This window comes from Micropterus salmoides, unplaced genomic scaffold, assembly GCF_014851395.1.
Source record: "Micropterus salmoides isolate LMB-PRFRI ecotype aquatic unplaced genomic scaffold, ASM1485139v1 Ms_hic_scaffold_13, whole genome shotgun sequence".
In the NCBI taxonomy this organism is placed as follows: Eukaryota; Metazoa; Chordata; class Actinopteri; order Centrarchiformes; family Centrarchidae; genus Micropterus; species Micropterus salmoides.
The window spans coordinates 8,345,165-8,858,454 of NW_024040374.1; the positions used below are offsets into that span (position 1 = coordinate 8,345,165).

Genomic DNA, 513,290 nt, shown 5'->3' on the forward strand with positions numbered 1-513,290 from the left:
CAATTTGGGGTTCATTATTTTGCCCAAGGACACTTCGACACTGCTGAGTTGTTGGGCTTTGATTCCGAATAAAGCTTGTGGTCCTCCTCTTTCAAACATATAGTATCGCTAAAATATTGTTGTGTACAGTATATGCATATGTACTCTCCACTCACTTGCCTTTCCTCCATTCAATTGCTTACCCTCCTTCGCTCTCTTCCCACTTCACACAGACTCTCTATCTAATAATCCATCCATCTTTTTGCTGGAATGGAGGTCTAATGCTTTCCATCTGTGTGCGTCAGTGGTGGGGCTCCAAGGGCAAGGCCTGCCAGTCTTTATTTACTCCCCCCTCTCCACTTCAACTCCTTTCCAACAAAACCCCGAGTCTGGTTCCACTCATCCTTAAAGTCTAAGATCTCCCTCCACGCTGGGGCCCCTCCTGACCTTAGGCAGCAGGGGGAGGTCGGCCAGGCCCCCAGATCTGTGGATCCTGGAGAGTCTGGGTCACTCCGAAATGAATGAGAAAATCAATTAATCACATACACGAAGTTTCCTAGCACACATCACTTTTCAAACACATCATATTTTGTATAGAAGAAAAACAAAATGAAAAAGTTTTAATGACCAGATTAGAAGTTAGATATTTAAGACATGTTGGTGGAGAAGTTTCCCATTTATACGGTATGTGGACAGATCTCAGGTTTCTTTAGAAAGTATGTTGAGATTACTGTGGAGGATTGGCAAGAGAGTTGTTTAATTACTCAAACACATATATGCAACACAACAAAATCCATTTGATGCTAGTAGACTTTTGTATTAAAGAGGTGGTATTATGCTCATTTTCAGGTTCAAAATCTTATTGCTGCAGCTCCTCTTTTCAACCTGTGTGTTGTACGCTCCGCTACAGAGTGATGCATCTTACTTGTACAAAATCTTTGTTGGGAGTTGCACATGCGCAGTTCCCAGGTAAGGACTACTAGCCAATCAGAAGCAGAGAAGGGCGGGTCGTAAGAAACAAGGTAGTATGATCCAAATCAAATCTCGGCCCTGCTCTGTTTTCCATTGCAGATAGTACCCAGAGATAGTACGTAGCTTGTTGTCATAGCGACGCCACACACAACTGCCTCAACATAATGTTCAATGCAACACACACACCAGCGATCCACACAGCTTTCTTTTTTTAAGTTAAAACATTTCAATATTACTCAGAATGTAAAGACAGATAAGCGGTATGAAAACCAGGTGTGTTTTCCTCTGCCGTTGTTGCTGCAGTGGTCTGTGTGACGGCAGGAGCAGAGGGCTCTGTGAGCGGGCGGCTGGCCGGCCTCACATGCTCCTCCCGCGGGTTGGCACAGGCTTCCCCCGCAGCCACTTGCGGAGCTCCTCAACTCCGAAAATATTCAAGCACATTTTTGTTCCACCATCACTTCTCGTAAAACTGTCAATATTCGAAATCTACACAGCTGATTTCTCACCTCAAAACTTCTCAGAAGTTTATCAGAAATTTAGTGATGAAATTACATACGGAAACTGTAAAATATAAAACTTTCTGTTGCTGGCCTCTGTCTGGTGCAGCAATGATGATGCAGTGAAAAGTGAATATTCTCTCTGACCAATCAGCAGTCTGTCGTGTTTTCACGTTACATTTTAGTATCCCTCAGCTCGCTTGGAACCTCGATGGAGGTAAGGTGATATGAAAAAAAGTACCTGGAAGCAGGTACAGGGCCTCCGCTCAGACTAGCTTGGTTTGAGGGCGTGCCTGACCCCGCTAGCTGCTTGGCAAGCTTTATGACGCGTTTTCAATGTGACGTCACAAGTAAAGGAAGTGAAGGGCTGGACTACAAACGAGCTGTTTTCAAGCAGTTCAGAGCAGAGTTTTCTGTGGGAGATAGGAACTCCCTTTGGGCTGGACTTTGGGCTTTTTCACTTTGCAAATCTGTTACATGCACAAAAAAGATATATGACTCAATAAAGGAGAGGGAAAAAGCCAAAAAGCATAATACCACCTCTTTAAATATGGAAAACGGAAAGTAGTCCGAAAATTATATTAGTATAAATATTTTATTTTTGTTTTATTTTCCAAGTTTTAAAAAAAGCTTCATAAATCTGCTGGTACTGTACAATAAATGATGCAAGTATAACACAGACCACCCAATGAGACTACATGTGGCCTATGACAGTGATGTCAATGTTTAAAAAAAGACTAATTGCACAGAGGGCAGCTCAAACTCTGGAGGAGATTTAAAACTAGAATACATCTTGTCGTGGTCGAGGAATGCACTTGTGTCAGTCCAACCTAAAATTGATTGCAACCCTTATGTTGTTGCTCTGATCTTGATACAATTAATAACATTGATAACAGAGTTTATGAACATGAATTAAACTTACCTGAGAGCTGGAGGCAAGTGAAGCAAGACTTGGGGCTGTGATCATGGTGAAACTGAAGTTGGACTCCAGCGTCAACTTTTAAAAAAAAGAAAAATATCACATGGGAATTCTTATTTAGGGTGGAATTCTGCAGTAATACTCTGAAACAAAAGTCATCCATTTTAGCAAATTAATGAAAGAAATGGTTTGAGGGAGATTTTGCGCTGTGTTACTGACAGTGATACATCAATACAGCTTTGTTCTCAGAGAAATGCTCCTTCTTTTATCTTCCATCTTACACAGTGACCGATGCAATACTGCACTCTCAACAAAACTGCCTTTGTGGAAAAGTCCTGATTTGGATTAAAGGCGGTGAGTGTGTTGTGCACATTAGGCTCAAGGTCTCTTTCACCTCCACTGTACAAAATCGCTGTTGAGATCAGATGTGTGATTATGATCGCTCTTCCGTTTCCTGGTGATAAAGGTGTGAATGGATGTCTTTGCAGTATTCAAAGACACTGCAGCAGCACTATCCTGTGTATTCTATTGGAATGGTTTGACATTTTGGGAAATACACTTCCTCGCTTTCAGAGAGTCAGATGAGAAGATCAGTACAACATATGTCTGTGCAGTAAATACAAGAAGCTGCAGATAGATAGCCTTGCGCAAGGACTGGAAGCAGGAAAACAGCTAGCCTGCATGTTTGTGCCTATCAGCACCTCTAAAGCTCACTAATTTACACATTATATCCTATTTGCTTAATCTGTACAAATACGGATTGTATATACAATATACAAGGCAGATTATAAAAACAACAAGTTGTGTTTTTCTGGGGGTTAAGCTTACAGATGTTTTCAACTCTGGGCAGAGCCAGGCTAGCTGCCTCCCGTCTTTATGCTAAGCTAAGCTAGCCAGCTTCAGATTTAAAAGCCTGCAGCTTTTGAAATTAGAAAAAAAATGGCTTCAGTAGCCTGCAAAAATATCCATATAATGAATTTGATGGTTTAAAGGAACAGTTTTGGGACATGCACTTATTCACTTAGTTGTAGAGAGTTAGTAGATTGATACCACTTTCACATCTTATCTAAGCACAAAGACAGGAAACTGGGAAATAACTCGCCTTGCTCTGTTAAAAATTATAAACATTGCCTACCTGCCCCTCTAATACTCAGTTATTAACACATTTTTTTGTTTAATCCATATAAAATATATGTTTAAAAACAACAAAGCCAAGCTAGCGGTTACCACCTGCATCCAGTCTTCATGCTAAGCTAAGCTAAGCTAATCAGCAGCTGACTAGATTAATATTGAATGGACAGATGACAGAGTTGTATTTATTGTCTGGTCAAAATGACATGGTAGGGTTTTGTGCCAAATTTAAGCCATGCCCCACATCCTAATTACATACAGAATGTAGATACTGTTCATCAAAGTATACTGTTTTAGCAGTTGGTATAAAAATCAACACATTTAACTTACCATTTTATTGTGACAGGGATGATACAATATGTGCAATCCAACTGCGACTTCAGAGATGTCTTTCTTAATATTTAATACTTTTGTTTGTACAGATTAAACAAATGGGACATAACATGTTAATTGGTGAGCCTAAGAGGGACACGTAGGTGGATTTCTTTTCCTTTTGACAGAGCATGGCCAGCTGTTTTCCCGTTTCCATTATGTTAAGCTAAGCTAACCGACATCAATCTTCTCAACTAACTCTCAGCAAGAAAACCAAAATGTCAAAATTCTTTTAAACCCTCAAACTCATTATACTGTATATTTATGGGATTTTTTGTAGGCTATTTATTAGACCATAATTCTTCTTTAACTGTAAACTGCAGATACACAGTAAATCAGTAGTACTGTTTTAATGTGGACACCAAACTGCTTTCAGAATATAACTGGGCCCCATTTGAATGTCTCTAAGATTGACACCATGCACAAATCTGTGGGTGTAGAGTTTGGTGAGAGCTGCATGTGGATGTTCTAATTAATATTTTATCTTTATCTGTGTGAGACGTGTGAGACAGAGAATCGGAAACATGATGTCACAACATGGCATGTTTCAGTGCTCCTCTCTTCTTTTCTTCCTCTCCTCCCATCTTCCTCTTCCTGTCTCTCTCCTCTTCCTCTCCGCCTCCCGTCTGCTCCTTTCATCTCCTCATCCCCCCGCCTTCCTTCTCTTTTTGTCCCCTCCTCTCTCCCCTCCCTCTCCTTTGATATCTTTTTTTAAGGTCTCTGTCTGTACTTGCAAGCAACAAACGCACACATGGACTCACAATCAAACACATGAAACAACATTTTTCATTATGGGTCCTGACCAGCAGGCGGCTTTGTAATCAGACTGTTTGTTGTGCTGCAAACACACACACACTGTACACATATACCTACACACATCTTTCATATACAAGCCCACTGAGTCATATTTCTTTCTGTCTCTCACACACACACACACACACACACACACACACACACACACACACATTTTTTGTCAAACACAGCACTGCACAAAGCCACAGCCCCAGTCTTGAATAGAGCCAGAAATAGCATTGGGTTTGACTTGGAATCGGCTTAAGTCTTCAAAGAGAAAATTTTGATGCTGCAAAGGGAGTGAGTGAGAGGGAGAGGGGTGACAGAGGGAGGGGGAGAGCATGGAGCAGATCTGGTTGGTATATCCAGCTGTAAAAAAGGGGGCAAAAAACTTAAAAGACTTGCGTTGCCATGGTAACTGTATAGTGCCTGCTTTAAAGCCCCACCCTACACCTCTTCTCAGACACATACATGTTGCAAATGTATTCACAAAAAATTATGGCAGCAGAGTAGAGTGTGTACTGGGTGCAGACTTACTGCCTAATACTTTATTTTTCCATCTCCATCCCTTTCTTCTTCTTCCTTTATATGTTGCCCTCCATATCCAGCAGAGATCATATTGATGGTGGAGTGATGGGCACTGCTAATTAAAACCCAATAGGCTTAGCAGCACAGTTTCCCTGTGTGAAATCACTGGTTCAGTCTTATCTGGCAGTGAAGAAGTTGCTTCTTCGTGTTTTTCTGCATTGATGTTTGGAGCTTTTTCCCTGTATTTATGACAATGCTATCGCTTCATAGCCGGTGGATCCAAATTCCAGTTGTAATCAGATCCATCTCCCAGTCTGTCTTCTCCTTTTGCCTGTGTTGCTGCTCTTTTATTGACCGTTAAATGGATTTTTAAGCACAAGCTAAAGCTTCATCCTTTCATAGATAAAGTACCAAGAGACAGACCTTGTGTTGTATGGACAGGTCAAATTACTTGATCTGCTTTGCTATAATCATTCTCACATTTATAGACACGTAGCAGCATGACTTGGATGACAATGTTGGTCTGTCTGTCTGTTGGTCAGTGAGTTGGTCGGTCAACCACTTTAGTCCACACTGAAATATCTTAACAACTATTGGATGAATTGCTATGACATTACATTTGCAAATAAGCAAATGCATATGTAAAGCCTTCAGCTAGAAATGTAGGTGGCATCTTTTTTGTCATGCCATGTTGATAGAAGGCCATACTTGCTTTTAATCATGTTTAGATTGTCACAAATATGCTCAGTATTGTGATGAACGGTAAGATGGTGAGCCATGATTATCTTGCCACAACCATCTTGCTAGCTTGGTACTACTTTTCCTTGGTACTACTTTTGACTAAATGACACACAAATTAGCATAATACAGAATTAAATAAGCATGAAGGAAAAAATCTTCTGTAATAATCTTTCTTCAACCAAACCTCATAGAAAGTATTACATGGTAACTGAAACAAGGGCTAAATTGTGCTGAGATTTCAGATTGTGCAGACTAAAGAGTATTTAGTATCACAGGTTTACATAAATTTAATATGAACAATTCACTGCTTATTATGTTGATAACTACTACAGATGCATGTGTGTAGTTGTTGATTTTTGTTTGCACATTCATGAGAATAAACTTATTAAGCTGATTAAGGGGCCCACTCATCTAATTGCACATGTACAAGGCCCACATTTTCATGCTAGACCAAAATATAAAGCAAATATAACGGCCATTGGTAATAATGCTGTAAAAGTTCCAGGGTCACATAGGTCAACAAACGTTATGTGCAGCTGTGTCCCCATGCCTTTCTGTGACCCTGAACAATGTGAGCCTCTCTGTCTTTCTGAGTAATTTCTTTCTGTTTTTTGTTGTTTCCCTCCCTCTCTGTCCTTCTTGGTCCATGGTCGTGTGAAGCATAGGGGTCTGTCATGCATTAAGAAAAACTGGGTCTAGCTAGTTTGTCCCCGGAGCGTTTCCTGTCTGCAGATGGATGGATGCCCAGAGACTCTGAAGCTGAAGCTCTGATGCTGCCACTGAGTTCAAGTCAGCTGGGAACAGGGAAGTTGTTTACTTCTGAAATGATTTCTGTTTTTACCACGGGGGATCACCAAGGCGCCGTGGTCATCAAGAGAGAAAATCAGGTTAGTTAGGCAGGCTCTCTCCTCTATACTTTTATGCTGTCAGAGATAATTGGTGTTTATAGCACACGAGAGGGTCATTTTCTAAATATCGTGTCTGATATTTTTACAATGGATCTATTGTACTGATTATTGACTGTTATCAACCACAGACATGCGGACGATTTAGAGTTTGCCTGTTTGTCACAGAGAAGTCACAGTAGTCCATTAATGACCTCATTCTAACTCACTGTTTTGTTGTGCTGTTTTTATACTCCTTCCTTCATCTCCCTGATGAGACATTGAAAGAGGATGAACAATATTTCATGATGATACTGTTGTCTAAACCAAAGATGAGTACTGGCAGCAACTGAGCAGCTACCCGAATCATTTCCATTGAATGGTTTGAGGCAGACCCAGGACCAGCTGGTAAGAAAGAGGTGGCAAAAAGCTGGACATTCACACAATGGATCATAACCAATGTCATTCAACCTCATATCTACACTCAGTCAACTTACAAATAATTTATAAAAGCGTGGTTGATTTGATTTTTATTAATGAATATATTTTTTGCTATGAGCAGACATCCCCACCATAAGTTGTGACTGGTATTGTTAATCTATTTTAACATGAAAAGAAACCTGTCTTAATCAAAGGGATATTTGTGGGGCTGTTTTCCACATGCTGTACATGTAAAAAAACAGGACTACAGCATGAAGATCTATAGAGCAAAAAACAACAGTCAATCCAGAGTCAAACTAAAATGAACTAAAATGCATCACCTGCATTTTGACCAAAATATGTAATTTTTTGTCAGTTGGTTAGTTTAAAGGGACAGCACCTACTGATCAGAAGATAAAAATGTTACGATAACTAGAAGAATAAAGGAATTAAAGGAATATTCCTAGATTTTATGAAATACACTTATTTGATTTTTCTGCTGGGAGTTAAAGGAAAGATTGACTCATGTCTGTACGGTAATATGAAGCTACTGCCAGAAGATCCTTAGCTTAGCTTAGCATAAGAGACTGGAAGCAATGGGGAAACAGCTAGCCTGGCTCTGTTCAGAGTTAAAATGTTTGCCTACCAGCACCTCTAAAGCTCACTAATATATATAGTTAAAGGTTCAGTCTGTAAGTTTTAGTGGCATCTGGTGGTGAAGGTTGTGAATTGCAACCAGCGGCTCGAGGTGCATTCATGTGCTCCTCAGATGGTCCCATTTTCTGAATTGTGAAGTTGTTCTTCTGACTTCAGTGTGTATTCATGTGCTCTTAAGTTGGAATGTGGAGTCAACATGGACGCTACTACAAAGATGTGTTGGATGAGCATTATCAGAGTGTATAAACAACATGCAGACATCTAGTTCACGCTACATGGACAGCAAACTAAACGTTAACAAATTACTTGTTGTATATGCAATATGTGATTTTGCACAAATCAGATTCTGTGTACTTCTTTATGTCTCATTTCCATGTCCATGTCTCTTTGCAATAAAGATTTAAGGAGGAAAAATAGACTGATTATTCCGACACCACATGAATGCACCATCATTCACTGCTTACCCCTCCCCCTCCCTTTGCAAGCATGTGGGAGAAGCTGCAGTGGCTGATGGTCTGTCGGCCCTTGTACTTAATAATACATTCTATTCTTACTTCGAATAAACCAGTCGACTACTACTAACGTTACTTGTCTGTAGAGTTGTTTGTCCATTTAGGCTACTGTAGAAACATGGCGGCGCAACATGGCGATGACTATGTATGTAGATAGAAATGGCTCATTCCAAAGTAATAAAAACACAAAGGTTCATTATGTAAGTTCTTTATACACCACTGAAAACATAGTTATGGATAAAACACTGCATTTCTGTCAATAGATCCTCCTAAATATTACATACTGAGCTATGATAATAAATGTAAAAATCACAATTTGTGGTTATACTTGCCTGATTTGCTAGGCAACAAATAAACTTTAGTTTTTGTATTGATTAAATGAACAAGATATAAAGTGTTAATTTGTGAGCTTTTGAGGTGCTGGTAGACATATTTTTGAACATTAGAGAGAACCTGATTCTAGTCTTTATGCTAAGCTCAGATAAATGACAGACATGAGATTGGTATCATTCTTTGAATAAGAATATTCCCCAAAATGTTGAAGGATTCTTGTAATCTAATTTTGACCAAGCCAGATGTTAAATGGAATCCAAATATCTAATTGTAATCAGATTTACTGTGCCTTGTTAAATGAAACAGCATTGTCAGGCTGTGCATGTGTCAAAAGATGGGATTTAACAAGCCATTTTGATTTCCCTGCGTGTTCTTTACGTAAATTAGGGAATGATTTACATTATACTGCTATCTATGTTCTTCTTCCTCCTACAGCATTATATAACTGGCAATAAAAAGAACAAATGCACATAAGAGCATCATGCAAAATCATTCAGCCTTAAAGAGAGTAGATTTTGTGTTCATTTTCTCTGTGCATCTATTCTTTTTTTTGGGGGGGGGGGGGTTATAGTGACTTCTCCAGTAGATTTTCTTGTGTGTCGGTGTTCATTTCTACCTGTCATATCTTACTTGTGTACCATGCCTCCTAATGTTACGTAAGGGCCTTGTTTTGGCAGGAGGAGTGTTGCTGTAAAAGTCTAACAAGCCTCCATGTGTCACTATCAGCCCCTGTGTTTACTGATTATTGCAGTGGGGAATTGTCATGCTCAGTCAGTTGCATTTGGCTTTATTTACACACCTCGCTTGTAGCATTGTCTACTTCCCACATGCAGAGACACCCTCCCTAACACAACAGTACTCTTATATTAGAATCTGTGTGACCTCAATGGATCTGGCTTCGAATCTAGTCTTGACTTCTACAGGTAACAGGTAATATTACCTCATGAGCCAAAAATGTCCTGTTTCCCTCTCTCAGTCACAGCTGCCTTTGAAGCCAGATGTGAAACCACATAGTCTTCCTGTCTTGCTTTGAATAGAACCTCCCTGCATCTCACTCCAAATCTCATTTAATATATTCACAAACCCTGAATCCTGGACTAATCTGCCTCACTTTCTCCTCTTCTCCCCTTTATCTTCCCTAACCAGGTGGCTTTGTGGGTCTATGCTGTAATTAAAATAATGCAAATGAAATAATCCTGTAAAACACATCCTTCTGTCTCTGTTATTGAAGACCCCTTCCCGCTTTTTGTGTAATGACATATTTTGCTCTAAATAAACCAGCAGTTGCTGCTCGCTCCACAGAGAAATGCCAGTCAGGCAGCCAGTCAGGATTAGTCATTTCACAGACAGAGGTGTTCCTTTGGCTGAGCTGCTGTCTGAAAATGATCCAAGAGATAAAGTGCAAAAACAATGAGAAGTCCAACTGTTGTTGTGGTTGCTTTTTATGGCTTTGAAACTGTGCCTGAGAGTGTTTGATTGAATGTTATCGTAATTTTGGAGGCTGTAGTTTGTGATGTTGTTGAATTAAACAGATTATTTATTTGGATAACCTGCCAGGACAATTTTATGCCTTTTAATGGAAATATAATATTGGTAAGCAATTAAATAATATTGGCATGGCACATGTGGTGCAGGGGTAACCACGTGCCTACAATTCCTGGCATGCTTCTCAAGGAATACATCTGTCTGCTGGTTGAGGGATGATGTAAGGTCACATTGCTTTGTTTCCCACTCACATGGACGCATTCAAGCGTGTGTTTCCTGTTTGGCTGCAATCTCCAGACAGCTATTTGCAGGTCAGAGTTCACCTTTGATCAACTATGACTTTGCGTATATGTTTGGTTGGCCAATAGAAACACTGATGCACTATTTGGAAAAATTATCTAATACTTTTATCACACTATCACACTGTAGTGTCACTCACACACACAGTCTGTGATTGCTCAGATAATTAATTTATTACCCACATCACAAATGTGACATCTCGTCTTTTTTCAGGGCAGAGTGCGGGTACATTTTGTTGAATGGAAACATAATTTGAATGTACCTTCAGAAATCTTTGTTGTTATTGTTTAGAGGAAAGATATTCATTTTCATTACATCACTGAGTCCTTAAACAAACAGTCCCTCGTCTTAATGAGTTAAGAGAAATTAATCTAAGATGCAAAAGGGCCACATGCCGAGTCTTTTTTTAACCTAGCCCTTTGTCTGAACATCTCTGCATCAGTGCTATGAACAGAATACACCTGTAGTAGCACTACACGCTAACATGCAGACACACATACACACACAAATAACAGGTGTGTAGCAGAGAGCATTTTAGGTTTTAAAAATCCTCCAAACTTACAAGCACTTCTCTCACTGACTCCAGAGCTTTGATGAGGTCAGCTCTGCCACTGTAGCTTAGAGGATAGAACAGGAGAGGAGAAAGGAGTTATTTTAGTCTGCTTCAAATGTAAATGTATCAATTTTGTCTAATGTTTGCACAAGGATCTTTATATATTTTCTCCTGTGCAAATATTGCAACCAATTCAAGAAATTAATTCCCTTCAAAAAGCATTTGTAACAAACTAATAAATGGCACTTTTGCTTGTTGAACTGAGAGTTGAAGGTGAAACATCAAAACCCCTAAAAAACAGAGATGTTCTGGGTAGCTGATGATGTATGTGGTGCACACCCTACATCTAACCACTCAACAAACACCCTTGTGTTTGTAAGTGTCTAAAAGAATCTGACAGCCATGCAAACATCGGACGGTGTCTGCAGCCAAAAACACAGACAGACGACCCATTCAGGAGCGAAGCAAAGTCTGGAGTCAGGAACTCTTTTCCTGCTGCAGATCCCTGGTTTGCAAAGTGTTGTCCCACTGCTTCAATTACACTTGTTTTTCACAAGCACAGCCATCCATATGAATGAAATCTTGAGAGGACAATGAGAAACTAATTATATATATTACATTACATGCTGCTGGTAGCCATTATATCAATTTTTTTCTTTAAAAATGTCCACATCATCATCTCTACTTTTGCTTAGAATATTAAGTAAATTGACTTGTTCCACCAAAACACTGAGCTTCATTGCAACCCGTGTAAAAAATGTGATGTTGTTAGACTTGACTTTTACGTCTCAATACCACACACCAAAAATATTTCTACATTTGACAGACGTTCAGTTGAAAGGCATTGAAATGATTTTGGCTCCAGTGTGAAACGATCATGGTGGGCAGGCTGCTATATCCTCACTATGATCAAGACCATAACTAAACACGGTTGACTGACTGACTAAAACATAAAAAGATTATATACTTATATATGTCGACTCTTAAGTAATGCATTATGAAGAAACTAAAAATTAAAAATACAATATTGTTGTTACTCATCTGGGTCTCAAACCAAACTTAATATGCCAGAAACAGCTTCCACAGATGGATAAAGACATTTACTTTGCAAACCCTTGTGTAACAGAGTTGAGGTTGGTTATTCTAACTCAAGCACTTACACTATATCAGTGGTAAACATTTTAAACATTTCCTTCAATACCCTGCCATGACTGTCTCTGATAGGATTTGATTTGAGTTTGTAGAAAGACTGGGAAGACTCAATTCTAGCGTGAATGAAAGCAAGCAATACAATGCTACCTGAGCCCTCATTACACAACCAACAGAGCTGGACAGAATGTATGTTTTCATCCGATTCCATCTGTCCATCTCCTCAGGCTATCTCTAAAAGTTACGGATAGATTTGGTAAAGAATTAATCAAAGCACTGAGCTGAACTGTGCAGAATAAACATGAAGTGGTTACAGCAGGCCTACATTTATTTTGTAGTGTTTGTGTGTATGTATGTGTGTGTGTGGTGCAAGGCATGTTTGCTGAGAAGTTACCAACCCAAAGATGTCCTTATGGGATGTTACACCACAGATAGTGAACACTCTCCTCTGGGAATTTTAATACTATATATGGGCACGGAATTTGCAGGTCTTCAAAAAGTCTTCAAAGTCAAAAAGCCTTCAGCATTTAAAAAGTGACCTTGGAAATAAGCCGATTAAGTGAAACTGTGTATTTCACTATTTGGCAGCTTGTGGTGTGATATTTTTCTTTTTGTAATGCAGAAAAAAAACAAGGCGAGCTGAATTTTCATGATGAAACTTCAACAAACAGATATGTTGTGCCTGAATGCAAAGTTGGTTAACCAGAAAATCTTAGATTGGTTACAATAGATTGGTATTATGGTTACAAGAGGCAGTGAGATGGCTGGGAAGAGGCCAGTTGTGCAGCTGCAAATCAAATACACTCTGCTATCCAATGAAGTCAAGAGAGAAAAGGGGCACTGATTAGAGGTCAGCTGTTAGATGGGTTGGAGTGCTGTTATACTTAAGCCTCACATCATTGGCCTTGACTACCAGATTTTTAAACAAATTAGCTGTCTGTCATTGATTATATTTACATTTTACAATCAGCAATCAAAGTGTGAATGGCCCAAATAAACAACAACCACTGATCTTCCTCAAAGGAGCACAACCAAAGTGAGATTGAAGCTGCAACAAAAGCAAGGACTGGATTATGACAGGAGTAGAGTCTCTGCTGGTTGCTACACCCAGTACTACTTTCATTCATGTTCATACAAATGCTGTAGTTTATTTTCCCAACATTACACCTGCAGGAGAAATCAATGCTCTTTGCAGAGACGTAATGTCACAATTCCACACACTGTAAAACACTTGTTAAGATAAGTGCTATAAAAATATTTTTTTCACCAGTTAAGTAGTTTAATTGAATTTGTTTAATTCAATTGATTTGAGTTGTAGATGAAAAAAGTATCTTTTTCACTCAATTACTTTGTTGTCATCTACAACTGCGTATAAAGACACAATCCTAAATGATGAAAGGGTTCCTTGCAAAAAGATCCTATTGCCTCATAAAAATGTGTCATTTAAAAGGGTCCCATGTTGCATATTAGGCTGAACGGTAAGTATTTTATTGGTTTATTCCCGCAATGTTTAGACTCAATAGATTTAAATGTGAAACGCTTATTTGTCTGTCCTGCAAGAGAGATCCCTCTTCTTGTTGAGATTTGTGCCTTATTTATAACCTATTAAAGGCTTTTTGTGGAGGTTTTCCTCATTGGAACTGAGGGTCCAAGGAAAGAGGGTGTTTTTTGATTTTTGGCAGTGTGAATAAAACTGACTTTACATTTAAGCCAGCAATTAAAAAGTAAATAAATAATTCAGCATTTCCCCACCAGACGTTATATAATGTTATGTATAAAGGCTTTGAAGCTGCATTTACACCTTCATGTTTGGAAATGCAATTTCCAGTCAACATAATAAACAGGATTTGAAAATATCCAAACTTTTGCAAACGTTTTAGACACTTTTTTTTCCACAATTTTGAAGGGGTTGTGATAGGGGGTGGCTGCATTAAGGGGACCTGCACTTCTCTGTATTTTTAAAACCCTACCTACGATATAATATTCTTTGTGGGATTTGAACGTTTACAGTCATTTTATTACAGTTAGCAGAAGTAGCATTCCTTGAGATTCAACAAAAATATGTGTGTGTGTGAAGAGGACCTTAAGAGATATTCTGCCGAATAATGCAGGCTATCTGCCGAGATTTCCATCCACCTCTTTTCTCAGCAAATAGGCCTATGGAGGTGCATGCAATTCTAAGCGGGTTTCCCGGGGGCCATTTTCCCAGCTGCAGTTGAAGGCATCATGAAACCCTGATCCATTGATCCGGAGATCCAGGCGCCGGTGTAGGACTCTTGCGTTTCCACGCCTCCCACTTTCACCCCCATTGTGGTGAATCTCCGGCTCGCACACACTTTGCCAGACTTCCAGGAGTTGGAGCGAGTGACCGAAGTCGTTTAAACTGGAAAAACCCTGTCCTCTCTCACGCATGGATATACTTTCTTCTTTTGAGGGATTTGGAGGAGTTGCAATGGTTTGCGCTTCTGAAAACTGTGAAGACTTATACCGGAGAGAAAGGGCTCACGTACTCTACGCTACGAAGTTGTAAAAGTAGTTTCCCTTGAAGTTTTTTTTTCTTTCCGCCACCAGTTCAGACTCGGCGTTTCTCCAGCCTGTAGACGCACTGCCATCATGGCGAGGCGGGCAGGAGAGAAACCTCTGGTTTTGACGCCGGATACGCGCGCAGCTTTCCGGGAGAAACACCGCCTGTTTCACGGGAGCTTCTTGGCTTTTTCTTGGAGCTTCGTTTTAATCTTGTCGGCTCTTTCTTGTGGATATTGCGGAGCTGAGACGGAGTTTTCCATCCTGGAAGAAGCGCAAGTTTTGGCCGAGCAGATGAAAAAGCTGTCCTCGCAGGAGCTAGGAGTCTTTACTATGCAGGTAAACGTGGAGGAGAAATCTTTTTTGTTGTTGTTGTTGTGCTTTTGTTTGTAAAACCCAGATATGCATATGCCACTTCGAGTTGTGGCGGATTTAAAGAGCAAAACTGGCACAAACAGGATTGTCAGTAGGCCAAAACATCAAATTCATGAAATAATCACAGAGGGAAACTTTGTTGATAGAAATGTTACAGTGGAACGAAACAGTTGGCTATTTGGTTGTCAGTGTTGTCTCGCTCAGTGTTGCAGTGCAACAACAGGCGCTTTGAAGTTGAGAGGCTTTTATTTGGGGCATCAGCACGCTGCAGGTTTGGTGTTGTGGGCGGCTCGTTTCACCCTTTATTATTCCCGAATCTGACGAATATACACATTTACTGTGTGTGTCTGTTGCAAATGTGAATAGACATGTCACCTTTTTTGCCACACTTTTTTCTTATAACACATTGATCCTTATTTATCTTCATAAATAACCAGCTTGGTACAGTTAACTGTGATGTGTTCTAAGGTCATCAGACTGGTTACAAAGATGGGCGCATGCTATTGTGCAGATAAAAAGCTAGTTATAATTCAGCTAGCTGCCTAAGAATCTGTGCTAAGTGGTCCACCCGAACATCAAATAACAGGAATAAATCCATTTTTATCGAAGTTGGCTGCAGCCCACAAACCCAGTCAGAAAATCAGCTTCAGGACACAAGGGGAACTGATACTGCTCATGATGCAATAAATAAAACCAGAGTATGTCATGTGGAATGAAACACATTGTCTCCATCAGATATTTTCAGATAAGTTATTTTCGTGGGGAGGAAGGGTTATTGATTTGCTTGGTTGATAAAATGTCAGAAAATAGTGAAATATGCCCATCACATGTTCCCAGAGCTCAAGCTGGCGAGATGTCTTCAAACTGATTGATGTGCTTGACCAAAAAGGTTTACAATGAAGAAAAAGGAGAAAAACAGCAAATTTGAAACGTTTATTCTTTTTTTGCATTTTTGCTTTATATATGACTTAAGTGACAACTCTGTTATCAAATGTCAATGTTGTAAACTATTTAGTTTGTCATTGACTAATTGATTCATTGTTTCAACTCTTGACTTCAACTGACATGATTTTGTGTTTTATTATTTTTCTGCCCATACTCTTATTTTCTAGCCAGTAACCATCCCATTTTGATGTGTATCCTCTTATTACATTATATAAACCTTGATTCACTTGAAACATTGATTTTAGAGCTGAAACTATTAGTCGATTATTTGGTTGACAGAAAATGTATAACTACTTTGCAAATGAAAGTCATTCGGTTCAGAAAATTTTCAAGAAAAAAGTTAATTCCGAGGATTTGCTGTCTTATGTGACAATAAATTGAACTCTTTTGGTTTTGGGCTAGGTTGGACAAAACACCTTGAGCTTTAGGAAACGTTAACAGACATTTTTCACTACTTTATGGCATTTTATAGACCAAACAATTATTAGATTAATCAAGAAAAGGATCCGCAGTTTTTAAACCTACTATGTGAACACAGCACAAACACCAAATGGCAGGAGGTGCTTGGTGCAGGGCCGGGTGCTGCAGGGTGTGAGGGGTGTGTTTGCACTACAGAGGCAGAGGCGCTCACAGGCCTTGAACACAGAGGCGAGGCAACGGGGGGGCCCTGACCCCAAATGGTGTTTCATCTTCTCAGCTTCCACACTGAGCTGCCTTCATCCCGGCTCTGGGAGTCGGCTTTGAGGGCTGCCTCTGATCCCCCCCAGATTCGCCTTTGTCACTGCTCATCCCTCCCTGAGCTCCAGTTTGTACTTGGTTTCTGTCTCATTGCTGCAGCTGCAAAGATGCAATTAATGCAAAATAATTTTGTTTTTTGTCTCACTTTATTTTTCATGACTCGTTGAGATTTCATATTCATGAAAATATGCATTCAGCATCACTCCCCTGTATCTTGGGAAAACAGTTTTGAGGCTATCATTTTGTTGTACAAGGTGTGAAAATCTGACTTGGCATGAAGCTAATGTGAGTTTGATTGAAGCGGTACATTTCACGAATATGACAGAGCGGTTTTCCGCAAATGTAAGAGATGTGCATTCAGTAAAAACAGTCCATGTCTGCCCACGAAAACAACTGCAGGAATCTGTCTACCATGCTGTTTGTGTGGACACCTGCTTTGATGCTCAGATGATGCCTGATTCACAGCCTGAAGGTGGGCCAGTTGAACAAGATTTCATTTTATCTTTCTCTTTTTGGCATGGAGGCATCAACATGCAAAGATCACGCTGTACTGTTTCGGAGAGGATCTGAAGGTTTTGTTATCAAGCAAGTGTCCCAGCATCTCCATTTAAAACGTAATTGTACCCCTCTCCACTCCACCCCTCATTCTCTGCAGATGTGTAATTTGAGGCTTGCCTTGTCAGTGCTTCGGAGTCACTGGGTCAGACTTGTTCAATCTGTCATTGAGTTTCTCAGTCATCAGGGGACATCAGGGTGTACAGTTGACACTCACCGGTGTTTTTTGCAGATTAATGTTGTAAAAGCAATTCCCTGGGAAGTTTCAATGGGTTTTATTTTTCACACTTAAGGTATTCTGCTACACTTAGTTCAGTTTATTTTAATGAAATCAGTTTATTTCGATAGGATTATTTTAACTACAAACTGTAAAGTTTGTTTTAGGGCTGCAACGAACTCCTGTTATTAATTAGTCTATGTATAATCTTTCCTCTATCGTTTGCTTATTGTTTTAATCTGTGAAATGTCAATCATGCCCATCAGAAAATGCTCACAGCCAAAGATGACTTCAAATGTTTAATGCTGTCCAACCAACAGTCCAAAACCCACAGAAGATATTTTTTTCTGTTCTATGTCACAAAGAAAACGATCAAATGCTCAAAAGTGAGAAGACGGTATCAGTGAATGTCATCGACTAATTGACTAATATTTTTAGTCATACTTTGTTGACAGGTTCATAACAGTGCAATTACAATGCTCAGCTTTTAGCAGTGCAGGGGACATATTTCAGCTTTCCCTACATTTTGTTCATTGTGTGGTATCTTAGTATACTATAGCCTTTTCCCATTATTTATATTCATATTAAATTTTCCATGAGCTTAATGTGTTAATTATGTCAAACGGCCTTTGTGTGGCTCCTGTTGAGTTGTTGCTATTGCATACTATTTGTTGCATCTTTGAATTGTTGCAGCATGGCTTTGTCTCTCAGACCTCGCAGGTTCTCAGAGTATAAATCACAACGAAGGTTAAGAATAGTACTTCCATTTTAAGACATTATTTCATATCGTTCCGAAAGATTTGTGACACGGATTTCTGCCATGCAGCTCTCAGTGGGTTTTCAGAAAGGAGACAGTCCTCTCTGATATATGTAACTAATGAGCATTTCATGTCAGATTGTCTGCGGCTTAAGCGGGAGGTTTTACACAGCAAATTGGACTTAGCCTGGGATGTAAATATGATATTTAATGTCCTTTCCCATTCCCATGTTATTAAAACAGGGGCCTTGTGCTACTCTATGTCATGTGGCCGCCTGCTAGAGCCAGGACCATGGTACACGTTTCCAGCCACAGTTTTAGTAACACATGTTTTGCTGTTGGAAACATGGAAAACCATAACGGTGTAATGAACTGGCATGAATAGATTGTCACTAATGGTAAGCCAATCACTCATCATGGTGTGAAAAGTCCTGTTCCCTTGCTTTTACTGAGAAGGTATTTTAGCCCTGTTGGCTGATTATTTACAAAGGAAATTTCCCTCTGTTAGTTTGAAGGGCCTTAATCCACAGAGAAGTGTGGTTTGTTATTGAGGCTGGCTCGTCCAGTATACCCGGGCCCCTAATTGAATACTGATAGTAATTTGAGGGCAGTGGAGGTTTGTGCAGGAAAAGAGAAAATTGTGGTAGCTCTGGCACCGTCATTAAGCTGTGATTTTCTGGGTTGGGTTTGGTCCAAGGGCAACACCAGTTGAGGGGCTATCACAGAGCCCCAACTCCTGCTTTGTTGTTGTTGTTGTTTTTTTTTCACTCGGACTAGACATTTTTTGTAGGCCTATTTTAATAAATGGCTTCTCTCTCCTTTGTTTCAACCTGCCATTCATTTAATCTCTTTTTCCTACGTTCTCTTTTTGTCTGTCTCTAGGCTGCTTATGCTGCGTTCCTTCTCTTTTCCTTGCTTTGTATTGAATCAGTTGCAGAGACTAGCAGAGAGGGGGAGGAGGAGGGTTATGGAATATACAGCAGGACATCAGAATTCCTGCTAGGTTCTCTGCAGTACAACTTCAAAGCCTTCTTGCCTCTTACTGCAAAGCCTGCATGGCTGTGTTCTCTAACAGTCAAGGTTACTATGAGCCTCACCGGCCCTCTGCTACATGTGGGACTATTACTATCGCTCATTCATTCTCTCTTTTGACTTTGAGTACGTTTTTCTCTGTTTTGCTGCCCAACATTGCACATTTCCAAGCATATTCTTCTCAATGAATAAAATGAAGCTAAATGTATGTATGAACCACTGTATATCCAGTCTGACATGCTGCAGCACTCCACGCAGGCCTTGTAGAAATTCACTGCATGTTTAATTGAATAGAAGGTTATAGTGTGTGTGTGTGTGTGTGTGTGTATGTATGTATGTATGTATGTTTTCCAGGTGCTATGAACGAGAAGTACATGCACAACATAACATTTTTCTTCACAATAACACTCCTCCAAAGGGCAAATGGGCAGTTGAGTGTCAAATATATCTGTAAGCACATTCCTGCACTTGTCTTGTTGGGGATATAATTGGGCTCTTTTTGTTGTCCACCCCTCAGGGCACAGAGGCGTGGGAAACAACAATGGCTGTACATAACGATTATTTTTCAAATCGATTAATCAAACTATTTTTTTTCGATTAATCTAATGACTAATTTGTGTATTCTAAAGAAAAAAATGTTGCCTTTTACTCGATTAACATACCAGTTTATCCAAAATAAGTATCAAAAACATGTCTAATCATTAAATCAGTATTTTAATCAATCATCTCGATGAAGCACCCAAGAATAATGACAATAGTAGCATATCTAAAAATTACACTTCAATGATGTGTTGTGATAATAACAATAATAGACATTAATTAGGCTACTTATTTAAATTTTGAGTAGTGCAGTATGATAATCAAATGTATTTCTGCATCAGTGTGGGGCAAAGAAAACAACTGAAACAATTCACAGACTGCACAGTCATAGATTGTCGTTAGCATTTTGGTCGATCTGGTCTAACCAAAATAGAGAGATGATTCGAATTTTAGCTTTGTTCTCATTTTTATTGCAAAGGAGACATTAACTCATCTCAATTCCCAGGTGGTTAGCCTGGATATGCCGCTTCAAGTTCATAGTGTTTTTTCCAAAAATCTTGCTTGCCTATAATTGGGCGCACTGTCTTTTTGTCCGCCTCACTGTATTTGAAATGGGACCAAATATCTAAGCACCTCTTTCTCCCTAGCATGTGTTCATCACCAGAGTTCGCATCCTCCACAGTACAGTAACGTTTTCCTCCTGCACCAGGTATCGCCCCGGTTGGCCAGCATTCAAAGCGCAGGAAAAAAAAAACACCTCTGAATGAACATAATGTTCAAGTGAAAATTTAAAGGGAGAAAGTATGGCCTGTAACATTTTGTCTCCTCATTATACTTAAAAAAAAGAGAGACATTTTATTAACATTTTTATTTTATATATTACATTATAGTGTCGTCATTTTTCGTCAACAACATAGCATGTTACTATAGTCAGCGTTTAAGGACATTGTTGCTGTCTCGTCTTTGTGTTTTAGTCAGGGGAAAAAAAGGTTGTTGACGAATAGGCTATATTTCGGTTAGTTTCGTCTGACAAAAGTCTAGTCTGTAATGTTAGTTTCAGCTGTTTTCTCGTTCGTACGTGGCCGTTAAATAAACAGAAAATATAAAACGGCCGAATTACATGACACACGGTGTTACGTTACCATGACAACAGCGGGGCAGAATTTTAGGATTTTGTTTCTCAATTTGCTCATATTTCTAATGTAAAACCTCCAGAAAAAGGCATTAATTGATTTTTTTTTTTTTTTTTTGAGCCATTTTTCCCAGTGCAAAAAGTTTATTGTCCTATTATTATATTATGCTCCACTAGCAGTTTGCTCATATACACACACAGTTAATTCATACACTGTCTCAACATCAATCAATTTAGTGTTCAATTGAAGTCAAGGAAAGGGAAGTATTTGGTGAAAAGGGTTTCTATAGATCTAATATCCTGTGTTCTCATTTTCATACCAATGACGAGCAGGGTCAGAGTGGTGGCTGCCATCGGGGTTTGGAGCCACGCTGGAAAATATGCTATAACCCATTCACAACACTGTATTCCCATTCCACCTCTACCTCTTGTTGTCTCACCACATTAAATGTCTGGTTTTGAAAGTTGTTTTACTTATTCCTTCTGTCTTTCTGTCCCCATTCCTCTCACCTCCTTTCTCTTGCATGGGGTGTTCAGGTTATCCGAGCAACAGGTGCTTTGCATTAGTCAGCCTAGCATTGCATTGCGATGGCACAACTCTGCGTTTTTAGTCCGACCATAAATTGCAATGTGCCTCAGCGGTTTATGAGCCATTTGTGGCTGTGCTGAACTATCAGCATGTCTGTTCTTTTTCCATTTTAACTGTCCCTGTTATTGCGGGGATTCCTTCTTTTTTACACTTCCTTGCTTTCACACAGCTATTGGATTCTTGGTCCAAAGTTGCTACTGATACATGAATACTTTATAACTCCAAATTATACTCTTCTGTTTGTGTGTCCTTTTTTTAATGTTCTGTCTTTTTACTTTTTAGTTTTTCTCCAAACTGAATTGAAAATGTTCATGCTACCCAATGTGATAAGCTGTTGAGTATACATTACCTTATTTCCAAGCTAAACTTTTCTATAACTTTAAAGTTAGATTGTTTATTTGAAATTTTGAATTGTATTTCTTGAGTCCATTTTTCATGGAAAAACAGGGCTCTCTGCCAACAGCTGCAAAGTCCCACAGCGACATCTGCAATGTTTTAAAACTTGGAATGACTTCGATATCAGTCTTCACAATTCTTGGCCTGTCCAAAACCCAGTGAAACAGCCCAGTTCTGTCGACTATTACCTTTATCATCCTGTTATAATGCAGGAGAGAACAGAGCAAAGGGCCACGTTTTCATTAAATGCGGACCTGCTTGTGTATTTTGGCCTGAGTCCAGACACCGAGAGGCTCAAGCGCCCCTTGCATCCAACAGCTCTGCTCCGCAGTGTCTCAAACCTCCAAACTGAACACTCATTGGACATGGTGAAGTCCTCTGACTTGTTGGATGAAACTGAGATTTAAATGCTTCTGTCAGATGGATACCTTGTCACTTCAGGGTTTAAGAAAAAAGAAGTATTTCCAATATGTTGAATTCATACCAGTGCTCATTGGTTGGTTTTATGTGTTTATTCTTTGGCCATATCAGCCCTACTTTTCTAATTCCTAAGTGACAACAACAAAAGTTAGTTGTACAGAATCCAAACTTAGTTTTGTTAACAACCGCAAGACATGTGACTTTTCTTTTAGTTTTTAGTAATATGGTCTTTTGTTTTATCTGCACATTGTCCATATTTGTTCAGGCACAAGTCACAGTTATGTCTAACTGTTGCCAAATTACCTCCACAGAGACCTGAACAGACAACATCTATCATTTTGGTCCAGCTTCATCTTTATGTGAATCTACCTGCAGCCCTCTTTCATGTTTAACTTTGTGCTAAAAGCCTGCTGGAAGGAAGATATGGGGAGGAAAACATTTTCAGGGATTTTTTTTTCTCCTCCAGAGCTTTTGGACAACATGACTCCCATTCATTTCAGTCAAATCCCTTTAATTTTTTTGCCTGTGTAAGTACAGCCTTGTGCACTGTCTCCTGGCTCCTGCTGGACTGCGGTCAGGACAGAGCATAAAACTGATGTTCTTCCCCCTCTGTACCAGCTGTTGTGGTTTAAATCTGTCTGTACTGTCGTGGCCAGATCATTTATCTGACCGCTTTTTGATCTGTTTCCCATATCTCCTAGTTGAAGGCCTCTCTCTCTTTGGCCTTGACTGAAATTGGTTTTGCAGTGATTTGCACCCTCCTCAGCCTTGGCTTTTTTGTCTGCTTTTGCTTCTTCTGAGTGTCTCCCGCTTGTATCTTGTTTTGACCTACCTTATAATGCTAAGCTCCTGTTAAGAATCTAGACTGAACATTTCTGTGTCTGCTATCTTAAGTGTAATATAGTTAAACATGGTCAGATTAGGGAAAATATTAATAATATTTATAATATTTTCTCCCATTGCAAACATCCTGTTGTGTAACATTAGGATGCCACTTGCAGGAGAGTGTGTGTGCACACTTAACTAAGATTACTATGATTATCGGTAACAATTATTTGTTCAGTCTTTTTAAATGTCAAAAAATTGTGAAACATGTCCTAACACATTGCAATAAAACCCATAGATAGAGAAAAGCAAGAAATCCTCACTTCAAATATTTGGCATAAATTAATCTATGATAAATCGAATTATATTCTGTCTGCTGATTAATCAACTAATATTTTCAGCACTAATTTTCTGTGTATTGAACAGGGCCCTGTGCATCAGTGCACACCACAGCCTTACAGGTTTTCTGTGAAAGTAGGCAACTCTTTCCTCTGCTTATTAAACAGAACTAATTAACTGGCTGTGTTTAATCAGCTCATTCGCTCTTTATTTTAATGATTCTCCCTCTCTCTATTACCTCTCTCACTCTTTAGCTCCCATTTGCTATCACCCCCTCTGCCTTTCTTTACACAGTCTCTCTCTCACACACACACACACACACACACACACACACACACACACACACACACACACACACACACACACACACACACACACACAGCGATAACAAATGCACTCAATGAGTGAGCGAAGAGGATCTTTATTGGTGATCCAGGCTTTGTGTGTTTTTTCCTCCAGATTCCTGCCAGTGTTACTTAGTTAGCTCCAACAGGGCTGACCTGGCAGTGTGAGCCAAAGGACCCCAGGCCACCCCTTAGCAAGTCAGTCTCTTCACTCGCCACAATGGGCAAGACTCAAAATGAACTCTCGCTGAAAGAGAGAAAGAGGGAAAGGGAAGGGGCAGGGGCTTGTGGTGAAGGGAAGGGGGCAGTGAGCAAAATACCCAATTGGGAGGGCAAGGAGAGTAAAGGGGCCAATTCCCTCCCCCAGACACCATGCATTTGTAAGACACCCATCCCCCTCACAATGCACACACACGCACACAAACTCCTGCAGAAGAGGCTTTGCATTTGCGATGAGGAGAGAGTTGAAGCTCCTACTGTGGAGAAGCACATCAGACTGTAGGCGCTTTTCAACCAGAAGTATCAGGGACTTTTAAGTCCCCAGGTCTATTTTCAAGGAACCAAAAACGTCCCTTTCTTAAAATAACTCCAGCACAGAGAAAGCAACACTAACATAAAATCGCGACAGTTTGGAAGATTATTACAACATTTCCAGCCAACAAATGCTGGAGATCAGCTGCAGCACTCGTCTGTGTCGCCTTAGTGTCGGAGGAACGGGATGTTTAACGAGCTTTACCTGCTGTAATCAGCTGTTCCACTTGTTTTGGAGAGGAGGAGACCGACTTAGTCTCCTTGTAGAAACTTCCTGACTGATGAAAACTCAAACCAACAACTTCTGACCCAGTATTTAGCGTAACTCCATCAGCTGTTTGCTGTAAACACACTGCTGAATGCTGGCTGCTGTTTCCCAGCTATAAATTTAATGCCGAAATACGATCTCAGGCGGACATCCGTGTGGATAACAAACTGGATAAAACCACCAAGTTCTTAAAACAACACAAAAATAAAATTGCGACAGTTTGGAATTATTAAAACATTTCCAGTGACAAGAGCTGCAGATCAGCTGTAGGACTCACGTCAGTGTCGCCTGAGCTTCGGAGGAACGTGATTTTAACAAGCTTTATTACCTGCTGTAATCCGCTGTTCCGCTAGTTTTTGAGAGGAGGAGACCGACTTCAGCTCTTCAAGTTAAAGCCAGTAGCCTCTACTCACCCATTAAAAAATTGCAAGGCAAGCCCCACCCCCCCAAAGCTAGCTCTCTCTCTCTCTCTCTCTGAGTGCAAGGGAAAATGCTAATATAGTTGCAGAGGGTAGGAATGAAATACCGGAAGAGATTGTGTGCCGCAGTGGCAGCCAAGAAATGGAATGCTCTCATATTGTAAGAACAGACACTGTCACAGTAGTTTGCGTCATTCTCTCTGATGGTGAGGAGTTATGTGACGTCTCTCAAACTCCAGGGTCACAAGGTTGTGGAGGGCAGCTCGGTTTGTCTAACTTTCCCCTCGCAACCATTCATAAATGACCAGTTAAATCTGCAGTCAGTAATTATTAACACAAAACACCCAGTTACTGTTCTGTCAGTTCATTGGCTGCTTAGATTGTGAGTTTTCTCAACAGGTTATTTGCTGGGAAATGCCACCCAAGGTCTAAAGGTGGTACTTTTTTTTTCTCTATAATTAAAGGCAGAGGGAGTTTTCAACTCTGGAAGCTTGAATACTTATGTAGACAGAAAAGCAGCTAGTGATGTAGCTAACATCAGACTAGAATGCGGAGTTTTGCAATTGTCTGCCGTTTTTTATGGACTCTTGGGTAAAACAGTTAACATTGCAGACTGGCTTTGCAGGCTGCTTCCAGCCTTAACTGTACTGTACCGTAGGTTTTGAAACGGTATGAAAATTTCATATCACGATTATAGTGACCACAATTATCACGGTTATCAGTATTATCACGGTATTGTAAAAATGTGCCAAAAAATATTAAAATGTACATGTACAATTACATGAAAACAAATAAGTCTTTAGAAGACAGTGATAGTAACTGCAATGAGCCCAAAAACTGACATAAATACAGAGGAGTCTGTAGTGTTTCTAGATATGCTGGTTGGTTGACAAAACTGCGTAACATGTTATCACGTGCAGTGGACGAATAGACTCTGCCGACACACGATGCACACAGCAACAGAACAACGTGTAGCGTTTTTACAAGAGCAGCAACACTGAGAGCTTCAGTTTACACGCTGTTAGCAAGTCAGAGAAACAAACCAAAGCTAAAAGTTAAGTCACCATGCGTTCACTATAAGGTAATTTTCTTCAATCAAGTTTCCCTCACTGCTCTAAAAACTAAAATACGACCGGACTTCAGAGTGACTGAAAAATCTCCTCAGGGTTGTCTTCCACCATGTTGTCATTGACCCAAAGAAACCCACGTTGCATTCTGCGCATGCGCGCCTGCTTCTGGGAGACGCTGGACAGTGTTTGCCGTGAGATTTTAATAGTGCGGTTAACCGTACCCGGCTATCATGGTAATTAAAATGTGTACGGTAATAATAACCGTCAGGAATTTTACCATGGTTTACCGTTAAAACGGTAATCGTTTCATTGATACTGTACCGTACTGCAAACTTGTTACGGAAGTTAAAAATAAAGCTAAGCGTGAAATGACAAGATGTATATCACTTTCATGTCTGTTCCATTAAGCAGGACCTGGGAGGTGATTAGCATAGCTTAGCTTAGCATAGAGACTGAAAGCAGGTAATCAGCTTGCCTGGCGTTGCAAGTTCTGTGGTTGATATCCTTTTTATACTAAAATAATCTTATGATATAATAAAACATTTATAAATAAACTAAGAAGGGGAGAGAAGCCATCATCATCGCCCTTTTCTGTGTTTCTTTAGGTTTTACTTTGTGCCTTGAGGTCTTCTCAACAGTCTGACACGATACAACAGTTCTTAGTTTATCCTTTGTCACCACCATCTTCATCTTCTCTGCTCTCTATTCCTATCCCTCTCTGTAATTGTGTCCGTAGGTGGTAGTATGTGAAGCTGTCCTGTGCCTTTTGTCTTCTGCTGGTTTGCACCCTTTGAAGAAAAGTCAGGAAGTGACCTGGGCTAATGAGTTGAACTTTGGACTTTCTGCGCCTGTCCCTGTAAGACGAGGCTGATCAGAAGATGAAACGAGATGCAGTGTTTTTATTTTCGCAGAGAAAATGGCTAGGGGGAAAATGTGATACAGCCTGCTAATTAGGAGGCAGGGAGGAGTGTCAGGGCTTTGAGTGTGAGATGAAAAATGGGTAGACTGCTCCAGACACTTTCAATGCTCCAAACACATGTAAACACCCAAAGTCACACTCTTACACTATCTCTACCTACACACACATACCTCACAAAAGGCCCGACTCATGTAAAGCTACATGTACAGCTGTGTTTAGCTATCAGTGTCTCTGAGCTCAGTCATGTGTTTGCCAAACGACTGGCTTATTTGATCTGGACTGACTCACAAGTAATGGAAGACGAACATTTTCTCCCGCTGGCATGCTAACATTACTCCAGATCACAAAAGACTACAGCTCATTTTTCCTGGCTGTAATAAAGAAAGTGTCCTCTTTCAGAAACTCTGCTTTCAATCTTGGTTTATTCAGAGCGCCAATAAGATTTTGACACGCAGAGCAATGACACACTTGCCACTATTGCACTACCTCACATTCAAGTGAGTGAGCACTGTTTGTTTTTCACTCAGGGCTGAAGCAACCCAGCATTATAGTGGATATTTCCTCCCCATTGGCATGTCAGCCCAGCACAGAAGAAAGCTCATTTTGGTTAGACATGATAACGCAGTCCTTAAGTTTTTAATGTATTCAGCTCGGTGCCCAAATGATAACCATATTGTCTCACGCTGCGTCCCAGACGCAAAACAAAAATTGCTTTTGCTGCAAAGGGACTTGAAATTATCTTGCAGAACATTTTACATCTTGGCCGGCATGATTTTTTCTCTCTAGCTCTCTCAGTCTGTGTGTGCAGGTTCTCTTTGTGGTGCTCTTGGTTTGATTTCACTGCTAAGTTTAAAAAAAACAATTGGTTGTTTGGTTAAACAGAGAGATAGGATTGTCTGGTCTCTGTGTTTATTATCTTGTTGTTTCACACACTGGGCTCTCTGTACAGACATTTAATTATTTCTTTCTTTTTCTTAAACCAGTTGTTGTTAATAATTATTGGTGCAGTCTGATAATGTGATGCTGCTTACATTCCACAATTATTAGATATCAGATTTTCAGGGAAAAGTCTCTAGCACTAAGGAGCATTTGTGTTTTTATGTGTCTGGCAGCAGCGTCAGTTTCATCCTCCTGTCTTCAGTCCAAAAGACATTGTCAGTCTGTGTTTGTGTATGCCTGTATGGCCATCCAGACTGAAATAAGTACTGGTGATCTAGCTGAGAGGTCTTATGTTGAGCCAATAGTATAGCAAGCTACTCTCTGGGTCACTTATTTATGATTTTCTCCAGCAGAAGCCCAGTTAACTCTTTCTACAAGAAATCTAAATTCAAATTTTATCCAGGCTTCCCCTTCCAAACTTTTTTTTTTTCTTTCCAGAAGGCCTGCTTGTTGCCAGGTTTGGCTGGCTGGTGCCTTGCCAGCTTTTCTCAAGTCTGTCTAGCGCTGGTGTTGACACAGTCGGCCAGCTGGGGTTTCTGCTGGCATCTCTTGGCAACTGAACAGAAGACAAACCCTGTCTACACATTCTACATTTTATGAAACTTACTTTATTGTGAATAAATTCCAGAAAATGTGCTCTGGCAGTGTACTGCATTAAAACATTGTTCAGTGAAGTTCCACATTTACATATATACCTTTTTCAAAAATCTTCTGTTTAAGATTTCTGTGTTAAGTGTCAACGCTGGTTTTCGCTGTTTACATTATTAGCTACTTATAAAAATGTAACTCATGCTTGGTGTATCACTGAAGATGCCACTTCTTATTTTAGATAACAACAGCAACATCTATGCAATTTACAAGCAGTTTTGAACACTTTCCCACACAGTGCACCAAACACTTACAAAGTAAAATTTGTGTGGATTTATAGTGGTCTTGAGGGAGGAAGTTCCTGTATCAGGTTTCTGCAGTATTGCTCTCTGGCTCGTTTTCACACGATTACATGAAAATATCGTGGGTGAATCTGCACGTGTGAAAGAGTCGTTAAATCAGTAACAATCACAAAAACACACCAAACAATAACCACTTAGTGAACTGCTACTGTAACTGATACAATGGCAAAATAAGACTTCAACAGCATCCAGGTTTTAGGAACTTTCAGCGCTAAGGTACCACTGTATCTGGTGTTACCTTAGTGAAGTTGCATTCTGAACAATCCTTCAAGTGAAGCATGGAGCAGCCTCAAACCTGCTCAAGACTGCCATGTGAACCAGCCAGATCTCTTGCCTTTTCTGGAAACATTAATCCGTCAGTGCTTCTTCTTGTTTGTGTGAATGGGTTTTAGACCGATACTGAGATCTGTGGGAACAGGAACCTATGGATGTTTTTTAATTTAATTGTGAGTAATTAACGATTGTGTGTTAATTTTTGGTGTGTGTACAGGTAGTAGTGAGTTGGTTTTCATTTCTTTCTGCATGTCTGATGGTTGAGTGATATGATGGCATACTGGACAACATTAGACAATAGGATTTTTTTATAATAGGATTTTGCTGTAGCATTAATATGAAGGGAGCTATCCCTCTTTTGTTGACTCAGGCCACTGCAAGATCAGGACTGCGTTGTGGTAGTAGTACAAAAGTTTTGCATCAATGTGATGAAGTGCTTTCATTTATCTGGTGTTAATTTACTGGATTAGCTGCCAGAAGTGTCAGTTGTATCAGTAAATGACTTCTTAGTTGAATTTCCATCAAAATTGACTATATCACAATATATGAATGAATGAATTACATTTTTTATGGTTATGCATGCTAGAAGGCCCATCATAAATTCATATAAGATGTAAACCAGTGTGATGTTTATATATATATTCAAACCGTAAAATAAAAAGTCAAGAATTTTAACAACTTTCACACTCAAATCTTTAGACCTTTTTATTGATGTAGACAATAAAAACATTTACTATGTAATACTGGCCAGACCGAGTAAATATTGGTTAGTCTATCGTGCCTTCTTTTCAAGGTTTTTAGATAATATTAGAAAATACATAAATATTAAACAACCATTCGACTTTTTGAGTGAGTGTAAACCAGAATATTTCAGGGGTTTGGGTGAGCCATTTAATGAAAAATAAACTCTCTTATATAATCATAGTTTGAACACTACAAAAGATAAAATAGGAACTTATAATGCTATTAATTGATATGAGTATATTAAATGACATGCTGTCAGTTCACCCACCCTTATAATGTGAATATATGAATATTGTTAAGTGTTTAATAAGGTCCCAAATCTGGCATTTTGATTGACCGTAGCAGGAAAGCCAATTGGAAGATTCTTTTTTGAGAGGAGCTGTCATTTGTCTTCTGCATACTTCAAAACAGAAACGCTGCTATCCCCCTCCTCATATTCATAACAGCAAAACCACTCATCATTTACATACCACAAACTTGTGGATGTCCTTGGGGATCTCTCTCTCTCTCTCTCTCTCTCTCTCTCTCTCTCTCTCTCTCTCTCTCTCTCTCTCTCTCTCTCTCTCTCTCTCTCTCTCTCTCTCTCTCTCTCTCTCTCTGGAAGCACTCAGACTTGAGCTTCTGCACACAGCAATGATCGACTCATGAATGTGAATAGGAGAGGTTTCCAATGTTTAGACAGCATAGGAAAGAAACCTGATGCATATTCAGTTGACAACCGCCTTCCCCCCCCCCAAATAGGCCTGCCTGCTGTCTAAGAGCTCAGCTTGACACTTGTGAAACATAGACTGTGTGTGTGTGTGTGTGTGTGTGTGTGTGTGTGTGTGTGTGTGTGTGTGCGCCTATGATTTGCTAGAGTATTAATGAATGTAAACAATATATTTTTTCAATGTATTTCAGATTTGTGCATATGAATTTAATGTGTCAGATGTGAGTCCTTGTAGAAACACTTTAATTAATTGTAATTTGTCAAATTTTTTTCATTCAAAAGCCGTTTCAGTGCTCATATGGTTCTGAGCTTTACTATGTGAAACACAGTGTGTGTTTGTTGAGGGGGGGAATGACACTTATTACTCAGGGAGTTCCAAATCAGCCTTTCTGCTATTGGGTTTTACTCATAGACTGCATATAAGTGGATGTAGTCATCATGACATCAGCGGTAGGTTTGTGGACTGCCGTTTTGAAGCCTCGAGTTTGGCCGATAGGGCACCGCCATGTTGTGTTTTTGCAACCAGTGGCACCAGACATGACCATATTTGGACGAGATGGTGGAGCTAACGGCCGTGTGTGGAGCTTGCTAGCTTGCTTATCTTATTGCATCTGTAAGTAACATTAACTGTCATTTTAACAGGGCTGACAATTTTGTCTAGCGAACAACAGTCTTAAAACTAAATGTACCAGAGAAAGGGAACAGCCAACTCCTAAAATGCTTTTTCAACGGCGCTGGTTAAATTTACACAGTGCCGTGGGTACTAATCGCTCTAACCTGATTGACAGGTCGCCATGGTAACAACTTGTCAATCATAGATAATTCTGCCATGAAGCATACTCCGTTTTATGGACTGTTTTCCTCTAAATGTGACCATAATTTACTAAATGAACATCATGTTGTATTGAAGAAGACTTGAAACTAGTGATTGAGACCATAAACTCATTATGAAAGTGTTTACTGAGGTAATAAATCAGTTGAGAAGTATGGTCATTAACCATAATTTCTAATGGAACCGGACTTCTTTTTGCAACCAGAAGAGTTGCCCCCTGCTAGAATGCAGGTTTAAGGGACTTCCGCATTGGTTTCACGTCTCAGACCGGAAGCTTCCGGCTTGGTTTTACGGCAAGCCTGTTGGTCCAGTGATTTGGTTCGCTCTTTTCTTTTAAATTTTATGTTTCAAAGCTGCATAATACACCAGGGAAAATTACCTTGCTTCATGCTTTAAATAATCATTCATACAGTATGCTTGGAAACTCATTTTTGGGGTGTGGTGGGAAAATTTAGTGCTCCAAAGCCATGACATGAAACATTGGAAACTACCATTGGTTCCAGTTTGTCTTTACTCAGTTGGTCCAGGGCACAGAATTTTTTTCCTAGGATAGCAGGGGAGGAGGGCTTGTTTCCCTCCTGTCTGTAGTAGTCCTTGCTGGCAGTTGTGTTCACTCTTACTTTGTTCACACTTACTTTATTTTAATTTTATGCCACTAGTCTAACTTTCATGTACATATAGATGATATATGCCTATTTGTTTAAACTACTCTTCCAGCAAGCCTGTTCATACTACTTTGGCAGCCCACAAAAGTGCACTAATGGAAAAGCTATTGCTGAAAGTGTGTTTATGTTCAAAAATATGAGGAACCTCAGATAGCTAACTGTTGTTATATTAGCCAGCAATTCATAAATTTAGCACAGATGTTAGCCAGCTTACCAGCCTTGTCAGTTGCAAGCTACCTAGGCTAGATTTAAACTGTAGCTGAATAAATGTATCATAACTAATCTAATAGTGACCAGGGCCTGAATTTACTTATTTTTCGTCATATTGCAAGAACCTATATTTACCTCCCATTTAAGTATATTTCTATATATCTTAAAATGTGAATAGTCATGCCTCTGCAGTTTACAGATATCAACAAGTTTATAATGCACATTTCAGTGGAGAATTAAATGATTTTTCTGATGTCATGGTTGTTTTGATGTGTATCTTAGCTACACCTGGGTTGTATTGCTCACTAGATAAAAGTACATTTCAGGTTGTGTGTGACTCTGGTTTGCAGCCAACAATGGCTGTGCTTCACCTGAGCCAAAACCAACAGGTGCACACATTTCTGATCTGTCTTTGTTTGCATTTCTTTTTCCACCTCTGTCTTTCTTCCTCTGTGCCTTTGATCTCTGTGGAGACCCCCCCCACACACACACATCATCTCCCTCTGCTTTTCTCAGACTTACCTCCAAACATATTTTTTCAGATGATTTTACTTACAATAATTTATGAAAAGGTTCTGTCATCAACACCACTTGCTATATAGATAAATATGTCTGTCTTTTTTTGGGATCTTTCATCCATCATTCCTTTTCCTGCTTGCCTATAAATCCTTGTTTCCTTTAGTCTTAATTTACTTTCTCACTTTTTTTGTTCCTTTGCATCTCTTTCTTCCCTACATGTCTCTTACGCAGTTCTGCTGACTTTCTGATACAAGTTGTGTTTGTGAGTTACTGTGCATTTGCACGATAGAGATTTGTGTGTGTGCGTGTATTTTATGTGTGTACTTTGGCATTGTGGTTTCTTGATGCTAGTGAGGGTCAACTCGTAAACTGGCCTCCTTTTAATTCACTTGTGTGTGGGCATTTGTGTGTGTGTGCGCACGCAGTTGCAGAGGATTGGCTATGTAGACATGTCAGATGTGTTATTCGGGTGAAAAAGATTTTCAGTGTGTCATGTTGTATAAGCTGTTATTTGCCCTTAGATGCATGATGCGTTTGTTTAAATGCGTCATTTTTACGTTAGTCTATATGACTGTGCATAAAAGTGCTTGTATATGTATTTCTGTAATTTAGCCAAGCATGGGCTGATGTTTTCCTTCCTCACCACAGCTCCCAGGTTGCCTTCCTCAGCACGCTGAGTAGCCAACACAAACCCTGCATCCAGTTAATCATTCCATGTCATGAAGATTAATGTTGTGCTCTACTGTGCTGTGTTACGCTAGGGCATGCGTTACTCTACTCAGTAATGAATTTTTATATTATTAATAGGCATGTGTATTTTGAGAATTTCTTTTGCCATGTTGTCATTTATGTGTTATAGTAGACACACCTGTTGGCTCTGAATCTTTTGTGAAATTTCAATTCAATCCAATTTATGGTAGTCTCTTAAATCTTAAAAACCTTTGCCAATAAGCTGAAAATTATCTGCATGGCTAGATGCTACTACTAGAAAACATGTTTTTGTGATATAGTGAATGGACCAGAACTAACTGAAGGACCGTACTATCCAGGGTGCATTTTTGCTGTCATTAGCAACTGCAAAATCAACATTTTCATCACTAAACTAGGTTAGCTGATGCCTTTAGTTAATGTTTTAAGCTATTTAAACAGAAAACTTATGCTAAACCAGTTTGGTAGGTGTTTTAATCTTAAAATGTTTATGGTCTGGATGCTACATTAAACCTCCTCGTTACTAGACTCAGTTGCCAGTTTATTAGGTACACATATCCAAAACAAATGCATTCTAATACAACAGCCCTGTGATAATACCTACCTTCATGAATGTTAAAATGATTAGTCTGGGCTGGAACTTTTTATGAGAGGTGATGTGTTATATTTTATAGTCATATTTGCAGCTAAAGTAATAACGCAGTTAAATTATACATATATCATAAAAACGTTTTAAAAAGTTTTTTAAATATTTTGTCCATCCCATTTATATCAATAAGGGTAGAATATTAGAAACACTTAAACAGTTTCAACAAACTCTAAACATTACATCCTTCATGAGGGTGAGGTTTATTGCAGGATTGTTTTTATTAGACTGCATTAGGTTTGGCCGGGTGTATCTAATAAACTGGTAAATGGGTGTACATACCACTTTCTCTCACACACACACACACGCACACGCACGCACCATGTTTAACACATTAAAATAGACACACATTACATTTGACCCATTTCTTTAAGACTACTGTTACCGGTTAATTCCAGGTTATTGGAATTAACCAGTGAACACGAGGGTCAGCAGGACCAGCCTGCACTAGTTTTGCTTGGCAAAAGCAAAACCAGTATCGTATGTACCTTAAGCCTCTCTGAAGAGCGACCCATGCCTCTATTAATCAGTGCGTGTAACTGCCCTAAAAATACATGAAGTAGAACAAAGCGCCCCGTCTTTAGAGAGACCTTATAACGGTGGCCAGACATGATCTCACATCATGCTCAGAAACCTGAGGAGGAGACCACCCGTGGAACTTTTTTTTTTTCACTCTGTGTCCTATGTCCTTTCTCTTTTTTTATCTCTTTTCCATCTCTCCAGTCTGTTTCTCTTGTTTTTTCTGCTGCTCCTTCATATTCACCTGCCTGGCACACACACATTATATTTCTTCTGGTCATTTCTAGTCCTTATTCTCCTTTCTTTTCTTCCTCAGTACCTGTATTCCTTACTCAGTTGTTCAGTTTAATTCTCATCACCTCCAAGTTTTAAGGCATTTTTCAAGTTCCTAAAAAAACAGCTTCTTTTTATTGTGAATAAAACGTTTTTGTTCAGAGACGTAATTGAGTTATAGTAAAGCCCCATTCTTATGGCACATATTAAAGAAAATATATTGTCTTAATTTCTTATTATGCTGGTGACAACATTTGTATGGATTTATCTATAGTGTGGCTCTTGTGTACATCTACTGATGCTTGTAAACTGCAAGTAAAGTCCTTACAGATGAGTCCACAGCATAGGAATGTGAAGATAATCCAGTGTAGTTTGTGCAGACAGTGCAGGCACCCCATCTGAACATCCTTTCACTTGGCTGTTGGCAGGAAGAGTATTACATTTTGAATTTAATGATGAGTTCTTTTACACAATCTTTCAGATCTTTTTGACATTTCTAAAGGGTCAGTAAGAAGTTTTGGCCTTGGTAGGGTGCACCACTAGGGTATGACTGGAACCTGTGGTGTACGAGGCTGATGGCAGGCTGGCAGTGAGTCCTGCGGTGGCTGAAGCCCAGTCCAGAGGTTAAGTGTTTGTGAGAGTATTACTTAGTTTATACTGCTGTGTTGTCTGTTTGCTTAATGTCATCTCACAGAGAAGACATGATCCTAACGTGTTTTAAAATTAAGGACTTTTCCCTCTCCCAATTCTGTCATTAAAATGTTTGTTTGTCTCTACCCGTGCTTTCTTTGAGTATGAAGCAGCAAACAAGAAGTATTGTAGTTCAAAATCCAAATGTCATTGTCTCTATCCAAAGTAAACATGCCTGTGACCCCACTATAGACCTCAAGTAATAGTTAAGGGAATATATATAATATATAGCCAACCATGATTTACAGCAAAGGCTCTTTTTTTAGTTTGAACTCCCTCACCCTGAGTTGTTCACACACAGTATTTCATTAGGGTCTTAACTAATTGCCTTAGTCTCCAGTTATTTACAGGATTTACACAACATCGATTACTTTTAGTGCATTCCTATTTTATCTTCTTTTTTTTAAACTGCATTCCCTTGTGGTGCAGTACCTAATTGAATTTCCCCTTCAGGGGATCAATAAAGGTACATCTTACCTTATCTTATCATCACTGTACACTGCATGAGGTTTAACTACTATCATCCTTTGGCTTTCAGTCTCCGTCATGTCACAAGAACACAAACACCATCATTTATAGACCTTTTGATATGGAGGAACATTCAAAGCCCGTATAAAAACACAGAATTTTCTCATTATCTTGCATTCCTGTGTTCAAGTTATTTGACTGCTGTGTGTGTGTGTGTATGTGTGTGTGTGTGTGTGGTGTGGTTTTGTTTTCGTCCTCTTTCACTCCTAGATTTTATCAGCTTAATGGAGGTGCTCAGGTATGCAGCTTTGATCTGTCTTTGGAAAGTTTTCACATTGGCTCCACTTTAACAGCAAGTTGCTATTCCCATAATGCAATCCTGGCCTGGCGCTGCTGCCGCTACAGACTGTATGTGTGCTGCTTTCAGGCTAAAAATCAAAAAGACAAAACAAAACCCCATTAATCCTTGTACAGTATTTAAAATATATAGAATGGGTTAGTGCTAAAAAAAGACTAGTTCATGGTTACTGTGGCCTGTGGCCTTGTTTTAATGACTCAACTACTTTGACATCAAAGAGGCGTGTGTGAGGGAAACTGTAAGGTAATTTACCTGCACCCTATCCCTCTAACCACGTGCACGATGTTGTGTGTGTGCCAGTGAGAGCATATGTAGTTTGTGCTAAGAGGAGAAACCATGAATATCAGACAGAGCTGTGATTTTTGAGGATACCACTACTGTGTTATCACTACTTCTTAACTGTGTACATTGTGTGTCACAGAAGAACTTAATACAATTTTGGCCACAATGTATTTCTGAAATGTCCTTCACTCTCCTTGCTACCCTCAGTGTACACTGTTTATTGATTACAGCCCACAACATTCATTGTTTAACACCCAAAGAGAGAGAGAAATGCGTACACCTCATTTACACTAAGATGCTAGATGCTAGTCACAATGCCTTACTTTCAGGCTGTAGGTAAGCCACAATTCAGGTGGTACATCACCATCCTTCGTCGTGCTGGAGGACTAAATGGGCCAATGATAGACATGCTAGAAGTATGTTTGATTTCACAAGACAGGAAGGTAACATTTACCAATGTGTCTAGAGTTGGCTTCAGAACAGCAATTTGAACTTAAAGTTGCGAATGGATGGAAAAATCGAAATATAATCAAAACAAACTGGAGCAAAGCTGTTTGGTTGCATCAACAAAACAAATTGAAATTTATATGGGATAATTGCGTGATGGATCATTTGTACATCTGATGTCTTTGGTTCAGGCACCTCCCTAAAGTCTTAGAGCTTATTGTCTGTGTATTGCCAACTATCATGTCATAGCTTCAAATTAACAAGAAGCCTGGCTTTGCTGTGGAGAAGCTGTTATCAAACCAACTAACCATCAAACGGTTCTGCTATCTTGTCTTTACTGATCTCGTCTGACACTGTCCCACTTTTCCACAGTTCTCTCCTCCCTTCTTCTCTCCTCCACCCTTCCTTTTTTCTCTCACATGTGGAAAGCATTATATCCTGTCTGGTGGAGAGGGAGAGCAAACATCCCAGGCAGAGACTGAGAGCCTCTCGGGTAGGTGTAGGGGGTGGTGGAGAGGCCTCTCTTGCGCTCTCTCGCTCTCGCTCTCTCTCTCTCGCGCTCTCGCTCTCGCTCTCTCTCGCTTTCTCGCGCCATGATGCTGTTTGGACAAAAGGGGTCTTATTATTTCAGAACCAGAGCACCCCATAGCTGGACTTGGACTTTTTTTGCACAGTTTTCTGATGTTGTATAGACCAAATGATTAATCCATAGTAAAAATAATTGTTAGTTACAGGCAGCCCTAATACAGAACAACATGGAATTTTGTACCAAAAACCATACAGCTGCTGAACAAATGTTTCCACTGAACATTTGTGTAGTGTGTTTTTGTATTTGTGTTTATCTGATAAATATCTGTATCAAAGGTCCTGAAACTATGGTTTATACCATCAAGGAATATATCTGAAAATGTTTAAATGAATTCCAGGTCTTTACTTGTTGCCTTTTCTGGTATCTTTATCCATGTATATATTCTGTAGATACTTGTCAGTCATCAAGAAGACGTCAAAACATTTGAGGTGTTTATGAAAAGTAGAATTATGGACCCTGGTGGAAGCAAATGTTTTGTATTGCTTTTTTCATAAGTTGCTCCACATTGAAAAGCCATCGTATGTGGTCAGTGTGACACATTTGTCCAACGTCTTGGACTTGTCAGAAGCTGAAAAGGTTCCCAGGCTCCCACTTTATGCCCAAAGCTGGATGCCATGGCAGCAGTCTGAAACCACCACCACACCCTTAGTGCTTGGATTAGGGCCCACAAAATTCCAATGTGCTTTGAAATAAATCAGGCAATTCACAAATTGGGCATTACTTTCCTCCAAAGTGCCAATTGATTAAAGTGGGGAAAAAACAGTGTGGGCACATAAGGAATTGTATATTGCTACATCAGATTCTGTGATTGCTTAATCATTTTACTTTCTTTCTTATGGTACTAGGACTGAAATCAGCATAGTAGTTCAGCAGTAGCATTTTGAGAGTGAGGTGTCAGTGATTCACAATGAACATCAAATCTAAACGTGTGCTCATTTAGTGATTCTGTGAAGCAGCACACAGTGTAGGCTAGGATTTAGACTTTGCCTGAAGATCATTGAACTGTTTTATCCATTACAGTTTTAGGTCCTATTACTATGACAACCAAGTTATGTTTTTTATGAAGATGTAAAGGATAGAAATCATTTCTGCATGTGGCAGCAGTCCTCCCTATTTATTGCCACTTTTTCAAGTGCACATGAACATCCATGAGCACAATTGCATGTATAGAAAAAGATTGAAAACGGAGCACAGTAAATCAGGGCCTACCCTTCCACGCCTTTGACTAGCAGGCTGCACACATGCATGCACTCCGCACACTAACACAGTGTGTGGGCCGTTGCTTTGGAGCCATTGCCTCAGGTTGTCCGCAAGTTAGATTTAAGTAAATTAAATTGACATCACCCTCTAAATACAACAGTTGGCAGACACTGTTGGCTAGTCATTTAATTAGCAAACCTGCTCCACTGAATGAAAATAGAGACCCACTTAATTAGCAAGGTTTTAGTTTCCATATGGCCTTTATAGTGACATTTAGCGATCCATGTTTGACACGGGCAACCCTTTTTTTCCCTTCTTTTTTTATGGTGCCATGGCCACTACCAATCTGTGCAGGATTTGCCTGACATGGATTGTGCATTAAGCAAGCAAACTTGTGGGTGAGATTTTTTTAATTCATCAAGAAAAGTGTATTGACTGATCTCTTGGGGCCAGATGACGCCACCATGTTTTAGTTACACACAAGAATGTGTAGATTGCTTTTTAACCCAGACCTTATTAAAATGTTGGTTTCCCATCAATTATAGATATGTATAAAACAACTTCACTGAGAGCTTTAGTTTGAGAAACTTGCACTAACTGTGTAACTCTGCCCTTTGTTGCTGGGCAGGGAGCATACAGTATTTTCTACTCATCAGCATTTTGAAATGCTGATGAGTGGTGAGACTGCACCAAGACATTAATGTTGCAGGCCTAAAACCGAAACATTGAGCTGAAAGCCCCACTCAAGTGATGCTCCCATTTTCAGTGTGTTCACAGATAAGATAAATCAAGTTAGTAGAACTGTTGTTTTTAAAGGTGGGGTATGCAATTCTGGGAAATTCTAACAGAGCAAGTAATGTAACTAATGTTATAGCTAAGTTGTGGGTTTGCAAACTATCACTACAGTTGCTGCTGCAAAGCTCACATGTAGAGAGGACACAGCTGTCCTGCTACTATAGCTAACATCACAACAACAGCATATCCTGACAAACTAGAAAGCAAGCTTAATGTCCGGGGGCAAGTCATTTAACATTACCTTACACACAAATCGTGGCTGGAATAGTTTTTGTTTGTTTCCCACTTACAGAAAAAGTATTAGTAGTGAAAAAGTGTTTGTTTATTTACGATTTATAGTATCAGGGCTGTTCACAAACACTGTTTTATTTATTTTTTTCAGCACACACACTGAATAGACAGCTAGGAGACCATGAGGAGATGTGTATTGTATTAGAATAGCATAACCGACATTTAAACCCTGTGAAAAGATGCACTAGAACCACAATTTCATTTGTTATCTGGGTTTTGTGGATCTGTAAAGTGCAGGCACAATTTTTTCAGGCTTTTTTTGTTATATTGTGAAAATACTGAAACCTTGCTCTCAACCCCCCCCTGCTTTTCCACTTTCAGGTGCCTGTTTCCTGACTCTGCTTTGTAGTGTTCAGAATAAATTGTGATGGGAGGGTGAGGTTGGGGATTGAGACATGGCAAAAAGTATTGGAAAAAAAGTTAATAAAATAAAAACTAACACACACATCAGAGTCGAAGCTCTGTTGCTGCACCCCCAGCTCCGGCCCTTTGTAGTGCAATGAGCGGAGAGTTGGCTGGGGGCAGGGAGACAGGGAGAGAGGAAAATCCAAGGGGGGTTGAAGCACTGAAGGAAGGAGGGAGGCTGAGCTGTATACCAGCAGCAGGCGGAAGCAGCAGTTACTCTCCCTTGGGCTTTAGCCTTTTATCTATCAGTTGTATGGAAACCAATCTCCCCAACCCTACAGCTCCGAAACATCTACACTGCAGTCTAATGTGTTGATGTGAAATGTGTGTGTGTGTGTGTGTGTGTGTGTGTGTCTGTTTGTCTGTGTGTTTGAGACGTTTACATTCACAGAAATTTCCTGCAATAAGAAGCCTGTTGTGACAGATGAGTAGTTGATGAGCTACAAATATGTACGCTAGACCTGTGCATATTTTGGCACATAGTCACTTTGGTTCATACACCCATTCAAGGTGTGCCCCACTCTAGTGATGCTCCCATTTTTCCCTCCAGTGTGTTCACAGATAAAACTTGGACCACTAATCAACAACCCCTAAAGACAGGATTTGTGTGTGTGTGTGTGTGTGTGTGTGTGTGTGTGTGTGTGTGTGTGTGTGCATGCTCCGCAGTCCGATTCCAAATTAGTGTGGCTTACGGCTCCACTCTGGCCTTTGAAGATGGGGGGAATTGTTAATAGGTGTATTCCCAATTCAGCCCCTACCAATGCAGTGTGCCCCCACTTCCTCTTTTCCTCTTTCCTGCCTTTTTTTTCTTTCCTTTTTTGCTCTTGCATTCAACCTCCACAATCTGTTCCATCTTTCTGTCGCTGCTTTTACTTTGTACCTCTGTGTGTCTGTATCTATGTATATTTCTCCTTACTCTCAAAGTCTCTGTCTATGGGCTGGTATCTTCATTCCATCTGTCTGGACTTTATTCTCTGCCCCGCAAAGAACAAAAGAGTCTCTTTAAAGGAGGAGAGCCTCTTAGGTTAGTTTATGGCATCCCCAAGAGAGCTTGACAGAAGAGCTGAAGAGGCAGGCCTAATTAAATGGATGCCATATACACAGAGGGTTCCCATGCTTTAACCATTGAAATAACCTCCTATAACAGGGTGCAAAGAAGGTTGGGGGGCCAAGAAAGAGAAACAAATTGTTAAAAGCAGAGTGTGGTTTTGCCTGTGACTCAACACATCAACAGCAACTGACAGAATTGCAAATGTTTTCTTGTTATGAGTAAATCAGCTCAAGCTTAATCCTTCTCTTTTCCTATGATTGAGAGCAGGTTAAGTAATAAATCTAGACTGATCTGGGGGAGAGTTTAAATGAGAAGTCAGGTACATATGTTTAACAGAATTCCACTGTTAGAACTAACAACTCTCTATCATTATAATACACTACAGTGTTTGAAACAACACAGCTTATGGTATTTATCTCTGTAACCTGCAGTCTGAGCTTTCAATAAGGCTTAGTCATTCATGTGAACCATTCGACTGTGGTCAGGATAAACCCCAAGGTAGATGGATTTAAAAATGGCCTAATGAAAGGGAGGCTGTTGGTCTGTGATCAATGAACAGGAGTTTGAATGCATTTCTTGTGAGCTTAGTGTTGAGAAAGCTGCCTATTTGGATTCATGGTCTGTTAATGTCTCTGTAGAGTTTTCTTGTAACAAACAAAAGTTTACTTTCGGTGTTACTCACCAAAACGCATTGTGTGTATTAGGGCTGACCCCAAATAGTCGAAGATTCGCTGCTTCGATGGACGGAGCCTGATTCGACTGTCAGTATCACAGTCGAAGCTTCACAATGGCCTTATGAAACAAGGATCGTGCCATTTTGGCAATATGGGGTTGCTCAACGTCTGATTTTAAATAGAACTACCATTTTTCTCCCATTAAGTTAATAAGCTGCCTATTATGTTATATACACTTCAGCATATAATGCTGTAAGTAAATATGTGAAAAGAAAGAAGCTTTTAATAAATGTTTTTAAAGTGCGTAAATAAATCCAAAATTGTAACCCTAACTCTTAAGGAAGGGGGCGTCAGTGCGCATGTGTGGGTGTAATGTATATGTGTGTGTATGTAGTGGCAGAGGAACACCTGATATTCTGGCTATTCTGACTTGTTTGGAACTTAAGTTCATTAGACATCCAAATGGATCACTACTGTATGTACGGTGGCCCGTAGGTTTCAGGCCTAATACAAAAGCCACAACACGAAGACAAATCCCACAACACGAATACAAAAGCCACAACACGATTACAAAAGCCACAACACGAAGACAAATCCCACAACACGAATACAAACGCCACAACATGAACACAAAAGCCACAACACGATTACAAAAGCCACAACACAAATACAAACGCCACAACACAAATACAAAAAGCCACAACACAAAACAAATTTGAATTTGTTTTGTGGCTTTTGTGTTCGTGTTATCCACTGCTCCATCGCCACCCCATTTTTATGATACTTTTCTACATTTCTAGTTAAAGTCAGATTTCTACCAGAAGGGTATTCTCTCTTAATTCCTTCATATAAATTCCCATTTGACTTCCCATCAGTGAGCTGGGATAATTTAAGTGTTGATTTTTCTCATCTTCTGGTATCTCTCATATTTATGTTTTCTGTACTGTCCAGCCTAGTAACATCTATAGGGATGTCTTGAGTGCACCGCTGATGCTGTGTAGTTGCCTATGTGTGCCTCATTGCTGGTGTGTATGTGTCTGTGTATATTTTAGTGTTTGATTATGGGTCAGGGGAGGCCACAAGCCCACGGTGGCCTAGGCAGCCTCAGGCCTCTAAGGTTTCAGAGCCAAGCATTCCTCCCTGGCTGCTACATAGCTGTGAAAACCGCAAAGCAGCTCTAACAACAAACACTTGAGGCACTGGGGGAAAGACAGCTAACCTGTGGCTAATCAACAACTGGAGTTTTCTCTCTTTTCAGGATTTGGTCCCAATTTTTCAGAATTGCTGGCTTAATGGAAACGACGCATTTCTCTATTCCAGTGCATACCCCCCCACCCCCCCCTTTTGTTAGTGTGGTGTTGTGAAAGCACATGATTTCTGCTAAGTAGTAGCAGCTCTGTTTGTGTGTGCATGTTCATGTTTATTTGACAGTTCTACATCTTGGACCTTTTTTCCACTAAGAAGGGTGTGGAACAGTAGACTGTCTGGGCTTGGTTTTGCACGTTGTAAATAACTCAGTAGTGAAATACATAGCTGTGTGTGTGTGTGTGTGTGTGTGTGTGTGTGTGTGTGTAATAATAACATAATGAAACTGTTTGTGTAGCACTTTTGTGTTCATCTCATGTGTCTGTAAAATGAAAGGAATATGTCAAAAATGACTGCTGACTCCATTTAGACAATCAGTATTATAACTAAGAACTGAAAAGTTGACAATTAGCACTCTATTTGTGTTCATGCCAGCCTGCGTTTATTGGCCACGTTAGAAATAATTGAGTTTTCAGAAATTACATTTGATACTTAATCTACAAGAGCGTCAACTGAATGGCCTATTTATGGCCCAGGAGACGGGTTGTTAGGAGATTTTTGTTTATAGCTGCATCTGTTTATTTGCATCTGTCCTTGTCTGACTTTGTATCTCTGTGTGTTTGGGTTTCCTTTTGTTCTATGAAGGTATCTTCGAACTACAACGACTATTTAAATAGTGCAACACTTCTGATGATCATTTAAGTCCATTTTCAAGCAATAACGGCAAAACATTTTCTGGTTTCAGCTTCCCAAATGTCAGAAGCTTCTGTTTGTCTTACATAACAGTAACCTAAATATCTGTTGTGTGTATATATAAGTTTTCTGCGGTTGGTCAGGCACAATGAAAAACAGAAATGATGTACATTTTTGCACAGTTTTCAAAGGATTAGTCAATTAATGGAAGAAATAATCTGCACATTATTGGATAATGAAAATAGTGTGTAGTTGTGGCCCTTTTTTCAGTATGTTGCCATTAAGTAACTTTTCTTTGAGCCAGTGGGAAAAAATATTTTTTAGGCATCCAAGTAAAAGTCAGGCTATTCTGATGTTCAGAAGGCTACAATATCTTGAATAAAATGCTCACCTTTCCTTTTAACTGTGTGAAACCAATGGATTTGTGCTTTATTTTTTTATGTTCTGTAGAGTTGAAAGGTGTAGCAATGGCGTGGCAATAACAGTGCAGTGAATCAGCTCCAATGTTAGTTGGATGTGGAGCATTCTGGGTAATTGGTGTCCTCTGGAATGTGTCAGCAGGAAATGGTTGCAGTGTTTGAACCAGGTAATTTAAGGCTTTGTGTGCAGTGAGGTGGCTTACAGTGAACCACCTGCCTACCTGCTGCCTCAACACAAACATTAGTTTTACTCTGTAGCTGCCACATAGTACTGTTGCCTCTGTTTGGAAAGTGTGTGTGCATATGTGTGTGTCAGGAAGTAAGAGAACGAGAGAGAATGTTTAGCTGATGGGACCCAGGAGACCATCTGAATAAAGGTGTGTGCTTTCGTGTATGTGTGTCATTCAGGCAGCTCTTAAAATGTTTTTCTGGAGCTCTCTTAGTATGTGTTAAGGCTGAGGTCACACCAGGACTCATTTTCTCCATTCCTTAATGTACCGCTTCATTTCCTACTCACTTAACAATATAAATCGGGGACTATTAAAATGTTTCAATCTGGAAGGTGAACGGGGAATTTTAGCATCACCTTGTGATTTGTGCTCTTCAAAACCTTCATTTTATGTTATGGCTGCTATCCAGATTTAAACAGGTGACGCATTTTCCTCCCCAACCTAGAAACTGATGTAAACAACAGGACCATACAGTCTGGGTCTATGGGTTGGTTGTTTTGGCAGATAAACAGGTTTATCATGCTCTCTGGACCAGTAATAAAAATGGTTCCAGATGCACCTGTCTGACGGCCTCTGAGCAGGTAAATCAATCACCGCTAATGCTAATGTCTGCCTCACTCTGGATGTATAATCAAGACGGTAACTTGGAGCCTTTTTCGTCTTATTCAGTGAATTCAGTTTGGGTGTTGATAATTACCTGAAGTCACAATATTTTCTTCAGCCTCTAGTCCAGTTGCTTTTCACTAACTGCAGCTCTTCCTGATACTATGTGACCTGGATGACTGAGCCTGATCACCGATATATCTAAATCACTGAATATAGATTATCTTGTATGACTCCACTTTAGGCTATTATCACTATATCATAATAAAGTAACTATTTGTAAGCCAACAAAATTCACTGACAAAACAGTTATGTTATTTACTGAATCTTTGTTCACTGCTACCAGGGATCATTTGTGTCTCAGTTTAAAACCTGAAATGTCCTTGATTTACACACGTTTAACAAGGCAGTGATAAATGAATGAATGTGTGTGATTGGGTGATTGTAACACGTGTATATATGTGCTTTGAGTGGTTGGAAGACTAGAAAGGTGCTATACAACTACAGTCCATTTACCATTTAAAACCATTAGCTAACAATGGCATACATAAAGGGTGACACCATAACTCCTTAAATAACTCGTGTGTTTGCCAAGTCACAAAACCCTGACAGAAATTAAGTATAAATTGTGATTTAGTTGCCGTTACAGTTGAAAGTGTTGGTTTCCAATTTTGTTTGTTTAGCTTTGTAAAGGACAGTACAGGGGATAATTCATCATTCTCAATATTCAATTGTTGTGGTGGCAATACAATTCAAGATAAATAAAATATGTTATATATCTGATAATTATCAGGAACAATTTGTGCATTGAATAAGTAAACAAGACTGAAAATTTCCAACGTTTGGTACTTTGTGATGCCCTTGAATAATTTTGGCCTGCACTCAAAGTTCAAAACCAAGCCCCTGTGGCAGCTTCAGTATAGCTTAATTGACATGAATGGCATGCAGACACAAGACGGTTCTGGTTTGACTGGACTGTGCTATCATGGGATCGAACATAAAAAGGTGTGAATGCTTGAACTATTTGGTAACCTTGTGATAATAATGCAATTGTTTATAGATCCCCTCAGGGAAAGTACTTTTGCAGTTGTACTCTTTTCACCGATCCACACTTTTGACTGTTTTTGAAGAAGTAATCCCAGAGTGTTGATGATAAAGGTCTCTGCTCAACAACACCTGAAACCAAACTTATCTCTATATAGGCTCTGCCAATATTCTTCCTCAGGTGATGGGTTTTCAGTATTCGGGGTCTGGGACTTCGGCGTTCCTCTGAATCTAACCTCACTGTCTCTACTTCCTTTTCTCTCTGTCTGTCTACAGAGGATTTTCAGCTCGTTTGTGTACACCGAGAAGACATCAAACGGAGAGACAGAAGTGCAGCAGGTGAGTAACAAAGGCTTCTACCTTCCCGTGTGTGTGTGTGTGTGTGTGTGTGTGTGTGTGTGTGTGTGTGTGCACGCGCCTGCCTGCCTGCTTGTGGTTGGTGTCTGTTTTGTGGTCTAGTGTACTATTCAATTCAGCAGCAATAAACAGACACACTTAAATTCACACATACACTGGCCATCAGAGGAAAAAGGGGGTTTATTAAAATTCTACAGCAGCTGTCTCATTGGCTTTGAAGTTCTCTGTCTGTTGTTCCACTCGTCTGTGCGCTGCCTCTCTCTCTCCCTCTGCTCACAAGTGCAGAGCTGCAGTCAGACAGAAGAAGGATTGAAGGAGAGAATGGCATCTTTTCTGGAAACAAACAGAGCAGCGCCAGAAATTGGAAGATTTATTTTAAATAACTTTAAATGCAAAAGTCACCACTTCTGTGTGCCATTTTGATCGTAGCTTGGAAAAACTATGCTCAGAATATGTTTTGTACGACGTAAAGTCAAACATGATTGTGTGCAGGCATTATACACAGGCCTATATGTTTGTGTTTGCAATTTTGCATCATGGATCTTGGAAGAATGACACTAAACACCTGGCTGGTAAACAGCCACCAGCAAGAACAGACAGGTTTGTTTGCATTTCTCTTGTGACTGTGGGGTTCTGTGTGCACAGTGTGTATTCATCTGTGTCACTACATGTGTGTGAAATATACGGCTACAGTTATTTCCTATTCCAGAGGCAGCTCAAATTGGCCATCGAAGCATCACTGTTTCTTCTTTTAAAAAGAAATGTAGCATTTTCCTCCAACAGTATGCATATAACCCCTATTTCCAGGCTATAGACAGTTATCATGATAATCATAACCTTGGTTTTGGATATGTATTACATAGATTTAGAGTATGTTAATAGGCACTGGTCCCAGAACAGCACCAACTACATTCATTTTCGTTCCTTGCACTTGCCAGCTCAAAAAGTGCCCATACATTTTAGCTGCAACCATTGAAGCAGTACTTGTTGACATGTGCTTTCAAAGTGGATATCATGAATTGAAATTGCTGGCTCTAATGTTTTCATACTGGTCCACCATTCACATGAATTCAGTGCGATGTCTTAGCAATGGGTTGTTTGACAGTTTCCCCTCCTAGAGTGCTTACACAATAAACAGTTGAAAATAGATCAGTCTTTATATAGCTGGATCCCAATACTGAGCTAGTAGATCAATGCCTACTAACCTACTAAGTCATTATTATGTAAAATTAAACTTTTTCTTGGCCAGGGCACTGTCTAAAAGGAATTCAATATGAATGAGGCCTTTTCCTGGTTAGATAAAGTTTCTAAGACTAAGGCTTATAGACCAGTGAAAAAGTGGATACTTTGCAAATGTTATAGGTTTCTGTAAGAAGTACTACACTTATCCATATTTACATTGTCACGAAGGATTGGTAGTACCTGGTGCTTTGGCTCAAGTTGTTTTAAATGACAGAAAAGGATGATTTAGTAAAGTAAAGATTTGTGTGAGGGAGAGTTACTACTGCCATCCACAGTCCAGCTAGATTCAGCCTGACATTTAAGAAGTGGAAGGAAAAGGACAACCAAAAATGGTTCCATTCATGTTAAACATTTGATTTAGATTGTTGCAACATGTTGTGTTCACCATTTTATTGGTTTACTGGCCTACATTTAGTCCTGCATTGAGGATATCTGTTATAGGCATAAGCTCATTAATACTGAGCAGTATAATTTATAATATATATAAAAAATACTGCTCAAAAAAATTAAGGGAACACTAAAATACCACATCCTAGATCTGAATGAATGAAATAATCTCATTAAATACTTTCTTTACATAGTTGAATGTGCTGAAAACAAAATCACACAAAAATTATCAATGGAAATCAAATTTATCAACCCATGGAGGTCTGTGGAAGTAGAAAACCACACTACAGGCCAATCCTTTGATGTAATGTCCTCAAAACAAGTCAAAATGAGGCTCAGTAGTGTGTGTGGCCTCCACGCGCCTGTATGACCTCCCTACAACGCCTGGGCATGCTCCTGATGAGGTGGCGGATGGTCTCCTGAGGGATCTCCTCCCAGACCTGGACTAAAGCATCCGCCAACTCCTGGACAGTCTGTGGTGCAACGTGGCGTTGGTGGATGGAGCGAGACATGATGTCCCAGATGTGCTCAATTGGATTCAGGTCTGGGGAACGGGCGGGCCAGTCCATAGCATCAATGTCTTCCTCTTGCAGGAACTGCTGACACACTCCAGCCACATGAGGTCTAGTATTGTGTTGCATTAGGAGGAACCCAGGGCCAACCGCACCAGCATATGGTCTCACAAGGGGTCTGAGGATCTCATCTCGGTACCTAATGGCAGTCAGGCTACCTCTGGCGAGTACATAGAGGTCTGTGCGGCCCCCCAAAGAAATGCCACCCCACACCATTACTGACCCACCGCCAAACCGGTCATGCTGGAGGATGTTGCAGCCAGCAGAACATTTTCCACGGTGTCTCCAGACGTCTGTCACATGTGCTCAGTGTGAACCTGCTTTCATCTGTGAAGAGCACAGGGCACCAGTGGCGAATTTGCCAATCTTGGTGTTCTCTGGCAAATGCCAAACGTCCTGCACGGTGTTGGGCTGTAAGCACAACCCCCACCTGTGGACGTCAGTCCCTCATACCACCCTCATGGAGTCTGTTTCTGACTGTTTGAGCAGACACATGCACATTTGTGGCCTGCTGGAGGTCATTTTGCAGGGCTCTGGCAGTGCTCCTCCTGCTCCTCCTTGCACAAAGGCGGAGATAGCGTCCTGCTGCTGGGTTGTTGCCCTCCTACGGCCTCCTCCACGTCTGGACACTACGCTGACAGACACAGCAAACCTTCTTGCCACAGCTCCCATTGATGTGCCATCCTGGATGAGCTGCACTACCTGAGCCACTTGTGTGGGCTGTAGACTCCATCTCATGCTACCACTAGAGTGAAAGCACCGCCAGCATTCAAAAGTGACCAAAACATCAGCCAGGAAGCATAGGAACTGAGAAGTGCTCTGTGGTCACCACCTGCAGAACCACTCCTTTATTGCGGGTGTCTTGCTAATTGCCTATAATTTTAATTATTTATATATATGTGTGTGTGTGTGTGTGTGTGTGTATGTATGTATGTATATGTGTGTGTATATATATATATATATATAGTAAATGTTTTTTGTTCATTCCATAAAATGGCAGTGTCTGGAAATACAACTTTTCCAAACTGTTAAATTTCTCTAAAATCTCATATTGGTTTCATTATGCTGTAGCATTTTAAATACACCTTTTTAATACATTAAAGATCTGTAAGCAGGAGGTTTTTTCATTTTCATATTAGAAGACATGTCATGACATTACATTTCACAGATCATGCTGAATAGTTTTATCACCATCAGTAAAGTAAGTAAACCTTTTTAATGATCATTGGAAGCAACATGTCGGCTTCCCATAGCAGTGAAAATGCACTAATTCGATTACAAAATCAGTACATTCAAGGAGAAACAAGACATTTCTACTTGTGTGTGCTCACAGTTTTTTCGTACTGCAAAACTCGCCTAGTGTACCTGTTCTCATACACATCCCTATACTAACCTCTTCCCTGCACTCCAAGTAAGTCTTCGTCTTGCCATACACACTATTGTCAGTGACTGTGGTCAAAGGTTGGCTGGCAAACCTCAAAACTCCAACACAAGATTTCAGGTGCACCAGTTCCACTCACTCCAGTACTGCGTCGTAACCTGCCCCACTGGGTGCTGCAAACCCTAAAAGCTTGTCGGAGAGTGGAGAGAGGAGCCCAGTGATTTTGAGAGTGTGGTTAATCTGCAAAGTGCAGGTTTGCTTTGGCTGCACTGTGGCAGACTGTAACCGAAGCTTTAACTTGCACCGCTCAAAGTTTCTGGTTTCTCTTTAGTCACTTTTTAAAAGTCGAGTCTTACTTTCTCCTTCTGCCTCTCTCTCCCTCAGCTATGGAAATACTCCTCAGCTGAACACTGGCCCATTTTCCCCTTTTAATACAAAGTCCACTGCAGATAATTGCCATGCTGCCATGCATGGACCGTACTGTGTGTGGGGGAGTGTGGCATTTGTGTTTAACTTTATGTCCGTGTGTGAGAGTGGACATGTGTTTTGCTGTGTGTGTGTGTGTGTGTGTGTGTGTGTGTGTGTGTGTGTGTGTGTTTCTTGTGGTGGAGTAGGTGTAATTGTGGGCTGTGCCTCAGGCCCCTGTTAAACCTCTAATAGGAATAGGGGTGGCTGATTAGGTGTACAAGCGGTCAGTGGGTCGCAGTACATTTCCCTGTTCCTGGCTTGAATCGCAGCCCTTTGCAGGCACCAGTAATTATGGGATGTGAACAAAGGGGGTCCAGTTACTGTGGAAATGAGCCTTTTTTTCAGTATTCAACAAGGCTGAGAAGGTACAATGGCTTTGGAAACTATTCAGACCACTGCCATTTTACAATTTTTTGAATGCACACATAATACCTTGAGATGAAAAGTTTTACTTGATTTACACATGTATTCAGACACATTGATGCAACTCTCTGAATACATCAGCTTTCAATCAAATTCAGTTGAGTGGTTATGATTCTGCTAGTTCACATAATAGAGTATGTTACACTTTTGGATTAGCCTACACAACTTAGTATATTTTTCAAAGTTCAAACAAAAAATTGTTAGTATACACCCCAAAAAATATTGCTAACTAAAGGCCACTGTGACCTGAACAAATAAAATAATTTCATGAAAAACAACGTTTGCTAGCATTATTAAAAGAAGAGAGCCTACTTGGCCAGTCTCTGTGTGAAGACTGCGTTGGATTGTTGAAAAATTTTAAATTGTCGGATGCAGCCCCCCATTTCTGGTTGAAGCGGTCTGAGGCTTTTAGGTTAGGTTGAAAAAAGAGTTAGACCCAAGGGTGTTTGATTTAGTACAGTAACAAATGAGCAGTAAAAAAAAAAAAAAGTATAGGCTGTCAAATGAGATGCATTGTCCTCCATGCCAGGAAGAAACAAAGTATTATCAATAAAGATCAACATAAGTCCCCATAGGAAGTTTCCTAAAAATAGTTAATCTTGTAAAAATAAAAAGCGTAATAGTGTAACAGTGTGCCCATCAGCTAGCTACTATAATGGCTAGCTAGGTAAGCAGTAAACTGATTGCAGAAAAAATAGATTAGCAAATCAATAACTACAAAACAGCTGTAATGAAAAGAGTACCTACAGATAATGTTCCAACAAGGGTATTTAGGGAGAAGATAAAAGATGCTTGTCAGTATTTGCTTGGACACAAATCTAACAAAATGGTGGATGTAACAATGTCAGTTAAAGTGGTATGGACCTGTGGCTGGAGTGGTTGCTACTAGCAACAGACGGTTCAACTGAAACCAACTGCTGTTTGCAGAATATATACTTCGATGAGGTGCTCTGGTGGTCCTGCTGTATATCCCTCTGCCGAAAAACACTAGTTGGATGTCTTGTACATAGTCAAGATGTGTTATGCATTCATTGTGTTCTATAAAAAAATCAGTTTACCTTAGTCAGTTTTTTTTATGGTTATCATCAAATAATGCACAAATGTGCTTCAAAACATCCAAACTCTATGCTCACCACATAATTCACAGTTCCTAAATATTTCACAGATTTCAGATGACAAGGTAATCCAAAAGTAATCAATTCTAACTAGTAATTAGCTCTCTAACAGATCTTGAGTAAACCAGTGGATCATGTGACCGCTTTCACATTAAGGGGATAATCTGTAACAAATGACATGCATGTGATGTTTCAGATTTAGTGGATGTGAATTCCTCACAATTATTCCTCCTAACATCCAAGGCATTTTGGCAAAAGAAAGAAAGAACAGGAACCTGTTGTGAAGAGCTCCCCAGGAGGCTACTGCAGAGCTGGTTATTAGTTTCCTCTAAGGAGCTGAACCCCCATTTTGAGATGTGTGCTCATCCAAAACCATGTCCTTCAAAAGAAGAAAGGCAAAGTATAATTCATGCATGTCCAGGGGCCTGCATTAAAGGGCCCCAGTAAACACTGATTGAATTAGCTATTTTACCTTTGTTTAGAAACACCATTTTCTGCTTCCTGGTTTTCATGTATTTAAAGGTAAAGTACATCACAAAACAATATTCACAAACTCAGTGACAGTTGGATGGATCTTGCATCTGATTTTTCTCTTTTATTTAGGACCATAGTGTATTTATAAAGTGAATTGTGCAAGGCATTCACAAAATGAAATATACATGAATACACTACACAAGAAAGCAAGTGGTAGAACCAGGTGCATTCATGTAAAAGCTAGAATGTTATAACCTAGAAACTGTTTGACGCACTTCTTCTTTTCTACAAATAACAATGCCTCTGGTCTCAGCTTTGAGCTTTCACTTAATTTTGGCCGTGTGTTGTTGTATTTTTAGTGTGGATCTTATTATTAAATGATGAAGGCTTACTGTGTTGAAATGAAAAATGTTTTTTGTTCTCATCCATCATTTGGCTTTGCTTTTAACAGTGATGGATTGCATACTTAGTTCAGCCTGAGTTCTGGGCATCTTTGATATTGCTCAGTGTAGTTTGTGATTATTAAATTGTGTATCTTTGTGTACTTGTGTATGCATTGATTGGACATTCAGAAATGACTTACTGTGTGTGAAAATTTGTCAGTCCCACAGTTTACCTGAAAGCCTGTCTATATTAAAGTCTATAGTCACACTTGTAGATTTATCCCTGGATAAAATGAAGGTGTTTGGTTTGAGGTTTGCAGTGTTACATTTCTGGGAAATTCCTGAGGATAGAGACAGCAATGCGTGCTGTCTCTAAACCACTGTGCAATACTGGTGTTTATTTAATATCCATCACCTCTTTGTTTCCGGAAAAGGCTAAATTTAGAAGTAAGCTATATCTATTAAAGCTTAAAGACAGAAAAGAAGGCAGATGTAACGGTGAAAGGGAGCTTGTTTGAGAACAAAGCAGCAAAAAGATAGAGGGAAGGAGATGCACTAGAGAAGGAAGCAGCAAATAGAAAAAAGATTTATGAAAAAAATAATGGGAGCAGCAAATGAGATACAGTGAAGATGAAATACAGAAAAAGGTGTTTGTGTCATAATAGAGGAGCTGGTCTAGGTCAGTTTCTTTATTCAGCTATATTAATGTGCTTGTAGCGCTCTCTAATTAATAAACAGAAGGGGGAGGGAAGAAATCAGTGGACATGCTTGAAAGTAAACTCCTCTGAGCTGCTAAAGTACAGTTAAATACACAGTTAAATAATTTTATCATTGTGATAAACAGTTTGTTTGTATGTCTGTGTCTTTAAATAAGCGACTGAGGCTAATGCAGTTTTTCACTTTGATACGATATATTTAACAATTTAAGTTTTTAGAGTTTTGTTGACATACTGGTCGTATGAAAAGAAAGTTTTATTTCAAAATTACCAATAAAGCAAAATCATAAAGGTCAAACTTAAAGAAAGACTTCTGCATAATGTTTATAATAATAGCCCATCATTTTAAAGAACTACTTTAATTGGTCCTCTCTTTTCAACAATATTTAGCCCCAAAAACAGGTCATAACATGTGGTCATAACATGTGCTATTAATGTGCAACGACTTGCAACCACAGTTAACAAAACACACCATGTAAGTACTAATTTTATTAGGTGTCAATACCAAATGAGTAGTGTTTGAACAGGCTTAGTGGTATTGATATACCTGTGTGTGTGTGTGTGTGTGTGTGTGTGTGTGTGTGTGTCTTGCGTGCCTCCGTGCATATGTAGATTCTTGATGAGATACCTGTAATGATTTGGAAGTTTTTGTGTTTTACTTTAAGTCTTATACATTTTTTTTGTGTTTTTCTTGAGCAGTTGGCCAAAAAGATTCGTGAAAAGTTTAACCGCTACCTGGATGTGGTGAACAGGAACAAACAGGTGGTGGAGGCCTCATACACCGCTCACCTCACCTCCCCACTCACTGCGATACAGGATTGCTGTTCCATACCTGCATCAATGATGGAGTAAGTAACTTCTCTTTATCACGCATACGTGCACATAGACATTGTTCTCTCTTTCTTTGTCTCATAATACTCTTTCATAACACTCTCACAAAAATCTCTGCAGGAGGTTCATTCTCAGTCTGTAAACCCGCCTCCCACTGTTAGCACCTGCACACAGCTCTCTATACATTGCTTTATGCTTCAACCGCACGCACGCACGCACACACACACGCATACCCATCTCTCCCTTGTTTCAACATGTTTTGATCATCTTTGGATTACATCACATAATTTCCAGCCTTCAGCAGTACTGGCACACTCTGATATTTGGCAGTGTTAAACTCTACCCTTCTTGCAGAATCTATTCAAGCAGTCAGAAGTTGTGCCAGTTGTTGCTTTGCTGCAGTGTACCTTAACATTAAAAGTTTTATGGTACTTGGTGCCCAGGAAGGCAGCGAAATATTGGTTTTTCATGGATAATGATATTATTCGAAAGCTTGGAGATTTAACCGCTGTGCCAACATCATTGCAGTCACCACTGTTTAATTTCATTGTGACATTTATGTCAACACACACATATGCTAGTGATATTAGTAACAAAATTATACAACAATCAATTTCAGTATATCTTCATTGTATACATATAGTTTGAGGACCTAAATAAACCACAGGAGTTTATGAAAAGGCTGCCCACATGCCAAAATTAATATTTTTATGAAACTGGGTGTGAGACTAAATATGTCAAATTTCAGTCCGCTACTGACAGTTTAAAATTGCACCCGCCTAAAGGATAGAGAGGATTCCGCCAATCACCAACTCCAGCAGGAATAAACACAGTTCAGAGAGAGAGAGAGAGAGAGAGAGAGCTGCTTTCAGTTCTAATCTACAGAGCAGCAGCTGTCCCCACCCCTCATCCCATCTCTTTCTCTTGCTCTGCATTTCTATCTTCCTTCCCTTTATCGGCTGATGTAGTTTTTGCTCTCTGAAGTTTTCGCACTGCAGACTTCACAGGCTGCAAGGTCACCTGTCTTTTCTTTAGCCATGCAGAGACGAGACTGCCTGGCTTAGGGCAACCGGCCACCTGTAGCCGAATCATGCTTGACATACTGTACATACATTCAACAGTTGTTCATACGCAGACATGTTGTATTTATGTCCCAACATGTGTACCCTAAACCTGGGTGTAAAACTATGGATTTGCAGTTTTGAGAGACAGTTTGAAGCAGAAATCGCTGAGAAAATGATTATATAAGACCTGGGTAGGAAGGATGGAATTATGCAGGGGGTGTCACAGAGGTGGTGGGGGTGTTGGTGGGTGGACATACCAAACTGAAGCAGAGTCTGACAGATCCCTGTACTTCAAAGGATCTTCCTCAGGGGAAGAAAAAGGCACGGAGCTCTCTTGCTTTAATATTTTTGGGTTTATATTGGATCATGAGATACTTTTAAGGAGCAGTATGTGGAATAATTTAGCTCTCTCTCTTCTGAGCACTCTGCATCAGGAAAGCTAGCTGAACAACACCTCGTATGTTAGGTTAGGCTTCCATATATTCCTGCTGTCCTACTATAAACTGATAGGAACTAGGGCTGCAACTAATCGTTATTTTCATTGTCGATGAATCTGTTGAGTATTTTCTCAATTTAATCAATTAGTTGTTTGGGCTATAAATGGCGAAAAATATCGATCAGTGTTTCCCATATACCAGGATGATGTCCTCAAATGTTATGTTTTGTCCAGAGTAAAGAAACGAGAACATATTCACATTTAAGAAGCTGGAATCAAATTATTTAAAAAATAAATAAATAAAAAAAAAGATTAATCCATTATCCAAATATTTGGCAATTACGTTAATAGTCGACAATAATGGATTATTTGATTAATCGTTGCAGCTCTAGTAATAACTGTAATTTTTTAATGTATAAACAAAATCGCTGTTCTTAAAATGATTAATAAACCAGGGGGCTGATAAATCGGCGATATCAGCTATACACTGCACTCCTACTAATGAGACATATTCAAACATTATTAGCAAATAGTTCAAGTACAGTATAGCTACAGTACAACTTTAAAAGAAAATTGACCAAATGGGCACCCTACTGGTCTTGTAGATAAGATGCCAACCATAGGGTTTATGCCAGAATTGGAACAGGACTTCAATTCTCTGTAGTCCACTTCAGAGTCTCCGTCATTAGTCTCAGGCATCAGCTGCTTCACGGGGTCTCCGTCAGGTCAGCCAGTTTAGAGGGGGATCAGGTGGTTCACAGGGTGTCCATGTCTGTTAGCCATTTCACAGGGAGGCCACCGAGGGCAGTGCTTAGCGCCCAGTGGTATGCTTTAATCACTGCTCGGTCTCAACAACAGGCCGTACCTGAAAATAGCAAATGTATGTGACTCATCGAGTTGGTGTGCACTTGTATGTTTATATTTTAAACGTGCAATCTCCAAGTGTTCATTTGAACAGTTCCATTGCTATGCAGCTGTAAAAGTGAGAAGTGTGCATGGGAGCAGCCCAGATGGTACTTAACAGTCTCATTTCACCAGTACTTCAAGAACAGATGTTATAAAGTTGTAAATGGACTGTGTAAGGAAAATGATATTTATACGATTCTGAAGAGTTCTTTTACAATGTAAACAAACACTGTCTCACCAAAGAAGAAAAGAAAAGTAGAGATGGAGGAAAACAAAACATGGCAAGGTGTCTCTAGATGTTTGTTTCAAATTTCATGGCAATCGATCCAGTTGTTGTGGAGATATTTTACTCAAAACTACCCTCATCGTGCTGTTTGACCTAATGTCTGTGCCATTTCTACCTCGGCTGCTGCATCAAGAAATACCTTTTGCATCCTCTGTGACAGATATTAATCCGTCTTCATGAATCAGGATTTGACTTTCTAATACCATATTCAGAAGATATGCAACTTCTGTGTTTGGGAAGGATTTTCTTTAAATAGGAAAAGTAGTTGGAATCCCTAGGGCTGTTGCGGTGAAGTAATTTCCCCCGTGGTAATATGTTGGGGCTCAACAGCGCGGTATGCAGTATTATCGCATTTTCCATCAATGAAATACTTTGATGCCATATAGCATGGTAAGAGTGTGGATCTCACCTCACTGTACAACCTTACAATGGTAGTCCAACATCGCCGAACTTGCTTGCCACATTAGCCGCGCAATATGCTAACGCAAGGTTAGCTAACCTTTAAAATAAAGAATCAAACAATACAAAACATGGCAACATTTACAGCTTCCAAGTTTGAACTCAGGTCACGTACAGCCCATGGCGAATTGTCCATGAACCATTACAGAGCTCGTTACGGTTGCGAAACTTTTGAAGCACATATTTATTAATTTAACATGCACTAAAGTGTAAAGTATCAACATTGTGGTTGCTGCGGTGCTTGCCTCCGCGGTAGGCTTGACCAATAGCACGGTATTTCAATTTTGGGATTATCGTGACAGCCCTAGGAATCCCATACTTGTCCAATCTATGACAAGTGTTTTGTTTGCCTTATATCTTGCAGATTGATATCTAGATTCTATGCAGATTCTTTTTGAACTAAAAAGTTTCAGAAAGCTGTCAGAAAGTACAGTATATCTTTGAGACAACTAGGGTGTGCATGGTGTAATAAGGGCTCTAACTCTAATCACAAAACAGATATAATAGGTCATATTTAATGTATAAATTGCAGGTTTCTCAATCAAATGTATTATACGTATTTGAGTTGCTGTATCACAACAAGACAATGTCACCAGAATTTTTTTCACGGATCTGCATTGCTGAACAGTACACCAAATGCGTAACTCCACACCAGTGATCACAGGATTGCTATACAATATGTATCAATATCATATGAGGGATAATATTGCAGAATGTCCAATACCTTAACTCATAAATTAAACATAAATATTAAAGACACCATAGTGTTAATACCAAGCTCCTGTTTCCTAAGAAGAACTATCACTATCTGAGGCAATGGAAGATTTATAGTCCAGATCAAGAGTATATGTGGCACCAGTGAGCAGCTATGCAGAATTAGAGCTTCAGATCAAGCTGATCTTCTGGTTACTCAGTCAGCACAATGATGATACCTCTGTTTGCACATTGGAGAGGGAGATGGCAAAATGTCAGGCAGGTTGGAAGGGGGTTTGTTTAAGTGACCTTAACAGGTGTAAATGTTGGGCCACTGTCAGAACTTTTTTTCCCCTCTCTCTCCACATGCCTCTGTTAATGTTAACCTCTTCCTCTTACCTTCCTCACTCTTCCCTCCTGTGGTCCTTGCCTTAAACTTTTCCCTTCCTTCCCTGCTTCAATTTATTTATTCCTCCTTATCCAACGAAGGTTGAGGTCAAGGGCGAATGGACTTTAAAAGATAAGATAAGATAGGTTAAAGAAACTAGAAGACGTTTCGTCCCTCATCCAAGAGACCTCAACCTTCGTTGGATAACTATGATGGATGACTGAGAACCTTCACAGACATCTTTTATTCCTCCTTCCAGCCTTCCAATCCTTCTCTTTTTGGTTTCCTACATTAATATTCAAAGACAGATTAAGCATTGAGGAGGTCTTTGGGTCTGGCCTACTGGTCTGTTTCCAGTACTTGATACCCATTCAGACTTATATCAAAAAATTGAAGTCATTATCCAATATCTCAATAAAATGCATGCAGTAGCAATGGTATTAGTTCTTGTGAGCTCATGTCTTAGGGCCCAATCTGAAAGAGCATGCTTTGCAGGTTGAAAAACGTCTACAATAAAGAATTTTTTTTTAAAAAGCTTGGTGCGATTTTTTTTTAATTTTTTTATTGAGTCATATAGTTAGTGGCTGCAGTGTTTCAGATTGTGTGGGTTTTGACGATTCAGTGTTGCTGGATTTTTGACCTCTTCAGACTTTTCCCTTCTCCGTGCACCGTGGATGTAGGTGAAGTCTCTCATTTTAATGCAGTCAGTGCAATGGAACAGCACAAGATCAAAATCCACCAGTGTTTCCCCTCGTCTCCCTTCTTGTGAAAGAGCTGCTGGACACCAAACACAACTCCAAAATCCACTCTGCATATTGATATCACAGTCAGATCTGTTTGGATAGAGCTTTTTTAAAGCGCACTCCATTTTCCAGCTAGCATGTTACATACTCTACCGCTGCAATTCACTGAGGGACAGCAAACACATTAGAAAGGGTATTACTCTTGACGTTGGAGCTCGCACAACAGTGAGCCTCTTCAAGGTAAATGTATTCACCGGGCTTTTGGAATGGCGTATGATTGCCTCCTCTGTGGATATATATGGTTTCTGCAGCAGGGTACAGCTTAATATAATGGATTTTATAAACAGTGGATGGCTAGTAACTGCTGAACACGGCAGGTGTTGCCTTATTTAGAGCTGGCTGCTTGTTTCACTCTGTGGTATAAGGCTCCATGCCTTTTCTCCAGTGTCTTACTGAAGATTTGTATTTCCAAAATTGAAAAAACTGTTTTTGTTCCATCTTACAATACGCCCCATGGTTTTTCAGAACTGACGCATTGTATATATTTCAGTTTCATTGTGGATGAAAAGCAAAAAAAGAAACCCCAATAAATTGTATTTTGAATCATTCTACAAGGACACACCAGTCCCATTAATGGAGCTGTCTACTGAATTGTCCTCAGGATAATTTCTAATTACAGCATAGAGAACAATCCCTTTTGGGACGTATGGTAATCAAGCAATACATTATTAATATGCATATTCAATGGAAGGATTATTTAAAGCACCATGTATTCAGTTTAGAACATTCATGTATAAGAGGTTGGATTTGTACAATTACTCTTCATATTCCGTGAATCAACTCAAGATTGTATTGTTGTTTGTGCTTGTATCTGGTGAGTCCAGCCTTTTTGCAAAACAGATTTTTTTCCCCCTCATTAAGATATCTGATCAGAATCGAAGCCCTCCTCCCTGCTCTCCCTCTCCCTCTCTCTCGTTCTCATATGTTTTTTGATGTGGAATTCAAAGCTGCTGCAAATGTATTTTTTATCTGACACACATTTTGCTGAGCGTCCTGCCCACCCCTTCTATGCAAACAGAGTTGAAGGAGAATGGTAATGACTTTGGCCTTATGGGACTCTAAATGAGTCAAGTTCAAACGCAGTCTGTACATCACAGCACCTGTCAATCAAACCTGGCCAGTGCCAGAGTGTGTAGCATGTGTGTTTACGTGTCTTGTTGTCTGTATGTTACTAAGCCAGGGGGTGATGGTGGGGGGCAGTCTAGTTGGAGGGATAGAAGGATCAAAGAACCCAGGCTTGGTGCAGTACAGAACAGGCTGCTCCTCTGCATACCTTTCATTTTGTCAGCTCTTAACTCCAGAGATATGGGCTTCGGAAACCAGGCTTTACCATCAACACACACATAAGACATATAAGAAATATATACAAATAACGCAATGCAGTTGCTTAACACTAACACAAATTACTGAAAAATGATATGTGTGACGATGTTCATAGAAAAGCCACGTGTAAACATGTGCCGATTGCAACACGTGTCTCTCTTTTTTTTTTGACTTCCCTTTGACACATTTGGGTGTGTGTATGCTCACGGACAACGCTCCATTACTGGGCCAGAGCTTCTTGTAAGGGTTAGTTACAGTGCAAGTAAGCAAGGCTTCAATGACTAGCACAGCATTTTAAAAATAATACCATTGTTCAATATGAGTTAGTTTGGATTGCAGATGAAGGCAGTATAGCTTATCCGCTTTTTGTTAAAACTTTGCCAACAGAGACGTATCCTCAGTGCTAACAGTCACAGTGTTAAACACACGAGATAAACTGCATGTTACAAAATATTGCTCTTTAGGGCCAAATTAAATTGAAAATCACACCAAGGAGACAGATATGTGTTAAGCAGCTGTTCACAACCTGGTTGATAAGGAGGTATGGAGGAAAACTTCAATTCTGTGGCTCATTAAAATTTTGAATAAATGAACATGCCACACAAGAACAGCCCTATATTGTATTAGTTTCGAGTCTGGCTGATGTAAATATAAAATTTTTATTATTTTAGAAATTTCTCTAATCTCAGTCTGTAGTTACCACTTTCGTCTCCTCAAATACCATAATCCTGCATTGGACCGTAGAAGTGCCTCTCAGTGTCAGCCCAATACAGTGTATTTTACGTAATTGTTAAGAATATGGGAATGTAAATGTCTTCAAAACCTCAGGAACTGGATCGTAGTGCTATTTAGTGCTCTTATCTCCTGAATGAGTCCCTCCTGTACTATCCAATCAGGGCTCCAGTATAAGTGTAGACTAGAAAGAGAATGCATAATGTTATCAAAATACTTACCTTACACAATAACCCGATATGTTTTTATTACCTTAGAATGAGCACTTTATATCTACATAACCGGTAATCAGTGTTTGATCCATATCCATCAACCTACGGATGCCTTTTCAATTCCCTAGTATCTCCGTGCAGAGAACATTTAGGGGAATCACGTTCTCTGACGGCTCTTTCAGAGGTGTGTCAAGCAGGCTACAGACTCTTTTAATGTCGTTCAGAATTTTTCAAAGTAAAAGCTCAGTTCAACTCCAAATACAGCATTACAATAAACAAGCTTCTCACACTTTTATTTTGGAGGCAAAACCACTAAAGAGGAAGTGATTATCCTGTTGAAAACAGACGCCCCCGGTACCGGGGGCGATGGTGCCCTGGGCGCTGATAGAGATTGAAATTTTTTTTCTTCTTCGCCGTTTTAACTCCGAAACCCGCCGATGTTGCTCCGAGTCTAAGCGAGCGCCATCTTGATTATTGCGCAATACCTGCAAGCTGCCTGCCTGCTGTCGTCTTTTTCTGCAGAGAGGAAACATGCCGCTTGAGAACATACGGTGTTTTTTGCCATTTTGTTGCCGATCCGTTGGATATATATAGACATTGGGTTTCAACTTCCGTCACTGTGGGATGTTCCGTTCTCAATCTACAGGTCTGTGAAGCATGGGAGTGCTTTTGGTGACAGGAATGTTGATGAATACTCCTGTTTTTATCCATATTTCAAAATTTTATAAATAGGTTGTATGGACTTAAAAAGTGTTTTAAAGATATCTATCAATAAAAGTCAGCATTTTAACAATAAATATTGCCAAAATATGGAAATTCGCTGGGTACATTTGAAAATGTTGTATGATAATTGTTTTAGTTTATTTTCATCAGATTTACAGTTACAATTGCATTCTAGGTGTATTAGAAGATATTCAGTTGCATTAAAAGCTTCCTCAGGATTGTTTTGATGGTTTATTGCATTAAAATATAGCTTTTTTACCAGGCGAGGATAAAAATATCAGATTTTTTCTTTGCATCTCCATGTAGTCTGTAAAAATAAAATAAATATATTAATACACAATGGATTCATATTCCTTAGCTTCTGACTTTTCAAAGGAGACCAGAATTATGCATCTAGGCCAAATGGTTGAGGAGTTATTCCTGATTCATTTTGGGTATGTAATTTTAGGCGTTTTTTCTGGAAAAAGGGGTCTGTTTTCAAGTAAAGATAATTTCTTCATAAATGTACCTAAAGAAACCTAATTTGTTGATTGGCAATTCTCTGCTGTCTCAGAAGAGACACCTTTTGTGCTGTGTCAGCCACCGTAGCTGTCATATGCTCTTTGAAACGGTAGGGGGCAGTGGTAGACTGGACAGTTGGTTACAATTTGCAACCCTCACCACTAGATGCCACTAAATCTTACACACTGAACCTTTAAAGGAGACCTATTATTATTCTTTTCCAGTCCTATATTGTAGTTCTGTGACTCCTGTATGGCAGCTTTGCATGATGGATAACATGTTAGACAGACTGAGGCACTGGGTGGGGATCTCTGGTACTGCCTTACGATGGTTTTCATCCTACCTGTCAAATAGGAATTTGTGTGTCTGTAAACAACTGTGTCTTCTTTCTGTCCAGTTAAATATGGTGTGCCTCAGGGGTCGGTCTTAGGACCCATTTTGTTTTCCTTGTATCTGCTTCCCCTTGGACATATTATCCATAAACATGGTATTTCTTTTCATATTTTTGCTGATGACACACAAATGTACTTGACCCTGGAATGCAGAGTTCACTTAACAACTGCCTTTGTGAAGTTAAAAAATGGATGTCAAATAATTTCCTCCAGCTGAACTCAGACAAAACAGAGATCCTGGTCATTGGGTCCCAGCAGATGGCAAAACAGTGTCATTTGCTGGTTCCCTAGTAAATCACATTAAGCCTGTTGCAAAGAACCTTGGTGTTTGGTTTGATTTAAATTTTGAGCAGCACACCACAAAGCTTGTTCAATCATGTTTTATCAACTTAGATCGACTTTTTGCTATATTTCTATGTTAACTTTTAAGGACACCGAGACCATTTTACACGCCTTCATCTCATCACGCCTGGATTATTGCAACAGCCTTTTCACTTGTTTAACCCAAAAATCTACTGATCGACTCCAGACTGTCCAGAACTCAGCTGCCAGGCTTTTAACCAGAACGAAGAAATATGACCACATTACTCCTATTTTAGCTTCATTACACTGGCTCCCAGTATGTTTTAGAAATGACTTTAAAATTTTATTCATCACTTTTAAAGCTCTTCGTGGCCTCTAGGCTTGTTATATTACTGACCTTTTAGTCCCATACACACCAGCACGTACCTTGAGATCCTCGGGCAGAGGTCTGTTCCAGAGTCTCGACTGAAAACTAAAGGGGACAAAGCGTTTGCTGTCAGGGCCCCGAGGCTTTGGAACAGCCTGCCACAGGAAATCAGGGCCGGTATTTATCAAGCTTATCAAAGTGCCATTTTAGTCTTAAGTGCTGAGAATTCATGAAATTTACTCCTACTTTTAAACTTAAGAATAAAAGTAAGGTATCAAATTTCTCAAAGCTAAGAATCACTCTTATTCTCCCAGTTATTTAAGACAGCTCAAGAGGTCTCTCAAGTGGTTAGGAGTTGCCAGTAGGGCTTGTGATGGCACTGTGGAGAGGAGAGGAAGAATTCGGACAACGCGCAGTTACTAAGACAGGGTCGGAACGCGCAAGCATAAACTTTATCAGTGAGTTGGTGAGGGACGTCATCTCACCACTGACTTTATGCAGTAATGCGTTTTCTGTTAAATTGAAGGTGGTGATGACGCTTCGTTTATTTGCCACACGACAAACGCAGCAATGCTGATGATTTTTGCCCGTCACAACCATCAATAAGCCGAATATGTATATATGTAATATATCACATGTTTCATCGACTTCCCAACAATACCCCCCGTAATCCGACAGAAGCAAACACAGTTCATATTGCCAGCAATACAGGAGGACATTTGGTGGCGCTCATATAAAGCTAAACTTTTTTTTATCTTTCATTTATTAATGTATAGGCCTATGTCATAATGTATTATCTTAAAAATTCTTTATTGTTAAATGTGTGTTGAATATAAAAACTCCCCTTAGGAATTTCACCATTCAATGTGAATTTATCTGAGAATATTCTTAAAGAAGGAAATCTATTTAGTGATTGGTCCTTGGCGACATCTTCATTAAAAATCTTGTTTGCGGCACAGCAAAGTGTCGTAAATCAGCACTAACACTGATACTTAAGATTTTGTCCTACACTTCACTCAAATTGGGGCTGTGATGCTTGATAACTAACTTTTAAGCACAGCTTTAAGCCAAGAATTTTTTTTACTCAGTCAGTTCTTAGCAGTGTTCTTATGAGTAATTCTGAGAAGCTTGATAACTGGCCCAGGTTGGCTGAGTCAGCGAACTCTTAAGTTCCTTCTTAAAACATACTTTTATAGGAGAGCCTTTTCCGATTTTATTTGACTTTATTTTATCCCTTTTATTTTATTCTATTTTACTTATTTTATATTTCATCTTAAATGTGCATTTTAGTCTTTTCAATGTGTTTTTGCTTTTATCATGTATTGTTTTTGTGTATTATTGTCTTTACACTTGTTAAAGTACTTTGTAACTTGGTTTTGAAAAGTGCTCTACAAATAAAGATTATTATTATTATTATTATTATTATTGAAAGTTCAAAAAATATTTTTTTCTTATACTGATTCTTCATGTAGGCCTTCATTTCAGCCTCTATCTGAACAAGCTGTAGATGCTCCTGTCTCGTTAAACCCCCCTCTAAACGCCCCCTCTCAAAGTCCTCTGATTGGCCAAGACCAGAAGCATGTTACCAGGCTGTTGATGTTGCTGGGCGGAACAGGCAGACTGAGCTGCAGTGCGTTAGTATGGGAGCACATGACCATATATGGAACACTGGCTCTGTCTGGCTCAGTATTATGTAGAAGGGAGCCATTGGTAGAAAAAGCAGTTCAAAACGGAGGTTCAGAACGGGAGGAAACCTGAGGATTTTGCTCACAGTGACTGCGTTTACATGCAGCCAATAACCCGTTCAAAACAAGGATATTAGCAATAACCCGGTCGCGAACGGGCATGTAAACACCGGCATAAACCCGAATATGCTCATATCCTGGATTTTAAAAACCGGGATATTATAGCTGGGGTACCCCTTTTCTAACCCGAATTTTTGGTCATGTAAACGCGTATGGGCATATCCCCATAGTGATTTGTGTTCTGCGCATGTTCTATTCGCAAGGAATCTTGGTCTTTTGAGTAGAGGAACTTCTTGTATGCGTAGTAAACGAGGTAAACATGGCGAGACGCAGCACAGCACCGTACTTCTGGAGCGAGGAGGAAACCAATTTTTTAATTCATGTTGTCAAAAACATGAATATAATGTCTTTTGTTGACGGTAGAAAGTACAGAGATACTGACATTTACAAGAAGGTGACCGAAAAAATCGGAAATGACGCATATTGCGTCTTAAGGTTGTCCGTACGTCCAGACGTTAACCGTGCGTCGCCGTTTACATCGGGGTAGTGCCAATTGATTACAAATTCCATGTATACAGGAGTAACTCTCTCTGCTCACGCATGTAAACGGGTTATCCCGAATGTTTCAGAAACCCGAATAGTGACCTTAACCCGAACATAACCCGAATATTGACAGCATGTAAACGTAGTCAGTGATGCTGTAACCCTATTTTTTTTTTTTAACTTTGGCCATGTTTAACATGAACATCCAACATTATAACATTGTAGATGAGTCATAAAAAGTGGGAAAATATAATAGGTCTCCTTTAACTGAGATTTTCTCAATGAGACCCTGTGAAGATTTTTTTAAATATACTGCAGTCTCATCTTCATTAACACAAAAAATAAACAAAGACTAAATCTAGCCAAAGATTCCCTGCTTCAGCAATAACTTTCCCTGGGGTATACTCTCTTTGTCTTTACTATGACATTGTATTATCATTAGCATTGTATTTAGCCAGGGAACAGCCATATATAATATTATTATAATCAATACATATAAAAATATAATCAGTACATAGAAACATTGAGAAATAATGTCTCAATGTCAAACAGTGTTTTACTGCAAATCTTCTGTTGAAAATAAAACATTTGACAAAGAGACTGATAATACAAGTTGGGGCTCTGTGACACATGATTTGAATCACAGTAATCGGGCAGCCCTTCCTACAATCACATTCAGATGTATTCAGGGAACTGGATATTAGCTTTGTTGGGAGAAAGACAGAATTCAAGCGGTTTTCTGTGGAAAATATTACCCGCTTGCAATAACCCCAACTATAATATGAGGTCTGGGTAACAGATGACATAGCCTGAGATACAATTCAGCTCAAATGAAACGAGCAGGGTCTATTAGCTTCAACAGATGTTTTACGTAATTTGATTAATTTCCTGGTTTCACATAGATTTCTTGACTATTTTCGTAAATTGTGTGATCTCAGACAATTTCTTTTAGTTTTTAGTTAAAACATGAACATTAACCATAAAGTCAGAGGTGTTTGCAAACCTGTGAGTTTGGTTTTATTGGAAATAAAGCAGTGTATTAAATCTGTTGCTGAGAGAAAAGTCAGAGCTGCTCCACTAACAATGAGCAGGACACGGTCTATAAATTTCTAAAATGTTGCCTGTTTGTGTGTATTTAGGTTTGATGGAAACTTCAATACCAACGTCTCCAAGACCATCTGCTGTGACAGACTTTCCCCCACCGTCAACAGCCGAGCTTTCAACCCTGGACGGGACCTCAACTCAGGTTTGTTAGACACACACACACACACACACACACACATATAAACACACACACATAAAACAGACACACACACATAAAACAGACAGACACAAACAGACACACACACATAAAACAGACACACACACACACACACACATAAAACAAACAGACACACACACATAAAACAGACACACACACACACACACATAAAACAGACAGACACACACACACACACACACACACACACACATAAAACAGACACACACACAAGTTGAAGCAACAAGAATGTGCTAGCATGCAGACTGACCTGGTTTAGCAAATGAAACATGGACATACCAAGCTTACACCGTTTAAACTGTGGAATCCTTTTTTCTGTTACTTTGAACTGCACGGCAAATGCTGAATAATTAAACAGTAGTTGCCATAGCAACCAGTTTTTAATTAAGAAGTTGTATTATCTTTTCTATTCTTCTAACACCCTGAAATGTTAGGAGAGGAGAGAACGTTGATCTGATCATTAGCTGTGCATGTCAGAAGAGATGTTTTACTGTCTCTCCTCTGCTTCCTCTCTCTTTCTTCCTTATCTGTTTCTGTCCCCCCCCCCCCCTATAATTTTATTTTTATAGCCGTAGATCAAACGCACTTTGTTCGACTTTGAACTATGTCTGCAATTGTATTCAGGTAGTATGTTTTTATCCTCCTGATTTTAAGGGCTCCGTCAGTCCTTTGTTTCTGTCATCACTTTACCTCAAATGAAATAGCATCAGTTGTCACAGAAATCAGGCGCATGTTGTTATGGTAAATATATATAACCTCAATATTGTCATCGCAAGTTGTCCGAGAGAGAGCAATGGAAGACAGTTTGATGGTGTTCCCATTACTCCCACAATACATTTATTGAGGCTCCAGATTGCATGAACATAATTGCAAAATATTACCATGTAAAACCCATATGTGTCTGCACCACATATGTCAGTCTGCATTTGATTAAGAAGAATTTTGACCAAACTGACTAAAAACTAAGCAAAAGCCAACTTTCCCCTGCTGTTTTTTCTGTTCTGCTGCCATCACTTGGTTAGTGGTATATTCCTTCTGCTTCCAAAGAAGAAATATCAAGCTGTACTGCATTTGTTCGTGACACATAAATCAGTGCTGTTTTTCTGGAGTACTTGAACCACTTTCCCTGTGTTTCTTAGCCTTTGTGTTTCAGTGCAGTCCACATTGTAAAATCAGTGCTGTTTGATTGTATGATCGCACAGATGAAAGCAAATTCTACCAGTCTCTGTAAGATTTGCGATTAAGATTGTGCACGTTTTCAAATCTCAAAAATGATCCTACAAAAGTTGTGAAATTGGAAGATTGTTACTTATTTTACTTATTTATCTGCCCAAAAACGAAAAAAATCCAGCTTCAATCTCCACTGAAACATTTCCTTTGAACTACATAGTGGTGGACTGTTATCATGTTTATCACTTTTATCATTTTATTTAGTTGATTTTATTCTGTTTGTATTTTATTCTGTTTGTATTTTATTCTGTTTTTTATTACATGTATTCTGTATTTTATGGTTAATTTTATTTAATTTCAATGCATTTTGCAAAGTGCATTGGGACCATGTCTTTTGGTGATTTTGCACTTTAAATAAAACTTGACGACTGTAGTTGAGCGCTTGCCTCCTTGCTGATCGTTGCTCTAACCAAACTTCTCAAATTTAAGTGTAAGTTGTAGATCATGTAATACACATTTGTGACCATTTTAAGTATAATTTCACTCCATACTTTTGACGTCTGACTATCTGAAAGTGTTATCCCCATTTGTTTGATTCATTGCACCCCCCCCCTATTTTTTCAAACATCCCAGCCTGCCCCTCTCTCTGCAAACCATTCATAATGACTGCCATTCATAACACGTCACCATCGGCTGGGTTTTATTTTCCTTACACGCCAGTCACGGCGAGTTCAAGTTACCCCTCTGCCTCCCCTCTCCACTCCCTGTCCCTCACACTCAGCCCTCCTTGACCCCCACGTTCCCAGCGTATTCATTCTCTCCAATTTGTCATTGTCCAGTCTAAACAAGCAGCTACGGAGGGGAAGGAGGGATGAAGCGGGTTAGGGAGTGAGGGATAATTGAGAGAGAGAGAGAGAGAATGATGAATGAAGGGTAAGAAAGGAAAAGGGAATGCTGACTGAAATGCAGTTTTGTATCAAGACTGAACTGAATTCTATTATATCTCCTATTTTACTTTTTTTTGGGAGGAAGGGGACAATATGAGAGAGATAGTGGATGTGGGAGGCATATGAGAGGGTGGGAGTCAGAGGACAAGTAGATGAGAGATGACTGCATTGGAGTGCTGTGTGATTAGAGGACTAGTTTGATCTATCGTCTTTCTTCTATCGGTTTTATTCCTTTTTCAGCCTTTCATCTTTTATAATTTCATCAATTTCTCTGGCTTAGGGATGTTATGTCACCCCCAGTTTGCTGTTGTTTCTCCAATAGTCTCTCTGTCTCATCTTATGTCTTGAATGGTTTCCAAAAGGCGCATTGCTTCAGGAACTAAACGGCGTGTGCGTACATATGTACATATTTATGTTTTTCCATCTTTTCCAACAACTTCAGGTTGGAGTGCCACTGAACAAATTGACTTGCATTCATCCTGCCAAGTTGTTTAGCTATACATGTGACAGGCTGGAAAACAAATTTACCAGAACTCTGGCTTGCCTTCATTTGCATAAAGTTAACAGAACGTCAACAGCAACAGGGGTTTATGGATAGCAAGGTCAATTTGTATGTCCATAACTAGTCCTGACTAAAAAATATTACTTATTATTTGATGGACTGCTGTGAATTTTTGCACAGAGATTCATGTTCTCTGGAAGATAAATCCTAATGATTTTGGTGATCCAATTACTTTCCATGTAGCGACACCAGCAGGTCAAAGTTTTTCCCTACATCTACTGGATTGGCAATTTTGTTCAGACATCCACGGTTCCCAGGCAATAAACCATAATGATTTTGTACTGGATTGATTTCCCTCAGGATGAATTTTAACAACGCTAACGATCCCTTCTCTTTCTGTGTAGTGCCTTTAGGTAAGATTTTAGTTTGTCTCATACTTTGGTTTAAGGCCAAATACCTGAAAAACTATTGATATTCCTATCAGCCTCTGGTGTTCTGTGTTTCATGCAAAGTTAAAGTTGGCATGCTAAGATGCAGAATATGGTAAACATTGCCATTGTGAGTATATTAGCAAGCTGATGTTATATTTAGCACAAAGCACCGCTGTGGCTAAGTTCAACCTCACATAGGCCTACCTCCTTTCCACCAACACAAATCTACTGCTAGTTCTGGACTAGCGCTAGTGCAAGTTCGTGAGAACCTTCTAAGAACCGGTGTGCTTTTCCTCAGGCTAGAGAGCCAACATATACCCACGTCATTGTGTCACTTTATATGTACACATCTCCATTGTGTTACACTGGGTATATGTTGGTCAGCTAACAATCAATGTTACGAACATAACATTGATGTGAGAAATTGGTGGCTATGCTTACTTTGGTAATGTTAGCTGACCAACAACTAGGTAGCCGCTAAACAGCTAAGAAATACAATGCTGGCTGGCAACAAATTTAAGTTAGTCTTGTTGGTCACGAAAATCCCAACCCCAGCCACTAACTTAAGCAGTTCTTAGTTCTAGTTCAGTTTTCCTGGCCGAGAGCTGGTGTTATGCCGAATTTTGCATGCTTGCCAAGAATTGCATGCAACTCCAAATACTGCTTTTAAACACTATAATATTCTTTGTGGGGTTCATCAGTGGTGATAGATGATTCAAAGTATATATCATTTAGAGTCGTTAATATTTTATCACACTTAGTAGAAGTAGCATTCATTGAGATTCAGCAAAAAGGTGTGGTGTTAACTGCTTTTGATCAATGTGTACAACAAAGAGTCTGAAAATGACCTTAAGAATTGGATGCATTATTCGACAAAACAGATGATATAGACTACCTGCCGATATTTGCATCCACCTCTTTCTTTTTTCGTGCGTTACCACCCGCGAGGTGCAGGAAATTCTCGGCAGTCATGCAGAATTCGGCAGAACACCTGCCCTTTGTTGTGGAAATGTATAGAACTGGTTTGAGATTGGGCACCTGCTCCATAGCATCCCTTGACCTGTCTTGGTTGGAAAGGGGGTGACAGAGCAGCTAGTGTGGCTGTAGACTACAGAAATAAATAAGGAAACTATGCTGTAATGTTACCATATTTTAAAAGTACAATGTATATAGAAACACTTGTTAATGAAGTTGGTTAAGAACACCATGTTTTCCCCTAGGTTTAAATAACAGTCTGTGTTCACACTGTGTTTTGCAAAATGAAAGAAACAGCATGAGAGCTACAATTGTGCATCCATGGTACTACCATATTACAGAACTTTTTAAAATTAGGTCAGAATGAAGATGCACATTGGTGGCACTTCAAGAAAATTCTTCAGATTTATGTGAAATATCTGGGTAATTTTATACTAGCATGGGATACTTACAGCTGGTACATATGGTGTGTTTATGTATGGATGTAGATGCAGATGTATCAAAACAGTTCATTACAAATTGTCAGTATTGTTAAGGTTAGAGGAAATCGTGGTAATTTGGGTCCTATTTCATGGCTTGTCCATCTGTTTCTGGGAAGATCTAAACAACGGTGGCAAAGTGGAGCACTGTAGCCTGACAGATGTATACAGAGTCCTTTTCCACTGTCAACACAACTGAGTGTTTCCTGTTTATATGAGCTTTACAGATGGATGGAGTGACTGGGCAGGGATGATGTATTATGGGTGACAGTGGTGTGCAAGAACCTGCCGTGTCTCAAAAAAGTAGTTCTTTGCCAAGTAGGCCTACATGTAGCCAGAAGTGCATTTAATTCTGTTTATGATGTTTGGCAGTTGGATGCTTTCTCAGTTGTTCTGTAACTTCTTTATTTGTGTACATACTTAATTTGTTTTGGATGTTAGTGTTAGTTGAATATTTGACATATGATTTTCCACCCCTCCCATAGAAAAGAATTAGCTTTGGCTCTTAGTATTGCTGTAAGTTTGGGAAAGTTCAAAACAGGTTCAAAACATCTCTTTAGCAGATGATTAATTTAATGTGATCACAAGCCAGGAACCACATTATGGGACTATTTAGACCTAGCTGACATTCAAGAATGGTGGTTAGCATGTCTGGCAAAGGCCGTAGACTTAATTAACTAGATATTTGAAATCCTACCCCCGTCTATGAAAACCTCCTACCAAGTAATAACAAATAGTCAAAAGATGGCAAAAGAAAAGTGAATGCATACATCTGCTAATGACCTACGGAAACCACAATGAATATTTATTAGTAGTACAGAATTAAATATTGTAATACCTGACTAAATCAAACTAAACTTTCTCTTAGAAACTGAAATTTATGGATTAGTTTCTATCAAAAAACAAGTAGTTGTCTCGTGTGGCTTCTAGATTTAAGCAAAGGCATAAAACCAAAATGTATAGCAAACTGTAATTTGTTTTATAGTCCTGTAGCTTGAGCTTCTCAATTGTTTCACCATGCCTGCATCTGATTTGTATCCTAACAAGATTTGTGCCATATTGTCAGAAAATCATAGGATTAGTTAATTTAGTGTGCTGTTGGAAATGTAAAGTTATTGGATTTGCCATTTTGCCATAGTTGGTCTGCATATCTAGATTCTTTAAAAAAATTAATTGCTGCAATACTGTTTCATGTTATTTTTATATTGATACAGCCTACTTTTATGACTATGATCTGTTTCTTCACTCTGTCTCTGGTTTTGCCTGGTAAAGGGCCAAAAGTTTCAATTTGTCCCCCCATGTCTTTGAGAAAGGCCGTTTTGTGTTGCAGTGAGTGGAAAGGAAGTTGCTGGCTTTGTGATGGGATCTCTGTGAAGATAATGTTGACTCTGTGACCGAGGAAAAAAAAAATAAAAAATCTGTTAGTTTTGAGCAAATACTTAGGCTCAATGTCTCTGCAGAGGTTGTTGCTAAGGCTGCTATTTCAGCTTGCCCTGCAGTCACAGTTATGACACACAGATCAGCATCTGGTGTCCACATGAAAGAAATGTACTCTATACTTCCCAGTAGTTGAATAGTTCAAACTTCTTTTTCTTCAAGGAGTTCATTTATTCTATGAGAGGTGTGAATGGGGAAACACATTATTTACATGTGTATACCACATGTCCAGTCAGAAAAGGCTGTATTTAATTCTTTATTCGTCTGAATATTCAGGTTTGCATAGATCTGAATTAGGTGTTTAAAGACCAGTAATAGAAAACCTGACCTAAAACCACATCACATCACATAGTTTCATACAGATGTGGACAGACAAAAAAACAACTGTTCTCTGCCTTCCAAATTTGAGATTTTATTTGTTTTTGAATTTACCCTCTAGTTAAAATGGTGCATCTGTATTAACTGTAGGTCTGATTAACAAAAGAACCATTCATTACATGTGTTTTTTTGCCCTATTTCCCCTCTGAATAATCTTATAGTCAGGGAGAGGACAGTCTGATGTCTTTCAGCAATAAACATATTTTAATTGTCTATCGTCATTTCCATTCAGTCACATAACTGAAAATTTCCATGTGTCGGGTAAAAACTACAGTGCATACTATACTAATAGCATGATACACAAACACAAGGAGTGTGGTTTTTATATATAATTTTTTTATTGATGTAATCATGTGAGTGGTTTCTCTCACTCAATGTGTGATTCACACAGGAAACACAGTTGACACCTAAATTTTGAAAGGAGTTGTGGTGCTGTATTTGTGCTTCCTTGGTCTTTATTCTCCCTGTGTCTTCCTTCTTTCTCCCTTTATCCTTCCCTCTTTTTTAACGTGTCCCTCTTTGTCTCTTCTCTCTACAGTGTTGGCAGACAACCTGAAGTCCAACCCGGGTATAAAGTGGCAGTACTTCAGCTTGGAGGAGGGCATCTTCACAGTCTTCCCTGCCCACAAGTTCCAATGCAAAGGAAGTTATGAACACCGCAGCAGGTATTCTTCAACTTCTCCTTTTGTTTAACATTTGGTGTTCTAAATTATTGTCAAATTCAATCAAAGTTACTGCCAAGCACACAATTTGTCAACAGATATCACACACATAGCCAAGAATCAGAACAGGCTGGCTGAGGTTAAAACTACATCAACTTGTTCCTGCCCTCGTCCTCCTCACCCTCTCTACTACTCCTGTTCCTCACCCCTCCTCCCTGTTATCTGTGTTGGGGTGGCCCAGAGGGCAAGTTGATGGCACGCCGCCCTCACACACCCTGACCACACATGTCTTTGACTCTGTACACTAAAGCCTGTTGGAATTTCACACCTCCAATGTTGTGGGTTTTTTTGTGGCCACGGCTGAAAGAATCTCTTTCTCTCATCTTGTCTTTTGTATATTTTGTCACCCTGGTGCATTTTGCATTTTCTTCTCACTTTTTTTAATCATGTCTTTTGGATTCTTTTTTCTTGCTCTTCAAGTCAGTGAGCTGGCATATAGCCATGAGAGAAACAACATTTCTTGGCTTGCTTTAAAGTGTGAATGAGGCTTTGTGAGTACACCACTCCCCTTGTCCACCCTGTGTCTCCTTGTCCAGTAGACCACACACGCACACAGGCGCCCAATACCCTCTGCACCTGTCCGTACACCACCAAGCTGATCATCTACGTACATTAACACATACACCAAATATAAAAACTATTGTGGAAAAGTTCAATGTTAGCACCACAGATTAAAGGCACAGGAAACCTTTTCCAGGTATTTTAATGAACTGATTAGAGCAAGTAAGTTACTGCTTTCTGTAAACATTTTCTCCAGCACACAGAAAACTACAGTACATCGTGTATTTTTCATATTTAATGGATTTGAGTTTTATTTTTACTGCACAGATGCTCTTACAGTATGTGTTCATATTCTCTTGGGTTGAGGGTCATATATTACTGTGCAGTCAAGTGTCTGATCCTGACATGAATTTGAGTATTTGTACATATATTCCTGCAGGCCTGTGTATGTGTCTTCAGTGCGTCCCCAGTCTAAACACATCGTGGTGATGGTGGACCACGGAGCGTCTGTAACTGACACCCAGCTTCAGATCGCCCGAGACTCTGCGCTGGTCATCCTCAACGCCATAGATGAACATGACAAGGTCAGTGAAAGGGAATAGAGCTTGCCTCACTTTTCTTGCTTTATTAAGAAGAGTGCATATTTAGAGGTTTGCAGAGCACCAAATATGCTTAAATGCTTTTGAAAATCAAACAAACCACTAACTTTTTGAGTCGCTGGTGTGTTACTTCAACAAACATGTTTTTTTTTATTAATCTCATTTGCACTTCCCTCCAGATCTCCATTTTGTCAGTGGCAGAGACGGTTCGCTCTTGTTCTCTGGACCAGTGCTATAAGAGTCTGCTCTCTCCAGCCACCAGTGAGACCAAGAGGAAGATGAGCACCTTCATCTCCAACATCAAGGCCTCTGATGGAGCCACACAGCATGCAGTGGGCTTCCAGAAGGCCTTCCAGCTGCTCCGAAACACCAGCAGTCTCTGCAAACATAGTACCAGTAAGAAAACAATATTGTGGCGGCACTGTATTTTAAGAATGTGCACAGTTGTCTTATGTGCTACCCTAGTGATCAATTCCATATCTTGTGCTGCAATTGACATGAGTTTCGCGTTTGTTTCTGTCTTCTATCAGCCACAGACATGGTGATCATCTACTTGTCGTCTGGTATCACATCTCGCGAGTCATCAGAGCAGGACAAGAGAGCGACGCTCAGCGTGGTCAGAGAGGAGAACCGACACCTGAACAACTCTGTTATGATCCTCACCTATGCTCTCATGAATGGTATGTCATTTGTATTGAAGACTCTTTTCTTAAGGAGTGGTTTTAATTGGCTTGTGGTTTGTTCTTGTGGTTTGTTCTCATGCAAGACACTATTGCAGCTAATGATCGCAAAGTACTGGAGACAAAATGCAAATAAGATGCTGATTTCCCTCAACAATAATTGGTTAAACATGAATGTTAAGCTGTGAATGTGCAAAAATCATTGTAGATTTAATAAAAAAAAAACAACAACATTTTCCCATTTTTTTATATAAAACGATTTGTTTTGACAAATAAGATTCAAAAGTTTTTTTCTAAACCCTACTTTCTAAGTGTGAATGTAAAAGCACACAAATTATGTTGTTTGTGTCTAAATTTGTGTGTTAGATATCCTCTCTCTATCTTCTTGGGCACAATGTGCTCAAGAGAAGACTGAAGGTTAGAGAGGTGCTCAGAAACCTCAAAGGCTTTTTATTCTGTGTGTGTGTTGTAGTGGTGCTTCCTTTTCCCATTTTAATTGTCCTTGCCCATCCATCTGCCTCCTCTAATTCCGGCCTCCCTCTGCAACACACACACACACTGAGCAAGCATAAGTCCACCATTAATACAAATCGTTTTTGCATCTGAGAATGTAAATGAGGTACATCTAAGAGAGGAGAGAGTGAGACTTCAAAAGGAATACTGCTCAATCTGTGTGTGACTGACAGAGGACCTTGGCTGTTAAAAGAGCTCCATGATGAAAAGGATGCAGAGATCTATCGCCCTCTGAGTTTATTAGCATTGCATATCCAAAAAAACATTTGTATTGTTGCTGACGCTGCTGCACACAGCTGCACGGCCCACTGTGGGTGGGTGTGTCTTATTCCCTACATCCCCTGCCAAATGTGAAGTGCTGATTGTTCAAGGAGATCAGCAGTCCCTTGGCAGTATAAAGCACAGTTGTGTGTGTGTGTGTGTGTGTGTGTGTGTGTGTGTGTGTGTGTGTGTATCAGATGCCCACCCCTCTCGCCAAAACTGTGTATGGTAGCCTGAATAAACTGCTCTTTGGTCAGCTAGAGTATGGTTTCTGCCCTGCATGCTGATCATGATTTGCTTACCCGTTGTTTTGTTTATTGTAAAAATACAATGCATAAATTGTCAGAAAATACTGAAAAATCACTTTCCCAGAGCACAAAATTATGTTAAATTGTTTTTATAGGACCATTGCCCAAAGACATTAAGTGTACAATCATATAAAATGGAAAAAAAACAGCAAACCATTTGAGCATTCACATTTGAGAAGATGCTTTGGCTTTTTTTGTTCGATAAATGACTGAAACGATGAATTTATCTTTTGTTGATTGGTTGTTGATTCATTTTTGAATTTTCATCCAAGCATGTAACAGACTAAAATGTTTCAGCAAAAGCTGCGATTTTGTTGATTTGATCTGATTGTAAGCCCGTTTATCACAGAAATTGTGAGGCAGCCAGTTGCATTGCATTCAATTTCTCTTCAGTCATGTTTGCTTTAAGGCAACTCTAGTACACACACTTTAAGTCTTATCTCCCCTACCTCCTCTGAAGTACCTCTTAGACACTGTTGGTCTAAAACAGCACATAAATTGAGACAGTGGATGAAGATGGACTGATAACCTTGCATACTGTTAACCTACTGTTGTAAGGAATGATGAGGAAAGATGCAACACAGGCCGTGTAAGGTTCAACATAATTACCACAAAAATAGCCCATAATAGCATGTAGTTGCGTAGTTATTATTCAGGCCATTTATACCGTTTCGTTGTGACCTGCTGACAAACATTCAGGGTTCCCAGCCCGCACGATGCACGTTTCAAATATTCCGAAATGGCCATTGCATATTTTATTGTATGTTTGTCAGTTCCCTAAGATACATATACGGCATTTTCGTAACTGTAAACAGAACTGTTTGTTTACAATAAATCTTCACTTGGTAACATTTAAGAGATAGACTTTCCTAAAAACTCAAACAGTGGAAAAATGTTGATATGAGGGATCATCAAACGTATCATAGAAAAAAGAGTGGAAATAGATATTCCCTCATAAATTAAAGTCAACATTAACCTGTGCTGTCAGCAAAATATCTCCTTTTTATGTTTGTTTGACATTGCCACCCATGACGACATTGACGCCCAGCCGCCAGTCGCCCCGGCGTGATGACCAGCAGAGCAGAGCCTTGGCATTAAAAAGAGATTCTGCTGTAATCCAGTCAATGATTGGATACTGGCAGACGCTCTCTGCTCTATCCTTTCCCAGTAGGTTGCGGGATGCCAAATGTTCCAGGTGACAGCTGTAGGGGCTAGCTATGGTTATCCATTTCTCTAAATGACCTTATGAAGCTTGGAAAGATACTCCTGTGTCTGAGCTGTGCATTAACGTCTCAGCTGCATATTTTCTTTAAAGTGATGAGGGATTTATTCAGGACATGTTCTCAGAGCTTCACACATAACAATTGGGTTCGGCAGATGTATGGGACTGTGTGAACAAAGCTTACAAAGATCATGATGCAGGATCACAAGTCAGGGCCTGCATGTATGAAATATCTCTGCTGCTAATGCCAAATAAGTTTGGGAAATCCATGTGGTAATGTATAGTATGCACTTTGATTAATGATCCAGTTTAATGCAAGCCTCTTGCTGCGTAACCATGCACAATTTGTTGTTTATTTTTCTTCTTAAGTGAGGTTCTGTTTTTTCATAATCTGTATTTTATTCAGTCTTATGTGGGTTTGAATAAAAACATAAAAATAATAATAAAAACTGCACTGGGTTAAATAAATCTTTAATTTTAAAGATTCTTGATGAATTCAGCCCCTGTTTGGTGGCAGGAGTGTGATTTCTTTTTTTCCAGCTTCTTGAAGGAGTAGGATTTTTGGGTTTTTTTTTTTTACAGCTAAAGCAACAGTGGGTTGCCTTTTATAATAAGAATTTGAGTCATGCGGTGAAAAACTCTTTTTAACTCCTTTCAACCACTCCCTCCTCTTTTCATTTGCACAGTTAGCCTGTTCAATAGACCTTTAGTCATGCCATCAGTTATGGATTTGTTCTTAATGTCCCTGCTTGATTAAATCAAACTAATTCTGTCATCGACTGTGCCTCCCAATACTAAACTAATTTTCTGTCCCACTCCCTCCCTCTTCAGAGGGAGTAACAGGCCTGAAGGAGCTGGCCTTCCTGAGGGATCTTGCGGAGCAAAATTCATTGAAATACAGTGTTGAGCGAATGTCTGACCGAGACCGCTCCTTTGTGGCGTCCTCGTCGGGATCAGCAGGAGCTTCCATGATGCCGGTGATGAAGGGAAGCATGATGGTACTAAATCAGCTGAGCAACCTGGAGACAACAGTAGGCCGTTTCTACATTAACCTGCCCAATCGCATGATTGACCTGGCCCGCTTCAGCCTGCCCTACTCTGACCCCATGGGAGATGGTGAGTTGTTTGGACACAACCAGACGCAGTGTCTGGATTTACATTGTGGGCCAGATAGCAAAGATTCTCATCCAGAACAAGTTTAGATGGATAGATTATAAATTGACATGAATTGCAATTACTTAAAACTTGAAGGAATAGTTTGACCTTTTAAAAAATTTGCTTATTCACTTTCTTGCCAAGAGTTAGATAAGAAGATTGACACCACAATATATTTGTATGCTTGACACGAAGCCAGCAGACAATTAGTTTAGCTTAGCATCAGTCAGGCTAGCTGTTTCCCCCTGCTTCCAGTCTTTACACAAAGCTAAGCTAATTAGCTGCTTGCTCTAGGTTCATATTTATTGTACAGACATGAGACTTGTGTTGATCTTTTCATATAACTCTGCAAAAAGTGAATAACCGTATTTCCCAAAATGTCATTTAATAACACTTTTACTGAAGGCTATTTGTATTCTGCACAGAAATGCATTAAATGAGCTCAACAGAATTAAATTGCAAACACTCAATAAACTCAAAGGAATGAGCTTGGTAAACCTCTGATGTTGCATGAACTCTGCTTAGAATCTTGTTCTTCTTTCTCCAGGGTTTATTATGACTGTGAGCCGGCCCTGTTATTTCGGTAACCTGCTCCTGGGGGTGGTTGGGGTTGATGTGAACCTGGCCTACATCTTGGAGGATGTCACCTACTACCAAGACTCACTGGCATCATACACATTCCTCATTGACAACAAAGGTCCGTCACATAGAGACAGGCGAGGTGGTAGTAATCAGCTGAGTGCAAACATTTTTGTTGGACTCCTGACTCTCCCAAACATGCATACTCCCATATTCATCACATAAAAAATAGCAGGACTATCTACCACAGTACAGGAAATGGGGGGCCTTTTGTAACTTGTGGCCACATGAACATTGTTTGAAGGTTTACAGCCCTAATGCATTTAAATCATGACAGCCTGTTCTTTATATAAAGTTTTCCCCATGTGCATTACAGGTCTACGAGGTAGTACAACAAACAGCAGCAGAACAAATCAGTCGTTCATTGCGTGTTTCTCAGATTTCTAAGCCAGTACAAAAACAAGCAATAATCAGGAATAATCTTGCTATGACCTACAAGTCCAACAGACTCCAGTGGTCTGCAAAACATTTCTGCGTTTATTCAGGGTATCATTCTCTATTAGTCACAGCCTTAGAGAAACACTCTAGTTAGAAGAGAGTACATTTTGGTGGTCTTGTTTCACACGTAAGTGGAATTACACTTTATTTTGTCTGTCTAGACTTCCTCCTCAGCCATTATCCCTTATTAGACTTAATTGACATCTTCTTGGTAGCACTGGCACTTCTTTGGCATTTCATTCTCTGTTGAGCCATGCCTCAGTGCGTTGCCACAGTCCAGGGCGGTAGTGCTCATGTCCGGTCTTGGTTTGTTTTGGCGTAGCTGAGGGGGTCAGGACTAAACCACTGGTGCTGTACAGCAGGTAAGTTGTGCTTTGTAGGTCAGAGGGGTTTTGCTAGATGGCACTATAGCTACAGATTGGTTCCCCTTACTTATACTAAGTAATATTGGCTGCAATATTACTTTTTGAAAATTAACAACTAAAGATGGAAACTGAAATAAAATTTAAAAAATTGTGAGAAACTTAAACTGAGTTTTTATTGCATTTACTGTTAAAACATAGGTAGTATCATTTAGAGTGAGAGTTTAATTGAAAAATGTGAGTATAGGTGAAGTGTGTATGTTTTTGGGGTCATGCTAATAGGAGGCAAGAAGAAGGGATGATTAAAACAAGCTGGAACAAGACATGGTTGAAATGAAAGGTTGCATGACAGGTAGAGGAGTGGGGAAATATTTAGTAGGGTGTGAGGGAGGAGAGAGATGAGGTGAAATACAGTGGAGCAAAAGATGAAATCTAGGCAGACTAACTGACATTTACTGTGGATGGTTTAAATAAGTGTTCAGCATCAGCACCTTTTCACTATTAAACCATAGACTGTATTAAACCTAATTATTGCAAGTTAATTTTTGCAGCTGTGTTGCTCATCTGCTATACAATGTCTCTTTTTTCCCTCTTCCAAAATGTTTGTTATTCTAATAAATATGCCATCAAATTATAGCTTATTAGTGCAGCAACTCGAAACACATTGACGAATGAGTCCCATTAAACTCACTCAAATCGTCTGCTGCCAATTACAGGGCAGGTAAATACAATTAGGAAAATGCAACACTGACAAGAGGGTTCTGGGCCTGAAACTAACAAGAATAGCAATAGCATCAGTAAATTGGAAATATTTTGTATTATTTTTAATATAAGAGGCTGATCAGAATTAAGCAAGCCTGTGCCTAAACTGGATCATGGATAGATTTATGTATAATTTAAATAAATGTTCCGGTCCTCGCTGTGTGTACTGCAGTTTGCCGTATGTGGACAGAGATGCCTTGTCTAATACAGGGGGTCAATTCTTCTTAAAGAGTGTGAGACACCACACATGCTGCTTCTCTGATAAACTGACACACTCCCTTTGTCAAATGTACAGTGTAATCGAACTGCGTAAGAAAAACACAATATTTTGTTTATTTACTTCTTTTAAAACAGATGGGCTTCCAGTCCAGTATCTTCAGTGCTTTTTGGCCCTCCCAAAATGATTACTGCTGCTGTTAAGAGCTGTGTCTATCACAGCAGTACACTTCTTAGAACCCCCAGAGTATTGTTTCCTACCGAGCGTCTTTCGAATAGTTTGTTGTCCTTCTCAGGGGAATTAAAGATTTTGGATAGAGCGCAGTATTTAAATGAGCATCCACTTTGCTTTGTGCTGCAGCATTGTAGCATCAACAGCTTTATATTATAAGGACTATATGCTGCCTAATGTAAATATAGAGTGTGATACAGCAACCGCCCTCCATTGTTTTTTGGGTGAAGCTAAGCATAATGTGGGCAAAACCACAAAATTCCCTGCAGGCCCATAATAGATGTTTTAATGCTGTATGCAGATTTAGTTTTGGTCTTTGAATGTTGTTTTTGTTTTAGTATGAATAGGCACTAATTAATGATGTTACTGTTGTCAACTTGTCTGATTTCCCAGGTTACACCCTGATGCATCCATCACTGACACAGCCCTACCTGATGACAGAGCCTCCCCTGCACACTGACATTATCCACTACGAGAATATCCCAGCATTCCCTGCTGTCCGACAGAACATCCTTGGGTAAAGTTTATTTCAGCTTTAAAAGCCATTTAAAAATTCCTCCAGCCATGGATACACACATAACAAATTTTAAGTATGCTTTATGCTGTTTTAATACTGTGTATTTCTGGCAGCCTCCCTCTGGGCAGTCAGGTCATTACCGTGCCAGTCAACTCGTCTCTGTCCTGGCACACCAACAGACTCAGGGACAACAGCAAAGACGCTTACAACGTCAGCTACGCCTGGAAACTGGTAGGTGTAACATGGTAGACCTTGTAGAGACCAAGGAGGTGTGTTCACTGGAGACATTTAACTTCACTGTCCTGCACTTTGCCTTCAGCCTGGACTGAACAATGAACTTTCTGCTCACTGTTTTTACACTTGTATACACCCACAAATACGCAAACTAAGTGTATACATACTTCAAGTCCATATAGTACACATAGCATCATGTTTTTCTAATAATTTCCCCAAAGAACAAAAATCAGTTCAATTAAGCAGAAAAATACAATATTTAGTTGCCAGGGAATAATTGTAAATTAACACAGGTGAAGATAGATATTATTAACTGGCAGTTATTTTTTTCTGCATTTGAATACCAGTTGTCTTAAGTAAATGTGAGCAAAAGGATTGTATATTTAAAGTAGAACAAGCACCTACTCACTCAGTCAGAGCAGAGACAAATGATCTTTGGATCTGGGCCAATGGGCCATTGTGATGGTGGGAGAATAACTATCTCATATACTGCTTCTCTATCTTCCATTTCTGTCTATAGCTCTTTATCACTACTGTACTGCTGTCTAAAAGCAGTATGGAGATTGATGCTCCCAGCCTTTATGTCTCCACTAAACCTTCGCCACCTTAAATTAGTCTATGTAATAAAAAGTGCTTCCACACCCAGCAACTGTCTCTCCCTTGAATCTGCTTTTCCTCTCAGGCCCAGAAGTGTCATGTTTTAGGAACAAATGGCAACAGAACAGCAATAACGTCACGCTGTACTGAGTCTTTTTGCTTTCTGACATTTAGATTTTGGCAGGCGAAAAAATATCACACTTAATTTAGACATTTCGCTTTTAGCCTTTTTTAAAAGCTTTTGACATTTTGTTTTTTTCACATAGGCACAAGAGTTCAAACACGTCACCTTTGCCATGAGTTTGGCAGCTGTCTCTGTTTTTTCAAAAATGAACTCTCCAGAGCCAGACAAAATGGTAAATTGGCCTAGAAAGAAAGAAAATTGAGAAGTCTTTGTTTCCCATGCAATTCTCTCCTTTTGTAATCAGAATCAGAAACTGCTTTATTGCCATGTAGTTTTTACACGTACAAGGACTTTGCTGTGGTGACTAGGTGCCAGACCTAAACATAAGACAAATAATATCCAGGGGCTCCTTTATGAGTATATGCTATTGTTAATTTTTATGCTTGTAACCAGAATTACAAGGTTATTTTGAAGCTGCTGGGTCTTTCTGAAATTTGTAATACTGTTTGACACTTTGCATGATTTAAAAACAAAATCTCAGAATTTAGGACCAGACTAGCTCTGCATGGTACAGAGATATGTGTTAGTTTGAAGTAGAATGAATGGGAAAGGTGAAAGCCATAGACAGGTTAAGAAAGTCAGGAATGTTGACAATAACAAAAATATTTAAAATCATCAGCTTCATCCTCCACCCCCTGCCTTGTCTTCTAGGTTCAGGACACATCATTCATCCTGTGCATCGTGTATGTGCAGCCTGAGATCCCAGTGAAGCAGCTGAAGAACCTGAACACAGCTCCTAGCTCCAAGCTACTGTACCATCGTTTAGACCTGCTGGGACAGCCCAGTTCGTGCCTGCACTTCAAACAGCTTGCCACAGTTGGTAAGGAAAAGCATCAAATCAACAGCACTGGACTAATATACGTGTCTACAAACTTTATTTTTATCCATAATCAGCTCTAAAAGATTGATTAGCATCTCTGACTGTCCCTTTTCCCCATTCTCTTTCCCAGAGTCCCCCACTGTGATGTTGGCAGCTGGCAGTTTCTCCTCTCCCTACGAGCACCTCAGTCAGCCAGAAACAAAGCGCATGGTGGAGCACTACACCGCCTACCTGAGTGATAACACCAGGCTCATAGCCAACCCAGGCCTCAAGGTACACAAGCATGGGAACACAGATGCAACTCACGGCCGAGACCAGCACACACAAGGTTAATCTTGTTTACCTGACCAACACATGGCATATAGCCAGGCCTGCGGTCCGATTACAGACATTTGCGAATATTCACATTTTAATGGGCCCCAAGATAGTTAAAGTGTTTAGAAGTACTTAATTAATAAAGCTTTTATTCTATTTCTTACAATGTCTGGTAGGCACATTTTCATTTACTTACATTACAGCTAAAAATCAACATTTTAAATGAAGCTCTGCACCTTTCAAAAGAGGACAAACCCCCCACATGGTTTGGCAGTCTGTGTGCATTCCTGTCCTGGTGGGAGTAGGGGTTTAGAGTTTGAACTCTAAGCCCCAGTCCCGACTCTGATTCCCAGGCTAGTCTTAAAGGCCCCCCTCCAGTGACCCATCACCCCTTTCAAAGTGTCTTTGAAAATAGTACTGAGATGCGATTTTACAGGGTGTTTTTCAGGGCTTTAGGCCTAATGGAGTCCCAGTTATTCCTAAATACCGGTTGTCTGAGCCTTGATTTGTGTGATTTCTTAATTATTATCACAGTAGATCTTAAATAAAACATGTATCATTATCTTTAGCAGCAATACGGTACAATTTAGTGTACAACATTTCAACTTTAGGTGTGTTTAAATTTGCAGGTGTTACTTTTTAATTTTAATTTTGTTTGTGGGTAAACTGGAGGCAAACTTGCCCAAAAGTTTAGCCAACTCTTTCAGGCCTACACCAGATAAACTGTTCTACTCCTTCCTGAACTTTTTTCTCCCCTCCTTGTTTACCTCCTCCTTCATTTTCTATCTCATTCACCATTCTTTCCACCTTCACTGTCCCTCTTCTCTCTGTCTCCCTCCGTTCCTTCATCCTTTCCCCTCTGCAGTCTTCTGTCAGGAACGAAGTTATGGCGACCAGTCATGTCACGGATGAGTGGATGACACTAATGGAAATGAGTAGCCTCAACTGCTACATTGTGCGTCGTTACATAGCAACGCCTAGTGGGGTGCTCCGGATTTACCCAGGATCACTGATGGACAAAGCCTTCGACCCGACCCGCAGACAATGGTGAGGCTTACTTTGGACGGTGTGAAGGGGGACACAGGAGTGAAGATGTGTGTGAGTCTTAGGGTAGTTAAAGGGAATGAGCATGAAAAGATTTTAACACAGTGTTTCAAAAAGGTTTTTTGTCATGTTGTATTATTCTGGCAATTTTGGGTTTTTCTAGTTGGGATATTTATCAACACATTGTGTAGAGCTGTGTCAGTATGCACAAGGCTTTTTTGTGGTATCCATTAAAAGATGACATTTATAGTGCCACTTTTACAGTTCAGCCCTTGGCAAGTGTTGTGCAAATGTCAATCCTGAGTTTCAACCTTTTTTATTTTTTTTACTACTTTACTGAAACAAATGTATACACAGAGTAATCAACAGCTTTTTCTAACAGCTTTTTGTTGGTATATTCAGCTCTTGACATATAAAATTTTGTATTAAATTTTGAAGATATTTTTTTCAATGTGAAAATCCTGTTTGTCCAAAAGTTTGTTAGCTAAAAGTGTAGGTGAACGTATTTATTTATAATGCATAGCCAAAAATACTAGACAGGCAGTGAGTGGCGACTGTGTGAATCGTTTCTGTAACGTTAGGCGCAGGGATCTTCCGTGCGCCTATTTCACTCTTAAACGCTCCAAAAAATAGATCCGTGCGACCCGGAAAAAGATTTACGAACTACCGACCGTAATCTCCCACCCCGCCGGACCCTCAATGATAATCGTCCAAAACATAGTCGGAGTGGCGCTCAGGAGTAACGGGATTAACCCGGTTGGCCGTTCGCTCTGTGGCCACCTGAACAGCCCCGTTCCTGAAAAACAAGAGCGAGATGCGGTAAGACAGAAGACAACAGGGAAAATTCAAGGAGCGTGTGGGTTTGGCTAATGTTAGCTGGCTATTTAGCTAAATCGGTGCCTTTTATTAAAACACATTCAACTTTTCATAAAGTCGATGCTCTCGTCAGTGTCAGTTTTTGTGAACAGATCAATCACAGCCTGGATAGAGCGTGCTGCAGCAAACTGATCATCGATGTTGAACTCATTGTTCTGCATAAACGGTTATGATTATTGATGAGTTAGTAGCCTGATCAAAATCAAGGTTGGAGACTATCACGTAGCCTAGAGCATTTTTCTTGCACAAAGTTAATGAATAAAAAAACAACCCCAAACTGAAACAGCTGTAATTTGAATTAATATTATACTAGTGGTAAGTTATATACTATTATATGAAATTATATTGAATATAGTAACATAATGAATATATTAATATCAAACTTAAAGTTTACTATTACATTAACAATATACTTTTAATTTAATGTTATAATATTATACTAATACAGTCATTTAGACTAGTTCTTCCTCCAGGTTGTGCCTGTGCTACACAGCCTACAGTACTTAAGTTATTCATCACTCAGTTTATTCTCTTCATCTTTGTTCCCTCCTGCCCTATTTGAATTTTGTTGTATTGATCAAGTGGTCAATGAAGGTTATCACATATGATTGCAGGCAAGCTTACATTATCTAGTTTAAACCAACTAAAACACAAAATCACACTGTGTTTCACATGATTTACTGTAATGTTGCGTACATAAACGTCATATCTTATGTAAGACAGTTGCTTTTCTCATCAAATCTGACCAGTCCTTCACATAGAAAACTGTTGGTCCATACAGGCTGTTATAGGCAACTGAGAAAGTTGGTGAATGCCTCAATTTTTAGGTGGCGTACCAACCTGATGACATATAGGCAATAAATATGTTATAAATATATTTAAATTCCTTTTAAAAACTCAAAAATTTCCCTTTTAAAGGTGTGTGGCTGATTTAATCGGTTACAGCTCAAAGTAGCGCGGCAGTCTTAAAATATGTTGAAAAAGTCTTAAAAAGGTATTGAATTTTACTTCAAGATTCCTGTATATACTCTGAAATAGTATTTAGATTAATCAGATAAAGCTGAGAGCAAGAATTCCTGTCATATTTAATTTACTTTGTTAGCGAGGAAAAATGAAGACTGTCAAAATAACCTTCTGCCTGTGTAATGTATTGTGTAGGTACCAGCATGCTGTGGCTAACCCCGGCCTCATCACCTTCACTGGACCGTACCTTGATGTGGGTGGGGCGGGCTATGTTGTCACCATTAGCCACACCATCCATGCTTCCAGGTAAGAAGATGTATTTTTTTTTACCATAGTAAACCCTCTCTGACATCTCATTTTTTACTGCGCCAGAGGAAATCAGCTCATACAAATGAAGTGTCTTGCTGAATAAGTAGCTGCAGAATAAAAATGCTAATTTTAAAGTGAGACTGTGTAACTTTTTAAAGAAGAAATAACATAATCTCCATCTTACAAATGAAAAGTTGTAGTCACTAGCAGTAAAACTCAGCCTTTCTCAATTCAATACTTTCTCTATTCTTTTGCTGCTACAGGTTTACTTGGTTTCATATGACCAGTAGCTTATTCTGGCTAATGTTAGGTTGTTGGCAAACTTTAGACAGATACTGCTGTGTAACTGACATTGCTGAGTCAGTTCACTAACTTTATGACTCTTCTCTGTTTGTGCTACTGTTGTACACTGTTTTAGCAAGTCACAACGTTACATTTCAGTGGTTTTAAAAGAAAAGTGAAACAGGACATAAATACGGCAAACCTCATTAGGAGACAGCTTTTCTGATTGTGGTCCAGTTCCACTTAGACTTGTTATGTAAGGATGAAGCAGCTAATTCAAGAAAATCTAAGGAAAGAAGGAAACAACGTATGTGTCGTCATCCTGTATTTGAGATTGAACTCTTTGTTTAGCTGTCTGGCTCAAAACATTACTGTTTTCATTCACTCCAACCGCTCTCATAAAGAGGCAGCTGTTTTCAGCATAAAGGCTCTAAAAACACAACTACTAGCGACTAGCTGGTGAACACAGTGGAGCAGCTAATGAACCAGATATTTCCCTCAGAAGCAGGTAGAGACCACAAAATCTAAAAGAGAGTGAATATTGGACTTGTGTTTGCCAGGTGGTCAGAAACACAATTTCAAATGAATGATAATGTTGCTCTGTGTCTGCTGGATGTGTAAATAAGCAGCTGTTTAACTTCTGGTGATGTGTTGTTTCCACTGCCCAAAAGTGGCACAAAAAAAATTAAGAGTTATTGCAGCTTTAAGCATTTCACACTTAACAAATTTGTGTGAATTTTTACATAATGGCAATAAAATGATCAGCTATCCGTATTAGATATTGCTCATAAACAGATTCACTGTTCTTATGAGCCAAGACATCAGTGTGGGCTGTTAGGCTCTCAGCCCGGAAGTTGTTTCAGCAGAGCGCACTGTCTCTGAAGACCAGAGATAATTTGTAGGAGATTAGTTGACCATTTTTGCTTTAGAGCTGCGTAGTGAGTGACATAATATCCCTCAACCAAATGGTCTGGGGTCCAGTCACAGTTATCTTCAAGTATCTGCTCTTCCAAAGGGGCCCCCCAAGCAAGCCACTCTATTCCAACCACCTCATTGAGCCCTGAAGTGAAATGTTCCACCCCAGTGCTTCGGCCAATTTTTATAGATGTTTTGGACACAGCCTCTTTGAGTTGGAGGCTTTAAGAAGCCTGTAATTGTGGCCAAGATTAAAGTGTTTATCCCTCTAGTTGTGTGAGCTCCAAATGCAACCACCATAGCAGTATGGTCCATGCAAATTTGAGTATACACATAAACATTCAGTATCTGTGTGTTTGATAAGCTAGGATTAGTGTGTTGATGACGGGCTCAGTGAGCATAACATTGCACAGTCTAGTGTGTGTAAACACCGGTTTGAAGAGAAGAATGGAATTATCTTTTAGCTGGAGTGTAAACATTTATATTATCCTAAAGGTCAGTAGAGGTGTGAACTAAGGACTGTACGATGTAACTGATAATTACTTCGGTCAGCATACAGTGTTAACACACAATCACAGCAAACAATTTACCAGAACAGTTTAACTTTTTCCACATCATTTAAAAAGTATAGTAAAATATCTTTTGTGATGTTTTTTGTGCTCTTTTCATTTTCTCTCTCTGTCTGCTTCTCTGTCATTAGCTCTCAGATGGCCCCTGGTTATGCTATTGCAGTGATGGGTATAGACTTCACTCTACGCTACTTCTATAAGGTCCTGCTGGACCTGCTGCCCATCTGCAACCAGGACAAGGGCAACAAGATCAGGTAGGAAGAGGATAGATTGAAATGGTTGGCTGAATTGTCTTCTTTTTTTAATCTTCTGTTCTTCATGCATATCTTTTCTTCTTTTTCCTTTATCCCAGAATTTATTTGGAGGGTGGCTAAACTTATGTTTTACTGAGCGAAAATTAAATTTGCAGAGAGATGAAGAAAAATGAAAGGGAAGAAGAGATAAGCTGATTATGATGGCATTCCTGCTGGAGATGTGACGTTGCTGCTGTCTCAGTCCTACATTCATTCTTCAGCTTTTATGTTTCCCTTTTTTGTTTATTTCCCCATTATCCTTTTTCTTCCACCCCCTCCTCTCCAAGTCCCATCCCATCACCCCCCTCCACTTCCTCCATGCTCTTTCTGTTGGTGTTCAGTAGCCATATAAAACAGGATTAGCCCAAAGGGGGTGTGGAGTAGAGAGAAGCAGTAGCCAGATACTGCTAAAAAGGAGTAGAGGGAAGTAGAATGGAGCTGTATTATGCAGGCTGAAGTTAAATTAAGCACTAGGAGAAAAGAGGGATGTATAAAAAAAGTGGTCAATAATTGATGAATGAGAACTGGTATGACTCTAATGTAAGTGTACATGTATTTTCTTGGTCCTAACCAACCCTTTGTCTTCAACCCTCAATGAATTGCATAATTTGTGTGTACATTGTAGGTGCTTCATAATGGAGGACAGAGGGTACCTTGTAGCTCACCCCACTCTCATTGACCCCAAAGGTCATGCCCCTGCAGAACAACAGCACATCACACACAAGGTAAAGGACCTCTGTTTATTATACAAATAAAATAAAAAAATCCATAATAACAACGTTAAGAGTAATGTTTATAATAAATATGACTTTAACCAGTGCCAAATGTGTATCAGTATTTTCAGAAAAGTACTAATATGAGATAAATGCAGAATGATGTCATTGTAGGTTACGACAAACATTTGCATAGCAAACCATAAATATACCCTTTAATGATCACCATGAGCTTCCTTCCTTCCATGCTTATTTTTCTTTAATTTCTCATTTTGTCGTCCTGTCTTTTTGATGGCAGGAGCCGCTGGTGGCTAATGACATCCTGAACCATCCAAATTTTGTCAAGAAAAACCTGTGTAACAGCTTCAGTGACCGCACGGTGCAGCGCTTCTACAAGTTCAACACCAGCATAATGGTATGTCAGAAAAACATGAGCTAACTGGACGCATGAATGACTGCACAGGAACACTGATTCAGACAGGACACAAATACAATCCTCCAGGCATTTATAAGCAATATGTGGTAGTATAACACTGCTTCCTTGTGGTGATTATTGGTGTTGCAACCTTTAAGTCTTCCTGGATACTATAATTCTATCAAAACTACAGTGGGTTACATTACAGTGTAATTAGAAATTCTGAGAGAATATTATCCCAGTTTAAGTTCTACTGCTTTAAAGTTATTACATTGTTGTTACATTTCATCTAACATGTCTCTCTACTAGTTAGTTTTAATGAATGTTTATGTTCTCTGTTTATCAATTCTGTTTTTTTTTTTTAATTAATTATAGGCAATTGTGAAGAGTTCTAAACTTTTTCTTTTATTTTCTTGTTTTTGATAAACTAGATTGGCTATAAAGTTCTTTAAAATATGTTTCTTAAACAGATATCCAGTGGGATGACATGTTGATGATATGTCTCTGTTTTAGGGTGACCTAACCAACCTGGTCCATGGTAGCCATTGTTCCAAGTACCGCCTGACCCGAATCCCCGGCACAAACGCCTTTGCTGGTATCGTCAACGAGACGTGTGACTCCCTGGCGTTCTGCGCCTGCAGCACTGTGGACCGGCTCTGTCTCAACTGCCACAGGTTTCTCCTTTATGCACACACTCATGAGGGATTCACTGTTGTAACTGTCAGGCACTTTGGAGTGCTGCTAACATAAGATGATCCTCTTGTAAATTATTTAAGAATAGATTTGATGTTATGCATGCTTGTTCAACAAGATCACAAGGCAAACATCTCGCCTTTAGTAAATTTCCAGATCTGATCGTATAATTCTGCAGCAGGGTCAGTATAGATTTTGTGAATTGTGTATACAATTGCACCATAATCAAACAGAAGCTCAGCTAATGAAACATCACAAATGAGGATGGATGTGTAAAAATAGTTATTACTTGACCAAAAGGCAAATAAAATGTTCACAATATAACATTACAGTGAACTATGACGAGAATGTTTCTCACTCAACATGTAACTGTGTTTTTCAGAATGGAGCAAAATGAATGTGAATGTCCATGTGAGTGCCCCCTGGAGGTCAATGAGTGTACTGGCAACCTCACCAATGCTGAAAACAGGTCAGTGCAAGACATGTCTGAGCCACATTGCCCCCTTCTTTAAATTTATATTGATGAATTCTACATTGCTTGTGAATTATACTAAGTGTAGCTTAGCATGAAGGGTCATATTGCATACAATTAGTGTAAATAATAAGAGAAGTCAGAAAAAAACATAGTTTGTACTAGTAGGATTTTAAATTAAATTGTTTCAAACTCTTTGTGAAATGGAAAATAGACTAAGCTTGTTATCTAAATATAAATAGCAATGCCATAATTTACCAATCTTGGTGTGTATATCATGCCATGTTGCAGTGATAGAGCTGTCAGTCAACCCAGACAGATTTTGTCTCCATAGAATGAGATGTTAAAACAAATAAAAAGGGGTCCTCTGTTTAACTGTTTAACTAACATTCACGTGAAAGCACTTGCATGTCCTGTTATTTAATATTTTGCTGTAATTATGAATGCAAAAAGTTAGCATGCTAAAGGCAAGATTGCATTGTACAGCATTTAAAATATACAAATATAGATTTGTTGTATCCTTTTTTTGTCATTACAAAGCAGCAACATCACTTGCTCAGTATATGGTATCTCGGATATAAAATAAACTTTTCAAAACTTATCGTCAGTAGTGTTTGCACTTTTCATACAGTGTCAGATTTGCCAAAATTCTTTTTTCGTCCTTTGTACGTGATAGTAGCATTTGCAAATTCACAGATTTCCAACTCCCTTTCATATTCAGTGTTTCCTCTATTGTGTGCCGCTGCGGAATCACGGCCACCACTAATAAAATTTCTCACGATCATTAAACTATGCGCTACAAATGTTTCCACTCGCACACTGTGCGAGCACGGCAGCACTCAGTGCTCGGCTCGCTTCCTCTCCTCGTTCTATGCAGAACATAAGTGACAGATGCTGTTATAAGAGCAGCGTAACTCTGAATCGGGAGGTGCGTAGCGAGTGTTTGATTGTCCGAGCGGCAGAAAGTGACGGTGAACGCGAGCTGAGGAAAATATTCTGCAGTAAATGTGCGGCGTCTGTTACATTGTGTTAGCTTCTCAAGACCAAGAAAAGTCTGTTGTTTCCCACCTGCTGGAAAAGTGAAGCCAGTTAGCGCTAAGTTAGCTAACATCCCCCCTCCCCTTCAGACTGCGCAGCTGAGCAGGAAAGTTTCTACAGCAGCTACATAGCTGCTATGTAACTTAACATTAGCTCGATTTATAAAATGTAACTGGAAGCTGTATTTTATTACTGCCTACTTGTCCAATGTTGAGAACATCAGGTATAAACTTAGACTAAACTGTAGCCTGCAGCTCTGTCCTGTACAGACTGATCAAATTATTTTTCAGTCTGAAAAAGTGGTTTTGGAAAAGAAAGGATGGAGGTGACTGGAGGAGCTGAGCTTAGTAAAGCTAATTAGTGATGCAAACTAGTCCTTTTAAGCTAATGAGGAGACGTTTCTTTTTGTATTTTAATGTGCAAATAAAATGCACCTCAGAAGGGAGGAGGTTTCTCATTTTGCCTATTTTTTATATTAATGTCTACAGATAAATGTCAGAAGCTGTAAAATGAAGACACAAAAGGCAAACATGAACAGTCCTATCTATAATGATTCTGAGGTAATATTAACAGGGTTTTCCTGCGTAAAGGCTTAGGGGGTGATGCGCTAAACATGCTACATGCCATCACTGTAAAATCACTGTGGAGCAACAGAACCAACCAAATTACTTTCTCCAGATCTAAAGGCTGTAGTTCCTCCAGTAGACTGATCTTTGGGTGTTGTTTATTTATTATCAGCTCTAGCTTTTACAACTATTTGTTCAGAGATATGGAGAAAATAATGGCCCAATATGATGTGAAATTACATATTTTTCATTGGAAAACATTTCATTTCATGGGGGGGGGTCCTAGAGGAAACACTGATATTCCTGTTAATATCATTTGAATTGTGGACATGGACGTGTCCTGCATTTTAGGAGCTTTGTAAAAGTTTGTGGGATTTTCCACACTTCTTTCTCTGTCACTGTCTCTTTTGTCCTTTCAGTCCTGGTCCTGTCTCTCTCACACATCTCTCGCTCTCTCTCTCTCTCTCTCTCTCTCTCTCTCTCTCTCTGTTTCACCCATCTTCTTTCATCAACTATCAGCAGTCTTTGACATCACATCAGTGTTTCAAATGCCAATTCCTTTATTTCAGGAAGACATGCAATTATCATTTTTCACTGTCAGTTTTTCTTCTGTTTTGTGTCAAGCAGCATTGATGTTTGTCCTTTGTTGAGTTGCTTTGCATAAATTGACATGCTGGAGGCTTTCCTTCAATGGATTCTTCTTTTTATGTCAAATATGCTGTATTTCTAAGTGTAATTATGTTTCACTGTAGGATTTGGACGGATGTCGTCAGCTGGATCTGCACCTTACTGTATTTTCACCATGTGTGTTTGTTGTACAGAAACCCTAGCTGTGAAGTGCATCAGGAGCCAGTCAGTCTGAATGTGATTGATCCAAGTCTGCATGATACTCTGCCCCAGTGTATCAACACTCTCTGTAGCCAGAGATACACTAGCAGGTATACACTTTAAACTGCACACATTAGCAGGTTTAATAAATATCCCAATCCATGTATGATGTATATACCAATCTACTCTTACAGGCCTATATACCATGAGGCATAGGATGTACTTAAAATAGTTAGATGGCCAACTAATAAGAATGTTGCACAGTGCCTCCCAGTGGTAATAAATGGGAAGTGAGAAGAGTGTCCCTTTTCTAATGTGCTCAAATTTTAAATTGTACGTTACTATAGAATTAAAACTAGAGAATCTACTGTAATGCACTGTGAAAGAAATAACAAGCTTTTAAAATCACTGCCTTTGTCTATATATATTTATAATACATTGCTGAATTCCTGTCAGATTTCACTAAAATGAATAGACTAAATGTAGGTACATTTACTTTCTTTCCTGAGTATTTTTGAAAAATGATCCCTTTTGTCTCCCATTTTTAAAAAAAACATCTAAGCTTTTTTAAGTGTTTGCTCTTTAACAATCTGTTTTGATCTCTATATTCTGGGCTCTGTTTCAGTGACTGTTTTGGCGTGTTGGACTGTGAGTGGTGCATGGTGGACAGTGATGGTAAGACTCATCTCGACAAGCCATACTGTGCCCTGCAGAAGGAGTGTTTTGGGGGAATCGTTGGCGCAAAGAGTCCCTATGCAGATGGCCTGGGACTCCTTGGTGAGTTAAATGTGGATATAAATCAAGCTCTACATCTATCTATCCATCTATGGAGGGTGAGAGGGGGATTTTTTAAATATATATAAAAAATCCCCCTCTCACCCCTTGCGGGGTGGTATATGTCATCCTCAAGCTTGGGTCTTCTACCAGAGACCTGGGAGTTTGAGGGTTCTGCGCAGTATCTTAGCTGTTCCTAGGACTGCACTCTTCTGGACAGAGACATCTGATGTTTTACCTGGAATCTGCTGTAGCCACTCTCCCAGTTTGGGGGTCACAGCCCCCAGTGCTCCAATTACCATCATCTATCACTACTGCCTTCTTCTACTGTTTGTCGATCAACACGATGTCTGGTTGGTTAGCTATTACCAGTTTGTCTGTCTGGATCTTGAAGTCCCACAGGATCTTAGCTCGGTCATTCTCAACTACCTTAGGAGCTGTCTTTCATTTTGACCTTGGAACTTCCAGCCCATACTCATGGCAGATGTTCCTGTACACTATGCCAGCTACCTGGTTATGGTCTTCCATGTACACACTTCCTGCCTGCATCTTACACCCTGCTGTTATGTGCTGTACTGACTCAGGGGCATCCTTGCACAGTCCTGCCTGGTGTGGTAGACTCCAGCCTCTATTGATCTTGTACTGAGTTCCTGTTCTTGTGCTGCCATGATTAGTGCTTCTGTGCTGTCCTTTAGTGCAGCCTTTTCCAGCCACTGCAGGTAATGGGCTGTAGCGGACTTCCATGTTGCCTCTTCATGGTTTCCGTTAGCCTGCGGCACCCCAAGGTATTTGTAGCTGTCCTGAACATCTACAATGTGGCCTTCTGGTAGTTCAACCCCCTCGGTTCTGATCATTTTCCCTCTTTTTGATACCATGCGACCACACTTGTCCAGTCCGAACGACATTCCAATGTCATTGCTGTAGATCCAGGTAGTGTGGATCAGTGAGTCGAGGTCTCGCTCATTTCTGGCATACAGCTTGATGTCATCCATGTAGAGGAGGTGACTGATGGTTGTTCCACTTCGGAACCGGTAACCGTAGCCAGTCTTTGTGATGATCTGGCTGAGGGGGTTCAGGCCTATGCAGAACAGCAGCGGGGGGATAGTGCATCACCTTGGTATATGCTACACTTAATGGTGACTTGTGCAATTGGCTTTGAGTTGGCTTCCAGACTTGTTTTCCACAGCCTTATTGAGTTCTTGATGAAGGCTATTAGTGTCCTGTTGATTTTGTACATTTCCAAGCATTCCAGTATCCGGGCTCAGGAGGTAGAGATGTTGCCCGTTAATCGGAAGGTCGGCGATTCAATCCCCAGCTCCTCCAGGCTGCATGTCGAAGTGTCCTTGGGCAAGATACTGAAGATACTGGTTCCGCCAGTGTATGAATGTGTGTGTTCTGTTTGAGCACTTAGGCTCAGTGTATAAATGTGAGTGATTGGTGAATGCAGATGTAGTGTAAAAGCGCTTTCAAAAAGACTAGAAAGGCGCTATACAAATATGGAGCATTTACATGTATGTGGCATTGAGTCGTAGGCTTTCTTGTTGTCAATCCAGGCGGTGCACGGATTGGTCTGCCCATTCCCTTCTGAGCAAGTTATTGGCCGATAGTTGGATGGGATTGTTCACTCCTGGGGATCCTTCATGATCAGGACTGTCTGTCCTTATCTATCTATATATAGATAGATAGATAGATAGATAGATAGATATGAATATACAAAATGATACAAAGTAAAAAGTGTAATTATTTCTAGGATCTTTGGGACAGCAGAAATGTTATTTGTAGATCAACCAATATTTATGATTGACTGAAACTTTTCTGTTCCTTGGTTATTTTTCTTTGGTTCTGTTCTCATTTTTATTTTTATTTTTTGGTATTTCACTCACAGAGAATAGATGCGAAGTAGAAAACATCTCTGCATCACAGCATGAGTTAGGATCTGAGCCCAAGCTGTTTCATATTGGCTTGCTGAATTGTCATTTCTTGAGCCATCTGACATCCTTTGTAACGTCTTTAAACAACCTTCTGCCTATTCTTTCTTCTTCTCTCTTTCTACCACAGATGAAGAGGTGGCATCTCTGAACATGATCAAGAGTGCCCCTGTGGGTCCAGTCGCCGGGGGCATTATGGGATGCATCATGGTGTTGGTGTTGGCTGTGTATGCATACAGACACCAGATCCACAGGCGTTCACACCAGCACATGTCACCACTGGCAGCACAGGGTAGGACTGATGGATGAACTCTGTCTCTCAAATACACATTTTTAAGTGAAACCTTTCAACTTAAAGGTCAGTGAAATTTAAGTAAATTATTACAGTTATTTTGTCAATAATACATTTCTGTGCAATAGAGGGACCATAAACAAAGTAAAACCACAGAATAATTTGTAGTTTATCTTTCTGTATCTTATATACCCACTGGTTGGCCTGAAGGGCCGAAAAAAACTAGCAACAATGGAAATAAGTTTGGTACTGCAGTTGATTGTATTAACCTTCACACTGGCATTTTTTAAATATCAAAGGAAGAAACAAAAAGTAGCATGATTAACAAGCAGTGCTGCTGGAGCTAAACAGCTGACATTAGCATCATGTGGCAGCAGCTGCTGCTGCATGATTTGTGTAATTACTCAGCGTTATTGACAAAAACATCAAACAAGATTACAACCTCATTAAAACTCTTGAGTCCAGGACACTTTCAGGCTGATAGTTTGGTAAACAACTTGGAATGGATGGTGGAAAGTGTGGCTACGTTATCACAATCATTAGCCTGAGGAATTGGCTCATAAAGTCGCTACACTCAATGTGTGTCAGGAGGTTTGTACAGTCTCTTCTGCAGCTGCAGATTGTACCAGCAACACACACACACACGGTCAAAAGAAAGAATAAAAGTAGCTTGAAGTACAGCATGTGTAGCCCCACTTTTCTACAAACTGAACCCTTGTATATCTATGCACACACACAAAAACTAGCCTTTCTTCTGGCTAACACTGTACACAGCTTATTATCTCGGCTAAAGAGCTAAAAGGAATATCAACTGTAAACCCTGTAGAGATATCAACTCAATCTAAAACGAACTGGTCTTGGATAAAGAAACCCTGTGTACATATCAGTGCTTGTAATATTTCGTAATAGCATCTGTCTCTTCTTGGCATTTTTCTTATTCCTTTCTCCTTTACCTCCCTGCTGCTCCAGAAATGTCAGTGAGAATGTCCAACCTGGATAATGAAAGAGATGAGAGGGATGAAGACAGCCATGAGGACAGAGGAATCAGTAAGTAGGGTTTGATATCTCATTGACATAAACAACATTATCTTTAATGCCACAGAACATTTGAATACAGGGTTTGAATACTAACGATGAAAGTAATTAGTGTTTTATTTGTTTTTGTCTAGGACTTGTGACACTGCGAGTATTTAATTACTAAACAGGGGCTTTGTGTTGATGTTTGTTCTCTTCACTTTCAGTCAGTAATACTCGATTCATTGCTGCGGTGATTGAGAGGCACACTCACACTCCTGAAAGGAGACGGAGGTACTGGGGACGATCTGGGACAGAGAGTGACCATGGTAAGACAGATAATTAAGAGATGGGGAAGTTTCCAGAAAACGCACAAGTTGTGTGCAACGTATTATGTCATCCAGGACATGAGCATTGATGGAAAGAAGAAGGTTTCATCTGATAATGCCAGTAATGCTATGTCAAAGTAAAACTATTTATAGAATTAATATTCCTCAACATACTCTGTATGATGAGATCATAAACTCCTTTCTTACTTGACTGAATATATTTTAAAATACATGCCAGTTGTTGAAGAAGTGACAACTAAGTGAAAAGAAGAAGCACCAACAAAAAATTGTATGGTATTGTTTTGTAGAAAAATAGCCTAATGTCTAGCATTGTTGATTCATTTTGATACAGCTTTAACTTTAACATCATCCTGATCAGCTCCCCACGGAGGTTACTCTTGCAACTGGCCAATATTTGCCTCCATGTCATGTTATTTTTGCACAGCTAAAGCTGATGATACATGGGGCAACTTTTTGAGCAATGTTGCTGGGCAGTCTTGCTAGGTGCGGGCAGGGTGGCGGAGTGGTGGGGTAAGGGGATTACGGTAGTAATCTTTACTCATTACCATTGACGGCAACGTTGCCCTGCACGATTGCTCTAAAAGTTGCTCTGTGTATCATCAGTTTAAGAGTTCAGTCTAAAATAATCTGGTATCTGGAAAATGAATCATTCAGTGGTTACAAAACTGGCCCATCGATTCCCGCACTCCATAAAATAGCAGTATTAACCACATTAGTTCTGTGGTGTAAGCACAGCTACAATACTGTACATTTGAAATTATAATGTCAGTCTAACCATGTGGGGTCATCTCTGTACATCACACCAACAGAACTGAACTGGAACAGAACTCCTGGATTAGGAGTCACAGGTTGGGTGAGGGTCTTGTAGAAGTGCTGCTGCTCCTTTGTGTTGAAAGGAGGCAGTTAAGGTTTAGGCATCTAATCAAGAAGATTTCTGAACACGACCAGCTGAGAAGCAGTGTACATATCTGGAGAGTGTACATATCCCATCTGGCCTGGGAACATTTTGGGATACCCCAAGAAGATCTAGAAGATGTGGGAAGAAGTCTGGGTTACATTTACATATTTACATTAATTCATTTAGCTGACGCTTTTATCCAATGCGACTTACAGCTGCTTTATATGTCAGAGGTCGCACGCCTCTGGAGCAACGAGGGGTTAAGTGTCTTGCTCAGGGACACAATGGTGGATGGTTCACAGTGGGGAGTTGAACCCAGGTCTCCACTGGGTTACCTTACTTTAACTTGTGCCACAGTGACCCAGGCCCAGAGAAACGAAAAGTACATGAAATTAAGTTTAGTTTCTCTAAAATAAGGATAATTTAATTTGGGGCTTAGGTATCATCGTTTTAAATCAGTGTTACAGCACAGTCTCAAATCCACAGTTAGCTTTCATTTCTTTGGCACTGGTTCAGCTCCTGGCTTGTTCTTTCCATTATATCACAGCTGAGAACCTTGTTTTCTCGCATCTAGCTCTGGGAGAGCTGCTCATGTTCGCTGTAACTGTTTGTAGAACTTGTAAGTCTGACACTCTATGAGCGTGGATGGACAGTTTCACCCACACGGGCTCTTACCACCTACATATGGCATCACTCCACTTCCTGGCAACGAGTGTCTCCAATACTTGTTGCATAACTGATGATGACAGAGAGAACAAGGATGAAGAGAGGAGAGTGGGCTAAAGTGAAACAAAGACACGAGCAAAAGCTTGTCAGCTGCATGTTTTGTACAGTATAGCTGTTAAACAATAGAGGATATGAAGATGTGAGATAGAGCTGTAGGAAAATGGGGAGAATTAGTTTTAATTTGTTAGAGCTATGCAGGAGATGTGCAGAAAACATAACACATTTTAAAATTCTGATTCTGATGTTAATATAATTCTAAATATGAAAGAAAATATTTTATATAATGACATTTTTAGAAGATTGCCCAGCCACAGAAGAAATGTGTCAAAGTAAAGTTTTTGATACAGAGTATCATCTGAATTCTCTTTCAGATGAAATGATTAAAGAGAGAGCATAACACAGTGCTTCACACTGGCTAATAAAGAGTTGTCCTCATAAATGGACAGGAATGACTATCACATGACTAACATGTTATGTAACTGGGAATAGGAAAGAAAAATCTGCAAATGGAGGACAAGTGGAGAGATGTAGAGATGCAAAAATGATGAAAGAGGGGAAATAAGAGTGAAATGCAAGGGCAAGAGGACAGGGACAGGAAGGAAGATGAGTTTGAAATAATGGAAAGAGGGGGTGTTAGTCCATCAGGGATTAAAACAAATTCATTACCAAGTTGATGTATCAGTGTTGCTGCTCCTCTCTGCTTGGTCAAAGGTGCCCCTCCTACTGAAATTCACTCACTCGTACTGCTTAAGGGTATAATAAAACACACACACACACACAAACATACACACACATACACAAAAGCTACATGCAGATCACCGAAGGATCAGAGCCTTAAATCTGTTGAGTGAGTGATGCACATACAGAGTGCTGTTTGACAGTGCTGGTTTGAGCTGCAATATTAATTTACAGGCAATGATCTGCCCATTTTATAATGAATACTGTGCATCCGACATGCATACATATAAAATATAACATACAACTACACACCCTAACATTATGAAGTTTATGTTTATACTTGCAACTGCTATGTACCGTATAATTACTATCTAGAAAGTGAAAGAGGCAGATATCATCATCTTCAAAATAACAGAAATTACAAAAATCATGTAGGAGTCACATACTTCCCGACCTGTCTGCGAAGGTAATCTTGACACCAACTTATGAAAAAAAAAAAGCAGAAATGAAATAGATTATATTTAATAGTCAGATTTTGTATCATTTCTGGATAGGGGCACTCTGTTATAGATCCTAAAGATAAAATTGACAGTTAAAGCAATAATTTTGGGACACACAGCGTTAGATGTAAAGATAGATACCACTCTCAGTTACTGCTCCTGGCCAAGAAATGCGTCGTGCGGCACATAACCCCATTGAAAGCACAAACTGAGATTTTTACACTTAGGTTTTTAAATTTATTAAACAAATGAGATATAGTGGGGTAATTAGTGAGCTTTAACCTTTGGACGGAGCCTGTTTCCAGTCATTATGTAAGCTAAGCTTGCCAGCTGCTGGTACTCAATGCACAGACATGAGGATGATATTGACCTTCTCTAACGCTTGGCAAGAAGGTGAATAAGTTTATAAAATTTGTCCAACAATTCCTTTAAATAAAATGGTAACTTTCAGCTTGTTACTGAATTTTGTCTTTTAACTGTCAGTAGACTGTCCAGGACTTGTTCCCAGGATTTAGACTTGTCTTGTCTCTAGCTTTTATTAAAGTAAAAGTCTCCATGGTGCAATAACATAGTTGTTATCTGGTCTGTCCACATCCATTGCCATTAAGAGGGATTTGCTTTCTCATCTGGTGCAGCTAAAAAAATGTCAACTGGACAGTTTGATGTAGACCTGCCTGAAACTCTGGCTCTTGCTTTGGGGAAAAGAGGGGATAAACTGTACTGAAGTTTCCATCCCTCTCTTTTCTTTTAATCCCTTCCTTTCTCCTTCTCTCTGTCAACCCTCCTTTTTTTCCTCTCCTTGTCACTTCATCTGCTCATTTGTCTGTCTCTCCTTTTCTTTGTCAGCTTTCTTTCCTTTGGTATCAAAGCCCGGCTTATCTTCTGAGAATCAGGGAGCGACATTTCTGAGCGTACTTCTCAGTTTGACTCTAGTACAGAGGATTTTAGGACACCCTCAGTGAGACGTAGAGGACATTTACTTTTTTTACGTCTCTTTGTTGGACATGCATTACCCTCTATTAAATTCAAATTCACATCAGCTTTATTGGCATGAATGTATAACAACAATATTGCCAAAGCTACAAATAAATTACTTAAGAACAATTAATTTCATACATTTCATTAAATAAGTAAATAAAACAGTTGTGGTTTGTGTGTTTATATGACATGCATCACATGGCATACACCACTAAACATGACAGGAAGAACGTGAGAAAAGCAAAGTTCATTGCTGTTCCATCTGTCAGTTGGTTGGTCTGCTCCACCACTTTGGTACACACCAAAAAAATCTTTACTACTCTACTCACTGTTGTATGGATTGCCATGTATGTGCAGACATTTAAGTCCACATCAGGATGAACTGTAATAACTTTGGTGATCCCCAGACGTTTTCTGTAGCGCTATCGTCGGGTCAAAACTTTAATTTTTTCAATGCTTTGGTTTATGACAAAATACCTTTCCTGTTGGCCATGCTAATTAGCAATAATGTTAGTTTACATGGTTAACAAAAAAAATCTGCACAGCACATTAGCATTTTCATTGTGAACATGTTAGCATGCTGACATATAGCATTTTTCTCCAAGCACCGCTGTGCATAGGTATAGCTCCGCAGAGCTGCTAGCATGGCTGTAGACAATTAGTTATGTGTATGAGTAGTTTGGCTTTGTTGAGGATTAAGCACGTGCTTGGGGATAGCCAATACAAAACAAGGTTCCTGCTGGCTAACATGAACTCCTAAAGCCCACAGAAGAAGATATCAGATATGTTTACTTGATGGTTCAGATGTTGTTTGGATGATAGAAAAGGTTGTTTGTAGATAGATATGACCCAAGGTCACACAAACTTACACAAATACTTCAACCACCACCTTCTCACTACATGCCACAGACATATGACACACAGACACACATGCTCCCTAAATCACTCAATTCAGTTCAGTGGAGGTTAAATGTTTCATCATCCAAAACGGGTTATTTGCCCGACTGTAATAATGTTTCCATCGTGCAGCATGTTGCTGGTGTCACTTATATATGAAAAAGATCACACTTAAGAAATTAAGGAAAATGGGGTTATTTCCAGATCAGTTACTCCCAAATATTTTTTTTATTTACCGTGTGTTTCAGATGAATTTCAAGGCCCTGGCGGTGATGAAACCTACTCGCTAGATGAAGGGTTATGTCATATTTGAGTTCAGTTGAAAAAAATTAAGCAAACCAAATAAACCCAGAGCCTACAGTTTTTCATTAAATTAGATGCTGGAAGCTTTGAACAAGTACATTATTAGTAATCTCAATCTTCACAAATTTGGAACTAAATTTGGCACATTATACACTTTCATCAGTAGAAAAAACAAATTTTGCCTGTTTGTGTTCAACCTTTATTTACTTATTCTCTGACCCAGTAATCCTTTTTAATGACAGCAGGACTGCCCTCCCACTGCTCCATTTGCCAATGTATCATAACTGCCATGTTGGCTTATGTTTCCATCTCCTCAGGCTAAACGTATGTGCAAGATGTGTGGAAAAGTGGTCATAAATATGTATGCTTCTTTTTTTCAAATTGTATGCAAAAGCTGAAAAAAAGGAGCAAAAAATGCCCAGTGGGGATATTTAGTTGTCAGTATGCCATCGAAGAGCTTGTACTGCTTTCAGAAACATTGTGTGTGTTACCATGTATTCACATTAGTTTTTCTGTGTTGAATGTCTGACTGGAGGGTGTCATTTACTGAATAGTTTCTTTTATGGTGTCATTTCATTTCTTTTTAATGTTCTGCAGCTATGCAAGACTAGTACACATGTACAGTAACTGTTCTTTTATATTTGCTTTAATCCCTAACTCAGTGCCAGAATAAGGCATCCTACAGTATGTAATATGTTGTTGCATTATGTTGCACTGTTTTTTTTAACCATGAAAACTTTGTGTTGGTTTTTGAGGTAAAATCTTCAAATATATTCTTTTCCAGGACGTTTTATTTGTTTGCACTTTAGTTTTAAGTTTAATCATTACTTTGCAGCAGGATTAGGAAGATTTTGTCTGGGAAATCACTTGAAGGTTTTGTTTTTGGGAAAAGAGTTTATAAACAAGTCCAGTCATCCCAACTTTTGCGTCTTTTTTTGTCTCCAGGCTACAGCACCATGAGTCCGCAGGAGGACAGTGAGAATCCACCTGGAAACAACGATCCGCTCTCGGCCGGTGTCGACGTTGGTAACCACGATGATGACCTCGACCTGGACACGCCTCCTCAGACTGCCGCATTGCTCAGCCACAAGTTTCACCCATACCGGCACACGCATACACACCACCACCCGCTGCACACACACCACCTGCAGGCTGCGGTCACCGTGCACAGTGTGGACGCAGAGTGCTGATCTTCAGTGCGGCATTCACCCTCCTGCCAGGGTTGGAACATTTTTTTTTTAATTAAAGACTATTTTTAAAAACATTTTTGCTTGATTAGACAGCGCACAGTAGTTGTGTCAGGATGGACTGAGGGGGAGAAAAGCCACAGCTGGACTCAAACACAGTGTCACTGGGTCGCTGGGACCTCTGCCATGAATGGATGTTTAGCTTAATATGAGTATTAGCCTCATGGTGTCATTGTGCCAACATCTCCATCTCAACGTTTTTTTTAACCCCAGTGCAAAATCTGACAAGTGTACACATTTTTACATACACTGAAAATTACCAGACCTGGGCCAGTAAAAATAACCAAATGGGATTCTGAATGAATTTGGCATTCAGGACTCTGTAAGAGCACACCTTTGGCAGCAAACAAAAAAGCTGTTTGAGCCCAGTCATTGAGGAGAGGAGACAACTTGAAACTTGAGGGAGGACAGACATCTTCCTTTTCACGTGGAAGGCCAGAGCAAACTGTTGGATAATCAAATTAACATAGAAATATAAATGCTGATTTGACCCCTTTTGCCCCAAAGCCCTATTCCAGCCGTCACACGTTGTTTCCCCACTAAGCCCACTTGTGGTGAGGGGCATGGGGGCAACAGAGCACTCCTTTCATTTGTGAAAACTTCTTGGTTCTGCAGATAGACACTGCTCAGTTGGTTTTCTCTGAAAGTTGCGGCCATTATCCAAAGGAGTAACTGCTGGCCACTACATGGTTTGAGAAGACATTTTCATGAGTGTCTGTGAACTTCAAAGTATGGAAACATTTCACATAAATATAGAAAGAAACACTTTAAAGAAGAAAAAAAGCTTATTTTTCTACTATTTATTAAAGAGGTAGATTTTCGGGACAGATGACCAAGCAGCTGCCGCTAAAACAAACAAGAAAGTAGTCAGGATAAATGATACCGACCCACTTCCTGTAACCAATGCATCAAATTTAGAGCTCATTATTTTCTGGGACTGGTTGTGTTTATTTTGAATTTTGAGAATATCAGTAATATGTTAATGTTGATTGCTGTGTGAAATTTCAAAAAAAAAATTATTTTTCATCACATTGAGGGACTGTATAATCAGCAACTCATTTAGATTTTATTTCCCCTTTTCTCTTCGCTTTCTTTTACCAGAAGTATATCCTGACCTATCCTTTCCACCAGAGGATCCAATTTACTATACAGTGTGGTGAACAGTGTCTTCTTCAAGCGGGAAACATTTTTGGATGAGCAGGGACCTAAAATCTGAGACAAAATCAGATCTGCTCCTTTAAAAAAAAAACGATGAGCCTTAATCACATTCTGTGTCGGAGCAGTTAGGAGGAAGTGGGCTTTGACATATAGCACATTATTTGTAAGGTAAGACTTGCTGTGCAGAACATCCTCATTCTGGACATGTCCTCTGTATCTTGAGGCAGCCTCCTGGGGATGGAGGAGGGAAGAGAGAAACTACACCACCAAAACATTTCTGGCCTTTGTCACTGCTGGGGATTTGGTGTGTGAGGATAATTGGGAACCCTCACAGAGGTCCTGAGAGATTCACACTGAGAGACTAAGTTCTGCCCCGTCTATCTACCTGAGTAGAAAAACCAGTACAGGATGCTTCCCCTCCTTTACCACAACGTTTTGCCTCTGAGGCTAAGCTGATACTGTATGTATATTAAGGCTGTGTGCTGGATTTGGTGCAAAACAAGTTGAATTTCCAGTGATGCCCAAGATGGAGTCTCCTCCTCATCAAAGACAGTCAAAGGGGGAGAGATGCTGCTGCTGTTGTACAGAGGTTACACACATCTGTCGGCTCCTCTGTGGTTAACCACTTAAAATGTATTTTCTACACGCCTCTGGTTTAACTGTTTAAGTGTGTGTGTGTGTGTGTGTGTGTGTGTGTGTGTGTGTTAGTTAGTTAAGAAAGAATGATTATCCACCTGGAATATTTTCATTGAATGCATTGTATTTTTTTCAAGATAGTATTAGAGAATTATAGGTGAAATTATTATGATTGAGAAATCCACTTATTTTTATTCTGATGAAGAGTCCCTTGACCCGATCTGTGCTTCGTGGGTTTGGTAGTTCAACTGGTCAAATCACATCAGTGTGGCATCCATTTATTTTTGGGTGCAAAAATGTCTCTTGTTTTTTCAGAGATTCATTATGAAGTGTAAATACAGAATCACAAATAGCTATCAATGTCCTCTACACTCCATATTTTTTATGTTGGCAAGACATTATGTATGCTTTAAATGATGCTCAGCTATTCTGGTTGATATTTTGAGTTGTCTGTTCATGGTGTCTCACTATATTTTTGATGCCTTGGATGTTTTGGGGGTTTTTTAGATTTATTTTTCTTTAGGTCCATATTGGATGGAAGTCAGTACTTGGGAAAAAATAATACACACTTTTATGTTTGAGAGACTTCTAGTTTTTAAAGTTTTATCACATGTCTTTAAGATGTTAAAGAAAGCTTATCTCTCCATAAACTAATTTAGATTTGCAAAAAAAAGGTATTACATCTTTTCACTGAGTAATGATCAAAACAAACCCTTGTAGTGTATTCAGGGTTTACAGTCGGCTGCTGTAAGCCGTGCTATGATTCTGTTACTACTTAAGACTGTCAGCCATATTCACTTACAGTTATTTTAGTGTGTTTGTCACTTTTGTAGAATATTTACATTTGCACAACCAATGTGAGCTCATTAAGTGTAATTTGTTAACCCTGATCAGCGAGCTTAAAAAATACTGGTATTATTTTAGTACACTTTCATGCTGTCAACATCTTAAGTACTACTTCTGAACTCATTGGATGTGTAGAGGGTCAAATATTCCACTGAAGATTACAGGGAGGTTTATCATTGCTTATGTCATATGACCATTTGTTGTTGGAAATTTGACCATATGAACCAGATTTATTTACCTGCAGTCATTTGTCACAAAAAAAGAAATTCTAAATTGTGCTGTTTTCACCAGTTCACAGGGTACTTAATTTCAGTTCACTTCGACATTGAAGCAGTCTTGTAGCATTTCAGGGCAATTTTTAGATCAAATGCAGTCTTGAGAGTATGTTTAAACGTGTGTGTGTGTGTGTGTGTGGGAGTATACAGAACACTCTGAATCAAATGAATTAATGTACTGAAGGAACATGTGAACATCACCCCCCTTATGTATCTTATGTAATTATCAAATTGAGATTTAATGCAATGTGAATGTGATAAAGTCCATTTTACACTTAAATTGTCTCTCTTATTGTTTTCAAGTCATTTCAAGGGTAAATCTACACCTGTGCATATAACTCTGCAAACTGCTGCTGCACTGCTCATTGGGTGTTTAGACTTAAATGCAGATGCTTCCTTCTCTATGCACCTTTTTCACAGCAGACATTTTGTTGTCATAGCAGGAAAAGCACAGGTGTAATTAATATTAATGACAGAGGTGTCAATCCCTTTGTTTGGTTCAGTTCTGTGACCCTGCTATGATGTCTGTTTCCTCACTGGCATGGAGAAGGACACTTTAATGGGAATGGAGCCATCATCAACATTATTAGCTATAGCTGTGCTTTTCCTGCTATGACAAGTCCAAACACATTGCTGTGAAAAGTATCGTCTGATGCTGATTCAACCCGTAAAGCTACAACCATTTATTTATTTTTAGTTACTTTTAAAATTTGGGGCACAAATACACAGAAAACTTTTGGTAATCCATCAGTTGACATGGCTAACATGCTAGTCAACAATTGCTGTTGTGCCAAGATTATATCATTGGAGTTGCTTGTCTAGCCACTCAATTAATTTAAGTCCAGTATTAACTGTCCCTTTAAGCTCTGTCTTGGTTTCAACCAACTCATAAATCAATCATTCGTCCTCTGCATGTAGTAATTGGAATAAAGTTGATAAAGTCAATAAAACCTAAAATGGAATAGAGGTAAATATTTACATTTGACCTACTCTAAAACTGAAAGGAATTTCTCAAAAATATTTTTCAAACATAAACTAGTCTATATCAAGCAGAAAATTCAGTAGACCTGTTATGCAGACCTATAAACCAGGTGCAGGGAGTACATACAAAGACACTCGTACAAGCAATTGTCTAAGATTGCTATGATTTAGCAATGCTGGCAACTTATCTCCCTTGACCCAAACATTGTCATTGTTGATATTAAGGCCAAAATGTTGCTAATTGTGTTTTTCTGTTGTCAGTAGGGGACTTTTGTTCTTACTGTAGGAGGTCATGGAACAGGTCATCCGCAAACTGCCTCACACGCAGTAAGCCAGGGAGATTATCTGCAGGGGATTTTGTGTGTGTTGATTCAATACCTGGCCCAGTATTCACGCTCACTGACACCAGAGTAATATCGTCTGATGTCTCTCCAGCCTGTATTATTCTCTGTGGTTCACACAGGGACATTTAGGACACCTACACTCCAAAAAAGCTGCTCTTGGCCTTGTTTGGAAGTGAGTAAGTTGTTTTGAAGTGAGTAATCTAATGTTTTCTTTTTTTGTTTTTGTTTTTACATCTTTTGTTGCCCACCCCCACTTTGTTGTAGTGTTTGACCCCTATTTCAAGAAATGGGGGCATTCAAGAGTAAAATGGTCATTCAGCCACAATCTGTACTTAGCTCCACAAGAGAAGTGTCATTTTTAATGTGTTTCAAGCTGTTTGCTGTAGGTCATCCCATTTGTGTATGGAGGAAGAATAGTGGTACTGCATGGGAGAGCCTATCAGTTATTTATGAGGCCTTTCATTGCATACAGTATTTCCTGCCAGAGGAATGGGGGAACAACCACAGATGGTGAGACAACATGGTTCTGACATAACAATACAACAGAAGCTGCTTTGGTTTGGGTGGGGGTCAGGGACAGTATGCTGTTTTATATTTCAGTGAGTTTTTACTTTTAGCAATTATTACATTTTAAAAAGCAATTTGAAGTTTAATTTTCAATTTTAATCATTTTGACATCAACCAGTTCAGCACTTGTTTGTCTGGAGACATTCTGTATTATTCTTATTGTTAACAAACAATCCCATGAAAAGATCCAAACCAACAGTGATCTGATCCTACTAACAAGTATAGTCTGTCAAAGCCTAATGTATCTTATTCCTCTGTGTCGGAGACCTCCATTGTTTTCCACAAATGATGAAACCGTTAAGCCACACCATTGCACTAGGTGATATGTTCTATAATTCTGAGGAAAATGGGCTCTATAGATTATTATGAGTCAATTCCATATTCACCATACCCTGCTGCAATAAAGGCACCTAATCCACAGCTGAAAATAGTCACAGACAAACACACAATTTACTTTGCGTTTGAATAATATTTGCTACAAACTGCACTGCAATCATTAGGCTTATATATTATTTGATTGTCTAGTCAAGTTACTCATTTGGCAGTATAAGTTAAATCCATTTATATTTAAAGCACATTTAAAAACAACCCATGTTGGACAAAGTGCTGTATATTTATATTAGTTATACCATTAAAAAACAAACCAATCAAAACATACAACAAGAAACAGACAATTCACACTGGGAAACAGGAACAATTGTGCTGTTGGTTTGGGCACTGAATTTTGACTGATAGACTGTTTGTAGCATATGGAAAGGATTTAACTGGAAAAAATATTTAAAACAGAGCATCTGTGAATCTTCTAGGTCCTTTCCTTTGATACAGTCATTTTTCAAATCTTTCGAGATTTAACATTTTATGTAAATGAACAACAGAATAGGTAAGCATAGGTGATTCTGAAAAGGTACTGTGTGTGTTTATTTCATGAGAAGGTCATATAGTGCCTCTAAGTAACTTGTTTCTCCTTGAGGTGGATAGTGATAATAGAGAGGTGCATGCTGGGCTCTCAGTTTACTGAACACCACTAGGGAAGTATTTCAGGTCGTTGAGAGCTGAAGGAGAGAAAAAGCACTTTCTCCTTGTTTCTGTCTGTCCTCCTGTCGCCATGTCTCATAAACCTTATCAGTTTGTCGCCATTCACTCATACCTCCCCTACATGGCCTTGTCTTAGTCTCTTTTTCACTGTCACTGTAGCTCCTCCACTGTCCCTCTTTCTGTCGAGCTGTCTGCTGGTCCCTGCCAGGGAAACGCTGTGAATTAGAGCACTGAGCTCGGTGTCCAAGCACCCTCGGGTCATTTCAGTCAGTCTTTGCTCTGCCAACTGGTACAGCAGACATGCACTAGCAGCATATTTTGTGCTGTCCAGAGTCCCAGTTTCCCAAACGCATCTCAGCAGTGTAATCATCTTAAGTCTTGCATGCAAGCAATTTACAGCACTTTGAAATCACTCTGAGAGACAGTGCTTTATATCCTATTATATGGGTTGTGCTAAAAAAAAAAAATCTGGACCTTACAGCAAAATCTGGCCATGAGGGATTTGATCCCAATGTTCTGGTCAAAGGTATAATCTTATAGTATAACTACTTTGTTAACAAAATTGGGAATCTAATTGAGGTATTTAGAGGGATGAAAAAATTCAAAAAAGTACACAGTTGAGTTATACTTGGGTTGAAAACAGGGAGTAATCATGTTAAAATAGATGTATTCTCATTACTGACTCGCTTGCTGGCCACATAAAAGTAGCTTCCCTGACGCACTGGTGAAGAGGTATGCTTATGACCACTGTAATCAGGACATGAATTGGGCAGGGAACTCTTGTGCATATTGTTCCCGTGGGTTCAGGTCAGCTGTTTTTAGTAGGTCACATGTCCCTTAATCTCTTTCTCTTTCTCTTTAAGAGAAAAGATGCCTTGCCACCAGACTGCATCTGTAATCATTTATGAGAGCACAGCATCAGCTCATAAATGTAGGGAGAGCCTACAGTCCATTTTTGCATCTGCTTCTGCATTCCAGACAGGATTGCAGAGGGAGATGTCCATAATCATGCTGCCCAGTAATACAGGAGACTATCACTCTCAACTCCCACGCGCAATGAACCACTTTGCCGTTTAGGGTTCAACCCCCCCATCCCTCTCCTCCCGTCCTCACGCCTACTGAGCTCATCCCAGGTGCCTGCTTTGCCCGTTCAGCCACTCTGCCCACCCACGCCCTCACACTCAGTCCCAGTGAACAGCGGCAAACGCTTTTCCTGCTTTCTTCTCCTCTCCACTCCCACCCACTCCAAAAGGCTGTGAATCACCAGCTGACACACTGACGCACCAGCAGGGCTCTTGTGTTTTAGATGGAGAGGGACTTGCATGTCTTTTCCCCTTGGTTTGTGAAGCATTATGGGGTTTGACTTGCACATAGGTAAAACGCTTTGAAAGACACAGAGTTTGTGCAACTGTGCTGTAGGCTGACATGGGTTAATGCATGTGTGTGTATGTGAGTTTTTAGAGTGTTTCTGTAAGTGTAATATGGTGCTGGCATGCGTTTGTGTCAGGGGGACTGAAAGAACAAATTAATTGTTCTCTCATGGAAACGTTGTTTAGCACTTAGCGGAGTGATTCATGCGTTTATAAAATCAGCCTGTGCAAGTGACAGGCAAGTCCTTGCTGTCTTTTCAGAAAGCCACTGCTCAATGATTCATGTCCCCCAATCTGTCAGCAGGCATCGACTATTGTATGAGCTGCAGTTAGATCAAAACCCGACTTCCCCTGAATATTTTTCACGTGTCAAAACTTTCTTTGTTTCAGGTGACTGGACATAAAACATGTCTTGCAAAAAGGATGAATGGTGGTCAGGAGCATTTTTCACCTGTCACTTGCAGGAGGACAGTTTGTGAATTTGTTTATGTATATATATAATATTTCTGTATTAGTCAAGTAATAGAGAGATGAGAGAGGATGTCCTCACATGTTCTTTTGTTAGACCAACAGTACAAGACATCAATATGCAATATTCAGTTTACTATCTGACACAGTAAAGCAGCAAGTCTTGAGAAGCTGGAATCAGAGACTGTTTGGCATTTTTGCTTGAAAAATTATTTAAATTATTTAATTTATAAGATTTATTTTCTGTTGGTCACCTAACTGGTTAATTAACTCATTGTTTGACCTCTGCTGTACTTAATGCTGCATCCTGAAATTCTCTTTTTCCTTAAAATAATAAAATAAAAGCAGGAATCATTGCCTTTTGGAGTTAAAATATGTCATTCATATGGGTTTCATCATGGTGAAGGTGCATTTATCATCTTATGATTTGCAGAAAAACACGTTGACAAACAAGTGACTTGGATTTTTAGCACACATGACATTAAGCAGAATCAAACTGATACATGAAGACGTGTCGAGTCTCTCACATGAATTTGCAATCCCTTGTTTCCGTTTGAAATAACATGTAATAAAATGTCCTTTTCTTTGGCCGTTGGGCTCTGGAATGGACTGAGTGTAAGCTTGATTTGAAGCATTCATACGCACGGTTCATATATAGTCGGTGTGTTTCAGTTACACTGGTTCAGCCACTTGGCAATGTGAGATAATTTTCACCAACTGACAACTGTGATTGTCTGGACTCTAATCTGCCAAGAAATGCTTCACACAGATGGCGAGAGAGGGAACATGGAGTTTGGATGATGGAGGTTGATTTCACCGTCTCTTACAAGCCTCGGTGTAATCGTGCTCTAAATATTTCCTTAGTGGGTTGATGTGTTCTCTCTGACATGTTTGTGGGCCTACATGAGTGTGAATGCATCTTATGAGTGTGTGTATCTGTCAACGACTCATGCAGCCTGCGGAAGCTACATAGGCATTGTGAGGACTCGGCAGGGAGCTCTGTTCCCTTTGTGTTTGCCAGGAGCAGCTTTCCACCCACGGTGGGCAGGCAGGCTTGGTTGGCTGCTAGTTTGGCATTCACTGGATGACTTGGGTAGAAAAGAGGGAAGGCATACAGCCATTCATGGTAACATTATGCACATGGGGACCAGGAAAGCTGTGGTGGTTTAGAGATATTCTCCAGTGAATGCATCTCTCTCTTTGACCAAAAGAGTAAATGTGTTAATTGGGCTGTAGAACAAAAGTAAGAACTGAATTTCTCTCCCATGTGCCTAAGGTTGTGCAAATAGTTACCAGTTCACTGCTGCCTAAAATGTACTGTTCATAAAAGAACATAAAACACGTGGCACACTCAACATTGCAGATGATGTCCTCCTCCTGCTTACTTTATCTGAAATTGATGCCATGCAGAAATCAAGCAACCTCCAGTGTACTTGATTACAAGCTGCCTTCACATGAACTAAACAAACTATAGCCTGTCTGTTAGTCTGATGGTGACATTAATTGGCTTCTATACATTAAGATGACAGTCGGACTAGCCAAGAATCGGAGGTGCTGACATGCTAGAAACCATGTCACCATTTAAACATGTAGTTTCACCTATCAGCTATACTGCATGCTACAAATATATAATATAATATAAATATATAATGTAGGCCTATATAAGGAAAAAAAAACGCTCCTTGCATTTTTCACTTTTTTCTTGAACACAGCTGCATATCTTTTAATTAAACAGTTGACCAAACAAACCAAATATATCTGCACAAGTTTAAAATGATATAATTTAATAATAAAGGCATATAGGCCTATAGGCTATAGAGATGAGTAAGACAATTAGTACATTATTCGATTTGATTCCAATAATAATACACACATTTAGGCATACATTAGTTTACTTGATTAAACTAAAATAGAATTAGTTTATTTGCATTTTATTCGGGATGTTTTACTTTTCTCTCGCTCTTTCTTTCTTTCATCATCACACACCTCCCACCTGCGTGCGTGCGTGCGTTCTCTCTCTCTTTCTCTCTTTCTCTATCTCTCTCACTCACTCACACACACACACACACACACACACACACACACTTCCCTCACACTTTTCACTCAGCTACCCAAGATGGCGGCAGCGTCATCCATCCAGCCGCCGAGCGTTCACTCTTCTCTAGCCGGGGAGAGCGCACTTTCCCCGGAGATGGACAGCCCCGAGATCCGGCAGCCAGAGGATGAGGAGGCGGCAGCGGCGGCGCAGCCCTCCGACTCGGGGATTAGCCTCCGCGACCTGCCGGACCTGGAGCCGGAGGAGATCGAGAGGAGGTTGGCCAAAACTCGCCAGGAGCTGAGCAACAGGAGGAAAATTCTGATTAAGAACCTGCCGCCTGACACAACTAACCAGGTACACCTAAGTTTACAGAAACTGAAGCAAAAGTCACGTGGTCCACTTTAGTTTTCAGGTTTTACGCATACCGAGATTTATTACTGACAATCGCACTTTTCAATACCTTTAAGTACGTTATTGTTTGATACCAGAGACCGGATGTCTGATGCTTTATAGTGACTTTAATTTATCCCATGAAAGGCAATGACATCCCATATAAAAGCCACATCTTTTTTTAAGGAACTTTAATTTTGTAGTTTATTTGATTAGTTCTCAAATTTAGGCTACTATGGGATCTGGCAAGTAGGCTGATTCATTTTTCTCATGTGGAGTTTAAACAAATAACCCATCGTTTCATTTGTTAAACACCCTGGAACTTTGCATCACTGTCTAATTAATGTGAACATAGGGATCCCCAACTGATTGGACATATTTAAAGGGTCAATTAATTGTTTGGCCATATTTATAACAGTTCAAAAACTATATGCCTAGTTGGACAGAACGTGACTACTAAATATGGTTTAACTGTTGTTTACAAAATTAGTGACATAAACAAACTCAACAACATAATTCAAATGACTGAATTGGCTTGTCCCCACACCAAAACAACATGACATGTCTGTAAAAGATTTGTGCTTCTTAATGAGTTCTAGCAAAAGGTGCCTGGAGCTTGAAAGTCTGTTGCTTTCCTTGCAAAATGATTAGATAATGCACGTGATGTCCCCTAACCATTGTTATTCAGATGTACCCATCCTTATAGGGTGAAGTAAACATATCCATGCTCCTGTACAAATAATAAAAAACTTCTATATGAGATTCGTCAAGTCAGAAATCAGGATTATGTTTTTGTGATGTGGGTGATTTTTTATGAACACCACATTGGCTTTCATTGCATGGAGCAGTGCATTGAGATGCACATTATGTATTTGCCATTATCTTTTGTGATTTTGCTTTTTTATCCTTGCAACGTTTTACAGCATACATTTTAATATACAGTATCTACAATAATAATTGCCATTGTAATCAATTTTGTATTGTTGTTAAGTTGATGTGTTAACAGCATACAGTATTGTACAATTTAAGTCCTTACCCACGCCACAGTTACAACTACTTCAGTTAACTTAGATTATTATGTATTCAAGACATGACCAGTAGAATCCATGATTTCTGACGGGTTGCTATAATCAGATTTCTTTGCTGGAGACCAAAGCAGATCACCCACTTAAAATGTTATGTTTATTGTACATGTAGGAACTTGGTATGTTTCTTGTCAAAGACTACAGAGTGACTTTATTGTTTATAACTTTAAGACCTAGGAAAAGGAGAAACTAAATAGGTCTTAAAGTTAAATAATTTTGTCAGCACGCAAGCTTTCGTGAGGTGGCGTGTGAAAGGCACTCATGGTGAATTCCTTCAGGGTTGTAGCACCAAACATTCTTAGAAAAAGGCACACTGCAAAGGAGAACCAGCTCTCTGCCTGTGGTGTCTGAGTGTTAAGGTGTGTGTGAGTAAGGAAAAAGGGAGAGAGGAGTGTGAGAGAGTGTGAGTGCATGGTGTGTGTGAAAAATGAGAAACAGAGTGGAGAGAGAGGAAAAGTCACTTGGATAAGGTGAAGCAACAGAAGTGGAATTTCTCTCTCTCTCTGTATTTTCCACATTATTCATGTGCCAGAACGAGTGTGAGATGTTTAGTGAGCCTGAGCAGAGCAGTCGGAGAGCAGAGCTGCATGAAACCTGCCCTGCTGAACACGCCACATGAATTTATCTATATAAAGGAGTAGTTCAGACTCTTTGACAGTACGTTGTACAAGTAACTGAGTGGTAGTGATTCTGTTGAATTGACTTTAGCTCAAGCTACCTATCTTATGTGTGGGGATATCTCAGCGATCCGGCAGATAGTTAATATTTTCTTTTTTTAATGTTGTGTTGTGGTTTAAAATGCTTCCAGTTGCTGCGTCATTTCTGTTTGAAAGGTTGCAGAGTTTCTGAGATAGGTTTAACAACAAGATATGTAGCCTGAGCTAATGTTCGTATATCAGCATTAGTGCTTAAATTATTAGTGTTATCAACAGATAGATACAAAAACTTCTATCACACAAAAATGCAAAACCTTTTCCAGTTTCTCATATATGAGGATTTTCTGCTTTTGTTTGTTTTTACAAAAATGCAAATTGAATATTGTTGTTTTTTCAACAGTTGGGTGGACAAAAAAAGCAATCACCACTTATTTCTTGGTAGTGCATAGGGCTACGGGAATCCAATGATATTCATAGAGCTGTTGTTGACATTACATTATCTTCCATAAGGTTATACATTTAGGGCGAAGGAAAGTCTTCGTCACTGTCTTATATAACCTTATAAGTCTGGTGGACTCAACAATGCCCAGCCAGCTCCATCTCCATTTCCCCTTATACCCACTGCCCCATTAGTGAACACTATATCGCAGATTGGATATATATCTGTGTATGAGTGTGTGGAGTCCATGGTGCACTGTGTCAGATATATGGCCCTGCTGACAGTCCTCATCTTAGCGAGAAGTGGGGGGATGGGAACAACGGAGAGAAGAGTGCAATGGGAAAGGAGCGACAGATAGGTTGGAAAGGAATGAAAGGAGAGGTGAAAGAAGATCATAAAAATGTAAGAGAATAGAAAGAGGATGGGGAAGGAATTTGGAAGAGAGAATGATGTAGACGTGAGACTTCTCTTTGATGTTCATGCTATCCCCCTCAAATGGGAGCCATTAATGACTCTAATGCTGTAGTATTTTATCAAAATGATACATTTCTCTAAAATGCTGTTGGTAGCATTTTACTGAATAAAAATACACTATTATTTCTGCTTATTTATCCTAATTAGGGTTTAGGTTTCAACATTTAGGCTAACCAAAGTTATAAAAAACTGAGATCTGTAATTAGCTTTTGTTCAGTTTTGGGTGTCAGCCTTATTACATTTTAAAACCTGCAGTTATAACCTGTAAATGAGATGAGGAGTAGTATGTATCTGACGCACAAAATTACAGGTAGGCGATGCGAATGACACGATTTGTGCCATGCAAATGATGCAAATATTCAACTTGTCTTACCTGGAGTAAGGTAAGGATTCTGAACTTGAATTTCCTCAGGTATTTGTTCAGCACTCTCAGATCCAGGATAGGACAAAGACCCCGTCCTTTTTTGGAATGACAAAAAACGACTTGTGTTTTTTTGTTATTGTGTATCACAGGGTTCCCTTTTGGTCGGTACACTCAATACAACACATTAGTATTGGGAATTGCATCCTCGCTAGACCAACCTGAAGAAACTTTATCAAAACACCTGTCAGGGCCAACTAGGCTGTTGCATACAAGGGAAGTCCTGCCTTCCCCTAGGGCTATAAAAACCCCTGCATACTGTCTTTTCCTCAAACTTTTTGTACTTCACCTCGCACAACCTGACTACAGCAGAACCCTTGCTAGCAACTGAACTGTCCGATAGGAGTTGAGCTTGCCCCCTATGCTTCACACAACAGCTGTGGCTGTGTTTGTGACCTGACATTTGTTTTCTCCGCAAGAGATCTGACATTTCTTTTCTCTGGGAGGAAAAACTTTAGAAAGTTGCGTGGCGCTGCAGGCCCCAGCTGCAGTAGTGCATGGATCACGCGTAAAATCCAGCCAGAGGGAATGATCATGAACCGTTCACAGCGCGTCGTTCGTACTAGTGACACAACCCATACGAAGAGGGAGTGGGGTGGTGGAGTGTACAGGGCCAGGGACAGGAGATCGCGGTGCAACCGGCATTCTGGTGATCATTCCCTCTGGCTGGATGAAGTCTGACGCTGCAGATTTTATGCATGGATCCATGATGATAGAGAAATATAGAAATTAATGGCAATAAAGCATGCTGCCAATATTTCAGAGATTCCCCAAAATATCACAAATCATGCTTTTAGGGGAGCTGATGTCTTATCAAAGGGAGCTAAGCTCCCCCTGGCTCCCACGTAGTTTGCACCCTGGTGTCGCCAACTAGGCTGTTTCTGCATGGGTGTTGTTTAGCTCTCTAACTACTGTTTAGCTATCTAACAGATATCTGTTTAGCCCAAGCTAACAGACACCTCATTCCAATACTAACATATTTGTTTAGCGCAAACTAACAACTGTTTAGCGCAACAAACACCCGATTCCGTTTAGCTTTATAGCTAACATCTCACCTGTTTAGGACCTTGGCCATACCCACCCCTCGCCAACAACAGACATGCTAATCATTTTCTCCCCCAGCAGTTGCCAGTCTTCTCAGGCTTTACACTGGAGCTTTCGCGGTTCTGGGCAACCCCAAGGCCCCGCTCTCCCCGCCTTTCTCTCAGTTCATGGTCCTGGAGGGTATGAACTCGGCTGGACTTACCAATATCCCTCTGATGGATGAGACACTGGCCTCACACCGTGCACATAAGCCCAACTCGCTAGCAGGAACCAGAATCAGATTGACCTTCATTGCCCAGTAGTGTTTTACACATATGAGGAATTTAGTGATAAGGTGCTACACTTAGAGAAACATACAGTTGACATAAATAAATGTAGAGATATATAAATATAGTATAAAAAAAGTTATATAAGAATAATAAAAAATAGACTATTTGCAGAGAAAGAACAATGTGGCGGATATTTACATGTGCATTACTCCGGTTTGTGTTGTGCAGGCGTATTGCAACAGAAGAGGATATTGTGTACATAAATATATAAATTGACAAAATACAAATAAATACAGAACAACAACGATTAACAATTAACAACAAATATGTGCAATATAGCGGTAAGCCCATACTCCCTAGCAGACAGTGTAGGCAGGTGTCTCTCCGCCACAGAAGGGATGATAGGTTGAGCACTGCTCCCGTACAGAGACTCCACGAGACTGGGCATGGGAGCCCCTCTGGGCTGGATCCTCTCTCGCGTACTGGTTACCATGGATGTCTCCAGGTGGGGCTGGGGTAGCATTTGCAGGAACACTCACGTGAACGGGTCCTGGATGGACAGGGAGAGGACATGGCACATCAATATACTGGACTATTAGCTGTGTTTCTGTCACTGAGACATTTTTACTACATGGGTTTACTGGTGGGGAACCATGTTCTGTTGTGCAGCGACAATGTGTGCCTAATTGTGCACATAAACAAACAAGGGGGGACACGTTCCCTTCCCCTGCTCTCTCTCTTCCACAGCCTGCTCTCATGAAGCAGCATGTGCAAACTGTCTCTCATGACGATGCATCTCCCAGATGTGCTGAAAAGGGTGCAGATCTTCTCTCCAGTGGCTTTCCTCTGTTGAGGGAGTGGAGACTCCACCCAGATGTAATGTAGCAGATCTGGGTTCGGTTGGCAGGGCCACCGTAGATCTCTTCGCCTCAAAGGCAAACGCTGTCCTATGTTCTTCTTGCTACAGGATGATAGTGCGACCCTCTGGTTAGATGTGCTAGCCCATCAGTGGCCGCACTCCCTACTTTATGCGTTTCCTCCGATAGCATTGATACAAAGGAGGGCTTTTCTATGATCCTGTTCACCCCTCGCCGGTCCAGGAAAGCATGGTTCGTGGAGATAGTGGCATTTTTGAATGAGAGTCCCTAGTTCCTCCCTGTGGGCAGAGACTTACTGTCACAGGCTCAGGGGCAGATATGGCCCGGAAATTTGGGACCTGTGGGCTTGGCTCCTGAAGGGAGAAGCTGATGGCCATGGGATTACCTGATAATAAACACAATACAGTAGGGTTGGGCCGATAGACGACTGACAGTCATCACCACATTGGCATCGTGATTGTAAAACCCCCGCCCCATAAGCAAAAAATAATCTAAAATTTTCACATTATACCACCCTGTGAAAGCAGGTTTTAATGACCACAAATATTCTTGTTATTGTTTTTAAGTATGATTTGCACCTGCCTCGGAATTCTCTTCTCCCCACACTCTGACACACTCACCTCAGGTAAACACAACGGCTTGCACCGCCTCTCTCTGTCCTCCCCAGAAAAACCATGATCCCACAGTGGGACCTCAATCAGGGGCATGCCTGCTTCTTGGGCCCTTTTTAAAGGTGTTCCAGTGAAGGATGTCTGCTCTGCTGCGAGCTGGGCTTCTCCACATACTTTCATGAAGTTATATTGGATGTGACAACACAGGATGTCAGTCGGTCAGTGCTCTCAGCAGGGAAGTGATGTAAATGACATCATAGTTCCAGCTGTTCGTGGGTCGGATCCTCTCAGTCTAGCTGCAGGGGTGTCTCAGGGCGTGTTGCTATATCCCCATAATGTGTTGTACCGAGTGTACCGACCGAAAGGGAACTAGAGGTTATGAAAATAACCAATGTTCCCTGAGAGAGGGAAACGAGGTACAACACTGGCCAGCCCCTCGCCACCAGCTAACTTCGTAAAGTGCAGTTTATGTTAAGGCAAAGAGACTGTGCAGAGGTTTTGCTCGTAGACAGACAGCTGCTGAGTGACAGGGAGCTCTGGAGTAGAAAGTCGGGGGCAGAGCCGGAGCTTCTGGACAAATACTCCGGATTATGCTCTGATATGCAGCCATTTATCAGCGGGAGGAGATCAGAGTAAATCTGTTTTCCTTTTGGGATTAAAAAGTAGATTTATCTTCACTCTCTCTTCTCAAGCTGTACAGTAGTGAGCCACCAAATTTCTGACCTCCACTGTTCTTATTATAACGTTAGCCATCTGGGGGCACCCAGAGCTCTGTGAAACTACATCATATATATATATATATATATATATATATATATTGGAGAAAAATAAGCAAGGAAGTTGAGCTACATGGTAAGGTCTAAAAATATAGATATGCTATCACTTGTACTTTAACGCTACCATACAACAAGTTAGCATAGCATAGCCCTGATTGACACCATTTAGAAAACAAGCATATTAAAAGTTGTTTGTTTGGCATCTTATGGATAGACCTGACAAAGCATGCAAAGCAGATGTTTGACAAATCAGCATCGTGATGTATTTCGGCATAGTTTTGATGATTTCCTTAAATCCGAATGTTTGTGGGTTGTATTTAGTCACAGTAAGGCCTGTTCGGATGGGTAGTGACACTGTGCCCCCCATGTGAACAGACAGGCAGACAAGCACTCTGTAAGTAAATCCCAGGCACTGTATGGGTAGTATCGCTGGCAAAGGCTTCTGCACACCGGTACAACTGTATTTTCTTTATAGGCTATGGAAAACATAAGAGTTCAGACACCACCTTGTAGACGGCACACTAACCAAACAAGTTTTGGAGCCAGAAAAGACTTCAACTACAACTTTTTAACATATGCAGTAGTACGACCAGTAAACAAACTTTACTGTGAAAAATCGTCGCACTGTTTGACATTTTAGTTGGGGAAAAATGACATTCAGCGCCAACTAAAAATGAGAAGCTGCTACCTGAATGTCTTTTACATTGCTCTTTGAGCGAAAAGAAACGAAATTAGAGTCTGAGTGAATCTGGGGTAAAATCAGTAAAAAAATGGAATTGGCTGTCCGAAGCAATTCCTAGACATTTTGCCGAACAATCAAGTTGGCAGTATTTCTAGACCAAGTGCTGAGCAACTGTGTACCCACATACTCCACTTAGAATCTCAAAAAGAGCAAAAGTGATGTTTAATTAAAGCCAAGTCTGAAGTGTAAAAAAATACAAATTTAAAGGAAAAACCTGAATTAAAGAGTGGAGGAACATCAATTGCAGCGACTCCTCAAAAAAGAAGTTGCAAAAAGAAGTCCGATTGCACTGGGCCCAATGACAAAATGAGTCTACTTCTCACTTAATTTATTACCGCAGTAAACACCTTCCTAATGCGTTTATGTTCTCAATTGCTAGTTTCCAGTCTTCTTTAATACATCATGATATTCATTTTGTAAATTATTGTCCTGTTTAGAGTAAAATAGTAATAAATCAGGCAATTCTTTAGGATGTAGCTACCTTGTGATTGACAAGTCGCTACCACGAAATAACCTGTTAATCAGGATAGAGTTGAATCGTTTCCACTGCACTGTGAAACGTTACATTTAACTAGCCGTGAACTTGTTTTGTCTGTGTTTTTGTCTAAGAACTTTGACCCTTCACTGTGTGTTTTCAGTTCATTAAAGATAACTGTAATATTTTGGTCACCTAAAAATATTTTGTTCAGCATTTGGTTATCCTTAAAGACACTCTAAGGAATTGACCATTCATTTGTTCTGGTTAGTACATTTTGTTTTAAGTCTGTTAATCACAGTTAACAGGAATTACAGATGCACCTTTGTAACCTATATAGCTCCACCCTCTTGTCTGAATATGGTCACTTCAGGTTCCACTTCTTTTAATACAGTCTATGGTTTTTCTTTAATTTATCACCAATCTATTGCAGATGCACTGGAAGGTAAAATAGATTGTGTATACATGCACATGGGGAGGAGGTTAGCTTCCAAGGACTTGTGCTAAGTTCTTGAATTATTCACACACATTTCTTAGAAACACAAAACATATGAAAGATGTGTATGCACATGTTTGTATTTTTCTTTTTGAACACCAAGCTCTGTTTGTGTGTGCGCGCGTTTGTGTGTGTGTGTGTGTGTGCAGTTGTGTTTGTATATGTACATGTAAACACAAATACGTGTAAATGTCACTAAGCAGCATGTGCCTGAGCTGTTCTCTTTCCAACCACTTCCTCCTCTCGCCTTACATGCTGCTGAGTGGGGGTGTGTGGGTGGGTGGGTGTGTGTGTGTGTGTGTGTGCGCGCGCGCGCGTGTGGGTGTGTATGTGTGTGTGTGTGTGTGTGTGTGTGTATCTGTGTGACAGTAGCAGATGTTCATGAAATCTGCCCCTCCTGACAGTGGGCAGCCTTCATCAGCTTCATCACTTACAAGCCTGCGTGCACACATGTTGTTGTGATTTAGCAGTTTACTGTGGCATTAGTCACCTCGAAGGTCTACAGATGTTTGTGCTGCATTTCTTCCACTGGCATTCAAGGTACACCTGTTTGACTGACCGCTAGTACAACCAGTACTAGTACTAAATTTCTGTGGCTCAAAGTTATAGGTGACTTGATACAGATAAGATTTTAAACTTCGCTTGAGATGTAACATGACTTCTAATGGTGAGCCAGTTGAAATCTGTAGAGATGGTGGAGATGAGGAGTGGGAGGTCACAAATACCTCATGATTACAAACATGACACACAATGACTTTGTGTTGCTGGAAACACCTGACCTCATCCATCTGAGTCGACAGCATAAAATCCAGTCAGTAGTAATGAGATTGTTGGACAAGAATGACAAGAGTAAGCCATGCCAAGTTCTACTTTTGTCACCCAATAACACAAAAGCATACAGTTAATACAGCAAGTGATAACCGGATTGGAAAATCTGCTCATAGCTGATTTAAATTTCTCTTACAAGATGCTGATGGCGGAGTCGGAGTTAACAGCATGAAACTCATCCATTGTCCTTTGCGTCAATGGTTTATTTTCATAAGTCACTTTCAGGAGTTTTATTCTGCTCACAGGGAATAATGGGATCTGTTGTTTTGTCAGGAAAAAAAATACAAAAGGGCCAAAAATTTTAAGATTGTAAGCCTTTATGGAATATGAAACAATAACCCAAAATGCCAATATTAATCACTTCCATCTGTCAAAATGCCTCTATTAGCTTGCAGGACAGCTTCTAGCAGAACCAATCTACAGTATGTAATTATACAGTTTGTGAAATCCATATGACTTTGAAGCTTGATATCTTAAGTCAAATAACCAGGAACATTTATGTATGCAGGGCTGCCATTATTTACACCTTCATTTAATCTTTAGGTTTAAAGCAGTTATTTTGTCATTGATTTGTTTATCGCTGTAGTGTAGGAAAAATGACACTAGACCATCACAAGATACCAGAGGCCACAATTTTATTAGATGTTCTGCTTAATCTGATCAACAGCCAGTTTGTGTGCTAGCATGTCTACTTTCAAATGTATTCAGTAAATGAATTAATTAATATATTGACTATCAAAATTATTATTTAATCTTTTAAATTAAGACTGTTTCAGCATTAGCTATACATAACAGAGTATTAAAGCTGTAGTAAGAAAAGTATAAACTGGCAATGTATTAGTGTTGCGTTGTTCAAAGAACGTTTTGTTCATTTTACCTAATCTTGTATATGACTCGGGAGGAACGAGTAGGCCGAGGTAGTAATTAGTTCATTTTCTCGCATTCGTGAATAGTTTTGGACTCTTACGTTCACTCGTCACACGGCTGCATGGGCTACGTCAGCACAGGAAACAGAATTGATTAGCTCACAACTCTCAGCTGTGGGTGTCTAGGTTTGAGTCGTTCATTTGTCACAGACTGTGGAGCAGGAATGAACTATTTGTTCAACGCTCACATGGGTCCTCAGAGTCTTTCGTTCATTCAGCAGCCTGAGTTACTGCCAGCGCCGGAGAATGAGAGGCAATTCGGTTGTCAGGTTACAGTCACTGGACTGACATGATATATCTGTTTTGTTAATTATGTGACATTTAATAAAGCATAACGTTACAACAGCGCAGTGATGTTGTGCTATAGTTTTAACACAGCCGTGCCGTAACTTTAGTCCTGCTAGTGTTTACAGCTAAGCTAATAGCTGAGGAGAGTTGTTCTGGGTCCGCTCCACTTCAGTACCCTGACGGGGTTCAACCGGGAGCTGAATTACCTCCGAGGTCATCTCCTCTACAAAACAAACAGACCCGGTCATTAAAACATTAAAACACAGCCACATAGCAAAATTAAGGTTAGCCCTGTGGTGTGTTTGCAGCTAACAGCTGATCCAGGTCCGCAAGAGAACGCTTTTAATTTTTAATTATCAACCGAGCCGTGCTGTTGTTCCACAGCAACCTGGTAGTATTTGAGAGCGATGTGCTCATGTTTGTTTTTCTCTGTCTGCAGAATATGGACCTGATGTGGCCCATTATGTGTCCAGATCTGCCAAACTGCTGCGTTTATATAATGTGTTTATTTCTTTTTACCTCTCTCTGTGCTGGAGTTCTTTTAAGAACTTGGAGACTTTACCCAGATTATTATTAAATGGGTTGAATTTTGATAAGAGTGTGTTTTATTCATAAAATGTTTCAAGCTTATTACTTCCTTATATTCCCAGCAAATCTGTCAATATAGAGATTTTACTCCTGGATAGGGATGTTAGGCTACTGTATGAATGAGCACTTTAGAGATATAATCATAGTAATTATATATATAGCCTATATATGGCTGGTCTGGTTGTATACTCAGGAAATATTGTGAAAATGGACGGATTTAGCCGGAGTAGTGGCGATTTCATATTGACATATTTCTGTGGTTTTTACATGGTTTGAATTTGTTTGTGGCCCCATGGGGCTTTATAGAACGATGGTAAAGAAGTGAATTTGTGCATTATACTTTGTCAGTTAAAGCAAACCAGGCAACCTTCCGTGTTTCAGAACTGCACTGTTTTTTACATTGCCCACTAGAGGGCTGCAGCGCCGCAATAACCACCCTAGTTCAAATGAGCGAAATTAACAAATTACTCAAAATAACATTAGTTCATTTTAATGAACGAGATTTGAAGATTCGAGTCTGTCAAAAGAGTCACTTTTACCATCACTACACTATATTCTGACAGTAGTACATGAGACAGATAATCTGTGAAAAAAATCAGGTTCCACTGGCTGCTCCAAATGCCATTTGCAAGAATCCACCGCTCTTTGATCAAAACAACCAGTCAGAGGAAGAGTCTATAACACAGTGTCAATCACTGCTCATGTGCAGGCTGCGCAGCCCCCCTTCTTGTGCATGCTCTCACTCAGTCAAGCGCAATATCTTAAGCGCGTGGTTTCAGAAGTTTAAAGGGATGAGGTTTCAAAGGGCGACCAGCTCCTTCTTGGGAATTTGCTGGGCGGGGCTTAGCGCAGTGATACGAGCAGCAAAGAGAGACATGGAGGGTTTTGCATTTTACGTTTAATTGTTTCTGACTGCTAAACAGTTCGTTCATTGCTGGTGGTTGTTTCCAGAGATGGGGACACGAGTTTGAGACTCGGAATCGAGTCCGACTAAAGTCGCAGACATAGTGAATACACTCAAGAGCGGACGCGCACATGGACAGCTGCGGACGCGTACTAATTCTGTTTATACTACTTTCTGGAGTCAGCTGGGCGGACTCGTTCCGCACATGCGCAGTAGATCAGTTAGTGCCCTGGTAGTGCTAGTCATTGCGCGGAAAGGTCCGGGAGGCATGTGGACGTCCGCACAGACCCTACACGTACCCCGACTGATTGACCCTTGCATACTCACGGACGCGGAAAGCATAATCCTTGCTTAATCGTTGCTTCATTCCCCTCCCTGCGTTACCTATAACCTACCTACGTAACGTGTACTACGGATCTGCTGCGTGCAACCACATGTGAGAGAGGACGACAAACACCTGCAGCTCATCTTAAACTTTGGCTTTAAAACTTCATTCAGCAAGACCCAAACAAAAAAGGGATGAAAGCAAAATAGTCTAGTAACCTGATGTTAGTAAACATGTTTAGCTCAGCATTGGCCATCTAACGTTACAGTAGACAGTAGTTAATAAGCTGTCCATAATTGCATTGCACATTACATGGTTGGCTCTGTAAATGAAAAACAGGTTACAGTAACAGAAGCAGTTTTATAAGCAGCCTGCTTTGAACGCAACAGGTGATACAACATTCATTATAACCACTTGAGACTTGACTTGGACTCTTGCTCAGAGACTTGAGACTTGACTTGGACTCTTGCTCAGAGACTTGAGACTTGACTTGGACTCTTGCTCAGAGACTTGAGACTTGACTTGGACTAGGGCATATATATATATATATATATATATATGATTCAATTTGCTATTTTTTTTATTGAAGTTTTGCCAAAGCTCAAAATCCACTGCCAGTCTTTGTGACTGAAGCCGCGTCAAGCAGCACAGAGTAGATGAACCGGACAGGAAGTCAGACACAGAACGGCATAGAGATTCCGGTCAACCACTGCAGACTCCGGATCGTACATCAACAATGAACAGAGTTAAAACCTCTTATATACAGTCTATGGTTAAAACAGACCAAAAAAAGACACATCCACTTAAACATAGTAGAAGAACAAAGCAAGGACAACTGAACAAATAAGCAAAATCTGAATAACAAAATCAGATTCTTATTCTGGAGCGGAGCGGAACGGCCTCACAGAGAGCTGTTATCTGTAGTTGAAGCACACAAAATGACAAATTAACAACATGTCAACAACGTGTAGGCTAAAAGCTCCACTGCTGAAACACCTAAGTGTGAGTTGATGCTGGACAAACCCGCGGCACAGCTGCCAACTGTGTCTGTTCGGCTGGCGCCATTACCCCTCATTTTCCTCCAGTTTCGTTTGTTGTTGTAAAATGTACACGCCCTGTGGCCACTCAGATTGGTGAGTAGAACCATAACAGGATACACATGGCGCTTGTGATTGGTGTGCAGATCTGTCACACAAGGATAACAACGGAATGAATTTGCAACTGCAGGACTGTTTAAAATGGGTCAGATGTGCTGTATAATTAACCTACATTTAATCGTCTTCACGATTAGCTAATCGCCTTTCAATTGCAATTTCGATGAAAAAATGATTAATCGTTCAGCCGTAACTTGGACTCTAGCTCAGTGACTTGAGATTTGACTTGGCATCTAGCTCAAAGACTTGTGAGCATCTCTGGATGTTTCTTACCCATTGTGTCAGCAAAATTTCTGAATGTGCGTGCTGAAGTTATTAAGCTTAACTAATAACTAACTCAGTTATTTTTAAAATAAATCCTGCAGATTTAATATTTTGTTACAATTTTGACTTAACATGTTTTGGTCAGATCCAGCTGCACATATTTCAGTTACAGGTGAAATTTGTATATTCAAATACACTGTGTATTCTTTTTCACCTTATAGATATTCTAAATAAAGATATTACAAAGGTAATATTTATATATTTCCCTCTGTCTTTATGCCATTTTTCAAGCTGGAAGACTTGACCAAATAGGTCTAATAATGTGTAGCTTCTTTTGATTAAAATGTCAGTAATGAAAAAAAAAATGTGTGTAATGCTAAAAAGTTCAGAAGATATTAACCTTTCTACTTCCAGCCTGTGCATTATGCTTTCTCTGGCACCTTGGCGTAGGAGTGCAAATGACTACAAGAGGCCATTTAGCTTTTATATCTGAGAGCTTCCCTGCTAGCCCACACATATCTCTGCAGTTGCATAGTGTAGTTTTCTGACATTATTGCAAAACCTCACTGTGGACAAAGTGCTGTAACATGTCAAATAGACAATTACACAAAGAAAGATTTCAGGAGCAACACCACAATAATAATACAATACAATAATAATTTATTTAGGTTGTTTTATCTTCTTAGTTTACCTGAAGGCTAGGATTTACCACTTACCAACACTGTTATGTGTAAACACATTTTATGAATATTATGTTTCTAACATTGGGTACTGCAAGCCAGCTCAATGACCCAATGACCGTGAGACTGTTATGATACGTGAGGAGTGACTCTTGGCTCAGTGGGGAAAATAACCTCCAATCTGAGCCCTGTGGCTTCAGGGCCAGAGCCGAGCAGAGACGGGTGGGTGTGAATGGGAGAGGGGGGTGGGATCACACTGGCTGACAGCAAAATCGGTCCTGTCTCAGGGCAAGCCACCTGCTTCCCTCATCCCACTTCTTGTGTCCTTTCTAAGATCAGATTAACAGACTCTATGAAAGACATAAGTGAAATGAAGAAATGGATAAACAAAAGCAACAGACAGGGTTTGACCAAGCAGCGGAAGCGGAGCTGTTGTGTAAGGTGCAGTTCTCCAGTTACCAGTATCTCTGACAAAATGGAAGTAACAAAAAAAACTCCCAACTTCCCACATGAAATACAAAGACTGTACCATTAAGTCTTAATAGGTAATATTCCTTCCTCTAATGGGTGTCTTGGTAGTCATTTTGAACAATATTGTTCTATTGACGGTATTAAACGGAATTCTATTATAAGACATGATTTGTTTGAGTCCTTCACACACAATAGTGATGACTGCTTGTTGCTTTTGCCATACCAGCGCCACCAACCCCCCCCCCAATGTTCTCATGAAATTTGGAATTTCTATGATTCATTTGGACCTAGAAGGTGCTTTTTATAGCTACTGACCAGATTCTTTCTTATTTTTCTTAAATGAGTCAGTATGTTTAGGTAAAGTACAGTCAGGATAAATCAGACCAAAACTTAGTATCCTTCCCCATTTACTGTAAGACGTGTTATTGTACCTGAAAGGTGAATAAAATGACATGGCATCTGTAAAGTAATGCTGTCCCCACACTAGAGGACAATCTGAGCCATTTTGGGTCATTGCATGCACGTCGCGGTTCCTTGCAGGTCTATTCCAAGTACTGTTTCAAAACAGTATATTCTTTGTATGGTTCATCAATGGTGATAAATGATTCAAAGTTCCCGCAAGGTGCACACACAACTCATCACAACACTGCCGCAGCTGTTTCTTACTCTTCTACCACGCACACACACAAACGCTATGCCCACACCTGCGCACTGACCCCCCTTCCTTAAGAGGTTGGGATTCAAATTTTGGATTTATTAACACACTTTTAAAAGATTATTATATTAAAGGCTTTGTTCTTTTGTTCTTTTTATTTACAGCATTTTATTTATATCATAATAGGCTGTATATTAAAATTTTGTGAGAAAAACGGTAGTTCTATGTAAAATCAGATGTTGAGCACCCCAATACAGCCAAAATGGCATGATCCTCTTTGCATAACACCTTTGCAAAGATTCGACTATGAGATTTGTAGTCGAATCAGGCTCCTTCTGTTGAAGCATCGAATCTTCAACTATTCGTGGTCATCTCTATTACAGACATATTCTTAATGTTACTGACTGTGCCGGAGTTACGATTGGAAATCAGGTTGACTACCATAATTTCCTGTTGTATGAAAGGAACAGTGATGGAATATTGAGCACAAACCCACAATAGCCATTGAGAGCGAGCTTACCAGGAAGCATCTCCAACCGTATGTTGCATACTTGCTCGCGCTATAAAATGTAAAAGCCATGCTGATTCCATCTTCTCAGCCATGAGTTCATTCAGTTTTATTCTCTTTTTTTGTTTTGTTTCTGTGCAAAAGAAATGTGGTCACGTGAGTTTCTGAGATCCCAAGTCCCTGGAATAGCCAATCTGAAATTGCTTAGTAAACGGCAAGTGTGCGATCCTGTGTCTGAAATAAATCGTCTGTTGTTTGCATTCTTGTCATTTAAAATATAAAAAAATCTGTGGTATTCCATGTTTTTAAAATTGGTTAAGATTTGAAAATCTTCTGGTGTGTACCAGGCATAAGAAACCAGTTAACATTGCACTGACTTTTTTTCTATAGATAATTTGCTAAGCTAATTGCATAAAATCTTCACATATATCTGTGTACAATCAGGGAGTTCATTCAAGTCTGCTAGCATTAGGGTGGAAAAATATAAACAGGTAAACCTGAAACATGTAAATTCACATCTATTTGCATAAAATTTCAACCATTTGCACACAATGAAATGAAAAAAGTTCTCAGCGGAGAACCTGTGTTTGCAGTGTATTGTCAGACATACATAGCGCACCGCTTGGACCATGTGCCGGTGACTGCTGAGGTTGATTATGGGTTTAAATCCCTGCTTGTGCTGCACTGCTTTACTGCATCATTTGTTTCTACTGGAAATTAACAAAAGGCAAGAAAAATATGATAAAAGTAAAGGGATAAATGAAGATTTGGTGATAGATAACCTCATATCACTAAGTCAGAAAATGTTGTGGATCTGATTTAGTGTCCTCTGTGCATATTTTCGATCCCCTCCTAGAGGGTAACCGTAATTGTAACATGAAATGTAACCAGACAGCCATTGTATAGTCCAGCAATGAAAAGAGGAAAGACAGGAGAAAGTAGGAGGATATAAATGAGGGAGGCACAAGGACAGGAGGAGGAGAGGAGGCAGAGAGAAACATCGGGAGGGAGCCTGGATGAAGAGAAAGAGATAAACAACAGAAAAGGAGAGGAATCAAAACAAATGTGTTAAACCGGGGAATTCTACCAGTGCCAGTGCAGAGCGAGGTGTAAAACTAGCATACAAGGTGTGAAAACTCTTAGAATGTGTTTTGAGAGAGAAAGCGAGAGAGAGAAGAGGGAGAGTGAAAGAAAAAAAGATATCTGCACTTGTATATTTATGCTTGTGTGCTCTCAATATGTGAGTGTGCATGTTTTTAAGAAGCTCTCCTGGCAGGCATTTGATAGTCCAGTGATCTCTGCTGTGCATGGTTTGAGCCACCTGTCTCATACACACACACACACGCGCACACATACACACACAAACACAGCCAGGAAGAGCTAGGCTTACACCAAATATCAAAACAGTGGAACTGGTTGGGGTGCACTGTTGTAATTGTGGTTGTTATTGACAACATTAGCAGCTTTCTGTCAAAGTGTGTTTGATACCTGAAGGGAAACTTGGAAATGTAATCAGTGGAAAAACAAAATCTTCTCTACAGGATTACCAAAATCACTGTTATGAACGTAGGGCTACTATTACTGCTCTACAAATGTGGAAAATAATTAAGGAGTTATTGTAATGCTAAAGATGTTAAACCATACAGTAGTATCGTGTGTGTAGCATTCATCTTGCTTGCCGACCTGGGCTTCATCATCTGTTCTCTCTGTAGTATGCAACACTCTATCAGTAGGTCAAGGACACAGTTACTGCTGGTAAGGAGGCCATGCGGAGTGTGTTCATCCCCTAATCCCCCTATCCCTCCATCCTTCTCTCTCACAGACACACACTCACACTTACATGAAACGATAGCCGACAGTTTCACCTTCCCCCAGTGGTTGTGTTTGTTAGCCATCTTATTTGTGACTGCAGGACAAAATGAGAATGTGTGTGTGTGTGCGCTTGTGTGTTTGTGTAATGAATGAACAGGTGTTGAAGTAAACACACATTTTCTCCCTCTTGTTCTTTTTTGCCTGTTGAGGGAAATAAATCGGTCTCGTTCGGCTTTCTCACCTTACATTTATGTTACCTTGTACACTTTCCACTCTATGGAAATTGATTTGGTTTTTTTTGTCAAATTCCCTGATTCCGTCCACGATTTCTGTAGCTTTCCTGGGATGTTTGAAATAGTTTGATACAGAAATGCAGGAAAAGGATTCAGTATCTTGTTTAAAGACACTGAAGCAAGGTGGATGCTAATTGGATGTCATCTGTTTGAACAAAGGCCACCATTTACCCAAACCGGTCTTCTAAAAAATAGTGTAGTGTTGTTTAATGCCCATTTCCCATAGTGGACACAGAAGTGAGAAAATTTATGCTTTTCAGGAGCATTAACTTGTGCCAATGCTGGGAAAAAGAACCATGATATATCTTTTGGCTTTGTTCAGACTGCAGGCTAATCAGATTGGTTTCTCAAATCAGATCTTCAGATCAGCTTGTTTGATGCAACAGGCTGCACAACATGTTGCTGCGATTTTGGCGGTGAACACGTTGGCTCCTCACTGCAAGGCTCTACAACCTGTGGTCACCTGTAACACACTTCTTTGCATAGAGCTGCACAGACATTTATGTGTATCTTTGCTGAATTATAAATCCTGTTTAAATCTGTCAGTCAGGATGTTAGATGATAGTTATGTGCCGTGCATATCATAGAAAGACAGTAGCTTGAATAAGCTCAAATAAAAATGTGTGCTTTCAGCTTGTTGATAGTAGTTAGCAGTATCTTAGAATTAAATAACATAAGGTGGGTGAAGGTTGGGGTGGTGTGTTTTGGCTTGCATTGTAACCACCGGTCAGTGAATAAAAGTTGGCATCAGCAGTATTTAGTTTCGTTTTTAGTATTTACGGTTTCGTTATGTGGACACATGTAAAGCTAATGAATAGCTGTTTTGGGTGGCGCTTGGGATTTCATGTAACTTCATGAACTTACATTATACCCATGAGCTCCATTTAGTCCTACCAGGTTTCAGACCAGGCTGTTATCAAATTCCTTATCATGTCTATCCTCCCAGGGTATTTTGCTTTACAACCACACCATGTATGCACCCACAGAAAATGGCCCTGGGCTTGAGGGTGATGCTGAGGGACTGACTGGACTGGAAATGTTCAAACAAGCAGAAGGAACAGTATAGCACAGCAAGCAGCAGTGTGACATGCTTACTTTTATTGTACAACAGCTTGACATAGAGACACATATTGTTGAAAGGTCTTGATGAGGAAACACAACAGCAGCTTGTTTGCTGCTTCTGCCCATACACTGTCCTGCTTCTCCCTCTATCGCTGTTTGTCTTGAAGACTTGCAGTGGAGCAATACAGGTGTCTTTTTTTTAAATGTGTAATGTTAGAAGTCTGTCACAGTTTATGTTAACTATATCCATCTCTGTTGTGGTAGGAGGCAACAAAATCTAGCTCTGTTTGACTGAAAATAAAAAGTCAGGGTTGTATGATTTGCAGTTTGTGGATTTAGTTTTATATTATTTTGCTGTTATAGGCAGGTTTGTCACACTCTGTCTTTATTGAGCCCGGTGGCTGTTTTGAAACGCGTCTGAGTGTCGCTTAGCTATTACTGCAGTGTTAATTAGAAAGCTGTTGAAATAGGGCAGTAGGAATCTCAATGAAACAAAGTGAAACATTGTAGAACAGCGTGATGGGATATAGCGAAAGTAAGAGACCATTAAAACATGGAATGTAAAACGAAATAGGGTGAAACAAACTGGAATTTCAAAAAAAAAGTGCAGCATGGTGTGCTCAGCTAGTAAATTGTTTGGCTGAAAAAAAAAAAAGGCAAGGCAGTTTGGACTCCTAAAAATAGTCTTTGAATGTCTTGTAATGTGCCAGTGCTCTGAGAAGCAAACTTTCAGCACGGTTTATGCACAGAGCAGCATAGGGGCGAGTGATAAAACACCACCAGAGACAGATTGACACTGAATGGCATGATTCAACCTTATCTGAATGTCATAAAGTACTCTGCAATGTCTGTATTCTGTCCAGTACAACAGTTATATTATTTAGATGTAAGCAGGGGATATTTGTACAGCTTGTTTTTCCCCCTTTTTTTTATTGTTTTGTTTACTTCACTTATTATCTTGCATTTAGGACATGAGATTTTCCTTAAGTTTATGTCAGAATTCTAATTAATACAAGAGCACTGCTCTCCCATCCAACAAACTGTGGCCAAGAAATTTGTTAGAGTAGAAACACAGTGCATTAAAAGAATTGATAGTGTACATGTAAGCACTGAAACAGTGGGATCGGCAGATATAAAAGAGGGGGAGCTTTGGTTGGCAATAACAGTTTAAATCACTTCGATTAAATCTTCTACATTTTGTTCAGGCAGGCTTTGATCTAAGTTGTTAATCCTTATTGTATTTGCCTAGCCCTGTATTATAAAGTGTGTGCTGCTGACATTATAAAAGTAATTTTTGCCTGTAATTTAGTTCTTAAAATCTTATTTTCCCAAAGCTGGTGATAAAATCTACCAGTGTGGTTTTTCAAACTATTTTCAAAAATCAAGTTTCATTTGTTTTGATTCTAGTGTCAAAATAATCTAGGTTACCTTATTTTGTCAAAGAAATTGATTTCTATTGGACATTGGTTGAAATGTTCTCACTGTATTGGCAGATTTTTTTTACTTGTTTTAAGAGAATAGTTTAAGTACAAAACAAATTATGTTATAGAATTTAGATTTATTTTGTATTGTTTTGCTTTCAGTAAATTTCTATTCATTCTGTCAGTCCTCTCATGTCCTCATGTAACAGGATAAATGTATCAAGAAATTGATAGATATGGAGCAAAAATGCAACACTTTTTCTCCCTCTCTCCCCCTCTCTCTCCCTCTCTCTGTGTGTTCCCCTTACAGCTCACTTTGTTCTGATTTTAAGGGCGAGCGAGCTGACCCTCTGTGTGGGCTGCCTTGCTTGGCCTTTACTGATAAGGAACATGTCTGCTCGCTCACTGTGTACATGAGTGGGCTGGATGGTGGTTTATAGAGATAGAAAAAGGGAAACGTGGACAAATAAGAAAACCTCATCACCCCAGTCGTTATATGAGCGCTTGAGGTAGATTTTGCCTTCATAGAAATGTTGTGATAAATGAGATTGGAAATGTGTTCTGTGAAGTATCTGTCCACGTGACCTCCCAGAAAAGTCAAACCTTTGCTTTCACTCTCATGTGAAAGGTGACAATTGTATCACCATGAGCTGGTGCATTACAATAATGCGAAGTTCATTTCTTTGTTTTCATCTTTGAATGGAAGCATAAAACATGGCCAGCATTAGCTGACAGTGAATAAAAGCACAGGATTTGAGCAACATTAGCTGACAATACAAAACAGTCGCATACACCTAGATGCCAGTCAGCACTGTTTTTTTTCTTTTGTTCACATTCAGGCCCATTTATGAAGCCTATTTATTTGCTTTTAACCAGCTCTTTAAAATGCGCACCATTCATATTTATTTACTGTATTTCAAAAGTTTTAATAAAATTACATATGAAAATAATGAGAGAGATGGTGGGAAGAAGTGGAAAGTAAAAACTCATGGTGAATTCAGTGTGTCTGCACCGGAGGATGACTCAAAGTCCTGCCTGATGTGCATCATACTGTATACTTGCCATTACATCTTGACTCTGCTGGCACTTAACAATAATTGCTTTATGCCGAAGTGACCTTTCTGCTGCCACATAGTTTAGACCGTGACTCGCAGGTTGTTTTAGTGCCGAAGTTAGAGATTTTTTTTGTTTTGTTATGTTGCTCACTGTTCAGTCGTTCCGCCTACACCGTATTCCTGTTCGACCTGGAACTGCTGTGCTCTTGGACAGGTTTGACTGTGACTGTGGATCCAGTTTACTTGTACAGAGTTTGTGTGGCTATGTAACAGTGAAACCCATCAGGAAGATACCAAGGCTAACAGAGAATTAGCAACGTGCAGTGGAGTTCACGCACTCAGGTGTGATCTCTTGCTGTGCTATTGCATTGCTCTCTTTGCTCCCTTTCCTGTCTCACTTCATATACTGTCACTAACATTTCTTTAAAGAGTGAACTACACTCTACCTCCAGATCTATTACTTTGATATGCAGCAGTGTTTGTCTGTGTGTCCCACATGTGGATTTGAGTGCAGGGTGGTGGGCTGCTGTTACCTCCTGACAGAAGACGGAAAGCTTTTCATCTTAAAAAAACACTTTTTAAAAACATAATGACCAGTTAGGGACGAATGGATGCAATTTGGGCAGTTTCCCATCAAAGATTTTATCGTGAAGGAAAAGAGTTTGCTCAAGTGTCCAAAAATAAGGTTTCATCAGTGTGATAAGTGAAAATCCATTTTATAAGATTTATGTAAATTTTATGTAAGTTTTTATAGTGAATATTTGAATACTCAGTGTGTTATTGAAAGCAGATAGTTAGTTAATAATAAATAGTACTGTGAGATGGCTCTCTGTGAATAGTTAAGTCTATTACAGTCAACACAATTACTACAGAGTTGTGTTCCCTGATCATATTTAATTGCACATTCATTTTTTTGTAAAGGAGAAAATGATTAATGGATTACTTGATTCATCTCGACATAACTGACAACTTTGATAATAATTCTTTGTAATCTAATAAAAATACCAAGAAGTGATGGTTTATATATTCTGAAATTCTCTAATTTTTTAATTTAAAAAAACTTTGTCACACTAAATATGAAATTTGAAGACACATTTGAGACTAAATTTAATTTATTGACTAAGCAAATGTTAGATTAGTTGATCAGTATTTTGTTAGTGTCAGTCTTCAGGATGATTTAAAAATCTTTTTGATGAAATTATAGTTTAGACTTTTTGGATTTTGATGATCTCTTGGCTAAAGTCTTGTATTGTCTCTTCTTCTGTCTCTTCCTAGGAAGTCCATGAAATTCTGAAAGAATATGAACTGAAGTACTGCTTTGTGGACCGCAACAAAGGCACAGGTAAACCTCTCATTTAATCAGACATACAGACACACAAACACGTTTACACACCTATACTTGTGAGAACCATCACTGACAAAATGCATTCCCTAACCCTAGCCAGCACAATTAAATGCTTAACCCCAACCATAAACTCAACCCAATTCTAACCCTAAAACAAATCATCCTTAAGCAGCCCTTTGAAGAATGGAGGACCATCCAATATATCCTCAGGCTATAACTCCCATTGGTCCTCACAAAGATAGACATACAACAGCACATACAAACATATTTGTATTTATAGTTCTATGAAAAGTGGTGCAGTAATGATATCTAGTATCTAGTGCGGATGGAGGCATGACTGAAATATTGTAGTAGTTTTACATTCTGTAGAAATAGCGTTGGGGCCAGCTGGTGAATGAGCACATACTTTTGGCTGAGCACATACTCTAGTGACCAAGGTCTGTTTCCTTGTTTATTTAGCACAGAGATAGTGATAATATGACTGGCCCTATGTATGCTTAGGACTACACAAGGGCGTGGGACAAATCTATCTCTGAACTGACATAAATAAATGACTGTCAACCTATATTTTAGAATTAAAGTTAAATTTAATGAATTTTGTTGAAACTGTTTGTTGTTGTATAGCATCACAAAATGTGGCCTGAAAAATGAACATACTGTTAAATCAACATCTCTCTAAAACAGTTCGAACAAAAACTGAACATAACCTTCATGGATGTAGGATTTATTGCAGGATTGTTGTATTGGGCTGCATTTGTTTGAGCCAGGCATATTACTGTATATGGACACAAGAAAGCAGAGTGTTGTTGTTTTTCCAAAGTTTGTCCCCCCTATTAAAGGTTTTTAGGGGGGTTTCCTTATCTGAATACAAGGTCTGAGCAAAGGACGGAGGGTGTTGTATTCTATGTAGATTATAAAGCCCCATGAGACAAAGTTGTAATATTGGGCTATATAAAAAGACTCGATTGACTTGACTTCTACACAGACTGTAGTTGTTTTTTATTATTTACTTAATACTACTACTGCTATTATTTAGTTATGGATGGATGTTTTTTGTGCCATATCTGGGGGAATCAAAAATATCTATACCGCATTACTTGGAGTTGAAGTTTAGAGGATTCATCTCTGTGTCAGGCTGGATGGGTTCTGCAGTGAAATATCAGGCTAGTGAAAGTGATTACAAAATTGACGGGTGAATTGAGGACTAGCATGAGGAGTCAATGATGTGTTCAGTTAAAGTGGTTGTAAAATAAAGCTTGGTGCTCCAGTTAAAAGTGACTGAATTCAAAATTGAAAAGCAGTTTTTGCAGTTGTTGCACAATTGATGGGTGCATAACTTTTAATATGTCATGTAAACATACACAAGTATGCTACATTTATTGCACACACTCTGTCACAGACTCACACATAGTAGTACACTGCATATCTAAATTCTCTCTTAACCATATTTTAATCCTTAAACAAAATCTTATCTGTAAATTAGCTGTGTATGAAAGAGAGTGTCTCATTTTAAAGGGTTTTCCACATTCTCACCTTCTAAGTACATTTGGTTCTTAAAAGTAATGAAATGCAAGAGGAGACACACACACACACACACACAGAGCAGACCCCCTGCCCCTAGAGTGTGTCCCTTTCCAGGGAAATCTTACATAGTGCCTATATTTACTCCGTGCAGTCAGCCAAGCACCTGAAACATAACGCTTTTAGAAAGTGGATGGGAGCTGTAAACAGCTGAGATATCAAAGCACCAGTCTGTCTAAAAGGTTAATGGGGTTTCAGAGCAAATGAGAGCACAGGCTCTCATCGGACCGGCAGCCACGGTACTCTACTAATTAGTCTGCTGCGGTGGTGTTGGGTTCTGATGTGGGATGAGAATCAAGAACATCAACATTTTCATGCATGAATTATTAAAAATATTATCTTATTTTTAATACTAAAATTGTGCTGAAATTTGAATCCTTTTACATTTTTTACAATATTTTATTTTAAAGTAATTTAACTGTTAACTGTTAATTAACCATGCAACAAAGGCGTAAAATGCCACACATGACATAACATATCAACATCCCAAATGTAACAGATTACATGGTTATACTGTAGTTAGAACTGAATTCTTTACAGTACGTGAGTACAATACTTATCTTTTTTCATGTGAATACCTGCAAAGCAGTCAAAAGTTGCTGTAATATGCACTTTTGCATTGTTATTTATGTTCAAATATTTGTTGAAGGTGTGTTTTATTATAAAATAATACTGTACAATTCCTCACATCTTTGAAAAAGTAGAATCAATATACTAGCAGGTTACGTAAATCAGACTTGAATTTTAATTTATAAAACAAAAACAAGTTAATCATACTTTGCTGTACATAGTACTATTTATTTTACCTGGATTGACCTCCTTTAATAAATATTTTTCACAGATATACCTGAGGCATTTAGCACATGGCCATCACAATCGGCCATCTTGGATTGATGAGGTCATCAAGCAATGAATATTTTGGAATATAAGAGAACCATTGTTACAATGTTGCAATCAACCAACTGCCACTGTCCTCAAGTGGCTGGTAGAAGATAACCATGATATATTAACCCAAAATGGAGTTAAAATAATTGTCCACAAATGTGGACACCATACATGAAAAATTGTATTTATTCCTAACAAACCCACATTGGCGCTAGTAATGACACCACATTTCCTTTTGTTTGTTTCCTCTTATTTTCTCTCTCACATAATACTCTTCATCTCTCTCTCACAGTCGCTGTCATTCTTTCTCCAACACCGCCAGCCGTCATTGTCATGATCTGTCACTTTCCCTGTCATTCAACCCTTTTACCCTCCTCCCTTTTTTGTTTCTCCATCTCTTTCCTCTTCAGCCAAGTACCACTTGTTTCATTTCAAGGACTTATTTGAGCAGTTTGATAACATTGCATGTGGTAACGTCTGGGAGTCTCAATATTAGCTCTTTGAATTAAGATGGAGAATGAGAAGTGGAATTTACATGCATCTTCAAAGAGTTCTGTCAAGGGCCTCTGGTGAAAGCGAAATAAGAAGGGGAGGTTTTCTTTTAAGTTATTTTTCCAGGTAATATTGTCATGAATTTTATTAAGGGCTCTGTTAAGATAGAATACCGCAACAGAGGTGTGGCTGTGGGAAGCTTTGTCTGCTCCAAGGCAAGAGAGAAGTCTTTTGCAGCTTGTTAGCTTCACATTTAAGCTTGTGGCTTGTGTAGTGTTCAGGAACGTGCTGTTTAGGTTTAATTCTATAGAGCAGGAGAATGACAATAGGGAGAGACTGAAATACTCATAGAGAAGCAGCAATACAGACAGCATTTTTAGATCATATTTCAAAGCTGTTTAACCTAAAGCACCAGAGGTTCAGTGAATTCTGCATAGTAGCACATCTAAAGCTCACTAATTACACCAGATTTACCTTACATACATGAGAGTGATGGTGATCTTCTCATCTAACTCTCAACTCAGGCAAAAAACGATGGAAGCAGTGGTGGCTAACAGTATGTTGCATGGGAGAGCAGTGTAGAGTTTCACCAAAAGACTCCACCCTCTGATTAGCACTCCTTCAGTTAGAGGGGAAGGACTTATCAAAGAACTCACTTGATATGATTTGTTGGAATGAAAACCTGCTCACTATTAACTCTCCATTGCACATTGTTGGCCACCCCAGCTGTACATTATCATTTTTAAGAAGATTTTTAACCCTACTGTACAACACAAGGCTGCTGTTATCACATCTATCCACTTTGGAGAGCATTTTCACATAAACAGCAAACTAAGACACTTCTTCAGTGTGTTTTGTCTTTTTTTCCCTTTAGCACCTACTTGCATAAGACATTTTATGTCCTTAGACTTTAAGCTTTTTTGGATTTTGTTTACTTTTCAAGCCATGGGCTCTGCTTGAGCTGGGCTGTTGGCTGTCAGTGTTTCCTGTTTAGTCGATGTGGACAAGCTCCTACTAGAAAAGCGGTTAAACTTAGTGACACTGCTCATTAACTCTTTCACCCTGTTGAAATTAGTACAAATGGGGTTGTTTAAGGTGCTGTCTCAGCAGGCAGGGTGGGCACTCTTCCCTGAGCTGGTAGAAGCGGTTTGTGCGCATGTGTGGTGGGAGATCCCCGACTGCTTCAGTTAAAGGTGTGGAAGATTGATTTCAAGCCTCAGTAGCTTTTCACTTTGTGTGTGTGTGCGCGCGTGTTTCTGTCCATTCGTGTGTGTGCGCTCAAGGATTGAATATTTTGCCTTGATCCGGTAACCCCATGGCTTCTCACCTCTTCACTTACTCCAAACACAGACCTCTATCCAACCTCAACTTCTTTGTGTACATATGTGTGTTTGTGCTGATGTATACATGCCTGTGTGTGTATGTTTAATGTGTCATAACAACTGTACAGCTGTGTTTCTGTGTGCGAGTAGTGTTGGTCGTGTGTGTGTGTGTGTGTGTGTGTGTGTGTGTGTGTGTGTGTGGGGCACAAGACGGTCAGCTTGAACTTGCCAGCCACAAGATCAGTTTTCATGGCAGCTGGATAACATCACCCCAACCAAGTGTTTACAGTCTGAGTCACATTCTCCTCCTTCTCTCCCTCTGTCTCTTTGTCTGTTCCACCTTTTCTACCTCTCTGGTCTCACAGCTTAAAAAATAACAAGGTTTTATGTTTCTATCCGTCTCTGCCACCATGCAACAGTTGAAATACTTGAAGTGAAACAGTGGTAGGTGAATACAAGGTAATACGAGGTAGATTTATTTATCATTTTACATCACAGGGAGATTAAGCTGTTGTTCCCTTTATGCTGCTCACAAAATGAAAATCTCGCAGGATGAGCAGAAATGTGCACACACTTTTACCACTGTGTGTGCTGATTTTTCACTACACAGACTCATTACATATTATTTTGACACTTTCCACTTACGTGTTGACGGTTATTTAAATCTTGTGAAAAAAATGACTCAGGACAAAAGTAAAACAGAAAGCTGTATGATCGCATATTGAAAATGTTGTTCTGTTGATTTTCAAATGTGTGAATAAGAGAGATTTACGTTACTTTCATGTCTCAAAGGCGACTTCTGTTATCTTTCTCTCTCTGCTTAATAAAAGTGGGATCGTTGATGTTTATTTGAGCAAACTTTTTTTTTGCAAGGAGCTCACTGCTGTGGTATTTCTGTGTTGTACTTAACAGAGATCACTTGTGAATCAGAGTGTGTGCATCGTGGCATCCCTTTCATTGAATTTTGACTTTATGCACACGTGTTTCTTTAGGTGGCACTCAGTTTTTTGTTTTGTTTTTCTGTTGTTGTTAATGCTAACCACAAAACACTTCAGCAAAGCTACTATTGTTGCTGCTGCAAACGTGAAGCAGAAAATGTCTCCTGGGAAACGCACACTAAGCCTCTAGTTTGTGAATTGCTTTTGTGTAGTATCAGTTGTTGATAAAGAGGAGCCAAACAACACTTGGGAGTGTTAAGTATTGCATCTTTAGCGCTTACACACTAAGCCATTATGGGAATTAAATACTCAGATTTTACTGACCAGCTTAGAATATAGACAGAAAATTAAAGTATAATGTTTCATAAGATGAAGAAATTTTAATTGCAAAGACTTACAATAACTACAAAAAATACAATACAGTGAAAGCTAGTGAAGAAGCTTCTTGGCATTGTAGCATCACTTGGGCTCTCAATATCAGCAGGTGGTGAGAGAGAGAACCAGAGTTTTTGACATTAAACACTGGCTTTGGGCAGAGTTCGAATCAAAAAATGTTAGCCCCAGTAGGACACTGAGCTAACCCAGAAGTGGGGTAGTACTTTCGTTCCTGTATCAGCAGGTAGTGAGTGCATAATCAATCTCAGCTCTTATTGTTGCTGAGCTCTCAGCAGAGAATTAGCCAGGATTCAGCTTTAGCCCGGCTAGGTAATCTTTTCATCTATCTTACAAGGACGTAGCTGGCTTTGATGTAATATGTTCAGCTTAAACGTGGGAGGTGATGAACAGGTCAGCGGGTTCCCTCACATTTACCCGCAAGGTTAAATTATATAAATGTTTAATATATTATGATGTGAAAGGATTTGCCTACAAATGGTCCTGCATGGTTGATCTTTCATCAAATTCAAACTGGGCACAGTTTGAATTTATTGAAATTTACTGCCCTCACAAAATTAGTTTCACTGATTATTTTGTTTATGGGGAAATATTGAGCCCTGTTGCACATTTCATATCACAACACTCAAAAGAAGCTGTGTTTTGTCATTGTGAGGCAGAACAACAGCAGAACGCTGCTGTTATCAATCAAATTAGCTTAAAATGTGAAATTGGTTTTACATTAGTTTTATATATCTTTCTGCGGTTGTTATCAGCCCCTGGGCTCTGTAATAAACGCACAATGAAATATTAATCATACAAAGGGAATGAAAGTTCCCCCTGTGAACTTTGTTTAAAGGATTTTCACACAAAGGTTTTAGTGTCAGATAAATAAATTTTCTGTAATGTATTGATGAGATTAATGCTTACACAGAATACACGGAAATATTGTTTGTCTATGTCTTATGGTTTTAGATAATTCAGTTTAATAATCGTGGTCTAGATTTTGCAAAAAATTATAAGCTAAAACGCTAAAGCTAAAAAATTGCTAGTATTTAAGAATCCCATAAGGGTCAGGCTCTGCTATAGAGGTATGGATCAAAAATGACAATTCCTCTGGGGAACAGAGAACAGCTATGTGGTTTTGTGTGTGCAGAAAGATAATTGGTGTAAAATGCACACACATTCCCTGAGCTGAGTGTATCACATATATAGACACAAACACACAGTCAAGTAGGACTCGGAAAATGTTCTGAATGCTAAGATTGTCACTTGTGATTACAAGAGTCTGTGTTTGTTTTTAAATCTTAAAGTATGTGTTGGGAACTACATTTAGCGATGTGTCTGTTATAGAGGACTGCTTTTTCCACCACCTTTCATTTCATTTTCACTTTAGTCTGTGTGCAAGTGACCCAGTTAGGAGTGTTTGTGAGCATTAGACATATCCGATACAGGAATTACTACAGTGACCTGTAATAGACACTAGTTAAATTATCCTTTTATTCTTCTTTTGCCTTAATTTTCAACACAATATCCCCACAGAAAATAGAAACAGTAAAAATAGTAGTGGTACAGAAAATAAATAATGATATTAATAATTATAGTAATATTAATGTTAATAATAGGACTAGTGATCATTTTAGCAGTAAATGCTGTGCAGGCACAGGAGCGCAGCAGGTGACTCGCAGCCACAGATCCAAACTCCATAGCTCCAGAGCCAGAAACACCTGCAGAAAGCGATAGGAGGAGAGAGGAACCACAAGACTACGGGAAAGGAAAGTCGAGTAAGTAACATAGCAGCATAACCAAAGGATGGTTCAGAACTCACCTGAGCCAGCCCTAACTATAATAATCAAGTAGGAAAGTCTTAAGCATACTCTAACTACACATCCACTATGTTGTTGGTTAGTTTCGACTTGTTAGTGCAGTTTGGCTTTGTTCATGCAGTGTGTCTCTTTATGTTTTCATGATTCCTCTGGCTAAATAATTTTTTTTGCTACTGTGTAGGCTGACCAAAACTGAGTTTTTAAGCTATTATGTAATATCTATATATAGTAACAACTTACCAGCCGACATTATTTGTAAAAATTGTCAAGTCATCCAGGCCATGGCATATCTTAGGACTTAGCATTTAATATCAGCCAATATACATTTTTTTTTAATAAACATGACATAAAAATAACATTTTTGATGAGGTTCCCTTAAATAGGTTTTTGTAGGAATTGGGACCAGGATATGTACAATGCATGTTGAACAGTGTCATGCACTGTACTTATTATTGCAACTGACAGCTTAATTTCAACTGACCCCGCCCTGGTTGCCTCAAATGTTGTGCCCTATTTTGTAAAGCAGATTTTCTGTTATGAATTTGTAGTCTTTAAGCGTCACCTGAAATAATCCCGATGATATCACAATGATGTTGTCAGGGTTATTTTCTGATTCTTTAGAAAACTGAAGAAGACTGCTGCTTTCACATAATTTGGCCAAGTATGTGTACACGTACCGGGAATTTGAATTCGTTTTTTGACGTGTAAACTTCTTATGTGTAAAATTGTCGGAATGGCCAATTAAGGCAAGCAGGATTGCGGAGGAGGAGCTTGATCAGATGACTCTTCAAACGTTCTTATGTACCAGACCTTCTCTATAGCTTAGTAATGCTGCTAATTAACAGTCATTTTAATAAGACTCAACTTTGTATCCGTATTTGTAAATGTGATTAAGTTACTTCAGTGTTAAGGTCCTTTTCCTTGAGGTGAATGTAACTGGCTTCCCCTGGGACATAGGTGTTAATTACTACAAAGATAATTCTTTCTGTGGATGCATTAGTAATTGACCCCATGGTAATTTACTCATAGTACACAATTTTCTGCTTCATTTGCTCTAATTGAATTTCCTGCGTGCAACAGAAGAGATGATAAACTGCTGTCTTCTGCCTGTCTTATAATTCCCTGCTGTGTTTTTCCCCATTGTTTGTGTGGTAACTAGTTAGTAGAACCTCTCTTGGCTTATCCCCGACCTTAGCTCTAATTGAAACGTACTGCTCGGAACAGCCTTGGCATGCATCTGCAACTCATGACCATATCAGTTCACTGAGCCAGCCTCCACTGTTGGACTTATTAGGTCATACTGATGGGAGTGTTTATGTGTCTGTGTCCGCTGGTGTGTCCTGCAGTGCACCTATCTGTGCTAATGTGTGTGTTTAAGCGTGTCCCGCTGTGTGTGTAAATACCTCCGTGTCTCCATTTGCGGCTTTGCTTCGGGCTGTTGCTTCAGCTCCTTTGCTAATGATGATTCACCCACCCTCCGAACACACATACATAACACACACAAGCAGAGTACAAGTACCTCTGTTGCTTCCTATCTGTCCTTCTTTCCCTCTGCCCTTCCTGCGCTCATGATGTGTCTTTTTATAGCTGAGATGTCCTCTCAACAAGTATCTAATCCTCGCACTGTCCTTTGATCTGTTCCTCCTTCCCAGATTTTACTGCCTCCAGCCTCTCAATCCTTCCTTGCCTTGCTTCTTTCCTTCCTTACATCCTTCGCTCACCATTAGCAAATTGGAGGCACTCTACCAGCGGCTTGTTAGCTGGCCCATGGCCCGCGTTGAAAAAGTTAAGCATCCGTCATTATCAGTCTCCATGCTCACATTACGATCTGGTGGGGTTTCCAGCGCTGGATAAAATGTCATTATCAGAGAAGATTATGAGTTAGCTGCAAATATGGCATGTTCAGATTCCAGCTCTGCTGATGTTTGATTTTGGGCTTCACATCCCAAGTGTTTAGACTCACCTGTTGCCAGAGGCCTTTGATAAATGATGGTGTGTGTTTGTCCTTAAATTGCCCTTTCCACTGTCCATGTTTAATCTCTCTTGGTTTAATCAGAACAGGCCAAACTAAATCCGAATGCAAATTCATAGCCTAATGAGTTTAAATTATGTATTTCTCATTATCAGATTCTATCTAACATTTCCACTGCCAATCATGTCAATGGCCTTAAGCAGCAATTCGTGTCACCAGTTTTAATCAGCTAATTATTATTTATACCCACAACTCATTTTAGATCACAGACCAGCAGAAAATAAGTTTATCTTCACAATAATTCTTTTCTCAAGAGCAAATTTTGGAGATCTAATACAATTTAAAATGCAGGTCTGAAAGACAGTTTTCTTTATGAAAAACAGGCTTCACTTTTTAAATACTGACTATGAAAAAAGTTTGAGGCTTGTCTCGGTTTGGTTTCGGGTGTCTGCTGCTGGGATTGAACTCAGCTTGGAATTGAAACCTCAGGCAGGAAGGCAGACAGGCAGTTCGACAGGCACATAGATGCACACATTTACACATGTATGTACCCACAGACAGGCAGGCAGATGAAATTGTCTGTCAGCATGTTAGGAATCTGCAGGCATCAATCCAACCAACCGTCCAACCAACCATCTAGTCAGTCAGCCAACCAACCAGTGATCCAGCCGATTCCACATGACGCCACCAGTCCCAAGCGCACAACAAATCCAGAGGTATGTGTACTAATTTGGCAGTGTTGCGGAACCAGGGATCTGGAAATACAATGGGTGGGGTTTATTTAGGGAATCCCAGCCCTTCAATGGAGGCCTTTGTATTTGTCGCTGCACTGTGCAGTGCTGAAGAACAACACATGCTGACAAAAAGCTCAATGGCCTGTCACTTTATGTGTGTGTGTGTGTGTGTGTGTGTGTTGTGTGTGTGATGGTATGGATGAAATATAGGAATACAGAAGCCGAGGAACAACTATGGGTTCGGTTACAGAGAAGTAACACCATCCATCACTTGCAGTGTTTTATTGTGACTTCGACTAAAACACTCCTTTAGTTTGTCTTTGTTCTTTTTTTTAACTGGCTTCTTTTTTTCTTGGTGTTTACATCAATAAGCTATTCTCTCACCTTGTTTTTTTCACCAAGACAAATATCTTTGTCTTTGGGTTGCTGTTGGTTGCTGTTTTTCTCTGGTAATGATGCTGCTGAATGGATAGTTGATTAGCTTGGCTGTTAGTTGATTGTGATGTCTGGAAGTCATTTAGTTTAGAAGCAGAACGTGGAAGTTGATGGTCTGAGAAATGTCTGTGGTTCACTGCCTGGGGTGTCTCCAAATGGCTGGAAAAACATTAAGCTCATTACATGCAGCATACAGCATTGTTGGGGTTGGGCATTGAATGCTTGTTCAGAATTGGAACAGGTTCTGAATAAATAAAGACTAGGATTTGCTCACTTAGTCTCAATTCCTATCATGAATTCCTTAAAAACCCTTTTAACTGCAGAGATTTGGACTGACCACACTTGACTCTACATTGATGGTTATGCATGTCTCAAAGCACATGTATAAGCAAAATGTAATCAGCGCACAAAACGATTTTCAAGTAGTTCTGACATGACGAGACATTTGCTGCAGCATTGTTTCGGAATCATGGTCGTCCCTTTTTTTGTTAGGTTAAAATGAATTTGAAGGAAACTCAGTTAGTCGCTGTTATAAAAATGTTGCAGAATTAACGTTGTTGCTTTCATGGGTGATGCCTCTGCCAAACATCAAACATTCAAATTGTGCATGACAGACATGTACATTTATTATTTTTACCTTTAAAATAATACTCTATGCCAAATTGCTGTTTTTTTGTAAATCTGCTGAAAAAGGGTGTTTTTTTACTTTGAACACAATACAACAATATGATTTCTGTTCTTAATCATTTGAAAACAGTTTGAACCAGGAGTTGAATAAAACCCCTATTGATACCAAGCCCCAAACATCATATATAGTTAACAATGATAATGTACTATCATTTCCCTACCTATGACAACATTTTTGACATTTCATTACTTACCAAATAAACATACAAGAATATATTAATGTTGGATGTTCCATGTGTGAATACAGGTATAGGAAGCATTACAGAGCATTTCACTATTACTGGCCATGTAAATGTTATTATAGCCGACTCTGGTAGGTTAACAGTTGAATTTATTTGTTTCTTTAAATAATTACGTATTGAGTTGCAATCTCACCCATGGTTAATTTACATGGCCAAATTGTTACTGTATAAACATTATAAACACTGTAACCGTATGTAAGGCAGCTTTGTTTATATAGCACAATTCAAAGACGAGCCTTAGAATGACATTCAGAAACAATTAGCAATAAAGACCTAAATTAATCCAATTAAGCTAGAATAAAATTAAATTTTAAAAATAGATCTTGCAAGTCTTGTCATCATCTATAATTTTGCTTTGTAATGAGCTAAAGAAGATTTTATATTTAATAAAAACATTATTCTGAAGCTGTTTGAGCAATCATGACTGTGCTTCTGCACATTAAGAGCAATTACTTAAATTAGGACATTAGTAATAGGAATTGTGGATTTGTTCTTTAGCCAGTGGAGTAAGATATGTGTTTGTATGTTGTTGTTTGTGTGAGTGTTTAGGGTTGTTCTCGCAGAACTGTGCAACACTAGCTAACAGAGCCATTATGAGACTCAACACTGCTCTTTTTCTGTTTTTCACTTTTTCTTCTCCATCTTCCTGTCTTAAGTGACAACAGCCGAGTCCATTTAATTGCTTCCCTGGACAGCAGCTTGTCACTGCTCACTCTCTCTCTCACTTTCTCTGTGCATCTCACTCCCTCCCCCTCTTATTTTCTTTTTCTCCCTCTTTGTCATCATCTGTCCATCTGTCTCCCTGTGAATCACCAAATGTAAATCAGCACAGGCAACGCAAATGTGATGCGGCTGTTATCTTTGATCACACTTAACACACACATTTCGGGGACATCACATTGACTTACATTTGTTCCCTGGCAACTTACCCTAACACAACTTGCCAAAACTTAAACCTGAACCTAACCTTAAACTAAGCTTAAGTCTTCACCCTGAAATGTTATGATTACGTTATGGGGTCGTGCATTTTGTGCCCATAAGTAAGACGAGTGACCACAATGTGACTGTGGACATAGATTTATGTCCCCAGAACATTAGTAGAGAGAAAAAGATGATGAGATTGTGATGACTCTCTTTCCTTTGTCAGTTCTCACCAGCATTATTGCTCCCTGCATTTACTCATTACTGTCAATAGTGGGGTCCATCGCCCATCACATTTGTTTCTGGGACAAATGTGAAACAGTAGCTACAGGCTGCCTCATTGTACATGTATTTTACGTCCAACGTTCCATGCATATTAGGGATGGGTTACGATGAACAAATTTTTGTTAAAAAAACAAATGGATGTTAAATTATAAATAATGGAATAGTTTGTGAAAACTATCATCTTGTCTTAAAAATATATTTTCCTTTGTTTTCGAAAAAGGATATGGTTTTAAATTTGCATATTTTCCTATTTGTCCCTGTATGTTTGTTTTTGTTGTTGTTGCTTTTGTGTGTGTGTGAGAGAGAGAGAGAGAGAAAGAGTCATACACCAAATGAGCTATTATGTAATTCTATTGCATTTGTCCCGATACTTGAATGTATTAATTTAAGGATGAAATCCCTTTTGTAGTTCCTGAGAAAGCAAACTCTTCTGGTTTCACTGGTGTACATGTGTGATTTCACAGGTGCATGCGCGTAGTTTTACTAATGTATAACGTATGTGAGCTGCAGATTACACTGAATCACATTAGGGCTGTAACAATGATTATTTTTATTCTCCATTAGTCTGACAGTTATTTTCTCGATTAATTGTTTTGTCTTTAAAAAGTGAAACATTTCCAGAAAGTCCAAAGTGACGTCTCCAATTCTATAACATCATCATATATGATAATTACTGTTTTAGTATGCAATTGTCACATAAGCGAAACGGAAACCAGAGAATGTTTTGCTTTTTTGCTTGAAAAATATCTGAAATGGTAAATTGATTAGCAAAGTAGTTGCAGATGAATTTTCCACCCATCAATTGTTGTAACACTATATCACATTAAATTAAACAGGAGTTGTGTTATGTCCAGTTGTACATAGTGACACACTTGATTTTGAATACTCCGTCAGTCTTGTGATGCAAGGTAAGATTAAGAAGTTATTTGGTTAGAACGTTGTTGTTATGCAGACTAAGGAGGAAAAAAGGGAAGGCATGGCAGACAGGACAGGAAGAGAGAAGAGGAGTGAAACCCATCTGCAGAATGGGTGGTGGTAGAGTGTTACGGAAGTGAATTGATGGATGGAAGACGAAGGTCAGGATTGATTTAAAATGACAGATTGAATGACTAATGATAAAAAGGGAGACGGACAGTAGGGAGGCATGATGGAGAGAAAAAGGAGAGAGATGGAGTGATCTACTTGAAGGATCAATAGATGGTGGATTGATGATAGAATAGCCGGCAGGGGAGGGACTATATGCACAATTTAAATGCATTATCACTAGTATTTACTATCTGAAATTATCTGCAGCTGATGATAAACTTTTTTTTCAGTGTCTGTACTTGATTTTTATCATTTGTTTAAATTCAAATTTAAATCAGAATCAATTGGCACATTTTTTTTTTTTAACCTTTTTTGCGTTTCCACTGGAAATGCAAATTTCCATATGTATGCTACAAACTGTATATAAGCACGCAAAATTACATTTGTTGATACGTTGCATCCATTTTTGGAGTGAAATGTTTCAAAGAAGGACAGAGGTGCTGAGTGAACAATGTAGCTGTGGGCGGGCGGATGAGTGGGCGGCTGGTTGAGGAGATGCCGAGTGTTAGATCCACTCAGCACTGCCTCTTATGCATCTCATCCCTCCATTCCCTTTTTTCTCCATCCATCTATACATCAGACACCCACCCACCAACCCCATATACCATACTATAACATTTAAATACTACGGCTGCAACTGATAACAACAAGAACAACAAACACAATAATAAAAAAAAAAACTTTCCAAGCATTGTCCATTAATATTTCTTCTTTCTTTAACATTTAGTTATATTTGGCAAGTACTGTATGTCCCCATTTATGTTGCATTCAAATTTCAGAATAATTCTTGCTCCACTCTTGAGACAAGGGGCCTGGCCAAAATCTGATTCTGACACGCTGGCTTACAGTGTGGACATATGAAACTTTGTTACATCACAATAATTCCTTTAGCAGTACTTTGAGATTTCAGTTTAGCACATTCTCGCCAGGTTCAGACATACTGCAGCTTTTATTTGGTTTAGGTCTAAAATATAAATATTACTGTTGCATATGTGAAGAAGAATTTTTTGCAGTAGCAGGTGCTCAAGACCCCCCAAAGAATAGTACCCATTTAATTTTGTTCATGATGTCTCACTGATGTACAGATTACAGCGAAGAGAAAAATAATAGTGATATTAGAAATTAAATGTTCCATTAAAAAGATTTTCAAATATATTTCTGCACATTTGTGTACACTATGGAAAATAACCTTTACCTGCTCTTCTAAATGACAGTACAAAACAGTGAATTTGATATTAAAGTATTGTTTATTTTTATTGGAAATTGACAACTGACGGTTAGCAAAGCATTCTTTCCATTCTGTTGTAGGAGCAGCCACCAATGCTGGGAACGAAAGCCAAAAAACAAACATAAAAAGAAGCAAACTGGACTTGATCAAGACCAAAGATTGTACTGTTTTGTGAGGCGAGACTGGTAACCAAGACAAGTCCAACTCAGAACACCTACGACTACACTGAGACAAGTTGAGATAATTGAAAACTGAGACTGGTTTCTAGTATTACTACAGCCATGTGTTACTGTTTGCCAAAATAAATGTGGCAATGATTTACTGATATTCAAAGTGCTACATGCATTACTTTTGAAACATGGTTGCACATTTAGCCATATTTTATACATACATATTTCATAAAAAGCCCTAACGTCTCCTCGAGTTCTACCGTGGAAGTGGAGGGATGTGGTGGGACTGAGGGATGGAAATGGTGAGAGACAAGAGGGAGAGTGAACAGAATCAAGAGGAGGTGGTGATGATGGAGAGGAGAGAGTGGGAGGGTCGATGTGTTGGACGACAAAGGGCTCTGAGGATGAGAGAGAGGAGAGGATGAGAGAGGAGGATGCAGCTCGTCTGAAGTGTTTACTCATGTAGATACTGCAGCACAGAGTGGCGGGGAGGAATATAAAGCCACAGAGATGCAAAGGAGGATGAGGGGTTTATTGGTGCTACAGAACTAAGAGGCACAAACATGACTGTGTCATGGCTGTTATATTTGCAGACATACTTCCTGATGGTGTTGAAGGTACAGTAAGCAGTCTGTCAAATGAGCCACTTATGATTCTTCCATTCCATATTTGTATGTATGCATTCAGACCGTGCAAATGTTTGAATAGCCTTTCTGATCAAAGCTGTGATCATCTAAAAGATGTGTGGTGATCTGAGGATTTAGACACTTTGCAGTTCACAGTCAAGAACGTCTTTTTTGGGCTTCGTTGTTAGTATAACTCAGGGGACACTCTCGTGTTTGTGTGTGTGTGAGGGAGATTGATAAAAGAAAGCGAGCTGATCCTCCCCGGCCTGTCCCTGGCCCACAGATATTATAACCTTAGTTCAGGTTGAAATGATGATGTAATTTCTAGAACACCGTCCGCTACTGCGTAGTTTCCTCTTATCTACCTTTCATCTGTAAAGCAAATTGAAATCTTTAACATCATTACTCAAGCAACTTTTCAATTTTCACAATTTTATAATTTATCACATGATGGCCTGTAAGGGATGAAGGTATCCATAAAAGAAAATAGATGACTTCCAGGCTGGTTGTTGGTTAAATTTCTCATTTAACTTGTTCCGTAATGTTGCCCTTGGCAATCATAATTTTGAGTTTTACTGATAAAGTTACCCATCCTGTCAAGGAGAGAGCTTTCAGACTAAAAACAGAAAAAACTTAAATTGGTTTCATGGTGATGGAAAAGATTCCTGTGTTAACTGACTCAAGATGGTTCTAACTGGGTTGGTCGTGTAAAGGTTTAAAATACTCTTCACTGATCATATTACAATACATCCATTAAATCTAAATTTAGCACAAACTTCCATTTTGGTTGGTTTTCAGGCGCGTCAAGACAAAACGTTTCCCAGTTGTAATGACATTGGATTGGATGTTGATGTGAACCCTACTTATAAGATGGAAACTCGTACTTACAATAACTCTGATATGACATGGATGCAGCATTAGCTTGTTGGCATGCTACCATTTGTTAATTGGCACTAAAAGCAAAGTACAGCTGAGACTGATGGGAATATCACTGTCATTAGTTATTAGGGTATTTGGTCATAAACCAAAGTAAACCCAGTAATCCAATAATCACCTATAATTTCCTTTATAGAGGCTAGGGTTGCAACAGATCACAAAACTCACAGTTCAGATAGATCCGTGTTTTGAGTCATGGATCGGATTAATTTCGGATTAGCCAAACAAAAAAGTTAGGGCTAAATTAATTTTTAAATGTGCTACTTTGGCTGTGACGTAGCATTTTCTCTCTGTCTGTAGTCTCGCTCAATGTCCCACCCACGGCCCTATCTGATTTATTACATGTCACTTCAGAGCCTGTCAACACTTGCCAGACGGTCGTTGCTCCGGTGAACGGAGCCGTGTGTCGAAGGGAAGGTAGCAGATATTAGTCAAGCAGGAATAAACATCACTATCTTAGGATCTGTTTCTGTGATGACAAGCAGCCCAGTGTCCATGTTACACCACTGAAAATGCCTGACGTCAGAGCTTGCGGGGTTTCGTTCAATGGAGGCAAAAGCAATTGCTTTTTAATCAGTCCCTCCCCTTTAAACCAATCAGTGTGTCTCAGAGTTAAACATAGCATGCATCTGTCTTTTCACTGCAGCTCTGCATCGCAATGTCCATAATTATTACTATGAAAAGTAGCAATCAGTCCGCGGGTTCACCTGTGTGCTGAATTGTGGGTTGTGGTGGGAGAAGGGGTGGGAGGGTCTATGCAGACCACAGATCAACTAATAGACCCAATTTAAACAACCATTTTCAATGTCAACAATGAACCTTTAAACTCAATAAATTATGTTTTATTTCTAACATTACTGCATTATCTTTATTAATTGATGATCAGTACAAGCGTCTTTTTAGGCTAACTATCTGTAAATGAAAACTGCAAAAGGATTTTTGTACCTGATGCAGAGGAGTTTTTGGTCATTTTTATTGTCTGCAGACTTGTTCTCAAGCTGCATACAGCCCCAAACAACCGCCACTAAGAAGGTAGGGCAGCTTGTATGCTGCATGACAGGCAGACACCCACCCCTTTCAACATTTGAGAGATTTCAGCCTGAACCAAAGTGGTTGACCAGTAGACTGACTGACATTGCCATCCCAGGAGCCAAGCCGCTAGCGTGGCTGAAAATGGGTCCTTAAATAACAACATAACAGAATGCTTTGATTATCTAAGCATTTTAAGCCATCATAAGACGACAACACATGTGGATTATCGATCGATTCTGGATCATTTTCCCCTGTCAGCCCTCTGAGCTGTTTATTTCCGTTAGACTCCTCTGTCCACCTGAGACTTTCATCAAGGCCTTGGGGCCGAGATGAAACAGCAGGACCACCTTCCACACAGCAAGAGGACCAGCCCCTCGAGTTTAAAGGCTCCCCTGTTTTTAATTAGCTCCTTCAACAGGGAACATGGCAGCAGAATTGCAGCCTTCGAGGTGATTTCAACGGAAGATTTCTTTTCTTTTCCGTGCCCCTACACACTCCTCATAAGAACACGGGGAATAATCGACATGTTTAGAAGCAAAGACCCATAATTAGGACGTTGACGCTTTTTGTGAAGTTTTTTCATGTTTTCTCTTTCTTTTTTTTTGTTCACTTACTAGCCCACTCAATGATTGCCATGCTGTGAATTATAAGATTATTTTGTAAGACTTTTAAGTGTCTTAGAGTTCTCCCTTTCACTGCTGGAGAAAGTATTGAGCAGGATTTGACGTCAGCCCCCGCATGGTGGGCTGCACTGTCATTAGAGGCAATAGAAAGAGAGAGAGCTTTAGCATAAAACCCAAACCATATTCTCTCCATCTCCTCGTAATGCCTAATGTTAGGTAGCATACTTAGCGGGTTAAAACCAGATTAAGCTCTAAGCTTAGTGTAAGAGATCCATTACAGAGTGTGTGAGCGTGTGTGTCAGTGTGTGTATGTGTAAGAGTATTAGATGGGCTTTGAGGTAATTGATTTGGGTGGAGGTGGTATCTGAAAAGAGAGGCACATGGAAATGGAGATAGAAAAACTGGGAGAGAAGTAGTGAGAGAGACCAAAGGACACAGGCATAAAGCCAGTGGATATGAAGAAATACAGTTGTCAGAGAGAAGTGTGGTGGGAAGAAAAGGCACAAAAAGACAATACAGAGATCAATAAAGATACAGATTCAGTGAGGGAGAAAGACAAATACAGGCAGAATGATGAAAACACAAAGATACAGAGAGGTGGGAAAGGATTTTGTGTTAGTCCGATCCTGACCTTGCATTAGATCGGCCTGTATTGATGTCCTCTGTGGAAACTAACAACCCTGTGGAGCAGATGTCCCAATTGTTTCAACATTTTTTTAAGTAATATTTTCCATCTAAGACTCCAGCGCCCATACCTGACCTGCAAATACACTCAGTCATAGATGCCTGTACATATAGAGGAGCAGTTTACACTGTGGTATTGCTGTCTGCTCTGTATATACTGTATCTTTTACCGCACAAGAGTTTACATGGAACATACATTTGGTGCCAACATTGAGACAATGTCCAGATTGTCCATAACTACTTCCTGCATTTAACCATTGTTTGATTAGTTGGAAAATTAACTATTGATTTTTGATTAATGATTGAAGTCTGTTATCAAGGAATGGAGGAAATGGCGATGTTTCCATTTACCATTGAAGTTGGAGGTCAGAGCTGGGAATGACGTCACATCCGAGTTGAGGGCATTCCAGTTAACAAGTCAGAAAACCTCGCAAGGCCAGCAATTGTTTACAACTAGCCGGGTTAGCCATTGTTGCCCATAGTCGCTTGAAAAAAATGCATAACGCATTATTTATTTATACGCACACTAAACACAGTAGCAACATGTCTACAGACAGCAGTTGGGCAGTACTTTGTGTAGGACAATTTCCATGAGACACAAATACGAAGTGCTAATTCATAGTATAAACATTAACAGTATAAACTACAGCTTTCACTAACTGTTGATACACAGAGCAGCCATCTTGGATCACCAAGTCGAAAATCCGACTTTAGGGGGCATAAATTCTGAGTTCCCAGGACAAATTTTTGACAAGTGTAATTGCCTCAAAGGAATGAGGTTGCAGCCATTGCAGACGGTTTTCTGCTGCCGGCTGAAGGCATCTACTGCATGGATTCCAAAACCTTCAAAAACTGAAAGGAATAAAGTCTATCTTTTCAGACATTTGCCTCTTTGCTTGAAAGGTGGCTCTTAAAGTTAGCAGCTGTCTCCTGTGATGAATGGCTGCTCTAGTTGGCGTGGATTCCCAAAAGTTACAATGGATTTCAGAAATGACCCAGGGTCACGCCCCACAACAAAAGCATAAAAAATTTTCAGATCACTTCTGCAGCATAATCCACTTATCCACCGCTGATTCATATGTTCACTTTGCTCCAAACTTTTGCCATGCCTTCAGGTTGTGTAAGCACTGAACCGGCTGTCTTGAAATGGAAGTCAAATACTGTAGATGTAACCAGCTTTGACTCATCAATCATAGTTTGGGATTGAAGCACCATTTTTTTAGCACCAAAAATCACTCATCACTCACACAAAACACTGATGTTTTTTGGCTGTGTTGCTCTGTCTGATGAGTGGCAGAGACACCAGCTGCCAATGTTTTTATTTACATAATTAAACAAACAATGGATCAGTGATTTGTGGGCCAGGAACCTAAACTCCAGCATTCAACTTTCCATTTCCTGTGGGGCCTGACTATTGTTTGTGCACTCAGGTTTAGACATAGAGCTTAACAATATGTGATGGTGACAAACACATACATTTATGCAAATTGAGGAGTGTAGGCTGTAAATGACCTGTTGTTTGGAGCTGTGGAATAGCTAAAAAAATACATAATTTCGCCCACTTTTGGTGTAGAAGCAAACAAATTTGCATACCAGTGATGACCATTTTGTGCATAGCTTTGTGCTTGATGTTCACACACTAGTAATATCTTAAAATGTTCACAATGACCCATACAGTACATTTATACCAATATGATATCCGTTTGAAGCTGGCAAGATATTATCCACCTTATTAAGGAAAAATGATCAAAAATACAGTTTTGCAATATTTATTTACATTCAGGTATGAAATGTATGCTAGAGAAACCTTTATCTCCCTGTATATACTTATCATGTTCCAGGTTTCTAATCACTGTCTTTGACTCTTGGATATCTGCTTTAGTCTGTATCATTTCAATACGGACAGAGTAGCTCACAGTATTTGAACATGATAACACAGTCTGCTCGATGTGGCTTTTCTCTCTTATTACCAGTAATGGAAGACAAGAGCTACAAGTGATACTCTTATTACATATATACTTATTTTCCACACTGCCAAATGTCAGGCTTTCACTTTCACTTCCAACAAGTAGCATCCTTGTGGGAACACAGAAATGGGATATATCAAAGTCCAGGCATAATCAGGATATAGTGTGTTATATATGTAAAGAAAAAACTTTGCCAAAACTGCCTTTCATATAAGTGACTATTCTGGTAAATCTCTTCTGAAACACCACTAGTCATATACTGTATTTTAATGTATTTAATGTATTTGGACAAAAACATATTTGTATTTAATTAGATTGGCCAGCCCTACTGATGACACAGCAGGCAGTGGTTGCTGGGAAGAAGGTATCACAGCAGCTCCAAATTCTGAGTAATAAAACTTTTTAACCAACATGAAATGTACTAGATGTGTGTTTGAAAGACAAAAACATGGTTCCATCATGGGCTTAGTGGTTTCCCCAACAGGAGGCAGTTTATACATGGTGGGGATGGGGATGTACAGTGGTTAAAATCTTAAGACACTATTTCAGGAACAAAACCAGCATGACTTAAAGGTCAGGACAACAGCAGGTGAGTTTGGAGCATTGATAAAAGACATTGTGGTGTTCTCATACAGGTGCATGACCGCAGGGGAAACATTGTCCTGAGTATGGTCATATTGTCCTGCAGGTCAAAAGCTTATAGTGCAAGGCACACCTGTCTGTTGTTGTTGGATTTCTCCAAAATCACACTAGAGACTGACTTTGAGCTTTGGCTAAATCGACAAGCATAAAAAATTTAAACCTTGTGTTGTTCTACTGCACTATGAATCAGTAATGCACTTTATTTTATCCCCAATGGGTACAAATTCAGCTCACACATCACAAAGCATTTTAACTACATCTCTATGGTTACATTGGACCTCAGAAGTTATTTCTCAGTATCAAATAGCATTTTTATTTGCAAATATGTTTGTGATGACCTTGCCCGTGGCCTGTGTGTTCTTACTACAGTAGCATAGTTAGATGTTTACAATTCAAATGAATTCTGTTAGTCTTTTGATGCTTTGGGTGCCAGAAGGTGCTGTACTTAGATTTTATTTCGTGCCCTTTCTCAGCAATGCCTGATTTAAATAGTCAAACCTGAGAGCTGCTCAGTGCAATTTCATTTTTATACTGTTGGTCTCTGAGCAGGTCCAGTGGGAAAGCTGGGCTTCAAAGATAGTTCCAACATAAGTTATTTAGGGAGGTAATGAAAAGTCTCATTCACCTTTCAATCCATGTTTTCCTGGGTGTGATGTCAGCTGTTTTCCCACAAAGTGTTAAATGCTTGGAAGTTACATTCGATTTATTGGATAGTTGGGTCCAGTGTACTCACCTCAGCACTGTGAACATTGTGTATTAGTGAATTACTTAAGCTTATCATCTAGATCACTGTTATCAGAGACCCTGGTTTTCCCTCATTGTTGAGTTTCGTGGTGGTTTAGTTTTGGCTATTCATTTGCGTGTTGTCTTTTTAAGTGTGTATATTGTTTTAAATCTTTATATATCAAGTACACATATAGTGTTTTTTCTTAAATACTCAACCTATACAAAATAAAAATTTTAAATTTTTCTCTTTATTATGAGTCAAACTCTCTCTCTTATGCGCGCGCACACACACACACACACACACACACACACAGGGTTTTTTAGCTACACTGTTTTGATGTGAGACTGTTTAAAGCTTTATAGGCTTCTAATTTCTATTGCTATATACATTCACTCTGTTCTTCCCCTTCAGCCTAATAACACAGTTTTATATATATGTGTGTGTATGTTTGTCATTGAGCTAGGTTTTACTGTCAATAGGAAAGGACGCCTATTGGAAATTCTTAAGGCTTCACTGACTGGACTGTAACTTGACATAAAATATCAAAGCCTTCTCAGCAGACTTACAGTAGGCTTTTCTCATTCTGAGCTCCCTGAAAAGACTGACAGCCTCTATACAGGTGATATTCTCAATTACTTTTCGGAACTAAGATGAAATATGACTGTTCTTTAGTATACAACTTACCTTTTCAGTTTCAGGAAAGCGAGATATTCTGGAAAGAAAAATGCATCTAACTGCTGAAACACCAGTTGACTTTTATTTTGAAGGATTCACAGGAAATGCAGAGTGTTCGTCAGAGATTAGCTCTGACCGCTGCTGACCTTGATTATTTTCAAGGCCCTTGATGATGTTTGATCTGAACCGTGATCTGCCATCCACACAGTGTATTACGCTGTGATGAATTTAACTCCTTTGAAGTTCTCACTCTTAAAGTTGGAGGGCTGCAACCTATCATATTTGTTATAATTTATCACCCCCCAAAAACGCCGGGATTTTTATCAGAACTTCCTGAATTTTTATCTACTCTGGTTTTAGATTATGACAGAATTGTTCTTTGTAGCGATTTTAATATTCATGTTGATGACCCCACCAATGTTAATGCAACTGACTTTTTAAATATGGCCACTTCTTTTAACTTCAAACAACATGTCAAAGGGCAAACACATAACCGTGGTCATACACTGGACTTGGTTTTTACCCTGGGTGTCAGCATTTCCTCTGTGGAATTAGTGGACATTACCATATCTGACCACAGATGTATTGTTTTTAGCTGCGGTTTGCCTGTTACTCATGCCGCCTCACCAAGCTCCGTGTGATCTTGCATCTTTAATGAACAAAGTGTTTCAAAGTTTTGCGCATTCTTTCAGAGCCAAAGCCAACACCTGTCTGATTCCAACACCAACAATCTGGTCGATCACTTCAATCATATCTGCTTGTCGTCACTAAGTATTACTGCTCCTCTAAAGCTTAGGCCTACGTCTAAAGCTAGTAAGCAACCCTGAATAAATGACAGCATTCGCAGCCTAAAAAGGGAATGCAGGAAAGCAGAGCGCAGATGGAAAAAATCCATTACCTCAGTCTGAAGGATTTAATAATTAACTACAATAACATGGTTAAGGATGCGAGAACACACTATTTTTCTGAACTCATTACTACACATAAACACAATCCCAGGTTTCTATTTAAGACTGTGGATCAGCTGGTAAACCCAACCCCTCCTTGTGCCTCAACTGGAAGTAATGATGACTGTGAATTGTTTTTATCTTATTTTACCAATAAGGTGGTGTCAATCAGAGCCTCTATTACCCCCAAGGCCTCTTACTCAGAGGTCCCTCACCAGCAACAAGAGAGTTTTAACCAGTTTTATCCCATCGACTTGTCTGAGCTTTTAAAAACAGTATCACAAATGAGAGTGTCCTCCAGCCCACTTGATGTAATACATACAAAGTTTTTACTGAAAGTAATGGATTCTGTTGGGCCCCATTTGATCTCTGTTTTCAACAGCTCCCTATCTACTGGTCCCTGATTATTTTAAAACGGCTTGCGTAAACCCACTTTTAACGAAACCTGGTTTAGATCCCTCCCTCCCACATAATTTTAGACCAATTTCAAAACTGCCTTTTATTGCAAAGATTCTAGAAAGAATTGTGTCCAAACAGCTGCTCTCTGTACTGGAAAATAACAAAATATTTGAAAAGTTTCAATCTGGTTTCAGGAAGTACCACAGCACAGAGACTGCCCTGCTTAAAGTCACCAATGACCTTTTAATGTCTGCTGATGAAGGCATGTGCTCAGTCCTGGTACTCCTGGACCTTAGCGCTGCTTTTGACACCACTGATCACAACATCATGTTAGACAGACTGAGGCACTGGGTGGGGATCACTGGTACTGCCCTAGAATGGTTTTCATCCTACCTGTCAAATAGGAAGTTTTGCGTGTCTGTAAACAACTATGTCTCTTTGTTCTGTCCAGTTAAATATGGTGTGCCTCAGGGGTCGGTCTTAGGACCCATTTTGTTTTCCTTGTATCTGCTTGCCCTTGGACATATTATCCATAAACATGGCATTTCTTTTCATATTTATGCTGATGACACACAAATATACTTGCCCGTCAGATCCACAGACCCTGGAATGCTGAGTTCACTTAACAACTGCCTTTGTGAAGTTAAAAAATGGATGTCAAATAATTTCCTCCAGCTGAACTCAGACAAAACAGAAATCCTGGTCATTGGGTCCCAGCAGATGGCTGGTTCCCTAGTAAATCACATTAAGCCTGTGGCAAAGAACCTTGGTGTTTGGTTTGATAGTAATTTAAATTTCGAGCAGCAAACCACAAAGCTTGTTCAATCATGTTTTTATCAACTTAGAAATATAGCAAAAATTTGATCTATGTTAACTTTTAAGGTCACCGAGACCATTTTACATGCCTTCATCTCATCATGCCTCGATTATTGCAACAGCCTTTTCACCTGTTTAACCCAAAAATCTATTGATCGATTCCAGACTGTCCAGAACTCAGCTGCCAGGCTTTTAACCAGAACAAAGAAATATGACCACATCACCCCTATTTTAACTTCATTACACTGACTCCCAGTATGTTTTAGAATGGACTTTAAAATTCTATTGATCACTTTTAAAGCTCTTCATGGCCTCTCACCTTGTTATATTTCCGAACTTTTAGTCCCATACACACCAGAACGTACCTTGAGATCCTCGGGCAGAGGTCTGTTGTCTGTTCCAGAGTCTCGACTGAAAACTAAAGGGGACAGAGCGTTTGCTGTCAGGGCCCCGAGGCTCTGGAACAGCCTGCCCGAGGAAATCAGGTCAGCTGAGTCAGTGAACTCTTTTAAGTCCCTTCTTAAAACATACTTTTATAGGAGAGCCTTTCCCGATCTTATTTGACTTTATTTTATCCCTTTATTTTATTCTATTTTACTAATTTTATATTTATCTTAAACGTGTATTTTAGTCTTTTCAATGTTTTCATGCTTTTATCTTGTATTGTTTTTGTATTATTGTCTTTTGGGTATTATTGTCTTTACACTTGTTAAAGCACTTTATAACTTGTTTTTGAAAAGCTCTACAAATAAAGATTATTATTATTATTTAAAAGACAGACTGACTGTGACTCCTGCTGTGGTATCATCATGCATCATGTGTAAAATCAGACACATGATCCATGATGATACAGAAAAACAGAAACTTATGGCAACAACAGCATGTGGTGTCTTATTAAGAGGAGCCGAGCTCCCCTGTAGGTTCACACCCTGCTTGGACCACAGGTAGCTGGTAAAATACGTTTCCATAGTTTGGTAAGAGGCTTTGCTCAAATTAGCCAAAAAGACATCACTAATGTAGGTTGGCCCTAGCAACCTGCTTGTAACTAGTTGATAATGCTTAGGCATTACACTTCAGTATCACTGAAACACATGTGGGACTATTTTCGAAATCGAAAACAAACATGAAACTTGGACAGTGACTGGAAGAGATGCTTTATGATAATGAGGAGTAGTATTTATTTAAAATGTGACACTAAGAAATGTTATCACTGGCTTGAAAAATGCCTACGTGTCTCAATTAAATTGCCTTTATTATTTAATTGTTTACCTGTACTTTTAGTATTCATTATTGTTTCTCTTGTTGTTTTTTAATGAGATAAGATGTGTATGTGTGTGTGTCACAGTGGATTCCCCCTACATAGTGGCTCCCTATTGGCTTTCTAGCTAATGTGCTGTCTTTCTCTCTGTGTATCTGTCTGTCTTTATGAATGTCTATGATTTTGGTTGTTTGTGCCCAAATTTTCTCTTTTATCTCTTATTTTTGTCACTCTGCCACATTCGGCCTGTCATTTATTTTCTTTGCTTTTCATGTGAGTTGTTTTTTTGCATGTTTTTTGACTGTGTGTCTCCATTCTGCATTCTTCACGAACTGCCTGTTTTTGAATGTCTGCTTTAAATGTATGTTTGTGTTTGTCTCTCACACGTCCATTTATGTCCATGCATCTCTTTCTTTGTGTCTGTTCTTGTCTTCGTTTGTCTTTTCTTCTCGTCGCTGTCTCCATAATGTCCCCTCCTCCAGCCTTTGTGACTTTGCTGAACGGGGACCAGGCTCAGGATGCCATCCGCTCCCTCCATCACAGCACTGTCCGGGGACGCTTGATCAACGTCACGCTGCAGCCCACTGACTCCCTACTCTGCCTCACCAACCTGCCCCACACCTTTACTGCCCAGCAATTTGAGGAGCTGGTACGCGCCTATGGAAACATCGAGCGCTCCTTCCTGGTCTACAGCGAGCTGACAGGCCACTCCAAAGGATATGGGTTTGTTGAATACATGAAGAAGGATTCTGCGTCACGGGCCCGTTCTGAACTGCTGGGCCGACCGCTGGTATGTTAAAGCGGTTGGTTATGATAATCCTGTCACGTTTGATTATTTGATACGGACGCTACATTAATCTATAAGACAGAAAGATGTTGAAACAAAGGATCTATCGAAGGGCTCCTATTTCTTTGAAACCTTTTTGATGAATACCAGATGAGTACAAAAGATGCGTTTTAGTTTGCTCGGCCAAACCTGGGCTGAACCAAAATTGATTGGACTTGAATTTGCCTGAATTGCCTGCTGTTAAATTTATGTGATTTTACTTGATTTAATAAAATCTTAAATTTTATTTTGAAGTTACCTAATTGGAACAAAGGATTTGATTATACTGGATCGGGCTACTGGCTAACACAAAGCCAGTTACACATTATCTTGTTCAATTTAATGTCTTTAATTGCTCTAAACAAAACTGCGACCACCTATTCCTGATTTCATTCAAACATAAATGTGAGCAGAAAGAGGAAAGAGACGTTTGAGTCTTTGGTCACATCCTATCATTGAGTTGTTTACTCTCAAAAAACCTGGCTGAAACAAACTGGCCAAACAGGGGAGATGAGATAGTCAATACAAATGATGGTTCTGCCAGTTCAGTTTGGTTTAAATTTCTCACCCAAATATAAAATATAAAACAAGTATTAAAAGTAAATTAATCCTTGTCTGATGTTAGTGCACCAAAATCAGCTTACTTTAGTTAATACAACAGTTTGTCTGACCTTGCATTTGTGATCATCTCCAGCAGTGAGGAAAAAAATTTATATAGAAGTGCAGCAAAAAGGACAAGCTTTCATATTAGTACTTTAGAGCCAAGAGGATGAATATGTAATATCAAAAAAAGGCATATTCATTTATAATAAATGCAGAATTTAGAAGGTACATATGCAGCGTAGGAGTGTGAAGCCAGCCTTAACAATCTGATTTTGTATCACATTACTCTGATTGTTCAGGGTGATCGCTCATTGATGGTTCAGTGGATGGATGTCAACCAGCTGAGCCAAGAGGAGAACCTGCACTCCAAATGTCTGTGTGTGAACCGGCTGCCGCTCGACCTTTGTGACTCTGAAGAACTGACCCAGCTCTTCTCTGAAACCTACAAACCTGTCTTCTGCCAGGTGAGTGTGTATTTCTGTGTGTCTGTGATTAAGGTTCAAGACCTACAGATTCCTTAGCTCTTTGCATTAAAATGTGTTGTACAGAATGTTATTCATTCTGAGCCTTTCATGGTATGTTGAAAGCCGAGACATCCAAATATGACAGGCAATTTAGCAAGTATAATAACCAACAAAAACGTGACATGGCCTTTTAGTTTTCAGACCTCGTACGAGCAATATCGGCTCTGCAAAATTATGTATTCAAGAGGTTATGGCTCATTGAACATGTCTGCTGTGTAACCAAGGTTTGAGATGAATGTTACCAAATTCTGTTTTTCATTTTCTCAGAGGCTGATAGTGTAGCAGCAGCTGTAAACATTTTCTTCATTGATAATGTCACGCATGCACTACTGAAGGGTCTGTTATTTATAATATGTTTGATGCTTTTACTCCAATGGTTGACTCCTTCCACACATACTTTTATCAATCAAACACCACCAAGTGAGAGGTGCTGATATAAAATTCGGGGGTCAGCGCCCCATTGGCCAACCTTCACCAAGCAACATTTTCCTTCAACTCCCTCCTTCCCTACCACTGCTCTGCTTTATTTTCTTGCTCACATCAGCTTTGTTATACACCCCCCCCAACCACCACCACGCCTTTACATCCTTTCCACCCCCACATGCCCATTTAGACATCACTCAATGGGTATCTGTCATCTACTGCATTTCCAGTTTTAGCTCCACCCATATGCCCCGCTCCCACATAGAAATCAATACACCCACATCATCCTGGTCCCAGGATGCTTTGTGGGAGTTTAGCTCATGTTGCTTCACTGTTGCAGAGCCAGCAGGCTTTGACCTATGGTTCAGCTTTTTTTTATGTACCACAATATGTGCGTGCGTGTGTGTATTACTGTACTTCAACATGTTTGCACTAGAATACTTAAGGCACAGAGCTTTTGAAACCCTGTACACCAATGAACAGGATGCAGAAATTAAATGAAGTCAGCATGCAAACATACTCACATTGACAATGCTAACATGATGTCATTAGAAGGTATTGGCTTATAATGCTAATGTAGATACATTATAACAGACATGTGTAATTTAAAGTAATAAATTCATCTCATTAACTTGTCACTAAGGTGAATATTGACAAAAGTCAATATGTTAGCCGGTACTTCCTTTAATTGCTATATCGGTATCAGTATATATGTTGGCCAAAAGAAAGTGAAAAGTCAAGGGAGATAAGTAAAAATACAACTTGTAGTACAGAATTACCAATTTGTCTTGGGCATGAGTGTTTTAGTGTCTGTATGACATAGTTTGTCCACCAAAGAGCACTGATGAGTTCATTTTTAAACATCATTTTAAATGTCCCAGTTAGTAGATATTGGTTCAGAAAAAATATGCCACTGAACTATAACACCAGTGCTTTAAAACGCCAGGAAAACATTGCACAAATTTAGGCCATATCACCAATCTAATGGCCAAAGTCCAGACAATAGCTAGTCTTGGACCACAATTTGAATATCGCTACATTACCCAGTTTTACTTCCTGCACTTTGGTACATTTAACCTTTCGTACACTGAGCTGCTGTTTTGTGTCAGTCAGGGGAAGAACAGTCGTTAATGATCAAAGGGGTTAAAAGGACAGAGAGTTGTACAGTTTGGATTCTGAATACTGCTCTTATAAATAGGCTACATGTGCAGTAAAACAGCTGTTTAAAAGTCGGGATTTACTTGCTTTATTTTTCAGCCAGTGGCGTTAATAAACGTTAGGCCTAGGCTATATGCTTTGTAAAAACCACACTCCTTGCTGCTGTTATGGATATGATGTTAGTTAAATAGTCGTGAGAGACTGCTTTGTTTGGGGGTGAAGGGGGGTGGTAGGGAATGCAGTGTTTCCCATAATTAGCCTATTATCAACGCGGACCGCCACATATTGATTTTCCAAATTTTTACTAGGCATATTTAAAATCATTTTTGATTAAGGAGCTGTACTAAGGAGCATATATTCGTACAGCACCTCCTGGCTCGCTCCCTCTTTCTCATTGTCTCTCTCTCGTGAACACCACTGCACAAACCTGTCCAATGTTAGAATACCCCCCCACACACACACACACACACACACACACACACACACACACACCCACACCCCCACCCCGTCATTCTGTGGGAAACACTGGAAAGTAATATAGTAACGTAACAAGTTACTTTTATAACCCAGTAATAAGTAAAGTAATAATATTACTTTTTTAAGGAGTAATAAGTAACTAGTAATATATTACAATTTCTGAGTAACTTGCCCAACACTGGTCTTTACATACAGTATTTCTTTTTCAGAATGTAATTTGAAATCAGCTTTAGTTGCAATCTCAGCCTCATTTACAACATATAATTGTACATAAATGAACATTTGCACACTTCTGCATGACAGCAAATATGACAGAGCTGTTGTGGAAGGTTTTGTTAAAGTTTGCATTAATTGGGAGCACAGTGGCTGTTTTGTTTGCAGACACTGTGTCAGCTCGTCAAGTATGACACTACTGGGGATACATTTGATTTCAATGCAAGAAATAGTTATTCCCAGTGCGCCGGCTCTGTTGTAAGGGACATACCCAGCTATGGTCTGTCTGGTTTACCATTTTCCACCATAAAAATGTATATATTTGGGCATTCCTACGTGTTTAAGATTCTAACCAAATAATCTCAACATTCCCTGTTCGATGACATGCCAACCTTTGGATGTCATCCCTTCTTTCTCTAGCTTTATTTCTTTTCACCTAACTACTGTCATTATCAAAAAACGGCAAAAAATCCTACATATATTATTTTTACAGAACATCATTCCTAAACATCTATTGCTTATGAACACTCTTTACCTAATGTCTTACTGTCGTCAACTGCAGTGTGCCGTAAAACCTTCTTCCTGCCCTGTGCACATCTATTGGAACTCAGCCCTCTTGTCACTTTTCCTCTGTTCAGAGTACACTTAACCTGTGGCCTTGGCCATGAGCGCTATAATTCTGCTACCCACGAAAGGGCCCTCTAGGCAGCACTTCAGTTTGAGTCAGCCAGGAGAAATGGACAGAGGAGAGGGTAAAGAATGTCAACCATATTAAAGGGAAGGACAGCAAGATGGAGACAGTAAGGAAGGCTTGGGAGGAGGGAGGCCGGTGTTGAGAATGCCAGACCTATTAGAGAGAGGATGGAGTGAGGGAGGAGAGGGCTGACAGTGTCATTCCTAATAGGGGGAGGGAGGGAAATGGGGAGAGATGGAGAGCTGAAGTGAAATGGTGAAGGGAGGTAGACTGTCAGTCACAGTAAGAAGATTGTTGGCATATTTGCAAATGTAAATTTAATAATGATAGCTGAGTGCAAGTTAAAAACTCACATTTACTTTGAGAGAGAAGAAAACGAGAAAAGAACAAATTTAGTCAGTAGTATACTAATCTGTAAAAGGATGAAGATGTATATGACTTAACACAGTTAGGGAAGAACATTACGATGGATGTTACAGAAATGGAGTACGGATGGAGACAGGTTAATAAATAGAATTCCATACACACTCTACAAGCCACAGGGCAAATTGATGCCAGACTGAGCAGAGACTGTAACTCTTGTCTGGCACACATATAATTGTTACATACAGTAGATGTCAAGCCTCACACCATGTTTATTTCGTTTTCCTATTTTCCTGCATGTTCTATAGCAACACCTGACTGGTCATTTGCCACCATTAGGGCCGCAGATTATGGTCACACATTGCACAGAAGAGCACTGTTAAGAACAACAGAACTTTATTTTTTCATTTTGGTAAATAGCTTATAATTTCCAAAGATACACAATATATATTTACATGATAATATATATACAATATTGCACCAAAGATTTAGAACTTTTCCATTTGACATTATGGTGCAGCCTTTGCAACAAAACAAAGCTCGTTCTTTGTTGTGAAGATTCCTCATAATATACTGCCCAAGGGAAAAGTAGGGCTGAAGTGTTTTTTCTGCTTATATGCAGGTAAAAGAATAAAGCAGTTCTTACCACACTATCGTGAGTTAATTACAAGCTTTTACATTTGCTGTTTTCAACACCTGGTGCAGTGTTGGACTTTTAAGTCATTCCAGAAGATGCTTTTTTAAAAAAGAAACAGGTAGCAGAACAGCCACAGTAGCAATAATGTCTAGTTACTGGCGACAGTGTTTAATTGACAAGCACAATCTAAAAGCATCACAGCGGCGACAGCTAAGAAACAAAGATGTCAATTACATAAAAAATACAAGGTCCTCAAAGTTTTCCTCAGAACCAAGGGACACAAAATGAGGTGTATAAGACAGCAGTAATTCTGGATTCATGTAAATATAGGATGACTAAGAAGAGGATAGCATGGATTGCAAAACAAATCATAAATTAGACACAGATGGACAAATGGATGAAGATTGATAAAAAAGATGGATAGACCAACTTACAAATGAGCACTTTTCAACAATGAACCAAAGAGGCTGCGAGAGGAAAAACAGCGTATAATGCGCGTGCACGCACAGACAGACAGACAGACAGACACATATTTGTTCCACTATCCCATCTTATTGACAAAATGCATTTCCTGTAACCTTAACCATCACAACTACATGCATAACTTTAACCTTAATACATTATTACTTGAACCCTAAAACCAAGTCTTAACCCTTTAAAAACATTCTCTGACCGTGAGGACTTTTTTTGTCCCCATGGTGACATGAATCCCCATCTGTAGCGTGCATTTGGGTTCAAGTATCTACCAGGATATAAAAACATGAAGCACATACACAGCTCATACAACTCTCTTCATAAATATCTTTTACAGTTAAACTTCTCACTGTTACAGGTCATGTACCTTTCTGCACAGACAGCTGTGACAGGGCTGTTGTGACCCCATCACACTCAGTTCAGACAGCTGATGTGGCCATTTAAACTCTGTCAGACGCACACATACATACACTCTCAAACACACAGGGCTGTTCCACAGTCTTCAACCTGCCAGTGACTCAGTCAGCATCTCTTGGCTGGGGACCACGACCTGGGGTCAAGAGCTGTCACTAATAGCTAGCTTAGCATCTTTGGTTTCTGCACTCTTACACACATACTCACATACAGAGACAATACTGTACATTCTGGATTTTGGAAAAAGACCTTTTTTTCACCACATTGATTGTTTTGTCCTTTACAAACTTCTCCTCATGTGCTGCTAAAATTCACCAGCATCCCGCTGGTGCTAGCACTGCAAATGTTAGTCACACTCGGCAAACCAATATTTAATTAATATGGTGTCTAATGCAAAAAAGTTGAACTCGACACATCAAGTTACCGAGATACATTATGCAGGTAAGATAACTCTAGGCTTAGCATGTCTTGTGATATGAGGTTTATTAACGGCAAACCCCTAGAAGAATTTGCATATACGGTCTTATATTTCTATGAAAGAATTTCTATGGCAGGTTGTCATACTGTATAAGTAAAATAGGGGTTGTCAACTGCTGTTATGCTAAAATTCAAGTTGAGTGCCACTGCACTTTAACTTGACTCATTTGGCAGATGTTTGACTATGTTGTCAAAACCTGGGATGGCAAGTAATGTTTCAGTACAAGTCAAGAGAGTATGATGTAACAAAATACGCTAGCTTAGCTTTATTTCCAGCACACCGAAGAATAATGCTATCAACATTATGCAGAAAGTTAGATTTATTACTCTGCATGTACATGAAATCAATCTTTCTCTCGTGTACAATACATAAAGTTGATATTCAGCACTGTGGACAGTGAAGGCCTCATTACACCACTATAACTACCAAAAAAAGGGGCAATATAGTTTATAAGCATGTTGTTGAAAGAACCGAGCTGAACAAAGTTTGCACAGATGCCTCAGCCTCTGTATATAAATGCCAGTTTCACATCAGTCAGTCTAGCCTAAATCATGATATCCATTATATGAATAATAAAATATAGAGTGATCATAAGTGGATCCATCATGACAGGAAAACTTGATGTGATTTACACATCATACTGTGGACTGATGCAATTGGGTTAGTCTGTTATTCCATCTTCACTACCTGTTACGTGAAAAGCATGGAAAACATTCTGTTAATTACACTGATGTAGGTAATTATACTTTGCAGGAGAGGTTTTTGATTTATATCCCGGATAATTTACAGAATGAAGGCTGAAGTACCAAATTTATGCAGTTAATTACTATTTAATTTTTCTAACTTATACCTTGAGGACACAGTAGAGCAACATCCTTACTTTACAAAATGAAGTAAAAGATATCCGCAACACTAAAGGGCTTGTCAAAAAAAAAAAATTTTTTTCAATTTAACAACCAGTTTGGCATTATACTCCTCAAAATATGATGTGCCCTGCCACACAGGCCCCGATGCTGCACCCGCACTGCCGCAGCTGATTTTCTGCTTTGGCTCTTTCCTGTCAGTACAGTTTTTAAATACCAGTGACTTTTGTACAGATTCTGAATTCTTATTAAACACCATCAAGTGAAACATTGCACACATGACACGTGATACATTGTCATCCTCAAACCATGTTGATATGGTCAATGCTACTTTGTTGTTACAATGAACATTACATGTTGACTCTGTATGGTAGCTACTGTCTCCTGCCTGGATAAGACAGCAGCAAAAATTTATTTATTTGTATTTTCAGAGGATACACGTGGACATAAAGGGAGAGAACCAAACAACAGCTGACATATACAAAACACAGAAGGCACATGCCTGCTTTAGATTTACATAATTGTTTGTGCAGATCTCAGTAACGATTGAATATTTTATAAAGTGAGTGTAGCTGGAGAACAATTTGAGTAGAGAAGTCTCAGTCAGTCTTCACATCATTACTCACACATGAACACGTACACGTAGTTGATGATAGTTTGAATACCATTTGCACACAATCTAATTTAAATCCAATTTAATATATAATGTATGTATTTGCGATTTACCCACGTCTGCTCTGGTCTTATTTGTTGTGTGTACACACAAAAATAATGATTAGCACGTTTTTATATTTTCACTCCTGTCTTTTCTAGTCCCATATCCTCCATCAACCTTCCCTCACTCTCTTCACTTAATCAATCACTGATGTTGTTCTCTTTCACTCCTCTTTCCTCCTCCTCCTCCTTTCGTTTTTCTCTCAACCCCCTCCTTACTCCCAGCCTCTCCCCCTCTTCCATCTATCCATCCATTTCACAAGAGGTAGAGTGGTTCAGGTTATTTCCATACATTTGCTTAATGTATGCCGATGATAATAGCCTATCGACCTACTCCTCCACACATACATTTGTTTTTCTCCGTCCCTCCCACCCTCCCTCCCACCATCCATCCCTCCCACCATCCATCCCCTGTTTAGACCGGAGGGACAGCAGACAAATGAGTGGGGGGATGGACTGAGGGAGGAAGTGGAGGGCTACTTGATTGAGGCTGAGAAAGTACAAATACATTTCACTAATACAAGTCCAAAATAGATTGTTCCAGATATATCAGTATCTGCAACAATCTGTTTTCGGCATATATATCAACATGGCCAAGTTACCAACCTATCTCTACTGAGTGTTTACCACAGTGTCTCAACAGAATTTACAATTTGTCACTTGTATAGAAATTTACAAAAAAATATAATTAAGTATGACCTAAATTAAATAGATCAGGTACATGTGATCTGTGCAGCAGTCTCAAATAGTGGACATATCCTTTGAGCGGTAAAATAAATCAAGCACTACTCATGTCATTTTTCAGTATTTCAATTTAATTCAGCCACTGCTAACATTAGGTCATGTGGTTTGTTTTAACCATAAGCCATTAGCTTTTACCAGCCAATACCATCCATTAGCTTTAAGCTATTAGCCTGCCTGCATTATTTAGCTGCTCATCACAAACGGAACTGGACCCTTATGACAGAAAAGTCTGTCTTTTTCAGAAGTAATGGGACTGGTCAGTAGTGCTGTGTGCCCGGGAGAGGTCTGTTTATTGACCAGTAACCTTAAAGAAAATGTGAAAACATTGTTCCATTAACTTTCCATGTTGGATAAAGACCAGAAATGCAAGGTACAAGAGGTACAAGGTACGTTTATTTATCATGAAGATCAATGATAGGAAGTAGTAGCCATTAAATTGGACAGGAGAATATTTGGTTTGGATCAGTCCCCTTTTTGGTTGGTTTTACACAAGACTGATGTTTGTAGTTGTGGAAGGTCACTACCTGGAGCAGTGCAGGATGAGCATACATCATGTTATTTTTAATCTATCCTTTTTAACAAAGGGAGTTGAGACTAGCTCTCTTTTTCAACTCCACTCCAACACAGTTATGTCAGTTATTGTCTGTCAGAGCTTATTTTAGAGGATTAATATTATCAGTCAGTACATTTGCTGCTGCATAGTGAAGAAAAAAGACACTCTGAAACACATTTACTCCATTAAAACAGCTCTTGGTGATAATGTCTATAGTGGTATATTCATTTTTTATTCCTGCAGATAACTGGTGAAGTCTGAAAGGGAAAGAAATGGGCAGTAGACATTAGGGTGTAGTGAGTAAGATGTTTTGTCAGGATTTAACAATCATCCAAGATAAAATACATCATAGATCAGGTAGAGATATCTGTTTCTCCCAGTGGCTTCAGTGGTTCATGTAATGTTTTGTGTTAGTGCATAGTTCTTGTTTCTTCACCACTGCTATTGCTGTATACATCCACAGTGGTTATCATTTTCATTTGGACCACTTGCTCCTGAGCATAAACATCTCCAGTGAGCAGTGGTGGAAGATGTACACTTTTTTACAAGTAAATGTTCATTCAAAGTCCTACTTAATTGAAAGTACAAAAGTATTAAATAAGTGTAAATAATACTTGTATCAAAGTACATGTACTGTACTGTAGCCCAGTGGTTCCTAATCTGGGGGTTGGGCCCCCAGATTAGGAACCCCTCAGGAATAAATCTGAGGGGCCATGAGATGATTAATGGGAGTGGAAAGAAAAAAAAAGTTCTGACACACACAATTTTATTCACTTCTCAGACATAGCTTTAATGTTTGCTGTTTGCTGCACACAAAAAATGCACAAATGTACAAGAAAAAAAAAACTTAAATTCTCGCTGAGTTTTATAAAGTCACAAATTTATGGGGGAAAAAAATACTGTTATTCAGATGTGTTTGTGTTATTAAAGGTTCTGAACTTTGTTAAATAAATGTTAATAACAAGAGCCATCACGTCTAAGCTACTTTCACCCGTCAGTATTATGAGATACTTCCTTCTGTTAAAAGCTTTTTCCTTAATTAAAAAGGAAGTTATCATAAATTAATGCTGATTTGTTTTTATTGTTTTTTTCTGTTGTCAATCTTCCAGCTTGCTCAGGATGAAGGCAGCCCAGTCCGAGGCTTCGGTGTGGTGGAGTATGAGAGCGCAGAGCAGGCAGAGGCTGTGCTGATAGAGATGGACCGAACACTGGTCGGAGGACAGGAGGTCCGTCTGTCACTCTGCACTCCCGGCACCTCAGGGAGAAGCACCCTGGCTGCACTCATCGCCGCCCAGGGTATGGTGAGTATGATGCACACAACAGCAGTAAAAAGGATATCATAAGCACATACCCATGCATACTGTATACCCCTGCACAGGATTAAATCATGCAGAATCCCAGTTCAGTTGTCAAAAGACTGATGTACTAATTCACAAATAGTGAATCTTTGAGGATATCGTGCTATTTCATCTTTTCAATTCAAATTTATTTATATAGCGCCAATCCACAACAACAGTTATTTCATAACGCTTGTTATTATTTACAGAGACCCAACATTTCCCACCATGAGCAAGCATTTGGCGACACGGGCAAGGAAAACCTCAAGCAGAACCATGGCTCAGGGTGGGGGCGATCATCTGCCTTGACTGGTTGGGGTTAAGAGAGAGTGCGAGAGAGGGAAAGAGCGAGAGAGATGGCAAGAATGAGGGAGAGAGGGTTCAGGGGATAGCAGCCAACACAATATCCACACAGAAATGCACAGTAAAGGTAATAGTAGTACAGACTGACTGACTAATAATGGTACAGATATTTATGGTAATGTTAATAATAACAATATGACTAGTAATAACAATTATATCATGAATCTACAGAATTATCAGGCAAGCACAGTAGTTTACCAGCCACCAAATGTTAGATTGCAAATGTGTCACTGGGGTCCTCAAGAGGGCTTTCCCCTTTGCTAATGTTTTGTTATGAAGACTTACAACACAACAAAGGATAACTTTCGTTATTTTTTTTTATGATATTTTTACACTTTCAGTGTCTAATTTCCAAAAAGGTACGTAAAACATTCAGCATAGCAAAACATAGCTTCCTTCCATAGAACCATGGCCGTTAGCAAAGCCAAGTAAATCACACATGTCATCTCCCACCCACTGTACAACCTGTACAAACTGCTGCCCTGTAAAATAAACCAAGCAAAGCATTCATTCAACTTAGATATTAGTTTTCCAAAAGAGGACTTCAAAGCACAATTATTATTTTAATAGTTATAGCACTGTTTTACAGTTCTTGCCTTTTTGGTATGTGTTCATATTATACACTTACATGAACTGCCGCAGTTTTATCATGAAGGGGAATGATCTTACAAATGATGAATGATCTTCTTGGCTCTAAAGCTGTTATAGAGATTGGAGAGTAGTGATGAAAACTTGCCTCACAGGGGACCTTAGGAGTAGTACCTACAGGGGGATGGTGCTGGTGGGCTGGAGGTGGGGCTTATGAAATGCTGGATGAACAGAAACATTTTCTGGTGAGCAATGAAGCATCTGGCTTCGCAAGAGCAGAGCAGCTTGGCTTAACTGTATTGTCCAATTGCAAGGGGTGTGTTAGATATATGTTGCTTTGAGTAGAGTTTGTCCCATGTGAGCATAGCAGCGCATAGCCTGAACAAGCTTGCAGACTTTAGTGCACTTCGTGAAGAGCTTATTATATACTGTTACACACACAACAGTGTTAGTTTTTCGTTAGCAAACATTGCATTTAAAATCAGTAACTGAAATTACTAGATCCAGCTGCACTTCAGACAGAAATGTGAATAAGAAGATAAAAAAAAAAGGGGCGGGAGCATATGTCTGTTTTGCAGGGATGATTTGGCGAAACAATCTTCTTCATATAAACATTTTCTCAAATATGGAAATATTTACACTGTTTCATCAAAACAGGAGACTTCCCAGACTTTCCACTGGTACATCTACTTGTGAAGCCAGTACCTCCTTGTAATTGTACATCCAGCATTCATATATACTGAGGTTTGACATGGTGCACATGCATGTACACACCATAGTTTAAATAGTCTTTGTAGCTGTGGTATCCCTTCTACACTGTACTGTGGTAGCAGAGAGGCACTGACATGATAATTATAGTTCTGTAGACTGATTGGGCTCCTCCACTGTCTCCTGCTGCCTGAAATAAACCAAACTTGCAGCCCGCGACACAGTATGACACACACGCGCACACACACACACACACACACACACACAGAGTCTGTTGTGGAAAAGGAACAGTGCTTGCTCATTTTCATGGGTACATGGATTTATTAATGATGTACTCACAGGTACAGAATTTAGATCCAAACATGGGTAAGCAAACATTTCAAGCTGAGTTTCAATGCTTTGGCAATCAAACTCTGAGTGCTGACAGCTTTGTGTATTAGGGAGTGAGAGAAAGCAGGGTTTTCTATTTAATGTACAGTATGTAAGCCAGTACAGTAAAATGTAGATTTAGTAGGATTTCTTATGGGTTTTAAAATAGCTTTACCAGTAAGCTGTAATAATCTGAAGTTAATGATGGCACTATTTCACAATGTCAGTAGTAATTTGGGAAGAACAGCCTGTAGTCACAAAATACAACAATTTTTTCCTGAAATCCTCAATTATATTTTCACACGAATTGTAGGTTTATGGTTCATTATGAGTTACCCATAGGCCAAGGAAAACCATTACAGCTTGCTGTTTTACCTTCATCTGATGATAAATATTTCTGATTACACTAATTGAGCATATGGAGGGCTACAATTAAAAGTGAGTTTGTGGCTTTTAAAGACCTGACTGCAATACTATTAATCTGTATATATTGACCAACAATTATATTAGCCCACGGCTCTCACTTTCCGATTCTTAAATTTTAAACTGCTCCACTGCCACTTTAGATTTTTTTGAAAATATGTCTGACAGCTGGATTCTGTGACATTGCTGAGCAAGTTGCTGTTACAGAGCAAGAATTGTCAGGTGCAAGGTGCAAGTAAAGACCTCGCAGCCTTGAGATAGAGGGGTTGAAAATTACAGGTTGAAAAGCAGAGCAGCAGCTGAGCAATGGTCAAAGAGTCTGAATTGCTACGAATGGGATGAAAAGATGTGAGAGAAAATGTGTTTCTGAATAAATTATCTGAGGAAGATGAGGCAGACGTGAAGAGGAAGTAAGATATAAACACAGTGAAAGAAAAGCGGACGGGGGTTGGTTGAGAAAGAGAACAGAAAATGGAAGGACAAGGACAAGGGAGAGGTAGAGAGACAGAAAACGTTTGAGTCAGTGAGGACTGCAAGGTTGGGTTAGTGCCCCAAGGCTCGTTTTAAGATAATTGCAGTGAATGTGAACAGCTGGTAAAAGAAACATCAGACCTTCAGAAAGAGATCAAGACCCACTCCTGGGTACAGTTTTCCTCTGAGGCAATTCTCTCCTTCTTCCAGTTAGTGAATGTGAGTGTGAATGCTGAGGACCAGATGGCCTCCGCCTCCCTCCTCCTTTCTTCTCGCTCCATCTCTCTCCTTACGCGATACTTCTCGCCTTCCCTTCTTAGCGGCTTCCTTACCTCCATAGTGCGTGGGTGTGGCTGGATTCAGTTCCAGTAGCCAAACAGACTGATGCATGATGACATTTTCCCCAGCAGAAAGAAAAGGAATGAGAGCGTTCTCCCCCTCCTTCTGTCCTTCTCCTCTCTCTCTTTCTCTTCTCTTGAAAGACGCTGTCAGCTACAACTGGCCTTGTTCAAAACCCGCACACACACAGGCCAATTTTCCTTGCTGTAACACACAAATACATATACTGTATGTGTGCACCAGACTCTCCTATTCCTCTCTTGCTGACAGGCTGGAGTCAGACCCACTCCATTCCCGTCAGTAATGCTTCTCTTCAGGAAGTGACAGGGGAGGAAACAAGGTTGACTTGAGCTGAAGTCATGCTGTAGCTCAGGGGCAGACGAGGAGGAAATATCACCATCCTGCTAATGTTGTTTTAAATAGCCGTGTCTTTGGCCCAGCCAGCGAGTACACACATCTAGTGCTGTGGAGGATCTACCAGGGCATGGGCTGCTCCATTTGATTTGTTGCTGTCTAATTCAATAGGATTTTATTTGAGTCTGATGAATTACATTTTGCAGCGTAATGGGTGATTGAATTCTTATTTGGGAATGTGCCTAACAGTGTGTCTTTCAATTAAAAGCGAGTCAGCAGAGAAAAGAGTAAAACCTGTCTTTCATGTGTGCTATTTGTTTTGTGTGTATATAACATAATTAAATAGAATATGCTCATTCTGTGACACAGTCAATACTAAAACCTGAGAAAAGCCAAACAAGCAGGCTAAAACAATAAAGCGAGCAGTGCTAAATAGATGCATACTGTAGACTGCTGGTTTTAAGTGGAGCTGCAAGCTGAAAACATAAATCGATAACTTTAGAAGCAGTGGTACAGTCACTGTTTTCCTCTTCCGATGAATGATTAAGACCTTGAACCATATACCAGCTACAATTCCAGCAGAGTACCTTTGTTAGATGTCATACCCACCACTCTCTCCATTAAATTCTCTCTACAGAATTTATTCAGTCTCTATAGTGTTAACTGTCTAAAGCTGTCATAAAAGTGAAAAATACCAAAAGAATAATTTTTTTAAAATGTGAATGATAAGGATGACTTGTACATAGTGTGTCAATCACAAGAGACCGGATCAAAGCTTCAAATGCTGCACATTAATAAATCAATTTCAAATGGCATATTTGACTTAGAAGAGATGCTTCCAAGCTATATGAGGTACATTACTTTGTAAGAGAGGAAATTCCTCTCGTAGTCTGCATCACCTTTCAAATATCTGAAGTATCTGAGTCTGTAACATTTCTAGGTTCATCTATCTTTATACATTATGTAGCTTTTAAAATCTCTGTCCACATGATGAAGCAAAGTCTTTTAAGGTCCTGAAAACCAATTTTCTATATAACCCTTGTCCATGATAACATGAACCAAGGCATTCTCCATAAACACAAAATTTTGCTGGTTTGTTTTTACTGAGCTCTTCTTGCTGGTTTGAAGGGTGTGTAAAAAAAAAAAGTGATCTCATATTTCTCTGCACCAGTCAGGATTCAGCAATACTTGAAACAAAATCTGATGACAGTTGTTAGGTTGTTTGCTTATATTGCCAGACCACTGTCAATAAAATCTGATGAATCCACACCCACACAGTCCTTGTTATGTAGATTACACACCTAATAAATAATACAAAAAAATACTACAAAAAAATTTGGAATCGGGTATTTAATTTACTTAGAAATACAATTTGAAACCATGTTTTTAATTTCTTGTCTCACTCGCTTTTCTCTTGTGATAGGTTTGTACACTGTAAATATGGTTTGTAAGATAGTCATAAGATTGTCCTTACTAACATTGTGTATTCACACCTCAGCCAGATTGCAATATTGCAGCAGATTGCTGCAAGTTTTACAGACCGTCTCAAGGTTTTCTCCAAACATGATGCCGACGTGTAAAATTGGCAGAGAACTTATGAATTAGTTTGTCTGAAAGGTGGCCTCTGCTTTTTCTCAAGTTTGTGCTTTTTCCTCCCAACTTCTCTCCTGCCCCACACACACACACACACACACACATACACACACACTTCCCTTTCCTCCTCCTGCTCCTTTTCTGTTTCTCAAATAGCTCTCTTTTTCTTGCCTCTTTTCTTTTGTCTCCCAGATCAGCTCCCCTCTGCTGACATTGCAGACATATTCCGATGATGTAAACTAGTGTAATGATTACCACAGCCATCAGGGACTCTTAATGACAAGATCAAAACACATACTCTACACACACACAATCCCACTTTTCTTCCTCTAACTCGTGTATGTGTGTGTGTGTTTTGTTGTTCTCTAGATTCTGACTAATAGGAAAGGTCTGCTACCAGAACCCAACCTAGCCCAGCTGTTGACCAGTATGACCAACCCTGCAGCCCTGCAGATCCTCATGAGACCGTACCACACTGGGAAAAGAGGAGGTATGACAGGAGGTGAATCACAGTAACAAGTGCTGCTGCATGAAGCATGGATCAGCTTTCTATTTTGTTTTCTTAAAACTGAAACAGCAGAAGTTATGACATATACATTATTTTAACGCTGTCTGAATTTGTAATATACCCAGTATTTTTTTCATGATTTGTTTTTGTCCACTGAATCATACATAATGACTTTCATCAGCATATATAATGTAGTGTTCAACACCTTGGGCTCTTAGTGTAGATCGAGTACAATAAACTTTTACTGGCAAATCTCATCGCTTGCCCTGAAATACTGTATAAAGAGCTGAAATGGATGGGAGTGCACTAGAGAGGAGTGTAGATAGAGATCAACAGGACACATAGGTATGTACATAGGTTTTTACCTTCTGACTTTTATCAAAGAATTATTGTTATTTTGCACTGTTCATTCAACTGGGAGTGTTTGTCAATCCATACATAACATTGTCTATGGAAAAATCCCTTTGACATCAAGACCAGGGGGCACAAGAAGTAGCTCCTCCCATTTCTCAACTCTATTATTATTAAAAAACAAACATGCAGAATCATAATTTGAAGCTTATTGAAATGCTAACATCTCTTAAAATGCTTTCTGCTTATTATATATTTTGCAGCTGGTGCAGATCCCTTACTAACTTTTAGCTAAAAACTTTCAACCTGAAAATAGCATCCATCCACCCATCGTAAACCGCTTATCCTGTGTACAGGGTCGCGGGGGACTGCAGCCACTCCCCTGAAAATAGTATATTATATGAAATTTGCATATTTGCTGCAGATTTTGAATAATCTTTCAAAGCAAGTCAGCATCCTGAACTTGTTCTTTTGAATAGTCTTTCTGCTGCTGAAGGGCTTGGATGATTATCTAAGATCCACTGTACGTGTCTGACCCTCTGTTAGGCCCACCTATATACTGTAATCACCTCTTCAACGGCTTCATTATATGATAAATGGCTAATCAGGTATTAAAATGAAATTGTGTGACATTAGCGGAACAAATGAGAACAGGAAGAAGAGAAGATGGGGGGGAGCTCTCTTAAAGAAGAGCACACACAATTAAAGTCTAAAATTAGGACCTTGATTAAATGTTAAACTTTCTCTACCTATTCTGGTGGAAGCTACCATTAGCATTGACGCTCACATTTATTATGAGAAGACCTTGTCATTCACACAAAAGCCAAAGAAAGGGGCTGTACATGGTATGTGTGTAGCTGTGGGTTGGTAATCACCTGAACGTGTGGGACGCCTTGTGACCAGTTTTGCTGATATGAATCCCAATCGGGGAAAATGTGTTCAAGTGTGTGAACTTGGGCAAACTCTCTGAAATTTTGGAAACCTATACAGTTTTCTCAGTAAGTCAAAAGCTTTAGCTTAAAAACAACAAAACATACTAGTTAGATTCAATAAGTGCCAGTCAACACAAACTTACTTCTTCTTGTTGTGATGGTGAAGTGATGGAAAGAAATATTGTTTAACTGCTTGTCAAACATCGGTTCAATTACAATTATTCACCACTAAAACAAAAACCAAACATAGTGTTGAAATAGTTGAAACAAACCACATTTGGTGGTACTTCTTCTTCCCCCGACTTTGAACAGCATGAACTGCAGTTCGGAACAGTTGTTTATTCATTACCTGATTCTTTTTTGAAAGAAAAGATGACAATTATTGTGCACAAACATGCACAGCTGTAACCAGTTCATTATATTTGTCACAAACCAAGCCTTTATCACAGCTCTGCAGCGAGCTGAACACACTTCCAATAAAAGTTAAAGACCGCAGTTGGCCTTTGAGTTTTTTTGCTTGAAGGAGAAGAAACTGTGAAAATGTTATCAGACAACAAATTCAATAATGGTGACTACAAATGAGAAAATGATGAGATACTATGAACAAGAGATAAACCAAAGGTATTATAAAAGAAAACAGGATTCACTGAAGTATAGACTAACTCTAAAATGAGTTATTGTCTCTCATGCCTGAAGAAGCACAGAATCATCGGTGAAAGATCAACATTAAATCCCTGTAGGAAATCAGTGGTGGAAAGTAACTAAATACATTTACTCAAGTTCTTGTACTTTACTCGAGTATTTCCATTTTATATTAGTTTATTTACTTAAATACTTATACCACTGCATTTCAAGGCAAATATTACACCTTTCATTCTGCTACATTTATTTGATAACTTGACTTTGCAGATTCAGATTAATAATAAAAATTTAGAATATTATAGTTTAAGGTAAAGCTGCATAAGTATTTAAAATCACCCAAGGTACTAGGTAGTTTATTAGTCATTATACAGCACAAGGCCGCATAACGAAATGAATTGTGTAGTTCCTTCATGCTACACACACAACATATTAAGTGTAGGCCTATTAAAATATGGTAACATATAAAATAAAACAGTAGAGTAGTTATTTACATAGGCTACACGTATACACCCTAAACATTCCACAGTGCATTTTTTGAATTTGCATCTGGGGTAAATGTAAACAGCCTTTACCAGCTGTAACACTAAAGAGATGTAGCTACACATTAATGCATCAATAATTATTATCCAGTAATAGGATCATACATTTTTTCTGAAATGGGCTTTTCAGCATAATGAGTACTTTTGGTACTTCTAGAAGTGTACTTGAAGTAACCACTGCCGTACCGCCATACTCCATGTAAAATAGTTTTATTTCTGCATGTAGTTATATAATTCTTTGTAGACATTTGCTCTTTAATCTCATTTTACAACCCATGTCATAAAGAAATGACAAATAGATCTACATTGTAACCTCACAGGGAATATGTTGTAATTTTCTTTTAACTGCCTCATCAGTTATTCAACACAATTTACTACATCTCTCTTGAATTTTTGCATTTTACAGATACAGAAAAAAAAAAATGAATTGTGAAAAACAACCAGTGAGTTGCTGAAGCTAGTTTTTGTTGTTTTTGAGGAAACTGTCAGTACCATTGACACTTAATAAAGACAGACTGTTTGAAGAAGTTTGAATTTTGCATTCTTCTGCTATTCTTTTCTCTATTGATATGGTGTTGTTTGTTTGAGTCTCTTTTCAACTGTCTTCACCATCAAAATGTAATTTAAAGTTATGAAGGAAGCAATTTGCTGTATGCTAACATAATATCCCGATATTGCTTTACTTGTGCTTCTTATAAAACAGAAGGCTGTGTGATCCTTTGAAATGTGCTGTAAATGACTGATGGATCGGTTGTCTGACTAATAATCTTGCCTGTGTATGCCTGTTGAGAAAATGATTGATTAATGCATTAGTGGAAACAAAACTTGGAAAAGAAAGTTCAAGCTCAAAGAAAAGCTCTGATTGATGTTTTTTATTTGTTGTTTGTCTGTATTCTTAGGGAAGTACGGGCGTCATGCCAGCTTGCCGTTCCTCAGACCTCCTCTCACCACAGCTCTGCTCACATTGGGAAAAGCACACCAGGTCACAATAACATAAGATACCAATAACACAAAAATACAGATGTGGGATTTTTTTAGTGTGTGTTGATGTCTTTGTTATAATAATAATAATAATTTCTGTTTTCCTTTACCTTGCAGAATGCGATGCTTGGTAACGGACTAGTCCTTCAGAACCTCTTGCATATGCAGCTCGCACAGCAACAGCTTCTACACATCAAAGACAAACGCATCAGCAGTGTAAGATACCTGTTTGTCTCTGTGTGTGTGTGTGTGTGTGTGTGTGTGTGTGTGTGTGTGTGTGTGTTTTTATAATTTGCATAGGTTAGTGGTGAGGGTTATACCACGTTGTGGGCATGTGCTGCTGCTCGTATGAGCCCTTACATTTTCTTCTACAGTACTTGATGCATAATGAAACCAAACAACCCCAAAATCACCTAACCTTGCTGCTTTTCTGTTTAAAGGAAGACCTTGAGGTGTTTCCCTCCACCTCTTGATTTGCATATTTTAAAATGTCTCTGGTATTTTCTTTAATTGCTGGAGTGAAAGTTAAAAGTCACAGTGACTGATGTTTGGAATATTTTATGTTAGAAATTGGAAGATGACAATTCAGAATAAAGAGAAGGAGAATACTGGGTAAATTTTATTCTTCCTCTTTTGACCCAGTTTGGCCTTTTCTTTTCCTTATAATTTATTCTAGCTTTCTAACTTATTGTAATGTAAGGGGATACATATCAATCAATCAATCAATCAATCTTTAATTGTATAGCACTTTTCATATAAGAGCCATGTAACACAAAGTGCTTCACATTATAAAAGCAAAGACAGTGACAGTAATGCCACCCTGACCCACCTACACACACACACACACACACACACACACACACACACACACACACACACACACACACACACTTAAAATGAAGGGCAATAAAAACATGAGGCAAGGAAAAGTTACCATAAATGGCCACTACCATATAAAACTCAAATTTGTAATGAGGAAACACGGTAAGGTAAGGTCTTTAAGGTATTAAAGATAAAGAAACATAATAATGAAGAATTATTTAAAAAAATACTAAAAATAAGATAATAAGAATAAAGGAACAGGAGAATAAAATAGAATAAAAATATATTTTTATAAATAAATGAGTAAACATGATATGTTACTTGTTACAATACAGTTTAGCTAATAATACAGTTTAACTAATAATAACATAATAATAGTTAAACCTTACTGTTTTCACCAAGACTTTAAGGATAAATAGAAAGCTACTACCAGAGGACCTAAGGGCTCTGGAAGGTTCATAAGATAAAAGCAAATCTGATAAATATTCAGGACCAAGACCATTAATAGACTTATAAACTAATAAAATGATCTTAAAATCAATTCTGAAGCAGAGAGGTAGCCATTGCAGAGACTTTAAAATTAGCTTAATGTGTGCTCTCTTTATGGTCCTAAGTCAGCACACGTGCTACTTCGTTTTGAAGCAGCTGCAATTGAAATGTATTCAGTTTTTGGGAGACCAGAAAGCACAGCATTACAGTAATCCATCCTGGAGGTAATAAAAGCATGCACAAGTGTCTCTGTATTGGCTTGGGAGAGAAATATGGTCGCACTCTGGCAATGTTCTTAAGATGATTAATAGCTCTCTTAGTAATGTTTGTAATGTTCTGCGCAAAACTGAGGTCTGATTTAATGATGACTCCCAGGTATTTCACCTTGTCACAGGGATTTAATGACATTTCTTGCAGTTTCACATTGAGTTTCTCTCTCTGAGCATCAGAACCAATGGCCAGTACTTGCGTTTTGTCCTGATTGAGCTGTAGAAAATCCCTGCCACCCTTGACTTGATAACTAAAATACAGTTAAAAATGGCGACTGGTTTTCAGGGGACACTGAAATGTAGAGCTGTGTGTCATCAGCATAACTTTGGAAGTTGATGCTGGGCCTCCTGTTGACATCAGCAAGACGTAGGACAAGGTTTGTGTGAGTAAAAACGTGTGCAAACTTGATAACACCATCAAATTAGCACATAAGCTGATCTACTAAGGGTGTGCATGCATGATGACGTCTTTCAAAAGTGCAAGATTGCACCTGTTGTTAATTTAGTACTTTTGTACTTAATGAATATGCAGTTTGGGACACAAAATGCAAATACATTTCTTTACTACACGCAATGTGATCTACCAAGCCTAAACACTATTTCACGTGAGTGCAACTGCCTCTGTATTTAATACGTTTGAAAGGAAGGTGCAAACCCCAATGCTGTTTAATTAACATTCATGCCAATAAAGCAAATTTCATTTCGATCTCACTTATTTTCTCAGTGAGATAAAAGAATTTAGAAAGCAAAGAGCCCCCAGCTGCAGTAGTGCATGGATCACGCGTAAAATTCATCCAGCCAGAAGGAACGATCACCAACTGACTGTTGGTGATTGTTCCCTCTGGCTGGATGAAGCACGATCTGCTGGCATTACTTCGCGTCTGTCATTCCAGCATACTGTATCTGTTTCTGCTGGGGTTTCCCAAATCAGTTTTTCCATGTGTGCTGGAGTGTGCTGGCCAAGGCAGGTACATACGATTTCCACATACTCGGGACGCACTGAACGAAACAAACCAAGGTTTTTACGCTGCGGCTGCTTTCCCTCCCGACTCTCCATGGCGGAAACCATTAAAACATGCAAAACCCTCATATAAATACTCCCACCTCCATTGTGTTTGCTCCTGTTGTCATCTACGCAATAATTCTTAGTAAATCACCCATAACAGGTACTATAATTGCATGTGCAATATTTTAGAATGCACACGCAATTTAGTAGGTGTAATGCAGAGGTCACTAATTGGAGAATTACTACCTCTTGACGGAGCGTTTCTATTTTAACCCGCACAGCTTCTCTAGCATTTACTGTACTGGTTTAGCAGCGCAGGAAACTCACAGACCAATTGCATGTGTTCCAATCGTCTCATGTGATGCTACTCAGCCAATCAAATCTGCGCATTACGATAAAAATTGCGTGTCGAGTCTGTGACTGAGATACACACCAGACGTTTTGGAAACACAGAGGCAGAGAGGAGACGAAAAAGAAGAGAGATTTCACATGACTTAACTAGGGTTGGGTATCGTTTAATTTTATGATACCAGTACCTTTAAAATGATACCGATACCAATAGAGTAGGCCTACTTCATTCGATACCTTGCATAAAATGCCACCTTTTGAAAGCATAGAAGTTGATTAGCAGCCTATTATTATTTTTATTGTTGTTATGGACAAGGAAGGTTAGCCTATCTATTACATTTTTTTTCTTGTTTCAAATAACTGTTAAACGTATTGGGAAATTATATCAGATCCCTCCTCGTCCTATAATCAGTTCATCCTCATGGGTAGTATTATATGGGGAAAGAATATAGCTTGCAAAATTTTTATATTTAAATGAGAGGAATGAAATAGTTTTGTGACCAAATATTTTGTGGGAAACGAATTCAAGGTAATTTTTTGAACGGAAAATTTCAATAACTTTCATTTACGTTTATTCATTTAGCTGACGCTTTTATGCAAAGCGACTTACATTTGCTATATATGTCAGAGGTCGCACGCCTCTGGAGCATCTAGGATTAAGTGTCTTGCTCAGGGACACATTGGCGGATGTGTCACAGTGGGGAATTGAACCCGGGTCTATCACGCCAAAGCCAATCAAACCAACTACACCTGAAGCAGCTGCAGCCAGCGGCTCCGTGAGTAAAATCAGCTGATCGCTGCTGCACCACAAAAAGCATTTAACTAATAAGATGGAACGCAGTGATGAATCAGTAACAGGTGATATGAATAGCAAATAAAAATGGACAGAGAAGTGTTAAATGATACCAGAAGATGAAACCAACGGAAAGCCAAGCTTGTGGTGATAAGATTGCAACAGTGAGGAATATACCTGAGACCACAGCCGAAGGTGGAGGGGCTGTTAAAATCATGGACTAGGCGCATGCAGGCCTTTTTTAATACAGTTTATGGTGCAGGCACATAAGGGGGAAAAAAGGCGTGCTCTTCTCTTTCGGTGTGTTGCTTGTGTGTTTGGCTGGAAGTAAAATCAAACAAATAGTAATTATTTGCCATGATCTGGTTACAAAAAGTATCGATTGAAGTACTAGTTTGACTGACGTTCTGATTCTACTCGATACTGGGCTGTTTCAGTCAATACCGAGTAGCGATACCCATCCCTAGTTTGCATGATAATTGAACGCTCACTCCTATCTCTCTTGTCATATCTGTTCTCTCTCCACCTTCTCCCATTTTCTTTTGATGACCTTTCCCCTCTCCCGTCTGTTTTCCTTATCCTTCTGTGTTTACACAATGCTCTTCCATCTCCTCCTCTTGCCTCCGCAGGTCTCCAGTCTGCTCGGAGACCCGTCCAGGCTGCTGATGCAGAAAGCTTTGTCTCTGCGGTCTCCAGGTCTTGTGTCGCTGGGGAAAGGCCTCCTGGGAGACTCTCCTACAGGTAAGCATGGCTGAGTATCAGTATGCCCTTGCCAAACTACTTGGTGAAACTACTTGGTGTAACTACTGCAAACTAATGAGACCTATGGTAAAGCAGGTGCAATAAAAGCAGTTCATCCTCTCACGTCCACCAAAAACAGAACCTCTTAGATTTACCCTCATGGTTGAATCTCGACAGCCACCTTGAATGTGCCTCAACTCAAAGTCAATATCCTGTTAGGGATGCTAAGATAAGCAAGCTGTACGAGTATGTAACTTCATATACACACACAAGACAAACCAAGTTTTACTTTTAAGATGAAGCTCACATAAACCCAAGCTGAGACCACCCTTTTCAAGCCATGAAGTGTACATATACCTCAGTATCCCAGAGAGTATTTGCATATATCAGGTACTTCTCTCTGTTGTAAAAAAAATAAATAAAAAATGCTCGTTCTTCTTACTAAAAGTGAAAGAAAAGCAGCTGGTTCTTGAACAATAATTGGTGTAAAAAAAGGATGTAAACACAGAAGAAGAGTGTGATATGCTTGTAAACGTAAATGACTCCCAATCACAATGTGTTAGTGTCAGGTGTCAGAGATGTCCCTCTGCAGATTACTGAATGTTTCACAGTTGTACATTACTGCACAACACATCTAGGAAACTGCGGCACATTTACAATTCCGATCTCTAGCTGAGAAAAACTGTGTTGTTTTAAATGTAAATTATATACCACAGTCTGTGTATCCACAAACACAAACAGTTGTGTGTATGTGTGCGGATGTATTTGTGTATGAGCGTGTGTTCTTCTGATAGTGTGAATGAGTTTGCAATTTTGTGTGTGAGTGTGTGTGTGTCTGTAATGTGAGGCTTTTATCAGTGCATGGGATTGTTAGCTTAAGGCTTTTAGGGGTGATTCTTTTATTGTGCTGTGGAGGCCATTTGTCACAGCAATATTGGATTTATAATAAGTGTGATTGTGTGTGTGTATTCACCTTGTGCATCTTTAAATCCTGCGTGGTCCTGCTTTTGTGTCTGTATATGTTTTTCTTTGCGTGTGTGTGTGTGTGTGTGTGTGTGTGTATATATATATATATATATATGTATATGTATATGTGTATGTGTGTGTGTACATATTTGTGTTTATTAAACCCTGGAGTGAGTGAAATTTTGGGAGTGTGGAGCAAAGCCATAAATAAACATGATAAGTGATGATGTATGAGCAGGAAAGCCATTCTCAAATATTACAGCTGGCTCTACAGAGATGGTCGGGCTGAGCTCTCAGTTTCCAGCCATCTGAATGATTCGTCTCTGCCCAGAGGAGACAGAGACGCTGATGGTCATCAGTGAAAGTCATTTCACGTGTTTATCTGGCATCTCTCCTCTCCTTGCTTTCATTTCCCTTCACTTAATTTCCTTTACTTTACATTGGGCTGTCTTTTATGCCGTTCCTTCCTTTTTTTTCCTTTTTCTTTATCTCCTTTGCTTTCTTTTCTTCTCCTTTTCATTTCCCTTTCTTCTCCTCTTACCTTCTCCTCTCCTTTGTTTCTTCATGTTTCTTTTTCTTTTTGTTTCCTTTCTTTTCCATTCCTTTCCTTCCCGTCCGTTTTCTTCTTTCCTTCTCTTCTCTTTCCCTTCCTCTCCTCTTCTCTCTACTTACAGAGTTGGGCCAGGAGTCAGTGCCATCATCTACCCACAATGCCACAGTAGTGGTATCAGCAGCAGGTGTGATGCCATATCTCCAAGGTCGAGCTGGAGGGGGAGAACAAAACAGCACCCATTCTATCTCCACAAACCCTTGTGCTTCCTCCTCCTCTTCTTCCTCCTCCACCCCCTGTGACAGGCAGCCAGCTCCTCCTGGGACCATGATGAGCTCCCATCTGCAGGGACAGAGCTATTCCTTGGGTATAAGTAACTCAGGCCTTGGCCCGCCTCAACCTATACCCCCTGGAGGAGTTTATACGTCAACAGGCCAGCACAACAGTTCAGATGGCTGCCCCCTGGCTAACATGGTGAGCACAGCGATCACAAATACACACACAGAACACCGCTGGGCTATAAAACCCCACTTCTGCATCTCGCATTATTCTTTGTCACTTCTGAATCTCTTTTGTGTGTCGTTATCTCTTTGAATCTTTCAGGTTGACAGAAAAATAATCGACACATATTTTTGATAATGAGTTTTATTATTATCATTATTATTATCTGAGTGTTTCATTCTGCTTCTCTCTATTTAAAAACATAGTAATAGAGAACTTGATGTATTTTGGACTAGTGGTTGGACAAAACAAGGAAGTCTCTTAGAAATTAACCGTTCACTAAGCCCCGTCCCCCTTAGTTGCTGTTGCTACACTGGTTTCTGTTCAAAATTCTTAGTAATATTTGGAACAATGGGTCCTTAATTTCAGAAAGAGGTAGACACAAGCAGCTTCTCATCACATGCAGACGACCAACTGAAATGACTTAAAACGGTCACTGGCAGATGTTATCAACTGTAGCTAGCTTACTAATTAGGCCAACTCTAGTTTCATGGGTTTGACTTGTTTTAAAAGTAGAATCTTATAAAAGGATCCTAAATGTGCACATAATGGCTAACTTACATGCATGATATTGTGCTAACAGACGGAGTCTAAATCTACATATCCCAGGCAAAAAGTTAAATAAAGAAATGACATAGCCTCACAGAGTAGAGCAAGTTAGTACTAGTAATAAAAGAAAAATACATTATAAAATATAGGAATAAAAGATGTAACACTTTACAAACTTTAATCAAAAGCAGGACACATTTGTGGACTATTTAGTGACATTTTATAGACAGCTCCATTTAAAGAAGAATTGCTTGTTGCAGTTCTATACTATTCTCTCTTTCTACCCCTCTACCCCATCTGTCTCTTGTGGACCAGTATTTATTCCTGATTTAATCTCATTGGGTCTCAATCTCATTCAAAACACACAAGCACGCACATCAAGTGAGTGTATGTATAAACAGTCTCAGTCCCCCAGGGGCTCCTACTTTGGGTAATTCCCATTATGCACTTCTGTCTGCCTCTTCGCTTGCCCAGTCTTCTCTCTTCAGCCCTGTCAGCCTGTCTACCTGCCCCGTGCTTGCCTGTCTGTTCACCTTAATGCCTTTCTGCACACAATGAATGGCTATCTGCTTTTGTGCTCCTCTCTCTTTCACTAGGCCTGGTTTAAATAAAGCACTGCTATACTAACATCATTATCTATAATAAGTCAGTGTACAGAAATAATCACATCGCACTGAAGTTCTTAGGGGAACTGATTCTAGTCCCAGCGCTGCCTTCTCTAAAGTGTCTTTAATGGAGAAAATGTGTGATTAACGGCAAGTACAGTCCTCTCAGATTTCCACAGCCTCTTCTGCACCTCATCAGAATCTTTGCAGCATTAAAAAATTAAAATCCTTAAGTTGTTGTTGGTATGAGTGAGAGTGTAGAAAGGACGTAAAGTAGTGGATCAGAGGTTGAACGGCAGACTGACTATTAGTTAAATTTTCTGTAAAAAAACAACCAAAACTATATGCCTGAAATCTTAGACTGAAGTATGTTTTCTTTGACCTGCAGGACCTGCTAATGGTACTGTGAATAGAACCATTTAAATTTCTTTCTCTCTCTTTAGGTAAGCACTGGTCAAAGCTCTCTGTTGGGCGATCCTCCTAAAGAAGTCAGACTGCCCTCCAATCCTTACCTGAACCTGGCCAGCGTAATGCCAGGGGTGGTCCTGCAAGGTGAGCACACCAGCACACAACAAACAAAGGGAAAACACTTTCTCTTATCCTATTGTTTGTGCAATCAGCTGTATTAAGGTAGCACTCTCAGTACTTTCAAACATTCAGCAAAAGCATATGAATTCCGTAGTGTTCAATGCTTAAACATAGAAATTAAAGTGATCACTCCACTAATATGAAGATGCTGACTTTTTTCAAGTTGATTTTTTTTAACACATTATTTGTACATGAAACAAGTTAGGTTGGCTTATGGGCAAAATCTTTCACCTCTATTAAGAAAAATAGGACAAAACTATATGACTCTCCCAAAAATCTATATTTTGAGCATCAAATACTGTTGGTCTGTATGTTTAGTATGTTAAAAACTCATAGTTTCACCACAACAGCGCTAAATACATTGCTTCTATGTCACACAATCGCCTCTTCATACCTACGGAGCTCGTCCGCAAGCTGAGCGAGGATTGTTTGGTACATACTGAAGATACTGTACAGGGCAAGTCTGGAGAAGGGGATCATGCTCCTGGATCATTCACAGATGTTAATCTAAACAGACTACAGATGCTGTCCTCCATGTAGGAACAAGCTACAAACCGTCCAGGAGCCAAGTTTCAAGGGCACAAGCAGATAGATTTCTGTTGGAGTATTCCTTTGAGATATTTTGCAGTGTTGACACCTATATTAGTGTGAATACCCAAAACATAACTACTTTATTGTGCATCCTTCATGATTCCCTCCACTTTTGCTCAGGGTCAGTGGGGAGTAAAGCCCAGGGAGGACAGCCAGGCTCCGGGCTCTACAGCACCTCAGTTGCTCCCGTCGTCTCCCAGGGCTCTGGCTCCTTCTCCCACAGCGCGGCAGCTACAACAACAGCCCCATACACCTCTGATACCTCCACTGACTACAGCCAATACAACCAGGCCTACACACAGGTACTGCAGCACACACAGACACACTGTACAGAGAATCAAATGAAGAAATATGGTGATAGATGCATTGTGCTAAGTGTTATTTGGCCCAAAATCTAAAAGAGAGGGAAGATGGCTGAATAGATGATGGCTGGATTGATACATAATGAGTGGATGGATGAGTGCAGCAGTGACAGAATGAGCTGTGACTAGAGGAGGCAGGGAGGTGGATGAGATGAGAATGGGTTTGGATATTTGGACAGACAGAATGAGAGAGGATTTGGCAGGGAGTGCTGTCTTTCCATCTGTCCTTGCTCCCCTCCTCTCTCTCAATACTTCACTATGAACAAGTCATGAATCCTCCCTACTGGCAGTTTTCTTTCTTTCTTTCTTTCTTTCTGCCTCCTCCAGCAGCAAGTGACATATCTGATATTTGCAGCGCGATACAATCCCTGTTTTAAATGTTAATTGCAATCTACTTATCCAAACAAATGAATCATGATTAGATAACCAGTAAAATGGTTTGTTTAATTTGTCTGGAAAGACGAGACAAAGGAGAGTAACAGGGGAGGGCCGTCTGCAGGAACAATAGTTAATGAATGACAAAGAAAGAGAGAGAAACAGAAATAAAGGAGTCAAAATCGGCAAAGACAAGAAAATTACTGAGCAAACGTTCATCTGTCTGCTCCAGCCACTCTTCACCTGATGTTTGCTGATGTGTGTGTGTCTTAGGAGGCCATGCAGCAGTGGTACCAGCACTACCAAGCAGCACAAGCTCACACCTACACCACTGCTGCTCCACAGGACAGCACGGCCACAGACTACAGCAAGGAGCACACACAGGTAACACACACACACTCATTTGGAACTGTGTGGGATCATAGCTTCGCACACTGGGACACTGTTCATTTAAAGTCACAGAACGCAGGATCCTCTGGTGGTGGGGGCAGCTCAGAATATGTTCTGAGAGGAAAAAAAACAATAAAAATGATGCATATCAAAACTCTTCACTAGAAAAATACAATGAAAACTTCAGCATTTGTAAAATAACCTTCTTGTGTACCAGGCTCCACCAGTGTCGACCTACGGGGATTACAGTTCCTACATGCAGGCGGTCACTCAGTACTACTCCCAGCCTGCAACAGCCAACCAGGCCTACGCCACCAAGGTACACACATACTTAACCCCAACCAAAGCATAAATTCTAACCATAAATCCCCACGACCAACTCGTAAACAGCAGTTTGAAGAGACAAAACCCCCTCAAGGTCTGAACTCAGAATCTCATACAGAGTTCCAACAGGTACTCATTTCAGTTATCATCATCATCAGTTAACCTAGCATCTGTCGGGGATAAAAGTTTGATACATATTAGTAATTTGTTTCCTCGAATTTAGTGAATACACATTTTTAATTTGAGGGTGAAAAGGTAAAGTTGGTATGGTAAAAGACAACGCAGCATTGTGTTCAACAGCCAAAACTCTGAGCACAGTATGTCCACATTAAATGGGCCACCCAAGATTGTCACATATGGCAGCAAAGAGCACACACTTTTTCAGAAATTAAATACATAACATAGCTGGCTTTATTCAGACATGACTAGCTGCATATGTATGTATGTATAGATTGCCATTTTATTTATTATTGTATCAAATATTTACTGACTGTTGTTTTTGTTTGCATAACAATTTACCCCTCAGAGACATTAAACCTTTACTCCACTGTTCTGACAGCACATCTTTCGAGGGCACAAAATTATTAGTTTGAGACTGTGAATTGCTAAGTTATTGGCAGAAGTTATTATGCCTAGCATACAAATTACTAATTATTTTCTACAAATTATCAGAAAATTTGATCTATGATACCTGGCGGGCTCTGTATAAAACAGAACATCTTTAAAACCTAACTTGATTATTTGAGTCAAACTGCACCCTGTCCTGCAGATGAGGTGTAAATGATCTCAGGGCAGCAGCATTTATTTGGAGAGAGTGACCTCTCTCTAAGACACTGATACCCTGTTAGAGGGAATGCATCACTCTGCACCAAGCAGCTGATACCAGACATCTCCACACACCCTGAGCAGCCAGTTCCAGGTTTATCTGCTGCTGGAGGGTGTGTGTGGGTGTGAAGTGTTGGCTTGAAGATGCACCCATGGATTTTGTTGCATGGTAGAGTAGAGTTACTGTCACAGTCTACTAAGCTCACTGTTGGTGGAGAAAATGATACGAAGGGTTTTGGACATAACGTTCTTCCTGGCATTAAACAAATCTGAACTGATGTTGAGTGTGTCGTCTGTATACATAGGTATATCTCATTATAGCCACCAGGGGGCACAAAGGTTAACATGAATGAATAAATAAAATACTTAGTCACTTTGTGAAATCTTGAGGTGCTTTCAACAACAGTATGCCACCTTAACAACTGACTTGCCACCTACTGTTCGTGTGTGTGTGTGTGTGTGTGTGTGTGTGTGTGTGTGTGTGTGTGTGTGTGTGTGTGTGTGTGTCTTTTCTAGGAGGTAGATGTGTGTAAGCCTTTAGGAGTCTCTCTGCACGCGGTCAGTAATGGCGCGGCCCCTCCACCGGCCGTCCTACCAGCTGCTGCCGTGCTCCCAGCCTACAGCACCCTGCCTTTAATGCCCGGCTTCCTCGGGGCACCACACCCGGTGGCAGCCACAGCAACCCCTGGCACGCACGCACACTCTGCCGCCACTGACTGGAACACCTACTACTATGTGAGAAATTTCACACTCTTATATAGCATGGGACACTTTTAATACATCTGTGAGTGAAGCTCAATAAAACCTCTTTTGGCTTTTTTGTTGTCTTTTCCCATTTTTTTCCCCCATTTTGAACTGACAGTCTAAAGTGAGTTTGCTCAGCCCAGGTGACAAAATCCAAACATTTCATATTGCAGCTATCTACTTTAGTGTTTTCCCCATGACTTCTGATATTAGTGTGCAGCAGATGCTGACTGTGAGGAGCTTAGGGAGAAGATCGCTGTTCAGCTTGTTGACTTTAAAGTAATAATTCAGAACTGGATGCATTTATGTGTAATTATAATCCTTACACAAAGGCAAAAACATTATAATAAATATTAGTACAGACTATTATCTTAAAAATCTGTAACTATGTAATGTGTGAGTGGTCAGTAGTGGTCATAACACTGGTGTTTGTGTTAAAGAATGAGTTATTGAATCTCTGAGAGTATCAGGATCACCCTTCGCTTTACTGTAGCTGCTTCACAGTAAAAGCAACAGCTGTTTTCTGATATGCCTCCATTTTAATTTTCTGTTGATGCTGTTTGCTGTTAATGCAAAGTCAACACTTCCTCCATGATAAATTCAGTGTAATGTACATTCCTTCAGCACCAGCACACAGAACAACAACATACTCATCTCATACAGGTTGTGACATGATTAACAGGATAAAAAAGACAGAAGCAGCCTTTTCTTTTCCCTGTAACACAAGATTCTGTTCATTTTGTCAGACTTTCCATGAATGTTTGCTTGTTTTGTTGTTATGAGTTTAGGAACCACTGTAGACTATGGAGATAGTGTGTTCTATTAACAGCTTGGTGTGGCATTTTTTTCCTGAGATGTGGCAATAGAGCTACAGGACAGCCTTTAATGTTGTCTTCACAGTTTAACTTTTAAGCAAAGAAGAGGAGGAGAGGACTCTGAGAGAGACAGAGAGCATGATGAAGTGAGCAGACGTGATCCAGACGCCTGAGCTAAACCTTGACTCTAGAAAGATTTACATTTGTTTGTACAGACAGCCTCTGTGGCCCTCCCTTACTTGAGCTAACACCTTTTAGACTGTTAGACACACAAACACAGGATGTTTGCATTACTGTCAAATTCCTCAACTCGTTACATTTATTTTTCCATATATTTAAGTTCATCTTCAGTTTTTCCAGCTGGAGGTGTCTAACAATATAGTGATGAAAACATACTGTAGACAGTATTCTCATCAGTAAGCATGCACTCATTTCAGTAAAATGCTACACACCAGAAAACAATGTTTGGTGTCCAGCTTTTAAATTTAAACAAGTAGTTTGTAGATAAGCACTTGTTTTTACTACAGAAGCTCATTTAGGCAGTCCACTCAAAAAACAAAAGAATACCAAGTCAACAAAAGCACTACAAGCCCATGAATAAGCACAATCCCCATAATGGAGAAGAATTAAAGTATTTTAATATTTGGATTTTCAGCATTAAATTTACTTCAGTTCTGTAAACTTCAATTTATGGTTGTTAACCCCTTGATGCCTGAATTTATTTACAATAACATAAGAAAATTTATTATTTTTGTTTTTAGTTTCTTTCAAGCTGATGCTAAATTAAGTGGAGTTTTTTTAATTTGTCTATAGAACATAGAAAAGATATAAATTCAGGTATGATGTAGGTATGATGCAAATTAGCGACAACAGGCATTAACGAGAAACCAATACTCGCAAAAGGTTCCTAGGTACGTATCGAATATGCATAAACAGGCATTGGGGGAATGCACACACTATCTCAGCTGCAGTCTGAAAAGAAGCGGTGTGATGCGACAGTCTGCGTTAAGGGGTTAACAAACTTCAATGAAAAAAGGTAACGCTTGCACTCGTACTTCATGCCACAAAAGTTTAATAATGACAACGTTTCCATCCTACTTGGATCTTCGTCAGGTCAGAATGCTTGAAAAATGGAAACCACACCCACATTAATACAACATGCACACCTACAGCCTGACGAGCTGTCCTGTGAACATCCAAAAACAATTAACAATCCAATAAAATGCGTAGAAAAAGGTACACAGAGAAAAGCAGTAGTACAAAAGAATACTTCAAAATATCAAACATATATCTTATCTTATATATAAACATAATGTCATATTCATCATCCCATATATCCAAATCTGCATCACCTATGTTCAAAAATGTGTTGTATTAAGTTAGAGGAATAAGAGAAGAAATCTTAAATTCATGTACAGATATTGGTTCTTAACCACTTTCATGTAAAGTTAGCTAGATCAAATTCTCTCACTCTCTTTATTGAAACAATTCTAAACACAACAATTACAAGAAAAAGTGTGGTTGTATTTCTAAATAACAATTAGAACTGGATATAGGAAATTACAAATATAGTATAGATAAGTAAATAAAAATAATAAAGTACTGAGTTTTGTGATTGCATTAAAACTCAAACAGTATAAAATAACAAAAACAATGTAACATTAAGTTATGCGTTTAATTTGATCCCAAATCAGTGATTTTTTGGACGCTTCTCTGCTATGATGCATGTCGCCTAATTTAAATTTAAGATTTGTCTAGGGTTTACTATTTGGCTTTTTAGTTATTTTTTCTTGACTTGTGAAAGTTTCCGAAAAGGCACAGAAATTTGATGGACTCATCTTTTAAAGAGTTTGCAGTGTCATGAAAAAACAAGACATCTGACATCAGCGACGACCTGACAAGTGACTTTACAACTTGTGCAACAGCAGCTGAACCTGTTCCTTTAAGTGCTAAGTCCTAAGTGCTGCAATAAACCATTTATCCACCTCTAACTGTTCCCTATTCTCTCATTCCTGTCTCTTCAGAACCAGACACGGGGCCATAAGAGGGAGTACCCTCAGCTGGCAGTGCAGGAAATTACATCATCAGATGGTGCCTACATCGGGCAGCACTCCCAAGGCCTGGGAGGGCAGTATGCTGACTACTTTAAGAGGAAGAGGCTCTAGTATGAACCAAAACCACCTTAAAGCCTAAAGCTTATGGAGGGAGGCAAACACACTCAGCATCTGCTCACAGCTCCCTCTAGTGGCCTTTCTGTGGCAGCCATTTTGCATCCCTACAGTAGGTATTGAGTTTAATAGAATTTGGGGTTGCAAATGGCTCAAGTGAAAGTAAGCCATAGTGCTCTTTGATCCTGGCACTACACACACACACACACTCTCTCTCTCACACACACGCACACACATGCACACAAACATGGTGTTGCTTTTGTCCTGTTCAAGCCTTAACTCTTAAATTTAAAATGTTGTTTCTCAGTGTGTCAACTGTGCAAAACTAATATTACCATGTACATTTTTTCTAGTATAATGTAAACTAAAGTATTCTGTATCTGTACGTATAAGCTGCTTTTGTATTTGCAGCCAGGCGACATGTCTGCCTGCTGAAACTGTCATAGGACTGGTCTTCCAGTCAAGTCTATCCCTCTCTGTCTCCTTTCAAAAGAAAAATGTGTCTGGCGTTGCACACTCACTCTTTGATTAGTCAGTCGAACTGACACTTGTATGTTCTAGCTTCAGTGTCCTTTCTCTTTTCCTTTTATTGGCCCAGGTTCCTCTTTTATATATCCCCCGTGGAGAGTGTGTGTGTGTGTGTGTGTGTGTGTGTGTGTGTGTGTGTTTACACGTGCTGATATGCTGTTTCTGTAGGAAGTGTCAGCCATTTCAATCCCAAGGTTTGGGAGCACATCAGGAAAAAAAGGGCCTGAACTAATCAACGCCCTTAATTGTGGTGACTTACAATAGCTTCCCTAAATGAATGGACTTTCTTAGAAAGACTGGATCATAAAATAAAAAGGCTGGTGTAAATACCGTGTGTAATACAGAATATATAAAGCCATGCGTCAGACAATATCCTATATAATGGTCATTTCCCAGCTCCTTTTGTGAGCGTATTGTACTACATGAATGAAAGGAAAGCATTTATTACATGTCTGCTTTTTTTCAGTCTATACTGATATATATTTGTAATATAATAATAATCCAAGGCAATTCAAGTAATTTATTAATATTTAATCAAATGTGTTGACTTTAATGTAGTTATCTGGTTTGGTTTTTAACATTTAAGCCAAATAATAGGGCACAGTCCTTTCTTCTTTTCTCTTCTCTTCTATCTATTGTAACCCATTTGGGTGTTTTGATCTGTTGAGACTGTAACAGGAGCTATGGTTTGAGGCTGTAAGTGTGTCCCGAATCCATACTACACACTAACTCGAAGCAGGTTTTGAGGATGTAGCGCGTTTGCCAAAGCAACAAAAAAGGGAATTCAGTTACTCAAATCACTCAGTATGCATTTGAAAAAACCCTGAGTTTTTTTATGGAAGTAGGCGAGCTGCTTACAGATTGAAAAAATAAATGAAACTAATGGTTAATGCTAGTGAATCAGCTCCAGGAACACCTGAACAAACTATGTTGCTGTCTCTTTGTGAAGTTGAATTGGTAGTGATATTCCAAAGTGACAATTTTATTGCATTTGCATGATGCACATATTGCATCATTTCCTTTTAAAAGAGTAAACTGTGTTGATTTGTTTCTATGCTGACTGCAAAAACAGTATATACAAGTATATATAAGTATATACTGAATATGATTGGTATGTAGTATGAGATGGGGACACAGTCTTTATCATTTGAGGGAATGTACAATTTTCCAACTCAAAAATGTTTTGCTCATCACATGCTACTATATAACATGCCACCATGCCTGTGTTTTTTTAATGTGTGCTGGTAGAATTTCTGCAGCTTTTGATTTAACGTTTTTGGGGAAACAAAAAAAAGCCAACTATAAATGTTATAGGTGATCTCTTTCCGACTGCTTTTACAAAGAGAAATTATTCTTTGTGAAAAAATACTTTTTAAAACTATTTTTGTTATTATTTCAATCCCGTTTTTACCACTGCCATTATCAAAGCTGTGAACTCAATTATACTTAATGTCTAGAAGGTTTGTTTGATGTTTATTACTGAGGCGAGGGTTTGATATTTTAATATTACAGCTTGAACATTAGGTTTGTTATGTGCACAGACCTCTTGTCTAACACACCGGCAATAACTAAGGCTCCTACTACTGTAGAAAGTCCAATGTAAAATGTTTCTTTCCCAGTGTAAATGTTTTGCCATTCACACAGCATTATATACTCCTACGTAATAGCTCATACACTTGGTAAAAGCTTTTTTTTTCTTTATATGTGTCTTTGTATTCTGCTTGTAACTATCTGTATGACTGTATGACACAGAGCAGAATATTACTGGTATCGTCATGGCAACCACGCTCACACACTGTGAAACCCAATAGGAGGTGAGATCGGATAAAGCATACACATCAGTTAAGTATGTGGTGTGAGTTTCTGGGATAACAGCTTGTTGTAAACAGGATGTACAGTACATGATGTTTACATGTGCGGACACAATAATAGAATAATAGAAGAGTTGAGTGTCTTTGGTGATGTAGGAGCGGTGGTGTGCAGGTACGCAAGTACTAATAAAATGGCTTAACATTAAACTAAGGGCAATACATATCCCTCTACTCTTTGTGTCTTTCCATTACCTCTTTGTCGACTCTTGCTGTCTGCCCTTTATCCACACATGTTTTCTAACTCGATTTTACTTTGATGTGTTTCATGGTGTCACATGTCTAGTGAATCATATTTAACGTGCATCTGTGACACATTTTAAAGCATGCATCTATGGAATATTTTATGGTGGATATGAACAATACAAAGAAAAGAAAGGAGGGGAGCCTTAGAATGCAACAAAATGTAAAATATTTATGCTAAATATCAGCACAAAGACTAAGAAGAGGATCAGCCAGAGTAGCTGCCGATCAAAGCCTTTTTTGTGTCCATTGAATACCTATATGTGTGCACATATTTAGCATATCAGCACTTTTTTGCATTCAGTGGCTCCCATCTTTTCTTTAATGTACTGTATATTACCATTGACCCGTTCGAGAAGCCTTTTTCCACTGTTTTTCCTGGATTAATGACAAATAACACTTTAACCATAAACTCTTACTGTTTGCACTTTCACAGCAGGATCCAAATCCAGACACAGTTGATGGTGTCCCACTTTGCCAATTTTTTCTTCCACCATTTTCTTCAGTTTCAAACTTTTTATTTAGCACACCTTTCTGTTTTCAATTTCCATTTATTCTAGTTTTACTAACTTGTCTTTGCACTATTGTGGCTTGTGTCCTGTCTGTTTCTTTTATGATTTTGAATGACTTCTAGTGGTTTTTGCTTAATTTAAAATGCTTTTATTTTGGTGATTTGTTTTAAATGTTTTAAAATATTTCTAAATGTGGTGAAATTAACACCTTACAACAAATTCAAATTAGTTCTCAGTGTGTCTTTGCAACTGATTTCCTTTAATTAAGTGCTCTGTCAGCCACAACTGTCTACTTAGGTTCAGCATATTGAATAAATACAGTAACTGTCTTCTTCTAACATTACAAAAAACATTACTCTTTTTTTTTTAGCTTGAACTTATAAATAACCTAAACTGGATACATTATTGTCATTTTGCACAAAAACAAAATGTCCATTCGTAGTAGCAGTTGTGTTAGTCTGTAATTAAAAACATCTTTGAAGCCCTTTACTTAACTTCCCTGCTGTACTGCTCCAACACCTGAACTGTCTTTTTACTTAGTCTGGTTTGTTGATTTTTCTGTCTTGAAATAGCAAATGAAACTTGCAACAGATCCAGTTAGTCAGCCTGCTTACACAGGGACTTTCTGTTAAATGTGAAACTTGGGGAAAAAGAACCTCACTTTCCCTGAGCCATCTGTGTCTGTAGTCAAATCTACTTTCACATGTTGTCTCTCTCTCATCGCTGTTTTTAGAAGCCATTTTGCACTTTGCCCTCTTTTCTAATTGATGTTTCCCCCCATACCACTCTTTTATCAACCCGATCCTCCCTGAATCAGCTCTAACCACTTAGACACATTTTATGGCGACCTGTTCCTCTGCACTATTTGGCTGTCTGACCTGAATCGGAGCCACAGTTTGATTTTCTTCCTGCTGTGAGTGGATGAAAAGTAGCCAGCTGGACTCCAGTGCTCTCTTTCTGCCAGGTGATTGCTCTCACCTGCACCTCTTTAAAAGGCAAGATAGAAATGTCTGTGTGTGTGTTCAGACCAGAGACAGGCCCTCTGTGTTTGCGGATGTGAACAGCTGAGGTAGCAGACTTTAGACAGCACTGTGTGCTCTTCTGTTTTTCACGTCTGCCTGCTTGTCTATCTTCCTGACTATCTGTTTTCCAGTCCGGCTGTCTGCCACAATGTATTCAGGTACTAAAGTCAGCCAGGCCTGAATTATTTTAGTGGTATACAGTTGTGTCAGCCTTTTCTCTGCATTATGTCGCACTTGCTCTAAAGCAATGATTGCATATACTGCAAAGCTGTATGAATGTATGTGTTTGTGTGTGGACGTCACAACTATTGAAGACAAATCAAATTTGAGCTGTAATCTTGCAAGTCCAGATTTGAGAGTGCAGTAGAGCTTCCTTGGCTTTTCATTTTGACAACAGAGCACAAGTAAAGTGGTTGGGCTTGAACAAGAAGTGTCTCTCTTACACCCTGTCTTCCTCTTTCCAGTGTAGTCCATCTGCTTTTACATTGTTCAAAATCATTTAAAGGTACAGGAGACTTGAAACTTGTCACTCAGTAGGTGTTTATTGTGTTGGTGGTCATGCCAACAAGTCTTAACAATGGCACCAATCAACTGTTGCACCTATAATTTTTGTCACAGACAGAAAAATGTCCAAATATGGAACTCTCTTTGATGTGTTATTGTCCAGTTAGTCTAATTAGCTAGTTAGAGTTGACTATAAGAAAAGCATATTTTTCACCATAAAACCTCCAAGCGACTCATTCAAAGTGAAGAAGAAAAGGGATGTATTTGTGTACGGCTTGAATTTCAGCCATAACTAAACACCGAACAAACTGGGTTGGTAAACAAGATTTAGTGAAGCTCCGTTGTTTGTCTGTAGTGGAGCAACTGCAACAGGTAATTTCTTTTATAAATGGAGTGGGAATTGGCAGTAGTGAGCACTTACTTACTCATACTGAAGCGTTACAGCTGTTGCTTTTGGGCGGACGTGTAACAAGGAACAGCTTGTTGGTAGCGTTAAACTAACAGTTCTCTCTCTCCCTTTCTCTGCCTCAGAGATGCACACACATACAATACATTTGCAACTCATGTGGTTGGTCATCATCACAGTGTAGCATAATCATTGTTGGGTTGGTTCCTTGGTATTTTCATTTCAGCTTGTTAAAAGTATATATGGCTCAGACTATAGCTGGATTCCTTCGTGGTACTCTTGATTTTATTTGCATCTAATAGAAATGCACTGCTGGTGTTTGGACTGGAGATTCCTGGTGGCTTTTAGCTGTTGTTTGACATTTTGCTTCTAAATCGAGTTTCCTGTATCTTTTTTAAGTGTGAGAAAGGTATGACATCCATTAATGTGCACATCCTGCTGAAGCCTGCTTGCCAGAAAGTGTTGGTTGGCACATTTTCTTTCTGTAAGAACTGCCGAACAGTTGGAGAAGTGATTTATATACAAACTAAGCAATCTGGGCTCCAAACATGATTTATGCTTAAAAAAATCTGACCCTGTCCCTTACATCTTGACTTGCAGATTGATAAAAGCTTCTATTTGTCGTGCGTTTACTCACAATAGTTTTCATCGTTTCTCATCTTCCATAATGTTCCAGAATTGCAGATAACGAGAGTTGAACAGGTGTTTACTTAGACTGGTTCTGTGTGTGCGCTGGGGCCAGTAATTTTAGGGTGTGCGCGTGTGTGTGTGTGCTGATGTGGGTGTAGCTCTCTAAAAATGTGCTCTTGGCAGGTAATGGGGGTGAGAAGAGACAGGCGGAAAGAAAGAGGAATGGAAAAACAACTCCAGCTGCCATCAGCCGCTCAGCCTGCAGGGATTTTTATATATATATATGCTTTCTCCTCTTCTGTCTGCTTGCTCAGTGAAGTTGGTTGGTTACGTCTGGCAGACTCCTGCATGTTGCACGTACCTGTAGAGCTGTCAAACACGCGCACACACACACACACACACACTCCAACACACTGCCAATGTCTCCTCTATGCTGTGGTATTCGTATTAGTTGGACTCTCGCAGACCATTTCTCTCTTCCGCGCTCACACAACTTCTCCTGGCGTGATCCAAATATATATGAATACATTGTTGTCCTTATTTTTTATGCTCATTATTGTCCCTCCTGTGGAGTAAAATGTCCAGCCTCTTCGATATCAACAGAGGAAAAACAATCAAAATGTGCATTTTAACCGCAGGCCAACTGACAAACATCATTCCTCCCTCTCTGGTGAACAGATATCTGACAGTACTCTAATTGTAGCCGCTCAAAATACAGACACAGAAGGTCACAGTTGGCATCGAGCCTCCAAACCTGTCAGTCATGGCATGTGCAAATGTGGCAGCTTTGGCTCTGCATCAATCACATTTAAAGGATAAGACTGATGATAATACATATATTCTGTAATTGTAAACAAATCCGTCTCTTAAAGGTGGGGAATGCGATTCTGGAGAAATCAAACACCATAACAAATACCATGATATAGAGCAAACAACACAGTAAGTAATGTAGCTAATGTTAGCTAAGTTGTGGGTTAGCAAATTGTCACTACAGTTGCTGCGAAGCTAACACACTGAGCAAACTAGAAAGTAAGCTGAATGTCTGTGGGCCAGTCATTTAATGTTACCTGACACACAAAGCATGGCGGGAATAATGTTGTGTGGGTTATTTTGAGCCACTTTGTTCGTTTCAGATTTGGAGGAGTGGAGGAGTCTCCCTCTGATTCCCAAACCTTCACTGCAGGCTGGTCAATTTTTTTCAACTTTGTAACTGGTAAGCAGTTGTTTGTAAGGGTGGTCCTCAAGTTATCATGTGAACTGGATCAATAAAAACAAAAGCCCCTGCAGGATGTAGAAGAGCCAGGAATAAACACCACAGTTTGTTCCTGTTAACAGCTTGGAAATGTTCTCTACACAAGGAGTGACTTAAATAAAAGTTATATAGATATAGTGGAACTTAAGTGTTCATTCATGACCTTGGAAATAGCAGTTTGATGGAAACACTGTCTCTGTTTGAGGATGGATGTCCTCCTTGATCTTTGTCCAGCTGTCCACCGCCGACGCTGTAAGCGGATTTGTTTTGCTGTCTCACAGACAGCTGATTTTGTTTTTATTCTGGTTTTATGCTTACTGTTGGTTGTTTGATTTTAGGAAGTACCAGCGCAGATGTTAAGGTGTTCATATAGATGTTTATGATATTAATCTAGATTTATTTTCCATGAATCTAGCACATGTGACATTGCCTCAAAGTTAAGTTGGGGCCTGAGTTTAACACCTTTGAAAAGTTTATATGTTGGCAAAGGGTTCCTAATGCACCTTTTAGTTTTGATTTTTGTAAAGCCACAAGGTCTTATTTGAAAAGGAGGTGCTGTTAGAGTCCCACCAGCCCTCAGTCTAAAAAGGAAATACCTTCATAGGCCACATCCTTCAGGGGACACAGCTCAATGTCATTTAAGAAAGTCTTGACACTTTTTGTCATTTCATCACATCACCTACCATTATATTTAATCTTTTCTCATGGCTAATTTGTGCCATCCAATCAGATTTTGTGGAAATACAAGCTCCGTTTGGTTTCACAGGTCATTCTAGGCTGCAAGTTTTCTAAATGCACCTTTGCATGTGTGGTTATAAATCTTTGTATATTCTCTAGTTTCTATTGTTTAGTTTTCTTTCTACAGTTCTAGTCAGTTGCCATCCTAAGATGTGGATACTGAAAGAATCAATTTCGTAACCTTGACTTGACTTTTTTTTAAGACTGAATATATCATTGTGGAAGTTAACTGATGTTACAATATTATCTTTAACTGCCTACCACAATTTCAGTAGGAAAGTATAAAATACAAATACTTCTACAATTGGGGAAGTAAGCATATTTTATGTATGTGATTAGTTACTTTTGTAGAATATCAGGCCTTTTCTTTATTGGGAAAAGGTTGTATCTCTTTATCATTTTTCTGTGCCACCAATTAGACGTGATGTCTTCATAATGATTGTACACAAAGGGGGGCTTAGTTCCCCCAAAATTAACATAGCACAAACAAAGCCTGCTTATATACACAAAATGTAGAATGTTCTTGAATCTCTTCTAACGCTGGTAACCTGTAAATGAGCCAGCTGAAGTTTGCACCTCGGAGAGTTCAGGATAAATCCTGTTTCTGCTTCAATGCAAACTGAGCTTATTTTTCGGTCTTTAGTTGTAATAGAACTGCTGTATGGTACTGACATGAAAATGCAGTTGAGTGCTCATTTACATCAGAACAGAAAGTCTTATTTGTAGTCTTTGCAGTTTAGTTTGTTTAGTTCCTTTTGTTTCTGTGGGATTAACACATCTGAATCACTTCAGGTCAAAATCCAGATTTTTCTTGACTTGTGTAAACAGCCTCTTCGAAGCTTGAGTGCGTTGCCATTGTACCAGTATGTATTCTGTATATTACACAAGGTCAGTGGTGAGGCTGGACTTTGCAATAGAGTGTGTGTGTGTGTGTCACAAAGCTTTGCAATACTCAAGTATTTTAGATTTTCTGACACATGGTAATGGCTGTAGAGAAATCTAGATTTGATGTGCTTCTTGCTTTGTACACAGTTTTTTGCTTTCTAAGTAGCCTATGTGGCTTTTTTTCTGACCCGAAATATACTGTAGATTTTGCATTTTTTTAATATCACACTGACATTGCTATTGTTTTACTGCGAATAAGGTATTTCTAGAGCCATTTGAGCATGCCTACTTACGACTGTAATATATAAAACTGTTTTCAATAGTTATAATATATTGCATTTGGACTGACAGACAGAATACATCAAACATTGATTTTCATTTATTTTTTCATTGTGTATTTATGGATACTTTTACCTTCCATAAGTCATACTTTTGTCTTTTTGAAAAAAAAAATATATTTCTTTTCTCATATTTTGAGCAGAAGGAATTGTCTTTTACATTCCTAAATAAAATGTGGACTGAAGCACAACTTTGTCTTCTTGACAGTCTCTATTTTTTGCCTTTTCTGTCAGCGTTCACAGTAAACACCATACAGTTGCATTACATGGAACTGACCATTTCGAAGTGACGATAATAAATGACTGAGCTACACAGCTCACGTCTACTGATGGATTTAAAACAGAAAGAACCCTCTGATCAAACCCTTTCACATACACATACAGATAAAATATACTTTTAAAAATGTCTGGAATATTGGAGAATTAAAAAGTAACTGATACAAAAAAAAAAAATGCAAAAACATAATTATACAAGGTTTCATGACGCTGAAAGTAATATTTTTGAAAACAAATAACAAAATGCCATGTGAATCTTTCTCACTTAAAACCTTGTGTACCAGGTCCTTCCATTAACAACCTGCAACAATGGCAATTGTCTTTTTTTTTGCAATATTATGGTATGCATACATGTATAATACCATACACACAAGACATTTCATAAAATATTTGTAGCTTTACAAATTTGAACTGGAGATACACCACAGAGAGAAAAAGTGAAGTGATACTGCCCTCAAGTGTCTCTCACAAGTACAAGTATCATAATCTCTCCATTCTTAAGGAACATGTTTAACAAGTGCTGAATATTTGAGGATTTAGGAGTGATTAATCTGGCACAAAAGATCTGTCACATTATTTAATGAAACCAAACTAAATTTGAGATTATAAACAGAACCACATGAAACAATCAGAGGACTTTGCAAATCCCAAGTTTGGATTTAACACCGTGAACCAGTTCTTTTTTTGTTTGGTCCATTCCTGGTGGTTTGAAGAGCATGAAGCTATATGAAACATGATTACAGAGCCATAACCCATAGAAGAAAAACACATAGCTTTCCCATTCCTGTGCAGATGCAGCTCAAACAGCTCGTTCACAGAGAAAGGATTCTCATTGTTGTCTGCTTACTATGGGTAAGATAGGCATTTATTAAACCTTTAACCAATGCAGGCTGTAAATAATGATACATTTCATTATGGCTATATCTATTGGATTATTTTCTTGATTAACTGATCTATAAATATATGAAAATAGTGCCAAATGCCTGTCATACTTTCCTTAAGCCTTAAACAATGGTCTAATCCAAAGAAAAGCAGAAAAAATGACCTAAATAATTAAACCATTATCAGACTCTAAAACCCATGTCAACAATGCAGTAAGAGGACATTGCTGACATCTGCACATCATGAACAGAATAGACAGAGATCATTCCATGGTTCTCAAAGTAAAAGAAACACAAATCAGGCGATTTCTCTCCCAAACACAGTCCATGAACCAGACAGCAGATCTTCAGTATCTGTGTTAATGCCCAATCCCATCTTCTTTATCACATCCATAGATTCATCAGTGAGCCACTCGTCACAAAGAAGACTGCCACACAACCATTTAACTGTGTGAAAGGGAGCGTAAAACAGGTCCTTTTTCTGCGGGTCTCGGGTTTCTGTCTTTGAAGCTTCCATCAGTGACAGTGATATCAGTCTACATAATCATAAGGCCGACAAGTGCACGTGAGTTTGATATTTCTCCCAATGCCGACAGCTAAATACGTTAGATACACCTGGAAGTCCTTCGTAAGGCTACAACATTTGACAGAATTGACTTTAGTCAAACTTCGACTCAAATTAGGAAGCAACAGAAAAATATAACATGAGCGCATCAAATAAAACTTAAAATATGGCAGACTAAAGGATAGCTGATTACCACTAAAAGTCTTAATAGTTGTGGAAGGTTTATATGAGTGTATGAAAGACTGTGGCTTTGTGTGAAGCACTGATCCTTCAGGAGTTCTCGATGCGATGAAGTTGGACAACCAGGAGCTGATCTAGGGCCAGTTTTGCATTCGGTCCCCAGTCTGTACGCAAAGTCAACTTCACTCCCAGAGCCTCAAACAGTTTGACATTTAAAGGTCACTTTGTGGTTTCTGCTGTTGCTGCAGGACGGTCAGCTCCTCAACCAGGCGCTTAAAGGTGATTCTCCTTTCCGGCGCGGTCTCCCAGCACCTGCGCATCAGCTCATACAACTGTCGAACATGAATAGTATTAGATTACAGGTAGTAAAAATGTAAAACCTGACAAAGAAACTGCAGCTGTCAGGGATAAGATGTTTCCTAATTTTCTTCCCAATTGAAATGGAGAGGATTTGATGACTTCTACAGACTGAAGTGCGTGAAGATTTCTCTATGATTTTTCTTTCCAAGTATCCACAAGGATGTTTGCCTTCAGCTCAAGCTCAACCTGCTGATGATAGCGGTAAGAAGAAGGAAAGCAACTGCTAACATGTTAGCTGTTTTTACGAATACAACAGGGGAGAACCCGTGAGAAATAATGATTGGGATTCCACTTATAAAAAGGGGGGACTGCCAGTAAGTGGGGTTTGCAGCGAAATTATGTCTGAGTTATTTGGTGGATTAGACAAGACGAATTGGGCATGCACGTTTGTGATTATTTGCCATGCTGTTTGTACCTTTACTGTACTTGCTTGTACTGTACTTCACAGTACACTGGTGTGCTGCTAGGGAATAATGTATTTATGTTTACATGTTTGCTATTAGTGTGACTATGTCACTAAGCAGAAAACTATATGTTTAAATTGCACACATTAGTTAGGTTAATTGAAACTAAAAACCGTAAAACTCTGATTAAGAGCCTGGGCTTTTATTTGCTAAAATCACTGACGTTACCCTGCCGTTATTTGGGACAGGCGTCAATATGGGACAGGCCTTTAATTCCTCTTGCACAAAACTGAAATAGGCTACTATGAAACAGTTTATTTCAAACAGAATATTACTTGTATAAAAAATATACAATAATCTCAAATACACGTCATTCATTTGATCTAGCTCCGACAGACGGCTTATGCGCATTTTGAAGGCAGCAACGTAACGAAAACAACAACAGGGTGCAGGATGAGACAAGTGTGGCAGAAGTTAGCAGATAGAGAGCAATGGACTTCACATGACAGTATTCACAACTTGGATTAATTTTTATGAAAAGCTGTAGGTCTGACCCCGAATAGTCGAAGATTCGATGCTTTGATGGGCGGAGCCTGATTCGACTGCCAATCTCACCGTTGAAGCTTTGCAGTGAAACGTGGATCATGCCATTTTGGCGATATGAGGGTGCTCAACGTCTGATTTTACATAGATCTACCAGTTTTCTCCCAATAAGTTAATATACAGCCTATTACAATACACATTTCAACGTTTAACGCTGTAAATAAACATGTAAAAAGAAAAAAACTTCCAATAAATGTTTTTAAAGTGCGTGAATAAATCCACAATTGTAACCCTAACCCTGGCTCGTCAATGCACATGTGTAGGTGTAGCGTTTATGTAGTGGCAGCAGAGGAAAACTTGCTGAAGAGACGGAGCCCCGGCTTCACTTGTGTAGTGCCGAGTTGTCCGCACCTCGCAGGGCTTTCGGGTAATTTATCACCGGTGATGAACCACACAAAGAATATTTTAGCGTTTTTAAAACTGCTGCTACTTGAAATAGACCCACAAGGAACCGCGACGTGCATGCAGCTGTCGGCAGCGCGGCAAAAACTCTGCACAAGACCGGTGAATGGCAGGTGAGAGAGAGAAAATGGTCAACAATAAGCCTCAGTTTAGCTTTGGCTCGCAATCACCGTGCACAAAAACACACACGTGATTCAACTATAGGCAGGACTTGACAATTCTGATTCGACTATGTAAATCCTTAGTCGGGGACAGCCCTAAAAAGCTGTTTTGATTCTTTTGTTGATCGGTGGACCCTTACAGACTAAAGGAATATAAATTATCAAGGAAAGAACCCATTTGGACTTAACGAGCGCTTCAAAAGGTAACGGGAATTGGCACTTCCCCCCTCCCCATCTCTTGTACCATGCAGGTCACACTGGTACATCTCTAAGAATTAGACTTTGGGGCTTGTTGTTTCTGTTAAATGAACTGAACGATTGAATTGTGGACAATCTAAATGATCTAACGATGTGTAGCATGTCCATGCTGACATATTGATCATACGTTTAAACATTAATATTTGTATTAACAATCTAAGCAGCTAAAGCGGGCAACCCTGCGGGGTTCAAGAGGTTTTATACATCCAAAGAACTTATATAAAAACCAGACCAGGCGTTTAATGGAGACCTGCGTTTATTTGTCAAAACGTGTTCCCACACCAGGCCAGTAAACGTGGTAGGCAGCTATTTGGGACTCAGCTATTAAATGAAGTTTTACGGTAGTAACCACCTTCAAGTGCGCCAAACAGTTGGCAGACGCCAGTAAATAATCAGCGCCATCTAGTGGGATGAACTAAATTAGCGGCCAGCTAGTGTTAAAGCTACTTGAAAGTTAAATTATACATTCTCTAAAACATTGGCACAGCACTCTTACCGCACAGAATTTTTTGCTTGTTGTGCTATGCTTCACAGTACAAGCCATGCTCTGCACTATATTTTCCTGCTTTTTTGCCAGTCACATGTCTGAGCTGTAACACGTGTTGCCTACAGGCGCCAAACTGCAGCAGTGTTCTCCTTTGCTTAAGCAGCAGAAGATAACATGTTTACATCGGCAAGTACAAACTGTTGCTGCTACAACTTTTTCTGTGGTGGTTGTACAGATACTATTTTTTTTACTATTTTTAAAGTTTCCAGGGATTATTTTTATATGAAGCCAGAGATTATTGTGGCTAGAAAATAAGTCAGCGGCTGACATGTAACTGATGGCAGAAACACTGAATTTTATAGTGATTTTGAGGAAGAAACTGTAATATCGAACAGTCAGGCTTGGTCGATACACAATCTGCTTAACAAGGCCTATACAGGAACAAGCATCCCTACTTTAAAGTATACTTTAAGGTAAATGTTCTTATATACTGTAAAACTAATGATATTGCCAGTATCACAAGCAGTATTTCATGTGCACTTCACAAAAAACTATCAGGACATATTTTAAGTGATACTAAGAATCTAGATGTTTCATGTAAAGGGGTAAATAACTCAGAAAATGAGCCAACTGTGTCGTTCAGGGTCTCATAGAAGTGTCATTGTGGCCCTGATTTATATGAAAAATAAAACATTATTTTCAGATGTCTCTAATCACCAACATTTCTGGTATCTGTAAAGAGCTACTTAACAAGCAACCTTCAGCTACTTTATCAAAATGATGCCATGTTTACTGCCAAAGTTTAGCTCTCCTACAACTGAACATGAGCTGCATGTTTTTTTTTGTAATTTGGGTGCTCTGATCTTTTTTGGAACCTTGTTCTTCCCCGTTTCCTTTCCGACAGGATGCTGATGATTGAACATCAAGAACTACTATACAAAAGAAGCCGCTACTCTTTCTTGAGTCTGTCACCTCTAACCAGAGGAAGAACACCTTGACTATTGTTGGAGTCATTATTGTTTTATGTTGATAATGAGAAGACAGTATCTTACATGCTCAGGACAGCCATCAGGACGTGGCAACCTCCTCCCTTCTGTCAACGCCTTCACCAATCGGATGATAGTCATCTGACCGTGACTTCGACCGATCATACCGAAGAAGAGCTGCGTGGGTGAGGATAAGGACAGGTTACAAAAGGCACAGTGTACAACACTATCCAATACGGTCTCTATTTTTACCTAGACATGAAACGTGACGAAATACAACACGTGACTCGTGCAGGTCTTTATTACTAACTGCCTTCCAATAATAGTTGTTAGTCAATCAGGATAACAGTGGCAGTTAAATAGCCTTATGTAAGTGAAAAAACTTAATGAAAAACTAAGCTCTTAGCGTAGGCACAGGTGGTAGTTTGGACACAGGTCATGGTGGAATATGTCATCTGCCACTCCGGCCAAAGACAGACATCATCTGCCACATACGTGTGTGTGTGTGTGTGTGTGTGTGTGTGTGTGTGTGTGTAAATCTTGTTACACAGTCACATTGTGGGGACTTGCCTTCCTTTTGGGGACAAAAGCAAGTCCCCATGATGTAAATTGTTACACTTCAGGTTGAAGACTTAGTTTAATGTCAGGTTTAGGTTCATGTTAGGCAAGTAGTTGTTATGGTTAAAGTCACCAGGAAATGAATGTAAGTCAATGTAATGAATGCAGCGATAAATTCAGTTAATCTATTCAAGGTTTAGATGTAGTTCTTGAATGCAATGACAACAAAGAGATGACCCCATACTGACCGTCATCGGGCTCTTGGTGGAGTCACAGTAGGTGATGAGTTCATACATTGTCACCCCAAAGGACCAAACATCTGAGGCCAGGTAGAACTTACAGTGAGTCAGACACTCTGGAGCATACCTGAAAAACAAAGTGTCCGCACATATTTACTTAGAACCATTTCAACACATTGTTTCAATGTACGTTTTTTGTTAATGTGATCATGCTTTCCCTGTGTCTCTATCACGCATTTATACTGTACTTTTCAACATTAACATCACATACAATATGTTACTGAAATATACTGCTTCAATATACAGTATTACACACCTGCAGATGCACTATGACCTGCAGCGAGAAAAGGCTCCACTTATCCATTTATGAATTTAATTCTGCAAAAGGAATCAGCTATAATTCTTTAAATTGTTTGAAAATATATATTTGCTTCAAGAAATATTAGGTGGAAGACCATTTGTCATGTCCATATAGAATAAAAGAACTACGACTGGAATAACAATGTGCAGGCATGTTTTTACTTATCGATGTTTGTGTCTGCTTGAGGAAATATTAGTGATGAAATCATAACAGAAAAGGGGACAGTATCTGTCTAATTTTAATAAATGCCAATTTTCTAAAAGCTCCAAAATGCTTTCAAGAACCAGCGTCCCGCAAGACTGTCTCCCCTAACTAACCACGGTTCAACCTTTGACAATCTATTCTAAATATTTACTGTATGCTGTTACTAATATTACTAGACCCAGTCCCTGGTAATTTAAATACCATATTAATACTACCTAGTCATTTAGGCTCAGTTCATTAGCTATAGCTACAACTGAACTTATTGCCAAAAATAATTAAGAGTACTTTAAAATGATATGCCTTCACTCTTTGCTTGAAATTCTCCTATACAGTATCTCTCTCCTCAGTTCAAATTACTGTCTGTCTACAGTCAATTCCTTTCTAATCCTTCCTTTCAATTAGTATCCGCTCCACCTTTTATCCTCTCCTTCCTTTACATAGTCTCTCTCTAAACAATAAGATCTCGGCTATAACAGTCAAGTCTGAGAGAGTAAAATTTAAAGTGCTGTCTTAATGTCCATCTCCTTCCCTCCTCTTGACTCACCAGAAAACAGGGCTGTCATTTTCATCTTTGACAGTGTAATATCCCTCATTGTCCTTGATGCATTTGGTGAGTCCAAAATCTCCAATCTTCACTGTCCTCTCGTTCTCCACCAGCACATTTCGGGCAGCCAGGTCCCGGTGAATGTAATTTTGAGATCCTAGATAGTCCATTCCCTTAAAGAAAAATAAAACAGGGTCACTGTCACTGATTGAAATGCAGCCCATGGCTTTCTGTGATGTGGACTGAGTGACTGGAACATGCAGACAAACAAAGCTACATCTGGTGGTAGAGGGTCAGTCAATGACTTGAGGACGCATACCTGATGCATTATCTATTAACTAAAACACTTGATGCACTGCAAGCCATGTTGGTTAAATGTCTGTCTGACACCTGAACTGTTTCCATGATTTCTCTATCCAGTCTTTCCCATTAATTATTGAGACCATGGCGGTCCGCCACAGTCTAATTTGCTCCGCCCATTCAAAATTAACCGAAATTTTTTTTAACACATCTCATAATAACATTTCAGACATCTAACGTTGTGTTTTGTGGGTGCTGCTCTCACGTTCATACACTTTTGGCATCCAACTCGAGACAACCACTTTTCTTTTAAGGTAACTACGGTAACATAAGCGGCCTGTTTCTGTCACTCGTTTGTGAGAAGGCGATTAAACTAGCCGTACCTAAATTTGGAGTGCACATGTTTTAAAGCCTTTATGGTAAATCCACTGAAACGGACCAGTGTGAGCTGACAGGCAGGTTAGCGACTTTATCCTGTCAGTTTCTCTCTTTACAAAGACGTAGTGTTGCAGTGTTAGAGTCCTACCTGAAAAGTGGCTGTGAAGTCTTCATGTTACGCGATACGAGAACCACATACAACAAATATTTATCAAATTGGGTCGGACTTGATGAATTTAGCGCAAGGATGCACATGTGAAAACGCCCGGGTTTTAAAATAAGGTGTCTATACAGTATGGAAATAAGATTAATTTGATTATATTCACAGAACGTAAAACATGTTACATGTGTCCATTAAAAGTAAAAAACCACAACAATAAAATATTAGGGAACATTGTTTACAAGAATGCAAAGTTCTTCACAGGTAGCCTCTTAATTTTGCACCAAATTAATGCATTTAAAGAGGTCATATTATGTTCAAAATCTTATTTAGGGGTTGTAGCAGAACATGGTTTCATTTTCAAAAAAACACTATATTTTTGTCATACTGCAAATTGCTGCAGCTCCTCTTTTCACCCTGTGTTGAAGGCTTCGTTTTAGCTACAGAGTGATACATCTTGCCTCTACATGTCCTTTGTTGGGAGTTTCATCCATAAAGTTTTGCCTCAGCTCTATCTCTATATCACAGTAACCCAAACCCCCGAAAGGGGTCCGAGGGCCACCCACCAATATGATTCAACACTTAACTTCTACCACAAGGTTCACACCTTTTTTAAAATCAAGTGACAATCACATGACTATTGTTTTAGAAGGCAATTCATCACCAGTATCTAAACAGGAAGCGTTAAAACATTTCAAAGCATTTTGAGTGTGGATGCTATAATTACCATTTAACTACATAGTGGGTAGGTGTTAAATGGTAAACGCTGCCGGCTGGTGTTTTACTGTTAATAAAAAGCCAATATAAGATGCAGGGATGGCTGATGGTACCAGCTGGTCTGAGGAAATAGCTCTGTGAAAAGAAACCGTTACCTTGCATATCTGGATGGAGTAGCTGAGCAGGGTGCTGAGGTCAGTCTTGTTTTTGTTTCTGGGTAGATACTCCTTCAAACTTCCCAGGGGAACATACTCCATGATAAGTTTAATGGCCTGACCACCTACAAACCAATTTACACATAAATGCAATCAGAGACAGGCACAAATTCTGCTGTACCACTTTTAACCATCTGGAGGAAAACATTCTGTTCACTGCATGACAAAAAACATTTTTCAACATGTTTCCCAAGTCGTGCCTCTTTTTCCTTATGTAAGCACAGACGGTAGCTGGACAGATACATTTATAGTTTTGGTTCAAACAAATTGAGCAAGAAGATATGTGTATTATAATTATATTTGTATGACTGATGTTCCTTTCTAATATATTGTATTTTCATGTAACTAGTTTTGATATATTTTCATTGTGAATACAAAACTTGGGAAATACCTTTTTTACTCTTGCTCTGGATGGAATATTTTATTATACAGATGTTTCTGATACTTTAAGGATTCTGGAAATACCTTCAGAACAGCGTTAAGTGTTGTTAAACAACACTCTAGGATTCATTTAACATCATCAACTAGAATCTAGTGACACCCATCATTTATTTACGATGCTTTTATTTTGAAAGTTAAACCACTAAAGCTTCATGTAGCAGATGTGTTCATGTCTTATGTCACCTGTGACTATAAGGGTACAGATGGTTGGTTTAACACTTAAATATGCATTAATTGTAGTGCACGTACCTTTTACACACTAAAGCACCAAAGTTTATGTCAACACTACATGCCTGCTACTAAATTAAAAATTATATAACCTATCAGTACATTATATCTGTATCTGGAAAACATCTTATGGTTACCTAAAATGTTTGGTCAGATCTTAGATGTGTTGATCAAACATCACGAAGGTGTTTCTTTCATACTGCTTTATTTTTGTGTATGTATGTATTCCATCTTACCGTCCTCTTGGCAAATGCCCTTGTATTTGACAATGTTTTCATGGTAGAGTGCCTTCAGGATGTCAATCTCACGCGAGAGGTTGGTGCTCTGCTCCTCCCGGTTCTCGGGTTTCAGGGACTTCACTGCCACCAGCTCACCAGTTCTATCTCCCCGAGGATCATAGCGACACAGCTCCACCTTACCAAAGTGGCCCTGCATTAGGAACACATAGAAAATTTAAGTTATTCGGACAATCCTGAATGAGTTCCAGTCTACTTCCTGTGTGGGACCAGTTGTTGTTGTTTTTTTTTCCAGTTCAACATCTTCTGTTGCTTACTTCTGTTGCTTACTTCACAAGAATCATTATACCACATTTTTTAATAGTAGGAAGCTGATGTGAACCGTGAAATAGGAAACCATACTCACCAAACTACTTACAGCACAGACTGCTCTGAAGGTAATTATAGATTTTATACAAAACATGTGACAATGCATGTAAACTAATGGCCAAGTCGCTTTATTTATGCATTTGGAAAATGTCAGTTTAAACATTCTTATAATGGCTAAGATCTATTATACATAGAGTAAAAGCACAAAATAGCATAGATACAGCAGGAGCAGTTTACCTCTCCCAGATCTCGGACCCTCATCAAGAATCTCTTTTCAAACACAGTTGGGTCCACCTCTGGTGTGGGCTTGGGTTTGATAAGTGGGTCTGAGAGATGGAAAAAGAGCAAATACATTGAACATACTGGGTAAACATGTCTTTTCTTCAACATAAGCACACTTGCGTCATAGGAAGTCTATTGTGGTTGACAGTGTCAGTTTTCACCATAATTTTCTGTGATTATGTAAATGTTAGCATGCTCTGGTTTCCACACAAATGGCTACTTAAAAGTTGAGAATTATTCTAGCAAAGTCATTCTGTATCACCATTTTCAATAATTATAAAATTGTTTATTTAACAGAAAGTGTTTTTAACCTAATTTCAAGCCTTTTGGGGTGCAACTTAAAGTAGATCAATATTTTAGTGAATGCTTGTAGCTGTCTTGAGATTTTAAAATAAGATGATCAGATAAGCTTTAGCAAGCCTGACTGCAGTATCCAATTCTGGCCAGCAGGTGGAAGAACAGAGTATTATGTCTCCATGGGGCCCAGCTGAGGGGTAGATCAATGATAATGCACCCAGTGAACTTCCTCATGAACATCTGAGTTGAGTAAACAAGTCTCTCTCTCTTTGCTCTCTCTACTTACTGAGCTGCTGCTAGGTAAGATACAAAACATGCAAAACATTTAGATCATATTCCAGCTTTAAACAACTGCCTTGAAAATTTGAACATGTACATGTCTTTCGCCCGTTCTTTATCGTACGCTCAATTTAAATCCAACATGTTTTTGGAGACGCCCAAAAGACAGAATAATAAAACTGCAGAAACAAAATGGTTTTACTTCATATCTGCACCCACCTCATTACATGAAAACACTTATAATGTACAGTACACACAATACCCTCATACATACTCTTTTCCTCTAGCATGTCTATGTCTCTGACGATAGCCCTGAAGAAAGGTCTCTTCTTGGGGTCGTAGTTCATGCAGTGGGTCATCAGTTCAGCCAGCTCTATGCAGTCTGGGGTGGCCAGTTGGCACTCTGTTTCATAAAACCTCTCCTTCTGCTCAGCACAAATACATAGATTTGAATGTCAGTGGAGGTGAAAAGGGAGTATGGAAATAAACAGGAATAAAAACAAAGTATAGGGAGGCCATCAGATTTCAATTAACAAATGGCATTAGTGTAGATATGATTATACACAGTCATATAGAGTTCTTGTATGTGCCTCCTACCTCTGTGAGTTTCTTGTCTTTGAGGGGGACCCCTCCATCATAGCAGATCTCCCACAGGGTGGTACCAAAGCCCCACTTGTCAGCTGCAACACTCAGGGAAGACACACTCTTGACACACTCCGGAGCAATCCATGGGATGCGATGCACACACTCTGCAGAGGCAAACAAAGTCAGTTTTAGAAACAGTAAATCAATTAAGTACAAATTTGTTTCAGTCCCCTGGTGCAAAATACAAAAAGATGATTATTTGATGATTACTGGAGATGTGTGAAATATAGAAACATGAGCTCAACCTAATCAGTGGAAATTATTCTTTACATTGTTCTGAATTGTAATAATGTCTGACCAATGTGAAGATGTGTGATGATGCCCTCAAAGGCAAACCTTGCCCTTTAAGACATAACTAGGGGAGCATTTGTCCAATATTACAACGTGTGAAATATTGACTTAACCTTTTTAACAAGCTAAAGAAAAACATGCTGACCGCTTCATACACACAAACACCTTCAACATAAGGGAAATATAATAACTGAAAGACAATATAATAAGCATACTGGTCCTGTCCTCATCAGGCTGTTATATATTTATATTTCTATCTAAGTTTTGTGGTCCAGGTTCTACCAGTGCTCAGTGGCACCTGAAGTAGCGTGACTTACTCAATAATCCACATTCTTAATTGAAGTAAGAGGTTAGGCACGCTTCAAATGTCTCACAAATAATGAGGTCTGTCAGGTGTTCTCAGAGTGGGTCGAGATAAGATCCAAAGTAAACATGGACTTAAAGCTAGGACAGGCAATATAGGAGAAATAGCAAGAGACGGCTAGATTTTGAAAGTATCCAACCGAAAAAAAATCCCACCCCGTCAGGTGGGGCAGAGTGTGCGCAGGTAGGTAGGTTGGTAGGTCGGTGGGTGGGTAGACAAGCAGGTAGGCCAGCCAGTCATTTGGCAGTGCTTATTACAGTCGCAGTTTTTCATTTTTGTGTCAGAGCATTTGATTTATTGATTTCATCAACGAGAACTTCAACAAATATAACAAACAATGCTTCTGAAATAAATTGCCTACCCTATAAAGCAACAAACTTGATTGCCTGGTGCATCTTCATCAGAGACTAAGAAACGCAAAGTTTGTTGCCGTAAAGGCACATTTATACTCCTGCATAGGGTCTATGAGCATACCTACAAAGTCTGTGTGCTCCAATATAGGTCTTACCTCTGAAGCTTCTCCTGATACCATCTTCTCATTTGTTTGCTTTTTATTTCCCTGCTACTGTCACTGAGGGGGATCCCTCCTATATTAGCTTTCTTTCCCTGAGTTTTTTTGTGCAGTTTTTTTTAAATCTCTGATTTGTCCACATCATGTAGCTAAGGATAGAGGGTAATGTACTGTATGTTGTGCAGGCTATAAAGCACTTTAAGGAAAACTTTTGGCCTATCTAAATAAAAATCGACTTGACTGCACTATCCATATTTCGCTTCAGATATCACAGATCAATCAACAGGATATTGTTAAACAAGTAACAAACTGAGAACTGTTATTTTTAAAAGAGTAAAAATATAATCACTTTGACCAAATGCTGACAAAATCTCCATGCTAAACACTATTTGAAAGTAATGTTTAGAGAGTGACCTCATGTATCTGAGCCAGCATACTCCCACCATGTTCCATTTACCAGGAGCCAACAGTAAAATACAAAACAGCTCTGACACACTGACTGGGCAGGTAGCGGTCTTAAAATGTTGACTGACTGCATTTTCTGAATCTAAAAGCTTTGGCATCGGCTGGCTGAAATTTATTACTGTAACTGGAAGACAGGCTGATTGACTGACTCCACAGTTGGCTTTCTGGCTCCATAAATCTATAACATAGTACGTGCATGCAGCTCAGACTGGAACACAGGATGACTGACTGGAGGGAAAGAGGAGGAGGAGTAAAGAGGTGAAGAAGCAGTGGAGGGGCTGAGTGGAAAGAAGGGGGAAGATGGAGACAGAAATGGGAGTGGGGAAGGCGGTAATTGAGTGTACAGAAGGACAGAAGAAAAAGAAAAAAGAAAGAATGTAAGGAAGTGATTTGAGGGTTTTAGTAAAGTGATCAGAGATTGCTGGGAAGAAGTAGCGTGCTCCCTGTGGGTTTCTCAGCACTTTATCCACTATGTGTTCAATCAAATCTATGTGCAAGAACATCGATGTGTAACTGGAAGACTCATTGTTCTGCAAAGGGAAGGAGACAGAAGAAGAAATGTAAAAGAGTTCTGGGAACAAAGAGGGAGGGAGGAGCATCCCCAAGGGCGTGTGGCGATAGACATTTGCACACATTTTCAGTCCGTACTGTGGTTTGCTGATCCATCTGTATAGCCACACTGCATTATATATATCACACAACTTCTGGCTCTAATAGGCATAACATGAGGTGGCCATTTGAGGGGAACTGTGCAATCTGAGAAATATCCTTGTCATGTCATCTTCCCTGAACCCAGATGCTTTTACAACACAATTTGTAGTCTTAGAGGAAATGCGCCCAGTGCAAAGTATATTGATTAAGTGACAAATAGGATTCCTATTCCTGACTCGGAAAGGCTTTTTTCTTTTATCTGTATTTTGTAGGAAGAAATGAGGGTACAGATGACTTTTAAGCAAAACAAAGAAACGAACAAAAATCCAACTCAAGACAGGACAGTGCATTGAATAAGCTACAACAAGCAACCTTAGTTTATATGTAAAAAGGAGACGAGCAAGAAGCATATTTCTAAATTAGTTTGATGTGGCCGATCATCAGACAACGTGTGTCAGTATGTGTTGCTGTTTCCATGAAATGTGAGTCGCGGTCAAAATAGTTTCACTTTGAATCTTTCAATTGTCTTCTCTTTGGTGTTCTAATTAGATTTGAAAATGTATTGGAAATCAATTCAAACAAATGATTGTACTTTCACTTTATTACACATCCTTGAGGTATTTTATGTGTTCGCTTTTCTGGTTTCACTGTCATTTACAGCTGACAACTTACCGCTGACTGGGAAAGAAAAGTGGAACTTGAGAAATTTTCCATTGTAGCTGTTTTGTAACCATTTAGGTTTCACTTTGAGTGAGTGAGTTAGTATAACATATAACCTCAAGTGAACAGAGAGCAAATGTGTGTTTATATGCGTGTACTTTGCACCCACCCTCTCTGGTGAGTACAGTGATTGGTATTCCTGGGTCGCTGAGCTTGATGAAGGGCCCTCCTTCATCTGTGCCCAGTCCGTCCCTGGCCAGCAAGATGTTTTTAGCACACACAAAGCCGTGGACCAGCTTTTTGTCCTCCTACAAACACAATTGAGAGGGCAAATATAAAGATTTTGATCATGAAATGGATCTAACATGGTGCAGGTGATCACCTGGATGCACAGGACTTACACACTTACTATCATATAGGGATGGGGTTCGAGACCCGGTTCCAAAATTTCTCAAAACCCAAAAATCAATAAGGTTCGAGCTTATCGATACTGCTATCGAGACTTGCGGATCCCATGATGTAACGTTATGTCTCGAGCGTCAAATCTGATTTCATTTGAAACGCAATGGATAAGAAAATCATCAGGCTGCCTGCTCTCTGTCGGCTCCTACACACACACACACACACACACACACACACACACACACACACACACACACACACACACACACACACACCGGCAGCAGAGCGAGAGGCTGCACCGTTGCGGTGGAATAATATTACGGTGAAGGTTAAGTTAGCTCCAAATTACTGTAACGTTAGTTGATGACAACTACACTCGTTACTGTAAGTACGTGCAATAAAACCTTCGCAAGTAAAAAGACAATACTTTATCAATACACCTGTCTGTAACGTAACGTTAAACATGTAGAAATGGTTAATTAAATCTTCTCTGTCCTCAGTATCTCATCCTGTATGTTTTATACAAACACTGCTAATGCTAGCTTGGCATTAGCCAAATGTTAAAAACAAGCTAAATAGAAAGCTGTCTGTCTGGAGCACAGACTGGTCTGTAGTCTTAAAAACTCAGCTGCTGGCTGAGACACACCAGACGCTCCTCCTCCTCGTTACCTGCAGCCAGCGAGAGAGCAGGAGGGACTGATACAGACTAATGTTGTTCTTTCTAAACGTCATTCACTACTTGATGTCAGATAAAGTTATTGAGTAACTTTGCTGTTATATTAAATATTAAATTAAAAAACAACCAGGCAGTTAATATGTACCCTTCAATATATGTTTATTTATTGCAAGTGATATGTCATCTCAATATATAACGTTCTCGCACAGTGAATATTTCCTGTGCAGGCCTACCTCATGCCCGTTGGGTCTGGTCTTACCAAATAACCATAACTTAAAAATAGTAGTAAAAATAGTAAAGTATCGATAGTGGCATCGATAAAGAATCGGATCGTTAAGCAGTCTCAATAAGGGTATCAATATCAAAAAAAATAAAATAATTAACGATCCCCATCCCTACTATCGTGTGTGTGTGTGTGTTTTCCTGTCTCACCAAGTAGCTGAGAGCTGAGGCCAGCTGCTTGGCCACCTGGAACTTCCATGGTGTGCTGAGTGGGCTCTGTTGTCTCCTCATAAATAAGTCCAGTGGTCCTAGCTGGACAAACTCCTCAACCATGATATCTGTTCCACACAAACACAAAGACGATAGAAACAGCCCTGCACTCTGATACACATGTATAAACACAGTTCTCAACATGCACTTACTCTCCTGGTGGCGGACACACACTCCATACAGCAGCACTATGTGTTTATGGGACACTTGCCGCATCATACTGGCCGTTTCAAAGAACGCCTGTCAACAGAAAGACAAAGATGACTTAACACATAGCACATTACAGAAACATTAAATTTTGAAACAGCTTGCTGCTGACAAGTATTATCTTTCAGTTTGGTTAGCTGTTACAGAATGTAGTCAAAGTCCTCATAAGAACAGGTGAACAAGGATGTACAGGATGGATCTGAGTGTCTCACCAAGGAGATGTCCCTGTGTCCAGAACCCAGCACCTTCAGGACCACCTTGACCTCCTGGAAGGATGAGTAACCTGCATCCTCCTCCTCCTCACTCTTCACCCTCAGTGTGCCCGAGTAGATGTTGGTTTTTGTGCCTCGGCCAAGATGCTCCTCCTGGTTAACACAGCAGGGAGCACATAAACAGTTTTACATAAATAGTTACATCCAGTACCGAAACAACGGCTACTACAAGAACAGGGCTATGAAGATTTTGAAACTATCGTCAAATGCATTTTCTGTCCAGAGAAAGAGTCTTAGTTTAAGTGTGTTTATTCCATGTGCGCTGGAGGATAAGCAACATCTGCTTATGTGCACCCTCATTCAAAATGAACAAAACTACTTATAGATACACAGTTTTAAATTCAACTGTGTGTGCTGTGAGGAAGGCTGAGCAAATATGTAATCTGAGATATATAAACAAATTAATTAGGCAAGTTGACTGAGAGTCTTTTTATTTGAGGAACCCATTTTCTCTTACATGCTATATCTGTAAATTATATGAAAAAAGAGAAGATTAAATAAATTGTGAAGGGTGTAAGTTCAACTGTGTAGATTAATGCAAATATAAGGGAAAAAACAACAACATAGTGTACAATTTCTGAAATAAAAACACCCTAATAACACAAATGCATTTGCCTGTGATAATGTTACAATTGTACTTTTTTGTGTGTTGACTAAACTGGTATGCGGTCTAACATGCAGCACACTGGAAGCCTAAACTGTGACGTAAAAAAAATGCATTGACAATCATTTAAAAACTTCGTAACTATGGACTTACATTATTTATTTTATCTTTACATCTATGGACATACCTGTTCAATCTCCTCCTTGAGAATGCGATGAAAGCTGAGCTGACTCTCCTGCATGGGTGTCTGAGGGACTGATGCTCTCTCTTTGGTGACCACCAGCAGATTAGAAACCTCTGCAACGCAAACACACACACATACACTTTGAAAAAGCCACTCCAGGGTTTTTGTATAAAGTTGTGCACATAAGTGTATATCATTTATATTACTGCTGACCATTTTCAAAAGTATGATAGCGAGTTAGATTCCTCTTTGTTAAAATCCAGATGCAGAGACTTGACATTGTTTTTGTGTTAGGTAATCCCTGATTGGGAAAGTCATTTCTGCTTGTATTGTTGCCAAAGGCATGGTTTTGTAACACTGTCTAAACTTGCCTGCACTGCATTCACACAACACAACAATGAAGTGACAACCATAAAAGCAGGAATGGTGTTGACAGTGAGGTAAACTTGGGTTTAAGTGTCTTTTGGAGCACAAGAATGCTACAATTGTATAGACGCTTATATAATCACTGATATTCAGCATGAAAGCAAAACTGTGTTTACATGTGGTGAAAAAGCTCTCAACAATTACGTCAATGTGGCAATGATGTGAACAGCTATTCAGGCTGGGTTACCATACTGATTCAGATTATTTTTTGTATGTACAGAGCTGTGTGTGTGGGAGGAGACAGTGAAAAAGTGTCTTTGTGCATGTTCCCATACTGTGTGTGTGTGTGTGTGTGTGTGTGTGTGTGTGTGTGTGTGTGTGTGTGTGTGTGTGTGTGTAATGTTGTGGCAAAACCAGCGCACTGTGGTTTAAGGGGGGGAAAGGCATCTGTACTCCTTCAGCATCACCCTATATTCAATGCCAAAGAGCATTGAGAGCATTGTTCCGTAAAATGCAATCTGTTTTTATGCAAAAGCCAAATACAACATGCACCCACACATTCCACTGAAGATACACTGCACTACACTGCACCCACTCCTTAACCCCCTCACCTAATCCAGGCCTTTCACCCATCTGCCATCATGTAGTTACTTTACATTATTTTCATAACAGTTAAAAACCATGCATAAACCCAAAACAACACTAGGTAAAAGTGTTTGTATCATATAATCAGGGATGTGGGCATACCAGTGTGATATAGTTAAAGCAAGGATGTTGTATAACACATCATAAATATTTTAACAGGGACAACAACACACCACTCCAGTCTTTTATCTTCCTCTAAAGCAGACAAAGTCCAAACCCTAACCCAAATCAGTCATGCCTTATAATAATAATCAACACCACACAACCCCAACAAACAAAAACAGTTTGACACATCCAAGCACACACACAGCATACGTGGCTTCACCTTTCCCTGAGTGAAGTAAACACAAGTGCTAGTTTGACTCCGGAAACCCACATTTACAACTCTCTTCCTCTCTGACACCATTTCATACAGACACACAAGCATTGTTCATGCCAGCTTCACCTAGCCTCAGTTAGTGAGAGACACAAACTCAGTCTTATACAGAGGGAAAGCTTTGCTTTAATGACCTCTAAGGGTTGAAAGGTTTAAGTGTGTTGCACTTCCGACCCCACCCGACATCACAGTCAGATGTGATCGGTTGTACTTGTTACCACACCCAGATGTAGCATTGCACAGAGTAGTGTACAGAGGTGTTGTACTGCACAGAGAGTGAACCGAGGATGCAGAGACTGCTAGAAGACAGAGCAAGCAGGATTTTCAGACTACTGTAGCATTTATCTGTTTCAAAAAAACACTGCAGACTAGTCGAAACATTTGTCACAATTTTTACCACAACGTCTTTTAAATGCTTTACATATAATTTCAAAATGATGCAAAAAACTGACAAACAGGAGTCATATAAACTGTTCTCCTTGGTTCTACTATAAACTTCATTATTGCTGTAATATGTGTATTGCAAATTGATAGATTTTTATTTGAAACACAGGTGGGCTTTCTACAATTTTGTTTGTATAGTGTTTGGTGTAATTGTAGCTGAATTAAAAGTACAAACTGAACGTTAGGGGTGTGGAAAATAATTGATTTTTCGATGCATCGCGATGCAGACTTGGACGATTATGAATTGATTCACAAATGTCAATAATCGATTATCTAGAGGTTAATTGATAAGGTAATGTTTACGGAACGAAAAAAGGCGGACTGTCTGTGGTGCGCACACAACGGAGGCATGTGGTTCTCCCTGTTTGGCACAGATAGGTAGCTGTTGATTGAATGACTGGCACTACTAAACTTTCACATGATCAATAGAATCACTGCGTAACTAACTTTAATGATTTTCACTGTAGCACAGTAGCGCTTAGCGGGGGCAGTAGGTGACGGTGAAAGCAAGCGGAGCAGAGGAAAATGTGAGCGCTACGTTTCAGTCTGCCAGTAAATCTACAGTGTTTGTGTCCGTTAATTAAAGTCTGTCTGTCTGTCGCTTTCCAACTACTGGAAAAGTGAAGGCAGTTAACGCTAGTTAACGTCTCCTCTTCACGCTGTGCTCTGGAAGCTGAGCAGAACGTTTTGTGGCTGCTAGTTCAAGTTTGTTTGTTGGGTTGTCATTCATCCTCTTATCGAGTACACATATGAACGAAATACCGTTTCTCAAGACCCATGGTGCTCAATACAAGATTACAATAATCAACATACAAGACAGGACACAAACATACAACTACACTAGACGAGACAAAAAAAACGAACAGATATGGTTCAACCCCTATCTGACTTTATACTAAAAACAGCAGCATCAGAAATGAAAATATCAGCAGCAGAGGTCAGTAATAATGTTGTAATAATGTAAAAATGCTATGCAATGTTAGCTAATTTTTTATGAAGTTACATTAAATAACTGCATTTCATTACTATCTAGTTGTTTGGATATTTACAAATACTTTGCTTTAAAAGCACTAAGTAGTCACACAGTGCTAAAAATACATCTTTATCCTATTTGTTTTACAATCGCATCTTAGCACTCATAACCGTAATGAGGTGCCAAGAAATTCCCAAACTTGAGGTGATGCATCATGATATCAAATCGAATCGTTGACCTGATAATCGAATCGTGAGACCAGTGAAGAAGTATTATTTACAGAAATACAACATTTTCACTGCGAGTCAGCCATTTTGTATTAAATTATTTAAGTCCCTAAAAGGACTGCCTTACCACAAGGGTTAAACCTTCTATAACTTAGTGACCTTGCAGTGCTGCATGCTTCTCTGTGTAGATCACCGCGTCACTTTGTATGTCTGGGATTAAGTTTACCTCTAGGCTGGGGAGGACAGCAGAGCAGCAACTGGAACTGGAGGTTGTCGGTGCAAAGGCTTAGGCCCTGCAGGTGCTCCAGCAGCTCCATGAGAGTGGGCCGAATCGTCTCAGTGCCGTACAGGCGGAACCCATCAGAGCACACCTCAATCTGGAAGTTCTTATACTGACGCACAGGACGAGACTCCTTCAGGTCAAGCTGGATGCAGAAAGAGAGAGTTTTTTTAACTGGAACATGACAAAATGACAAACATGGAGGAAAAACAGAGAGTACAAAAATGTAAAAGTGTAATGAGTAAGTAATTAAGTAAAACTAATGTAAATATTTTTAAAAAAATAAACAAAACAGAGGTCTTAGTGAGTGTTCACTTTTTTAATAACCAATATATTATAAACAATTTCTTTATCAAAAATAGGTTTATATAGTTCCCTTAAAGTTCTACATACACATGCAACACCAACACATTTACTGAGTCAGTGAGTCATCTTTGTGAATGTGTGTGTGTGTGTGTGTGTGTGGGTGGGGGGGTCCTCCCATGTTGACTCATAAAGCTGCAGTGTACTGTAGCACCCTGTCTTAATCTAACCACCCTGTAATCCAATAAGAATAAATTAACACTATTTGGTTTGGTGCTGTGTCATGCCCTCTGGTTAGTGAATAACCCACACAAGTACATCCAGTACATCCCTGGGATGTTAGATATTACCAGCACTAATGATAGAGGGTTCTTTCTTATTGTATTTTACTATAGCCACACAGCACTGTAAAAGGTTTGTAGGGTTAACTTCCTGATATGACACTATGAGAACAAGGACAGACTGCATAAGGAGTTACTGGTGGCATTACTGGTGGCGCCACCGGATGCGTTATGCTGGCTGTAATTTCACGAGATACAGCTATGTATTTCATAGATTAAAGCACAACAACAAAAGGATGAATGCCCAAAAAGTTCTGGCAATTACATAAGTGAGGCAGAAACCTGAGGGGGGAAGAGATAATGAACGGTGTGTGTGTGTGTGTGTGTGTGTGTGTGTGTGTGTGTGTGTGTGTGTAAAAGAGAGAGAGCACTTTGTTACTTGATTTACAAGTAGGCTATATAATAAAAGCAGGTTACCAAAAGGTTGTGTTAACTTTTCTCACGGCTAGGCTAGAAGTCCCAAGTGCAGGACTTAGAGAGGGAGGAGACTGGAGTTATATAAAAGAGGAATATTTATTGCAGGGTAGAAGTGATCAGAAATAGAGCCGGGGAAGAGCGAGGCAGACTGAAAGACTTGATGCTCCAAAAAGAGGTTGGTGGCTACAGTGCAGAGCAGGAGGGAACCGTAGCTGAGTCCAGAGATTGAGAGGCTGAGCTGAGTACACTACCTCAGTGCAGACCACAGTGATGATGATGTACTGGTAGTCAGTGCAGCTCCAGCGCAGGATGTAGGTGCCCTCCTCGTTGCCCTCCTGACGCAGCTTGTGGATGGCATACTCCGTACTGGAGAGGGGAAAAGCAATAAATAGGGGCAGTAATGGGGTTCTGTCAACAGTAAATTAAAGATTTAAAGTTAGACTAAATTCTTAAATACAAGGTTCAATGAAAGATAGTATGTGTAATTAGTATTACTACTGTATGTATTTCATACTGTATTTGGTTTGTTGTGACCGGTCTTTTTTGTTTTTCCAATGTGGTGAGCAAACCACTTTACTTTCTAATGATTAATACAGTAATCTGTTTACCTAGAATTAATCAATTTTGTGTTACTAAAACCTTTTAAAAATGAAAACTATACAAACAACATTAAGACAAAACGTAAAGATGGGTTTGCAACTTAATATTTCTGAATCATTTTTTGTTACATTTATTGAAATTCTTTTTAAATCCTGACAGTAATTAATAAATGAGATTCACTGCACATGAAAATGTTTTTTGGGAGAGAGGCCTTGGAGGGAGGCCTAAAGTGGGGGGAGGGATTTTATTCCCAGTTGGATTCACTTGGATAATTGGATTCTAGCTGTCTCTTGCTAGTTTCTCCACTGTGGCCTATCCCAGCTTTAAACTGCTATAATGGAACAGTTAATACAAAATTTAGGTTAACAATGAGGATGACAACAGCCGCTGTTACAAAATGTTAATTTAGACTATCTTTTAAAAGCCGTGTGTGATGTGCCGGGGAATAGACAAATACAAATTAAGGTCAGTAACATTTGGCTTATGATGAATGTGTGTAATAAAACAGCCTGGGTCCAATAACACTGTGTTTTTTGTGTGGAAACGGGCACATGCACACACACACTCCATCAATAAATGTGCCAGTACAAACCAGATGGGACCGTGGCAGCCGTTGTTGATGTTGTGCACCACAGAAGCAGGGGCAACCTCCTTGCACAGGTAGTGGTGGGCATCCACTGTCAGCCTGAAGTACCCATCCACAAGTGCGGTAAAGGACAGAGCCTCACTCCTAGAAGCCATTTGCAACTCCTGAAAAGAGAAAAGATGGGAAGGAAGGAGGGAAGAGGTCATCAGAATAGGAGCTCTTATAAAGCTACAATTCTCCTGAGGGTTGTCTAAAAGAGTGTGATGTATTACAAAACTCAAAATCCATTTTCATGATGACACGTGATATCACCATTAGTCATGACTAATAACATTGTAGCAAGAGCCAGGCTTTGATTCAATATGAGGTAAATCCAAACAAGTGCTGCTGTTGGTCACAAACTATGAAAACAAGTAGAGGCGGTCGCTCAGGTTACTAATATAAGTGAGACAGAGTGATCTTATAATGACTGTATATGTCAACGGTATTAACTTTGCCATGTAGGTTTGAGGCCATTGGAGTAACAATGAACATAACAGAACAAATATTTAAACATGTTTTGGATACCTAGACAGAACATCACTGTATATGTAAACACTGTTTACATTGTTTGTCTTAATGTGACACTAAACTAAGATGGAGTCACAACCCTGGGGTTTTTAAAAACTAAGTAACAATATGGAGGTTAATCCTATGTAAAACACAGTGCTCTTTGATTTATTTGTATATGTGTCTCACCATCCTCTTGTTGTCCTGTCTATAGATGGTGACCATTGCTTCTTTGATGACAGTGTGTGTAATCTCATGGAAGTCACAGAACACCACCCAGCCGTCATTCGCCTCTTTCTTTTCATTTTTCTGTTTTCCATCCAACTTTGTCTTCTTTGACTTGCCCTTTTCTTTAGAGCTTGCAGGAGTCTGTTTTAGATAAAAGCAGATATACACAATGGAAGAAAATAAAATCAGTATTTGCACATTTGGGCTAGCTACCTCAAGCTCTAATTAAGAAATACTGTAACAGAATGAAGACATCTGTAGTGCTATTCCAAATTAATTGACACTATCATCATCAAAATAAAAAGGAAATGTCTTGTCTCAGTATCTGATTTCTACATATGAAATGTGATGCTTGTTATTGATTATGCTAAATATTTATCACAAAAGGCAGGAGATGTGCTATATTATACAGCAGAATTGAACGGAAAATAAAAGCAGTATGCAGATGGGACACAGTGTGTAAGCACTACAACATAAAAAAAATGGATCACTAGTTTACTTATTTTCTCATTTCTGTATGATATTCCTACAGGAAACTTTGGACTTGATTTAGTGACTTTATATTGACTTTAACATTTTTGTATGTCGTTTCTTTTTTAATACGCCTAAAATAACTTTCTATGATATCAGTATTCTGGTGACTTTATCCAGTTTTACTGTAATCTTAAATAGAAACATGTGTTCTGTTGTGTAGTTCTGTCGAGAGGCTGTCCAGATAAGAGATTTGTCTGACAGTTATTTGTCACTGCCAGTTTATCTGAAACTAATGAAACTACAGGCAATCATATCTCTAACACACATAGTTTCACTCACTGTGACAGGTTTCTTCCTCCAGGAAATGCCAGTAGTACCAGTAACCAGGACCTGCATGTCATGGCTTGTCTCAATGTTCTGACTCTTACTCTGGCTCTGCTCTTGGCTGTGGTTGTAGTACCCTTGAAACAACAAGCAAACATACCACAGCACATTACACATGCAGTCAAATACTTTAATGCTGTATTTACAGGACACACAGGCTGTAGACACATAAATCCCTAGAAATATATTTATACATTAATTAATTGGTTGTTATTTTGTAAAATCTTAATTATGCAGAGACAAGTTAGACCGAATAATTGTCTTCTTGGCTTTTGCAACTCTGTGTTCACATTGAAAGAAAATCTTAATAACAAAAAACAAAAAGTTTGAAAAACTTCACACATTGGTTAGACATTGTGTTCCTTTCACTTTTGGTTTTCGACATCTGCACTCAAACAATGTTTAAGGTAATTTCAATGTCAACAAACCTTTTTTGGGTGGGACACCACAGGTACTCTGCCTGTAAACATACCAAACTAACCACTGTCAAATTACCACTATATAGCTGGTTAAAATGTTGTTAGAAGACTATAAAAACAAACAAATTATCATCTCAGTTATGTGGTAGAGTAGCAACTATATTTTGTCTTATCGTGTCTAATAATAATAATAATAATAATAATAATAATAATAATAATAATAATCATCATCATCATCATCATCGTCATTTTATTGATCTCCATCCTGTGGCTTGACTCAAAGACTATTTTCTGCTATCTTTATTACATCATCTCCCACAGGGATAATCTTGGTAAAAAAAATAGTTCTCTTTTTGAGTCATCTATAAGCTCCTGTAATTCTAGTAGAACGACATCTCAAACCCCATACTGAGCTGTTGCACGCCGCAAATCTCACACAGTCCCTGAGAATTTAAAATCATGGGCATCCCCTCATCATCTTCCTGAAATCTTACCATAGTAACCTCCATTGCAGAGCTCTCCTTCCTGCGTCACAATGAGCGAGATTGGTTCAAGCAGCTCGCTGCCCAAGCCGCTGGTCAGACCCTCCAGTGTGGCCAGGTACTTGATCTTGAGGTCGTACAGGGTGATGTTGCTGTCCTGGATTGTGCGGCGGTTGAATTCACTGAGGAATTTCTTAAAGACGTTGTTGATGCGGATGCGCGTCAGAAAGTTGCGCTGCTTAATGTTGCGGTTCAGTGATTCTGGGATGAAACGTTTGTAGCTGGTGGGATTAAGATAGAAAGATTTATGAACAATTTCTTTCAGTAGCTACTTTAATCCTATGCTTCGTGCAAATATTTTGAAGGTAAGGATAAATAATGTGTTACTTCTCAAAAACTATGGATTAAAGAGTATCCATTAGTAGCTACCACCCTTGTATTACATATGCATGAGCAGTATTCCCCATGTATGATATTCATCCTGGAAATGATCCAAATAAAGCTGGGCCCATGCTAATATTATTATCTTCTTCCTTTAAAATGTTGTGTGGAAATGCCGTTTAAATGGCCGAGTGCCACCAAGAAAGTGCCTTTCAGAGGAATTAATCATAAGTCTATGGAAACCATTCCACAAAATTGATGAGTCAGGAATATTGTAGGTGTGTCTGTGTATTACCTGATTTCATGGGATGCAGTTGAAAGGGGCATATCCATGTTTATTGCATAGTGAGTGATAGCAAGCACGGCCATGCCCAAACACTCATTTTCTATCTCGTGTTGTTCTGCCTCTGAATGAGACACCCTCAGCGGAAGCACATCTTTTTGAAAGTCATGTTGGCCCTAAGCAACAAACATATATTTATATTTATCAAACATAGAGACACACTGAACATGTATAAATATAAGCACTTAAAAAGAACTCTATCGTAAATTGGAGATTGTAAGATATACTGGTTCTTTATGTGGCACACAAATTCAGGAAATTTAGATGCATTTGGGACAACTGACAAATCAATTCAGTTGTTATTTGAAGCTTCAACTTCTTCTACTTCGTCTTTTTATATTTTAATGATCTGTTGCTGTCCTTAAAGCTCCACTTCCTGGTATTGTTACATTTCCTCCCAGCTGTTGCTGTTTTGAAACTGAACTGTGAACTGTGCTGATATTTGACATTTGAATCATAATGTACTTTCAAATGTATTTCAAAGAAAGAAATAATAAATAAAAAATGTTTTGGTAGAGTCAAATCTTCTTAGGCGATTTGCCCAAATACATCCCTCATATGCGCAACAATGAAAGAGCAAATCACTCCCATGACAGTTTAAAGTAATGTAATTGATTCTTTTTTCACCTGGGCGAACAGGTAGTCGAGAGAGGCAGCATCCAGTAAAGGTGTTCCTTCTGGTGTTTTCTGTGGGCTATGTCCTCCTCTGAGTTTACTGATGCAGTGTCTCCAAACTGGAGACTCTCCCTCAGTGGAGCCATGCCAGTTTCTGAAATAAAACCTTACAAGAGAGAAAGATGACTAGGTTACCAGAATGAATACAGGGTGTTCATGCAAGAAAGTATGCATGGCTTTAAAAAGGCACTCAGAATACTCAGTGGCATAACAAGATAACATGTGTTGTTCCACAATGAACTATATAGATCTCACATGTCCAGGAACTCACAGCTAGCTTTTGAAATTGTCCTGAAAGTAATGAGGATGTCAGTTGTATAAATAACAAGGTAGGCCTTGAGTCTGCATTGATGGGATTTCTGCCTTTAGTGAAAAGCGAGAAATGCATGCCAGCAGGGAAATGAAAAATTGAAAAGATGAACTGAACTCTGGATCATTTTACGAATGCTGCTGAACTACTAGTAAGTACTAAACAAAAGGTGCAAATGCGCCTGAAGCAGTCAACACGAAAGAGTGATAAATGAGCTTTATAACACCAACCTGAAGCTTATGGGCTTTGTTATGCACCTGAGCGATGCAACAGGAAGTGCTCTATTGACTCCTCTATTGTCTGAAGTGATTAAAGTATAACAAAGTAGTTATGTCCATGACAAACACTTGCCCATTTAAATTTTTCATAATTTTGCCATCTCCACTTTCTCTTTTCATGCAAAGATCACCCAGCCCATTATAGAATTTGAGTGCTAGTTAACATTTAAGTTCTTTCAGGTTTTGACCTATTTTCCTGTTTTCTCTGAAATTACGCAATTTTTCAGCAAGCCTATGCTTTTCAGAGGAAATACATCATCTCTATCTGTTCAGCGTCACAGATGTCTGCCTATAGCGGCCCAGACCAACAGTTCTGGAGCAGTGGACCAGGAAACTGGTTATACAAATCAAGAGGACATTTGAAAAACATGCAAAAAAGTAAACAAAAGACAAAAAAAATCTTGCGACCAGAAATATTCAGCCAACAGGCACGCATATAATAATGATAGCACTACTGAAACTTTATTTGCCAAAGAGAAACATTCAGATGCTTTTTGATACAGATGGGACTCATTTGAATGTCACTCAATGTAGGAAACCCATAGGACACATGGAAAATGCATCAACTCCGCACAGAAAGACCCCAGCCCACCAGCAGCCAGCATTTTTGATACCCTTAAGTTTCCTTTTAGTGATTGTAATGTCGGTAATGATGGATTCCCATGACATTCTGCAAACACGCATAGTCCACAGAGGATATTTCACTTATCCAGTGAAATATGTCAACATTTGGATTGGCACACAGTTTTCTACAGACATACATGGCTTTCAAGCAATCTATTGCTTAGTTAAAGACATCCTTGTGGCAATTCAATCCCTGTGTCTTTGTGTCGAACATTTGTTTATGCATAAAGATTGTGTGTATATCGAGACTTGACCATAATAAAAATTTGGCAGACTGCACTACAGTACCCAAAGTAGGTTGCAGCAACAAACACATACACACAAAACACATGCCACAGTTACACTCTATGCACACTCGCTTTTCTCTCCACTAGCCACCGTCAACGCAGAGCACAGAGAAAGAGGAAGTGCAATTGACATCACATTAATGTTTTTTTTCCCCCATTGCATGAAATGCTACTCAACCTTTCGAAAGGATTATCTGAAGGACTCTCTTCATAGAAATCCAGTCAGGTATAAATATTACATTGCTGTCTCAAAATTTCCTCTCCAGAGTCTGATTCCTGACAAATATGGAGTCAGACTCTACTCTTGGCATCACAGGATGTAAGACATGAGTGACTCACTGCCTTATTCTAAATTCCTTCTATGCCTATTATATCATTAGATTAGTTTATCACCAAAGGTTTAAAACAGCCCTCTCTAAAGCACTGCTAACCTTCATTTAACCTTCATTTGCTGAATTCCAAACAATGTTTGAGATATCAGACAATCATATCAAGATTAATGGCCAAAAATAAATCATAATATTCAAGTCCAATGTAGTCAGTAGATAGGGGATACCATTCTTACCTCATGCGATAGTGCAACTTCATACTGGTTTCCTCTGTGATGTTGATCTCATAGTTGGGAGGGTACCACAAGCCAGTTGTCTCATTGTACAGACCAAATAGGTTATGGCACAAGGGAGAGATTGCTGAGAAGGGAAAAAGAAATTAAGAAAAAAAACATAGAATATTCAGAACGATTGCTGTATTGGGACAGAGGCTGCCCAAACAGAGGATTTAAGAGCAACAGCAAACAATCTGCTTATGAAACAAGATAAACAGAAACATACTCACTCCGCCATCTTAATCTCACAAAGTTACACAGTTACATGTTTAGTTACTTAGGCAGAGATAAAATGTTTTAGAGAACACTTTCTCAGAAATTTCTGCATTTAATGTTATGTTTTAAGTGCCTGATATGAAAAGAACTATTTTCATCCTAGGCCAGCTAACAAGAGTCAGCTAAAAGCTTGTGCAGACTACACCACTTTCAGCGTCGGCCGATGGCTGTGCTTCACACTACGTGACTGATCGGTGACGGGGGGTCACACACTACACGAGCCGCTGGTCTCCAAACCACATTTTGTCAAGAAAACATACGTGAAATGTGACATGCGAACCTACACACGAAACAGCTGTTGTTTGTTATTATAAAGATAGCAATTGTAAAGACAAAGAATATGGGTGAAAGAGTGGATTACCACACGCAGGTAGCAGGGATCGTCTAAGCTACAGAGAGAGCTGGAGGAGAGTAAAAAGTGTTCTGCAGAGAAAAAGTAGCTGCCTGCTCTGCCAGCTGTCTGCTCTCATTGGCTGGATGTAGATGTCGAGTCGGCCGACTCTTCCAGATATCTGGCATGCAAGATATCGTGCGGGCGTTGGCGATGTGTTAGAAATGTGTTGGGAAGCTGTTTTGATGCGTCGTTGAGTAGTAGTAGACTGGCGACCCATGATCGATCGCTGATTGGTCACCGAGCTCTCCGACCGCCAAATCGGCCTTAAAATCATGTAGTGTGAACTAGGCTTAACCAGTCTGTTAACATTACTAATGGTTGGGCATAGAGAGAAAAACCTCTTCTAAAAGTCCCTAGTGGGTTAAGAAATGTGGTTGCAATTGATTTTCAGCAGTGAAGTGTGCTATTATTATAATATTAAGAAGAGTCATTAATTCTCAAGCAACCATGATGTCCATGGTCCAGTGTAATGCATTTTATTTCACACGTTGACAGCTGAATAATAGCACTTATGAATTTGTATACACGGATTTGAGATCAGTGACAGACAGAGAGAGGTTCTCTTCTGTGAAAGTGTAACTGGAACACTTATCCCTCACAAAACAATTAACTTTGCATTGCCACATTTCATCAAGTGAGTCACAGGAAAAAGAGCAGAACCTCTTAACTTTAAAGTCATAGGCTGAGAGTTTTTCACAGGAATTACAAAAAGATTATAATTTCTGCGTCCGCAAGTATGCAAGGGACGGCTAGTGTCCGCGTGACAAAAGAATCGCCATCAAAGGGGGTAGGCGTAAGCTCTGGATGTCCGCATGCTTCCCATTTTTTGTGACAGGAGGCAGACTACTCTACCAGGGCACCAACCAACCAATCTAACTACAGAAAGTAAGAGAGAACTTTTAATGTTGTCTGTAACCTTCACTACATTACATTAATTAATTTAGCTGACTCTTTTATCTATCTGCTATATATGTCAGAGGTCGCATGCCTCTGGAGCAACTAGGAGTTAAGGCATGTGTCTTATCCACTGCTCCATCGCCACACCTTTGGCCACTACTTGACCAAAGCCACGGCCTGGCAGATTACTGGTTATCAGCCCAATGCAATGCCATTTAAGAGTGGCGACATAAGATGTAAACATGGTGATTTTATTACCTAATTACTAGGGGTGGGAATCACCAGAGGGCCCCCGATAAGATATTATCATGATATTTATGTTGAGATTAGATTTTTTTTGCGATTTTAAATATATTGAAATATATTGCAATTTATTACCTTTTCCCCAACTTCCAATTAGGTCCCTAAAGTCAAACTTTGTCAACATCTGTTTATCTAAAAAGATACATTTCTCTGTTTGTTCATATCACTTTTTCAGTCCTCTATATGGTCCTGTTAAGTTTTCTAGTGGAAAAAAAAAGCTCAAAAAAGCAATTGATTTTATTATTCTAGTACCAAAAAGTTAAAACTCCCATCTGCAATTTATATACTAAAATATCGATACTTGGTGTCCGTGTATCAATACAGTATTGCCATGGCAAATATCACAATACTATGCTGTATCGATTTTTTTCCCCCACCCCTACAAATTACCCATTTTCCGCATACATATTCACAGTAAAATCGACAACACATCTTTCATTACTGGAATAAACAAAGACTATATCAACAAGCGGAGCAAAATTAGATTTTGTCACTCACAGCATTTCTTTGCAGCCTCCACACAGATCTCCTCCACAGTGTAGCAGCCTTTCAGGTACTCTAGCTGGTGTATCTCCGGTGTATAAAAGTGGATCTCCAGGCCGCATGTGGCAGTAGGTGAAGAAGAGATCTGGGCTCTCCTACTGGACCTCCTCATCTTCCCACAGAGTTGCCTGCTCAACTCCATCACCCACAGAGTTGGCATTCAGACACTGGATGAGTGAAGTGAAAAAGTGAAATGAAGGAAATGGCAATGTTACATTAAACATTAGCTTTAAAAAGGTCATAGCTTTTTGTGTACAACAACGTAAGCTTTGAATTTAAGTCAGTTCAGGATAAAACACACGGCTAATTCTTATAAAATCAACAAAGTTTGAGGAAATGGGATGACCACTGAGTAGTTAACATTCAATCAAGTGTGTGTGTGTGTGTGTGTGTGTGTGTGTGTGTGTGTGTGTGTGTGTGTGTGTGTGTGTGTGTGTGTGTGTGTGTGTGTGTGTGTGTGTGTGTGTGTGACAGTATGGCAGAAGTATTGATCATATGGTGAGCTCATCAAACAGCAGCAAAGACTCTGAGTTCAATGTTCATTAACCTGTGCAGAGCCCAAAAATGCACACAGGATCCAGTGCTGTCTCACTACAGTGCATGTTAAATGATGTCAGCCTCTCAACTGAGCTGATGACATCAACGGAAGACAAATCGTTCCTGCGCAGGGGCTGCAAGGAGTTTGAGCTTCTAATGGATGAATCTAATTGCTTTTCTACAATGGCTGCATAGAAAAAGCACCAGTGAGATCTTTTTTCAGCGTTTACACTGGATCCATTTACCCACAGTACTGCTTTGTTCACAGGTCTTTGATGGCTCAAATTTTTGTTCTAGTCTATTTTGTGTTTTGACCATTTGAGAACTACTTTAACCTCCGTCTCGGTTACAAAGCTTTGTGGGAATGACTTTTTTGCCATGTCTGTTAAATAGTTTACAAGAGCACAAAGTTCTTCAGAGCTAGTGCTTCATAGTGCACCAGATTGATGCATTTCACTCCCCTGGACCCTACTAGAGGCTCCAATGTCCAGCAACCACAGGCTTACAAAATCCAGTGCGAAATGCTGACATAATTATGTTTTTAAGTGCATACTGGAAAAGATGCACATACACATCTGAATACAAGCCGTTTTATGACTGTGTAAACAGCTGCACTGATTTAGATACCAAGCCAAGGGTGTCAAACTAAACTCTAAACTACTCATGTCCAGCTGAGGCCATGTGCTGCTTGTTGTTCCCCATCTCTCTCCCCTTATTTTCTGTTATATTTCTACAGGATCTGTCTAATAAGACATAAAATGCCAAAACATTGCCTATTAAGTGCTACGCCGGTACACAGGTAAAACGCATTTGGTATAGACAGCAGGTAAACCTTCCTTACCATTTACACTACTTCGTACTTACTAGCCGAGACTTTCTACAGCTTCAAAGAAAAAGGCAATAAAACACTAACTATAAACTTAAAAATTAAGGATTTGATTTTAAATAATTGTGATCTCAATGTATGATGAAAATCATGGTGATAATGAATTTTGCCATAAGCCCTAGACAAAATATAACGTGTAGCAAACATTGATAAGCATTTCATAGGCTAGTTAGTTTAAAGGCTGACGAATACATTCCATTTATTAAAGTACCTAGGACAGAGAATTATTCTCCCCTTCTAAACACATCCCATTTTACACTAACCTTAAACGATCACATTCAAATCAACTGCCAAACTATTATCATAGAAATCAGATAAAATCATATGATCTTGTGTGTGCCAATTCTCAGACATCACCATGGGTAAGCAAAGTAGTCAGCCTGGCAAGTGGCATGTCATCTAACAGTCATTATTTCTCATCCTTCTCATGTATTACAGCTGAATTTCTTCAGAAGATATTTTCAATGAGTCATCTATCTGCTTTCTACATCGAGTTAGTTCATCAGTCAGTGTGTCAATGTCCCTATCTCTTCCTCTTTCTTCTCATATAGATGTGTACCATTAGTTAAATGCATAAATGTCTCCTTTATATCAGGACTGGTTTAGACTGGTGGAACTGATCTGACGCCAGTTTTATTAGAGTGAAGTCCACTTCAGCTGGAAAAAGGATTGACAGTTCCTCCCTGCCTTCTTGAGTGAAGTCATTCTGCTTTGTCTGCATGCCATTGTTTTAAGGAAAGGTAAAATGAATGTAACTATTATTTCTGGCTAACAAAACAAGACCTTGGAGCAGCTTGTAATGTAACTAGTGATAGACAGACAATCCTGACGTAGGTGATTCAGGTGTGGGTAAAATTAAGTCTACATAAAAGACACATAAGCACAAACACTGCCTCCATTTGCGTCATGGTGACAAGAAAGAATCAAATACTGTGTTAGGGCTACAATGATTACTTTCATTATCAATTAATCTTGCTATTATTTTCAAGATTAATCAGTTAATAGTTTGGTCTATAATAAGTAAAATAAAGTAAGTATAAATAGAAAAAAAAGATGGAAGTAGAGAATTTCTTACATTGGGCTATTTCCTAAAAATGACAAATGATTAAGAAATTATCAGAATAGTTGGCAGTTAATGTTCTGTCAATAAACAAATAGATTAATATTCTTATAGTTTTAGCTCTTTGGTGGTGGTATTGAGGCGTGCATGTTGTCACTAAAATCTTCAGTTTCTAAGTCCACCCAAACTACAGGGTTTTGTAGCTTGGGTGGACTGGACCTCTTATTATTGCATCATCTGATGCTGGTGCTTTTATACATGAAATGATTAGGCTATATACTATGTACAATGTATAATGTAAATTGAGATTTTCACCAGCCGATCAAGTTTGAACATAAAAAAAAAAAAACACATGCAGGTTTGTTTTTTTTAACGCAAGTAAACCTACTAAGAATAAGAGACTGGCTCCTGACATTGCCAGTAGACTAGATTGTGTTTTCTGTTTGTCTCTGATGTATCACATTCGACAAGAACACATCATTAAGCAGGCTGAGTAAACAGTAGAAAGCAGCATGGAGGCCAGTGACAATATTATGGTGTTTGCTGTGTGTAGCCCATAGACCACATAAAAAAAATAAGGTGTAGCCGTTCTGTTTCTGGTTTAACAGTGCTGTTAAACCAGAAACAGAACAGGACAGGTGACAGGTGTGTTCAGTGTTTGTGACGTCAGAGCACGGATATAAAGTCATATAGCTGACTAATGTTTGCCAAACAGCTATTTCTACAACAACCATCATGATGACAAAGTGCTGTTAAAGAACAAGAAAGTGAAACTGAGATAGAATGAGACACCTCTTCCCTATCACAACTTTCTCTCATACAAAACCCTGGGTTGACAGCTTATCATTGGTTTCTTAGGTGTTTTGTGAGTTTTTCAATACACTGCCTACTCTGGTGAAAAGCTGCAGACAGTGGCCATTTAGTTATACAAAGCATCATGATAAATAATCAAGGTAAGCAATGATTATCCTGTTCCCCTACCGGGGTTATAAAACAAGGCCACACGGCCATTCAAGTGGCCAACAGTCCGAGAAAACCGTCAGCTTTAAAATAGTCAAGAACGTCGAGCACATGAAATGTTGAGTCCTAGCAAAAACAATGACATCACAAATGTGCTAATTCATAGTGTTTTCTGTAATGCAGAAATTAAAACAAACTGATAAATATATCTAAATCAAGTCTTCTGTTCTGATGGACACTTTGGCATACATCACAAAACACTCTAATCACCTTGTATCAAAAAGTGTCAATTAAACAAGAGCATAAGGCAGGTGCACTGATAGAGGCTTGTAAGCAATATCTGCAGGCAATTTTTAACTCGTGAATCATAACCACACCCTCAACTGAGTGGGTGTGATCAAAACATAGGTGAAATTACTTCTACCCATTGATTAATCAAAGTTGCCAATGGTTAAAATAAGTCCTTAAAGCTGTATTAAAACTATTTTTAAAATATATTATAATTTTTCTGCCTTTGTTCCCACTCTCGACCGTAAATGATAGCAAAATACAGTCAAGCTGAAATTAAACGAGTTAGGTAAAAAACATAAATAAAAGATTTTGTTTCTTTCTTTCAGGGCTTCCAAGTAAATGCTAAGGGACAGCTCCCGCAGTGGAAACTGTGTTGCCAAACCTCTACCAGATTACACATGCTCAACCCTATTGGATTTAATTACACTTCATGGCAGAGTAAGGTAAGGCTTTTATGTTTGTTTATTTTTAGACACAAGAAGATTATTTGGACTTTAAACATCTGGCATTGATGTGTTTCTTGTGTGACACTGACAGTTGCAACACAGGATGATTGTTTTTTTGTTTTTTTTTTGAGTAAATTAGAATTAGTCTCATTCTTGCGCTTTTGTTTTGTGCACATTTCTTTCATCAGTTTCTGTGATTTTTGTCTGTAACATGGCTACATGCCTGCACTTAAATAATGTCAGTGCTTTGTTGCATGGTGTCAAGGGTGCATGCTTAGATAGGACATCCCCCAACATGTGTCAGCATTGTTTGTTCATTAAATGACTTATTAATAAGTCATTTAATGAGTGCACTATCCTTTCAAGGATTTTTCTGTACCTGTTTTTGGTGATTCAGCACCCATATATAAGCATATTGACATTAAGGGTGTTCATTTGTTATCACTACTTAATTGGTATACCTCAGTCAAGTTAGGACACATGCACTCAAAATCTGAAACTACTTTTATACGAAGGTTCATAACATTAGTTCTATTGTACTATTTTGCACCAAAAGAAAACGAAACTAACAAAACCATGATTAAGTGCTGTAATGGTCAGATATTCAAGCTTTCTTGATCTTCATTATGGGCTCTCCTTTATTGACTCCCTGCATTTCTTGATTTTTATGGGCAACAAATATAATTCATGATTGATGCTTTAGCCAGCTGTTTAATTTCACCATAACCACAATATCAATAATTTCATCTAAATATTAACTTTACAGTGAAGCATTAGTTCTTAAATAAGATTTCTAGTGTTCTGACACCATCAACAAGTAATTTCTCTGATTAAGAGACTTTAAACCCGAAAAGTAGAAACTAATCAGTGAAACTTGCTGGTGAAATGTTACCTTAAGGACATTTATATGGCAATGACAGTCTACTTTCTTAGTAGGTAATGCCAATTCAGAGTAGGTATTGTTAGTTCATAATCCATGCCACTGAATTTTAGAAACTTAAATACAAGTTAAGGAGCACTATACTTATGTTGTAATTTAGATGGGCAGGAAATGGAAAAGGAGCAATTTTTTTTCATTTCAGCAAAATGTGCTACACCATGGCTCACTTGAAATCTGAAAAACCAATGAGCCTGAAATGAAAATACAGTGGGCAGACAAGAGGCTGGTAAAGCAAAAACGTCACAGAGGCCACTTGATTATTACAAGAAAAGGTCAAGTAAGTGAATTTAGTACTCTTTGATGTTAAATATCACGTTATCATGGGGAATACCAAAAAGGTGGGCCCATTTCTTTTCTTTAACTGAAATGAACCTCAAAAGCTTAAAAACTGAGAAGCTCAAACTACTATGACTGTTTAGTTTTGATCACTAGCCCATTTCAAAGAAGCCTACATTAAAAAATGTCAAATTATTAATTCATATCTACATTATTTCAAATGTCAATTCATTTTACTTAATTTTAGCCACAGCCTACGTTTGGGTGAAAAATAAAATCTTCAGTTATTAAAACACACACAACCACATTTTGGTTAATGAAAGTGTAATTACTAAAAATGAAATAGCTCCGAAATTAAGCCTGCCACTTGTTGATTCTAATATCAATAAAATGGTGATCAAACAAAAGTGTGGTTAAAAGTGCTTTAAATGTTCAAAGTCTGGCAGTTCCAAGTTTCTGTCAAGAGTACAACAGGGGAGAGCTGCAAGAAACCACGTTCTTTCATTGTTTGACATTTTAGTGACTAGTGGTAAAGCCAGAAAGTGTGTGTGTGTGTGTGTGTGTGTGTGCGCGCGCGTCCTCAGAAGGAAGTGCCTACTTTTTCAACCTCAAATATGTGAAGCTACTTACCCTTCGCTGTCACGATTTTGTATGATTTATTACAATATTGGTATTTAATGTATCACTATTTTATCAACTAATTAATTACATGGTCTATGAAATGTCAAAAATCCAAGGTGATGAGTTTAATATATCATAACGTTAATTAGTCAAGACTAAAAATCACAAACCCAAAAGTAGTAGTAGATATTCAGTTTATTATCACATAACTTACAAGCAACAAAAAGAGAAAATATTCACATTTAAGATGGAACCAGTGAATTTTGACCATGTTTGCCTGAAATATTGAATCGCTTATCAAAATCTTTAACATTTACTTTCTGTCTGAAAGTGGGCTAATGGATTAATTGACCAATCGTCGGGGGCTAAATTAAAAGTGACACCTTCGGTCAAAAGAGACAATCTCTGCTAGTACTGTTAACGTTAATGTGTAAAATTCCAGTTAACAGAAAAATTCAATAATAATATAAGTTATATATTTTAAATCTAACCACTTAACTCCATTTTTACTATGTTGGATGTCAAACTTTTTTATACAAGAGTAGGCCGTAGTCTGGGATATCGTATTGCATCATATTCTAACATCTGCTTAATATTTTGTCCTCTGTCTATAAAGTCCTAACTGAATTCTTAAGGTTACTTACCTTACATTTCACACCGTACATTAGCCCAGCATTTATCGGCCTGTATTGTGCCACTGAATATGGATGAAGTCTCAATGCTATCATGCCAAGTAGACTAACGCTGGATGACATTAGCTTGTTTAGCCAGTTAACTTATATGTTCAAAGCAACCAGCAGCTGCACATTTCCCCACTTGACAACAACGGAGAAAGATGACAAACAAGTGCATGTGTTTACGTGACCAGTAGACAAACATTTTTTCCCCCGATGGGAACATTTAATAAACGGTTATTTACTCACCTCGCAAGCTCAGCCAGACAGCTGGCAAGTTACTTCCGTTTCGTTTAGTACATTAACGTCAAACGCTTCAACCAAGTTGGAGCTCCTCTCTAGAAGGATTTTTAGTATCGCTTGTCGGTTATTTGATTCCAAAACTTCCCCAAAAAAATATCCTGTATCCAAATGGAAAAAAATGTTGGGTTTATTCCACGGAATTTAATGACTTTTGGTCGCTTCAGCTGAAACGCAGACAACGTCTGCTCTTGCTAGCCCTTCCTGACAAGTAACGTCCCCTTTCCCGAAAACAACGCAGTGGCCGTCTGAAAAAATGAGGCAACTGATTGGCTATTTAGCCCGTCACTCAAGATGACGATATTAACCCTTTGCTGCACTCTGGACCTAGACACTGAAAGTGTGCCTGCCTTTTTACTTATGTTGTGGGCACAGAAATGTATTCGCACAATGGGGAGTCACTCATTTGGAGACAAAAAGGTGGCCCCCATATGAACACAATTGTCAATTGCTGTTTCCAAGGTTAGGGACTGAAAAGTATTTAAATCATCCAGAAGAAATGGAAATTTGAACTTCTACATTCTCATTACAACTGGGCAACTCTGCTGAGGCAGACCATTTGATCTGATTCAAGGAAGCTCAGTAAATGAACGAATGATAAATGAATAAATAAAGAACAGTTTCAATAAAATGTTAAGGTTAAGACTTGGATTTTGGTTAGGGTTGGTGTAAATCATGTAATGTTTACAGTAAAGGATCCCCTCCAGACACATTTGAAGACATAAAGAAGCATGTGCTTTGAATAAAAGTGTGTGTATGTTCCATGCTGGACCATGATCTGCTTCCATACTAGTTGTGATGTCACAAAACACAAACAGAGGTCAAATATCCAAGTGCAGTAATAATGAACAAAACATATTTTTGAGTGGAAGAGAATGATAAAGATTAAGGAAAGTCTTAATGAAAATCAATCTAGTCCTCTTAAGTGACAAAAACAACTCACAAAGACAGGGGAACAAATAAGGGTATTTCACTTTCATGGACTACACAGTGCACACCTTCCGAACACTGTAGCGGGGGGATCATCGTTCATCGTTCATATTTGCCATTCTGTGGGTGGCAAAAATGTAGGTAGTTCCTTCCAGATCTTTGTTTGCGCTATTGTGTTTCCAAACCTGATAACATGTAGCAATACCCTGTGTTTGAAATAACTACTGCAGGGGGCCCCATCTCTTTTGCATAACTGTCCTTTTGGATGTGTTCTTTTTTTAATGGAAAATCTGAGACTACATTCCACTAGCAAAGCAGTGCCTACATCCTAAATGTTTTTAGGCATACAACACTTCATATCCATACTGTGAGATTCTGCTCCAAGTTATGTAATACATCCGTTTCCCCTTATAAAACTTAATTTGTAACAAGGAGGAAATCATGACTCTTGCTCTCCTTAACTCTCTGGATGAAACAAACACAAAAACAAAACAAACAATGGAGTTTGAAGGTAGTGGAATCAAGGTGTACATATTGGCATCTTTTAAATGTTAAAATTTAGGCTAACAATTTACTTATATAGGATTTATGGACAGTGAATAAAATATAAATAAAAACCATAAAATAAATAGTTGCGAACAACACAGTCATGTATTTGTAGGCAGTTTTAAGGACCTTTTTAAATGTGTATTTGCCAGAAATGCTCAAATGTTGTTTGTTGTTGTTTTAAGGCTCTCCTTATGAGTGCCCACAAGAGCAGTTATAGTTGTTCACATATACAATAATATCTGCTCTACAGCTACATTACAGCATGTAAGGTATTTATCAAATGTTTACATACTGGTTATGAATGGTAAATACATACTTTACTTACTGTAAGGTGTTCCTAAATTGGCATTGGTATTTGTGTATTTTCCCTTTTTTTCTCACATGCTTCAACAGAGGGGTTGGCTTTCAACACCAAATTACATCACTGCAGCACTTATCAACTGTTAATCACTTGGTCTATTGTTCCAGCAGCTTAGGGAATAGACAAGGAACTGTGTAAAAAAGTGGGAAAATTCTTACTTCCTCAATGAAAGAACACGGATGTGAAGGTTTCTGTGAGACATAAATTTTGGGTGGTTCATTTTAAGGGAGGGACTTCCCATGCCACATCCCAGTAATCACTTATTCTCTTGCATTAAAGGAAGTGTGACAGAAATTCCCCATGATCACGGCCGTCCATAGAGTTTTGGATGTTTGCGAAAACGGTAGATGAGTATACTATCATGAAATTTAGTAGATTTGAATTTATTGCACTCAGTCAAAAAATGGGAACCTCCCTTGACTTTTCATGCTTTATTATCAAGAAATATGCTTTACCACAAAGTATCAAGCTATCACACGGTGAGTCAGAAAAACATGTGAATCAAGGCGAGTTGAGCAAATTGAGGTTAGAGTGAGACAAAAACAAAACATGTATCATGACTCTTAGGGGATTTCCACGGTAGCTACAGTATGTACCCTTTGAATAAAACATTCTAAGGACAGGTGCAGAGTGACCTGTGGTTTATCAGACATGACTCAAACAGAGCATGTATTATTCAAAACACTGTTCTGAAAAATATGATTAATTTCAGAGTATTGACATCATAAATCACACGACAAGTCATGTTTTGATCTGATATGTTGATATTACATACTGAACATTATCTAAGATTCACTTTAACAACAATGACACGGCAATTTATACCAAAATGGAGACTGTCATTGGTTTGAATCGTCAACACTGTAGGCGTCTTGGATCATGTTCAACTGTTAAGTTAGGGGGAAAAAATCTCACCTAGAAATGGAACAAGAACTTGTTTGTTGTGTTTTCAAAACTGGATTCATCCAAATCTTCGGGCTCCATTTAACATGTCTGAGAAATGAACACTTAATTTGTTTTTACAACAACAACAACAACAACATATTCATTATTAAGGTTTCAAGGTAACATATTACACAGTGAAACAGAGATATATTCCCTGTTCCCTGTAGACCCCAAAGCACATCAATAATAGATCTTCAGCTCCCTCTGTTGACAACAATGTGGAACAAGCAGTTAGGACTACCTTATGCCTCAGCCTGTAGCCCAGTGTAGACCCTAATTCCTTAAATTTTGTTACGGCTAAATTTGAAGAACAAAGTGTTGAAAAAGTTATATTTATAAAGGTGTTAGGAACTATGTTGAAATGCAAGGTTCATCAGCATTAATCAGACTGGAAACAAAGGTGGGCAGTTTTCTTCAAGTTTGCATTGTGTACATTAGTTTTAATGTTAAATGTAACTTAATTGCCAATGGTATTAAGAAAGCTGTAAGAAAGTATTCAATTTAATCTTAAAAAAGATCAGATGAAACTTCAGCCACTCAATAGTTAACTGTTTCATGGCTGCAACATTTTGTATTTAAGATCCACTAAACTTTCAAAAGCATGAGAATGTCACATTTAAATAGAAAAAAAATCCCTTTATTTCTTAAAGACATTAAGAAGTGCAGATAACATTAACTTTTAGGTTAAGGATTTGAGATGAATGTTTTAAAAATCCAAACTTTTGGATACCCCATTAAACTTTTCAAAATCAGCATAACACAATAATTTCTTTCTTCTCTTTGGTCTTCTGGCTCGTTAGCCAAACGTGCTTTGATTCACTGCAATCGTGTCAAGTTGGCAGCCATCCTTCAGTTATCACAGTACTGTACCTTCGATGGGGACAGCATCAGCACTGTGATAACTGAACCAGGGCAGCCTGTCAAATCTAGCAGTCCGGGGCTTCGCTCCATTCGTCATCCACCCATTATATCCATGCTCTAGGTCAACAGGTGCAAAGAAAAAGTTTTTCATTTGTATTTCTGCAGCTCATTAGCTGGTATCTCATACAAAACATATGCAAGTTGTCTCAAAAACATTGGTTTCCATATGAATAATTTTAAGTGACATCCATAACATAATAATACCAAAAAGAGATTCAGCTACAGCATAATACAGTCATGTAACCTAAAAAAAAAAAAGCTACAAAACATAAACTGTATTTGATGGTGTGATTAGGGGAACAACAATAAATCAGTCCTTATATACTGCAACGAGCTCATACAATCCTGATAATCCAGCTTTCCTTGCAGGTCAGAAAAGTCTAGATTTGGTGAAAGTGGCTCAGCAGTATGTTTAGGAAGTTATACAGAGTAAGCTCCTATTTGCAGTTAAATCAAAACAATGCTGATGTATTTTATTAATTTGTCTAGGCCTTGCTATTAGCACAGCCAAAGTGGTACAAAAATTGATTCTGCAATGCAAAAGACTATGTTGTCCATTATACAATGAAACTTCTACCAGTGTCTTAAGGCTGGACAGTTAATAATGCACAAACCTGCACATGCAATTTGACCTACTGGATATAAATATGTGATAATAAACAACAGTGTACAATTCTTGGAAATGGGAGGATAATGTTGTTTATTTAAATTATTTATGTATTTTGTCATGATGCACGTTTATCACTATTTCACAATTTCTTTCCATATGGAAGTATGTCATTATTATTAAGGTTTCAGACACAGAATAATTATTTCTTTGTTTCTATTCTGCCCTTTGAACAGAGGGCTCGTTAATGTTTTATCTCTTTAAAAAATTAGCAAAGTTTTACCCCCCCTTTTCTGCTAGGACTTTGTAGAGACAAACTTCGGTATATTATTAAAACCAACCACAAGGCCGAGGGAGTGACGTCAGACTTGTTATGATTCTCCTCGCGGGCTCCGCCCACCCTTCGGCGCGAGCAGCCTCTCGAGCAGTCCGGTGGCGTCGCTCGCCGACGTAGCGGCTCCTCCTCCTAGTCAGTCCGCCCTACGCACTTCATGTAAACAACTCCATTAGCCCCACTGTACAGGGCACTGGCCAAAAATGTTCATGTCAGACGTAGAAAGCAAAGCAACATGTGCAATAACTAAACAGGGCAGAGGACAAACACATCGTCAGGGCTGAATAGGTACTCCGTTTGTTGTCATCGGTGTCTGTAAAAAAAGAGACCCTGTAAAGACAGCGCGTCCATATTGCACAAACCCTCAGTGTAAATAACTGGGGAATGTTTTATTAACAGACAAGGTAACAGGCAGCCATAGGCCTAGGCCTACATTTAAATGGCTCCGATACTAATGTCGGGGAATAAGGACAACATCGAGAACTGAAAGCTGTGCCAACGCTTGTTGCTGTTTTCTACAAATAAACAAAAGTTGACCAATTTTAAACCAATGCCGTTGGGTTTTTTTGCCATTACATAGGCTACATGCCTGCTTTAATTAAGCAAAATATGCTTTTTAAAAAGCGAAACTATGAATGCAATGTTCGTATTGAATATTGTGCAGCCACACGTTAACGCCCCAGCATTGCTTACACACCCCTTTCCTAGCCAAAAACAAACAGCGTGCTCTGGGATCCAAATATAATCATTTATTCTAAACGACATTCAGTCTACATTAAATATATAACAACTATTTGGTTCACTTACCTGCAATTTCCCCGTTTAATTCCCCGTGTTTACATGAATATTTTTAATGACGCAGCAAGACCACACTGAGCAACGTGATTGTCGCCATTTTTTGTTGTTATTGAATTCTCCAAAGCCATGTGACAAATTGATAATTGTTTTAAAAACAGGCTTCCGGGTGTGGAGACAAAAAATTGTTTCGCGAGGCTAAAAAAGGTTAATCTTCTGAGTTGTTTGTCTGGTGGATTAGTCTGGTTACTCCACTGACTGAAGACAGAAGGCTGTGCGCAACATTTGACAGCTCCGGGACGCTGCCGCCGCCGTATGGCTCGCAACAAGTACTCACTCGATTCCTCCTGTCCGCAAACGTTGCGCGGAATGACAGCGACTCATGTGCTTTTGTGCACCCGCTGCCAGCAATGCAAAAACATAAGAAATAACAACCCCATAAGAAATAACTAGCTCTGATGCGAGAGAAATGCTGTCAACAAGTGGTGGAATTCAAGAATAGCCCACTTTATGAATAAGGGGGGACACATTAATGATATGCAGTCATTAATTTATTCATGGCAGAACTGAGTCTCGAAATGTCATCTTTTCTTAAATAATTTGAAAAGTTGATTACTATTGAGGGATAAACACTATAATCTAACTATATTTTTTATTGCAAACCAAACAAACATCGGTATTTTTATGGGTCAGGTGACATTAAATTGGTTGCCCTGCCTTTTCTCTCACTTGTAGGCCTGATACATTTGAGGCATGGCTTAATGTCAACAAAAAAATCCTTGCAACAAGCCCCAACTTGTGTTGAGGGTGGTTTGATTTCTCACAGAAATCGTTGCAGTTGCAGATCAAAATAACTTTTGGCTATAAAGCTTCCCATAAAGGCTACACTGGACATATTTAGCCTTGCCCTGTTTTACAGAAAGGCATTCCCTGAACCTAACCAAGACAGAAATTATGACATTCCAAAAAAAAAACAAAACAACAAATATAAATTCTTTCTAGATATCATTGCTCTAGAAACAACTATACCTACCCTGGCCTAAACATCAGCACCACAGGTAATTTCCACAAAGAATGACTTGAGAGACAGGGCAAGAAGGGCTTTTTACACCATCAGAAGGAACCTCAAGTTGTACATCCAATTTTAAAATCTGGCTTGAAGAATTTGGACGATACTCACTAATTATAAAATTTAAAAAAGAGAGCATTTCAATTTTATAATCACCTAAAAGAAAGTGACCCTGTCACACAATATAACAAAGCCCTAGCCAGAGAGACCCTAGAAAAAAGCTGCCTCAGCCTGCTGGTTCTGGGACTCATAAACAGAAGCAGAGCCAGAGAAAATGATAAGAAAACAAAAAGGAAATTTTACATATTGGAAAGAATCAAACAAAAACCAGAGCAAACTGGAATGCTATTTGGCCCTAAACAGAGAATATGCTGGCATATTACCTGACCACTCTAACCAATCCAAAACTAAGGAAGTCCTTCACCATGTACAGACTCAGTGAGCAACAGGCTTGCCATGGAGAGAGGTCTTCACAGGCACACCTGGCTCACCAGTGAAGAAAGACTGTGCACAGAGCAGGAGGCTGAAACCAACCGAGCTGCACTATTCAACCACCTACCAACTGTACCAAGACATTTACTACCCACAGATAACAACATGGTTAATAACAAAACAAACTCCATATCTGCTGGGCGAAATACAACAATGCTGAAGCAAGTTTTGTGAACTGTAAGGACAGGAAAAGGGCATCCAATGGAATGCAACCACCATGAAGACTGTCAATCATCTGTGTATTCCAGCATGACAATGCTGATCTCTGTACATAGACATACTTACTGTACATAGGCTAAATACAGAACATAGCCTATATCTTTAAATACATTCATTTAACCATGAAAAATGTTGCAGTGTTTTAATAGGCTAGTTCTCACTTATTTGTATTTGTATTTATTTTAATTAATTTTAACTAAAGGTCTACATTCTTTTCTATTTTATTATTTGATTGTACGTTCTCTTTTACCTATCTGTATATATATTTATAGCAAATGAGCGTATATATACAAAGCAAATGTGTATGCTATAGACACACATTTGCTTTGGCAATGTAAACGTCTGCTTTCCATGCCAATTCAGCCCGTTTGAACTTAATTTAACTGAATAGATAGATAAACCAGGGACTTTGCTTTACAGTTGTTGTTGCGGAACTGCACTTGTATATAAAAACTACACTAACCAGGTTACCCCGCAAAGTTCGTGCGAGTCAGTCATCCGCATTTTTTCTGGATGATGTGCGCATAAAAATAGGGCGTTGTGGCGACTCCCTCATTCATTCGCAGAGAAAAGGTTCTGTCCTTAAAGGCGTAGATGAGCGTAATGTATTCATAGAGAGCTGAAGGAAAAAAAATGAAAAAGGCGTTTTGACTACTTGATGCGAGTAATAGAGCTGGATAGCCCCAATGTGCGCAGAGAGTGGGCTCTGCGTAAAGAACCGGAGACTCCAGAGCAAAGCAGACATTTAAACTGGCAAGAGAAGTTTATAAGCCATCCAGTGTTTGGACCTTTTTGATCGCTCATGCTCAGCTGATTAGGAGTTTAATTAAGAGGCAATTTACTTCGTCATCTTGCGCACAAACAGGAACAACATTAGACTATTTGTGCCTCACAGAGGTTTTACAGTTGCAGCCTGTGTTTGAGGAAGACATGGCCAAGTTATTCCGAGCTGCTATCATGGGTCCACCAGGATCAGGGAAAGGAACGATATCCAAGAGGATTGCGCAAAGCTTTGGCCTGCAATATCTGTCCAGTGGCCACTATCTACGAGAAAGCATAACGGCAAATACAGGTAGGATATATCTGCCAAAGTACTGTAGCCCAAACGTCAGTAGTGGTGCCAACACAAAGAACCAGTCTGCAGAAAAGCAGTTGATCAAACGCGTCATTTTCTAAGCTGTATGAATTTGACAATTGTTTAATTTTCTTCCCCTAATATCATAATTGACACAAAAATGAAATCACAGCTGAAAAACAATGGTTACTTTGCAGAAGGAAGTGAGATGCCTGCATTTTCTGGTGGTTTCTCTGTATCTTGATTTCAGTCTAGAGACTTAACTTGTCCAAATGCCCAACCCCACAATGACTCAGTGTTACAATTATTTTCCCAACCTACACACCTTAAACATTGATTGTGTCTCTTTAAAATTTCCTTATTTTAACTTCCCAACTGGAATTAATTAAATTCACAGCATGTGACAAGCTCGCATATACTGATAATAAAATTGGAGTTCAGTTCAGAGAGCTTAAGTAAAAACATGTGTGCTTGGTTGCCATAACTGAATTGTTTCAGTACATTTGTGACCTGCTACATTATGCTAATTAAGCCTTTTTTGCTTTTAAAACAGGTTTTGGGTTTTACTAACCGGTAAGTTCAGTTAGTGTGTTGTTTAATAGTGGCTTTGCATGACTGTTGATTAAATTCTCCACAACATGCTCCAGATTCCAGAGCAATTTTAAATGAATAAAGGTAGGAGAGGTTCCAGGTAGGAGTTTGCAGTGAAAGTTTTAACCATTTACCTTCTCTGGTTGGATAGTTACATTAACAAGATGCTCTTCAGCGCTACCAAGAGTGTTTTTTGTATGAAGACCTGGATAAGTTAAACAGGCTCTGACCTGTTTTACTTTTGAATTTCAGAACTTGCAGAAATGTGCAGAAACAGACATGCATTGACTGTCTTTACCTTTGTCTGTTGTGTATCAGAGGCAGGTGTGCTGGTGAAGACATACGTAGAAAGAAGCATGCTGGTGCCTGATCATGTGATGACCAGACTGATGCTGCCCAGACTAGAACAGCTCAGCAATAACAGCTGGCTGCTGGACGGTAAGAATAGTTTTTTTGTTTTTTATACAAACAGTGCATGGTCTTTACTTTATTCTACTGATGTACTATGGTACACCAGCTTTGCATACTTTATCTTCCAGCAGCCTCCATCCTTTGTTTTGATAATTTGTAGTGAAGGAATATGCTCTCCATAATGCAGCATCATCAGCAGTGGTGGGAATTGCCAGCCACCCCTTAAATCTGGTTGGCCACCCCAGGTGCCACCCCCAAAATCCCCAGAATGATAGCCATGTTAGAGGCAGGGCCATCAGCCAAGCATTTTTTTACCCCTTTGTATGTTCAGGAACATGGCCCCAAAGTGCCATATGCAGTGCCTCCTCTACTTGAGTCTGGCGAGTAAGTAAGTGGAAAAATATGTTCTACAGTATCCTAAATCTGTGGGTAATTAGTACCCTGAGATACTAAATCTAGTACCAGCAGGTCTGTACATGCTCTCGACTGTTATTCAACTTACAGGAGTCATAGAGGATTTTCATCAGATTCAAATCATGATTCAAATAAAAAATCCTTTAAAAATATTTTTGCTGTTAATATCAGGAGGTTCCACCAAGTTCCTTGTGCTTTCCTGATCTCTAGATTCACAATTGTATAATTTATTCACATTCAGTGCCAAGCTTTCACTCAGTGACCTGTGTTACATCATTTATAAGTCAATTAAAACCGTGGGGTTTATATGTCTTTCCTTATGGCCGAGATGAAGTGACAACAACTGTAGTAATGTTGTATGTTAATATATTGCAATTTTGTATATGTGATACATAATAATTCATATTTTCCATGTATACAAAAGTACAAGAACTAGTTGGAAATGGCCTGAAATGTGTGTTTAGAATAGCAAGTTATAAAAAACAAAACTGCATGTAGGTTATTTTTTTTCCAGAGGAAGATGTTATCTGGTAACATATTTAGTTTGAGCCATCAGTGACATGAGATGAGTCCTTTTGTCAAGTTAATTATCCACCACCTTCAAGAGAGATGCCAAACATTGATGAAACAAACTTGTTGCTGTTGTATAAATTTAAACCTTGGAACATTATCCCTAAGCAAATAATTGTGGTTTTGCAAGAGAAAAATGGCAACCGAATCGAGGTTACACACACGCACACACATACACCTTCATTTATTTCAGTTCATCGTTTGTATGTCATGACTCTAATAGGTCGAGTTATTAGTGTTCACAGCATATTGATTTGCTTGGTATTCTTCACATTTTTGAGTTTTCAAATGTAAATGTTCATTTTCACCACCATCAACAACTAATACAGACACATCTAAATGTATACATACAGTATATATCAACTATATATAGCCAAACATACTGTACTGCATAGACATTTCTTGAACCCTGTCTCTTTCCCACTTGTAACTTGTGATTGGAGCCTTCCTGTCCCTCATTTGTGGGCAGCATGATACTCTGGAGGTTAGAGATTTGACAGCTCTTTATTGAACAAACAAAGGCACATACAGAGCGACTGCCAGTTTCTGCTGTAACACATAAGTAAGCAATAAACTGAAGACAAGCCCAAATGTTTGTATACCAAAGCATGCTAAAACAAAAAGAGAAAAATGTTTTGTGGTTTGAGGGAGACAGTGGTCTTAAAACCAGAGGAACTACATTTATAGTAAACTTGCCATGTGAACACCCATCATGATGAAATGTTCTTGAGCAAGGCAATGAATACCTACAATCCCACTGGTGCGGTGCTGTCCTGTAGGTCACATGACCTCTGACTCTGTAGAGACCACAGAAATGTAAATCAATCACAAACTGAATGTACAAGTCTCGTGACAAAAGTGGAATAGAAGTACTACAATGCTTCTGTTCAGTTCATTTATTATTATTCCAAGTGGGAAACTTGACTTGCAGTCAGGGCACAAGATAAAACATGCACACAAGGATCAGAATAAACAACACAAATACACAAAAGATACACACACGAAAATAATATAAAATGTTACCAGTACATACAGTACACTATAAGTAAGCCTACCATAAAAACATAAAACAATCTCTAAATATGAAATTACCTGAGACGATTTAGCAGTGTTATTGCACAGGGAACAAAGGAGTTTTTGCTCCTATTGCACTTGAATCGTGGAACTCTAAATCTCTATGACCTGAGGGAAGGTCGAATCTACTACTGCTTTATACCCTTGCTCTAGGGATGGAAATGTTGGTCTGTCAGTCAATAATGAAATATTTCAGCAACTACTTGATGAATTGCCACATAATTTAGTACAGACCTTCATGGTTCCTACAGAATGAATGATACTGACTTTAGTGATCACCTCACTTTTCCTGTAGTGCCACCATGAGGTCAAAATCTTCACTTATCTAGTAAATCTAAATATGTGACTTTGGGTGTTTCTCAAAACCAAAACTAATCTCTTGTGCCACCAGGAAGTTGACATTTGTTGTTTGTGTGAAATGTCTCAAGAACTATTGATGGAAATAAAGTTCATCAATTTGAAAATTAAAATAAAAAATTTAAACTTAAAATAAATGATTCCTGGTTGACGATGCCTCACACATCCCTCCTTCTAATTTCTGTCTAGGTTTTCCCCGGACTCTGGCGCAGGCCCAAGCTTTGAACAATTTGTATCAGCTGGACCTGGTCATCAGCCTAAACATCCCCTACGAGACTCTGAAGGAGAGGCTGAGCGACCGCTGGATCCATCCAGCCAGTGGCAGAGTCTACAACATGGGCTTCAACCCGCCTCGAGTGCAGGTCCCAAAAGTGACATTATAGTTACAGTGCTTAAAACAAATCTCATGGCATTTTTGCAGCACTTTATTGATTTTTCTGGAGAACAATTTTGGCCTTCAGATACTTCCCCATATGATTTGCGTCAGTGTGTTTTGAAGCTTGTAGGGATTTAATGTCTGTCTCTAATTGCCACTTATTTGCTACTTGACTATGAGGTCATGTACCATTGGCATCAGTTTGCATGGCCTAACTACAGGAAATTAGTCACATAATAATATTGTTTTGCAGCATTTTATTTTATTAAAACAAATGCACAAAGAAAAAAGGGACAAAATGGAGGTAATTTTAGGTGATATGGGAATCATTAGGGTTATGCTTATGTTTTTTGCAATAACAATGACCGGAAAGATCAAGTTCAAGTAGCGACTGCAAATCTTTACCAAATGTTATGACCAGTGTTTATGTTATGGATATCTTTTATAATTTACAGTATGAACGAAATGATCCTGATATTAAGACAGAACTGACTCAATGCAGTGTGATTTACTGCATTATGTTGTAATCCCCTGTGCTATGAGATTCCAGTGCATTGTCTTGAGTTGACCTTTGTTGCATGTGTGACCTTGTGTTGCCTTCCTCAGGGTAAGGATGACATCACTGGGGAGCCACTGGTTCAGCATGATGATGACAAACCAGAAGCCTTGATGTACAGACTGAGACACTACAAAGATGTGGCCAAGCCTGTCATAGACTTATACAAGTCAGTAAATACTTCTCTTTCAAGGGACAAGCTACACTTCTTAACAGTGATGTTCTTTCTCCAGACAGCCAGTAGTGTCAGTTCTTTCCATTAACATATGAAAATCAGATTGATTAAGAAATATAATCCATCAAAACAAACATTAAGGTGTTTTTAGTTTTTCTAACATTATCATTGTCATACTATCACAGTAACATCATCATTACACAGAATTAAGAGTTGGACGCTGACAAGAAGTGCATTCACATACACTGTTGCAGACAGAAAATCAAACTCAGATGTCAAACAATAACAAAACATGGAAAAAAGTATTGTGAATTTTGTTTTTTCTTGCATTAAAAATGCTTGGATGTTTTTCTGTGATCAGTATTTTCTCATTTTATAACTAAGAAGTGAGTTTTCCAGGCCTGTGTAGCCCTCTCCTAATCTCTGCTTGAGGCTAGCAGCTCAAGGCTACATTAGCTGCTTCTAACGTAGCACTGAACTGAACTGTTGGTGGTTGCGTTGCATTGTGGGTAATGTAGATGCCAGTTTTTGACAAGAAGAAGTGAGTAATAAAATAGATACTGTTATAGGAGTGCAATGCTAAATTGGTGGTGTACTCCTTAACATTAAGCAACTAATTGGCAACATTCTGTCATTCAGTCAATAATTTATTTTATTTTTACCCAGCTTTCCTTCTTATTTGTTCATTTATTTCTTCACTCAGGTCACAGGGAATCCTGCACTCATTTTCGGGTACAGAGACAGACCGGATCTGGCCATATATCAACTCTCTCCTCAGCACCAAGATGCACACACAGATAACCGATGCCGTCCAAACAGAAACACCCTGACACTACTCTGAATGAAAAGACCACAGGGAAACATCAGGAAGCAGCCAGAGGAAGTGTGGTGATGTTACTTGCTAGCCTCAGCTTTCAGTTTCCTCATTAATAGTGAAGTTTAGAGAGAAGGACACTGATCAAAACTGTTGTCAATTTTTCAAATGAATAAGTTGTAAGCAACTATTTCAAGAGCTTTATTGATTGTGTTGAAATGTTCAGTTCCTTTAAGGCAATATCAAAACTTATCCTTTTTGTAAATCATAATTTTACACAAGCACTCAATCAAGTAATTGTTTTTTTAAATCTGCAATTGTTCCAGTTCCCATACATTAAATTTAAGTCATAGCTCATTCAGGGAAGCTGTGGTAGAACCTGTTAGAAGGTTTTAAGCAGAAGTAAAAGTAAATAGAGAAGGAAGGATTCCCGTTATTGCAGCTCTCAAACCAAACCAACAACAGAGATAACCATGAATATCACTAAAATATATTACAGTAAGTATCTTACTCCAACATTAAACATGTGATACTAAATTACAAGATTATTGTTATGAAAACTTTAATGAAAGCAGACATAGGAAATATTTCTAAAATAATATAGATTTAATTAATTGCACTTTAAATTGTATTATTTTGTAAAGGATAAGACTGAAACCATTCAGTTTCCCTTTAAGTACTTCATGATATTGTAATACTGCCATTTCCATTGAGCAAGATACACATTACATTTTTATTACATTTGGTCTCACTACAGGCTTAATTGACAGATTCACTGAGGGCAATACAGACACTATGCATTGCGTTGTATCTAAAGGTCTCTATTTTTGGAAAAGTTGAAAAACATGCTGTGTAATATGCTGTATAAAATGCCTGAAAGTCAGCTGTTACATATAAGGGGCAGCATGGCTCAGGAGGTAGAGCAGTTGTCTAGTAATCCGTTCGATCCCTGGTTACTCCAGAGAGTGTTGAAGTGTCCTTAAGCAAGACGCTGAACCCCTAACTGCTTCTGAGCAGGATGGCACCTTGCATGGCAGCCTCTGCCATCAGTGTATGAATGTGTGTTTGTGTGTGTGTGATTGGGTGAATGTTGGCATGTGCTGTGAAGCACTTTGGTTGGTAGAATAGAAAAGCACTATATAAATGCAGTCTTTAACAATTACGATATGTAACTACCCTGCAGAATCCTTTTTTTTTTTTTTTTTTTTTTAATTTGTTGGCTTCTTCAGCTCAGTGTTTCGAGGATACATCCATCAAATATGCAAACAATGTGCACTGCATAAACTGCTCTTGACTTTTGTACTGGAATGCTGCAGAATATTATGCAATCTGCAACTGTTAACATGCAGGATAATCTACTGGGGAGAATCACTCTACAGCACACTCTGTGGCTGGGATGAAGACCAAATATAGAGTGCCTCTGATGTTGTTACATTCCTTTTAATTAAATATACAATGTTGCCTTGAGATTCGAAACATCAAAATGTCACACATTAGCGTTTTTCAAATGAAATGTTTTGCAGTGTTTGTTCAACTTTTAAATACTGCTGGATATAGCTTTAATCAGTAACAGGTCACTTTTATGATTTACATGATATGTAAAGGTCTTGTTTTTCAGAATGTTGGAATATATAAATCTGTGTTACTGAGTGAACAACTTGTAAAATGTTAACATTTTTAAATTGGTTTTTTTTTTAAATAAAAAATTAAAGATGTCATATTTTCACCCAATAGAACAACATATGAGTTAGCCCTTTACAATAACTTCAACATATAGTGACTTACCTGTACAAAAAAGACCAAGGAATAGGTTTTAATTGTATTTTCCAGCACTGTTAATGCTGGCTTGGCAGACTTGAAACTGTATAGGAAAATGTTGTAACCTGAATTCATTATGAAGCCTCAAAATAGCAATGTGCGCAAATTCAGGGATGGCCACACATGCAAAAAATTTGCCTTGAGTATTTTTATTTTTTTTTCCAATGGAGTTCTTGTTTTACTTATCTATGGTTTAAGGATAGTAGGTGTTGTACTGATTGAAGTCCAAAGATACAAAAGGAAACACTGGCTCCTTTACTCACTATGTTGAGTGAAAAGGACAAGATGTAGGCTATAATGTTTTCAAAATGTCAGCAACTTGTCAGTGTCTTAGTGGCCTCAGCTAAAGTATGAAAACTGTAGTTTTTAGTTTGATAATGTGGGGGTGTGACTAAAAAGGAGGAGTCTGTAGGAGTTGTGAGCATTTGATTTACACTTTGATTTCCTGTTGTGGAGCAACTAATGCCTGGATGCTCAGTGTGTGTTGCTGAATGAATGGGCTTAGTGTGTTAAGTTATATATGACCACACCCTACTGCTGTTGAGTAACACCACAGTGGATTCTTTTCTTCCCTATTTGTAAGCTATGCTGTCCAAACATGTTACATTCAAAGAACAATCAAACAATTTCCTGTGGTCTTTGTTTATGATTAATTCAATACTTGTTCTGCAAATGTGCCTACTGTAAGTACACATCTGTACTGTTCATTTACTGGGTCTGATTATCAGCTAATATTAAGTGGGAGACGATCAGCTGGTTCATACTAATTTGGTTGGGTGTAGACAGATTTATTTGTAGATGCTTTTAACATGTGTTTCTTGCTCTGAACATACTGTAAGCAAGAGGACAGTGTAGCCACAAAGTCAAAAACATGAAACTCAGGCATGTTTTATACACAAAAGCTCTTTGCGTTTTCAATAATAATTAAAAAAAAACATTATTTTGATATGTCAAGGTTAGATATTTAGAGGTGGTCTGCCTGGTTGAAACTACACAAATGTTACTTTTACAACTCTGAAGAATCTCTGGATAATCACTACCAAACAAAACATAAACATAAAATGGCTTTGCTCCTCCCTTTGCTCCTTGATCTTTCATATCATGTGAGAAAAACAGGAAGCAGCAGGAGGGCGTGCTAACTTCACTCAACACTAATGCTATCGTGGATATTTAAAACGCATGCACATATAGGAGTACTGTAGCCTATGACTCCTCCTCTCTAATCCTCTCTGTAAATAAACCCCATGTGCGTTAGAGTTTGGGTGACACTCCTGCTACTGTACGGATTAGTCTCGTATGCTGCGTTTACCTTGAACAGAAGGCACCGCGCTGTTTGTGCACGCATGAACCGTGATGCGGTTTTGCAGATCTTGGTGTCCAAAACCTGAAATGCTGCACAGTTGGTGCTGTATTTAACGTTTTTTTTTTAATCGCCTCACGATCCTTGTTCCTACAGCAAATGCACAAGTCCATCCCTGGTTTTACCAGGCTGGCTCAGGCTCGCTGACAGCTCCGGCATTATACGCTGAGCGGCGCAGTTTCTACTGTACAGATTCACCAACATCCCCTCCCGCTTGTGCTATTTCGATAAGGCTCATCCACAGTATCTACAGATCTACCCAACGCCATCGCAGGACCTTGTTTGTTGCTCATATGCCAATATGAGATTATATGATGATGCCGTATCCTGGCGCTGCCTGTATAGGCTAGAATTATTGATAGGTTAATTGGGAGCTACCGGGGAACCCTTGAGGGACAGTGTGTCTCACAGGACGTTTAACGCTTTTGACCTTTCACTGACAGCGAATGACAAATCAAAGGTTGGTGTCTGTGAGCGGAGCCGGGGTACAGATCGCATCTCCACCACCGCACAGGACGGCGCTCCCTGGAGAATGGTAGAAAGCGGTCTGAAAGGTAAAGTCACCTGCAGAATTCTCCATTTTTATTCATTTGATGTGACTCATGAGACACGTTTTAATGGGTTGGCCTCTTTTTTTATAACATCTCCAATCATGCAGAGAAGGAGAGCGAGATCATCATGATCTGTGTGTGGATGTTACATAATACCTTGCTACCTCCGGAAATCCCCCCCTCCCCTCCAGAGTGCATCTCTGCTCGGTGGACACAGAGGTTATCAGCATCACGCATTTTTTACACGGGGAAATATGTTTCCCCGTGGAACAAGTACACTCCATTTGGTCTCACTTAGGAGACAAATTCATCTAAAATCACAGATTGTCTCTCAGGGCCTCTATGGGGATTGATGTGCACAGGAGCATCATGAATGACATCATTTGGTTTATTTTGGTTCAGGAGGTGTCCATTTTATCTCACATAGCCTGTGTAATGCTATTTTTCCTCTATATGCTCTATAGGCCTACTCATGATAAATAGCTAACATTCCCAGAATAAATTGAATTAACAGTGTGAAGGCTGCCTCTTCAGCTGGATTTTTCTGTCAGCTGATGATTTCGGTAACGGCATTTCAGGACACCAGTTAAAGGCACAGCACTCTGTCCGCAAATCGATTTAACATTTTAAGAGGACAGGTCTTTCTTTTTAAATTGCATAGCCTCCGTAGGTTATTATGGCATATGGACGCGATCGATGTATCTTGTATCTTGATCATCACTATAATCAGAATCACCATCTTTATCATCTAGGGATAGCTCTGTAGGCTACATTGAGAGGACAGCTCCTTCCTTGTCTAATCGCCACCGTCACGTCACCATCAGCGTCAAGCTCGTCACGCGAGCAGCTGAAACACGGCTTGGTGTGATTTCATCTTCGGATCATCACACACTGAGAGTCACCGTTTGCTGCCTTCAGGCTTCGGTGCATTACAAACACGGACAGATGGGACACATGATTTTGAAGCCAGAGTGAGACAGGTGTTAGAGTGTCTAGCACACACAATATGCGATTGGGGTTTAGTTACGAGTAGATCAGAATCTACAGATCCTATTGGATCGCTCAACAGTGGGCGTGACTGGGCGCGACATGGAGCATCTAGCTACAGCGCTGTTCCCCTATGCCCACACCTCCCTCACCTGGGTTATCTGGAGGAGGGTTAAATTAATAAATTACATTTGCCAGCTAAATATCCCAACAACCACCTGATTTATTTTGGTGTTTCCATTTTGTATCTGAATCTCCAAAGCAACTAGTAGCTGAAGTTGTCAAATAAATGTAATGTAGTAAAATGCACAATATTTGCCACTGTATTGTAGTAGAGTAGAAGTGTAAAGTAGCAGAAAGTGTAACTACTCAAGTAAAATACAAGTACCTCAAAAGTGTATGCTACTCAGTTACCTTCCACTAGCCTACTGGTTTTCTATTATGGGTGGGATTAACTAGACACCCCAAATCCCATTTGATTGGATCCATTCATGTAACTGCCCTGAGTTCAAGATGAGTCATCTAAAATATTTTGTGTTTTACTTGATGAAATATGTGTCAAATATATTTTTGACAAAACTTTTTAGCATGTAACAAGAGATAATTGTATTATAAACACACATAATTGGAATCTGGAAAATGTCTTTTTCATGTCTTAAAGCATAGAATCTGACTTCTAAATGAATAGATTATTGTATTTGTAATGCCTCCATTTATGGTGCATTTAAAAGAGCAGGTGTACAAAGGGTTTAAGGCTTTGTTATGATTGAAGGCAGGGTCTTAGCGTAAGTGAACAGGTAGAGAATCTGTGCTCTGCTCAGCACAATTTAAACAGGATAGATACTGTTTATGAAAACTGTGATCCTCCAGTTTTCCGTTCCTAAAGTAGGCCGCCTGCCAGCTCAGTGGTGGTGGCAAACCAGGGCAGCATGGATGCCATAGTTTTTCTATAAAGACACACAGCAGCCATGTTTACCATCAAGTAAATGTACCATCACCACCAAGTCCACCATCCTGTCCTGTCAAGTGATTCCTACAGCTGATCCAGCAGATTCTTGGATTCTGCTTTAACTGCTATGGGGATAATCATTAATCCTCAATTTACCATTTAGAATGGTGGTAAAAAAAAAAAACCCAATGAAATAGTGACACTGCCTTTTTAAAGATACAAGGTCATACTATTATGTAACAGCAACGTCATAAAGCAGTAAAAATGGCACTGAGCATTGCATTTAAAGAATTTTCAGGAATTCTTTGAAGAGGAATATAAATGAATGCTTCAAAAGTTATTGTAGCCTTTGTTTTGTACAAAAGAGCAACTTAGAAAACCTGTCTTACAGCATCCCTGATATCACTACAGGTCATTAGTTAGGACTAGTATTTATTTTTTGTTGTGAGCCAGTTGCCCAAATTTATGGTTGTTCAATGCCCATTAGGGTTAAACTAGGATCCATAGTGCAATGCTTAGAAATGTTGTTAATATCAGAGGTCTGATATAGTCCAAAATAATATTCTATGAAGTACTATTTTTGCAAAAACTTCAATGGTGTTCAAGTTGGAAGATTTCATTTTTCAGGGCTCCAACTAATGGTTATTGACATTATTGATTTATCTGCTAATTTTATTCTCAATTAAATGATAAATCTTTTTCTGTATAAAATATCCAACAGAAAAAATGGCTTCAATAATTTCCCAGAGCCTAAGGAGACATTGTGACTTGTGTTGTCTAAAACCAAAAGATATTCAATTTACTGTCATATATGACAAAGAAAGGCAGGAAATCTTGCTGGAACTCATGAATGTTTGGCAGTTTTGCTTGAAAAATTACTGGAATGATTAATCAATTAGCATAATAATTAATCATACATTTTCTGTTGATGGACTAAACAGTTAATACACTAATTGTGTCAAGGCCTATTAATGTTTATGATTGGGTTTGTGCATGTCTTCATGTGTAAACCTCTGACTGTGGCAGAGATTGTGATGTCTTTAAAAAAGCTCCACGCTGTATCTTAAACAGTTGCGCTCATAAGGGAATCAAAGGGTAAATATTGGTAGGCATGGTTAGGAACATGACAGGAAGCTCCGTTGCAACAATGTAGCGGCAGCACTTTGCGTCCGGTTATGGCGGGGATATCGTTCCTCCCTTTCGGACATTCCGTTCCCGCTGTGCTTTGAGCTCCCGTCTCCTCTCCTAAAAGAGTTTCCCAGGCTCATGTCCTCTTTTCAGAACCATGCAGGGTTTCCGTTGCCAGGGGACAAGGCCAAGGAAGGAAGCATGCCATGCCATCAGTGGTCAGCATTTTGTCCTGCATGGATCCAGGGTCATTACACAAAAACTGGAGCTAAAATTACAAATTTGGAGCTAAAATTAAAAATCTATTAGATTTAAATTACATTACAAAGAGCCTATTAACATTCAAGACCACTACTAGTCCAGCAGGGGCTGAGAAAACTCCCTGTTATGCAGAGTGAGTTTCCTTTTTCTGACAAAGCATGGTGCTGTTGTCCTGCATTGTTGACTACAAGGCTTCTCGTATTTTAATATTTTATTATGGCACGGTCAAAGGGTCCACGTTAATTTTCAGCACAGGACTCTATTATGGGCCCAGACTCTTAATTTGTACCTCATTTATTCTCAAGAAAACAGGTAATAGCAAGAGATGCTTTTATTTCTCTATACTTTCTCCCAGAGGATATATAATCTCTATTTTAATAGATGACACTGCAAATTTTACTTTTTTAGCACAATTTAAGTGCTACAAGTTTTGTGCAGCAGACATCCAACAACATTTATGATGTGTCTGTCTTGCATATGTTTGTGGAGCAGTTATTTTGGTCTACTTTAAAAATGAAATGATTTGTTAATGGAAGATCAAGCTGCAACTAAAACATTTGCTGGCACCAGATTCTGTCTTCTTGTAAAGTGAATATATTTTTCGATTGAGACAAAATTAGCAACTTAAAGACCTGATCTATGTGACTTTGTGATGAGCATTCTTCCTAATTTTCTGACAGTTTATAGGCACAAGAATTAATTGATTAATCCAGAAAATAACGCTCAGGTCAAAAACGATTATGAAAAGAATTGTCATAGCTTACTCAATTCTTCAAATGGTGTAATTAATGCAAGCAAGATTCAGCATATAAGATGGACAGAGGAACACTTGTCATCTACCACACCTACATAGCCCACAGACACGTTGTGCCTTTAAAGGGAAATCCACCCAGTATAGGAACTGTGACATTGTTCACAAAATTGGGATCATTTTAGGCTACATACATAGATTTCCTGATGGGGAATGTCAGTGCTGCTCAATAACATTTTTTCCGGGAACATTTTTAACTTTATAATATCCTAATAGGACTGTATTATTATAGTATTTTTTTTACATGAAATTTCCTGTATTGGTCAGCTTTACAAAATATATGCATATAGTCGTATTCACATAGTGAGTGTGAATAATAGATGCAGTAATAACAGTTGAAGATTGTGTGTTGGGGTGGATTTCCCTTTCACTCAGTCGGGGACTACAGCTAGAGAAGCAGCAGCAACAGCAGAGCGTCGTAGTAAAATGCTGGGCTGCTGAGAAAAGAAGTCGATAGACAGAAACACAGAGAGAGAGAGAGAGAGAGAGAGAGAGAGAGAGAGAGAGCGCATCCGGCAGAATATTTCTTTCTACTGAATACAGAGGAGACCGGTCGTCCTCTCCTCCTCGGACATGTGGTGCACTCAGAAGCAGAAGCAGCAGTAACAGCACAGGCAGCGGCGGCTGTGGCGGCGACAGCGCGGCGTAGCCTACTACGTCTTTGGGGCTTCTTTTGTCTTTAATTTATATTTGTCCATCGGTAATGAGCTTGCTGGGGGCCTATAAGAAAAAGACCAGTTATGATGGCTATGAATCTTTGCAGTTGGTCGATAGCGGCGGAGATAGCTTCGGTATCGGCAGAGGGAGCAGCAGCGGAAGCACTACACTCGCAGGTTCCATAGCGGCCACCCTTGGACCGAAGACAGGCCCGCTGAGAGAGGAGGACTGCAGCACCATGGACAGCTCAGGTAAGAGCCCTCGCCGCCTCCGGCAAGGCGATGGCGATCTTACGCTGACGTGGAGGGTGCTTAAGAATGATGTGATGACTTTACGCAATATTAACGTGGCCTAACAATAGTGAAAGTAGCCAACTCAATGATGCTATGTACCTCCTCCGGGGTTCATAGTGTCTCCCAGACCCCACCTAAATAGCCATATTGGGCTATTGTATACAGGCCAGATTAGGACACGACTAGTAGGCCTACCATTGGTTTTCTGTAAAATCATCTGCATTATGTGAGCTCTTACATGAGGTGCTGCCCAGTCCTATAGGCTACATCTTCCTATAAGGGCAACTAATAGGCTAGTAGCTACTAATACACCACAATCAGACTAGACTTAAAGGTTTAGAAGCTTTAGATGTATAATGTATTCAAATATCTATGCAGACATTCATTTTCTTAAATTAGATCAGATCATATGCAATGCATACATACAGTAGTACACAATAGTCAGTGTCCTTAATATGTTAAATGTAGAATTACATATTACTCAGTAGAATAAGACCTGCTTTAGCTGAAGCAAGACATACTCTCAGTTTAAAAGTTTAGTCAGTTGGCCATGAATGATGGATTGTAAATCTGATGTAACCAATTAAAACTATAAAACATGATCTTGAATGATAAAAACTTATGTTGAAACCCATTTGTTTATCATTAAGCTGACAACAAATCACTGACATGCTTTATTGAATTCAGGCATAATAACTCATTTATTTTGTCACTGAGATCAAATCTGTTGTCTGTAAAGGAGCCTCTTGAGAAGAATAAAGTTTTATGATGATAGCTGATGTTATTTCTGCTACCACTACTACAACCACTACTGCTATAACTGCAACTACTATCACTATTTAGTTTTTATTTATGTGTCGTGCCAAACACTTGGCCCATATGGGATTACAAGATGCCACTAAATATCAAAATAAATCAATCATTATCATTATGTACAGCATGTGCATCTATATAGGGTCAGATAGCATCTGTATGTGATTTTAACACTGCATAGCAGAAGAATGAAAAACAATGTTACAAGCCTAAAGTTTTTTTATCCTGATAAAGGGTTATTCCCAAGTAACTGGCTATTTAAATGTTTCATAAATGAACAGCCAACTCAGTGTTGTGCATCATCCATGTTTACGAAATCGTCAATTCTGTTTGTAGCATTTTGCAGTAAAAAGGACAATGGTCTAATAAAATTACTACTATGACAACTATTAATGCCAATAAGTTAAAGTCTGCAGAGCATGCCCTGTGTTCGCCTCACTGCAGTGCTATGTGGAGTAAGCTAGCTTCCAGGGGTGAACACTTGAGTGAAACAAAAGAAGCCGAATGAGGAGGGTCAATGAGGGATTGTGGTTGGTGATGGTGAGGGTGTGGTGGGGGTGGGGTGGTGGGCTCCAGTGTCAGATGTCTGTCTGGACTGCCTGCCTGCCTGCCTGCCACGCTTACGGATGGTCTCTTTTATGTATGTGTGTGTGCCCGTCCCTGTCTGTGTGTGTCTATGTATCCATCTGTCCCATTGACACAAAAGCACCCCTGAAGGAGGGAGACACATTCAAACAAGCCATTGATCTTTATGGCAATGCCAAGAGCTGTTCTGTTGATGTCCTGCTCTGTGTTCCTGAGAGTGGCTGTGCTCTCTGCTGCTGTGTTAGCTGATGGAGCCTGTATCAAGAGCCTCCCATGTTGTCTGTATTAGGAAGGTTTGTCACTGTAACTAGCTCACCAGTCTGCACACTCCCACATCCATCTGGCCACAGAGAGAGAGAGAGAGTCACATAGACCAGCTAACTGACAGTTAGGCAAGCAGTGGGCAGATTCACAAATATGCAGAGAAATAGATACAACATAAAATAGAGACAAAGCAGATGATGTACAGGAGAACAGAAATTTAAGAGGCAAATATATGGTTCATTCACTCTGTGGATAAAATACATTTATTCAGCATCATACTCAGGATGGGACACAACACAGGGAAGATATAAAAGGAGATGACACAACAAAGTAGACCCAGTTGGACAATAAAAAGTAAATAAACAAACAGCTAAATTAATGTTTGATATTGTTTAGAGATGATCAAATGGAAAGCAGTTATTAAACCCACTTGGGCAATGGGACTGAAGGAAACATTAATTATGTTGACGATATAATCAGTATTTTTGCATATATGAATGCTAGCTATGCTAGTGTCTGCAAACAAGCTAGGTCTAACTCTGTATAGACCAGTATAGACCCCTCCAAGGAGTCGCATGATCAATCTGATTAGTCACAAGGTGATTAATGGGACAGCAAAGATAAAAAATATCATTCAGATTTTGATTTTCTTTTCTTTCTTTCTTTCCTTTCTCTAATCATTTCTTATTTCTTGTGAGCTATTGGAAAGTTTTACCTCTCTGGCCCTCTTAACAGTTATTCTAGTAAGTGTCTGACAGGTTTAGAGGAGAAAATTACACTTTGGTTAAACTGCTCACAACTCATAGCAGTATTCAAATTTGGGTATGGATCCCAAGAAGACACTGCTTAATTTTAAAGGGTCACCAAACAAAATTGTCATTTGGTGTGTGTTTGCCAGTCCAAAGAGGAGTAACATTCAGGATCCATTACTGTATTATGAAATACTCTATTTTAAAGATTAAGGCTGAGGATAACTGATGGTTTTAGCGCCAAAAATGAAACATGAAAAGTTGTGATCTTCGTTGCATTAGCAATTGTAGCCTATTAGCTCGCCTAGTGGCTAGTGTGACATGCCCTCAAAATCACTGGTGGAGAAACACACTAACCTGCTGTGATTACTGAAGCATATTTATTTTTGGATCACACTACCGTGCTTGTCAGGACCCGCCCTACTCTGCTTCTGATTGGTTAGTAGCCTCACTTTGTAGTTAAAAAAGAGCATTCAATCCACAGGGTGAAAAAAAATGCATTAGCAATGTGCAGTATGAGAGAAACCACATGATCTCTATCACTGCTCATTTCTCAACAATGTTACTATACATATTTTGCTGACAATAAGGCAGGTGTCTCCCCTCTCACTGACCTTGTTTTTGTTTTGATTGATAGTAGTATAACCAGCTTGACTCTCAAAGTGATAGATTCAGTTTGTTATACAGCAATTGTCATACCCTGACTGCAGTTTGGGGGGACCCTGGTGGTAAATTGGTTAAGGCGCTGACAATGAACCACAACATTTGTGATTCGAATCTGGGAGCCTTTATTGCATATCGTTCTCCGTCTCTCTCTCCCCTCATTCTCTGTCATCTTACTGTCACTTTATCAACACAGATTAATCAGTCCTGTCACATTTGATGGTAAGAACAACCAGGCCAAGAATTTTGAAATCAATGTGAAACTCTTTGAAGGTACTGAGTTAGTTAAGAATTGCAGACCTTTTATACAAACATTTTGTTTTACTGTCAGCTTGCACCTTGCATTTGCAGTTTGTTGCAGCTTTTACCAAAGTGACATGCCGTAAGAGCTGGTATGCCATTCAAAGTATTGGAAATAAAGTCCTTGTCTCATCAGCAGCTTCTATAATTAAGCAGATTAGACTCCGGGTTGACGCCGGGTAATTCAGGTCCAGGGCACAACAAGGCCCAGCACAGTCTAGCACTGAGATCGAGTGCAGTGCAGTGTGTTTGTCAAGCTTTATTGTTATGTGTATGTGTCCGTCTGTGTTATTCACACCAAGCCGGATATTGAGGGAGAAAGGTTTAGGTCTGTAGGAGGAGGGAGGCATATTCAGACAGCCCACTGATCCCCCTGGACATAACTAGAACTGTCTTTCTCTTTTCTTTTCATCTCCTTTAGGCATCTCTCTCTCTCCCTCTCTCGCTCTATCTGTTTCTATTAGTCCACTCTGTGAAAGCAATAGGAGGAGGTTCAGGAAGGCGGAGGGGTGAGCTATTGGCCTGGTCCTGTTTTTGTGGAACAGCTCTTCCCGTAGAGAGATTTCTTTCAAGCATGTTTTTTTCCATCATCTTTACAGATGCCTCTTTACCTGTGCATGTATCTAAACATGAGTGGCAGATTAAACTCATATACTGTAGGTATTGATTTGAAGGCGGAGCAGGATCCTTGTTTTTCCTAATACATCCTGTCATGCTCACTGGTTGAGAAATTTGCATGGTAATGAACTTAAAAACAGACCAACATTTACTGGTAAAAAGTGTGTCCTGAACAATCTAACGGGGGAATATGTATAATTTGTATCCCTCAAGACACAGACATGCTCAAAATGACATATTAAAGGAATAATTCAACATTTTGGGATATATGCTTACTCGCTTTCTTGCTGAGGGTTAGATGAGAACACTGATACCACTCTCAGACACCAGAGTGATATTGATCTGCTAATCTAACCCACTGCAAGAAAACAAATAAGGCTACTTCCCGAAATGTAGCTATCCCTTTAAATGAAGGTCAATAACAATACAGGATGCAGGATTGTAAGTTAATTCAGTGATCACTAGCATTAACAGAGGAATTCTCTGTGTTTTAGGCACAACATGATTTTTATTCAGACCGTCCTCCCCAAAAATACAGTATAGGTTGTCTGTGCAAGCCGCTTATTACGACCCATATTTATGTTTATTGTTAACCTCTAGTGGCTGTATGAGGATGGTGAATGGGTCACAGAGGACATTCCCTCAGGAGACCGCTGTTCATGTCATGTCATGTGACATAAGTTAAGTACATTAACTACATTAACCATGTGTTTATTCTTGTTGCCATGATGATGAAGGCCTGGTACTCCTGTTACTGGTAACCTACTCTCCAATGGTCATTATGTTTTGGTCATTGGCAAACGACATATTCTGTCGTTTAGTGTATGAGAACATGTTTTTTTGAAGAGCTCAGTCTTTGCTCCATGTTATCGCCTCTTTTTTTCCTACCAAGTGTTGTAACTCTGCTGTACAGATAAATACAGATGAAATGCCCCAAGCACTCAAAATTTTCACCTCAAAAACCTGAGGACAGTACATCAGGATGTAAAAAAACGAGGCCCGCTGTCAGCTGAAGGTTGAAAGGTTTAAAGGCACAGATGTGATAATGTCAATGGTGCAGTACTAGGCTTTAATTCTGTTTTGGGCCTTTTATGTTGTGTTTTCATATAAAAACTCCATAACTCCAGTTTTTGTGTTGTTTTGCCATCCATTTCAGTTGAAGAAAATGTATAACTTTTGGCTCAAGATGGGGACACACATTACAGCTGTGTAGCTGATTATGAATATGATTTGGGCATGACGACTGATAGGAACAAGTTTGCCTGGACTTGTTTCAGTTTGTGTCAGTTGGTACTGACAGTCAGCAGATGCAATCATAAAGTTTGCGGTACGTTAAGATTCTAATCTTAAGTCCTCAGATCCAGTCGCAGCCAGTCTTTGTCAAAAGCATTTTTTTGTGATGTTAGTCGCATATATTACTCTTTGTGGAAGTCTAATATTTGCGACTGACATTGCTGACCCTTGGCGTCATTTTGTGTCACCTGAGGGAGACAAACAAGTGAATAAACTAAAGAAGTAGAATGGCAAGAAGGTTTGTAGTGTGAGAGTGCACTGGACTGAAATGCAGGATCTCACCCAAACTCTGCGCTAAAAAATCAGATCAGTAAGATGAAAATAAGGCTATTCTTGTCATTTACTTGTTCTTTTAATATAATACATGTATGAGTCAGTTAAACTGGTACTCCATTGCACTTTCAAAACAAAGATATATCTTGATATTTGGCCCATAGTATGGGTCTTGCTCCAAATACACTTGAGTCTTCAATTCCCATAATGCAATATTTCACAGTATATATATACAATTTGAGGTACTCTATTTGTTTGTGCTTTTTTTAAAGCAGCTATTACTGCACTACTGTCACTATGTGCATGCCCATTCAGTTAAAACATTTTGTGTAATTCAGTTGGCCAAGTCTGATTTAACAGCAGTGGTTTGATTGCCATAGGCAAAGTTCCATTTATGTTTGTGAAATTTCTGTGGATCATATGCTGTAGGAGTTCAACAAGCAGGAGCTTTATTCTTCAGAAAAAATCCCTGTCACACATTTCAGGCCTATGTGCAGTCAGAGATGAAAAGTCTAAATTTAGAATTTAGTGAAGAATCGTGGAATGTGGTGAAGGACAGGATGGGGAGAACCAGACACAGAAAGAGAGAGGAATGAAGAGATCTGAAGGAGACAAGCAATGTTTTTGATAGAGTAAGGGGACAGAGTGAAAGACTTTAAAGCAGTTACTGTTTGTGATTAATCAGGACACTTTGTCTCAGCAGCCAGACTTTCTCCCTAGATTTCCTCAGAGACAGTGTTGGTAATGTCTTGTCTTGTCTGAATATGTGTGAAAGTCTGCTGTCAAAATCAGTCATTGTGCCCCTCCATGGCACCACGAATGTTACTAGAAAAAGAAACTGGGATATCTCAAATGATTTTCAGTGACAATTAATGTGATAACATCAGAACTGTATGTGAGGAGATACTATGTATGGCATGGTGACCGGAACCTGGTCTGCACCCACATCTGTATGACCTGAGCTTCATGCAATTTTGTTATTTCTTAATCAGAGAGGAAGAGATATGATTGGTTTGGATGCACAGACTGGTTTTCTCACATATGAAGAACAACTACTCTGGAAGTGGCCATAATATAACTAATGGGTCTAGATAGAATAAGGCACAGCAGCACACCATCATTTCGCAAAAGTGGCCAGTAAAAGCAAATTAGCTTTTCATCTAAGGTTATGTTTATAGTGGCAATAACATCACACAAATTTCAGCCAAGTACCAGCTCCTGACATTGTAGTATCTTATCACAATGATCCATCTGCCTCACCTAGATATCATACTCCAAGCCCAACCCGAAACTTAACACTTTTCCGGGACCTGCTTTGGCGCGTAGTAGGACTACACTCAAGGTTGTAGCAAGTTGCCCCATGTCAGATGATAAGCTGGAACACAAAATTATGAAAATGCGTTTGTTTTTATGACGTCTTCTGTCTGTAAATTTCAACCATCATAGGCCCAAATTAGCCAACTGGGTAACACTGGCAGCTATCTCCATAAAATAAATTATAAAATGAAAATGATTGCTGGTCTGTCTGTATATAGTTTCCTGTGGACAAGACTACAAGATTTTATTTTGATCAACCAAGGTGCATAGAAGAGACTCCAGCTGAAAATGTTGGAAATCCTTGTTGAGGGAGATTTTCTGCTGCATAATGCAGTTTTTTCAGCACTGCCAAGTTACACCTCAAGTGATGCCACTGCGGTTGCTATGTGTGGATATAGATAAAGGGGAGACATAGAGAGAGGAGGAGAGAGGAGGGAGGCAAATTAATAAAAAAATATGACATTTGAGTCTGTTCTAACAGACAAAACAGACAGTGTTCTGTCTGTGTTCAGTGTCCCCCCCCCCCAACCCCGCACACACACACAGCATTTCACAGCTCCAGATGGTATGCATTTTATTGTATTGTGTGTCCTTCTTCATCATTCCTTTACACCTACACATGTGTTTACTCGGTGTGTTGTGCAGTGACTCATATGTTCATCACTAAAGTCAAATGAAAGCCTCTTAACTCCAATTTGTAATTGAAGGATCATGTTTATTTAGTACACACTGTATACATTTTTCAAATACATCATCTGCATCAAAATGGCCATTATATATCGGTTGAAAAAGTAAGGAAGGAGGTTTCTTTTTTACATGGAAGTGAGCCTCTCTGTAGGCATCCTCAAAGTATGTGCATATTTTGTTTCCCTCTCTTTTGTTTCCTTCTGATTGACTAAAGGTTCTCTGTCCCCAGATATGGATGCCAGTTATGGCGGAGGACTGTTGGACATGGTGAAGGGAGGAGCTGGGAAGTTCTTCAGCAACTTCAAGGACAACTTGAAGGACACGCTGAAAGACACCTCCACTAAGGTCATGCATCAGGTTGCCACGTAAGTTACCTCTTCATTCATACACTCTCCAACTCCTCTTCTGCTTAGGCGCTATGAGCAACTTTTCAACATTTTCAAAACATGAGAGCAGTGCTGATAAATTGAGTGAGTTGTCTCTCTATTTTGTTTCTTTTTACAATAATAGATTAGCAGGCATTCATTGCATTTGAAATGCCTTAATACTAATTTCTTAGTTTGTAATACTTTATTGGACCCATCTTTCACAGTGTGACATTAAATTAAATTATAGCATGAACCCTCATATGACAAATTATATTATAGCATTTGGAGCAGTTTTTAAAGTAATGCAAAAGTTTCATGGCAGCATGAATTTTTTCACACTGCATAGACCTGATCACACTGCATATTTAAACACCCGTGACTATAATTTTGAAGATCCCTAACAAGAGATTACCATCATGAATAGTTACGGTGCATGCTAGTTAGAAACTTAGCTCAAATATTAAAATAGTTCAATAATATCAAATGTAATGTTTATTTTGATTTAATGCTGTTTCAACTGTTGATTACAATGTAAAGTGAGTCCCCTGTATCTTTAGATGTGAAACAGAGCAGTGCGAATGGAGGGAGGGAAGAGAGAGGTAGCAGAGTCTGGCACGGCTCGGTCGTCCCAATGTGTTTGTGCACAGGCATCTGCACAGGGCAGCACAAAGGGGCCTCTGTATTGTCAGAAACACACACACTCACAGCTCCTCTCTCACTATTGACTCAGCAAGTTTGATCGGGATTATTCTTCTCTTGTGTCTCCCCCTCCTCTGCTGCTCACTTCTTGGCAAACTCCCACTCTCCTGTCCCGTCGTTCCCTCGTGTTTTCGGCCACCTCTTGCCTCTCATCTCGGCTCCACCTTCCCTCCTCTCCTCTCTTTGCTGTCTCTCCTGGCTGAATTATTCATGACAGTTCATTGTGCCAAATGGCCAGTGCACTGCTGATACAGAAGGATTCATTTCATCAGGGCCCTGTGTGTGGTGGTGTGTGTTTGTGTGGACTGTATATATATGTGTGAGTGGGTGGTTGAGATAATGGGGCGGTGGGAGGCAGGCTACTATGGCAACCGACTGAAAGCCACAGAAAGGAAAGGTAGATGGGCAGAGTTAGTACTGACTCTTGAAATATATAACAGCTTTGCAGGTTTCTTTGATGAGTCTATGATGTGTCAACATTAATTATCATGCTGGGATCTGGCACACTGAAGAGTTAATTGCGCTGTTGTATGTGTTACATTTAATAGCTTTATTTAGAAATGGAAGGACAGAAAAAGTGACTGTGAGAACACAAGTAATTTCCCAAGGCTGAGGGTGTACTCGATGGTTTATTACCCTCATGAATAAATAAACAAACTGTGAACTGAGCTATACAGCTTACCATGCAGTATGATGTACAGAGCAGTTTCAAGCATGATGGAAGGATTATATAGATATAGTATCATGATTTTCTGGGTCCTACCCATTGACTGTCATTGGTTGTTTACATGTATTGCTCCATGAGGGTGAAACAAAGTCAACAGTTAATTAGAGTGATAAAATAAAGAGCTGCAGGATCTAATTATGTATTCTTGAGAGGTAAGCTGCTCTCATTCACCCTGCAAAAAAAGCAATTCAAGGAAGTCATAATATCTGATTTTAAGATGATAATGTCAGATTTTTCTTATCCAAGATGGATAATCCTGTCCAGCACCTTTAGTTAGTCCAGTACCTTCAAGTTAACTGCTCTTGATTGTTCATAATAAGATATTCAATATTTTTGTGCTAGGACTGACAGCACAAGCATGGATTGTATAATTGTCACTCTCAAATCCTGGACATCTATTAGGAGAAAATTAGATGTTTATTTCAAGGCTCAGACCAGTGTAAAACCTAGGCAAAACAGAAACAGCATTGGAAATATTTTATTTGTACAATTGGTTAAAGCTGCTCTCATCAATGTTAAAGGGGTTGCTTAAAGTGACAAAACCACAGAGAATTATCATCCGATTTAGCAGTTCCACTCAGGTCCAAGGGGCATTTAGTGTCTTTTAGCTCATTGTTTTGGTTTTACAGTCTGCAGCTTTACTGTTTTGATTCACTTTCAGTGAAAAAAAACACTCTATGCAATCTGTGCAGGACCAAACACCAAACAGCAAAGTTAGAGGCTGGTGAATATAGTGGAGCATCTAACAGCTAAAGAGACCGATTATTCCCTCAAGAGTTGGTGGAGAGCTAAAAGGAGAGTGAATATTGGACTTAAATAAATCAGGTGCAAAAAGAATCAAGTAAAAAATGTATTGTATTGACTGTTGGAACACTTCCTCTGAACATGCATGACATAAGGCAAAACCCATGCGAGCACAATTGTGAACCAGGCCCTCTTTTAACACCCCTAACTAGACTGGATTGGTTCCACTCTGCCTCTGTCTGATCTATATTCAAGGCCAAAGGCTGTTGCTGAATTATTCAAAGCAGCCTGCTGTTTGTTTACCTGGCTGAAGAGAAATTTTGGGAAACCAATCTGGCAACAATGCTCAACTGTGCGTTCCTCTGTCTGTGAGAAACACAATGGCAATGGAGGGATCTGGGTTTGTGAAAGGCACAGTGTCCTTGGTCTGCACCCAGACCGCCCCCCAACCCCCCCACCAGACACACATTCATCTCTCTCTCCTTTCTGCTTAGTCTCTCTCTCTGTCACTGGATTTCATCCATCCTCTCTGGCTTATTTTTGCTTGGTATTTGTCCCCATTTCATTAACACTAAACTCAGCTGACATCTCCCTTTGTCTCTGTAATTCTTTCTTCACTAAACAATGGTTTTCCTTTCTAGTAGCCAAAATATATAAATCACAATATCAAGGTACTTCTTGCTAGATAATTTAGGCTGAACAAGTTGAAAGAATTGGGATGAAATCAACTAGAAAAGCCAGTAGGAAGCAGATAGGTGGTAGCAATGCTGTTCAAAAAATAAAAAAGCTTTCAAATAGACAATTTTGGAGAGAAGCATGGAGGGAATGTAGAAAAACCAAATGTAATATCCACTTGGATCCAACCCACTTACACTGTGTTTGTTTGATTGTGTGTGTGTGTGTGTGTGTTTATAGTTAGAGCATATCTCCACTGATATAATTTGACCTAAAATGGCTTTCGTGCGCCTGATGTTTATCTTCCAGGAGGAAACATAAACAACGGGCACTGTGGTGCTGGTGCTTGTCGGTGTCTGTGTGTCTCTTCTGCCCTCCCTGTGTGTGTACGAATGCAGCTATGCAGCCAAAGGTATTGCAAAAATGAATTACTACAGTAACAAGAGAACTAGATTCACTAAAGTATAGACTGTCAAATTAATATTGCCCCTAATGCCTAAAGTATCACCTGTGAAAGATCAACATTGAATCCCCATAGAAGTATAATTAATACTTAATAGTTAAAAGTTTTTATAGTTATTAATTAATAGTACAGTTAATATAGTAAATACACACACAGTCCACAACAGTAAAAGTAAAAAGCGTGGCTAGGTTAGCAGTAAAGTAATCACAGAAAAACTAAATTCTAATAAATCAACAATCACAAAACAGTTATAAAATAGTAAACTCAGACAAGGGCCTTTGGAGACGATGCATGCTCATAATGTACTTCAGAAATACAGAGAAGTTTCCAGGTCCAAGACAAAAATCCATTATTTATGTAGAGAAATTGTAAGAGCTGCACAAATATTTAACAAATACCAACCTGTCCAAGACACGACATCCGTGTCTGCCTTTATTCCTTTCTCTTCTTTCAGCTCTCTCCATTGAGGAAAATATATACCAATAGTTATCTGTGTTTGTCTGTTTCTTTTTTTGACTGTATTCCTTCCTCTGAATGCTGAGTTTCTTTTTTATCTGGAGCATCATTAACGTTTCTTGAATACCTCTTGAGTATTTCCACCATAGGCTCTGCCATACTCCTAGTTGCTGTAGCCAGCATACAATGCACAACGTTGCCAAGCATGTTAACAAACACTGTACTCATAATAAACAAAATAAACAATTCTCATAAACTCCATACTCTATACTCCAAACTTTAACTCTATTTTCTCCAGTGCTTATATTTATATGCAGAAGTCCTGCACTCTAGCTCTAAACTGCAACATAATGTTTTTACTGAAATCAGCTGTTTGTGTCAGAATAATCACACAACTGCATAAACACAGAAAGTCAATTGATTCTGGTTCTCAAAATTTTGAATACTAGATGCTTTTTATCCAGCACTTCGTACTATTTCATTTCCTGTGTACTGTACATACATAGAACTTTCCAAACAACGATGTGGGGAAAAAATGTATTATGCTACAAAATGTGTCCTTCAAAGCATTTGCCTGTTAGCCAGCTAGTAAGCTATATGTAATGACCATCACAACTAACTTGCTTTCCATTGTTTTGCTTTGCTCTATCAAAACTTGAGAGGTATGTGTCAATGTTTCTTTCATAATTTTGTTTATTTCATAATGCTCAAGTAATTCATAGAAATAGATCTAGGGAATAGGAGCCAAACTGTAGCCAGAACACATGAGGATTTTTCAGCTAACAAAAAATTATTTCATTATTTGATGAATCAAAAGAGTTGTGTCAATATTTAGGAATCTTAGTCTTACTGATCTTCCAATGTTCATTCAGTGAAGTGGAGCTATTATTGCTCATTTGCACATACATTTAAAATGGTTGGATCAATATTGCTGGTTGTTTATCTTACTTCTGAGAGTTTATCCATTGAAATCCAGGTACACAGCCTATAGAAAACTAGTAAGAATTCTGCAGCTTACATGTAGTCATGATACTACAATGTATCTATCATACTGAAGGTGTAGAACATATGTTGACCAATTTCTATAAATGAAAGAAAATTCTCCAGTGTCTGCTGTGCCCTTCCCCCTATTTCATCCATTTCACCACACTGTGCAGTGCGTTTTAATTGACTGTAGTTCTAACTCAAGAGGTCAGGGAGACTGTCATTTGCATACTCCGTGGCTATTGGCCATGACCTTTTAAACCAGACACCTGACCTGCTTTCCTCCTGTAATAGCCAAGCAGCTATTTCAGGAGAGAAGCAAGTAAAACCACAGATTTCCATTGTATATCTCATTGCTCCGATGTTGATCACATGTGTGCAATATATCTCTGGGACTAAAATAAAGGTCAAGATGACATGAAATTAATGCAGTTCAGTTACTTAAAATATATATTTTTTAATTTCAGACATTGCTTTTTTTTTTTGCAAGGTAATTAACAATTTGTGCTCAACCTCACATTATTGTTAAGAAAATCTGTACTGGTTTAAATAGGAGTATGTAGTCCAGATCTTCATCTTTTGTGTCACTCTCTGGGATAAACACACAAAATTGGATGAAAATAGAAACATGAACTGTGGTCCAATTACTTCATTATCCAGGGCTGAAAGACACAGCAGCAAACAAACAGCCATCTTTTCCCACCTTTTTCTCTGGTGGAGTTAGTTATGGTTGTTTGTCTGTTACATTAGCTTTTTCATGGCTATGCCACACAACAATTAAATAGTTTTTTGGAATTGCCATATATGACGCTGTAAGATGAATTACAAATTTGCAAAAATGCATTTCTGTGAAACACTACAGAAAATCCTGAGACACACTTAGCCTACTTTCACCTCGAAGCAGTCTAGTTGAATAGCAGGGCATTACATAAACAGGTCTTGGATTGCATCAGCGCCATATGGCACTCCTCCATGACCACACAGAGATGACGGCCCCAGATCAGCCCTGCTTGGAGGATTTTCACAGTAGGCAACAACTCAACTCAATCTGATACACATTAGCCTACTAATGAGTTTTGCATGATAATTGCAGTACAGTGGGAAGTCGAGCTGTCTTTTGCTGTTGCTTGCTGTGGGTGAAAACATTTTCTTTTTTCAATATAACTCTTATTTTAGGATGATAAAGTCACATTTTTCTTATCAAAGATAAATAATCTTGTGAAGCACTGTTTTCTTTAGATCATTAAATCTGTTTCTAGGTAACTTCATAGACATTAAGATATTACAGCTGACAAAGACGTCAGACGAAGCATGGACTGTATAATTGCCACACTCACACCTGATATCTATTAAGAGAAAACTAAATTGGTTGTTTATTTCAAGAAGAAAAAAACACTTTTTTTGTGAGTCTGTAGTTCATTAAAGCACATTCCCCCACACTGCACCTGCTTCATAGGGTTTCATAAGCACTGCTTTCCATCACTTCCATGGCGTAGAAGTAGTGAATTTCCTGTATGTGTGTGCACTGCAGCTGCTCTCAGAGTTTAAAAAATCTCCATATGGAATAGCTAAATTTGGCAATGAAAGGCAATGATGCTCAATTGAAGAATTCACATATGGTGTTCTTTTAATCTCGAGTAGTTCAGCCTAGTGTGTTGAGCCTGAAAAGACAAATTCCACACAACCAAACACATGGAAGCTTCTGCTCTAAAGCCTGTTGGGTATAATTACTTGGGTATGCATTACATGCAGCCGGATGCACTGACAGCGAGAGGCAGAGAGGTTGATTAACCTTATGGATGCTGGACAGTTATGCATTCATCTCTTTTTAATTATTTGATATTTATAAAGAGCAGGGCATCTTTTGACCCTCCTCCTGACCAAATGCTTAAGTTGTCTGAAAACACATGTGACTGCTGCATCTGATATAACAGTATACAACAACAACTGTAATACAACAAATTTCACAAATACTGTGCAAATCTGGGAGATTTCTCGAGTGTCAGTGGATTCTTTGTGCTTGTAATATTGCTGAAGGTTGTTAGCACTGTTGGCCAACAGCCATACCAAGAAGTACTGTGTTTCTGCTGAATGACTGAAGCTAAGCAGGTGTGGGCTTTGCTTGTACTTTGATGTGAGACCTCCTGGAAAAACTGAGTGACTGCTCGAAGTGGTGTTGGTGGGCCTGTAATGGGCAGTTTTCCCTCTGGATGTAATTTTAAACCCAGGGGATGCTGTGCTGTCAGAGAAGTAGTCCTTGTGCTCATTATTAAAGATCACATGGCATTTATCACAAAGAGTAGGGGGTTCCCCAGAGAAAATTCCCAACCTGGCTTATTCCATCTGGCCACCTATTCATCCCCCAGTGTAATTGGCTGTAAGTTTTTCCCCCTCTCCACCTAAAGCTGATGTGTGGTGAGTGTTCTGGTGCAAAATGGCTGATGTGAATTACCCAAGTGGGTGCTACACATTGGTGGTGGTTGATGTGAGTTTCTCTTCACTGTGAAGCTTTGAGAATCAAGATAAAGTGCTATATAAATGTAATCCATTCAAATGATTGTAATCTTATTCTCTTCCCTTCCTCTTTTTGTCTGTGTCATGGAAATTGCATGAAAAATGCATGTTTAAAATAATCTTCAAAGGTTACTTTCTTTGTTACAGGTACACTAAAGGGGAACTGGACATTGCGTACATCACATCCCGGATCATAGGTAAACACATTTAGTTGTTGCTAATGGACTTTATGTGCATGTGTCAGCTGTGCGCATAGATGCACAAATGATCAAATAAGCAACAATAAAAGTAAAACATGTATTAAGTTATTTTTTATTCAGAATTCAACAATCAAAAACTCAGTTAATCAGCTTTTTTTAGGATTGTGTTTGTTTGGTTTGATCAGATTTGATTGACAGTGACCAAACAACCCAACAACTATCATTAGATTCAAATGTTGCTGAATCCTGATTAGAAGCTGATGAAGCTGAGGAAATAGCTTTCAGGGGCTTTAAACTTACAATGAAGAAAACCCTACTTTAAATATAAGAATGTTAAATTGTATTATATCTGCATACTATTAAAGTCGTTCATGTATGACCCGAAGACAGTATTAACATACACATACACATAATCATAAACACCTAGACATTAATAGACACCTACATGCTCAGCTTTCAATTCAGTTCAATTCAAATTAGCTTTATTGGTATGAATGTATAACAACAATATTGCCAAAGCATCATTCAAACTACATAAGAACAATCAACCCCATACATTTCATTAAACAAGTAATTAAAGCGCAAAGTAATTAAAGAGTATGTGTGTTTGTGTGTGTGTGTTCTAAAAATTAAAATATATTAAAAATTAAAATAAAATAAATAAATAAAACAGTAAGTGTGTGTGTTAAAAAAATTAAAATATATTAAAAATAAAATAAATAAAACAGTAAGCGTGTGTGTGTGTGTTAAAAAAAATAAAAAAAATATTAAGAATTTAAGTTAAATAAATAAATGAAACAGTAATGTGTGTGTATTATTATAACAGTTTCAAATGTAAAAACAAAACAATTACTAAAATATCAAACAATCAAAATAATAATAATTTGACAATTTTTACAATTATTTATCAGTCTGAGTTTCCACTGGTTGTCCTCACTTCATGGCATGAGGAGACATATTTTGCAGCAATTATTTCACAATTGGGCATTTCTCCCTGTAAATAGGGGAGTTTCTGTGTGTCTGATGGTATATTGGGAAATGTTTGCAAAGTTTTTTTGTCTTAGTGTTTTATATTTAGGGCATGAAGTTAGAAAGTGCAGCTCTGTCGCTACCTGTCCTGTGTCACACTGGGAGCAGAGTCTCTCCTCTTAGTCAGCTCTGTCTGTGGCGACCCTTTTCTATGGCCAGGCTGTGTTCACTCTGTCTGTATGTTGTCAAAATTTTTCTTAGTTTAGGACATTTTATTGTGCTCAGGTAATTTTCCAGTGTGATTTCTCTTTTTTGGATCAGATAACATTGTAATTTACTTTGTGCTTTGGTCGTTTCTTTCCAGTATTGAATATATTTTTCTTTCAGCTTGTTGATAATTTGGTTTGGTCTGCTTGAGTTGGTCTGCTTTCCCTATGTCTTCCTCTCTTATTCTCTAATTGCTTACAGCTTCACATGTGTGTGGAGCAGCAATCCTCAGAATCAGAATACTTTATTGAGTGATGTAGTAAATGTTTGTAGAGATAGTCTTTTTTGCTATTTTAATCTTCAAGAGATGTAAAATAGCAGTGGCTCAACATGCAGGGTATCTTTTACATACCATATCACTTGTGTCTATTAGAGAACACAGTCAGCTAAGCATTTGTCAACTTAGAGCTTCTATCCCATAATGCTTTCTGTGCAAATGTTGATAGTCATGTTTGAATGTGGACCTACTCTTCATATTAGGACATTATAAGAGGGTGAGCCTATTGTACATTGTGTTTGGAAACATCTGCACCAACAGTGCATGAAATTCTTCAAAGAATCTCATCCAACATTTGAATGGATTGTTTTTCAGTGATGACCTACCCAGCGGAGTCAGTCCAGATTGGCTACCAGAACCATGTAGAGGACATTCGCTCCTTCCTCGACAGTCGCCATGCCGACCACTACACTGTCTTCAATCTATCGCAGCGCAACTATCGTGGCGCCAAATTCTCCAACAGGGTGAGTGTGATACTCCACTATGAAACTACAGATGAAGCCATTACATATTTATTACCTTGTTGCTAGTGGTTGCTGCACCATTTTCAAACCCTGGATTATTACAACATCAGAGTGTGATGTGAGGACTTACATTACACTTTGCTGGCTATCTTTGGTCTGCCAGTGTTTTAAAGTGGGGACTGTGGAACTATGGAATCACCCAGACTGAAACCTCTAATTACATTTCCCCAGTCGGGCCTATCATTGCTTTCCACTCCTGTGTCATTAAATCTCATTGAGCAAGCTTGTAGTAACAAACCCAGAGAGAGTTATCCACTGCTCCACATAGCTTTTTAACATCTTTGTTATTGTTTCCGTTTTATGGCCTGCAACTTTAGTTTTGGATTACCTTCACTGCTGTAATCTGTATCGCTTCCAGTCGCAGCAGGCAGCAGTTTTCAGCAGCTCGATGAAGCTGTGATAAACTTTGCTGCTACTTGTCCAACGCTAAACAGACAAAGGGCCTAGCTGGAGAACATAATGGAGCATTTAGCATCTGAAGACAGATATTTCCCTGAGAAGTTGGCGGAGACCATTAACATAGCTAAAAGGAAAGTGAATGTTGGACTTACACATATCAAGTGGCCAAAAACACAATTGCAAATGAATGCCAATGTTGCTTTGTGTCTGCTGAATGTGTAATTAGGCAGCTGTTTGCCAACACGTCTGTAATATCATCTTTTTATGTAATATTTTATAATGTTGTGTTAATGCTGATTTTAATTTCAACCTAAAAGTTGATAACATGTTGTAGTGTTTACAGCTTGTTTCTACTGCTGCTATGTTTTTGCAGAAGTAGTCTTTTTTGCTATTCTAATTTTAAAGAGATGTAACACATCAGAGATTCAACATGTAGTGTATCTTTTAAAACCTTTACCACAGCATTAACCACTTGTGACCACAGATGTCTCCAAAATGTATAATTCACTAATCCAATTGTCCAAGCTGAACTACTATTGAAACACCAGAATTAATGTGGATTTGGATTCAAGTGAAGGCGCATGTGGGATCTCTATAAATGAAAGACTGCCACCCTCCTGCAGAAACATCCAAAGCTGAGGAGTCAAGCTGTGGAGTTTACATGGCCAAGATGGCCCCCTGTCTGCTTGTGGCTGTATCTTTTGCAGATGACTCATCATGGCAAGAGGTTGTGTGTGCTGTGTGATGTTGTTCTGCTGCTGCAGCACTGTTGCTAACCTCTACCTCTCCTCTCTCCACCCCTTCTGATTAAATGTCTTTTTTTTTGTTTTTTGAACTCTTCCTCTATTACTTTACCTTTCTTCTTCCCTCTTCTCTTCCCTTTATCTCTGCCTTCCTTTGCTTTTTTTATGTTATTGGCCTATGTCCACGTCTGTCTGTTTCTGTGTCTCTATCTGTTTTCCCTCATTCTTACTCCCTGTTTTATTTCTTGCACCAACTCCTTTCCAGGTTTCAGAGTGTAACTGGCCTTCTCGCCAGGCTCCCAGCCTTCACAACTTGTTTGCAGTGTGTAAGAACATGCACAACTGGATCAAACAGAATCCCAAGAATGTGTGTGTCATCACCTGCTCGGTAAGAAGACGCTCACATATAGTACCTTCATCATATTCATTTTAAGTGTGGATGTTAGTCATGTTTTAATATGTTGGTCATTGGATTGGAGTGGATAAATGGGTACACTCTGATGTATTCTTAAATCTCTTCTTTAGGTTTATGTGTTTGATTGGTGCTGTCCAAACACAAATTAGAGTAAAAAAATAATAATGCAATGGCTAGAAACATTTGAAAGAAGAAACTCAAAGCCAAAGTAGATTTAAAAAATTATCTGGCTCTAAAAATAGATTAAGATTTGGCAGAATATCTCTCTACTTTCAGAGATAGAAAGCATAGACGGATTCTAACCAAGTACAGGCTCAGTGACAACAAACTGGCATTAGAAAAAGGAAGACACAAAATATCATGGTAACCAAAACAGAATATGTGGCCATGTGTTCAATAGGTGAGGCTAAGACAGAGATGCACTTTCTCCTTCAATGTAAAACATTCAATGAAATAAAGAACAGTGCAGTGTTTATAATAGTTAATAATAACTGCAAGTTTACATTTATTATTATTAATTATTCTGTTTATGTACACGTTTTTATTTCACACTGTAAACGTCTGTACCATAAACCCATACCAATAAAAATCCACTGAATTGAAATTAATTGATAAAGAAAATTCTTCTCATCCATAGTGTATGTATTATGCTCGACAGAGATCACGTTGGAAAACCCAATAACCTTACCTCATCAACCAGTTGCACTTTTTAGTACACCTATGATAATATATTAAAACTTTGATACTGTCAGGCATATTTCAGGCACAGCTAAAACCCTAAATACTTGACAATGCAAATGTTTGCAATACAGGCACCACTGAAGTATTCAGTGAAACTGGCCTTTCTGTCTATTCTAATTCAGTGACAGCAGTACTGTACACTGGCATGTGGTAGAGCATGTTATTGCCAAGTTACTGCGGTTTGGCTGTGGCTTGGCAAACGGCTCCGCCTTGCGTAACCTCCACCAAACGGTTCCTTTCTAAAACCTTTTTCATTTTGTTTTCTCTGCTTCAGATCACAAGAATGTTTGTGTGAACACACTCAAGGAACAAAAATCTCTACTACCATTACATTTAGTGTTGGCCTATGTGTTTTTTAATTACAGATCTACATTAAGCATTCAGAAGGTTTGTGTCATTGTGTTCAGTGGCTTGATCTATACATGTTCACACGAGATACTGTTATTGCTGCAATGCTAAGATGTAAATGGAAGCAGTGCAGGGGTTAACATGCATGGCAGACAAGACCAAAAAGTAGCGAAACTTTAAAATACAATAGCCTATTTGCCCACCATTTTGTAAAGTGTCTCAGTGTCACCTTTGTTTGTTTTTAGGATGGTCCTTCTCCCTCAGGTGTTTTGGTTTGTGCCATGTTCTGCTTCTGCCACCTCTTCAACAATCCAGTTCCTGCCATGCAGCTGCTCAGCGCCAAGAGACCAGGCTCTGGTCTCTGGCCTTCACACCGCAGGTTTGCATCCCTTAACATGTGTGTGTTTGTTTGTGCATGATAGAGAATGAGAAAGATAAGAAGGGAAGTGAAAGAGAAAGAAAGGACAGGAAAATTACATCTACAGTACACATATTTTATAACACCTCTTACACATTTTCTTGCCTGTCTTTTCTCTGCTGTTAATTCAATTGTTTACCAAATATCAAAGCTGCCAAAATCACTTTGGAACTATCACATATCATGGTCAGACTTTATGTGTGTGTTGGGAGTGGACATGACTGATGACCTGAAAGCATCACTGCTTCAGGTAATCAGTTATGTCAGGTAATGCAGATTTGATATTTCTCAGCTGTTGAAATGACTAAATGTAGCTATCTAATAATACACTAATTTATTTATTTTTACTCTTCTTAACACTTGTCTGTGTACATGTATGCAAGCTTTGCTGGGTTACTGAATGTTTTACAGCTTCCAAGAAAAAACACTTGTTTTGAAGTGGTTTGAAACACTTTCACATCATCAAATTGTTCCACTGTTAGCTATGTTTATCTAGCTCTTTAGAAGGCAATGCATTTTAAGATTCTATCATAATAGCATACTTTCAGACAATTTGCTGTTGGTGGTAGCTGAAAATAAGTAGAAAACATGTAATAGCTCAATAGTACAGCAAACAGTCTTCAGTTTTCTCTTCCTAAGCATGAATCTTAGGCTGCAGAGCTAGCAGACCCTCAAGGATGGACATTGTGTTACCCTGCCAGCCAATGGCTGTAGTATTTATCAGTCAATGCTTGAGCAAGAGCTCCCTCATAAGTTTTAGTGCAAGTTGACAAGACTTTATGGACTTTATGGAAATGGCTGCAATAAACATTCTGGACAATCCTCAAAGTCCTTAAATTGATTTGCCTGCACGGATCACTGTGTTTCACCTTCCTCTAACGGTGCTGTGCCTCTACTTGTTGGCTGGATACAGCGTTTGGTGCCGCAGAGTATAATTACTACATTACATTACTACGTTTATTTATTTAGCTGACGCTTTTATCCAAAGCGACTTACAATTGCTATATATATATATATATATATATAGGTTGCACGCCTCTGGAGCAACTAGGGGTTAAGTGTCTTGCTCAGGGAGACATTGGTGTTTCACAGTGGATTCAAAACCGGGTCTCTCACACCAAAGGCATGTGTCTTATTCGATGCACCATCACCACCCGGTATAATGAGCCCCCTACTGTATGCATAGCATTTGTCAGTTTGTGAATGACTGATGATACATATCACCAAAGTTGCTACTTACATGTGGACATAACAGTGAGAGATGCATTAGACAATGAAAAAAGAAAAATACAAATTAATATCTTGTCTTCTCTCCATGCAGGTACATAGGGTATGTATGTAGTATGGTATCGGAGAAGCCCAGTCTACCCCACTCAAAGCCTTTGGTTATCAAGGCCCTCAACATGATTCCGGTCCCCTGCTTCAACAAGCAGCGTAGTGGCTGTCGACCTTTCTGCGACGTCCTCCTAGGAGAGACAAAGATCTTCACCACTGCACAGGACTACGAGAGGATGAGGTAGGGCTGTGACCGATGCTTATATAAGATTTAAAACGCTCAGTCCACAAGGGTTAACAGCTGCTAACAATCATTTTCATACAAACTGAATTAGAGTGAGCTTTCTGAAAGGAGTAAGAGCATTATAATTGAGCACATCTGGAATTGCACAGTGAAAATAGAAATCCATATATATAAAAATAGAAATCAAATTAGTATGCAATGAATTGTATATATGAAGATATGATCAAAGAGTCTGAAACACATTGTCCTCCTCTGTTCTCAATTCTCCATGCTTCTCCCTCTTTCACACTTTGCATGTCCAGAGAGCACAGGGTCCAAGAGGGTAAAGTAGTTTTCCCTCTGGGTGTGAGTGTGCAAGGAGACGTCGTCGTTTCAGTGTATCACATGAGGTCGACCATTGGAGGACGCCTGCAGGCCAAGGTAAACTCGATGTGCTATACGCTTTATCCTAGTCTTTTTATTGTAAGAGCCAGCAATTGTTGACAGAGCAAACTACAAACCATGTCTTTGCACCGATGAAGTCAACGGCTTAATCAAACTTGACAAAACAACATGTTAGGCAATATAGCAAAAGTTTGGTACAAGATCATATTGCCATCAAACAAAGTCTCAGGATGTAGCTGCAACTTAACCTGAATATCTGTGCATCTTGATCCAAACATGAACCCACAAAATGTCAGGAGGAAAGAAGTAGCAAGAAGTGACATGTTGCAGACAGGTTTTAAATTTGCTGACACACTCAGTTCATGGAAATGTGTTGCTTTCCTCCAACAGTAGCACAGGGAGAAACATTAGACATTGTATAGTGATTGACATTAAAATGAAAACTAAATTTTTTATAACAACCTGGGCCTAGTTTTGTCCATCATTTCTTCTGGTTATCATATGATTTTACTTTTAAAAGTATATTTGTTGATATATTGTTTAAAGTTGTACGACCCCCAACATTTCCTTTATAGGTTTTAATAGCATTGTAAACGAGCATGTGCATGCAACTAGAGCTTTTACAGTCAAGTCAACACTTCCTAGAAAGAAGCTCTGCCTTACAGCAGAGTGTTTTGGGAATAACTTAACAGTTAAACTACTTTTTCAACTCTACATCCATTCAGGTAAATGGGATGAAGTTGACTGGCTGTAGTTTGATCCTGATTTTGATACCCCTGAAACTCCCCAGATCTCAAATCTGTATTCCAGCAATTCTTATAATCCAACAGCTTTTGTGTATTTTCTCTTTCATCAGCCTGTCTGAAAAGCTCAATCATGATACCAGGGTTTTCTGTCCATAGCTAAATAGGTATCCACTACCATAATGGCTACTAAATGCACTTTAACAAAGATAACGTTGTGCTTATAGTTGGGATATTTATGCAGGGGTAGACTACAGTACATCTGACTATTGATGCAATTTGGTATGATAGGCTACACTAAAATATCACATGGTCCAAACTTACGTTTGTTCTACTGTTGTTAGGTGTCCAACACCCAAATCTTCCAGATCCAGTTCCACACTGGCTTCATTGCTCCTGGTACCACCATGTTAAAGTTTAACAAGTAAGTACTATTTCTTCTATGTTAATCACTTTTAGGCTACTGTATGAGCACACAACAAATACATGACTAAAACGCTCCCCAAAAACGTGAAAATGAAGATGAAATCGTGATTTTCAGAAGTACATATTTAGAAAAAAAAACAATCCTATTAATTTAAATCTGTTTTTCCTCCCTCTACCTCTCATTATAACACACATACATTTTTTTTCTCATACACCCAATTTTTCCTCTCAGACCAGAGCTGGATGCATGTGACTCTCCTGAGAAGTATCCCCAGCTTTTCCATGTGATACTGGATGTGGAGGTGGAGGAGGTAGACAAGCAGAAAGACCTGACGCCGCCGTGGGAGCAGTTCCCCTGTAAAGATCTCAGCCCCAACGTGCTCTTCTCCTGCCACCAGGAGCATCAGGACGCGCTGGCTATTGCTGGTACTGTGAGGATGGGTACACTGGGGACAAATACAGACTGCACATCACACTTAAGGTTGGAAGCTCTATGTTATAGCTTCTGATCTATAAGCTTTTGTCTATGCTCAATCACAACACCAGGGTTTTCTGTTCATAGCAAAATAGGTATCCACTACCATACTGGCTACTAAATGCTTGCCAAAGCCCTACGGAAGCTGTAGATGTTGAAAGGTATGCTATCTGTTCGATCTTTATTAAAATGACAACAACGTCAAATTTTCACCACCAGCTACATTAGAGGCAGTAGTAATGTAGCTGAGCGATAAATATGGACAGAAAAGCCCTGTATCAAGTTTTCAGCTCAATAGGGAAAGTGTTGCATCTTGTTATACACAACATTAGGAATTTTTTTGTCTTTCCTAGTTTAGCTGGGTAAAGCCTCTCAACCTGAATGTCATATAAATTCAAAATGGCTAATTGTTACCTGTTGTTTGTTCTTTTTTCGTTAACCGCTAACTATTTAGCCTTACTTCAAACCTAAACCTAAAGTAACCCTAAACATATGTTCTAACCCTAAATCTTACACTAATTTAACAAAAAATCAGACCTAGCTAAAAATTACTCATCATTCTTATGTTGTTCTCACAAGGTTAGAAACAAGTGAACAATACACATCCACACACACACTCACAAATCCATTATGCATGGACACTCATACACAAATTGCTATGTTCAAATGTTGTACAAAAAGATGGTGCACAACTGCAACAGAAAACTATTAAGGTACTGTAATACAGTATTCAGAAACACATTGACATATGTTAACATGCAGACACATGAACAAACTAATGAACCAACTCTCATTTTTATCCCTACAAGATGAGATGGAGGGATTGGATCTGGAGGGTAAGACAGTATGGGAGACCATATAACTGTGAGAAACTGTTCAGTACAGTGACATTAGTTCACCAGGGCTTGGTTCAATTCAATCATACTCTCCCCACAAATATATGAGAGCACTGACCCTATTGACAAACAAAACTTCTGTTGGATATCACTTGGCTGTGTCCATCTGTATTGATTGAATTGAAATCAACCCCGATCTTGTTAGGGTGATATATCAATTTGGTGGATGAGTCTAATCTGTTTCTGGCATAAATGCTAATCAGCTGGGGACCTGAATAAATGTAAGTCATTATCTTAAAACAAATCCCACAATATCCTACAGCATGATACAATGTATTTTTTCCCTTTATCCACAGAAATATTTTTATGGCACTAGTGAAAACATGTGATCCCAGTGACAATAGCTAAAGGAAGCTAAGGGAAAAACTGTGCTGCTGTAAGTGGTACAAATTAAAAAATGTTCTACCAAAGTGAAATATTGCTCTAAATTAGTACTAGCTGAGGTACATCCCATCCCTTGGTATACTGTATATTATATATATTATATGGATCGGATTCCTGTAAATAAAGATGTATCATGTTGTTTTAGAAACTATATCCTCCAATTACTGTAGCCAAAAGGTAGCTAGTGCAAAGTGTGCAGCATAGTGTATTATAGCACATAGCACACAGTATAAGGAGAATAGCTGATGCTTGTAGTGGAGATGATCTGTGTAGTTGCCTATTACTTTGCTCTTGTCCCCTTTTCTCTTAACATACTCTTATTATTTCTATATGCTTTACCCCAATTAATTACCTATTTTGTTATTTCTTCCACGTTCTACTTTCTCCACTTTGCATGCCTGTCTCATTTGGTAATTCACTGCATTTTTATCTCTGTCTGTCTGTTCTTTCTCTACTTCTTTTCTTCTATTTCTGTCTCATCTCCCTGCAGAGCCAAGTCGGCCCCATGGGGGTCTAGAGGGTCGGGGCCTTGGCGAGGAGAGCGAGCCCTCGGATGATGAGATGCTCTCGCTCTCCAGCCAGCGCAGCAGCGCCAGCTCGGCCCCTCAGAGACCTGATCCCCCAGCTCCAATGCCTGCAGCCCCTGCACCCGCTGAAGAAGTAGATCTTCTTGGCCTCGATGGGGAGATCAACCGCCCGTGTCCTTCATCTCAGCCATCTACTGCAGCTGCAACCACTGACCTGCTAGGGGACTTGTTTGCAGCTCCACCCCAGCCAACCAGTGGGCCATCATCTGCCCAGTCCACACCACATAAAGTAGTCCCAAATACTGCCTCGCCATGTCACTCCCCTGCGCCACCAGGTAAGATACCAAGTTTGAAATGACATTTGACACCTAGAACTTTAAGTTAAAACTATTTTGTCAGACTACGTTTAAAGTCCACATATTAGCTTTTTCTCTCCCTTTCAACTGTATGTCACAGTTTTCATCAGATGATGTGTGGTTAAATCTCTACATCCCATTATTAGATCAGAAGCCAAGATTAGTTAAGATTATTTTGTCAAATATATTTAATATTATGATAAAATATGAATGCATAAAATGAATAAATACTGTAATTACGTCAAGTAATATATCCTATACTCAAATTCTCATACCTGTGTCATGTAAATCTAGAGATGAAAATGTGTCACAGGTCAGAAAAAATACTTTCACATTAATTGTTGATGAGTTCATTTTGCTTCTAAAAGAAATAATAATAATATAATAATAGTCTGTAAAGAAAGTAAGAAGAATATCATTTTTGATATTTCACACTATGTAATGCCATTACTAGAAGAAACCTAAATTGTGAAATAAGAATACTAGACAGTAACATCTTAAGTTAAAGTAGATTTAATTTCAACTATGTGAAAAACCAGCTAGGATTATGTGAAAATATATTATACAAAGAAACCCAGGGGCACTAAGCATTCTGTAATGCAAAAGTGAAAAAAGATATCAACAATGTTAACAACAATTTTAGACAATAACAATGGTGGGTATGTTTTTTCCCCTCAGCGTTTGATCCCTTTGGGACAGGTCCCATGCCTAAGCCTCAGGACATGATGGGTTCATTCCTTGGACCAGGTAACGTGGTGCAGCCAGACCCCTTCCTGCATGCTGCTCGCTCTCCATCACCCACCCTGCAGCCTACAAGCTTGGGTAAGGCATGCCTCTGCTGCTCTGCTGCACAATTTTGGATGTAATAAAAGAGTCCACATCAGGGTAAGGGATGTTTTACAGTGTCTTCAGGTCTGCTGCTACACCATAACACATAAACACAAATCGTGTGTGTCAACTCTGCTTAAAACTGGCATTAAAACATGTTTTATCCATCCATCGTCAACTGCTTATCCTGCGTACAGGGTCGCGGGGGGCTGGAGCCAATCCCAGTTGACATTGGGCAAAAGGCGGGGTACACCCTGGACAGGTTGACAGTCCATTGCAGGGCCACACATAGATAAACAACCACTCACATTCACACCTAAGGACAATTTTAGAGACACCAATTAACCTAGCGTCTTTGGATGGTGGGAGGAACCCAGAGAGAACCCACTCAGACAACATGCAAACACAGAAAGGCTGGGGCAACTGGGGATTTGAACCCACAACCTTCTTGCTGTGAGGCAACAGTGTTAACCACTGCACCACCATGCTGCTTATTTATTAATTTTCTCCAGGATTAATGCACCAGGTTTTTCATATATTTTTCTTGGCTTTGCTCTATATATTGCTTACTAACACACTAATGCTTTGCAAAAGATTTTTTATATTGCTGCTGTATGTTTGGCATTGAATGGGTTTGCATGCTGGATGATAATCATTTGCAGCCTGTCTGATTAGTATTGCAAAGAGATCATAGTTAATATTTCATCCCCAGCACGAATCATTCCCTACAATGATTTTCAGCCTGAACTTTAAACATGGTAGGGCAATTCTGCTACTCTAGATTTATTTCTTTAGACTTCACACCTTTACAGAGCAGTGTGTGCATGATGAGGCAAGATAACAACAAAATGTCCAGTGTGCCTTTAATCAGTCTATCGTTTTGAAATTGACAGAAACATTTAATATATATTGCAGGCCTGAACCCAGCCTGAAATCACAGTAATGCTTTTGAAGTCAGGTCTATTACAAATAATTTGTATTTGGTCTCCGCAGTGTGCCATGAGAGTTTTTGGGCATTTTAAAGCAAGTTGCTTGGTTCTCATTCACTGTGTGTTCAGTCTGTGACAAACTTTTATGTTCTCGAATAGGTCGGAGTTCACCTGTCCCGCCTACCACCCCAACCGTCAACATTCAGCAGCAAAACGCCAAGGGAGGATGGGACTGGAATAGACCCGTTACCACAAGCACAGGTAGAAACCAGTAACCCAACCACACACACATGTACATAGACATGGACAGCACTCATTGTTAAATACTTGAATTGGGGAAGCCAACAACAATATTTTTGTATGTATTTACATTCGTGGGAGCTGGTGGAACTGAATGCTATTTAAAAAAGAGATTAAAAAAACTGCAAATCGCAAGGCTCAAAAATATTTGTGAGTACCAGTCTCCAGCACTGTTTGTTGATTTATCCAGGAGGCTTTGGTATGGGCAGTCGGTCAGCCACTACTAGCCCCACAGGCTCGGTCCACAGCACTCCCACCCACCAAACCAAGCCAAATACCTTGGACCCGTTTGCTGACATAGGTAACCTCGGGGGAAACCTTGGAGGTTAGTCACTGGAAATTTACATGAACTGAGTGTGTGTTTTCTTTGCCACTATGTCTTGTGCCACAATCTCTGTCCTTTCCTTTAACAGGTTCTGGCTTCTCCAGCAAACCCACCACCCCTACTGGAACTACCCCTTCCCTCCCTCCCATGGGCTCCCCATCGCGACCTCCTCCATCTCCCCAGCACGCACCTGGCTTCCCCTCGTGGCAGCCGGGTGCTGGAAGTTGTGGAGGATGGCAACCCCAAGGACAGGGCCCTGCCCCACAGCCAAAGCCCAGCCCCAGCCACACCCCCATGCCTCACACATCGCCCCAGAACCGACCCAACTACAATGTCAGCTTCTCTGCAATGGGAGGGGGTTCGCCAAGCGCAGGGGGCAAAGCACAGGCTGGCATGGGTGAGCAGGAGATGTTGAATTGGATTTGATGTTGTCTGTTAAAATGAAAATGTAGAGATCAGGTTGTGAATTTGTTCATTCTGGTAGCCGTGATGTATTTTTAAATTTTTTTATATATTCATAAATTATCATAATTTGTGAAAACAAAATTTTTACTCATTGTGACCATGCAACATATTTGCATTTAGCTGACACATAATAAAGCAACATAATAAATTTAAATGACCATGATTCAGTCGTTTCAATTTATTGTTCTGCAAAATCCTCATATTATCTTCACTTCCATCACTATATTTACTTTGATGCAGATTCAGATGCAGATTAGAAGAAATCTCTAAACATTTTATTAAACTGAATTAAGAGGACTCTATGGGTTTGGTAAAGGAACTGTATGCGCCGTCTGAGTGCTTGTTGTGGCACAGTTTTTAAAAATGGCTGCTCATGACATGACAGAAACAGGATTATCGGCTGCTGCTATGAAAATCTAACCCTTACCCTAACTGCATGTTTTTAAATATTTATTTATTTGATATTTAATTTAATAAGATGTAAACACTGAATTAATTTCAAAATGCATTCACTTGTCAAATAATATATATTATAAAAAAAATAGGTAGTTGTAAAACATATTTTAATACATTAACATTTTGATACTGTGTGCACATACATTCTTTTGTGGGAATGGATCTGTCACTCAGTCAGTTCATGGTGCATTGCAGGACAACAAATGGGTGAACAGCATGTTTTTTCCCTTTGTGTTTGTATCATTCTCTGCCAGGTTCTAAGCCCAAGGCCTCGCATGCCAACTTTGATGACCTGCTGTCTGGTCAGGGCTTTGCAGGGACCAAAGAGAAGAAAGGGCCCAGGACTATAGCGGAGATGAGGAAGGAGGAGATGGCCAAAGAGATGGACCCTGAGAAACTAAAGGCAGGGGCAATATTTCTGATGTGATTTTGAGCAACATCAGAGGACTGATAAAAAATAAGGAGTAGTTTGTTGTTCTTATTCGCTGTTTAAGTTTCTGTGAGAAACACCAGGAAGTCCCCTGGCTCTTGCATCACTACATCTGAGTAGAATTACAGTTTGACATTTGTTCACTGGGGTTTTGTCATCTGTTTGTCCTGTGTAGCACAATAGAAGCAATTCAGTGATTCCCACAAGTAGGATAGTGTACTCAAAAACCGTTGGCTGTTAAAGCCTTTCTGTTTATTCCAGAATTAATGAAGTGACCAGTGTGTGTTTCCCATGTCCATACATTGGTTCCTCTAATTACTCCTTTGAAAAGGAGTTACCAGAGCCAAAATCACTGAAAGCATTTCTGCTAATTATTGGTCCAAATCTGGTCATCACTGTCTTAATGGCTCTCTTTCTCTTCCTCTCCTGTGTGTGACCCAGATTCTGGACTGGATTGAGGGGAAGGAGCGGAACATCCGTGCTCTGCTGTCCACCATGCATACTGTGCTGTGGGAGGGAGAGACACGCTGGAAGCCTGTGGGCATGGCTGACCTGGTTACTCCAGAACAGGTCAAGAAGGTCTACCGCAAAGCAGTCCTGGTTGTCCACCCAGATAAGGTGAGACAGATGATCACTGGTGGTCTTAATAACAACAACAACAACAACAACAACAACAACAACAACAACAACAACAACAACAACAATAATAATAAAGTCAAGGTCTTTACAGTATCTTTATGTATGCAGAATGAGTAAAAGACAGTAAGAATATTGTTTTTCTTCTGCTCTCATTATTAACACCCAACATGTAAAGAAGTATTGAAGCAATCATTTTCTTTACAAAAAAGAATTTCACAAAGAAGTGGACAAACTGACAAACTACTCCAAAACATCAATAACAGTGGGGTTGTGTGGAGCAAAACGTTCTGTCAACATCAATTGCAGACATAGAGCAAAGGAAAGTCTGTTAAATAATATATAATTTTAATGTCAGACTTCTGACACATGTTTATAAGCAATTCTCGGAAAATTTGGAAAAGTCATGCAGTGTTGTGAAGCACATTGTTACAATTTTACTGTAATCTAAAAATATCGGCAAAGTTAATAGAAAAATGCTTTTGCTGGAGGACTTGTTTGTGTTTAACTAATATTGAACAAGAACTTCTTTACACATGATATAAAAAAGGCAGTAGTAACATGAAAACAACCAAAATAATCATCACCTTAACAATGGGATAACTCACTGATCCAAAAGCAGTTCTAAACCAAGCAGATAAAGAACTACCATCTTGTTGAACAGATCTAGCAGTATCATGAAGGTGATTAATTATATCACCAATCGTAGCATTATAATTGGGTACAAAGGTACAACATCAGAACCAATAACAGCTCAAGTTCCTCCTTGGGCTGCTAAAAAAAAATCCAAAGCTGCTCTGTTTTGTAAAGCTAGAAGAGCTTTCACAGTTTCATTAGCTAACTTCAATAGAGTGAGACAGATTGGCAATTTGATCTAACGCAGACAAAATTCCATAAAAAGTAAGGAGGGGACCAAGTACATTCTTGAAAGATGATTGATGATGAGTCCCAAAGATATCTGAAACTCCACGTCGTATTCATTTAGAAAGAGGTTTCTGGGGCAGGGAGTGAGCCACTCTCATAGCCGGGACGACATATGCCAAACCACAGCATCCTTTGTAACCCACAGGAAGATGTGGGTATGCATGGTTTACACATACCCAGTACATTCCTACAGGAGAGGAGATGGAGCAGCGAGCACTGTGGTGAGCTAGGACACTGAGGTGAGCCTGGCCTGCTGCTTCCAAACAGTGCTGAGGTGCAGAATCCAGGGATTTAAAGCCAATATTGGTTTGTTCTGGGTTCCATTTAAATGTATGCAGGCCATCAGATTGTCCTATAGGTGTCTTGCCGTCATTCTGGAGACACCAAGGGAATGGCTCAGGACTCAGCAGTATGCGAACAGCTTTGGGGGTTGTGAGACATCTATTGCAGTTTGCATGTCCTCCAGAACACTCAAGTGGTCTCATTGTGGAGACTGCCACAATCAGGGTGAGAATAAGACTGAGACAAAGGATTATGCATCGGGTGGCAGGTGGCACAGTCAGAGGCAGTTAAGTCCATCAGAGTGAAAGCCAATCATAACAGCAACCCGTAAAATTACCGTACAGTTAGACAGCCTTTTTCTTTTTGCTGTCAGGAATACTTCAAGTTCAAGTCATGGCTTTAAGATCTGTTGTGAGATCATTTCAGGTAGACATCACCAGCATGCATGCAAGGAGAAACTACAAGACTTCTCCCCCATCTATTCATGCTCCTCTTTATCAAAACAAGAGCATAGGCACAACCCAAAATGAAGGACATCATAGTACATAAAAGCAGACTTATCTGGAGAGATGGACACATGGATGTACACACATATACAGTACAGTGCATAAACACACAAAGGTGCATGGATGTATTTCCAGACCCCAAACATTTAAACATGTTGATTTTTATTAAGAGGAAAAATAGGACTTGTTCATGCAATGGACCTAAATCAATCTACAGAAGCTTCACAATAAAAGTCAAAAGTAAGATAAAACAGAAACAACATAAAAGTGACAAATAAAGCAGATAACAATACATAACGGTGGTGACTTATTTGAACTGAAGAGTCTACTTTCCCATTGATGAACACAATAGAAGGTATCAAGAACAGCATTTGGAGGATGAGCATCTTTGTTTAATAGTTTTAAGCAAGTTTTTATTGAACAGCATTTGGGGTGTTTTGTGTTTGTTTGCTTTAGAGTAAATTTTTCAGACCTGTTGTATGGTTGAACCACACATTGGACAATGTCTTTGAGTTGTTTGAATTAAATTATTTATTTATTTGTCACCATCCTTCATCCCCCAGGGTTCCTCACCTCTGTGTGAATTCATTGATATTGTGTGTGTGTGTGTGTGTGTGTGTGTGTGTGTGTGTGTGTGTGTGTGTGTGTGTGTGTGTGTGTGTGTGTGTGTGTATGTCAATTCCTTTTTTGACTGCAGCCATGAAGTAAATCAAAACCTAATCACACATGGCTTGAGTCATGAGCAGCTGTTCAATTTTAAGAGTACCATTATGATCCTGGCCAGAAGTGCATAATATTTTAGGCCAATTTTCCTACTGGTGTAACTGCAATGTGCTTCTCTGTCTTCCCTCACAGGCGACAGGACAGCCCTATGAACAATATGCCAAGATGATTTTCATGGAACTAAATGACGCCTGGTCAGAATTTGAAAGCCAAGGACAAAAACCCCTCTACTGAACAAGTAGTTAGAGGAAATGAGCAAGGAGAAGATGTCCTTGCTGATTCTGTCATCTAATCCTAAAAATGTGTCACCATCTCTGGTTAACATACTACAACCGCACCCTACAACGTCTGCCTTTATACCTGTGCTTTGACCCGTACTTCTCTTCTTACCACACACACAGAACACAGAACATCCAGTTGATCTGCAAAGACTGCAAAATGGAACTTCAGCGCCCAGACTAACAGTGTAACTGAACAAATAACTCCCTGTAGCTCAAATCAACCTACCTACTGTATGTATGTGGTGCAACATTGTTCTTCCTTGTCGAGTGTCGTTAGCCCTGAATCGAGCCACCAATCAAAGCAGAGACGATGGACACACAAGATAAGAAAATCACAGCAAGGAGTAAACTGAGCAAGCATGTCACAGACTGCTCTAAATAAGGGATTGAGAGCACCAGATAGTGTGCAAGGCCCCGAAAGCATTTACATCACACATCACTCAAGCCATGTAGTCATAAAACATTCCGATGGGGAAGTAAATTTGTACGTTCTGTCATATCAAAGCCACAGTTTTTCATGCATTTAAATGTTCCTAGAAATGCAGCGAAGAACAGCGGCTAAACGTCATTATACATTTTTAACTGAAGTGAAACTGAACTTAAGCCAAACCTGATTGAAATAGGTTTTTTGGTAGTACAAATTAACAATCTATCGGTCTTTTTACATTAACTCTGGTTATAGGTTCGGTTTTTATCTCTTCAAAATTTAGTCTGCTGAAGATAATTGAAAACAAAAAACTAAATTAAATGAAAAAAAAACGTTCTACAATAAAAACAAGTCAGAAGGCTGCTACAATTTAAATTCTAGACTTAATATTCATTTGACAGATTAAAAAAAAGGTATTTCATTCCCTTTGTATGATTAATATTTCATTGTGCGTTTATTACAGAGCCCAGGGGCTGATAACAAGTACTGTAGGAGAATGATTTATCATTGGTGTGTCCGATGTAATCCCTGTGTGTTTCCATGTTTGCAGGGAACTGGGGATTGTATATTGTATTTAAGGGATTCGCACATGTACAGTTCCATACATGAAGCAATTTGAGGCATCATGCTTTCTCACTCATACAGTAACATGTATTTTTGCAAGGGAGCTCTGTGAAAGCACAAACTGACAACTTTACTTGGCGCAGCTTTGAAGGAAAGCCATTGTTATTTATTTATTAGTTCATTTTGTTCATCTTCATGTTGTTTTGTGTAGCAGACCTGCTGCATATTGGTTTAAATTAACTGCACATGTCATCAGCTAATGTACTGTATGTAAAGGTCATGTTTGGGATTTATAGGCCATTATCTTTAACTCATCAAAAGGAAAACATGGGACTAATTTGTAAGAATATATCACAGTTTCTGTGTGTATAGCCTGTTTGAGTCTGCAGAATCTTTTTCATAGCTACAGAAATGGCTCTTGTGTGTTTAAACACTGTAGTAATGCTTATCTGACTACAACGCTAAATTGAGTCATGGGTTGATTTTGCAGAGAAATGTCAGACTGATGAGTTAAATAATGTGCTTTACTGTATCGCACTGCTATATATCTGCAATTCCTAATTTCACTCTGATCCTACTTATATCTGCTGTCATTACAGCACTTTTATCAAAACACAGATTTACAGCAATTGCAACATGTTTTTTTTAATTACTTCATTTACTTTGTTTACATTTGTGAGACATTTCTGTCACACCACTGACACTTTTATTTATAACTATCAAGCAGCTTTTTGTCTGGATGAATAACATTGACACTATTTCATATCAGCCGTGAGGTACAACGCAAATGGCTCAAAATATCAATCTTTTTTCAGGAGCTGTTCATGTTGCAGGTACCATTTCTAATAGTTTGAATCCAGAAAAGATGTCAATTCTCTCCATATATATAATTTCACTAATGTGATGTGTGATTTTTCCTATGTATGATGGAAATTGACTTTTGACATTATCTTCTTGTGTAAAAAATATTCCATAGTCCTGGGATGAAGTCCATGGGCCAATAAGAAACATATGCAAAAACAAAATGTATGTATTTACTTATTAGCAAGCAGAAACTGAAGCAATTCTCAATTTCATTTTGGGTTTTTCGGTTTTCACAGGACACTAACATGATACTATACCATCCTCACCTTCCAGCTTTGTGTTACTTACAGACTGTTATTTTAATGTTAGACATCTGTGATCAGTTCAAAAATATGTTTTAAATCAATTTCAACATATGCACATTGAGTATAATATTAGCCTTCAGATGTTTAAGATTTGGAGATCATTTTTTGGTTGTCATCAATCCTGGTTAAACATCATAATGTTTTTTCTTTCCTTTATTGGACTTCATCATTGCCCAGGATTTCCAGATTGTTCATCTACGTTGAGGATGTTTACTGTATACTGATCAGTGGAAAAAGAGAATGACTGCTATAAAGCGCTGTTTCTTCAACTGGTTTGGGACCCAGAATGGATCACAAGACACTGGGTCTGAAAAAACTCTGATCTAGAGGTTACTGCTTTCTTTGGCGACTTACTAGACACAGGAGGTGTGTAGTATGTGCTTCTGTGCTCTATTTACAGAAGACCTATATGTATAATAACCCTCATTAGCTCCCTCTCTGACTGAATTCTCTATCTGCAATCTTACAGCTATGTTTAAAAGCTAACCTCTATAGTGTAGTCAATGGATGTGTGTTGTTTGAAGTTGTGGTATGTATGGAAGTGATCAGATTTGGATACAGACTACTGTATGTTATGTGTTTGCTTGTCTGCTGTTCAAGTATTACTAAATTGTGTAAAAATTCTGTTCATGTGCTCCTTTTCAGTTCTGTTTACCATTACAGGATGTACATAATGATCAAGTGCAGTGCACAAAAAATAAATAGTAAACAGAAAACAGACATTGTGTGCAGCATTCATCAGGTTATGTGTGTCTTGGTGTTTCTCTTTTTGATCACTAGAGGGTAGCAGTGTATAACACATGAAGTACAACATTGCCACCATAAATGGCGTGCAGTGTACTTGGTGGTTGTGGAACAAGTACTCAAGTAAAAGTACTTGTGCTACAGAAAAATGACCCTGATTTACTATCATATATTGCATTATTAGATTGTTAGTGATGGATTAAGGCTTAAGTTTCAATTTATTATTGTAGCTGGTTCAGGTGGAGGTGGTATTAATTATAACTTTATACTGCTAGGTATTTTAGTCGAGTGGTTCCCAACATAAATCTAAATAAATGAGATGATAAATGGGGTAGGAAAGAAAAAAATACAATGATCACATTTACAGTTATTTATATTCATATTTTGAAATCTTCTCCAATTTGTTGCTTTTTTTTGCAAAACACTGAATAATTTTACCTCTTTAGGCCTCAAATAGTTATTTGAATGACACCATCTGATTTCAGAGGGGAAATCCCACTTTAGTGGAACTGCTAACTCATAGACATCTGAAACATGCATTTTTGTAAATGATCATAAGCCAAAAAGATTGGGAGGTATAATATTTTCCAATACATTTTATTTTATAAGCTTACATGTTTAAATGTAAGCTTATAAAATAAAGCATGTTATCTTAAGCTGATAAGTAACTACTCAACTGTAAAGGGGTAAAAATATAAAGTAGTGCAAGATAGAAATAATCACATTACAGTACTTGATTAAATATTACTGTACTTCCCAACTCTGAGGGTGCTTAATAAATCAACAGCTATTAATATCATCCAGGAATATAAAAAAAGTTTTTTCCTAAATTTCTAGAATCAATGTGACAACCTTTTCATGTAAAAATGCCTGCTTTGCTTTTTCTATCAGTGATACAATACAGTGATTTAATGTTGAAGATAATCCCTTTCAGTGGAGGCGCAGCATTTCAACACTGATGGTAATGACAATAGAGTAACAATGTGCTGCATTACAATGCTGCTGTTCACTACTACTTCATCTTAAACTCTGCTCATATGTAACCAGTTAGGGGGTTGAAAAGTTTTCCCTTGGGGCCCAGATCCGGGAAGAACAGGACTGCAGTGTCAGTGTTCGTCTATCCTGAAGGAAATTTTGGGTAATTGAACCCCCCCAATCTGTGATTCATTGTAAAATAAGGTTAGTGCTGTACACTTCAGTTTTTCCCTCCTCTCACTGGATCTGCTGAGAGTGCTGACGCACTTCCTGTGAGAGATTCAGCACTGATGGATGTCACCGATTAGCACAGGCTGATGTTTTATTTTTCATGTCCTACACCATTAAGCACAAGTCTCATTTAGATGTCAAGCTGGTACACACAAGCATCTTGTTCTGTAGACAAGCATGTCGACACATTCATGTATGTTACCACAAACTGCTAAAGGTGCTGCTACTACTAATTGGTAGATTTAAAGAGGTGGTATTATGCTTTTTGGCTTTTTCCCTCTCCTCTATTGAGTTATATATCTTTTTTGTGCATGTAACAGGTTTGCAAAGTGAAAAAGCCCAAAGTCCAGCCCAAATCGAGTTCCCATCTCCCACAGAAAGCTCTGCTCTGAACTGAAAACAGCTCGTTTGTAGTCCCGACCTTCACTTCCTTTACTTGTGACGTCACAATGAAACCGCGTCATAAAGCTTGCCAAGCGGCTAGCGGGGACAGGCACGCCCTCAAACCAAGCTAGTCTGAGCGGAGGCCCTTTGGCTCGACTCGCCTTTGTTTGGTTTTCCATTGTAGAAATGTTGCACCTGTACCTGCTTCCAGGTACTTTTTTTCCTATCACCTCACCATCGAGGTTCCAAGCGAGCTGAGGGATACTGAAATTTAACGTGAAAACACGACAGACTGCTGAGAATATTCACTTTTCACTGCATCATCATTGCGTGCGCCAGACAGAGGCCAGCAACAGAAAGTTTTATATTTTACAGTTTCCGTATTGAATTTCATCTCTAAATCCACTTCTGAGAAGTTTTGAGGTGAGAAATCAGCTGTGTAGATTTCGAATATTGACAGTTTTACGGGAAGTGATGGCGGAACAACAATGTGCTTGAATATTTTCGGAGTTGAGGAGCTCCGCAAGTGGCTGCGGGGGGAAGCCTGTGCCAACCCGCAGGAGGAGCATGTAAGGCCGGCCAGCCGCCCGCTCACAGAGCCCTCTGCTCCCGCCGTCACACAGACCGCTGCAGCAACAACTGTAGAGGAAAACACAGCTGGAAGGTTTTCATACCGCTTATCTGTCTTTACATTCTGAGTAATATTTAAATGTTTTAACTAAAAAAAAAGAAAGCTGTGTGGATCGCTGGTGTGTGTGTCGCATTGAACATTATGTCGCGGCAGTTGTGTGTGGCGTCGCTATGACGACAAGCTACGTACTATCTCTGGGTACTAACTGCAATGGAAAACGGAGCAGGGCCGAGTAGAGTCGAGTCTATCGATTTGCGCTATGGTAGCATTTTTCGGCAAGGCAGCACAGATCGTCAGAACAGTTCAACGTTTAGTCCTGATGGTAAGATGTGGAACAATGATGTTGTGGACTTGTGAGTAACTTATACCATCTGCTAGGTTACGGTTACAGTCTGAAGCGGCTTTGATTTGGATCACACTACCTTGTTTCTTACGACCCGCCCTTCTCTGCTTCTGATTGGCTAGTAGTTTGTTATAATTGTTTGCACCTGATTCAACCAATCTGTTTAAAAGAGGACAATCCAATCGCTGAGCCTGCAAAGCGAGGGAGGCATTTATTTACCCAAGTGTTTGTGCTAGTTAGTTTTCTGCATTAAATGAAAAAAAAAATGCTATGACTGATAAGTCTGAAATGTATACATTAGCACATCATATATATGCCTCTCTTTGGAATACCATGTTCCATAAAAAGAGACAAACAAACTTCAAAATGTTGACTTTAAGAGAGGAAGATCTCCCACTGGGTTGACTGCTTTTAATCAAAGTGTTGCCATTTAATAAAGTTAAATTTAACCTCATCTTTCTCACAACATGAATCTGTGAGGAAGAAGCAACCCATGGAAATAGAGCGTGTAAAACATTAGACATCAAATATGATGACTGAAAGAAGTGATTCACTGCAATCCTCCTATTGTCTTCAGGTGTGCAGGTACACAACTGACAAGGTGACTCATCTCAAACAAAACATTTTTTTCTGTTTGCCCACTGAAAGAACAACTTGGTTTCATCTTTGCGTCCCTCCTAAAGTAAATAATGTGGGCTTTTTTTAAGCTGTATTTTATTTAATTTGATTAGATTTTACTTATTGATTGATGTTATTGTAAGTATGAGTAGTGTATCTACAAGATATGTGCATCTGTGTCTAATTATGACTGTCTGAAAAACAACAATATTTAATAGCGCTGCTAAATTTACTGTGCACATAAATAATCACTTGAGGAGGTCTAAAAAAAAAACTTGAACATTTTTTTTTATAAAACTCTGTAATTAGATTTAAAAGAATAGGTCTGATTTAAAGCCAAGCTAAAAACTGACATGTTGTACTAGAAGAAGCATTGTTCTAAATAAATTTAAAGTTCACTCGGACAGGGTGCATCTTGCTTTGACAAAATGACAGATGGTATTTACCCAAGAGAACATTGTTTTTAAGCATCAAGACTGTTGTCCTAGAGAAGGTGTGAAGTTGTGAAAGTGAAAATTGAATGAATAATTCCCCTGACTCTGTACAGCACTACTGTCAATTTACCTGTGAAAGCAGTTAACCCCTAAGTGCTTCACTGGTCACTAAATAAAAGACCTCCTCCTGAAACCTGGTGTGACTGATTGTGTGTAACTTTGTGCCTGTGAAACCGGATATGTCTGATAAACAGTGCTTGTACTGCTCTGCTTAAGTACATAAACAGAAACAGTTTTTAAAATAAAGCAAACTTTGGAGTTGTTGTACAAGCACACTATGTACTGTTCTTTTTTTAAAGTCAGCTGACTGGCTGGGAAATTCATATGTCTCCAGAGATGCTATTCCTCCAGGCAGAGGACTTGTCAGGAACATAAAAAAAACATGTTTTCACATGGCCTTTCCAGGGAATGGTCATTAAAATAATTATTGTACCCTTAAATGTGTGGATGGTTAATTTGTTTGGAAAGTATTGGTTATCTTTCCACTGCTCTGCTTTTTTTGTGTTGTATGCTGTGAGTTGTGTAATAGCATGTGTGTGCAGGAGACAGAGATTTGCATCAAAACATTAGTAGTAAGCCAAATATACTGTATCTAATGCAAAAGTACTTTCTGTTGGAAAGCTGTGTAAGTTTACACAATATAATTTGCAAAAACATAAGAGCGGAAACAACAAAACAACTGAGCTCATTTTTCCTATAATGTGGACTGTATACCTCAACCTGACCAGCAGATATACAGATTTATAAAATAGACGGTACCTGTACTATGACACAGTGGTGCAGTAAATGCTAACATGCTTACAATGGAAATGCTAATATGCTGATGTTTGGCATGTATAATGTTTTCCATGTTCACCATATTAGTTTAGTGTTAGCGTGCCAACATTTGGTAATTAGTACTAAATACAAAGTACAGCTGAGGCTGATGGGAACTACAGGTATTTGATCATAAACCAAAGTACTGGATACTGAAAATTAAAAATTTTGACCTGATGATGGTGCTAGATGGTCTTGGTCTTTTTTTGAACTTTAGACGGTTTGAATACAAGCACAGACTCTGTAGGAAAAACAGGAAAGCAGTCTAATTTAAAATCCATTGCTGCCAAACGTAATTCTCATTATGCGTACCAGGAGACAGGAAAGCCATCACATACTGTTGTAAGACCTCAGTAACAATGTATTAAAATGTCCATGACCTGAACTCCTTAATGTGCTAATAATCACCCAAATACAGCACAGTCTTCTATTGATTAAAATGCAGCAATTGCAGACTGAAGTGTCATGCCATTCTCAAGGTTATTTGTTAGGGGGTTTCTAATATTGTGAATGGGCACATTTGGAGTGATTGAAAAGAATTGGAGGTTTGGGTGGAGATGCTGGGGTTGCCAACAACCAACAAAACTCACATTTTAGGGGGCTAGTTTGCATATCATTGATTAAAGCCACATGTGTTATGTCTCTGTAAAACTCCTGATGATGAGGGCATTCATCTTCCTCTTTGTGCTGAATCACCCATTTACAGTACATATCTCCACACACTTGAATAAACTTCCTCTGCCATTCTTTTAATACAGGGAAGTGCTCCGATTTCCCAACAATAAAATACTATCTAACACTCCTCACTACATGTAGTGACTTGATGGAAGGGAACATTTTGCTTCATGCTCTACATGATGCAATGTGAATGTGAATGTGTATGTATGTGAATGTGCATGCCAAGACACATTTATTGCTGCCTTAGTGTGCAGATTTCACACAGGAAGCAGAAAACGAACACTGATTTAGTTTCAATATTGTTTTTGGCATTTCCTGCTCTGTTGCTTCCTTCACATCCTGCAGCAACAGACAATGAGCTCATAGTGAAGAGTGAGCTGAATGAACCTGATGTTTACTGAGCAGCACAGCACCTTGGGCAACCTTGATTTTGATGAATATACTTGAGTAGGAGTAGGCTTAAGACTTTCCTCTGTGTTAGCTTATAGTTAGGGCTGGCTCTGGTGAGTCCTGAACCATCCCTTAGTTATGCTGCTGTAGGCCTAGATTGCTGCGGGACTTCCCATGATGCACTGAGCTCCTCTCTCCTCCTCTTTCTCTCCCTCTGTATGCAACCTCATCCCATTAATGCATTTTACTAACTTGACGTCTTCCCTTTCCCGTAGTCTTGTGCTTTCTCGTCCCTCTCCTCTCTCCTCCTATCATTTTCTGCAGGTGTTTCTGGCTCTGGAGCTCTCTCTCTCTTTCTCTCTCTCTCTCTCACTCACCCCCAACCGGTCGAGGCAGATGGCCGCCCACCCTGAGCCATGGTTCTGCTCGAGGTTTCTGCCTCTTAAAAGGAAGTTTTTCCTTGCCTCTGTTGCCTAGTGCTTGCACTTGGTGGGAATTGTTGGGTTTCTGTAAATAATATCGGTACGGTTTAGACCTGCTCTTTTGTGAAAAGCGCTATGAGATAACTGTTATTGTGATTTGGCGCTATATAAATATAAAACTGAATTGAATTGAATTGAGAACGAGTTGGCGAATCAGTAGCAATGTAAAAAGATGCCCTACTGTACTGGTAAATCTCAAAAATAAAAGCCTTCTTCCAGTAATGTATTTTTTAAGGAGTATCGAGAAACACAATCAGTTTGTATTGTCATAAAAGCAACTTCTTGTAAAGCTGCATGCTGAGAAGATCATACCTCCTAACATTAAGTTAAATCATTATGAAACCACAGTAGTATTTAAAATGCAGACTTGTGACCAGATTACACTCTAATGCCTAATTCCTTCATTGGTAACACTTTACAATACAGTACATAAAGTTTTCAGAAGTTACTAAGGAACGAGTGAGTAACGAATCAGGACATCTGAATATCTCAGAATGGCGAACTGTATAGATGATGATGGAGAGTAACAGAATAGACTAAAATATACAATATTAATTCAATCATTATATAATGATTAGTTCATAAATATCAGTGTATTGACATACTGACCACTTTTCATGAGTAGTTCCTTATTAACTCTGAATAAGCCATTGAGCAGCACAAAACTAGAAACCATTAAAACTAGCAGGCCTAACTACTCATTAATCAAAGTAAAGTGATACATATTGAGAGGTTGCTAAGTAATCCCTTTCACCTCACGATTATGTCAAGAAAGTTAAGTTATGGTCAGGTAATCATGAAGTAAGAGGGATTAATTAGCAGCCAGTTTAATGAATCACTTTTGTGTACTGTATTGTACAGCAGTAAAGATTTAACCCTAAAATGAAAAAAGACTCATGACCATATCACACCCAGCCAAATTCCTTAATTTCATGCAGTTACAAGCACCTTTTAATAAAACTGCCTGTCTGTCTTTAACAAATCTCTGGAGTCAAAGTGTCAGATTGTTGAAATTCATTGTTTTACAATTCAACGTTTCACAAAGTTTATAGTTTCTTTTAGAGGTAAGAATAACAGGTAAAGTCTTGCATTGAAAACATTATATTAAAAATAAAATTACTCAAAGCAGACCCTGTCCCCTGTGACTGTTATACTATATATAATATATAATAATATCATTGGATAATTTTTAATAATGCCTTAATGTAAAAGTGAGATTTTACTGTTGTAGTTTGTTAATGTGGAGATCATTTTGATCTATTTTGTATCAGATGATGAACTAATGATTATTTTCATATTGATTGACCTGCTGACCATTTTCTCCATTAATGACATGTTGTCATTACTATCAGTGTTGAAAATTTCTGAAAATAGTGAGAAATGCCGTCACAATTACCCAGAACCCAAAATAACACTTTCACACAAACACGCCAAACCTCAACTTTATTAACAATACATTAACCCCTTAACGCCTGAATTTGTTTACGATCAAAAAATAAAAGAAATTATTTGTTTTTTCATTTGCTTTCAAGCTGATGTTAAATTAAGTGAAGATTGTTAATTTGTCTTTAGAACATAGAAAATATATAAATTCAAGTGTAGGTATGATGCAAATTAGCAACAACAGGCATAAATGAGAAACCAGGGCTTGCAAAAGGTTCCTAGGTTCGTATCAAATATGCACCAACAGGCATTGGGGGAATCCATGTGCTATTTTGGCTTGCAGTCTGCAAGGAAGAGGTATGATGCGAATTCGCGACAAGCGGCGTCAAGGGGTTAAATTGACTAAAACAATTAAAAGGTAACAGCAAATCTTTACATTTGTGAAGCTGGAGCCATTAAATGTTTTTATATACAAAATTACAAACAGTACAGCACTGTGTCAGCAAAGTTTGCTGTCCTCGAGCTGAGAAGCATCTGATTCAGCTGAATTTTGGTGGATTAGGTGTGGAGAACCCATTTATCGATTATGGTGGACTATTTCTAACACAGTACAATTTGTATGTAAACAGAAACTATTATAGGGTAATTTTTTATTTGCTATTATAGGTTTGCATTTGTTGCTCAATCAAGGTTATTAAAGTAATGTCTCTAAAGACCTGAGGCACTTTTGGCAGAACATCCATGCACATAAGAGTTAAACTGCTTAATGTGCCATGCAGGTCAACTTTCTAATTCCGCAGGGGTGAATGGAGTTTTGGTATCTTCCTGGCAGTTTAAAAATAGTGGCCTCCCCTTTGGCTCTGCCACTTCACAAGCACAGGTTAAAAGTGACTGCACCTGTGATGGAAACTGACTAATAACTTTTACAGGGTTTTAACTGCTGTTTTAAAATAGAATGGCTGTTGTTGGGGTTTCTTGCTATCAGCAATTTGTCATGTTTTTGGCCACATGATGAATGTAAGCTCTTCACTCTGTGGTCTACACCAACTCCTGATGGAAATATGTGTCATCTAGCTGCTTGATGCTGCATTATGTTCAACAGCTAGTCGCTAACTGTGTCTGAGCAAGTAGTGTACACTCAGTTGATAAAGCTTTTCACATAAACATTCCATCCATCTTTTCTATAGTAAGTATTGATTATATCAGCTTTAAAGGTCCAGTGTGTACTATTTAGGACGATCTATTGACAGAAGTGCAAAACAATATATATATCTATGTTTTCAGTGGTGTATAATGACCCTACATAATGAACTGTTGTGTTTTTATTACCTTAGAATGAACCATTTCTACATGAAAGTTGTCATGTTGCGCCGCCATGTTTCTACAGTAGCCCAAATGGACAAACTGCTCTACAGAACGCTTGGAAAGGGAGGAGTGATCGGTGACTGAGCAGTTGGTTGCAATTTGCAAAACCCTCACCTTTAGAAGACACTAAAACTTACACACTAAACCTTTAGGTTTTCTGTCTGTTGTAGCATTGACACTCAGACCTAAACAAAATTTGCAGCCTGATATTCTGTTATAGATTTTTCCCCCTATCTCACTGATGAACATCCTAGAGATTTTGTGTGGCCTGGTCAGGATCAATGTGGTCAGGGAGGGAGCTGCTGTAAATGGCGTGGCATTGCAAGTCAAAGGCAGCTCTTGGCTAGAGTACGTCAGAGGAATTATGGGATCAAATATCATACACAAACACAGGCACACGCACACAGAAAACCCCTTTGTACTACAACTACAGGGGAAAAATTGAGGTGCGGACTGACAGAAGGTAGGCTTGTCACTAGGCTCTTGTTTCCCCAAAGGCTCTGTGAAATCCCTTTGTACCTACAGCTACAAATATACTCATCGAGTCTACGAACATCCACACAAAAATAGAGATGACTTTCATCCAGTAAAACCTAATCCCCATCTACAGTGCACACACACCTGCAGATACAAAGATTGGTGGAAACACATGCATCCACATCCTGGCTTATTTCCAGTGTTGTGAGTGATTGGTGTGTATTCTGACACCATGTATCAGAAATAGCCTGTCATGCCCAGAGACACCCTGCTCCACATAAAGCTCTCTGTCTGTGGGACTTGAAAATATCAGTTCCCAATCTGCTACTTCAAATGTTCAGGATATTAGCCGGAAGGCTAATTTTATTTTCCATGCTATACTTCTGGAGGTGTCCTGGTCTGGGGCAGCGGGTGAGTACTTTCTCACAATATTACAACATTTCATTAGACATGGAACAAAAGATATGAAATGAACGACACCCTAAATACACAACCTGCCCACAATGACTCACTAATGACAATGACAGTCAATTTGCTTAGTGTTATCTCCACCAGACATGAGCCTGGAAAGGGATCATGCATTTGGTTGTGTGTGTGTGTTGATCTGTCCGCAGCTAAGCATACCACTGGACCCATCAGCCTAATATTTTTTGTGCCCTTTATTGACGGTATGTTCAGTGACCTCTGTTAGTTGTGGTGACTTACAACTTTTGAAAAATAAATTTTATAGACTGCCAACCCCAACCCTGTCCCTACACACAGTTTGTTGCTCTTTATACTGCACAACATAAGTGAGTAGAGCCTAAATAGCATGCGAGAAAAATGACACGCAAAAAGCCACTGTGATAAAACATAAATTACTTGTGGAGTTTTATTCATATGCCATTTGGTGATACCAGGCCTGGAGGAGATCTGCACTCTAAGTGCAGTCTTCTGGTTTTAACACTAAGGCTGCATCCGAAAAGTAAAAAAAATCTCCTTTCTTAACCACCTTTCCTGGACCTTGATGGAAAATGTCATGAGGTCAAGTAAAGATGTGAAGGAGAATCCGTAATTACTTAGGAAAAGAGGACGGCGGGTCTAAGAGAATCCGACTGCTCTTTTCTAAGCGACGTAATTATGAGACGGGAGATTTTACTGACGTGACCTGCCCTGATGAAACTACAATGTTCTGAAGATGGACTACAAAAAGCGCATCTTTGACACTGCGCCCCATGTTGTTGTAATGCAGGCCATCTAAAGGTGGACAACACGGTGGAATATATTACTTAATAACCAAGATAGCAAAAAGGCAGATAAGGTAGCCTACCAGTCACTATGAACAGGGTTGTCACATTGAGAATGCTTGCTCACACTCACCCTCCTGCCCACCCATAGGCGTATCAACATGAATCCCAATTGTAAATACAGTGTTTCCCACAGAATGACAGCGTAACTGTGTCGAGAGAGAGAGAGAGAGAGCGACGGGAGATGCTGAGAGAATATATCAAATCAAATACGATTTCACCCCAAAATAGAAACAAAATCAATCGAAGATCAGCGTTGATAATGTCGCAGGCCGCCACAAATAAATCAGTGTGTGGGAAACGCGTACTGTAGAGGTTATCCAGCTTGATCTTTGCCTTTATTAAGGCGAGGGTGTCAGCATCTGTGACAGTAAAATTAATTTGCTGAAGGCTGTGATAGGCCTACATAAGGTGAGGCTACACGCTGCAACATTATCCTCACTTTGATCACGTTACAACACAGCTCGCATGTTTCTAAGTTATTGTTGATAGTTTAAGATATATATTAGCAAGTTAAGGCATAAGAGAGAAAAGGCTTAATAGCCAATGGTAACTTATGTGGTGATCCACCCCATTTATCCGTCATGGTTGGTGAATTCTTTTTTGTATTACTGTTGAAAACACTTAAAGGCTTATTTCAACAACCCGAAACATAAAACGGTGTTGAAACAGTATTAGATTACAAAAAAGCCAAAAGAAAACAAACCAAAAGAAAGAAGGTAATTGTAAAGTATGATAATGTGCATCTGTATTGCTGTAAGGATCTTGCTAAATGTGGTTGATGGATTTTATCGTTTGAGTTTGAAAACGTGCGCCGCTTGAAATGTTGCCGCCGCAAGGAATTGTGGGACGGCATTCTCTCCTTTCCTTTCATAAAGGATGGTCCGGTGTACCCTATGTTAAAGGAGATATGAAAGGAAGCACTGAGGCACCTTTCCTTAGCTTTTAGAGAATTATCATGGCTGCCACTGAAATACTTCCGGTTCACTTCACTCAGTTAGGAACCTTACTAAGCAAAAAAGACCTTTCGAACGCAGCCCCAGTCACTGGAGTTGTATTAGCAACAACAGCGTGATAAGAATGGCCAAATACAACTGGCTCAGCCTTGAGTTTCGATTTATTCTGACATGTTGAAACAGTAACATTCCCCATCCTCAGTCTTTCTGTATGTCTCTTTGTCTTCCTCTCTGTCGCCCTATAATTAATTAGCCTGAACACCTTGTTATGATAAATGCATGTCTGTCTATCTGCTGCTTTCTCTCTCTACGTTGTTCCTCCACCTCCATATCCATCCATCCATTGTCAACCGCTTATCCTGCGTACAGGGTCGCGGGGGTCTGGAGCCAATCCCAGTTTACATCGGGAGAAAGGCGGGGTAGACACATAGCCACACATAGACAAACAACCACTCACACTCACATTCACACCTAAGGACAATTTTAGAGACATGGATGGTGGGAGGAAGCTGGAGTACCCGGAGAGAACCCACGCGGCCACGGGGCCACGGGGAGAACATGCAAACTCACACACACGGAAAGGCCGGGGTTTGAATCCACGACCTTCTTGCTGTGAGGCAACAGTGCTAACCACTGATCCACCGCACCGCCCCCCACCTCCATATTTTTTGCTTAAATGTTAATTTTTCTTTCCAGGAGTGAGGTGAGAAAATGTATTATGTATGAGAGTTAAGTACAAAGCTGGAGTCAGGACATGTTTAGCCTAGTCCAACATAAAGACTGGATGCAGGGGGAAATAGCTAGCCTGGCTCTATATGACTGTAGCCTGCAACTAGGCTGTAGACTATTCATGTTCAGACTGCAGTATCTGGGGCTTCACTAAAAGACAGCGAGCTGAGATCAGGTACTTGGGACATAGACACATTTCAGACAAGCCTCGGGGCAAAAGTTGACCATGTTGGCTTCGATCGGCAGTCCAGTGCTAAATTCTCAGAGGTAGAGAGTCTGGTTTTTCAATTTGTGTCAGCGCTGACAACCATGGTCATTTTGCTGACCATTTGACCATTTGGTTTATTCAAGCCAGGAGTGCAAATGATGCTCACAGAGCTCTCCATGGTGACGAGGGGCTTCTGTACTGTGCTGTTTGCTCAGTTGGACCTGGGGCTGAACTTACACAGGAGCTAAACGTGTAAATTATTCTTTAACCCTGTGCTTCACAGCAGGGCTGCAGCTACCAGTAAGGACACTAATGTCTTGTCCTCCATATTTGTTCTGGGAATTTCTGAGGTTTAGCAACCTGGTGGGCAGTTTACATTATGCAGTTAAAATGTATAGGCCTACATGGTGTGTATTTTTTTAGGCAGAAGAATTTGTATACTTGGTACTGTATATTTAAAGGAAAAGTTTAACATTTTTGGGAATACTCTAATTTGCTTGGTTGTGGAGAGTTAAATGAGAAGATCGATTCCACTCTCATGTATGTTAAACGTACAGACAGACATACGTTAAATGTATGTCTGTCTGTCTGTCTGTATGTATGTATGTTAAATATGAAGGTACTGCCAGCAACCAGCTATCTTTTAATTTAGTTTAGCTGTAAACAGGGGAAGCCTGTCTAAAGGTAAAAAAATCTGCCTACCAGCACCTCTAAAGCTCAATAATTAACACATTATATCTCGTTAAGGCGGTAGGCCAATTTTGTTACCTAAGGACATAGAGAGACACCGGTTTCCTATTTCCAGTCTTTGTGCTACGCTAAGTTAGCCAGTTTCTGCTGAAACTTATATTTTGTACAGATATGAGAATAGTATCAATGTTCTCTAACTCTAACTCTCCCCAAGAAAGCAAATAAGTGCATTTCCCAACAACTCAAACTTTTCCTTTTAAATATGGTTCATTTTAGGCCAGCAAAATAAATTAATTCAATTTCTACATCATATTTGTATTTATATGGGGAAATAAAACAGAAAACCTTCATTTTATGGGAGCATTTTCTGATCATTTCCTGGAAATAACAATGTAATCTCATATTAATAACAGGGAGCATGAAGAAAAAGTGGCTGACTGAATGATAATAAATGGAAGAAAAAAAGCTTTTATCAATAACTATTCAACCATTCTCCATACCAGCTTGTTAATATTCAAGGTCACTAGTAGCTGGAGGAAGGGCTAATGTACAGACAAACACATGACATTCATATTCAAACAATTAGGTTTCTACTTTAGGCTACAGGTCCCTGGACGGACTGCACTTTACCCCAGGCAGCATATTTAATTTAATGCCACATTAGCCCTGGGCTCTAGGATTTAGGATTTACAGAGACTTTTATAATTTTATTGTGCTCCAACATAAACTACATGGGCCTCAGCTGGCCAAACAGATGTATCTGTTCATGAGTGTTTTGTGTTTTTGTGCAGAATGCTGAGCCCACTCCCTGTATGTCAGTCTGATCTCCTGTGAATCAACAGCTTGGATCAGTACAATTGACAAGCTAAATTAGCACATCATGACCAAATGTTCTAGCGCTGTGAGTCTGTCAACAAACTACTTTGCCTCACTTGTTGTTTTGTGGCTTATGATAATATAACTTTTAGAGATGTACCAATGTTCTAGTGAAGCTTGGCCTACTGTATACTGAACATATCTACATCCCAGACTTGACATTGTCCACTTTGGTTCATTCATCGTGATGCTTCCCCTCCACTTTTTCTATTTTCTGTAATTATGGCTGTCCTCTTCGTTGTTTAGCTCTTTATGCAGTCTCACCAGTCATGTTCCTCTCACACTAATTCCCCTTAGTTCCTATTAAGGAATTTTTTATGTGCTGTGTTTTGTTTTTTGGGGTAACCTATTTTGTTAAGAAACATGAAAGTGCTCCAATGCACATGCATTTGCACACAAACACAATATCTGAGCGCTCCTCAGCTGGATCTGTGAAGTTGAACTAACTAATATAATGCCATTAGCATGGATGCCCAGTACAGTTGCTTTTTTAATTCCACTTTCGTTAACCAGCAAAGTTTTCCATTTAGTAAACTGAACTGTTTACTCTAACCCCCATGACAAGCTATAATGAAGAAGCAGTCTTATTAGAAATGAAATAAATAAAACTGTGAATTATTATGGCTTCAGGCTGCAAAGAATCAACTAAAACCATGTTTACAACCCAGGATTGCCCGGAAAACATTTAAATGGAAAAACAAAACAATATGGGGATTCTATGGCCCCAGCAAGGGGAGTTTTATTGAGTAAGAGCAGATGGAGCGCTTTCATTCAGAAAAACACTGTAAGTAACTTTTCTTCAGTACATCCAAATGACACTTCCCCGCCAGGCTTTAGTTACCTCAGAGCTTTCATTTAGAAAAATAAGAGCATTTGAATGGCCAAACTGACACTCTTTCCACTGCTGAGAGGATGCATTGAGACAATGAGGTAGAGAACAGGGGTATGACTCAAAGAGAGAGCCGCCAGGATGTTATTGCCTGTTGTTTGACTGATGCAGACGGCTTCAGCGTGGGTGGGCACTGGATGTAAGTATCAGCTCATGCACAGGCACAAATGGGTGGTTGGGGAGTTGTGGGCAAATATGTGGAAATGTGAGACTCCCAGTGGCTTGATATCAAAACATATTCCTGCATTTTTACACACTTCAGCTGACTTTCAGTCAAAATTTGTCCAAGACACTTAGCATTACTAGCATTTATTGCTATATGTATGCACAGTTTTACAGTAAAAGAGTTTATTTAGTGGTACAGGATTTGGTGTTTAGTGTGTACTAGGATTAGACCAATGTGAGTTTTTGGAAGTTGACGTTTGTTTATATTTATTTATTAAATACACCTTTGTAACTCCAAAACCATTCCAACAGATTTCTGTATCCATTCCAATAGAGTTTGGTTTTGCATTTTGCAACACATATTTAGCCTTTTCTTCATCAGTGCTTGCAATTGTTTGTTCATTTTTGAACAGTCTATCAGCATTATATGCTATCTAAAGCTGCTGTTTTATATATATATATAGTGTGTAGTTTAATTTACAGTTACTGATGCATTTTATTTCATTTTATGTAATAAATGCATGAAGGAGGGTGGTTTCAAGGCTACAAAGAGCAGAGTCATTTTCTCCAAATCCAACTTTTTAACCATGTGCTATAAATGATCAATTCTTTGATTACATGTCTGTCACAAATACTGTGAATTTCTGTAGACAGTCCCCTCGACATCCTAGCTACTGCTTTATTGCATTGGCTGGGAGGGGATGTCTCACTGGGTTTTAGATAATAAAATCTGATGACGCACACGCTTGGCATTGGGACACTTCAGCACATACTCTCTTTCAGCCTGTCTCAGTAATTCTTTCCAAATTTTTTCTTTCCAAATTTGAAGATGGAAAGAAGAGAGATTCTCCATTATAACAGTCTCTCAATGGAGACAGTGAGAGAGAATAACATATAACCTACTTGGTGTGGAATAAGTGACAAGTAAATATGTGTATGGGGGGGGGCTTGCACAAACGAGGTGAAGATTGTATCCCAGGGAGCGGCTGTGACTCTGGCTTTATGAGTGACTCCATCATGCTTTGATGATGCGGTTATAGCAGTGCAGAGAACAAGCTGAGAGTCAATACAGTCCTGTCATTTCATCACATCATCATGCAAACACTGCTGCATATTGTGTTTTTGTTCAGAGAGTGCATGAGACAGAGAGATACAGAGAAGGAAGGGACCATAAGATGAATGAGAAATACTCATCTGACCCCTCAGGCTCTTCGCTTTGGTCTCTGTTGCTAAGCATTACATCGAAAACCTCCATCTTTAAGCCTTGTTGGTGTCACTACCAGATGTTATCTCCTCACATCTGGCACTAATGTGTGTTTTTCACATGTTGTGCATCCACAAACCCCAACAACCCAGCTCCTTGTATTTTCCAGGCCAGTGTTTCTGGTATTGTCACTAATAAGACCCATTAAATCTATTAGCCGCAGCTGTCTGGTTAACTCCTGTGAGACATGAGGGTTGCACGCTCACACATACACACACAGTGGTTGGATTGGGTGTGTTTACTGCATTATAAGTGCGCACATGACCTCAATTCAGCTGTGTTGCGACATACAGGCAAACCTCCATAAGAAAAGCAGGGAGGGAGGACAAGGAAGGAATGGCAAGGAAAAGTGAAAGAAAATAATGTAGTAGGGCTGCAACTAATGATTAATTTGAATATTAATTAATTTCTTTGTTTTATAAAATAATTAAGCAATGATTTGGTCTCTAAAATACCCTAAACCTTTTTCAATTTACAATTATTCAAAACAGAAAAAGCATAAAATCCTTGCATTTGTGGAGCTGCAGCATTTTAAATGACTTAAAGATTAATTAATTATTAAAATGTATTAATTTGTGCCAATTTGAGATGGTGAAATATATGACAGGGTTTGTCCTTTACTGCAAATTCTGTACGTATGTCAGTACATCGGACAGTTTAATGTTGGGATTTTTGCCATATGGTGGTTTGGGCACATGCTATCTTGGCTCATTCTCTTTTTTCCCTCTGCTTCTCAGACACTTTTGCTGTCTGTCTCTTCTCTCATAGGACTTGGCAGATGTTATGTCTCATGTGCAGCTCTGTAAGTGGAAATCTTGTGCTAACAGTGCAAAATGAGTTGAGTGGAAGAAAAATCTAAATGAAACAGCAAGTGTAATTGATATTTTTATAGTAACCTTATGAAATGACAACGTGAAACCCATATGACAATGCGAGGGGGTCAGTGGTAGTGATGAACCTACAGAGATTTGTTAACTGAATCAGCAGCTCCCCACAGTTTTAGGGAGCTTCGTAGCGAGTTTCAGTTCATTGTTTACCTTTTCTAATTGTTACGACCCCCACCAAAGCTCGTTACAAGAGGGGGTCGAACATAACCAAAGAGTCCAGGAGTAATGCAAAAACATAAGTTTATTGAAATAAACATGAAACAAGTTCAATATTTTACTCAAAACAACAAATCTGATGGGCTGGCCAAAACAAACAAAAGAAAGGGAAGCCCTCCAGACCAGCCCACAAAGGGCCGTAGGATCTGGAGGCTTCCCCTCTACCCTAAACCAATCCCTAACTAAACAGAAATAAAGCCGTGAAAACTAAACGACCAGTCCCATCAGAAATATAAGAAAAGAACAATAATCAAAGAAATACAAATTAATCGCAGTCTCAGAAGTGTGCTGCTGCCATGACTGGAAGGTGGACCAGAGAGAGAGCCAAGCGCCCAGACCCCTCTTATGAGTTTCTCCCCTCATCACCCAGACCTAAAACATCTGAGGGAAAAAACAGACATGAGTCACCATCATCTAGACTTGTACATCATGACCAGCGGGGGGGAACGTAACACTGATACACTCTCAAGTCAAGTTCTCAAGAGGCTTTACAATATGTACAGCTTACAGCACCCGCTATCCTTAGACCCTCAGTTCAGATAGGGAAAAACTCCCCCAAAAGCCTTTAACCTCAGGAAGAAACCTCAGGAAGAGCTGAAGGGATCCCCCTCCCAGGAAGGACAGACATTCAATAGATGTCATGTGTACAGAATAGTGCACCATAGTACAATTACAGTAAAGATAATGGAGATGACAAATGTATTGATAGATTTTAAACATGTCTGAAGAATAGATCTGTGGGGACATCGAGCAACTTCTGGTGGCAGGGGAAAGGAAACAAACACACAGAGGGAGGGAGAGAGATATGTGAGGAGAGGCTGAATCTCAGAGGAAAAAGATGCAGATCCAAAACATCTGGAATAAGTTGCGGAAAGAAATGTCTCCGGACGGCTAATGGTCCAGAGCAAGCCTGAGTCAAAAGACAGGATAAGGCACGAAACTGTGCAGAGGGTTAAAGACATGCAGTGGTTTTCAGAAAGTTTACAGTAATCTCGTCAGCAGCACAAACATGGACTATAAGTACTAGGCTTAACAGAATCTTTGAAACTGAGGCAAACGGATACTGGTCACTGTTACAAGGTAATCAAAATAAGCAGCTAGATGAAAGAAGACTGGGGTCAAAGGCCCCAACAGAGTCACACTGCCTAATGTCAATGGGTTGATTATTCCAGAGGAAGGGGGCATGATAGGAAAAGGGCCTGCAGCCAACTGATTTCTTTTTAACTATATTGTGAGAGAGGAGAGCACAGGATGGAAAAATATAAAAATATTCTGATTGTGTTTAGCATTTAGCAGCTAAAGAGCTAAAAGCTCTGAATGAGCTACAAGACTGAATATTGGACTTGGATTTTGTCAAGTGGCCAGACACACAACTCCAAATAAACGATAATGTTGTGCTTTAAATAAGGAGCTGTAAATAAGCAAGTGGTTTGCTAACAAGTTTGCCATACACAATATGTCAGTGTTGTGTCTTAATAAAATCAGTTATTGCAGGTTTAAATATACATTGTTATAGTTCATGGTTTGCTGGCTTTGAGAAAGAGTGGTCACAAAATGCTGCAGCCAAGAAAACTGAGCATAGGAGTGACTGGAAAACTTAAAAGAAACTCTCAGCCCACTCTGCATTTTGAATGGCACGAAAGGTGTTTCCACCAATATTTGCTCCAGTAACAGACATAGGAAGCAACAAGCAGAAGCTCAATTCAGACTTAAAACCATCTCTTCAGAAACCTGTCAATGACCTAAACGTAATCCTTAACCAATGCCCTGAAAGTGGTCACATGACCAGGAGGTTAAACTGTATTCAGTTTTTATTTTTGTCACATAACTGCTCGGTTTACAAAATCTTATGAATGTTTTTGGATCAAATCGTCAGTTCACAGAAAGGCAGGTGTTAGCAGGTTTTATTGTTCTCTCTGTGATGGATCCAAACTTTTTATTATTTGTTTTATTATTAACTGCATTAACCAGAACTCTTGAGAAATGCAGGGTCAGCTTGTATTTCAGCAGGCGTAGCTTTCAAAGAGACATTTGACACAGCTGTGCTCTGGAAAAGACATCACGGCACACACTAAGGCTTACATGATGGTGAAGTTAATGCATGACATTAACAAGCATGTGCACTCACACTGAAGTGCTTATGTCTTTTAAATAAAAGAATGAAGGGTGAGACGAACAGGCAGAGGTTTTATCTGAGTCCACTTCATGCTTTCCTCTGCTCAACAGGCCTTAGTCTGAACACTCCCACTGTGTGGCTGCTGCTGTTGCATTTCTCAGTAACAAGGATATTCTTAGTGTGACCCTGGGCATGATGCCAATGAATACAAGGATGTCCAGCACATGGACTTTCCACAAACATGGAGACACTGAGCTTGATAAAATAAATATTATAGCTATATGAATGAGAAACACAACTAGAAAATCAGGTGTTTTAAATAACAAACAGCAAAGACATGACTGTTTCACATGCTCAGAATAAGAAAATTCAAGGCAAGGCCAGACATGGATCTATATTTCAGTGAATTGTAATTGAAAATCTCTTTTCAATTAAGAGCTGAAAGCTTGTTTTGAATTAATGTCTGAAATGTCAGCACAAATCCAGCTGATCTAGATTTCAACTTCAATTTAGAGAAAAAGAGTGTCCAGATCAAAAAATATATGGGCAGGAGGTTGGTGTCACAAAGTCATTTTTCATTCTTATTAGAATCACATACTGTACATACTGAGCAACACTTTACACATTAGAGAGTGAAATGAATGTACATAAAGTCAAAAGTTTGCACAAATGCCCTGTGAAGGGTCAAACTAGAAAGTGTGTGCCCCACTTCAACGCTGCTCCACCTACTCTGCATACTTCCCATTCCTCCCACTGGCCTCTTCCACGCACAGTACTGACTACTTATAATGGTTAACTCATTGCATATGTTATAGTATCTGTAGGTAGCGAGCTGAACTGAGCCGGAGGACATGCAACAGTTGACTTTATTCAGAGAGCATATTGTAGAAAAAATCTTAAACAACATTTTTGGAAACACACCGTTTTTAGAAGATACAGTATTTACTACTACTACTACTACTACTACTAGTACTATTTAGTACTAGATTACATTTGGATACAGACATACAGACATTTTAAAAGAATAGATCAATATTTTGCTTTCTGTGTATAGTTCCACATTTTGAGAAATATGCTTATTAGAGAGTTAGATGAGAAGACTGATGCCACTTTAAAGTGTGTACACTAAATATGAAGCTACTGCCAGGGGACTGTTAGCATAGCTTAGCTTTAAGACTAAAAACAGGGTCAACAGCTAGGCTGGCCAAAGGTGTCCAAAGGTAAATCCACCTACCAGCTCCTCTAAAGCTTCATGGACTCCAAACAATTGCAAACCTGCAGCCATTGATCAGTACCACAGAAAGCAGGCAAAGTGCCAAACGCAAATCTTTCAGCCTGCCCACGACTCAAACTTGCTGTCTCTGACTATCAAACAGCACTGTTCAGCACTTTGTAAACCTTTGTTTTTTTTAATGTGCTATATAAATAAAATGGATTGGATTGGATTGAAACAACGGTAATAGCTTTAGCCAGCCTACAGTAACAAATCAACACAAAGTAGCGGACACAATATGTCAACAACCACCGAACAAATAGCAATCAAGACAAGCACCGCAACTCATTACACCAGCGCAGTATGAATGAATGGATGACAGCATCTGATCATGACCCACAAGGAAATTGTCGCTGGTCCTCGGGGACCCTCGTTATCAGCTGTGCCCTGGTGCATTGCACCGGTTGCACCATTTGTACTTAAGCCACTGCGAATAAGCTAATTTACCAAAATCTCAAACTATTCCTTATAGTACAGTATACACTTTGTACTAAAACCAACTGTACACTATCACACACATAAAACCAGTAATAGCTCTGAGGTTATTCTTGTAGAGCATACTCTCCAACAATGGCTTCATCTGACCCTATTTCTGATCTTATTTCCTCCCTTTCACAGAAAAGCACCAAAGTGATGGAAAGAGTCACAGCTTATTATGTAAATTCTAGTTACATTGCATCCTTTGGCAATCAAATATATTTAATGTGAATATGAAACAGGGTGCTGGCAGGGGGATCACAATGCAGCAGAATCATGTATTCATTTAAAATAAGAGATTACATCATTCCCTCCAGTGACATCATCCCAACCAGTCCCGCAAGCATGACCTCATCCTCTTGGTATGTAATCCCCCAGTGAGGTTTTTTGTCTCTCATGTGGAGAATCTGATTAATTATTCATGAATGGCTTCCCTGTTTGAGGTCAAGAGACATTTTTACACTGCAGACTGTCAACTCATAATTTCGATATAGTGTAAAAAGCTTAACTCATCTATTGATGATAATGTAGCACTGCTATCAAATCATCCCCCTAAGCAATGATGACATGGGAACAATGATGATGTCTCATAGGCTAAGAGACAATAGCTAACACTGGCACTTAGGTGATCTAATAATTACAATTTATAATAATGATTATTACATCACAGTGAATCATTATGGTACTATAAAGTGCACTAAAATCTATACAGTATAAAATAAATAAATATTAAATAAAGGAATTTCTAGCTCCAGTAGAATACTGTAGAAGACAAATAAAAAATGTCACATAATTATCAGAGCAAAACCTCCTGGTGTCACTGGTCAAATCGTTCATCACGGGAAATCTTCAGATTGTATTTATTTACTTGTTTATTAATTTTTGTAACACGCAAACATCTTTACATGAGCATCACATTACAACAGGATGACACTGGAGGGAACGATGTCATCTCCTCATTTTGAATGAATGCTGTAGGTGAGGCTGCTGCTACAGTCATTTTTATTAAATTTTGAATTAAAGGGAATAACCCTTACAAGTGATTAGCTTTGGGAGCATATAGGTTTCCACACAGACACAGGGAGAACATGCTCCACACAGAAAGGCCAGGGCAACCGGGGTTTAATCCCACAACCTTCTTGCTGTGAGGCAGCAGTGCTAACCACTGTACCATCGCGCCGCCTGAATAAGGCTCCCATTGAAAAGTATTTTTCAGCTGTTTTCATTAGGTTCCAAAGAAAGTCCAATATATGTTTAAAAAAAAATCATAAATCAAGGCCAGTTTGCAGTTTGCTTATTCATCCAGTTTGATGGTATAAGAGAAAGCTGCTGACACTTGCACATTTTTGCAATCATTAGTCGGTAACATGACTGTAATTGGACTCGGTGAAAGTAACAAAAGAGAAATGTGACGGCAGAAAAAAAAAGCCATCCTTTTCGTCTGACGTCTTCTTTACTAACTCTCTCTGCTCCTCTAAAGGGGTTTTGTGTGAAACCAGATCATGATGATCAGCAGCATTCAGTGACAGAGCGATGCCAGACTGCTGATAGTAATGAGCAAGATCCATCTCTATAAAGACCAGTGGGCTGCAAAATTAAAGTGGTGTGCCTCCATCATGACGCAGGTCAAGGAAATCATTTGCAAATGAATCTCCTCCCCACACAGGCAAATTTATGCAAGCACACATTGACGCATCCTTTCTACGTCATAAAGTTTGATAGTGACTGCAGGCAGTATCTCACTCTGTCGCTCAAGCTCACACAAACAAAACCTTTACTACTTTGCTTGTGAGGGCATTGTATTGCATTCATTCCCTGGAAGCTGGTCGTAATTTTAACCTGGGCAGCATGATGGCATTGTATTTAACACTGCTGCCACCCAGCAAGACAGCCCTGGGTCTGAATCTGCCTACCAGTGTTCTGTTTTGACTGCATATTTTCCCCATTCTTGCCTAAGGATTCCTCCAGATGCTTCAGTTTCCTGTCAAAGTCCAAAGGCATGCAGGTTCTGTCCATATGAAACCTAAAATTGTCCATATGTGTGAATGTGAGAGCAAATGATATTGTCTATCTTTATGCATTAGGCTTGTTATGGACTAGAAACCTTCTCAGAATATCTCCTGCTTCTTAACTACTGTGCATTGAATCAGTTGGACGTATGATACTTCTAACCTTGACCTTAAAATCAAGTCTAGCCATAAAATAAATGCTTAACCATGTGGGGACTTGGGGTTTTGTCCTCACAGTGTTGTTATTACTTACTCAGTAAACCTTACTGGTAGTATAGTACTGTGTACATTCATTGCCTGGAGATACTCCTGCAGTATGGATTGTTCAATGAAAGCAGCAGAAAGTATAATCAAATGTGTGGGATAGGTAATTTAACACCTCAGCTTTATTAGGATTTGCACTGACAGACCAACCATTTATATCATAATCATAGTCATAATCATATTTACTTATTCTAACAATCACTGTTACTAACACCTGTATATATGACACTTCTAAATGCCACCAATTAACCTAGTCCGCATGTCTTTGGAGGGTGGGAGGAAGCCGGAGCACCCGGAGAGAACCCACGCAGACACCCACACAGAAAGGCCGAGGCAACCGGGGTTGAATTTGAACTGCTCAACTTGAATAATTGCATTAAAAAATTAATTTGAATTGCTCAACTTGAATTTGAATTTATTAGTTTGAAACTGAATTCCAATAAACTTGAATCTGAATGTGATATTATGAATCTAAACTGAAACTGTATTTGAGCCTCACTAAAAAGTCTTTGTGTGCTTTCACTTTCAGTTCTCTCAATTCAAATTCAGTTCTCTAAGTTCAATTTCAAACCACAAGATACATATGCTGCCTAGGTTAGAATTACAACCAGCTTCCAGGGAATGAATGCAATACAATGCCCTCACAAGCAAAGTAGTAAAGGTTTTGTGTGTGGCTTTAGGAGATAACTTACACACAGCCGGGGCAACAGGCTGCCGGTGTGGAATACAGGAAGTGGTCAAAAACTAACGTGCTGATTGGCCGAAATAGCGCTCTGTGCATCTGCACTCGATTGCTCTTCCTCAAGGGCCTTGACCTGCTTGTGACCTTAAACTGAATCTTGTGATTTGAAATTGAATTTAGAGAACTGAATTTGAATTGAGAGAATTGAAAGTGAAAGCACACAAAGACTTGAACTTTTAATGAGGCTCAAATACAGTTTCAGTTTAGATTCATAATATCATATCACATATGGATGGATGGATGGATGGAAATTCAAATTCAAATTCAAATTCAAGTTGAGCAATTCAAATTCATTTTTTAAATGCAAGTATTCAAGTTGAGCAATTCAAATTCAGTTCTAAATTATTCAAATTCAGTCTGTACTGACACAAAAATCAGCCCATGGAATTCATTTGGACAGACAGCACATCTACCTTTTTGTTATTTTTTAAATAAGATTCAGCTCTTCTTTGTATGGGAGAGGGAGAGGTTTATTTTGTGTGGTGTGTTTCAACAAAATGCTCTAAATAAATAAGAATGGTTAAATTCAGAGGTTTGGACATATTGTCCTGTTTATTGTTTCCTTTCCTTCCTTAAGTTTCGCTATACAGTTAGGTTAACCCAGGATGCCCAGTTACAATACCATTACACTATTCTATGCTAAAGAGACTATACAAAAAACGTATTAAAATGTTGCATACATCTGTATAACAAGACTTATACTGAACAAAAATAGTTCTCCACTTCATTCCAGTACTACTCTCATGTATCATTCTGGACACCGCCTGCCCTGCACTCCCTGTTTACCACCCACATAGCCCCAAACACACCTGGCACAAGTCTGTACTCTCCTGAGTGCACTGCACTCTTCTAGTTTGAGAATTTCAGTGCCGTTTGCAGGGTCAACACCACAAGTAAATACTGAGCTGTAAACACAAATGAGTACTGCACTATTCATCCTTGTTTTTGTTTACTGTCCATCTTTACATTCGTCATACTGGCATGTTTGCCACTGACAAAAAACACCTTTTTCTCTCTGAATTTATATGTTCTCTCACCTCTGTTTCTGTGTGGCTGTACACTCAACATCTGCAAATTAAAGCTGTGATCTAGAGGACAAAATAGAATAAATTTATGGACACCTGGCAGTATTACAGTTATTCAGTAATTTCAACTGATGTGTCATGGAAGTTCTTGGCTTAAGTATATGACAAAATATTAGGTCACATTACCAGGACAACAAAATCATTCACTATTCACTCTTCTATGTGGAATTCCTTGTATAGCTAATAGTTACACAGACATACTTTCCATTCAAATAACGGATTATTGACTGGACTGCCTGTTCGCATTTGGAAAAGTAGGTTGACTTAGTGGTGTGGCCAAGGATCCACATCTGGATGGAGACTTTTTTCTAGGACAAAAACAGTGGGCTTTTTAGCGTTTTTTTTGTTTTTTGTTAAAAGGAGAAAGAAACAAGAAAGACTTGACCTCCAGACTTTTTGCACCTCTGTTTCCACTGCAATATGTTGGCTCTACAAGATGTTTTTGTCTGATAGACATTTGGAAAATCTGTGAGTTTTTTTTAACAGGTGGTTCCGTAGAAGTCAGTTTGTCTTATGCCATGAGAATAATAATCTTTATCTAGGAATATAGAAAGTGATATTTCAATTGTGCAGAGCCTAGTTGACAACTACATTTATCTGACGCTTTTATCCAAAGCAACTTACAATTGCTATACATGTCAGAGGTCACACACCTCTGGAGCAACTAGGGGTTAAGTGTCTTGCTCAGGGACACAATGGTGGATGTCTCACAGTGGGAATCGAACCCAGGTTTCCGACACCAAAGGTTTGCATCTTATCTAGCAAGTATGCGTTCACAAACCTAGGGTTTGCTGGAAGTAAACTAATGACTGAGCTACTTATCTACCCATCTACCTACCTACTTGTGCACACTCTGCCCTTGCACTGATTGCTCATGAAAATTTGTTTCGGGGGGTGACTAGAAGGTAGTCTTGAAGGAAGGGCTGGGATCTATTTTTTGGTCCGATACTTTCATAATCTAGCTGTTTCTGGCTGGTTTGTCCTCACAAGGGAGTCCTGACTATGTGACATATAGCCTACACAAACAAACACAAATAGTACTAATCATTTTATAACAATAATTATATAAATACACGGATTAGGCTAAACTAAGTGAGTAATAAATAAATAGGCCTAAATAGAAAAGCTTTGGAATGAAAGATTTGTTAAGTCATTGAAATTAAAATCACCCAAAAAACAAACAATTAAGTTAAGTTTTAAGTCCCACCATTACATATTGTTTTTATTTTTACTGCCGAACAAATGGTTGTTTCAAGTAGATTACTGTATATATCCTTAATGGTAGGGTTTGCGGAGGTGCCTCTGAATGCATCACGAAGGGCGGGGCGTCAGAGCCTCTCTTTCCTCTCTCCCAGCTGCAGCCTTCGGGTCTCCTGTCTTTATGCTGGGAGGATACGCTGGTAGTCAAGTCAATGAAACAGCAGTGACGTATGAGAAAGGGAAAACGATAGTGTGTTTGGGAAATCAGACACAAAGTACTCAAAAGATGGAGCGTGAACTCTGACGGAGACGCACAGATTTTCACTGAGGACTTAAACTCACCTGACTGAACTGTGACTCGGACATAGGGAAACCTGGAAACAGAACCAGAAGACATTTCCAAGAGCGATGTAAGAACACAGTCTCCTTATTACTAATTCTCACTTTTAACACATAATACCCACATAATGGTATTATATTTTTGTGGTTACCAACTGTTCTTTTGACCTTTGAGACTTTCTCCGCTTCTTTCACACAGAGGTGAGGAATTATTCACCACTTTTAGCAAAGTGACATGTTTGCTTGAATGTTTTTCACCGCTGATGGACTTTCCCGTCACTTCTGCATTTAGCACTTTGCAGATGTGCTATAATAGGCGAACGCTCTCATTTGTTTCAGTTGTTCAAGTATAGCCACGCTACTAAATAGATAGATCGATTGAGTGGGACAGTGCAGTGCATTATCTGTTGGTGAGTTTACTTTAATCTCTTTGAACTTTTAATTTTCTTTCTATTGAGAAAGATATATTTTCTAAGCTTTCAATGTATTATAGCCTAATAATCTGTCTTGGTCATGATGAACTTTTCATGGTAACTTAGTTGGGGAAACTTTTCAGGAAGGAAATGGCCACAGTAAATATTTGACACATGTGGGAAATGTATGCTGTTTGTCTGGAAAGAAAAAAAGATAACTTGTCAGAAATATGCTGCTGCTACATCTGATACGGGGAAACGAGCCCGAGCACGCCTCAATGCAGAGCAGCTTTAGACGGGCAGGGTGTGAGTCAGACTAGGATGAGGTGGAGTCCCTTGGGGACACGGAGCAGAGGGGGCAGAGCTTCCCTTACATGTGGAAAATAGTTTCAGATGGTTGTCTTGATCTAGCCTAATTGTTTCCAAAGAGGATAAGGAAGTTAGGAGTAAAGATGGCAGCCCCACATGGCAGCCGCATCAACTTTTTAAAATGGCTTTATGAGGAATGTCCACCATAGCTGAGGTGTGGTTGTACCTGTGTGTTGTGCAGATCAAATTGAGGCATAATGGACTTGGAACTTCTCAGCTGCTTCACTTAACAGCAAGATAACAGCTTTAAAAACAAAAAACAAATATTCTTAATTAATCAAATGAAAAGGGCAACTGACCAGTATGTCAGTGAATGTAGGGCTTCTGTTACCTGTCCCAATGTAGGCCTGTCTGATCTGATCATGCAAACATGTACAACTAGTATTAGTGGATAACCATGATTGTGTAAAGATTATTCTAATGTTTGCTCTGTGGTTATGCGCCAGCATCATAAAGTATGTGGTAAACTCACACCTGACTCTGGTTAAGCTTTGAACACCATTGTTATGTTCACAGTCATTAACATGAAAGTGAGTCTTACTTGCTGTTGGCATTGAGATTTCGATTGGTCCTTACTAGGCTTGGGTGTTACGACATGATATAAATTTGTCAGAGATTTTGTAATACGGTTTTACTGTGACAGCTATCCTATTAGTATCTCTGATAAGATTAAACCTCTGTAGGAAGTGTTGCAAATCAGTTAGCTGGATTGCTTCGTGACAATGTTTTTTTTATTACCTTTTTGCATTAGTGTCCTCGTTAAGCTTTCTGTTCTAGTTACCATGCAGACATTTCTACCTGTCAGTATATATTGATAAGTGATGACACTAGTACTACATGACAGCCCATTACTGTACTTGTCCCAGGAGCTACTCATGCTGAGGCTTTGTTTTGAACACCTGAAAGTGATGACGTGTGTGTGTGTGTGTGTGTGTGTGCGCAGTGCATAGGAATAGATGTGCAAAAATACATGAGATGGTGCTCAGTGTCATCTTTTTATCTTATGTCTTCCTGCAGTCTCACCTCATGCTGATGACGCTGCTTTTGCATTCCATGATTAATTAATTAAGTGGGTCGTGTTTTTGTTTATTTGGATCGTAAAAAACCTCTGTGCCAGCCTGTTATTGTTTCAAGTGGATCATATTCACACACACACACACACTTCAGCTCTTCCATGATGGTGCTGTTTTTCACTACATGCTGTGCTTGCTTGGTCTACCATGTCAATGCATTAATAGATGAGCTCACTGGCTTCTGTGATGTTACACTCTATTCATTTATTGCCTTGCTGCTTTAGTTTGGGGCCAAAACAAGCAGCAGAGAGTTTTATAATGAAGGTCAGTGTCAATCATACACAATAGAAAAATGTGAGAATAAATGATCACACTTTAATGGAGAGTTTGGACTTTTGGATCTTAAGCGGAGAAAAATATATTAAAAAACAGTAGCATCCTGTTATTGAACTGTGGGTTGTTGTTGTTGTACGAAATGATTCTGGCATATGTTGATGACCTCTAGAGAAAATAAATAAGTAATTTCACTGCACAAGAACGTCAGTGTTCTGCCTCTGAAATAGGATGTGTCCGAGAAGCTTTTTTTTAAAGCTACTACTAGAATGCAAAGAATTTAAGTATTTTATTCCCTAATGTGTTACACTTATATATTCCAATCACGACACATAACTTAAGTCCTGCTGGATTCAAAGATAACTTCACTGCTTCAAAGCCTTATAACCTTAAGAGGGCTCTGATAACCTTCTCTCTCTTTCTCTCTCAGTGAGATTAACCTCTTCCAAAGCCCAGCCAGGCCATGCTCACGCCATGACCACTACAATGTAAGTATTGCAGTATATAGACTATAGCAGTTGTTTAATTAAATCTTGGATGTTTAGATTGATCACTTTTAAAATGGTCCCACTGTCACAGATGGAGGTGACCACTTGTCTGAGTTTCGTCATGGCGTAGGTTTGTGGAGAAAAATAACAATAACATTGTCAAACCTCCAAAGGATGAGTTTGAAAGTGCTTTGTAGAATTTTAGAGCTTCTGATTATAAATCAGCAAATTTGATAATGATTTCTTGCAGTGCAATCAGATGAAATACAAAATTTAAGAAATGAAATGAAATAATCTGTCAGTCATGAAATTGTGAAAGTGGAAACAGAGATTATTGTTTTAGAGGATTTCAGCGACACAGATGAATGAGAAAACTACTTTTTTGAGCAGATTGAAGTTTAATGTTGGAGTAGGGCTGAGCAATAAAACAATAATGATGATTATTGCAATATAATTTTCCTCAATAACAATAAAATAAATGTTCAATATATTGTCAATAAATATTTGATTTAATTCATTAGATTCACAAATAATTTAGCACTTCATTTTTCTGTTAAGATGTTTATTTTGTTGAGGAAAAGGGACTGAAAAAACAGTTACTAATCCTATTTTTTGAAAAATTATTATATCTTAATTGTTTTCAATGTTCTACCTTATAATGTGAAATGATCCAGTGTTTGCCACGTTCTGACCATAAAGTGTAGTTTAACCACACAATTAACCATCTTCAATTTTCATTCAGGGGCAAAGTTTTGCCTTTAAACTTGATAGAAATAAGGATTTGACATTTATCTTTATAATAATCAATATTGAATGATATGACATGTTTTTATCGTAATAACATTTTTGGCCATATCGCCTAGCCCTATGTTGGGGTAGATAATAACAGCGCAGCCCAGTAAGTGTGGTTTTGGGGATGTGCAGGTGAAAATATGTCTAAGCACTGATAATGACCAAACTCAATTGTGATAAATAAAAAATCTTCTGGATTTATTTCTTGGCAAAGCTGTATAAAACTCTTCAATGTGAAATCCTTTACAGCAGACACGCCTGAACATCAGTAGGCATCACTGATCAGTGTCATGTGTTGCAATGCTTCACAGCATAGACTTAATGTCAGATGACTCATTACATCTTTAGAGAAATTGGTCCACCAGTTTTTTCATTGTATTGTGTAAGTGTTAAAGTCAAGTTTCCCTTCAATGGATTGGTCACAGTGGCACACCTGCCAAACCTTCCCTTTTGTCTTCCACCATGCCAATTCTTTAGAAATCATTTTTAGATTTGGAGATAGTAACTCATTATTCTATGTCAGTAACCTTGGATTGCTGCAATGTTATATCATACTAATCTGCAGAACAACCCTTTCCTGCTAATTCAAAATGTGTCAATGAGAGTATTCACTAGATGGTATGACAGCTCCCATGTCCACACTCTTGCATATGCACCAGTTGGAATTTGGAATTGAAAGATATTGCAAGAAAACGTATTTAACACATTTACGCCTGCATTATTTTTATGCAGAAACCCTGAATCAAATCTACATCCCCTGATATCTGACTTACTCAATTTCCAATCTTTCCTCTCTCAGTCTACATTGCTAAGGTTTTTGCTCTTCCTGCAACTGCAGTCTCAATTTCTTTCCTTCTCTCTATCCATTCCTCCATGATTTATTCCTGTCTCTCTACAGGGTTCAGTCTGTAATGTGGACAGTCCTGATGCATATTTTCCTGGTGTCCCATGGTGAGTTCCACCTCCAACACAACAGTTGTGACCTCTCAGCATGTAGGATGTCTTCTTCCACCTTGCACTACTTTTTGTTCTAAAATATTCACGTACAGCCGTAAAGGTTCAGCTCAAAAATAGTTATTGGAGGGAACTTTCCATATATGATATGATATTCACCCTCTCATATTATTTTATTCATGCACGTGAGGTTTTTTTTTTTCTTTTTTTTTTTTTTTTCAATTACGGAAAGTAGTTTAAGCTTATATTTGGTTTGGAGCTGACATTTCTATTTAAGTACTCAGGTTTTGAAGAAGTAACACTGGTCACGATGTGTAAGTCTATATAATCTCCAGATACACAAGGCACAGCAGCCTAGTGTTGACACTTTACTCCTTGAGTTTTATAGTGTTACAGTGGACAGATTTCCCATGTTCAGCTCATGTGGTCATAACTGCCAAAATGAAAACCGTTGTACTCTTCTTTTACAGTACATTGTGTTATCTATTCTCTACCATGTCCGGCATGCACTAACAAGGTCCATGTGTTTATCTCATGCTCTTTTTCTGTTCTGTTTTTTTGAGACACAAACACTGACAAATCCACTGGCTGTTGCCTCACTTTTAAAATACAAAGTTACATGCAAGATTTTTAGGCGTTGTTAGACAAGGTGTTGATATTGCAAAAGATTTTGGGGAACTGAAACAAAACCCAGACTTATTGCAGACTTGTGTAAACCTAACTTTACATTCTTTCCTAGCAGAATTTGGTCCTTTTACTCTGTAGTCCAGTTTTCATAAAGTAAATGAGTTATGTTTGATTACTGGTAAAACCTTGAGCAATTTGCTGGTAAGGGCATATAGTATTTACCACTTCAGGAGGAACTTGGGAAAAAATAACATTTTATTTAACTTACAAGACATTTGTACATATATATATATATATATTGTCCAAAAAAAGAAATCTATTGTTATTTTACTTTGCAAACATTTTTTAAATCAGGCGCTTTGGATACTCTTCCCTTATTACTTAATAATGGAATACATTGTATTGCATTGTGCACACTCCTTAGTATAATTTTCGATCATAACCTGATTGTATATTATAACTTTACAATGTATATATTTTCAAAAAAAGGAAATCAGACTGAAACATTTATGAATATAAACATAAATACAGTGCAGCAGCTAGGTGTTTTAATGAGAAAAAATGTAGTATAGATAAAAATACAAGATACTCCACATGCTGTAATGTGACTTGTCTGATGCAGAAAAATAAAACATAAAACTTAAATTATAACGTTTTTTTCCCTGTGAGTAGGTGCTCAGTGTTTGTGGCCAGAGGAGGGAGCCTCTCTCCATTCAGGTGCCTTGGACCTCCCATGGCAGGATGAGCTGTGCTGTGACTCACCTTCAGCCCACCTCACTGCGGAGGGAGATGATACGCACGCAAACCGTTCTGAATCAAACCTCCCACACTATAACCGCTGCAACTTCAGGGGCTCGAAAACCGGATCACATCCTCATGAGCCCTCTGCCGGTAAGAGTTCATTCAACACGGGTAACCAAAATGTTTCTTAACAAAAAAATTATTCATGTAAGTGGCAGTCTTTTTTTAGTACTGTAAAACACATATGCCATAGCTGGAAATGTTAATCAGCTTGTCCGGGCTTGTGGAGTTGCTACTTTCAGGGTCCTCTTGATAAGGTGAAGCAGTCAGTGCATACAAAGTGCATAAAACTCAAAACTTCTCTTGCCTTTTTGCTGGAACAAATGATGACTTGATGATTAACTTTTCCCACATAAATACATTGTTTTAGGCGCTCCATGAGGTTGTTATTCATAGACTTGACTTCATGTATAGGATGCAGCTGCATTAAATCCATAATACATCTAACTCAGTCTGGATGAATTCAGTAGAAAGTATATTTCTGCTGTACTTTTAATTTTATTTAAACTACTTTAATTTACAAAGAAGCCCTCAATCTACTTTAAAGAATATTCAAAAACAATATTTAAAAGAATTCAAAGAGGCACATAGCATTTAGCTTTGACATCAAAATCCATAAAATCCTGGATTACATTTAATGACATATTTTTAGTTTGTAGTTATTGTTTTTTATTTTGGTGCCCAGGAGGACAATTTTTAAAATTCTCTAGAGTTTTTAAAGTCTCGACAATATCCGTTCATGGCAGCTATGGCATGGTTAAAGTTAAGGAAAGATTGTGATCATGGCAAAGTATGGTTAGGGTTAGACAACTAAAACACTTGCTAAAGGTTAGAGAAAGATTGTGGTTACAGTTAATTAAAAAAGTGTCAGGTGTTGGGTGTGTGGCTGGACTCAATCCCTGGTCTCCTGCGTTAAAGTCATTCTTGAGTGGGTCCCCATTTTGTTTATGCTCTACTAGCCCACACAACATAATACACACACCTGCTGAGGGTTTGACGCTATTCCATGCTTAACTTGACAAGATGCAGTCAAGTCAAGATCAGTCTCTGTATGACGGGTCATGAGTTTGTTTAGAGGACGACGTTCAAGTGATACACTTGAGATCCGAACTAGCAACAGAGTAGCTGTATGATGTGGCTCCTGCTCATCAGAACAAACAGCGGGTTAAATGCGACAGAGCCTCACAATTCTGCCTGCAGTACCGTCCCTTGTCACTGATAAAAATGGCCTCAAAGATCATCTTGGCAAGCTCATTACACTTTAATGGCTTTTCTCCTGGCATCCCTCTGAGCCCCTTATCAGAGTGGATGATCATTTGAGTCACGTGCTGTGTCAATTCACAAGATAGTCTGGCTCACTAGGATTCAGTCAGCACAATAGAACTGAACCAGCTGTTACCTACCTCTTCTACATATGTAGAGTAGAGGAAATCAATCAGCACCACTCCAGCAAGAAGAAAATGTAGTTGAGTTTAAAAAGCAAATGGGGGCCTGTTCATGTGAGTCATAATTATAAAATGATCTCTTAATATTCTCACTGTGGAGGTGAAGATAGAGGTGAGGCGATATTGAGACGTGAGGGAGGTGAGGAGGATTTGTTTGTTTGTGTCGGTCTGAGAGGCTCTGTGACGCATCCAAATCAATGGTGATTAGCTTAGACATTCCAGCCTTAGGTCTAAGCAATGGTGATTAAAGAGCAAAGTTAAATGCCCACGCTGTGCCTCCCAACTGCTTTATGAGGTCTTTTGACAGTCAATAGTGTGATTCAGCTCCAGGATCCCCTGAGTATTTAACAGTTGTTAGTCATAGTTATTTTATTCACATATTTTTTTGCTGTCAGCACCAGAAAGACAGGTGTGAGTTAAAGACTGCAGAAGGCAGAGACTGAACACAAAAACAGGAGTTCTGGCCAGTCCTACTCTAGATAATGAGTCTATTTAAATATACAACAGTATATACAACAGTATCTTATGTACGTGAAATTAATTTGGCAGAAAGGGGACATGTTGGAGGTGTGATGTTGTTGTTAATTTTATCCAACTGAAAGTAAACAATTTTTAAAATTTTGAAGGCATTTCACATCACACATGAACACACATGACACCTTATTTAGAGTTAGTCAAATCTTGCATAAAGCAGTAACGTTAGCATTCTTTCGTAGGCAGAGAAGATGGTCAAACTGAGCCAGACCGCAACCTGCTACACAGCACAAGAGCAACAGACAGCAACCCACATTAGCTTTCCTGCTAAAGTCCACTTCTTTTCCAACTTACAAACATGAACATACGTCTTAATAGGTCACCTTAGCTTGAACATCCAAACAAACATTTACCAGGCGAAAATGCACTTGTAACATCAAGTTTGCAGTCTAGATCAGTATTGCTAATTCAGCTGCAGAACATTACACATGTAACTACCTGCAAATATTTCTACAGTCTGATTACATGCTAGTGTGGTCTATCTGTTCAATACCACTGACGACCATGTGTCTGCCCATGACTTCCTTCTAGCTGACTGAGATGAAAAGGAGCATTTGTAAAAACTATCGACCATTTTATAAAACATGTTGACATTATTTTTTAGTACAAAAATGGAGGACTAAATGTGATTTCAGTTAGGCTTTAAATGCTCTATTTATCTATTTAGCATTTAGAGTAATGCTCTAAATGCTCTTTAAATGCTCTTAATGCTTTTAAATTTTTAATATGTCCACTACTTCATCATCACCTTTTACTCTGTGTTTAACACAAATTAGCAAATGTTAGCATGCTATCAACACTAAATAAAGATGGTGAACATAAAACCTATAAAACATCAGCATGTTAGCATTGTTGTTATGAAGATGTTAGCATGCTGACATTAGCATTTAACTCATGCATGACTTTGCCTTAGTACAGCCTGACGTAGCCAGCATGGCTGTCATCTTGACAAAGACTTTCTCAAATGGTATTCTGATACATTTTTCAAAATGTATTTTTTAAAACCCCTAACTTAACTTTAAATTATTTAACTCTGTAACAATAAGTTCTACGTTAAGACTTTTAAACTTCTATTTTTTCCCTTTATGACTACATTGGCAGTCTGGAGCCCGGCCACCATATTGCTGCTTGCAGCTATGATATTTCATGTCAGATACTAAATTCTCAGAGTATTAAGCCAGACCGTTTTCTCAGAAACCTATATCGAAGGTCACAGTTAACTGGTGAAATCTGTAGATGGCGCTGATAGTGATACTTAACATACGTTTGTAATTTCTTGTCAGGCACCTGTTTGGACATACTGTGCAGAATTGATGAAAACTGGGAAAATTTCACTTGTGACGTTCAGTCTCATGGTCCACCATCAACCACACTGAATGCTGGTCTTATTGCAGTTCGCTTACTGCGTCTGTTGTGAGTATGAAGCTGCACCCTTTTATTGTTATTTGTTGTTTTTTTTGCTTGCTGTTTTTTGTGTGTGTGTGTGTGTGTGTGTGTGTTAGTCTGCAACTTTCCCCACTGCTCAGTGTGGGGTTAAGTATGTGTGTTTTCTTCGATCAGCAGACGGGAAGCTGTGTGATATCACACTTGCTCCAAGCATTTATTGTGGCAAGAATAAAGAGCCCAATTCACCACTGATTTAACACACACGATAAGAGATGTCACACATTGTACAGCTCTTACATATTTTACACTGACATTTTTGTTGTAAATTTAAACATAATGGTTTCACCTCAAGATCCAGTTTTTGCTACACTGAAAATCCACTGAGATAATAAAGTGACGTATTATCTGTTACCCAGGTCCCACAAAGAAGACACAGAGGTGAACGATGGAAATACTGCATCTGATAATCCTGTTGTCTGTGAAGCGGTGGATTCCTTCACGTGTTCAGTCGCTCTTGACGCTACATCATCCTTTGTCACCTTGGTAACTGTCAGCATCTCCAACGCTGTAGCTCCGCCAGTCCTGCTCAGAATTCCTGCCCGACCTGGTAAGAGACTCATTTTTTACTTTATATTAGTAACAGTTTGCAGTCCCAGGTTTTAAGATAAAAATGGATTCATTGCTTCTTAACATCTATTAAGTATTATTAAATTATTTACTAATCATCAATTAAGTCATTATTTACTAATCATGAACTCTTTATAAAGTGTGCTTATTATAAAGTGGTACTGAGAAAGGAATTTGTCAAGTAGAATACTTATCTTTTAAAGCTTTTAAATGTTAAGACAATTATTATCGTATACAGTCTGGTATTTTTAAGGGTTTAAGTATGACCTCACTTATCTGTTACTACTCTTACCTACTAAACTGCATTACGGTAACTTGTCAAAAAAAGCAAGTTTCCCTCATTTACCTTTTCTCTCGAAGTCACTCATTTACTGGCATTCCTAAGAATAAATTCAGCCATGTATGAAGATGATGCAGGCAGTTTCCAACGTACAGCTTCAAAGTGATGAATCCAGACAGATAAGGACAAAGAGTTTTATTCAGTTGTGAATGGCAGACGTGACAGGAATAGCCGAGAGCAGCTGGCCCTGTGTGTGTGTGTGTGTGTGCGCGCGAACACCCATGCTTTGAGATCTCCACAGTGATAAGCAAGGACTTTGCATTCTGTGTTTGTTCATCTAGACCTGTTGGATAAACTGACAGAGGAGAACAGAAACTGAGTAGTAACTGCATGTTGTCCAGATTTTTCTTCATTCTTCAGCTTCGTCCTTTACCTCCCGTCTGTGTTACAGCATCATTAGTAAAGCCATCATCCTTCTAAATTAGCCTTTTCTGCTCTTGAAACAAAGTTTTCACAATGTTTTTTTGTAAAAATCCAACCTTTGAATGGAGTATGGGGATATTCCAGTGCTGTCAGTGGCGGTCCTGGATGTTTGAATCAGTGAGCAGAACTGTACTCTAGTATACATATTCTAGGATAACTGTTGCAATAAAATAGTTTTAGGTATTTGCTTGTATGTCCAGATTTTTAACAAACAGTAAATATCTGTATTTGGACAGATACATGAGATATCAGAACAATGTTCAGGGGCCACTTTGAGCCTTAATAAAGTAAAAAGTGTAATAATAGAATAGCTACAACTGACGATTGTTTGCATAATCAATAAATCAGACTGCTATTTTCTCAATTAATTGTTTGGTCTGCAAAACAAAAGACAATAGTGAAAATCACAAAACGTAGAGCCCATTGCGACTTCATCAAATGTCTTGTTTTGTCTGACCAGCTGTCCTAAACCCACAAATATTAAATTTACAGCAATGTAAGATAAAGAAAAATATCCAATTCTCACATTTGAGAACTCAAACATCACATTTGGCATGTTTGCATAAATAATCATGGATCTCTATTGTTTTTTATTTCTCTTCTATTTTCAATAATGGTCAGAGTTGTGGTGCTACAGTTCTCATCATCCTATAGGGGATGCAGGCAGCAAGTTATAATGTAAAAATACACTGAACTGTTCAGTTGGATGACACCTGATGTGTGAACAATCATTTGTTATTATATTTGGAAAGTAATCAATGTTGCCTCTCCTTGAGTTACATGTTAGCCCTTCAGAAGAGAATTAAAAGTCTGTCTTTTCCCTGATGTGAGCATAGTCTGGAAAATAAATTGTTGAGCTATTACTCATAATGTTGAGTAATGTCTCCTCTCCCAGTAGGCATCTTTGTGGTTTTAGGAGACTCAATTGTCTCATTCTCTATTTGACATAATTGAGTGACGAAAACAGGTCATTATCCGGGCTGCTACGCATGGGTCACTTCAGTGAATGACTGTAACTATAAGTCTGGGTCCATGCCTTTTGAAATCCTCCTGAAATCATTGTCATGTAGTGCACATATAATTCATGGGGTACTTTGATTAAAAATCCACAGTACATGAGCTTGATATATACTGAATGTAAAGACCAAAAGGTGGAGTGAATTTGCCATTCATGCCAAGCAGAGAAATGTAATTATTCATTGCATGAAGATCAATACAGCCAATGCCACATGCAAACTTAGATATTTATTATTATTATTATGTATCTTCTAATTTTATGCATTTATGTTATTGTAATGATTCATAGGATTTAGTAACCTTTGATTAAAAAGTGAATAGATGTTAAAGCAGGATCAAAGTGGCGTTATGATTGTGTGTAATTTGTTTGGTATCTGTTGATTCTGCCTTGAAAGGTTGACTGTATACATGTGCTTCTGTTTTTGAGATAAATTTTCCTTTTCTTCAGTGAAACCAAGTCCTCCAGTAAACCTGTCACACATCCAGACCATTGAGGCTGAGCTGATTTTACACTGGGACGACCCATTTGACTTTGATACTGGCCCGCTGAGATATGAGGTCCGATACTCCTCCAACACCACTCATCCAGCCTGGCAGGTAACACTAAGAATTGGTGTAATATTACCTAAAAGGTGATACACTGAATGAGTTTGCTGCTGCACCCACTGAGAGTCATGTCATCTGAAAATATTGGTACCGCTTTATAATAAGGTGCCCTTTATAAAAGGTTTGAAAAATCTAATTAATGGCTTTTGGGATTATAGATCAATTTTAAACTATTAATCAGAACAATAGTTGCATTTTATTTTATGAGTTTCCAAATGCCTTTTAACTGGTGTTTACCAGGCCTTTTCTATTTGGCAATGATGCTGATATACTGTACATGTTGATAATCCATTTATAAATACTCATGGGTTTCTCATTTTCTAAGAAGCCATCTACTCGGTAGCTGTACATGTTAATAAGTTGTTAATAAATGGATTTTGGTCCAAGTGCGTCGTCAAAAGAAGGACCTTTACAATTGATCAACCCATAAGTTTTTTCTTAATAATGATTTATAATCAATATATAAAGCATGCAAGCATTGTATAAAGTTTGCCTTATTGGAAAGTGGTACCAAAATGTCCCAATCTATTTTTACAAAACACACCTCGGTGATGAGCGTCATGCTTTCATTTGGTTTCAAACTGGAATTATTAGGTGCAGATTATGCTGTAAAAAGAGAAGTGAAAATATACTTTCAGGTGTTAAAGAACATACAGCTTACACGAGCTGAGTAAGGCAAGGCAAGTTTATTTGTATAGCACATTTCAACAACAAGGTAATTCAAAGTGCTTTACATAAAACATAAAAGCAACAGGGAAATAAAAAAAAGTTTAAAAGCAACTTAGGGAAATAGGAAAAAAAAACACATTAAAACAGGACAGTAAAAGTTACAGTGCAGTGTGCAATCAGGGTTAAAAGAGTTAAATGGAAAATAAAAACAGGCTGAGGGGTTGAGCAAATAATTGAGTTACAATTATTTTGAAAAGAGAATAAACAGAGAAGTACACTTAATCTACTCCCTCTACCTAGTCTGTACTCGGGTCCATAGCAATCTGTGGGTCCAGTGAAACTCCAAAAACCCTCGGACACTACAGAGAAACCAGGACATGTCTGTCCGCAGGCCACTTTGATCCAGTTTGATCCATTAAGTCATACATACACTTAATGTATTTGCCTTTCACTGCAACAGTGCTGCTTTTACGCAGCACACATTTCCACTAACAAGACGTTGTGTTTATTTAGTGTGACATGCTTACCGTCAGCTGGGGTTTTAATAGCCTCATACAGTGGACTTAGTATTCAACACTGCACTTAGTATTCAGCACTGAATGAGAAGCTCCATGATTCATCCCGGGGTGAGACTTTAGACCTTCTGTTTAAGACTCCTATAGATGCATAAATAAAATATGGTTTCAATAGTTGTATTATATATTTTCTGTTAGTTTGGGTATTAAGACTTGGTATGAAGTCAAGAAATTTTATTTATACAGCCCAATATCACATTTGCCTCAAGGGTTTTTTAAAATCTGGAGAGAATTTGACACCCTCTATTCTGAGACAATCGAATCAGGTAAGGAAAAACTCATGAAATGGGGAAAAAAATGGTGGGATGCTGCAATCGTGTGTGTAGAATAGACCAACAAAGTAAAATTACATTATGGACGTTGATGTACTGTAAACATTTGTGAGGAATATGGATCTTGGAGGATGCCCAGCAAGTTCAGTTGTTGCTTAACAGACCTGAGCCACATAACCTCCATACAAACATTACAAATCATGTACCCCAGAGTCAGCTTTTTTATTTGACAAATGTAAAAGGCTTTCATGGAAAACTGCCAGATTTTGCAGGTGTCTACTCACACCACATCCACAGCCTGGTTGTGTGTTTTGGTAACAGTTACAGTTTATAAGGCACCATAAAGCAACCGCAGTCATATTATGATTATGATTTGAGTCATTGCTCACTTCAGAACACGCCCAGCTATCCTGTCAGTTTGATTTGTGTGTTTGTGTATTTGTTGATTCCCTCTCTCTGCTGTCTTTAGGTAGTTTCTGCACCTGGAGAGCCCAGGTTGTCTCTGGATCTGAAGCCCAGATTGAACTACACCATCCAGGTTCGTGCCTCCAGCCTGAACAAGCCTTCAGTGTGGAGCGACTGGAGTGAACCTCACCACATCTACCTGGACAGTAAGAACTATTCCCTTCCAACTGTTCATAAAGAGATAAATAGAGTAATACAGAAGACATAGAGTTAACATTTCTGTTCTTTTTACTCACACACTGGACAAGCTGAATAATTTTTTCCTCTGTAATGTGAATATGTCACTTAGTATAATCCTGCACTTTGTGTGGAATTGTTTGAAAATCCCTGTAGAACCACAATATTCGACAGGGGGTCTATGACTGTTCTTGGAATTCTTTGAAGAACGGCAGGGGGTTTGTTGAATTTAGCATAAAACAACATAGAAATAGTGTTTTTGGCCATACTAGCAGCGTGGCTCTTTGAGTCTGGTCCAGACTGAAATAACTTAACAACTATTGGATAGATTGCCATGGAATTGCCCAGGGGATGACTCCTAATGACTTTTTGGATTTCCTGACTATTCCTCGTCCAATATATCGACATTACCATCAGCTAGAGCTGTATCTTGTGTTTAGTGCTAATTAGCAAACGCTAACATGCTCAACTGCAGACTTACAGAGCATCAAGTTTGGTTGTAGGCTCTTATTCTTGTTTGATCCAGTATTTTGATCATATTATATTTACAACCTGCTGATGTGGTCTGTGATTGAAATGAGATGGGGAAAGAAAACAAACCTTGAAAAATATTAAGAGCACTACCTGTGTCAATAGAGACTGACCAGTTTTCAAGGTATCTGCAATTCAAGCTGGTTTGCTGCTCTTTTAGTCAAATCAGGGAGATGCGGTATAAATTATTACAGATTGATTTTGTTATGACATTGTTGGGTGGTTTGGATGATATCATTGAGCTTTTATGATTATTAAATAGGGATTTAGGCATTTCACAGCCTTTCTCTTGTTTTCTTAGTGGTTGTTCTCTGTCAGTCTGCCATAAATACTGCAAATTTGCTCCTCTGTTTTCCTATAGTGAGATGTAGTTTTGTTTCCAAATTTACAAAGCATCCAACTAGATGATCAATAATGATTACAGAAAAGCTGAACTTAGGCCTTTTCTATTCAATTTTGTTGCATAAACCAAGAATGCAGCGCAAATCTGGAAACAAAATCAAAAGGAAAAAAGCTCACTGCTGATGTTTTGAAACTCTATTGTTAACTGTGTTGTTTCAGAACTGCAACAGCTGAACTGAAAGGTTATTTGGTATTTTATGGCTCTAAAATCAGTGATTTAAAATCAGCCATTTTTGCAATTCAGTTGGCTAGCTAACATTATAAAATTTTCCTAGTGGCTACAGTTTAAGTCTCACTCTGAGCAGTCCAGCCGACGAGGATTCATCACTGACTTCAATTATCTTTCAGGTAGATTTATGTTAATGCTGAACTGTTAAAATGAGTGGAGCTCATTAGCCTATGCTATTAATGAAGAACTCATTCAGTATGGTCAGCGTCAGTAGACTTCAGTGGTCGACCTCGATGTTAATGACCAACTACAAATCAAACAGGATGACATGATGGCTTGAAAATGTTGCATGCATCAAATCTGTTCAGTAAGCTGAACATGAAGCAGTGATCCATGTGCAGACTTCTTAACAGTCGTCTTTTTTTAATATGATGAAACTGAAAAATGAGAGCGAGAATTGTTTGCACACTCCTTGAGTGAGAGACTGTAACATGTTCATGTTGGCTGGTTGTTCATTTGGGCTTTGCAGCATCACACTGCTAATTAAAATGTTAACATCAGCCTTAGGGCTTTAAACAGCACAACAGACCATTTGAGACTTGCCTGGTAGTGTTTTGTGTTGTCATAATAGGTGTCTGTGTGGCTACCAGCTTCAAAGGGTTGCTCTTCTACTCTGTATCACATCAGGAAACCTGACCATGGTGCAAAAATATGTCATGGTGGGTAAAAGTTTGTGAGATTCAACAACTTATGAGTAATCTCAAGTCTTCCAAAAACAGAAATAGAAACTAAAAATTTCAAGTTTTCTCTTGTTGAGCTGTTTACCTGTTTTGCTGATGAGTCACGTTTCTTTTGTTTTTGCTGGCAGAAAACATGTCATTGTTAGCTACGTCTGAGGAGGTGGTTAGATAACGCCCACACATTCAAACCATTTCCGACCATGTGACAAACAAAACAATGTCTTCGAAGTCCCTCAAAAGTTTTTTTTTCTTCTGTAAAAACGTTCAAGGAAACTTTGGGTGAATGAGAATGAGTCAGATGTTTGTTCAACTGAGGGCCTTTGTTTTATTCTCCTTCATTACTTTTTAGCTTTTCTTTATGTGTCTTCATTCCTTGAGGGTGCTTTGTATAAAAAAAGTGTGTGTGTGTGTGTGCGCTTGTGCGTGTGTGTGTGCGTGCGTGCAGCGGTGAGCTACATCCCTGAGAAAGTGGTGGCACGACCGGGAGAGAATGTAACCGTGTACTGTGTGTTCAACGATCACAACATCAACGCCAGCACAGCCATGTGGATGCTCAACTTCCAACAGCGGCTTCATCACAGCCAGTACCACCCAGTCAACCAATGGGTAAGAAAAACCTCTGCTTCTGGGAACATTTCCACAAAGGGAAATTAATTCTGTGTAACTTCATAGATGTGACTCTTCCTTTCCCAAAACAGGTCAGCCAGATCACAGTGCGTCCCTCAGAGACTCGGATGTATGACCTACTGCAGTGCACTCAGGAGTGGACCATCCCATACAGCCAGATCTATGTAGAAGGTGAGCTTCTTAAAACCAAACACAGCAAAGCTAAATATTATGCAACGTTAAAAGCTATTACTACCACTGTTACATGTTCAAAGAAAGAAAGACATTACTTATGTACACTTTAAGACTGTAATAACATTTCACCAAGGTGCTGGAAGTCCACATCCCTTTATTGCATCAGTTTTCTGCTGCAGTGGACAAAGATGGGAAGGCGAGTGGCGACATGTGGCAGCACAACATTGTGAACCAAAATAACCCCAGTGCACAAAGGCTGTCTCAGGTGAAGTTTCCTATTGTTACCTAAAATTGTCTCTGCAATGTTTCAGGAGCTTCCATCGATATAAACTGCGAAACTAACGGTGATATCGACGCTATGGACTGTAGCTGGAAGAACACACAGTGGACTAAACCCAAATTCAGATCCAGGTAAAGCAGCAATTTACATTTTACAGTACAGTTTTCTCCTTTTAGCACAGTGTATTCAATGTTTGTACAAACAACACAGTGTACCACCTAGAATTTGTTGTGTCCAACCCTGCACAGAGTGAAGTGATGTTTGAAGACTAAACTATAAATCAATGTCATCAGTACTTCTGACGTCAGAACAACAGAATTTTTTTTTAATGGAGAAACCACAATATAACACTACTTTACTGCGATTACTTGCGTAGATTGGGAATCTCGACAGGCAGGTGTTCTCTCAAATCAAACATGGCCGTTGGGCTCTTACTTCTTTTACTTGCTTATGTGGGCAATCGCAATGGCTACAGCTTCCTTGGCCGCCATTTTCACAAGTTTGAAAATAGGTTGATGGTCCCTGCCCTTCCGCTACGTAGCCAAGATGGCAACTGTTAAGGATGAGATGTGTCCAGCGTTGCACACTTAACTTTTTAACCGTTATGAGGTTTCTACTTGGGTCTATACTGTACCTTTTGAGATGTATTGATGAGATTTTATAAAAAGAAAGGGACCTACAGGAATAAAATAACATAATCTTCAAGGTCTACATTTATTTATTTTTTATTTAAAAAAAAAATATATAATAATTCAGGTGGGCTGACCTGCCGTGTGATGTGATGGAGGAGAGGGAGAGAGCGGGTGAGAGAGTGGGGGAGATGGGGCCTTGCCTACAGGTGCCATCCAGGCTGAAGACCTGCACTATTCAGCCTCTGAGGATGAACTGCTACAAGCTGTGGTTAGAAGTACCATCCCGACTGGGCCCTATCAGGTCTAAACCCATCTACCTGTCGCCTATAGATCATGGTAAGCAAGATGGATTCATGTGTGGAACATATCACAAATAACAGGAAAAAAAATGACACTCCTTCCACTACAGCGTTTCATATAAATAAATTAAAAATGTACTTTTCTTTCAGTTAGGTTATGATAAAGCAGTTAAAAAGTTAGGTTATGATAAAGCAAACAAAAGATTGATGACATTTCTCACTGAAGTTGAAAAGGGCATCAAGGGAACTTTCTTGTCCATTCAAGGTGAATTGCTTTTTGTCACGACTTGTCATTGAATTTATTTCACGTGTTCTGAGAGTCTTTGTGTGCAAATATTTGCAAATATTTGCATGAGACAAACACACACACTTCTTCCATGCTATTCCCCCTGCAGTGAAACCCCACACACCCACTAACGTGAAGGCAGTGAGCCGAAGCAGTGGGGTCCTGATGGTCACATGGGAGCCTCCGTCCCTGCCAGTCGAGGGGCTCCAGTGTCAGTTTCGGTACCTCTCAGCATCTGCTGTGAGAGCCCAGCCAGAGTGGAAGGTGAGCTTAGTGGCATATCACCCATCTTTATCGAAAACCAATTATTGCAGGAAGTAAATAGAAGATGGCCCAACATTGCAAACCCTCTAAATATTAGTTTGAACGTGACTATTGGGTGATTAGGACATTTTATTCTAAAAAGCGACATGGTTTACATTTTGTTATCTTTTCAAAATGTTCTTCTACCTGTAAGAAATATGTTTATCTACCTAGAACAACAGGAACAAACATATTCAGCTGGTAAATAATTCTCATATCTCCTTAAATGACACAGGACACTCTGACATGGACTCACCTTGACAGTGACATGATCTAATATGAGACCATATTCTTGCCCTCTGATTGAAAAAGATCTTGGTAATTGGACATGTCAAGATGAGGAAATAAATTTCTCTCTTTGCTTTGGTAAATTGGATACTAGACAGAAGAAACAGATGTGTACCACACAGATCAGATATTTTCCATTCATTTTTTAAAATCTAGCATGAGCACTAAATGTCCTGCCTGCAGGTGCAGAGTCCAGTGCGGGTGCCATGGGCAGAGGTCGCAGTGTCGGACATGTGCCGGATGTATGTGGTACAAGTACGCTGCATGCACACCAACGGCACCGGCTACTGGAGCGAATGGAGCGAATCGGTCTACTCCACACCTCAGAACAGCAGAGGTGCAGTAGAACACCATTAATTTCACTCTTGAACAACATTTCCACAAACACTAAGCTTTTAAGATAACGACAACCTTGGCACATCAATACATATCACACCATCTACTCCACCAATAACACAGAGGTAAAAGTTGTCAGGTGATGCATTTGTATGCCTTCCCCTCAGCTCCAGAGCGTGGTCCAGATTTCTGGAGAATTCTTCAAGATGATCCATTCAGAAACCAGACTAATGTCACTCTTTTATTTGAGGTACACAAACTAAAATATATAAAAAAAAAATTTCATGCTCATAATTAAGACATACCATTACAAATGTTAGTTTTCATGCTTTTTTCCCTGCAGCATCTCCAAATATCAGGGCACTCTTACTGTGTGGATGGATTTATAGTCCATCGCCAGGCCTTGAGTGGCTCAGTGACGAGGGAGAAGATCGAGCTGGTGTCTTCTTACAGCTTTGAGTGGAACCAGCTGCTCCAAACTGTGACTGTGGAGGCCTACAATAGTCTGGGCAGCTCTACTAACAACATCAACATGACGCTGGAGAGACAGCCCAAACGTGAGTAATAAGAAAAAAAGAAAAAGAGGAATACATCAACATCTGTAGTGCTAATAGTCTACTAAGCTACAGCGTGGTAGATGTTTCATTGCATTGCTGAATTTTTAACAGGCGTGAAAAGAAAGGGTAGGCTGTCACTGCCAAGCTTTTTGATCCATGTAAGCTGTTGATCACCGTAACCGTGATCCCTATAAGCGGTTTTCCCTGATTTAGGACATGAAGTTCTACATTCTCAGAATTACATTAATATTGCAGGAACATTTCCCTGTTGGAGCAACAGGGCAGTTATACAGTGACAGTACCATTTTTTTCTTTACACAAACCACATCTGCAGCAATCTTAGAGCCTGTCTCTTGTTCTTTAGCCTGAAGTCTGAAGGATACCTGAGACAGTGTGTTTGACATTGAACCACAAAAAACATGCAATCAAAAGTGTTTGCAGTTTTACTGCACTGTGAAAAAATGTACAAGTTGACAAAAGAGAGGTTCAATCAATAAACTCAATAAGATCAAAAAGCTTCATGGTCAGTGCTTACACTGACAGACATAGGTGCATGTGTACTGGAGAGACAAGATGGTTAGCACTGAACTGCTAACCACTTTGTCATGTTGCCACATTTTACAGAATGTTACAGATTTCACAGAAAATGTACATCAAAGCTGAGGACATGACAGCTTTGACAGCCATTACAGCGTATAAAGGCTCTGATTGAGTTCCTGCTGCCATTAGTGTTGTTGTAGGTAAAAACTGTTAGCAGCACTCCAACAGAGGTAATTAGTTTAACTTGTTAAATGGCAGTTATCTGTGTAATACATGGGATGTGTTTGTGTGGTTGTGTGAAAGAGACAGCTGTGTGTTTCTCATTTCTCATAATTCAGAGAAAAGTATTTTCACTAACTGGCAGAATAAAATGGTTTTCCCTGAAGTTGTTTGTGACATTTTCCCATAAGTATTCTGAGAATATGTGTTTTTAGTGTTATTTGCAGCCAAACTAGCAGCAGGATAAATTAGCCCAATAGCTGATGTTGACATTAAAGCAGCTTGTGACTCACATCATACTCTGCAAACCCATTAAATGCTGTAACCTCTTGTGCCCTGTATGGAAGCATCTGCACTCGTTATGGTTCTTTGCTCATTTATTCAGGTGTATATGAAAAGAATGCTACTTAAAGGAGTTAAAATCAATATTTTTATATTTACAATGAATCATGACTACGTGTATGTAAAAGGTGTCACTCATAGTGACAGCTGACTCTTCAGTTCCCCTCAGCTCTACAGAGCCTTCTTAGCATCTTTAGCTCAATGTTTTGGTTTTTCAGCTGTTTGCTAATAAGTTGTGCAAACAGAATTTTGTGCAGATTTTGTCATTAGCACCCAAATCTGCAGCTTCCCTCAGCTTTATAATAAGTTACAGCTCATTGTTTAGCTGTCCCAGGCCTGCAACTTTACTGTTTTGGTTCACTCTCATCACCTCTATGCTCACCACACTAGCATCATTTTCAGTCACAGTTTTGTAGAGAAAAAGCTCTAAAAACCCACTGTACACTACCTGGTCAGCACCAAACAACAGACAAATACAGTTAGCGACTAGCTAGTGAACATATAGTTGGTAGAGAACAAAAACAGAGCTAAAAGAGAGTGCATATTGGACTCACATTCTACCACAATCATCAAAACATCAAATAAAGGATTTTGTTTTGGCAGAATAGTATTTAATCCCTCCAGTAGAGCCACAGAGACCATAGAGATCGTAAAAGGAGTCAAAACGCCTGAAACAGAATCATTTCTGTACAAAGGCTTTATTATGGATCCAAGCAGCGAAGCTGCTGGACTCCTATTGTTTTTCTCATAAGTCTTTCTGTCTTCAATAAAAGTGTTTGGGCAGCAAAAACTTCTGGACAAAAACTCACCAAAATTGGCAGGTGGGTTGCAAATTCCACCCACTACTCAGGCAAAAAAAATGGCACATAGACCTCATGGTGGCGCTATAACAATCAATTTTATGTTTCTGTTCTTCATTTAGAGTCAAACTTCTTCATCATTTTACTCTCTGGATTCATCTGTATCTTTGCTCATATGGTCTTCTGCTCTAAAAATGTCAAATTATAAGACTTCTATCACTTTTCTCTAAAACCTATTTTTGCGAACTCCTTCCAGACGGTTTTGCCAATCAACCTGAAAATTTGGCAGGATCATCTGCGGATGTCGCTTATCTGTTTTTTTTTTTTTCAGAAATTTTTACTTTTGTATATTTATGTACAATTTTACATAAATGCCCATAAATCAAAATTGACTTAAACTATTGTAACCAAACTTGACGCGTCTGTTCATATGCTCGGTCCTCGTAATTCGCTGCCTGGATTTGTACAAAATTCGGTTTATACGATATAGGGACACTACTCAGTTGATGCGTTAAATTTAGTGATGAATACTCAAAGTGGGTGTGACTTTTTACAATAAATGTAAATTTCAAGACATTTCTCATTCCAAACTTCAAAAAATCTAAGAAAATCACCTGTACGTCCTAGAGAGGTGAAATCGTTTCAGCACATCCACTGATATGTGACAAACTCTATATTTTTCAGAATATGCTAAATCAATTAACATCTATGTCTCCACAAGTCTTTCATCAAACGCTACCAAAATCAACACAGACATTCTCTAGATGGCCGATATCAAGTGTCGCAAAGGATTTTTAGATTGGTCTAACAGTGCGTCTGCAGTGATATTCAGTATCTTGCTTTAACTTGTACAGTATGCACAACATTTTCTTTTTTGCTCAGTTTTGGATCAAATCCTGTCAAAATAATTTAAAACATACCCAAAACCAGCAGAATGATGTGTGATTTTTTTTCAGAATTTTCTCACCAACATCTTGACAGTTGTAAGTGTTTTAAGTTCAAACTGAGAAAACTATCCAGGTCTGACACATGTGACGTCACTACCTCAACTTGTGAGAAGGTGTGTTGTAACAGCCTCTCACCAGTAGCTCAGTCAGTAAGTCATTTTATTTGGGTCGAGGACACTTTCTCCTTCATTTTCTCTGGCTAAAAGTGTTTGTGCGGCTTAAACTTAAAACCTTTGAAACATAAAATGTTGCAGGTTGAACATTTCACCCAGTAAGTAGTCAGGTACATATAATGACAATCTCTGATCTCAAGGTGATGCTGTAAAAATCAAGTTTGCATTTCTCCAATAAGTCCAAATTATTTCATCACTTTAATCTCTCAAGTCATCTGCATCTGTTTTTCTGCTCTGAAAATGTCAAATGTTGCGTTTTTCACGACTTGCTTGGATCCCGATCATTGCCTCTCACAGCTATATTTTTGTTTTTGTGTGTAATAGTACTTGAACCACAAGGAAAAGTCACCTGAAAAAATTGTATTCACTCACTTTTTTTCTTTTCTATACTGCAGGCCGCTCTGTGCGTTCATTCAGTGTGTTGGCTATCAACAGCACATGTGTCTCCCTGTCCTGGAGTCTGTTGGACAACAGCTCTGTGCCTCTGTCCATGGTGGTCCAGTGGTCTCCACAGAGGCAACAGGACTCTGATCATCAACAAGGCCAGAGTGGAGAAACATGGGCCAGGCTGCCTTACACTGACCGTCCCATCTATCTAAGAGGTAACATGATCTCTTCTCTGTCTGTTCTTTTTATTATTTTATTTCTCACTGTCACTGTTGATAGGATGAGTTAATATAAAAAGTATAAAGTATACTCAGCCAACATGATTTTAATGAATCATTTCAGGTGATTTCTTTGGCTCTGAGGAGTGTGGCTTCTACTTGTACCCTGTGTTTGCTGATGGAGAAGGGGAGCCAATATATGCCAGAGGTATGCCCAATATAAACCAGTTTTCTGGCTGTTGCATCAGTATCATTCAATATTAAAGTGTTTCAAGATGACACAACGCCAGCACTTTCAATGTGTTATTAATTATAGGTCTGTGTATTTCCAACTGTTACAGCCACCAGAGGAGACCCTGCAGCCTACATGCTGCTGATGATCATCTCCTTCCTCTCTATCGTCCTGTTTGTCACCCTGGTCCTCTCCCAAAACCAGTAAGAGCTCCTGTTAAGTGAAGACTCCAAAGACACATTTACAGGAAATCAACTCAAGAATGGTGTTCAGTCATAAAACTTGTTGCACCCAGACTATCACCACGTAAAACTTCTGATATTGAATGAGTTTGGGGTGTTTAAATACTACAACAGCAATATGTTATCTAAAAAAAGACACTTTATAGTTTTTACCCCCCCTTTAATCTTGTACTAGGTATTAATCAGAGTATGTCGAATTAGTTTTTTTACCCAGACACCTGTAAGAAATGAGAAATGATGGAAATTTCTGGGGTGTAATCCCATTTAGGGAGCAGAGACAATGGCAGTGAAAAATTAGTGTGACATTTAACAGGTCACAAGGGTGTAATTACACTTGAGGTGGGGGGAGGAAAGGAGGAAAAGGTCTTTAGACGGGGAGGTGAAGTGTAAAAATCTTCTGCATTTTTTTCCAGGATGAAAAGGTTTGTGTGGAAGGATGTGCCTGACCCAAACAAGTGCTCCTGGGCCAAAGGACTAGACTTCGAAAAGGTATAACTGTTAATTTTATTCTTAAATGATGACTCTTTTTTTTTTCTTTGTTAAGTTTACTTGCATTCAAACATTTATTTTATAGACTCATTGCTCTTGAATGTGACTCATTTGCAACATTTGGCACTTCATAGCAGACCTGGTGTCATTTAAAGAAATACTTTTTCGGAAATCTACCTTGTACTACTTCACTTTTTTGCCACTGTCATGTCTGTCTGTTAAATATGGAGGTACGTTCAGCAGCTGGTTATCTTAACTTGGCTTAATGGCACAAAGGGAAACAGCTAACTTGGCTTTGTCCAGCTGGTTGCCTGGCATATTCACAGATTCCCAGAAAAGTCACTGTTCAACTGTTTTTACACTGTTTTTTTGTGCAGATTAAACCCTCAATATATAAATATAATTTTAATTACTGATCTTCTCATCTTAACTCTCAGCAAGAACGCAAATAAGTGCATTTCCCAAAACTATTAAACTTAAACTCCGTAATACGTCTGTGCATAAACATCTGTTTTGTTTTTTTACAGCATTTTACACTGTATATTGTAAACATTTTTGTATATGTTTTGCGTGTCTTTTTAGGCTGACACCTTTGACCACCTGTTCCGACTTCCTGAAGGCCTGCCAGCCTGGCCGCTGCTCCTACCCTCTGAGAACCTTTCCAAAGTTGTTATAGTGAACAAGGCTGATCTCTCAGTTCTGACTACAGCTTTAGTCCAAGACCCACTTGTGTCCCTAACTCCTGCACCAGCCACTTCCTTATCTAGCTCCTTGCTTCCAGTGTTTGATCCAGAGGTTGACCAAGCCCAACCAATGGAGAGTGAGGCGCTCCTAGGTGGAACTCCTTCCTTTGTTCTGGATGCATTAACCAGTTCGAGTCAAAGAATAGATCAGTTACAGCTAGTTGACCCCCCAGCAGACCAGCCCCCAGGCAGTACTGACAGCTCCGCCCAGTCTTCAGTCACATACGCCACTGTCCTGCTCTCTGATCCGAAGCCAGAGCAGCAACACATTCATATCAACTACAAGGATGGTAGTGGCAGCAGCTCCAGTGATGAAGGCAATTTCTCTGCCAACAACTCAGACATTTCTGGATCTTTCCCCGGTGGCCTGTGGGAGCTTGACGACCCGCGGCGCTCCTGCTCCTACAACTCGGTGGAGGAACTTTCTGAAACATCAGAGCATGAAGACAAAGAGGAGGAGGTGAGAGAAGAGAAGAACTTGTATTATCTAGGAATGGACTATCCAGTGGAGGATGAGGAAAGCGAGGAAGACGAGGAGCAGAGAGAAGAGGAGACAAAAATTGAGCTGCTTAAAAATGTAGTTTTTAACAGAGAGGACTGTTCCGTGGAGTCGCACCCTTTGCTTGGCCCTGAGGACACGAGTGAGCTGTTGTCAGCGGCAACGCATGGCTTTTCTCCGCAATATCTGCCTCAGTTCAGAACTGCTCAGTGCACGAGGCAACTCACAACAGAGTCACCTGTCAGCCGTGACTTTCACACAGACTGAAATGAGAAATTAAATTAAAATGTGCACTGTTGTGTTGTGGACTATGAGTCAATGTTTACCAAAGCAGATTTGCATATGTTCCTTCAGACATAGTGTGGAGTTGGAAAAAGTACCTTGACCCATGTATGATTGCAAATTGATATTGATCAATGCTGCTATTGTGTTCTGTGGGAAAAGATGCCAGGGGCACAAGCTTTGTTTATAGGGATTTCTTTCTTTATGGGGCTTTAAAACCCAGTCTGTGCCACACTGCACCTCTGCAGTCCGTTACGTTATGGTAATGCTGTGTGTGCCTACATTCACTCATTTGCTCCCACCATAATGTAGAAAACAAGTTGTCTTTCATTCTATTTTGAATTGTTTCAGCTACATTTTTTGTGAGACATGAAAGAGGTTCAAAGAGAATAAATAAAACAGAAAGCGAGAGAGAAAATGTGCACAGTTTTGGTTTCCCCAGAGCATGTTAGACTGTGAAGTGAAGGCAAATCTTGGATGTCCCTTCAAAACTACTGGTGTGACTAAGTTAAACCAGTTAATGGGGAAAGCAGATGTACTCTGCCAACTACATCTGCTTTCATCATTATCTGGTCTATAGTAATGGCAGATGATTTTTGGACAGAGAATTTACTGAATTTGTAGGCAGCTTGTGCAACAACATCTGCATGGACTAACTCATCCACCAGCCCAAAAAGAATGTCTTTTTGTGCTTGGTGCTATAATGTATTTGAGACTCTGTTGCAGTTTTTGAGAAATTTTATATCTGTCTTCTGTGTGTGGCCATTAACATGAACACCTGCTGTCTGGTGTAAATTACAGACAAATGAATGTATATTTGAAACCAGAGGAAGACAGAAATTGAATGTTATGTAAACATTGAAACTTGGTTGACAGAAATTGTTGTGTATATTGAGATATATTGTCTATTTTTCATGGTGAAAATAAAGTGTTTATTGTGAGTGTGCTTTGTTTGTGTAACAGGCAGTGGTATTCTCACTGAGTTTTTGATTACTTTATTGGTTATGGCTTGTTCACGACAATTTAAAAAAAACTTTCAACTTTTCAACCATGACATGGCTTCAACGGGGTTTTAAATGAAGATAAATACCTTGCTTGAACATTTTATACATACATTCAGAGGTGTATCCTAAATGGTCATTCAGGGTTTTCTTACACCAGATTTCACAAACCAAAGAACTGAACATTTAAGGAGACCAAAAAGTCTGTTTTAAGGAGTACGCACAAACAGTCCTCACCCAAAGAGATGACAAATTAGCCGTAGTGATTTATTACATAAGACTCTAATTACATAATAACCCTGGTGGAGACCTGTCAAAGGTTCTTTTAATTGTCATGAACAAACCAAAACTCCAAATACTGCTGGTTTTGCACAAGTTTTAAGATTTCAACCCTTTATTCTTCAAGTGCGACAACGTTTGTTAAATGCATTTGAAGATTTACCACTGAGCCCCAGTGAACTAGCTCCATGTAATTGTGACACTGCTCCATAAACAGTCACAAAACTAATGAACCACAACATGAACACACCCTTAGCTTTACATAATCATGTAAAATCATTTTCAGTATGTTTACTTAAATCTGTACATAGTTTAATAGCATCATCAATAATTCTTTATATGTTCATGTATTATGTAGTGGGTGTCTATCATTGCAAAACATTAGAAATACAAAAGAAATACATTAAACATTTGAAAAGATGGATAAATATAGGCACAAGATATGCAAACTCATAAGGTGGGCAAAATATGCTCCTAAACTGCAGTAATATTCTGCCACTTTGTGGCAGCAAAAAGCAAATACATCAGAAGAACTTAGGCTCCAGGGCCGGTATTTATCAAGCTTGTCAGAGTGCCATTTTAGTAGCATTTAGTGCTGAGACTTCATGAAATTTACTCCTACTTTTAAACTTAAGAATAAAAGCTAGTTATTAAATTTCTCAAAGCTAAGAATCACTCTTACTCTCCCAGTTATTTAAGACAGCTCGAAAGGTCCTTCAAGTGGTTAGGAGTTGCCAGTAGGGCTTGTGATGGCACTGTGGAGACAGACATGAGGAGAGGAGAGGAAGAATTCGGCTGACTTTCGCCGGCGCTGCAAAACGTCACCATGTCACATGACAGTAAAACCTCGCCGGAGGGTCGGACAGCGCAGGCATAAACTTTGTCAGCGAGTTGTTGAATGACGTCATCTCACCACTGGCTTTATGCAGTAATGCGTTTTCTGTTAAATTAAAGGTGGTGATGACGCTTCGTTTATTTACCACAGGACAAACGCAGCAATGCTGATGATTTTGGCTGTCACAAGCATCAATAAGCCGAATAGTTATGGAAACAATTTTAGCACTTACAGCTCCACACACTGTCACGCAAGGAAATCTTTTTTTTTATTTTTTTTTTAAACTTTATTCAAAATTAGGATATACAGCAGGAAAACAACATCTTCTGTACATCAAGTCTATGGACATATCACAAATAGGCCAGGGAGGTCAAGGGTTATGGAAAGCAAAGTATAATTTTAACAAAAGCAAAAGAAAAATTTAAATAAATATCTTGTAAAGCTTACAGAGGTCATAATGACTGTTTTTTCAGCAATGGAAATGCCCTGCAAATTACTATTTTTAATGTGTTCACATAAAAGTTGGGCTGCAAGTAAAAAAAGATTCGAATTCCACATCTGATTTCAAATCTGGGTGAGGACCCCTTTTTAAGTTTAATTGAACCATTTGCATTACTATACAGAGTCTTGACTGCATCACAAAAGAAATCCCCAAAGCCAAACTTCTTGAGTGAAAAGAGCTGTCGTCTGAAATTAAATGTGAATAGTCAACTAAATCTAAGACTAATCTAATGTTGTTGGAGATATGCCTTTTAAGCATAAAGCCTGATAGTGTTTCATCAATTATATAATCTAATACTTTTTTTATTCTTCTAGCAAAGATCAAGGCCAAAATTTTGTTATTATTCAATAGGCTAATTGGATGCCAATTATCAATATAAAGTAAGTCCTTGTGTGGTTTAGGGATTAAAGTAATCAAACCTTGAGTCATACTCCATGGTAAGGTTTTGGCTTTTATACTTTGATTAAATACCTGCAGTAAGAAGGGCGCCATCTGCTGGGAAAACAATTTATAAAATTCAGACGATAGACCATCTGTCCCAGGGGACTTGTTTTCTTTTAGCAGTTCTAAACATTGACTGACTTCTGCCAGGGATAATGGGAGGTCACAAAAATCCCTTTCTGAGTTGTCGAGTTTAGGGGTATTATGTAGAGAATTGAGGAACATTGAAGCATCATCGTCAGAATATTCCGAGGTATATAATTTTTTATAAAAGGAGGAACAAAAATCAGACATTAAATGCTGATCATCACTTATAGAGTTGCCAATTTTTAATTCATTAATGGTATTCATCTTTGCATGATACTTTTCCAGTTTGAAGAAGTATGAAGAATGTTGCTCCCCTTCTTCTAACCACTGTTTCCTTATAAAAGGTCCTTCTGCCTTCTTTTTATATATTTTATCCAGGCTCTCTTGTAGATTAAGCATTTCTATTTTCTCCTCCTCTGTTAAGACGTCTGATGATATTTAAGACATTCCCGAAATGCCCGTGATAACTCTTTGTTCCTCTAATTTTCTCATTTTAGCAAGATTGCTACCAAGCTTCCTTGCAGCTTTCAGGAGAAATGTTATTTTGTGTAATCGTACATTAAAGAAGTGTCACATTTGCTTATAATCTATTCAGAGAAGCTACTTGATTATCTGACAAACTTCACACCAAACATGAATTATTCAGTAGGGTAAGGCAAGGCAGCTTTATTTATGTAGCACATTTAAAACAGAGATTCAAAGTGCTTTACACAGGCAAAGATTAGAGCATTAGAATGGCATTTAAGTACAATCAACAATAAAAGCTAAAATACAATTAAGATGGAATAAAATGAGATTTTAAAAATTAGATGTAATAAAATATGTACAATTAAATAAGACAAATGGATTAGACCAGAAATACAGTTATAGTGCAGTTATAACTTGCAGCAAAGGAAATAAAAGTCCAGCAGAAAAACAAATCAATCAAAGCCACAGGAGAACACGTTTTTGATTTAGACTGGAAAGTGCCTAGGGTTGAGGTGTATTTGAGATCATTAGGAAGTGAAAGCAAATATTAAACTGATGTTTGAAGTACTGGAGTGGACAGTTTAGTCAATTCCCACTGTAGTTTTATATAGGCTTTATTTAAGTGTGTTGCCAGTGCTAGTGACTGAGAAATATGCCCAAGTACTTAACATGACATTATAAAATGACATTATAAAAGTGTAGAATCATAAATCCATCGTGACCAATATGTAGTACAGATGTATTTGCATTTTGCTGCCACAAGGAGACAGAAAAGCACCACTTGTGAAGCTCTGTAAGTTTGTTATTTCACTGATTTCAAGGACGCTTTATCCCTAAATGCCCTCTGTGCTGGGTCTCCTGTATTTTCCATAGAAGGACAAGATGGTACAGAGAGCTTCTGGCTGGAAACACAGAACCAATGCCATGCTTGGGTTAGATATGGTAATAGAGAGAGGGAAACACCACAGAGAGGGGGAGAAGTTATGTTTCTAGTTATGGATATGGTTTGGGAGCTCAGGATTACATTTTCTGAGCTGTGCTAAGAGGTCAATTTTCTGTAAGGTGGTAATGACTTCAAAGATCCACTTCAAGTGTTTCAAAATAAGACCTAGATTACATCCCACTCACATGATCAAAAAGCTTCCAGAGTGATGCTATGTGTAGTCAAGTGACCCTGATTCCTCCTAGATTCCCCCGGCAGCAGCCCTCAGTAACTATTTCCTGGTCTGCAAACCAGCAGCTTAACATGTGGTTGTGAGATAAGATGGCCTGCAGAAGAAATGCTGCACATGTGAAAGTTCTTTGGAGTTCTGCTGATCTCTCAGCTGTGACAAAACAGGCATCACCAAGGAAAGATTGAGCTACAGCCTACAAAGTGAGAGGCGAGTGTCCCAGCAAAAAATACTAGTAAGGAAAGATTGTCTTTCAGAGGAAAATACTGTATCTTATTTATCCCATATCTTATTTAGACTCTAATGAAAGGGGAGGTTCTGAGCTGATTAGGTCTTTGGTTTCCCAACACTTTACCAGGGATATGGTGTAAACAAATTAAGCATCTGTGAAATGTAGTAATCTTGTTCTTAAGATTGACCTTTTGTTCATTAGCGGAGAAAGAGTGACTCTGCTGAAAAATCACATTACACATATAAACTTTTTTTTTCTTTTGAAGACTGTATGAGCATTTAAATGTTCCTGGCACAAACTATTTTGTTCAAAGCCATGAACTTTGTCATGACCCAAAGATATTTATACTGTACGCGAGGAACATGACTGTGAAATGTTCGCAGTGTTTGTTGGGATATTGTGGTCATATGGGATAAAAAAGTGGTTCTGTGATCCATATTAGGTTATCTCAAGTTCAAGCTCAAACATGTAAAGTGTTGCAAAAGTTAAGCTATGCAATGACAACTTAGAACATATATTAAATAAATTACACAGATTAATCAATTACAGAAATATGTCTAATAGTATCATACAGAAATGTGTGCATGACTATAATTTAAAATGTAAATAATTAAATAATTAAAAATAATTGCATTTATTATTTTCTCTCTCTCCCATGGTCTTCATCCCCATCTCTGCCCCGATCCATCTGGAAATGGCAGCACAAACACTTCCACAGAAAGCTTCCTCGCCTCTCAGGAAATGTCTGTCTGGTATTGCAACTTTCTTCAAAAACAAACCTGTGTGTCCTGACTGATTTATCTTTGAGCTGGATGCTGTTGTCATCTGGAAGTGATTGAATCACCTCTGGGTTGTGGAAAAAACAAGGAGAAAACAACCACGGAAGCAAAGGGGACAGTCATGGAGGGGAGTAGAAAGGAAATGCTTTCCAGAGGTTATAGGTAAAACTTTAATCCCTGGCTTTGAAGAACCACAGCAGTGCTGGTGCATATTTTAGCCTATACAACAAATCATGCCACAGTTGACCATATTGCAAACCATGCAATGGTTTTAGGTATTTGGATGTGTTTTTTTTACCATTTCTGTTGTGTCTGTCTAGCTGATAAATGTAAATCCAATGTGCACTCTCCTTTTGGCTCTGTTTTTGCTCGCCACCTGATCCTGAGGAAAATATCTGGCCCTAAAGCAAATAAATGATCTACTAATGTATGCTCTGGGCTTTTTCTTTATCAAAAACAGCTGCCTGCTGCATCTGGAAACAAGTTGATGAGCCAAAACAATGAGCTGAAAGATGCTAAAACTCATTTTAGAGCTGAGGGAAACTGCAGAGTTGAGCGATAATTCTGTGTTCTTCACTAAAAGTGACACCTCCCACATTAGACATTGTCATTTGGCCAATTGGTAATATAAAATAATTTAATATATTAAGTTGTGCATCTTTAAGGGCCTCTTTTCTTAAGATCAAGATGGCAGCAGTTAGTTTGGGGTTTTTTTTCTCTTGAAAAGTAATTGTGTTATGTTTATCGCTGGTCAGCTGTGGTTATTAAATTAAGTATATATAACCTAAATCCTCTCCACTCTCCAAAAACACAATGATAAGAATTTATGCAAACCAAACCAGATGTTCTGAAGTCATTCTGTGGTTGATTTTTCTCATCCACTGGCACTCATAAAAAGTTTAGCTTGTTTACAAACTACTGTTACTAAGCTACATGTGTTTATTGACATTTTGCACAGTACAGTCTTATCAACCCGGCCATCAGTGAGCTGATAAAGTGTGTGTGTGTGTGTGTGTGTGTGTGTGTGTGTGTGTGTGTTTCTACTAACATCACTGTCCATGCTGTTGTCATCAACCCTGTTATTGGGAATCACAAGAAAGATTTAGCAGCTTGACATTGTAAATCCTTCATTGATCGCCTGGCATTAATTTGTGCAGCAATTGTGAAGGGCTTTAGCTACTGCTGTTTATCCACGTTGGCTTTGAAGGCCTTAACATCTGGGGTAAAGGTCAGATTGTGGCAAGTTCACAAAAAAACTCCTATGACCACAAAGAAAATGAGGAAAATCCGCCTTTGCTGGTTTGGAGCCGCATGTGTACTCTGCATTGGCTGTGCTCCTTCTTTTAGTAAACTGGTGGTAAGACAAAAAAAACTTGGCTTCGTTGCCAGGCATCACAGCACTGTAAGTTGGATAGATTTGGATTCTCTGAGAATGTAAAGCCTCTCTCTCCCTGTAATCTGTAATCTTGCAGCTCAGTTGTAGGGAAATTGTCATCAACACTCATGAGAATAAGGAGAAACAAAGAGAGAGAGGGGAAAAACAGAGAGTTAAGGATGAAAAATTTGGATTTAGAGCACAATGGGGCAAAAAGGAACTGGAAAAAAAGCGTATGAGGTAAAAGTAGCAAGAGGTGTAACAGAGCAGAGCAAATGAGGGAGTGTGCAAGACTGAGAATGTGAGAGGGAAAAAAGCACAAAGACAGAAGCTGTGCTGACCCCTGGGACCCTCTCCTAGGGCCCTTTCCAGAGGCCTCTGAGAGGATTTGGGACAACGTGCATGCTCTCTCATCCCATTTCTCTCATACTGGGTTAGAAATATATGAGTTACTTGTTGCCTGTTGTGTGATTTATATTGTTTGACACCTGAAATATTTCATTTCAGATCAAGAATTTTACAGCACTGTGACTCCATGAATAGTTTGGGGATGTCAATTTACAAATCAGGTGATAGAGATAAAGAAATTATGAGTAAGATGAAGATTTAGTCCAGTTTGTTATTGTTTGTGTTTAATCTGTGTGTGTGTGTGTGTGTGTGTATGTGTGTGTGTGTGTGTAGTTCAATTCAGTGTGCTTTATTGGCATGAATGTTTCAGTTAAACAATATTGCCAAAGCAGTCATTGTTATTTAAGACAGCTGAGAGGTCTCTCAAGTGGTTAGGAGTTGCCAGTAGGGCTTGTGATGGCGCTGTGGAGAGAGAGACATGCGGAGAGGAGAGGAAAAATTCTGACGACGCGCAGTTACTAAGACAGGGTCGGACAGCGCAGGCATAAATCTTGTCAGCGAGTTGGTGAGGAACGTCATCTCACCACTGACTTCACGCAGTAATGTGTTTTCAGTTAAACTGAAGGTGGTGATGACGCTTCGTTTATTTTCCACAGGACAAACGCAGCAATGCTGATGATTTTGGACGTCACAAGCATCAATAAGCCGAATAATTATGGAAACAATTATAGCACTTACAGCTCCACACACTGTCACATGTTTCATCTACTTCCCAACAATACCCCCGTAATCCGACAGAAGCAAACAGGATCTTTCATTTATTAATGTGTAGGCCTATATCATAATGTATTACCTTGAAAATTCTTTATTGTTAAATGTGTATTGAATATAAACTCCTCTTAGGAATTTCACCATTCAAAGTGAATTTATCTAAGAATATTCTTAAATAAGGAAATCTCTTCAGTGATTGGTCCTTGGCTACATCCACTGACATAAGATTTAGTCCTACACTTCACTCAAATTAGGACTATGATGCTTGATAACTAACTTTTAAGCACAGCTTTGAGCCAAGAATATTTTTACTCTTAAGTCAGTTCTTAGCATTGTTCATATGTGTAATTCCGAGAAGCTTCTTTAAATGCCTCTCTCTGATATATACCTTTTCATTTCTTATATATGTGTTTGCATCATTCAACAGCAGCTGAATTGTTTGCTTACTGTCTGTCAATCTCAGAAGTTCAGACACATTGCTCATATCTGATTCACTGAGGCCACACCCAAATAGCTTCAACAAGAATAATCTCGAATAAATAGCTGCAGATAAATAGCCCATATTCTGCAACTATGTTCAACCCTCTATTTAAAGATTACCATGTTACCTCACACAACCTTTTTCCATTGTTGTTTATTGTTGATTGATGATGACAAACAATTGAAGGATGCCATTAAAGAGCTTGTCCTCTTTGATTGTGACCCATTATTCTGCTTGTTTGCAGGATGTAAAAGAACCATTACCCCACATATTTATAGGGGACAAACTGATATTCAAGCAAAACCATTAACCCAATCATTTGCATGACAAAACCCATTTGTCCACTTGTTTGTGGGATATAACGTGAGATGCCCATGAGCCTTTGAAAGGGACCTGGGGCAGCCTGCTCATAAGTGGGTCGGTTGACTGAAATGCCTCAGGATCAGTCAGTACGTGTGTCACAAAGCATGCTTGTCTCTGGCTAACAGGGTGAAAGAGGCTCAGCCGAATGGCCCTCTTTCACGGTGACACTCAATTAAGGCCTAATTGGTTTGAGGTCCACAACAGGCATGTGGCAAGGCACACCCCAGGCTGTGTACTTGTTCCCTATTTTCTGACCTCTAGAAATATTCCTTTGATCTGTGAATTACCAAAGTAGGTTTAAAACCAAGGGGTTGGTAACTTGTTTTCTCTTTGAACATGTACAGCAGTTTTAGACAATTACTTGGGTATTTTTACAGTTTATTTTGACCCAAGCGGGAAGCTTCCAGTCTGAGAAGTGAGGCCAACGTGGAAGTCCCTTAAACCTGTATTCTATTGAAAGGCCAGCAGGGGGCAACTCCTCTGATTGCAAAAAGAAGTCGGCTCCATTAGAAATAATGGAAAAATTACCCTTCTTCTCACCTGAATTATTACCTCAGTAAACACTTTCATAATGAGTTTGTAGAATCAATTGCTAGTTTCATGCCTACTTTAACACAACATGATGTTCATTTAGTAAATTATGGACCAATTTACAGGAAAATAGACCATAAGGCAGAGTATGCTTCAGGGCGGGACTATCTGTGATTGACAAGTCGTTACCATGGTGACCTGTCAATCAAGCTGGAGTGACTCTGTACCCACGGCATTGTGTAAATTTAACCAGCGCCGTTGAAAAAGCTTATTAGAAGTTAGCTGTTCATTTTTTCTGGTGAGTACATTTTATTTTGAGCCTGTTTTTCCCTAGACAAAATTATTATCACGGTTAAAATGGCAGTAAATGTGAATTACAGATGCACCTAGCTAAGCAAGCTAGCTAGCTCCAACCGGAGCCGTTGGCTACACCATCTCTTTCAAATATAGTCACGTCCAGTGCGGCTGGTTGCAAAAAATCAACATAGCGGTGTGACAGAAGAGAGAGAGAGCGCATTGCTCACAGCTTAAGGACTTGTCAGCGACTAATTGTCCCTAGCAAAATTTTTATGAAAACATAAAGATATAAATGTTGTCGGTTAGTGTCTAGTCAATGTATTTGCTACGCAAACGGTTAACAGTCTGTCGCAAAGTAGCGAGAGAATAACATGACACAGCTGACACCTGTCGCTCTCTGTGTCTCTCGCCCCCTCACTCAGAGACACCTTTGCTTTGTTTGACTGTCTCTCTGCTGCAGGATGCTTCCCTCTGAAGCGGCTGTGAGCTGCACTTTATAAGAGATACTATAGTTAACATTTGTGTGGATTTGTGGTGAGATTTATTTTTGATCGTAAGTGTTTTCAGTTTTGGATTTCTACCTCTGATGAAGAGCAGTGTGCTCGTCTCGAGTCCAGTCTCAGACGGGATATGTGTCTGTCAGACGATCTACAGGGGTTAGCCTACTACTGAATTAAAATTTGTTAATTTACAATTGAAGTGAAAAGGCGCCACATGCACATTTAAGACTTTAGGCTACTTCAGTCATGCCTGCATGTGTGTTGACTCAGCAGGGATGAAATTAAATGTGAAAAGTTGATCTACAGGAGAAACATCGTTGACAGCAATACATAAGGCCTGACCCTTACTGCATTATTATATTTTGAATTGTCACCTGTCACCTGAATTTTGTGTTACCTTCCATAGACGGGTTTCTTGTATACAAACACTACTGGATGTGTGTGCAGCCAGGGGGCAAAAGCGCTTTGGTAGCCAGTCTGAAGACTGTAGTCAAACACTGTAATCAACGTAGATTACGCATTATTTGTAAATTCTTGTTGACTTAATAATAAACTGCCATTTCAGAGTTGGATCTGTTTGTTTGTGTTTCATTTTGAATATTAATATAACATGCAGGTTAGCGAAGCCGCACGTAATTTTGTTCAAGTTAGCTGCTAGCCAAAAGGCTAATGGAAGAATGACAGAAAGAGGCGTTCTTTTCACAGCTGCCAATTGGCCTGGCTGTGTCCCACTCAGAGATTCAAAAAAACATTGTCTTCTGTTGCAAACTTTGTGCGACCAGCAAAAAGTTTACAACCATGAACAATTTTGTATTGAAGCATCTGCTAAAGCAGCACAGCAATGTGAAACTTAACTTGTAGAAAGAAACTCCGCCAGCTACTTCCAGTGATGCATCCACTCAGCAGGGGAGACTGGCGTTAATCAACATTTTGTGTAAATAGTATATAATATAGGGGTTCTTTGACTCAGGATTTACATAGTCGAATCATCAAATACTATAATATTCTTTGTGTGGTTCATCAATGGTGATAAATGATTCGAATGTCCAGCAAAGTTCATGCACAACTCTGCACATCATCGGCACATTAAACAGTCTATTGGCTATCGGCCCTGCCTTCCAAATGTCAGCATAGGCATTGACCATAGAAAAACCCATATTGGTCGACTGCTACTAGTGTACAAGGGTGTGATGTCAGACACAGTCCACGTATCACTTACTGTAAAGATCCTTCAGACCCAAACAGGTATTTTCACTCATTTTGGCTAATTTAGTCAAGTTTGGTGGAGCTACTTGAGGCCACAAACATGGACCAATATGAATGGTGGAGGTGTAACTCGCTGAACCTAATAGGTGAAACTAAACTAAGGAGAGAGTCAGAGAGATGCCAATCATGCAGTCTGTACGTGTCTCACACATTTCCCAACGGAGTGCTAATCAGGCATGATCAGTGAAAACACCATTGTAGTTGGCCTGTAAACACCTGCACAGTGTTTACCAAAAGTCAGTGCACTGTTGCACTGACTTTTGGGGCATCCTGGTGGTTAGGATGCATTCCATAACCTAGGATGGCTCATTTCCTCCTGGGGAACTAATTTAATTTCAAATAAAGGCATACAATTCCCACAATAAATACTTAAAGGCTGATTTAAAATATTGTAAAAGAATTGCATCAAAAACACATCAAGTGATATTTCAGATCATAAAGAAACACTTTTTAAATTGAAATCACTAACATCTCTGATCAAAGAAAAAATCTACAGCACCCGATCTTCCAGTCACATCCGGTTACAAATCCCTACAGCTAATACATCACTTCTCTATCACATCTTTCTGTGTTTCTAACCAATCAGTGATTTGGTTTCATTAATAAAGGCACATTTTCATCTCTAATATTGAAGTAAATATACTGAAGAAAGCTCAGTCTGTTTATACAATTTTTCTCCCATGCTGAACTCTTCTCTAAGCCTCCATGACACTGAAAAGAGGTGCTGAAAATACAAGGACCACAAAATAATAGCGACCATTCAAGTGGAATAAGAATCAATTTTGACTCTGTGGCAGGGTGTTACATGATCAATACTCCAAGTCAGTCTTCAAAATAATTAGAAGTGATATATCCTTGGGTTGAATTGTCCTCATCGTAGCTCATCTTTATTCCCCTTTTGCCTGTTATTTTAATTGGCTGTATCTTCTCTCTCTCTCTGTCAGGTTGCTGTGGAGACATCTGACACCAGTGAAATCTGGCTGCAAATATGTTTACATCTCACAAACAGTGAGAGCAGTGAACACAAAATGGCCTCAGTGACAACAACCTGCAGTGTATGCTGCAGTCGAGGAATCCCGCTGAGAAACACACACACACACGCGCACCCAGTCACGCTAACACAAAACAGATGGCTTCATCCCCAACCATGTTATGAGCTTCTTCACCGCAAAATCTTCGGGTAGCCATTGGAAACTCCAACAACATTTCCCAAAAAGCCTGGTCTCTGCGGACCTTGACCCACGCAAAGTTACGTCACTCTGTGGGAACACCACGGCCTGGTTCTGTCCCTTTGTTTGTTTCCCTCAGCGTCCCATAGAGCCCGGGGACCTCTGGAGTAAAAACACTCGACAGTAGCAACCGGCTCGTGGGACAGTCGTGCACATTCCACCATCTGGGAACATCCTAACAAACTGTCACAGGATCTAAGTGGTTGTTAATGTGAGGGGGAGGAAGAGACGATGGGATTAATACCATGAAGCCACAGTATGAGAGCACAGACACTCAATGATGGTGCAGCAAAGAGAAAAGAGAGTGTTCACTTTGTTAATGTGCACTCATGTTTAGCAAAAAAGTCATAATTGACTAGAAATAACTTGCCACAGATGTTGCAAGTTTTGAGGGAGTGTGCAATTGGCATACTGACTGCAGAATTGTCCTCCAAAGCTTTTTCCTGTGAATTGAACGTTCATTTCTCTGCCATAAGCCGTCTCCAAATCCAAATTAACAGTACATCCAACTGGCCTCACAACAGACCATGTGTAACCAGGACCCAGGACCTCCACATCCAGCATATTCACCTCTAAGATCATCTGAGACCAGCCACCCGGACAGCTTCTGCAACAATCAGTTTGCATAACCAAAGAGTTTCTGCACAAACTGTCAGGAACCATCTCAGGGAAATGCATTCTTGTCATCGTAATCGGGATGTCGACCCAACTGCAACTTCGCACAGCCATTGAAGAGGAGTGGACTAACATTCCACAGGCCACAATTAACAACCTGATCAACTCTATGCGAAGGAGATGTGTTGCACTGTGTGAGGCAAATGGTAGTCACACCAGGACCACCTGTGCAATACCCATGCTGTCTGATAAGCATCTTGATACATATATATATATATGTATGGAGGAACATTGGATAATCTAGGTGACGTTACTGTCTTTTGTCACAGACCATGAAGCTGAAATCTGGGATTCTGGGATCAAAATCCACATTGAATTGGATATCATCTCTTTCAATAAAGTAAACTTTGTGAGCTCATACTCTCTATCTCTCTCAACACTTAAATAAGCTTTAAATAAATTAAAGATAAAGAGGTCCTGATCTGTGGTTTCCTCTTATACCACACTGAGGCTGAGGGGAGGAGGGCCTGTGGTGTTCTCGCTGCTGTTTTGGAAGACCCATACTATTTTAAATAGTTGCTGTCATGATATTGAGGGATAGTTGAGGAGATTTGTGGTACTGTGTGGCTGGAGTCTGTGGCTCATTATAACCATTATCTCTAACCTGATTAGGTGGCTGACAAAAAGAAGAAGGTCTGAAGAAGCACATGTGTCTTCGTTGGATCTGTACTGGGATTCAAAGTCTATTTGTATTAGTGGTGTGTTTACATCAAGGATTCGCATGCGTCTAAATTTTTTTAAGTGTGCTTCGCAACCCAGTGAATATTTAAATTGTTATTGAAATAAGTGAAAATATGTTACAGGGTATATCTCATTAATTTAGTCAATACACAGACATAAAGGGAAAAAAGTTTGCCAGTGTTATGTATCTTTATAAACTCAATATCGAACCATGAAATGAAAACTAGAATGTGATTCACTCTGTAACAGCTCACCTTTTCCCGATAATACAAGACATTGTCCTCCTCTTCTCTGTTTGAGTTTTGTATTTCAAACTCCAATCTTCCGTCATTGTTTTAAGATAAAGTAGTATGATTTTTGACTCTCACATATTCATTTATTTACAGATTCAGCCCTGAAAATCTTTTTTGATGCTGTGGTGATGTTCGGTCAAGAGACAACACTTGCAGATAAAGAGGTCCTGATCTGTTGTTTCCTCTTATACCACACTGAGACTCAGGGGAGGAGGGCCTGTGGTGTTCTCTCCCACAGATTTGGAAGACCCATACTATTTTGAATGGTTGCTGTCATGATATTGAGGGATAGTTGAGGAGATTTGTGGTACTGTGTGGCTGGAGTCTGTGGCTCATTATAACTATTGGTGGCTGACAGAATGAAGAAGGTCTGAAGAAGCACATGTGTTTTCGTTGGATCTGCATAGGGATTCTAAGTCTATGTGTGTTAATGGTGTGTTCATATCAAAGATTTGCATGCATCTATATTGTGTTTTAGTGTAATTGATAGCTTCACAACCCAGTGAATATTTAAATTGTTATTGAAATAAGTGAAAATATGTTACAGGTTATATCTCATTAGTTTAGTCAATACACAAACAAAAAGGTTTACCAGTGTTTGTCTCTCTTGGGTCCTCCACCCTGTCTTGTAAGCAGGAAACCTTCCTCCTTCGCACTGTTTCACTGTGCTTTTACAACCTTCCCACATTCTTTGTGTGCACCCTATACACTTGCCACCCACTGTGGAAAAACCACGCGCAAGTGGAATTAAAAATACCCTGTCAGGTTGAAGCAGTGGCATTTCCTTTATCAGCTGATGAACTGCAATTTAAAATGTGCTGCAACACAGTCTGCTTTGCATCAGTGGGTCTCACAGCTTCTTGTGGTTGCTGGTTGTAAAATGAAAGTCTCTGCTGACACAAGCGTCAACACCAGCCGCAAACACTTAGCCTGCTTCAATTAGCAGAGCTGTGCATTACCAGACAAAACCACTGTCTCCCGGACAGTGAAAATCAATGGCTGACACTGACACCAGCATTGAAACACAGCAGTCCATCATATCAACAGAGCTGCACATTGTCAGCACAGCGTTAGTTTCTCCAGAGGATAAAGGAGGTCTTGTTTGGACAATATTACAAATTGTGTAGCATTTATTTATTTTAAATTGTGTGTATATGTTTGTCGGCAACATTGGTACTAAGAGCTGATGGCTGTTGTGCTTCTGTAATGCACCCCCTAGAGATCACCTGTCAATCAATCACTGTGGATGGATGCTAATCCCCCAACTCACCAATGATGCTTGTAGTTATTTTGTTTTTATCAATCTGTTGAAATGTGTTTTTTTATTTGAATTTGTATGTTGAGTTCTTGATAATAATTTAAAACCCATAAATAATCCCAGAAACAGAAATACAGGCTTAATGAAATTAGTTTACTGGTTTTTGAGAGCACATTAAAAGCTGAACAGTATTTGGCAATTCAACACCACTGGAAAACTATTACTGTTGTTGGGTGATAAACTTGTGAAACTATACAATGGAAATGGCAGATACAGTCTAAATACTAATGGTAGTGATGATCAGTTAGATGTTTTATGTAAACTGGAGCAGGATTGTTGAGAAGCTCATGGGACTGGATCTGGAGTCACATCACACTCTGGACTGATTAACTGTGGAGGATGCGGGTTGGTGCCAATCAAACACCGAAATGACAGCTGACAGCAACAAAATTATTGGTTGTCAGAGGTGAAATCAGACTGTTGAAAGTGGACATGGGAAGCACTTATATTCACCTGAAAGTGGGCAAAAGAAGCTTAAATTAAAAAGAACATGTGAAAAGTATTCTTTCTGATTGAAATTCAATAGTTAGGCTAGACCACCATGCTTTACACCCCTCACTTTTAGCCTGTACAGTTGGATGTTCTGGCTTTGACCCACCCAGAGGGCATTATCACACCCGTCCTCTTACCACCAACACCACCTTCTCACACGTACACCCTCCCATCATTACTTTAATCTGTTAAACAAAGCATCTTATATCTAGAGCTGCAGAAAACACACAACTGCATCACATCCCTGGTGTCTTCCCCTCTTTTATAATCCTCTCACCCTCTTTTCACACAGCTCAGTGAAATATAGTTTTTATTTCCCAACAGACACACAAAGGGGCCAGAGGTTACTGTTAGATTACATGAGGCTGATACTATCTCCCCCCATTAGAGCAGATAAACCTTCATGCTGCTGAGCTGTAGGGGTGGACATGAATAACACTGGATTAATACATGAGCACACACTGAACGCACACATGGGATCAGGGTGCGAACTAGGGGGGAGCCAGAGGGAGCTTAGCTCCCCTTAATAAGACATCAGCTCCCCTAAAAGCATGATTTGTGTTATTTTGGGTGTTCTCAAAAATACTGACTGCACGCTTTACTGACATTAATCTCTTTATTTCTATATCATCATAGATCACTGGGAGCTCAGACTTCATCCAGCCAGAGGGAACGATCACCGATCGTCCGCAGCGGGCCAATCGCTCCGCAATCTCTTGTCCCTCGCTCGCCCCCCTCCCTCTTTGTACGGGTGGTGTCACATGCTTGCAGCTATTGCTCCCAGTTTGTCTGTTATGTATGTGAGACAGTTCTCATCTCAGGACGTCCAATACATCTTCCAATAATATTTCAGAAAAAGTGACAAAGCATAGTTTTTTGACGCTAAGGTAACCTTTAGGGTGGGAGACGCTCCCGGATGCGTCTGTATGAGACGCTCTGGGGCTTCTCGTACAGACCAGAAGTACTAGCTAGCTACGTTCGTGTTAAAGGTGGTGACAGCCCCCCGAGGCCCCCACCCTTACCATAACCATCAGAAATGTTAGTGCCTAAACCTAAGTCACTGACTTTATACATCTCGACCGACTAACCCTACAGCTGCGCACATCTGCCTCATGGCCGATTGGTATATGTAGCCTACAGAACATATCAAACTGATCTTATGAAACTCCCTGTTGAAGCAGACTTGACACAGAGTTGGAGACAACACACAAAACAAATTCATCCAAAAAAAACTTTAAGGAAGTATTTACCATTAGTAGATATAAACCTTCCTGAGACAATGGCCCTAAAAGCTTCAAAGGAAATTTGTTGTTTACAAGATGATGAGAGCTTTTAACGTTTGGCTTGTGTTGATCTACACTGAACAAAATTATAAACGCAACACTTATGTTTTTGCCCCGATTCATCATGAGCTGAACTCAAAGATCTAAGACTTTCTCTATGCACACACAAGGCCTATTTCTCTCAAATATTGCTCACAAATATGTCAAAATCTGTGTTAGTGAGCAATTTTCTTATGCCAAGATAATCCATCCACCTCACAGGTGTGTCATATCAAGATGCTGGTCAGACAGCATGGGTATTGCACAGCTGTGCCTTAGGCTGACCACAGTAAAAGGACACTCGAAAATGTTCAGTTTCACTGTATTGGGGGGGTCCGGGGTGGTATCCATTCTGTCCAACTCCCCACACATATAACTTCTTTCATGCAGTTAGCTGCCTGAAGAAGAACAGCAATGCTTTCTCTGTTTTCATTATACAGCAATACTATGCTGTCGTCTTTGAAGTTGTTTTGGGACATGGCCATTGAGTGCTTTGAGTGCTAATGGATCTGCATTGATAAAGCTTTGTGGGAGGGCAGGGTGAAGTATTGATTAGAAATGTACATAAGGTTCACTGAAAGCTCTCAGAGTAGTTTAATAGGTCAGGAGAGAAAAAACACTGCTGATTAAAGAGAGAGGGTTGGGAGGTTTTGAATATCTTAATGCTTTTCCTTGGGGGAAATATTTGATACACTTGTCCAAAAGGATCAAGAGGTCAAACTGCTGAGTAGGATGTGTTCATGAGCAACATTTCTTACTTGTTTGATACAGGAATGAAAACACAAGCAAAAACATTTAAAATATCTTTAATCATTGGATAAGCTTGTATAATTTACACAATGCATAATATAATTCTCCACATTAATGGACATAATCAGTTATTTGTTGAACATTTCCACTTTACAAAGAAAAAATAAAATTTTCTCTGGTCACATTCCATAACAAAATTATTTTAAAAAATGCTTTATACCATGGAAATAAAAACAATTCTACTCACTCAAGCAAAATATTGATTTGACTGATCCAGTGAAACACAGTCAGTCTCTGTGGCTTTTATCTTTCAGTCCTCTAAGCTTTGTGTGTCTGTTGGACCCTGTTCAGAGCCCAGTGTGCACTCAGTGTGGTTTGTTTCAATTCACTTCCATTTCTTTGAGTTTGGGGTGTGAATAAAACACACACACACACACACACACACACACACACACACACACACAAAAGTATAAATAAGATTCAAGGAAAGGAAATGAAATGCTTAATGGCTCTCTTTGAGAGGCTGTCAGGTACATAGATACCCAAGTCAGTCACTGGATACATTGTGCTTGTGTGTGTTTGTGTATGTATAAGAGAAAGGAAGAAAACAGCACGACACCGGCAGCAGAAGCTTCCTTTTTGCTGCATGGTGTGTGCTATGCCGCTCAGCACACTGTTTATCCCTCTGTTCTAACTCCAGGGAGACACAACCAGTCTGTCTTTTAGCTTCTCAAAAATGGCCAAAACTTGCAAGCAAAGGGCTCTTGACAGAATTTCAGGTGGCTAATAGAAATATAGCTGAGATGTGTGCTAATGCAGAAGCAGAAGGTAGGAAGTAAAATCAGTGCAGCAATGACTATATGTATTGTGATATACTGGGCATATTGTTGCACTGCAATGAAAACAAAAAACTTAAATGCACTAAAATGCTGAATCCCTACATCTTTAGGAACATAATTCTCATCTGAAGCTGACAGAAGGATTTTTTTTTATCTTGTGTGTCTCTCAACACTCCTTTTTAAATGTCTATTTTATTACATTAGAAAAAATATGTTTTGAGCCCAAATTGAGACTACTTTGAGAGGTAGATATCACAATTACAGTTTGTTTTCTCTCAGTACCTGGACAAGGAAGATGTGCACATCTTGTCTAACTTTGGACAAGAATGATCCTTATTCACAAGTATATAATGAACTGTGAGAAATCTAATTTAGTTTTCATTAGTTTTTTTCTCTTTTGAAAGTTTTTAAGAGGTTTCTATTAATGCTGAACTATCCAAGGAAAGTTAAAATCAAGGGCAACTGGACTGGTTGGAAATATTTGAAGATGTTTCGCCTCTCATCCGAGGGGTTGAACTAATTCTGAACTAATGCTTTTTGCAGCAGCCAGATCAAATCACATTCCCTCATCCTGTATGATTGTTATCTAATAGCTATTCCACAGGATATTAAATCTCATTACTGGTGCTTTTCAGAATATAAAAAGGCATCTTTGATAAAGTAATGGCTTTATTAATGGTTAAATAATAATTTACGTTCAGTTATAAGCATTGATCAACACAAATTTTGGCTTGCGTGGTTGTAAAAAATCCCTTTAGTTTAGTGTTTATCCTTTGTATTTGTATTTGTAATAATGCAGCTCATGGTTTGTTTGTCATTAATAAAACTGTGTGAATCATCACGTCTGCAAGTGTTAATAAGTTAATAAATTGATGTTGGTCCAGATTGTCTGCAGCTTTGGGATTTTTCACTACTTGGTAACCCACATTTAGTTATTATTAATGGCTTTAATTAGTAAATTAGAAAAAAAAACCATTAACAAAACCATTAGTTAAATCTTACAACCCTTTATAAAGGGTGCCTTACTAGGACGAGACACATGAAAATGTGATCAGGATTCATCACAAATTATATATAAAGGTGTCAAAACGTTGTTCTAATGGCTATTATTCTGACTCTGTTAACATTAACCAGTCGTCTTATCTCATTGCTTTCATCTCACCTGTCACCATTCAAACAGTACAGCTATACTGCCACTAGCACTGCAGTAAATACTGTTTTATGTAGCCACTGGAGCTGAAGCCTGCTCGTTTTCATTGTCATGGCAACCTTGTGGATATCCACTCCTCTGTAATCATGCTGTTTGTCTTGTGCCCAGAATAGCTGGAGGGTGCCTGGCACCTGAAGCCAAGGCAAACACATCTTGCACTGGGCATCTGATAAATCCTGGCCATCATAATAGGAAAGAACAGAAGGATTTCAGGGGGCAAGCCCACCGGGTTGCGTTTACCTCCATACCCTCTAAAAAATCTTCTTTGAAAGGTATTTTCCGCAAGCTTGCCAGTTAGTAAGACTTCCATTCTTATCCATGCACACAGCAGTTATTATCCCTCTTTCAAAAACAATGAGGCCACAAGCAATTTTCTCCTGGAACCTAGATTGTCAGCCACCCATTAAATCTCTGCCAATGAGTGGTTTAAAACAATGTTCATATTCCATTTTGGACCTACTGGATGTTCCCAGTGAAAACACATTACAACATCTTGGGTTACAGTATAGCATCAGCGAGACATACTATAGCTTGATGTAATGTGTTTTACAGTTTTGTTCACTGCACAAAAATGTTTTTTCCCCCTATATAGCTCAACGAATTTGGAAAGTAGACCACAAACTAGCAGAGCAGACAGTCTCTTTGGCATGTAATATTGCATTACTGCCAACACATATGTTAAAAAGGGGAAGGAGGTTTCAAATGACTTCATGTCTATACTGTAGCTATATACCATGGTTGAAATTCATATCCAGCAATGGATAGATGCTCTTCTTTTTGTATTCAAAGATATTTAGATGGAAAGAAAAACAAAGGGACAGATATTATTTAAATGTTCCCACTTGTCGAAGAGTTCAAGGTCCAGTTTGAGCACAGTTTTCCTTGCCTGTCTCCAGGTCTGGCCTACAGTCACTGTTTCTGTGGTGTCGGCTTTATGGTGCTGTCTCCAGCGAGAGGGGCATTGTGTGTGCATGATGTGTGTGTTGGCTCAGACTGAACATTTCCATTGAACCAGTGTGGTGGTGGAAAGTAGGATGAAAAAAGGCAGGAGAAAGAGGAGAGGAAACACTTCAGTGGCTCAAAGAGATGCTGAGTTTAACATCTCACTGTAGCTGCCTATAAACATAGAAGTCTGTTACAGTGAGGCCTAGCAGAAAGTGAATTGATCTAGAATAACCTGTTTCTGGCCCGATTTACAGGGGAGAGCGAGGAAGTTCAGATGAATTTCTGAATTTCTTTTTTGTTTGGCCGTTGGCATTTGTGCATTACAAAAGTGCCTATCTCTGTCTGAAATCAACGAAATATTTTTTCAAAAACGTATTTCAAGTTGTAAATGTGACATTTTTTCAAACATTTTTGCACTACCCCTGCAGCATTAACATGACTAACTGCAGACTGGTAGGAGATGTATTAACGGTGTGATGAATGAGCTAAAAACACCAGAAAACTTTTGGGACTCGTCTATTCTTACCCGAAACATGACAGGCCAACTGTGCTCAGACAGGCAGTTAGCATCTGTTTCTCTCACACACACAAACACACACATCCTCTCCCTGTCAGTAGTTTTGGAAAGTCCTGAAGAACAGACACAAGAATCAGATTTCATTTGCTGAGAAAAGGCTGCTTATGTAAGCTAGTAGAAAGGCTTCAAGAAATATTGCTTTTCTTCTCTGATTGTTTTGGGTCTTCCACACATTTCTGATGATTTAACCAGTAAAGCTTTCAGCACAGGGCATGCAATATCCACCCAGCTAACATAACACATTTACCAGTCAACACTTACATGGCGAGAGCGCACAGACTGTTGGTTTAGCCATTTGTTCATGCAAGCAGAGAGAAGGCAAAAATAATACAAATAAAATCATTCAACAAAGTCAGATTATCTTAACAACAGTGCAGTCATCTCAGGGGGGAAAGTACAGGCATATGTAGTTAAGGTTTACACCAGTCAGGCACAACAGCTGTTTATGAAAACTAGCAACGGTTACCATTACTGTTAAAAAAGAAAAGGAAATTCAGCCATATTCAGTATTTGCCTACCACCATTCACAACTAGTACCTGATGCACAGAGAAGCTGTATTGTGATTCAGTGAATATACAATATTGCAGATGGTTGGTTAAGCATTGAAGGCATTAGCTTCACAAAGACACAGATGTTATGAGGGAAACTTTTACTAACCTCAGTGTCTTCTATTTTCATATCTTCTACTTTTTGTTCTGGTAGCTACGAGTTCGGGGAGAAACACAGTCACAGATTTTAGAAAATGTTTTGTACTACTTATGTTTCACTTTTTTAGTTAATATTTTATCAAGTAATACTGTCTATAACCATTACGTGTTCAGTTATATTGTCTGCTATATTGAGTCAAAGGGTTTGTTTATACAATCAATTGAATTTGTGACTCCAACATAATGGGTCGATGGGGGGAAACTTTGGTCTTCTACTATTTTAAATGCAGTACGACAGTGGTTTTAGTAGTGGTGATGACTGTGGAGGGCCCCACAGGAGGATTTAAGTATTTAAGGAGACTTCAGAGTGATATTCTTCGGGTGGGTTGGGGGAAGTCTGAAATTTTTGTTGTGTCCTTGGGTTTCAATTATTTAGTAAAAGCAGAGAAATTGTAGTTTATGGGAATCCTTCTAATTTCTTCTAATTTACATTGGTTGATGTAATTCTCAAAATCATGTTTCAGCTCTCCGGCAGATCATCTCACTGTTCTTCAGAAAGGAAAAGAAAAGAGAAAAGGTCAGGGAATGCCAAGAAAGACCCTGAGAAAAGCTATGACACAGGATTTTAGAATTGATTTTTTTCTAAGTTTGGCTAAATATGGTCAGAATCCTGTTATGTGCATCCACCTTAATACTGACATCAATATTTTATAGAAAGTTAGTGCAGTCACAGAAGGGAACAACAAGACAAAAATGTTATTCTTTGTCAAACCTAGTGTCGTTCAACAAGGAAAGCCTCACTATGTGCATTTCACAACAGCGGTTCACTCTTCTTCTATCCTACAGTGATAGCTTTAGAGAGTCTGTTATTATATTCCTTACAAAAACGTCACATCTTCTTGTGACTGCACCCACCGCCAGTGCGCGTCGTACTCCAGATGCATTCTGCCATTCATTTTGCAAGTATCCATGTCAATCTTTCCGTTTTTGTAAGGTTTGAGTTTGGGGCTCTGGTTGGTTCCCAGTTTCTCGTTGAGGCCGGGAAAGGCTGGGCTGCCTGTTTGCATGGTTGCTTTCTCCAGGACACCATTAGCCTTAACTGTTTGTGTCTGGGTATTGTTCTTAGAAACAGGGCTTCCTTTACCAATCTCAGCAACCTTGGTCCAGACCGGAGCAGCTTGCTTGGAGCCCTCAGATTTGGCTTGAGGGGAGCTAACAGGAACAGCTGATTTCCCAGTTTCACGCCCAGCAATCCCTGTCCCAGTGATAGCACTGGTAACCCCAGTCCCTGGTCCACCTTTCACCTCTGTACAATTTCCAATGCCAGTTCCATTTTCATTTGCCCCAGCCCAAATCCCACTTTCAGGCCCAATACCAGACCTCAACTCTACCCCAGCTCCTGTCCCTGCTGCTGTAACTGTAGCCCCAGGGCCTCCTCCTATCCGGCCCCCAGCAGCAGCCTCTGAGACAAGCGGTGTGATGGGGCAGATGACAGACTCTGAGCTAGAGGGGCAGTACTCATCCATGTCGTCTGCCAGGGTGTCCAGATAGCTGCCGATGGAGATGTTGTCCAGCTTGTCATTGGGGTCCTGCAGGCTGCTCCAAGAGCCTCTCCAGGAAGTGTCGGGGCCCTCACCCAGACTGTACTGGCTGCTGGTAAGGCTGCTGCAGCGGCTCGTCAGCGTGCTGCGCTCCTCTAGGAGCCATTTCACTGCCTCAATGCCTTCATGGACCGCCAGCAACTGCTGCAAGATCTTCACATCCACCGATCGCAAGTGAGCCTACGGAGAAATAAAATAGAAGATGTGTGAAATTACAAAGAGACCATAAAGCTGCATGTTGAGGTTTATGATTATTTTCACTGAGTTCATGTTTTGATTGTTAGCAGTTTATGATAGGAAAAAAAGTGTCAAATATGAGAACCAGACAAACTGTGAACCTGGGAAACCACCAGGACTCTGCAGATAATTATTTTAAGCATTCAGCTTTGGCTCCACAGACAAATGCAAACACCATTATAATACTATTAAACCTCTGCAGATTACCATAATTGGAAGTAAAGTATAACAGATGCTGGCAGGTCGAGTATACGCTGCAACCAATGTGGAAACATATAAGGGAAAGGTTGAGGGAGAAAGCTTACAGATAGAAATAAAAAGAAAACAGAAAAAGTGAAAAACTGGTAGAAAGGGAAAATGAAGGTTTAGAGAAGCATGCTGTAACCAGTAGATTAAGCTGTTTAAAAGTATTAACAGTGAAATATGATCAAAACTAACTCTGCAAGAAAAACTGTTTGATTCAGTGGAAAGTATGACAAATTTGAAGATACAATCAAGAAAATAAATCTGTAAAAAGATGTCTAAATGCTCTGTAAATGGTGCAAACTACTGAAATGTCTGTTTATTCATTATGTCATCTGGTATAATAAATAAAGTAATGATTTATCATAAATAACAGTGACTGGTGTGCATGTGGATGTGTGTGTCAGAGGTTGAATAAGCTAAATGATGAATAAGAGAGAAAAGACAGCTGCAGTCATGGAAAAATCCTCCCCAGAATACATTAGCAGAGATCTGCAGGGTGCAGGGCCAAGAGGTGATATATGGAACCGACATTCAAAGCTCTGCCTGATGATTGCCACCCCTCTCTGCAGATAGCTATTTTCTTGCGAAGCTTAAGCATTTAGTCTTTCAGTATCTCAGTTCCTTCAACGTGTCTGTTGCTCACTGTGACCCCACTAGGATGTCAGTCTCTTTCTTTCTCAAGGACACTGCAACTCTGTTTTCTCAAGTCATATTGTAAAATAAATAGTTTATAAACTGTTTTATTACGATACCATGTTTGTGTCTTTTGTCTCACATAATTATTTTTTTAGACTTTTAGACAGGTTTCATACACAATTACACTTATATATGTTCCATGTATGTATATATATGTTATAGAAATATATGATGAGGTTATCTGAATACTTTTTTAATGGTAAAAACCTCATCATATTTTTCTATTTGTAAAGTAACCAGTAACTATAGCTGTCAGATAAGCATAGTGCAGTAAATAAAACAATAGTTCCATCCTACATATAGTAGAGAAGTACAGGGGTTGGACAATGAAACTGAAACACCTGGTTTTAGACCACAATAATTTATTAGTATGGTGTAGGGCCTCCTTTTGCGGCCAATACAGCGTCAATTCGTCTTGGGAATGACATATACAAGTCCTGCACAGTGGTCAGAGGGATTTTAAGCCATTCTTCTTGCAGGATAGTGGCCAGGTCACGACGTGATGCTGGTGGAGGAAAATGTTTCCTGACTCGCTCACCCCAAAGTGGCTCAATAATATTTAGATCTGGTGACTGTGCAGGCCATGGGAGATGTTCAACTTCACTTTCATGTTCATCAAACCAATCTTTCACCAGTCTTGCTGTGTGTATTGGTGCATTGTCATCCTGATACACGGCACCTCCTTCAGGATACAATGTTTGAACCATTGGATGCACATGGTCCTCCAGAATGGTTCGGTAGTCCTTGGCAGTGACGCGCCCATCTAGCACAAGTATGGGGCCAAGGGAATGCCATGATATGGCAGCCCAAACCATCACTGATCCACCCCCATGCTTCACTCTGGGCATGCAACAGTCTGGGTGGTACGCTTCTTTGGGGCTTCTCCACACCGTAACTCTCCCGGATGTGGGGAAAACAGTAAAGGCGGACTCATCAGAGAACAATACATGTTTCACATTGTCCACATCCCAAGATTTGCGCTCCTTGCACCATTGAAACCGACGTTTGGCATTGGCACGAGTGACCAAAGGTTTGGCTATAGCAGCCCGGCCGTGTATATTGACCCTGTGGAGCTCCCGACGGACAGTTTTGGTGGAAACAGGAGAGTTGAAGTGCACATTTAATTCTGCCGTGATTTGGGCAGCCGTGGTTTTATGTTTTTTGGATACCATCCGGGTTAGCACCCGAACATCCCTTTCAGACAGCTTCCTCTTGCGTCCACAGTTAATCCTGTTGGATGTGGTTCGTCCTTCTTGGTGGTATGCTGACATTACCCTGGATACCGTGGCTCTTGATACATCACAAAGACTTGCTGTCTTGGTCACAGATGCGCCAGCAAGACATGCACTAACAATTTGTCCTCTTTTGAACTCTGGTATGTCACCCATAATGTTGTGTGCATTGCAATATTTTGAGCAAAACTGTGCTCTTACCCTGCTAATTGGACCTTCACAGTCTGCTCTTATTGCTTCAATGTGCAATTAATGAAGATTGGCCACCAGGCTGGTCCAATTTAGCCATGAAACCTCCCACACTAAAATGAGAGGCGTCTCAGTTTCATTGTCCAACCCCTGTATAACATTGCAAGAAATTGAAATACTAAAGTAAGGTACAAAGCTCTAAAACTGGTCTAAACACATTACAATACATGCATTTAATTACATTCCACCACAGTTATTCTAAACTGTCTTACACAAAATACACAGAGTTATAGGGCAAGACAAAATACACAAACATTGCAAGTTCATACACAAACTAATGGTTGTTATAGATTGTGTAAGGGGTCATTTTAGAGCAAAATAAATAAATTACAATACAATGTTACTTACAGCCCACTATGATTTTAATATGGGCCTACATCACTAAAAAGCTCAAACAGTGTTACTTACTCTGATCAACTTGTTTATGTGACTGGTGAAGACTTACATTAATTCCTTCCTTAAAACCCACCTTTTCAGCCCTTGACCTCGACACCCCATGCTAGTCTTTACATCCACATAACTTCTTAGAAAAGACAAAAAGCCTTAAATACGTGAACTATAGCTCTCTGATCACACTTTTAGCTGTATGTTGGGGAGAGTTGTGCTTCCAATTAGGTTGTGTTATTGTAAGTTGCTTTGGACAAATGTGTCTACTAAATTAATATGTTATATGTTATGTGTGCACATAATCTAAGAGCCAGAAAAGAAGAAACCTGGAACAGCTGACATTAAGTAGAGTGTTAGGGCTTTTACAATAAAGCATGTTTAGGGAAAAGAAGGCCTGAGCTGTGTGTTCAATGTATGGCAGAACTGCTGATGCCAAAGTCACTCTGTAAGCTAAATTGCAAGTGGCAGACAAAACTTTAACATGAGATAAAGTACCAAGAAATAAAGATAGATGAAAGGGAGACATAAAATAAAAGATAAATATATCTGCCTATTCATCCCATCCATACTGTACATGAAACACCCATAAAAGCACGTTTTACATGATTGCAGGGAGGAGTTGCCAGACAAAGAAGAAGAACTAAAAATCAACAACCACAGCTTTCTGTGTGTGTGTGTGTGTGTGTGTGTGTTTGTGTGGCTGTAAACCCGCTGATGTCCTAGGACACAGTCAGACATTTGGGGTGGGGTTCAGGTTTGAGGTTTGAGGTTTTTCAGCTGGCAGAGACTGAGTGCCTAACGAGGGTGGCAGTAAAAGTAGCTCCATGCCTGTCAGCGCTGAGGTGGCATAATGCTAATGAAGCGGAGCGCTCCACCAATCTGTGCTCACTCTGCTGCTGAGCTGGACCTTACTGACAATATTATGCTGTCACACTTTATTCTTTTACTTATTTCTAAGTGGGAAGGCTCCATTTAACTCCATATTCTATATTGAGCAAAAAGCATTTGTGATGTATGTGTATCCAATCAAACCAAAACAATTTATATCCACAATAACATGTGGACTCCTAAATTTTATTTAAAAAGCTGTATTATCAACAGAAAATATTGATTCATCATTAAAGTAATTTTTAAAGCAAAAATGCCTTTTATTCCCTGGTTCTAGGGTCTCAATTGTGACGAGTTGCTGCTGTTAATGCTTTATGTGATATTAAACCTGAATATATTTGGGTTTGTCAGACAAAACAAGCAACTTGATAATCAAAATGTTCTGACATTTAAAGACCAAATAATTTGCAGACTAATCATTAGTCGCAGACCAAAATATAGATTTGTTTTCCTCAAAATTATATCTTGGCATATAGAAGGTGCACATTATTCATCATCATACAGTTCCCAAGAAAGAAACATTTCAGTGAACTAATGTAAAATAAAAAACATACAAGAAAATAACAACAGAAGAAAATCAAGCAGAAATGCCAGATTAGTTCATTTCATTATTTAAAATACAAGACTTGCTTGAGGTCTCATCAACAGCAATGCTTTCTTTTTATATTTAGAATCCGTGGGTTATCAATCTATAAATCACAAAGACGATATTACATTGTGTGTTAGAGATAAATACGTCTCTTATGGGTTTTTTTTGGCATCTAATTAAAAACGCCCACATGTCCATCCTTGTGCCAACAATGAAATCAATCCAATTTGCATGCAAGCCAACTGTGTCTTGCATTGTGTGTTTTGCTGCTGCTCTTGGGGGAAATTCTTTCATCTCCACCATTTTCATGATTTCCAGATTGTCTGCAGCCTTTAATTATATGATGAAGTCAAACATACTCATTATAGGGAGGATCCAGTCAAATAAAAAAGGTCAAACTAGGTTCAAAAACTTTTTATGTGACAGAAGTCAGGATGAGAGCAGGGATTGGACATCCAGGACGATTTTTCATTGATTTTAAAATAAATATCATGATACAAGCAAATGAATATATGTTTTATATTTTAGCAAAAACAATAAGCATACATCACCACTGACCAAAACATCAACAGGAGATAATGACTGATGGTAACACTTCAGTGATCTCCTCTGCATGAGGGAATTTAACTGAAGGTGTGTTTTGATCCCTGATTTTGACTGACCTCTTTCTACCGCTCTTTAAGTAGAAGGAACCAGTGAGACCTGGAACGTGCAGATCTCCCAACACATAAGAAGTCCCTTCTACAGCTTCACACTGCACAGTGAGAACTGATTGTTGCTAATTTACTATTATGCATATTGGACACTATCTTGGAGATTTGATCTGTCAAAATGTGGATTTTGTGGCAGAGCAAATTGTGGTGCAGTGTTTTGGATCACATGTTTGGACTATGAATCATGGCTTCATCCAGGAAGAGATGGTGCTTAAATGATTGCATGAGACACACAAACTGAGGCAACAGCTGCTGCAAAATTCTAACATTACATAAAATTTTTAGTTTTAGGGATGGGGATCGAGACCCGGTTCCAAAAGTACCCGGTTCTAAAAGTTTCTCAAAATCCGAAAATCAAACCTGATGACAGCTACGCTCTTTACTGTAAGTACGTACAATAAAACCTTCGCAAGTAAAAAGACAATACTTTATCAATACACCTGTCTGTAAGGTAACGTTAAACATGTAGAAATGGTTCATTTAATCATCTCTGTCCTCAGTATCTCATCTTGTATGTTTTATACAAGCACAGCTAACGCTAGCTTGGCATTAGCCAAATGTTGAAAACAAGCTAAATAGAAAGCTGTCTGTCTGGAGCACAGACTGGTCTGTAGTCTTAAAAACTGAGACAAACCAGCCGCACCTCCTCCTCAATAAAAATTAAAGCTGCAAGCAGTGTTGGGCGGGCCCTCGCACTTGTAGCGCGTCCGGGTTTGAGCCGGCCGCATTGCATACTCTGGAGCTCTGCCGGTGCGGCTATGAATTTGCTACGCGGTTCCGGCACTGCATGAAGGTGTTATATGTCACTTCCTGTGTCCTCTATGTGAAGCTACATAGCACTTGGCGCTATGAATATAAATCGGTATTGGCGTGTAGATGTCTTCGGGGTGGGAGAGTTATCAAGCACGTAAAGTTTTGTTCAGATGTGAGCATGTACACTGAAGTTACAACAACTTCCTGTGTCATGGTGAAGACTTGATCTTTGACGCCACGCCACGGACACGCCCATTGACGAAAACTCACAGATAGCACAACTTTTCATCATCAATGCCTTTAGAAGGTATAGCAGAAATTTGAAATCGATCCGACTAAATCAATCACCTCAGTCAAATAAAATTCAAAATGGCCGACTTCCTGTTGGGCTTAGGGCATCGCTCCAAGAAGCTTTTTGGTACGTTTGGACATGATACATGTGCCACAGAAATTTCATACATGTAGGTCAAACGTGCGGCGGGGGCTGCTTTGTTAAAGGTCACTTCCTGTTGCCAGCAGGTGGCGCTATGACTGTGGGTGAATGTCGGCATGTACATGTGTTCAGGGCGGGACTCTCATCCTACATGTACAGTTTGGTGCAGATGTGAGCATGCACACTGAAGTTATAATAACTTCCTTTTTCATGGCGAATCATAGACGCCACAGACACGCCCAATGACGAAAACTCACAAGTAGCACAACTTTTCATCGTCAATGCCTTTAGAAGGCACATCAGAAATTTGAAGTCGATCCGACTAAATCCCTAGGAAGAGTTTGTTAAAGTACGAAGTGTGTAAATCATCCAAAAATGGCCGTAAAATTCAAAATGGCCAACTTCCTGTTGAGTTTAGGGTATGGGTTCTTGAGGCTTTTTTGTGCGTCTTGATATGACACATGTCCCCTGAACATTTCATGCATGTAGGTTGAACGTGGACGAGGGGCTAATGTTTTCCAATTTTCTAGGTGGCGCTAGCGAGTCATTTTGCCACGCGAAACCCATAAAATACGAAATTTCACGGTTCGTGCTCGGGCCCTAAAAATCTTTACAGTTTCAATAGGGACCTCGCACGGTTCGTGCTCGAGTTTCAATAGGGACCTCGCACGGTTCGTGCTCGAGCGCTAATAAAAATAATCTTTACAGTTTCAATAGGGACCTAATTAATGATCCCCATCCCTAGTTATTTTTAAACATCAATAAATTCACATGACTTTTGGCCATCATTACTGTTCATGAAATGTTAGTTATCCATCGTCAATATCTAAAATGAAGCAGAAAGGTGCTGCAGAATCTGATCATGTCATCCTCCCTTTTGGGGGAATGTTAAGTGTACTATATATTCCATTTTATATATCACATATTGACAAATTGAGTCTCTGAACCGAAACACAGACATGCAGTCATGATACAGTACATTTTGATAACAGCTGAAGCGTGACGCAGGGCCCATGTGGTGCAAACAGCTTCCCAATGTCACACAGATACTGCTGAATCACTGCCAGCAGGGACAGCATGAACATGCACTCATTCTCTCATAGACCAGCAAAATAAACACCCATCTAAATCTGCAGTGTCTCTCTCTCTCTCTCTCTCTCTCTGTCATGTCCCCTTGTGTCGCTGTCTGTCATTTCACCTTCGCAATCTAACTCAGGCCTTCTGCAGACATACGGCATCCCTAGAGTCTCAAAGACAGCAGAAGGTTGGCCCTGTCTCTCCAACAGTCCATCTGTCTGCGGTAACCTCTGAATGCTGTACAATATATCTGTACCGTATCATCTTTGTCCCTCTCTTTAATTCTGTTTTTGTTTTGTTGCAATATGCATTTTATTGTGCTGTCAGACCAAATGAAATTACATTGTTTCACAAGATTAAAATATCGCCTGGAAAATGTTCTACTGCATTGTTGTTCTGATTTGGGAATGTTTATTATGGTTAATATGTTTATTAAAACACATAGTTAGAAGTGTATACAAACAGAATTTATCGGAAACAGAGTTGAAAGCAAAATGTAAGGGATAAAAAAAAGGAGCTCAAGTCATTTGGCAATGATTTCATTAGACAAAGTATTTGAGGAGATAGCCAGTAGCCAGACAGGGAAAGAAGACTGGGATTAAATGGATTTTAATTCCCCTACAGATCAGCTCTGCGCTCAAAGCTGACTTTGCACTGTCATTCATCTGCCCAGAGGTGGAAGACAGGGAGCAACAGGGAAAAGCTACAGAGAGAGACTAGCAGACATGGACAAAAAAAGAATGACATACCCCCAGCAATAACACAGCATTCGCCCTGCATGTCTCCCTTTGATAGCTGAAATGCAGGTCCTTGTCATGCAAAGCAGCTGGTATTCAACAGGACTTTAGTGTGTGTGTGTATCTGTTTGCGTGGCTGTGTGCCAGTCTTTTGTGGTTTTAAAGGAGTATCTCTGTATCCATTGAGTCTGTTTAGATCAATGTGTCAGAGTGTGTCTTCCATTGGACAGCTGGAGACAAAACCAAAATGCTTAAGCTTTAAAACTTCACCCACAGAGATGAACAACAACACTAAAATCATTAATAATATCTGCCTTCAGCTCACAGTGCTGTAAAATGTTCTCTACCATACTGAACCATTAGCATCGAAATAGTATTTGTCTACACAATATACAGGGTATATGTTAGCAGACAACCTCAACCAGATTCAGACTGCTAAAAAGATCACACCAAAAGCCTTTTCACTAATGAAATACACTCTCTCTTCCTATTTCTGACATATTATTGCAAGAACAACGATGAAATGGTGTTAGTTCAAACATTAGTTGATGAATCAATTAGTCAAACAACAGAAATGTTTTCTTCCTCAATTCTTCCTCACAAAACATTTACAACGCTAATCTTTTTTACATTTAAAACCTGCATTGTTGACATTCATGTTTGCTAACTAGCATGCTTCTTCTTACCCTCCTTTTGCCTTTGCATTGTTTCTTGGTGTTACCACCAACTGTTGTTCAATGAAATAGTATAAAACCACACGTAGAATTTAACTAAATACTTAGGCCTAGATTCTGAAATGGGTCATTCCGCATAATGAGTACATTTAATTTTAGTGCTTTAAATATATTTTGATGCTTGATGAATAGTTTTGTACTTTAAGGTGGGGTATGTGTTTCTGTAGAAATCCAACACCATGACAAATAGCATGATGTAAAGTGACTAACAACACAGCAAGTAATATAAGTAATGTTAGCTAAGTTGTGCAAGCATATCCCACCTTTAAGTATACTTTTACTTAATGAAATGATCTAAAAACTTCTACGACCACTGTGTGCAACTATTGACAACAATCTTTGTCACATCACCTGCTCAAACAAAGTGGCACCCCGCTCATCAAACTGCTCCATAGCATTGCAGGTGCTCCAAAACACGGACAACTACTTTTACGTAAACTAGATATGCAAAGGGAAAGACATTGTACAACTGCCTTATATGTGTTAAAGGCCTAAAGTCTAACATACACTGTGGCGTAATAAAATTCAGAAAAACATCATGTTTTCCTGACAGTCAACAAGAAGCAGAGCAACATTTTATTACTTGCGGTGACACAGTGAAAACATGGCCCACACACACAGACGCACATCCTTGATCTTACAGAGATGACTGTGAAACACAAGAGTAAATACTATGACACACTCACACAAACACAAATAAACAGAAAAGGTGAGAAAAAAAAGCAGATATTAGCCTGCTACTTAACATCCAGCATGCATGTGTGTCTGTGTGTGGAAGTGGAACTTATCAGTACAACATAACGTGTTCAGTTTTAGAAAACTGTGAGAAATAAAAGCAACTAAAAGGGACAGATTTATAATGCATCCATGAGTGTGTGTGTGTGTGTGTGTGTGTGTACACGTGGACTTTTCCATTTACAATTACTCTGCAGGCTGCACATCTTACTAAGCAGATTTTTGATGAAAGTGCAATGCTCAGAACTGTTCTTCTGCCATTCCCATTACACACCACTCTCAAAGATGAATGAAACAACCACACATACACACACAAACACGCAAACACACACACACACACACACACACACACACACACACAGAGGAGCATCCCGGCTCTGTGCTGGCAGTTTCACTACCCTCCAGTTAGGAAGTGGCTCTTTATCACTTCTCTCACAGTCCTCCCTCCTTTGCAGCAGACCTGAGAAATGGCTAAAACTGTTAACAAATCAGTCTGGCCCTCTGCTCTCAAAAGATTTATAGAAAGGCTCTGGACGATTTGTGAAGCCAAACTGGGTGCTTTGGTCAACTGTACACTTGGGAACTGGCACTGACATCAGTGTCTGGGGATTATAACAGGGGAATGATTCTTCTATAACATTCCCAATTTGATAGCATAATAATTTATATTATCATTGCGCAATTTCAAATTCATCCATAAAAGACCTAAGGTAAAATTCCATTAATCTGAAAAAGGGAAGAGGCTGACACATCTTTCCTTGAAGTTGCCTGCCTTGGTGCCTATTACTGCTTTTGCTGGCAACAAAGCTTCCAACATCCAACAACCAAAAAGTAAAGAATAAAAATAGCAGAGGGGAATGTAACACGTTTTACATTTTGTTTTCAGAAATGTCAGAAACTCCCATGCTGGTCTCATGAAAACTAATTCATTGTCACATGTGAATCCAACTAAACTTAACTAGATTACACAAATAAGCATCATCAAGTTACAAGACATTGATAAGTATTAAGAGGGCCAAATAGTATTTATAAGCCCACATTCCTAAAAGCACAGCTGACAATGTTTCTTCAGGAAGTGTTCAATTACACTGTGGAGAGGACTATTTCCTCTTCAGGACTCTCCAGACTTCTAATGTGCATCTGGGCTGCCAGCATCATGGGTTTGTGTTGCTACAACGCTAGAGTGAAATATGAGTCTATTTCTAACATGTGACCACCAGACTGATAATGTGTTTTGGATGTTTGAATGAAACCGATGTGTTTTCGAAAAACTCTCTAAGAAGACAGTTTGCTTTGTTTGGAGAGTTTGGTGGCGATGCGTGTGCTCTGTGTCACAACCACAGGAATGTATGACATACATGTTCGCAGAAGGGGGGAAAAAACAACTGTAGAGTAGTGCAATATTGCTACAGACCTCCACTGTTTGGAGGAGGCCAGGATCTATATAAACAAAAAATAACGAGATATTTGTTTAATGGAACAGCTTAACCGCTGCTCTATAGGAAATCAAAAGAAAACATTCAAATGCAGTTTGTAAGCTTCTGAAGACTACTTGGACTGTGATTTCGCCTGTTTACTTGCCAAGAGTTAGATGAGAAGGTCGATACCACCCTGTCTCCGCTGGTTGCCTGGCAACTTCACGGGGATGACAAGACTCCAGGAAGTCACTACATCAGGCCAAGAACCCCCGCCCCATAAAATCACAAAAATCACAACCTGTTTTTGCTGGCATATGTTCTGTTCTGGCATATATTAAACAAACAAGATATATGGAGTTCATTAGTGAGCCCTAGAGATGGTGGTACACAGATTTGATCAACAGCTCTGTTTCCATTTTTTATGCTAAGCAGGTTTAAGCTTCATATTTACCATACAGACATGAGAGTAGTATTGATCTTCTCATCTAACTTAACAAAAGAAAGAGTGGAAAAGTGGATTTCCTAAAATCATCAAATTATTAATCCATAATCTATATGACCAACATATCTTTTTCTTTATTATTTGCTTTATTAACATTACTTAACACGTAATAATATGATAAACAAATTAAGTAAGAAATTATTAAAAAACATTGGTTAGTGAGATTACTGGAGGCCTAAAAACTGCTATAGGTGCCAAGAGACATCTTATAATTGGGCAGTCCTGAAGGGTACATTCAATGGCTAATGTCACAGGAAGCAGATCCAAAGGAGAAATTTAAAATTCTTGGAATATTTCTACCACTGCTCAAAAAAGGAAGCTTTTATAAACATTTTATGAAAAAAAACGTTTTTTTAGATTTGCAGTCAGAATTAGACTGATAAATCACCCGGGCTTATACTATCAGCCAATATTTGCTTATTGTAGACATATCGTTATTGGTGTATATTTTGGCCAATAAATAACAAGAAATTGCTGTACAGTAACTAAGTTTGAGTAAATTTAGAAACAGTCACCATTACAGAATTTGTGCGCCAGAGGGCATTGACAAGGTGATTTTTCAACTGTAGGCTCAATAGGCCTACTTAGCCTACTGGTTACAATTATTTAAAAAAAATCTAGGGATCAAGATTGTTTGTTTATGGTCTGTATTTATGGTACAAAAAATACTATCTGCTTATATATCATTACCTCAGTGCACACAGCAGGTACATCAGCAGGAGGAGGGGCTTGAGGATGTCTCATTGGTAAATAGAAGTTAACCATGTTCCATCACCAGCAGATATTCAATGATTATTTTACACATGTTTTGCACATTAACTAACGTTTTGGTCTTTAATAACATTTGGTAGACATGGTTAACAAGAAAAGGCTTTTTAAACATTTTTTACAATACAAATTATTATTCTTAATGTTATTTGGTAGGCTACTGTATTGTATTTCATTCATTAATTCACACTTCCATGAGTTGTACAACTATAGTCTATGACTGTGCTGCAGTTTTCAACCATCCTTGACTCATGATAAACTGATCTGCTGATAAATGTTTCAACATACACATCAACATTGTCCATTGGAGCAGGAGTGAGCCATCAATATATCTCAATACTGTGGCTTAGTTTAATGCCACATCCTGGAAAACAAGTCTGTCACACGTCTAACACTCTGTTACCACGCGCGCACACACACGCACACACACACACACAGTCGGCAAAAGCACTCTTACCATCTCCAGCTTCAATTTCCTTATCTTTTCATCCAAACTCTTCGTCCCCGTCTCCTTACTGGTGTCGTGCGCTGTGGTCAGCTTGGCGTCTCCCCGGAGAGAGGACGCATCTTCCCGCATCCACCTGAGCAAACCCTCTGGGGTCTTCCGGCCAATTTTCACCTCTATGTCTTTCAGATCTGGGATGGTCTCGCTGGCAGTGCCTTCATCCATCGTGTACGTGTGTGTAAAGTAAAAAAGATCCGCAGGATAAATACTACGTCCTTTTCGTTTCTTGGAAATTGCTGCTAGAGTCACTCCCTATGGGATTGTATGGCATCCTATGCGATTCCAGCTGAGTTAGACTGCGCCAGTAGAGAAGAACATTCCGACACAACAGCAGAATAATGCTTAAAGGAATTCTTATTTCAGCTGTAAAATCATCTGGTGTCAAATTGATGAAGCCCGTATTTCTAAACTGAAAGCGAAAAAACAATCTTCTAATTTGCTGTTAATTTCCCGTGGCTTAATGTTGACTGGTTCCTCCACAGTCTGGTCTCAGGAGTCCGGAGTCGGGCGTGTGGTCGCTGTAGGCCCGTGGAGGCTGGTGTGTTTTGCTGGAGATCCCTTGAGCTACATTGCGCAGATTCCACCTGCATGATGACAGCGACCAGCAGCCGCAGAGCGCGAGTGGAGACCCCAGACTGTCATTATCCTACCATGACATCATATCGCTTCCGCTGTGATTTCCAAAATAAAACACGCGCAAGGGAACACGTTGGATTTGAGTATTGGGAACTACCAAAATAGAAATAACTGTTCCAATAGAAATAACTGTTTCAATTGAGCAGTGAAAAGCTAAAGGACAACTAGGCTACAACAATATAAAAATACTCCTTTACAGGTAAAAGTCCTACATTCAAGTATTATCAGCAAGATTGATACTGATACGCTATGCTGCATCAATTATAAGTAACAACAAGCAGCGACAATCATAACAGAGTTATCAATTTTTTAGATAAAGGCTACCTAAATAAATCTAATGCAATATCCTGCATATGAAGCTTAATTTAAGCTCTTAGTGTACAATGCAAAAAGTAACTGCTAATCCTTTTAATGGCCATGATTGTTTGTAATTAATAGTTGTTGTAATGAAGTCTCAAAATTGGTGTATCAATGACGTAGGCTACTCACAGATTTGCCAGGCTTGATCTATTATACACACGTCAAACAACATGCCTATTAAAACACTATGTCATCAGCTCAGGTGGATAAGTAAAGGTTTTCAGAATCAGGTCTATGATTAGACCATCAAATAAACTGTCTGCATACATATATTACAAAATAAAACACACACACAGAGACACATGTGTAAACCCTTTCTACGCATAATCTCTTAATGTACATCAGTTTTACACCTTGTTTATGTATCAATCCATTACATACTGTCATCTGGAATAGCAATATGAGTTGCAGCTGATTTCAGATAATTTCCCTGAGAAGCTGTTTAGATGCAGCAGAGTCCCTGTGGGGTGGGATGGATTTTAATTCTAAGGGAGTCTAATCAGTGTAATGATGAACGACAGATGTCTGTGTTACTTAAGACTAACGCATTACTCTCGATGCACTTACATACACTAACACCCAGTGGCTCTACATGACAACCTTCTCCCAGCCTACACAGACTCAGTCCAGGCACACTTTTCCTCAACAGGTCTGTAAGTCCTCATCTGGAACCATGAGCACTGTGGCTGTAATAATACATCATGTTAAATCTCCTGGTTATGAGACTGGGTGGCTGACGTATTGTATTGGCAATGGTTTGGGGCAATAGAGATTAAATGCAGCTGTCAATGGAAATATACGTGATCAGTTAGAAAATTCAATAAGGTTTTTGGGAATCAGAATATTCCCTAGACATTTTCCTTGTGACTTGGGAGGGAACACATTTAAAATTTGCACTCAAATCAATATCTGGAAATTGTTTTATCCACAAGTTCTAACTCAGAAGGACACATGGCTAACAAGGTCTTTAAACTCCCTAGGATTTTGTCCAGGATGGAACAGAATTATGAAACCTTTTGAAAACCAGGTTAAACTAATTGAAAATATCCTGAATGTCATTAGTCATCATTTCTGGTAAATTTGCTCTGTTTAGAAAATGTTGAATGCTTAATGTATATGTCTATTACTCACAGAGACTGCACAAAGAGACATTCAGTGGTGTAATCTGCAGTCACAGAAGGCCTCTGGAGAGCTGAAGAGCTGCTTTTCACTGTGAACACTCACTCAAGGTGCCAGAGAGCGGCTGACTAAGAATGGAAATACAGTCGTAGTCAATAGTGATGAAGTGGCTTAGAAAAGCAAAGGATTTTCAGCTACAGAATAAGCTCTAATTAAATGTCCCCGTGTGTCTCAGGGGAATAAGGGATAAAGGGGGAGTCTCAGTAAAAAGGGGGGTCAACATCTGCATTAAATAACAATACATTGCAAGATTCAGGATCTGAGGTGGACTAGGGCACTCTTTCTGATATGGCATGAGAGCTACTGAGCCTGGAAACGAGAGTGAGGTTACTTCTCTTCACTTTGAGAATATACAGTATGATACTGAATCAATAAATCCCTCCAGTAATGCTTTGGACCAGTGTTACAAATAGATAGTGAAGGTGTAACAAAGGTATTAATAACTCAGAAGTGCTCAGTTTAGACGGAGGGGATAAGAAGATACAACGTTTGGATTAATAAGGCTTTCCTGTGATCCTATGATCCTTTGTATTCAGTGTCACATCTTGTGAGGGGCCCCAAACGTCCCGGCTATTCTCCTGTCAATGTAAATGTAAAATCTCTTCAGAGAAGGATTTCAAATAACTTTGATGCTGCCAGCTTGCCATCTATGCTCTTGTTCATAATGTTCACAATATACCAGGCAACCTTTCCATTCTCATCTATTCATATCAGTATATCAATTACATACTGCTCTTTGTGCCACAATTAAGACAGACACCAAAACCATTAAGTAGGTTAACATGGGGTTAGTATGACTGCAAAAGGACCTTCATCAGTAAGTAGGACACATATCCTAATCCCACTTTACAGGGGAGTACTGCTAAACCTACAGGGATTATTAGGGGTCAACATCCTTCCCATAATACCTTTGTTTTGTCTCTTGGTTGCTGGGATGTAAAATCTCTCATCTAAATTTGAGCCCTTCTGAGCAAAACACTGTTTAAATCCTATCTTTGACTTGGAGGGTGCACAGCCAAACAAACAAGCATCTGTAATCATTATGTTACCATGCAATCAGCCTGGTATCCATAATGGCTACCATGGCAACGGTTGTTGAGAGGAGAAGATTTTCAGATTTCTGTACACCCACATGGTACAAATGGAAAAGGCTGCCCACAAGGAGGCAAATCTGCAGTACTAAATACACATTATGCAACACAATCTGATGGTAACTCTGTCTCTGTGCTTCAGGGGCAGCATAGGTGTTTCAGCACTGTTCAAATATTACTGAGGCATTTGTGTGTGGGCTGGCATGTTCTCTCCATATCTGTGTCGGTTTGCTCCCAAACGACCCCATCAAAAACATTCATGTTTGATATTATAAATATGCTCCTCTCACTGACCTGTGTGCTCTGTGAGCCGATGATCCATCGCCACAAGCTATGTTCTCTTCATGCAAACTGCTCCCAAAATTTCTAGCTGCTGTTTTCTCCCGAACTGTTACTGGCCTACTCCATCTTTGAATTTGATTCATGTAACATCATCATATCCCTCCAACCTGTGTTCTTTGTACTAAGGACTGTGACGAACAACAGTTGTCCCCCTCCACCAAATGTGTTTAGGTAATTTTTACTTCATTTTGATATTTGACCTTCACTGTGCAACATGATGTACAATATGTGCAGACTTTAACACACACGTTCATCTGCTGACAAGGGAAAGTTTCTCTGCCCTGAACTTAAATATCAGTTTAAGAACTCTTAACTTTTTGAACATGTTTTATATTGGTCTCATTAAATCTAAGTAGCACTTCCTATAACCCTACTGGACGTTTTTTTAATTGATTTGTTCCCACCTATGGCTATTATTGCTACCCAGCTGTCAGAGGAGAGCAGATCTCTCTTTGAATTATCTCTCCAAAGGTCTCTTAAGAGTTTTCCCATGTCTTCTTTGAGAGCTTAGACTTGCTTGGGAAATACTTTGATGTGGGTCAGCAAAGCCCATTGATACACTGCATGTGATAGTGGACTTCCAACACTAAACACCCTTTCTGTTTTATTCCACTGTCAGTATTTTCTATCATAGTGAAAGTTTACCCTCTGGTGGAAGAGGTTGGATTTGTATGCAAAATTATTCAAAAACAAAAATGTGCTTATCTTATCTTGTAAGATAGTATTGTGACATGAAGGACAATGAGGATTCACATTCATGCTTGCTTTTGTTGAACTCTTTGCAGAGTATCTGCATATCTCCTCTAGGGGTTTACATGCCATCATACAGTTGCATGTTTATCTTTTGAAAACTAACCCATTTTTGTTACATCTAACTGATCTTGAATTTTTGTTGAAGTAAAGGTAATTTAAAGTAGTAACATAATAGAATATTTCATTAAGTTTCCTTTAGTTTTTCCTGATGGTTCACATTCTTCTTGGCTAAAGCTGACTCAGGCAAGGGCAAAGGGGGTTATTTAAAACATTCTCCAAAACAAGGCTTCAAAATGGACTTTGAGGGATGTCAGTTGATTTTTGTGTTAAAGAGGCAAATACGAAAAAAAGAGTCAGAGAAAAACCAAAACAACTCAAAGTCATACAAACTCCAACAAAAAGAAAAATCCACAAATATGTGTGTGGTAAAAATATGTATCCATAGTTGTACACCATGTCCCCCTTACATTCTATTCCACTCCCTAGTCACTCCCAAGCCTAACCTGTTCAACCTGTCTGGACCAGGATGAACAGAGTGGGTGGGTGAACTTTGTCACTGTAGCTTGACTGTAACTGTAGGCTGACAAGGACGGTATTTTCTTTGGAAGGATCTTAGGTCAAAATATATAAAAGCTGATTTTTTAAAATCATATTTCTTAAAGTTTCAGTATAGGTGGAGCAGGAGAAGCAGGAGGCCATGGAGTCAGACAGCACAGATGACATTCAGTCTCTCATGGAGGACATGGACTACATTCCTGGCCACTTTCACCTGGACCTCAACCTCAACTGTGATCCTGTTGGGCCTGTGAAGCTAAGACTCAGGGACACTTATCTAAAACAGGAGAGCCTGCGAGGCGAACTAGAGGCTGAAGCTGGATATCTACAGTACGCTGTCCGAAATCTGCTGGGTCTGCTGGCTTTCCACCTCGAAGAGTTGGACAGGGCCGAGGAAATATTCAGGTGGTGACACACTTTTACACACTTCCTTTAAAGGCACAACATTCACTAAGCAAGAGGCCTCATTTTGAGACATCTTGACTAGTAATGTGTGTTTTTCTGTAGCACTCCTTATAATCGAAACACCACACAGGTTGAAACATGTTTTACTACATATACCTAATCTCTGTGAGTTAACTAAGAACCACCACAGTGAATGCCTACACACCAGAAGAAAAGGTAAGTGTCCTTTTACCAGCTACAGTAAAACATCAACCAAAATCAAGACCAACATGTCAATTCACAGTAATCTCAAATGCATAACAAACATACAGTTAACATGACTACACACCAATGGTTTGTTTGGATAAGATAAATATAATTAACAAGTAATATCAACAAATGTATGGATTGCTCCAGTAATATTTTATTTATCTTTATTTCATATTGCTAACTCTGCTTTCTACAGATGTAAGACTTTACCCCAATTACACTCATAATAAAGAGTATTTTCTGTGAGGTGACAGTGCTAACCACCGCACCACCATGCCGCCGGGACCATGAACGTCTTTTCCAAATTTCGGGCAATCCAATATTGAATTTTGTGTCTAATAATATACAGTATTTTTGTCAAAATAAGAAAGAAACATCATGGAATATTTTTAATTTACTTCCAATGTTTGAGACCTGTATATTTTTCTAACCCCAAAATCTCTGTGTATTTTGGCCTTTCAGAAGCATTTGTAAGGAAGACCCTGGTAACCTCAATGCCTGGGCCAACCTGGGCTACGTGTATGACAAGCTGAAGAGAGAGCTGGATGCAGGGGAGTGTGTGGAGAAAGTGTCCCAGTTTATGGGCTTAAATGCTGGAGAAGCTTCTCAGGAAGAGACCAGGCTCCTGGCGGCTCGCTGTCTGGCTGAGCAGGCCTATGTGCATCCCCATGATGTGGAGCTGGATAGTGAGGATGACCTGAGGGAGAGACTGACAGCAGCATTGACACTTTACAACAGAGCCCTGGACTATGGGGGTCAGCTGGTAAGATGGAAACAAACTCTGTACTACATTACACGTCCATTCAACAGTTTAGGATTTATATGTTGAATCTAAAGGTGAGGAGAAGCACTGAAACAATGACTGGTTATGTGATGAGATGACATGCATCATAGCCTTCCAGCATTTTAGTGGTTGGTATTTCAACCATGCAGCGTTTCTTAGAAATTTTTTAATTCAATGCCATGCTTCTATGACTGATTTCACCTCCAAACTGTTACCGAAATTAGAGGATGTGGTAATGCTTAGGAGATTTATGAATATGAATCTTAGCTCATAATAACATAAAACTAATATTCCTCCAAAATAAAGTTGAGCCAATTTTTATTCTTATTGTACACAATACCAAATTTGGCACAGCACAGAAGCTGCACGTAGTATTAGACAATGCTACTGGGCATGTACCTTTAGACTTAAATATTTAATCCTGCACAGTAAATGTAATATTATTCCTAACTAAATACTATTAGTAAAGCATGCTGTTGTTTTTCAGATACCAATGGAGGAAAAACGAAGCTGGTATTTCAAAATGGCAGTCATCTATATAAGGTACACAACATTGCATCAAAAGATAACCACTGCACCACTTAATGTGTAAATATTAATTTTTATGAAGTAATTTTCTCCCTGCAGACTGGATGACATAGTAAAGAGCAAAGAGGAATCCGAATACTCCAGACTCTCTCACTACAATAAGGGACTGACGCTTCTCAAAAAAACGCTAGAATCTGAGAAAACACATCACAAAGGTAAAAGAGATATGTTTCTATATGAATTCATCTGGTCTGCTGCACATTTTGAGCCATTATCTTGAATGTGCAGTGTAGCTCTGCTAGTGATATTTATTTAGAACCTGGTCAACACCCTAACTGATTTCTCCTCTTAGCTCTAGCCTGGTGTTATGTTGGCATCATGTTGGAGAGGAAGGAAGAGTTCATCACTGTGCCCATGTCTATACATGACTGTGGCTTCTCAGCCTCTGATCCTCTATCCTGCTATGGAACTGTAAGTTAACCCTCACATTTAGCTCTCTCACTAAATGTCATGCAATCTAAGAGAAAAAAAACATGTGAGGGATATTTTACTTAGACCTGTTGTAGAAGTTGTTAAATCAGATAAACCTTTTCCTCTTCTTAAGATCTGTGGCTCATCAAAAACTGCTTATATTCCTGTCATTTTTCTTTGAATGTTCTGCTACTTGTTAATTTCAGCTGAACATTCTGTCGCTAGTAGCAGCTTCTACTGGCACATTTCCATAACAGTTTAACTGACACTACTACACCCACCTTACCGGCCTCACACTCCAGTTTTTCCCGTATGTAAAGTCCCGGCACCTTCAAAAATCTAAATACACCTGCAAATTTAAGTAGAGTTTGACTGAACAGTTTTGGGAACTTAGTGTCGTTCTTCCACTGGTGATTTTTCCTGGCTTGAGGGGAAAACTAGTCTAATATGACAGTTAGCTTACTCTTTCGTGAATCCAGTTGTCTTGTCTCATATCTACTGTAGCCTACTAACATCAATGCATTTCTTTTTCTGATTTGTAGTCACTATCATTAGATTTTTGATGTTTTATTGAATGCTAATTTTAGAGTCTCTCACTTCAGGGGTTAACTCCTCTCTTCAACCTTTTTATGTGTGTTTAGCTCGATTCATAGCTTTGCACCTACAAGTGTAGTTGAAGAGATCTGTTTCATGGATATCCCTAAAGGCTCACACTTTATACTAAAAATACTGAGACTACATTGTCCTGTCTGTTCATGTTTTAAGTACATACATCATAGAAGCTATGTATATCTTATGCACATAACATAATATCATCAATTTCCTGTGCAGATTTAGCAGAACAAGAAATGATTTATGAGTTTATAGAACAGTAGAAATGTCATAAACTACATGAACTACATATGTAACCCCTTAACTAGGATTGACCAGTTCTACATCTAACAGTTTCTGCCAATAATAGATATTGTCCCTTTTGTTTTTGTAATTTGTAAAAGTCCTCCTTTGACAGGAACCGGTTGGTGTGTTGATGTTTTTAAAATTCCACTCAAAACAATTAATTTTCCATATATAACATATTTATATATAACAGTCCCACAACCATCTCATTAAATAGAAGTACCCTTCACCTGATTAACATCTTTGAATGAATCTGCATTGTGTGTCCCTCCACCAACAACCTGTTTCAAGTTGAAATACAGAAAATTACTGAAGTGTGATCTGCTCTAATAATCATTTAATATTCTTCTTGTGTCACTGCAAGTTTAGCCCTACTTTATAGAATAATTTGTGCTACAGCTACCTCACTACAACTACTACCTTTTCACTACAATATACAATATAACTGTCTTTGTCCTCAGGCCATAAATCTGGCCAGTGATGATGCACTCACCCTGAACCTTCTGGCAAAGGTCTTCTTTCTGCTGGGCAAACATGAGATGGCCACAGGGATCTGTAACATGGCCCTAAATGTGCTCCCAGACCCAGAGATCAACTGGCAGGCCTACTGCACTCGTGCCAAGGTACAGCAGACAAATCAGTGTCAAAACCAAGCTGGCAAAACTCAGCCAATTGTGAAATCCCTTTAATGGTTGAGAATTTGCATTCATTGAAACTGGCTAAAAGATGCACAGATTTGCACTAATTTTGGATAAATAAATGGTTATATTCAGTTTATATGGAAAAGGCGACTATTTATACTCCAAACACCTGTATACACAACAAAATATTGAAAATGGTGTATATAAATAATTTATAAAATTTTTTCCTTTTAGATCAATATGATGCTCTACGTCAGGGACCTGGAGAGGGCAAAACATGGTCAAGGTGGAATCCCAGACAGACAGAAGCTAACTGAGACCAGAAAAGACTTGGACAAAGTCTTAACAGTACGTCCATGTCTGAGAACTCACCTAGAGATGGCACAGGTAAAGACACAAACCACTAATGAGCAATATATATGGATTTTCTACGGCAACAGGGTTTTCAGAGTCATGTTTTTCCCTTTAGGTGTATTACTACATGGGTGTAGATGCCCTTCAGGAGAGTCTGTTGGTGGATGAGGGGGCAGTGAACAGTGCGTTGGTGAGTCTGTCCCATGCCTTACAGTTTGAGCTGGGTGACAGCTTGCCAGACCTCCACGTGCTCAGAGGTCGCTGCCTCCTGATGAAAGGTGAGGAGCAGAATGCTGCAGACTGCTTCAAACATGCTGTGGAGTTAGAGAGACCAGGGAGCACAGACACAACAGCCCTGCGCTGCCTCCTACAGGCCCTCCTGGCTCTGTTCATGCAGGGAGGCCCTGACCCCAGCCTTGCCATCACCCAACTGGAACTGTGGGTGCAAAAGGCAGAGGAGAAGTTCCCTAAGGACATTGTGAAGGCTGAGCTGAGATGCCTTTACAGGACTCACACAGAAGAGGTCACAGAGTTATCCAAGGCTTTGATCAGGACAGGCAGACTGGACCTAGTGAGGAGGCTACTGGAAACATTGGTGCCTAAACAACTGGTTAAAAAGAGATCAATCGCAAGGTCTTTCTCCTTTACATGAAGCAAATATGTGACTTTAATAGATATACAGGCATATGACCAACCACTCATCCAGCATTTCACAGAAAAAAATTAACAGCAGTGGGGCACTTTCAGCTGTATTTACTGTAACATTAAACTGTATGTTTTTAAGATGTTACTGTTCTATTATTAAATTGTTTTTTGAAGGGGTGTTTTTCTTTTGTTTTTGAAGAAAAACTTTCAGATATGTTGGATCCACAGAGTAGCCTACATTTACAGTTACAGCATAGAAGGATTTTCCTTTTAAGCTTGCCTTACGATGGAAAATAGTTAATAGTTAGTTTTTGTATAAAATAAGACGGCCTTAACTTTTATGATCATTACTGAATTGAAGAGAGAGTGGTTGGGTGTATTCATAATATAATGGTTATGTTCAGGATGCCAACATAAGCCGTCGAATTTCTGCTTAGTAATATTTACATCATGGCACAGTCTACCTCCGAGTGGGATATTTGAATGCTCTACCACTGATGACCACTTGATGAGTGTTGTGCAAAAGCAACTGTAGTGTGTGAAGAGAGTCACCTGAGTGTTATCCTCTTTTGCCAATGTTTATATTTTAATTGACAATGGATGGAAAATAATGACTCACTTTTATTGCCTATAAAGGATCACAATTCTTTTCATGACACACACCTATTGAATAACACACACTATAAGTTATTTTGGTTACACTGTAGAGAGAAGCATAATATTTATCAATTAAATCAAAGGATAAAATAATTTTAGTTGTGCCCTTTGGAAGCAGAACATGCTGGGTTCCTGTCTTCCTATAGCTACAGATATTATAGTTTCCAAATAAGGTTAATGTTCACATTAGGGCTGACCCCGCATAGTTGAAGGTTCGAAATAGAGCCCTATTCTGTTACCAGGACAGAGACCCGAGTCGACATGAAAACCATGTAACGACTGACTTTCACCTCCTTTTGGACCTCCTTTTATAGCTCTGTTTCTTGGCTTCACATCATCTCTTGGCTCTCTTTCCTACGGCACCTGGGTCTGAGAAATTCCCTGACTGTCTGCTCCTCTCTCTTTGCATGCACTCCGCTTGATCATGCCATTTCATCCGTAACCTGACTTTTATGGAATAAACTGGTTTTGTTTGTGCTCCGTGCTAGAAATAGGACATTCTTACTGTGATGGACTATATTAATGTATGTTTTGTAATACAATTTTCACAAAATCTGCTTCTATATTTCCCTTTGCAAGTGTTTTTGATGCTATCTTACTGTGCTCCCCCCTCTGCTCCCAAAGCACAAGTGCTTGCTCCCTCACACACGCACATGTGCTACTGCTGAGCCTGGGCAGTTAGATACAAAAAGGAGCACATACACTCAGAGCTATAGAGTTTTAACACTGTGATCCTAACTTTACACTATAAAATAACACTTTAAATGATGACAATGTAGACCACCATTGCTCTAGTAATTAATGATAACAATTTAGGCTATAATGCTCCAAAATAATTCACAACAGAAACCAGCGCTCTAATCAAGCAAGCTATAAAGGGATGCAGCTGATGAAGCCACAGTTTGATCATTTGTTGATGGTAAAGTGCATTTGCTTAAAAAAAAAAAAACTTTTCAGCTACCATTTTGGTGTTTGACAACATCTTTAGTTTTTTGTTATCATTAAGTTCAAACACCATATAGCTGTTGCAAGTTGAAACCAATTACCACTGCTGCCGGTTGCAGGATTCAAACTCACGACTGGAATAAGACATGTTGCTCTATGGTGTGGAGTCTAACTAACTGCGCCACCAGCTAGCTTGCCAGTACTGAGATAATGTGATCCTCTGTTGATACATAAAGTGCATTTGCTTTAAAAAAAAAAGATTTTGGACTTTTTAGTTAGTGCTAGAGTAGCTGAGCATAAAAATATACATCTTGTTTCCAAACTCCAAACAGGGAGGAAGATACAGCAAGTTAAAGAATTAGTGAAAGGGGGAGACCTCAGGCTGCAGCTACAACAGGGAGTGAATGAGAGATGACTGAGACTTTCCAATCAATTAAGGATCACAGATAAAAAACTAAATGTCCACTGAGCAGGATTTTGACATTTTGAGGGAGAAAATGCATGTGGCTACATTTTGTTGCCTTTTTTGTGCTTATGGAGATAAATATACGCAACTGGCAGCAGTTTACAAAAAAATTCTGGTCTGCAAAATTCTCCTCTCCACCCTCTAACATGATAACATGACACACTCCAAAGTCTGCTAAAAGCTGTAAAACCCTTCACTTTGGAAGGGCATAGCTCCTAAACTAATTTTTTTTTTTTAAAGATCAACATCTTTTCTGCAACCTACAGCTCAACTGGAGTCTGTAGCTGCACATATGCCGGAGCATTTAGCTCTTAAAGTTGAGTAGGTTGGAAGAAAGTTGAGCCTCTTGCTCCCATTGAACCCCATTCATTTTTTTTCACGTAAAAATATTAATACAAAATCAACCATTATAGATATTAACAACACAGGTAATAGCATAAATCTCCTGAACAGGATGTACATTTTGAACAACGATGCAGGAGAAGATAGAAAATGGGGTTATATATAATAATAAATAATAAAGAGCAAAGACAACTAAAGTGTGAGAGCAACAGCTCACACAGTTTTTGATGGTAAAGGCAAGTATGATATTTAAGAGAAAAGACGAAGTAAGGAGGTGATTGGGGTGGATAGAGGGCCAGAACCCGGACCTTGAAGCAGGAGAACAGGGTTTGTGTCCCGTGCGAAACAAAACATTAAATGTTTTTATTTAGGCGAGTGAGGTAAATTGACATTAACGTTAGTTAAGTTAAGTCTTAACTGACATACATAGCTATTTGAACCCAAACCATGATCTTTTCCTAACCTTAACCAAGTAGTTTTGTTGCCTAAACCCAACCAAGTACTTTCTGTGCCTAAACCTAACGAAACTGCAACGTTTCACGACTTTAATTATGCGCGTTTCAACATCGCAATTTATCGAAACGTTACGTTTTATCTTGAAAGTGTAACCGGATATTGCATATTTATTGTTGCTAAGCGTTGCTACCTTGACTGTGGGTCCCCAAACGTCAATAATTGATGCAAAAGGGCTACCCAAGTCTTTAAAAAGCGACGACAAAGGGCCTTGACCATGCGTCAGACATTTGACGAGTAGGGAGTGAGACTGTGTTGTGCAGGTCTGTCGATAATGAAAATAATTATTAGTTGCAACTCTATTCCTGGCTCTGACCTGCCACCAACCTGTTTAAACCAACCAAATTTTTTTTTTGCTGTTTTTGTTCACAGTCATTATATTAGAATGGTATGTAGGCCTATATTTGAAATATGGGCACAATACCTGGTGAATTGTATTTGACGAGTATGGATAATCAAGCAGCACAACTAACAATTTGTTATTTTTCTTGATGAATTATCTTGTAAATAAATGAATCAGAAAATTGTGAAAAATGACTATCACAGTTTCCTAAAGCCTAAGGTGATGATATCAGATTGATTATTTTGTCAGACTATTACTCAAAAACCTAAAGATATTGAGTTTACTGTTACATACAATAATAGGACAAAAAGCAGCAAATCCTCACAATTTAGCAGCTGGAAACAGAAACTGTTTGGTAACTTTTCTTGAAAAAATTGACCTTAACGATACATCCATTTTCACAATAGTTGTCGGTGACCAGTGAGTCCATAACCCCCATGCAAATAATGTGCTATCATAACATCCTACGGGAACTTGATTTTTGTCTGTGTGGCTCTTAAAAAATGCAGCCAAGTCAGACGTGGCACACAAGGGTTCAGGTTCTGCAGCATTATTCATTTACTTGCGCAATCTGAGTTGCCACTCCACATACAAGACATATTCTTTCACAGCTTTCCAAGACGACAACAAGGCTTTAAGCTTAATCAGGTAAGATTTTTAGGTTTGCTAAAGGAAATTACATATCTTTATTTTAAAAGTATAATGAAAGCTTTATCTGACACAAAACTATGAAGAGCAAAAAAGAGTAAAATAAATTTCAACCTTTTTAAAGTTGTGTTATTTAAACAATGAAAATGACATATAACACAAATTGCACAAAAGCTAGTGTTTTATGCTCATGTTCTGCGAATTTCAGATTTTAGACTTTATTGAGCTGGAAAAAGCTCATATATACATATATATATATACATATATATGCTGGTCATATAATTAGAATATCATCAATAAGTTGATTTATTTCAGTAATTCCACTCAGAAAGTGAAACTTGGATATTATATTCATTCATTACACACAGACTGATATATTTCAAATGTTTATTTCATTTAATTGTGATGATTAAAACTGACAACTAATGAAAATCCCAAATTCATTATCTCCGAAAATTTGAAATTACTTAAGACCAATCCAAAAAAATATTTAGAAATGTTGGCCAACTGAAAAGTATGAACATGAAAAGTATGAGCATGTACAGCACTCAATACTTAGTTGGGGCTCCTTTTGCCTGAATTACTGCAGCAATGCGGCGTGGCATGGAGCCGATCAGTCTGTGGCACTGCTCAGGTGTTATGAGAGCCCAGGTTGCTCTGATAGTGGCTTTCAGCTCTTCTGCATTGTTGGGTCTGGCGTATCGCATCTTCCTCTTCACAATACCCCATAGATTTTTTACAACAATACTTTTGGAAAACGCACTTCATGGTCAGAAATATAAGCTTGGCTAATAACAAATGACCTGAGCTGTCATCACTGATTGACAGGTGTTTCTCTTAGTTATTGCGTTGATGAACTTGATGAACTACCTATCAGTTCCAGGGTTACAGGGTGGCCAATGAGATTTCAGGGGTGGTCCAGGCCATTGCCTATAGCATGGCAGGAGAACAGTTTCGTGTTTAAGGCATCTTAAATCTCAAATCTTATCCTAACCTGTTGACGTGTTGTCATGTTCTTGTCATCAGGAGTTCTAATCTTGGGAAACACCCTACAGCCACCTCTGACATGTCAATTCATCTCTTATGAGTGGAGTTCTCCACAAACTATTATTTTTTAATAAAACATTTCAGCCATGTATGTTCCTGTTTTTAAATGGAAACAAATTGTTTAAATTAGAAATAGGGGAGAGCGGGGTAAGGTGTCTCGTGTGTAAGATGTCACACTGCTCATAACTCCATCACTAGAGGCTCTATGTCAAAAATCAAAAAAGCCATTTTGTGTGACTTCTTTTTCTATGTTCAACTTGCTGTTCACATGTGGTCAAGGTGACTCTAATCTGAGGTTCTAATCTGAATGTTATTATAATTTTGCTTCAAAAGTAAAACATTTGCACTTTACATTTTATGTATTCCAACCTTATTAGGTATGAATGTTCAAAATGATAACTTTGCACAAAGTACAGGAAACAATAACATGTCTTTTGATACTTCAGCTGAAGTGCTATGATAAGCTACCCTTGAGATTTAGCCAACATTAGCACACATGTCAGTTTGCGGCAAGTTGTCTCAATGACTTTGGGGCGAGTTGTCACGTGATTAGTTGCCCCAGTACAAATAAACACATAAAACATGCTCAAACAATTATGTGAAATTGTGTAATTACCTCTGAAACAAGTATTAAATGATACAGTAAACAGGGTTAGGGTTAGGGTTACCCTTTCAAAAATGTTATTTTTTAAAATAGTTCTAAAAACAGCATACCCCAAGTCAATCAAGTAATGGTGGAAACATCTTAAAATATGGAAAGAATAAAAAAAAGAATAAAGTCGCTGTCTAATAAAAAGTAAAGTCAACAATATTTTAACTAATCTACCTGTCTTATAGTCTGCTGAGCATTAGCCTATATTATTGCTCCGCTAATGTGGTATCCCTTTTGACATCTTACAGACGCAGAACACCATTACAGTAGGTAATTTGCAGCTCACTATTTAATTTTTTAATCAAAAATATTGCTAGTGACAGGTCAGTAGTGGCTGACAAGCCCTGAATCTGAGTAATGTTACAGAGTAGCATTCCATATGCACCCTTGACAGAGGACCAAACTTAATATTTTCAAGGGCCTTAATAAAGTTAAAGTTACTGAGTTAATGTAGTGTATTGTTTCTTATAACGGTATATTGTTTTTACAAACTCTCATTTACACACTTTATATTAGGCTATTTTTAATTTGTATATTTCAAACCATCTTTCATATTTTATCAAACGTTTTATATGTTTAATTTTGCAGTCATGTTTGTTTTATAATGTGGGAATGCACCGTCAAGAGTCAGTTTCGCTGTGCAATGACAATAAAGGATTCTGAATCTGAAAGATGCCCGCCCTCTGCCCCCTCCCCTGTACGTAATCTAATGAATTTGGTGCACAGACTGAGTGGGACTTACAAAGTTAGTTAATGTTTCTGAATGTTGAGTTACAGTGGGTGAGGTTTATGATATTGCACCACCACACTTCAATGGTGATGACAGATAAGCATTAAAGGCAAAAATAGCATACTGTCAATATTTTAGAGACCCCCTAAAATGTCAGAAATCATGTTTTTTGGGGAACTCGTAACTTATTAAGAGGAGCCAAGCTTCCCTGTAGTTCACACCCTGCTTGTGTTTCAAAGGAAGAAACTACAATTTTAAAATTCACTTGACTGTAGTTCATGTTCCAAGTTATAAGCTTTCTGTAATTTATAAATAGGTATGTTCCCTGCTATCCTCTGAACAGGTTTACTATTCACAGTCTGTGGCTTTCCAAGTCTTACAACAAACTATGGAACAACAGGCCTTTATAGAGTGGCACAGTGGTCTCTTCGACTGCTTTGAGGACGTGAAGACTTGTAAGAATCAACACCACAACTTTGACAAATTTGTATTTTTTTGATTAAAGGCTTTATTTATTTCTCTAATTTCTAAGGCATGCTTTAGTAATATTAAGAGTTTGTACAACTCTGTTTTTCAGGTTGCTATGGTTTCTGGTGCTGCCCTTGCCTTGCCTGCACCGTTTCAGGAGGATTTGGAGAGAACACTTGTCTCCCATTATGTGACATACTCAGCCCCGCCATTATGTCAGCCTGTGGGATACCACTGTTTATTCCTCCTGCAGCCCTGTCTCTAAGAAGTGCTGTGCGAAACAGATATGGTATCAAGGTATGATCCTGATGTATACTGAACTTCACATGACATGTTGAACAAAAGTGAGGCAATGTTTAAGACTTTACTTTGCTTCTCTGCAGGGTTCTCTCTGTAAGGACATGGCAGTTTCCTGTTTCTGTGAGTGGTGCTCCTGGTGTCAGATGCATCGCGAGTTAAGGCATCGCAAGAAAACTCCCACTGTCATCAATGTTCAGAATCAAACCTTTGTCAACATGCAGCCTGCTCCAGCGGTGATGGTTAACCAACCCCAACCAGGTTTCATAGGCCAACCAGGCTTCCCAATGGTTGCACATCCAAATATGTAATCATTTTGAAATGCGTCCCCTTGGCATCCGAGTATGCTGAATGACTTTCAGCTTTTTAATAATCAAAAGAATCATGGTCTTTACAGAAGTACTTAATGATACTCTGTTTCAGTATTTTTAAATCTCTTCCTTTGTTTCTGGAAGGTTTGCTTTTACAATTCAGACCTATCCATGTCTCTTAAAATCAAACAAATTCATTGCCTAAACGGATAATAAAGCAGAGCTTGATATTATTTTGGTTTTGTTGATGACAAAAACTGAGACTTGTAGCACTAGATTTATGTTTGTTTCTTGTCAATCTGTACCTGGACAACTTTTAGCAATCTCTTTAGTTTTAAATTAATTTATATTGATATCTGGTGTTGGAGAAAGAGCTTGTCCTGTTCTTGGTCACAAGAGACATACATGCTTGCCACTGTGTCAAAGTCTTCTGGGGTTGAAAATGAAATCTTGTTTATTAAAAGTCCATGATTTGAAAGCCAATATTTTTACAGTCCTTGTATTTTCTTTTCTGTTAAAAACTGCTTCCTGAATGACGAGCCGTTTGACAGAACAATGAAGCTGGGAGTGCCTGCCTTGATGAAAAACCTGTTAACAGAAAAGGAAAGACTGAATGTAAAGGAAGTTAATGTCAAGAAGTGTCAAGGAAGTTAGTGTACTGAAACCTTGGCACCATGGTACAGACTTATTCATTACTCATTACTCGATACTGAACGCATAGGCTGCTTTTGTTCTTGTTTTTTTAAACACAAAATCTAAAATCTAATTTAATAAAACAAAAAGGAGATGCAGGTTAAAATACCAATAGCAAGAAAACAATGGACACCTTTTATGCTGCAACACTTTTAAAAGTGACATCTCTGGGTCTACTTGGTAGAGTGTCTCCTTCTTCGCGTCTTCAAAGTACACCTAAAAGGGAGCAAAGGTCAAATGTGGTTAATTAGGATTAAAAATGGATTATTGTCTTTTAATTTATTGATATAGCTGCCCTGTTCGGTATTGAGATATAATTCTCGTTTGACAGTTGTACAATTCAATTCAGAAAATATGAATTGAATTCTGCACCTGATATTAAAATCACTGTATTCAGTTCATCAAAATGAGGCAACACTGTAGCGTTGCTATAGTTTGTCAGAAAAAGATTATTTCACAAGTTTAAAGTGTCAAATTTATACAGTATGTTAACTTTTCAGGATGATGGTGTGCTTATATTTATTTAATCTCACTTTGCCACAAGTGAACATTAATATTTAGGCAAAAATAGTGCTGGGCAATTTACAATCAGACAGGTGCCGATGACATCTGACTAGGGATGCAATTATTACAGATTTTGTTGGCACGATTACAGTCTGGGGAATAAACGTTTCATGATTATTATGCATTAATTAATTTAAAACACTAGTAATGACTTAAGTTGATTTAAATATTTAATTACATTAACAATTATATTTCTATAATATGTAAGTATTATTAATATAAGAGGAATATTAACTTAATTTATCCCCCAGGGGAATAAACTGAACTGTTATTGTCATCAACTCTCATCCATACATATAAGTATCATTTAGTGAAAATGATGAAAAAGAAATTGAGTGCAGTGTTATTAATAACTGAAATGCAGGTAATTGGTAGAGTCCTGGAAGTCTATAAGCTCCTGATGTTATATTAGTGTTTTACACCTGGCAACATTTTCTCAACACACACAGGAGAAGGCAACTGGATGTAACGTTAAATGTTCAGTGACTGAAGGTCTTGAGAGGTCTACGTTCCATAAAGGTCCTTTCACAAAAGAAGTGATTTGCACTGCGTGGAAGCTGGGTTCAGCGCCAAAGTTCAACTACTTTTACAGCTGCTTGAGCGCAAGCTCACCAAGCGATGCGGTGCTTGTTGCAGGACCCAGCAACAAACTACCGTGGCGTGGCACAAGTGTAAATTTGTTTTCATTTTGTGCATTTCGCAACAGTTTCGTTTCGTGCAACAGAAACACTGGGTGTAGTGGAGCCTTTATGATTAATTAACCGTGACGTTTTAAAGTGTGGTTAATACTGAAATCCGGTAATCGCAGCATCCCTAGTACAGTATGAAAAAAATATTTTATGTATTATATATTTTTAATTAAACCTTGTAAACATATTCATGTACAACCCTTAAAGGAAATTATGAACCTGAAAATGAGCATAACCCGACCACTTTAACATATATATTTTTCTTTAATTTTATGCATATTTTGATGGAAAATTATTTTTATCAATATATTTGTTTTGAATGTTCTTAGTTGTTGTGATGATCAAAACACACCAACCTGCAAATTTTGTGGGTTGTATTTTCTGTCCGTGTCCCAAGGTGGAAGTTCTTCTCCAAACATGACTGCCAGGTGATCTATGAAGCTGAACAAGACAAATAAAAAAATACAGATGTGATTTTGCAGCTGTTATTTCACTTATTTCACTTTTTTAGTCTAATTAAATGGGGACGTATGGAGTTTCCTAAATTCAACTGTGGTCCGCATATAGGGAGACCTTACTCAGATGCCTCATGTGCTATTCCATACAGTATTTGTTTAAAGATTGAGTTATCTTTGTTTTTCCTGTATTTCTTACAATGCAGAATGTTAAAGAACAAAACTATAATTTCTTATACAAGACGGTGTTTTTCATTTGAAATAACTTTACATTTCTGTCTCAGTTAGCTACAAAAATACACAAAATCTACAGATATCGATTACTAGGCAAAAAAAAAAAACCAAGATGAGTTTACCTGTTGTTCTCACAGAAAGCAGAGATGAAGTCACTCTGCTGGTGCTCAGGATAGAGGAAGAGAACAGGCCAGTGAAGGGAGCCCTGCTCATCCAGGAAGACATGAGCACCCGTAGCTTCCTGAGAGCTGAGGCTGTCCAGGCTCAGCTGTGATATCGCTGCTGAGGACCCTTCATCCTCACTGTCAGAACCCTGCTGACGAGGCTTCAGAGGCTGGAGGAGCTTGATGCCTCGATCCTGCGTAAAGCACACAAAAATGTATCTGATAATCACACACAAACACACAAAAAAAGTAGGCTGTACAGGTAAGATTTTACATCATGTTATCATCATCATCACTTAGAGATTGTCAGATTTGAATGATTGTTTCAGGTACAATATTGTGATATTCAAATACATATGCAAAGTTCCACAGGTTTCAAGTTCAAGTGTTGATGCCTAACTGAGAGTAAGTTGGGAGGTTCATTTCCTCTAAGTTTTAATTAGGATGCTTACCTTTATAGCTGCCAGAAGGGCTTCTTTCTCACTATGCAACTTTTTTTCTTTGGCCTTGGCCTTCCTGGCATCTCTCTCTGCTGCTCTCTAAGGCACAAAAAACAAACAGGGCTTTATGCGCAACTGAAACTTAAACCCCCAACCCAAAATCTCCTCAACTCATTAGTGATTGTACCTTGTGTTTATCTGCTACTGCTCTCAGCTCCAGCAGCTTCTTGTCAGTGGGATGCTCCTTGAGCCCCTCGTCACACCACTGTACGGCCTCTGCAAAGTTGTGCAGCTCTATACAACACTGAACACCTGCAGAAACATGCACAGGATATACACAGGATTGTTTGTTGTCATTATTCTAAGCAGTACTTTGCTTTCTTATGATTGCTGTGTACTGGTATTCTATGGTATAATTTTAGCACAAGGTGAAAAACCGAATACATACCCCTGATCAAGGCTTTAAGGTGGTCTGGTTTGATCTTCTTTGCAGCTGCAGCATCATTCAGTGCAGAGCGCATGTTGCCTGTGTAATTAAAAAAACAGAAAAAAATGGAGGATGAAATTAAGCAACACTTTCTTAATCTCTTGTTTCTATGCATAACAATCCATGTTCATGCTTCTAGCAATACATCTATGTCTTATAAAGCTATGAATGTATTTGCGTGGCATAAATAATAATCCTTACCCAGGTGGAAGTGTGCTGCCGCCCGGTTGGTGAGGAGAACAGTGTCGAGGTCCTGGTCACCACATTTCTTTTTCAAACCTGCGGTGTAGGACAGTATGGCCTTTTGGTAGTTCTTCTCCTTGAAAAACGCATTCCCCTCATCTTTCAGACTCCTTGCTTGCTCTGGGGAGAAATGAGGATTAACAGTTTCTCAAGTCTAAAGCTGTTTTCACTGACAACAAGGATAACTCCAATAGGCTTTTCAAAAGCTGGAGGTCCACCTAACATAGTTACCTTCTGGGGGTCTATCTTCATCATGGATAATGGCCTGCAGGCAAGCTAGTTCTGGGTATGTTTGTGGGTCAATCTCTTCAGGTGCGGTTTTCATAAACATGGGCACTTTGTTAAACTCCTGAATGAGACAAAACAAATGAATCACTGCCGATGGATGGAAAAACGACCCCTCTAACCAGTTAAGTAACTTGACAACGACTTTAAAGGCAGCAGATACCATATACACAGAAATAACTTTGTGTTTAATCTCTATAATTTACCTCTTCCCAGCTGTTTTCACTGAAGGCATTTTTATATCTCTGGGTCTTGAATTTATCCATGAACTCGTCCATGCCGTCGTCGCTGTCATGCTGCTCTGTCGAGGACGCCATTTTCGATCAAACTCTATTTTTAAAGCACTGTTTTGTTGTATAAACTATGACAGGAGATTACTGCCACCACCCCATCACGCGTAATTACGTAATTTAATCTAGAATTTAGCTAGCTCCTTGTTTACCCATGTGCATGAACGGTGCTATGTGAATAAAGATCCGTGCGGAAACACAGTACCAACACAGTAGTTCCACAACTTCCCTGCAACTATAGATTTACATTTTATGAACAAATAATAACCTTGTAAATATGTCAATGCTTAAAGAACACAGTTGTATGTAAATTTGTTCAAATGGACTTTTACCACCTACAAAAAATATATTGCTTTCTTAGAATCAATTACATTCCTAAATGTGTCAAACCTGCATATTGAGGTACTTCAGTATGTATGTACTCATAATGGACTGCTTACAATTTATATTATGGTAATGCTATTTTAGTGTATGTACTTATTTCACCACTGTAAATGGGTATTTAAATGTTTTGATTTTCCCCTGATTTGCATTACATGGTTGTATTTACGGTATTTCACAAATACCGTAAATTCTGAGTTGTACTATGGCAGCTGTAATGTACGGATGCAAATGCATATTATCACACAACAGCAAATGGTCATCGTTTTGGTTGACTTCTGTAAGTTCATGTTTTTATTTACATGGGAACATAAAAGGCTGAAAAAATGACATTGTGACATTCTTGTGTATTACATCATGGAAACCAAATGCAATTTAATACCATAAGGTCAATTATCAAAGCTTTTGTTGAGACATTAGGTTTATGCCAATCAGCAATGTCACCAAGTATGTAAGTGATAGGTTTTATAACTTTGTAAAACAAAACAAAAAATGTCCAGTCATTATGACATCTAACAACTTACAAGGCTTTTTCACCACCACCTCTCTAATACATCATACATATTTAGCTTTTTACAAAATAAAACATTTATTTCCATACACAGCTTTGTTATTCATATAGTTTCCACTTGTCTCAGAAGACCCAAAAGTCCATCTTTACTGAGAAACATCGTCTTGCCTGTCTGCTGGCAGATCACCTCAAACCTGGGTATTTCCTCTAGCGCTCCCTGTCCTACTACAATAACATATGGGTAGCCCAGTCTGCTCGCATCCTTCAGCCTCTTTCCAATGGTCATCTGTGTACGGTCATCAAAAACAACTTCACCTTTCAATCGAGGAAAGGTCTCTCCCAAGGTGTGAACCAGTTCCTCAGCTAAGGTTGCTGCCTCGTCCACCTTACTGCCCTTCTTTGGGGGTAAAACACATACCTGGTAAGGGGCAAGAAGACCTGGCCAACGGATCCCCTCTTCTGTTGACATCACCTCAATGGCTGCAGCGAGAATACGGGTTACCCCAAGACCATAGCAGCCCATCTCTGCAATACTAGGCTTATTCTGGGCATTGCTGAAGGTGGCATTGAATATATGAGAGTACTTTTTACCCAGGTAAAAGGTGTGTCCGACCTCTATGCCCTTTGACTCTACCAGTGTGCCAGTTTTGCACTGTGGGCAGTCAGTTCTGTCTGATGACATGGTCTCTACGTTAGCAGAGAAGGAGCAGTTCCCACAGACCAGAAGTCTGTCCTCACCAACATCTGCTGGCAGCTGGAACTCGTGGGAGAGTTTACCGCCGATGTTGCCCGTGTCTGCCTGCACCTGTACGCAACGCAGACCCAGCCGGGCGAAGAGCCTGGTGTATGCCTGGCACACAGATTCATAGGTCTGATAAGCTGCTTCTTCACTTACATCAAACGAGTACATGTCCTTCATGTAGAACTCCCTCCCTCGAAGCAGACCAAACTTAGGCTTTGGTTCGTCTCTGAATTTGCGAGTGATCTGTTTAAAAGAAGTTTATATGTAAGGTTTTTTTAACAACAAATACAATGGTGGCAACAGAGTAAAGGCTACCTGATATAGAAGCAGAGGGAGCTGTCTATAGGAGAGTGTTGTCTGGTGAGCGACAAGAGTCGTCACTGCCTCCTCATGTGTGGGGGCCAAGCAGTAGTCGGCACCATGGCGGTCTTTCAGACGGAGCAGCTCCTTTCCCATCAAGTCCCAGCGCTCACTGGCTTTCCAGAGATCAGCTGAGCACAAACTGGGCATATCCAGCTTCTGCCCACCGATCCCCTGCATCTCTTGGTCAATTAGTCTCCCCTGTTGATTTAAGACATCAGTTATTACATTTTTTGGAAAAAGATGATAACATTTACATTTGACCTTGCATTGCAGTTCTCTAATCTCAGTTGGTACCAAACCTTGGAGCCGGGACCACGCCCCAAGGGGTCTCAAAATATATCTCAAATGTTTAAAAGATTATGAATGAAGAAAAAAATAAATTTCTGTAACATAGAATTACATTGACTTTTCAGAATTTTCTTATTAATTAGTGTACCAAACAATTTTACCTCTTCAGTCCTCTAACTGACTAAAAGCATCACACACGCCAAGAAGGTTGGGAACTTTTACTCTAGTGTGCAGTCATGGATGACTGTCAGACATCTTGTGTGACCCATAAACAAGAAACGGAATAATAAAATGCATATGATTTAAACAATAATAAGTAGTAATTTTATTAATAAAATAAATAAATAAATCAGACAGTACTTTTTTTAACAACATACACTTGTACGATTCATAAGTCTTTGAGTCAGTGTCTTTGTATAGATATATATTTTGTCTTTATATAGCTGGGTCAGATTCATGTCAGAAAAATCTCTACAAAAACATACATATTTTATCAAAAGAACTGATTATGGAAATGACACAATCCGATTCACCGCACTTACTCGAGGGATATAGTTTCTTTAAAAAAACAAGTCTCACCAGCTTCTCCATGGAGCGGACAGTGGCTGGAAGGTAATAGTAACAACCGGGATTGGATGGATGGATAAGCCCGGCCTGCTGCATGAGCCTTTGGCTCTTACAAGTCATCTCTCCTTGCATCCGGCTGTCCTGCCCCACATCATGCAGATTTGAAGGCTGGTAGAGGCGGGACACCAGAAGTGCGGGCTTCATATGTCTGGAGTTTGTGGAGGCAGGAACAGTGGCATGTTCAGCGCACCCTGAATGGCTTCTCCTGGGAAGTACTGAGGTTCTGTGGAGGCGCTGGAAGACTCTCGGCCAAATCTGATTCATTATGGGGTCCATGCTAAATCCAGACCTAACAAAGCAATTAGCAAGTTGACAGAGTATAAATCATCAATATTTTCATTAGTCGTTTGAGTCATTTTTTCAAGTGAAAATGCTGAACATTCTCTGGTTCCAGCATCTCAAAAGTGAGTTGGTCAGATTAACACAAACAAAAAATCCTGATTTGTCAGACCTTTTCGGAGACATAAACATTGAACTGATCGATAAAGAAAATTATTGACAGATTAGTCAATAAAAATTTACCTACTAAGTATTGCACCTAAATCCAAATCTGAGGTATATCTGCTTTTGCTTGACTTCACCCATTTCATTGTAATTTAAACTGCGCTACTTTTCAGAGGAAAATGTTCTAATGTTAACTCTGAAAATGAGATTACTGATACTACTAATGCACTTTTACATAAGCTGCTTTTACATAATGCTTTTACTAAGAATATAACGTTAGTTCTATTGTAAAACTACAACTTTAACTTAAGTAAATGTGAGTAAGTTACTTATTCCACCGACACAACTACACACGATCTACGTGCTAAATTATAGATTAAATGATATTTGCTTCATGCAAATAGGAAAGAGGGAAATCCAAGGTCGTCACAACTCAGTAATTTACTTACAGATATATATTTACTCCCTGGAATAAACCACAGATGTATTACATACGTGCAGATGAATAAAAGCTATGGATGAAAATGTAGATGCCACTGACAAATTCTGCCCTGATGGCAAACTGAACAGCAGTTTAGCTAGCTAAGGTTAACTTGCTTAATCAGTTAGCATACAAAGCCGTACGTACGCAGAATTAGTAGAGAAGACTCCCCTTGGGACCTACAAGTACTGTCTGATTTTCCAAGTAGACCGTCTCCTTAAATGAGCAGAGCGTAGTGTTTCTATAAATTTAGCAAACTGCAAAACGTTGAAGGTCCCTTCAACATGCTGACTTCTTTAGTTACATGCATGGAGGCTTTAATGTTACTGCGCCACCTGCAGGTCTGGAGGAGAAAAGACACAGAGGCAGAGCAATCTGGTTTATTACCATTTTTGATAATTATTTAGTTGTTTTGTGTGTCTGTTATTATTAGTATGTTTTTTGTTTCAGGATCCAAGTTAAGTTCAACTTAATGATTAATAGGTGGGGAAATGGAAAACATAATGTTTATGTCTCCAAAAAGGCTTGTTTGTTTACTACAACTTAATAAGTTGTAGGCCATGTTGTCTCAGGCACAGTATTACAGCATGGCAGTTACTTCTGTGTTCAGCAGATGGAGCTAGTGGCGTACAGGAAAAGTTTTTTTTCTTCTTCCTACTTCAGACAAAGTGCATTGCTACAATTGGCTTTCAAGAGTATCAGCTACAAATCAAATAATTTTGCTGTGTTTCGATTAAAAGTTGGAATTCCCTAAATATGGTTATAATATATGTGTTTTTATACCTCATAGGCTGGATACTGGTTGAGAAATGAGCACGCTTTCCAGACTACACTGGCGTTTGGCTAATTAGACGTCTCCCCAGGAAAGTGTGTGATTGTGTGTGCAGATTAGTTTGCCTTGGTGACATGCTGGGTCAGCATGCATGTTTGATGATAAAAATACTCATATCATCCTTAATAGAGACACTGGCCCCACCATTTTTGTTATTATCAGGAACAAAAGGCTGAATATTTCCCTTATGCAATAAACTCTGGGTATACATAAATATTATGATCAAAAAGTCTCCCTTCTGTTCTTCTGTCATTGTAAAAACATGAAATTAAAATAGTATTTTTTAAAGTTGTGTTATCTAAACAATGAAAATTACATATAACACAAATTGCACAAAAGCTAGTGTTTTATGCTCATGTTCTGTGAATTTCAGATTTTAGACTTTATTGAGCTGGAAAAAGGAAACATCTACTGTGAAAGGGACAGCCAGGTGCAATGGAAGGGGAAAATGATTAAAGTTAAATGGCATGCAAACACATTTAATGAGTCATTGATGTTGGCATTACTTAATTTCCCCACAGAGTATTGCAATGTATTTACAAACCAATTACATAAAACTGCACAACCATATTTGCATTTCGTCAGTAAAACTGTTTTTCCATTTCCCCACCTATTAATCATTAACTGTTGTTATTAACAAAAACTTTTTACAGTTGCAGACAGTATTCCCAACATCAGCAAATGTACATTAAAAAACACTGTATTATGACTCATCTTTTAATACATAATGTGAGGTTTTAATGTTTTCTAATGCTGCTTAGAGTTACATGTTTTTCCAAAACAAAGAAGTGAATCAGCACAATATTTTTAATTATTATCAGAATGAGATGCACACAAAATGCTCTTTTTAGTTATACATGTGAGTATACCTCTAAGATGTTAAATGGAAATGCAAATGCAAAGGCCTCATCGACATGAGCTCCTGTGCCAATAATTAAACTCACAGAAAACATTCTCAAAACTACTTTTGAACAAAACCTTATATTCCTGAAATCTTCACACATTAAAACAAATGGAAGTATATGTAAATTGGACACAAAGAAGAATACATTACAGTTTGCTTGGTTTGTACTGTCTGTGAAGCATTTTGCAACTTTACCAAGAAAAGCGCTGTAAACAAACAGCAAAACACTACAAATGACAATTGCCACTAATCCATATACGGTCAAATATTTGATGCACTATTGGTACTATTGATGAGTTTTTATTGAACGATTATACTATCACAGGCAATCTTTCCTTTTTGTTGACATTATACTGTATAGAGGTCTGTGTCAATGCACTTTTGCTGGCTTTATAGCATTTTATGTCAACAATTTGAAACCATTATTCCTTCAGTGAGTCAATGAGACACGGGCACCTGATGGTCATCTAACAGTAAACACACATGAGCTCAGAGCGTCTAACTCTGGCTCTTGTCTTTCAGGTGGACACTGTGGAGGACATTGTTCAGCCTGTAGGTTACACATTGATGTCAATGAAAATGCAGGCACACACGCACGCACACACATGCACTGATGTATTCCTGAGCCAATTAGTTTTGCGCCTGTTTCATAAATTTATCTAGATGCTGTTGTTTTTAGATTTGGTTCTCAGAGAAATGGGCGACTGAATGTCTCCTTGAAATACAAACAATCCCATTTGGACAGATCTTATCTGCAAATGTCACATTTGCCTGTTTGGCTTTATACATTTACATTTACATTTACTCATTTGGCAGACGCTTTTATCAAAAGCGACTTACATTTGAGGAACAACACGGGGCGGCTGTGGCTCAGGAGGTAGAGCGGGTTGGCCGAAAAGACTAGAAAGGCGCTATACAAATACGGAGCATTTACAATCCAGAGCATTTAACATACAAGCATCAGAGTATAGAGATGACGTTTCTTACTTTCACAGAGCCTTAGTTCAAGATTCTCTCTCTCTGGCACTTGAAATGTATTGTATCATACATTAGAAATGGTGTGATTTTGGTTTCAGAAGTGATGGGATACAATGAAGTTGCCAGAAATATTAAATAAAGAATAATATTAGATAATTTTCATCCCAGTCCAAACCATGAAAAACAGCCCCAGAACAAAAGTTCATGGTGTGTCGACTTTTGGCTGTTTTATTTTTTAGGTTTCAGTATTCAGACATGATCCTTCACACGTGACATTTGTTGGTGTGAAATAGTCTTCATGAGTAATCACTGACCTTCAAATCTTCATGTTTGAGTGTCACTTACATTCTCAAATTCAGTAATGACATTATGGCCTAATACTGAAATGGAAAACATGTAGGAGCTTTGTAATTGGATAAAAGCTAACAACGTCCCACCATGAAGGGAGGGAACCTTTTCTGCTTCAGTGCAGCTGCTACTCAGTTTGCTAGTGCTTCTGTCACTGTTGCTGTTAAACTGAATAAATGCTGTTTTTGTTTGAATTCATATCAAATACTGATACTGATACCACTGATTAGGCTCGACACACAATATCAGTGAATAAAGTCAGATCACAGTTAGGCGTTACTTTTAGTGATAAACAGTTGCATTTGTTTTCAGTTTGTCAGTCCAAATGGCAGATGACATCATGGCACTCACCCGGGTGACTTTACATCCTTTGGGGCCATTTAAGGTCATCGTAATCTATGTCATTTTCTTCCCTTCTCCAAGCCTTTGAGTCAGTGATCACGGCAGTCAGACAAGATGTCCATTATGTTATATCTCTGTTACAATGATCAGGGTTACATTTATTTTATTTATCAACACTGCAGTGAAATACACAGACAAAGTACCCTAGAGTTGTGTATCAGCTTTCTTGAAAAATTACAGAAAACCATCTGTGGTAAACACTACATGAAAAACATTTGTTGGTCTCTGCAGTAATTTATGGTTTGCAGAGATAACGTAAGTGAAAAACAGGAGCCAGAGCAGGATCATAATGGTAGCAAACATGTTAGCCAGCCAGCATAGTCGGGCTAAATTAATAAACCTGTGTCTGTTGATACTGCATGATAACCTCACCTGTCTTTTGACAGAACAAGATCATGAACATGGTTATTTCATCTGACAAAACAATCCCAACTCAAGGTCCACTTACTAGCTTTTTGCAGAGCTTTCAGACATATCACACTGTCTTCATCAGTGGAGGGAACTTGCTCAGCTAGAGATGGAGCTGTTGTCATGCAAGCTCAGCAGCTGTTATGATTTCATCCAAAGCACTTTTAGGACTTCCACTGATGAATACTATTTCCAAGGTCGAGAATAAATTTTAGTACTAAATCTCACGTCAATCTTGTATTAAGAAATTACTGTACATACAGTATTAGAAGTAGTATTATATGACTACATTGTTGACCACAAATGCCAGAGTGTTCCCAATAAGAACTGAACACTGCTTCTTCATTTTGACTCTGGGGACAGAAAGTTAGGTCTAAGTCCATGACTACACCAAGATTTCTGGTGATATGGTCATGTAAATGTGTGTGTCATCTGCATAATTATGGTAACATACTTGTTTTCCATTAAAAAATATAATTCATTCATTACTGTGGTACTACCAACCATAGATCACTTTATCAGGAAATTCATGTTAGTTCTGTGGATGGAAACGGAAAAAACAACAACAAAAAGAATTCTATTTCTGTATCTAAAACATTGTTTTATATTTTCTGCTACCATTGGGACAACCACAGAGCATGTCCAACTAAACGTAATATAATTTCATTGACATCCTAAGTGGGACCTGCACCGTTAATGATCGAAGTGAAATGTCATGGTGAGTGTCACATCGCAACATCAGCAGCTGCATAATGACCTGCATGATGGACTGTCAACATTGACTTTTTTCCTCTCATATGGGCCCAAACTGCCGTAAAGCCAAAGACAACCAGGTCATCAAAGAGTTGTAAACACATGAAACATATATTTGAAAGCAGGGGGACTCACTTTGCATCACTTAACTAGCCATGCAGTGGATGGAAGGTTGGTGCAATTATAGCTTTAAATCACATGATCACAGAGAGGCTGAGAAGGCTGCCCTCTTCTAATGTGATTGTCAGTTGAGGGTTGTAAAAGGCTGATGGCCGTCACGCTCTCTCGGACTGTTAAAATGTTGATGGTGGGAATGACCGGATACATAAAATGACAGAGTGAGGACTATGTGTGTGTGCGTGTTCGTGTTTGTGTGTGATGGGCTAAAGAGCCAGTTAGAGCGAGGGAGTGGAGAGATAGCATTGATGAAATGAAAGGTTGATGGTATATAATACAGGGAGATGAAAGCATTGGATCAACGGCCGGCCCACTGTGCAGCAAAGAAGACTTACAGAAAGCCGGCGAGAAAACAGATAACCAACAGAAAACTGTTTCAGAACAAACCAGACCACCAAAGAGATAATCCTCCCTACAGACAGTCAAGTATCCAGTATGAGGGCTCTGGTAGTTTTGCCTCTGCTGTTGTGTGCAGTGGTGCATGTGGACCAGGTGAGAGCGGAGGTGAAGGCAGTGAAGCTGTGCGGTCGAGAGTTCCTGAGGGCCGTCGTTTACACCTGCGGAGGCTCCCGCTGGAGGAGATTCCTCAGTGAGTCAGACATGGATGGTGAGAGAACTTTATTATTCAAAACAGCAGACACAGTGATCAGTGATAAAAAAGAGGAGTCTAAAAACGTTTTTTGCATAAATTTTCTCTTTGGTTCAGGATTAACCATATTGTTAGTTTGTATATACGAAATAATAACATATAAATGTGTCTGTTTCTGTGTAGATTTAGCCTTAAAGGATAGGTTCACAATTTATAACGTCTGTCATAAGACAACAATCCTCCTGTTTAAGTTAACTGTTGAGTTAACTAAGTTAATATGTCCGAGTTTTCTACCTTTTCAGTATGAAATTCCCTTTTTTTGTTCCAATCTCTTCACTGGAGCTCAACAGGGAAATACAAAAACGGAATTTCATACTAAAAAGGCTGTAGATATCCACTTTGGAAGATATCCACTTGATTTGACTATTTCAAATTGCTGAAGCCTCTCATTAGCTTCTCATAAACTTTGGAGTAGCCTACATTTTTGCACAAAATCAAGACTGTGGATCACTCACATTGGAAGTATGTTAGGAAAGGTTTTAATGGCCTAATTGGCAAGAAAAACCTGTTTCAGTGGCACCTGACAATTGTCTTGAGACAGACTTTAAAAATTGTGAACCAATCCTTTTTTTGTGGTAGATGTACTGCATAGCAGGGCTATATAGACAGGTATTTGTACCATTTGCTTATTACTATCTTGAGATGTCTGGAGATGAATGAAGCTATTTTGTTTCCGAATTTCCCCAAAATTCGGTCTGACATAATTTGGATTCTTAAACACTTTGGAATCTTTACTAGAATTTTAAATACATTTCTGTAGGTTTGAAGAAAGTTTGACCACACAGTTTTTAATGTATGGCCAAGTCTGGTAAATATGAGACACTAAGATATTGTGGGATGTCCCGACTACAGTACATTTTGTAGAAATAACTGCAAACTGAATGCTGTAGTTCACAACATTTGTGGAAATCTGTACTTCTTTTTCTGCTAAAGTTTTCCGCAAGAAGTGAGATTTCATCCTATTTATTATATCTGACTGTTCTTTCTCATACTATTTATGTGTTTTGATGCTACTTTCACTGACTCAAGCATCAACATTTGTACCCACACAACTGCTGAGTACTTCTGCCAAAGTGCAGAGAAATTGTTTTTTTGCAAGTAATATATTAACCCTCAGACTGAAACGTAAAACAGTTAACAAACTAATGGGGTTTTGAAAGCCAGCTTTCCACTGCTGTGTCCTCAGTGTTTTCAACAGTTTATTTTATTGTAAGCACCTTTCTATTCAACCAAACTGCTAGGATTTTTGCCACAGGTCCTATATACTGTATGCTATTAATTCAGTGGGTGCAGTGCAGTGGGTGTGCAGGCAGTGAGGTGCACTAGCACAGATATGGTCTGCTGGTTGACCTTATTAGGCTATAGGAGCCCACATATCATGATTAAATGCTGCAGTGGGCTGTTCCCTGGGCAGCATCTCTCTCTTGCTGTCTGACACACATAACCAAACCAAGTTAGCATGTCGTGCTGATTAGAAATAGTAAAGTGACACTGTAGAAGACAAGCAGCACTGAGTTAATCTGTATCATTTAGTTTCCTTATTTTATGGGGAAAAGACTTTGTTCATCCATTACCATTGTGGAAAAAACTGTGAAAAAAATGTCTTGGACAAACATTTTCAGAGAATTGTGTGTTAACTTTGTTATTAGACTAAATCATAAACATAAAACATATTTTTTATGTCCGAGTGTTCTTTAACATTTCCTGTTTTTTGTGTTCCAGGTTCACCCACAGGGGAGCAGAACAGTTTGGAAAGCCTGAGCAGCAGCAACTCTGACTCCCAGTTGACCAAACGGGATATTAATAACATACTGACCACCGTGTGCTGCCAGGTGGGATGCAGGAAGAGCGACCTCACCTTCCTCTGCTGAGGCCAACTTTCTCTCTTATTCTCCAAGTTGCCAAATTAATCTGTTCTCTGAAATGTTGCCTTAGTAGATTCTGTCTAAAAACAACACGATCACTATATAGTATGCACAGTAATGCTCATATCCTCAATTGCTGTTTTTCTAATTGTTTTTGATATTTTTGTGAGTTATTACTTTAACTTGTTTGTTTGTAGATGTAAATGTGGACCACTTGAGCATTTGTGAACATGTTTCTGAACCTGAACTGGAAGATATAGTATATATATTAATTCTAATATAAATTAACCTATGAGAATTAGAAAACAAAACTAAGTGATCAGGGATGATGTTCAAGGATGCAGGACTATATCACGCCCCACTCAGACTCTGTGTGAAGAGAGGGCAGATGTCTTAGCCCAGGCCTTGTGTCCTTTATGTAAACAAGTATTCACATGGTTGCAGGTTTGTAAAATTTCCATCTCTACTTTGATGTATTTAGAGGAAACATGAGCTGTATTCTGTCATTTCACTATTTTAGTCAAATAAATGTTCTTGCACAGGGCTTACATTCTGTGAGGTGTGAGATCTTTTTAAAAAAATGCAATCCTGGACACTGGATACCAAATCGTGCTTAGTTAATTTCAGCAAACCTAGTGTCAAAAAGATCATCATTACGTCTATGTGTGACAAAACACCATAAAATAGCACCCTGGTGGCCCAGAACAAGCCATTACCACAATGTCCCTGGTTCACATTTGGCTGGGGACATAAATGTATTTTGTATGTCATACACCCTCTTTCTCCCCCTATTTCCTGTCATCTTCTTGAATGTCAACTATTATCCAATAAGTACCCCCCCAAAAATTAAAACATGACTAAAAGACTGCAGCCACGCACCTCTGTGAGGCTGTATAGGCCTTTCTTTTACGTGTTATCTCAAGATCCCCACTGCTAGTGTGTCTTAAATGTTCAGTGTGCAAGTTTTAGTGGCATCTAGTGGTGAGGCTTGCGAATTGCAACCAACAACTCACTCACCGCTCACCCCTCCGTTTGCAAGCGCGTAGGAGAAGCTATGGTGGCTGACATGCTCTGTTTACTCTTGTGCTAAATAATACGTGGGGTCCTCCATTTGCCTTATTTCTCTTCTTTTCTTACTTCTAACAAACCAGATGACTGCCACTACTATGACTACTACTTCTTTTACGTCTTGTTCATCTTCTTACGTATTCAACGTAGTGACGAAACATTCTCTATAAAGCAGTTTGTCTGTATGGTCTACTGTAGAAACATAGCGGTAGAACTTGGCGACTTCCATGTAAGGGGACTTGCAGTGTATGTAGAGAGAAATGGCTCCTTCTGAGTTAATAAAACATAACTTCATTACATAAGGTCTTTATACATCACTGAAAACATAGTTATGTATATTATGTTGCATTTCTGTCAATACATCCTCCTAAATATTATACACTGAACCTTTAAAACAACAAAAATATACAGCAAGACCACAAGTTTGTATGTATTCATGAGAAAGACTCATTCAGAATTATGCAATACAAAGATAACTGCAAACACAGACATCCAGTTATAACTTTTATTGGTTTTGGAAAGAAGCAAACTAAGTTTCTCAGTTCATCTTAGCGTTGTTATGTACTGTACAAACAGCTTGCACATGTGTTTGAGGTTAACGGTACAGAACCAAAAAGCATTCTGGCTTACAGCACACATAAACACACTCCCTGCTCTCTTCTCAACATTAATACAGGTAACTGACACTCAGCACAACGTCATTTCAGTACTATCTATCATCATAGATGCCCCACCTTTTACTTCATGCTCTGCATGCGATACTGAAATACTGCAGAACAAATTCACCACAGAGATGTTCTTGAAAATACAACTTTTGTTCCATTTTTTAACTAGATGCAAAGAAGATGTGAATTTTATACTGCAACACGACTTTCGAGCTGAAAGACATGTAACATGTAGTGTACTGGTTAAGTTAAGACAGATGCATGATAGGGGGTGCATGTGGTGGGCCTCTGTAGATAATGCTGTAGTGACTGTTGCACTGATTGCTTCAAGGTTACAGCTTCCTGTCAGCCATGTCGATCCATCGGGTCAACTAGCTGGAAGGACTGACATGACTGAAAGTTACCAAACTAATGTGGGGAGCTAAATGGCACCAATCATCATCACCTTGCTTTAACAAATTCAGTGCAACATCAGAGTAATCCACAATGCTCTTTTAGACTCTGTCTGCCCAGAAATAATGGTAAATCTGGTCAAAAATGAGATTTTCAGCACGGCTCACATCTGATGGCTTATCAGCCAAATAATCACATCTTTAAAACTAGGTCACTGAATAGGAGAACTGACATGTTGCAAATAGTCCTCAGGTCTTAAATTCAGCCTAAGATGCTTTGACGACATTTCTGAAAGGACCACGATTGGTTGCATTTAGCAGAATGCCGACATACAGTACAGTACAGAGATCTTCGGCTACACTTCACACTCACTTTTTGTTCTCCATGTTGAGTGTCAGAGCATTCAGGAAGTTCAACATCATCAGCACAGTGTTTTATACACATTAAACAATATAATATTTTTTCACTTTTATCTGTTTTAAAAATATTCAGCTTATTATCCTTAACAGAGGACTGACTGTCTGGGATACACAAACATAAAATACAAAAAAACCCCCAAAACAAACAAAAACAATAGCATTTTGGTCAACTTAACCTTGCTCCACAACCTCATTCAACTTATGTCATCTCACAGAGACCATTACGATTATGCAAAATAAAGCCATGGATTCAAGTGCTGGTTGGATGATTGGGGATGTGCTCATGATAGAGTCAGGGAGTTTAGGTACCACTGAGGTAAATGGAAACAGGGAAGAAAATACTTCAGACACGTGGTCAAAGCTGAAGAAGAACTGAATAGGTAGATGTGGGAACTGAGAAAGCTGGATGCAATGCAAGAGTGTTTTTTTCTGTTTTATCACAAGCTGGTTTGAATATAAAACAAACAAAAAAACAAAAACAAAAAACTAGCTGGTCCCAGTAAACAAATCCTGTTCCAGTAGTGGTACCACGGTCACCAAACTGATTGCTTTTGTTGTCATTGTCTTGACTTTATAAAAAGGAAAACAATTTGGAAAATATGCTGACTCACTTTGTTGCTGAGAATCAGATGAGAAGACTGATGCCACGTTCTGTTAAATGTTAAGCTGGAGTGACGAGACAGTTAGCTTAGCCTAGCCTACAGACTGGACACAGGGAAACAGTTAGCTTGGCTCTGTCAAAAGGAAGTCTGCAGTCATGATAGCAGCTCTGTGAGGCTGTACTTGGGCACAGCGTTGCTTTGAGCTAAATGCTGACCTTCTCGCAATGACAATGCTAACTTGCTGATGTTTAGCAGGTAAAATATTTAAAACCACAACTAGACATTTTTATACTTTTTTGTACAGCTTAAACAAACAAGATATCACCTGTAAATTAGTGAAATTTTGTGAAAAGTGCTGGTAAGCGGATTATTTTACCCTCAGACACAGCCAGGCTAGCTGTTTCTAGTCTTTCAGCTTTGCTAATTGTCTGCTGGCTCAAGCCTCATGTTGAACAGACACACATAAGAGTGGTATTGAACATCTCATCTAACTTTCTAAAAAAGAAAACAAATAAGCCCATTTCCCAAAATGTCAAACAGACTCTTTAAAGTGTGGACCTTGCCCATTGTATAACTAACTCTACATTAACACTGCTTTCACAAAGCATAACACAGCATCCAGGAAGATATTTATCTTTTTCTTAAATTACCCCCTCCCACCACCCATATATAGCTCAAATCTTCTGTTGCACTTGAGTTAAAAAATTATATCTGAAATAAATTCAAAAAGTATACCTTATACTGTACACGGGTTACCCAACTACACAGATAACAAAAAAGAGAGATAATTCAAATATTTATACCTTTAAGGGTTCTGAGTTGTCTGATACCATTCAAATTCTATTTGAATACACATGTTTTTTTTTACAAACAAATCATCGATAAATAAAAATAGAATGCTGTCATGTACTCTGGAGACTATCACTGCTGTCCTGGAAACAGCAGAAAGGCTATCTGACAATACGAGGAAAACACCAAACGCCCTTTAAGATATATATTATTGATTTAAAATGACACTTTGTACACTTCTTTTGTTCTGACGGGAAAACATATTTTCTTATTTTGCAACCAGTACATTGATTTATCATTGCAGCTGCCTAACTCACTAAAAACCTATCCATGTCTGTATATTCCAGAGAAAGAAAATACCAGTTTGATTGACTGATCAGTGCATTTATATTAAAAGTCATGTGACCCTGTAGTACCAGCATGTGATGCATGAAAATCTAGATTTTTTTTGTAGTTACTTGATCCTATGTTTCAGCTGATCGCAGACAAGTGCCATCAAGAAACATCTTTTATTTAACAGTTTGTGTCAACACACTGGTCAAAATGCATCAGTGTGCATTTACTTCCAAGACACGCAATGGTCTCTGTCAGTGTGAGACAGTGAGGACAGCCGTCTCAGGCATTGAGCTCAGACTCTGACAGAAGGATTATATATAGAGCTGATTTTTGTTAAATCTGCATGTATAACTTGCTGTTTATTTTCCTGTGCCCTGCTTCAACTTTAACTAGTCTAACTTTAGATGCATCAGAGGTTGAGGTGAGTGTCTCACCACAAAGATCTTACTCAAGGGTATTTTTACAGTCAAATCTTTCTGGACTTGAGACAACAAAAAGCATGTCATCCAGAGTAAAAATCTGGTCGAAATACTTCCTGTCCATGTCTTCGGTCAGGCAGCTGCAGTGAAACTTTAAAAAAACACCACCACACATTGACCAGAGGAGGATAGAGACAGAGGCACAGACTTCAGAGAGAGGAAGAACCCAGGTGTCTAACTGCAGCAATACAGATGTTATGAAATGAATACAAATACAATTATTACATGACCTAAAACAGCTCCACGATGCTATATGCAAGTTATACAATACTGCTGGGTAGGCTGCGGACCGGTCGTGTGGGTTCAGAAAAGGTTAATGGAAAGTCTGTCTGGTGCCAGTTTGTCCTCTGTCCTTGGTGTCACTCTCAGTCCACTGCCATTGTTTTGTTCAACAGTGCTGTTCTCAGCAGCACAGTTTAGTTGTCCGCCAGGTATTTTCCTGAAACACATTAACAAAATTATTAGGTATTGTTTTAATCATTTATGGACCTTTCATAGATCTATTGTTAACTTTACAGACAGTTACAACACTAAGTACAAGCTGCATTATTACATAATAATGGAGGTAATGATAATGAACTGAATGCATAAAAAATGTATGAACATGTTCTAGAGGTAATTTCACACGGCTGTTGACTGACTTATAATTACATCAAAGTAAAAGATCCATATTATAACAAAATGAGTAACAATTATCTACCCTTTCAGTAAGTACATTATACCTTGAACCACAAATTAGCAATATATTAGAGTATAATACACAGATTTGTAAGTATAAACAAATATCAATAAGTTTTCTAACTTAAAAAATCTGACTAATATTCCTTAACTTTCATTGATATTTTACCATGATGATGATCAATACTTTTTTTTATGTGGTAAATAAGTGAAATCAATCAATCAAAACAATTTAAAACAGTTTAAAAAGGCTTGATCTACTGGATGAGTTGGCAGAGCTCTGACTGGACAATAGTGTCGGTGATAATTAATGTTAGGTGTGAAAAAGACAATTAACCAAACTGACCTGCGGCAAACCTCTTCTTGATGAGAGAGAATCGGTATCCAGGCCCAGCCAGCTCAATATCACAGCCTGACAGGGTGCTGCCCTCACTGGTGAACTGCACCGCCAGTGGAGCCGGTTTACTGGGGCCTTCTGTTAGCTGAAAGCGTGCTAACAATGATCCCACACCTGAGGGAAGAGGGCTAATTTAGAAAGATGTCTGTTGGTCACTATGAATTCCCAACATTTCATAGACAGTGACAGTTAAAAGATTCAAGTGTAAACAGCATTAGAAACTATTTTGGGTGGACAGCAGAAAGAGCTGTTCATTCTGATTTAACAAAATTAAATGCAGGTAGCAGCTCCAAACAACTACAGACGTTGCTATATTTAACTTTTCATTGAGAGAACATGGTTTTATATCAAAGCCTGTTCAATGTCAAAATGTTTGCTGGATACAGATTTCAAGAAAGCGCTGAATGAGATACACCTGAAAAGAACATTACAAATTATCAGAGGACATTGTTTTTGAAAAGTGCTCTACAAATAAAGATTATTATTATTATTATTATTATTAAACATATAAAAGAGAAGATACCGAGTATTACATTTAAAAGTAATCCATGTTCAAAAGAAGCAGGGCTAAACTTATCAGGCTTGAGCCTGGTTACATTTTCTACCTTAAAGAAATCACATAATCTAGTTTACTGTCCTTCTCCTGATGACCAGGTAAATCTCACAGGCTTTTCTGTTTCATAATATATGAAACAGGCCAACTATATAAAGTACATAAGATGACATCGGATACACAAATCAGACTATTCTTCATCAGTTGAAAATAAGTGTAAATATTCCACTGTAGATGTTACATCAGGCACTGATTTATTTTACCATTAGAGAGTAATATAAGCTCTAGAAACATACACATACATTACACACAGCCACAGTGCAGTGAGACGGTTTGCTAAAGTAATTGTAAGACCATTTGTAGAAGGAGGACCCGACTAAGGGCCCCATCTTTTCCTGAATGGCATCATGTACTCTACTTTTCCCCCTATAGCCTGCTTAGCTGCATCCTAGTGCAGGTTCTAGGTCAGTGTTTAAAACTGTCCAGCTCTACATGACTGCAGAAACTCAAGTAAGATCACATCTGTATATTGTTTAAGCTCTATATACTTTTCTTTTTAACCTTGGTCTCTTTCCACTTTCTTATCTATGGTTGTCTCTTTTTCAGTTGTTGTACAATTTTTTTTTTGGACATAAACCAGGGCTATGGATAATTCATATGGATAATTTCATTTTTGAACACAGAGGCCCAACTCTGAATAGGAATTCAATCTATTCCAGGCTGATGCAATTAGAGTGAGTCTTCAAAATTGGTTAAGATATACAAAGATAGGCTGCATTACATCTGATTCTAATAAAAATAAAAGCAGGCGTCTCTCATCAATCACCATAAGGCTACATGTCCATCCATCCATCCATCGTCAACCGCTTATCCTGCGTACAGCGTCACATGTTACTTTTATTATATTGTACATACCTCCATTTTCAGATTTCTGTGAGATATCAGGAATCTTCCAAAGGATTCTTTGCTGCTCCGCATTCCTATCAGAATAATAAGAGGAGAGAAAACATTTGTGAAGCTTCTGAAGACTAAGTAAAGTAAAAACTGTGATATGGAAATGTGATGTGTCCTTTCTTATGGCAACAATGCACAAGTATGCAGTTTACACTAATCACTGGTATGATGGTGATATGAGCATCAACATTGTGTACAGTCAGCATAACTAAAATTAAGGTAAGTACAGAAATCCTTACCTGGTATTAATATTTCTGTTATTCCAAATATATACAATATTGTACTGAAGTATACATTCTGTATACTGCCCAGTAATCTAAATAGTACTAAACACTAAAACAATGTTTAGACTGTACCATGCAGCAGGAGGTAAGACAGCCTGTAGTTTTGAAACCCCTCCGTTGACAGGGACGAGGAATTGGACATTGTTCAGGGCCATCGGCGTTGTCATGGCCTCCCCGTTGTATTTGTAGTCTATCCTCAGGTCAGTGCTCGTGGGCTCACATCTCCAGCTCACCGCTAGATTCAGAGGAATTGACTGGATCCTCTCCGTGGACACCTGCACACAGATAGAAAATATGCAGATGCAAATTATTATAATGCATTATAAAGCATTTTGTCTACCATTTATGGATCCCAACATAATGTTACGTTGTTCCTACAGTGCAGTTAAGCACCCCCAAAAAAGACACGTTCAATGGTTAATAGTTGCAGCTGATGCTTTGCAGAATGGCCTCTGCAGGGAAACAGTTGAAGATTTCGGGGCTCTTAGCTCAGTGATGTGAAGTTATAACTCCCGAGGGCAGAGCTTACCTGATACTTGAGCATGTCCACGTTGTAGTATGTTGCCTGTGGCTTCTGCTCTGCCACCTTCTTTAAATGGGATATCAGGTTTGGCATGTTCACCCAGAAGTCCTTGGTATCAGCCTTGGCTTGTGTGGTGGTGTCGCTGTTGGGGAAGCACATAGAAAAGGGCAATCAAAAAACAGACATTTTATATAATCACAGTGATTTGTCAAACCTGTTGAATTTGCTGTCTCTTGTGTAAAATAAGAGTGCAGCACCCAGCTTCTAAAGGAAGGTTTGACCAGAAACTCATTTTGGCACTAATAAATTTGGAAATTTAAATTAGACAGGATTTGGTCAGAATTTTAATTTTTACAATGAGCCACAAGAGGTCTGATTTTATAACTATGACTTTTATAACTATGCAAGGCTTAGGGGAATACATTTCTTAGGGGAATACATTTTATTAATTATATATGATCCTCCGTTATTTTAAAAGGAAGATCCTTTGTAATGAATAATAATTAACAAATTTTTTTGGTGAGCTTATTAACAATAAAATTAGTTTATGGGTCCCAATTAAGCATTATTTGAGTATTTTACAGCTGGAAATATGAATCCAACAATTAAAACCAAGTTTGACAAACAAAAGACAAATAAAAAAGCTAATCTCTTTTCAAGGTAGTTGGTCTGAGTGACTCAGTACATAGTCAGCATTAGTTCCGAGATGATCTCAATAAAGTTTATTTATCCTCACTGGACTTCACTTAACAACCAAACTCATCCATATGGGATCATTTCTCAGACAGTTTTGCCAATGTTAACTTATAAACACTCGTAACATATTAAAAAATTAGGGTGAATTTCCAGGCTGGACAATAAAGCATTTAGCGTAGAACTACGCATGTGAGGAGGATACCATAAGAGTTATGGTGTAATCTTATCTTTATAACTGTGCATTTATTAAAGAGGGAGGTGTTGAGTTCACAGCGGATTCATTACCAGCAAAGGAGCTGGGGGTTAGGCAACACATGCTCCAGTCGGCTGTAGTTGGTTATGCTGAAGGTTAGCACGGCAGGGGACGGGTTATTGGCAAAGTGCCGCGTGATTCCCGCCGGAAACGACAAAACCATCTCACCTATGATCTTCATAACACACCTGAGAGGAAAAGGAAGAGAAGGAGTGGGTTATATAGAGTGTAAAGAATGGACAGAAACAGACACTCTACATATACAGTACACACTTATTTTGTTGATTTCTCAGTTTTGATTCGAGTTTTATTTCTTAATAAAACGTTGCAACGGGACAGCTTTAAGCCCACATATGTTTAATATACTGAAATATCTTAATAAAGGTTTTTGCCCATGAGCCAGGATCACAGCCTTCATATAGTCATTCTTTTGTACATTCTTTTATAATAGTGTTAACACTTTAAACCAGGAGTGGCCAAACCATTTTTTAAACATAATCAGAATATGGTTTGAACTTAATTCTAATAAATTGGACCGTATGTAAATTGCAAATCCAAATTTGAACACTAGATGTCGCTGTCATCTTAAACAACTACAAACCCGCCTCATCATTGCATGTCTTAATTTGAACAGTAGTCACTGCCACTTGACCTACAATGATGGGTTACTAATGGTCTATAACAACATTTACTTCAGTTAATTAAACATGGTGGAACTGAAAAGACAGAAAAGAGCGAGTGAATGACAATATCAAACTATATTTTCTGTAAATAGCCCACAATCACAAAGGTTTGGCCACACCTGCTCTAAATCCTCTATTTATAGCATGTGTAATAATGCATTTTTAACACACTATAATGTAGTTGTAAACAAATGTAAGGACATTTTTAAGTCAATGCATTTGTTAACAACTAATGTATTGCTTCTCCTGTGAAGCCTCTGTAACTAGTGTATAAACATATAGTGAATGTTTTGACAACATTAATAATTTGTAGATTGTTAACAATACTTCTTCCCTCTACATGATAAGTGAGCAAGCTCCATCTGTTGCTCCAGGAGAAATCTATAGGGCTATAAAATATTTTAAATATTAAATCATTGTGAAGTAAATAATAACTATATAAGAAAATATATAATGAAACTTTACATTTTTAAATTATTTAAGAAATGATTAAAACTCAACTCATTATTATAAAAATATTTCATTCTTCTAAGGTTTTACAGGAATTAATTTTTATATTTTACATATTTTCAAAAGTCTGTTTTTATTTTACAATCACAGTTACCCAAATAAAACATGTATTTCATGTTACTTTTTAGGACTGGTGTTGTCACTGTCATTTCATGGTTAAACCAATCACATGCTAGAATTAGCTAGTTAGCACCTATAACAATGTTACAGGAATTCTGAATCAACTATCTAGTTATTCATTATTAACCAGGCTGCACATACTACCTACCTAGCTGGCTAACTAGTTAACGCTAGGCGGTGTTGTGACCTTGTATTGTGACCAGCCTAGAGCCCATGTCCACCAAAGTGTTTTTTTCTGACGCCAGCGTCTTTTTTTCTTTTCATTCCAATGGAGCGCAGCGTTTTTACTAGCTGGTAAAAACGCCAGGAGCGTGAGGAGGCACTGAGCGATTTTTCCTCTGCGAGTAGGCACATCGTTTCGTTCAAGATCAGATGTGCTCGGTGAGGTGTTTGCCCCGCCCCTCCTGCACTGTGATTGGACGGCTGGGTAAAAAGTGACAGTGACGAGCGCAGCGTTTTTCCCAGAGTTGAACATTTTTCAACTCTTGGCGGCCCCACCAGTCTCCACCAAAGCGTTTTTTGCCAGCTGAAAACGCCACCTGCTGTTCTGAAAACGCCTAGCCGGGAGCGCTAGGGTGCATTTTGGAGGCGCAGTGTTTTTTTCCCGAGAGGCTGTGGTTGCTATGATACATAATTTCCGTGGAGGCGATGTGCTGAAAGTAGGGTAGCTACTTAATTTGAGTGAATGTAAAAATGTCACCCCAAAGTTTGTACGCCAATCTGCTCTGGCCCTTACTCTGCATGAAGAGAAGGCTGAAACATGAGCACAGACTGTCCGTACGTGGGTTCATGAGATTTTGCGGGCGAGGACGCACCTCGGCGAGTACACACATCGTTTCGTTCAAGATCGGATGTGCTCGGTGCGGTGTTTGCACTGTGATTGGACGGCTGGCTAAAAAGTGACAGTGACGAGCGCAGCGTTTTTCCCAAAGTTGAACATTTTTTAACTCCCGGCGACCGGAAAAAAACGCTCAGCGCCTCATCAGGCTGCTGGCGTTTTTACCAGGTGGTAAAAAGCAGCCTGGGGGTAACAAACACGCATACAGATGCACATGCTCACATTAAAATAGTCAGAATAAGGAAAGAAACACTCAACCGATGTCCACAACTAAAAATCCACTAAACTGAATTGTAGCCATTTACTATGGTTTTCTAGTTGTGATAGCCAAAGTCTTGGCAACATGAAAATCATCAAATCATCTTCACAATCTTTTTCAAACCAGGTAGTAAAAACGCAGCGCACCCATTGCACTGAATTGAAAATAGATGCTTTGGTGGACACGGGCCCTTAGAATGTACGAAGCTTTTTGTTGACCTACTTGCTGGGGTCAGCTCCTTTAAAGAAGGCATTGACCGTCTCTGTGAATGCGGCGGCCACAGGGAGAGTGTCCTGAGCCCCCATGGTGAGAGGACTGGGCCCTCTGGAGCAGCCTGGGGGTAACAAACACGCATACAGATGCACATGCTCACATTAAAATAGTCAGAATAAGGAAAGAAACACTCAACCGATGCCCACAACTAAAAATCCACTAAACTGAATTGTAGCCATTTACTGTGCTTTTCTAGTTGTGATAGCCAAAGTCTTGGCAACATGAAAATCATCAAATCATCTTCACAATCTTTTTCAGTTGATGTGAACCTGATCTCAGTTTCACATCAATAGTACAATAGCTTCAACCCAGTATAAAAAACAGCCAACAAAGGTCAATAGATTAAGAATAGACACATGTTCCAACTCCCAAACCAGGAAACTACACTCTTCCTAACCAATAGTGTGTGAATGAAATGAGGAACAACACATGAAACAACACGAAGTGTGCAAACTAATGTGATGAAACTATTTGAAATGGGAGGAAATATTGGTGTTAGTAAGGTGGCATGAAAACAGCAGATTATGTGCATAGAGGATACCCATTTCTCTCTGCTCTTTGACTGTGAAATAGCAGAATTAAACACAATTACGTCCGGTATACGTCCCTCAAATGCTTGGATTTTTACACAGTACGTTACACACTGACATCTGCTTGTAATTGAATAAGCACTGGAAGATGAGAAAGGAAAGACAAGAGGCAGACATAGAGAGAGACTGAGAAGAGATGTGCATGCTTATTCCAGACATGCTGTTGAAGCTGAATTATCCTGACAAGATCAAAGAAGATCAGACAGTCTAAAGATTAAACCAAGAACCAAAGGACCAAAAGGACAAAAGTGACGATAAAGAGATTAGTAAAGAACACGAAGAATGTGGTCAGTGCAGATGAAATGAGAATGACCAATGTCAGGAAGAGAAGGTAGATGAAGAAATGACAAGGCTACATAGTTGACTGCATGTAAGGGGGGTCAGCCAAGAGTTAGCATGGTGTGGGTTAGGGTGATGAAGGGATTGCAAAGGAGGAAGAGGAAAAGAGGGGAGGGAGGAAGGAAAGAAGGGGCAGGGGAGGGGCGAAGCTTGCACAAATGAGCCTCAAAAAGAGTGTGTATGCACGCTACCCTGGTGCAGAGAAAACTTACCTTCAAAGGTTAAATAAAACTTCCCTCTGTCAAACCATACAAGGGATGGCTGGTCATTCTCTGTGTGGGGTCAAGGGGTGGAGGAAGGTGGGTCAGGAGAAAAGGATGAGGAGGAGGAGGAAGAGGGATGAAAGGGAGGGAAGTGGGTGAGGAGGGGTGAGGGGGGGAGGGAGAGAAGGACAGTAGCGTGAGTCTCACATGGCAGGTCTATCACATGTCACAGTGAGGTGAAACGTGGAGGTGGAGGCCAGGGGACGAAGAGGGACAGAGGACCGAGACAGAACATGTTTTTCTTTCTTTGGTTCGTGCTTGCGTGTGTGAGGAAAGGCAAAAGTCAGGTGGAGTGAAGGCCAGGTGTATGCGGACAGTCAATGTGGAAGATGCGCAATGCAGGAGCGGAGGTCTGAGGGAGGACAACCAGAAGAGACCATAAAGTGGTTGCCAGTTTCAGGGGCAGCATCTACTGTTTTCTCTAGAATGCAACATAATAAAATAGTAATTGTATACCAGCTGATGCTCCAATTATGGCAATTTAGAACTTTCTTCATCAGTGGCAGATTATTCATACCGCTTTTGTCTTTCTTTGGCTTAATGTGCTCACATTTTCCTCCAGGCCTCCACTTTTCAAATTATTAAATGGATGGAAACACAATGGCACCTATAAACACACCCTGCAGGAGGCAGCCGTGAGACTAAGACCAGAGAGACGGGACAAGGAGGGACTATGGTGCACAGAGATGCTGCATCCCTATTTCAGGGGCTGGATAGTCCAAAGGACACAGACTATGTATGTGAGTACTCCAGAAGACCTCACTAAGCGCATTCAGACAGTCCCGGTTAACAGCTGTCCGGACTGATATGCTGGCCAATATTATCTTATTGCAGATTAGTGGTAGCGGTGTATCTGTCATCAGGTAAATAACAAGAAATTGCAGTACAAATATACTTCAGGAAGTTCGTATATGTGCAGTATCAAGTCTATTTTTAAACTGCGAAATATGCTGCTCAGTTAACTTATGTTATGTGTTTATGCAAAAAAAGAGGATGGACAGCTGGCGAAAGGCATACTGAGCGAAGCATCCTGGTGGCCTCGTGGATGGGACTCATTCCATGTGTGCAGAGACAGCCTCTCAGAAATATCACAAATATTTAAACAAAAACATTTGAGAAGGGAAAATGATTGCACTTGTCAGAGGCATGTTAAACCTTTTTTTAAGGAGGAAAAAGGTTAGGAATGAGTGGATTACAGGATATTGCAGGCTACAAAGAACACACTGGTTCTGTCCTCAAACTTTGGGCAAAAGAAGGGCTCATTTCTCAGCTGCATTTGGAGGAGCTTTTCAAAAGAGACAAGCTTTTCTGGCCAATCATGCTGTATTTGGTCTATGGATTCAGATTTCGGAAGAGCCAGCCCCTAAACTGGGATGCAACTTCTGGGAATTGTGTTTACATATGGCACTATCTCCTAAAATAATAAAAATGCAGGGAAAAGATGACGCTCTCCAACGTCATGTGTGTGCATTAAAATCATGTCAGTTTTTCAGTTTGACACAGAAAAACTTGGCAAATATCCTGGCAGAGCAGAGTAGGCTTGTTCTATTCCACACTTTTCTTTTGGGGTCCCAGTTAAGGTGTGTCGTTAAGTGAGTGGACTGAGTGTTAGGTGATGGAACGATGAGAGCAGCGCAGTGCTTCATGAAGGGAGAACAAAAGGGCAGGTGTTTGGGCCCGTATTTTTCTATGGCTGGAGAGTGCATGAGTGACAGGTGCAAAAGGTGGGCGTCAGGGGTCAAGTGTGGGAGTAGACACTTTAAGGCCAGTGGAGATTGGTTGAACTTGAGACTGTGTCATGCTACTCCAGCAGTAGAGAGAGGATTGCATGAATACCAAACAGCTGCTGCTGTAAGTCTAATTCGGCCTAATTCTCATGCCAGACTTCAAACGACTATGTGAGCAGCAGCTCTGACCTAACGATATTTGTGAGAGTATGTGTTTGAATGTATGTGAGAAAGAAAGAAAAAGACAGACAATATGGATCTCAAGGGCCCACAGATAACGAGCTCTTCAGATATGCTCACTGAACACACAGCACACAAACACTAATACACTCTTGTGGTGCAGACTGAGAGTAAAGGTATCTGGGACTGACTGCACTCTGCACACATACAGAATGTGTCACTAAGAGAGAGAAGAGACAGGAGGTTGCCATGGTGACATGGCGAGACAGCCAATGGTGCAGTCATAAAACAGAGAGAAAAGTCTCACGAGCGGCCAGATGGGCAAAGGGGAAGACACTCAAACTTTTCATAAAAAATAAAAAAAAAGTAGGCAATAGATACTGCTTTTTGTGTTACCACAGCTTTAATTTTTTCTGGCAGATTTGTTTCTGTGGATTAATGAGGGGATGAGAGAGTAATATATGCAGATACGACAGAGAGAGGGGCCATCATATCTATTAAATGCTTGGGAAATGTGTGGAAAATGTATGAGTTGGCAAGAGCAAAACAATGAAGAGAAATGACGATTTCACTGAGAAGTGCTGCCACGTTTGAAAAGAAAAAAATGAATGTGTGGTATGTCCCTACATCTATGAGCCAAAATAGACTAGTCAAATAAGTAGGTATTAGGATAATGACACAAAGATGGTCTTCCGGTATATCTCATAATTTGAGATATATTTAATTTGAAATGATTCACATGAGGCTGAGTCTTTCTGAAACAAAAAAAAGACCCCAAAAGAGTGTGTCACTTTCCCAATACCTACACTTTTTGACTGACATTAATCGAGAAAGCACAAAAACACTCAATGACGGCCTTTACCCTTCTATGTCAATTGCACTCTGGGTAAAGAACATCAAACAGATTGAACACTCCTCCAACCCCTTTCCCAACCCGTGCCCTTTTCCTCTCTCTGAGCGGATCGTTACTGTACCTGCAAATGAATCAAAGTGTCTCTCAAAGGTGGGCAGTTTGTCTACATAAGCATCGTCTTCTGACAAGCCAAAGGACAACAAAAAAGAGACAGACAAACAGCAAAACAAAAACAAAGCAAATCAAACAAAGGAAAAAAGAATTCAAACTAAAAATCAAGTACTGTCATGCACACAAAAATGAAACGGTAAAAAAAAACACAAAATGATCCATCTTAAACACGAATGAGATGAAAGTGTCAAAATCAAACAGCAATGGAACTTGAATAGGGGCGGTTCTTTGTTAAAAAGGTCTCTGTGTCCTTTACATGTTACTGTCAAGTCCACCCGCTTTTTAGACTATCAGCAAAGTCAAAATGAATAAACACACAAATAATATTTTTTCATGTGACAGTCTGACTCTTATTATTTGTCTCCGCAATCTGTTTAAAAAAGCAACCTCCAACCAGGGATTATATTCTGTTTTTATGTAACTGCTGCTGCCCCCAGAATGTGTATTTTTTAAAACTACGATGACTCAGCCATGTTACAGTCTACTGAGATTTGCTATTATCCACTAACTCTGCACTGCAAGGTCCTTCAACACCGACTCTAAAGTTAGATCAAGGAGTATAAACAGTTGTTGTGCCATTAATTAATTAAAGGAAGGTTTGCCAAGAATGTTTGCGCACCCTGCTTCACATTCTCACCTCCCACTTATAATGTGTGTGTGTGAGAGAGTGAGTGTAAATATGAATTTGTGTGTGTCAATCTAAACCAGACAATATTTACGTGCAGTTCATTAATCCATTGTATCAAAATTATCTTCAGTAGTAATTCATTCTTATTTTAAATGTATAGAAATCAAGATACAATTGATTGTATTCATGTTTTAAGTATTTGTTCAAATCTGTCTTGAGATAGTAACTGCTTACATGCATGGCTTTGAGTGATGTATGGTAATTAGATGCCACAACAGGCTTTGGCACTATATTACTGGTTTATTTATCATTGCCAGGAAACCATTTCCAGAAAAAACAAAAGTAAAAAATGAAGAAACACTCACTCCACACAAACTTGGAGCACAAGTAAGGACATGGTCGGTGCATAAAATCAATAATGAACTTTTAATATTAGACATAGACGTTTATATTCGGCTAGCTCCTGTGACCACAGCCGTTGGGCGAAAGGCTGCACAGCTCACACTGTAAGGAAGCACACACCTGACACGGACACGGAGAGCTCTTTACCGACGGTGGGGGTGGTGGCGGCACTCAGGGAGTTGGTGGAGGAGATGGAGGAGGTGCTCTCGGCTCGTGCCAATGGGGCGATGGGAGGAGGGCTGGCAGAGTGGACCGGCGGGCTGAACGGACGATTCTAAAAAAGATAAAAACACAGTAGGAAAAAGACAGATAAGAGTGAAAGAAAATAGAAGTTTTTTTGCATCTTATGTCATTGCCATATTTTTGGTAAACACATTTTACCATCAAACATTGTTTTGAGTATTTAAGTTTAGCTCTGATTGTTATGGACTTTGTTAAACCTGGAAGCCTTTGGTCTAAGTTCACCATTTAACCATAAGCAAGTGTTTGGCTTTGAGAGGCTTTGTGACTGCAGTGACCATATTGTATAGGTACTAAAGCTTAAACAGCTGACAAAATACCAAAACACAACCATCTCAATCAGAAGTGAAAATATGATACTGCAAGACTTACTGCATCTCCTATTGAGGGTTTCCCTGGAGGAAGTTTAGGCCGTGAAGGGGGTCGAGGTGGAGGTGGTGGTGGGGTGGGGTTAACAGACGAAGGAGTGGCAGGTCGCACCGGAGAGGAGGAACCTGCAGAGCAGAACAGAAACATATAGGGATTATGTTATGAAACTCTACAGATCTTTTCAGATGCTTTAAGGTCTTTTCAGTCAGGGATTGACTGATGTGCCACGTAATTCATTTTCAGTGAGAGGCGAGCGGGCAGGTAGGGAGACACAAGCAATCTGACAGTAGTCGGTAGTGCTCCTCTCATGCACACGCCTGTCCGCTGCCAGAGTTGAATGGTCTTGAACTTTTTTCTATGTGACCTGCAGTGCAAAAAATGGACAAGAGACTGATCATATAAAGCTGTCTTCTAAACAGTTATCACGACATAAACAGGAGGACTTTCACATAGCACCGGCGCAAGACGGGATGTATCAGGTGACATTACGTACAGTTATGACTTAAGCTAAAATATAGTTGTACTGGGAGGGATACAATAGTGTGCAGAAGCCGTTTCCATGGTTACTACATATGGGGTGTATAGTCGCACAGCGCTTGTCTATCTATTCACATGACGAGCAGTGATACTCAGTGATCCAAGCGGGTATGCAGGAGGTGTGTCGCTTTGCTGGAAACAGTTACAAATGCAGAATAGATCCAGGTTGGACAGAATCATTTTCAGACACAATGGCAAGCATATGTTGGATTTTTTGTTTAGGACAGTGCTATATGCATTCGGGAGCTACTAAAATTTCCCACGACCATTACGTTAATCAATGGGCTACTAATTTTCACTCACACACTATTCTGGCAATAAATGTACTGTGTCGGTTACAGCGTGTCAGCTTCTCAAGACCAAGAAAAGTCTGTTGTTTTCCCAACTGCTGGAAAAGTGAAGCCACTTTGCGCTAAGTTAGCTAACATCTCCCCTCCCCTTCAGACTGCGCATCTGAGCAGGAAAGCTTATACAGTAGGCTACGTCTTTTGGCTGCTGTTACATTAGCTCAATTTACAGAGTAACTGGTAGCTGTATTTTATTACTACCTACTTGTCCAATGTTGAGAACATCAAGTACAAACTTAGACTAAACTGGTGTAGCCACAGCTCTGTCCTGTACAGACTGGTTCATCCTAAATTATTTTTCAGGTTTCAGATGAGTCTGAAAAAGTGGTTGTTAGGAAAAGAAAGGACGGTGGTGACTGGAGGACCTGAGGTTAGTAAAGCAAACTAGTGAGGCAAACTAGTCCTTTTAAGCTAATGAGGAGACGTTTCTTTTTGAATTTGAATGTGCAAATAAAATGCACCTCAGACGGGAGGTGGTTTCTTGTGTTGCCTATGTTTTATTTATAATAATGTCAGATTAACAGATAAATGTCAATAAAGACACAAAAGGATCTATAATGATTCTGAGGTCATATTAACAGGGTTTTCCTGCCGTTAAGGCTTAGGGGGTGATGCCCAAAATATGCTGTGCCATAAATGTAAAATCACTGTGGAGAGCATCATGAAATGACATATTTTTCATTGGAAAATGTAAAATTTTCTTGGGGCAGGACCCCCAAATCCCCCACCCCCTTGACCATGACTACTACAACCACCACCAAAACATTCATCTATAGCTCATATAAAACTGGGAAAACACTGATATTTTAAGCTATTCTAATGTGCATTGCATGCTCATACACAGAAGAGCAATGCTGCTGAGATATGTTGTGTTGGGGTTTTATATTCAGACATACTACGCACTACGCGTGCAAAAAAAAAATTGCTTCACCTCCACTGCTACAACTCCATCCTAGGGGAAACACTGTAGGAATATAATTTCTTCCATCCAATCCAATTTATGATTATATTATTCAACTATAAAGAAGGGATGCCTATACTTAAGCATCACTTTCTGTTTTGCAAACAGATTAGTTTTTTATACAAAAAGGCACAGATTAAGTTTCAATATTATTGTTTCACTTCAGTCCTTGAAATTGTTTTTTCCACTTTCATCATGAACACCTATATAGAGGATTAAGAACAGACAACCTTCTATTTTACGTTATTTTACCACTGACAGAAAAAGATTTTCTGCATAACATGGACAGCTGAAATGGTCATACAGTAACTTTAAAAGGTAGAATTCCTTCAATTCAACTCTTAACTCACAGTACGTGCAATAAAAATTAAAATGTTCTACCAAAGTGAAGTCTGACATTTAACTATGAGTCAGTCCGAACAATAGCCTCAGCTAACATAACCCACTCTGCTGCAGAATGGTGGTGTACATCTAAGCCAAAATATGACCTCTTTTCCACAGATAAAAATGCCAAATCAAGGTTGAGTTTAACAACAGAGATGGTGCAATCAGCTGAAAGGAAATATGGAGATGATGGTGAAATGCTGGAAATACAATCTCTTCTCAACTCCAATCAAACTACAAACTATTGCTATTGATATTACTAACCACCTGACTGGTTTGATGTACTACTCACCGCTATTCGTGCCACCAGCTCCAGATGTAGGACCTGGTGACGACACCACCGCCCGGTATGTGGGAGGAGGAGGTGGGGGAGGCGTTATCCTGCTCCCCTGGCTAGCATCGTTGGGTGAGGTGACAGATTCACCTCCATCCTCTTTGGGTAGGGTGGAGTCTGTGGTTTTGGACTGCTCCTCTTCAGACAAGACAAGAGGTGGTGGGACGGGGCGTGGTGCAGATTCCTCAGCAGGAGGAGTCACTGCTGGAGGGGTTCTTGCTTTGGGAGCAGGGGCTGGTGGGACGCTGGTGGGTGAGTCGAGAGGAGGGGGAGAGGAAGTGGGAGGACACGCAAGCTCCTTTGGTGGCGCAGGGGGTGGCGAGGTGGCGTGTGTGAGAGGATTTTGGTCCTCAGATGTAGAAGGGCTTGAGGGTACAGGAGGGCCAGCAGGCTCTGAAGGAGGTGGGGAGGTTGGTAGAGGGGGCACAGGTTCTTCTTTTTGGGGAGAGGAGGTAGGGAGAGGTGATGCAAGGTCTTCTGGATGAGGTGGTGATGTAGGTAAGGGTGGGGCAGGAGATTCAGGTGGAGGTGGGGAGGCTGGTAGCGGAGGTGCTGGTTCCTCCGGTAGAGGCGGCCGGCCAGCAGACTCTTCACTAAAGCAGACCCACACGTCACCTGTATCCTCACCAACAGGGGGGGCCTGTTCTGGTCCAAAAATGTTGTCTAAGTCAGCTATTGAAGGTTTCCTGGTGGAACTGTCTGCTTCTGTTGACACTTCTGAAACACAGACAAACAAACAGTGACCAATCAAAGTCTGTGTTTGCAGAGGTGCTCAGTGTGTTTACACACAGAGATAAAACATGACGGACAGACAGACAGAAAGTTAAGGCAGAAAGTTGGAGATTAAGTAGCTGGTGAGATGAGAAATGTAAAGGTTTGTTTAACCTGAGGGTTGATAGTGTGATATACCAGGAGGCAGAAATAGATAAGACCTCTTACCAGCTTCATCCACAGAGGCAGAGCCAGTCGACGGGGGGGAGGTCGGGACATTCTTGGGTGGAAGAGGAGGTGGAGCTGCAATAAAATTATCAGTGCAACAATGAATAGTCTTATAACAGGTAGCTCCAGGAGATTATTGTCAATGATTGCTGTCAGTGGTAATTTATATTGCTGAAGACTTTTCACGTCACTGCAACTTATGGTGGGCTATACAATGCCAAATAAAATACTATTGTTTCATGGTATAGCCTATAACACACAATCTTGTCACAAAAGCTTTGAAAGTTTGGATCCATCCATGACAGGTATTATGACACCTGCCAAAGACAACCACAACAACTTGAGGAGACGGGATCATCCAACAAATCATTGACCATGCAGCACAGTAAATTCAGTCATTACCATGCCAAATGCAAGAAGGCAGCGAGGGAGGAGGGATTGGTGCAGTATGGCATACAGGTATGCCATGTAACAAACTACAACCAACACTGAATCATTCGGTTGTGAAATGGCTGATGAAATGAAACAGGTTAAAGCTGGCTGTTTGAAAAGAGAAGCAAAATGTCATTGCCACACAGTTGTTTGATCAGGTCAGAGTGCAGGTCCGTTTGTTAGTCGGATGATGGGGAGTGGTTAATGAGGTGAGCTGATGGAGCTGTGCAGTCATTCTAGGGAGAAGAGCAACAATATGCGACATGATATGCAGGGAATTATAGAACTTACTTCCTGTAGGGAAGGATCTTGTCAAAGAGGATTCAGGCTCTGAAAGAGGAGTCCCCCACACATCGGACTCACCCAGACCCACTAAGTTCAGCAGGGGGACAGAACAGGCCATATCAAGGGTATTAGAACCAAAACACGCAATGGTTTCTGATTCTTTGGGGCTTAAAAAGTATTAGGTGTAAGAGGGTAAACAACACAGATCAGCACATCAATAAAATATTTAAATAGAGGAAACAGATTTCAAGCCTCAGTGGCAAAATCTGCTGTAACACTAGAACGCCTAGGGGTGTTTATTCAACTAATTTTTAGTCAGCGGTTTGTTGTGTTGTTGAATTATATTATACAGGTTTTTCTATTATTTAGTTGGGCAACATAACAGAAACACGTCTCAAGATGATGCAATACAGTTCAACAGCACCAAACAAAGCTCATCCTCCATATGTACCATAAAGTTGAATTAAACATCTCTAAAACAGATTTACTGCAGGATATAGACAGCACTGGTTTTAGCTACGTGTACCCAATACACTGGCAGCTTAGTGTATAATGTACAATATATATTACCAGTAATATATATAGTGGGCAAAATATTAGAACCTGGATGTATTGTCTGTCTTCAGCACCTGCACCTGATCTCAGAGTGTCAAATTACATATATGATGATGACATACTTGATCCATATCACATAAAAAGTTACCATTTGCCAATGTCATGCACATAGCTCATAGTTTTATTTGTTTGAATTAATGTATAAAGTATGAAATTTTGTGTCTAGTTGATGTGAGTTATCCCTGACATGGCAGTTGCGTAACAGCTAAGAGCTCTCCTATAGCCTCCACTAAATCCTACTGCACTGGATGAGAGCGTGTGACAGCAGAATCTGCATATTAACAAGCTGCACTGCACACATGAACATGACCTCCTCGTGCCAATTTCAACTTTGACCTTAACAAAGAGACAGTGAGTGAATCCACAACTGCCCAGTGAGCCTGAGGGAAGAACAACTGTGTTAGAGAAAAAGGCAAGGGAGGGGTAGGAGAGAGAAAGAGAGAGAGAGAGAGAGAGAGAGAGAGAGAGAATATTTGCTATGACAGCCAAGCAGGGCTTAGCTGGCAGCCTTAAAGAGACAATAAGTGTGTGTTCAGAAAGCCTTTTTCATTGTGTTGCTTTCACATTTGTCAAAAAAACAACACTTGTAACAACCATCAACACAAACAGAACCAATACAGACACAAAGACATACAAAGAGACACAAACACAGAGCGACAAAGATACAGGGAGGAGGATTACCTTCAGTTTTTGGTTCTCCGAAGGCTGTTTCCAAAGGAGGCCCAAATAAGGCGGTGGTGTCTTCAGGGAATGGAGTTTGTTGACTGCTGTAGCACACAAAGGACCATATGAAAAGAAGTTGTATGACAAAACCTTTCCAGAAGGTCATTTTAGGAAACAGCTACACCGTACAAATCATATATCATCAGCTATAACTTCTCATCTGTTCATGCTACAGGTAGAATGCATGCATTAACACATACATATCCAACTTGGTATTTGGATTTGGAACAAATTGGAACAATATTTTATCCCTAGATCCAAGATTAACCTTTTAAAACATCTGTTAATTTATATGGCTTTTGTAGAACAATTTACCAAACAGTATAGAGTCATAAAGTGCTTACTCTTACAGCAAATACAGATGTACCTAAAGCACTAAAATATTCACACTTTATGGCTGAATATACATGTTTTTCTACCTAATGTCTTCTTCGTTTTCATGGATTTTATGAATTTCTGTGTACTTAAATGTACTTGTTTTGTTTTAATTATTAGTTGCCAGACTTTGCGATTGTGTTAATGTTTTACTTTCCACAGTCCACACATTTTTTCAGTGTGTGGACTGCAGGAAGATTAACAACTGCTATGTCAGAAGCTAATGGGGTTTCAATAGTTATTAATTCAATAGTTAATTAAGATATGTAAATTATAAGGATTGTGCTGTGTTCAAAATAAGATGGAGTCTACAGGTAGCATTTAGTAATGTAAAGAGTGAGATCTAATGCAGAAAACTGACAAGTTGTTTAAACAATAAAAAAAACTAGCATTTTTAACACACCAAAATAAATATGAGGAGGAACTATGAATACAACTATACACACTTTTTTTTAAAGTATTCATACTAAAAGAACATGTGTTTAAGTTCTCACAGTACACAAAGCATCACAGTGTTGGTAGATAAACACAATGGCAGCTCTGCAGATTCACTGAAGCCTCAAGTGGCCCTCCAGCAAAATAAACATAAATTCTGTCACAAACGTCCTTTTAGTGGGATGGCAAAAGTTAGGCAACATCTTAACACAATTGTGTACGGTTTATAAACCATTATGTTAGAAGCACCACATAACATGTGTCTCAAAATCACAGCCTTTGGTTATTTCAAGAGTATTTTCCAAAGAAGTTTCCTTCTTTCCATGATGTCAAGGCCTGTTTAAGATGTATTGCTAATATACTTTTCAGTTAATACTAATAGTAACTTAACATCTCAGTTAGGGTTCTGATCAATGAAACCAAGCTACACAGCTGCAGCTGGTGTTCGAAAGCCTTGAGTTCATAGAAAAACCCAGTTATTAACAGGCGCACAAAGTTGTTGGTCCTCTGGTTGATGTGACTTAAATCCTCAGTTCATCTGACCATGATAGAATATATCATGGTGGGATGGACTGGCCAAACTCCCACAAAGCCCTAATGATGCTTGATTGTGACATTTAAAAACTCTACATTTTGTAACAGGTAATAAAATCAAAAAACGACACTTTTGATTAAAAAATAAAAACTATCATGCAGTTTCTAATTAAAATCAAGCTATGTGTAGCATGTTAATACCAATAAATTATTACATTTTGAGACTATGATTATTAAAACCTGCTGAGAACATCACCATAGTCATTACCTCTATTAGCTTGTACACAGCATTTTACACAATGTGCCAAAATAATGTATTACACAGTAATCCTCAACCTTCTCAGGGATCAGAGAGGTACATACCTGGGGGGTTGTGGTGCTGGAGCTGGTGTGGGGGCCACAGTAGGTACAGTAGGAATGACGCGTCTCGGTCTGGCAATCTCCTCACCTGGAATCATATTTAAATCTGTTCAACACATGTGACTCTTGCATCAAATTATCTGTAATTCAACATCATTAAAAATGAACCTGGCATAAGGTGCAACAAGACTGATACTCACTGGATGTGTTCCTTTTCAAACCCTGTAACATGAAACAAATGACAGTAAAATGTAAAAACCCAAAGACATAAAGAAAAAAAGAAGTCAACATTTAAGAGACACTAACAAGTGTGTCTCTGATACAACAGTGTCAAAATGTAAATATATAATAAAGGCTTGAAATACCTTTATTAGAAAGTAGACAGAAGAGACATAAGAGGAAATAAGGGGAGAAAGAAGCGGAATCGGTGACCTAACCCTAAGACCCCAAGCCACCCCAAAATGGAAATAATTTTTGCACTTGTTAACTAGTTACTTTGCACTCAATCTCGGAACCAATCGGCTTTCGGTGCTACCAGTGTAGCCAGCAGCTATCTGGGTAACAGATATCCGGGCCTAGACTACCTCTTGTTTATAGTCCGATTAGCAATCTTGGAATCCATTGGCTATCATCTGACAACAACTTAAATGCAGATTTAAAAAAAAAGCTAATAAAAAGCTAATCTGTAGAGACTGATCAAAAAAAGCTAAATCGCCATGATTGGTCAATACTACTCGTACTACAAAATCTCAGAGCGCTTCCAATACCAAAATCATGTCCCTTGCTTACAGATTCTGCATTCATGTGCAGATATTGGTTTACTTTGCACTTTTAGATCAAATTCAACAACAAACAGGTGCATATTAGTGGTCTTTCTTCTTCTAACAATCAGCGACAGTACATATTCATAGTAACTGCAAATCCTAGAGGTATACAATTGCAAGGGCTTATGCTGACCTGCATGACTGTGGTCACTTTAAAGACACTGTAAATTACATTTTGTATGCTTCATAAGTGATTCATTGAAGACTGCACATTGACTGAAACATGGCACAGAGTTCTAACAACTCACCTCAGCAACTACAATATATGTCAGGTGGAACAGCATAAATCTCTGCCATTAGGGATACATTTTAAGTTAAGGGGAGTAAAAGTTACTCCAATAAATAACTCCAAAATTCAAAACAAATAACAAATGTTAGTATCAGGTTAGAAAATGGCAACTTGATGAACAGCTGCTGCCTGCGGTGGAAATATTGGAAAGCTTTCAAAACATGCTTTTGAAGTCTTAAGATGCCACCCCTGGTACCAAGAGAAGGTGCGAGGCTAATTAAGTTGGAGCGTAAGAAAGTTAAAAGAGGGTAAAAACTGAGTTTTGTTGTTGGAGAGACAAAAGCACAGTAATATTGCCTCTCCGGCTGAGATCTTAAACACCCAGTTGTATACAAGCCTATGTATGAATTCTCCATGAGAGGGGCACAAGAGGCCAAGAATGGCAGAGGGCAGATAAGGAGAGAGAGGGAGGGGAGGGGGAGAGACTGGAGCAGATGAGATGAGAAGACACATCGATGGGGAGTGACTGAAGTAAGACATCAAAGGGTCCAGCTGTCAAAAGTGAAAATTTTCTACCACTACAGAGACCATGCACAAAGCTATTCAAGATGAAAAGTACACAAGCACACTAGTGGTCTTGTGAATCTGTAAAAAATACATTTATCTATTTGTTTAAATATTAATGTCAAAACAAATTAGCTAACAGTTTTGACCCATTGCCTCAGCCACTGAACCCACCTATGTATTTTCTGTTACACAACTGACTCCAACGACAAGGTGAGTAACAAAAGGCTACAGGAAGCATGTCACATATTTTAAGCCTGACCCCAGGGACATGGAAGAAAAGGACACTTACCGGGCTACGTCTCTGTGACCAGCAAAAAGGAAGAGAGAAGAGATACCTGGTCAGAGAGTGACAAATCAGTAAAGCAGACATCATATGCATCAAGAGAAGAAGGATTTTGGCCTGGCTGGTCAGATTTGGGGATGAGGATGACAATATGTTCATAAACAAGGTGCGTGTGTGTAAGGAATTGCTTGTGCAGACTTATGCTGGAGAATAAGGCAAGTGGGTATGAGGAAACAGCTGAGGATGACTTATTCAAATTGATCTGTGTGTTTGGATTTTTGCCTGCATCCCCTGAATCTCTAATGTCATCTATGAACCTGCTGTGACTGGACATCATCCAAAACATCTTGTAGAGCTGCTTAAATCGCTTCCCTCTCTTCCTCCCCTCATTTTTTTCCTTCAACTGTATCCGTCCCTATCCCATTATTTGATCTTTTTTCTTGTCATCTTTGCCATGTAATCCTATTGAATTTCCTTTCATTTTCCCCTGTAGTCTCCAATCTGCCCTCTTGGTTGCTTTAATTTCTACTGAAATCTCTCCATCTGCCTGCGTCACATCCACCTTGCATCAACTCTCTCTCCCTCCAACCCTCACTCTTGTGCTTGTTCCAGTTGTGCAGTGAGCCATGAGTGATTAAAATGATGCAACAAAGGGGTGGGGCATGCTGGTGGAAGGGATTCATTTCATTGGGTAAACTGGTGCAGGACACAGCGCAACACTGTCTGTCATAAGCAATCACAGTCTCTCTGCTGGATGTAAACAGGAAGAACATCAGGAAGTGTGCTGTGACCGTTCAGCCTCTGTCACGGATTAACAATGATCTTCAACACAGTTGTGTGCAGACATGCTTATGTTTATAATGGGCCACTCTGAACAATGGTGTGATATTTTTTAAAAATATATTATTTTTTTAATTAAATATTGCATCTTTGCATTTGGTGCTACATAGACTGAGTCACATTTGTACAGAGTCAGCTGGGCTTAAAAGTGACTGACTTCACCTGAGGGTGTGCAGTGGCTGGCTATACTAATTGTACACATTATGAAATATGAAGAATTCATCATAAAAGCAAGATTTTGTCTTCCAAATTAAGCATGTTTGGTTGAAAAGCAACAAGAAAGGACTAATGTGTGATTTAAGACTTCTTTTTACCTTTTAATTCCATCCCTGAGCTTTTTCTTGCATTCTCTACTGGTTTGCAGTCTTGTTATTTGTACTGAGAACCAGAAGCTCAAGACTCCAGAATCAATTAAATTAAGATTTAAGACGTCTTAGTCAGCGGAAACAACTTAAAAGACAGCGCCCTTGTACTCCAAGTAACTAGGCAAACAAATCAACATGTGCCAAAAAAATACTGAGCAGTCACACACATGCAGTCTAGTAATCTGCCTATATATAAACGCCACAATGAAAGAACCGAAAGAGAAATCACATAATATTGGCCATTTGCCCTGTACATGCTGGGCTAATTATAAAGCCTACAGTTATTACACACTGGCTTGATATCTTGCTTCATTTGTAGTTAGCCTATTTTCAGCAACACAGAGCAGATTGTGAGAAAATGCATTTATAAGCAGGCAACAAGGATTCAGAGGGATGAAAGTGTTAAAAAAACGACACATCACACAACTGCAGCAAAGCAAAGGCTTACCGGACTCCTCTACAGAGGTTAGCATCATTAGAGGCAGCAAAGGAATGAGATAAGAGAGAAATCAAAAGAGAGGGGCGAAATAGTTAGAAGACTAGAGGAGTTAAGTATATTGACACTAATGCAAAGCATCTGTGTACAATGTAGGCAGCCATCTACATCAACTGCAATCATTAATGCAGGCAGATAAAACCGTTGTAGTACTATGTCTCTTAACTGCATTCAGTCATCCCTCCACCTACACATTACCCACTATTCCTCCTAACATGATGTGAGCACCGAATCCTGGCTATGGTTTTATGTGAAATAAGCTGTTAACCACTGTGTCCCTCTCATAAGCTTGTGTACATATGAATAATTCATGCAGAATATGCCAAATATTACCATAGAAATTAAGGCCATCCAGTCTGCTAAATACAACACTTCGTATTTAGGTATGGATAGTACTTGGTATGTGTTTCATGCTGTCAAGGTTTTAAAAATGCTTTGTTATATTTACGTGCAGAAAACCAATGTCAAGAGCAAGGGCATTAGAATGTAGAGCCTCCGTTATTAGTCTAGAGAATCGCAAGGATATTCAAATGGCTGTGGGCAGTCTTGTTTTTGAAAATAAGAGCAAGTCATAAATGTTTTAGTCTGGGGATAAAGTTTTTCCTTGATTAGCTCAAGAAAAAGGAACAACCAGAATAAAAGTGGAAAGAAGCAGTGTTTGCTTCTGGAGGCCTGTTAACATTTGGCCCCTCTTCCTCTTTTCATCAGACCATTTTATTGTCAGTCCATAGCCAAGGTTACCCAGAGTTGCCAGGGACTGAAACCGACTGCGTGACTCATGTAATTTATGTGTGAGGGAAAAGCTCTGTCCAGGCAAACGGGATGCTAATTTGAACTGGTAGAGGTGAAGATGGCAGTTTCATAATCACAATTACAGGCCAGTAATTCCAATGTCATGAGTTTGGTTAACATTCAGGTGACTTGACTGCATAATATGAATTTCAAGATGAGTGAAAATTCAGATAACTTGTCCTGACCAAAAAAAAAAACGAGCATACACATCCTATGACTAACTGTAACACCACAATGCATAACACCAAAACCAAATGTTTCATATTACAAGGACTTTAATACAGATTGATCTTATTATTTAATGTTGTCCTTTACTTAATAAAATGTCATGAAATAGTGAGAAATGCCCATCAAAATTTCCCTGAGTCAAAGTTAATGTCTTCAAAATGCTTGGTTTGTCCAACCAAACTAAAACTAAAATATATCTAATTTACAATGATACAATACTAAGATGCAGCAAATTCTCAATTTTAAGAAGCCAGAACTAGCAAACTCTCCATTACTAGTTCATTTTTCTGAATACAGGATTTTAGCAATTTATTTATTAACAAAATTCTTGTTGATTAACTTTCTGTTGATCGACTTTATTGATCACTTCAGCGTCATATTTTTTAATGGATTGTCTACTACACATGTACATTAAACCATTATCAACATTTAAGGACTGCAGAACCAACAGACGCAGCAGGTGAACACACAGCAACTGGATTAAATTATTGATTCCAGAAGCTCAAATGACCACAAGCAATCTCGCTGTACAGCAGACCGACACACAGGTTCATTGTGCCCACTTTCCTACCTGAATTATTTAAGGCAGACACCCAAGCTATAGCTAACTACACTCACTGAAGAACATAGGAATTATGAGCAGCAGCTAGAAAGCAGGGGAAGCCAAAGCCTGTTTTGGAGTCCCAATGCTAAATACAGGCTGTCTAAAGGGGATGGTTTCTGTTGTTGTTGGGACAAACGGGAGAACAATGAGGTCACTGACCACGGATCAAGTATCACAAACTAACTATATGGATCATGTAAATCATATATCATCAGCATATAAATAAGACGACCTTGTGCACAGTGCAGAATGCAGAATGGTGGGCAAACATCACAACGTTGAAAAAAAAAAACACACTCACGGCCAATTTTGCAAATAAAAAAACATCTAACTCTACATGTTGAAAGGCAGTTAGACAGGATGACGATAAGACGCAGGATGTGATTCAGAAATGCACATTAAAAACATCTAAACACTAATACACAGCTGTCTGTTAATGAAAGCTGGCACTGAGAGAGGGCAGTGACGTCAGAGATACTCACCAGAGGAGAAGGGGACAAGGCTATGTTGCCTATGGAGGCTTTGAGCTCGTCGACTGAGGGCACTGACGCTACGCGATCGGCTGGCAGCGGCTTGATCTTAATTTTGAATTTTTTCCTGTGGTCTTCCTCTCCTTCGGACTCATCAGAGGAAAAGAAGTGGGCCTTTTTGGTAATAGGAGGTAGCACGGCGTCAAGGAAAGCAACTACATCCCTGGTGAAACTAGCTTTACTACCTTGGTGACTGCCTTAAAATCTCTAAAACTTGCCTTTTGTGATATTGCCCTAACTGTTAAAAAAAAACTTAAATTAGTACTTGTCAGTACTTCTGGATCATTTTGCCTTGTTCCAAATTAATATGGTACATACTTCAAACCATTTAAATGTGTAGTGTTTTAATTTTTGTTTTACTGCTATAGAAACAAAAATAATCTGCATGGCTGATAAAGTAGGTACCAAGTGAAACCTAAATTACTTGTAAATGAATTGACGGTTAAGGAAGCCATGACTTAATACAAATGTCAGCTTAAATTTGGTGCCTCTGGATGAGGGTGCACGTTCCTCTAAATAAGATCAAATCTTCAACCTACGGAGAAGGTAGGTTATCACCATCATAAGAAATGGTCACAGAGAAGAAAACAGAGCACCGCTTCTCTGCAACTTCCTTTCACGTCTGGTGCATTAATGACTCATTCTTCTGTAGCTGTGTTATGTGCAGCACCTTATAACCTTTATTTACATCTTTGTTAATTGGGTGCTTGTACTCTTTGTTAAGCAGTTGACGCACTCTATCGTCATTGTACATTAAGTGGAATTTTCGGTAAAAGTACATTTGTTTATATAGATTTGTTTCCACTGATTTGGCAGATGTAACAGACTTTCAGTAGAGGATGAAGTACATTCCCATGTGAATGACATTCACTGCACAAACTGATCTCCTATCATATGTATGTACCAATTGAACAAATCCTGCAATAACTTGGCAGAGATAAAACAAGATAAATTAATACTGTTAAATGACAAATTAAGCAGTGCTGAGGATATCTCCCTCTTCTGACTCCTCTTCAGGTCTGATGCTGTAGCCCTCATCATCCACCTCAGGGGAGTTCTGAAACACAGAGTGACTCAGTATAAATATCTTTAAATGTCGCTGTATGTGAATAAAATGCCAACAGAGAAATGGCAGTTGGTTCAAGAGTATCAAAGGTTAATTGAGCTACACATCTACATGCTTAATGAAATATGACTAAATGCATATTGACAAAGTCATAATCTGGATGTAAAATGTAAGCAATTGTAAATAATTGTTAAAACCATGAACTGTGATCTGTGTTCATTTTTAACATGCTTTGTCCACAAATTTGCCAGCAGCACATTGATTTTACAATAACATGGATCAATACTGTAAGTTCATTTAATGCAGATGAAAACAAAGCAGCATTGAGTTGGAGCGGACCAAGAGGAATAAAATAATAATCCTACATTCAAACCTTTACTTACATATCTGTCCCAGTCGATATCTCCGTAAAAGCCGTTTGGGGCCCCGTTAGTCTTCTTCTGAGACTGAGAAGAGACAGTTTGATTAAAATCCCACCAGACAGTGATGTTGCAGTATATTGTACACTACTGTGCTACCACTGGATGTGTCTCTACGTTAGAACTATGGTGCAGCTAATTCTGCCCAATAAACCTTGATCTTTTGTATTCTGGATGACATGTCATGTGAGACTGACCCAAAATTTCCCATTTTCCTCTTACAGACCCTAATTTGTTTTCCGTTTTGTCCTCTTTCACATTTGCAAATCCTAGTGTAGTGGTCAACATAATCTAATCTTGAAATCGTGTGTGTGTTTTCTGCAACTCAGAATGAATCTAATAGTGATGATTATTATTGTAATTATCCAACAGTGCCGGATAATATTTCAAGATTTAGGTCTCTTCAAGCTACCCCAAAGGACTCAGGGGGATATTCTGTTGCCCTGTTTGTGTGTTTTCTCAAAGCCTCCTCAGAGAGCCTGCTAATGAAAGGAAAGCTGAAACAGTAACACTGGCAGCTGACTGTTGAGTTGAAGAACATACTGTAATGTCTAATCAGTCTAAGCTCTAGTCAAGCTATTCTAGAGGTTAGTCCACTCCAACGGACTAGAATATAGAGTTCAGTACCGATTCAACCTCTGGGGGTTCCTGGCGAGCAAAAGAGCACAGAAAATAAATAATTTACCTCAAAATCACTAGACATGGTTGTCTCCAGTCATACAGATGTTGAGTGAATAGCAATTTACAAATGCAATAATTGGCTGCTGCATATTAAATATATTCTGATACTTACACCTCCATCTCTGTCTGGGGACCCTCTGTAAGAATTTAAAGAAGAAGAGAGAAGAAAAGAGAAAATGGAAGTCACTTAACATGTGAGCTCTTCATTTTGAAATCTTTGCTAGCTTTGCTAATTAGTCGAGCCGAAATATTTTAAAAGGGATATTCAAGGAAAAGCTTTTCAACACCACCATACCCACACACTTATTCACTCATAAATCACACTATCACAGACAATAGAGCACAAAAACCTTTTACAGTAACTCTAAGTGACTCATGCACAGTTACAAATCGGTTAAATGCCCCTGGAAAGCTATCACACTTGCAAAGATTCTGCAAGCTGACCAAGTACTTCATAAGTGATCTAATTGGTCTTTTAAGTGTTATTTTGCTGTATTTGCACACAGTTTGGAAACATAATTTTAGGACATTTCTGTGATATCATGGCAATGTCACAAGCACTGGATATTTTAAGTATGCCCAGTATTTTGCAGATTCATAATAACATGTCAAATAGGATTCATACTGGCAGTTTAACAGATCCATTAATACAATACACAATATACCACTGTGGCTCATAATTGACTGGTAGACTCTATATCTGTGCATGAGTAATGGAAGCAGCAGTCTAACATTTATTTGACAAGACGTCCACTTAATACTAATCCTGTAATTGTTCTAACCTATTCTAATCCTTTCATTTTACTGTAATGTATATGCATGACCTGCTGCCACATATCAATTTTTCTTATAATAATTCCCTCCAATTCAGAGGTTTCAGCCAGCTCTATGCTCCACTGCTCAGGATCATTGTGAATACTTTCAGTGGAACAACTAATATGCTTTATGTTTACAGTACACCAGGAAGGAAAATCAGGACTTACGCAGAGTCATTGTCCTTCTCTTTCTTCCGTATCCCAAAGGCCTTCCTGGTACGTTTTTTCAATCCTGAGGAGAAAGAAGAGCAAAAGGGTGAATTATTGCATGAAGAGACATCAAAGGCATGACTAAAAGGTGGCATCTGTGGGTGGGTTAAAGGGTCGGTGGAGTCAGCTTTCTTTCCTGCATCCATCATCCAGGAGATCAAACGTGATATTTTTTATGTATTACTAAGTAAGTTAGTCATACATGTCAAAGTCAAGAGCAGGTCTCAAGTCTTAACCTTCAAGTCTCAAGCAAGTCCCAAGTTACTGTGATCAAAGTCAAGCAAGTCCCAAGTCAAGTCATATGAAATTCTTAAGAATTCAGTTTGTTTAAACAGTTTAAGAGAGGTGGCAATTCAACTGTATGATCATTTTGGAAGATGCAATAAGTGTTTCTGTTCTAACAATACTGAACTATACACAAAGGTGTTTCTATTATTTAGTCTACTATTGGCTTCACTGATTATTAAAATGGGGTAGAAAAATTTAGTAATAGAAACATGTGTGAGTAACGGTAAGCTCTTACCTTTCCTGTAAAAATTGTTTTGAACACCTATTCAAGGCATATCCAAAGTTAATTGAATGTAGTTCTTGAATGATTTGGAGTAAATGCATGGTTTTGGGGCTTCTCTGAAAGATAATACTCTGACTCCCTTGGCGGCAAGGGGCTGCTTCTGCATCACGCTGTAGATTGACGTGTTTTTTTGCTGGTAGATCATGAACTTCCTACTTAAAGGTGGATATCGTTATTTTCAGAAATTTATTGGCTACACAAAGTGCCAGTCATCGGCAGCGCAGGCTCTTGTTGGTTGTGAAAGGGCCATGTGAGCTCTTATTGGGTCCAATTAGCTGTCAGTCAAAAGATCAGAGTTCAGCGACTAATTTGAATACAAGTTATTGCATTTGTTTACATCCAAATTGGAGTCATTAAGGTTATGATGACATATTAGCCACGTTTGCTGGAAAATATGAAATGATGCAGCAGCAGTCCTTGGGGATTTATTGATGGAATAATGTGTTTTGGACTAAATATTTTTACTGGATTTGATCGTCTGGATCTTTGAAAATGTAACAAGACCATTTTTTGGAGAATATAATCGATTGGTGGATTAAGTTACTATGAGGCTTCTAAGGTGAGTCACGTCAATTTTGATTATACTGGTTGGTCTGACAGAGGCACTGATTGTACCCGCTGTTGTGACTGTATCTTGAAATGTTTAGCACTGGTTGAATCACAAGGATTTTAGCTTTTAGTGTATCATATAGCAGTTGTGGGCACATAACGAGAGCTGTCATCAGGACCTGTTACCACCAGGAATGTTAAGAGGTTTTCACATAAAGTTAACGTTACAGCAGCACCAAAATGCAGCCAAACAACTGGGTGTAGCTTAAACTTAACGCTAGCTTTCATTGCATTCGACCAGCCTATACGTTAGCTAAAAAGCCACAGTCATGTAACTAACATACCTTTCTTTATAGGTTCTATATTGACGAATGAATTAGGATGTTGTGGTGGTTGTGTCACTGATTTTTGAGCTGCAGACCTTGCACACCGCTGTTCTTTTCAACATAATCCTTGAATGTCTGTGTTGTACTACATGTAACGGTCTTTTTCTACGCCACTGTTAGGAGATCCGGACCGTTAACATAATGTGAAGCACACGTGGTTGCAGGATTATGCGCAAATGTTGGAATGAGCGAATGCAAGTATTTATTAAAAAAATCAAGTCATTTTCAAGTCTGAAGTAAATCAAGTCTCAAGTCGTGAACACCAAGTCAAAGTCAAGTCAAGTCTTTTGTCTGTTTTAGTCAAGCAAGTCTCAAGACTTCAAATTTGCGACTCGAGTCCTCCACCTCTGGTAAACACTGTCTTTCAGAACTAAAAATGTGTTCATGGTCAGTGCAGATGGGCAGAAAGCCTTGCCATCCTCAAGGCATCTTTTTTGGAAAGGAAAATGCATTAGCACTGCGGAAATCAATGCGCCAGGAATTTAAAAAACTATATCTTAGAGAGCTGTGGAGAGGAACCTACTGTAGGTCACAGAGCTGATAATATACAAAACTTTAATCCAAAATGCTACATAAAGCTTTCAAGACTCTTAACGATCGCCAGTTTGAATTGCTGGACAAACTTTGAAAAACTCAGCTAAGGAATGATGCTCACTGTTGCTACACATTTACTGTGTACATGACAGTATGGCTTTGAGTATGGCTGCTCTAATGAAGCTGCTCACTCACCAACAATACAACTGATGACTATATTGTTAAAGCAACACGTGTGAGTGTGCGTTCTAGCCTTAAGAAAATTTTCTATATCTTTTGGACAAAAATATCTTAAATGCAAACTTTGGACCTTGAAACAGACATCTACTTTTCTCCCCTTTAAAGAAAGTGGATAGAATTCTCATCCAAACCGAGTGCCAGACAAAAGCAGCATACATGGGAAAAGGACAAGTAGTCCCTCCACACATGGAACACTGCAACCTCCTAAAAGTGTAATGATGCAACATTTCATCATAAATTATGATGAAATGTTGTATCAACAAACAAACAAACTATTGACCGGACTGGCGGACTGGTTTGTGTGTTCAAGCTGTCCATGTGATCTTTAACAACAACTCAAGCTCAGGATGTACTCTGGACCGAATTAACAACAGAAGTTTACAACAAGTGGTTTACACAAAATCATCCTAAATAGCATTGTATTAAACTAGAACTTTACACTATGCCTTACTCATAATATTGATCAATTCATTTCTTCATTGCTTTATTTTTCAGTATCTTCCCCTTTCCTTTCATTCACACATTTTGAGTGGAATCCAATCATCTTCTTCCTTTAGGGGAAACAAACACATCTCTAAAGCTTGTGGCTTCTTCTTACCCCAGATGAACGCCCAGTTGTCCCCCTCCATTTCTTTTCTGATAATTCCTTTTCTCTCATTCTTCCTCGTCTTTGTCTCGTTGTGAACTTTTCACATCATCTCATCTACTTCGTCCTGATACCACAAGCAGGTACACGAGTATCAGAGCAGGAACCTGATGCTCCCTCTCGCTAACCAAACACACACACACACGGTATCATGATCACGTTGTTGATCTGTGTCTGGTACTCAAATTCAACACCAGTGAATCCACTCATGAATTAAAGACAAATGTCATCATTTGTAACATTTCATACAATTTCTTTACCCCCCCCCCCCCCCCCCCCCGACCGACCCAAAGAACTGAAGGTTTCATTTTTGTGAAGCCAGACTAAACATTACATTCAGTGTCTTGACAGTTCCTCTCTCACTGATCTTGGTGAGGCATTTGTTGGAGGTCTCAGTATGAGGACGCAGTGTGCTCTCTAAGCCACGCTTAAGGCTATAGATGGAGGACGCTTTAATTGTTCCAACAGCTGTTCCAAAAATCAGCAAAGTTTCAACTCTTAAGTGAAAGCAACTTTAGTTTCTTTTTGAATCTCTGCTGAGTACATTCTCTCAACTGCTGCTTCAATTTTTTATTTTTTTGCCTTTATTAGATAAGACAGTGGATAGAGCGAAAAGAGGGGGAGAGATAGGGGGCGACACGCAGCAAAGGTCCGCAGGCTAGATTTGAACCTGGGCCGTTGCAGTTAAGGACTCAGCCTTGTACAAGGGGCGCTCACTGGGAGCTAACTGCACCCCTTGCTGCTTCAATTTTCCCCAGGTTTAGTGCTACCTGTTAATTCAATGTCAAAATCTGGTTGTATAATTATCCTCCATGATACTGCCAGCTGGGAAGGCCTGGTTTTCTTCATTCTCTTAAAGCAGCTTGCACAACGCTAGCATCTTTAGTTTCACTTTGGCATCATCAAGGCACACGAACTTGAATTATTCTTTAAGATTATCAGTCTTGTCTGTTTTTAAACTGCACTTGCTGCATTTAATCCAATTTGTCAGAAGTACATTTCTTTACGCTGCCATCTTGTTTCAAGCTAACGTTGATGTCTTCAATAAATAACTTTATATATTTCTAGTCCCTCTGTTGGGCCCTCTTCATTTTCTTTCCTTAGGTCTGTTTCCCTCTCCTATAAATCCAGCATTGCCCCTAAGGAAGAGCTGACAGGTTTACAGCTGTGCTAAAGAGTTTTGTATGTGTGTGTGTGTGTGTTCAGAAGTTTCAGTGTGCACATTGCAGCTGTACCCGGGCTACAAAAAGTCAGCATTTCTGAATTACATGAGATTAAATCTGTGCTATTATTTCACTTCATTTTATTTTTATAATCTTAACCTTTTGCGTTCCTTGTTTTCATTTATTTAATTTCTGTCTTTAATTTTATTGTCTTGTTGAGTATTATTTTAAGAAAATTAAAAGACCAAAACAACCACTGGCTTGTGGCAAAAATTATGGTGAAATCAGGTATAGATTTACAGCCACATATACCCTTGAGATCTTGCCTTTTGGCACATCTGTTCTCAAGCTGCACTTTTAGTAAGTCATGAGTGTGAGGTCCCTATTGAAACTGTAAAGATTATTAGGGCCTGAGCATGAACCGTGCGAGGTCCCTATTGAAACTGTAAGGATTTTTTTTTTCTTTTTTCTGCAAAGTAAGCTCAATTTTGGGGGCCTAAACATACTCGAAAACTCACCAAACTTTGCACACATGTCAGAAGTGGTGAAAAATTTCGTATTTTATGGGTTTCGCACATGGGCGTGGCAAAATGACTCGCTAGCGCCACCTAGAAAATTGGAAAAAATTAGCCCCTCGTCCTCGTCCACGTCCAACCTACATGCACGAAATGTTCAGGGGACATGTATCATATCAAGACGCACAAAAAAGGCTCAAGAACCCATACCCTAAACTCAACAGGAAGTCGGCCATTTTGAGTTTTATGGCAATTTTTGGATGATTTACATATTCCGTACATTAACGAATTCCTCCTAGGGATTTAGGCGGATCGATTTCAAATTTCTGCTGTGCCTTCTAAAGGCATTGATGATGAAAAATTGTGCTATCTGTGAGTTTTCGTCAATGGGTGTGTCCGTGGCGTGGTGTCAAAGATCAACTCTTCACCATGACACAGGAAGTTGTTGTAATTTCAGTACACATGCTCATATCTGAACAAAATTTTACGTGCTTGATAACTGTTCCAACCCGTAAACATCCACACGGCAATATTAATTTATATTCATACCGCCAGGTGCTATGTAGCACCACAAAGGGGACACAGGAAGGGACATATAACACCTTCATGCAGCGTCGGAAGCGCGTAGCAAATTCACAGCCGCACCGGCAGAGCTCCAGAATATGCAACGCGGTCGGCTCACACCCGGTCGTGCTACAAGTGTGAGGGCCCGCCCAACGCTGCTTGCAGCTTTAATTTTCTTTTTTATTTGATACAAAGTATCAATAACCAAAAGAGGGGAAGCTTCAGATCATTCAAAGGTTTTTAATCTTGCTCATACAAACAGTTCAAACACACACAAAGAGTGGAAGAGATACTAAGATAAAGAAATTGTATTCACACATTATTCAACTGACCAGCGTAAGTGAATAATAATGCAATAAATTACTATTCTATGTTTACAGTACAGCAGGACCTAAATCTGACTGGATGACATTAATGTGAAAGAATACATGAATGCGTATGGCAGGAGTTAATTAACAGAGAGGGAAATAACAGAGTGTGTGGTACAATGACTTAATGGCTTCCGTTCAGAGGGATGCTAGCACAAGTGCTAACGTAATTAGTGGTTCTCAAGACACAGTAATGTAATTCTGGGAAAAGCCAAAGGACATGAAGCCAGACAGGACAGGACACTGCCAAACTTTAAAAAAAACAAACATGACAACTGAAGCGCAGTGGTCAGAGCTAGACATTCCAAAAACTTGCTCTGGGAAGCACCTATGGAAAAAACACAAAGCCATTTTTCGCCCCCTTGTGTGTCTGTGGGTCTCAACAGTAATTTCAGTTATTTTTAAAGTAATGTTTATCTGGTCTCTGAAAAGAGTTTGGAATCTATGGTTCAGGATAATTTTATGGGGTGTTAAGCTAACTTTAGAAAGGGTCCCATGACGTGAAAACATACTCACAATAGGAGGAACACCACCCAGAGCTGCAAAGAGAGCTGTGTTATTATTATAACTCTGAGAGTTATAATCCACCCTTCAACCTACCGGAAGAGGTTGGCACTAACACTGCCTTTACTAAAAAGAACCATCTTGAAACACAGCAATTATACCTTTCTCCTTTTATTAACTCGAGTGCATGTGCATGTGAGCTCATGATGAGCTTTTACCAAAATAATTTAGATTTACACCTGGGACACACATTCTGCATGTCAGTGGCTTTTACAAACTGAAGTTCAGTGTCACTTGGACATATGTTTTTGAGGGAAGAACAATACTCATTCAATTTCCAGCTCAGACATTTCCAGAAAGTGAGCCTGAGAAACTTTGAAAGCACTCCTCTAATTCCACAGCTATCTAGAAAATACTTTAAATATTAATACAGCTAAGCCAGTTTATGCAGGTCAACCTAACACATTCAGTTTCCCACTATGGGTAGCATGTCCATCTGTGCAAGTTAGTTAATTCTGTCCTTAAAGATCATCTCATGAATAAAGCAGCAGTTGGTTATTTTTTTCTCATCTACAGGCAAACACAACCCAACACAGCAACGAGATGCATGGATTTGATTTTCGAGGTAAACATCTCAAATTTTAGTAATTGTTATTTCAATGAATCTATATGCCCATTTCAGGAAAATAAGTAAACATTGTTTTAAATCTAGTCTTAAACTAAGAGTTGCGATTGCGTCTGTGCACTACACCTTTGTGAGTTGTGATTTCCTGTGGGCTTGAATATGCCTTCTGCTGTTAGGAGTTTCTGTTGCATTAGCCCCAGTTATATTAGCAATATAGAGTCAAAGAACTAAACTGGAAGGGACACCATACTCCACACACACACACACACACACACACACATGTAAATCACACACAGTTGCAAATATATACTAAAGCAAACACACCCACAAAGCACACTTTTTTAAAGTAAAGCTCTACTTCAGGGCAGGCGGAGCAGAGGATGTTTAACAAGCTGTTCCAAAGGGGGAAGAGGTGAAGAGGCTAACCAACAAAACACACACCCACACACACAGCTTGTGCTGCCAGCCACAGCTGAGCAGACCAGGCCAGGCCACTCCAAATTCTGGATGGGAGACCTGTGCTGCTCTGCATAGTAAGTAGAAAGGACAATAATACACCATTGAGATCTAGAAGCAGAAGTGTAAGATGGTTTTGGTAAAAAAATTCTGATTCTGTTTATGGCTTTTAAATACTAATTTAGATATGAGAGCATTAACAAAATTTCTTAAAGTCTCATTTGTTGCTTCTTCATTATAAGTGATCATCTAGGAAAAAAAGCCAATCATATTTTCTAAATCTAATTTCAGTGCCTGTATAATGTATATTTATTAAGACAAAGCATGCTAGTGTTTATACTACCGTGTAGTATGCATGTCACAGCATGCTCAGGTGGGAGAATGGCATATGAGAATTAAAGTGTGAAGACGGTGCGTTGGGTTGTTGTGGGTATTGAGTCAAGCTGTTGACTAAGCACAAAGAGTAGCATGTGGATCCACTGACAGGCAGGCAAACAGGTTAGTAGACAAGGAGACAAGTAAATAGTGGAACAGGTAGGCTGGAAGGAACTTAAACAAGCAGACAGAAAAAAAACCTGCAGACAGACAGGTTGTAAGAAACAGTAGCAAAAGAAAAAGTAGACAAGGAGACAGCCAGCACAGAAACAGGCAAGCAAGCAGGCAGGCAGGCAGGCAGGCAGGCAGGCAGGCAGACTGACATACAGAAGACAACCAGAGAGATAGACAGGCATATTGCAAACAGGAGATTTAAAAGGCTCTTTGGAGTGACTCATCCATCCCTCCTGGCCCTGAGAGGCAGGAGGAGGAGTACGTAGGTGAGAACAGAAAATCTGCTCAAGACTGGCAGATACACTCACAATGACCTCGCAATGCAGCAATAATGCTGTGGCAGAAAAAAAATGCTCTAATATCATGAGGGGTCACATGACGTGTCGCTGTGTGAACGCATCCTCCATTTTATTTGATGCACAGTTTTTGCTGCATGGAGCTGGAAATGTGATCAGGAGTCTCAAAACTGCATCGTAAAAAAAATAAAATAAAAAAGTAATAAATAAAATAAAAGAGAGAGAAAAAGGCAGAGCAGAGGAGACTGAAGATAGATGCAATGATTTACTGAGGATGTGCTGACAAAAACCACATCAACCTTTAAATATGAAGCAGCGTGCCTTAAGATAGCGTATGTAGAGAGATGTCAACTAATTCCAGAGGCTATAAGATTTGCACTTGTTGGTCACTGCATATATCTACTGGCACAGGAAGGTAGAAATTCTCCCCCAAATACATTTCCCCTGCTACTCTCAGGACTTAAGTCGCCACATCTCTAACTTTCCTGCCTCTAACCCAAAGATGGAGGAAGAATCTGACAGAAGAGGCCAAGGGGAGAGAAGCTGTCTGGAAATGCCCCCGCCCCCTTCTCATTACCTGGCAGCACAAACAGAAGGCCAGAGGACCATGGCATAAGAAAACCTCTAAAAATGGCCCCCGAAGGCCATCACCTTCAGCCTCACTGTGTGTTTCAGTGAAAGGGCCTGTGTCAGTGTGGAATAGGAAAGACAAAGAGACGGTGTCAGTTTGCGTTTGTGCCTGCGGATGCTAAAATTAGGCCTTGACTGTACTGTCCAGGTGGCTGCACAGTGAGCTATCAACTGTAACACTTGGGTAACAACGCACCCGAGACATACACAAACACACACACATTAAAAACTGGATGGTGCATGTCTGTTTTTGTTGCACGGCTGCACCATTACAAAAAAAGAGGTTTCAACGAGTGACGTCACCCACCTCCAAGAAAAGTGGGTCAGGGCCAGAAACCAAATAGCAGCATGCCAGCAGTTAGTGCGGAGATGAACAAAAGATGTTTGAGAATGCCAGGATAGTGGTGATGCATCCATCTGTGCACTTGCTGTATTTCTACTCTGTATCTAATATCAGTTATTTATGTTTATATTGATATGGATGGAAAAATAAACATAAGCATTTAATGGACAGGCTAGGGCAGCATAATTGATTTGATTAATCAATTAATAATTTTGTAATTATTATTATTATGTAAAAACAGCCATCAGTTTCACAGAGCCCAAGTAGTCTTCAAAGTGCTTGTTTTGTCTGATTATGACATAAAACAGTTGTTCAGCAACAAGCTTGATTATTGATTAAATCACTTTCCAAATGTGTTTTTCTATGACAGTAAACTGTATAATACCCAAATCATTTCAGTTCTACGACAGACAAATGCTACATATTATAGCATTAGGTGTAAGATCATTTGCAGCACTCATATGGCCATCTCTTCTTCCACCCCATCACTGTTCTTCTCCCCCCCCCCCCCCCCCCAGTCTCTCTCACTCCTGTCTCTATAAACAGCCAGCACTCATGGCTCCCGGTCTCCAAATAGCACCCACCAAGGACTGTGTGGTAAATGATCCTGCTGCAAAGCCATCAAAGTGGCTTTTAACATGGATTTTCGGCACAAATACACAGGGAGAAGATGTATTTTGCACCAGTCTGTCCATTTACTGACACAAGACTTTTGTTGATCAGAGAGGCAGAACCAAGTGCCCCCCTCCGCCTCTGGCTGGGGCTCACAGCGCTCCTGCTCATGTCATATTCTGATACTTGCACAATTTCCAACAAAGTCTGCTTGTTCCATATATACAGCAAATTAATGGTTATTTCTTACAAGATAATGTGATTCATAATGAAGTTTGATGTTCAATATGTGACTGTTTGCAAGATTCAATTAAAGTTACATGCTGTGAAAGTTTAAGTATCTCTCTCAAAGCATTAACAAATCACAAATGGGATTTTAAGCTCTTGAGAATCAGCAGGGTTCATTGCTCTAAGCTCTTTTTTAAAACACTCATACTTCATTGTTTTGCCATTTATATTGCTGTCTTTTCACCATCGACAGACACTGGAAGTAGTTTGAAGTTTCCTAACTGCAGCTCTGATGTAAAACAACATCTTGAGCGTGACCTATAGTTGGTAGGCAACAGTTTTTTATCCAAGTAAAAAGTGTTGCCAGACTACAGTTGTCAAAAGCCCTGCTAGGCCCCCGACTCTCCCCTGGAAAAAAATCCCCAGCTATTTCAGTCATGTCTTCCTATCAAAACAGATCACCACAGCTGCCACTAAGGCGAAAAAACAAAAAGTAGAAATCCTCCATTCTTCTTTCTTCCACACAGAAATGTCATTCGCAGCCACCCAGCTGAGTCCCATTACCATAGGAAGATGAAATACCAAGTGGAGAAAAATATCCTCTTTTCCCAATTTATGCATGCTGCATTTCATTGCTACAGTTACCTGGCGCATTGACTTAACTGTAGAGTGACATTCAACAATCAGTTCAGCTAGAGCACCAGTTATTCCAAGGACGCTGGGGAAAAGTAAAGCCATCAGTCTTATTTGGGTGTCTTTTAGCAAATGTAGGCGCGCTGTGCACATCAGCCTCCCTCACCGGCATGCTGTGTGCTCACTAAATAGGCCTTCTGTTCCTCACTCCTCCTGATAATAGTTCTACTCTTATTCTGATTTTCATAAAGCAATTACACCGCATAATACTTGAATGAATTATAAAATGGCACAACAAAGCTACAGATGTGTATAGTGTGTGTAGTGTATTTAAAGATACATTTGGAATTAACTAACTAACTAAATACACACCCATTCCTGCACAAACCAACATACTGAACAGAATAGAAAAACATTAGTGAGACTGATGTGCTAGTTGAATGCATGATAACAACCTGAAGATCAGCTACCTAAAGAGAATTGGACAGAAATATTTTCTCGCCTCATTTCATAGCTCCTTTCGGGCAGTGAGGTCGCATATGACATCAGCTAGTGTGATATTGCCTTGTTGAGACAGCTCCACAGTCAAGTGGATTCGCCAGCCAACAGGGACCACGACAAGATCACCCTTTCCTCATTACATTGTCACATTTTTGTCCCTGCTTTCTAATCATCACTGTAGATACCACATTAATACACAGCAGTTCAGTATCAGGAAATGTGTTTTCTAAGACATGCTGTCATATGATGTAACACATCTACAAATCTATTACACAAGATATTATACAAGTACTTCATTGGGCTTCCATTCTGTTGAATTTCCTTCAGGCCACTGCAGCCTTGCCTTTCTGAAATGACTGAAAGCACACAAAGCCAACGTTACTAAAATGTCTGATATAAAATGTAATTTCCTGAGTACAGAACTTGTAACTAACAGGCAGAGATATCATGTGACAAAAGCACACTGCTGCTATGTTTATCATCATACAAGGCTGCTACATTGATTTCAATGAATGAATGCTCCATCTGCACTGAAATATCTGTTGACCTTCAAAGACACATGGCAAATTCAATTTCAATGTTTCTTCTTTCTGCTGTAGGTCCCTGCTTGTATTATGGCTCAGGACTAAAACAGCAAGGACCTGTATTATCACTACTCTCATTTATGTGAGGCTCAAAATAGACTTGATAATGAGTTCTCGTTGCCCCAGTCTGGCAGTTACAATCACATATTGATCAAGAGTCTCCTGGATGTAGTATTCTAAGGTGAAGCACAAAATATAATTTACACTGGATGGATAAGACAGCTACTTACAGGGAAGTACAGTACATGATAAGGAAAGGAGAAGCACACTGCTGCAAAATGGTTCAAATGAAGTCCAATTCAGACTGCAGAGTGCTATCAAATAAATATAAAATGTCTTATAATAAAAGTATAAAATATACATTATTCTATACAGAAATAATAAATAAAAAGATTAAAGATGCCAATATTGCAGTTTGCTACAGAAATGCAGCACAGCAAAACCAGTATAATCACCGTGAAACTAAAGATAAAAAAAGTAAAATGCAAGTTGCTCATACTGCCGATTTCACTGAGAAGCAACAACTCAGAATGTAGCTCTATGGTGCTCTCAGCCACATTTAACCCAGCATTTTGTTTTGCTCACGAACACCACCAAAATACTAATTCATATAAAACTGCTCACATCTGCTCTCAGCCCAGGGAGTCACATAAGCCAGTTGTACACTACCAACCTATCAAAAGACGGTGGGGAGTTGAAATAACTGGTGAACAAAGTCAAACATTCAAGTGTAAACAGGCCTTCTCTAGCTGTGACTTTATAAACACTTCTCTACTATCTCACTCATGTGCTGCTTTGCCAATGGACACAAACCTACTGTCTGGTAAAAGCATGTTGCCTGGTGCAGGCCTTGCCCTACCTTGCACAGTGTAATCTGCATGCAGTTTTAGTTAAGCAGTTTGCATTTTGTAATGTATACATTTCTTGTGTTATTTACATTTATCTTTATTCATGTATATTATGTTGATTTTATACAGAACCACTTTTTCACCATAGTGTGGTATATGAACATGGTTGTGGTGGTGGGAATAAAAGCATTGGGATTGAAGACATCTGCGCGGTTCTCATCACCTGCAGTGGGTTATTAATTAAGTGAATCCACCATAGAAACAGCAGGGAAGCTGCAACTTCCACTAGGATGTCCATGTGTTCTGTGCGCTCGCACTTACACAACCTGTAAGTAGGCAAGAATTTGCTGACATCTTAAGAAGTTGACACCAGGTAACACCAGTATAAAAGCACATTGCTGCAAGTTCTTCTGCCCATCATTTTCAGGCTTTTACTGCATTGTTTGCCCATGCATCTGATTATTCTGAAGACACAAACAATAAAGTTTGCATTAATTCACTGAGTGTATTCTAAGATTGTGGAAATTAAATATGCGAAACGCATAAAATGTTAATGACTCAACTGTCCAGAGATTTTAATATCAAATGCAATGATTCAAAATAATTGAGCCATAAGGCAAAAGACAGTGTGGGTGTACAATCAAGCATGATTCACAGATGAGAGGATGGATAATTTTTTATTCAAAACTGGAAGATCTGTGTTTGCAGTCTGAACTTTCCATTGTTTTAAGGAGGAGGAGGAGGAGGAGGGGGAGGAAGGATGGAGGGTCTGTGGTGAGAAAACATTTGACGCACACACATACATGCGTGTCTGCACCTGCATACATAACAAACACAAGCCCACATTTGATATGACTCACTGATGAATCAATTTTACAGAACAGACTGGCCAATAATGATTACAAATAAACAGCCACAGACATGAACAGCGCCCCTAGTGGCTGTTCACACACTTTCATAATGGAGGATGCTTATTACATCTTATAGTGTTGAAAAGATGTTTTTCCTGAGGGTGGTTGGTCCGTAGGTGCAAAAGGATAGGCAGTAAGGTCGCCAAAATTAAATACTGTATCTCCTTGACAGCATTGCTGTTGTCTGCAAATGGCAATCTTGCAAGATATTTGGTGCATGCTGTCATGATGAAGACCACTACTGAACATCAATTTGCAATGGCAACATGCGTATTAGATTAAGATATTTTTTGTGTTGTAGAAAAAGAATATTGCGATATATGAAAGGTCAAGGGGACACAGAAATCCTTTGGGTAAAATGAATATTCATACTAAATTTCAAGGTAATCTGGCTTGCAGTTTCTGAAATTGGCACTGTAACTAAGTGCTGAATGTACCTGACTGACCAACTGACCTTTCTGAGGCCTCACCACCACCGGTGCAATAAGACTAGGAGAAGGTAAATGCAAAGAGTTTGTGTTTGTATATTAAAGCTTCTTGTGAGTTTGTCGCAAAACACTGTGAAACCCCAGTGTAGTATTTGTGGACATATTAAGGATAGCAAACAGACTAAAACACACAATGGGGAGGGCAAGGAACATCAAACAATCCTCAGGAGATATTATAACTTACCAGCTTCAAGTTTGTTGTTATCAAGTAGCGCAAAGCTGTGACTTTAAAAGCATCAATTACATCAGTATTATGCTTAAATTTTTTTCTCATCAGTTACATTAGCATCTGACTTCAACCATAAACAGGAAGGGGTTCTGGATCAAACAGTTTAATTTATTTCCTGTGCAAATGGATCAACCTGATTAAATCCTCTCTCCACTAGGGCTGCAGCTAACGATGATCTTAGTACTTGAAGCTTCCACAGATTATTTAATCGTTTAAGAAGTACTTTTGCTTGGCAGCGGCGCAGGATCAGCTATTTAAGTTAATTCACGACTGTGACGTTACAACCCAAAGTCACAGCCCAACTTGACGGAGAACAACAAACGCATGCGTATACATTTACAGCTGAGGATTGCGGCTTACTTTTGCTAGCCTTTAACTAAACAATCAGTCATGATTTCAGTTAAATACTAAAGTTGCTGTTACTGTTAACTTGTCTGTGGTCCACTCCGTGGACTTGATGATAGACCAGGTGCTTTCTGATTAGATGCCGTTGTGCTGTTGCGGTAGGTGACATAAGTTTCGTTTTACAGTGGATGGACGGTAACATTACAGAGTTGTTGTTTTCTTTTAGCTTGAAATAATCCCATTCTTTGGACACTTTCTTCTTCGTCCCTAGCTATTTTCTCTCTCGTCCTCCACTTTGCAAACGGTGCCATCATAATCACGTCGTGTTCACACAGCGTAAGCGGGAAGTGTGACAGTGATAAATGTCCTTGCGAAACAGTGTGCTATATAGTTATATGGATTAAACGCAGCATCGCTGCTAAGAATTTGCGTCAATGTTTTTTAGTAATCGAATTAATTGATGAATTGTTTCAGCCCTACTCTCCACACATGCATACATGCCCATGTACTGCAGCACCTCTATGATAAACTGAACATGCGTTTGTGCACATTTGACGGCTTAAAATATCATGCCACCCAGTACCACACAATGCAGTCTGACACAAAAGTCCTGCCACAAAATTACTCCCTTTTTGCAGCTTAGAAATGTTCAATCCTTGCTTTACAAAGGCAGTATTTGTTGTAAGGCCCTTGTGCTGGATGACATTAGAATTTATGATACTGTCACACAATATCAGGGAGTTAACAGTGCCAGGTGAAATTGTATGGATGGACAGAAGTAAACGTGTAAAAGTGTTTTAGTACAGTTTTTTGGCATAAATGAATCAGCTAAGTTTCAGCCCAAGCCATAATTAGGATCTTGGAACAGCAGTTTGAGTGTTATTTGTTATTGCACTGATGGTAAAACTGAGACTTGAGATAATAAAATCCATCATGTATTTTATAACAGTGAGACGATGTGTTACACTACAGAAACTCAGCTTCCACTCTCAATTACACCCATTGAACCTTTCCTTTATGATCCCCAGCACAGCTTTATATCAAGATTCGTGTGTCCGTGTTTGTAGATATAATCCTGGAATCGCCCCATTTGTCTTGCCAATGGGCACTGTTCTTAATGCCAAATCCCACTGCACCATGTAACCAATCAGGTAAATGGATTTTATTTAATCCCATAAACTCTTGTAAAAACTGGGGCTGAGCATTGATTGATAATGGAGGGATGAATTGATTATTCATAAATACTGCTACTAAATCATACAACTTGGAAACAACCTTTCACAAACATATTTTTACTCTCCCTACCCTGTCCTTTTGATCCCTCCTTTTCCTCTTCCCTTTCTTGTTCCCCTCCACATGATTGCTTGTCTTTATGTGTGCACACAAAATGAATGGTAAAGACAGGGTATATACAGGAATCCTGAAGTAAAATTCAATACTTTTAAAAACCTTTTTCAAGACCTTTTCAACATATTTTAAGACTGCTGCGCCACTTTGAGCTATAACCGGTTAAGTCAGTAAATGTAAATGTATGTAAATTATATTATGTTAGTATAGTCATTATATTTTCATATAATAGTACTGTATATAGCTTCCCACTATTATAATAATAATTCCAGTTAAAGCCATTTCATTTTGCCGTTGTTTTTTTATTCATTAACTTTGCGCAAGAAAAACGCTCTACATGGTAGCAGTTAGTCTCTAACTAATGCGTCAATAATCATAACTATTTATGCAGGACGATGACTTTTTTTAAATTATCTTGCTCCATTCAGGCTGTGTTCACGAAAAGTGACATTGATGAGCACATCGGCTTTATGAAAGTCAGTGCAAAGACGTGTAAAGCCGCGATTTCCTGTTGGGCGGCGTGAAGCAACGCGAAGGCAACGTGAAGGAATTCGTGTGAGTTGAATATTTTCAACTCAAGCGAGAAATTCGCATGACACTGAGTCACGATAGCCTATCAACGTTGAGTTTGTCCGTACGTCACCAACAGCTTCAGAGCGTTGTGTGAAGAGGGCCAGGCAGAGCGGGCGACTGAAAATCTGCTGGATGGCTAAGAGCTGCTAAACTTGGGGGAGAGGAGCAGGGAGCAGCGCACCAGCTTTTGGACAAATAAACACCCGTGGTCGGACTGGATTATGTTCTGACAACTACACCGTTTGCTCAAGGGAGGAATTTGGAGTAAACTGCTTTCATTAAATTAGCTTTTACTTTAGTTTTTGGGATTACAACGTTGATTTATCTTAACTTCACTTCTCAGCAGCTAGATTCCGTGCACATCCGGTTCCAGTGTTAGCGCCGTTTGGCACTACTTCATATTTATATAAAAACCAGACAAAACTGGACATTGCTGGGAGAAAAGAAAGCGAGGAGGTTGAACTACCTGGTGAGTTCAGAAAACATGTGTATGTAACTTTATTCCAGCTATCGTTATATTTTACTGTGACAAAGTTAGCATAGCATAGCCCTGATCGATCTGAACTCCATTCAGAAAACAAACATTTTAGAAGTTTTAGTCCTGCTGTCTTGCTGACAAACCTGACAAAGCATGAATTCATATGTTTAACAAATCTGCATCATATTGTAGTTAGTTCAGCATCAGTTTGATCCGTTTATTGCTATTTAATCACAGCAAAATGTTTACTTTGGTTTCATACAGTTGTACGGGGGCGGAACTAGACTGTCAGCACAGTGGGGGCGGGGCTTCATCGTGGGCCCACCTGCTACAAAGACACATTAACCAAGTTTTTAACCCCAGACTCATTCCGAAAGTCTGTCTGCTTCGCTGCTGCCGGAGCAGCCTTTCTACTAAATGTTTTTGCTTACACAAGAAGCGCTGCAGTCCGTCCATAGACGGAGTGCATCCAGGAAGCGTCCCAGCGTCAACCATAGACAGTAAATTACTGGACGAAGCCACCCCGCTGATTTCAATGGAGAGCAGTGAAGCCAGTTTTGGACCAATAAAATATTACTACAGGGTTACTTCCTGTTGGCACCAGCATCTACTGCGCATGATCGCGCAGCATAACCGTGGTTTAATGACGTAAAGAAACGGCAGAAACACCGTAATTCTGGTAGCTGTAGAGCTGCGCCAACAAAAACTTTCATGGCTCAGTGTGTTTGACTGACTCGGATCGTCACTCATTAATCCGCCCACTTACGTAGCGTCACTGATCGCCGAATAACTTACCGTAGTTGTTTTAGATTCACTGAAAGTTTATAATCTAAGCAATACGGTTACATGTGTGCAACGGGATGTCACAGGGTTTTGACGTCACTTTTGGGCCTACATGGAACCGTCCATGCAGGCTTTGGTCGGCTTCACTGTTTCAACTGTGGCTTACCCCCTTGGCATCAACCAGCACAGCGCAGGTGAACCGGGCAGGATGTCAGACACAGAAACGGCACAGACATGGTCAATTTTCAAAATAAAATACCCGTTACAGATTCCGATCGTATATCAACAATAAGCACAGTTAAATCAGACAAAAAAGAAACATTTTTACTACGTAGCCTACTTAATCATAGTAGAAGCACAAAAAGCAAGCACTAATCACCAAATCAACAAAATCTAAACATGTCGGCAAAGTCCGGCAGGTAAAACGCTCTTATTCTGAAATGCTCCCTGTGGTAGTTGCTGGATGCACCCGTCAAGACGAGAAACGAAAGCGATCCACAGAGAGCTCTGAAGAATGTAGTAGAAGCACAAAAAAACAAGTCATTACCGTGGGGCAGGCTACAGAAATGCTCCTGAGAGGCTTCCAGTGGAGGTTGATGCCGTCAAGAAATTTGTGAAAATGTGCTAATAAGTTTGACATTTGTTTGAAATACAAATGTTACTTTATGATTTATGTTTATTAAAACGTGTCTGTTGCGGTCGGTTGTGCAAGTAAATATGTTTTCTGGTTCGCACGGATCTACTTTTAGGGGTGTATGACAGTGAAACACTCGCATGGTAGATCCCTGCGCCTAACGTTACACAGAATAATCGCACAGCCGCTAAAGTTACGTCCTGCCTATCAAGTGTTTTTGGCTATGCAATATAAATAAATACGTTCACCCACACTTTTAGCAGACAAACTCTTGGGCACATTGAACAATATCTACAAAATGTAATACCTTGTTAAAGGGGCATTATGTAGTTTGCAGCGGCCACTAGCTGATTGCAACCAGGTGTGTGCTCGTACGCGTGCTCGAACTCATGAGCGAGCATAACCCGAAACACAACCACTTTCATACAGAAATACCACAATAAAAGCAGGAACACCAGCATGCAGGCTGTGGCTTTTCTCCAGACATGATAACGTTACATTTACTGCATTTAGCCGACGTGCTACAGCGTTAGCTCGCCAGCTGCTTTTCAGTAACTATCTTTGCTATCTGTGAATCTGTCACCGGAGGCTCAGCAGTGTCAGCACAGCTACATATATTGGATGATAATGAAACGGTCAGTGAGCTGGAACGGATATTATAACGAGATTGTGACACAATTTATAACAGTTAGACCGCAGTAACTTTACTGTAACTAGTGATAGTGGATGGCTCTTCCTCTGTGTTGTTGTGACCGTTTTGTTGCAGTGTTTTATGTTATGTGGGTCACGTTAGTTACAGCGACTCATAAGCGGAGAAGCTGTATATCTGAGTATTGGTAAAACGACAATAAACATAACTCACTATAGGCTAACGTTAGTAAACAAGTCACTCCACATTTGCTTTTTACCGTTACATCCTTTCTTGCAGGCTAAATCAACAGTGGTACACAGGATAGTAATATGGGTCACGTTAGTTGGTGAAGTAATGTGGAAGGGATTTAACTTTGCACCGGATAACATGGGCAACTGCTCGGCGTTAGCCCGCGAGCTAACGTGACTTTCTGTGTTTCTCCAGCTTTACTAATGCTCACTTTGTTCTTACTGGACATAATCTGAACCTGTTTGGTCTGATGGGCTTCAGCACATAAGACTTTATTGTTGTTTTGTATCCTTACTTGGAGCCCGTGTTTCGCTGTGAGCTGGTTGTTTTGTTGTGTTAGTGGACTGCATGTCGTTCGCTGCTGTGTTGTCGCTGTAGTACGAGAGAGGCTCTGGAGCGCGCAGAGGGCTGAAAGTGATCCGGAGACCTCACATTAAAAGCAGAATAGTGGCATGTGCTTCAATTCTAAGTCAGTTTTGAGCCCATTGACCATAAGGCAATGAAAATTTGATTAATTTCATTGAAAAACTTACATATAGCCCTTTTAAATGGTGATTAAGACTTTTTAAAAGCCTTAATTTTCGCAAAATTGATTTATTACCTTTTAAGACTTAAAGATCCCGCGGACACCCTGGTTTAGGCTACTAGAGATAGGTAATATTAATGGCGTTCATATTATCAACCCTAGTGTTTTCCATAGCCAACTAAAATATCCCCTTTCTTTTACCTCAAGAAACGTAGCTTAAGTTCAGCAAGTAACAGTCACTAACAGCAACTTACAGTTTCACTATGTATCACTCACTATTGAATCGATCTTCCTTCACCATGTCTGTGTGTAGCTGTGTGTGTCTCTCTCTGTTTGGAGAACGGCAGCCTCCCTCAGGGTCCTAGTGCCTGACCACAGTAGGGATTTAAATTATAAAGCAGAGGAAACAACCAAAGGGATTTTTTATGCCAATAAACACAAATTAGATTTGTATGTGTATATAGTGTTTATCAATATTCTTGATTCTCTTTGTTGAGTACATGTCTGAACTGCAATATTTCGGGGGGGCTTAGCCCCCCTAACAACGTCCATGGTTAATTCAATTCATTGTACTGAGAGAGAGAGAGACTCCTGCATCAGTTCTCCTCTGGGCACGGTTTTCTGCTTTCCCAGCAGCCAATCATACATCTCTCAGTTACCATCTCAGCTATGACTTGGCTACGAATGCAGTCTGTTTGCCAGTGAGAAAGGCATGTGAGAATGTGTGCATGCGATGTGTGAGAGTGAGGGAACAAGACACAGGCAGAGGCATACAGTTGATTGCCAGTCAGATTATGAGGCAGCCCAGAATGAAAAATTTCCACATGGGCAGTATGCCGTTCTGCACACAGTGTGTTACCAGGGTGTGAGTGTGTGTGTGAGTGTGTGTGTGAGTGTGTGTGTGTGAGAGAGTGTGGTCTTGTCCAGATGAGTCCAGAAAGTTGATATGTATCAGTAACTCAGATGCAGCCTGGTCACGTCCTCCTTCCACGTGCCCCAAGGGAGCATGGGAAATTACTTTGTTTGTAGGAAAAACAATTATCAAAATGAGGACAGAAAAAGGGGGAGGTAATGAGAAAAGGAAGAACACAGTGTCAGCTGTGCGTACTCTGAAGAGACACAGAAGTGGTGAGCATTAAGTTAAAATAGATGAGATCAGCAACAAGCGCTCTGTCTTCTCCATCTCTTTTCCCTCTCATTGAGATAAGATCCTAAAAAGATGGCCCGAATTCCTGTGGATTACATCTGCCTTATTCCCTCCCAACAATCTAATCTCAGTTCACTCTGGTAAAGGCAGACCGCTGACTCCACCCCTCCCCTGTTTACACCCAGATTATAGGTTTAGTTGGAAAAGGAATGTCCTGACTGTCTATGGTTCATTAAAACAGTGGCTTATTGAAACCCTATGACTGCATCTTGCACCTTCTCACTGTCACAGTCCTCAAATAAAGATCCACTGATAGCATCAAAAGTTGGAGTGCTGTTTGTCTCTGAAAGGATAGGCGGGGGGAAATGAAAGTGAAAGTGACACAAGGATGGTGAGAGGCAGAAAGAACGAAGAGATGTGGTGAAACCACCATGAACCACAAGATCTGGAACCACTTTGAGGGAACACACCATCAATTCCAGGGTCACTCTAATGCACGGCAATCTGGTGTTACATAACCTGCAGGTTGAGTGAGGCTGTAACAGACTGTATCTACCTACCCTCATTCAGTTGTATCCAAACTTGAACAGTACAGAGTCCTCAGCTAGGAACATGGGTCATCCTGCTGGCTCTGTCTGGTTATACACACACACCACGTGCAACCGTTGCAGAGGGCAGGTATCATTCTAAATTATGACTCATGAACTGTTGTTTGATTTTTCTCCCATCCTTCTCCTGCCATTCTTGACAGTATGAACTACAGGAGTGAGAAAATGATGCAGCTGTTTCAACAAATCTAATCTGTTCTTCTTTTTGTAAAGCCGAAGGATTGTGCACTACCTGCTCTGTGAGTATGTGCTGCTAACTTTGTGTACACATGCTGTGTAAGCTGAGACATTGTTCTTAGTGACTGCATGTTATGTAACACGCTGGTACTTCTAAAACAACAAAAAGGGGCCACTGCAGGAGATTTTTGCTACAACTGATGCACTAAAGTTATGCAAAATGGAGGACAGTGTGACTGTATAACAAGCAGCAGTCCTAAAGCAGTGGCATGCATGCACAGACACACAAATAACAATGCACACAGAAACAGATGCATACAAGCTTGCACCATGTAGAACTCCATTGCTGTGCTCTAATAATACAGTATATAAGGGTATAAAAAAGTATGAGATCTGTGCTGGATTACACCCTGCCCCCTTCTCCCTCTCTGACTCACACTGTGATTAAAAAGAATATGAAACACCCTTACTGCGGATATTTTGTAAGAGTGTACATTTTAAATATTTTATCGAGGAATAAGATTTCAGAGATTATTATGAGATCTGTTAGCTTTGGGGCATTTAAACGAAAAACTTGAGCCAGTACATAAAGTAAACCCTCACTAATAGTTTGTCCCTGAAATGGGGGAGCAGGATGCTTGTAATTCCAATTCCTACTTTTGTTAAAGGCAAAAGCAGCTAAAGAGATGCTGATGTTGCTTTGAAACATTTGGGGAATAATGTGACATGACCAGTAACAAATGCTGCTGAACAGTGCTGACACTCTCCATTTTAGTTCACAAGTGCTAGCAAATACAACTATTTGCTGTAGCCTCATGACTTGCCAGAGGGGAAAAGAAAGCACAAAACAAAACATTGTGATTCTGTGAGAAAAAAGAAAAGCCCTCAGTATGGGTGGGGAAAAGTTTGTCAAATGTCCTTTATGTGTGTTTAATGTAAATTAACATCAAACAACCTTAAAAGTTGACACACACTGCTGAAGTGTAACAGCCTAGTTAGACAGCCCATTCTCACTTCCTGAGAAATAAGACAGGAAGGCATTCTTATTCCTGCATCGCCCTCACCAACTATAGAGAGTGGTTAACATTGTGGTAAAGTGAGGGGAGTAACTTCCTTTTCTTTCAAGTTCCCTTTTAATTTGGCAAATTGCACTCTGGTCACATAGGTTCGCCTAGCCCATTTGTTTTGGAAAGGATGCTAAATGACAAAATATGAATCTTATACAGTCCTTGACCAATGAGGTCAATGAATCTCAGAGAAACTGTTGAAAGTTGGCAGGAGCAAAGAGTCTGTGGTGTAATGAGAAACACTGTAAATCATCCTCAGTCCAGTTCACATAGACTCCCATTTATTTCTACCTTTCCCCCTCCTTTATTACTGCTATTTTCTTCTGTAGTGTCAAAGCAAAGCACAAAAGGGTCCGATTATTTTGGCTTGCAGGCTATATGTTGGTACCAGGTTATTTTTGCAATTCTTGCCCCCTGCACGAGACAGCAGCCGGTATAGCCAGTGAAAGCTGACATCCAAGAACAAATAGAAATTAATGAGTCAACTCATTTCTTTTTTTTGTGTCAGTGCTTGAAGTCTGACCTATACAACGACACATGAGGTTATAAGAACAGTCTGTGGGTGAATGTGGAGGAACTCCTCTGAGGATGTAAGCTGTGAAAACAATTACTGCTACATCAAACTGTAATACCGTATGTAAAAGCCCCAAAACACAGGAGCAGCTAGAATTACACAGTAAAAGGGATTGATAAGAACAACACTTTTTAGGGGAAAAGTCCAGAAAAGGAGGCTCCATCTCCGTCCTTCCCTGTTGAAGCTTAACAAACTGCTAAATGATATTGGCATGAAAATGAATCAGACTAACAGAATATCAAACATCCTTTGCGGCCATCTTTCATTATAGACGGATAGATAATGAACAGTATTCAGCAAATTCTTCTTTCAGTGCTCCTCAGCAGTATCTTACAGTGGGACTACAAATGAGAGGTGCTTTGTGCTGTGTGGTTTAGTTTTACTGATGCTTTCTCTCAGTTGCAGTTCTCTCTGTACGTCTAACTCCCATGTCTCCCTGTCTTCCCTTTCTCTCCCTGCTGATATGTTGAAAATCAATGGCTCCTCTATTCTGTGGAAGGTCTGGTGTCTGCTAATGAAATCCTATCTGCTATGAGTCATCCATCTGATAGCTGCTGGGACAACGACTGGCAGAAAGTCCGTCTCTCCAGCATCATTTCTGAACATGCACACCTTTAGCGGCCCATCTTTAATTGAGTGCAAGTCACACGCGAGCACTGTCTGGACTGCTATGGTCAAAGTATTCTCAAGGCCAGTAGCTTTGAACATACAGGTTTTAATATACATTTTTCATTTAATAAAAAGTGACAGCCTGATTTTTTTTTCACACACTAATATTGACTGGTTGATAATCTTGGATAAAATTTCAAGTTATAGGAACAGTGACAATGACCTCATGTCATGTCTGCAGACACATCTTTGCTTTTGAGTCACACAAATCGGTGCATGTCCACAGACTAAATTACAAAGTGTTAAAATACCCTTGCATGCAAGAATGAACAAATTCACTATGAAGAGGGATTTTTTATTGTAAAGCCTCACGCTCACACAAACAGGAACTTCCCATGACAACAGTAAATGTCTGAAAACATGTCACACACAGCTGGTGAGGCAGTTCTGCACACGTGTTTCTTGTATCCTCAAAACACTCAGTTCATCCCCGTTTTATAAATCACATTTCTCTTACCATAAATACCTACATCTCTCTCTCTCTGCAGCCCTCTAACCTTTCAATCCCTCTCTCGTCACTACATCTCTCAACTCAACCAGTATCAATCTAAACGCTGTTAATCTCTTCCTGTAGCTGTGTCTCTGCACTACTGTGCTAGTGCATCCTCCACTGATTGAAACCGACATCTGTTTGTGCTGGTCTGGCTTGCAGCCATACAGTAAAAATACACACAGAGTGTGAGACCCAGACACATCCACAGATATGGAAAAGAGGGGATTTGTCACACACGCATGGACAAATACAATGGCATTTTTTCTAATAAACCTAGAGCTGAAAGGAAACATATATACGTATTATAATATTATATATATATATATATATATACATACATACACACACACATACACATACACACATACATATAATGTATTATAAAATGAAAGGAGGAAGGAAGGGACATGAAAACTTTAACCTAAAAAGAAAAATCAAAAAACTGATGTCAGCAGTCTGTCTTGTATTTCATGGCCTATTTTCTTCTTCGCTGTTATTATTACTTACTTACTCCCACAGATAGTTGGAACAAATATACAATGATTTCATCATGTTGAAATACTTAAGCTAACATATCAATGATACAATGCAGGTTTTTATGTCGGCTTCCAAAATCAAAAGGGCAAACAGTTCTTACTAGAGTCAACCATCAGGATGAAACACATTTAAAAAAGGATTATATTTTCTTCACTTTCATTACCAGAAATGCAATGCAGGCAAGAGGTGTTATGGTTAAAATGGGGGCATTATTCTAAATGTATCATTATCATGATTATAAATTGCTTTTTGTTCACATTTAATTCCCTCTATTCCTGCCCACGTAACCCACTGCAGAATAAGTCATGCTATTTTCCTGGGGCTTGTTGAAAAGTATTCTGGGAAACTAAGGAAATCACTACTTGAAGTAGATGACGCAAGTTGAAGGTAAGTGGGCACTCCAAAAAACAAAACAAGGCGCCTCATCAGTGCACAAATACTCATTATGGTCATGTGTGCTGATGTTTAACGAAGAGAAAGACCAGACAAATTTAATCCATTTAACTGCAATAAGATTTCCCGTTAATTTATTAATTAAGTACAGTCGAAGAAGACTGAGCCAAGTACTAAGAGTCAGCTTGGGAGCTAAATACATTAATAATTATAATGGAATAATAGAAGCACATTAATATTATATAGCCAAATAAATCCAACTTCCCTGAGGGTTTCCCTGCCACCATAATATGACAGACAGTGCTGGAGGAAAATGGTGAAGGAAAGGAAAGAAGGGAAGCATTATCCTCATCCTACACGACATTTGAACAAAGATATAAATGCAAATACAGACAGGTAAAATAGTAAACACCTAGTCTGCGCATCCCCCTCCAATAATTTCACTCTTCCCACCACATGAGCTGATCAGACTCAAAGCCAAAAGCCACAAACAAGGAAGAGACTCAACAAAACACAAGCCTTTCATGATCATTGCACTGTCCTCTTCGCCTCCCTCTGTATCTGTCTTGCCCTCTCTTTCCAGGGCAATGACACGCATTGCTGCTCTCCATGTATCTCTTTCATTCTCACACTGTCCTACCTGGACATTTAGTTTATCTGCTACTTCCTGGCATCTGCTTTATAGCTCCCTCTCCCTCTCTCCTCTCTCCACTCTCCCAGTTTGTGTCAGCTTCTTTCTCTGTGTGTCTCATTCATTGTCTGTTTCTCCTCTAATTGGGTACTGTGGATAGCTCCCCATTCTGCACTGCTATGGACTCTGTAAAAGACACTATTATGAAAGCATTTTTAATGTGTGTGTCTCAGGACTATGAGAGAGCGAGATACCAGGAGACCTTGCAGAGAGTAAGGCTCACAGAGCATATAGGCTGTGACCTTAACTCATCCTTGTGGTGTGTGTGTTTGTATGTGTGTGTGTGAAAGGACACACAGATGATGAGTCAGTCAAACAGACACTGCAGCGTGACATTCAAAAACAATTCACAAATAAAACTTATGTAACAATCAGTGACAACACCACAGCACAGAAATCATCATCAGAGTACCGAACTTCATTTAATTGGTTCTCGTCTGAATTCTGCCTGTTGACTGATCCACCTGAGACTTTTCCTGCCATAGTCAAAACCATGACAAAAAAGACACGCATGGTGCCATCACAGTGGTGGCATTAGTGTTACAGCAGCAGCCACAACACTAGACCTTTTTTTGATAAAACTAGAGCCACTCCTTAAATTAGACCACATTGCTTTGACAGCAATTCACCTACTGTTTTGACAGCAGGCTCCTCTAATCTCTGTGTGGGCCCTGTTAGGCTGAAAACAGCATCCCTAGTGTGCGTGTTAACAGGCTGTGCTACTTCCTGTTTGCTTTTTATGTGCTATGTATAAAATTTCAATTTAAACTAGACTAACGGAGGCGGCCTGAGTCAACCCGGGCGCCCCGCCGTGGCTTCGGGGGCCCGCAGTGAATAAATGCCCAGAGTTTGAAATTAAAGGGACTTGCGGTTACGGAGATACAAAATGAATGTATGTCTATGGGAGAGTTATTTTATGTACGAATAATAGCGCCACCAAGAAGCCGATTGACACCAAATGTCACACAGCCCCTTGAGAGGGCGTTCCCGCTAAGGTCCGCGAGTTTCGTGTCAATCGGATGTTGCAAACCTGAGATATGACATCACGTCCTGTTTTTAGTGTTTTTCGCAAACAATCGTTAATTAGGACACTTTTTCGCGTATCAAAATTTCCTCTACAGCTAGCTCGATCCTTTGATATGCTCCTTCGCATGTGGGAGTTCCAAGCCCAAGTGACCTTGGTTATAGTGCCCTCTGGAGGTAGAAGCATGCAAATTTTTACACCTGAGGTCATTGACGAGACCTGGACCTACATTCTGAGTTTCGCGTCTGTAGCACTTACCGTCTAGGCTGCAGTATAAGTTTTTGTAAACCATAATGATTACAATAGGGTTCCACACTCTGCTGGTACTGGGAACCACAATGCCTTGCATTCGCGGATTCCCAGCCCCACTCTGGCTTGGACTCCTAATAAACCAGTACAGCACTGATGGGAAGAAAATAAGCAACTATTGCACTGGACAGTGATTTTTAAAAGTATGAAAAAATTATTTAGTCAAGGAAAATCACCTGCTAAATCACATGCAGTCCTTAAAGCACAGTCCTGTCAAACACTAGCCTAGCAGAGTCAGGGAATGTGAGAGGGGCCAGACGCATCTGCCATAGCGAATAAAACATTTGTCTGGTTAAGAGGCTAGTCAAACACACAAACAACTTAAGCATCAAAAACAGTCGTTTTTACCTGATGACATATTTGAAAAATACTTTTTTTCAAGTTGATTCTGATACGTCATTCAAGGAAACAGTTTGATTATGCTGCAAGAGAACCTCATCTTCCGCCAGCTGCCACTGGATTACACAAACATGTCTGTTTATCTGGCTCAGAATCTTGGGCATTATTACATAAGCTTTCGCTGTGTGTGTGTGTGTGTGTGTGTGTGTGTGTGTGGGTGTCTGTACAAAGGACAAGACGGAATTTATAAGGGCTGTTGTAAGGATGCTGTGCTGTTGTGTCTAAGAATGAATGAATATAGTTTTAGCAACAAGCAGATTCATAGACTGCTTTCCCTTCACCTCCTCCTCTCCTGAGTCTCTGCCCCTGCACATCTTTGTTCATTTGGGTCTCTGTCAAACTTATTGTCTAGCACAGTCACAATGGAGCCACTCAATGGAGACACATTCAACAATGAGCTTTCCCCTGCGTCTGCCACACTTTAGGAGGAAGACACACACAAATGTATACTTTGATAATTGAACCGATATATACAAGCACAAGTTTTTCATGCCAGCATTGTCTAATGTTGTAAGTTGATTAAAGTGTTAGTCAGGGATTGTTAAAATGTTAGTCAGGGATTCAAGACTTTACTGACTTATCCAGAATACATACCAATGTCAGAAATCTATCACCTCCCCATCCCTTGTACATATTTCATGAATTTGTGTGCAGCTGAAAAACATGCCGAAATTTAGCTATTTTCCCACCTAAATATATTCAGCATGCAATTACACTCATTGTATCTGAATTGGCATTTCAGTCATGTTTTTGAGGCGACATGTCAATGTACACAGTTGCTATTTGGACACACATGTACTATTTACATGTTATTAAAGCAGTAACATGCCACTTCTACTGTGCTCCAGTGTAGGAATTTCCTGAAGAACTACAAACAGCCCTGACATGACTGCCCCTAACATCAATGTGTCTGTTGGTCGCTTTCTGTCTCAGTTATATTTACAACTCTGTGATATATGCCTGGTGGCTGAACATACAAAATATCCAATTAATCACTATCTGGGGACTACAACAATCTAAGACCTGTGTGTTTACGTAACTGGCTGCTCCCGAGAATGTACTGCACAGACCTGACTGACACGCTGACGAGGAGGCTAAAACCCATGGGCAATAGCGACGTTCGCCAGTGCGCCTCTTAAGGTGTCGGGTGAGGTTTACTCACTGCACAGCATCACTGGCTTCCGTCAGTTTTACAGCTTTTATTCACTATGAAAAGTGGATGGATAGATATGTGAGTGTGTGTATGGCTGTGTCTACGGATGACTAGATTAGACTAATCCCAGGAGAAACACAGACTCACACTATGACTCATGATGCAGAATTAGTGACACAAATTTTGAGGAATGGCAGGGAGATACAATTCTGCATTTCACATTCACGGTATGCTGCTCTGTTTCAACCCATCATAAAATATCTGCTAGGCGACTGAGGGCTGTTTCCGATGCATCAGCCCACATGAGTTATATGTTTGGGCCGATGGCAAGACATTAAATTACTCATTTGGGACTTTAATAGGGAACAGTGTCACAATCTTTACATATAAAGCTTCAAGGGGAAATACATTCTCACCAACATGGACAGACCTGGTGCACCATCCCTGTGCCCACATCAACACACCAAATACCTAATTATTCAGAAATCAAAGAAAATTTGCACTTGGGAGCCTCTGCCCAGCACATAGCCTCACTGTCATTACCCGGGAAACCATATGTCAGCATCCTTCAGTGCAATAGTTAGAGCCAATTGGATGCAAGGAAGAAAAAACTTCCACTTAATGCAGCTTAGGGATTTGAAAGAGAAAAAATGGAATACATGACTCTGTTCCACAACCCCATTTTTTTTGCTCATGCCAGTAGGCCTTGAAGATGAAATAGCATATATGATTCTTTTATTATCTTTCCAGATAGAGGAATGCACCACCTCACTTGATCTCATGTGATGTCATTGGGAAGCAGATGTAAACAAAATGGAGACTGATGCGGTGCAACAACTTGATGTAAAAACAAAAGCAGAAGGCATGAGTCTGAATGAGAAAATGGTTCGGGAAGACGCGGTTAACAAGGGTTGTCTATTGAGTGTTCAGCAAGAACTGGAGGTGAGATTTTAACATTCAGTTTTAATATCTGTCAACAGTAGTATGCTAACTAATGTTAGCCTCAAGTGCAAGAATGTTTACCATTGCTTTGCAACACTGTCAGCTGCTCCGGGACTAACAGTTCCTTGTAGTGTACTTGTAGACATCTCTCATTGCCTACTGTGGTCCCGCTCAGTAAGTACTGACATTATAGGGGAGACCCTAATGAGTCTGCAAGCAGTTCGGGAGATTTAAGACCCCTCACATTACCAGATGATCCTGGGATGAACAAGGTCCCAAGACCAGGTTTCTCCTCCAAATGTCGGGAGGGGTGGATCAGGGATAAATAGACTCAAAACTCCAGTAGCCTGAGCCTGGCTTTAGTTGATAATAGTGAAGGGTTAATGTCCTGTAGTCTAAGGGCTAGCACTACATCCATAAACAACACACACTAGTTATTCCACAGGGATCTCAGAAGCAATATCATGTTGTTTTCATTACAACTAAATTGAAATGGATTATCTTTCATGCTGAGATGCTTTGGACAAGCTGAGTCACTGGATATGAACCTGTATGCTTATGTGCCATGAGCTCAACCAGATAGACACGGAATTTAGAACTTTTTGTTTTTAATTGGTTCATAGCAAAACCGAAGTAATTATACTCTTAACTATGTGAGAATCCCCCAACTAAGCTATAATCACAAAAGCAAATAATGATTAAGTTTCATTTTCATTTCATATGATGTTGTTAGGTAATAGACCATTACAGGAATTAAGTGGTACCCACCATTTGGCCATGTGTCCTCACTGCCCTCTACACTGTAGCATTCCAGTCAAGGGTTTATCCAAGTTTCAGCCCGGTGACCTCTGTACTGGGCCTCTGTGTGGCAGTCTGATTTATAACTAGGATTAACAAGACTACAAGTCCGAAGCCCTGCTAGCGGCCACGAGAGGCTGCCGTGGGTACATTAAAATCAAATGGGTTTTCCGCATTGGGATTTTATACCAATTGACCAATAACATTATGAGAAATCTTGTATACAGAGTCTACTATTTGACCTGAAGGTGGTACAAGAGGTGTCCAAAATGCAAAATGTTTAGGCTCTCGGGAGCTTCAGAAAATGCCATGGTTGTTAGATTGGGAGGGGAAGTTTTGGTTTGATGGTAGTGCTACAGCAAAGGTCAGGTCACCTACTGCCTGGTAATCAACCCACTGGTTTTCAAGATAAAATGTTACTTTGACCAAACATGGTGCTAGATGAAAGCTTTAGAGGGTTACCAAATCAATTGTGGATCATTGTTTCCATAAAAGTCAGACATATCGTGACAATCTGTGTTAGTGTTAGGCAGGAAATGAAAATTGCCATCCTCAGGCACCGTAAGATTACTGGTCATTAAAAAAGACTAGTCACTGATGTCACGATGTTATCTAAATTTGTAAGTGATACATTTTTCTTATACACTTAGAAATTGAATTTATTAAACTTTACTTTTGTCTTGATGATATCTGAGCCTCCTCCTTACAGCTCTTATTCTCAAAGTCCAACGGGATCCGGAATCCCAAGCTGCATCAGTATGATTACCTTAAGGAGAGTTGAGTAAATTACACACAAGTGCAGTGTCTCATGCATACAGAAAAGCACACAGGAGATTTGTTACTTGAAATGACATCTGCCAAGCAATAATGTATAGACACTGTGCACGAGAACCACAGATGCAGTAATCCTACTTGCAGTAAACCCAGGAAATTCATAGCAAATGATCAAGGTAATTACTCTTACGACTGTTGTAAATTATAGGGGGAGAGGGTCTTTTAGAGAAAAAAAACAGCACAGAAAAATGCCTTTATAAAACTATAAACTAACTTTCATTTTGGTTTTACTGTAGGGAACTTGCCTTTTTCTAATTATCATTTGGAGGTCACAGTTCACCATCAGTTTTATTTATCACAACCTCCTTTTATCTAGTGTCTATGGTTGTCGTCACTAATACTAGCACAAACTAATGCCTGCCTCTTTCCCTTTGAACTAAAATAAAGTAATCACTCTATGTCTTCTACCATGGGACAACCATGATGGCATGGGGCTTTAAAAAGCAGAGCTAACAAGGATTAGCATCCAATTTTAACACCTGACTATAATCCTGCTCTCACACAGTCCATGCTAAGCCTGTGCTAGCCATGCTAATGGAAGGGAAGCGGTTTGCAGACAGTCTGTTTTTTTCTTTGCAACTGTTACCTAACAACTTGGCTCGTGACAAATGCAGTCGATGACAGAAAAGCATACTTGCAGGGGAGAGGGAGTAATAGATTTGCTCATCATTTCTTACTGTTGGAGAATTCTTAACTGAAAAATTACTTACCACTTGAGGGGAAAAAAACAAATCAGTCACTTTGGGATGGTTATGGCTTAACAACTGGCTATGTTATTAACACATTGAAGGATCTAATATTTATAATTATTTATCCTGCATCTATATCTGCACAATAAGCATAAGCTTTTTAGACATAACTGTGCATAACCTGGCTATGTGCTACAAAACAGCTCTCAAGGGCAGAAAGGGTGTAGCCTTTATCATGGTCACCATCTAAATTATATGCTTACAGAGCAGTTTGTAGTTTGTATAATGATGTGTATGTGACAAACAGTGTTGCTGTGACGATTGTTGTCTTTACAACGTGCTCCAGACTGTCCAACTACCATGCAACTGCCATGATACAGTTGCATGGCAGTTTAATACACTGTTACCAAACATTCAGAAAAAAAGCTTTTAAAGCAATTTTCACTGTTTAACATGAGGTAAGAACTTCCTGTTTGGTATGTGGTGGTGGTCAGTTTAGAATTTTATGTAATTTTCTGTGTTTTACCTAAGTGTTAACTTCCAAACCAGTCAGTAAGGTCAGCCTTTGAAATAAGAAATAATGTGGTTTAGGACTGTGAATTATATACTGTATGGCAGACAAATATTGCTGAAAATCACATCCAAATTATTTGAAACTGCTAACTATCTGAGACCTGTCACAAAATCAGTATATAGGTTCCTGCCCACTTTTCAAATCCACACCTAGTTTTAAATGACCAAGCTACTATGTTACCATGAAACAACATTTTTTTATTCTCCGGTGTGAGATTGCTGAGAGCCAACAACACATGACCGGGCAGCAATAACATCATTCCTTTTGAAACACTGATAGACAGACACACATCATACAAAAACACAACCAGACAGCAAGCTAATGAGATTCTTCCTTAGCAGCAGACACCATGGAACAGAGTTAATTTCCTAAACACACCGGTATAAACAGCTTGAATGCACGCAACATTGTCTAGCTTTTTTGGAACACAGACAAACAATTACCACTTTAAGGAAATGTACGTAACTTAATGGTTAAAATTGTAAGCAATAATGACCTTTACATATATCCTTAATTCCTCACGTTCGCTGCCTCAAATGTTGCTTATGTATCATGGACAATGAAAGCTTACATAATTCAAGGTTGATTCAGTAAAAGTCAACATATTTAGGTTGTTCTGGTCAAACAAATGCCCAGTATTTGTTAAATATAGGATCTCTGAACAACATGAAAGATAAGAAATGACAGATATTCTATAAAACAGATGGATGGAAGGAGGCTTTCGTGTGCCAGCTGCAGAGCTGTAGGGATTCATCCCTCCATCACTGGCCTTCCCCCTGATGATGTCATCAATTAAAGGGACATAAATCTAAAACAAGTCATCAATTCTCTTTTTCCTCACTAGGCTCTACCCAATAGAGATGGATCAGTCCAACCATGGGTGGGTATAAATGTACACATGCACCCTTCTGTACGGACATGTAATCCACATGCGAGTGCTTGGTAAAATGGCAATGTAGTGTGAACAGATACACAGCAGAGTCATATGGTACTGTGAGTGTGTATGCTTGCGTGTGCAAGTGCTTCAGAGTACACCATACAAAGAGAATTTATACAAGTGAGCCAGCTGGGCACATAAGCCCTGCTGCACAATAAATCCAAATAATCCTTTACGATGGGAAGCGGTAAAAGGGGGGTTGAGGGGTACGCAGACATATGCACACACACAGACTCACAAAAGGTACACACGGTTCAATTAGCCTCGCCATTGTGCCTCTGTAGACATTCAGTGGCTGTGCCCTTTTCCTAATAACATGCAAGTCACCGGAATGTATGCACTCAAAATAGCAGGGCAGCTTATGACATCTGAACCTCCCAAACACACACACATACACACGCTTGCCAGCAGATAAAGCGCTGTAAGACAAGGACATAAAGGGGTATAACCCTGAATTACAACAGAAAATAGGAAAGAATAATTGTAAAAAGAAACTCATCTTACCTTCCATCATGGTTGCAGATTTGCATTCCTCTATCTCCAAGGAGCCTGAAATGAAAGCAGGTGGTGTATGGGGAGGGGGAGAAGAGAAGAAGCCCCCGGTTACCAGAGAGATACAGTAGAACTGATGGGCAGCAGAGTAGCTGTGTGCATGTGGCTAACGCCCTGGCTAACTGTGAGCCTCCGACACCCCCAGACGTCACCTGTCAACTAGCCCAGGAGGGACAGAGATACAGAGAGAGATAGAAAGAGAGAAAGGAGGGGTAGGGGCCTGGCGGGGCTAGCTGCCGATCAGAGCTGGGGCTTAAGCCATGGATGCTGCTGTTGCTGCTGCTGCTGCTGCTACTGCGGCTCTAACCTACACATTCAGCCGAGGATGCTGAGAGGAGGGGGAAAAGCTAACTGGAGGAAAATAAATAAATAAAAGAGGCAGGGTAGAGAGAGGGAGGGAGGCAGGCACAGAGACTGAGAGGGAGGGAGGGTTATGTGTGTGTATGTGTGTTTGGCAAGGGGGGGTGGGGTGGTAGTGTTGAGGAGGGGCGGAGGCAGTTTGCTGAGGTCAGAGATGGTCTCAGCCAATCCCTGCAGCTCTTTGTAGAGTCACATGGCTTACAGCTTGAATCTCCTGACAACATGGCCCAAGAGAACCAGACATTAGTAACCCTTCTTGCTTGACAAACAATTGTGTGTGTATACACTAAATACACACACGTTTATACATTCAAATACAGGCACGTAACAAGCCATCACATATGTGCAAATACACACAAATTACACTAAATACACACACATACACATACCCCTCTGCTACACCCTACCTTATGTCAGTGTTGTGTGCTGAGCCTGCCCATTGGTGAATGGCATGAATTATTTGCCAGCGGAGACAGAAACCTGCAGGTGTGAGCCAAATAACAGCCCATGATGAGGACTCACACATACACAGACTCTACAACAGCACACCACTGCACAAAATATTGGCCCTGCACCCTTCGGTACAGTGACTATTCCTGTAGTAGCTGCTTGTGTGCCCCTGCCTGTGTCCCGTCTGCTCTTATAATAAGGTGTGGTTTCACTCTGCCCTCTCTCTGTCTCTCCTCTCCCTGTTCCCTCCCACCTTCCCTTCTCTTTGCCTGCCTGTTTCACTCTGCTGCCTCTTTCTGTCTCTGTGTTTTCCCACTGCACAGGGACGGGGATCGATCAGCGTGACGTCATGGCAACGCAGGCTACAGCTGCAAACAACAAGCAAACCCCCTCCCTGAGAGGGGTGTGCGCTTGTGTTTTCTGATTAATTATCTATGAGAGGGTGGAGAGAAAGAGAGGAAGAGAGGGGGTGAGTGTTTATGTGGACAAACCAAAGAGCAGAGGAGACTGACAATTAGGCTAACCTACAAAACAATGATGACAAATAAAATGCTGAAGTAATACGTTACCACAAAAAATTTAATCTGGGAATAAACCAGGGAAAATGCAACAAGCAATTTTTGTCTATTGTTATAAGTATTAGGGCTAAGATTATAATTTTTATTGTTAGTAGTGATATCAGTAGTAGTCATCGTAGTCACAGTAGTATTCTAAATTGTGTACAGTATCAGTATTATAGAAATTAAGTAATGTCCAAATAACACGTCCTACAGTTCATATCATGTATTAATCTTCAATCTACTGTAGCCATTTCAATTTAATTCAAAAAATAAATATGCAATTTCTTTGTCAATCATACACATGTATTTAATCTTTTTTGCAAGGTCAGACAAACAAAAAACCCAATCAGAAAGACAAATCAAAATCTTTATAAAAAATAAAAAGCAGAGGGAATTTACATAATACTGTTAATAATTTAAGAAAATAAAAAACACAATTAATAAAAGCACAATCAAATTACCAATGTTGTACCAATGTACAATTTATATATACATTAGACTAATTAAATCATTGTTAATGTAATGTTGCAACGGTAACATTTTCTACATAAAGATAACTTGATAGTCCTTTTCACCACTAGCTGAGAGTTGTTTATTATGCATTTGTTCCTAATATTATTCAGCAAGCCTCATAGAAAATGTGAGAAATATCTAAGGAAACATACCAGGAGAAATAAACTTCAATACTCCATTATGACTGTTTAAAGCCTCCAATTTGTGTATTTCTTTCCTGTGACGAGAGACACCTGCTGACCCCTCTTATAGTGACATCCCTCACTATCCCGGACCTTTAATTATAGACAGAGCAATATCTAATAAGAAAATAGGTGTAAAAAATATTGAGTCTTAGGAGAGCAAACTGTGTGATGTATGGGTGTTACAGTCTGTACTGTGACAAATTAGTATCTCTTTGTCCACTTTTTCTGTCTGTTTTCAGTCAAGCTTTAACAAGAGCCAGCCATGTGTCTGTATGTCCAATGAATCCTCCCAAGTCATGCTTAAGCCCATGTGATGGTGACTCCCTCCCTCTAAATCGGTCTTTCTCTCATTTATCACTTCTTTCTTTTTCATTTACTGTTTCACCCTTTCCCTGTTTTCACCCTGTTGTTTTTGTCACGCTGCCTCTATGTGGCTCATTCTGTCACTTGCCTCCTCCCTCCTTTCATGCCTATGTCTTTCCATGCCCAGTTCCTCTGTCTTGACACCCAGCAGATGCTCTCAAGGACAGGGTCCCTCCTCCACCCACTTTACCTTCTCCCCTTTTTGATGTTTTCTGCTGCCTCCCTTTCTTTTGTCCTATTATCTACATCGTCTTTTCTGTTCTCTCTATATCTCTGTTTCCCATCACTTTCTCTTTCCATCTCCTATTTTCTTCTACATTACCCCTCTTGTCTCACTCATGCTCACTCAAGACAACCAGCCTATTCTCCTGCACTGCCATCTAGTGTTCACTGAGAATCAAAAGAGACATCTACCATTATGCTGGTGTTGAGGCCTCACTGCCAGACATAATATGAAACGAAATATTGTGGCTATTTGCTCAGTGTACTGTAATACCATCAAAATACTATACTGGACATGTCTCTCGAAAGTGTATATTTGGCCATTTACAAATAAAAAGATATGTATAGTGGTTATGCAGCTAGTGGAGAATGTAGAATAAGGGAGGAGGAAGGGAGAGGGATTTGCTAAATAAAGCCTAATGCCCTTTAAGCTCTGTTTTGGAGCTGCAGGAGTGGAGAAGCCTGAATAAAGACCCACACTTATGCTATATAAAATGTAGAGGAATAGAAAATCACACCCACACTGCTGTAGAAGTGGGCATTTTCTAAATAGCATACCAGACACTAATTAGACCATCTTGAATTTGTATACATTCCATGCATGGTATTTTGTCCAAGTTGCTAAAATCCAAGTCTGAGAGCTCTGGAGCAAAATGAAAGGAAAAAAGATAAAGTAGCGCATGTATAGTAGAGGAGATCAAGAAAGGGTAGATAGAGCATGCAGCTTTGGGGAATGTGTGTTTGAACCTATGGTTTTAACGCCATGGGAATATCTAGTAACTTCTGTCTGCCTTTCTCTCTTTGTGTCTCTAAATGACAATGCCAGAGTGTTCCCTGTTGCACTTTCTGAGAGGACACTCTGCAGCACACAATTACCTATATCTACATGTTATGGCAATAACATTTAAGTAAGGCTGACAAATAAGTGAAAGTTAATCTAGTGTAAATCACCTGAGAATATAGAAACTGAAAAAGAAAAGTGACCTATATCCCATATTTTCAGGTATGCTGTCAGTCCACGTTCTCACTGCTGATGAGGCGCTATACTGTATTAATCAAGAAAGGGGTTTTACCTACTGTACCTGCAACAATGCAAAACCAGCCGGTACACAGCTCCTCAGCCATTTACAGCTCTCTCCATGGACCTCCTGTTTCTCACCCCAGCCAGAGAGAGGAGTGAGAAGGGAGATGATGAATAGATGACAAAGAAGCTGCTCAGAGGAAATGCACGTATGTGAATGCTGATACCAGCACATCATTTTATAAGTGCAAATGTACCGGTGAAGGCATACACACAACTACACAGGAACATAACCTTTGGAGAATAGCAATATGGCACAGTAGGCTGTGAGTCCAGAGAAGTCGGGCAGTGAAGGTCAACATGTCCTTTACTATAGTACAGACATACAGTGAATAGTTTTCCTTACTCATGTACAAATTCTGCAGTACTGACAGAAGACAAATATTTGAGACTGTACACATGCATGTTACAGATTTTAAATGTTGTTATTCTGCATCTTCATCAAACTTTTGTCATTGTATTTAAAAAATCCCAAACAGTATAATGTGTCATCTGATTCACTGTGTAAGTATATTTAGTGCAAAAAAACCCAACCATAGTAGTACCCTAATAATTAGTCAGCCAAAAATGACATTTGGCATAGGGTATTCCAGGTGGACCCACAGTTGATTTACTTTCCAACAAGAACCCAAAAATGGCATGCTATTAGCGCCATCTGCTGTTCACTTTAACACATTGCACATTGCTATGCCATCCATAAACCACCTCAATCTCTGATCCACTTCTACAGCTGCTCTCAGTTTCTGTTTTTCAAGAAGAAGACAGGGACAGTTAAAAAAAAATAAAAATACACAAACCTTTTTATATACAGTCTATGGTTAAAACCAATATCTACTTTATCTTTGACTTCTCAGTATCCTGATACAGCATCTGCACACTCGCATTACTACTGGTTCACTGCAAAACTAAATCCAGTGTTAGCTATCACAGTGTCTGACAGTACAGGTAGGCTGTAAGTTTGATAGATGTGACATATTCTCTGTTCCTTTCAGTAAAATACTCTCTCCTAGGTATTGATGCACCGAAAAGAAAATTCTTGGCCAAAGCCAAAACTTAATATAATGAAAAAAATTGCTGAACACCGAACAAGTACATTCATATTTTTTCCATTTTTTTTAACCATTGCATAAATTAAATAGTCAAAATGTGCTTTTACTCAATGTTTCCCAGGATTTGGAGAGACTATGGGTGTGGGTCTGAGGCCCCAGTAAAGTAAATTACATGCGTCCATTCACTTTTAATGTACACAGTATAGACACCTTATTTTGAAACAGAACGTTGTCACGTGTATCCTCGCGCTAAATTCATCAAGTCCGACCCAATATGATAAATGTTGAATGTGGTTCTCGCATAACATGAAGACTTCATAGTCTCTCTTCAGGTCAGACTCTCATACTGCAACACTTCTCTATGTAGAGAGTGAAAATGACAAATGATAAAGTCACTAACCTGCCTGTCAGCTCGCTCTGGTCCGTTTCAGTTACCATAAAAGCTTGAATACGTGTGCATTTCAAATGTAGGTGCGGCTAGCTTAATCGCCTTCTCAGAAACGAACCTGTTAATTTAAAAAACAGCAGTGGATGTAAAAGAAAAAGCAAATATTCTCTATCTCCATCCCATCAACCTCTCTTGTTGTCCCATCTCCCACCCTCTATCTGGCATCTGTCTCTATTTACCCCCTACTGACATTCATACACCCTCTACCTCCCCTCCCTCTGACCTACTTTCTCTCCACCTTTGCTCATGCCTTCTGCCTGTGGGGTGCAGTGTTGCTCTAATCTGGCTATTTTTCAGTGATGTCTCTGTGTGTGCAGGCCCCAAACTGTTTTCACCACCAGCAAAACCCGCAAGACAAATTCAAATGGGTCATCACTCTGTCACTGTATGAGTAGCGGAAAAGAAGAAGGGAAAGCCGCATTTAGCAGCAAACTGCTGTTATCGTCTGGCAAGTGAAGAACCACTGGGAGTGGAGGAGGCGTTATGTGATGCCACTTCAGGTCCCTGAATTGCTGATCATTTATCAAATGTGTTCTAGTTCCATCCTCAATATCCCCATTAAACAAAAATAGCAATCTTGCTATTAAAATATCAAACCTTTAAAAATTCTCAAATGTGAAGATTTATTGCGTTTTGCTGTCTATTTTATATCATGGTAAATAGTAACTAACTTGTGGTTTTCTGGCTGATGATCAGACGACAACAACAACAATAATAATACTTATTATTATTATTATCTGGATATACCAAGTTGGGCTCCAGGAATTTTAGGATGGTCATTTGTGTTGATTGACAGTTGACAGCTCATGGCTTTTCAGATGGCTGCAGAAACCACTTCAATGAACAATGAACACTTCTAATTCAGTGCAACATGACCAGGGCACTGAGGAGCAGGGAAAGCCCAGTGGCACATGACCATGCAGTGATGTGAACCAAGTCAACATGAAGAGAAAGGCCACTTTCCTGTTACGATCAAATCATCAGGTTCACTCACAGCTAGCCAACACTGAAACACCAGCTAGCAGTAAATATTCATTCATAATCTTCTTTTATGTTTTGTCATCTTTCATCATACACTGTCAAATGACGCTTGAATGGTCTCACCTGCATAGGAATTTGTTTTTGCATTTTGTCCATTTTGTCCCTCAACTAAAGGGACCCATGACAGCCACTCCACCCTAAGCATGAGGTATGTCAACACAGAGCAGGTGTTTTAAAAATACGCCGCCTGTCAATACACATCATCTCGATGCCGGGACTTCCCTGGGCTCATGTTGCATCTGTCACGTCTCATGTCCTAAGACCTCAAACCGTTTCCTGCATGCTGATGAAGCAACATCCCTGCAAACCTCCACCCTGCGCCATTTCTCCCCAACCCTTAAGTGCCCTGATGAGGGACGATGATTAGGCAGTAGTCATTAAATGTACACAGACAAATACCCACCCACAGATTAGGCAGCAGTGAGTGCAGTCAAACCAAAACAACTCACTCCCCACTCAGCGGCAGGGGAAGGCATGCAGGGTGATAAGGCGTGGCAATGGCAGGGTGCCATGTCAAGTGCCTACGTGCCACCCAGCCACCCATGATGCTTTCTGCCTGTTAGTACTGCCAGGCAGACACACTGTTCTCTGTCATTACCCCACTTGCTGCCCTGCCCAGGGGGGCAGACACACACATACATACATCAAGCTTTTCTGTGTAATTAACACCCACTTCCTAATTACTTGATAATGCTGAGGAGGCTGGCTGCCAGCTCATAGGTGAATTTGGCTTGTTTAGTCTGATGCCGCTGGAGTTATTATTTAGATTCCTGGCTTTAAGTTTTTATAGCAAGAGATAAGAGTTGGCTTGGAAGGAGCTTTATGACATTGTTCTCTTGGACAAATAGTACTAATGTGTTTTACTTTAGGTGTCAGGTCAGGCAATCAATCAGTCAGTGGGCAGTTAGTAGTTAGTTAGTTAGCAAGTGTTATTATAGGTAACATAGTTAGGCACATTGGAAGACTTTGTATTAGCCACCCAAAGGCACAGTACAAAATGAAAATCAACTTGCATAGACTTGAAATTACAGTAGTGAGAATACATTTCCCACTGCCACCCTGCCCTGTAGCACCAGTTTAATATCAAATGCTGTCAACCCGGACTTTTGTCTGACCCCCTATTACAAGCCCCCTCAGAAAACCCAGTCCTCCCCTTCAGCCTCAGAACAGGGGATGGAAAAGATGAGCTCATCACTCTGATACAGGGCCTGTCTCGTCTGTGGTCTCCCTAATGGTCTCCAGGATGTCAACACCAGTCCAATAAGTCTCTCTTACTCACACCAATTACCATTTGCACACAGGGTCCAAGCCTAAATAAACAGAGCCCAAACTTGCTATACAATCAGCTTATATCTATAAACAGTGGAGAAGTTTAAATTAGGCCACTCCCAAGAGTACCGGTCTTTGCTTGGACAGCTATGCTGAGATGACAGAATGGAGCCAGATGAATTCCCTGCAGAGAGTTTCAAAGGACTATCTTAAATACAACAGAAATAGCAGATGCATGAGTTATATGCTCAATAGCTTCTTTGGATAATTCAAACACAAACATTTCAATCAAATCATTTTTAACTTGATATTAATTTGATTTGGAAGGGTTGGCTCCGTCTAACTGGTAAATGGCAGATGAGCTGAATGATGCCTCTGCCTAAAGCTAAGGCAGGAACAGAAAATCACAGAGTTGTGTCAGAACACTCACAGACAACCCTATAGCTGAATTAGGTTTGGACAAAAAAAAGAAAAACTTGCCTACGCGTGTTTACTGGCTCACTCTAGTTTGGCTGGACACCCACGAGAAAGTTGCTAATATAGGTTATGCGTGTGTGCTGTGACGTGCTGGTAGGAACTCAGATCAGCCTCTCAATGACGCATTTAATGATGAACCCATAATCCATGAGGGGTCTTAAAATAGGAGTGTAGATTTTTAAGATCTGCTCTATCTGACAGCACTTCAGAGTAGCACAAACATTGAACCTGCTCTGATATGCTAGTAGGTCGTGAGACAGACGCCAAATCACAATGCAGGGGGTATATGTTGTCATAGTAAGGTCCACAAGGTACGGTAAGGCCCTGAACCCAACTAGGTTTCAGTAGGACCAAGCTTAATCCATAGATTCACCACACTACCGGAGGCGGGAGGGCAGAGGATCAGTAACGCAGCAAGAATCCTCTACTACGGTACAAAATCTTTGGAACTGTGTTTTTGCCCACTTGTAATGGGGGAGAGTGGACGGGTAATCCTGGAAGTATACAGCAGCCCTGTATATTCGCATATTTCAGCTACACTTCTACTGTAATTTCCTTAGATGAGTGCCACACTAAAGCTGAGCGCCACACTAAAGCTGAGCAAAATGAATCAGTCACTGTTGGGGGAGTCATGTAAGTACTCATGGTATTGGCCTCAAAATAGTAGATGGTTCTGAGATGGCATTGCCACTCTATTTTCCTTTTTTATTCAACTAATTATTAGTTGAATCTAAAAAAAGTCAGAAAACTTCACCCAAAGTTGTAGGAACTGTTGCCAACTGATGTGTTAGGAAATTTTGATTACATGTTCCTACTTTTTCCTTTTCTCTTGTTGAGGAGCATGCTACTTATTTATTTCCTACCTAACACATACAGAATATTAGGGCTGCAACTAAGGATTATTTTCATGAGCAATTATTTGCACACAGGGTCTAAAATTACATAAATGGTGAAAAATGTCAGTGTTTCCCATAGCCCAAGATGACATCTGAAAGATATTCATTTACTGTCGGAGGACTAAAGAAACCAGAACATATTCTCATTTAATATTTTTTCCTAAAAAAATGACTTAAACCGATTATCGACCAATCGATTATCCAAATAGTTGCTGATTAATGTAACAGTCAACAACTAAATGATTATTCAATTAATAATTGCAGCTCTACTGTACTGACTGTACAGTGTTTTCCTCTGAGAGGGGAAATAGTGCACTGCAAGTGTGAACCGTGGAGTATATATATATATATATATATATATATATATATATATATATATATATATATATATATATATATATATATATATATAAAGACTTGCATCAGCCAATATATCAGTCAGTCATGTTCAACTGTGTAGTGTGGAGATGCCAATGTGCAGTTTTGGTCTGTGCTATGTTGAGACATGGTATCCAGTGGACCCACTTTGTAGTTTGTAGGGCATGCCCACACATCGACACAGCACACACAAAATATTGGAGCTGACACTTCAAAGGCCTTACATGCTGGAGCTGACCCTTTGCCAGAATGCAGGAGGAGATAATATACACTTCAAAACAAACACAAGCCCTGTGCATGTGCATACACGTACATGCAAAAGCACTTCTACCCAGAAGGCACAGCATGCCTTGCTCCTTATACTCATCGCTAAATTGTTTCACACCATCTTGTGAGTGTCACATATTAAAGCATACGTTCTCTTTTCCTGACAGAAAGCTGCAGCTCACCCACACACAGAACTCACCCAAATCCCTCATGCACACTTCCGGTAAACTCTCTGCCTTAAAATGAGCTGCCTCTGTAATGCTCACCGACTACTGCACATCCGCTCTAATGCTAGTTTTATTTTTTGACCATTTGCGATCTGCCACACAAACATTTAACATGACCATACCCAACACCTAAATATCTATCACCTGACTTGTGTCCTAAAAATTATTTTACAAGTACACCTTGAACTGGCATTCAAATTAAAAACAATTAGTGAACAGGAGGCAGGATCACTGCTCATAAACATTAAGTGACTAGAATAACAGGCACATAGTGACTTCTTAAGCATCGAGAGGACTTGTTTAAAATGATTAATGTGTTTAGAAAACTCCTTATATATTATACAGAAATGTGCAAATAAATTATGACACAACTGATGGGTTGGTTTGGCCAAATAGTTGGTGTTTTCCCGAGCATGCAGACAAGCTTGAATGACTGATACTACCACACATACTGTAAGGCTTCCCCCATGAAAAATGGCAAAAGCAGCATGAATGACTCACCCTTTTCCCAACAGCAACAGAAATATTTTCTGTATTTAACCAAGCAAGTCGGCTGAAGATACATTCTTACTTCTTTATTTATATTTGCTGAAACAACTGAGGATAGATTCAGGGCACACTGAATGCCTTGCTGGAAGTATCTGACAAAAGTTCATTATGTCTATGGGATTGTTGCTCTTTTACTTTACCTGCACATTCCTTTTTCTACTGATGTTTCGAATTAATTTGTGAATACCTAAATCAAATTGAGACTTACTTTGGTAAGAGGTTAATCTGTTTAACATTACATTTTTATATACACTGCTTAAAAAAAATAAAGGGAACACTAAAATAACACATCCTAGATCTGAATGAATGAAATAATGTCATTAAATACTCCTTTCTTTACATAGTTGAATGTGCTGACAACAAAATCACACAAACATTATCAATGGAAATCAAATTTATCAACCCATGGAGGTCTGGATTTGGAGTCACACTCAAAATCAAAGTGGAAAACCGCACTACAGGCCGATCCAACTTTGATGTAATGTCCTCAAAACAAGTCACAATGAGGCTCAGTAGTGTGTGTGGCCTCCACGCGCCTGTATCGCCTGTATCGGCAGATGGTCTCCTGAGGGATCTCCTCCCAGACCTAGACTAAAGCATCCGCCAACTCCTGGACAGTCTGTGGTGCAACGTGGCGTCGGTGGATGGAGCGAGACATGATGTCCCAGATGTGCTCAATTGGATTCAGGTCTGGGGAACGGGCGGGCCAGTCCATAGCATCAATGTCTTCCTCTTGCAGGAACTGCTGACACACTCCAGTCACATGAGGTCTAGTATTGTGTTGCATTAGGAGGAACCCAGGGCCAACCGCACCAGCATATGGTCTCACAAGGGGTCTGAGGAGCTCATCTCGGTACCTAATGGCAGTCAGGCTACCTCTGGCGAGCACATGGAGGGCTGTGCGGCCCCCCAAAGAAATGCCACCCCACACCATTACTGACCCACCGCCAAACCGGTCATGCTGGAGGATGTTGCAGCCAGCAGAACGTTCTCCACGGCGTCTCCAGACTCTGTCACGTCTGTCATATGTGCTCAGTGTGAACCTGCTTTCATCTGTGAAGAGCACAGGGCACCAGTGGTATTTGCCAATCTTGGTATTCTCTGGCAAATGCCAAACATCCTGCACAGTGTTGGGCTGTAAGCACAACCCCCACCTGTGGACATCAGGCCCATCATACCACCCTCATGGAGTCTGTTTCTGACCGTTTGAGCAGACACATGCACATTTGTGGCCTGCTGGAGGTCATTTTGCAGGCTCTGGCAGTGCTCCTCCTGCTCCTCCTTGCACAAAGGCGGAGGTAGCGGTCCTGCTGCTGGGTTGTTGCCCTCCTACGGCCTCCTCCACGTCTCCTGATGTACTGGCCTGTCTCCTGGCAGCGCCTCCATGCTCTGGACACTACGCTGACAGACACCGCAAACCTTCTTGCCACAGCTCCCATCGATGTGCCATCCTGGATGAGCTGCACTACCTGAGCCACTTGTGTGGGCTGTAGACTCCATCTCATGCTACCACTAGAGTGAAAGCACCGCCAGCATTCAAAAGTGACCAAAACATCAGCCAGGAAGCATAGGAACTGAGAAGTGGTCTGTGGTCACCACCCGCAGAACCACTCCTTTATTGCGGGTGTCTTGCTAATTGCCTATAATTTCCACCTGTTGTCTATTCCATTTGCACAACAGCATGTGAAATTGATTGTCAATCAGTGTTGCTTCCTAAGTGGACAGTTTGATTTCACAGGAGTGTGATTGACTTGGAGTTACATTGTGTTGTTTAAGTGTTCCCTTTATCTTTACTTGTCTTTTGCTGGGCAAACCTGGGAAATGAGGTTCCCAAACAATGACATATTCTGCTATATAAGTCCTTTATTTTTGTAAGCCATTCTGAACTTCAAACTTTCAACAGGTCTGAACAGGCCTGTGCTTGCTGCATGTCTCTCTCCCAAAACACTTGGGCAAAATTAGCTTAATATGTTTTACAGTGTTCATAGAAATAAATGTTAAATGTTAGATCTAAACTTTTTCTTGGCACCTGAGGCTTTACTACATTTTTTAAATATTTCTTCCCTCACTTAAGCAGTGTAATATAGGGACAGAGTACTTCTTCATGGACAAGGCCCAAAATCTTTTGCCTGATAATGCTGCATTTGATGATTTTCACAGCTCAACACAGGAAACAGAGATCAGAAATTTTCCCAGGCTGTATTCCCAGGCAAAGTCCACCTAAAACTGAAACCTCATTCCTCACTCATCGCTGTCAAGCTTGGCAATTCCTTCTCTCTCCCACAGCTTTTCCCACATATCACAAACCTCTGCTTGAACTCACTCTACTTCTACATGTGCAGTAGGCCTCTGGGATAAGGCCTGAGCTATGTCTGATATCTGCACTGAGATTTTGTTTAAGGGCAACTGTTAAATGTCTTCTGTAACTGTCTTAAAGGATAGGTCCAGAATATTTCAAGTCTGCCTTAAACCACTCAGCCAGGGATAGTAAAAACACTAACTTTTATTAAAGAGTGAACATATATGTGCTTGACTCAGACTGCAATAACCAGACTGTGGCTGGTCCATTCCAGGACCACCACTGATACAGGACAGAAGTGTTGGAATGGAAGCCAGACCCTGAACTCGGGTGTAGCTCCATGTGAATCATCACATGCAACAACACCTGAACAAAACACCAAAATATTTTGATTGGACACAAATATCATCACATGCTGATGCCTGATGTCTCCCAAGGCATCAACACCACAGCTCTTACAAAACACACTGTAATTAATCAAATTGATTATAATTTCCCAAATAAATGGTAATTATTAAGTTGAGTCACACCTCCTGATGCAGTGAGCATGGTCAATCGACCAGAATGAATTGACCAGTACACTGATGCAAAAACACAATTACTCAGCGGCTTCAGACTAAAAAAGCACATCAGTCTCGTGTTCACCTTTCTTCTCCAGCCCTTGCTTTCACGTGCTGGATTGTAACATTGTGTAATAAACTTTAACTATCTGCTAGATTGTCTCCATTTTGTTTACAGTACAGTCAGGGGTCCATCATTTCAAGGCCCTAGGGGACTAATGTCAGGACCAGACTATAGTGGCTTATCTACAAAAGCTCCCCCTTAACTTTCATAAAAACCATGACGACTAATTAGAAACCAATGCTGTCCATTTGGAATCCATGACTGGAAAGGTGATTTTAAATGACCTGTACCTTGTGTTCACACTGCATCATCCACAACAACAAGTCAATCTGAGTCCTTTAACCTTGTATAGATCTCAACAACATGTGAAAACAGTGTGAATGTATGGATTGTAAAAAAAACCCACAGCAACATTTTCTGCAGTCAGTGTTTGTTAACTGGCAAATGCATTTCTAGTCTTCCTGGATTTGCAACCAATGTGATTTCCATTCCTGAACAACAGTATACTACCTGGCAAGTGCAAAATACTCAAGAGGTCAATTACAAACACTTATCTTCCACTACAGGAAAAAATGTGCCAAAAGCTAGGGTTGATAACAGTATTTCAACATTTAATCATTACACTAAAACGATTCTGGCAGTACACTTTGCTGGCAAAAACTGATGGTAAAATATAGCAGACATCTGTGCTAATGCATACGTCATCCATGTCAGCTTACTAAAACTATAGTCATCAGTTTAGATGAAGTGGCATCTGCCTGACATGTACATGAGATTTGGGGTTTACCACCTTTTTTAATTCCATTACTCAGACAAGTATGATAAAGGACAATCCCAGTTACCAAAGAAATGCCTGTTTCCTGTTTCATTTCAAGAATGTAAGCTGTTCTGCAAAGGGTCTTTATGGTTACGGAAACATTGCTTAGTTACACAGGCCAGCTCATCATTTACTATAAATTAATTTATGGCTAATTATTTTTATTCACTTTTATTATCATGGGTTTATAGTTATGGTATAATTTACACCAAAGGTCCCACTTGTGCTCATAATTAAAATTGGCAAGTGGCAAATGGTGACGGAGCCACAGCAAATTCCCACTCACCAAAGATTGTATCCCTACAATTAGCTAACTGAGTTAATTCTCACTTCTGATTCATATGGTGTTTTATGTTCAGCAAAGTGCTCTAAGTAACTCTAGAAAAAAATTCCACACTCA

At 39.3% G+C, this 513,290-nt stretch overlaps 13 protein-coding genes and 2 long non-coding RNA genes across 39 annotated transcripts; 9 read left to right on the top strand and 6 right to left on the bottom strand.

Moving 5' to 3' along the window:
• The first annotated feature begins 14,837 nt into the window (after positions 1-14,837).
• Positions 14,838-109,545, top strand: cachd1 (cache domain containing 1). The gene is made up of 27 exons (XM_038715316.1): positions 14,838-15,086; positions 46,966-47,028; positions 54,907-55,055; positions 68,054-68,160; positions 75,051-75,177; positions 76,175-76,319; positions 76,514-76,730; positions 76,865-77,014; positions 80,150-80,434; positions 81,021-81,170; positions 83,516-83,639; positions 83,753-83,870; positions 85,306-85,474; positions 85,605-85,747; positions 86,655-86,836; positions 88,868-88,978; positions 90,879-91,001; positions 91,666-91,765; positions 92,052-92,168; positions 92,682-92,842; positions 93,244-93,330; positions 95,759-95,875; positions 96,391-96,542; positions 98,598-98,759; positions 99,729-99,806; positions 100,001-100,102; positions 106,049-109,545. Exons 1-27 carry the CDS (start codon positions 14,838-14,840, stop codon positions 106,291-106,293), a joined length of 3,933 nt encoding a protein of 1,310 aa, XP_038571244.1. The 3' UTR covers positions 106,294-109,545.
• Positions 109,546-116,100: 6,555 nt separating this feature from the next.
• Positions 116,101-210,429, top strand: raver2 (ribonucleoprotein, PTB-binding 2). Of its 2 annotated transcripts, none has more exons than XM_038715318.1 (16): positions 116,101-116,422; positions 139,334-139,400; positions 166,394-166,701; positions 167,640-167,804; positions 177,179-177,370; positions 182,984-183,116; positions 186,486-186,568; positions 186,685-186,783; positions 190,924-191,035; positions 192,676-193,025; positions 194,650-194,758; positions 195,506-195,687; positions 196,396-196,506; positions 196,730-196,831; positions 198,178-198,396; positions 201,245-210,429. In XM_038715318.1, exons 1-16 carry the CDS (start codon positions 116,147-116,149, stop codon positions 201,383-201,385), a joined length of 2,649 nt encoding a protein of 882 aa, XP_038571246.1. In that variant the 5' UTR covers positions 116,101-116,146; the 3' UTR covers positions 201,386-210,429. The 2 variants fall into 2 exon arrangements, with proteins under 2 accessions (XP_038571246.1, XP_038571247.1); XM_038715319.1 differs by having other exon boundaries at positions 182,984-183,104.
• Positions 210,430-210,506: 77 nt separating this feature from the next.
• Positions 210,507-249,332, bottom strand: jak1 (Janus kinase 1). The gene is made up of 25 exons (XM_038715317.1): positions 249,059-249,332; positions 242,074-242,285; positions 239,667-239,790; positions 237,555-237,708; positions 236,880-237,043; positions 236,216-236,484; positions 235,258-235,379; positions 234,406-234,585; positions 233,674-233,831; positions 232,733-232,847; positions 231,367-231,565; positions 228,113-228,222; positions 227,262-227,414; positions 226,995-227,082; positions 226,783-226,910; positions 225,442-225,580; positions 222,283-222,434; positions 221,960-222,110; positions 221,065-221,153; positions 220,459-220,651; positions 219,494-219,618; positions 217,784-217,956; positions 216,684-216,801; positions 215,944-216,054; positions 210,507-212,548 (listed from the first exon to the last, which is right to left on the bottom strand). Exons 2-25 carry the CDS (start codon positions 242,276-242,278, stop codon positions 212,429-212,431), a joined length of 3,540 nt encoding a protein of 1,179 aa, XP_038571245.1. The 5' UTR covers positions 242,279-242,285; positions 249,059-249,332; the 3' UTR covers positions 210,507-212,428.
• A 2,033-nt stretch (positions 249,333-251,365) lies between these two features.
• On the bottom strand, positions 251,366-255,035 carry LOC119900409. Its single transcript, XR_005444049.1, has 2 exons — positions 254,564-255,035; positions 251,366-254,069 (listed from the first exon to the last, which is right to left on the bottom strand). It is a non-coding gene; the product is annotated as an uncharacterized LOC119900409 (long non-coding RNA).
• A 1,844-nt stretch (positions 255,036-256,879) lies between these two features.
• ak4 (adenylate kinase 4) lies at positions 256,880-264,435 on the top strand. Of its 2 annotated transcripts, XM_038715326.1 has the most exons (6): positions 257,258-257,403; positions 257,960-257,979; positions 258,316-258,435; positions 261,013-261,185; positions 261,806-261,924; positions 262,634-264,435. In XM_038715326.1, exons 3-6 carry the CDS (start codon positions 258,354-258,356, stop codon positions 262,758-262,760), a joined length of 501 nt encoding a protein of 166 aa, XP_038571254.1. In that variant the 5' UTR covers positions 257,258-257,403; positions 257,960-257,979; positions 258,316-258,353; the 3' UTR covers positions 262,761-264,435. The 2 variants fall into 2 exon arrangements, with proteins under 2 accessions (XP_038571253.1, XP_038571254.1); XM_038715325.1 differs by lacking the exon at positions 257,960-257,979 and having other exon boundaries at positions 256,880-257,403.
• A 173-nt stretch (positions 264,436-264,608) lies between these two features.
• dnajc6 (DnaJ (Hsp40) homolog, subfamily C, member 6) lies at positions 264,609-307,725 on the top strand. Of its 3 annotated transcripts, XM_038715322.1 has the most exons (19): positions 264,609-266,476; positions 271,373-271,517; positions 279,351-279,486; positions 286,899-286,948; positions 288,780-288,928; positions 290,396-290,518; positions 291,880-292,013; positions 293,374-293,568; positions 293,874-293,991; positions 295,043-295,122; positions 295,357-295,550; positions 297,370-297,741; positions 298,441-298,584; positions 299,679-299,780; positions 300,010-300,144; positions 300,233-300,541; positions 301,320-301,468; positions 301,937-302,113; positions 304,699-307,725. In XM_038715322.1, exons 2-19 carry the CDS (start codon positions 271,505-271,507, stop codon positions 304,798-304,800), a joined length of 2,682 nt encoding a protein of 893 aa, XP_038571250.1. In that variant the 5' UTR covers positions 264,609-266,476; positions 271,373-271,504; the 3' UTR covers positions 304,801-307,725. The 3 variants fall into 3 exon arrangements, with proteins under 3 accessions (XP_038571250.1, XP_038571248.1, XP_038571249.1); XM_038715320.1 differs by lacking the exon at positions 264,609-266,476 and having other exon boundaries at positions 271,000-271,517; XM_038715321.1 differs by lacking the exon at positions 264,609-266,476 and having other exon boundaries at positions 271,001-271,517; positions 298,441-298,509.
• A 9,591-nt stretch (positions 307,726-317,316) lies between these two features.
• Positions 317,317-361,698, top strand: lepr (leptin receptor). 2 transcript variants are annotated; one of them, XM_038715328.1, is made up of 21 exons: positions 317,317-317,429; positions 337,248-337,305; positions 338,996-339,048; positions 340,351-340,569; positions 343,742-343,871; positions 344,261-344,451; positions 346,700-346,848; positions 348,843-348,984; positions 351,303-351,463; positions 351,556-351,655; positions 351,970-352,069; positions 352,695-352,906; positions 353,265-353,419; positions 353,930-354,083; positions 354,250-354,332; positions 354,426-354,639; positions 358,056-358,262; positions 358,390-358,473; positions 358,607-358,700; positions 359,153-359,228; positions 359,811-361,698. In XM_038715328.1, the coding sequence occupies exons 2-21, from the start codon at positions 337,292-337,294 to the stop codon at positions 360,735-360,737; spliced, it is 3,465 nt and encodes a 1,154-aa protein (XP_038571256.1). In that variant the 5' UTR covers positions 317,317-317,429; positions 337,248-337,291; the 3' UTR covers positions 360,738-361,698. The 2 variants fall into 2 exon arrangements, with proteins under 2 accessions (XP_038571256.1, XP_038571255.1); XM_038715327.1 differs by lacking the exon at positions 317,317-317,429 and adding an exon at positions 334,505-334,760.
• Positions 361,699-379,280: 17,582 nt separating this feature from the next.
• Positions 379,281-398,598, bottom strand: lurap1 (leucine rich adaptor protein 1). 2 transcript variants are annotated; one of them, XM_038715330.1, is made up of 3 exons: positions 397,912-398,598; positions 384,375-385,240; positions 379,281-383,514 (listed from the first exon to the last, which is right to left on the bottom strand). In XM_038715330.1, exons 1-3 carry the CDS (start codon positions 398,122-398,124, stop codon positions 383,496-383,498), a joined length of 1,098 nt encoding a protein of 365 aa, XP_038571258.1. In that variant the 5' UTR covers positions 398,125-398,598; the 3' UTR covers positions 379,281-383,495. The 2 variants fall into 2 exon arrangements, with proteins under 2 accessions (XP_038571258.1, XP_038571257.1); XM_038715329.1 differs by having other exon boundaries at positions 379,281-385,240.
• Positions 398,599-402,865: 4,267 nt separating this feature from the next.
• ttc22 (tetratricopeptide repeat domain 22) lies at positions 402,866-408,026 on the top strand. The gene is made up of 8 exons (XM_038715331.1): positions 402,866-403,280; positions 403,992-404,292; positions 404,801-404,856; positions 404,941-405,056; positions 405,194-405,312; positions 406,671-406,832; positions 407,085-407,237; positions 407,320-408,026. The coding sequence occupies exons 1-8, from the start codon at positions 403,018-403,020 to the stop codon at positions 407,854-407,856; spliced, it is 1,707 nt and encodes a 568-aa protein (XP_038571259.1). The 5' UTR covers positions 402,866-403,017; the 3' UTR covers positions 407,857-408,026.
• Positions 408,027-411,643: 3,617 nt separating this feature from the next.
• On the top strand, positions 411,644-415,751 carry LOC119900416 (cornifelin-like). The gene is made up of 4 exons (XM_038715333.1): positions 411,644-411,763; positions 414,536-414,647; positions 414,770-414,957; positions 415,044-415,751. Exons 2-4 carry the CDS (start codon positions 414,581-414,583, stop codon positions 415,266-415,268), a joined length of 480 nt encoding a protein of 159 aa, XP_038571261.1. The 5' UTR covers positions 411,644-411,763; positions 414,536-414,580; the 3' UTR covers positions 415,269-415,751.
• On the bottom strand, positions 415,703-419,991 carry ttc4 (tetratricopeptide repeat domain 4). Its single transcript, XM_038715332.1, has 10 exons — positions 419,729-419,991; positions 419,469-419,586; positions 419,196-419,357; positions 418,956-419,033; positions 418,695-418,819; positions 418,520-418,606; positions 418,026-418,261; positions 417,571-417,655; positions 416,095-416,177; positions 415,703-415,856 (listed from the first exon to the last, which is right to left on the bottom strand). Exons 1-10 carry the CDS (start codon positions 419,837-419,839, stop codon positions 415,757-415,759), a joined length of 1,185 nt encoding a protein of 394 aa, XP_038571260.1. The 5' UTR covers positions 419,840-419,991; the 3' UTR covers positions 415,703-415,756.
• Positions 419,992-420,454: 463 nt separating this feature from the next.
• On the bottom strand, positions 420,455-423,950 carry pars2 (prolyl-tRNA synthetase 2, mitochondrial). Of its 2 annotated transcripts, XM_038715334.1 has the most exons (4): positions 423,797-423,950; positions 422,677-423,013; positions 421,762-422,007; positions 420,808-421,689 (listed from the first exon to the last, which is right to left on the bottom strand). In XM_038715334.1, exons 2-4 carry the CDS (start codon positions 422,998-423,000, stop codon positions 420,808-420,810), a joined length of 1,452 nt encoding a protein of 483 aa, XP_038571262.1. In that variant the 5' UTR covers positions 423,001-423,013; positions 423,797-423,950. The 2 variants fall into 2 exon arrangements, with proteins under 2 accessions (XP_038571263.1, XP_038571262.1); XM_038715335.1 differs by lacking the exon at positions 423,797-423,950 and having other exon boundaries at positions 420,455-421,689; positions 422,677-423,000.
• A 4,741-nt stretch (positions 423,951-428,691) lies between these two features.
• Positions 428,692-431,513, top strand: insl5a (insulin-like 5a). Its single transcript, XM_038715336.1, has 2 exons — positions 428,692-429,058; positions 430,823-431,513. Exons 1-2 carry the CDS (start codon positions 428,887-428,889, stop codon positions 430,969-430,971), a joined length of 321 nt encoding a protein of 106 aa, XP_038571264.1. The 5' UTR covers positions 428,692-428,886; the 3' UTR covers positions 430,972-431,513.
• Positions 431,514-432,524: 1,011 nt separating this feature from the next.
• On the bottom strand, positions 432,525-499,893 carry sgip1a (SH3GL interacting endocytic adaptor 1a). 17 transcript variants are annotated; one of them, XM_038715339.1, is made up of 28 exons: positions 499,583-499,893; positions 498,768-498,812; positions 495,903-495,995; positions 464,668-464,731; positions 463,797-463,821; positions 463,631-463,651; positions 462,968-463,030; positions 462,512-462,575; positions 461,471-461,649; positions 459,317-459,325; positions 457,670-457,681; positions 455,961-455,982; positions 455,764-455,848; positions 454,015-454,097; positions 452,725-452,805; positions 452,002-452,076; positions 451,021-451,779; positions 448,503-448,624; positions 448,011-448,164; positions 446,811-446,870; positions 443,879-443,938; positions 442,687-442,798; positions 440,087-440,242; positions 439,112-439,247; positions 438,655-438,857; positions 438,260-438,324; positions 436,741-436,905; positions 432,525-436,155 (listed from the first exon to the last, which is right to left on the bottom strand). In XM_038715339.1, the coding sequence occupies exons 2-28, from the start codon at positions 498,775-498,777 to the stop codon at positions 436,133-436,135; spliced, it is 2,901 nt and encodes a 966-aa protein (XP_038571267.1). In that variant the 5' UTR covers positions 498,778-498,812; positions 499,583-499,893; the 3' UTR covers positions 432,525-436,132. The 17 variants fall into 17 exon arrangements, with proteins under 17 accessions (XP_038571267.1, XP_038571271.1, XP_038571265.1 ...); XM_038715343.1 differs by having other exon boundaries at positions 448,038-448,164; positions 454,015-454,100; XM_038715337.1 differs by having other exon boundaries at positions 454,015-454,100.
• On the top strand, positions 471,720-474,591 carry LOC119900420. Of its 2 annotated transcripts, none has more exons than XR_005444051.1 (3): positions 471,720-471,907; positions 473,178-473,489; positions 474,167-474,591. It is a non-coding gene; the product is annotated as an uncharacterized LOC119900420 (long non-coding RNA). The 2 variants fall into 2 exon arrangements; XR_005444050.1 differs by having other exon boundaries at positions 471,722-471,907; positions 474,195-474,591.
• Positions 499,894-513,290: the final 13,397 nt, after the last annotated feature.

Bases quoted from the DNA above. Each gene is read 5' to 3' on its own strand.
- ak4 (XM_038715325.1), top strand. From the start codon at position 257,262: ATGGCCAAGTTATTCCGAGCTGCTATCATGGGTCCACCAGGATCAGGG. The intron at 258,436-261,012 runs GTAAGAATAGTT...ATTTCTGTCTAG, and splicing joins TAACAGCTGGCTGCTGGACG to GTTTTCCCCGGACTCTGGCG. The intron at 261,925-262,633 runs GTCAGTAAATAC...TTCTTCACTCAG, and splicing joins CCTGTCATAGACTTATACAA to GTCACAGGGAATCCTGCACT.
- lepr (XM_038715328.1), top strand. The intron at 354,640-358,055 runs GTGAGTAATAAG...TCTATACTGCAG, and splicing joins GCTGGAGAGACAGCCCAAAC to GCCGCTCTGTGCGTTCATTC. The intron at 358,701-359,152 runs GTAAGAGCTCCT...ATTTTTTTCCAG, and splicing joins CTGGTCCTCTCCCAAAACCA to GATGAAAAGGTTTGTGTGGA.
- LOC119900416 (XM_038715333.1), top strand. From the start codon at position 414,581: ATGGAACAACAGGCCTTTATAGAGTGGCACAGTGGTCTCTTCGACTGC. The intron at 414,648-414,769 runs GTAAGAATCAAC...TCTGTTTTTCAG, and splicing joins CTTTGAGGACGTGAAGACTT to GTTGCTATGGTTTCTGGTGC. The intron at 414,958-415,043 runs GTATGATCCTGA...GCTTCTCTGCAG, and splicing joins GAAACAGATATGGTATCAAG to GGTTCTCTCTGTAAGGACAT.
- jak1 (XM_038715317.1), bottom strand. From the start codon at position 242,278: ATGCCAACTCTGTGGGTGATGGAGTTGAGCAGGCAACTCTGTGGGAAG. The intron at 226,911-226,994 runs GTAAGTGCATGT...TGTGTGGAACAG, and splicing joins GTGTGTCCGCCACCAGGAGA to ATATCATGGTTGAGGAGTTT. The intron at 219,619-220,458 runs GTAAGATGGAAT...ATTGGTTTGTAG, and splicing joins GGGCATTTGCCAAGAGGACG to GTGGTCAGGCCATTAAACTT.
- raver2 (XM_038715318.1), top strand. From the start codon at position 116,147: ATGGCGGCAGCGTCATCCATCCAGCCGCCGAGCGTTCACTCTTCTCTA. The intron at 166,702-167,639 runs GTATGTTAAAGC...CTGATTGTTCAG, and splicing joins AACTGCTGGGCCGACCGCTG to GGTGATCGCTCATTGATGGT. The intron at 167,805-177,178 runs GTGAGTGTGTAT...TCAATCTTCCAG, and splicing joins ACAAACCTGTCTTCTGCCAG to CTTGCTCAGGATGAAGGCAG.
- lurap1 (XM_038715329.1), bottom strand. From the start codon at position 398,124: ATGGATGAAGGCACTGCCAGCGAGACCATCCCAGATCTGAAAGACATA. The intron at 385,241-397,911 runs GTAAGAGTGCTT...ATTTCTCCGTAG, and splicing joins GGAAATTGAAGCTGGAGATG to GCTCACTTGCGATCGGTGGA.
- dnajc6 (XM_038715320.1), top strand. From the start codon at position 271,313: ATGAGCTTGCTGGGGGCCTATAAGAAAAAGACCAGTTATGATGGCTAT. The intron at 279,487-286,898 runs GTAAGTTACCTC...TCTTTGTTACAG, and splicing joins GTCATGCATCAGGTTGCCAC to GTACACTAAAGGGGAACTGG. The intron at 297,742-298,440 runs GTAAGATACCAA...TTTTCCCCTCAG, and splicing joins TCACTCCCCTGCGCCACCAG to CGTTTGATCCCTTTGGGACA.
- insl5a (XM_038715336.1), top strand. From the start codon at position 428,887: ATGAGGGCTCTGGTAGTTTTGCCTCTGCTGTTGTGTGCAGTGGTGCAT. The intron at 429,059-430,822 runs GTGAGAGAACTT...TTTGTGTTCCAG, and splicing joins CAGTGAGTCAGACATGGATG to GTTCACCCACAGGGGAGCAG.
- sgip1a (XM_038715337.1), bottom strand. The intron at 462,576-462,967 runs GTAAGTAAAGGT...TCTGTGTTTCAG, and splicing joins ATATCGACTGGGACAGATAT to AACTCCCCTGAGGTGGATGA. The intron at 443,939-446,810 runs GTACAGTAACGA...GACCCCACACAG, and splicing joins ACACTTTGATTCATTTGCAG to AGAATGACCAGCCATCCCTT.
- ttc4 (XM_038715332.1), bottom strand. From the start codon at position 419,839: ATGGCGTCCTCGACAGAGCAGCATGACAGCGACGACGGCATGGACGAG. The intron at 418,262-418,519 runs GTAAGCATCCTA...TGCTTTACGCAG, and splicing joins CCCTTCTGGCAGCTATAAAG to GATCGAGGCATCAAGCTCCT. The intron at 417,656-418,025 runs GTAAACTCATCT...TGTCTTGTTCAG, and splicing joins GCTTTCTGTGAGAACAACAG to CTTCATAGATCACCTGGCAG.
- ttc22 (XM_038715331.1), top strand. From the start codon at position 403,018: ATGGAGTCAGACAGCACAGATGACATTCAGTCTCTCATGGAGGACATG. The intron at 404,857-404,940 runs GTACACAACATT...TTCTCCCTGCAG, and splicing joins ATGGCAGTCATCTATATAAG to ACTGGATGACATAGTAAAGA. The intron at 406,833-407,084 runs GTACAGCAGACA...TTTTCCTTTTAG, and splicing joins CCTACTGCACTCGTGCCAAG to ATCAATATGATGCTCTACGT.
- cachd1 (XM_038715316.1), top strand. From the start codon at position 14,838: ATGGCGAGGCGGGCAGGAGAGAAACCTCTGGTTTTGACGCCGGATACG. The intron at 75,178-76,174 runs GTATTCTTCAAC...ATATTCCTGCAG, and splicing joins AGTTATGAACACCGCAGCAG to GCCTGTGTATGTGTCTTCAG. The intron at 88,979-90,878 runs GTAAGAAGATGT...CTCTGTCATTAG, and splicing joins CACACCATCCATGCTTCCAG to CTCTCAGATGGCCCCTGGTT.
- pars2 (XM_038715335.1), bottom strand. From the start codon at position 423,000: ATGGACCCCATAATGAATCAGATTTGGCCGAGAGTCTTCCAGCGCCTC. The intron at 422,008-422,676 runs GTGAGACTTGTT...TTAAATCAACAG, and splicing joins TCCGCTCCATGGAGAAGCTG to GGGAGACTAATTGACCAAGA. The intron at 421,690-421,761 runs GTAGCCTTTACT...TCTTTTAAACAG, and splicing joins TCCCTCTGCTTCTATATCAG to ATCACTCGCAAATTCAGAGA.